Source organism: Marmota monax, unplaced genomic scaffold, assembly GCF_021218885.2.
Source record: "Marmota monax isolate L192 unplaced genomic scaffold, Marmota_monax_Labrador192_F-V1.1 WCK01_AAM20220418_F8-fsc00005, whole genome shotgun sequence".
Classification (NCBI taxonomy): Eukaryota; Metazoa; Chordata; class Mammalia; order Rodentia; family Sciuridae; genus Marmota; species Marmota monax.
The window spans coordinates 13,057,003-13,579,784 of record NW_026692254.1 but is presented as its reverse complement, the minus strand read 5'-3'; the positions used below and the strand labels follow the sequence as shown (position 1 = coordinate 13,579,784).

The 522,782-nt window shown below is 40.0% G+C and overlaps 2 protein-coding genes and 1 non-coding gene across 3 annotated transcripts; all 3 read left to right on the top strand.

Moving 5' to 3' along the window:
• The first annotated feature begins 98,514 nt into the window (after positions 1-98,514).
• Positions 98,515-519,278, top strand: Entrep2 (endosomal transmembrane epsin interactor 2). Its single transcript, XM_046435750.2, has 11 exons — positions 98,515-98,748; positions 299,379-299,435; positions 419,291-419,401; positions 452,593-452,727; positions 489,428-489,535; positions 502,342-502,502; positions 503,059-503,194; positions 510,469-510,544; positions 515,755-515,970; positions 517,545-517,616; positions 518,702-519,278. The coding sequence occupies exons 1-11, from the start codon at positions 98,530-98,532 to the stop codon at positions 519,016-519,018; spliced, it is 1,608 nt and encodes a 535-aa protein (XP_046291706.2). The 5' UTR covers positions 98,515-98,529; the 3' UTR covers positions 519,019-519,278.
• On the top strand, positions 179,971-180,075 carry LOC124089523 (U6 spliceosomal RNA). The gene has a single exon (XR_006850768.1). It is a non-coding gene; the product is annotated as a U6 spliceosomal RNA (small nuclear RNA).
• Positions 405,402-410,437, top strand: Nsmce3 (NSE3 homolog, SMC5-SMC6 complex component). Its single transcript, XM_046435737.2, has one exon. The coding sequence runs from the start codon at positions 405,489-405,491 to the stop codon at positions 406,374-406,376; it is 888 nt and encodes a 295-aa protein (XP_046291693.1). The 5' UTR covers positions 405,402-405,488; the 3' UTR covers positions 406,377-410,437.
• Positions 519,279-522,782: the final 3,504 nt, after the last annotated feature.

Below are 522,782 nucleotides of genomic sequence, written 5' to 3'. Positions count from 1 at the left end.
AAACATGGGAACTGGGGATGTATTTCAATGTGAAGCACTTCCCCAGCATGTGCAAAGCCCTGGGTTCCATCCCCAGTACTTTCAAGGAGGGAGGTGCTCCCATCAACAGATGGAAAGAGGTTTGTTTAATCACCCATCTTTATTGCTGTTTAAGTCATTGTCATAGTGTTTTACTGAACATCTTTATAGATTTAGTCCATGTTTGTGGATTTTGTTTCATTTCTTTCTTTTTTATTAAGGTATATAATTTATATATCATAACTAACCCTTTTTAAATTATATAGTTTTTCAAATTTTAATAAACCATACTGTCATAACCATTACCACAATTATACAACAATTTTCTCATTCTCTGCCTGGCCCCTGGAGTTCCTTCCTCCTTGTAGACTAATCAGCTCCTGGTCATCAGTGAAGTCTTTTCTGTTCCTATAGTTTGCCTTTTTGAAGGTGTCCTATAAATGTAATCATAGAATATGTAGTCTTAAAATCTATGGCTAAACTGCCACAGACTTGCAATGCATTTGAGATACATTTACCATGTTGCAGGTATCAGTCCTTTTTGATTACCAAGTATTCTTGTGATATACAGCCATGCCAGAGTTTCTTGATCCATTCCCTAATTAAGGAACTCTTGGCTTGTTTCCAGGTTTTAGAGTTGATAAATAAAGCAGATTTAAACATTTGCATACAAGCCTTTGTGTGAACATAAGCTTTCATTTCAGTTGGCTAAATATCTAGGAGCAGGATCACTGGCTCATGTGGTAAGTGGTTGTTATTAACCTGTAAGAAACAGCTAAACTGTTTTCCAGAGTTCTTGTACCATTTTGCAGTTCTATCAGCAGGCTGAGGGTCCATCCAGCTCTGTGTCTTACCAGCTGTTAGTTTTGTCAGTAATTTTTATCTTGACCATTCTTTTAGGCTGTCTCACTGTGGTTTTGATTTGTATCTCTCTAATGACTCTTGATGTTAAACATCTTTTATTCACCATCAATATGTCCTCTTTTTGGTTTAGTATCTGGTCAGATTTTATCCATTTTAAAAATTTCATTGATTATTTTCTGATTTTTGAGAGCTCTTCATGTATTCTAGATGCACATTGATTGTGTAATTTGTGATTTGCAAATCTTTTCTTAATATTGTCCAAGAATGGGAGTTGATTTTGATGAAGTCCAGCTTATGACTTTTCTTTCATGGATTGTAACTTTTAGTATAATATCTTAGAAAATTTTGTCTAACCCTCAACATAGAATTTTAAGTTTTCTTTCAGAACTTTTAAAAGATTTTACATTTATGTTTGATTAATTTTATGTGTAGTGTGAGGTTATGTGTCAAGTTTCACTTAGACTATTCAGTGTTATATTTGACCTCCATATATGAAACACAAGACACTGGGCTTCCATATAAATAAATAAGTGGAAGGAACATAAAAGTCTGTTGTTTGTATCTACCTGCCTTCAACACTGTATGGCGTGATTGTCAGGCAAGATTTAAATATCTACTGCTGTTATGATTTAGATGTGAGTTGTCTCCAAAAGCTCTTTTTTTTTTTTTTTTAACATTTTTTTAGATGTAGATGGACACAATACTTTTTTTTAATTTAATTTGTTTATGTGGAGCTAGGGATCGAACCCAGGGCCTCATGCATGCTAGGCAAGCGCTCTACTACTGAGGCACAACCCCATCCCCCAAAAGCTCTTCTTAATGCAAGAATTTTCAAAGGTGAAATGATAAGATTTCAAGAGCTGCAACTGGATCCCTCCATCCTCGTTTGAATGGACTGACTGGGGGGTGGGGTGTGGCTGGCAGAGTTTGGTCACTGGGGTTGTGTCGGGGATAGTTTGTTTCTACCACTGCATCCCCCTTCTCTCTGCTTCATGATCCTGCCTTGAGCTGAGCAACTTTGCTGAGATGCTCTCCCATGATCTTCTGCCTCACCTTAAGCCCACAGCAATAGACAAAGTCGTGTATAAACTGAACCTCTGAAACTGGGAGCCCCAAATAAACTTTTGCCCTTCTCAATTGTTCTCATCGAGTATTTTGGTCATAGTAGTAAAAGGCTAAAACACTGCTTTTTCATGTCAATGGGAATAAGAACATTTCTGCTATCAGGCCATCTTCTGACAGTGCTGAGCATGGCTCAGTGACATAACTCTTGGCCAGGTTCCAGGGTCAGAAGCCTGTTTTTGCTCTTTCCTGTACTACTAATGTGCTAATAGAAAACTTAGCGTCCAGAAGTGCTCCTTGAATAGGTTCTTCCTCCTCTTTGACAACTCTTTGCAAATGTTCACTTAGTACAGTACATGAGGTACTGCGCAGATGGAGTTGTCTCAGGTAAGGTTAGACACAGACTGAGATAGTGGCCTGAAACTGGATGTGGATGCAGTTGGCTAGTAAGGAATGTGGCAGCAGATGTAGGCACGGCCACCAAGCATATTCACATCTGGGAACAATGAATTTTTGGTTTACCTTGACTTACACTTTGAAAACTCCTTTGTGGCTAGGAAACGACTATGTACTGATGTATCAAGTTGAGTCATCTCAGCTGCTGGACAGCTCTATAGATGGACTGTTCTTGGGTTGTTCAATAGAGTTTCCCCAGATTGAGTGCAGGGAAGATAAATTTTAAGGTGCTAACTTTCACAAAACTGTATTGTCATCTCATAATTTGGTTACAATAAAAATCAAACGTTTTTTGTTCAGTTACTTAGTGTGCTTTCCTTTCAAACCACTTGATAGCAAAGGAACTATTAACACAAGGTGTGTCAACATTAGGGGGGTTTTTTGGAATTCACAAAGAAGGTATGTAATAAATAGAAAAATATCTAATTTGAAATTAAAATGTTTAGGACATTTAACTGTTTTGTAGAAAATCAAGGTTTTTATAGATGTTCTTCAAATTGCAGCCTAGAATTTGTTTCTTCCAGGTGATCACATGGGTTAGCAGGAAGTAGACACAAATGAGATACTGCAGAGTGAGGTTTGTAACATTGTGGTTAATCTTCTATACTCTCCCTTTGCTGTACAGGCTATCATGAATGAGTTGTTTCCAGTTAGCCTGGAAACCACATGCCTTTGAGGACTAAAAATTTGATTTTTGTTAAACCAAAATCTTTCCTTGCTAGGTAAGTGCCAAGCAGGGAAGATATATCCATCTTGGTACACTTGGGAACTGCAACTAATGGGATATAGAAGAGTCCCCACAATGAGCTGCCCTCCTCTATGCTTGGGGTAGTGGATACAGAGGTTTTGATTTTGGCATATTTATGGTAGGCCTGGTTGTCACAAATTGTTGGCAGGTGAGGAGGTCTTAAGTGGATTTGAAAATATGTAGGTGTTAATCCTTTTTTAACCCCTTAAAAACAGAAGGAAAACATGAAGATTGACATGTGACCAGAATGCTCCCAGTGTCAGGCTGGGAAACCCAATATTGACATTAAAAGCTCTTTAGTACTTGGTAATTAGTGTGAGAGAGAAAATACCATGGAATGATGGTAGTGGATTCTACTAAATGATGTTCAGAAGATTCAGAAAAAAAATTTGCTTTGAGCAAAGCAAATTTGCTTGATTATCTGTTTTCCCCAAAAGTACTATGTTCAAGCCATAACCCCCAGTGTGGCTATGTTTGAATATGAGGCCATAGGAAGCCCCAACACTGTTTTCTTATATGTGTACATGCACTCTGGGTAGATAGGTAAGTGTACAGGTACAGTTTGTACTATCATAATAAAATACTGTATATATATACATACACACACATACATATATATAAATAATACTAGATGGCTTAACCAAGAGACATTTTCTTGAAGTTCCAGAGGCTAGAAGTCCAAATAGTGTTGCCAGGATAGTTGTTTTCTGCTGAGGGTTCTCTTCCTGATTTGTAGTTGACCACTTTCTCAATGTATCCTTGATCTTTCATTGGTTAATGCAAGTGGAGAGAGCAAGTAAGCAAGGAAGGAAGCTCTCTGGTGTTTCCTAAGGACACTTAAGCTTATTGGAGCTTGGTCCCACAATTAGGACCTCATTTAATTAAACTTGCTTAAAGGCCCCACATGCAAATATAGACACACTGGAGTTAGGGCTTCAGCACATGAATTTGGGGGAACATAGATGTTCAACTCAAAACAATTTTTTTTTTTGGTGGATCATTTGAGTGTAAGTTTGCAGATACAATGCCTATTTCCTAAGAATAAGGAAGTTTTCTTACATAACAACTGTTTACTTAACCTCATAAAATGTTGAGTTGGTTTCATTTTATTTGCTCTGTTTTTCTTTGGAGTTTTGTTCTAAACCTTTTTATTTATTTTGGTTAGCTTTGGGTTCAGTTTGCTCTTTTCCTAGTTTTTAAAGGTGAAAGCTTAGTTTATGATTTGAGATTTTTTTCATGGTAAAAATTCCCTCAAGACACAGCTTTAGCTGCATTCCGTAAATCTTGGTAATCTTATGTTTTGTTTTCATTTAGTTCAAAATATTTTCTAATTTTTCTTGGTTTCTGCATCTATGACTTCTTTTTAAATATTTGGGGCTTTCCCAAATCTCTTCCTGTTTTAATGCCCATCTGATCAGAAAATATATTTTGTGTGATTTGAATCCTCTTAGGTTTTTTGTTTTGTTTTTGTTTTTGTTTTTTTGTTTGTTTTTAGGTCTTGTTAATGACCTAGTATGAGATCTACCTGGAGAATGCTCCATATGTTGTGTTTTGTAGATAGGTTCCCACTAAAATGCCAAGCCTGGCCTCAAGCTTGTGGTCCTTCTTCAGCTGGCTCAGTGGCTGGAATTATAGGCATGTGCCACCACACCCAGTGATGTACTCTGAAACAGAATGGGTATTTTGTGTTGGGTGAAGGTGTTCTATAGATACAGGATAAATCAAGTTGGTTGATGCTGTTTTTCAGGTCTTCATCCTTATTTTCTGTCTAGTTGTCCTCTTAATTATTGAGAGAGTGAGGCATTAAAGACTCCCAACTATTGTTAAATTGCCTGTTTCTCCTATCACTTTTTGTTTGATTTAATTTGGAACTCTGTTTTGGGGAACATTGTTATGAAATGTTCTTCATTATCTTTAGCAGTATTGTGGGGGGCATGTCTTAAGTCTTTTTGACTGGTATTAGTTTATCCATTTCAACTTCCTTATGGTCACTGTTTATGTGGTATATTTTTTCCACTCTTTTGCTTTCAGTTATATCTATGAATCTAAAGTGTTTCTTTCATACAAAGCATATAGTTTGATCTTATTTTATAATTAAAGTTCATTAATGTCTTCTTTTGATTAGAGTGCTTAATCCCATTTACTTTTAATCTTAACTACTGGTAAAGTTTAACATTGTTATAAGTGATTGTCTTTTAAATCGGTTAAGAGAAAACACTAATACAGTCTTATGTTGACCTGTGTAACTACTACAATGTCTTCAGTATTCTTTAGGTGGGATTCAAGTTCTCTTCCAGTGTCATTTCTTTTTAGTCCAAAAGACTTACTTTTGTATATTTTAAAAGGCAGATTTGCTAGGAGTGAATTTTCCCAAGCTTTATCTCAAAATATTTTTACTTGATCTTCATTTTTGAAGAGTAATTTTTGCTGGCTGTGGAATTCTTGATTGGCAAATACTTCTTTTAGCACTTTGAACATGTCAATTTACTGCCGTCCTCACTTCATTGTTGTTGAGAGCTCAGCTGTTGAACAGTACTTCCCTTGTATTTAATAAGCTTTATTTCTTGCCGTGTTGAAATTTTCTCTCTCTCAAATGTTTGTGGTGTCTCTACCTATGATTCTCTTTGTGTTTATCATGTTTGAAGTTTATTGTTCTTCGGTGATGCGTAAGTTTCATACATTTCATCAGTTTGGCCCCACAATTAGGACCTCATTGCCATTATTTGTTCAAAAATTTCTTCCTCTCCTTTACTTCTGAGACTCTCATAACATGTATTGGTATACTTGATATGCCCCAGATTCAGGTCTCTTTTTCTTCATTTTCTAAATTACTTTCAAGTTCGCTGATTCTTACGTAAGATCAGATCTGCTATGAGTCTCTCTAGTAAATTGTTCATGTCAATGAAAGTTATCATACTGTTTTTTAATTCCTTAACCATGTTTTCCTTTAAATTTTCAAACATATTTATAATAGCTGCTTTGAAGTCTTTGTATGCTAAGTTCAGCATCTGGGTCCACATCAAACAGTGTCTATTCACTGCTTCCTGATCCCTAAAATGTGGGTCACAGTATCCTGTTTCTTTTCATGTCTCATAATTTTTTGAAAAAGCTGCACACTGGTGATAATGTTATAATAACTCTGTATTCTGAACCATTCCTTTACTTTTCAATGGGTCCTTGCTACATTTTTGGTTTTGTGACGGAACAAATTCTGTATAATTTGTCTGAATATCAGTGCTCTACCATTGTAGTCTCTGTTCAGTTTTGGGTTCTGGGTTTTTGTTTGTTTGAAGTCTGGATTCCTAATGGTTGCCTCTGGTTCAGTATATCTTATTAGCCAATAATTGATCAGATGTTGGGCTCAAGAAGTTTGATCCACTAAGGCTTCCACTCTTACCAGTGGATTTGTGTGAGATCTAGAGAATGTATTCAGAGTTCAGGGAGTGGACAGGTGTGCCCTATCTCTTACTTTTTGTTGGTTCTTGTCTCTCTACTATACAAACTCGAAGTCTTACCTCTAATCAGGGACACACAGACAGCTGTAGCCCTCTCCCATCTCTCCTGGGCATTGTGTACAGCCCTTCACAGGTATCTGGTCTTCCAGACCACCAGGGACTTGTAAGAACTTGCCAAGACCTCCTTTTCTGATCTCCTGATTAAATTTCTGGCTCATTGGCTGGTCTGATATTTGTCCAACTAGTTTTGCAGTCTCAGGTGAGCCACATTATTGGCTTTCCCAAGATGATTTCTGTTTCTGCTTCAGATCTTGTTAGCCCCTTCTGGAAGTGATGCTGCCATTTTCCATAGCTTGCTCTGCCCTAGTAGATCTTCAGAGCTGAAGGGAGGAACCCCAGGCAAAAATGCCACAGCCTACCATTTTTCATACTCAAAGAAAAAGTTCTTGAATAAATATTTTTCAATGTAACTCATATTTTTGGTTGATATCCAGAGTTTTAGAATGGGTATTTTAGAAAATTTATCGAGTTTTGTTATTATCTTGTAGGGAAAGAATTTACTCAGCTATTCCAAAAGTCCAGCCTCAGAAAATTTAATATACATGTGTTCATCTGATCTGTCCATATTTGTATCAGTCATTTGACCCACTAATCCCTTTGCAGTGCTTTGCTTTCTTCTGATGAGATCCAGTGCAGGGTCACATGTTGCTTGAATTTTCCAGGTCTTTTTTTCCTTTTCTTTCTTTTTTTTTTTTTTTTTTTTTTTTTGTGTGTGTGTGTATGTGTATGTGTGTGGGTTGGCAGGGGGGTGGCGCGGGGAGGTAACCAGGAATTGAATCCAGGTTTGCTTCACCACTGAGCAACCCAGCCTGTTTTCTTTTTTGTTTTGCAACATGATCTCACTAAATTGCTGAGCCTGGCTTTGAACTCACAATCCTCCTGTCTCAGCCTCCCCAGCTGAGCTGCTGGATTAATAGGCATGTGCCACCACACCCAGCTTGCCACGTTTTTAGTCTTTAGTCTCCATTTAGGCCATTTCCTTAAGCAAGGGGGTTTTTGTTGTTTGCATTGAACCAGGGAGTGCTTGACCACTGAGCTACTTCAGCCCTTTGTATTTTTTAGTTTTGACCTTAGGGTCTCACTAAATTGCTGAGACTGGCCTTGAGCTTGCTATCCTCTTGCCTCAGCCTCCCAAATTGTTGGGATTATAGGTGTGTACCACCGCACTTGGCAAGGAGTGGTTTCAACTAGTTAATCCAACAACCCTAAAAATAAGTATTAAGCTTGATTTATTTTGTGGGATGGTCCGGTTTGGAACCATTTCTGAAACAACTGCTGTTCTCTAGGCAGTGTTTTGATAAGACCTTGACCTGCCCTGAGAAGGTTGGGTTCTAGTGGTCTGCAGTTAGCACACAGCAGGAACCCTTAGCAGGGAATATGGAGGGTTGGGAAGTGTTGTGGGTACCATGGGCTCTGCCCTGGGAAACACCTTCCTCTAACTTCCTTTACAAAGACAGGTTCCTACTGGGTTCAGTCTGTGGGATGCCAGTGGAGATCCCAGTTTGGTGTCAAGGTCTACTTAAAGATGAAAAACTACCAGATGGAGTGATAACACACTTGTAACCCTAGCAAGTCAGGAGGAAGAGGCAGGAGAATTGCAAGTTTGAGAGGAGCCTCAATAACCTTGATAAGACCCTCAGCAACATAGCAAGGCCCTGTCTCAGAATTTTTGTAAAGGACTCAAGATGTAGCTCAGTGGTGCCTTGGGGTTCTTTGCCCAGTACCAAAACATAGTAAAGACAAGAAACTGAGGCATGGGGTCTCATTGGTTCACACACAAATCTGGGGCAGAGCTGAACCCTTGACTTCCAGGCCAGTGTGCTCTTAAGATGCCAGTTTGGACAGCTGTTCTAGAAGCATAAAAGGATCATCTCGTGTGCTTTTATAGCAGGGCAGGATTGCTTGGGCGAACCTAAGGCAAGGCAAGACTTAAACCACAAATTTCTAGCCCCAGATTGAGGTAACCTCTCTGGGAACAAGACCCATTAACATTTAGCCAAGTAGAAGTACAGAAAGGGTGTGTGTTGGTGATGTTTCTGATTACAGGTTGGGGCCAGGAGTGCCTCGATTACCTCGGTACTGCCTCCACTGGCCCTTGCTGTGGGTGCTGGTGAACCTGAGTCCTACAGGTAGATCATTCCTCTCTTTTATGGCCCATGCAGGTCTTAAGCACTGGGTGACTTATATTACCCCTCCATGTGCCACACCCAGGCCCTGCCCAGAAAATGCCTCCGGCACTATTCCTCTTGTTACATCTCTGATGACACCCTTATTGGGAGTGAGATGGGAGTGATCAAAAGATGCAGTTCAGCCCTGGTTTTTGCATGCTGGAGTTTCTTGCACACCCCACCCTGAGCAATCCTGTAGAGACAGCACAAAACATACACAACATGTTACTAGAAAATGTCAATTTTGAGAAAAAAACCTTCTCAGCAAAACAAGTTCCACCAGGCACCAGGATCCCAGAGCTTGGGCCTTTGAGAGTAAGTGTGGTTGTCAGTTATATTTTCATGGTGAGTGATCCTTGGCCATATTGGACATTTGCACCTGAGAAAATACCTCTGTCTGTCCAGCTGTTCTCCCTACTAGAAGCCATAAACTGCCTGGCTGCCAGGGGGAAGGCTGCTGGCTACTACAGGGCAGTTTCCACCTCACAGGGAAGCTGGAGCACATGTGTTGCAACTGCCAACAGCTTAGAGCATCAGAGTCCACGGGCTGCTACATCATTTTCCGGCTCCCTTCAGGGCGTGTCACTCGATGACAGCCAGCCTTGGTGAAAGTGGTTTCAAAACCTCAAGGGAAGCTGATTCCTGTGACTGTGGGCACAGAAGGCACAGATCCAAACTGTCACATAGAGCTGACAGTCTGATTTCCCACAGAGAAATGCCTCCGCCCAGGTCTCCCCTTCTTGTCCCCACCCTCACAAAGAACTTAATACCCAAATGTTTTAGCCAAAATGTGGGCTGAGAGCAATTGTCAGATTGGAACTCAGCAAGGGAATGTCCTCTTTGCTTTTGTTACCTTGGTAGGAGTGTTCATTTCCTCCTGTCCCCAGTACATTTGTCACTGTGGATCTAAGATTAGACACCAGGCTTCAGGCACAGGTAGGTCATTTCTGGAATAGTGGGGGTATTATGGCCACCCCTTTAAGGAAAGCTGCCCTTTCCAGACAGCACAAGGAACTTCCCCTCCATGTAGTCAATGAAACTGGCAAGAATTCTGCCCATTCAACTGATAACTCTGGAATGATGACTTATTTTCAGGGATACGCTCTCTCTCACCTTCTTACTTTCTTCATCTTATTTAATGTTCGAAAATTAAAGGGTATGGAATTAAAGAGGTGACAAGGGTGGTCAGGCCAGTGGCCTGGTCAGATCAGCCTGGCTGTAAGGCAGCCACACTGTTGTTCCGCCCAAAGTTAGTCCCCTAGATGAGCTTTTCTGCAAACATTATAATTCTTGTCACCTTATTGCAATTTGAATTTCATGGCAGTTCTACATTTTATGCTAAAATTACTCATTTTCCCCACTGCAGGAGGATGAACACTGTACAGATGGCAGCTGCTCCTGTTCCCCTGAGCTTTGCAATTAGGAAGAAGAGAAAAACTCAAAACTTGTTACCTAGTCACCAATTCCAGAACTGCTCCAGGAGTTTGAAACTATTAGGTCTCAGAAAACGATAGCGCAAAGTGAAGGCCTTAGAACCAGTCTCTCTGTACCTCCTGTCCTCCTGTTTAACCTCTCCTTCTGGGAGGCAAACCATAGAAACTAGAATGCCTCTTTCCCAAGGCAGGTCATGCAAACCAGAACACCTTTCCACAAAGCCAGCCATAAAACCTAAAATTTTAACTCTAACCTTCTGCTCTTATTGCCATAAAGAAATCCCCTGACTTTCCTTGTTTGTAGAGGGGTCCTGCCTCACTCCTGGGAGGAAGAAGTTCTGCACACAGAGGCCAAGAATCTGAACAGACAGGCTTCCCTGGGTTCCTCCTCCTCAGTCTGTTACTATTATACCATTTTGTCCAGTCATATTTCTACAGGGGTGTCTGCTCTGGCAATCTCAGCACAAAAATAAATAGTTCACCCTGGGTCTTTGAGTCTTCAATGCTGAGTCACAAAATGAAATGAATTTAAGTGCTCTTCTGTTAGCCAAGCTTTTTGTTATAGGGGTTTCAACCATGACACTTTATGATGAGCAAGAAGGAGACTACCCTCAGCCCTTTCCCTCTCTGACAAAATGTAGTGGGAATAAAAAGGTGGCACCAATTCTGCTGGGCTGGGGACCAGGGCCCTGTGGGAACCAAGGTTTCCTGCACCAGGCAGGGCTTTGGACACTGGAATCCCGCCCCTGGCTCTTCCTTCTGCTCTACTTTCTAGTGTCCCACCTTGCACTCTGTCCCTTTGCCCTCTTTTCAACTCCTCCTCCTCCCCTTTCTTCTTCACCTTCTGTTCTTCCTTCTGCTTCTTTCCATTTCAGGCCTCCTGAGGAGATAAATGAGCATCTGATACTCAGGGCACATGAACTTGGTTCAATACACCCTGTTGTCCAGGTACATGGGCCTTTCCTGGCCTGGTGGGAAGATGAAGTAAGACTTGGCCCTGGGCCTTGCAGGGCAGAGGTGACCTAGGTGGGCACTGGATCACCACTAAACCCAAAACCTCAGCCCATCCCGATCCCCTCCATTTTGCAAGTAGACATAAAACCTGAAGACTGTTGGATGCTCTGGGCTTAAGAATCAGCTCAGCTTCCTGGTCTCTATCTTGGGGTTTGTGAAGTAGAGATGTAAGAAAGCCTTTTTGATGACACGTTTCTCTGTAAGCTTTTATCTGTCCTGCTCCATGAGGGTCTAATACCCAGGAAGGTCACTAGATCAGGAAAAGGCTCAAATACTAGGACAGTTGGGCTTGTGTTCACTCCCAAAGCCATACTGAATATTTTCATTTTAAGCTTGAAGTGCTTTCCTTATGACAGAGGCTTTTACCCACAGGCCTCAAATGCTGACCTGACAGAAGTCCCAGCCCTGGACCTGGGCTTGCTCCCATCTTCCCATCACCCCACCCCATCCCTGTCTGCCACCTCCTCCCACTTTCAGCCTCAGGTATCTGGTGAGTGCATGAATGTCAGGACACTTCAGGGTGACTCTGGCTGTCCTTCCACAGTTCTATTGCTGTGTAGGGGCCTCAGGTATCCTGTAGCAGGTAGCAGCTTCTCTGCTGACACCGCCTGTCCTCCAGGTTCTTCACTGGGCCTTACCTCTTACCTTTTGACTCTGGTGTATTCACCCCTGGGGACACCCAGAAGCAGACAATAGGAAGAGAGCAAGGCTGGTGGATCACACGAGTCCCTATCAGATACCCTCCAGATGGCAGCACCTTCCTAGGAAGGCCATGTTTTTGTCCCCCAGTCCTCTGAGGAAGCCCCCCCTGCAGGGTCCCCTAAGCCACTCACTTCAGGGACTCACCCATCTGCTATCACCTCTCCTCAGGCCACTATTTCTGCTGCAAGGACCCTGGCTAATACCCATGTTGGCTAGGTGGTCCCTGGGCACAGATGTGCTCTATCAGAAGACCACCACCTTCTCCAGGTTTCCTGCCAGCACCTCACAGGCTTCTGTACAAAACAGAAGCCACTATTTTCACTTGGGATCTCTCTTTCCAGCCAAGACCCCACCATGCCAGTTGCTTAGAGCCTAATGCCTCTGGTCTTTCCAGAAGCTGGCTCCTCTCCCTGGATGCTATTCCCCCTCAGCTGGAGAACAGATTCTGAGCTCAATTCTCACTTTCTCCAACAAGCCCCCTCCCAGACTGCTCCCCACAGCTCACATGCCCTCCATGTTCCTCCATGTTCCTCTCTGTGTTTCAGGCACCTGCATCCTGGCCTGCTCTGCCTGCCCTACATGCCCAAGCAATGCCGAAATGTATGGGTTCATTCTTCTTCCTGGTAAGACTAAAATCATAGATGAAAGCAGTTGGTTTGCGTTTAGAAATGAATACCTTTTTTCATTATCTTAGTACAAAGTCACATAATTCCAAGACTAAAGTGCCAAATAACTGCATTACCTCCACCTCTCAAACTTATTAGGGACCAAGGATGTTGCTCATTGGTAATTTTTACCTGGCATGCACAAGGCCTTGGGTTCTATCCCATGGCTGTGGGGAAAGATCATTAGTTATGAGAGAAAAAGAAGATATAATCATCAATAGGTTTTTTTTATATTTATTTTTCAGTTTTCGGCGGACACAACATCTTTATTTTATTTTATGTGGTGCTAAGGATCGAACCCAGTGCCCCGCGCATGCCAGGCGAGCGCGTTACCACTTGAGCCACATCCCCAGCCCCTCATCAATAGATTTTAAATAAATATTTCTGAAATACCACTCATTTTCCTGTTTTCCCCCAGCAGAGCTATTCATTTTCCCCAGCTGCCTCTGGGTGGAATGCTGAAGAGGTCTAGCCAACTTTGCAAGGAGCTTTGGGAAGCTTTTGGGGTGCTCCCCTGACAGTCAAAGTGAGCTGCAGTTAGATTGAGCTAGCAGAGGGTGTGTCAATAAATCTCTGACTATTCTTTCTTCCTACACAGGCAATAGTCAGTAGGGTTTCCTCCAATCAATTTTACCTGTGTCAAGGGCTGCCCTGGCACCCAGGGAAAAGCCGTAGGTGTGAATTTTTTCTTTGATACCAGGAACTGAACCCAGAGGTACTTAACCACTGAGCCACATCCCTAGTCTTTTTTACTTTTTATTTTGAGACAGGATCTTGCTAAGTTGCTTAGGGCCTAAGTTACTGAGGTTGGCTTTGAACTTTCAACCCTCCTGCCTCAGCCTCCTGAGCTGCTGGGATTACAGGTGTGCTCCACTGCACCCTGCTAGATGTGTGTATGTTGTTTTTTTACTAGGTGTGTGTTAATCACCAGAACTTTCTCTTCCAAATCTCCTAGAGTCCTGAGACTGGCCCAGCCCTCCACTGTAATGTGAGTTTCCATGTGCACATCCTTATTCACATGTAGAAATTTTGTGCATGCTGCTCCTTGTAATCCAACCAAAGCTGCTATTTTTGGCCTTCTGGGGAACTGAGGAAAGCAACCTTACTATTATTAATAATCCTGGAAAATGGGACATCATTCTGAAGAGTAGAACTTCCCAGGGACAAAGCCCTGTGGAGGTTATTGCTGGTGTGAACTGTGTGTTGGTGGGTGGGGGAATAGCAGCATTTATCAATGGATAAATAGCAGAATTTATCAATCCTATGACATGGATTGTCATAGGCCTTCCATACCAAACTCAGCCTTCAAAGAAGGAGCATGTGTTTAATGGTGGATCTTCACTATGCAGTGTCCATGTGTGGTAACTCAGCATTCAAGCAGCCAGAACACTCATTGGTCCAGTCATGCTGGGTAACTGGAATTTTCCACACTTGGTTTGACTTTTGGGGGTGGGGGAGTATATAGAGAGAATAGGCAGTGGGGCTCAGCAGGGTAACTTTTCTCAAAAGTGCAACTCCTGCAGTGGCAGAAACAGCAACACCATGCTGACTGCCACCTGAAACACACCACCTCTGTCACCTCCTTGCTCCTTGGTTTGAGCCCAGGCTAAGATATCCATTGTATGGTTTGGATATGTAGTTTCCCCCAAAAGTTCATGTGTGGGACAATACAGAAATGTTCAGAGGTGATGATTAGATTATGAGAGCTATAATCTAATCAGTGGATTAATTCACTCGATGGATTAATAATTCAAAGGACTACTGTACTGGGGTGACTCTAGGCAGGAAGGGTGTGGCTGGAGGAAGTAGGTCACCGGGGGCATGCCTCTGGAGTTCATATTCTGTCTCTGGTGAGCAGAGCTCTCTCTGCTCCCTGTCATGAACTGAGCTGCTTTCCTCTACTTCATCTTTCCACCATGAACTATGGAGTAGGCCAACTATGAACTGAACCTCTGAAACCTTGAGCCAAAATAGACTTTTCCTCCTCTAAGCAGTTCTTGTTGAGTATTTTAGACACAGTGATGAAAAAAACGACTGAAACATTCACAGAGGCGTCCTGCCAGTCAAGAGGAACCTCTCCAGTGCCCCTCCTATTTTTCTTTCTCCCGCTCCACCCTAGCTTCTCCCTCCTTTCCCTTCTATCCTCTGTCTGCTTCCTCCCCTTTTCCTCTTGTGTCAGTCATCTTTCCTTCTCTGTGACTAATACCTGACTTAAACACCTTCAGAGGAGGAAGGGTTTATTTTGGCTCATGGATTCAGTCGTCAGTCCATGGTCACTTGGCCCTGCTGACTTTGGGTCAGTATATCTTAGCAGGAGTGTATGGTGGAGGGCTTTGTTCACCTCATGGAGGCCAGGAAACAAAAAAGGAAGGGTGAGGGGCTAGGCTCCAGCATCCCCTTCAGGGGCAGCCTCCCATGACCTCACTTCCTTCCTCTAGGCCCCACCTCCTTCCAGCAGCGCCACAGGGCTGTTGACCAAGTGTTTGGTCCTTGGGAGGATATTTAAAATCCGAATTATAACACCTTCTCCCCCTCCCCCTTCTCCTTCTCCTACTTTGTCCCCCTCTCCTGCTTCTATCTCCTTCTCCCCCTTCCTGTTCTTCCTCCCCACCTCCCTCCTATTCTCCTTTCTCTTCCCCTTTTTCTCTCTCCCTCCTTCCCCTCCTCCTCCATGCCTCCATCCCCTTCTTCTAATCCTCCTTTTCCTCCTCTCCTGTTCTCTTTCCTTTCTTTCCACTCTCACCTACTTTTCAAACTTCTGTTCCCCTCAGAGCTTTCCCCCAGGGAGAGCTCAGGACACTTCTCCTCTACTGCCTCCTCAGTGTGCACCACTCCAGGCCTCAGGAGTGTTTCTGCAGCCTGAGCCTCCTTCTCCTGGCCCTTCCCTCCTGCCACCCACAGCGCCTCCTGAATATATCCTGGCTCCTGCGTGAAGCTTCCCTTGACTCAGCCCCCACACCCTATGTAACTCTGGGCCTGATGTTTCTGCGTCAGAGCGTCACAGCTCTAACACTGAGGGTGAATGTGGCACAAACACCAAGAGTTTGACATTCCTATGTACTTGAGGCTCTTCATTGCTTTCAAAAAGAAAGCCACTTTTTTTTTTAACAGTCTCACTGTTTGCTAAATTTAAAAGCCCACAGCCATTGTGGTGTGTACCTATAGTCCTAGCACTCAGGAGGCTGAGGCAGGAGGATCTCTTGATCTCAGGAGCTTGAGACCAACCTGAGCAATACAGTGAGACCCATCTCTAAAAATAAATAAATAAATAAATAAATAGCCACTTCTAGGAAAATGTGTGCATACCACACAGCTGCTTGTGAGGGCACATTATGGGATCAGGACCCTGTGGGATCTGGTCTGTGGGTGTGCTGTGTGGCCTCACTGTGGCCCAGTGGTGGGTCCACAACAGCCAGGAGAAAGAGCTGTGTCACTGAGGCTCAGAGCTGGGCCCACTAGACTTTTACTGGGAAGCCCTGAGGCCCCTCCATGAGCTAAGCTGTCCTTAGAACCAAGGTACCCAACAGAAGGTACTATACCCAGAGCAGAAGGGTATAGAGAAGGTGCTGGGTGGCCGGAGCAGGGCAGCAGGAGAGGGGGAAGGGCCCACCTCTGGGGCACACAAACACCATGGAGTAAAGGAAGCATTGCTCAGAGGCTGGGATCTCTTGACCTTGGGGTGAGAAGTAAGGAACATGCAGGCTTCTGGAGACAGAGTGGTAGGAGGTGGCTCCATAATCAGAAGAGGAACCTCAGGGTGGGGACTCTGGAAAATCCAGTTGGAGATCCAAGGAATGCTATTGGGGAGACAGAGATAAAAGGGGAGAGAGAGAGGAGCTATGGAGGGGGCACAGAGCTTCAAGAGGAGGAGCACACAGGCCCATTATCTGGAAGGGGCAAGGGAAGCCATTTAGCCATCTTCTGTGGCCAGTTGGCCCTGGGAATCCTGGGGTGGAGGGGATGGGGAAAGTCAGTGGAAGCTAAGTGGAGGTAAGGGCTGAGGAAGGGCCAAGAAGGAGCTGAGAGGGCTGAATGAGGTCACCAGGGATTTGAGGAAGCCTGGGATACACCTTAGAAGACACAGGGCTCGGCCACAGAAATGGGGGAGCAGTCATCAGAACTGTGGCAGGGCCACTTCTGTGAGGGACAGGAGAGAGCAGAGGGTGCAGCAGGGAAGGAAAAGAAGCCAGTGAGTGAAAGGAGATCGACCCCTCCAGACCTCTTTTCTCTGACCCCCTCCACCTCAGGTTCCTTTGGGTCTCCTCCTCCCTCTGGGCCTCTCTTTAAGGTTTACATATATTTATATGCTGAGAGAAAACTGTCCTCCTTCCACGCCTGGAAATTCTTAATCCTTCAAGGCAGTTAGTCTCACAGGGACTTAGAAGGAAGAAAAATCTGATTAAAACTGATCAGTCATGCGGAGGCAGAGGGTTTGCTGTGCCTGGCTGGGTGGGCGGGGACGGGGCTTCCTGGTCCCTGGAAGATGCTCCTGACCCATAGTATAGCCCCCAGGGATGGTTTCTTCTCCTCAACCCAGACCTGACACCCAGTCTCCCAGGCAGCCCAAAGCCCTAGAGATATTTCCTCTGTGGGCTGGGGTAGGGGGGTAAGTCCCACTTGGCTTGAAAGATAAGCAGGGTCCATAAGACACCATTTCCTAAGCTACATTTCTACTTGACCCAGTAGGAAAATGAAGGTGGCAGGGAAATGCCACTTCCAAACACACACACACACACACACACACAGTGATGGGACATGGATTATCATAGGTCATCCATACCAAACTCAGCCTTCGAAGAAGGAGCATGTGTTTAATGGTGGATCTTCCCTATGCAGTGTCCATGTGTGGTAACTCAGCATTCAAGCAGCCAGAACACTCATTGGTCCAGTCATGCTGGGTAACTGGAATTTCCCACACTTGGTTTGACTTTTGGGGGCGGGGGAGTATATAGAGAGAATAGGCAGCAGAGAGAAACACAGCAATGTTGTATTTTTTACTTAGAAATCTTTTACCTGGTCAGAGACTCCAGGAAATCAGACCTTAAAAAAATAAATATGTACATACTGTTTTGGGACCTCAGAGAAGAACCTCTATGGTAAAGTCTCCTTCCAGCCTCTGGAAGCCATGGCAGCCAGCTGTGCCCACCGCCAGTCCTGTGCCCCTGTAGGTGGGACTGTCACTGGAGAAGAGCTATATCCCCAGAATAGGGTCTGAGGGAGTTCCTGGAGAGGAGTGAGCCCAACTCAGGACCAGGGGCATCCTTGACATAGTGGCTGACAAGCGTGACCGGATATGTCAGAGGAAACATTCACCCTAGAAAGCAAGGGTTCTTCCAGGGGAGGATGTGAGGCACCCCCTAGAGTGAGATGCACATTTTCAGGGTTCACGACTCTCCTTTTAAGGAAAAATAAGGGTGGATGTGGGAAGATTTGTAAGGTTTTCATCAATCTGGTAATACTCACTCTACTTAGGCTGACATAGTCTTCATTACCTTATCAATAGATGATGATAGAAAATCTCTTAAAATATCACATCTCTTTTTACTGTCTATTTATTGGTGGGCTGACTAACAGTACACATGATGATTTTCATAAGTAGGAGAATTAACAATAACTAAGATTTACAGATTTCCCAGAAATTTGGGAGTGACAGGCCTAGGAGAAAGACTGATTTGGGAAGTGAGAGACCTAGAAAGAACCTCAGAATAAATTATGTTTCCTTGTCTTTCCTTTGTATTTTCTTTCTACCTATTTTTTGTTTGTTTGTTTGTTTGTTTCTTCTGTCCTGCGTCAGGCCTGAAGGAAGAGGGAGCTCCTTAGGGACACTATGGCAGGGCTGCCTCTGAGGGGTTCACAGACTCATGGCCTCTGAAGCTGAGAGACTGGCTGGGATTATATCCAAATAGAGCCTGCAAGGACCCTAGAGAGCTCAGGGGAGTGAGCAGACTCAGATCCAGAGCCAGATTCTATGTTAAAAGGTTTAGCTTCCTAATAGAGACCTGCTGGGATCCAGGTGAAAAATAAAACATTGGAACATCAAAAGAAAATAAAAGCCACCATGTGGAGAAATGAAAAATGGGCTTGAAATGATTTTTAAAAATTATTATTTTTATTGACATATTATTACTATAGTTAGGAGGGATAATTCTGTTGTTTTGTGGCACAACAGGATGAAAATAGATAAAAATAATAAATTTATATCTTAAAATATCTAGAAAAGAGGGTTTTGAATGTCCTCACTATAAAGAAATGATAAAAATTGAACTGCTTTTATTTATAGTACTTCTCACACCAAGAGAGTGTGGGACTTTCCTCACCAACCAGCTCTCCAAAACCAGCAGGGTGTCCTACCAGAGTAAGTATCAGAGGCCATAGGTGTAAGGATGGGTCCCACTGGATGCCTGCATTTCACACACAGTCACCAGCCATGGGTACTCAGGGTACCCACACCTCTGTCTGACTTGGCTACAAAATCACAACTTCCTACAACCCACACTTAACTTAGTTAAAATTTTCTACAATAGCACCCAGAACTTAAGAGAACATTTTCCTTACTACTACAAGTTTATTACAAAAAAATACAAATGAACAGCCAGCATATGAGGTTGTCATGAGTGAGCTACACCATTAACATAGACTGGAAAAGTTTGTGTCTTTCCACAATGTGAGATTCTATTGAATAGCAATAAATGCAGAAGCTATATCACTTCCATCAGCACTGATTCATGGTTCACTTGGTAGCACAGGGCAATTACAATGTTTTAGTGAGCTTTTTTGCTGCTGTCACTAAAAGACTGGACAAGAACAATTTTAAGGAGGAAAAGTTTATTTTGGGGCTCATGGTTTCAGAGGTCTCAGTCCATACACACCTGGCTCCATTCCTCAGGGCTTGAGGTGAGGCAGAACATCATGGTGGAAGAGTATGGTGGAGGGAAACAGCTCAAGACATCATACCAGGAAGCACAGAGAGACTAAGCTCAGTTCACTATACACACACACACACACACACACACACACACCAAGTGATACAGCCCCAGGGACCCACCTGGTCCAGCCATACCCTACCTGCCTACAGTCATTACTCAGTTAATGCCTATAAGGGGATTAATGCACCAATTAAGTTAAGGCTCTCGTAACTCAGTCATTTCTCCTCTAAACCTTCTTGCATTGTCTCACATACAAGCTTTTGAGGGACACTTCACATCTAAACCATAACAAACAGGTTCTTTTTTAAAATTCTGTTTTAATCTTAATTAAGATTCATGAATCAAGTCCCACATCACAGTTTACACAGTGACATGAAGATTACAAAATGGCTAAGAAAGGGTTTACAGTGGCCACAGGGTTTAAAGAGGCAGAAAGCTGACATAGATACAAAAAAGTCATTTCTGGTGTCAATAAGATTAAGAACAAGCCAGATAACTTATTCAGGGTGCAGAACTTATTCTTGGCAGAGCCCCACACAGGAGTGGGCTGACTCAAGAAGGGAGATCCAGCCAAGCCCAGGGGCAGTCAGGAGCTCATTGCCTGTTAACCTCATGATGTGTTCACCCGATGGCCTGATAAGGTGAAGGGTCTAGTTTCTCTGATATTAGTTTGATACACCCATGCATCCATGTGCTTCTGGTTTAATTTGATAAGTTGGTCACTTTTTATTAACACAACTAATTTATTTATCAGTCTGTGACTTACGATTGTGCTGTGCAGTTGGGGGTTATTCTTTTCAATAAATTCTATGTATTCAACATCTGGTAGTTATCTAGTTGCTAAGACAGTTCACCACATCATCCTGCCTTAGCACTTGTACTCAAAATGGAGTAGGTCAGGGCAAATAGCTGCTTTATAAAATAGAGTAACTCAGAGCAGGGCACTGACTTCTCTCCACAGAAGTACACACAGGGCAAGTTGGTATATACCCTTGCTAGTGGCAAGCCATGTGCCTGCTAGCCTGGAAACTCACTGAACCCTGTTGTTTGTGGGTATTTTTTGGAAGTTTCAATATGTAGGCATGATTGGCTAAATCACTGACCATCACTGACTAACTGCAGTCTCACCCCTCTCCCTTTCCTGGAAGTCAGGAGTTGGGCTGAAAGTGCCAGTCCTTGGTCCTGCTTTCTTCCTCTGTTTCCAGCCCTATCCTGAAGCTTTCAGGGCCTAATGGCACATAAAAAAAAAGACTTATCACTTCTCTCTGCCTGAAACCACAGATAATATTGACCCCTATATATGGTTTTTCCCATACATATATTTCTATGATAAAATTTAATTTACAAATTAGGCACAGTAAGAGATTCACAATAATAAAATAGAACAGTTATAGTAATACACTCTAACAAATTATGTGAATGTGCTCACTCTCTTGCAGAGCATTTTATGGCACTATGTTCAGCCTTCTTACCCAAGATTGACCTTGAATAACTGAAACCATGGAATGCAAATCACAGACAATGCTCAATATATTTCCTGTTGTATTCCAGGGCTTTGCAGCTTAGCCTTCCATAGGCCTGAGGCCATGGGGAACTCAGGGTCCTCTGAGCCCAGGATACAAAGACCTCCACCCTTGCAGATCCTTTCCATGGGTCCCTCAGAGGGGTCCTAGTGCTATCATACAGTTTTGTGTTCTGTTTCTTACAGAGAGCTCCCTGGTTGCATAACCTCAGGCTCCACAAATCTGCCTCAGGATATAATAACACAGCTTGACTTTTCTCATCACAGAAGTTATAACAGAGTCTTAAATGAATAAATTCCAGTCCAGCAACTTCGTAAGTGGCACTGTTGTAAGTCAAGAGCATGTTCAATTTCCAAGGCTGTCCTGTGTGCACTAATACATAGTCCTCCAAAGACCAGAATCCTCTTGTGATTCAATCTCTCTCTCCACCTCAGGGACTCTAAAGCTCTGATCCTGCAACAAGCCAAAGCCTAGAAATGCATGCTGAAACCATCTTTCCGAGCTTGCCCAAGCTAGACCCTGTATGTGTCCTGTCACAGAGCCACCTTACTTCTGGGCAGAGTTTGGGGACTCAGATACTTCCTTTGCCACTTATGTCCCCTTATCCCTGCCTGCCAACCATGCTGGTGTCCTCTCCTCTCAGTCCCCAGCCCCCACTATGGTTCCTGCCTTGCAGGTGAATTCAACTGTCTACATTCAACCTAGATTAAAATTGCTTCAAAATAAGATATTCAAAATCTGCATGTCAATCGAGTTTATCACAAATACAAGATGCAATCAACTGCTTTATCTTGACAGCTGAGCTGACATGGCTTTGGAGTGTGTGGCATCTTGAAGTTCTGACTGGGTGTGATGAAAGCAATAGTGGGCCCTGGGACAGACTGGAGTCTCATTTGTAAGCACAGTCACCATGCTTGACAGGTCAGGCAACTCATGAAATGGGTCCCTTGCCACTCCAACAGACATTTCCAGGTACAGCTAGTGCTTTCATAATTTATGGTAATGGGGGACAGGAATGCCATGGATAATGGAAATCAGCACATCATTACAAAATAAGACACACTTGGGGAAATAATTCAGTCTCCTCTCTCTGAGCCCCTCTTAAGGAAGCTGCTGCAAAACCTGCCACAGACCCCTTCTGAATGGAGTGGCGGGTTGTGTCTGTCCCTTCCTAGAGGAGCAGAGGGAGGAACCAGACAAGGGTCACCTCTGGAAAAGCCCTGCATGCAATGAGCAAGTCCTTAAGGACCAGGACTTAAATACCGGTACATTTTTTCCTCCAGAAGTAGTTTCAGTAGAAAGTGTCCCAAGTCTCACTCCAATTCCTCTTAGGTTAGAGGGAACTTGATTAGGCTTCCAGTCCCACCAAAGAGCAGGAACACACCTGTAGGGGTGGAATCCAGGGGGTGCAAGGGTGTATGTGTGTGAGAGAGTGCATTAATGTGCGTGCAAGCAGGTGTTTTGTGAAAGTTTGCGTGTGTATGAGTGTGAGTTGTGTAAATGTGTGGGCATGAATGTGATAGTGTGTCAGTGTGAAACTGTGTATGTGAATCAGTATGTGTGTGTAAGTGTGTGAATGTGTTTATTAATATGCGAAAGTGTGTAAGAGTAATGGAGAGTGTTTTGGAGAGTGTGAAAGTGTATGTCTTTTAGAGCATGTGTGTAAGAATGTGAGAGAAGTGTGTGTGTGTGTTTGTGTGTGTGTGTGAGAGAGAGAGAAGTCGTTTCTTGTAACTGGAGCTCCCAGGGCTAGAGGCAGGTGCTTGAGGGCAGTTTGTGTTGGACAGAATGAAACAGAAGAATACTAGAATACTAGGTGACATTTACTTTTTTTTGGTCTTGAAACACTAAAATTTCTGATTACAAAATATTGCACTTTAGTTAAGTAAAAGTATAAACAAGGAAAATTACACTTTGCAAATCCATTTTCTTACCCCAAGGTGACACAGTTAATATTTTGGTATATTTCCTTTGAGTCTTTTTTTATGTCCATTTTTATGACACAGGAACATAGTGATGATAGTGCTAATGAACCCACATTTCCCCACTTTGCATCTTCAACAGTTTCCCACACTAAATGTGCTTCCAAGCCATCTTTCAGCACAGGATTCCGTTAGAGGGCAGATCGTGACTCAACTAACATGAGGCATCAAGTAATTAATTTTTTTTCGATTCCATAAACAGTGTTTTCTATACATCCTTGAGACAAATTCTTGCAAAGGAGATTATTGGAGCAAAAATACAGTTTTTGGTTCATGGAAATGAATGAAAGGATAAAATGTTAGTAAAATAAATATTTGACCCATTATATAAACTTGGGTATGTTATAGAAACTAAAGTTTGATCTTCTGCTCCCTGAAACATGTCCAGAAAACAGGCTTTTATCTTGAAGCAAGAAAAGAAGACTGGGTGGAAACCTAGAGGCTGCAGCTTAGAATACTGGCCCAGCAATGTATTTGTTTGGGTGTAATTTTATCTGTCTCAGAGTCTTTGTGTGTGTGTGTGTTTGTATGTGTGTGTGTTTTCTTTTAATGTTTTTTTCTCATACATTTTTAAAATTGAGATAGAATTCACACACGTAATAATTCACCTTTTTTCAGGTCTACTATCCAGTGATTTTGAATATATTCACAAAATTGTGTAATGCCCACCATGATCTGATTCCACAGCAGTTTTGTCACCCTCCCAAATAAACCTCACACACATTGGCAATCATTCCTCGCTGCCCCTTCTGCCCGCCCACCAACCACTAACCATCTGGATTTGCCTGTTGTGGACATTTCCTATCAAAATATGAAGTTGTTCATGATCTGCTTCTTTCATGTAGCATGACGTTTTCAGAGTGAATCCTTGTTGTAACATGGATCAGTATTTCCTTCCTATTTGTTGCTAAATAATCTTCTGTCCTATGGGTACATCACAGCATGTTTATTCATAATTTTTGGCCATTCGGGTTGTTTCCCACTTCTTGGCTGTTATAAAACAATACTGCGCTGAGCATTCACCTACAGGTATTTGTACCGTGTATGTTTTCATTTGTTTTGGGTCTACCTAGGAGTGGAGTGGATGGGTCAGGGTAATTATGTTTACTTTTTTGAGCAATTGCTACACCATTTGCAAAACCAGTTACACCTGCCCAAGTGTTTTGGTTCTGTTTTTCCACTTTGCTCTTGTTCTTGTTTCTTCCTGCTGCATTTCCTTGACAGGCAATAGCAGACGGTGCAGTAGAGGCAGAGAGGTCAGGGTGGCGATCTGGCTGAGCTGATCAATTGCTCCTTCTTCTATTATTAGAGCAAAGGGTACTTTCTTTAATAAATGATGCTCTTTTTTTTTTCTGTCTTGTATTGCTGTCATGCTCTCTTGCTTCAGCTGGGCTCCTATTTCTTTGAGTTTCTTTGGTCTTCTAGGTGTGCTGTACACATGAGCAATGGGTAATTTTGTTTTAAGGAGAAGGGGTTGAGATTCTAGGTTAGGCAACCGCCATTATCCTTGGGGAGAATCAAAGGCGTATGTATTTTCAGGGAGTGTTATGGTTTAGATGTGAGGTGTCCCCCAAAAGCTCATGTGTGAGACATTGAAAGAAGATTCAGAAAGAAATGATTGAGTTGTGAAAGTCTTAACCCAATCAGTGAATTAAACGGAATGGTAACTGGAGGCAGGTGGGGAGTCACGGGAGGAGGTGGGAATTGGAGGCATGGCTATGGTGTATATATTTTGTATCCAGCAAGTGGAGTCTGTCTCTCTGCTTCCTGATCATCATTTGAGCTGCTTTCTGCTGCCACACTCTTCTGTCATGATATTCTGCCTCACCTGGAGCCTCAAGTTATGGAACTGGCCTTCTACCTCTGAAACCCTGAACCCTCAACTAAACTTTTCTTCCCTAAAATTGTTCTGGTCAGATCTTTTAGTCACAGCAGCAAAAAAGCTGACTAAAACAGGGAGTGAACAAAACAGGCCGAGATGATGTAGGATATTGTTATGGGTTGAATTATGTTTCCTAAAAAGATACTATAAAGCCTTAGTACCTGTGAATGTAACTTTATTTGTAAATAGGGTGCTCACAGAAGAAACAGTCTTTGGGAGAATGCCAGGTGAGGCTGGGGGTTGGAATGGAAAGCCAAAGAGCAACAGGGACTGATGGAAGCACCAGAGCTAAGAGAACTACATAGAACAGCTTCTCCCCTAGAGCTTTCCAAGACAGCATCGCCCGGCAGGATACCTTGATTTTGGATATCTGGCTCTGTGACAGACTAGGTTTCTGTGGTTTAAAGCTACCCAGTTTGCAGTAATGGCAGTCCTGGGAAACTGAAACAGAAGTCAGGAAAGTCCATTCTAGGAGTTTATATCTCAGGGAAGAACTTTCTTGGCAGAGGATGTTGCAAGTGCAAATGTTATGAGGTGGGAACTTGTCTGGCAGGCTCAGGAGCAGGGAGCAAGGGCTAGAGGGCCATGCTGAGGGCTGAGGCCACCTCGTGTAAGCACAGTGAAGATCTCAGGTTTGATCTCATAATGGATAGGAGAGCATTTTAAGTAGGGAACAGCTTGATCAAAACCATCTAGCTTTCCTGTGAAAAATAGGATTGGGGGTGACAAACGTAGAAATAGGATAACCTACTAAGGTCACTGCAACTAACCAGAAAAGATGGTGGCAGTCTGGGCCCTGGGGATGGGAGTGGGGTTGGGAAGTGGGAGAAGATGAGAAGGAGGTAGGTTTGGAAAGTGGAGCCAACAATATTGCTGATGGGTTGGATGCTGGGTGAGAGGTAAAGGAATCAAGTCTGAGTGTTAGATTTTGACCTGAGCTGCTGGTGAAGAAGGACACCTGGAGAAGAAGGACACCAAGAATTTAGTTCTGGATGTGTTAATGTTTGAAATGCTGATTAGACATTTGAATGTCTAAACAACTTCTGTTTTGTTTTTTTTTTCCTCAAAAGATAGTTTACACAGGGTTCTTGCATTCCTTAAGTGTGTATACCTATGATTTGCATAATGCAGATGGGTCATCTCTTCAACATTTGAACATTCAGATATGCTCTAAATGTGCTCAACCACAGAAATGGGGGGGGGGGGCGCGGAACCATGAGACTAAGATGTGGGTTCCAGCTTCCCCTGGTGTAACCTGTTAGGAATGGTTGCATGCCAGCCAGTGTGTTGTTCAGAAGAAAAAGAGACCACAACCATTTCATGAGCTCAGCTCTCCAAATATGACTTTAATGACAGGTTTTAGAGCACAACTCAGTTTTCTCCCACAAAGAGAGAAAGTTCAAGGGGAGCAAGTGTTCCCTGGAGGCTCTCCATTATCACCTGCAAGAAAGCAAAAGGTAGCAATCCATGTGGTGTGCTTCATACTGTGAATGATCTGTGCCACTCCTTTAAAGAGAACCATTTTGTTTAGGGGAGCACAATGATTACAAAGGAGACAGATAGCAGGAGAGTTGAGCAAGATTTGCATGTTGGCTAGATTGCAAGTACTTGGCAGCTGCTCTCTACATAGTTTTCAGAGGCATTAAAGCTGCTGTGTATGATTTTTAGTGTTGAACTTGTCCTTGCTTATACAGAATGCATACAGAGCTGAGTCCACAAGAGACAGGCATCAGCAGAGAGGAAGGCATAGGAGAGAGAGGGCATGATATAGGGCATGTCCCTGCAGAGGTTGAGAGTCAGTTGCCAGCCAGAAGGGCTGGCTGTGACCTCTTCAGGGACGGGAGGAGGGGGTGGATAGTGGATATAGATGACCAGTGCGTAGAGCAAGTTCCCAGTCCATGATGGCAACTTTCTCCTTGGAGAAGGAAGAGAGACTCAAGGGCTTCAGAAAATAAGAAACTTGAAATAGTCACTTGAAGGTGGCAGAAAGGGCTGACTTGGGACACACCAGGACTGCTGGGCACCCTGTACCCGAGATGAGCTGATGTCTGACATCAAGACTATTAGGAGAACCCTAACAGTGCCCAAGTGTCCCTGTCCACAATCAGAAAAGGTAGAAGTCTGGTGTATTTGGGCCAGCTTTGAAAGAGCCAAGGGAGTTCCAAATGTTGGCTTGGAGACTGGTTGAGGAATTAATCAATGCAGGCTAACTGCCATAATCATCCAAATGCTCGCATTTTAAGGATTCCATGGGACTCTGGGTCAGTGGGCTTGTTTTTTGTCAAAAGTCAGGGCTCTATTCCTGGTCATTCAAGGACCCCGGGTCACTATGGCACTAACACCTTCAATTCAGCTCCCAGCTTCCAGCTTCCAGGGTCTGCCTGCAATGGGCATCAGCCTGAGGCTGGGAAGGGAACACCGAGGGGTGCAAATGAGCGATTCTAAAGGGGTAAGACCAAAAATGAAGTGTGCGTGCTTGTGCTCTCACCTAGCTGCAAGGAACACTGGGATATGCTGACTCCTTTTATGTAGGTATTAAGGGAGGATACAGGTTCAATGATTAGCAGCTGGTCTCTCCTGGGATTAATGATGTGGATCTGTGGAATATAAGTGGCAAGAGGTACAACAGACAGATGAAAAAGCCCTCTGCGTATTGGAAGAAAATGTCTCTTTCCATTATAGAAAATTATGGTAAACTTGAAAATTAGCCTCAAGTGTTGGCCAGGTAAACCATTGGGAGATGGCAGTTGTGGGTTGGTGCAGCAAAGTTTAAAGAGACTGAGAAACTTTGACAGATTAAAAAAATAAGTCAGCTGAACCCACATGTGCATCAACATGGCTGTCCCTATTACTAGGCACCTTACAAAACGAAAAGCTTGCAGCACCGAGAACACTCAGCAATTAAATTTTACTGTGAAAAAGAATTTACATTTAAGAATTCTTCAGATTTCAATATACTTATATGTCAAGAGGAATTTATTGGCAAAATGAGGCTACACCTCTCTCCAATTGTATTACTAAAAATGATTCTTAGAAATGTGTCTCTCTCGTGAGGCTCTCCCTATATCCTTATGAAGCACACGGATCATGGAGCATGGGTTTGATGGTTGTAAAGAGAGAGGCTCAGAGCAGTTACAACACACATAGACCAAGTGCCCAGAGAGCTCTGCTGGGCTGGGCATGGGGTTAAGGACAATTACTCCTGACTTAGGAGGAAGTCCCGGTGCATGGGTGGAGTGGGGCAGCAGACAGCAGCACCTCTGGCAGGCTTCTGAAAGGTAGGGACATTTCCCTTCCCGGGGCCAGGTGAAGAAAAATGGAGGACATGTGAAAAAAGAAAATACAACTGAGCAGAGAGAATGGTCCATGAAATTATCACTATGCTGGTACATATTTTGTCATATTGTTAAAAGTTATTTTTATTTAGGTAAAAATAAGCACAAATCTGATTTTTTTTAAAAGCATGCACAGTAAGATAGCAGAAAAATCAAAACTATTGGCTTACTTCTTTTTTGGACCTAGCTGCAGTTTCTTCTATAGGCTCCATTTTTCTGTAGTAATCCCCAGTGGAATAGCTTTGTGAGCATCCAGCAGGCAGCTACATTTTAAGTAAATTGTGTTTTGACCTCTTATGCAGACATCCAGGTGGAAAGCAATGGTATTTTGCAAGTTAATATGTGTCCCTGAATTACATTTTTATTCAAATGGATAAGAACAGTTATTCCACTGGGAAATACTTCTTATACTAGTTTAACAATGACCCTTAGAGTAGCCATTATATAGCAAAATGGAGAATGTAAGCCATAAATGGTTTTATGATTTTTGTTTATTACAGCCTTAGATACTTGCACATTTTATGTACATGTATAGTTTATTAAATATTCTACTGACTTATATGTTCAGTCTCATATAGTGTTTTATTGTTTATACCAGATGTTAAAGAATAATCTCAGATAAGTTGGTCAGCTAAATTAAAATGCAATGAGGACATTTGAATTTTATGAAACAGAGTTTCATCTTCTCAAAGTATACAGTTCTCTATGTTCTTCCAAATGGACCTTTAATTTCCTTTCTCAAAACACTCAAGGGCATTTGTGGCCTTGTTTGCTAATTTTCATTAAATAAAGAATTCTTTACAAATCAGCAAAAAAAAGGTATAATTACAGTCATACTCATAATTCATGTAAATATCATTAATGCTTTAGAATAATTATAATAATGGATTCTAATTGCAAAGGATAAAAATAAAATACTACATTGAAATTGTTTTAAACAGTTCTATACTGCTATTTATGAAGAAATGCAAGAGTTACTGACTCTGCTCATTACTTCAGAATTATTTGTTTTGATTTTGAAGTAAAACATATCATTCAAAATTCAAGACATATATAATGGAAAGTTTCTTCTATTATTATTTGTGATCCACTAATAGCAGATAGCTAAAGGTAGTGGTATAGTCATGCAATGGAATATAATACAAAAATGAAAATGAACAATGAGTACTCATGTGGTCATGTAGATAAATCCCACAAATATAATTTTGAGGAATTAAACTGATTATAGTGCATGATTCTATTTATATAAACTGCCTCAAAAGGCAAACTAACCTATGGTGTTAGAAGTATGATAGTGGTTACCTTTGGTGGGGAGGGACAGTAGTGCTTTAGGAAAAGCATTACTTCTAGTTTTGCTCTAGTTCTTGACTTGGCCAGTGATTATTTGGGTGTGGTGTTAAAGGAAAGATAAGGATCACTTTAGTGACTGACAATGTGAATACTATATTTCTTTGTTTCATTGAATAGTTCTCTGAAGGGGGAAAAATAATCAGATTTTAAGTGGTAGAAAGGGGAAGTTCATTGTAATTTTGCTGGTTAAGAATTGTAACTAGCACCCTGAGTTGGGCACACTGAGTCTAGATGTACTTATGTGGTTGTAGAAAGTGAATCTCATTGTCCTTCACCTGGGAAAGAATTTTCAGTTAGTGTCAAGATCCAGCAAACTGCTATTGCTCAAACTCTTGGTTGTTTATCATCTTTGCTAGTACATTGCTCAAAGTTCAAATCCCAGGCAAGTGTTGCTGTAATATAAGGTTGTTCGTGGCCCTACCTTGTTCAGGGATGAAAGGTTGGTCTAAATGGATAAGAAAATTATCAAAGTTTCAGATAAAGATGAGATTCAGATCTGTTTTGGGACTGTACCACATAGATTGTTTTTGTTTTATTGATTTATTTCCTATTTAATGAGAGGTGGTTTGTATGTAGTAAAATTCTTATTAGTATATAGTGCTCTGAGACCTGACCATCTCATCAGTTGTGTAACCACTCTACCATCATTCACACAGTCAAGATACACAATGATTGTCACCCCACAAAGTTCCCCCATGCCCTTTTTTAGACAACCATAGCCCCCATTGTAAGCCATTGGCACCCTGGGATTTGCTTTATTTCCCTGTGGTCCAGCCCATTCTGGCCTGCCATGTTGTTTTTTTTTTTTTCATTTAACACAAGGCATTTGAGGTTCATTCATGCTGTCATGGACATCAGCAGTTCATTCCTTCTTATTCCTTAGCCTGTTATATAAACATGTCACAATTTGGTTATGAAATCACCAGTTAGAGGACAATTGGGCATTTCCAGAGTTTCATGATCATGAATAAAGCAGTTTTAAATATTATTTTAAAAAATTATTTATTTATTATTTTTTGTGGTCCTGGGGATTGAACAGAGGGTCACTCTACCTCTGAACTAACTTCTAGTCCTATTTCTTTTTTTTTTTTATTTTGAACTTATGATTCTCCTGCCTCAGCTTTCAAAGCTTCTGGGATTACAGGCATGTGCCATCACACATATACCTACATGTTTAAAGTATGGCAGGTTTAAGCATGTATGCACAGGTTTTTGTATGAAGATAAGTTTCTAATTTACTAGGCTGGGGTAGGTAATACTTGGAGTAAGATTACTGGGTTGTATGGTGTGTATACTCAACTTCTTTAAAAAACAAAACAAAATTGACAAACTCTTCCAAAGTGACTGAACCATTTTGTTTTCCTCCAGTAAGTCTTTTTAAGTCTTAGTTTAAGACATGTAATACTAAGGACTTCCAGTTGTGCCCTACTGGCAAATCAATTTCTTTGGCCTTCTTTTTGCATAAGGGATACATAGATGGATACACTTATTTTAGTTGTGCTATAGTATTTGTTGTTTAGATCCTTCATAGATTTCTTCCAGCTTGTCTCTAGAAAATATTTACAATTGGTGCCTTTACCAGAAATTATGGTTTGGATGTGAGGTGTCCCTCAAAAGCTCACATGTGAGAAAATACAAGAAGATTCAGAGGAGAAATAATTGGGTTGTGAGAGCCTTAACCCAATCAGTGAAACCATCCCTGATGGGATTAACTGAATGGTAACTGGAGGCAGGTGGGGTGTGGCTGGAGGAGCTGGGATTGGGGGTGTGTATCTGGTGAGTGGAGTCTCTCTGCTTTCTGATCATGATGCGAGCTGCTTCCCTCTGCTACACTCTCCCACTATGATGTTCTGCCTCACCTCAAGCCTTGAGGAATGGAGCTGGTCTTCTGTGGATTAAGACCTCTGAAACTTGAGCCCTCAAATAAACTTTTCCTTCTCTGCAATTGTTCTGGTCATATCTTTTGTTCATAGCCATGAAAAAGTTGACTAAAACACCAGAATACCTAATATTCAGGTTGAGGAAGTTTAAGAGATTCTGAAGGTTTTTATTGCTATTGTTGTTTGCTATACTGGGGATAGAACCCAGGGTCTTGTGCATGCTGAGCAAGCACTCTAGAACTGAATTACATCCCCAGCCCTTTTTATTTTATTTTAAGGAAGGGTCTCACAAAGTTGTTGAGGCTGGCTTCAGACTTACTATCCTCCTGCTTCAACCTCCCCGAGTTTCTAGGATTATAGGTGTGATCCTCCATGCCCAGCTAAAGGTAAAACTGCTGAAAACTCAGTTTGCATGGATGGAAGGTAAGAATGATTTTAAAAATTTCTCTTTGATAGTATTTAGCTAGATCTGCCTCAGTCAAGGTCAAGTCAGTGAAAGGTGCTGAGACTCACAGGTTCATGGGTTTTCTAGTTGTTGATTAAGAATGAACTGACCTGATGGCCACTAGGGGTAAAATTCTCAGCAGAAATATCCAAGAGTATTGGAGAACTTAACCAATATAAGTTTATAGTTACATTTTACCTCTACTTTTCCTGGAAACTGGAAAGCAGGGCAATAAGATTTTTGATTAAATGGAAATACCTTGCCAAGTTCCTTTTGGTTGTTTCAGTAAATGAGTCCCTTTAACATTAGGGAGTAGGGGTGGTTTCCTTCAGTGGGAGAAACATCATCTAACATATTTTTTAAGTTGGCTATTGTAGTTGCTTTTCTGCTTGAGAAGACTTCCCCATACAGAGAACAAGCAATCTGTAATACACATTCATAATCTTGTGATATGGGTAAGTGGATAAAGCCCATCTTTTAGTGTTTAAAACCATCCTCTGGGAGCTGGCTCAGACCTGTGTTTCACCTTCACAGATTTTTTAAAATTCTGGATTATGATAGAATAGATGGGGCCTAACAATTCCACAGCTTTAGTGACCAGGGAGAAAATTCTCCCACAAACTCTCCCTCACGGTGGAAGCAGTATTGTATAATTTGGCCAGTGTTGACCCCAGTTTTTGGTATAACCAAAACTTAGCTACATCAGAGATCATTGAAATTGACAGAGCAGCTTGGTTGTAGCCACTGTTTCTATTTTCTGAATCTGTGACTGAATCCTCTGCCTGAAACAAATTGCAAAAATCTATTTATTTTCTTATATTTCCCTTATAATAAATAACTCCTAAGAACAAGGAGAAAACAATGCACCAGGGCAGTTCTTTTACCTTCTCTATTATCACATCTACTGCTTCTTAACTTCTAATAGATGTTTCTACTGGGAGCATCAAATCTAATTTTCCCCCATTTTTTAGGCCTATCTGCTGTGGTCAGCTATTCCCTCTGTGTCAGAGCATTGTCAAATCATGTACAGTGCTGAAGGTATCATGGTTGAGTGTGTGTGTCTGTGTGTACATGCGTGTGCCTTTTACCTCAACTCTTATGAGGGCCGTTAGTTTCCCCTCTTGGGCTGGACTGGCTTTGGGCAAAAGGTTATTTTCTAATATGATTTTATGTAGTTGCTGCATAACCTCAATGATATTGACTTTGATCATTTAAAAGAAATATTTGCTCCACATTCTCCAGGAGAACATCAACTAGACGGTCCTCAGAGTCAGTTTTCTAGTTGCTGCTGTACAGTCCTGGGGCTCTCCTAGATGAGGTCACAGGATTGAGATTATCACATTGACAAATGGTCATTTTAGGAACCAACAATAGCAGTCTTCATAACTCTGTAGTTAATTGGCTTGCTGAGCAATGCTAGAGGTTCCTTGTCAGTCATGAGGATTGAGCAGCCCGTGAAACCTCCAAGGTTTATGGTGTGACACAGGTAATATCTACAGAAGTACTGACCAGATTTCAACCACTGTCATGGCATATAATAAGGAGGAAATCCTAGCCTTTGAATCTAGAGAATCATCTAAATTGAAGGTGCTTTCTGGTGCTCCCCATATTATTAAGCCAAGCTTCTACTTAGGTACACCAGCGCCACCCATCCCCATTTTTGGTTCCATTAAAGGGCATGTGCTGAAAGAGCATAAGGAAAATGATTTCAATTTTGTTGTTCAGGTAGACCTAGGATTGAGGTCGCTGTAATCTAAGATTTCAAAATGACAAAGTCAATTTAAGCCTCAAGTAAGTGTTCTGTAACATGTTTTTGGTAAGTTCATGAAGGAGTCAAATCATGCTGGAAAAACTGGGAATCTTTTGGCATTTAATACCTCACATCTTATAAGTCCATACTCTTTTTTCTTTTTTTGAGACAGGGTCTCTCTGTGATATCCAGACTGATCTTGAACTTCTAGATTCAAATTCCCTCCCAGCCCCAGCCCCATTCAGCCTCCCAAGTAGCTGGGACTACAGATGTATATCACCATGGCCAGACTTTCCCCCGTTTTTGAATAGAATACCTTTTAATTGAAAAGTTACATCCTAAATAATATATCACCTCTTGGCTAAACAGTAATTTTTCCTTTGAGACTATTCAGCCACTTGTTCCTTTAAGAGGTGGGCTGAATCCTCTGGAGAGTTTTCCAGATGTGAATATGAGGTAACATTTTCTATATTGAATAAAATGGCAAACTGTTGGGAATATAGTATCTTTTTGTTCATTTATTTATTAATAGGTCATCTTTATTCTGTTTAAATAAAAAATTACTCAAGTAAGAATGATGTGACTGTTGTAGGCCTCCATTAACCAATAGAACTTTCTGCAATGAAGGAAATATACCCATATTGTCAAGTATGTTTGCAACCACATGTGGTAACGGAACATTTTACCTCTACTTAAAAATTTAAAATTTTTAATAATTGTGCCTACTTATGGGGAATAATGCAGCATTTCCAGACACGCATAAAATATGTACTGATCAAATCAGGGTACAAAACTGCCTGAGTCCTGCATTGTTAGTAATTCCAAATAAAAGAAAAATGTATCAGCCATCTTCACTTACAGAGATGTTAATGAGGGCTGAAAAAGGTCTACTGCAGTGAACTGTGTACCTGTACGTAGAACTGGAGAATTAAAATGAAGTGCTACTGGAAACCTAGGGATAACTTTATGTATAGTTCTTAGGTCTTACACAGACTGATATCCCTGTCTATTGGGCTTGTAAAAAGGCAATAGATGGATGTATTAGAGTTCTCCAGAAAGACAGAACCAATACAATCTATACTTCCCTGTCCCAAGAATTTCATATATATATATGAATTTATTGTGGGTTTGGGATTGGCTCATGAAATTATGGAAGCTGAGATATCCCATATAGGCCATCTGCCATCTGCAAACTGGAGACTCTGGAATGGGTTAGTGTGTCTCAGTCCAAATCTGGAATAAAGGCCTGGAGTCCAAAGTCCAGAGAACCTGGAGTTTTGGTTTGCAAGGGCAGGAGGAGAAAAAGAATACACAGCTCCAGAAGAGACCAATTGGACTCTCCTGCTCTTGGGCTATTTAGGTTTCCAGCTGATTGGATGCTGTCTACCTAAACTGAAGGCACTTCCCCACTTAGTCTACTCACACTCACTGTCCAGTCTTCTCTGGAAAAACCCTAACAGACACAGCCAGAAGTAATGCTTTACCAGTTCTCTAAGTATTCCTTAACCCAGTCAAGTTGATACCTAAAGTCAACCAGTAAAATCAACTGTGTAAGGAGTTTTTGATCTGAAGATATATAACTGGATTTGATGTTTGATTAAATTCTAGGTTTCAGAGGAAATTAGAGTGTCTTAGGCCATGCCTTGGAGGGATCTACCTGAATCTTTACAAGTTTGGTTCCCAATGTGTGTCTATAAGCACCAGTAGGGAATAAGGATCAAGAGTAAGTTTCAAGAGTCATTGTCTAGACAATTTTAGGAAAGTCAAGTATAGATATAATGTGCTATGAAATCGTGTTTCTAATGATTATTTATTTTCTAAGTATAATCTTCATTTAATTTGATGTCTGTATTAACGTTAGAGATCTCTGCCAGGTAGGTTGACAGGTGTCAGACCAATCAGGAGTATCAGGGTTTTCTTTCTGTTGGCCCTACTATGGTAGTCAAAGGTTTTGCTCTGGATAGAGAAGTGGTTTTGAAATACCCACTTTAGTGGCACATTGATTTCTCTGGCTGTTTTATTGCAGAGGGGTTTGTTATAGAAAGGGTGCACTTGTGTCATCTAGAAATTTGCCTTTTTGTCTATTTATGTCTGTAGCTGTGGTAGGCAGACTTCCAAAAATGCTTCCTTATCTCAAGATTCCCATCACTGGTTATCTAAACATTAATGTAGGTACTGCCAAGAAAGGATCTTGCAGTTGTAATTAAAGTCCCAAGTCAGTTGACATTAAAATTCAGAGATTGTCAGTGAGATTATCTGTGTGAGCCTAATATAATCAGACAAGTCCTTAAAAGCAAAGGACCTTTCACTGCTGATGGGAGGAGAAGCAGGCACAAGCAGTTGGCAGAAGGGAAGTCAGAGAGTCCAAGCATGAGAAGGAAAATTAGGTAGGTGGTAAGCCCTTGTTTCTGCCTGACAGCCAAAAAGGACCTCAGTCTACAGTCACAAAGAACCAAGTACTACCAGTATCCTGAGTATTCTCTTAAATGGGTTCTTCCCTTGACCCAATCCCAGCCTGGTCAACAGCTTCATCTTAGCCTTGTGAAACCCTAAGCAGAGTTCCTGGGCTTCTGACCTCCAGGATGGTAACAGAATTAATAGGTGCTGCTTTTATTTTTAACTTTTCTTTCTTTTTTCTTTTTCTTTCTTAGTGCTGATTATTAGAATACTAACTAATACTAACATACTAACTAATATTAACTTAACATCCCCAGCACTAGTGAGTACTATTTTAAGCTGCTAAGTTTGTGTTGTCAAAATGGTCATTATCAAAATGGAGTACTTGTGTCAAGCCCTAACAAAAATAAAAAAAATAATAATAAAGTCAGGAGTTGTGAAAGAGGAGATCTCAAGAATGCATGCCTGATAAAAGAACAATCTCAAAACATCATGTGAGTACCACAGCCTTGCATGGAGGATACCACAACCTTATACAGAAAACTCTTCTGCGATGACACCTGCCCAGCAACTGATTGTCTAACTTTGGATGGATGCCACCCTTGACACTGATCCTTGCTAAGGATAATTGATTCTGAACAATTTATGTGATACCCTTCATGTTGCCTTTAAAATTTTTCCCTTGCCTTAACCTCCTTGAACATACACATAGCTTACGATGTCACACATATTCTCATTTCAACTTGACTCCCAAATAAGCTCTTTTCCTTTGGAGAATCTCTTCTGTTGTAACTTAGGTTGAGAGTGGTAATTTATTAGGCATCAGTAGAAAACTAATATAGTAGATAATTTCTCTTTTTCTGAAAGAGGAAACAAAGGATATAGAGGAGCCCTCTGGTGGTCTTTGGAACTGTGATAGTTGGAGTTCTTTTGCCTACAGCCAGCATTTAGTTTTCAAGACAAGATTGGGGAAACACAAATCTGTTGTTTTGCTCTGCTTCTCTGCTCCCACATTCCACAGTGTGGGGAAATCTCACATATGTCACTCTGAGGTAAACCCCCAAAAGCAGAGTCTTTCCATCTTCTCCTAGTACTCAAACACAATTTTGAGTATGTCCCACAAAATTATCATGACTTTCACTAATATGATAATCATGTCCATGATCTATGATTGTGATAACAATCTGGTTATCAATATAAGAAACTGAAAATGAATGGTTTCACACCACAGACTCCTGGAATGTTCTTTTAAACATTTGTGTTTTATGATTGAAAGAGTAAATTCTGATGCTTGGCTCCCTTCTACTCTTTGCAAGTGAACTTTGCATTTTCTTTTCAAAATACTTTTGTCTTTGATACTGGATATATGTTTCCAGAGTCCTGCAGTTGGCAATATCTCTATCTTCTTTTCCCCATTTTAAACTGAATTCTGGGTTCATGTAGGAACAGAATTCTCACATATCTTATCATTCATGTGGTTAAGGTTTGGTGTGAGCTTTCTTGATTGGAGGGCCATGAATTTTTCTTCTTTTCCATATGCTTCATCTCTAAATGTTCTCTGATAATACCCTGCTATATTTTGCAGTTCCTCTAAATTTGCACTCTCTCAACGATCCCAATTTTTTTCTGACTGATTTAGCAATTTTGGGACTCAATGCTATCATGACCAATTCAGCTAGAGCTCTTTGGTACTTACTTCCCTATCTACATGTGACTCCTTTTCTAAAACAGCTTTATTGAGATATAATTCATATGCCAGACAATCTACGAATTTAAAGTACACAATTAAATGGCTTTTAGTATATATTCACAGAGCTGTGCATCAAGCACCACAATCCACTTTAGAACATTTTTAAGAAACTCTGCATTCCTTATCCATTATCCGCACTCCTTCCCCAGCTCTGGTCAACCACTAATCTACTTTCTGTCTATAAAGATTTGCCAGTTCAGGGCAGGGATTGTGGCTCAGCAGTAAAGTGCTCACCTAGCATGTGTGGGGCGCTGGGTTCAATCCTCAGCATCAGATAAAATAAAGGTATTGTGTCTAACTACAACTAAAAGATATATATATGATTTGCCAATTCTGGACAGTGCATATGAATAAATTCAAATGATATACGTTTTTTTGTGACTAGTTTCTTTCACTTATCATGTTATTTTCTATTTTTAAGGTTCACCCATATTGTGGAATATATCAGTGCTTCATTTATTCTTTTATCTTTTATTGTACTGGGGATTGAACTCAGGGCTGCTTCACCACTGAGCACCCTGGTCCTTTGTATTCTTTATTTTGAAGATAGAATCTCTCTAAGTTGTCCAGGCTGGTCTCAAACTTGGGATCCTCCTACCCTAGCCTGTCAAGTCACTGGGATTGCAGGTGTACATCACTGCATCTGGCTTCATTTTTTTCCTTTTTAATAAATAATATTTCAGTAAAATGCATACTACATAGATATTTAAGTTTCCATTTTTGGCTCCTATGAATAAGAATGCTATGAACATTCATGTAAAAGTTTTTACATAGATCTAAGTTTTCATTTGTCTTGGGTATAGACATAAAAGTAGAATTGCTGGGGCATATGGCAATCATTGGAGGAATTGCTAGATTGTTCTCCAAAGTGACTGGACTACTTTACATTCCCATCAGTAGTGTATGAGAGAGAGAATTTCTTTATATCTCTTGCAGCACCTGTTATTATTTACCTTTTGAATCTAGACATCCTATTGGATGTGAAGTGGTACCCCACTGTGGTTTTGATCTGTATTTCCTTGAGACCTGACGATGTTGAACAACTTTTTTTGTGTTAATTAGCCCATTTGTATGTCTTCCTTGGAGAAGTGTCTTTTCTAATATTTTGCCCATTTTTAAATTGTGTTATCTGTTTTTTATTATTGAGTTGAGGTATGATTTTGACTATTTTCTCCTATGCTGTGTTTATCTTTCCATTTTCTTGGAGATATCCTTTCAGGTACTAGTTTTAGGTTTTGTTTAATCCAAATTTGTGAAGATTTAAGTATGTTATTCTAAGAGTTTTATGGTTTTAGGTCTTATAGTTAGGCCTTTAATTCATTTTTACTTCAGTTTTGTATGTGGTGTGAGGTAGGGGTCCAACTTCATTCATTTGCATGTATGAATGGCCCGTAACCACTTTATTTACTCATGAAGCCAGCTGTATTTTTAGCCAGCATTAGTCTCCATGACCTGACATGCATTTGAATGAGAACATATTGGCACTATATAGAATACACAGAAACTTAGATCCATGAAACTCTACAGAGAATTGGGATCAGATACTCAGTAACTCATTAGCTCCTTATTCTTAGGCCCAGTGACAAACATTTCTTTCAATACATAGTTAACAGGCAGGTTATGAATCAAGGTCAAAAACTCCACCAACAAACCTAAGAATCAACAAAGTCCCATACTGTGTGTTTTTCACTGGAAACTGCTGACTAGGACTCAGATTATTACTCAGCAAGCAAGTATTGAATGACTTTCCACTAAAAACAGCAGAACTCCTGACCCTGGCCTTAATCAAGATGCCCTTAAAGGCACACTCTTCACATTAGGTGGTCCACTGCCTCAGACAAGGAGAATCTCCAAGGCAATCTTTTTGTAATCTTCAGGATGGAAAGGCAGTGAGCCCCACAGTCATTGAGAATTCTATTTACTTGATTTATTTGCTTGCTTAGCAAGACATCAATGAGGGAAGTTACTGAATGACTCCTTGAAGGAGAATCAAAGGGAATTTTATATGCTAAGTCAGTTTACTCTGGTTATATTCAAGAACTGAAGCTTATACCATGGAGAGGGTGGAATGTGTCCATATTTCCATTCAAGGCTTGACATACATGTCCTGCTTTTCTTTGGTTAGGAAGGAGTTCTCAGCTGGGTTGAGGAAGAGTGTGGCATTCTCAGACACTGAGTTCTTAGACATTTGTCCACTTTATCTGGTTGGAATACAGCATTCCCTCTGGACACCTGTAAGGCCGATGATACTGCAGGGACATCATCTCAGCATATAGTATTTGTGAGGCAATGGCTCATTGCACTGAATACTACAACAATTTATTACTTTTCTCTGTGTATGCTTTATTTCAATGCAGTTTTTAAAGTTAAGGGTAAGATAAGGATCAAATAAAATATTTTCTAAAGTCTTAGTCATTTATTGATTTCACAGACACCCTTTCTATTCTTCCTAATAATTGTTAAAAGCAATGCTTTTTAGTAAGAACAATATGATTGAATAAGCCTCATATTTTCTAAAACCTTAGTGTAATGCTCTATGATACAGAAGGTAAATCAATGGTTCTTAACTGGAGTGACTTTGCCAGCCATCACCCTGGAACATTTGGCAATGTCTGGAGGCACTTGGGTTATTACTACTTGAGGGTGGGGTCACAGTGCTATTTGTGTCTTCTGGCAGAGTCCAGGGATGCTGCTAAGCTTCCTATAATGTCCAGTACAGTCTCCCACAATAATAAGTTATCTGGCCAGAAGGGTCAGTAGTGCGGATGTTGAGAAACCCTAAGTTGGAAGTTCTGGTTCTGTTGTAAGCACTCTTGGCTGCCAGGCCCATAACCACTTTCTTTACTCACAAAGCCCACCTTGCACTGTGGAAACTCACAAGGCCAGATTCCCTTTTGAATTCCCCATGCTGTCTGTGCTGAGCCAATTCTGGCCAATGGGCAGCAGCCATTTCTCTTGGAAAGTAAACATGGTTAGACACGAAACACATACAGAAATGCCCAGCAGGTGCCTACGTGTCCTTCCTCATTTTTGTTCTGTGTCCATCTGGTCTTTACTGCTGGCCCTACTGCTCAATAGCGGCCCCAGGCCATCTGCAGATGCTCAGCTGAAAACCTGCAGACATAGCTTGCTGTAGATGTATCTCCTACTTCATGGACCAGCTTTGGCAGTAGGACATGCTTGACTTAAACTGGCTGGTTGGTGACTCCTCTGAGTCCCCAGCTTCCCCTTTCAGACCTTTACGCCTTTGGCTCCCCACAACACCTGGTTAAATCTTGTCCCTTATACCACAGCAGTTCTATTTTTTTGAAGAACCATGAAGCACTGAGTTTTGCAGTGGGCCATATTCTCTGTCCCTTGCTGTTATGAAATTTCTATCTTATTGCCCTTCCAAGAATTAGAGTATGATCTAGCCCAGGAAGGACAGTCACTGATTTTGGCTAAATCCATCATAACCTTGTACAAGGTAACATAAGTTTGGTCTGATTTTACTTTCTACTTTTGGAGAGAAAGTGGGTTACCTGATGTATTTCTGAGAAACAGATCTAGGAAGATTTGCTCCACTGCTCCCCAGCTCACTTTAGCTGTCCCCATGGCAAGCACATTTGGATCCTAAAGTTCACCTTATCTTTACAATGCCCTCACAGGTAAGAAATCACCCAAAGTGGCCACTATAAATGTGGCTACTATTGAAATGTCTTGGGTTTTTAAAATGATTTACTGGCATTGTATCAGAGCATAATAATATTTAATCAGGGTCTGACATTCTCAAGGACAAAACTTTCTTCGACCAGCTCCTAAGCATAAGAAGCCAACAACACCTGAAAGTCCTTTTGTTCAGATTTCTGGCTGGTTCCCTCTTCCCAGGGTGAGCAGTGCCTACATTGTGTAAGGATTAATTCATCTTCCTGGCTTGTGCTTTTGACAGCCCAAACAAAGTTTCCAAGGAAGTAAACTTTATGTTTAAAATATGTCTGCATTAAACTTTATCTGTTAAAAGCAGACACATGTATATGTGATTATAAAATAATAACTTATTATGGAAAGTGTAGAAATATTTAGAGCAAAACACAAGTTAATTGAAATCTCTCCACCTAGAAAGACCTCTGGAGATCCAGTCTCATCTCCAGATGTATATTAATGTTCTAAAAAATCAGGGTCAAATTATGTATCAAAGAATTCCACATCCATGAATTCGACCAAACATGGATCAAAAATATTTTAAAGAAGTTGTCTATATTGAACATGGACAGACATTTTTCTTGTCATTATTTGCTAAACAATAAAGTGTAGCAAATATTTACATGGCATTTACATTGTATTAGGTATTGTAAGTCATCTATAAATGACTTAAAATATAAGAGAGAATATATGTGGGTTCTATGCCAGTACAATTGCCATTGTTTATGGGATTTGAGCATATGTGGTTTGGCCACCACAGGGGAGGAGGCTGTGTTCCTGGAACCCATCTCCCAAGTATACAGAAGGACAACTGAATTCTGAGGATGTAGCCAAATTTAAAAATAATGTAACCCCTAATTCACCCTGAGGGAATAATGTGGTGCCTGAAGATGTGTGAGAATGGTTTTCAAAATAATTTGGAGATGGTGGCTGAGGTCCTTATCAGTATCTTACTTCCCTAAAGTCCTAGATATGATGGACTATTGACACGATAATGCTGTGTAATGGACAATTTTAAATTTTCAGTGGCTTGTAGCAGCAAACATTTATTCTTAATGCATAACCCTGCCGGGCCCCTGGGCTCAACTGGGCTGGGCTCCAGGCTTCAGGGTGGGCTCTGCAGTACTCCATGGGCCTCTCATCTGCCTTTGACCAGCCACACCTGGGACATATCTTTCTCATGGTGAATGACAGAGCCCAGGAGCTGAGCCAACATACAACAAGATGGCTTTTGCATCACTATTCAGAGCTATAGTTTTGGTGAGAATTTCCAGAGCAGGTGTGAGCTTGGAAGGAGCTGCAGTTAAGGGTCTTTCTTAACCCCAGGCCAATATTCTGCTTCCTTCTCTCCTTGAAGAAAAGACCAGCTCCCCCTTTTCCATGTCTGTATCTCTGGCTCCTATATAGTTGGGTCTGGCTCACCATGGGAAGTAGATGTTTGGTGTCAAGTAGATTTATGTTCTGGAGGCATTTTTTCTTCCAGAACAAGCTTACCTCATCAGAATGCAGAAGGGCACCTGGCCCAAGAGGTCCCAGTATCAACAACAGTAGCCAATATTTTAGGCACACCTTCTCCTTGCAGTAACAGTGGCAGCTCCATGCTGGTTTTACAGGGAAGGAACGGTTCCGCAATTAAAGCCCATAAATCACGCTCGGCTCTGGTAGAATTCTCTTTTCTTTTTTTTGTCCTTACTATATTGTGGGCTCACATTCTCCAAAGGGGTTGGCCATGGTTCAGGTGGTCAAGGATCGATGACCATATGTAACAGGGAGCAGCTGCAGTCTGATCCAAACACACAGTGGGAGGCCTGCATGTGCATGCAGTTTGTTTCTTTGGACCCCACTGGGTGTGCATTGGCTCCACCCTCCAAAATTGCCAGGGTCTTTTTATTCTTCAGCAGGAGGATGGGTAGATAAGGCAGAGCTCTGCAGCACTCTGAACTCCTTTGTGTCCTCCTTGTCCCCTGCCCCCATGTAGGGGTGCACATCCTGCCCTATGATGCAGGGTTGAGCACCCTGTGAATGAGACTGGGCACACCAGGCTCCCAGACACTGTGCCTTTCAGTTTTCCATCATTGTAATAAAATAACTAAGGAAACTTAAAATGAGGAAGGATTTACTTTGGCTTAGGTTTCAGAAGTTTCAATCTGTTATTAGCTGGCTCAGTTGCTTTCGACCTGTGGTGAGGCAGCTCACCATGTCAGGAAGAGTGTAGCATAGGAAGCTGCTCACTTTGTGAGGGGCCAGGAAGGAGGAGGGGGGAGGGGGAGAGAGGGAGGGAGGAAGGGACTGGGGTCCCAATATTCCCTTCAAGGGCACACTCTAGTGACCTAACTTCCTCTCACTAGGCCCCACCTCTTAAAGGTTCTACCACTTCCCAGTAGCACCACAGGCTGGAAACTAAGCCTTTAACACACGTGCCTTTGGGGGACATTTCAGATCCAAACTAAAGTGGACCTTTATGGAAGGCCCAAACATGGGTTGGGGACTGTAGGGCAGAGATGGGCAGAGTCAGCTGCGTGTTGTCAGTTGTACTGTAGCAGTGCTGGGAGGGACCTGTGCTCATCTGTCTTGGGAAGAGAGTGCTAGCCTGCCCTCTGAGAAGCAGGGAATAGGTCCTGGCCTACTTCTAGATACAAGAGATAGCTTGTCTAAAAACCTGGCCATTTCTTCTTCACTTGGGCCTCAGTTCTCCCTCCTCCACAGTGGGCTCTTGCATCTGGAACATATGAAGGGGCGTCTGAAGACCCACAGCACCAGAGGTGGCTAGCAAGGTATGACCAGAAGTGGAAGTACCAACCCTGCAAATGGCTGAGCCCAGTAAAGGCCCTGGACTCTGGGCCTGTCATGAAATCTTCATCCCATTTAGCAAAACATATGCAGACATTAAAATAGCTACCTTCTGAAATTTCTGATTGCAAAAGTGTACACAGGCTTATTGAGGCTGACCTTTTCCCCTCCCCATTCATCTATTTTTGTCCCCTGTTTTCCGGGTTTGATTGGATCCTTATAAATACTGAAAACTCCACCCACATGTCACACCAAACACATTAACATGTCCCCAAAGCAAATTCAGTTTTTATATTACTACTTATAAGTTGAAATACAGTTGATTATTTGAATTGAAATATAGCTTGTAGGTAGCTAGGGATATAGTTTAGTGGCAAAATGCATGCTTAGCATGCTTGAATCTCTGGGTTCAATCCTAGCATCAAAAATAAAAAGAAAGAGAGGAAGGGAGGAGGAAGGGAGGGAGGGAGGAGGATATACAGATGTAGCTCAGTGGTAGAGTGCTTTACCTAGCTTGCAAAGGCCAGTTCAGTCCCCAGTACCAGAAAAATAGAACTCTATAGACTAAACATTGATGTTGATCTTCATTCTTTCAAGTTGAAATCAACTCTTTCCCAACCTTCACCCTTCCTGGAACTCAAGCCTCAGGCCCTTAGAAAGCTGGTACATGTGCTTGTTAAGCCTGTTGGACATTCCGGACATTACTGTCATTCTACCCTGAAGATGGGCTGACAGTTGGTGGTTCCAGTCTCTGCACAGAATCCTTGGGTACCCTGAAGACAGTTTTCTGGAAAACTTATTCTTGTGAGAGTTTAGAGTTGAAATATTCCTCCAACAAAAAGCTCATACATCCAACAATCAGAATTCATTTGAATTGAGTAAAATCCTAATGCCAACATTTTCTTCATTCTTGACATTGCACCTGAATCAGGAGCCAGTAGCAAACTAGGACAGACCCCATGAAGTCTTGTCTTCATGTATCTTGTCTCAGGATGGCCAGATGGGCTGGATGGAGAATAGCTGGTCTCCCTACATCACTGTCCACATCCCTGTGCCCTTGGGAGTCTGGGCCTTCAGGCAGAAACCAGATCAGGAATCTAAATCTGAAGGAATAGGTGAGGGGCCACAAGAGAGATCCAAGTGCCTATAGTTGCCAGTGACCTTCACAGCTTGCTCTTGGGAAGTGCCCATCATGGCCCTGGCTGCAAGAGGCTGTGCGTAAGAGCCAGGTGAAGTGGTGCACAGGCTGGGAAGGCTGAGGCAGGAGGATTGCAAGTTCAAAGTCAGCTGCAGAAACTTAGTGAGATCCTGTCTCAAAAAAAAAAAAAAAAAAGCTGTGGACAGAGGGAGCTAATGTAAGCCACACTGGGTCCATGTTACATTTGCATTTTGTTCCCTGCTGCTGAATGGCTGGGCAGAGGACTTTGGGGCCTTTAAAGACAAGGGCAAGGTAAATCACATCTGTGGGAATGTTAACTTTTATACACAGGATACCAAAGACATAATAAAGCTGAATTCTTGACATAACTATCGACAACTGGAAAATGCGCTGTTTTATATTTGAGGTGATTATGGAAAAATGCTGCATGGACTTAAGCTACCAGATTGTGTGTCACATCTGCACTTCCTCTCTGCCCTCTCTTGACTCACCGTGGGGAGGACTTGGCTGTGTTTCTAGGTGTGAGTGAGATGATGGAAGATGGATTTGTGACAGGTGGTCTGGTTAATAGCAAACACTTAGGGGGCTCTGTAGCAGTGTCATTTGTCAGAGTTAAGGGAGAACAAAGCAGACTCTGGTTCTAGGTGATGGTGCCCAGACAGACTTGTGTTTAGAAAAGCCCAAACACCTCCCTTCCCTTCTTCCCTCCATTTTTTCCTTCCTCCTTCCTCCTTCCTTCCTTCCTTTCCTCCTCTCCTCCCTTCCTTCCTCCCTCCCTCCCCCCTCCCTCCCTCTTCCCCCCTCCCTCCCTCTCCCCCCCTCTGTTTTTCTTTCTTTCAAGAATTAACCCAGGGATGCTTTACCACTGGGTCACACAGCCCTTTTTATTTTTTTGTTGTTGAGGCTGGCTTTGAAATTGTGATCCTCCTGCCTTAGCCTCCCCAGCTGCTAGGATTATAGACGTGGGCCACCACAACTGGCCAAACACCTCATTTCAATGCTAGAAAGCAAAGAAAACTCTCCTTCAAAGACTGTAATGAATGCATTAAGTATTTCTCTTGCTGGGAAGTTGCAATGTACTTTCAGCTAAATTAAAAATCTCTCCATTAGCCTGGTTATTGCATGAAGCAAACATGTTATGAAATATGATTTGAAAGTAAAAGAAACATTGATTTTCCCCAAAGTCCTGGTGGTGCTGGTGGTGCTGGTGGTGCTGGTGTGTGTGGAATCTAGAAATTTCTAGCTCCAAAAGTTAAAGTGTATAAACAACTAGAATAAAAAAGCAGTTCTGGAAGAGTTTGTGTAGACTCTTGTCTCTGTTCTACCAGTACAAGAAAAAGCCCTGGAAACAATTCGATATACTACCAAAAGGGGAGCCTGAAAGGTGAAGAGAGGAAATCCCACTGGCTGGACAGCACAGTATTTAAAGTCATGTGGTGAATTCTCTGAGTGTTTTCTTCATCTTGGACATATTCTGGACTGAGTGCCAGAGAAACTGCAACCCAGAACCAACACCAGGTTCAGATGAACAAAACTCTAAGGAAAGCCTCCTTTCTCTAATAGAAGGACAGGGACACAGGACATTCCTTTTTGATCATGCCTGCTTTACCCCCAGCTGAACACCATGACAACTCCGCCCTGCGGCATCAGTGAAGTCTAAAGGGGGCTCTCAGCTCCCATCCCTGTCAGCAGCAGGCAGCACCCATTGGTGCTTTTCTTCTCTGCTGGTGCCAGTGGGGCAGGAGTGGGTGTGGCCTCCTCTCTCACCAAGCAGCACCAGGTGTCCCACAGCTGTGCCCTCTGGCATGGAGGCAGCAGAGATGGACTGGGGAATCTGCATGTCCATCTCTACCCACAAGCAGACAGTGGGAAGAACATCTTATGGGGGAAGAAACAGGAGAGAAAAAAATTTAAACCTGTATAGAAAGTCTATAGCAGACAACGGGGGCAAATCCAAATGTAAAATTAACCAGACTCCACGTGTCAAAATGTTTGAACTGAACCAGGTGCTGTGGTGCATGCTTGTAATCCCAGTGGCTTGGAAAGCTGAGGCAGGAGGATTGCAAGTTTGAGGCCAGCCTCAGCAATTTATGAAGGCCCTAAGCAACTTAGCAAAACCCAGTCTCGAAAACCAGAGGGAAGGGGAAGATGGCGGCGAGGGGAGTGCATTGCCCCCGTGTGCTGCGTCACTGTGTGGGAGAATGACAAGTCAGGACGGCTAAAGGCTATCTTGTTAGGAATTTCCAGCAATAGTGGGGTGCTCCGGAACCTGGAGGAAGGATTTCCATCGCACGAGGATCGGCTACGGGGACTCAAACGCGAGAGGTTTGTCGCACGGAGGGTAACACTGCTTATTCAGCAAATCGCCCCGTGGCTAGAGTCTGCAGCGGGCGCTGGGAAATGAGGAGATAGCGACGCAGGGATACAGCGCTGCAGTTTCTGCCAGCCGTGCAAGCACCGTACTCAGTGCTGAATTCTGGGTTTGAGACGGGGGAAGGAAGCGGTCCATTTCGGTTCTCCACACCGGTCAGACCACAGAGGAGGCCAGCAGCCACCATCTTGGAGAGCTGACGTCACCATTCCTGTTTTTGACTGACTGCAGCTCATTCAGCCATAGAACAGGTAATTTCAGGCTGCCATTCGTCTGCGGCTTGCAGACAGATTGCTCGGGCTCAGTGCCTGAGTGCTTCTTGGAGCCTGCTCTTATCGGAGCACACACCGAGCACGGAGCGGCCGAGTTCCGGCTCCCGGAACTGCCCTGGCCCAGGGCTAAGGAGCCCGCGGAAACTGCTTCTCGGTCCGGGTCCTGCTGAGGGCCGGTCAGGACTCACCCATTGCTTTGGTTACCCGGCAAAGGGAACGAAATGCTGCCATTCGCATAGGATACCAACATGGCAGAGATCTGATGTCATCAGAAAGCAGCGGAGGAGAGAACTTCGTCAATACCAGCGGCGACAGAAACTGTTGGTCTCCTGGTAGGGAGGGTGAGGCACAGACACCCGAGTCTCTCTTGATTTGTCATCGAGCCAGAGGGGAGGAGCCGGGCCGCTGCCCGCGCCCGGAGCAGGCCCAGCAGCTCGCCAGCGTGGTGGTCGCGTGACCCCAATTGGAGAGGGGGCGGAGCGGAGCCGCCACCCGCGCCCGCAAGGTGGGCAGACCCTCAACCCAGTGGTACACGGGCGTTGTAGGAGGGGCAGGGCAGAGCCGCCGCCCGTGCCTGCAAGGTAAGCAGACCTGCGACAGACTGGCGGGTCAGGCCCAGCGGCCTGCCAGCGTGGTACACACGTCACCCCAACTGGAGTAGGAGCGGGGCAGAGAAGAGCCTTCGCCCGCGACCGGATCAGGCCCCGCCGGTGTGGTGGTCACGTGACCCCAATTGGAGTGGGGGCGGAGCGGAACCACCACCCATGCCCGCAGGGTGAGCAGACCTGCGACCAACCTGCAGATCAGGCCCAGCGGTCCGCAGGCGTGGTAGGAGGGGCAGGGCAGAGCCGCCTCCCGCGCCTGCAAGGTAGGCAGACCTGCAACAGACCGGCGGATGAGGCCCAGGAGCCTGCCGGCGTGGTACACATGTCACCCCAATTGGAGTAGGGGCAGAGCAGAGTCACCACCCGTGCCAGGAACAGGCCCAGCGACCTGCCGGCGTGGTAGTCACGACACCCCAATTGGAGTAGGGGCAGAGCAGAGCTGCCACCCGTGCCCAAAAGGTGGGCAGACCTGCGACCGACTGGTGGAACAGACCCAGCGGCCGGCCGGGGTGGTAGGCACGTCACCCCAATTGGAGTAGGAACAGAACAGAGACTTCGCCCGCGCCTGGAACAGGCCCAGCGGTCTGCGGGTGGGTAGACAAGTCACACCAATTGGAGGGGGGGCAGAGCAGAGCCGCCGCCCGCGCCTGCAGGGTAGGCAGACCTGCAACCGACCGGCGGATCAGGCCTGGTGGCCTGCCAGCGTGGTACACTCGTCACCCCAATTGGAGTAGGGGCAGAACAGAGCCGCCGCCCGCACCCGGAACAGGCCCAGTGACCTGCCGGCGTGGTAGTCACGACACTCCAATTGGAGTAAGAAGAGAGCAGAGCCGCCACCCGCACCTGCAAGGTAGGCAGATCGCCGCCCAACCCTGCAAGGGAGACTTTTCAACTATACAAGAGCAATATAAATATATAGGGGAAAAAAACATTTCAAAAACACAACAGTTTCACCAAGCATAAAGAAACGCAAGCAGTATGAAAAGACAAGGAAAGAAAGGACCACAAGCAATGCAGGTCAACTCAACTTTAGAAGAGGTAACAGCTGCAGCAGATGGAATGTCAGATAAAGAATTCAGGATATACATGCTTCAGATGATCTGGAGTATCAAGGAAGACATTAGACAGCAAAATCAGACAATGAAAGATCACTTCAACAATGAATTACACAAACAAATCCAGGAAACAAAGGATCAACTATACAGGGAGATAGAGGTTATAAAAAACAAACAAACAGAAATCCCAGAAATGCAGGAAGCAATAAACCAACTTAAAAACTCAATGGAGAATACTACCAGCAGAGTAGAACACTTAGAAGATAGAACATCAGACAATGAAGACAAAGTATTTCAACTGGAAAAGAACATAGACAGCTCAGCAAGACTGTTAAGAAACCATGAGCAGAACATCCAAGAAATATGGGATAACATTAAGAGACCAAACTTAAGAGTCATTGGGATACAGGAAGGTACAGAACTCCAAACCAAAGGAATGAGCAATCTATTCAATGAAATAATACGAGAAAAATTCCCAGACTTGAAGAATGAGACAGAATCCCAAATCCTAGAAGCCTACAGGACGCCGAATGTGCAAAATCATAAGAGATCCACACCTAGACACATTATAATGAAGATGCCCAACATACAGAATAAGGAGAGAATTTTAAAAGCTACAAGAGAAAGGAAGCAGATTACATTTAGGGGTAAGCCAATCAGGATAACAGCTGATCTTTCAACACAGACTCTGAAAGCTAGAAGATCCTGGAATAACATATTTCAAACACTGAAAGAAAATGGGTTCCAACAAAGAATTGTGTATCCAGAGAAATTAAGCTTCAGGATGGAGAATGAAATTAAAACCTTCCACGATAAACAAAAGTTAAAAGAATTTGCAGCTAGAAAACCATCTCTTCAAAACATCCTCGGCAAAACATTACAGGAAGAGGAAATGGAAAATAACAATGAAAACCAACAGTGGGAGGTAGGACAGTAAAGGGGGTGAAAATAATCAAAGAGGAAAATAAACCATGTTTAGTAACAGAAATAAACAAATATGGCTGGAAGAACAACCCATATCTCAATAATAACCCTAAATGTTAATGGCTTAAACTCACCAATTAAGAGACACAGGCTAGTAGAATGGATCACAAAACAAGACCCAACAATATGCTGCCTACAGGAGATGCATTTGATAGGAAAAGACATACATAGGCTGAAGGTGAAAGGTTGGGAAAAATCATATCACTCATATGGACTTCGGAAACAAGCAGGCGTGTCCATACTCATATCAAATAAAATAGATTTCAAGCCAAAGTTAATCAAAGGGTATAAAGAGGGACACTACATACTGCTTAAGGGAACCATACACCAACAAGACATAACAATCATAAATATATATGCCCCAAACAATGGTGCAGCTATGTTCATCAAACAAACTCTTCTCAAGTTCAAGAGTCTAATAGACCACCATACAATAATCATGGGAGACTTCAACACACCTCTCTCGCCACTGGACAGATCTTCCAAACAAAAGTTGAATAAGGAAACTATAGAACTCAATAACACAATTAATAACCTAGACTTAATTGACATATATAGAATATACCACCCAACATCAAGCAGTTACACTTTTTTCTCAGCAGCACATGGATCCTTCTCAAAAATAGATCATATATTATGTCACAGGGCAACTCTTAGACAATATAAAGGAGTAGAGATAATACCATGCATCTTATCTGATCATAATGGAATGAAACTGAAAATCAACGATAAAAGAAGGAAGGAAAAAGTATACATCACTTGGAGAATGAACAATAGGTTACTGAATGATCAATGGGTTATAGAAGACATCAAGGAGGAAATTAAAAAATTCTTAGAGATAAATGAAAACACAGACACAACATATCAGAATCTATGGGACACATTGAAAGCAGTTCTAAGAGGAAAATTCATTGCTTGGAGTTCATTCCTTAAACAAAGAAAAAACCAACAAATAAATGATCTCATACTTCATCTCAAAATCCTAGAAAAAGAAGAGCAAAACAACAGCAAAAGAAGTAGAAGGCAAGAAATAATGAAAATCAGAGCTGAAATTAATGAAATCGAAACAAAAGAAACAATTGAAAAAATTGACAAAACTAAAAGTTGGTTCTTTGAAAAAATAAACAAAATCGACAGACCCTTAGCCATGCTAGCGAAGAGAAGAAGAGAGAGAACTCAAATTACTAGCATACGGGATGAAAAAGGCAATATCACAACAGACACTTCAGAAATACAGAAGATAATCAAAAATTATTTTGAATCCTTATACTCCAATAAATTAGAAGATAGTGAAGGCATCGATAAATTTCTTAAGTCATATGATCTGCCCAGATTGAGTCAGGAGGATATAGACAACCTAAACAGACCAATATCAATTGAGGAAATAGAAGAAACCATCAAAAGACTACCAACTAAGAAAAGCCCAGGACCGGATGGGTATACAGCAGAGTTTTACAAAACCTTTAAAGAGGAACTAATACCAATACTTTTCAAGCTACTTCAGGAAATAGAAAAAGAGGGAGAACTTCCAAATTCATTCTATGAGGCCAACATCACCCTGATACCTAAACCAGACAAAGACACTTCAAAGAAAGAAAACTACAGACCAATATCTCTAATGAACCTAGATGCAAAAATCCTCAATAAAATTCTGGCGAATCGGATACAAAAACATATCAAAAAAATTGTGCACCATGATCAAGTAGGATTCATCCCTGGGATGCAAGGCTGGTTCAATATACGGAAATCAATAAATGTTATTTACCACATCAATAGACTTAAAAATAAAAACCATATGATCATCTCGATATGCAGAAAAAGCATTCGACAAAGTACAGCATCCCTTTATGTTCAAAACTCTAGAAAAACTAGGGATAACAGGAACATACCTCAATATTGTAAAAGCAATCTATGCTAAGCCTCAGGCTAGCATCATTCTGAATGGAGAAAAATTGAAGGCATTCCCTCTAAAATCTGGAACAAGACAGGGATGCCCTCTCTCTCCACTTCTGTTCAACATAGTTCTCGAAACACTGGCCAGAGAAATTAGACAACGAAAGAAATTAAAGGCATAAAAATAGGAAAAGAAGAACTTAAATTATCACTATTTGCAGGTGACATGATTCTATACCTAGCAGACCCAAAAGGCTCTACAAAGAAACTATTAGAGCTAATAAATGAATTCAGCAAAGTGGCAGGATATAAAATCAACACGCATAAATCAAAGGCATTCCTATATATCAGCAACAAATCCTCTGAAATGGAAATGAGGACAACCACTCCATTCATAATATCTTCAAAAAAAATAAAATACTTGGGAATCAACCTAACAAAAGAGGTGAAAGACTTATACAATGAAAACTACAGAACCCTAAAGAGAGAAATAGAAGAAGATCTTAGAAGATGGAAAAATATACCCTGTTCATGGATAGGCAGAACTAACATCATCAAAATGGCGATATTACCAAAAGTTCTCTATAGGTTTAATGCAATGCCAATCAAAATCCCAATGGCATTTCTTGTAGAAATAGAGAAAGCAATCATGAAATTCATATGGAAAAATAAAAGACCCAGAATAGCAAAAACAATGCTAAGCAGGAAGTGTGAATCAGGCGGTATAGCGATACCAGACTTCAAACTATACTACAGAGCAATAGTAACAAAAACAGCATGGTACTGGTACCAAAATAGGCGGGTGGACCAATGGTACAGAATAGAGGACACAGAATCCAATCCATAAAACTACAACTATCTTATATTTGATAAAGGGGCTAAAAGCATGCAATGGAGGAAGGATAGCATCTTCAACAAATGGTGCTGGGAAAACTGGAAATCCATATGCAACAAAATGAAACTGAATCCCTTTCTCTCGCCATGCACAAAAGTGAATTCAAAATGGATCAAGGAGCTTGATATCAAATCAGAGACACGCCGTCTGACAGAAGAAAAAGTTGGCTACGATCTACATTCGGTGGGGTCGGGCTCCAAATTCCTCAATAGGACACCCATAGCACAAAAGTTAATAACTAGAATCAACAAATGGGACTTACTCAAACTAAAAAGTTTTTTCTCAGCAAAAGAAACAATAAGAGAGGTAAATAGGGAGCCTACACCCTGGGAACAAATCTTTACTCCTCACACTTCAGATAGAGCCCTAACATCCAGAGTATACAAAGAACTCAAAAAATTAGACAATAAGAGAACAAACAACCCAATCAACAAATGGGCCAAGGACCTGAACAGACACTTCTCAGAGGAGGACATACAGTCAATCAACAAGTACATGAAAAAATGCTCACCATCTCTAGCTGTCAGATAAATGCAAATCAAAACCACCCTAAGATACCATCTCACTCCAGTAAGATTGGCAGCCATTAGGAAGTCAAACAACAACAAGTGCTGGCGAGGATGTGGGGAAAAGGGTACACTTGTACATTGCTGGTGGGACTGCAGATTGGTGCAGCCAATTTGGAAAGCAGTATGGAGATTTCTTGGAAAGCTGGGAATGGAGCCACCATTTGACCCAGCTATTCCCCTTCTCGGTCTATTCCCTAAAGACCTAAAAAGAGCATGCTACAGGGACATTGCTACATCGATGTTCATAGCAGCACAATACACAATAGCAAGGCTGTGGAACCAACCTAGATGCCCTTCAATAGACGAATGGATAAAGAAAATGTGGCATTTATACACAACGGAGTATTACTCTGCATTAAGAGATGACAAAATCATAGAATTTGCAGGGAAATGGATGGCATTAGAACAGATTATGCTAAGTGAAGCTAGCCAATCCCTAAAAAACAAATGCCAAATGTCTTCTTTGATATAAGGAGAGTAACTAAGAACAGAGTAGGGTCGAAGAGCAGGAGAAGAAGATTAACATTAAACTGGGATGAGAGGTGGGAGGGAAAGGGAGAGAGAAGGGAAATTGCATGGAAATGGAAGGAGTCCCTCAGGGTTATACAAAAGTACATACAAGAGGAAGTGAGGGGAAAGGGAAAAATAATACAAGGGGAGAAATGAATGACAGTAGAGGGGGTAGAGAGAGAAGAGGGGAGGGGATGGGAGGGGATGGGAGGGGGGATAGTAGAGGATAGGAAAGGCAGCAGAACACAACAGACACTAGTATGGCAATATGTAAATCAATGGATGTGTAACTGATGTGATTCTGCAATCTGTATATGGGGTAAAAATGGGAGTTCATAACCCACTTGAATCAAAGTGTGAAATATGATATATCAAGAAATTTGTAATGTTTTGAACAACCAACAATAAAAAATTAAAAAAAAAAGACCCAGTCTCAAAAAAAAAAAAAAAAAGAGAGAGAGAGAATGAGAATGTAGTTTAGTAGTAACACATATACCCCTCACCCCTGGCCTCAATGCCCTGTACCTAAAATAAATAAAATGTTTGAACTGAGCTACTATGGAATTTGCATACATGTTCATACAAAAAAACTATGAGGGGCCTCTGAGTAGTATGCAATCAAACTAAATTATAATAGCACTGCAAGGGCACAGTTCTGTGAAAACTAGTCATTGGAACCACAGCCTATAAGACTAGGCCAGGACCTGCATTCTAAATCTAAACAGAGGGACTGCCTGCAAAGGGAAGCTTTAAATAGATATGGAGTCACCTAACATAATACCCAAAATATCCAAGGCACAAAGACCACTCATCCTGTTAAGCACCAACAAAACAACAACTTGATAGGGGCGGGGAACCAAAGAGCAGGAAAAGCTTTAAGATGAGTGGATGTGCACTGAGATGACTCAGAAGTTGTGATTAGCTGACAGCTTTCAAAGCTGTCATCTCAAAAAGTTTCCATAAGCAATTGCAAATACTCCTGAAACAATTTTTTAAACAGAAAGTTTTAGAAAATATAAAGCAGAACCAAACAGAAATTATAGAGCTGGCAAAGATAGTAAATGAAATGTTTAGAAAATTAGCTGGATGAGCTCCACAATAGTTTAGAAATGACAGAGTAGAATTAGTGAGAATGGATAAATAAAATTCACTCAACCTAAATAACACAGAGAAAAATAGAGTAGAGGGAAAATGAACAGAGCCTCAGAACCTGTGGGACAATGACAAAAGAACTAGCATTTGTGTCATTGGAGTTCTAGGACAGGAGAAGGAGTGTGAAGCTGAAAATGTATGCGAAGAAATAATGGCTGGAAATCTAGTGAAAGGTATAAACTTGTAGAAGCTGAATGAACCCCAAGTAGAGTAAAACCAAGGAAATCCACACCAAGATGCCCTGTAATCCAGCTCCTGAAAACTGAAGGCAAACAAACAGAAAAAAGCAAAACCCCCAAGGAACAAACTGGAAAGCAAATAGAAGTGATGAATTGTCTTCAATAGAACAATGTTTTGAATGACAGGATTTACCATCTGAAACCAGGGAGACCAGAAGGAAGTGGACAAGAACTAAAACAAACAAACAAACAAAAACAAAACCAAAAATCTATAAATTCTAGCTTCTATGTATCTGGGGAAAGTATCCTTCCTGAAGGATAAAGACATTTACAGACAACGGAAGGGAATATGCTGACATCAGACTTCTCTTAAAGAATGGCTAGGGACGAGTGGGGGGAGGGAAAGAGAGAGAGAAGGGAAATTGCATGGTAAAGGAAGGAGACCCTCATTGTTATACAAAATTACATATAAGAGGAAGTGAGGGGAAAGGGGAAAAAAAAAAAGAGAGAGAAATGAATTACAGTAGATGGGGTAGAGAGAGAAGATGGGAGGGGAGGGGAGGGGGGATAGTAGAGGATAGGAAAGGCAGCAGAACACAACAGACACTAGTATGGCAGTATGTAAAAAAGTGGATGTGTAACCGATGTGATTCTGCAATCTGTATACGGGGTAAAAATGGGAGTTCATAATCTGCTTGAATCAAATGTATGAAATATGATATGTCAAGAGCTTTGTAATGTTTTGAACAATTAATAATAAAAATAAATAAATTAATTAATTAAAAAAAAGAATGTCTAGAGAAACAGAGAAATGATGGCAGAAGGAAATCATAACAGAAAGAAGAAAGGAACTACAGAAAGAAAGAAAGAGGATGGAATGAGTAAGAATAAGGGCAAATATAACTGAATGTCATTCTTTTTTTTAATTGATTTTATTTTTTTAAATACATGTCAGTGGAATGTATTACAATTCTTATTACACATTTTTAGCACAATTTTTCATATTTTTGTATAAAGTATGTTCATTCTCTATATTTTTAATACTCTTATGATTGAAGCAAAAAATTATAATACCATCTGATATGTTACTCAATGTATATAGAAGAAATACTTAATACAGTTATATTTAAAAATTGGGAAAGATAAAGGAATACAAATGGAAGTTTCTATACCTCATTGTAGTGAGTGCTAATAGTGTAGATTGTGATCTGTGATATATATATTTTGTATAACTAGAGAAACCACTAAGAAAAGCAGGCAAGGAGATACATTTAAAAATACTATAAATAAATCAAAATGGATCTAAAATTATTCATAAAATCCACAGGAAAGCCCAAAAGGGAATATGGAGGAATAAGAATCAGAGAAACACAGAAACCAATGATGAAGCCCTAGTATATCAATACTCAAGCATACATGGTCTAAATACACCAAAGAAAAGACATATTGGCAGAGTGGATTTCTTGAAAAAAGCATGGTCCCTCTGTATGATATCTACAAGAGACTCACTATGATGACGTAAATAGGCTGAGCATCAAAAGACAGAAAAGATATGCAAACAGAAGTGGTTATATTTACATTGGATAAAGTAGACTTCCAAGAGAAAAGTTTCAATAAACTAAGGAAATGGTGATCCTAAGTGTGATACACTCCTCGTCCAGCCAAACCCATGGCTGGAGTTGCCCTAAAGCAGCAAGCGGCAGGGGAGTTCACATGGGAGGCCACAGACTGTCCTGAGATAGGTCAGTTGGGATTCCAAAAAGAGAAGCGCTGAGCTGGGATGATGAGTCCAAATGTAGTGATGGGTGAGTGCATGTCCAGAGGTGGATTGCAGCAAGTCCAGCAAGGCAGAGATGCTCCCCCTCAGGGTCTGCAGAGGAGCTCTCACACAGAGCTCGTGGAAATGCAGAAATGCTACAGCTGCTCTAGAAATTAGTTTGGCAGCTTCTTTAAAAATGAAACACACACTAATCATATAATCCTGCAGTGAAATGAAAATTTATTCACACAAAAACTCATATATGAATGTTCATAGCAACTTTATTCATGATAACCAGAAAAATGGGAAATAACCCAAATGTTCTTCAAACGGTGAAAGATTGAATAAATTCTGGTTCACCTGTAAAATGGAATACTAATCACCAATAATGGGAACAAACTGTCGTTCCTTTGATATGTGAAACAGCTTGGTGGGCATTAGGGTTAGGGAAAACAGTCTATATAAAATGGTTCTGTTCTGTATGAGTCCACTTAAAATATCCTCAAAATATTGTAACTATAGAGATGGAGAACAGGTTGGTAATTTCCAGAGGATAGGGAGAGGGGTGGGTGGATGGGTGAGACTACATAGCAGGGATTTGAGAAAGCTTCCCAGTGATGATGGGAGGTGTGTCCCTAAGCCTTCTTTCCCTAGAACATATACCTGACAATAAAGATAAACATATACCTGACTCATAAAGAGAAAGGATTCATTTTGGCTCACAGTTTTGGAGATTTCAGTCCATGATTGGTTGGGACCATTGCTTTGGGCCAGGCAGCATGTCACAAGGGGAGAACATGATAGAGCAAGTCTGCTCACCTCATGTCTGCAAAGTGACAGACGGAGGAGGAGTCTGGGGTCCCACCATTTCCTGGGGGTATGCCCAATGAGCTAAAGACCTCCCACCAGGCCCCACTTCTTGAAGTTTCTACCACCTTCCGCTATGCCACCCTGGGGACACACATCCTCTTTGGAGGACAATTAAGATCCAAACTACAGCAGGAGGGCTCTGTATCCTGATTGTGGCATTCTAGGACTCTATACATGGGGTAATATTGCATAAAATCTCTCTCTCTCTCTCTCTCTCTCTCTCTCTCTCTCTCACACACACACACACACACACACACACACGCACACACAAAATGTATGTTTTAAAAAAGGTAAAAATGGAATAAGGCCTATGGTCTAGCTAACAGTGATATCCCAATATCAATTTCTTGATCTTGATGTTGCACTACAATGATAAAAGATTTCATATCAGAGGAAGTAAGGTGAGGGATCAAGAAAGTGCTGTGTTCTATTTCTAAAGTTCTGTGTGCCTGTAATCATTCAAAATAAACAGTGGGGTGTAAGCCAGCACTGATGCTAATTTTCCTCCTTTGAGATAGACTTTCTAAATTCTGTAGCTAAATCTCATGTAGTTCTCCAAAATAATATGACTTAACTACAGCAAAATCATGTGCTATACTGGTTGGAGACAGCATTTATGTAAAATTTAACATTTTGTGGAGACACAACCATGATCAGGTGGGGATGTGTTGCCTTAAACATAGCTCAAGACAAAGAAAATGTATGATGATACTGCCTACACATTTGCTTAAGGGCCAGAAACCTGAGCTAGTTGAATATTTTTAAAATATTATATTGTATATGTGTGTGTGTGTTCGTGTGTGTGTACTGCACACATGAGTGTTTTATTGTGAAACAGAAGAGATAAATCTTTATGATTTTTCTGTTAGCAAAGTTATTTGCTGATAATAAGAAATGAGAGAATTGTTATGTATTAGCTTTATCCATTTTCCATTGCTATAACAGAATACCTGAGACTGGGTGATTTGTAGGGAACAGAGGTTTATTTTGGCTCACAGTTCTGGAGACTGCAAGTCTAAGAACATGGTGCCAGCATCTGCTTGACTTCTGGCGAGAGCTTTGTGCTGCTTCAACTCGTGGTGGAAAGTAGACAGGCAAGCGGGTGTGCACCAAAGAGGAAATGTAAAAGGGGTGGACCCCTTTTATGACAACTGGCTCTTGAGGTAACTAACCCAGTCCCATGAGAACAGTGTTAATCCCTGTTAATGACCTCATCGGCTCTTGAAAGTCCTACCACCTCTCAGTCCTGATGCATTGAGGACCAATTTTCCAACGTGTGAAATAGGTGTTGAGGATATAGTCAAACCATAGCACACATGTGAATCTTTGAATAACTTTGTGACCAAGACACTGGGAGCCCATCAAAATATGATGTAGGAAGTACCCAGGGGCAAAAAGAACTTATATCCTGGTGAGTTTATAGTTACAATCATCATTAGAACCAGGGAAAAAAGCAAGCAAACAAACAAAACCCAGGAGAGTGAAAGCCTCAGACCACAGGCACAAAGAGAAATAGCATGAGAGATGGGGGTGAATGGAGGGTTTAGGGTAGGGACACCTTCCTCCCTAATCCTCCTTCCAGGCAGGTCCATAGGCCCCAAACCAGTATTGACTTTTCCCCCCAACATCTGAGTCCCTCCTGTCTATACTTTCTTGATTTAAAAACAAAGGCACTTACCAGGCTTGGTGGTACACACCTGTAATACCAGAGATTGGAGGCTGAGGCAGGAGGATTGCAAGCTTGAGGCCAGCCTGGGCAACTTAGGGAGACCCTGTCTTAAAATAAAAAAGTGGGTGCTGAGGTTGTGGCTCAGGGGTAGAGCGCTCACTTCAGAGGTGTGAAGCACTGGGTTCAATCCTCACTACTATATAAAAATAAATAAAGGTATTGTGTCCATCTATAACTAAAATAAATAAATAAATAATAAATAATAATTTTTTTAAAAAAGCAAAAAGGTCTAGGGGTGTGGTTCAGTGGTAAAGTCCCATGGGTTAAATCCCTCACCCAGTACTGGGGAGGTGGGGTTTAGGAGGCTCTAAAAGTCATGTGATGCTTTTGGATACCATGGTGTCCTCAACATCCTCTCTGGAACCAAAATTTTCATGAGTTCTGTATTTGTCATCATTGTTGATACATCAGACACCAGAACCCAAGATGCATGGTGGTAAAGTCTTCAGGCCCTAGATCTGGGCTCCCTGGGTTCAAACTGCATCTCCCCCATTTAACTGGCTGGGCAGCTTTGAGAGCTTCGATGCCTCTCAGCCTCAGATCTCCAGCTGGAAAGTGGAACTAATTGCATTCTTGACCCTTGGCTTTGTAAAGTGAAGCAGATTTGACCACAGCCACTGTCACATCCTAAACTTTGGCCATGTGTAGCTTGGGCATCATGGCCTTGGAATCCTGCATTGAACCTTGCCCTTGAACTCCCTCAGGATGCTGGGGTGGTGGGGTGCCTGGCCTTTTCTGGCTCAGACGCTGACTCTGCAGGGTTGCCCACTTGTCCTGAGCAGCCTTCTCATGGGAGACAGCTCTTGAAACTACTGAAGAACATTGAGGCACCTGTTTTTATTATTTCAGAAAGTCACTCTTCAGTCCTCACCTTCTTCCATAATGCTTTGTTCAGGTGATTTAGCAAAGTATAAAACAACAATATTGATACTGCCATAAAACTGGATTGTTTCATCAGAATCTCAAACATTGTATGAAGCCATTGATGATGATGATCCCTTCCCCCACCTCTCAAGAAGACGAGCTGCCCTCTGATTCCTCAAGCAAAGCCTCAGGGGCAGGGTACAGTGGCCAAGAGACAGTCGACAGGTTCTGTGGACTCCCTCCACCTCTTCCTTTGGATCTCATCAGCCAGTGTGGACAAGAGCCAAATAGACCCATTCCTAAGAGTTGTAAGGCAGAAGGGAAGCAGCATCTGCATCAATGTTATACGTGAATGTCGGTGCAAGCACCAGGAGCTTGGCAGCCCGGACACACTGTCCCTGATCCCCTGACCCACACGGCCATTGTGGGTCAGTCATCAGCAACAAGCTCCTACTGGTGCTGCTCCCACTGCCCTGACTGCTGGGCCTGGTGTACACTTGGCTCCACAATGAAGACGTTGGCTCCTCCTGCAAGTCACCCTCTAGGTGGACACTCAGAGGTGGGAAAAGCCAAGGAGGAGTCCAAGCTCACTCTTGGGAGTTCCAGCTTGTTCTTGTTTTCCCCACTTCATGGCCATCTGTCCTTCCTGACAGTTGGCTCAACACCGGACACACAGGCAACAACTGTATATAAACTCTGTAACTTGTTGCCACAATTTCATGAGGTCAAAGCCCTATAAGAAACACCACTTTCTCCATCATTCATTGTGCTTCTGCTTCTGTGATTGAGACTTCCCTGGCATTAGCTGGGACCAATGATGTCAGTTAGAATTAGAAGGTTTGAGGCTTGAAGGGAGCAGGGAAGGACATGGTTATGGAAGGTCAGGCTAAGTGAAGCCCTGAGAGGTCCCAGGGAATCATAAAAGTCACTTATGCTTGAGATGGGAGGGCCTGCCAGTATGTGGCCAGGTGGAGGAGGTCAAATGACCTCAAGTGAGTAGTGGGTAGGACTGAGGGTTTATGCTAGGGAATCCCTCGTGTCTGTCCTGCAGCTGTGTGGGACAATCAAGAGAAACTTCTGGAGAGCAAAGCTTTTCTTTCCAGAGAGTCAGAACTCCATTTGTCTGCTGTGGCAATGAGACAGGTGACATTTTGTCCTCTGCAGGTACTTCTCAATATCATGTCCTTGTCCCTCAGGAGGCACTATACAAAAGCATGTAGGCACTGGAGCTAGTATGCTTGGGTTTGTGTGTGTGTCAGCTGCACTGTGACCAGCTATCTGAACTTTAGCAAGTTATTAGCCATTTGTGACTCAGTTTCCCCATCTATAAAGTAAGGTTATCTTCATAGGGTCGTGACTGTTCAATGTGCATAAAACACAGCACATGCCTGGCCACACATCGTGGGTACTCAGAAAGGTGATTCTTTTTTTTTTTAATATTTTTTTAGTTGTCAATGGACATGTTTATTTATTTATATGTGGTGCTGAGAAGCACATGCTAGACAAGCGCTCTATCACTGGGTTACAGCCCCAATCCAGTGATTCTGTTTTAAAACTCAATGGACTCCTTCTTGATGCCTCTCCACTGGGACTGAGGTTCATTTCTAGCACTTTCCAAAGGAATCTTCCTGCATCTTCCTTGCTCAGGCTCTGTGTCCTACATGAAACTTTCCTCCCTTGGTTTCTCCAGGGGCTGTGTTACCTAGTTCGGTGTTCTATCACCGAGTGCTTTCTTGAGGGCTGGGCTAAGTCATCTCCTCCGTGTCTCTCCTGACATTGTGCAGGCCTCTGCATAGGACTGGGTCAGTCCATGGGTGTTGCCATGTTACCTGGTGTGGGAACATTGTGTGAACAGATCAGTTTTCTTCTCTGGGGCACATTGCCTATAGTCCACATCTATTAGGGCAGCTCTAGGGAACTGTGTATTCTAGATTGTGTTTCAGATACCAATCATATCAATGTTCATTGGGAGATACTATATGCTTATTTTACCAACCTCATGTCTAATTATTGTAAAAAGAATTTAGCAATAAAATTCTTCTCATTGCTTTCTGTATTTCTTTAGTACAATCATTCCTCAATATCTGTGGGGTATGGGTTCCAGGTCCCCTCCCAATCCCAAAATCCGTGAATGCTCAAGCCCCATATATAAAATGGTGTAGGATTTGCATACAAACTGTGTACATCTTCCCATATACTTTTTTAAATTTTGGTACTAGGGATTGAACCCAGGGGTGCTTAACCAGTAAGCCACATCCTCAGTTCATTTTTTAGTTTTTATTTTGAGACAGGGTCTCACTAAGTCCTTAGGGCCTTCCTAAGTTGCTGAAGCTGTCTTTGAACTTTTGATTCTCCTGCTTCAGCCTCCTGAGCTGCTGGGATTTTAGGCATGTGTTACCTCACCCAGATCCATATACTTTAAATCATCTCTAGATGACTTATATCTAATACAACATAAATGTGAATACTTGTGATACTATATTGCTTAGGGAATAATGACAAGAAAAAAGTCATTGATTTCAGTGCATTATTTTATATTTAAATACAGTAATGAATATGTTATTACATATTTAGTACAGATGCAATTTTTCTCTCTGAATATTTAAATCCAAAGTTCATAAAAACCTATGGATGAGAATCCATGGACACCAAGCAGACTGTATATCATGGGTCAGCAATCTATTGAAAACTGCTGATTCAAAAGAGATTTGTAAGAGAGAGAAATGCAGATTTTAAGGCCCTTCATAGAGTTTCCTGGGTCACCTTGTGGGAAAAAAAATGTATAAAAAACCATACCACTATTAACATGGCTGCAAAGAGATGAGCTATTTTTTATAAGAATCTAGGAAAGAGACAAGTAGTCTGTGGAAAGCAGTATGTTCAACAGGGGGAGGGGAGGGAAGAATAGGAGTTCAGTGGATTAGACAAAGGGGAATGAAGGGAAGCGAGGGGGCATAGGAGTAGCAAAGACAGTAGAATGAATCTGACATGACTTTCCTAAGCACATACATGAATATACCACAGTGGATCTCAACATCGTGTACATCCATATAAGTGGAATACTAATTATAAGATATACTCTGTGTTTGTGTAAATATGTCAAAATAGACTTTACTGTCATGTATAACTAAAAAGAACAAATAAAAATTAAAAAAGAAAAGTAATGTGTTAGTTTTTTTTTTTTCCTTTCCTGTGACCAATAGGCCTGAAAAAACCAATAAGAGGAGGAAAAGCTTATTTGGGCTCATGATTTCAGAGGCCTCAGTTCATAGATGGCTGACTCCTTAGCTCTGGACCCAAGGTGAGGCAGAACATCATGGTGAAGGCATCAAGTGGAGGAAAGCAGCTCGGGACATGGCACCAGGAAGGAAAGAGAGAGAGAGAGAGAGAGAGAGAGAGAGAGAGAGAGAGAGAAGTGGGGGTCTCTGCTCACCAGAAACAAAATATAAACTGAAAGGCACATCCCCAGTGACTTATCACACCCTACCTGCCTATGGTTACCACCCTGTTAATCCATATTAGTGGATTAATCCACTGACTAGGTTAAGGTTCTCATAACCCAATCATTTCACCTCTGGACTTTTTTGCATTGTCTCACAAATGAGCTTTTGGAGGACACCTCCTAGCAAAATCATAACAAAACATAAGAAACAAAATAGAGGTGAGAGTGAAGAAAGTTCAATCCTGGCAGAGAAATAAACAGCTGGTTAGAGAATCTAGATCAGGATACTAAACTGAGAACAAGTATAAAGGGTTCTGGGAATCAAGACGGCAGCTAGCCTGCCCTCACCTTGCAGCTGAGAGGGCTGAGACCCAAACCTGGGCTTGGTTCACCTCCTTCAAACGAGTAGCAGAACTTACACTATCGGCTGTCCTGAGTCTCAAACCTTCAGGATCAAGGGGACCTTGGCTTTCCCTTTCCTGGGTGTCCAGCTTGCAGACTCATATAATAGGACTTTTGGGTCTCCATAACAGCATGAACCAGTTCCCATTACAAAATCTCCTCTTATATATCTTTCTATATCCTACCAGTTCTATTTCTCTGGAGAACTCTCACTAATACAAGCAGTGAGTCATAGAAAGGAAAATATTTATTTGTAAAGGGGAGATGTAGTCCAAAGTATACTGGAAATTTCTTTTCTCATTCTCTTATACTTCATATGGGGTGAGGGAGCAGAAGAAAACCCATAAAGCAAAGAAAATAAGCAACAAAAAATGCAACCAGACAAATTGGTAAGGTGTGTACCTTAAATATATAAAGTAAAAAAAAAATGCAACCAACAGTTTGAGAAGCAAATTTGAAAGCTTCTATAAAAGCTAAAAAGAGACATCCTGTAAGTGTGTCTTCCAGGTCAGGGGTATTGAGAAAATAATCTGGCACCTGAGTATAGAGATGTGGGTCTCCTGACACCCATCAGCCCTGACGGGGTTGATCACGGCCATTTCATCTGGAATCAGAGACCTCATCTTCCCACACTGTAAGCTTCTGCCACCTCCTAGTAAAAAGAAGTCTGCCTTCAGGGTTGGACTCTGTTAGTTTGTCTAAAGTCCTAACTCAACAAGGAGCCTCAATGATAGATGAAGGGAATGCTTTGCTTCACAGTTTATTCTAGACTGAGGGTTAAATATCAAAAATAACTTCTGGCTGCTTTAGAGTTTGCAGAACTGTGATATATTCCTATTGTTCAAGTTGCATTTTCTAACAATATGTGTCTAATCCTCCCACATGGGGACTGTGGGGCCTGGGTGAGCCCACATGATGTCATGCTGATTTTGGTCTGAGGAGGGACCCAGTCCTCTGAGCACCTGCTCTACAGGTTTCTAGGCCATTAACAAAGGTGGCATTGAACCCAGCTTCTGTGTGCCACTCCTGTGGGGGTCGGAAAGAGAGACAATCTTTACACAGTGGAAGGTTGAAACAAGAAACATCAGCTCAGAATCAACCCTGCATTATTTCCTCTCCTGCTGAGTCTCACAGAGCAGCTGAGAACATCTCCCTGGTGGCCAGCTTCAAGAAAAGGCTTGGAATTTCACTAGAGCTGAGAAACCCACAAAACATTCCCATAGTAAAGCTTCATACAGGTAATAAAGAAGGGGAGGATGAGTATTATTTGATGAATGTGCGAGCATGTGAGGTAAATGGCAGAAATTGCCAGAAGTCAAAAGCCACGCAATGAAGTGAGAGACCATGCGGGGAGTCATAGCTTCAAAGGGGGACAGGGTAATCATGTGGGAGTGGAATTTATGGAATACGATCAGGGAAAGTAGAGAGTGTAGGGATGATGGAGAGAGACTTGAAATAGTCTGGGGTTTGAGCACTCATCCGCTGCAGGGGAATAAGAAAATGGCTGAATTTCAGTGTGGAGTAGTCACACAAAGGATGGGAAATAGGATTCAAGATAGATGCTGCTACTTTAAACGTGTCCCTTAAGAGTTCATGTGTTGTCGGGAGGCCGAGGCAGGAGGACTGCCAAGTTCCAGCCTGGGCAACTTAGCAAGAACATGGTTCCAAATAAAATTTTTGAAAATGGCTGGGAATGACATCCTGAACATGGGCAAGGCCCTGGGTTCAATCCCCCTGACTGCAAAAAGGGAAAAAGAGATAAGGTTTGCTTTGGCCCATGGTTTCAAATGTTCCAGTCCATGATGGGTGAGCCCAGTTTGGGACCTGGAATTAGCAGCAAATTTTGGCAGGAGCACGTTGCTGAACAACGCCTTAACCGCACAGCCAGGGAGTGAAAGAGAGGAAGAGGTAGGGGCTGGGAAAACCCTGCCAATCACTGACAGTGTCCATCATTGTCCCCTTCAAGGGTAGACCCCACTCCCTGGGCAATGATTCAAAACCTCCCACTGGGCTCCATCCCTTGAAGGTTTCACCAATTCCTAGTAGCACCATGGGCTAGGGACCCAACCCTTCACCACATGGGCCTCTGGGGGATGTTCCAGAGCCAGACCAATGAGTTACCCTGCACTCGTCACTGCAAAAATCAGAGGACTCACTTTCTGACCTGTCTCTCCCCATGGAGCTAGTAGGGCTGGTCCACACGCTGGGGGCCACGTTCACCCATGGGGATCCTTCCCTGAGCTCCAAGTCCTCCCCACCTCTCCTTCCTAATCACCTTCTTTAGAATGACTGGATTTAATAGGGAATAAAATTTTTCTTTATTTCCCCCTGGGAAATGGCTCTCTTTGCCAAGAGAAATAAAAATACTTCAGTTGAATTTCACATTGAATTTCCCAATAAATATCTAAAATGGTCTTAGCAGGTTACTCCTTCTAATGTTTTCTGTTATTGCTAGGTATTACAATTCCTTGGGTAATATTTATAATGACTTCAGGAATTTATAACATCATTACTTTGAAAGTAAATTGAGAATTACTTAGGGTAATATGTTATGAGTAAGAAAGTATCCACATGGAAATTAACTATCTTATATTTTATTTTATCGCTTTCAAAAACTGTAGTGGTCTATATCTCAAAGAAATTTATTTAGTTATTTATTTTGTGCATCACAAAAAAGCAAGATTTCTTTCTTTCTTTCTTTCTTTCTTTCTTTCTTTCTTTCTTTCTTTCTTTCTTTCTTTCTTTCTTTCTTTCTTTCTTTCTTTCTTTCTTTCTTTCTTTCTTTCTTTCTTTCTTTCTTTCTTTCTTTCTCTCTGGTACTGGGGATTAAACCCAGGGGAGTTTTTCCACGGAGCTCATCTCCCAGCCCTTTTGTATGAGCCTGGGTCTTGCTAAATTGCTGAGGGTCTTGCTAATTTGCTGAGGTTGGCCTTGACCTTGCAATCCTCCTGCCTCAGCCTCCTGTCCCAGCCTCCCAGTCTCTGGGATCCATGGTCCAGAGCATATCACACTTGAGCGAGAGTCAGAATCCCCTAGAGGGTACGAAAACCCCAACTTCTTAGATATCTCAATTTCTGATTCAAGAAGTTCCCATGATGCTGCTTCTTGGGGACCACACTTAGAGAACCTCACTGCACTATATATACTGCAGACATTTGTTTGACAGCTTGATCTCTCTGGAATCCATTCACTTGTCCTTACTGTTATTGCTTACACTTCAGGGCCTAGTCACATCATCTTTCCTGGGAAATCCTTCCATAGCTTCTTCCCCCAACATCCCTTATGACTCTTCTCCCATCCACTTGTCACACTGCAGCCAGAGAGATTTCAACATTGGATCATGGTATTCTCTTCCTTCCAACTTTTCCCTTGTAGTCTCTGGACCATTTGTGATATTCTCTATATCTTTCTGAATTCTCAGAACTCTGCACATTAGTTTTTGGTAGCTAGAAAATGCTTGCCATGATCTCTCTTGCCCCAAGGCCTTTGCACATGATGTTTTCTGTGCCTAGACTCCTCTTCCTTTGTTCCTCACATTGGTATTTTGTCAATTTCATGAGATGTCAAATTGAATCGCATTTACTGTGTGATCAGATTGCTGATCTCTGAATAAGACCAGGTGACAGTCAACATCACATATCAAAGTAGTTTAATATTTTTGGCTTATAAGTAGTCCCAAGGAACACTGTAAGGAAGAAGTACATATTTTTCTTAGAGAAAATACTCCAGAAGAAAGACACTTAATAACAATGGTGATAGAAGTGAAGAGATTAGAAGTCATAGTTAGAATACAGAAGTTTTATGAAAATTAACGATTCATAAAATGAGTGAATGTACCACATCTATATGCTGTATGTAGAAACAAACAGAAAAGCAATGTCATCAGTTTTAAACCTTATTTTGGCAGTCAGGTAAATTCATAATCAATATTACTCAGGGCTGATACAGGAATTTTTATTGATAGACTGTTTTAATAGCTTTATAAAAATATAAAAGACTTTATTTCAACACTTACAGACTTGCTGAGTGTCCAAAAGAGTCCATTGAAATTTCTAGTTGTAATTTTTACATTTTTGGGGGGAACTTCAATGCTTTAGTGCTATTTTTGGCACCAACTTGGAGATCTGTGAAGGCCTTGGCTCTGTGCTTCATGACTGTCAAGGCTCTAGACTGCAGTTTGAGCAGAACTCCTCCTTCTGTACTGGGGGAAATGGAGTGATGGATGGTATGCGTTAAAGGGATAGGGATTAAGAGACACAGGTGAATGAATCAGAGTCAATGGGGAGTGGAAAGGGACCAAGTTGTGGCTTTTGGCATAGTTCAGGCAAGAGAAAAGGACTCCACCAGATGGATGGCAATTTGGATTCTTTCAAAGTTCTAACAGGAGAATAAACTAGGAAACAAAGGGTTTCACTTTTCCATCTGGAGAGTGACTAAGGCAGCATCATTGTTAGAGTTCTGATTATCCCCTTGGGTAACAGGTAGTGATTGTGTTCTCAGTACATTATTTTTAGATGGAGAATCTGGAAGTTACAAACAATCAGTGTCAGATCAAGACCAAGAATTGAGGTCTCCTGACTTCCAATACTATGTGACATCTACATGGTTCTTCCTCTGGTGAAGAAAATAAAATTCAATAAATAAAGAGTATTTTTTACATGTGAGGCACTGGGGCAAGTGTTCGGAGGTTAGGGTGGGAGATAAGTGCAAATACATCTGGAGTCACGTGCCCTCCCCCCTTGAGGCTTGCATTGGACTTGGGAAGACAAAACATAAATCCTGGCAGCCTTCGCCTTTCATAGTTTTGATGTGCATGAAACTCAGTTGCCATGGTTTTAGTTAAGTAAGGCCAGTCTCCCAACAACACAGTTCAAATTTCAGTTACCATGGCATATTAACAGTGAATCACTGCAGAGTCAAAAACTCCACTGGAAGCTCTTCAGGTCATACATCACCCTGTAAACAGCAGGCACACATCACCATCCGTGACCAATCAGGGATCGGCCACCCCACACAGATTTCAGTTTGTGTGCTGCTGGCAAAGTGGGCAATTGGGCTGCTTCCTTGTTTCTCAGTGTCAAACCCAGGTGGCATTTTATAACAATGTATAACCAAAAGGAAGAATTGGCTAACAAAGATGAAAGTACATCATAGAAACAAAATGTAGGAAAGAAGGAGGCGATTCTGAATGGGATGCAAATGCAGCCATGGTAGAGACAGCTGACCACGGCAGGTAGCTTCTTGTCTCTGACTTACGGCAACTGAAGCTCAGACACAGGGGTTTCAGTCAAACAGAAGGGAATTTTATTAGCGTGGCAAAATCAGGAAGCTGCACAGTCTTGTGGCTACAATTTCCTAAGTTCCTGGAGGACAAAGGGTTGTTGTTTTATATGGAGTCTCAGGTTACCCAGTGGAAGGGGACTTCTGCAGAAAGGGGTAAAGGGAAAGGGGCAGTCCATGGGGATGGGGAGGAGCTTATCATACGTTCACATGTTTTCTGGAACATGCATCCCATATTCTGGGTGGGGTTTGATTTTTAACCTTCCTAATCAGGGTGGACTGGACATCTGGCGTCACTGTTCTGAAGGGTGCTGCTTTTTGCTGGTCTGCGCTTGCTCTTTATCCCAGTTTCAGTTGTGGTCATTGTCTTCCATTTTAGGTCCCTGCTGAGCCTATGTTTGTTGGATTAAGCAAACTACCCACCGTAAGAAATTAGTGAAGGGGAAAATGATAAGAGTATGGGAAACTAATGTTCTTGGGGCTCCTCCATCCCTTCACTGATCCTGCCACCTTGGAGGATCTCTATGTACAGCCAGAAGGACTCGTTGATGGCAAACTTACAGACATAAAGGCAGAGAGAGTTGTGATATGAATGGAGATGTCCCCTGGACGTGGTGGCACATATCTATAATCCTAGTACTTGGGAGGCTGAGGCAGGAGGATCATGTGAGTCCAGGAATTCAAGATCAGACTGGGCAACATAGAGAGTACCTGATACAAGGGGTAGGGAGTCCCCCTCCCATCCCCCAAAAAATGACAAACTGAGAGATTCCCTAGTGGCAGTAATTTCAGCAAAAAAGGCTTCCTATTAGAGGAACACTCAGATCTATTTCATGACAATGAAAGCACAGAGAGGAAAATGTTGGAGTGATCCATACTTCGAAAAGAATGTCAGGCACAGTGGTGCACACCTGTAATTCCAGTGGCTTGGGAGGCTGAGGCAGGAGAATTGCAAGTTTGAGGTCAGCCTCAGCAACTTAGTGAGGCCCTAGCAACTTAGTGAGATCCTGTCTCAAAATAAAAAATAAAAAGGGCTGGGGACATGGCTCAGTGGCAAAGTACTGCTGGGTTAAATCCTTAGTTCCAAAAAAAAAGCAAATTTAAGAGTATGCCTGCTCATTAAGACATAGAAAAGTTGCTTGCCACACATCCCCAATTCTACCAATGAGAAGGCAAGTTCTGTTCAAAATCCTCTTGAAAGTTTTTCATCAAAAAACCAGAATGCTTTAATTCTCAATGTCTCTAAGTTTTAAATTATAATGTGCTAAATAAATACTCACTGTTTCTTTCTTTGCCATATATATTTATAACTGCCAGTAAGAGAGATTTTAATGTTCTGATAAGTATTTTAAAATGTCATTGAAAAGTCCTGTTTCTTTCATTGCTTATTAAGATTTCTCTGCATGGTCTTAACTTGCCTGGTTATTTTTGAAGTTCCACACTATCGTGAAAAGTGAAGATTACCTGCACACGAATGATTAAATTATAGATTAAACAATAAAACATTATGATATTACAGGTATCAAAGCAACATAGGATTAATTCTCAGTTTTGACAAATGCTAGTTTCCCTAGGAGATCAAGGGAGGGAGAGATCTTTCCAGGGCGGGAAGAAGATGTTGGTGTGGTGATGGTGCTGATGATGTTGGAAGAGCCAGAATTTCCAACTGGATGGAACCAATGGAAGAAAGGTTACATTGTAGGGGAGTAGAAAAGTGCCCAGAAATTCATATTATGCCCATGTGATATAATTGCTGTGAATGATGTCAGTAAGTAGGTTCCCCCCATCCGTTTTTTTTTTTTTTTTGGTCTCGGAATTGAGGTTTTGCCAATATGCTACAAACACAGCCCTTTTCACTTTTTAATTTTTCTAGACAAGATCTCACTGAGGAGCTTAAGCTTGCCTCCAACTTGAGATCCTCCTGCCTCAGCCTCCTGAGTAGCTGGGATCACAAGCATGAGCTACTGTACCCAGGTAAGGTAGATATCTTGGCTCTGGAGTTTCTTCACCTTCAAATGTTTTTCTTAACAAATCATTTGATGTCAGAATGCATGTTTAAAAAGTGGGGAAACCAAGCATGCTTAGATCCCAGAGAGAGTGGAACAGTGTAGAACAATTCAGTTGGCTCCGCCAGTGCATTGTGCATGGGCAGCTTCATTGATTAGGGAGGCCGCCTTCAGCTTACTCTGGAGTAAAACATTGCTTCTTGGTTGTTAGTTAGTCTTCCCTGAGTTCTATCTATAATAATAATAATCACTTATAATTGTATGGCTTTAAAGGTTTTTTTATGCATGAAAAGAGACAATAAGGAGAGTTGTGGACTGAGGCACCAGGGAGAGCTCATACTTCTCAAGGTCAGGGATGCTACTTGGCTTTTAGAAATGTATCATGAGATCCATTAGTATTTTTAAGAGAAGCCAGAAATCTTGGTTTTATGTGAAGATTCCCTATTTAAAAATGTTGGGGACTGGGGCTGGGGCTCAGTGGGAGAGTGCTCGCCTAGCATGCATGAGGCACTGGGTTCGATCCTCAGCACCACATATTTATAAAATAATAATAAAATAAAGATTAAAAAAAGTGTTGACCCAAGCTTTTACAAAATCTATCACTTGTGGGGCTGACAAGAACCTCCCTTGCCCACCCTGTACCTGTTCTGACTGTTGTAGCAGCTTTGTAGACAGTGGTACTATTTGATACCAAGTATTCATCTAATTCTGACAAAGTTTCCATTATAATGATGACTGTGTTATAATGCAGTCATTAATATTATTGTCATTTTTCAATTGGGGAAACAGTCTTATGGAGCTCATGTGACTTGTCTACAAAAGCATTGGTGTTAGGTAGTAAACCTACTCATCTCATGCCTTTTTTGATGATTTGTCCTCTTCTATATTAGCATCGAAAAGGTTGTTTATCAACTGTAAGAATCAAATGAAAACCCCAACCACCGGCCTTCAAAGGACCTGAGCCAGAGAAGCTCTGGGTGTGTGGAAGTAGGACCTCCTGGTTTGTGTCTCTAGGGCACTGCCATTGTAATCAATTTGAATCCATTCCTGCCCTTCATCTAAATGAATGGATGGTTAATATGGCCTTCAAGTGATTCCTCAGGGTTATTGTATCTTTTACCTAAGCCTTCTGCTCACGTTCAGTGGCAGTATGCTTGACAAGTACTGTGAAGCATGTTGCCCATTAAGTTCAGAGTCATGTGATTTAACAGTTAAGGACATGATCAAAAATCTACTTCAGAAAAACAATGGAAGTGGAGTGGCTCTCGCACCTGTAGTTCCAATGATTCTGGAGGCTGAGGCAGGAGGATTGCAGGTTTGAAGACAGCCTCAGAAACTTAAGTGAGACCCTGCCCCAAAATGAAGAATAAAAAGGGCTGGGGACTTAGCTCAGTGGTAAAGTGCCCATGGATTTAATCCCCAGTACCAAATAAACCAAACAAACAAACAACAACAACAACAACAAAACACATACAAAAAGAAAAAGAAAAAGAAAGATGGTGGGCTTGTTATGAGTATGTTCTTAAAAGAGCCACATTTCCTGCATGGAGGTAGCCCTCTTGGACTGGGTCTAGATTTTAGCAATAGATGGGTGGATGGCTGAAGCCTCAAAATTCTTTATCATACATTTAGTAGTTTTAGCTAAAAAAAACTGTAAAATGTATCTAATCTTAGTAATAAAAATATCTCAGCAATGCAATTACAAAATACCTAACTTTAAACCATGCAATGACTCCAGTGAATGCCCCAAGCACAACTAGATGCAAAATGTTCCCTTAAGTAACTGACTGAATTAGATTTCTGAATCAATATATAATTGTAAGTCAGTTAAATAATGTGGGCATTTGTCCAAAATGATGACTTTAGAATAATTGATCTGTAATCACTTGTCATTAGGGAATTGCAATTAAAGCAATAATGAAATACCACCACACACTTACGAGAATGGCTAAAGCCCGCAAAACTGACCATACCAACCACTGGAGAAGATGCAGAGCAACAGAAATTTTAATTCATTGCTAGTGGAATTGTGGAAATGGCATAGCCACTTTGGAAGACAGTTTGGCAGTTTATTATAAAATTAAACATAATCTTACCACAGGATATAACAATCATATTCTTGGTCGATTTGAAAATTGAACTAATTTGAAAATTATGTACATACAAAAACATGTGTGTGAATACTTATATCAGCTTTACTCATAATAGCTCTGGACTGGAAGCAACTGGTAGACCTCTCTGCAGATCAGTCAGTGAACAAACGTGGCACATTCATACAGTAGCAATTAGAACTGAGTTACTGAGATACAAAAAATTATGGATGAATCTTAAATGCATATTGATAAATGAAAGAAGCTAGTCTGAAAAAGCACATATTATAATATTCCAGCTTTATGACATTCTGGAAAAAGCAAACCTACAGACTTGATAAGAAATTCAGTGGTTGTCAGGGGCTTAGGAGTTCAGGAGAGGATTGACTACATTAAGCACAGGGGATATATTTTTTAGAGTGTATGATACTGTGATATTGAATTCAAGCATTTGCCAAAATCCTCTGGGTACTTTCTATTAACTTCACAGTACAGAGAGAAAATTTTAATTAAACAAATCAAAAAGATAGGCAAGAACTAGAGTTGTTGCTCAGTGGTAGAGATTTGCTTAGTATGTGTGAGACCTGGGTTTGATACTTAGCATTGCAAAAACAAAACAAACAACATGGAGACTGAGGAACACAAAATGAGGTGCTGGATGTGACAAAAGAATCTCAATGTACTACAAGTGTATGGGACAACCTTACTGAAGGGGGAGGGGAGTAAAGTGCTGACATTAGTATCTTCATGAATGAGTAGAGTCAATTAAGTCAATTAATCAAATGATGGAAATTAGGATCTTCACTGTAACTATAGGACATTACAGATTAAAAAGGAGAGGAGGCTAGAAAGATCTATATGGCAATGAATTGGAGGTGGATACCACATTATAGACTCATGCTTAATGCAGACAAGGCTGCATGCAGAGATTCTTATGAATATGCATATATACCCAGGTTAGTATTCATACATGTATCTCCTTGCCCTGTCAGCTGAGAGGACCTACAAGCAATGATTCCCCAGTGGCAATGAATATGTCTACAGTCCAGAGCTTGGTTTCTAATACGCTTCTTCAGTAGAAGGAACCAGGGCTTCTGGGAGAATGCTGAATAGGAACAATCTTGCAGTGCCAGCAAATAAGGAATTGCTCACAAAATATAGCCCTGCAATGATGGAGATATGTTAAAGAGACACAGGAACCAATGAAGGAACTCCCAATTTCCAAAGCTGGAATACATTTAGCAGCAAAATAAAGTTGTCATAACCCCAAACATAGATAACCATGAGTTCACATTTATATGAGCAAATTATTCAATATATAAGTAAATAAATAGTGAAAAAACAACAAGTCTCCTGAACAGAATTTTAATTTACGAAGTTACTCTTCCCTTCAGAAATTGAAACATAAGTCCTCACTCCTTCAGCATGGACTCAGCTGTGTGACTTTCTTTAGAAAAAGTACAGTCTGGAAAGGGGGGAAGAAGCAACTTGGTGACAGAAACTGAACACTAATCCTCTGGATCAAGGTCAACAACAGTGATGAGTCATGTTGACAGTGTGTACTCTTGATGTGATGTGATGAGAACAGCAGTTTACCTCAGTGGTCTTTGTCCACCAAAACCTATTACCTTAGTCTAATGATGAAAAAAAAAAATCCAGAATTTTCCAATTGAGAGACATCTTGAAAAATATCTAACTAATCATCTTCAAAATGTGAAGGTCATCAAAAATGTCTGAGAAATTTTCATAACCATGAGAAACCAAAGGACACATGACAACTAATTGTAATGTGGTATTCTAGATAGGATTCTCAGACTAAAAAAAGAATATTAGGGAGAAAAATAAGACTAAAACAGGGACCCTAGTGTGTGTTGGTATCCTTCCTTTATTTGGGATTAATCTACATATCAATGAGATGTTAAAATAGAGGAAATGGTATAGAGGATAGGGGGGCTCTGTACTATCTTTGTGCTTAGTCTGTAATTCTAAAACATGTTCTAAATTACACATTTTATTTTTACAAAGGTTAATCGAATTATTATTTCTCTGCTTCAGGCCCTTCCAGTTATTTGCTCATTCAAAAAATTCATACTAAGCAAATTCTTGGTTCCAGTCACTGTGCAATTTGCTGAGGATTTAATCATGAGTAAAGGCAGCATTGCTTCTTTTTTTAATAGGAAGATTAGATCTTTTGCAATAAGAAGCACAAGAAGCAGCAGACTTCCTCCTGGAGAAGAGGTTCCAGAGGCCAGTAGATCCTGTAGGTCCTAGAGGTGAACCAGTTGAGAGGCATGTCATGGGAGGAAGCCTGTACTTCAGGATTTGTAAAAGCCAGTGGGGTGATAGTGAAAGGTGATGGAAAGTGAGGCTTCCAGGGTTGTCAGGGTCCACCAAGGAGGCTTATAGGCCTTTTTCATGATTCTGGCTTGTCCTAGTAATAGGAACACAATTGAGCCCTATCTCCCCTTCTCAACTCTTCGAGGACAGAGTCTACTGTCTCTTTTGCTTTGGGCTATATCTTCAGCACTTAGCATAAGGCTGGGAATGGAAACTGAACTTCAACTATTTTTGGAAATTATTATAAATTCTCAAGAAGACACACAAAAAAAAAATGTACAAGAAGTTCCTGTGTTCCCTTCACCCAGTTTTGCCCAGTGTAGTGATCATAGTGCAATCTCAAAAATTAAGAAATTAATATTGATACAATCTGTAGCACTTGTTCAGATTTTGGCAGTTTTATATGCACTTATTTAGGGGGTGTGCATGGGTGTGTTTGTGTTTGTGTATTTTAATCGCATGTGTAGATTCATGTAACCACCACAGTCAAGATACTTTTCCCTCACCCCAATCCATCCCTGCTCATCACACCCTTCTCTAACAACCATTGTTATTGGTTCCTGAGATCCTCTATTCTGTTCTGCATCTCTGTGCCTTTTATTTCTGAGGTACTCAGAGTGTCCTGACCAAATGTGGAAAGTGTTCTCTGCTTTGAGTGAGTACAGTGATTGGAGGAGGCAAGGGTGTATATAGGAGAATATCTGCCCAGGGTAGAAATGATGGTGAAGGATGGACATTGAGTGAGTAACCAGAAGTTGCAGGCAGGGGATGGGTTTTATGGACTTATTATTATGGAGGAAGACCAACTTCTGGTGAAGACAAATTCTTGGGGTGCTTATAGCAGAGGGCATCTGGGGTGCAGAGGAACAAGATAGAGATGAGGATTCCAAAGAGTCAAAAAACTGGTTGAGTGGATATGCTGGTTGAGTTGTCATGAGGATGTTGAAGGTCCTCTGGATGGTGGCAGGGCTTGAATGGAGAAGCCACCAGGAGTGAATGAGAGTGTGCCAGCCACCCAGAGCAGAGAACTGAGGAGTGGATTTGGCCCTGACTCTAGCTTATTCATTGGCACTATTGTGAGCCAGGTGACACAGTGAAAACCTTCCTTATAGCTAAAGGGCAGAAGTCTCCCAAGTTATAACCAATAGACACAAGGAGCAATCTGAAGTCACAGTAAATGAAGGATTTAGACTAAAGAGAGGGCGACCCCTTGCCTCTTTCTCTGAACCTAAAGCTATAGGACTTTAGTCAGAACTTACACTCAGGATTGTATTCATGAGTCTGAACACAGGTAAGAGATGGACTTGAAAGATGAAGTGCAGCTCAAGCAAACACCCAACATGCCTGAGTGCCAGCAAATTCAAGAAGCAGAGAGAACAAGGGTGATGTATTCATTTGCTAGGGTGGCAGTATCAAAGTACAGTTTCATTCATTCAGAAATAAAAAATTCATTAATTTTTAAATTGTGTGCCCTTCTGAGTATTGTGATAAAATTTTATACTGTCTTTTTCTTTCTAGTCTAGGGTGTGAATCATCCTTTTGTCCAGAGTGTCCACACTGTATAACCCACCCTCCAGTTAGTTACTTGTTAGCCAACTTAGTTATCAGATCAATTGCTGTGGTATGGCAGTACTTGTGTTCAAGTAACTTTATGTGGTCCTTAAGCCTCACCATCATGCCTATGTTATTCTCTTACTTTATCTCAACCTGTAGATATTCTATCATCTCAAGTCATCTCGAGAAAGGTTAGTGCAATAAGAGCACATTCACATAATTTTTATTTCAGTATATTATTATGATTGTTCCATTTTATCATTAGTTATTGTTAATCTATTGCTGTTTTATTTATAAATTAATTTATAAATTAATTAGTTATTCATAGATATATATGTAAGGAAAAAACACATATATAGGGTCAGAGCATGATTTGAGTTATTTACTGGGGGTCTTGGAATGTGTCCCCTGCAGTGAAGACTAATATACCACAAACTGGGTAGATTAAAACAACAGAAATTTAGTGTCTCACAGTTGTGTAGTCTAGAAGTCCTAGATCAAGGTGTTGGCAAGGTCATACTAGCTGTGTCACCTGTAGGGGAGAATCTTTCCTTGCTTCTTCTAGCTGCTCTGTATTTTCCAGCCATCCATTGCATCACTTGGCTTGTAGATACATCATTTGGTTTGTAGAAGCCTCTGTGTTTCTTCTCCTCTTCTTATAAGACACAAGTCAGTTTGGATTAGGGCCCACTCTAGTGGCCTCATCTTAACTTGATGACATCTGCAAAGACCATATTTCCAGATAAGTCATTCACAGGTACTAGGGGTTAAGACTTCAACACATTCTTTTGGAGGATTCCATTGAACCCATGACAGGTGAGACAGGCATCACATTACCCTGTAGGTAATATGGTCTCATTGGACATCTGGTAAACCTCCCTTTTGTGTTGTCTTTAAACATACCATTATATCAGTCATGTAAGTGAGGGAGAGACAAACCTGAACTGTGCATTCCAATACTTCCCCTTCCCAGAGCGTGAAGATGGAAAATAAGTTTCTCCTCAATGTTGGTTTTCTAAAATTGAGTGAAATCTTTAAATGAAGATTATAGAACTAGTTAGGCATTGATCTCAAGAAAATTAATTATTTTTGAAGGGATTGATTTGCCATACATCTTTTAACAAAGATTTTCTCAAGGTTTTGGGTATGTTAAAGTCTTTTTGAAACATTTCAGAGAAAAAAAAAGGAATGTTTTTAGCAAGAAAGAAATGAGAAAATGTATTTAATAATGCCTGATGGGAGACTGGCAAAAGACCAACTGTCAGGACCATTTGAAGATTTAATTAACATATAAGATGAATGTTGAAAATATTAATAGATACTGGTTTACATAGCAGTTGGTTAAACTTCTGAGGAGAATCACATTAGAGGTCCCCTGGGGTAATGATTTGCATATTAACAAGAAGTTATGTTAGGGCATTTATAAAGCACATTCTCCTTATCAGTGTGTTTACCAGTATTTGGATTCCTTAAAAACTTTGTGTTCTGTCTTTAAACATACCATTGTATCAGTCATGCAAAATTTCCCTTCCTTCCCACTTTCCCCCTTTCAAAGGCACTTTTCCCTGGAAATTGCAGGGTGATGCACTGCTCTGGATCTTGTATCCACTGTGGAAATATTTACACACACAGCTATGGTGGTTTGATCCTAGTTCTCCTTAAAGAAGACAAGGAGGACACTTGGACCTCCTGTAGACCCTTGGTCTCTCCCTTCTCCACAAATTAATAATTAAACTGGAATTTTTTTTTTCCAATCAGAATGTCTACTTCTTTGTATGGACCCACTTAGAAGGAGCATTAAGGATTATAGGTCACTAGGATACCACTCACTCAGTTCTATGCAGCACATGATTCCATTGCCTGGAAACACTAATTCGTCCAAGAGTAGCCTACTTTTTCTAAATTACAAAGGTAATTTATGAAATTCTACTGAGGAAATAATTTTCCAAATGGTACCCTAGTGGCCTGATCAAGCTATTACAGCCCCCAGTCCTACCTACCTTACTTTGAGGACATGAACTATTGGAAAAAACTAGCTAGCTGCACAATTCTACTGACTGGCTTCATCAAAAACTCTCCAGTCTGTGCTCTGCACCATAAAGTAGTGGGTTGGCAGCCTGAATTCGGGAAACTTGTTAGAAAGGGTCAGAAGTAAGAAGCAGGAGGGCCTTGGCACCCATCTTCTGTTATACTGGAGGCCAGCCCACATGGTACCCTTGTGCCCATCAGAAAATGCAAAAGGGACAAGCCCAGGCCAGAATGCTTGGCTTGGTGAATGGAGACCAGATAGATACCATCCTCTTCACCTTGCCGCCTTGAAGGAGTGTTTTTGTACAGGGCACGACTGCACTTGGGGGCCAGCAGCAGGTTCCATATCCATTAGGCCAAGTGAGACCCCTAAGGTACCAAAGAGAGGGACTTGGAATCTGGAAGAATTACATTTTGGCCTTGGTCCTGCTGATCACTAATGAACGATGATGGATAAATCTCTTCCGGTTGCTTTCCTAGGTCTCTATTCCCATCTGTGTAATGAGAATTAGAACATATACATTTTGTGGTGGTGGCTCTTTTGTTTATTTTTCAGAACCTGGAAAATGAACTCTTACATGCAGCCTGAAGAAATAGATTGGCTGCCTTGGCACTGTTCCAGTAGAGGCAGGGGTGAGCCTCAGTATCTTGTGGGCTTCTCCTTCTTGCTGACCCCAAGGCAATTCCTGAACATGGCCCTGAAACCCCAGACTTCTCAGAAGGGACACAACCTGATGCTCAGGGGCCTAAATGGCTCTTAGACTAGTTCTCCCATTATCAGCTTCCTAGTGTCTCCAGGGTATTGGATTCTATGGGTCACTTTTTGTGTCTGAGGGGACAATGTTATATTTTGCTCCAGAACCATAGGTAATTTAGAGAAATTCATCTAGAGTGAGCTGTGCAAGGTGAAGAAGGCATCTTACAGTCGCAGTGCACTTCAAGGCTGGCAAGCTGTTTTTCCACTCCTTACATCCTTTAAGCCTTTTCAACCATTCTGTGGATCATCCCCACGTCCCAGGTGATGAAATGGATGCAGGAATATTGAGTAGCCTGCCCCTGGTTGTACAGCTGGAAAGAGTTACCCGTGCAGCCAGGTGTTTTGATTCCACGCCTACTGCTTTTTCCTCTTTCTGTATCTCAGCTTCCTGTCTTGACTAATCTGCTGCAGATTAAGTCCAAGAGGAATAAAGAGTTGACGTCCAAATAACTATAAATCTGCAGCAGGGCAGACAGTATATGTTAGCCTCTAAAAGGCTGCAGAAGAGGCGCAGGGAGAGCTGAATGAGGTGTTCACAGCCACGATTTCCTTTCATTACATAAAGGGTTTGCTTGTCAAGCACCATCTGGAAGATGATATGCAGCCACTTTTCCATGATGAATGAAGACACGCAGAGGCGGATTCCAGGAGAACAGCATATACATCTTTGTTCGGTGATGTCAGACACAAAATTGAGTTGCTTAAAAACTTGCTTTCAAATACAGGGACAAAAGTCACGGTACAGGAAGGTCACGTTGAATTTGGAAAAGCCAAGACTGCGAGGTTTTCCTCGGAAGCTGTAAACAAATGTGCTTTGGGGTGGAAATTTTAATAAATCTTCCCCCCGCCTCCCTGCCGCCGCAGTGCTGGGTATGGAACCCAGGGCCTTGCATATGCTAGGCAAGAGATCTTCCACTGAGCTCCAGCCCCAGCCCTCATAAACGTTTTTGTGGTAAGGTAAATGTAAATATAGGAATCTACTCTTATCAAATACAGGACTAGATAAATTATTGCAAGGTGGGTAGCCTTATAACCACCCCACAGGTCAACAAGTTAAATTTTGCAACCAAACTGAACTGACTCCCAAATCCAGAATTCCAGTGACTCCAGAGGCCAAGGCAGAGGATCACAAGTTCAAGGCCAGCCTTAGCAATTTTCAGAGACCTAGTCATAAAATAAAATAAATAAAAAAGGTTGGGAATATAGTTTGGAGCCCTGGGTTCTATATCCCCAGTACTGAAAAACAGAAAGAAAAGAAATGTAACTTTTCCAATTATTCCAGAATTCCCTCCATGCAGCCATCTCAATGACAATCCTCTTTTATCTCCTCTGTAATAATCACTCTCTGACGTACAGTCATCACATCTTTCATCTTCTTAGTTTTGTCACTCAAGTATCTACCTTCAGACACTACAGTTCAGTCCTGCCCTTTAAAAACTGTGCTGTTTTTCAAGTCTCTCACTCCCTTCCATACCTTCCTTTCCCCTGCTCTTGATTTGTTGAAGAGTCCTCGCCAACAGGCAGTCTGGATTTGGCTAAGTGCCTCTTCTATGAAGTTCAACACATTATTCTGCTTCTGGCACATTGGCAACTGGTACCAACACTGAACTGGAGTCTGGCTCAATCCCTTTTGCAGGACATAAATGATATACTCTTTCATCAGGAGGCACATCATGTCTGGTTTTCACTTTTTTTTTTAATGCTAACAAATGTGGATGCCATTAATTTCTTGCAGACTGCAAAATGGTGATATTTTAATTCAATATTTCTTTTTCAGTTACCTGTTGGCAATATTATTATAAGGAGACATATCCCCTCATCTACCATGGGTTGAGCATCTCTAATCTGAAAATCCAAAATCTAAAATGCTCCAGTATCCAACACTTTTTGAGTACCAATATGACACCACAGGTGGAAAATTCCACACCACGAAACTTTGTTTCATACACAAAATTATTAAAACATTGAATAACATTGCCTTTCAGCTATGTGTATAAGGTATCCATGGAACACACACGAATTTTGTGTTCAGACTAGGGTCCATACCCAAGATATCTCATTAGGTATATGAACTGATTCCAAAATCCAAAACATTTCTGGTTCCAAGCCTTTTGGTAAGGGATATTCAACTTTTATCTGGTTTTGCAATGTTATATTTCATGTAGAAAAGACAGGATAAATGCGTACTTTTTCTAATTTGTTAGTTCTTAAAGATAATAAATTGTTTCCCTATCTTTCTCTGAGGGTAACCCACTAGTTTCAAAAACTGTTGTTATGAACTTCTTGATTTAACTATATTTTATAGGTTTGGATGCATTGCAATGAACATCTTTATTGACATTCACATTTTTCCTTCTTTAGCAAGTGGGAACATCTAAAGTCAGCTCCTGATCCTTTTGGCTCTGATCAACTAGTCTTTTATAACTTTTTTTTGTGATCTGGTTTGATCCTAGGCCTTGGATCAGCCACTTTTCTTCATTGAGAAGTAGTATTTCAAGACCATAATCTGGGCTGTCAGGATGTTTATTGCTACTGGGTTGGTTGTTGCTTCTGGGCTTTTATTGCTGGACAGAGCTAAGAAACACACACACACACACACACACACACACACACGAGTTAGCTACACAGATTGACACATTATTTCATGAATTCATACTGCTATTTCCAATTCCACTCTAGGACTACAGGGTTTTTATGTAACCTAGACTATATTATGTTTTAACTCCTTTTCTCTACCCTGAGAATCTGGTTTATGAGATAAAATTAGAATATCCCATAGCTCCTCATTTGCTTAATCCTATATTATGCAAAGTATCTCACAATAATGTTACGAATACTACAACTAAGTAATTACTGAAAGCAGTTAAAAGTTTTTGCATTAGCTCTTCCCCATTCAACCTATTTTAAAAAATAGCCATATTATATCTACTTCATCAGACCAAGCAACCAGTACATAATATACTTTCTTCTTAACATTCATTTGATCTTTTTTAAAATAAGTAACAGCTTTATTGAAACATAATTCATATGCCATAAAATCCACCCCTTTAAAGTATACAAAATTCGTTGGTTTTTCATATATCTGTGTGGTTGTGCAACCATCCTCACTATCTAATTTTAGAACATTTCTATCATCTGAGAAAGGAACCCACTAACAGAGATTCCTGTTCCTCTTCCTCAGCCTCTGACAAACACTAATCTATTTCCATCCCTATGAATTTGCCCTTCTGGACATTTCATACCAATGGAATGATACAGACTGTGGCTTTCTGGTTTATGAGATAAAATTAGAATATCCCTGTTTCATTAGAATTCGAATTTCTGTTTCACATTGCTTAGTGTTTTCAAAGTTTACCTATATCATAGCATGCATCCACATGGTACTTAATTACTTTTTATGGCTGAAAATATTCCATAGTTTAGATATACCACATTTTTCTGTCCATTCATCAAGGGATTTGTAGGTTTTATTATTTTTCAGTCCCTATGAGCAATAGTGGTATATATATATATATATATATATATATATATATATATATATGTATTCTTTTGTGTCCAAATATGTTTTCAGTTTTCTTGGTTATATACCTGTGATGGGTTATGTGGAACCATATGGTTCACATGTTGGAAAACCACCAGACTGTTTTCCAAAGAGGCTGTGCCACTTGATGTCCCACCAGCATGCATGACCCTGCCAACACTTGCTATTGTCCATCGCTGGTCGTGGCCATTGTAGTGGTTGGGAAGCGGGTGTCTCATTATGGTTTTGATTTGCAGTTCCCTAGTGACTATGTTATTGAACATCTCTTCATGTGCTCATTGCCATTTCTCCTTGTTAGAGGGTTTCACACAATTTATTATGATTTTTAAATGATTGGTGATAAGTTTCACTGAACAAATGATTTTGGAAATTTATATACTTCCCTAAAAATTAGGGCTACGTTGAATCCTCTATATAAATATATGTAAGAGTGTATGAGGATATAAAAGTTCATTAAAAAGCATATAAAAAATAGGAATTCCTGCTTAGTTTAATTTCCTGCTGCCTTAAAAAAGTACTTAGCTTCACTTATCGTCTGAAGTCCATATTAGTGGTCTGATGTAATTAAATGTATGTAAGAGAGATACAACACAATTTGTATTTATCTTTAATTTTACATCTCATAGGCAAACCACCAAGTCATTCTTTCTTTCTTTCTTTCTGTCTGTCTATCTATCTATCTATCTTTGCCTTTACAGCTTATGTTAGACAAATTTTCATTGTTGTGACCAAGATACCTGACAACTTAGAGGAGGAAAGATTGATTTTTGCTCATAGTTTCAGAGGATTCAGTCCGTGGTCATCTGGCTCTATTACCTTGGGTCTGGGATAAGATAGAACATCATAGAGAAGGGTGTGACTGGGGACAGAGGAAAGCTGCACAGTCCATGGCAGTTGGAAAGCAGAAAGAGAGAGGGAGAAGGAGAGGGAGAGGGACAGAAGAATATGGGGGTGCAGAGAAAAAGGCCAAAAAGAAGAAAGAAGATGAGCCCTTCCAGAGCACATCCCCAGTGACCTACCTTCTCCAGCTAGTTCCTACCTCCCAGGTGTCCATTCAGCCATCAATCCACTGATGAGGTGGAGCCCTCATGATCCAATCATTGCCTCAAAGCCACACCTCTGACTTTGGATGACATTCCAGATTCAAACCATAACATGGCTTTTGTATTTTTTCCCAGATTTATTGGGGTATAATTGACAAAACTGTATGTATTTAAGACGTACAATGTGTTGAGTTGATATAGGTGTACTTTGTGAAACTATTGCCACAAACAAATGATTGCCATTCCATCACCTCACACAGTTACCATTTGTGTGTGTGTGTGTGTGTGTGTGTGTGTGTGAGAGAGAGAGAGAGAGAGAGAGAGAGAGAGAGAGAGAGAGAAGAACATTTAAGATCTCTTCTCTTAGCAATTTTCAAGTATATAATACAGCATTATTTACAATAGCTGCCATGTTGTATCTTAGGTTCCCAGGATTTATTCATGTTGTAATTGAATTTTTGCCTCCTAGGACCAACATCTCCCCATTTCCTTCACTTCCCTCTAGTCTTTGGCAGCCATTATTTTACTCTGTTTCTATGAGATAAATGTTTTTAGATTCTGCATACAAGAGAGATCTACAGCATGTGTCTTTCTGTGACTGGCTTATTTCACTTAGCACATTGTCCTCCAGTTTCATCATGTTCTTACAATGGCTGGATTTCCTTGTTTTGTAGGTCTGCATATATTCACGTATATTACATTTTCTTTATTCATTCATCTCTTAACAGACAGGTGTCTTGCCAATTGTGAAGAATGCTGTAATGAACTTAGAGTGCAGATGCTATTGAGATACTAACTTTGTTTCTCATTGGTCATTTCTTTCCTTCATCGGAGAAGCATACACTTAGTCTTGTTTCTAAAGGAGCTATATATTTAATGCTTATCCCCTGTACTGATGTCAATGTCTGTCTAGTTATTTTGTTGTTTACAGCTCATTAACTAACAAAATCCTTCAGGAAGGGTGTATGGGAACAAGACTGCCTAGTTCTTGCACATCAGTGATGATTATCTGTGACATTTATAATTGAAGATATGTTTTTCCTGAATATAAAATCCCTGAGTAACATTTTCTTTTCTTTGTTATCTTTTAAATGCTCCTATATTGTTTACCAGGCACAATGAATTATTGTCAAATATTTCGTTTCCCTTGGAAACTGCCTAGTCTTCATGTCTCAATACCCAGAAGATGTTTTTATTTTTTTAGAGCCTGGTAATTTTATTCCATTGTAGCCTGGTCATGGTAATCCTGATTTGATATTATATAGCAAAATATATGCTTTTTTAAATATGCAATTTCAATTTAAAAAATAATTCAGTATTATTTTCTTGAGTTATAGTTTTTCATTTGTTTTGTTCTCTGCTTTGGTTTTTCCATTTCAGGAGCTCCTTTCTGTCCTATGTTGGGTCTTGTTTATTCTCTTCAGATAGGCAGTTCTCCATCTCTCTAATCTTTTCTTTTATTTCTTTATGATTTGAAACTTTCTCTCCTTTTTGCTTTTTTATTACTCTCCGGACTGTGAATTTTTTATTATGTCTTTCACTCTAATAATTCTTTCAGCTTAGTCTTTTTTTTTTCTTTTCTGTTTCACAGTTAAGTCCATCCATAATCTGTTTTTAGTTAACTGCTATATAAATTGTGGGGTGGGGTTTAAATTGAAATTCTTCTTCTTTTTAATTTTCTCTTATACACAGCCAGTTTCTCCAGCAGCATTTGTTGGAAAGGTTATTTCCCTTCCATAGTGAGTTGCTTTTGCACTTTTGTCAAAAGTCAGTTAAGCTAATTTTGGGGGTTTATTTGTGAGTTCTTTACTCAGTTCCATTGAACTAGGGGTCTGTCCTTCTGCCAAACCACAATATCTTGATTATTAATCTTTGTAGTAAGATTTAATATCAGGTAGAGTAATTACTCCTACTCAGTTTTCTTTTTTGATACTGGTTTAGGTATCACAGAGCCTGTACCTTTTTGCCTACATTAAAAACAAATTTTCTATGTCTAAAAATAAACCTCACTGGGATTTTGATGGAAATTGTATTAAACCTGTAGAACTATTTTGGAAGAACTGACATCTTGACTATACTGAATCTTCTAATCCAAGGCAGCATCCTTTTCCATTTCTATTTGTTTAGCTTTGTTTGTTTATTTATTTATTTAGTGAGTGAGTGGGTGGTGCTGGGGATTGAACCCAGTGTCTTGCACTTGCTAGGAAAGCACTCTACCACTGAGTAGAGTCTCCAACCCCAACCTTTAAGGTCTTTTGAACAAATTCATCATTGTAATGGTTAATTTTATGTGTCAACTTTGCTGGGCTAAAGTATCCATATATTTGGACATACATTATTCTGGATGTTTATCAAGGTGTTTTATGAATGACATTAATATTTAACTCTGCATGGATTTTGAGTAAAGCAGATTCCCCTCCATAATGTGAGTGGTTCTCCTTCGAACCAGTTGAATACCTAACTAGAAAAAAGAATGACTTCCTTCAAGCAAGAGGGAATTCTGCCAAAATACTGACTTTGAATTCACACTGCCACTCTTCCCTGGGTCTCCAGCCTGTCAGCCTACCCTGAAGAATTTGTATTTACCAAGTCTCCACAATTATGTGAGCCAATTCCTTAAACTACCTCTTTCTCTATCTCTTAGCTTTTCATCACTATGACAAAATACCTGTGAAAAAATAACTTAAAAGAAAAAATGGTTTATTTTGGCTCACAGTTTCAGAGGCTTCAGTTCATAGGCACTTGGCTCCATTATTCCTGGACCTGTGGTAAGGCGATACATCATGGTGGGGAGTGAGAGGTGGAACAAAGGTGTTTACTTCCTGGCATCCAGGAATGGGGAGAGAGAACAAGAGGAAGGGATGTGGGTGAGTTTGTGGAAAGTATATCCTCCAAAGGCACACCCCTAGTAGCCTTCTTCCCCACCTTATGAAGTTTCCACCAACTCCCAGTAGCCCATTAAACTACCAATCTGTCAATCCCATAAGTAGCCTATTAAACCATCAGTCCACCAATGCACTAATCTCATTGATGATATCGAGCCCTCATGATTCAACCTCTTCCCAAGGCCCCACCACATAAGCTTTGGGGAGGAATTTCAGATCCAAATTATAATATAAGATATTCTCTCTCTCTCTCTCTCTCTCTCTCTCTCTCTCACACACACACACACACACACACACACACACACACATTCTGTTGGTTCTGCTTTTTGGCGAATCCTAACTAATGCAACCATCATTTTCAAAAGAAGCATGATTTATTAAATACATACTTAAGTTATTCCATTTTCCTTGATGTGATCATGAATGGTGTTGTATTATTGTGTTTTAAGTTTCAGTTTACATATGTTCATTAGCAAGTATAGAAGTGCAACTGATTTATTTGAAGGTACTGATGTTATATTCTGTGACCTTACTGAACTCACTTATTCTATAAGGTTCTTTTTTTTTTTGGAGAGTGGAGATTTTCTATGTTGACAGTCATATCGCTTGTGAATAGTAACATTTATCTCTTCTTTTCCAACCTATATGCCTTTCTTTTTCTCACCATGTTGCAGCGCCCAGAACTCCTGAAACCCTGTTGCGTGGAGCAAGGCTGCACACCCTTGCCTCATTTCTACTCTTCGGGGAAACACTTAACCTTTCACTAGGAGGTGTGATGTCAGCCTTTGTTTTTTGGTAGACGTTCTTATTGAGTCTCCCTTTTATTTCCGGTTCTTTCCTGAGTTCTATCTCTTCCCTGCGTATTTTTATAATTTTGATTTTTGTTTTCCTTCTTAGCACTGTTTTTAAATGCCTGTCAACTTGTTTTCAAATAGTAGGTCATGGTTTTGAACTATTTTATGGTTATGACTTTCCACTTCCCTTATCTGTAGGGATGTTGCCCTACTCCTTAATCTCTTTTTTGAATATCCTTTATAAGAATCTAATTCTTAATCCCTGGAAGAAAAGAGTAGAAAAGAGATTTCCACCTTCTTTTCAGGTGAAGGGATCTTTATAGTCAAATCTGGAACCCCACCTAGGAAGTAATTTTGGTTTGGAATCCACACATTAATTACAGAATAATTTCCAAACCTTTATTACTTAGTGAGGTTTTTTTCCTAAGGATATTGAAATAATGATAATTGGATCAATAAAAGACTTAATTCGTTTTAGTCTTTTAGTTCAGTTTTAGTTTAGTAATAAAGCTCTTTATTAGTCTTACCCCGTTTTGTGTTGCTTTAACAGACTACCTAAGACTGGGTAATTTATAAAGGAAAGAAATCTATTTGGCTCATGATGCTGGGGGTGTTGCATCTGGCAAGGGTCTCATGCTGTTTATAACATGCCAGAAAAGCAGAAGGAGAAGGGGAGAATGTGAAAGAGGGAAGATAGAAAGGGTGGCTTAGCTTTATAAAACCCTATTCTCACAGTAAGTGACATAGTCCATGAAACTCACATTAATCCCTATTCATGACTCCATTACCACTTAAAGATTCCACTACCTCTCAACACTCTTACGCTAGGGACCAAATGGTTTTTGAAGGGAACAAACCAGATTCAACATGAGTTGAATTCAACATGAGAAGGGACAGATCATGTTCAAATCATAGCAGCCTTACAAAAATGACTATTGAATGATGGGTAGGAATTAGTCTAGAAGAGACATGACATCTCATGTGCGGTCTTATTAATGTCTACATGCCTGAAATAATGATTTCTGTATAGCATCATTGAATACTGTTACGGTTTGACTATGAGGTGTCTCCAGAAGGCTCAGGAGATAACGTAACAATGTTCAGAAGTGAAATGTTTAGCTGTGACTGATCAGTGAAATCATCCATTTGATAGGCAAACAGTTTGAGTGAACTAACTGGGTGGTAACTGTGGCAGGTGGGGCATGGTGGGAAAGTGGAATTGGGGTTTGCACGGAGGCGGTAAAGCAGTGTGACGCCCTCATTTCTGTACTACCCACTCTGCTGTGGTGCTTTTGTAATGTGAGAAAAGCCCTAAAGGAGGCATACGTGGTGGACAAAGAAGGTCATTCTCAGCGGGAATGGCCCACTAATTTCCAGAAGCTTAAGAAACAAACGCCTGTGTTTTATGGAGCCAGCATTAGGGAAACGTGCTGGAGAGAATGGAGGGAGCAGCTGGGTTTGCTGGATGGCTCAGTTCCTCCCCTAACCACAGAGCTTACTTGCAGAAAAAAGGGCAACATATCTCCTCAGAATTATGCCTCAGCAATTTGCTGCTGCTCCTTTGAAACAATGGGGCCAATCACATACCCGAGGCCAAAGATTAGCCAACCCTAATGCTTATTTCCCAGAGATTTTCCATGTGTCCATGAGAAAAGTGTTGTACTTTTTATTTTTTACTTAAAAAAAAAAGTTGGTGAAGGTGTTCTGGTTGAAGGTGACTCTCCTACTTCAAAACCCAAATGATAAATTTTACTTCATTATTTTCTGTTCAGTTGATGGATGAGAATTATCAAATCTCATGTGGCTTGGCTCATAATTTTGATAGTTTTTCCCTAAAGGCAAAACATTTCTTTCATGTATAATTTTGTTTCAGTCAGTGTGTATGAATATGAATAACTTCTTATTCTAATGAAATCATTAGAAGACGTGGATTTCTAATAACCCGATTTAATAACGCCAGTTGAATCAACTTAACTGGAACTTCCTTCTTAGCCTCATTACCTTCCCTGGATGATCCAGCATCATTTATTTCTCAGGGGATTTCCTCAAAATCACTAGTCAGGAGTAGCTTGGAAGTGCTGAAAACTTGGATTTTAACATAGAGCTTAGGACAACGAATTAAACCAAATAAATAGTCATTGAGTACATTGCCTGCTAAGGACTATGCCAAGTATGACCGCAGATGGATAGCAGACGGGCCCCTGTCTGTAAGGACTGCATCACTAAAGGGATAATGCCACCCAGCATTCATAAAGTGCTTTAGCATTTCCAAATCCTTTTCTATATTCGTGATCTAATTTAAAACTCATCATGGAACCTATGAAGCAATAAGTATTTCAAGACCTGTCAAGAGGGAATCTCTCTTCTCTCTGTACTTAATTGTCCTTTAGCTATTTTTGTGGCTAAAAGACATTTTAAACTCACAGAACAGAGACAAGTCAAAGATTCATACATATGTGTTAGTCTCTATTAATATCCAAGGATTTCCACAGGCTTCTACCCCTCCAGTTACAATAATGTGAGCAAACATGCTCCAGGTTGGGTGATGAAGACCAGGGGACATCGGTGATACAGCTGCTCTAGTTGCTGTTTTTGGTTTTTTGAGTGTATTACCTAGGAGGGGAATTCCTGGGCCATGTAATGATATTATGCTTACTTTTGAGGAAATGTAAGATTTTTCTATCTGCACTATTTCACATTCCCACCAGTAATGTCCAAGTGTTCTAATTTCTCCATATCTAACAATGGTTATTATTATTTAAAAAAAATATAGCCATTCTAGTGTATATGAAGTACTATTGCATTATTTTTTCTTATTATGGTAGAGAAATACATAATATAAAACTTACCACTTTAAGTGAGCAGTTCTGTGGCATCAAATATAATCCACATTGTTGTGCGACCATCATCCGCATCCATATTCACAAGTTTTTCACGTTCCTCAGTTGCAGCTCTGTACCCATTGAACACTAGCTCCCCTTCCTCCACTTCTCCAGCCACTGACAGCCAGCATTCCACTTCCTGTCTCTAAGAGTTCGATTACTCTAGAAATCTCACTTAAGCAGAATCAGACATTTATTCTTTTATGACTGCTATTTCCCTTAGCATAAGGTCCTCAGGGTTTGTCTGTATTCGAGTGTCACATGTTCCTTCCTTTTAAAGCTGAATGCTATTCCCTTGTATGTACAGATCACATTTTGTTTATCTTTTCTTTCATCAATGGACTCTTGGGTTGCTTCTACTTTTTGGCTATTGTGAATAATGTTGCAATGAACACGGGTGTATGAATATTTCTTTCAGTCTCTGTTTTCAAGTGGAATTGCTGGATTATAAGGAATTAACTGGGTTTGGGTATTTTTGAAGAATTCTAATACCGTTTTCCACAGTGGCAGCATCATTTTGTATTCCCACCAGCAAGGCACAAGTATTTTCATTTCTTCATATCCTTGCCAACACTTGCTATTTTCTGAGTTTCACTTTCTTGATTGTGTTCTTTGATGCACAAACGTTTTTAATTTTGATGAAATACAATTTATCCATTTTTTTCTTTTATTGGCTATGCTTTTGTTGTTATATTGCACTAGGCAGCTTTCCATTGCTGTAAGTAAATATCTAAAATAATTAGCTTAAAAAGAGAAAAGATTTATTTTAGAGGTTCAGCCCAAGATTAGGTGGACCCATTGCTTTGGGGGTCTCTAATGGGCATTCTAGATGGCAATGGCAGAGAGTGTGTGGCAAAGCAAACTACTCATCTCATGAACAGAAAGAAAAAGAGAAAGAGGAAGGGGCCAGGGTTCTACAATCTCTTTTGTGGGGCTATTTCAAATGACCTAAAGACCTCCCACTATGCTCTACCTCCTAAACAGCCCACCGCCTCCCAATAGGGCCAGTCTGGGGACCAAGCCTTTAACAAATGGGCCTTTGGGGAACATTCAGCACCACAACTACAACCTCAGTCATTTCCAAGGTCATGAAGTTTTACACCAATTCTTTCTTCTAAGAGTTTTATAGTTTTTGGTCTGGTGTTTAGGATTTTGATCCATTTTGAATTAATTTTTGTATATGATGTGAGGTTGGAGTCCAACTTTTTATTTTGTATGTGCAAATCCAATTGTTTTAGCACTATTGGTTGAAGATGTTATTTTTCACCCCATTGGCTGGACTTGGCATTCCTGTGTTAATTTACTTCTGGATGCTCAATTGTATTCCAGTGGTCTATATGTTTATGCTTTGGGTAGTACCACACAGTTTCTATTTGTATAGCTTTCTTATAAGTTTGGAAATCTGGAAATGTGAGTCTTACAACTTTTTCTCCCCCAAGACTTTTTGGCTATTTGTGGCCCCTGAAATTCCATATGAATTTGAGGATTTAATTTTCCATTTCTGCAAAAGGGAATCTTGGAATTTTGATAGGGATTATGTTGAATCTGTATAGCATTCTGGTATTGACATTTTAATATTTTATTCTTCTCCATGAACATAGTATGCCTTTTCATATATTTAGATCTTAATTTCTTGCAGCAATTTTTTGTAATTTTTGGTATACACCTTCTTGGTTAAATTTATTCCCAGGAATTTTCTTCTTTTAGATTTTATTATAAATAGAATTGCTTTATTAATTTTCTTTTTAAATTATTCATCATTAGTGTATAGAAGCACAATAGATTTTTGTGTGTTGATTTTTACCCTGCAACTACTGAATTTATGATCTCTAACAGTGCTTTTTTTTTCTTTTTTGCAGATTCCTCTTGGATTATCTAAATGTAGGATTATTTCATCTGCAAAAAGAGATAGGTTTGCATTTTCATTTCCAATTTTGATGTTTTTTATTTCCTTTTCTAGTCTAATTGCTCTGGCTGGAACTAGTACAATGTCAAGTAGAAGTGATAAATGCAGACATCTGTCATTTGTGTCACATTCCCAATCTTGGGAAAAAGATTTAAGACTTTTATCATTGACTATGATGTTAGCTGTGGGTTTTTCATAAATGCCCTTTATCATGTTGAGGAACTTAAGGAATGTGAGCTTAAAATGCTATTCATAGAAAATAATCTGAGACCTAGTATGATGTTATTTTTCTCCAGAAAGGATTTTTATTGCTTTTGTCAATTCCTAACAGTTTAAGTAATGCAGGATTACCTTGACCCAAATTTGGGGTTGAGATTTCTGGGAGCTTGTGACAAGAGGTAAAGTTGGTTTATTCCCTTACTCCTGTGGTGCGGCTGTTAGGAGTTTCAACACAAGGCAGGGGACCGGTCCCCACCCTTGGAGACCCCTGGATTAAAACTCATCTTTTTAACTCTGTGCTGTGTACACCTCTTGTGGGTCCCTTCTCCTCTTGATCTTAACCTGATGTTACCTCATTATCTCTATAATTCCTTGACACTTTAAAGAAGACAGACAAAAAAAATACTTCTTCTGGCTTTAAAGTTGCCTTTAGTAGGAGAAGTAACTTGTTTGCCCTTCCTGGGAGTAGAGTTTTCCCCCTATTACTCTTCCAGAGTACAGACTGTGAGATGCAGGTACACCTCCCCTCTTGCTTAGAAAGGATACAAGGGACAAGTTTATTTCTCATCCATCTGTGGGGAAGTACATGCAGAAAAGAGTTAAGAATCTGAATCAAGTGTGTGGTGAGTGAGGCATTTGTAAAGTTACTCATCTTCCCATCCTGCAAACAGTCACGGAATCTGCTTTTCATCAAGAAGTGCAGCCACCTGTCTTGCTTTGATTAAGAACAATGGTTTTAGTCCATCAGTCCCATCAGATTCCGGGAGAAGAAAAAGTTGCAATAAGTTCATCTAAAGGATCTCCAAAAATTTGCTAAACACGAAGGCAACACTTTTAAAGCAGCAAACACTGAGGATCAAAGGAGGTTAAAAAATTATTGGGATCAGAGCCAGGAGGATGTGCTCAGGCTAGAAACCCTCCTTTTTCTCCCCTCCCCTCTTCTACCCTCCCCTCCCCAATCCTCTTCTTTCCTTCCAGGAATTTTCTCCCTCCCTCCCTTACGTTCCTTCTTTCCTTTATGGTTCACTTCCATGAAATCAACTCACTTTCATTTTTTAAATTTTATATGTCTAAATTCCAGCTTCGTCCAGGTAACCTTAGCTGCTGCAGTTAATACAACACAACTTGAAAATTCTGTAACACATGGTGTTAAATAAAATGTATAGCTGGCTATTGATTTGGATTGAGCTCCTACACTAGGCTCCAACAGACCAAACCAAAATGCAGTCACTCAAGCTTCAGTTCCAAGCTGAAATGAAGTTGTTAATCTGACCTGAGAAATCGGGAAAGAGGGAGATAATAGTCAAATTCCCAAACAATCCAGTTTTAGCAAAGCATGATAAGGATGTTCCTTCTGCTTTAACCTTTACAAGGAAAGTAACTTCGAAATTATCAACCTTTTTGTATACTTTATTTTTTGCTTTCTTTGGCTTTTTCTGTCTCTTCATATTGGGCCCGTGTTGCAGAGTGCAATTCTCTGAATTTCTTCTGATTCTGAGGGCTACCTAATTCACCACTCCTTCGCTCTAATAAAGTCTTACATTTATTTTGTCTCAAGTGTTTCTTTTACCAAGGAAGTGAATTTTAGAACAGCAAAGTAAGTACTTTCTGGATCAGTCTTTCCCTCTGCTTCCAAACCAAAATTTTCAGTAAAGGTAGGTCTTTCTAACCCACCTTCACCAAAATCTCCTGCTGCTTGGAGTTTTCTTTCTATACCATTTATAACTTTAAAAAATGAGTCCACATTTATTTTGGAAGTACATTTAATTTACAAATGGGAATTCACTGGAAGGTGACAGCTGACAATATCTCCCAAACATCTCTCAAATCCACCCAATTCTGGATGTGCACACCACCCCCACCTTAATCCAAAACACTGCCACCTCTTGTCAAGCTGACAGCAATAGCCTCTGGGTTCCTTGGACACCCTCAATCCTTTTTCTTTTTCTTTTTTTTTCTTTTCTATATTGTGAATAGAAAGATCTTTTCCAATGCCATCATCTTTTGGGGGGATGTGTGGCGGGGTGGTAGTGGGGAGAGAGGCATGGTGCAGCTTCTCCATACCACTGAACTTGTTTGCATTTGGCCTCAGAGCAATTACCTGTGTGCTGCCTGTCTCCCCAGGAGACTGAAAGTTCCCTGGATATGGGATGCTTCTCTGCTTTTGCTTGTCAGACACATGGGTGTTGACTCTATTTTTGAATAGTATACAAAGTAGATTAACTTTGTAATTTGCTTATGTTATACTAATTATTTCTCTCCTGGTCCCTTAAAGGCAGGGATTTGGTCTACTCTGTTCACTGATGTACCCCCCTAAGTGCCTAAAAGAATGGCTCCTGCTTAGAAAGCCCCTGTATGAACTTTTGTTGGAAAAATGAATGAACTAGAGAGGTGAGGGCAAAGAGTCTAACTTCTTTCCAGTCCAGGATCACGCTTTGGCATTGTTTCAAGCTCTTACGAAGTGGAAGTGTTGCCCTGAGAATTTCTAGATAGAAAATGTCTCCAGGAAATTGGAATTTGTAACTAGAGTTCTCTAAACAATGCCTGCCAGAGGCTTAGTCATTTTATAAAGAATTGGGAGAGAAGGCAGTGTTTGGCCACAGGCCAATATTTTGAGGTCAGCTACTTTATCTGTGGAATTCTTCACCCCCTGTGCATCCCTTGGCCATCCTGTTAAATTGGAAAATAAATCCCATCCCTGGGTAAGGTGTTGGCTGATAAAGGCTTGAGCTATTGCCCCTTCAAGGGGAATTTGCATTTTAATAGAGGCTGGTCAAGCCCCAAAGGAATCAATATCTCTTAACAGTGAAATTTCAAGCACCAGCAATTGAGATATTTTGGTGCCAGACACTTCAGTGTTTCTGATCCAACAGGGGACTTCATAAGTACTGGTAGAAGGCTATGGAAAAAGGTTTCTGGAAATGACCTGCCATTTCCTTTTATTATTTTCAATTTACGTTTTTGTACCTGATCCATTCAGACATCCTAACAGGCACCAGTCTCTTAATATGTCAACCCAGTCCTTTTAAACCCAAGGAATATTATTAAAGTTGTTTCATCAGTAGGGCCACAAAGGAATTAATATAACAGAAATTTCCAAGTTTGCTAGGAATTCCAAGGAAGCCAACACTTAGTTATTTAAAACTATGTTGGCAAGAGAGAGTAGAGATAGTTTAATAAGTTGTTAATGATGTTATTCATTTAAATTCGTTTTGTGAAAAAATTTTTTCAAAGTTAAAATGTTTGACTTGTATTAAAAGACCTGAAAACGAAAGATAGATGCAAAAACCCCAGTATGACCCGGGAATGTTTTAAACGCCCAGTCCTCCGATGCTAAGTTCTCAGCGAATGGCTGGGGAAATTCTGGGACTGCGGAAAAGCGGCATCTTGGTTCTTAGATTTCTGCTTTCCAGAAAGGTTCCTGTCCGCCACACCTGAGGACAGAGCAGGAAATTCACCTCCTCTTGGCTCCCCGCCGGGCGGGGTGGTCTCTCTACTCTCAGCGCTGCCACTGCCCGGCCCATCCTTGGCCGGCCGCGGGCTTTGCCGCTCGGTTGGCGGACCCGACTCCCACTACCCTGCCGCACCACTGGCCAAGGGCTCCGCAGCGGAGATTGTTGCCCTTTCCCTTGTCGCGCTGCGGTTCCCACTCTTTCCCTTCGGATCCGCTGCCAACCACCGGCGAGAGGCGTGAGCGCCGGGGACCAGTCAGGGGACCACACCTGCGCCCTCACCCAGCCTCCCCGTGTGGGTCCCGGCTCGCGCTCCAGCCCGGGCCCAGCGCGCGGCGGCGGGGCTCGCGCCCGGGGACAGCGGCCGCTCGCGCCCGGCACAGAGGCTCGCGCCCGCGCTCGGGCCGGGTAGCGCGCGGGGCGGGCGGGAGAGGGCGCAGCGCGGCGCGGCCGGCTGGCGGGCGGGCAGCTCGGCGGCTCTGCGGAGCAGCGGCAGCGGCATGGGCGCAGGCACCGGCAGCAGCCGCGGGCGCCAGGCTTCCCGCCCGGCCCAGTCTGCTCCCGGCGCGCGGCCGTCGCAGCCTCCGCAGCCAGCTAGGAGGTGGTCCCCTCATCCGGAGCAACTTGCCTCGGACCCTCTGTGAGGAAAGGCGGCGGCGTACACCTGGATCGGGCGGGAGCCTGGCGAGGGGTGCGGGCGCCCAGCGCTATGCCTCCGGCTGGCGGTCCCCGCGCTCCGCGCCCCACCGCGCTGCCCCGCAGCCTGTCCCGCCTGCGCGAGTGCCCGGGCCGCTCCCGCATCGTGCTGGCGCTCGGGGCCACGCAGATGGCGCTCGGATGCCTCATCGTGGCTGTCAGCTTCGCCGCGTTGGCGCTCACTACCTCCGCCCGCGTCCGTCACTCCTGTCCCTTCTGGGCTGGCTTCTCGGTGAGTGTCTGAGGCCCGGCAGGGACAGGGCTCCGGGAGAGAGTGCGTGCCCGGGACCGAGGCGCCCCCGGGACGCCACCGCGGGCTCCAAGTTGGGGTGCGAACGCCCAGGGTCGAGCTGCAGCGCAGGTTGCAGTTCAAAACTCCGGGCAGAATAACTCCGGGGACTGACTCGCGGCTCCCGGAACATCGCATTCGCTTTTCCGTTGCGCTCATCCCCGGAGTTACTTTTCTTAGAGGAAACAGAAGCCAGGCGCCCACCCTTCGCCACGCAAGGGTGGGCAGCAATCCGGCATTTGGCGGCCGGCCCTTGGGTACTCCGCGCGCTGCCGCGTCCGAGCTGGGATCCGAACCCAGTGCGGTGCTGCGTGTCTGCGCGCGCCTCTCCTTCGCAGTGGCCCTAGCTAGGCGGGGAGGAAGCGTGGTGCGTACTGTCAGGTAGCGGGCCAGTCCCGGCCGCGGTGACCAACCTACCTCCTCTGGCCACTCGCCGACCAGTGTCAGGCACTCTGGTTTCCCGCCCCTAACGGCCTGCTGAACAGGGCAGCCGACCTGCAGCCAGCGTCTGGGGGGCGTGTTTTCTGAGCTTCAGACTGTCAGGACGACTGATTTCAGGTTTTTGACTCCCAAAGAAGCCAGTGACTAGTCAACCTCCATAGGAGAAAGACACCAGGAGATCGCTATTAAACAAATGATTGTCACTAAGAGTTAATTCTTGACATTTTTTTTTAGCATTTGGTTGAAAGTTGCTTTTCCCCCTATATTAATACAGAATGGACATATGGGAATGGGAAAAATATATGCAGAGCAGATATTTATAAAGAGAGGCACTTGTTCTGAGAACTCTTGACATCTGTAACTACATTTGGTTTATGGTGCTGAAATACATCGTATAGACTTACACTGTAAACTCGGTATGTTTAAATTCCACCTACAGAAATCCAAACCAAGCCTTTGTAATTAAGGTTTGCTATTCTTGAGTTTTGAAATTTAAAAAAAAAAACGCAAAACGTCCAGCTCGCTTTTATTTATTTAATTTGTAATGGCCTTTGTTCTCTAAGTTCCTTTCATGGCTTTTAAAACGAGATCCGAGCAAAAATGCCTTTGAAACACGGATCGATACAGGTGTGGTTGTTCATCCTAATGGGGGTATTAATTTTCAAAGCTTATTTCAGACCAGGGGGTGAGTCTTGCAGAGCTGAATAGGAATAACAGTATGTGCGGTCACAGCTCCCAGCGTTTAAATCAATGAGAGGGGGTGGGAGGCAGGAACACAGGAACCGTGATTCAAATGCTCCCCTATATATAGTCTTAACACATCTGTTGCGCAGTTTTTAGTATTATTTAATATGCATTGTTTTCATGTCTGTCTAGTGAGTACTGAGGTTTCAGTTTGCTGGAACCAGCCTACAGGTGGCAGACTGGTGAATTAGCTCCACTCCCTGGCTCCTCCCTGACATCCCTGCCCCCCACCAACCCTTCCAGCCTTTCCACTACTCCCAGGGGTATGCAAAGAGAACTGCCCTTTAATAATAAACCCCAAAGAGAAAACATTAATAGGGCACAGTAGAAAGACTATTTCTGCAAAAAATGCACACTCACATTTCAGTTTAAAGAGTTAAGTAGGTAAAACAGTTAATTCAGTTTCAAATGTTATTCTCTACAACTGCTATAAGAGAGTAGTTCTGGCTTCCCAAGATTCAGAGTAATTCCACAAATTTCTATGTGTACACATTTCTCTAGGCTCTGGTGAACAGCAACAAACCAACAATAAACTGTTTACATTTTAGAGATTTTTAAGGTAACTTCTGCCCAGGATCCATTTCCTACCTTCCCATCCTTCCATTGGTTTTCTTCTGGGCTTGTTTTCATTCTTCAAACTTAATGTGCCCCAAGCAGCTTTAAAATTCTTTGAATACAGTACATACTATCTTTCACATATTGTTTCTGCCCTTTGCAGAAAGGGTAATTGATTCCATTTATGTTGTGCAGGTTTGCCTGGTGGTGTGGTTGTGAATGGGTAGCATGGGTAGCATGGGCCCCTTGCCATATTCAGACAGTCCTCCATATTTGCAGCTTCTGCATCCACAAATTCAATCAAGTACAGATTGAAAATACTAAAAAAAAAAAAAAAATCCCTGCATCTGTACTGAATATGTATAGACTTTTTTTCCTTGTCATTATTCCTTAAACAATGTTGTATAGCAGCTATTTAGATAGAATTTACATTGTGGTAGGCATTACAAGACATCTAGAGATGACTTAAAATATATGAGAGGATGTATGGAGATTGTATGCAAATATTACACAGTACTACATAAGGAAATTTGAACATCCCTAGTCTTTTTTTTGGAGGGGGGGGTCTTTGAATCCATCCCCCATGGATTCTGAGGGACAATTATATATGCTTGCCTTCAGACTGCAGATTGGTGACACTGCTTTCCAAGGATGTTCTTCATTTAAGAAAGGTGATTACGATTGCCAGCTTTTATGGAAATCTGTACAGTGGAGTGTAGGTCTGTACTCTGCTTTCTTTGCCTCCTCTGAGGTCTGTACTCCTTAGCAATCTCTGGTTTTCTAGGTCCTCTCTCTGGTTTGTACATGGTGAAGAACCATTGCAAAAATAACTCTTTGTTTAAGAAAAAAAATACCTAAGAAAAACAGTTTACACTTATTAAGCCCTTCACTGTGTTGTTAAGCAGGAAGATGAATTTTACATGGTGTCATAGCCCAGTAGCATTATGGCTTGGTGTACTGTGCCTCCTGGTTTTTAGGGCCCCAGGGCAGTTACCTTCCTTCCAATTTGAATGGGACCTCTGACTTGCCTTAGCCAATAGAATAAAGCACAATAGAGCCTGTCTCCCTTCCAGGAGGCCTCCTGAAGTCTTGAGTATTTCTGCTGAGTATACTGAGATGAAGACTGAAGGTCACTCAGCTAAGGAGTGGCTTTGAACTTACTTGCCCCAATTTTAGACACCACATCTCTAACCATTACACTAACTGCTTAGGCAGAAGGGGATGGCATAAAGCCTAGTAGTAAAGGAGTCAGGCTTGATCAGGGGCTTGCAACCTCTGTTTCTTAGGAAAAGCCCCCAAATCATGCCTGGAAAGATGAAGATTCAAAAGAAGCTTGAGAAAGCACTAGGGAAGGTGAGGAAATTTAGTGGTGGTTTTTTTATTTTTTTAGGTGGGAAGAGATGGTTTTACAGAAAGTTTTATTTCAGCTCACAGTTTGGGAGGTTTCAGTCCATGGTTGGTCAGCTCATTCCTTTTGGGCCTGTGATGAGGCAGCACATCATGGTGAGGAATGTGTAGTGGATCAGAACCATTCACCTCATGGCCAGGAAGCAAACAGATGAAGAGGAAGGGGTTTAGGTCCCAATATTCCTTTCTAAGGCACACCCCCAACGACCTAACTTCCTCCCACTTGGCTCCACCTCTTAAAGTTTTTACCACTTCCTAGTAGAGCCAAACTTAGGACCAAAGCTTTAACACGTGGGCATGTGGAGGACACTTAGGATTCAAACTATTTCAGGGGACCTTGACAGAGTTGGAGACAGGTGAAGTAGAGGAAGGCCATTCCTTTCACTCAAGGACAACCTTCAAATGTTTTCCTGTCCTATACTTTGCTAGCTAACGATATAGGAGCTGGATCAGTTCCCTGGTGAATGAATGCCTCCTGCATTTTGGAGTTAATGATCATCAGTATTAATGGCTTAGAGGACCAACCGAGGTGGGTGAAGTTCTTGAGCAGTTATCCTTTAATAGATCAGCTTCATAATTTTCTTTGAAATTTTATTAATTCCCAAGACATCAGACAAGTACATTATGAATTATTCAAATTGCTAGTACATACATTGATAAAGACATAATCATTGGGTGCTAACCCTGTGTGTGTGAATGTATGCGTTTGAGTTGCCTTTAAAAGCAACTTCACCTGGGTTTTTTTTTTTTTCATACTGAAAAAGCAATATATCATTGTTGTAACAACTTAAAACAAACAAACAAACAAAAAAAACCATGCTTTCTTCTATACCAATTCTCTATGCATGGTTAACCAAGATTACCAGTGTTGTTTAATATGTTGTCCTTCCACACTTTCTTTTACAATCACAAAATGTATTGGAATTTATATATATGGAATATTTCTTTTCTTTTCAAGATATAAAAATGGGATTAAACCACCCACATTACTTGGACTTCTTTTCAAATGTAATTTTTAAATGTAATGAAGATTCCTACCTCCTGTGCTGCAAAGGAAAAGAGCACTCTTGGGTCATGGTCCCATGGGTGGCAACAACTATATTCTTGTGGAAATGAATCCAGCAGTACCTAACAAAATTCCAAATTGGACTATGCTTTGACTAGTGTGTTGGTTAGCTGTCTGTCATGGTGATGAAATACCCATGAAACTCACCTTTTCAGGAGCAAAGGTTTATTTTGTCTCATGGTTTCAGAGGTTCCAGTCCATGGTCACTTGGCCCTGTTGCCTTTGGGTCTGGAGTGAGGCAGCACATCATGGTGCAGAGCCTGTGCACCGAAGGAAGTCGACTTAATTTTTGGTGTCTTTCTGTATAAAAAAATATTTTTTACCTATTTAAATCTAGTTTTTACTTTAATTGTTTCTGGATTGTTTTCTTAGTTGATAGAGTTATCTCTACAAAAGTCACACAAATATTCTAAATTTCCTTTTAATGTTTAATTTAACTTTTTATTCATGTCTTCATTCATCTAGAATTGATTTTGTAGATAGTGTTTAGAAAGGGCTAACATTAATTTTGCTTTGAACTGAAGTTTCTACTTACATATGGCTCTCTTTTTGGACTATATTCAGTTTTATTCTCCTAATTGTCTATCTATCTATCTATCTATCTATCTATGTGTCTATCTATCTATCTATCTACCTATCTATTTATGTTGTGGTGCTGGTGTTGAACCCAGGTTCTTGTGCATGCTAGGCAAAAGCACTCCACCACTGTTTCAGAATCAATACTGCATTGTTTTGATTATGGCAAATTCCTAGTGAGTTTTACTACCTGGTAAGGTAAGTCTGTCCACACTGTTTTTCCTCTTTCAAAAGTGCCATGGTGGTTCTTCCATTTGAACTTTAAAATATCTCTGTCTGGATTCTGGTAAGATTGTTTTATGATTTGCATTTCTCTGTAAAAGTGAAAACTAGGAGATTTAATTAGGTACAATTTTTTTCTCTACAGCAAAAGACACCAAAAATCAATTCTATTATATTTATGGATCAATTTAAAAAGTACTGTTTTATAATATTGAATCTACCAATTCAAGAATGTGATCTGTCTCTTCCTTGATTTGTTCTTATTTTTATATCTTTCAAAAAATGCTTTATGGGGATGTGTTCATGGTGGCAGAGTTGTTTTTCATTCTTCCTTAAATTTCTGAGCATTAAGTCAGTCAGCAAGAAGACAGCCATAGAAAAAGCTCAGAGATGACATGGTTGACAAAAGTGATGGGGTGCGCCTGAGAGTCCCTGCCTCAGGCGAGTGGGGCCACACACCAGCAGTAATAGGGTCACAATGTCACTCATCCCTAAAAGTGGAAGTGAAGTATAGATGGCCACATCCAAGAACAATTGACAAAACTGGAAAGCTCTTAAACAGTTTTGTATGGGCAAGAATAGTGACCGGACAAGAATGTGGGATAATCCACATCATGCCTTGGAGAATCTTAGAAATGCATGGTAAGTCCTTCTTCCTAGAAGGGCAGAGTCTCACCCTGTGCAGAAATTACTGTGAATATATACCAAATTGAGCAGGACAGGAAAACAGATGGTGAGAGGAAATAGGTTCAGGTGCTAGAAGTGAGGATGAAGACCTGCAAAGAAAGAGATTTTAGAAACTGGTTGGGTCAGTCAGTTTTCTTTTACTATAATAAAATACCTGAGATAATTAACTCAGGATGAAAAAAATGTTTATTTTGGTTCACAGTTTCAGAGGTTTTAATCCATGGTCACTTGGCTCTGTTGTTTTGGGCTTGAGGTGGTACACTATATCATGGATGCTAGAGGGTGTGGCAGAGGAAGCTTGTTCACCTCATGGTGGCTGAAAAGCAGAGAACAAAGGAGAAAGAGAGACAGGCTAGAGTTTCAGTGTCCCTTTCAATGGCTTTTAAGGGCACATCCCTAGTAATCTCTTAAAGGTTCTACTACCTTTCAGTTGTGTCACAGACTGGGGATCAAGGCTTTGGCACAGGGGCCTTTGCAGAGGGATGGGGGGCAAATACTTGAATCTTAAGATAGCACTGTTTTAAAACAAAATAAAACAAAGACCCCTCCCTCCAAAACAAAACAAAACAAACAAAAAACAACAACCCACAACAAACAAACCAACCCAAACTATAAACCAGGAAAAGCTGAGATTTCATCATTGGAAAACAAGGACTTCAGTTATCTGGAGCTGCAGTAAAGAGCTAGAGGCCCTGAGGTTTACAAAGTTTCTGGATTTAACCAAGAAACAGGTGAATATATAGGGAGTTTGTATTTTGGGTCTTACAGAGATCAGTAGAGCCCAGTTAGCAAAGCTGCCCTGCCCCCCCCCCATTTTTTAGTCATATCCCCCTAATCAGGAAAATCCACCTCATTTAAACTTGCTTGAACAAACAAGGAACATAATCTAACCCCATGAGAAATTCATTCAAAGAAAAATGATGAGGGCTGGGGATGTGGTTCAAATGATAGCGCACTTGCCTGGCATGTGTGAAGCCCGGGTTCGATCCTCAGCACCACATACAAACAAAGATGTTGTGTCTGCCGAAAACTAAAAAATAAATATTAAAATTAAGAAAAAAAAGAAAAATGATGAAAAAGAAAACAACAATACTTAGAAAATGAGATGAAGCAAGGAAGATTCTAAACAGTATTTCAACATAAGCTTAAAGAAAAAAAGAAAGTTTTACAGGAGTAATACCAATCAGAAAAAGAGATTATGAAAGACATGACTAGTTAAAAAATTATGAAATTAGAGAGATGCCAAAAAAGAATTTGGAAAAAATGAAGACTAAATTAGAAGGAAAATAATGGATATGATAGAAAGCACAGAGTAAAAGTAGATGAAAAAGAAAAATGAAAAAAAAAGTGAGGGAGACATTATGATTTGAATCTGGATGTCCTTTTTAAAGCTCATGTGTTGAAAGTATGGTCTTCAGTGCAGCCTGGGTTCAGAGGTGGGGATTTTAGTCAATGACTGGATCATGAACACTATAATCTCATAAATGGATTAATCCATTTGATGGATTAATACTTTGGATGAGTGGGTAGTCTTGTAGGCAGGTGGGGTTGGCTGGGGGAAGTGGATCACTGGGGCTGAGGCCTTGGGAACTATATATGTCCCTGGTCCCTTCCTGTCTGTCTTTCTGTGCTCCCCACCTCCCATCTCCCAGGTGCCATGAGCTACACCTTTCTGCTTTGATGTTCTGTCTCACCTCAGGCCCAAAGCAATGGAGCCCACTTACCTGGGACTGAAACCTCTGAAACTGTGAGCCCAAAATAAGCTTGTTCACCTCTAAGTTATTCTTTTCAAGTATTTTGGTCACAGTGACAAAAAGCTGACTAACACAAATAGATACAGTGAATTAGAGAAAATAAGTATAGGAGACAGGCACAGGAGATCCAGTATGTCTATAATTAGAGTGTCCAGGGAAGGAAAAGCAAAGCAATAGAACAAAATAAATATTTAGAACTGCAATGCAAGAATTTTTTTCACTAAAATAAAGAAGAATTGAAAGGATAGACTTTGTAACTGGGGGAAAAAATCAATGAGGGATAGACAACCTTGTCCCTAAAATAATGGATTTTTAAAGAGAAGGAAGAAAGTTCTTTGGGCATCCATGTAAAATGTCTTAGTCACAGGCAGTAGGTACAGTGAATTGGAATGTCATTGCCTAATCTAGTGCTTGAAAAAAATGAAAATATACTTCTAAAAAACGTCATTTTGGAAAAAATTGAAATGATTTCCAACAGAAAAGTTGCAAAACAACTGAGGACACTAGTATCTCTCTTCACATATACTCCTTAACTGTAACCATTTTATTGCATCTGACCTGTGGCTTGTCCTTGTGCAAACTCCTTTTGTCAATGAAGAAGAGAATCCAGTGTCATTCATCTTTTTCTTAAACATTTGGGAGCCAAACTTCTGACACGATGTAGCATTCCTCATGAAAATTTCAGTGGCTATTTCCCAGTTGGAGGACACTCTTTATCTAGCCAGCATAAACCTCTCCAGATTAGAAAACCAACTTTGGAAGAACATTCGCATCCAGTCCACAGACCCCATTCCAGTTTCATCTACTGTCCAAATTAAACTGTTTTAAAGATGCTGAAATGAACATGGGAGTGCAGATGTCTCTGATACACAGATTTGATTGCCTTTGGATACCCAGAGATGGAATTGCTGGATCATACGTTTGTTCTGCTTTTCAGTTTTGGAGGAGCCTCCATACTGCTTTCTATAATGGTCGAACTAATTTACATTTGTACCAATAATGTACAAATTGCCTCTTTTCTTTCCCTTTTTACCAGTACTTGTTATCTTTTGTCTTTTTGGTAAAAGCCATCTTCATGAAGTGAAGGGATATCTCATTATAGTTTTAATTCGCATTTCTCTGAGGAATAGTGATGTTGAATATTTTCTGGCCCTTGGTCTTTTTTTTTTTTTTTTTTTTTTTGGGAGGTAATATCTGTTTAGTTTTATAGTTTTTTTTTTTTTTTAACTGATTTTTAAAATTGGGTTGTTTTGTTGTTATTGAGTTGTCTAAGTTCCTTATGTATTTTGAATACCAACCTCTTACCATATGTATGATTCACACATATTTTCTCCCATGCTGTAAGTTGTCTTTTTGCTCTGTTGATCGTTTCCCTCGTTGTGCAGAAAGTTTGGTGTGACCTCATTTGTATGTTTGTGCTGTTGTTACCTGTGCTTTTGTAGTCATATAAAAAAAATAAAAGCGGTTGCCAAAACCTATGTCAAGTTGCTTTCCCCCTGTCTTTTCTTCTAACAGTTTTACAGATTCATGTCTTATGTTGAAGTCTCTGCTCTATTTTGCATTGATTTTTGTTTGGCGATGGGATAGGATTCAGTTCCCTTCTTCTCGTGTGAATATCCAGTTTTCCCACTACCACTTATTAAAGAGATTTTCCTTTCCCTCATTGTACTTTCTTGGCACCTTTGTTGAAAAGCAGCTGACTATACATGATGGTTGCTTCTGGGCTGTCTGTGCTGTTGCAGTGGTTCATATGTTTTTGTGCCAGTACCTGCTGCTTTGATTGTTTTACCTTTGTAGTAGATTTTGGGATCAGGTTGTGGGATGCCTCTAGCTTTGTTCCTGTTCCAGATTCTTTTGGCAATTTGGAGTATTTTGTGATTCCATATAAAATTTTGGGTTAGTTTTTCTATTTCTGTAAGAAATGTCCTTGGAATTTTGATAGGGATTTAGTAAAGCAGATATTTTAACAATATTAATTCTTCCGTCTATGGATATGGGATATCTTTGTGGCCTCTTCAGTTTCCTTCATCATTGTTTTATAGTTCTCAGTGTATGGATCTTTCACCTCCATGGTTCAATTTATTCCTAAGTATTTTTTTGTAGATATTCTAAATGGGATCATTTACATGATTTCTCTTTTGGCTGGTTTGTTGCTAGTGTATACAAACACGACTGATTTTTGTATATTGATATTTTTCCTCCTGGTATTGATCTCTAGTTTTTTAACATTGGGGCCAGAGAAGATACTTGACTGTGATTTAATCTTTTTTAGTTTGTTGACTTTTTTTTGTGGGTAATAAATTTGTATTTTGATTTTAGTTCCCAGCAGGGTTGACCTAAGGGATTTCAAGGAGTGTAATGTCCTGGGGGCTGAGAGGAAGCTGTGTGCCATCCTATGCCCTATTGAGGTCTGATTAACAAACAAAAAATTGTATATATTTAAAGTGGCCAATATGATGGGCTTTTTTTGTTTGTTTCTTTGTTTTAGATACTGAGGATTAAATCCAGGGGCATTTTACCACGGAGATATATCCCCAGTCTTTTTATTTTTTTATTTTTTAGGTGTAGATGGACACAACACAATGACTTTATTTTTATGTGGTGCTGAAGATTGAACCCAGGTCCCACCCGTGCTAGGCGAGCGCTCTACCGCTGAGCTACAACCCCAGCCTCCCCAGTCCTTTTTATTTTACTTTGAGTCAAGCCCTCACTAAGTTGATGAGGCTGGCCTCAAACTTGTGATCCTCCTGCCTCAGCTTCCTGATTTTCTGGAATTATAGGCATGTACCACCGTGCTTGGCTATTTATATGGTGTTTTGATATCTTCTATAATGATTCCCATTGTCAATTAGCATACCCATCACCCAATGTGTTTCCACTTTTGAAAAATAGAAAATCTACTCCCATAGCCAATTTCAAGTATGGATTACATTATTATTGACTATAGTCATCATACTGTAAATTAGATCCCCATAACTTATTCATCTTATAACTGAAAACATGTACACTTTGCTTGACATCTCTCTATTATCGGTTTAATATTTTGAAATTATTGTTTGAATTTATTCATAGACGGCGCTTCTTCTCTTCTTCCACCTGTTGATGAAAATGTCATATTTTACCTACAGTTTACAATATTGTGTGGTAGGTAATTAATTTATGGAGCTCACAGGAATTAGGCATGTTAACACACTGGCATTTTTTGGAGGCAAAGAGAGATGATGAGTCAAGTATTTATATCCTGGTCAATGTAAATAAACTGCTTCTTTTGAATCAGCAGCTTCTAGATCCTGTGGCATAATTGTGTATCACATAGACATACAAGTTAATTTTTCTAAAATAAAACTTAAAAAATTCTTTTGCAGAGAAAATTTGGAACTCTGTGAAACAGTAAATGTTTATTTAAAAATAAACCTTAACATCATCTAACCATAAGAGAAGCACTGACTTCTTATCTATAATGAAAATTTGTAGATATTGTCGAGTCTCCATGGGTTTGTATCTGTGGATTCACTAAGCACAAGTTGAAAATAATCTGGGGGGGCTGGGGAGGTGGCTCAAGCGTAGCGCGCTTGCCTGGCTTGCGTGCGGCCCGGGTTTGATCCTCAGCACCACATACAAACAAAGATGTTGTGTCCGCCGAAAACTAAAAAATAAATAAATAAATATTTTACAAAAAAAAAAAAAGAAAATAATCTGGAAAAAAAGTTGTATTTGTACTGAATATGTAGACTGTTTTCCTTATCATTATTTCCTAAACAATACAGTATGACAACTGTTTACATAGCATTTACAGTGTAGGAGGTATTATAAGGCATGTGGAGATAATTTAAAGTATACAGGAGGATGTGTATATAGGTTCTATGCAAGTACTATGCCATTTTATGTATGGGACTTGAGCATTCATGGACCTTGGTATTCTTGGGAGTGTGAACTCCTGGAACCAATCTCCCACGGATACCGAGGGATGACTGTAATGCCTTGAGAGTGAATTTAGATGGTGATTTTGAAATACATTTTTGGAACCCTCAGTGGAGTTTGAAAGAACTCTGATAATTATACCTGTTTAACAGGTCAGTAAGCAGTTTGGACACTACCAGCATTTACTTATTAGAATCTTCTGACTTAACAGACCATTCTTCTTCTTCTCCTTCTTCTTCTCCTCCTCCTCCTCCTCCTCCTCCTCCTCCTCCTTCTTCTTTTTTGTGGTGCTGGGGATTAGAACCCAGGGCCTTGTGCATGCAATGCAAGCACTCTACCAACTGAACTGTATCTCCAGCCCCATTTTTTTTTAGAGTTGTATCCCCACAAAGTTCTTTTCAATCATTCACAAAGAGACACTATTTTCTTAGAAACTGATTCTTGACTCAGTGTCAGTAAAAGGTGGAGAAACATAGCATCTGCTTTGCACCTGCCACGTCATCAAATGCAGTGTGGGTGCCAACAGGTTCTCTCTCTGGGCCTGCCATTGCCCTTTTGTGCCACGAGAAGGCATGAGGCACAGCAGTGCTGACTCTTTTCAAAATGGGAAAATAACAGCCCCAAAATGCAGGTGGGTTGACAGAGCTGAAAATCTATCATGACAAGTATTAAACAGCTTTTCCTCAATTGCCATTTTATCTGTGATACACACACACACACTCACACACACATTTCATGATATTTTTTTCTTGCTCCATTATCAACAATGACAACAACAAAAATTTAAAAAGAGAGAGAAAAAGAAAAGAAAAACAAAACCCAAACTCAAACCAACCCTCCTGAGCAGGCACCTGCCCAATGACGTCAAGACTTAAACCTGTGGCTGTTCCTAGTAGCCAGATGCAGGGCTCTCTGCAAGTGGGATGGAATCTGAGAGAGTTCAAGGAACAAGAGAGAGAAGAAATGCTTCTGGGTGGAGAAAGAACCTGGTATGACATGCTCCCTGGGAGTGGAAGCACATGTTGGTACAGACGAATATTACCGCTTATCCATGGGGAATATGATCCAAGATCCAGGGGATGCCTGAAACCTTAAATAATGCAGAACCCTGTCTGAGGGTTTTTTTCCTTATACTTATCTCTCACTGTGGTTGTAATTTTTGCAGTTCAAGGAGCAACAGCAAAACTAGCACAATTTTTTCCCTTCATAGTGTCATGGATAGATTTATTCTTACTGTAATCTTAGCAATGTAAGCATCTCATTTTTTTCTTTCTTAAGTTGAGAACTTACACTTGTTCACATAAAGGAAGCACTTTACTGCTTCTATTTGTCATATCTGAATTGCCAGCATAACTACTCTTGTGTATTGGTGCCATTATTAAGTAAATAAGGACTGCTTAATATAAATACTGTAATACCACGACATTTCATCTAATAACAGTGATGACTCCTAAATGGTTAAAGGACAGGTAGCACATACAGTGTGGATACACTGGACGAAAGATGACTGACATTCCAGGCAGGACAGAGCAGGGTGGTGTGAGATTCCATCACACTACGTAGGTCAGTGTGCAATTGAAAGTTATGAATTGTTTATTTCTGGAATTTTCCATTATATATTTCTGATCATGATTGACTGTTGGGAAACTGAAACCTCAGAAAGCAAAACCATGGATAAGAGGAGACTATTGTATATATTTCTAGATGGTGATGATGATGATTATGAGAATGATGATAAATGCAAAATATGTTCTTGGAACTTGAAATTCAGACAGTATGGAAAAAGTAAAAAATGAAGTGTGAAGTCTATTCTTCAGCTCCTGCCCTCTCCATTTCTCAAAGTTAAATATTTTCAGTATTTCTGTTGTTACTTCTTTGGTGGCAATCACACCTTGGTCTTCATATCTAATGTCACTGAAGAGATGTTTGATGCCAATCTGGTTCACCCTTCTTGGTTGGTAACTAATTCACTTTCCTTTTTGGATGTCTTAGGGTCTTTGTTCTTGGTGGTCTGGTATTTCACAGTATTTAGTGAAGGGTTTTAGCCACTCAGTGTGTCTTTTTTTTTAATGCTGAAAATCCTGTTCTTTGATTATTTCCTCACGTGTGTTTTCTCTGTTCTTTTTTTTTTTTATGGAACTCCTATTGGGTGTTTGACCTCCTGTCTTAAACTTCTAGGTATCTTAATTTCTCTCTTTTTTTTTTAAAGAGAGAGAGAGAGAGAGGAGAGAGAAAGAGAGAGAGAAATTTTAATATTTATTTTTTAGTTTTCGGCGGACACAACATCTTTGTTTGTATGTGGTGTTGAGGATCAAACCTGGGCCGCACGCATGCCAGGCGAGTGTGCTATCGCTTGAGCCACATCCCCAGCCTTAATTTCTCTCTTGTACCTTTAGATTCTTTGCCTTTTGCTTTATAACCTGGGAGACCTATTCAAATCCATCTTTTAAAACCCATTTTTAAAAATAATTGTACGAGTGACACAGGTTTGGACAACTAAAGGGACTTCTGAGACTCTACCGGGTATACTTGCTTATGCTTTAACAAAGGAAGATGGTGCTGAGCAGCAGGAGAAAAAAAGCACAGGCGAGGATCAGAGAGGTCCTGGCCACGTGCACCTTCCAGGGTCCTTCTCTGTCACACAAGATGCACTTTGTCATTGGGTTGTGAATCTTCGAGATAGCTGAGAGATCCTTTGCCTTGGGGGCGGCAGGCTCATTGAAGGAGGGGTCTTTACTTTTCTGGTAGCATAGCGAAAACCAGGCTGCATGATCAGTTCAAAACTAACAAAAACCAAGAGGAACCCTTAGGCTGAACATTTTCCATGAACAACATGATGGGTGGTAGAGGTTGCCCTTTGGTCTAGCTTGGACACTGGCCTGGTTCAACATTAATTGCTAGTTGTGCATTTCTTCTGGTTTGGCTGAAGGTGTGAACTCATTTCAAGATTCTCCACAGACTCTGTCAGGCTTGTCACAGATCAGGTGAAATTAACCCTGTTATTTTATATAATAATCAATTTTTTCTGCCTTTCCATATTTTCTGCTAATTTTTCCTAGTACTTGTCTAGTTTTCAGATTGCATTATTTTTTCTTTTTTTTTTAAGTTTTTTTTAAAGCTAGTAATCCATTTTCTATTTTTTTTTTTAGAGAGAGAGAGAGAGAGAGAGAGAGAGAGAGAGAAAGAGAGAACTTTAATACTTATTTTTTAGTTTTCGGCGGACACAACATCTTTGTTTGTATGTGGTGCTGAGGATCAAACCCGGGCCGCACACATGCCAGGCGAGCGCGCTACCGCTTGAGCCACATCCCCAGCCCATAGATTGCATTATTTTTTCATTTCTACCTGAGGGTAATAGTTAGAGATATGTAAATTAAGTTTTCTTCTTTGCTTCAGGGTCAGTTTTTCCATTTATCTTCCAAATCTGCTTTTTTTGTGATAATGATTTTTCTTCATGATACTTCGATGTCTACCGTGTTGATTAAAAGATGAGCTTGGTATATTTTCCTCTACATTCCCATTCTTCCCATTGAAGGAGGGGCTGAATTAGTCCTAGCTGGATATGAGCAGGGCGTATCAGCTGGCAGGCTTTACCTGTGGATTCTTAGGCTGGCCATAGGTGAGCTTTTCACCTGCATATCTTGGGCTGATCTGAAGAGTATCTGCTCTGAGGCATGGTTTAGAGGTGGAAGAGGCCGAAAACTCATTTGGAAAGGGCAGTGTTCTTTTGGTTTCTGCTTGGACACACACCCCAGTGCTATATGTGCTGAGAGTTTGAGATCTGGGATTCTTGTGCATCTCTATAGACAGCCTTTATGACCTGGGATTCTGTTTCTTGCTTTTCTTGGAACCTGTGGCCCATGGGGATCCACAGGTGCCAAACATCTTGCCCTTCTAAGTCCTTCTCTCCCACAGGTGCTGATCTGAGACTTCTCTCTAGTTTCTCTGCCATTAACCAATTTAACTTTAATTCGCAACCTTCAGTGGCCTTCTTTTCCTCCTCTTCCGTGAAATGAACTGCAACAGTATGACACCAGGGGAGCAGCTTATGGTCCAAGACTGGGTAGCAGAGCCTTTTGCCAGCTGGCTGTCCCTTGAGTCCTGCCCCAGTTTTCCAACTTGCATTCCATACCTCACTTTCCATTGCCTGGTGGAAACTTTTTGGACCACACTCTGGTTATTGCAAGAATAATATTTATGAAAATTTAAATTGACCCATATTTTTCCCCTTCCTGTAAAGCATATTACCCTGCAGCTCTTGCAACCATTAAATCAGGGGCATTCATTGCTTTGGGAGAAGAACAGGTATTATCTAGAACACAGAGCTTATTACTCAGCTTTGAGTCCCATTGCTGACTTTCTGGAGTCTCTAGAGACTGTAGCCATGAGAAGCAGGATTTGTTGCAAGGGAAAAAAATCTTATTCCACTAGTTTTCCTTTATATACTGAGAGTAAAGCTAGAAAGCCTGAAAATGGCTTTATTCTAAAGTCCCATGTTGATGGGATAGAGGATATGGTTGATGGGAGGGAGGTTCCCATCCAGTAGGAAGTGGAAGGGGGGGAGGAGAAAGCCTCTGGGGCTGGGAGGAGTTGGGGAGAGAGGTTTGGAAGGGAAGAAGTTTCTTTGGTCACTGAGACACAAGGACACAGCATCCCACTCTGCTCCATGTCTAGAAGCCAGATGGATAACTGAGAACCTGAAACATTGGCTGGTGGTTCCTTGCCCTCCGTGTCTTCCAGCATAATGCAGGAGCCAAAGGAATACTGGAGAGAGAAGTGTCTAGGCAAGAGGTTGGCAATCTCTTTTATACAGGATAGTAAATAGGTTTTGTGGGCCATAGGGTCTTCTGTGGCAAATGTTCAGCTCTGCCTTTGTACAAAAGCTGCTGAGGATGGTTTATAAATGAATGGGTATATCTGTGTTCTGATGAAACTTTGTTTATGCAAGTGTCAGACTGGATTTAAACCAAGGGTCAGAGTTGGCTGACCTCTGGTCTGGATGATTGGGTCTGAGATTTCCCATGGACTGTGTGTGGATTAGACTCCTGGAAGTTTCCGTGTTGCTGTGGGATATGCTAAGTATAGATGAGAGTGAAGAGTGGGGTGCCTGCTGTAAGGACCCCTCTATGATGGGCTGAGAAACTCCTAGCGATTTCCACAGTTAAGTCTGTGGGACAGACTCTCTATTCTGGAGGCTGTAGAAATCGTCATCCTAAATTCAAGATCCACAGGACCTCCCGAAACTGAGGTGGGAGTGGAGGTAGTCAGGTGAAATGGTCTGGGAATTATGGCCACGCATTGCCCCTGAGACATACACCTTTGCAGTGGACACGTAAAGACAGGTGCTGACTCCAAGAGGTGGGGCAAGATGAGCTACAGCTTAGCTGGAGGTCAGCAGGGGCACATGACTGTCCAGACTCCTGTCACCCTGCGCTGGTTCAGCACTTGATTCACAGAGTTCTTCACGTTTGAGACTGTTTCCTACCTCCTCCTGAAATACACCGTTGCCAGCCTCACATCTCCAACTTGGACATGTCATAGGCTCCTCACATTTAAAATGTCACAAACCCAATTCCTCATCTTTTCTATGTCTTCTTTGTTCTTAGGAGTGTTACCACAATTCACCTAGTTCCTCCTACTAGATATCTGAGGGATCTTCTATCTATCTATCTTTCTTTCTTTCTATCTATCTATCTACTTATTTTATTAGTTCTAATCAGTTATATATGATAACAAAATGCTCTTTGATTCATTATGTACCAATGGAGCACAATTTTTCACTTTTCTGGTTGTACACAAAGTAGAGTCACACCATTTATGCAATCATACATGTACCTAGGGTAATGATGTCCATCTCATTCCACCATCTTTCCTGCCCCCATGCCCCCATCCTCTCCTCCCTCCCCTTCACCCAATCCAGAGTTCCTCCATTTATCTCATGCTCCCCACCCCCCATTATGGATCAGCATCTACTTATCAGAGAAAGCATTTGGCATTTGGTTTTTTGGGATCGGCTTACTTCACTTAGCATGATATTCTCCAACTCCATCCATTTACCTGCAAATGCCATTATTTTCTTTTAATGCTGAGTAATATTCCATTTTGCATATATACCATAGTTTCTTTATCCATTTATCTCTAGAAGGGCATCTAGGTTGCTTCCACAGTTTGGCTATTGTGAATTGAGCTGCTATAAACATTGATGTGGTGTGTCCCTGTATTATGCTGTTTTTAAGTCCTTTGGGTATAGACCGAGGAGTGGGATAGTTGGGTCAAATGGTTGTTCCATTCCAAGTTTTTTAAGGAATCTCCATACTGGCTTTCTAGATTGGTTGCATGAATTTGCTATCCTATCAGCAATGTTTGAGTGTGCCTTTTCCCCCACATCTGAGAGAACTTCTTACTTACCATCTTATCATTGCAGAGTCTCACTTATTCTTCCTCTAAAATACTTACTTCAGCCTACTGTATTTACCCAAATTATTTTGGTAGCCTCATACCAAGCTTCTCTACTTCTACTCTTATCATACCAATAGGCCCATTGCACAGTATCTAGATTAATCTTTATAATGTAACTGTAAATGTGAAATGTTGTACTGAGTGCTAATTTGGTAATGATGAAACAGTGTATTATTAAACTTTTCATTACTATAACAAAATACCCAAGGAAGGTTAACTTTAGAAAGAAAAGAGGTTTATTTAGCTCATAGTTTTGGAGATTCGTGGGCACTGGCATTGGCTTGAGGATATCATGGCAGGTAGTGGAGAATGTCATAATGGTGGGAGCCCATACATGAGTGAGAGGAGACTATATCACCATTCAGGAAGCAAGAGAGGTTGGTTGAGGCCAGGCTCAGGCTTTTATAATGATTCTCTGGTGAAAACTAATCAGGGTCCTGTTACAAATACTTCAGTTCCTTCCAGGGGCAGTGCCCCAGGTGGCCTGAGGACCTCCCCCTCAGCTCCATCTTCCATTACCACCTCCTACCACCACACTCAGGACCTGACTTCCAACCCAGAAAACTCTAGGGGACAAACTGCATCTAAAGCATAGCAAGTGGGCATTTGGACTAATTAAACCTCTAAGAACTAGGAAAGCTGGGCAGGTTATGTGCTAGCATGATAGGCTGAATGGTGGCTCCCAGGATGTCCACATCCTCATCCCCAGACCTGGGAGTGTGTGTCTTCCAAGGTGAAATCAAACAAACACAACACAACACAAAACAAACAAAACCCCACTTTGCCCTTGTGGTTAAGAGAAGGACCTTGGGATGGAGAGATCATGCTGGTTGTTTGGGTGGGTCCAGTGTCATCACAAAGCTCCCTATAAGAGGGAGGCAGGAGGTCTGAGTCAGTAGTGGGAGTTGTGACAACACAGCAAGAGATTGAAATGGTGTGAGGGAGAGCCATGCACCAAGGACTGCTGGTGTCTTTAGAAACTGGAAAAGTCAAGGAAGAGATTCTCCCCTGGAGCCTCTGTAGGATATGAGGCCTGCTGACACCTCCAGTTTTGTCCAGTGAGACAGATTTTGGTCTTCGACCTCCAGAACTGTAAGATAGAAAGATACAAACTGAGTGACCTCAAATATGTACATTGCTTGACTTCAGAAAGCCCTGTCTTAATATGCACATAACAATATTTCTAGAATAAATTGAATAATGTATATGAGATATTTTAAAATGTCCCTAAGTTGCTTTGAAGTCACTTGGATTGTTGTAATTTGTTACAGCAGCAACAAGAAACTAGTACAGTAAAAAAAAAAAAAAAAGAAATCATGGGGGATACTGGGAAAAACGGAGAAGAGGATTGTTTACATTCCGGTGGTCCAAGTAAGGAAAGTAAAACATTCAGCTTGGCTTCCATCAGATGGCGTATAGGTCTGTCAGAGATGAACAGGGGTCATTCCCACACTTTCCAGTTCTGGGGCTCACCCACCTCTCAAATGCATGCTAATAGAAGAGGTGCAGCCATGGGCTCCTGATGTAAACTCACCAGAACAATCACAGGAGCTGACATTTACTGGGTGCTCACTTTTTGCTGGACACTAATCTGAGAATAATTTACACACTCACTTTTTAAACTTTGTGGTAATTCCCTGAGTAGGCATTTTGTTCCTTTTTTGTAGATTAGAGATTATCTGGGAAGCTCCCTTCTGGGAAAGTGTTTGAGGATCCGTTGGGGAGGGATATGTGTGGAGGATGGAAATGAGAGATGGGTCAGGGTGATCTTGGATGGTAATGCACAGGGCAAAGAGTGGGAACTGGCCAGGGTCCAGGGATATATATGAACATAGTCCACTCATATGTTTGGAAATTCAGGTGGTTTCCCATGTTCAACCTGGTGGTGCTGGATCCTGGGGTGGGAGGGGAAGACCCCAGGCATGGGAAACAGCAGAATCAGTCTCCCATGAGGTGGCTTCAGGGGTCTGCTGAGAGCAGTGATCACAGAAACAGCAGCCTGAATGTCCCCCTCCCCTGCCTCTCTTGCTTCCTGGAGCAAGAGCCACCCCAAGCCCACCCCATCTTCAGAGACAGGTGGACTTATAAGGAGGCAGGCATCACCAGGCACTGGTGGGGGTAGAAGACATGTTTATGGAATGGCTCAAGCATGACTTGAGCTAATTATTTGACCTCTCTGAGCCTCATTTGTACCATTTGTAGAAAGGAGGATTGAATCTAAGTGCTGCTTCCAAACCAGACTGCTCTGTGGCCTAGTAGAAATATAGAAAGTCATCACTTTACCCATTAAGGTCATCCAAGTGTATAATAGAGTAATGTTCTAAGATAAACACGAGCAGTGGGCACAGGCTTCTAGGAATACTGGCTGGTGATTTTTGAGCATCTTCAGACAAGGGGAAGCTCAGGTTGAGCTTGAGGGAGGAAGCGTGCAGATGCCTACCAGCAGATGGGGTAGTGAGTGGAACAAGGTCATGCCAGGTAGTTTCATGGTGTGGACCCTGTTCACAAGTTACTTATTCCTTTTTGGCTCCAAATGGGTGCTGTGCATTACCTGCTACAGGTGAATGTGAAGTGGGTGGGGGATGGGCAATCCTGACAGCTTTTGGGATGGATCTGTGTCTCCGATGGGGATGCAAGAGGCAGCCTCTTGATTCTGCCTGGAGTCTCTCTTGAATAGGCTCTTTTAATTATGTAGACGGAGTTGGAGAAGAAAATGCTAAGTGAAGTTAGCCAATCCCCAAAAAACAAATGCCGAATGTTTTCTCTGATATAAGGTGACTGACTCATAGTGGGGTAGAGAAGGGGAGCATGGGAGGAATAGATGAGTTCTAGATAGGGAAGAGGGGTGGGAAGGGAAGGGAGGGGGCATGGGGTTAGAAATGATGGTGGCTCAAGCGGTAGCACGCTTGCCTGGAATGCGTGCGGCCCGGGTTCGATCCTCAGCACCACATACAAACAAAGATGTTGTGTCCGCCGAAAACTAAAAAATAAATATTAAAATTCTCTCTCTCTCTCGCTTTAAAAAAAAAAGAAATGATGGTGGAATGTGATGGACATCATTATCCAAAGTACATGTATGAAGACATGAATTGGTGTCAACATACTTTATATACAAACAGAGATATGAAAAATTGTGCTCTATACGTGTAATAAGATTTATAATGCATTCCCCTGTCATGTATTTTAAAAATAAAATCAATTAAAAAATTATGTAGACGCAGGTGGGTGGATGTTGCTGGGGAGGGTAGGGAGAGGGGCCTGTGATCAGGATTATTTGTTTTTCACTGGAGCTCTGCTTCCTGTGACCCTTGACTGCATAGACTGCTGGTCATGGGGTGGAGCGTTTTGCATCTGATGTCTGGGCTTTCAGAGGAAGAAACCCAAACCCTACTTATGCTCCTTGAAATCAAGTCACCTAAGGTAGTATTAATCTAAGTTTGTTGGCCTAAAGAACCCTGGAAGACCCAATAGGAACTCATTAGGAAGGAGGGGAACTGGAGCCAGGGACCCAGTCTCAACACAAGGGCTAAAGGTGGGACTGGTGCTTGTCGTGCTAGCAATGAGGAGCTCTTGCAGATTTATGAAGCTGTATAAAGCAGTGTTTTAGAAAGATTAATCTTTTACGTTTGTGTTCTTTGCAAATAAATTAGCTAGCTCTTATGCATTGGCTGCTTGTGTGGAGGAAGTGGTGAATAACTTTGCATACAAACTTGTAAGTTCCAAGGAAGGGACACACTGTGCCTTATGTACTCCAGGAGTCTAGAGGCAGATTGTCCAGTCCTTTGGCCATTGGATGGGAGGTCCGGGGCCTGGGGTGGCCTCCCTAGTCTATGTGCTACAGTGGTACAGCCTCCTGAGGTAGCAGGTGGCAGTGGGTGGCAAGAATCTGAGTTGGGATGGAACATTCAGGAGGACCCCAGGTGGGGAACTGAAAGCTGGGTGTGGGGTTGGAGAGCCACCTGCATGGGACTGAAGCCAAGGGACAGAGACCCCTTAAACTAAGGACAAGCCTTGAATGGAGAAGAGAATCTGTTAGAGACAGGAAAATTGGAAGAGGTGGGAGAGCCATGTGCAGGAGCCAGGCAGGTGGATGTCCTAAAGATCTTGCCAGAAAGGCTCAGAGCAGAGCATATCTGTTTTTATGACTCTCAGCAAAACTGGTTACTGACTTATTCTTTTGTGGTGTGCGGATTCAACCCAGGTCCTGGCATACACTAGGCAAGTACTCCCAGCTGATAGGGAATCTGGGAAGAACTTTCTTGGGGAGAAGCTGTCATGCACATGCAGAAGATTGGAGGGGACTCTAACTGGGGTGTGGTGAACAGATGGCTCCGTTTGTGCCTGGAACACCCAGATCATACCAAACTGTGGAAAGGGGTGAAGGAAGTGTGCAGCCCTCAGGAGGGGTGATAGAGAGAGCTCAGTGCTTATCTTTTCTTCTGGAGTTCTGAGCTGATGGCTCACTTCCTGGGGTGTGGGATCCTCCTATGTGTGGGGGTACATTCTGAGACTCCCAGTGGATGCCTGAAGCCGAAGATCATATTGAACTCTGTTTATGTTTTTTCCTATGCATATGCACCTGTGATAAATATCAATTTATAAAGCTCAGATCTAGATTAATAATAACTAATGATTAAATGGTATAATTATAATAATATATTGAAATAAAAGTTAAATGAATGTGATCTCACTTTCTTTCACTCTGTCTGTCCAAATATCTTACTGTAGTGTACTCACGGTTCTTTTTCTTGTTGACTGAAAGCTGAAACTGTAGAAAGAGAACCTGCACATAGTGGGGGCTGCTGATTGAGAGTAACCAGATAGCCAGGTGGTGGCACTTCCTCTGGCCCATGTCACTCTGAGTCCTGATGGTTGCTACAGTGGAACTGTGCTGGATTTCTTTACTAATAGCAGAATGAAAGTATTTAAACACAATTTAATATTTTTTTAGAGCTTCCTTCCTAATTTTTTTTAATTGAAAAAAATACCATCATTTATTTCTGGAAAAATGGAGTACCAGAAGAGAAAACAGACGTTGTTCAGTGGCCTGGATCCTTTCTTTGGGGGAGAAGTTGTCATATGCTGCATCCACAGCCTAGGTGACACTTGTGGGTACTTAAAAGACAAAAGTAAAATGTGTGATGGCATCTTGTTAGAAATTCAGGTGATACATAGAGGTATGAAGTGAGTGGTGCCCCTGAAGGAAGGCTGTATAGACTGTTGGTGAGTATATGCCCAGGTCCCTTCTCAAAGTCAGAAGGGGAAATGCTGTGCCCGTAGTGAGGACCTTTCTTAGTGTCGCTTGACAATGCATCTTATAGCTCACTGCCCCTCAGTATGTACAGCCCATCTGGTTTCCTGAAAGTTTTCATGACGCTCCATTGAATGTCCGTAATATGATTTATTAAATATGCTTCTTTTGATCTGACATGTTGGCATTTCTTGTTTTTGTTAAATCATGCTTGGAAATGTATGCTAAGCTTTTCTTAAGAATCTTCCTAGGCAATTTCCTAGCCAAGTGATTTCCTGGCCAATGGGGACTTGCATTTTAGATTGAGATAGAATATTCAGATTGCCTCCAGAACAGGCTTCACTGCTCACAAACCCAGCAGCAGGAAGGGAGGATACCCAAGCCCTTCCTGAGTCTCAGTCCCTTGGTCACTGCCTCAGAGAGTCTCCCAGATTGCTCTTTTTAAGGTGCAATTTCTGCTCCCTTATCATTTTTATTTTCCTTCAGAGCACTTAATGCTACCTGAAATTAAATTTGTTGTTCTCCCCATAAACACGAAGATTTTGTACACCATGGTGTCACTAATGCCTGGCCTGCAGTGGACCTGTAGACCTTCCATACTTATTTGAACTAATGGACAAATTTTGATTCATTATGTTTTCAAATGTGACAGGGTTGGTTCCTCATCAACTCTTTTTTTCCCCTTCCCTCCTTCCTGATGAATTTTCTTGGCATTCCATTACTGATGCCACATCACAAAGGCTCTCCAAACTTAGCAGTCTGAGACATTCTATATGCTTATGATTTTGATGGTGAGGAATTTGGTAGGATTGCTGAGTGATTTTTGCTTGCCAGGTTTCATGTGATCATGTCACACTTCAGCTGGGACTACAGTCATATGAAAGCTCAGTGGGGCTAGGTATCTCTAGTGCCTCACTCATGTAGCTGGCAGTGTGGCTGTCTGCCAACTGGGCACTTAGCCCCATGAGTACTTGTGGCCTCACCAGCCCTGTGTTCTTGGGGTAGTTGGACTTCCTGCAAGATGGCTGCTCTCCTTTGAGGAAGAGACTCAAGAGCACTTATAGAAGTGGATGACTTTTTCCAGCCTAGTTCTAGAAGTCACATAATAATATTTCCTCTGTACTCTGTGCGGAAGCAGTCATAGACCTGCCCACATTTGAAGAGAAGCAATGTGGGCCCTGGGACACATTGCACAAAAGCATTCAGCATAGGCAATGTTGTGACCATCAGTAGAAAATAGAATTAGTCACACCTGGTAATTCTCACATGTTTATATTTTCTGATTACTATTTGTATAATTTTTGCCACTTTCTAAAATCAGTTCTCAAATCCTCCTGGTATGTTAATTGATTTTCAGTGAATTAAACTAGGAAGAATTAATAACTTTGCAGTACTGATCCTTCCTGAATAAGAATATGTTATTACTTTTCATTCTATTTCTTATTTATTCTTCTGTTTTCCACTGCTATTATGAAATACCTAAGGGTGGGAAATGTATAAAGAAAAGATGTTTATTTAGCTAACAGTTTTAGAGGTGGAGAGTTCTCATGAAAGCCTCCCTGGCTACTTCACATCATGGTGGATGGCATCGTGGTGTTGTGAGAGGAAAAGGTCATATGGCAAGTCAGGGAATCCAGAGTGGTGAGCAACCCCTCTTGGTCTTTTATAACAACCCTCTCAGGAGAGCTAACTAGAATTTCATGAGAACCACCTGAATCCCTTTTGAGGGCAGCACTTCCAGTGACCTAGCAATCTTCTACTGAGCTCTACCTTTTAAAAGTCCCAGTGGAGATTAAACTTCCAGAACACAAACCCTCGAGGAACACATCACATTCCAACCATAGCAAACCCCAATGGGGAATTTTCCAGTTCTCTTCATGTAGGTTTTGCCCACCTCTGGTTCAAGGAATGCCTAGCAGTACCATTCTTTTTAGGTGTTACTGGTAGTGGGATCTTTTCAACCAATGTTTTCTAACTGGCTTTTCTTGTTTATAGGAATAAATATATGTTCCAATGTTATAAATAGACAACTTGATAAATACTGTTAATTCTTTCTAAAAGTTTTAAAATTTTGATTCTCCTGTGCTTTCTAGGTATTTAACATAATTTGCCAATAATAATTATAATAATTTGTTTCTTCTGCATTTTTTTGTTATCACAGATATTTTGGGTTCTAATTCCATTCCCTTGTGCCATCTATTTACCTTTTATTGCCTTCCTCTCTCTTTTGGCTATTTGCATATATGCATGTGGCTTTTCCTTTCTGGTTCTTTGGATTATTTAGAGTTTACTTTTAGTCTTACCAGTGGTTATTTCTATAACTCTGTATATTTGTTATGATAAACCTTCTATTCTTTGATTTAGCAGTTCTCAAATTGTCTCTATTGGGTGCTTGGAATGAAAAATGGTCACATTTTCCTTTCTTGTTTCCTGATTTTTGCTTTGTTGGCTACATTTTGACTTTAAAGCCTACCAGGCTTAACACTATTTCTAGGTGTTAGTCAGCTTTCCATTACTGTAACAAAATACCTGAGATACCTTATAAAGATAAAAGATCTATTTTGGCTCATAGTTTCAGAGGTTTCGTCCATGGTCAGTTGAGCCTGTGGTGAGGCAGCCTCTTTGAGGGCATGCCCCCAGTGACCTAAGACCTTCCATTAGGCCCCACCTTTTAAAGGTTCCACACTGCCCAATAGTACCAATATGGGGACCAAGCCTTCAACACATGGGCCTGTGGGGGACATTACAGTTTCAAATGATAACACTAGATTTATCAATTTTAGGCCATCTCTTAATGAGTACTCCTCTCCAAGAAAGATGAGGAAATGAATGCTCTTACCCACTTTTCCATTTCCCTCTCCATAATGTCCATTGAAGAAGATGGTTACTTTGACATTCCCATGTTTCAGCATTTACATCTGTAACCAAAGAAAAGAGGCTCTTGTTTTCCTCCTAACAGGGAGCCACATGATTTTTTCCATCTCTAGGATGACGTCACGGTGTTGGGGATGATTCTATTTGTTCTCTGCCTTCCGCTGTTCCCTTCTGCTCCTCTCTGAGTTGGGGGCTGTTAGTGAGATTGCTCAAGGTTTTGTTTACTTGCTTCTTCCTTGCTTTCTGCTTCCCAGGAGAAAGCTTCCCTTGCTTTCTGCTCCCGGAGACCCTGCTGTGCCAGGCGGGCTTAGTACCAGCTTTGCTTTATTGTTAGATTTTGGGCAAAAGCATATTCTATTCATATTTTGATATTGGATTTCACTCATCATCCTTGGTATTTGATTATTTAGTACATATCACTAAAAGCATGGTAGTCCCTTTGTTGTCCTCTTTTTAACAGAAAAGAGCCATTTATATTTTAAAGCTTGAACAGGTAGATGAGAACTGGTATCTTGTGCATAGTGGAGTTTCAAGGAGAGGCTCCTTTTATTTTGAAATATGGCTCCTTTTATTTTGAAATAGAGCTAGCTCCTTGGCACAAACACTGAGTATGTTTTAGTGAAGTACACAAGTCAGGGCTGTTAGATGCAAAAAATAAAACAAAAAAACCTCCCCCAAATAAGAAAATAAAACAAAACCAGAGTCCATTTTAGCCAATTTCACAGAATCCTGTGTTTTTAGGATCAGTACCCAAAGCTCAGTGCTGGGTGAAGACAGCTCTGTGACTCTTTACTTGACGTAGCTTCATGGGGATCTGTGTTCGTCAGCTTCTGTTATTGTAAGAAATACCTGAGATAAATCAACTTATAAAGAGAAAAGGTTTACTTTGCTCGTGGTATCAGAAGTTTCCACCCATGGTTTCTTGGCCCTGTTGCTGTCAGCTCAAGGAAGCACAGTACATAACGGCAGGAGTGAATGATGGAGGGCACCTTTTCACCTCAGCATTTACATCTGTAACCAAAGAAAAGAGGCTCTTGTTTTCCTCCTAGCAGGGAGCCACATGATTTTTTCCATCTCTAGGATGACTTCACGGTGTTGGGGATGATTCTACTTGTTCTCTGGAAGCAGAGAGAGAGGATAAGGCAGGGGTCCCAATGTCCCCTTCAAGGGGCACACCCACAGTGACTTAACTACTTCTCACTAGGTTCCAACTCCTAAAGGTCCCATAACCTCCTAATAGCTTGCCAGTTTGGGGACCCAGCCTTCAACTCAGAGGCCTACGTGGGACACTGCTGATCCACACTACGGTAAGATGATGCTGAAGCTCTCCCAGCACCGCCTTGGCAGCACTGCCTCCCTCCCCTTTCCTACTACCCCTCTGCTCACCTGAATGGCAGAGCCAAAGCACATGCCTGAGCCCTAGCCACCAGGAAGGCTAGCCACGCTCTCACTTTCACCCTGAAGGGGAACAGGAACTTCTCATAGGGATCTGTCTGCAGAGGTTGGAAGGGTGTTCAAAAACCATGCTGGATGGCCACAAACGTGACAGGATTTTCACTACAGCGCTGTTCTCTGCTGGTGTGTGTGGGATGGGCCGCTTTTGGAGGCATGCTATAGCCAAGGCAGGGAGCCGGCCAGATGGAGAAGCCATTGGGCTGGAGGTGAGGAAACTGTCACTCCCACGATTTCTCATACTTACCAGCTTGGTGACCTTGGGCAGATCACTTGCTTTCTTTGACCTCCATTTCCTAATCTGTAAAGTAAGGGCTCTGGAAAGGTGGTGTTTAAGAACCTTTCTAGCGTGTGTAAGGCACTTAGTGTATGTTTGCTGCATGAATGAATAAACAAATCTGTTACCAATTGGATCTCTGAGAAGGATAAATGGACACAAAGAGACATTGTGTTGTAGCGGGTTTACTTTTGGTCATGAATTTTGTTCTCGTTAGAATATATTTAATGTGTTTAAATTCCTGGATATCCATTATTTTAAAAGGTAATTTATGGCAAGAACAAGGAAGTAAAAATTATCAAGAAAGTTTTAATTCATGAATTATTAATGCTTTTCTTAGCATTTAGAACATGAGAATTTTTATTTGCTTCGGTAACTGTCAGACTTGAGAACATGAAGACAAGATAACATTCAGATAAACTAATGGGGAAGATCCTTCCCTAAGTGAGTTAAATTATTTATAATACTCATTTTTTGCAGTAAATGGAATAAATGAGCATTTATTGAGTGAGTACCTAGAGGAGCTTTCCAGCCTCTGTATCTTTGACAGGACTTGTTCATTGACTATCAGCTCTGTTTTAATTAGGCATATGCCTTCCTTTAATTTTTTTGCAAGTATTAGGAGAAAGTGAGTAATAATTATTTCTAATTTGCTGTATTCCTCAGATGAGGACTATAATAACTGTCCTTTCTTTAAAGGACCTTGTGATTTTTAGATAACAGTTATATATATATATATATCTCAGATCAAGGGTCTACAAGTATCTTCTTAGCAAGAACAGATGTGTGTCTGGTCATGTATGAGTGTCTCAAGGAGCTCAGCCCAGGGACAGTGTGAGGATAAGAAACAGCGACCAGAACTCTGGTCTCTGCCATCGATGTTGTTTGGTACCTCACAGAATCCATTTCTCCTTGTTCATCTTATTTTCTCTTTTGCAGTCTTGGAACTGCCTTTGCCCTTAGTTCCATAGGTGGCTCTTGGTTAACTTAAGCTAGTCACCATATCCCACTCTCTTGTCACAGCAGTTGTTTCAGGAACTCATGATGCAGTCAGTCAAGGTCAGGGGGAATTCTAGGACCAGGATGGGGTTTTTAAGAAATGTTCTTGCTTCCCTGTATATGGGGATTTAAGCTGGGACTGCCATACACACTTGATCATAATAAGGGGAGAGTCTGGGGGATTCTGTGTGGAGCCCAAGGGTAAAAACTGATGCCATAGAAACTCAATAGGAGGTGGAGGAGAATTGAGACTCTGGTGACATTGTGTCAAGACCGCCCTGAGGAAGCATTCATCCCTAATCTTGTGTGAATGTGCAATTATTGCAAGCATCTATATGAATGCAGTGGGTGCTGTAACAAATACCCATTATGCACTTCCTATAATGGAAACCACAACTGTCTTCCTCCCAATGATCTGATGTATAGCAAATGGTATTTGAAATCCTTTCTTATGTAGAAGTAGCTTCATTCTCCTTTTCTTCTTTTAAAACTTTACTAAACATGTCTGGTATGGTTGCTCTGAAATTCTTTTTAGGTATGTGATATATCCTTTCAAATATAGTTGAGTTTAAATTATTTAATTTTTAAAAATTATGGAAAAATACACATAACAAAATTTATATGTAAGCATTTTAAGCATATGGTTCATTATTGTTAGGTATATTCACACTGTTATGCAACCAGTCTCCAGAACTTGTTCATCTTGTAAAACTGAAGCGCTGTCCCGGTTAAATGACTCCTCGTTTTCCTGAAAAATCATTATTCTATTCTCTCTCTATGCATTTGAGTGTTTTATATGCTTCATAGAAATGGAATCATAGTATCTGTCCTTGCTTGTTTCACTTTACATAATGTCCTCAAAATTCACCCTTGTGGTAGCATGCAGTTTCAGTGTTGTTCTTATAGAGTGCTGTTCTTCAGCACCTTTCACTGGTATTCTGTTGGTGATTTTGACATTCTTTGGTTTTCAGGGTCTTTAGATGTTTTATTGCTTTCTTCCACTGCCTTCCACTGTGTAGCATTTTCATTTTAGAGAACATGTGTCCTTTACTTTTGCAGTGTTTTAGGGTAGGGCTTTCCCTTGGGTATTAGAATGTTCAATTTTGGTAATTTAAATGACTTTTTATTGGAATTTGTTAGAATTTTCTTCCTTTTTATAACTGAATAATCAGTTATTATTATTGAATAAGTATGCATAACCATATCTTCTTTATCCATTCATCTGACAGAGGATACCTGCTGGCTATTGTGAATAATGTTGCTACAAACAAAGTTGTTAAGAGGTCTTTGAGACTCTGATTTCCATTCTTTTGGTTATATACCCAGAAGTAAAAGAGTTTCTGGAAGATATATATATATATATATATATATATATATATATATATTTTTTTTTTTTTTTTAAAGAGAGAGTGAGAGGGGGGGGAGAGAGAGAGAGGGGGAGAGAGAGAGAGAGAGAGAGAGAGAGAATTTTTTAATATATATTTTTTAGTTTTCGGCGGACACAACATCTTTGTTTGTATGTGGTGCTGAGGATCGAACCCGGGCCGCACGCATGCCAGGCGAGTGCGCTACCGCTTAAGTCACATCCCCAGCCCTGGAAGTTATATTTTTAACTTTTTGAGAAACAGGCATACATTCCATACTGTCTGTGCTATTTTACATCCCTCGCAGGTGTGTGTGGTTTCTCCACATCCTCTCCAGCCCTTGATATTTTCTGCCTTAAAAAAAAATTAAAAACGGTAGGTATCCTGATGATTATGAGGTAGTATCTCTTTGTGGTTTTTATCTGAATTTTTCTAATGGTTAGCGATGTTGAGCATCTTTTCATATTCCCATTGACCATATGTATAACTTCTTTTGAGAAATATCCATTCAGGTCCTTTGCTTGTTTAAAAAAAATGGGTCAATATGTAGTCTTTTTAATTTCCTTTTTAACTTTGGGAATAGTTAAATGTATTTTTTTTTTTGTGGTTCTTCTGTTTCTTCTCAGAACTTCTGTTTTGGACCCTCTTTACCTATTTTCTTTATCACTTTCTCTTGAATGTTGTTTACCTATTTCTGCATTGCATTTTATTATTAAATATTTCTGCCTTTCCATCTTCCAATGTTATTATCTGCTTATAGATAGGATGTATTTCTGGTTTCATAGCTGTAGTGTCATTCTTTTGTCCCAAAGCGATGATTGCTTTTATCATGTCCTTTTTGAGATATACCTCCTCTTCTTTAGCCTTTGCTTCTAATATCTCTGTCCTTCTCAATTTCACTCCCAGTAATTTTATCTTGCAAATTAAACTCTTCATAACCCCTCAAGTTTCAGTGCTATTCTTTTTTTAATATTTATTTTTTTAGGTGTAGATGGACACAACACAATGCCTTTATTTTTATGTGTTGCTGAGGATCGAACCCGGGCCCTGCCCGTACTAGGCGAGTGCTCTACCACTGAGCCACAATCCCAGGCCCTCAGTGCTATTCTTATACGGGATTCAGCATCTTTCATTGGTTTTCTGTTGGTGATTTTGGCATTCTCTGGTTCTCGGCATCTTTAGATATTTTATTGCTTTCTTCCACTGTGTAGCATTTTTATTTTAGAGAACATTCCTCCTTTACTTTTGCAATATTTTAGGGTAGGGCTTTCTCTTCAGTATTAGAATGTTCAATTTTGGTATTTCAAATGACTGTTTATGGGAATTTTCAATATAAGGTGATCTAACAGTATGTCATATCAGAAGTCTCCTGAATTTTATTATAGAGATAGGTAGCATACTTCTGTGATAAAGGCAGCAGTAGATTCATCAAATTGTTGATTCTGTGTGAAATTTAAATGTCTGCTATTGATGTAGAATTATTACATATATTTACAATGTTTTCCTTGGTGTATCACATGTTTTCTGCTCAGGTAAGCATAGTACATGACACCAGTCATAAGCATGTCAAACAATGCTTGGTGTCTATTTCGGATTAACACAAGTACTGTTTATTACTAGTGCCGGAGTTTCATCCACAGGGTCCACATTTGACTATAAAAAGTGTACAGCAGCTTCCCTCTTACCTGTGTTTTGCTTTCCATGTTATCAGCTGCCCATGGTCAACAACAGCCTGCACATGGTAAAAGGAAAATTCCAGAAATAAACAGTTCATAAGGTTTAATTGCACACAATTTTGAGTAGTGTGATGAAATCTCATGTTTTCCCCTTTGGCCAGTGTATCCACACTGTATATATTACCCACATGTTCATCACTTAGAAGCTGACTTAGTTATCAGATCAACTATCAGTGCTTATGTTTAAGTAGTTCTTATAAAGTAGCCTCATGTTATATTACAATGCCTATATCATTCACCTAATTTAATCTCATTATGTAGGCATTGTATCATGTCTTGAGTTCATTATAAGAAGAAGAATATAAGAATATAGTACAACAAGTCAGTGAAAGAAAAAAAGAGACTACATCTGCCTAGAGAATATTGTTATATTTATTCTATTTTATTATTATTTACTATTGCTATCATTACTATCTTACCATGTTTAATTTATAATTAAACTTTATCATAGGTACATTGTTAAGGAAAAAATATATATTAGAAAGGCAGTTTCAGGAATCCACTGGGAGTCTTGGATAAGGAAAGAATACTATAACTTCATCAGAAGAGTTTGCATTGGGTAATAAAAAGTGAAGGACAAGGTGGACTTCAGAAATTATCTTTCACTGTGCCAAAAATGATGTGGCTCATTATATACTAAATCACTGCATCAGAAGACCTGTATGGTACTTTCCATTATAAAGGCCACCCTGTACTAAGCAGTATTTTTTAGAAAAAAAAATAAATACCATCATAAATATAGCTTCCAGAAAATATCTAACCAGTCATAGTGACATTAAGCCCCATTATTCATACTGTTTTCTTCTTTAATATTACACAACTTAAGTATTAAGCTTTTTACTCTTTCATAAAATACTTTTTTCCCATTATCTATTTTGGACATTGGTAGCTGTGCCTGGCAGCCTCAATACTTTTCATATTCTATGCTCATATTCTTAACCTCTTGTGACCTTTTAGTATAATTTCAAGGCATATTGAAATTACTGGGTGCCTACATTTCCTTTTTGGTTAATTCTCAGAATTTCACTTTTTCCATAATTGCATTATGTATCTGTGGAATTTGAACAGCTGTTCTGGAAAGTCAGCTGGAACTTAGGGAAGAGAAATATTCAGTGATGATCCTCATAGTGCATCAGTTGGTCTCATCAACCTGTCCTGACTTTGAACATTTTATGATTTGCCCAAAAGATTTGGCAGTTGCTGCTTATTTTAATTGTAGAGCTTAGCTACATGAAAGGCAGCCTTCTGCCCATACAGTAATGTTTAGTCTTAGTTGTGTATTGTGGTATAATCTTTTTGAAGACAGTTGATGAGACAGTTATATATCCAAATTTAAATTCAAATTCAACCACATGGTGATGTCCTGTGGTACTGCCGATGTGGATGCGTGTCATGGGAGACCTTTTATGCTAAATTTATGCATGTGCAGGCAGTCACAGCTATTTCTCAGTTTGCTCCTGTGCTTGGCAGATGGCAGATTTCTTTTGACATTGCTTGTATGAGGTACCTCAACATCAGAAGTGTTAACATGTAAAGAAATGTCGGTGTTAGACTTGAGGAAACTCAGCAATGAATTCATTGCTACCACTCCTACTCGAGACAGATGTCACACTGTCCTCTGTAAGAGATCTTTTCTGCTGATATGCCAGGGGTATTAGGAAGTTTTTCCTCCACGTTAGCCAGCTTTGGACCAGTTTCCTCCTGCTGACCAGTGACTGGTTTTGCTTAACATTAGTTGTTCAAACAACTATGAATATTTTTATTTGGAAAAATTAAGAAAAACATTAATGGTGATGGTAAAATACATATGTAAAATTTATCATCTTAACCATTTTTGAGTGTGCAGTAGTAGGTACATTCACATTGCTATACCACCACCATCACTATCTATACCTAGAATTTTTACATTTTGCAAAACTGAAATTCTGTACCTGTTAAATAACAACTCCAGAGACCCCTCCTCCAGCTCCTGGAACCACCATTCTTCGTCCTATCCCTATCCGTTTGACTGCTAATTCAATTATTTTTCTCCAACTACCAATTAATATTGAATGTGGAAATGTCCTATTACTCTATCTGTTTAATGGTTTAGAGAATGTTCTTGGCACTAAAACTTCTAATTTCTTGGGACCGGGGCTGTAGCACAGCAGTAGAGTGCTTGCCTAGCATGGGTAAGGCACTGGGTTTGATCCTTAACACCACATAAAAAATAAATAAATGAGGCTGGGTGCCATGGCGCATGTCTGTAATCCTAGCAACTTGGGAGATTGAGGCAGAGGATCAGGAGTTCAAAGCCAACCACAGCAAAAGCAAGGTGCTAAGCAACTCAGCGAGACCCTGTCTCTAAATAAAATACAAAATAGGGCTGGGGATGTGGCTCAGTGGTTGAGTGCCCCTGAGTTCAATCTCTATTTGAGGGTTTGCAAAAGTTTTTGGAGGTAAATTTTGCTTGTCTCCAAATGTGTCATTCTTTCCCCACTAGGTAACTTTGAAAGGAAAAATGGAAACTTTCCTCCTCAAGTTCCTGAGACAAATAAATATATAAATAAACAAACAAACAAATAAATAAAAATAAATAAATGAAATAAAGTTATTTTAAAAAGCCTTCTAATTTCTTCTTTCTACAGTATTACTATACTTTCTTATGTTTTTTAAAGGCTTGTGTAGCAATTTTTGATATTTAACATACAGAAGACAATTATTCAGAATTAAACATTTTTAGTATTTTTTTTCTTTTTTTTTGAGATACGGTCTCATTATGTTGCCAGGCTATCCTTGAACTTCTAGGCTCAAATGATCCTCCTGCCTCAGCCCCTGCAGTAGCTGGGACTATAGGTGGGAGTGATAGTGCCTGGCTTCAGAATATTTTTAGCGAAGTGCATGTTATAACTATAAATTTATATAAAATAAATAAATAATAAAATACAAATATTTAAAATGCATTTAAATTTGATAGTGTCTTGTAAATAGCTGTAGTTAAAGTTCAACTTCATGTACAGAAAATCTGAATAGCAATAAAAAATAAAGAACAAAGAAAGTAAATAAAAAATTTGAGACTATTTTGGTAATAGAATCAAAGCCAACCTTATTAGTTACCTTCATTGTGAAATATTTAAAGACAGACTGAGGGTTTGTAAAAGTTTTTGGAGGCAAATTTTGCTTTCTCCAAATGTGGCATTCTTTCCCCACTAGGTAATTTTGAAAAGAATAATGGAAACTTTCCTCCTCAAGTTCCTAAGACCAATTTATGTTGTGTCTCAGCAGGTAATGATTTATGCCTGCATGGGATATTCCCCAGGAACAGGTGTCTGCTTCTTCACCCACAGTCACAGGGGGAGTCCTCTGGTATACTTTCAGTATTAATGGGCACAACTATAATTCGCTCAGCCTATGCCGAACTCCTGTTGCAAATCATGTAATATGGGAAGACACTATCATTAAAAGCAAGAAGTTAGTCTGGGTACTTATCCAAAAGAATTGAAAGCAGGAACCGGGGAGATATTTATACACCCATGTTCACAGTAACATTTATCAAAACAGCCTAGAGGTGAAAGCAGCCCAAATGCCCATCAACAAATTAATAGGTAAACAAAACACAGCATTTACAAATACAATAAAATAGTATTGATTTTGAAAAAGGAAGGAGATTCTGACACACACTACAAGATGGATGAATCTTGAGGATGTTGGGTGAAATGAACCACCTAAAAAGGAGAAATGTTGTCTAGTTCCACTTTCAGGAGGGTAGTCAGATTCATAGAAGCAGAAAGCAGATGTTGTCAGGGTCTGGGGGAGGAGGAATGGGGAGCTGTGCTTAATGGAGACAGAGTTTCAGTTTGGGATGAGGAACAGAGCTCTGGAGAGGGATGGTGGTGATGGTTGCACAACACTGTGAATGTTCTCAATGCCACTGAAATGTACATGTAAAAATGTATGGTCAGAGACTTCAAACTATACTACAGAGCAATAGTAACAAAAACAGCATGGTACTGGTACCAAAACAGGCGGGTGGACCAATGGTACAGAATAGAGGACACAGAAACCAATCCATAAAACTACAACTATCTTATATTTGATAACGGGGCTAAAAGCATGCAATGGAGGAAGGATAGCATCTTCAACAAATGGTGCTGGGAAAACTGGAAATCCATATGCAACAAAATGAAACTGAATCCCTTTCTCTTGCCATGCACAAAAGTTAATTCAAAATGGATCAAGGAGCTTGATATCAAATCAGAGACACGCTGTCTGATAGAAGAAAAAGTTGGCTACGATCTACATACTGTGGGGTCGGGCTCCAAATTCCTCAATAGGACACCCATAGCACAAAAGTTAATAACTAGAATCAACAAATGGGACTTACTCAAACCAAAAAGTTTTTTCTCAGAAAAAGAAACAATAAGAGAGGTAAATAGGGAGCCTACATCCTGGGAACAAATCTTTACTCCTCACACTTCAGATAGAGCCCTAATATCCAGAGTATACAAAGAACTCCAAAAATTAGACAATAAGATAACAAACAACCCAATCAACAAATGGGCCAAGGACCTGAACAGACACTTCTCAGAGGAGGACATACAATCAATCAACAAGTACATGAAAAAATGCTCACCATCTCTAGCAGTCAGAGAAATGCAAATCAAAACCACCCTAAGATACCATCTCACTCCAGTAAGATTGGCAGCCATTATGAAGTCAAACAACAACAAGTGCTGGCGAGGATGTGGGGAAAAGGGTACACTTGTACATTGCTGGTGGGACTGCAAATTGGTGCAGCCAATTTGGAAAGCAGTATGGAGATTTCTTGGAAAGCTGGGAATGGAGCCACCATTTGACTCAGCTATTCCCCTTCTTGGTCTATTCCCTAAAGACCTAAAAAGAGCATGCTACAGGGACACTGCTACATCGATGTTCATAGCACAATTCACAATAGCAAGACTGTGGAACCAACCTAGATGCCCTTCAATAGATGAATGGATAAAAAAAATGTGGCATTTATACACAATGGAGTATTACTCTGCATTAAGAGATGACAAAATCATAGAATTTGCAGGGAAATGGATGGCATTAGAGCAGATTATGCTAAGTGAAGCTAGCCAATCCCTAAAAAACAAATGCCAAATGTCTTCTTTGATATAAGGAGAGTAACTAAGAACAGAGTAGGGACGAAGAGCATGAGAAGAAGATTTACATTAAACAGGGAAGAGAGGTGGGAGGGAAAGGGAGAGAGAAGGGAAATTGCATGGAAATGGAAGGAGACCCTCAGGGTTATACAAAAGTACATACAAGAGGTAGTGAGGGGAAAGGGAAAAATAATACAAGGGGGACAAATGAATGACAGTAGAGGGGGTAGAGAGAGGAGAGGGGATGGGAGGGGATGGGAGGGGGGATAGTAGAGGATAGGAAAGGCAGCAGAACACAACAGACACTAGTATGGCAATATGTAAATCAATGGATGTGTAACTGATGTGATTCTGCAATCTGTATATGGGGTAAAAATGGGAGTTCATAACCCACTTGAATCAAAGTGTGAAATATGATATATCAAGAACTATGTAATGTTTTGAACAACCAACAATAAAAATTTAAAAAAAAATGTATGGTCAGTAAATTTTATGTTGGGTATATTTTACTACAATTTTTAAAATTAAAAATAATTAATAGTGACTACTAATTTTTTTTAAAGCAAGAAGTTAGGAACATTATTTGGATGGAACAGAAATATAGCAACACTCACCCATTCAAGCCAAAACAGGAGAACTGGATAATTCAGTCAGGTATAAAAGATAGACTTTTTTTTTTTTTAAATCTTAAGACCTATTTACTTTCATATTTGTACAGTCATTCTGATTATGTCAGCCTCAGAAGCTTAAAACTCCATCCTTCCCCCTATTGTTGGGTAAAATATCTGCTCTATAGCTGACCTGCAGGGCTGGCCCTTTAACTCTCCGGGTGGACACATCCTGTGCAGTTCCTGAGTGTCTCTGTGCTCAGCCTCAGTGGCGTCTTATAGTCTTCCTTTCTCTACCTGTTCCCTTCCATTATAAGCATTTGTGTTTCTTCTCCTCTCTGTCTAGAATATTTTCATCCTTCTTTTCTAAGACTTAGGTGCATATTATCCCTTTACGCTGGACTCCAAGTCCTCATAAGCCCTTTTTTGCTTTGGGTCTCACCCGCTCATCTCTTTGAAAGAAAGTGCCTCTTCTCTCCTTCCCCTTCTCTTGGTCAAGGACCCTCTCCCCACTCCATCCCTGCTCTTCTGCTCTGACCGCTCTTTATTTTATCTTCTATTCAACACTTCTTACTCCCTAAAATTACATTTCTTTCAGCGTTTGTCTTTCTCCTTATACATGAGTTCCTGATCCAGGGGCTTGGATTGGTGTGTATACCTTGTCTCTAGGATTTTTCCTTGGTACATGGTGGGTGCTCAGTGCAGGTTTATGGAGTATAAGTGAATGAAAAGATGAAATGAACCTCAGTTTCCACAGATAGAGTGCTCTCGTCCCGTTGGCTCAGTCTCCGAGGTGGGTCTGGTGGATCTTTCTCAGCTTATTAAGCATTCACTCTATGCTCAAACATTTCAGATATGGGGGGTTCATTTCTCTGGTCAATGTAGACCCTGTAAATACCTGGTGGGTTATGATCATTGGGTCTGGAACTCTATCAGTGACAAAGAATGGCTCTGCTTCTGTCATTTAGAGATGCCAGCTAGATTCTTTTAATGGACTTTGTTATTTTTAAAAGGATTTTCTTCAGAGACATGGACAGTTTCTGGCTCTAGTCTCCTAGTCTCTTAAATATTGTCTAGGATAACTATTCAAGGCTATAAGATTAGTTATTGGCTTTTCATTTATTTTAAGGACAGATGTTTTAATTCTCACCTTTAGAGAAAGCTCTTAAAAATTCCAGTGATAATGTATCCTCCCCAGGTTGGCACTGGCATTTTTAAGATCACACTATGTGTGAGAACTCCCCTGTGCAATTGGCAGTGTTATTGCATCACTTTATAAATGGCAGCTTAAATGCTGAAGAACAGGATGATGGGAGAGTTGTCAGTTACTTTGATGATGCCAGGTCATTATGGATGGCCAGCAACCATTGGGCTTTTCTCTCCTGACACGTTATAATTCTGTCTCTGTTAAGATGGCCGTATTGCCATAGAGAGAGACATAAGTCCATCTGCCTTGATATGGATTCCCTGTGAACATGTCAGGTTTCTTTTTCTCTTTCATGGTCCTTAGAAAAAATTTCATGGAGCGCTGTTCTTAATCTAAACTGGAAGATGGTAGGGAAGGGCCCAGAAAGGTGGGGGTGCTAAGGAGGGGTGAGGTCCGGGGAGCTGATGGGCTGAGGGCTCAGCCACCAGGCATGACTCAGACTTGAAGCCCCTGTGCAGCCTGGGCTGTCTGGAGCAACTGGTCTGCAAGGGCCCGCTTGGCTAGACTTTGTCTGGGGAGCCAGCCACTCAAGGGAAAGTGAAAAAAATATCGGTGACTGTGTTTGGAGCAAGGTGAACTCCCTGGGCAGTCCTGGAGTGACGTGAGGCGGGCTGCCAAGGTCCAGCTCTGCAGTGTGACCTGGTCTACATCTCAGAGCTAGCAGCACTGAGAGGGTTCTGCAGGCTCTGGGCAGGATTTGGGCATTGTTCTTGACTCTGCAGACTTCAGGCTTTCCTGTTGCCCTTCTAGGCATTCTGTAAACTGTCCAACATTCTTCAGGCAAATTCCATTTTCCACTTTGCTCAGCCAACTTGGATTCTGCTGCTTGGAAGTGAAAACCCAGAACCAGATATGATTGGCACTAGGAGTAGAGGCAGGCAGTAGACCCTCTAGAAAATGGGGGTGGGACATCTGGGATTGATCATTTGCCCAGGTTAGGTCAGAAGGCAGTGAAAGTCCAACCAGAGTGTGGTAGCCAGGCCTCCGATTGAGACCTCATGTCCTGACATCTCACCTTGTGCCTCACCACATTTGTTACTGGAGGTGACTGTAGTGGACTGATGGTACGAGAAGTTTAGCTGTCTCCTGTTCATGCCCTCAAAAGAGCTTTGGAAATTTATTCTTATTGTCTTGGCATTTCCTGATGAAAGAGATTAGGAATTTTACAAATGTGGATATCTTATCTGGGTTGTTTATAGACATTTAAGAAGTATGTTTGTTTATCCTCTACTTTTGTCCTGTTGCCAAAGCACCCCTTTTATTCAGGGCAAAATCAAATCCCTTAAATATTTTTCAAAACTGGCAGGGGTATAAGTAAAATAGATGAGAACAAAACAGCAATCATAGTTTTCTGGAGGTTCAGTTTTTCATTTTGGGTTTTGGAATTCATGAACCACATTTGTGAAGTCTAATCCCAGTATCCCATCAGAATCTCTTGGTTATGTGTCTTGCCATCCTCTCAAAGACTCTGATGGGGGGATGGATTCCCTGCAGTTAGGGTTATTAGGGGTGGTTGGGAGCCAGTTTGGTTGGTTCCAACATTCCTGTGAGGCCCTCATGGAGAAGGAGAACAAGACAGCACATCCTCTTTATCATGTGTGGCCCACTAGTGTCTTGGGCTGAAGTATGAAGTTGCTGTTTTTGTGGGTCACACATGGGCCAGTGTGGGCAACAGCCTGTGCTTTAGACTCATGGATCTCCTTCAGCTCCTGAGTCACAGGGAATGCTCCTGCCCTTGTGTACCAGAGCTGAAGAGAAAAATCAGTCCCCATCATTGTCCTGTTCCTTATTGCTTGGGCCCACTGTGGTTTACTGTTAGCTTATTACTGAATCATGATGGTGCTTTCTTTTACCTTTCCCTCACAGCATGGAGTCCTCATCTGCACACACCTCTCCTCTCTCTCTCTCTCTCTCTCTCTCTCTCTCTCTGTTGTAATAAGGAGGAAATATCAGACTCCTGCTTTTAGCAGGTGTTAGACTGGTTCATTTTGGAAGTGGGGGTAGGGTTCCCTGGTGAGGATGGCCATAGACATCTGCAAACAGGATTCTTGCTGCACTCTATGCCTTGGAATGGACCATATGGTCCTCGAATATGCGAGGCTCAATGGTGACCCTATCTGGGTTCATAAACCTCTTGGGGTTCTAGTACTTCATGGTGAAATGCAGTTTCTCACCAGATAGACAAGTAGAGGTTTAGAAACATAGTCATATGCTGCATAGGGCCATTTTAGTCATTGAAGGGATGCATATATGACAGTGGTCCCATAACACTGTCATGGAGCTGAAAAATTCTTATTGCCTCACAACATCGTAGTCATTGTAACATTATAGCACAACACATTACCCACATGCTCATGGTGATGTGGGTGAAAACAAATCTGCCATGCTGACAGTCCTTTAAAAGGATAGCAATACAATTATGTGCAGCATAATGATAATAAACAACTATGCTATTGGTTTGCTTACCATGTTCTAGTTTATTGTTATTTTAGAGTGTACTCTTCTATTTGTTTTAAATCAGAGCACATGTTAATATAGCAGCAGCCTCACATGTCTCATGTTTACTATGTCTCATGGTTGCATCATAAGGCCACATGGACTTATTGCCCTAGACCATGTAAGTTGGTAGGACTTGATGATGTATGTACAATGATGAAAGTGCCTAGTGACTAATTCCCAGAACCTATTCCTGTCATTATGTGAAGCTTGACATATTTCACTTAGTAGAAAACAAAGAGGTGTTTCTGGTCCCTGAGTCCAGCAGCTATGTCCCAGTCGCTTCCCTAGCTCCTGTCATTTCCCCCACCTTGGTTGCAAGTGCAACATCTACAACACAGAAAGCCTCTTTCTGGTCATGACTTACTGCAACCAAATGCATCACTTTTAAGAATCAAGAGAAATATAGGCAGGGAGGTTGAATGTTTTCTGCAGAACTGAAGTTGTAGGTGCTCTGGATTTGGGAGCAGATAGACATGGCATAGCTCAAGAAAATGAAGGCCTCATCATGCCTTCTGGGAGGGCTTTTCTTGGCTGGGCAGCCTAGAGTGAGTTGCTGAGCTTCTGTTTCTGTACCTGTACAGCAGTGATAAGAAGCCCGGCTGGACTTGGTAAAGTGCACTTGTGATCTCTGCTACTCAGGAGACTGAGCAGGAGGTTTTAAAGTTCAAGCCCTGCTTTGGCAACTTAGTGAGACCCTGCCTCAAAATAAAAAAATAAAAAAGAGGGTGGGTATGTGGGTTCAATTTCCAGTTCCCTCACCTTGCCACCTAAAGAAGCCTTTCTTGTGGGAAATGGAAGTCAGGGAGAGCTGGATAAAATAACCTACATGTAATTCCTGGCACAGAGCATGCACGCAGTGTTTGGTAATCTCCCCTTTCTCCCATTAGGGATCATAGCTTCGAAGAGTCTTGCTGCCTTTGGGTGCTAAATGTTTTACCAGTTTCCAGTTGGATAGTTGAGATTCTTGGCTGTCATCTTTGTTTTGTTTTTCGATGCGCTTTATTTATTTTCTGTGAAATTTGTATATTATATATACAAATTTTAATCTGAAAGTTGATTTTAAATTTGGGGGGAGATGTCCGATTTTGTAGCTCTTTAAATCTAGCAGGGATATATTTTATTGGCAGCCTCTTCTTCTGTTAAATCCAGTGATATCCATATTTGCTAACATAGCATATACAGAGAGTTTTAAAAATTGGATGTCAGGCTTAAGCATTGGTTTAGCTAATTTAATTTGGTCAGCCCATTTGTCAAAGCGAGATTTTAATTTGTGGTTAGAACTTGATGCTATTTGGCACATTGGTGACCACCAGTCGGCCTATGATCACATCTTCTCTTCATAGTTGCCAGAACAGCCGGTGTTGAAATTGCTGAAACAAGTGTGTGGGATGCACCACTTTTGTGCCTCTGCCAATAGGAAGGTATGACCATGTTTTCTGCCTACGATTCTGAATAAATGCCTAAATCATTAAGTGGATTTTTTTAGTAGTATATCTCAGCCATGATGACTGTGAATTAGAAAGCAAAGTATCCTTTGTATAATGACATTTTTTATTTGTGCAGAATATATTAAAATTTATTTGAAAGTTTTAATCGGCACAAATTATTTCTTGAGTTTTTGTTTACTGAAGATGCTCCCTGAATAAAATGTTTTCTTGAAGTTGCAGTTTAATGAAATAAATTGAAAACTGCTCTCTATAATATGGGATGAAAATTAAAGATGGGAGTATGCAGATTTTTAGTTCCAGAAAGGAGAAACCCATTTGAGACATATATTGTACAAGATGGTGGCTACAGTTAATAACAGTGTATGGTACTCTTTGAAATTGCTAAGAGTGTATTTCAAGTGTTGTTACCACAAAAAATAAGTATGCAAGGTAGTGGTTAGGTTAATTATCTCAATTTAACCTTTCCTCAGCGTTGACATATTTCAAAGCATGTTATACATGATAAATATATACAATTTTTATCAAATGAAAATAACAGAAAAAATTAAAAACAGTGTATCAGGCAGTCTTTTGTGACCTCTGGCTCCCAGCCCTGTGTTTGGCTCTCCCCAGGTCCACTCTGAGTTCTAGACCTGAGACAGGTGGAAGATAGCCATTACTCCACACTAGCCCATGTTCCATTGTTGAACACTTCTAATGTGGAATTCTGAATGACCTTAAATTGTAAGGGTTTGTTTGAGAGTTTGGAATGTCTTCAAAGAGTCCTGGTGAAAAAGATAATAGGCTTTCAAAATGTGTTTACTGAACAAATAATTGTTAAATAAAATTGCCTGCCCCCTGGCCCTACTGCACCACCCCTGTGTTCTCAAGGAGAAACCTTGTCATGCATAAAGAATTTGGAAATGTAGGAGGAATATAAAGCCATTGTTGGTAAAAGAAAACTATCAGGAAGAGAAGACACAACCAACTCTGGGCAGAGAGTGTGCCCAGGGCAGTCCACTTCTGCACGTGTGGCAGGAAGAGGAATCAGAAAGGATGCACCTCCCTCTTTTTTTGTTTTGTCTTTGTTCTCAGATCTCTTTGGAGTGTCATTTTGGTGCTGGATCTGAATTTGGACTCTGAAATGCTGTAAAAGATCCAGGGCAGGGCTCAGTTTGCCACAGCCCCTTATTACAATGGTGATTTTGCTATATACAGTTGTCTCTCAGGATCTTTGGAAGGATTGATTCCAGGATCCCTGCAGATACTAAAATCTATGGATGCTCAAGTCCCTTACAGAAAAACAGCACTGTGTTTGCATATAACTTAGGTGATTCCTCCTATTCACTTCAAATCTCTAGATGACTTAAAATACTTAAAGTATGCTATATAAAATAGTTGTTTTACTATGTTGTTTAGGGAATAATGACAAGAAAAAAACCTGTACATGTTCAGTACAGATTTCACCTTCATAGAGCTGACTGCATTTTCTATCTGAAGTTGGTTGAATCTATGGATGCAGAACCCATGGATTTGGAGGGCTGACTGGATCCCAAAATCTAAGTCATAGAGAGTCCAATGCACTGTCATTTATGATTTCAAAAGCATTATAAAGCCCAGGTCATTTTCAATAAAACAATGTGTACTTTGATGCTTGGGTATGTCTGCCACTGGGAGACATCAGGAGTGACCAGATATTTGCACCTTTACCTACAGGCACAATGGACCTGATGGCAGCTGTGCTGTCAGGACAGGATTCAGTACTGTAGTAGCCTTATCACTGGTGACAGAGTTTTCCAAAGTGGAGAGCAGCTCTTGATTAAAAAGTCCTAGACACACTGAAGCTCCCTTGGGTGATCTGGTAGTTGCATTCCTGGACACTTCAGTGTGTATTAGAATGAGGGAAAACCTCTCAGATTTCAGTGTGGCAATGAGTTTTAGGTTGCCATTCTTTTAAGCTGGGTTTCACCCACAGTAACTCTTAAAGGTCAGCACTCCTTACATTGAAGGGTGGCTGGCAGACCTGGCCACCTTTTCCCAAATGCCAGGAATGGCCCAGTTATATGAAAACCAAAAGTCCTCCCAGAGAACCATTGTCCCAGGGCCAGGCTTAGGGAAGGGTGGAAGTTGATCAGTCCAGTTCCTTAGGGAGAAAATGCAATTAAAAACAGAATCTGCACCTGTTCTGGACTAAAAATGCATTTTCTGGATATCCAGTCCCTTCTGGGTGTCACCAGCATATCTGAACATGGGAGACATGAGCAGGAAGGACCACTCCCACCAAGACCCTTGTAACGACAGGGACCTGATATATCCGAGGGGCCTCCTATACCATAATGAGTGTTTCAGGTGGGGACCGAGGTCTGCAGAGTCCCTGTTATAAGGAATTTGTGCAAAAGGCAGGAAGAGAATACCCAACTTAGGTTTAGTTCTGTCCTTAGTGACTCTCTGAGTTATCTTGAGCTTCAGTGTTCCTTACATGCAGAGTGGGCATACAACTGCCATGTCTTAGAGTTGTTGCAAAACCTAAATTGAGGTTATATATGAAAGTACTATGTAAACTCTAAGGTAGAATTTTTATTAGCTTATTTGAACATGGTCAAATCAATTAACCTCTGACCAGGGCTGGTAGCCACCCTTCAATGTAAGGGGTGCAGACCTTTAACTTCTCTGTAAGGCAGAGTGGGGTGTTATGTCAGTCGTGTCTTTTTATTGTCTATAGTTCGATGCTTTGGCATCTTGGGACCCTCCTGACCCTGGAGGGACTGCTTTTCCCAGCCTGGCTGATTCCTGCAGACAGCAGTGACTGGCCTGTGAGTGTACCTTTCAGTGCACGTCAGCCAATCCAGAGCCATGTCCCCACCCATTTTCATTTTCAGGCTCTCACATTCTGGGACACTGTCCACCTGCCCTATTTGTTCTATGTCCAGGTACCAGACAACACAAGTCAATCCCTACACTTCAGAACACCTGGCTACTCAAACTAGCCAATCCTAAGTCTGTTTGCCCACCTCACCTAGTCCTTCCCCTAAAAACCACAGTACAGGCTCTTGGACATTTTCCCCTTGCTCCCTGTGCCTCCCGAGCAACCCCTGTGCTTCCCATGTAACTCTGTGTGGTGGGCCACGCCTCCTGATTCTAGGGAACTATGAGTGAAAACTTCTATCTCCTGACAGTCATGTTTGTGTCAGCATATCGTACCACACCTGAGTAAAATGAATCCCGGGTATGGTACCTGTCCATGCCTGTCCATAGGATTTTAGGATCAATAGCAGAGTGTGTTTGAAAGCAAGTGGAGGTCTGATGATGATGGAAATAGCATGATGGTTGGCATGTGGCCTTTCTAAAATGGGCCAAGAGCAGAGCCAGGAGGGCAGGCTGAGAGTGGACCCTGAGTTCAATTTGGAATTGTTTGAGTTGGGGTGTCTGGAGGTCCTGAAATGACACATAGGTCTCTCTGGGGCTGTAGAGGTAACTGAGATTGCCCAAGAGTCGCATGAATCATGAAAACTCAGGGATGAGGACAGAACCCCAGGGAACATGGTATTGTAAGGAAATCAAGAAGAGAAAACGGTAAGAGACAGAGGAGTAGTCCAAGAAGTGGGAGGAGAAGGAGAATGGCAAAGTGTTTCAGAAACCAGAGGAGGGAGTGGCTAGCTTCATATAACCCTACAGAGCCTTGGGCCACAGAAGGCCTAGAGTATGTCCCCTGGGTTTGGCTAGTCTTCAAGGTTCAAGAACAAGTTGGGGAAGTTGCAAGCAGAAGTTGGATGGAGTGAGGGGGAGTTGAGAAGTGTGGAGGAGTGGAGGATTGGGAGACGGAGGTGGGAGTGGAGACAGGGCTGAGGGAGAAGCAGGATGGGTTTCATGGTGATGTGTTTGTGTAGGTTGTGGAGAGAGGATCAGTGGAGAGCCAGGATCCAAAATGCACATGCAGAGCCTTATTCTCCCTGGAAGAGAGATCTTCCTCTCCCCTGGGGCTCTTCCAGTTGGGAATGCCACAGGTGTGAGTAAAGGGGGCTCACCAGGGAAAACTGTCTTTAGGGACATTACACCCTTTACAGCTGCCTCTTACTGTAAGTAGAACCCAATCCGTGATCGTTTTGAGAAATCAATGAGTTAATATTGTTTGGAAGGCATAATGTTTGGCACATAGGAAGGGCTGAAAAAAATGTAATTTTCCAAAAGTAAGTAATAGTTTAAATAAGCATTTATGGGTTTGGCCTGGGGTCTAACCTCTGCTGTTTATGACATGGTTTCTTTGGAAAAATATGTATCCAGTTCCAAATAACTGACTCAGAAGAGAGGTTTTGGAATGTAAGTTGGGGTATTGGCAGTGATAGATCGTGGTAACTTTTCTTTAATTTGAAACATATTAAAAGAAAGAAAATATCACCAATAATCTTACAACTTCTTTTGAATTTCATAAAGAAGGGGAATACCCTTATTCTTTACTTCCTATCCCTATAAACTATGTGAGGCATAGACTTCCGATGTCTATCCTGGGAGGGCTGTGTGCAGGCACCCCCTCCACCTTTATGTGGATGTTGGCTGCTGGCAGCTTCTGCAGGTGGGCTCATGTGCTCACCCTCCTTGACTGCACATGCAAGAGGCTTTTGTTTTCCAGGTGGGAGAATCCCAGGGAAGACTCAAACAGGCCAGTTTCATGTCACTGTCTTCTCCCTGGACCAGTCACAGCAACCAGCATATCAGAAAGAGTGTGATTGGAAATTACAAATAAAATCACATGGAGTGAAAGGGAATTTACAAGAAGAGTGGAGTTTTAGGCAGATAAGACCATACCTACTATATAGTTTTGCCCAGTTATTTTTAATGGCTATGTATTATTCTATTTTATAAACATAATCTATGTAGGCATTCTTCTATGGATGGAGTTTAGATAGCTCCATTATTTTACTATGTGAAATGCAAAAATTATACCATTCAAGTGCAGAGATCTCTAATTAAGTGAATTACAAGAGAGTTTTGGCATATAGGATTTCACAGTGGAGCTAATACTCTTACTCTCAAGGAGACCTTTGGACTTGATTTCCTATAAGAAGATGAATTTGTTGAGGAAGTATCATTTGACTCAGTTGAGGGGCTCTGTTTTTTCATCTTTATTTTTGGGTTCCTTTCCCATTTAAAACTGGCATGTGTTATCTTTCAAGTGGGCACAAGGCCATCATACCAGATGGTCTTGACTATAGGCAGGCTAGGCAGGAATGTGTGACTCTCACTTGGGTGATAGAGGCTAGATTTCTACTGGGAGTTGTCAGCCAGGAGGATGAGCATCACTTCATTATTTGGAAGGACATGTGGCTGCTCTTACAACTCATCCACTTTTTTTTAAAGCTCTTAACTTTGAGACTTGCTTCTTATTTCATAAAAGTTAGAGGATGGACAAATCTTGATGGGATTTTTATGGAACGATTGGTCCTGGTTGGTTGTGATCTTTGCAGTGAACCTCCAAGGAGGGCCTCAGAAAATCCACAATGCAGGATGCTTAGCTCAAGTCCAAGGACTCTGGAGTGAGCTTCATGGGGTGGACAGAGACTTGTGTGTATGGCTGAGGCTTGTCTTAAAGCTGGAGTTTGTCAGTGGGGGTGAAGAGGAGGAAGGGAATAATCTGGAGAGATAGGGGCTGCCCATGAAGGGCAGCATCTTCTAGAAACCTGAAGACAATGTTTGATTTTTGGAAAAGGGACACTTTCCCTGCAACAGAAAGAAGGTGCCACCCGAGTTTTTCTCCTATTTCCTTATATCAGGCAGGTGATTGAAATTTTTGCAAGTGCCTTTTAATTCACTCCACAGAAGTGCTTTTTTCCTCCCATGTGCTGCACTATATCATGTACATGGAATTTTAATTTTATTTTTTGCATCCAAGCTTGAACAATTAATTCTTGAGCTTCAGTGTATAGACTGTACCTTTTCCCCTGCCACAGCATATTAAATCTACCCCTTGGAAATATTTGGACTTAATAAATATAGGGCTGGTTAGCTTATTCTTGAAATAAGTCAGTTAAAATAGTTCATTTTAGAGTTGCAGAGATTGCTTTCATAATTACTAAAGAATGTGCATGTTAGAAAAGGAGAACCTTATTTTTATTTCTTTGCTTTCTGTTTGGGGTTAGATTTTTTAATTTTGTTTTCTAGGTGTATAGTTCTGTGAATTCTGAAGACATGTATAGATTTCTATAACACTGCCAAAATCAGGATAAAGAACAGCTCTGTTAACTCATAAAACTGCCTCCTCTCATGCTACCCCTCTCTAATCCCTGCCAACCACTGATCTGTTCCTCATACTGTACTGTTTTTTTTTCTTTTTTTGAGAATGTCATGGAAGTTGAACCATATAGTCCATACAGTATATATCCTTTAGAGACTGACTTCTTTCTCTCAGCCTAATGCCTTTGAGATTAGTCCACGTTGTTCTATGTGTCAGTAGTTTATCCATTCTAATTGCTTAATAGTGGTCCATTGGATGGCTGTGCCACAGTTTGTTGTATACCCACCTATTGAAAGAAGTTTTGACAGTGGTCTTTTGTGTCTGGATTCTTATACTTAGCAAAATGTTTACAGGGTTCATTCAAGTTGTGGCATCTAACAATGCTTTATTCTGCTTTATGGTCAAATAATAGTCCACTATATAGACAGCTTTGTTTACCCACTTATCTGTTGATGGGCACTGGGTTGTTGCCACTTTTTGGCTATTATGAATAATGCTGCTATGAACATATCTGTACGAGTTTTTGAGCAAACATTTGTATGATGGTTTAGGTATGAAGTATCCCCCAAAAGCTTGTGTGTGAGACAATGCAAGAACATTCAGAGGCAAAGTGACTAGATTTGAGTCATATCTAATCAGTGGTTTAATCTACTGATGGATTAATTGGTGGCAACTATAGGTGGGTAGAGCATGGCTGGAAGAAGTAGCTCACTGGGAGTGTGCCTTTGGGGTCAATATTTTTTTCCTGGTGAGTGGGACAGTCTCTCTGCCTCCTCATGCCCATGTCCTGAGCTTCTTTCCTTTGCTGTGCTCTTCTGCCATGATGTTCTGCCTCACCTTGGGCCCAGAAGTATGGATGGAGTCAGCCAACTATATCCTCTGAAACCATCCATGACCCAAAATAAACTTCCTCCTCTCTAACTGTTCTTGTCATGTCTTTTGGTCACAGCAATGAAAAAGCTGACTAAACACATATGTTTTCAGTTCTTGGGTATACACCTGGAAATAGAATTTCTGGGTCATTTGTAAGTCAGTGTTTAATATTTGAAGACTACCAAACTGTTTTCCAAAGGAGCTGCATCTTTTTATTTTCCCACAAGCAAAGTATGAGAGCTCTGACTTCACTACAGTCTCAATACCACATGTATTTTCCTTTTTCATTTTTATTTTTGTGACGCTGAGCCTCATATGTGGGATTTTTATAGGAATTTAATTTAATTTATAGATCATTTGTTTTCTTTAATTTACTTCAGTGATGTTTCTTGTTTTCAGTGTAATTCTTGTTATACTTATTTCTTCTTATACTTATTTCTACAAATTTTATGTGATTATTTTCTTAATTATGTTTCTGGATTGTTCATTGCACATTCACAGAAATAAAGTTATTTTCTTAAATATTGATTTTGTATCCTAAAACCTTACTGAAGTTATTTATTACTCTGATAGTATTTTTTGTGGATTGTTTAGGTTTTTTAATATAGAAAATCAAGTTATTTGTAAATATAGTCTCAGTACTCAGCGGTGCCGGTTACAACTCTGCCATAGCCTTCACTTGCTACTTGCACAGAGCCTTAACATGGGTCAGAGGTGAGAGCTTAGTGCCTTCTCAGGCCTTTTCTGAGCACAGCCCTTTGTGTGCATACAGCCTTTTAATTTTCTGGAGTACACTGGAGCTTTTTAAAGGCCCTATAGACATCTCACTTCATGCACTTTTCCTTAATTTTTTTTGTTATCCTATTTTTTACCCCTTAACTAACTGCTGCCTCTAGCTGTGATAGCCAACCATTGCCTTCAGCTGTTCTGGACAAATACCCCCGGGGGGGGGGCGGGTGGGGGGAGGCTTGTCAGCCTGGGGTAGCTCTCAGTCAGGTTTCCGACAGCTTTCTGAGTGAGTTCTTCTAGAGAACCAGCACACAGGTTGGGTAGACAGTTCTGAGACTTTGAAGAAGCTCCTGCCAAGCTTTGCCAGGCTGCTGGTCTTCCCCAGGACTCTGGGGTGTAGTTTTCCCAGGCTACAGCAGAGATTGGGAGGGGGGATGGGAACAGGTCCAGGCTAACATGCCAGAGAGCTCACTGTCACAGAGGTTTGTCCACTTTTTATCAGATTGCTTCAAGCCTTTTAAAGAACTTCTAGAGTTCTGCCAATTTCTTATTGCTTTTATGAAATACAGAATTTTCATCAAGTCTCTTCTTCCATTTTTACTGACATTCTTTTTTATTAAAATTTGAACATTCTATATAGGTTCTGAGTACAGATTCCAAATAAGATATATGCTTTGCAAATATTTTCTCCCAGGATGTGGCTTGTTTTTTTCATTCATTCTCATTTTCTCTCTCTTTTTTTTTCCTCTTTTGGAAAGAGTACTGGGGATTTAACTCAGGGGGAATTGACCACTGATTTACATCCCCAGCCCTTTTTAAATTTTCATTTTGAGACAGGGTCTCATTAAGTTGCTTAGGGCCTTGCTAAATTGTTGAGGCTGGTCTTAAATTTGTAATACTCCTACTTCGGTCTCTGGAGCTGCTGGGATCACAGGCTTGTGCTACTGTTTCTGGCTGTCTTTTCATTTCCTTAACAGTGCCTTTTGATGACTAGCCATTTTAAAATTTGATGTTATACTTAAGAAACTTTGCCCCATCCAAAGTCATAAAGATTTGTTCTGGATTCTTCTACAGAGTTTATAGTTTTGAGTTTTACATTTAGGTTTATGAATCCTTTGAAATTAACTCATGTATGGTATGAGTTACGAATTGAAGCTTATTTTACTTTTTTACCATGTGGACGTACAATTTTTCCAACACCATTTGTTCGAAAAACTATCCCTTCTACCCAAAATTGCTTTTGTACCTTTGTCAAAGTTTTTTTTTTTTGTTTGTATATATGTGGATATATTTCATATATGTTATATGAAATCTATACTCAGAATTTATGAAGAATGCTCAAATTTTAGTAAGAGAGACAGTCTATTTCTGCAGTAGAGATTATGTGCCATTGGTCTATTTGTCTATCTTGATGCCAACACAATATTGTCTTCACTAAGTCTTTTCAAAAGTGTGTGTATGTGTCTGGGCCAGAGAACACACATTTTATTGCTTCCAGTGTGACTTGTGTCAGGTCCTGTTGGGGCAGTGTGGTGCCACTCCCTCCCCTGTGTATGCCGTGATATTCCTCTACTGTGGGGAATGAGGAATTGATGGAGAGTGGCTGGTACTCGGGCCCCTTCTCAGAGAGGGGGCAGGGCATGTGAAAGTACAGGACTCAAAGTGCCTTTTTCTGCTGCATCCACAATCCTCTGGGTAGAGGGAGGGGAGTCCTCGCTCTATAAATCTCTTCTGGCTAATACACTGTTTCTAGCTTTCAAGGCATTCAAATCATCCTTTAAACATGTTTTCCACTGCTGTTTGCTCAGAGAACCCATATATACAGAAATTCATGGAGAATTGTCTCTTAATATCCTGAAACTTTTATGTTAAGCCTCAGAATGTGACTTGACAGCCTTTTGAAAGGTTGTGTTAATTCTCCAACTTTGTTTTTCAAAGTTTTGATTTTCTGTGCCCTTTGAACTTCCATGTGAATTTTAGAATTAGTAGATCAATTTTACAATAGAGTCTGCTGGGATTTTGATGGGAATTGCCAGTATTTCTCCCCCCTGACACTGGGGCTGTTTGAGTTTTGAGCTGGGTCATTCTCTCTTGTGGGGGCTATCCTCTGCAATGAAGGACATTTTATAGCAACCCCACCTCTACCCACTGGATAGTATAGTATTCCCTTCCCGAAAGGTGTAACAATCATGTCTCCAGGCATTGCCAAATATCCCTGGGTGGGGGTGGGGAATCACCTCTGGTTGAAAATCATGTCTATTGATCAATGTTAAGTCTTCTGCTCTGGAACACAATATATACCTCTCCACTTAATTAGGTCTTTAAGTTCTTTCAACAGTTTTGTAACTTCAGTTCAGTTTTATTTGTTACTAGTATATACAAATATAGTTGAGCCTTGTGTATAGATCTTGTTTTCTTTAACATTGCTAACTCACTTATTCGTGTAGGTTTTCACAAAAAAACTTTCATTAAAAAAAAAATTTCCAGGGCTGTTTGGGTTTAAATTGTATGTGGATTACTCTTATATTTCTCTAAAATTTTTTATAGGAAACATGGTTGGTGTTTTATACAATGGATGGATACAATTTAGTACAGGGTTGGGTTGCCAGACTTGGAATTCCATTGTGGGTTTTTTTGAGTAATCTAAATTATTCTGGAAGGATGCAGGTTTTCATAGATCATACAGCACAGGTTGAATGGATCTTTAATGGCCAATTTACTGTCTAATCATCCAACTAAATGGTTGTTTGCTTTGGTCAGCTTTAGCTGATGACTTTTAAAGTTTATATCTCTCTGCTGTATTTTTGGAGATTATTTTATTTTTTTAGAAATACTCCAGGTTGGGCTGGCTGAGGATGTGGCAAAAAGCGGTAATGCGCTTGCCTGGCATGCGCGGGGTGCTGGGTTCGATCCTCAGCACCACATAAAAATAAAATAGAGATGTTGTGTCCACCGAAAACTGAAAAATAAATATTAAAAATTCTCTCTCTCTCTCTCTCTTTTTTTTTAAAAAAAGAAATACTCCATGTAAAGCCAGAGTTATTCTTTAATTTGTAGGTCATGGGCTTTGACATTAAAAAGCAGTTAATTTATATTCATGCCATGTAGTTATATTTATTGGTAATCTTAACAAATACTTGATTGGTCTGAAGGGGGACTTGCTGGTTACCATCACAGCGAGTGTGTGTGCTGGGTGGGGAGATGAGAATGGTGTGTACAATATGTGGATTTGTTTTCCTGACTTGGTAACTTGGTCCCTTTACCGCTTAGAGAGTATTTCAAGAATTGATCTATAGTGCTTGCTGGTGGAGAGAGATTTTCTTTCCTAGAATAAGGGTGTGCTTTTGTACCACAGGACTGCACATGTTTTTTGGAAAATAGCAGTTCACCCTGAAACTCCCTTGGTCTGCGTGTTTTCTTTGTCATCTGTGACCTCTCCCCTTTTCCCCTATGTTAGATTTTGTCAGGTGCTGTTCTTTTTTCGTTTTGCCATTCTGGGAGGATTTCTGAAGCTTCCGCTCCCTCACCGGTTTGGTTTTGCAGAGCGTAAATTCTAATCTTGACTTGCTTCGGTGTGGATTTTTCTTCTGTGATCATATTTTTAGTCCCCGTGGCATTTCCCCTTATCTCGTCTAGCTCTGTGCACATTTCTGTCCTCCTGCTCCTTCCAGAGCAGCCTGCTCTGTGCAGGCCCTGCCCTTGGGTCAGGGAGGCTCTGGCTGCTTGTAGCCCACCCAGGAGCTACAAGCCACAAAGTCCTTCTTGGATCCTGCAGATCATTTTTACAGGTATATTCTCTTTCTTGGTATCCACCTGCTCCTCCTTTTCTGTGTATTTCTGTAGGGGGTACATTGATTGACAGTTGGTACAGTCGTCCCCCTTATTCTCTGTTTGCTTCCTATAGTTCCAATTACCTGAGGTCAACCATAGTCCAAAATGGAAAATTCCAGCTTTTGTTACAGTATATAATTAAATTGTTCTACTTTATTATTATTGTTCTTAATCTCTTACTGTGCCTAATTTATCAATCAAACTTTATAATAGGGGTGTATATATGTGTGTGTGTGTGTATGTGTGTGTGTGTGTATATATATACAGACATACATACATATGTAAACATATTGTATATAGGTTGGTGCTGTTTGTGGTTTTGGGTGTGTGCAGTCTTGGAATGTGATCCCCTGTGGATAAAAGAGGATTGCTGTATTTTCTCTATTGTTCTTTTCAAAATATGAAAAGTCACATGAACATCTGACTTGGCATGACTTTGTAGTGAAAAATGATCCATTCCCCTAACAAAATTTTGAGTAATTCAGGAAGGTATAAAGCATAAAGAAAAATGTGAAGTTCCAGCTATGCAGGAGGAGCAAGGTGTGGAGGTCTAATGTAGAGTGTGGTGACCATATTTCCAGTGGCTGGGGTGTGTGGCTCAGGGGTGGAGCCTGGACTTAGCCTGTGCCAGCCTGGGTTCAATCCCTGGCTCAAAAAACAAAATAACAACAACAAAAAAACAGGGCTAGGATTGTAGCTCAGTGGTAGAGCATTTGCCTAGTACATGTGAGGCACTGGGTTCAATCCTTAGCACCACATAAATAAATAAATAAATAAAATATAGTTCTTATGTAAATCTACAACTAAAAATATTTAAAAAAATACTAAACAGCAAAACAAAAGCAAAACCAAAAAAATAAAAAATAAAACAAACAAACAAGCAAAAAAAAAAAAAACCCGAACAAATGAAAAAAGAAATTTTCTTTAAAGTTCTTGCCACACACACACAAATGTGAGGTGTTGGATACGTTAATTAGCTTGATTTTGGTTATTATTTTACAATATGTATCACACTTTACACCTTTAGTGTTCCTATTTGTCAACTAAAGCTGGAGGAAAAAGGCAGAATAAAGAAGAAACACAGTGCCACTTCCCATATAACCACTCAATGACATGGGTGAACAGCATTTGAGGCAGGGATTCCTCGGTTCATGGATGCCAACAGAGGGTATGTATCTACAGAGTTATGCATTATGCATTCCACTTTAAGGACAACTATTCAATTTGCAATGTTCTTTAATTTAACAAGAAAAAGTGTAAAAGTATGCCTCCCAGTCCAGTAAGAAAGGCCATGTAATGTTTAAGCGGTGGAGTCATGTTTTTAAAACTTGAAGTTTGGGTCTGGGGTTGTGGCTTAGTGGTAAGAGCACTTGCCTAACATGTGTAAGGCCCTGAGTTAGATTCTCAGCACCAAATATAAATAAATGAATAAAATAAAGGTCCATACATCTAAAAATTTTTAAAAACCCTTGAAGTTCAGGTTTACAGTGAGATTAACGATGCATACTTAATTCTGCACAGCAGCATAGTGTAGGGGTTAATGCTTGGGACACGGACAGTCTGGGGTCAAACCCCAGCTCTACCTCTTGTCCTTAGATTACTAAACTCACTGTGACTCAGTTTCCATCCATGGTAAGATAGAGAGAATAGATGGTAGTGTCTATCAGAGTTCAGGTGATGATTAGGTGAATTATTATTAATGTATTATTATAGCACTTCAGGCGGTGTGTAGCATGCTATATATTATTAGAGCTCTGTGCGGCCCATTTTCTCTAATTATATTTATAGGGCAAGGTAGTAGCATTAGCATTCTCCTCTCTTCCCCCACTTCCCACAACAGCTCCCATTAGTCCAACATTTAAGTGTATCCATGCACCCCAACAGCTCCTTCCCATAACCCCTTCCTCTATTCTTCCTAAGCTTGCCAAGATCATACCTAACTTCCTTGTTCCGGTCAAGTTATATTTGACCAGATTTTTTACCAGTAGTTTTTGTTTGTTTGTTTTACAAAATGAACTACCCACTTTGCTCGGTTTCTAGGATTGAAGCGATTTGGCTTTCCACTCGAAGGACAGTCTGCTTAGGAATAAACTTCTTCCCCTTCAGACCACAGAATCCACTTTGCCCTGGGAGGCATCCTCCCCATGCTGCCCACTCTGGGATTTGCCCTCCCTCCCCAGAGGCTCTTATGTTGGTTTGTTTTGCTATTAAAATATTTTAGGCCCAAGAAAGAATGGAGAAAATAGGTATGTAATCTGTCCTTGTGTTATAATATGCAGATGTAACAAATAACATTTTCCATAATTACTTCAGAGATTTTTGATGAAAATTAATTGCTTTAGATCATTGAAGCTGTCTTTATGCATGGCCTCAGCCCCACCTCTCCATCCATCCATCCATTCCTAACAGGTCGCTACCATCTAAGAGGCAATTATCTTCTTCCCACACACTTTTTTACAGTTAGTTAGTACTATATATGTGTTTATAGTCAACATGTAGCATTGTTTGTGCATTTTAGACTTCACATAAATCATATTATCTTATCAATAGGGCTTCTGTTACTTTCTTTGTTTAGTCAATGTTATATTTTCAGTATTTCTCCGTGTCAATATTGTGTAGATGTAGTCATTTTTAAATCGCTGTGTGCATAATATTCCATTGCACACATGGAAATCTTACAGTTTTTTATTTTGTGATATTCCAAGCTGAGATTCATTTACCATCTGTAGAGTTCCATCTTTCATGACTGCAGCCATCTTGAGTCGTATCTGCTGCCATTGCCCCTAGGTAACCCTGCTCATTTTCCCCGCATAGTTTCCCAGCATTTTCTTTAAAGAAAAGAAAACCATTAGAGTAGTACATGGAATTTTATGACCAGACCCTGGCTCTGTGAGTGCCAAGAATTCCAGCTTGAATGAAGTCACCTTTGTCCTGACCCATCTCTCTGACCCAAATCATCTGGGATCCACTTGACTTGCTCCTGGATCTGTCTTTGGTCTCATGGCATTGTGTGGCTGTTCTCATACACTGGGACTGGGCTTTTCCAGATTGTTGTCTATCTGACTTTGTATGTCCCAGTGTGACCATTCTCCTGGGATCCTGGATCTCTAACTTGGCTTCACATTGGAACCCCCTGGAGAGTTTTCAAAATACTGATTCCTAGGTCCCATCACTAGCTGTATTCTGATTAAATTGGTCTGTGTGCAGCCTGAGCATCCACATTTTAAAACACTCTTCCAGGGCTAGGGATGTAACTCCATGATAGAGTTCTTGTCTAGCATGCACAAAGCCCTGGGTTCCATCCCCAGCACTGAAAAACAAAACAACAAAACAAAACCTCTCCAGGAAATTAGAACACACAGAAATATTTGAGAAATACTTTCTATGATTCAGAATAGGAACTGCTAATCACCTGTGGCTATCCAACTTTCAATAAATTAAAATTACCTGTATTAAAAATTCAGTTCCTCAGTGGCACAAACCGTACTTCAGGTTTCTAATACCCACAGTGGCTATAATATTGCAGAGCACGGATGGAGAACCTTCCCAACATTGCATAGAGTTCTGCTGAACAGAACTTCTTGAGGGAGTGTACTGGTCAGAGGATGGTCCCTCATCAGCTGGACTGACTGCTTTCCACAGCCACTGTATTAGTTTTCCATTGCAGTTGTTACAAATTGCCACACATCTAGTAGCTTAAAGGACACACATTTATTATCTTAGAGTTCCATAGGTTGGAAGCCCAACACAGGTGTCACTGGATTTCAGTTCAAGCTCTTGTTCCTTCCTGCGGGCTCTTGGGGGGTCCATTTCCTTGCTTATTCAGGTTGTTGAGAGCTCAGTTCCTCGTGCTTTGTGATGGCCCATTTTGTGTGTCTGCTTGTCTGGGCTAAGGGACTTCCAGATAGCTGGTGAAACATTGTTTTAGGGTGTCCCTATGGGGGTGTTTCTGGAAGAGACAGATTAGCATTTGGGTCTGTAAGGAGGAGGAAGATTCACCCTCCTCCATCTGGCCCCATCATCCAACCCATGGAGGCCTGAATAGAACAGGAATGTGGAGGAAAGGTGACTTCTCTCTCTGTTCCTGAGTTGGGACACCCACCTACTCTTGTCCTTGCCCATTGGAGTTCCTTTGGACTGCAGGACTTAAGGTAGTGCCTCTAGCACTACCCAGCGCCAGGTCTCACCCTTCAGATTTAACCTGGGGCTCAAACCAGCTCTTCCCAGTGCTCAGGCCTTCAGACCCACATGGGATCATGTCACTGGGTTTCCTGCTTCTCCAGCTCGCAAATTGCAACTTGTGGGACTTGGCTTCCATAATTATATGAGCAAATTCCCATAATAAACATCCTCCTTCATATTTATATATTATTGGTTCTCTTTCTCTGGAGAACCCTGATTAATGCATGGTTCTTGATATATAGCTTAATATAATACATGTCTCCCAGAAGCCCATGTATTAAAGTCTTGGTCCCAAAACTGGTGCCACCAGTTGTGAAACCTTTAAGTGGGGCCTAATGGGAGGTCATTTACTTTCTGGAGGTATGCCCTTAAAAAGCTGAGGACCCTGGTAACTTCCTCTTTCTCTTTTGCTTCTTGGTCATGAAGTCAGTGGTTTTGTTCTACCGTGCACTCCTGCTATGATGTACTGCCTTATAACAAGTCTGGAATGATGGAGTGGACTGGAACTTCTAAAACTGAACTAAACAAGCCTTTTCTTTTTATAAGTCGATTATTTCTGATTTTTCATTATAGTAACACAAAGCTGATTAACATGTTTATAGGATTAAGGTACCATTTTCCTTGATGGCTGTCAGCTGGGGGTCATTTCCTGCCTCTAATAGCCACTGCACGCCTTGACTCATGGCCCTCTAACTGTCTTCAAAGCCAGCCACAGTGAGTGGAGTCCCTCTGACAACTTAACTGCCTCATCTCTGAAAAGGCTTTTTTTTTTTTCCCTTAAGTGTTCTGGTGATAAAATTGGAGCCACCCACATTGATAATCCAGAAGGATCTCTCTATCCCTAAGCTGAATCTCTTCTGAAAAGTCTCTTTTGCATTGTCAAGGGGAGCAGGGTGCAGACATCTGTGGGAGGCCATTATTGTAGTAGCCATGCCAATTTTTGTGTATAAGCTAGCATCTTGGAGGTACTTCTTCTGCACATGTTCACAGTCACTTTGCATGATTATTCCTTAATATTCTGCTGCTGTGGGTATACATAGATGTCACCTGATTGCTCAGGAAAGTGATGAGTTTTGGTTTTCTAAAGATGATGAAGTTTACCAGAGGCGGCGCTTTCTATGGTTAGGTTTGTATCAGGATTTCCTGGGATCACTGTCCCACATGATCTGTGGCTCTCCACAGGCAGGGTGAGCTTTAGGAGGGTTTAATAATCAGAGAGTAGATGATTTTTCTCTGCTGTTCTTTTAGTTCTGTTCTCTGTGACTCAGCTTTGGCCTCCAGGTGACAAGATAGTTTCAGCAGTTCCAGGATTTTGACCTATATCATGCCGACTCTGTCCTTGATCTGAAGACCAAAGATCTTGGAGACATCTTTGATTTCTCTCTTTCCCTCTCTGTCTACCCTGTCAGCGAACACTATTAGGTGCTAGCCAGAGTTCCATCACAGTGATAAATGCCGAGGTAATCACGTTATGAAGAGAAAATGGCTCACAGATTTGGAGAGTTCAGTCCATGGTCAGTTGGCCCTGTTGCTTTGGGGCCTGTAGTGAGGCAGCGCATCATGGCGGGTAGTGTGTGTGGGAGCGTCACCTCTCACCTGGAGCGAGCGTGGCCTGTGAAAGAGAGAAAGAGGAAAGAGCCTGGGACCCCCTTGAGGGCAAGCCCTCAATAACCCAAGACCTTCCACTTGGCCCTGCCTCTTAAAATTTCCACCACCTTTCAGGAGCCCCAAGCTGGACACCAAGCCTGAATGTATGGGCCTTTGGGGGACATTTCAGATCCTAATGGGCTGTTTCTTAGCCCCTCCCGCTGTTATCCTGCCTGGGGCTATCATCATCTCAAACTGGCCGATTGAGGAGCCTTTTAATGGGACTCCACTTTCACCCTTGCCCCCAGGCATGCCTATCATGCAGTTCTCTCAAGAGCATGAATTGGATCACATCCCTCCCCTGCTCAGTACCTGCCAGGGGCTCCTCGATTCTGTGTCCAGGCCCCCCACAGGGCCTTATTATACCAAGCCCCTCCAAGTCCTTCTGACTGATCTCCTGTAGGTGTCCTTGCTTTCTGCAGCCACACTGGTCCTCCCTGGTCCTATTCTTCCTTGGAGTTTCCCAGGCACACCCCTGCCTCAGGACTGTTCCATCTGATGGGCATGGGTTTCCCCTGAGGCCAGAATGTTTTGGTCACTCCATTGAATTATCTCTTTCCCACCTCTTGCCCCTGCCCATTTCCTTTTAAGATATTGCAGAATCCTCTTGTTTGTTGTGGTCATTCTTTATGGTCTGCCCCCCAACCCTGCTCTATGAAGCAAGCATTTCTGTCACTTTTGCTCACTGCTTTCTGCCCAGGGCCTAGAACAGTGTCTGGCACAGACTAGGTGCCCAGTGAAAGGGATGATGAAGATGGAAGGCTTCTAAGAACAGAGGCTAAACTAAAAAGTCATGAGATTTAAAATGTTTAATGAGAAACATATTTAGTATATGATACTAATAATATTATAAGTAGTAATAACACTATATAATAGTATTTATTAGAATAAAACTATATAATAATTATAATAATAGTATTATTAGCATCATAATACTAAATTATTATTATATTATTATTATATATTGTTGTTCTTCATCTTCTTAGAAATGGCTTGAAAGACAATAACTAAATATAGCAACTCTGGAACTAAGGGATGACAACTTATGCTTTTAACCCCTCCCTATGGTGATTGCTTCAAGGTAGACTTTATTGTTAGAGATGAATTAAAAATCAGAAATATATGTCTAACTTTTGAAATGAGAGCTCTTAGGCGAGAGGTCTTCTGGAATTTGAAATCTTCAGCAGGCTTATTTGTCTTATAGTTTGCCAGGCCCTTCACACCTGGCCACAGACCAGAGAACTAATCCATTCTGAGTGTGTTTCTATGGGCACCCTCAGCAGCCAAGTGAGGGGCTGCATGAGATGCCAGGCAGGCCTCCAGCACTGATCAGGGTGGCACTTGTGTAGTTATTCGCATGCGAGTGTTTTATTTTCAGGGCTCTCACTTGCCACTCGGGACGTGTGCTCTAGCCTCTCTGCTTCCTTGATCTTCCCTTTGTCGTTGATGTCAGAGCCAGGGCAGGTTTGCTTTGAGGATGGTGTGCCCAGTGTGCGTGCACTAGCCCTGCAGGGCATCAGTCCTGTGTGAAATCTACGCACATAGTCAGTCTCTCTTTTAGAATAACCTGAGCATTGACAGCATAGACTAGTTACTTTTTAGTAACTAGATAGATTGGTGTGTTTTAAATGCTACTTTGAATTGCCATTGTGCCTTAGTTTCAGGGTTACTGCATAGTAGCTGTAATACTTTCCTATTTCCTAAAAACTCTTTTCAGCATCCTTGTTAACATTCATTATAAATCACCCCTTCCTCTGATTAATCTTATTGTTCCTGCTGGGATCTCTCACCACATCATGGTTTGGATGTGAGGTGTCCCCCAAAAGCTCACATGCGAGACTGTGCAAGAAGGTTCAGAGGAGAAATGCTTGCGTTGTGAGAGTCTTAACCCAATCAGTGAATTAACCCCCTGATAGGGATTAACTGAGTGGTAACTAAATGTGGGCAGGGTGTGGCTGGAGGAGGTGGAAAGTGGGCGTGGCTTTGGAGTATATCTTTGTATGCAGCATGTGGAGTCTCTCTCTGCTTCCCTCTGCCACACTCTTGAACCCTGAGGAATGGAGGTGGCCTTCTATGGATAAGACCTCTGAAACCGTGAGCCCCTGAATAAACCTTTCCTCCTCTACAGTTGTGCTAGCTGGGTCCTTTAGTCACAGCAGCAAAGAAGCTGACTACAACATACCAGTAGGACACAGTCCTTGATTGAGGACTCAGGCCTGACTCCCAGTCCTCCCCTGTACTATCTGGTTTGGAGTCCTTCCCCTCCATCAGGATCTATTGACCAGATGAGTTGATGATGCTGTGATTATTCAAAGCATTTGGAAGTCCTTTATTAATTGTGAATCCTGAAATTCTTTAGCAGGCATCAAAATTTTTCTTTCCAAAAATCTGTAGAGAACCTTAATTGCAGGTTTTTTGGCCAATTTCATTGTTGTATCAAGAGATCCTTCTTTCCGAGAAGGTAAGGCCCTTACTGGACCCATAGGTGACAGGGTCCTGTCTGTGCTGCCTTATAGCTGCTCAGGGTGAAGCCTGTCTTTGGGGGAAACTGACAAGGCCTTGAAAATGTCAGCCAGCTGCTTGTATCCCTAGTTCACATTTTCCTTCCCCATTCCTACCTTCTAGGGCACTGTGGCCTGAACAGCCTTGTTCTTTTTGAAGAAATCCATCGTTAGCAAATAAGTGAATTTGAGTCTGTTGCAGTCTGTGGAAGCAGTTCTGAAAATTCAAGTGTGGGATGCAGAGCTCCCAGCCAAACTGTGCCCGGAAACAGATTCATATGGAAACTCCCCAACCCAAAAAGTAGGCAGCCACGGAGGCCCAGCAGAGGAAAGAAAAGGGGTAGCCTGTAGGAAGGCCATGAAAGAGGCCCCAGGAGAGTGGTGGAGGGAAGGTGGGCCGGGGGTTAGACACTCAGGGATGTCTCAGACAGGTGTGTCCAGAACATTTCATGGCATCTAAATTCTTCTATGGCCATGTACTTGGGAGTTAGCCTCTACTCTGCCATCACACTCCACGTCAGCCCATTAATGGGGCCAAATCCTGTTGGAAGTTGCCTCTTCTTCCTGCTGCCATCATCAAAGATTGCTGACCTTGCTTCCTCTCTGCAGTCCACCCTTTGGTCAGCAGCCCAGTGCTCCTTTAGAAGGAGCACATCACCATTCTACAAGGCTCCCCATTTCCCTTTTGTGTACTTTGCTCCACTCTGACGTCAGGTCTCCTCTTCCTTTGGCTTGCTCTCTCTCCCCTCTGTAGCCTCCCAGCGCTCCTGTGGTCTTTCCTTGAATCAGCTCAGTGCCTTTACTAGGGATTCCCCCTGTTCCTCCTAAACTCTAAAGGTTCTCATGGCTTGCTTGTTCTCACCACTGTCTTGTCTTTCCTTAGATGCCAACTTTTCAGCATCTACACCTTCCCTGAAGGCAGAATCTCAAAATGGTATTTGCACATTAGCGTTCATAGCAGCATGACCCACAACAGCCAAGCGGTGGGAACCATCCATGGGTCCACGGATGGAGGAATCAACAAAATGTGGCATATACCTGCAATGGAATGTTGTTCACTTACAAAAGGAAGGACATTCTGATGCATGCTACCACGTGGGTAAACCTTGAGGACGTTATGGGACAGAAAGTAGGACAGTGGCTGTGCCAGGGGCTCTGGGAGCCCGTGGAAGAGGAGTTGTTAAGTGGATATCAGGAAATTCTAGACATCTGCTGTACAACAAGGTAGATATAGTTAGCATTTCAGCTCTGTGTATTTCAAAATGGTTAAGATGGAAAATTTTATGCTTTTGTTTTGTTTTTATTTATTTATTTTTATTTTTATTTTTTTATTATTAGTTGTTCAAAACATTACAAAGCTCTTGACATATCATATTTCATACATTTGATTCAAGCAGATTATGAACTCCCATTTTTACCCCGTATACATATTGCAGATTCACATCGGTTCCACATCCACTTTTTTACATACTGCCATACTAGTGTCTGTTGTATTCTGCTGCCCTTAATCACACACAGCACTTGGCACCAGTGATACACTTCATAAAGACGTGCCTCAAATCTGGTCACAGCCAGACCACGGGATGGAGGTGGACTCAGATGCTCCTGGGGAGGGCTTCCTAGTGTGTCCACCAAGCAGAACATTTACATTCGAGTAGGAATGCTGCTTGAGGAATAGGGACAGACAGGCAGGTCTAGATGGAGGCAAATCCTCACCATTGGCTGAGTGAAGATTGTAGAGTCTTGCTAAGGTGAGAATTGCCTGTTCCCTCCACATGCAGTGAGTTGTCCTGTGGTCCCCTATGTGGCATGACAGGTAGGTCATTGACACCATGCGGATCCCTTTCTCTGTGAACAAAGTAGAGGGATGTGGCTTTTACAAATGGAAAAGTTCCTCATTGTGTTTGCTCCTTCCTAATGTAGATAATGATTTTCAAACTAGGTCCTGTGGAACCCTAGGGTTTTTCCAATCCTTTTCAGATATAGCAGTTTAACTCTGAGTGGCTTTATGTTCTGATGCTCAACATGATGACTCACTTGGCAAAGTGTTCTACTATGTATGGATTTAGGGTCCTCAGAACTGGGTGTTCCAGCTGGCTTTGTCACTTGGCCCTTTTACTGCTGGATAGTTCAAAGCAGGTGGCCCTCCTTGTCCCTGAGATTCTTTATTTTTCCATTTTGAAAGGTCAGGAAGAACACATTTAAAATAAGGCAATGAACGGAAAATGGCTTTTCTTTAAGGTTCAGTGCTTAAGGCTAAGACATCACACAAAAGGAAGTGTTTAAACAGGGATTTCAAAAGAAAATCTCACTGCAGATGAAAAGAGGCAGACTTTTTTTTAAAATAACCTGATAGATTCTAGAGAAAAGAAAGAATCCTTGGGTGAATATTCCCTGTAGCATTTATAAAACATTGGCAACTCACCATTTATGCATAAAACCTCAGCAGTACAGAGCTTGGCAGTGGCTTAAGGAACTGAGAGTTCAGCAGGGGATTTGTGCATGACCAGGTTCAGTCATTAGAGTGGGAGGGCAAGTGCATTAGTCACCTTGGGCTGCTGTGATAAAACACCACAGGCTGGGGCGGGGGGGCGCTTAAACAACAGACTTTATTCTTCAAGTTCTGGAGGCTGGGAGGACCCAGACAAAGGTGCTGTCAGATTCCGTTCCTGGTGAGGACTTGCTTCCTGGTTTACAGATGGCCACTTGAGTGCTGTGTCCTCATGTAGTGGAGGGAGAGAGAGTACCATGTTGCTTCCTCTCATCAGAGTTCGAATCCCAACCTGGGGTCCCCCATTCATGGCTTTATTTAAACCTAATTACCGCCCAGAGTTCCCATCTCCCAGTACCACTCCATTGGGGATTAGAGCTTCAACATAAGAATTTTGGGGGCACCATTCAGTCTGTAGCATCAGGGATAATAATTGCAAAAGGAAGAGAGAATATTGAGGTCTTTCCTCTTTTTTTCCCCCTTGGTGTGCTTCTTTGGGCTTGCAAGTGTCTCTGCTGAGGCTGAAATGTCTCCATCTCTCTCTGTTACAGTAGACAGCCTGGACTTATTAGGTAATCCATATTTTATTCCATATTCTATGGGGTCTGAGGCATATGTAGTTCGGGGACCATTTTAATGACAAATAATACAAAAAATACAAATTCAAAGAAGCCAGGGCATCTCCCAGACACCTTTGGATGGAACCTGAGTATGTGGGAGGCCCCAAAGCTTAAGCTTCATCAGTTTCATGGTAAATCTTGTTGACTCATTTCCTTTTTTTTCCCTTAAAAAATAATGATTATTTGTCATTTTTTTCTTACCTTAGCAGTAATATAGTTCACTGTAGGAAATTTAGAAAATACAGATGAGCTAAAACACCTGCCTTGGTTTCATAAATCTGAAATAAGTACCAGAACTGGTTTAGTATGCATAAGGGGTTTTGATCGCAGGATGTGCACATTTTCACATTTCCACACTTCCTGAACCCAGATGCGTCTTTACAGGAGATGGGCTGTTAGCATTGTGAGCAGCAAACTTTTCACCTCTTGTCCTGCCTTGTGGTTATTGGTGTCTTGGATTTGCCAGGATGAGGGGGTTGCTGTGCATGGGCTATCCTCTAAGCACCTTTAGAGGTTGGTGGTGATAGAGGAACAGAAATCAGTGGTGTGGAGGTGACAGAGAGGGTTGTCACCCTACGGTTGACTGTCACATGCCTCCGAGGAGACCCCTGCTCTCCTCCCATCATCCTGACCTGGAGACTAGAGTGCATTACCTCAGGGGCCTGATTGGGGATTTCATGAAACTCCCTGAGGCATTGGCAGTGTGTAGCTACTTGACGATTTTCTCCAACAAGTCAGATTTTTCCTAAAAAAATATTTTTGTTGTAGCTGGACATAATAACTTTATTTTATTTATTTATGTGGTGCTGAGGATCAAACCCAGTGCCTCACATGTGCTAGGCCGGTACCCTACCACTGAGCCACAACCCCAACCCCAACAGGTCAGCTGTTATCATGTAGAAGTGGCCTATGAGGTTCTAGGCAAGGGTTGGTGGTCAGGATGCTTGGGGACATTTTGAAAACTCTCTGACACTTTGGGCATAAAGAGGCTGCTTTGGGATCCCTGCAACAAAATAAGCCCACAATTCCAATCTGTTGGAGTCACACTTAACACATGTTTTCTAAGTATGGTGGCCTCCTGGGTGTCTATGGGGCCCGGTTCTAGACCTATGGATACCAACACCTGCAGATGCTCAAGTCCCTTGTATAAAAGGGCATAGAATTTGTATATAACCTATGCAATCTTCTGAATACTTTAAATATTTGGTTACTTATAATACCTAATACAAAGTGAATGTTATGGAAATAGTTATGCAGCTTTGTTTAGGGAGTAGTGACAAGAAGTCTGTCATGTTCTGTACAGATATAGGTGTGGGCCACTGTGAGTGGCTCCTACTATTATTCTTTTTTCAAAATCTTTTAAAAAAATATTTTATTTTTTAGTTGTAGATGGACACAAGATCTTTATTTTATTTTTTTGTGGTGCTGAGGATTGAACCCAGGGCCTCACACATGCTAGGCAAGCACTCTACCGCTGAGCCACAACCCCAGCCCTATTTCAAAATCTTTGTATAACTTTGGAAGAATCTTGTTGAGATGCATCACCACATTAGAACTGCTTCTGTGAAAGGATGTACATGTTTTCTACACTTTCTAAGGGCCTAATGTGACAGTGTTGCCGCCCTATACTTTTGCCAGCCTCAGGTACCATCGTAGGGGCACCAGGGAGACACCAACACTTCCAATTTGAACAGTGAAAAATGTTAGTAATGCATTATTATTATTTTACTTAGCATTTCATGAATTGCTCATGACTATTTTTTTTTCTCTCTACTGTGCTGGCATTTGCTTTTTAAGATTCTAGCATTTTTTCCTCTTAGGTAAAATGTTCTTAATCTAGCTTCACACATAAAAGGTCAGAGAGTTTCTAAGAATCCTAAGAAGCATACATGCACAATGCATAATTAATAGATGCCTCAACTTGGAAATACCTGCTTTGGTTCTTCTTTGCAGTTTCTTTGAAGATCTAAAACACCACAGATCCAGTTATAGCCAATTTTGTGCTCTTTCTCAGCCTGTCTATTCTCCCTATAAACAAAGAAAATTCTTTTTTGAATGCCATTTCCTTGTCTCTAGAATCAACAAGTAGGACTTTTGTGTTTTTAAAAATTGCACAAGTGATTTTATCTGCATGCCTCTTTAGCACTTGATGTTGTTTTGCAAATCCACCCAGGGCTGATCTGCATAAACTGATTTAACTGTCTTGTAGAATTCCCTTCTGAGAATATAGTTGGCCCTTGTATCCCTCTGGGTTCCACATGCTCTGATTTAAAAACTGTGGATTGAATATATTTTGGGAAAGAATTGCCTCTGTCCTGAATATGTACAGATTTTTTTTCTTGTCATAAATCCTTAAGCAATTTAGTATAAACTATTTACTCAACATTTACATTGTGTTAGGTATAAGTCATCTACAGATGATTTAGAGTATATGTGGGTATGTGTGTAGGTTCAGTGCAAGCACTATGTATTTTATTTTATATTTTTTTGTTCTTTTCCCCCCCAACTTTGGATCTTTTAATTAATTTATTTATTTATATGCGGTGCTAAGGATGGAACCCATGGCCTCACGCATGCCAGGCAAGCACTCTACCACTGAGCCACAACTCCAGCCCTATTTTTTGTTCTTTTGAAAATACTGGGGATTGAATCCAGGGATGCTTCTACTATTGCGATACCTCCCCATTTCTTTTTATTTTTTATTTTGAGACAGGGTCTCACTGAGTTGTTCAGACTGACCTTGAACTTGTGATGTTCCTGCCTCAGCCTCCTTAGTAGCTGGGATTGTAGGTGTAAGCTACCACACTCAGTTTGTGCCATTTTATCTAAGGAACTGGAGCATCTTCAGATTTTGGTATTCACAGGAGACCTGGAACCTATCCCTACTTGGATACTGAGGGACAATTGTATATTCCAATTCTTTGTGCTATTGATGACCATTTAGTCATCAAAGCACTGTTTTTGGTGCTTTGCATGGCTGCAAGGATGATCATCTTGGTAGAACCTATATCTAGAAGTAGCATTTCTGGGTTACAGACACTATTTAGCACTGTACTCCCACTAAAATCACCAAATTGCCCTTCAAATTTGTACCTTGATGTTTAAGCCAAGAAGAGCTTAGTAATGCCAGACTTTTAATTTTAGCTAGAATGATAATTTGTGAAATAACATTTCCTCTGGTGGATCCAGGTTGCCTGGGTCCCAACTCACACAGTTCTTTAATCGAAGCATTACAAAATTGTAAATACAAATTTGGTCATAAAAGTGGGTATTTATTTAGAATGAGAAAATAAATCACAACAAATGATAATAACCCAATCAACAAATGGGCCAAGGACCTGAACAGACCCTTCTCAGAAGAGGATATACAATCAATCAACAAATATATGAAAAAATGTTCATCATCTCTAGCAATTAGAGAAATGCAAATCAAAACTACTCTAAGATATCATCTCACTCCATTCAGAATGGCAGCTATTATGAAGACAAACAACAATAAGTGTTAGCGAGGATGTGGGGGAAAAGGTATACTCAAACATTGCTGGTGGGACTGCAAATTGGTGCAGCCAATATGGAAAGCAGTATGGAGATTCCTTGGAAATCTGGGAATGGAACCACCATTTAACCCAGCTATCTCTCTCCTTAGTTTATACCCAAAGCACTTAAAAACAGCATACTACAGGGACACAGCCACATAAATGTTTATAGCAGCACAATTCACAATAGCTAAACTGTGGAGCCAACCTAGATGCTCTTCAGTGGATGAATGGATAAAAAAAAAAATGTGGCATATATACACAATGGAATTTTACTCAGCAATAAAAGAGAATAAAATCATGGCATTTGCAGGTAAATGGATGCAGTTGGAGAAGATAATGCTAAGTGAAGCTGGCCAACCCCCCAAAAACAAATGCCGAATGTTTTCTCTGATATAAGGAGGCTGACTCATAGTGGGGTAGGGAGCAGGAGCATGGGAGGATTAGATGAATTCTAGATAGGACAGAGGGGTGGGAAGGAAACAGAAGGGAAAGGAAGGGGGCAGGGTATTAGCAAGTATGGTAGAATGTGATGAACATCATTATCCAAAGTACATGTATGAAGACACGAATTGGTGTCAACATACTTTATATACAACCAGAGATATGAAAAATTGTGCTGTATATGTGTAATAAGAATTGTAATGCATTCTGCTGTCATTTATTTTTTAAAAAATCAATAAAAATGCTTTAAAATATAACAAATGTATCACATGATCAGAAAAATAACATTTAAAAATTAATGAATTGTGTGATACACTGCTGTAATGCTTTTCCTCTACCTTATCTTGGTTGATTACTCATTGCGTATTCATATAGCAATGGTTTTGTAATGAATTTTCTTTAGATCTTTAACAGTTTATTTTTGTCTAGCATAGCTCAATAAAATGTTCTAAAATGAGCAGGGCATGATGGTGTGCACCTGTATCCCAGCAACTTGGGAGGCTGAGGCAGGAGAATCACGAGTTCAAAGCCAGCCTCAGCAGGTTAGCTAAGGCACTTAGCCACTCAGCAAGACCCTGTCTCTAAATAAAATATAAAAAGGGGTGGGGATGTGGCTCCATGGTTCAGCGCTCCAGGGTTCAAGTCCCTTTATAAAAAAAAAATCTAAAATGATGATTTTTAATTTTTATTTTCTAGCTGTTATTTGCACAATATAAAGTTTACCATTTTAAGCTGTGTAATTCACTGTTTTTTTTTAGGATAGTCACAGCATTGAATAATTATCACCATGATCTAATTCTAGAACATTCAAAAAGAATGTTTCCATTTCCCCCTAAAGAAATCCCCTACTTGTTAGTAGTCACCTCCAATTTCCCCTCCCTCTTGCCTCTGGCACTCACTAATCTTTCCTTGTCTTTAATTCTGACTGTTCTGGACATTTCATACAACTGAAATTAGGCAGCATGGGGCCTTTGGTTCTGGCTTCTTAGCATAAGATTTTCAAGGTTCATCTATGTTTTGGCATGTGATAGTCCTTCCTTTCTGATGGCAAGTGACATTCCATCCTATGTATATATCACATTTTGTTTATCAGTTGATGGACATTGGTTTGTTTCTACTTTTTGGATGTTATGATTAATGCTGTTATAAAAATTTAGTGTACAAGATGTTGTGTGAATATATCTTTTAAATCCTGTTAGGTGTGTCTAGGAGTAGATTTTCTGGTGATTTAATGTCTAACATTTGAGTGACTGCCAAACACTTTTCCACAGCAATCACAGCATTACACCTTCCTACTGCATTGTAGGAGCGTTCCAATTTCTCCAGATCTTTGACAACACTTATTTTATTTATTTATTTATTTCTTATGATAGTCATCCTAATGGGTGTGATTGATGCCCACTGTGGGGATTTGAACTGTATTTCCCAAATGACTAATGATGTTGGACATAATTTCCTGTGCTTATTGGACATTTTTTATGTCCTCTTTGGAGAAATTTTTATTCAAATCCTAGAACCATTTTTAAATTCAGTTATTTGTCTTCTAGTTACTGAGTTGTTAGAGCTTTGTATATTCTGAATTCCAGACCCTTGTCAGATATATGATTTGTAAATGTATTCTTCCATTCTATGTGTGGTTTGGTTACTTTCTTGATAGTCTCAATTGAAGCACAGATGTTTTTAATTTTTATGAGGTCCATTTTATCTATTTTTCTTTTGGTTGCATGTGTTTTTGGAATCCTATCCAATAAACCATTGCTTATGTAAAAGTCACATGAATATATACTATATTTTCTTCTAGGATTTTAAGAGCTGTATCTCCTAGTAGGTCTTTGATCCATTTTGTACAAATTTTATGTATGGTGTGAGGTAGGGACCTCTTTTCATTGTTTTGCAAGTGGATGTCTAGTTGTCCTAACCCAGTTTTTGAAAAGTTCTTTTTTTCCTCTACTGAATGTCTTGATATTCTGTTGAAAATCATTAATCAATCTATGGGCTTAGTTTTAGACTCTCAGTTCTATTCCATTGATGTCTTTGGTGACATTTCTGACCATGTCACACTTTCGTGATTACTGTAGCATAGTAGGAAGTTTGAAATCAGAAAATGTGAGCCCTACAAATCTGTTATTTTTCGAGACTGCTTTGCTATTCTTGTTCTCAGGCATTTTTGTTTATTCTCTAGGTGTTCCTGTATGTAAAAGCAGTGTTTGTGAAAAGAGATAATATTACTTCTTCCTGCTCAGTATGGATACATTTTATGTCATTTTATTGTCTGGAACTTTCTTGCCATGTTCAGTAGAGAGTGATGTCTTTGTTTTATTCCTCATCTTATGGAGGAAGTTTTCAGTCTTTCTCCATTAAATATGATATTAGTTATCAATTTTTCATAGATATTCTTTACCAAATTGAGGAATTTCCTTTATATTTCTAGTATGTTAATTTTTAAAAAATAAATACCATAAAATGTCATTGGAATTTGTCAAGAGCTTTTTCTGTGTCTTTTGAAATGACTTTGTAGGTGTGTTCTTTCTTCTATTAGTAAGTTCTATCATTAATTGGCTTTCATCTTGTCAGATAAACCTCATATTTCTGGTTTAAATCCCATTTTGTCATGGTGAATAACCCTCATATGTGCTTGGAGTGTATTTGCTAATATTTTTGCTGATGACTTTTTCATCTTAATATAAGGGATGTTGCTCTGTAGTTTTCTTGTGGTATCAGTAGAAGAGTTGGAAGAAGTTTCTCTTGTTTTTCTATAAACATTTTGTAGAATACAACAGTGAAGCAGGTCATAGGCTTTTCTCCTTGGAAATTGTGTTTTTGTTTGTTTAAAATTTTTCTATTGCTGACTCACTCTCTTTGTTACAGGCCTGTTTCTTCTGAGTTGGTTTTGGAAGATTGCGTTTCTAGGAAGTTGTTCATTTCATCCAGGTTATCTAACGTGATGGCCTCCACTGGTTTGTAGTATCCCTTAGAATCTTATGTTCCTTTTGTTAGGTCCCTTGTGATGCCCTCTTTTATTCCTGGCTTTAATAATTTGAGCCTTTCCTATTTTCTTCCTTGGTCAGTCTAATTAAAGTTTGTCAATTTATCTCTTACATCTTTTCAAAGAAGCAATTCTGCTTTGGTTGATTTTCTCTGTGGTATTTCTATATTTCATCTACTTCTGCTCTGGTTTCTTTCTTTCCTTTGGTTTAAGTTTAGTTTTTGTTCTTTTTAGTTTACATGGTAGAAGTGTAGATTATTGATTTGAGGTTTTCTTTCTCAGTGGAGACATTTGGAGGTATAAATGTCCCTCTGAGCAGTGTTTTTACTCAGAAGGATTAAATTCTGGTATGAAGTATTAAGCTTTGGCTTGTTGAGTTTTCCTTTCCCCCCAGTTCCAATGTGTTTTATAATTTCCCTTGTGATTTCTTTAATCTATTACTTATTTAGAAGTGTGTTGTTTATATTCAGTTTTCCTTCTTCTTGATTTCTAAACATGTTCTTTTATAGTCAGAGAACATACTTTGCATTATTTGAATATTTTTAAATTTATAGTCTTATTTTCCTCCCAAGTGTGGATTCTGTCCTGGAGAATGCACCATGTGCTCTTTAGAAGCATGCGGGTTTCTGTTGTTGACTTGGTTGATCTATAGGTGTCTATTATGTTCACCTGGTTTTTGGTGCTCTTCAAGTATTATTTCCTTGTTGATATTCTGGTCTAAATTGTTCAATCTGTTATTGAAATTAAGGTGTTGAATTTCCCAACTATTATTATTAGATTTTTCTGTGCTCTTCTTGAATTTTCTATTTCTTTGCTTCATATAATTTTTAAACTCTGTTGTTAGGGACATGAATATTTGTAGTTATTATGCCTTCTTGGCGGATTGAACTTTTTTTAATATTATATGATTCTTTGTGTCTAATAGCATTTTTTTTCCTTAAAATCCATTTGGTCTGTTACTAGTATACCTATTTCAGCTCTTTTGTTTCCTGTTTTCACAGAATATCTTTTTCTGTCTTTTTATCTAAAGGGTGTTTCTTTTGCTCCCTGCTTTTTGGGATGAGAGTTTAATCCATTTATATAATTACTGATAATGAAGAATTTAATTCTGCCATTTTACTATTTTTTTAATACTTGTTATGTCTTTTTTATCCTCAGTTCTTCTACTACTGCCAATTTTTGGTGTTAAATAAATATTTTCTAGAGTACTTTTTTATTACATTGTTATTACTTTTAAAATATATTTTGAATTATTTACTTAGTGGTTGCTCTGGAAATCACAATTAATACCTTAATTTATTTCAAAATGATTCTGATGGATTTCTTTAGTTATTTCACCATTTATAAAAGCATATTTATCTGTGGTGCATGCCTGTTATGCCAGTGGCTCAGGTGGCTGAGGCAGGAGTATTGGTAGTTCAAAGCCAGCCTCAGCAACTAAGTGAGGCCCTAAGCAACTCAGTGAGACCATGTATCTAAATAAAATACAAAAAGGGCTGGGTATGTTGCTCAGTAGTTAAGAACCCCTGAGTCCAATCCCCGATACCAGGGGGAAAAAAGCATATTTATTTACTTATTGGTGCTGGGAATTGAACTCAGGTGTGCTGAGCTACATCTCCAGGTCATTTTTTTCCTTTTAATTTTGAGGCAAGGTCTTGCTAAGTTGCTGAAGCTGGCTTAGAACTTGCCATTCTCCTGCCTTAGTGTTTTGAGTCACTGGGATTACAGGCATGTGCCACCAGCCTGCCTTTAAAAGGCATATTTAAAGTCTTTGTCTAGTAAATCTTACGTCAAAGTCTCTTTACAGGCAATATCTTTTGATTGAGTTTTACCCTAGTTGAGTCATACCTTTTTTCTTTTTTTGTCCTGGGGATGAACCCAGGGTCGCTTTACTACTGAGCTACATCTCCAGTCATTTTTATTTATTTATTTTTAAAGACAGGGCCTCACTAAGTTGCTGAGATTGGCCTTGAACTTGTGGTCTTCCTGCCTCAGCCTCCTGAGTTTCTGAGATTATAGGTTTGCACCATCATATCTTAGCAAGCCATAATTTCTTGTTTATTTGTGTTCCCCATATTTTTTGAAAAGAAGATATTTTGACTGTTGTCACTTAACTCTAGAAATCAGATTCTTCCCTCCCAAGGATCAGCTATTGCTGTTGCTTGTTTCAGTCATTTTGTGTTCAATAGCATTTCTGAACTAATACTGTATAGTCTAAGTATATTCTTTGTTGTGTACGCCCACTAAAGTTTCTGCCTCCTTGGCTTAGTAGTCTGCTACTAAGACACGATGTTAGATAGAAATTTCTATAAATGCCTGGAACCAAAACAAACAAACAAACAAACAACCCAAATACCTTCCCAGTCTTTTGAGGGGATCTCTGTGGATGTTGGGTCCTGCCTACAATAACCACCCAAGCTGCCAACAATTTCAACGGGGCCTTTGCTTCCTGTTTGTGTACAACATCAAGGTGAGACATAAATATGATGTTAGTGCCTTCTCACATATCTTTCCTGCACAATTAGACAGCTCTCCACGTTTGTTGACCTCCAGATTCCCAGGGATATTTATGAAGTTTTCAGTCTAGGTATTTTCATTCCCTAGTTTTTTCTCTGTAAGTTTTTTTGGTTAGTCTGTTGCTTGCCCTCATTGTTATGTATTACCTCAGGTATAGGGAATAAACATTTACCTGGAAACATTTTTGACAAATGTTACAGCAACAGCTTTAGTACTGAATGAGTTCCTAGTTAGATGAAATGAAATAAGCATTTTTAGCTGGTTTCCTAGGGAGCTAGCAGACAGGGAAAGAAATAATGAAATTTCCTTATGAAAGAGATCTATTGTACTTCGTCTACTATGGGTCAGGTATAGGCTATTATTTATAAGGCTACTGCTCACTTGGGAGTGGGGAATGGGGCTAGAGTAAGAAAACCTCTGTAGGGCTCACTGTTTTTACTGAGCTTCACCCATCTTTCATTCTTTTTTTTTTCTTTTTTAATATTGGGGATTGAACATGGAGGATTTTATATGTGAGTTACATCTTCAGACTTTTTAAAATTTTATTTATCTCTGAGTTTTCCAGGCTGGCCCTGAACTTGCAATCTATCTTCTTGCTTCGGCCTCCTGACTTGCTGGGATTACACAGTGTGGCACTGGGCCTGGCTTTACCTGTATTTCTTGAATGAGCACTTCCCATATTGCTGTACCCTTTGGTAATTTTCATAGTTCCTAGAAAGTTGATTCTAACAGATTTTGTATTTTTCCCATTGCTTTCATTGAAGGATAGAATTTGCTTTAGTATTTTTTATTGATATATATATATATATATATATATATATATATATAATTTCACTTTAATATTGTCATTGATGTTATACCTTAAGTGTTTGTGTTACTTATTTATTTATCTGGACATTTCTTTCAGCATTTTTTAGGATTATTATACTGTTGGAAACTTTCATCAAGTCTCTTTATGTATCAATGGTTACATTTCAGAGCACTTTAAGTTTTATCATAAATATGTCATTGTCCTGCTGGTATTAGGTGCTGTGTCATATATTTTATATTGGTTAAAACCCTGGCATTTAGGGAAAAAAAAACTCTTGTCATTTCACTACACTGGGTGAATAAGGATAATGGGTAGCAGATATAGATATATCCTCACACACTAATCCTCTTGGGGAAGGCAGCAGCAATGTGACAGATTATATCAGTGTGTCCCAAAACCTTATATATCTCTTCTCTATATTCCAAAAAGCCCATGGTCAGCTTTACCATCCCCCAACTAAAAGGCAATTTTTATAGGAGAGATAGAGTGGCAAGACCCAGTAATCATTAGAGATTGTGTAAAAGTAAGTTAACACATAATTTGACAAAGACTGCAAAATCTTATGACCATGTCAACACCATGGGAAGCCATTGCACTGGAAAGGGCCCACGTGAGTGAAGAGATCTTGGAACTTAAACTTAATTAGCATCATATACAATCTACCTGGGGTTATTAACTTGTATTTCCTGATTTTTCCATGTTTTTTTATTGGTGCATTATAATTATATATAATAGTGGGATTTGTTCTTACATATTCATACATGCCTATGATGTAGCAATATAATTTGATCAGTATAATTCCCCAGTATTTTCCCCGTCATATTTCCTGAACTAATGAGGTTGAGCTCATTTTCATGTTATCATTGAGATTTTCTTCTTTAAATTACTTATTCATATCTCTTGTCTCTTCTCCCATTGGTATTTGCCTTTTTTTCTATTGATTTATAGAATTTTATAAATGTAGGTGCTATAAAAATGTCACAAACATATTGTAGATTCTGCACTGTCATTTACCTACATTTATAGCTTATCATAAAGAATCTGAAATTCTATAGTTAAATCTTAAGTATTTATTTAATGATTTTTTTCTTATTTAAGAAATAATTTCATATATCAATAAATGGAAAGTTTAAAAAAATTTACATAATAATCTATAACAGACTATGTATGTGAAGGTTACTTTTGTGTGTAGTAGGTGGTAGAGTTTTGTTTTTTTTTTAATAGATTTCCAGTTGTTTCAGGTTTCTGGGAATTATTTATTTATCTATTTTCTGTGGATCTGTTTCTGGGATTTGAATTTTGTATCTTTGGTTTTTGTGAATCTGATACTGGTATCATAGTGTTATAATTCTTGGTTTTTTAGCAAGTCTAAATTTCACTTAGAGCAATTTCTTTGTAGTTCTTCAATTTAAAAAATTCTATATCATTCAATCTTTTCTCTTACATATGAACTTTTTAATATGTAGGTCAAATTCTGTCAGAATCTCTGTTAGAATTTTGATTGGATTTGCATCTAACTTATAGATAGGTTTCATGGGGATATACATAATTGAAGTATCAAATGTTCCCTCCGCAGATATTTGTTAAAGAATACATTTTCAAAATATCCATTCGGAGGGGTGGGGGAAGAAGGAAAAGTGGTGAAGAAAGCCTTTATGGTATGCTACTGAGAGAGTAACATTCACAGTATGGGTTTATAGCAGGGGGAGAGAAAGGCACAGAAAGTTTACCTAAGTTTGAAAACTTCCCAAATCTGAAGAGAGGTATGGATATCTACAAACATGAAGCTCTATATACAATCAGGTTCAACCCAAAGAAGACTTCACCAAGGCACATTGTAATATGACCATTGAAAATAAAGCTGACCATGGTGGCTTGGGTCTCTAGTCAGCTTCTTGAGAAGCTGAGACAGGAGGATCACTTCAGCCCATAAGTTCAAGATCAGCCTGGGCTATAAGTGAGACCCCATTAAAAACAAAACTTAGCCAACCATCTAATCAACTAATCAATGAAACAAACATGAAAACAACAACAACAAAAAATAAAGACCAAGAATTAATTTGATAGCAGCAAGAGAATAGAAGCTTGTCATATACAAGGGAATTGTCATAAAGCTCTCAGTAGATTTCTCAGAAACCTTGCAGATCAGGAAAAGAGGGATGAGTTATTCAAAGTGATGAAAGAAAAGGAAATGTGCCAACCAAGTATAATTTACCCATCAAAGTTGTTCTTTAGAAATAAAAGAGAATAAAAACTTCCCTAGACACTAGACCAGCCTTACAAGAAATACTGAAAGTAGTTATTCAGGTTAAAACAAAAGGACACTAATTTGTAACATGAAAATAAATGAAAAGTGTAAAATTCTTTGGTAAAGATGTGCATATAGTAAAATTCAAAATACTGTTAGTAAAGGCTGGGGCTGTAGCTCAGTGGTAGAGTGCTTGCCTGGCTAGCACAAGACCCTTGCTTTGATCCCCAGAACTACCAACAAAATAAAACAAGTCTCTAAGAATATAATGGTAGTGTAGAAATCACTTAACTCTAGTATCAGAGTTAAAAAGTAAAGATATTATAGTCACAATAAGTTAATGGATGCATAATATTAAAAGATGTAAATGGTGACATCAGAATCAAGTCAGTAGAAACCAAAGAGAAATAGCTATAGATATATCACAAAAAAATAAATTTTAAGTCAAAAATTGTGGAAGGATACAGAAAGATCATTATCATTTCATTTTTTTAGAATTTTTTTCATATTTTTTATTTGTGCACATAGTTTTACATAATGGTGGGATTTGTTACATATTTGTACGTGCACATAATATAACAATATAATTTGGCCAACATCATTCCCCAGTATTTCCCCTGCCTTCCTCTCTCCTCCTGGTCCCATTCCTCTACTCTACTGAGCTCCCTTTGATTTTCATGAGCCTTGTCTTCCCTGACACCAGAAAGATCATAATATAATGAAAAGGAAGAGTTGAGGATGGAACTCAGTGGTAGAGTGCTTTCCTGCCATGCACAAGGCCCTGGGTTCCTTCCCCAGCATTGCAAAAAAAAAAAAAAAATGCCAAGAGAATATAACAATTTAAAATATACATGCATCAACCTTCATAGCACTTAAATATATGTAGCAATTAGTAATAAATCTAAATGAAGCCGGGCTCAGTGGTGCATGCCTGTAATCCCAGTGGCTCAGGAGCCTGAGACAGGAGAATTGCCAGTTCAAAGCCAGCCTCAGCAATGGCGATGTGCCTAGCAACTCAGTGAGACCCTGTCTCTAAATAAAATACAAAATAGGACTGGGGATGTGGCTCAGTAATTGAGTGCCCCTGAGTTCAATCCCCAGTACCCCAAAACAGAAAACAAAACAAAACAAAAACTTAATAAAAAAATAACAGTAAAAGTCCTCAGTATCTCATATTTGACAATGGATAGATTGTCTGGACATAAATCAACAAAGAAACAATAGACTTCAACTACATTTTAGTTCAAATTAACATAACCAACATACACAAAACATTCCATCAAACAGCATAATACACTTTTATCTCAATCACACAAAACAATAGGAAAAACCCAGCAAAATCAAGATTGGCTTTTTAAAAAGATAAACAAAATTGACAAATAATTTACTAGGGTAAGATAAAAGGAGAGAAGATTTAAGTAAATAAAGTGAGAAATGAGAAGAACACTTTATAGCTGATATCACAGAAATACTATGGACAATAAGAGACTACTGTGAACAATTGTATACTACCACATTAGATAATCCAGAAGAAATAGACTAAATTCCTAGATACACAACAACTACCAAGACTGAATCATGAAAAAGTAAAAAATCTGAGCAGGTCAATAATGAGTAAGGAGATTGAATCAGTAATAAGATCTATCAAAAAAGATAAGCCCAGGACCTGAAGGCTTCATGGGTGAGTACTACCAAACATTTAAAGAAAAATTAATATCAGCTTTTCCAAAAATTGAAAAAGACTATAATGAGGCTAGCAATACCTGGATAGCAAAGCTAGAGAACACTACAAGAAAAGAAAGTCACAGGTCAGCATCTCTCATCTATACAAATTAAAAATACCTTGACAAAATACTGGTAAACTGATTTCAACAGAACATTAAAAGGATCATTCACCATGATTAAGTGTGATTTATCCCTGGTGTTTTGGTTTGGATCTGAAATGTCCCCCCAAAGCTTATGTGTTCAAGGCTTAGTCTCCAAGGCACCAATGTTCAGGGACTTTGGAAGATGATTGGATCAGGAGGATCATTGGATCACGTTATCAATGGAGTAATCTGATGATGGATTCATAGTTTAAAGGGCTATTGGGAAGCGGAAGAATCTTAGGAGGTGAAGACTACCAGGAGGAAATGGGTCCTTGGGCGGGGGGGGGTGTGCTCTTGTGACCCCCCTTAATTCCTGAATGTCATGAGGTGAGTAGCTGGTCTGTCATGCTCTCTCCACCATGATGTTCTGCCTCACAGGCCCAAAAACAATACAGCTAAATGACTCTGGACGAAAACCTCTGAAACTATGACCCAGATAAATCTTCACTCCTTTAAGTTTTCTCATGCATTTTGTTATAGCAATGGAAAGCTGAGTAACATACCTGGGATGCAAGGATGGTTCAACAAACACAAATCAAGAAATGTGTTACATTACCTTACTACAATGAAGGACAAAAGCCATCTGATCATCTCAATATATACAGAAAAAGCATTTGACAAACTTTAGCATCCTTTCATGATTTAAAAAAAAACACTCATTCAATTTAGGTATAGAGGAAATGTACCTCACTACAATAAAGCCATGTATCACTAACCTCTCGTTTCCAGCTAATATCATACTCAACAGTAAAAGATTGAAAGTCCATTCTCACCACTATTTTTCAACATAGTACTGAAAATCCTAGCACAAGCAATTAGGCAAGAGGAAATAAAAGATTGGAAAATAAAAAGATTGGAAACGAAGAAATAGAATTGTCCCTGTTTCAGATGGCATGATCTTATACATAGAAAACCCTAAAGACAGCACTCAAAAACTATTAGCTCTCATAAACAAATTCAGTAAAGTTGCAGGATACGAAATCATATACAAAAATCAGTTGTGGTGCTTGGTCAGCACATACACTAAAATTGGAACAATACAGAGAAGAGATTAGCATGGCTTCTGCACAAGGATGACACGCAAATTTGTGAAGCATTCCATATTTTTAATGTATACACAATGGAACATTACTCAACATTAAAAGAAAATAAAATTATGGCATTTGCAGATAAATGGATGGAGTTGGACAATATCATGCTAAGCGAAATAAGACAGTTCCCCCCAAATCAAAAGCTGAATGCTCTCTCTGTGGATGCTGATCCATTATGGGATGGGGCATGGGAAAAATGAAGGACCTTTGATTGGGAAAAGGGGAGGGAGGTATGGTGGGGATATGGGGGTAGGAAAGATGGTGGAATGAGATGGACATCATTACCCTAGGTACATGACTGCACGTATGTTGTGATTCTACATCATGTACAATCAGAGAAACGAAAAGTTGTGCTGCAGTTGTGTATAATGAATCAAAATTTATTCTGCTGTCATATATATCTAATTAAAATTAATTAATTTATTAATTTAAAAAATTAGGTGTGTTTCTATGTTAGTTGATATTTTTCACAAAAATAGAAAAAAAATGCTTAAATTCATATGGAACTGCAAAAGATTCCAAATACCTTGAGCAAAAAGACTAAAGATGGAACCATCCTATTTCCCTGATTTCTAATTATATTATAAAGGTATAGTAATCAACAGTATGAAACTGGTATAAAAGTGCAGCTAGATCAGTGGAACAAAGTAGAAAGCCCAGAAATAATCCACACATATAGAGTCAACTAATTTCTGCCAACATTGTCAGAAATACATATGGGGAAAGGATAATTTATTCATTAAATTATGTTCTGAAAATTATATATCCACATGCAAAAAATTTATATTTCATCTTTATCTAACATTATACACAAAAATCAACAATTAAAGATTAAAACATAAGACTTGGAGCCACAAAACTAGAAGAAAACATTGGGGAAAACCCCATGACTTTGGCCTCAGCAATGATTTTTTGAATAAGACATCAAAAGCACAGATGCAACAAAAGCAAAAGTAAACAATTGGGACTACAATTAACTAAAAATCTTCTGAGCTAAGGAGACAAGTGAAATGAAAAGGCAAACCAAGGAATGAGAGAAATATTTGCAAGCCATATATATGAACATGAATTAATATTTAAAATACTACAGAATTCATACTACTCAATAGCAAAATAATAATTATAAGAACATGGTAAAAAATAGGTAGAAGACCTAAATAGAGGTTTCTTCAAGGAAGACACACAGATGACCAATAGATAAATGAAATGTGTTCAACATCAATAATCATTAGGAAAATGCAAATCAAGACCACAATGTCATCTCAATTCACACCTGACAAAATGGTTGCTATTAAAATGCCGAAAGATAAGAAATGGGGCTGGGGATGTAGCTCAGTGGTGCAGTACTTGCCTAGCACGCACAAGACCTTGGATTCAATCCCCAGCCATCCCCCCTCCCCACACAAAGATAAGAAAAGGGAACCCTTATACATTATTGCTGGGAATGTAAATTCGAATAACCATTGTGGGGGTTCCTCAGAAAGTTCAAAATAATAGAACCATGCATGATCCAGCACTCCCACCTCTTGGTTTATATCCAAAGGAAAAAAACCCCACTATCTCAAAAAGATATATACCTCCCAGCATTAATAACAATAGCCAAAACGGAAGCAATATAATGTTCATCAGTAGATAAAGAAAATATTTATGTATAATTCACCCTTAGAGGAAAAATTCCTACAGTTTACAAAAATGATTGATGAACCCGAAGATCATTATGGTAAGTGAAAAAAGTCAGGCACAGAAAGACAAATACTCTATGATCATACCTATATGTGAAAACTAAAAATCTGGAGCTAATAGAAACAGAGTAGAATGGTGGTCACGGGGAGAGGAATGTGGGGTGATCCTAGATATTGGTCAGAGGGTACAAACTTTCAAAAATAAGATGAATAAGTACTAAGAATGTAATGTACAGTTTTGTAGCTATAAATAATAATGATAATAATAATAATGTGTTATATACTTGTTCAGAGAGTAAATCTTATTTATCTGCACCACATTAAATAAAAATTAATATGTGAAGTGATGGATATGTTAATTAGCTTGATTGCAGTAATCATTTCACAATGTTTAATATATATATATCAAAACATTACATTATACACCTTAATGTATACAATTTTCATTTATCAATTTTACCTCAATAAAGGTAAGAGAAAAAGAAAACAATTTTAAAGTGTTTTGGAACAGTGTTCTAATTATATCTATGTGTTTTAATTGTAGGTACCTGGTAGTGTTTACTGCTAATTCTAGAAATCGTTTTTCATTATTTTGATATATCAGAAAGATAAACACTTTTGTAAGATTTTTTTCCCACTAATTCATAGTTAGATCCTAGAATCTTGGCAGCCTTCCTTCCCAGTTCCCATAATCCTCGTGGGTTCTCTCTGGGTTCCTAGAGTTCCATAAAACACAATTTGACATCTGATGTAGAAATAGTTGTCTTTTTTTTTTTTTTTTAATAGTTGTCTTTTTTACAGAGGACTTTTTAGTGTCTTGCTCTTTGTTATTTGAAAACCGTAGAATAATAATCGAACCAAAGAACATATGTTGGACCAAGATGTTCCCCACCATACAGATTATACTTAATATTGGTGGATCCCTATCATATTTCTATGGTTTGGATATGGTTTGTCTCCCACAATTTCATGATCTGGAAGCTTGGTCCTTAGTTTGGTGGTGTTAAGGTGGTAGAACTTTTAAGAGATGTGGTCTAGTGGAAGGTGATTTAAGTCATAGGCTCCATCCTCATATATGAATTAATGCTGGTCTGATGGAATGGGTTGGGTCTTACAGGAATGAACTAGTTCTTGCAAGAGTGAACTGTTATGCCTGTTCTGCATTGTGATGATGCTTTTCTGCTTCTCTGCTATTTGCAGAGCAGCCAGGAAACCCTCATTAGGACACTGGTGCCTTGCTACTTGGACCCTCCAGTCACCAAAATCATAAGCAAAATAAATCTCTTTGCTCTATAGTTTATCCAGCCCAGGCATTTTTCTATAGTAGCATAAATATATATACATTATTATTATCATTAGTAAGACACATATACTGACATTTTTCTCATGCTTCTGTTAATCCTTGCAGTGGATTTTCCACCTTTGCATTATTTCACCCATTTTACAGGTGATTGAACTGAAAGCTTGAGAAATTAAGTGAATTGTATGAAGTAAATGTCTAGCCTGCTGGAGATTATTTCTCTGCTTGAGACATTTAGATATCCCTGCCCACCCAGAAATCCATAAGCTGAAAAAAATCTCAAAACAATAGTAAAATTCAAAGTAGTGTATCAGATAGCTCAGGTACATTAGCAGGTGTATCCTTGATAGGGGATTGAAAAACTTTTCTTGAGTTTATGAGAAATCGACAGAGTAGCGCGAGAAAAGGTCTCAATGATTTAAAGTCCCTCCCACCCCAGTTGAAGGAGAGTATGTTGAGTGTGCAGAAGAAGAGAACTCTAACTTACCCTTAATGAATGACCTGAGGTGGCAGAGCATGACCAAATTTGAAAATTGTTTTCCAGTTGTTCACCTAAGTCAGAAAGTTCAAAAAATTTTCCATCCTAGCTATTCACATGAAATGTAAAATATCCATGTTTTCCTCTAACTTCTCATAATAATTTAAGAATATTTAGGAGACTATGAAGGAAAATATGGAGATTTGGTTATTAAGTGCAAGGAGATAGCTAGTGTGGGAAGTTTATTGTCATTTGCTTTGCTCTTCTCTGAAATCAAGGATGGATGGGTTTATAGGGGTCTGGGATACAAAAACTGGGGGACTATAGGGTTCACAAGATTAGAACTTAAAATTCCAGGGAGCAAAATAATTGATTTGTTCTTAAAAGTGCAGATACGTCAGATTCAACAGGCCCAAACGTGTTTACTGAAGAAGCAGAATAGACAGCTCTTGATTATTTTCTAGTGTTCAACTCTTTTGAACAGAATGGAATCACTGAGTTTTAAGTATTGCAGAGATATCTAGAGAAAGCCAAGTTAACTACTTTTTAGGAGAATTAAAATATTTTGATGAGCACATCATGCTTTCACATTTTTGAGATTTGGGAGTAAAGCCTCAGAATATGCCTGAAGCCTGAGCCTTCTACTCCCTAGGAAGGGCCTTGCTGGAAGAACTCTGCCTCCCCACCCTCCAGTTGTGGAACTAAGAGGAACAAAGGAACAAAGGCAAGAACTCACAAACGTGGGCTTGGCTTTGCGGGCAGTGTCAGGGCAGTAGCCAAGCCACCTGGGAGTATAGTAAGGTAGTTCTCTTTCATAGACTGCAAACACTGCTGGACAGCCACCATTGAGCATGGGCTAGCCAGTCCCACATGTTTTATTCTTTATGTAAAATAATGTTCTCATTAGCTGGATCAGTATTGATATCAGCAATTGGCAAAAATCAATTAGAATACTTTTTAAATTGTTCTTGTATCTTAATAAATTATGTACACACCAAAAAAAAAAAAAAGAAATAATCTAACTTAAGGCAGCTCTTGTATATGGAAATCCATCATGTTGCTGACTATTGATAGAATTTACCTCCCACATGTGTCTTTTCTACACACATGGATAAGGTCTCACTGAAACTAGTATTCTTGATAATTCATAGCTCCATGAGCTATGTTCATGTATTGCTTTCTGATATTCCTCAAAACACCCAGTCAATATACTATCATCTTTTTGGTTTCGATGTGAGGTGTCCCCCAAAAGCTCATGTGTGAGACAGTGCAAGAAGGTTCATGGGAGAAATGATTGAGTTATAAGAATCTTAACTCAATTGATGAATTAATCTCCTGATAAGATTAACTGAGTGGTAACTGAAGGTGGGCAGGGTGTGGCTGGAGGAGGTGGGCATTGGGCTCCTATCTTTGGAGTCTATATTTCTTATCTGGTGAATGGAGTCTCTCACTGCTTCTTGATCATCATGAGAGCCACTTCCCTCTGCCACAGTCTCCCACCCCCATGTTCTGCCTCACCTCAAGGCCTGAGTAATGGAGCCTGCTATTTATGGATTGAGACATCTGAAATTGCTAGCCCCCAAATAAATTTTTCCTCCTCCACAATTGTTCTTGTCAGGTCTTTTAGTTATAGCAGCAAAAAGCTGACTTAACCTAGCTCCACTCCAGATTCCTGTGGGGTCAAGCAGAAGAGGAAGGGGCAATCTAAGAGTAATCAGTGCTGCATTTGATACTGCTGGTCCTTCAGGACTTCTGACCATTTGTCAGAAGCCAGATATTCTTTCATTTTTAATTTTTCTTTATGAGGTGAAATTCACAAAACATAAAGTTAGCCATTTTAAAGTGATGGATTCATTAGCATTTGGTACCACCCTGTTGAGCAACTACCACCTCTTTCTAGGTCCAAAATATTCATCATCCCAAAAGAAACCCCGTACTTATTGAACAGCTTCTCCCCATTTCCTTCTTTCCTAGGCCTTCCTTGGAAACCACTAGTCTGCATTCTATCCCTATGTATTTACCTATTCTGGATATTTCATAGGAATTATACAATGTATGGGTCTTAACTTCTCCTTTATTTTTATTTTATGTAGGAAATACGACTCTTGGATGATAGTTTTTTTTCTTCTTCTTCAGCACTTAAAAAATGTCATCTCACTGCTTTCTAGCTAGAAGGTGGCTGATGAAAAGTCATCCGTTAATTTTATTGTATATCTCTAGTTCATGACGAGATGCTTTTCTTGCTGCTTCCAATATCCTCTCCTTATCCTTAGCTTTTGACAGTTTGATTATGTGTCTTCATTTGGATCTCTTTGCTTTTATCTTTCTTGGAGTAGACTAGGGTTCTTTATCAAATTTGGAAAACATGGGCCTTTATTTCTTCAAATGTTCTTTGTGTCTCTTTCTCACCTCTCCTTCTGAGATTCCCATCAGGCATTTGATGTTGGTGTTCTTGATGATGTCTCTTAGGTCTCTTAATCTCTGTCCATTTTTCTTCATTCTTGTTTCTCCTTCTTCAGAAACTAGATAATTTCTGTTGCACTATTTATAGGTTCACTGGTTCTTTCTTCTGCCGACTGAAATGTGTTACTGAAATTCTGAGTTTAAATTTTTTTATTGTACTTTTTTATTGTACATCAAAATTTGCTTCCTTTTTATAATTTGAACCAAATTATTGCTCGTTGCTATTTGTTCACCCATTATTATCCTGATTTTCTTTAGCTCCTTGCCCTTGTCCTTACTTTCCTTTAAGTCTTTTAGCCTATTTAAGAAAGTTAAAGTATTTGTTTAGAAAGTCCAATGTCTGCATTTTTTCAGGGATAATTTGTTTCTTTACATGTTTAACTACTTTTTGTTGAAAACTGGACATTTTGGAAACAAGATTAAGTCTAGAGTTTAGATTCTTTCCTCTCCTCAGCTAGTATTTTCATAGAGATTTCTTTGAACACCAAGAACCAAATTTGAAAGTCAGATATTCTACTAATCTTTGCGGAATGCCTCTGTGTTTACACCTAGCCAGGATGATTAACTCTACCTTAGCCTTCACTTTCTGTTTGTACTAAGCCTCTGCCATCCAGATGTGAAAGATGTCTTCTCAGGTCTCATCTAAGCATGGGTCTTGCTGCAGGCATGCATGTGGTTTTCTAAACTCCCTTGTATATCTAGGTGCTTTTGAAGTCCTGACTTTCCCAAAGCAATCTCTCTCCCCAACCCTTCCTTTCAGGGCTTTGGTGATCTACCACTTTTTCTTTTGTAGTGGGGATCCCAGGTGGCTGTGGAGTCTTGTTTTGCCTTACAATGTGTTCCCCGGGTAACTGCTGCTTTTCCACCCTGAGTGAATTCTGAATTTTGCAAAACAGAGGAGCTCTTTGGGTCAGTCCCTCAGCAGCCTCCAGGCAGGTTTGAAGAGATAAGCACAGTTATTAGTGAATAAGATCTCTTCTGCTCCCTCTGGAACCAGGGACCAAGTCCTGGACTAGGAACACAACTGTAACCTTCAACACAGTTCCTCTGTAGAGCTGGAGAAGAAGGAGGATCAGGGGCACCTAAGAAATGCTGAAGAGGACTGGGTTGCAGCTCAGGGGTAGGGTGTTTGCCTAACATTCTCAAGACTCTGGGTCTATCCCCAGCATTGGGGGAGGAGGGGAAAGAATGGCTACAGAGCCTTCCTTCTGTTTTATGTTGCCTTTTCCTCGATTCAGCATTTGCTTGTGTGGCCCTTTTACTGTTTTCCTGAATTGTTGATTCTGACAGTTTTGATGTTTCTATGGAGAGTAAGGACTTCGGAGATGCCTACTCTGTCTTTTTACTGATGTTTCAGTCCAGAAGCCAAAAATGTTTAAATGTTTGACTTGTAGGTGAGGCTGAGGATTACAGCTTTCAGGTCTTAAACAGCCTGAATGCTCAATAAAACCCAATAAGCAACAGAACGATAAAAATTCTAATTTATACCTTGTTAATGTTTTTCTCTCTGTAATAGCCTGTAGTTTATATTGCATATTTAGATATAATGATACGTTCTTTTAAAAGGCTTTTCCCCCTCTACATTATAGGCAATAGTCACTTTATTATTTCATATTTCATTTAGTAAACAATTTTATTCAGCAAGTGAGCTCTATGAATTAAGGTAGGGCAGGCCCTTGGGAAGCAAGGTGTTTATGAATTAATGTAACAGCATCTTAGGCGCCTGTTACTTTTAGCATGGCAACTTAGACATTTTTTTTTTGTATTCACGATAAGCTTCTTTCTTAGCAAAAGACAAGCAGGTGAAAAGTGTGAGTGTGAAGGAACATATGTTGGACACGGTGTAAATGATTACAGATGGCCTCTCAGTTATAGTATTTTGCTTTAGTGATTTTTGAGTTTAGGATGATGGAAAAGGGATAGTTGTTCAGTGGAAGCTGTACTTTCCATTTTGGTCTTTTGCCGGCAGTGGCAGCAAGTTACAGCTCCCACTCAGCCATGGGGTCATGGGAGGAAGCAACCCAGACTCCACAGTGTGCTATGTTGTTAAGCTCTGCTGTGTGTTAGGTTGGGTGCTTTACATGCAGTTTCTGGTAGTTTAGGTGTATTATGTGCATGTTTCAAATTGGGATGGTTATATCTGGACATAATGCCATCATAAGTTGAGGCACATTTGCATTTTCTGTTGATAGTGTCTGTATTTGTATAATATATGTTTATACTGTGGACAGTTTATGATCTGATGCTTAAAAGGAACAGTTTAACCTTCTTGTGATTCTGCTCCTGTGCCCTGTCCTGGACCTCCTGAACCTGCAGAAGAGTGACTGGTATGACTTATTCTATTAGGATGGTAGAGAGCCTCTGAACAATCTTGGCTGCTCATGGAAAGATTTTGAATGGGACCCCAAATCCACTTTTTTTTTTTGTACCAGGGATTGAACTCAGGGACATTCTACCACTGAGCCACATTCCCAACCCTATTTTGTATTTTATTTAGAGATAGGATCTCACTGAGTTGCTTTGCGCCTCGCTGTTGCTGAAGCTGGCTTTGAACTAGCAAACCTCCTGCCTCAGCCTCCCAAGCCACTGGGAGATTACAGGTGTGTGCCACAGCTCCTGGTACAAATCCACTTTTAATCCATGCTGAGGCATCCAGGCGGGTGTCATGGATAGGGAGGTCATCAGGTATCTTTCTATTTTAATTGAACATTCTTATTACTAGGTGTGAAGTTCAGTTTTTCTAGTTCTTGAAGAAACTTATTTGCTTTCAACTTGTAACAAGTTAAAATGTAAAAAAATCTTTAAACATATTTTTGTTGCTTCTGAGCTTTCACATTCTAGGAAAGCCCTGGCCACTTCCCAGGTTGTCCGTGACCACCTGTGTATGCAGTGTGTTCTGTAGGAGGTCTGAGGCTGTTGAGAGGTACTCAGCAGTGAGATGATCAGAACACAAAAATTTTTATATGGGAATAAAACAGATTTTCAAACATAGATTTTATGTTGATTTTATAAGAGCTAGGATTTAAAAATGTAGAAATATCTGTAGTTTTTGATAAATTGGTAAAATGACTTATTCTGTGGGACTGGGGATCAAACCCAGTGCCTCACACATGCTAAGCAAGATTCCCAGCCCAATAAAACACTATTTTGTATCTATTTTACAGCACCTAAAATTTAGAATACAGAGGGATGTATAACTTTCTGTATATTAATACAATTTATTATTTTTAAAATATAATGATCAGAAATCTCAGCAAGTTATATTGTGGATATCAACAAATGAATTCCCAAGTATATATGAAAAAGCAAAAGACCAGAATAGTTGACATAGTAATGAAGAGGAACAGTCTAGTCAGGGCAGACATTCCCAGGCTTCAAGGCTTACTTAACCTGGAGTTATCAAGACAGTGTGGCATGGGTGACACAGGAGACAGATTGATCAGTGAAATGGGATGGAGTCCAGAGATAGGCCCACTCAGTACCATCAACTGATCTCTAATAATGGAGCAAAGGCAATTCAGTATGTTATCCATTAAATGATGATGAACTGGACATTCACATGCAAGCTTAACAAAAATAAGCTAAAAAAAGGATCATACACCTACATATAAAACCTGACAGAATTCCTAGTAGATAATATAGGAGAAAATTTAGATACCTCCACATGGCTTTTTAGATATTATATCAAAAGGACGATATATGAGAAAAGAATTGATAAGTTGAACTTCTCTAAAATTAAAAACTTGCACTTTGTAAGATGCTACAAGCCACAGCTTAGGAGAGAATAATTATTGAAGTCATATTCAAATGTTGTTATCCAAAATATACAAAGAACTCTTAAACTTCAACAAAAAGAAAACAACAATCCACTAAAAATTGGACAGATAACCTAAACAGACACCTCACCAAAGAAGATATGGTAAAAAAAAAGCATATGAAAGATGTTTCACATCATTTGTCTTTAGGGAACTGCAAATGAAAACAAAAAGTTACCACTATACTGATAGAAAGACTGTCCAAAGCCCAGAACCCTTACAACACCAAATGCTAAGCAAAAGGAGCTGTCAGTCATTAATTGTGTGAATGCCAAATGGTATAGTCATTTTGGAAAATGGCTTGGCAGTGTCTTACAAATATACTCTTAGCATATATGCTAGTCAACTTTCCATTGCTATGACAAAATCCCTGAGATAAAACTATTTTAAGGAGGAAAGTATTACTTTGGCTCACATTTCAGACATATTAGTCCACAGTCACTTGACCCTGTTGCTTTGGACTTAAGGCAGCACAGAACATCATAGCAGGGACCATACTGTGGAAGAAACCTGTTTACTTCATGGCAGCCAGGAAGCACAGAGAAAGAGAAAAGGCTGGGGTCTCAATATCCCCTTTAAGGGATGCCCCTGTGACCTGACTCCCTTTAACTAAAGCTCCATTACCTTCCAGTAGCACCACAGACTGGCATCCAAGCCTTTAGCATCCTGGCCTTTGGGGGACATTTCAGATTCAGACCATAACACCATCTGATCCAGCAATTACAGTACTTGGTATTTACTCAAATGAACTGAAAACTATGTCCATATGAAAATCTGCACATGTGTGTTTATAGCAGTTTGATTCATAATTGCCCAAATTTGGAAGCAGTGAAGATGTCCTTCTGTAGGTGAGTGGGTAAATAAACCATGGTACATCTAGACAATGGGCTGTTATTCCGTGCTGAAAAGAAGCTATTATCTCTAAAAAGACTCAGAATTTAAATGTATATTGCTGAGTGAAAGAAGCCCCTTATAAAGGCTATGTACTTTATTTTCCCCAAGATGTGGCATTCCCTAAACAAAACAAAGTGATTGAAAGAATAAAAGGATCAGTGATAGTCAGGAGTTAAGGCGGGTGGTGGTGGGGGGTGAGCTGGCAAAACACATGATTTTCAGGACGGTGGGACTATTCTCATGATTCTTTGATGGTGGACGCAGGTCATTATACATTTGTTCAGATGCAGGGAAGGTATGGTCCTGAGAGTGGACCCCGGTGTCACTTATGGACTTGGGTGCTAAGGCTCTGTCAGTGCAGGTTCATTGATTATAACAGACCGATTATGTGTGGGGGGAGGAGGGTATGTGGCAACTCTGTACTATTTGCTCTATTTTGCTGTGAACAAAATTGCTTTAGGTAATAAAGTCTATTAATTAAATAATTTTTAAAAAAATATAATGTTCAGCAGTGTGTCAGAGTAGAAGGCAAGATTGGCTTATTCATCAAATCAGAGAACCATAATGGCCCTAACAAGGAAAATGTTGTCTAGGATTAAGTTACATGATTTATAAAGGAAGATTAAGGTACTGCTCTTTTATTTATGGGCCTTATTCTTGCCTTCGGCCCCTAGAGTGTGCTTAACCAGGATATGTGAAGCATATAATTTAATATTTTCCATCTTTGTGCCTTATAAATGTTTCCTTCAGAATTTTCATTAGATTACATAAGTAGGTATTATGGAGTTGCAGAGTTTATTCACACTAAGCTCAGATGTGGAAGGAACATATGGCCTCTTAATTTTTTTTTTTTTTTGTATAACTGGTCTGTCTTTTGCATGAATCTGGCATCCGCTTTGACTCTGTGAGTGTAAAGGAGTTTTACTTCTGTTTAATTCTAGCAGATTTCTTGGGGCCTTCCTACTCAATGTGTGGTCCACAGACTGGGGGACTCTATGGGGATCTCCTGAGGGTCTCCTGCCCCACCCAGACATGCTGAACCCCCAGAGAATGAGTATGTGACAAGTCAGTTTGAATAGCATCCCTGTGCCTTCTGCAGAGTTACTTTGATGGCTCAGACTTCCCTGGGCCTCCCGCCTGCCCTCAGGCTCCTCTCCAGTGTGGCTCTCTGACCTGACTGGAGGTGAGAAGCAGGGATTTGGGACACAGCGTGGTGGGTGCCTTGGACCCTCAATGCAGCCTCCCTTTTCCACCTGTTTTACCTCTGTCCTGTGCCCGAGTCTGAAGCTGAATTCTGGGCTGGGGCAGTGTGTCTCTGGTTCTTGTGCTGGAGCAGCCTGGGGCCTTCCTACCTGATTCAGTTCCCCTTGACTCTCAGCAGGAACACTTAGTGTTTAGGGTGTTCCCTATCAGTGTCTTGGGGCCCCGCTCACCTTCTTGTCATAGGGCCCATTGTCTCCTTTCCAAGCTGCCCAACTTCCACCTTCCTGCTGACTTCCCTCAGGGAGTCAGAGAGGCTTGGGGAATGGAGCATTCAGTGCCTGTTTATGACCCCCACATGCCAAGTTCAGGTTGGTGTGGCTCTCCCCAGTGCCCTTCCTGAACATCCCTCCCCTCTGTCAGGGTATAGGCGACAGGGTCACATGCTGGCTCCCTGAATCCCCACTAACCCTCTGCATTTCCCCTTCCTTCTACTGTCTGAGTCACATCCTCCTCTGATCATACACCTTTAAGCCTGTGGCCTTCCATGTCCTGGCCAAGGTACTGTCCACTCTGGCATCCAGGAATGCTACATGTGGCCATGCAAATTGATCTCCTGCATTCCATGACTGTAACAAATATCCGAGATAATCAGCTTATAAAGAAAGAAGGTTTATTTTGGCTCATGGTTTTGGAGGTTTTGGTTCATGACTGATGAGGTCATCGCTTGGAGCCTGTGGCGGTGCATTGTGGTGGAAGTGCATGGTGGAGCAAAATGTTCACCTCCTGGCTGGGAGAAAAAGAGAGACAAAGGACAGGCAGGGTGCTGATGTTCCCTGCAAGGGCCTCCTCCCACCTGACTGGAGGTCTCTCACCAGGCCCTACTTCACCACCTACCTCCCAATCGCTCCAAGCTGGGTACCAGGCAGTCAGCACAAGGGCCTTTAGGAGACACTTCAGACCCTATAGCAGCTCTTTTAGGACTGGACACATAGTTGGTTCTTGGTGTATGTTTGTGTTTGCTTCTTATTGTAGCTAAAATTCTTGCCTCATTTGTCTGGCTATTTTCTTTGGATGAACCCCTTAAAGTGATCTTTAGTTTCAAAAGGAATATTAAAAGTCTTTGAGCCTAAGATATATTCAAACATATTATTAAAAGAATACTAGTAACTTGAATCGAGAAGAATACAACCACAATATGAAACTTTAAAATAATTACAGAAGGAAATAGAATTAGAATTAACAGGTTTATGTTATATAGGACTTTTATTAAAAAAAAGTCATACCAGTGTAATCCAAACCCATCCAATGAAAATTCTTTAATTAATGAAATTGAGAAATTCAACTGTAAGGTTAGTATGTCTTGATGCAGAGGGTCCAATGATGCCCCCAAACCCAGTTTCTTTCCTTTCTTCCTCTTCTGTTTTCCACTGTCTAGTGGCAGGCTCATCTTCAGTGCCACAAGACAGCTGCTGCAGTACCAGACCTCACATTTTCTCTCTCAGCTTCAGCTCAGTGGGAGGAATAACTGTGTCTTTTGCAGAGTTCCTAGTAAATATCTTATTATCTTTCATTTGTGGCCAGTACAATAGAGCAGCTTTTCCTAGATCTCAGTGGGGGTGCTGTTAAAGATATATGTGTTAGGGGTGTGAAGATGTGGAGAGGTGCCCTTTCCCCCAAGCTGTTCTGTCCTTTGACTATTGAATAATTAAAATGTGGCTGGAGCTAATTGAAATGGGCTCTATCTGCCAAACTTTCATTGGATTTCAAAGACTGGGTATGCCTAAAAATTTGTATAATATCTCATTAAAGATATCTTATGTTGTTACATGTTGAAATATGATTTGTGATACGTTGTGTTGGAGAAAATATGTTATTCAGTCAAGCATGGTAATACATGCCTGTAAATTTGTGACTTGGGAGGATAAGGCAGCAGGATTGCAAGTTCGAGGGTAGTCTCAGCAATTTAGTGAGGCCCTGTCTCAAAATAAAAAGGTCTGGGAGTATAGCTCAGTGGTAGAGCACCCCTGCATTCAATCCTCAGTACCATACACACACACAAAATAATTTTTTTTTAATGTGGCTACTAGGAAATGTTAAAGTACAGCCAAGGATTGAATTGTTTCTGTTGGATAATGCTGTCTAGAGGGAAGCAGAATGTGTTTTCAGAAAGAGAGTAATTTTCCAGTGTGGCCCACCCACCCTTTCTTCCCTGGGTGTCCCTAGGAGTGCCCATGCACACATCACACATACCCACCTCCTTCTCCATGGGGTGCAGCCTTCAGTCTCTCCAACTCAGATTCCCCAGGACCTTCCCCAGCCATGTCTGGGACGGTCAGGGTGCCTCTGCCAAGGTTGCAGCTCTTTCTCAGCCACTTCCTGTGGGCACAGGGCCTGGGGAGTGGTAGGTGTTGGAGCAATCATAGGCCATTGTTGGCCAGGCTTGGTATTTCTCTGGTACTAAAATTCCCTGAAAAATTTCATGGGCTTTTAGTGTATATCCATCCTCCAAGCACTAAGGGCTAATAACCAGAGCCAGAATCTTGATTTCTTTGTCTCCTAGCAACAGATTCACTCCTTAGTCCTTATTTTTTTTTTTGAACTTTTTGTTGAAGTCTAAAAGATATGCAGGGAACTGCACAAATTGTTGAGTGTACAGCTCGATATGTTTTGTATGAGAGGGGGGTGCATGAAACACAGGGCCTTGTGCATGCTAGGCAAGCACTCTACCATTGAGCTGCACCCCCAGCCCTCCATATGCTTTTAACCAAGTGAATCTCTTGTGTAACCAGCACCCAGGTCAAAAAGCAAAATCCCATGAGCCCCTTTCATGGCTTCTAATCATTAGCCCCCTCCAAGGTAAATCCTTATTTTGAATTTTAGCATGGCATATTGATTTTGTCTTTCAATTTTATGTCATTGGCATCATACGGTATATATTATTTAGTGTTTGATTTATTAGACTCGGTGGTGCATATGTGAAGTGACACCTGTACTGTTGAGGGTACTTGTGATTCATTCATGTTCCTTGCTGTGGAGTGCTCCTTTGGGTTAAGAACCCACATTCATTTTTCACGTCTGCTCTTGATGGGCACTTGAGTAGTTTCCAGTTGACACTCTTAGGCTCAGTGCTGCTAGGTACATTTTTAAACAAGGCTTTTGGGAAACACGTGCACCCATGTGGAATGTTATGATATGCACAATATGCACACGAGCCAATGCTAAGACACTAGGTTTTTGCAAAAAGAAAGAGCTATATATTGAAGGCTTCTCCACAAGAATTCAGGAAGTGTGCTCAAATTTGCCTCCCCAGTTGGCTGTTAGGAATTTCAGTCCAGGGTAAGGGGAAATAGGGCAAAGGGTGGCAACTAGGAGTCTTGGTAGAATAGTCTACAACTGGTACACCAGTCTGGTTGTAGACAATTCTTGTCTGTCCTGCAACTGTTGATACTCCCCTGGCTTCAAATGTAGGTCCATGAGGCCCTGTTCTCCTTCTTCAGTTTCCACTTGTTGGAGACTTTTGGTTCCATCCGCATCTCCAGATCATTTTATTTCAGGTCCTAGAGTTCTGTGCCTCATCCTGAAGAACAGTTTGAGCAGCTTTTAGGAGCAGAGAATTGCCATTTTATGGGTGGGTTTCAGGTTTGTACCTGGGAGTGGAATTGCTGGATGTAGGGTGCACATATGTTCCATCATAGTGACTGCATGACAGTGTGCTAGAGCCGTATACCGCTGTCCCCTACTTCCTGCGGTGTGTCGGTGTGTGCAGGTTCTGAGCTCTGCTTGCTCTTCCCTGGCACTGGGACTTCCTCAGCCCTCACCTTGGTAGTTTACCATGGCTTCTGCGTCGGGGAAGTTTGAGACACTCACCTGCCACTTGCTCTGGGGTGGCATTTCTGCTGCCTTTCTGCAGTCAAGGTAAATGTCTCTGTGCAGGCAGGGGCTTTGGGCATCACAATCCTCCTTGTGGTGTAAACTCTGGATTCTTGTTTCCTGCCTGTTTGTATTAAGAAACTGGATTGTCCAGTCTTACAAGATATTTGGGTTCCGAAGCATGTTGGATTGTTTCAGGCTGTGGGGCTGAAGGGGCCTCTCTTAACAAAGCCCTCTTTCTTCTTCTCGTTCTTATGGTTCACATTCATCTGCAGACTCTTTGGGGGTCACCAAATGTAACCCATGTAGTCCCACAAACAGAATTTATTCTGCTGTGTATGTTAATGCTGCAGTCTCCCTGAGCTCCTGGGTGAGTCCCAGGTAAAACAAGGGATGGGGCAATTGCAGGTGTGTGTCAACTTCCCAGCTCAGGCAGGGGTTCTTACTACCCTTCACCCATGCTGACCCTGCCGGGGCTAGGGAAACAGGAACCAGGCCCTGCTCCACCATTTGCTAGATAGAGCACTGCCACTGGATGGATGGCTGTCCCGTCTGTCCTGATATCACTCTGCTTGAAGTGCAAGTCCAGGGTCCTGTTGATCAAGTTTGGGCCACAGGCCAGTGGCTTGGCTGCTGGGGGTGGTAGAAAATGATGCACCAGCCTCAGGAGCTGGGTATGCAGGGCACCCAGACCTCAGTGAGCAAGGGGGATGTAGCAACCAGGAGAAGAGCAAGAGTGTATCACTAATGGCCAAATCTAAGGAAATTAAGAAAGGCATGCGGCATGGCAGAAGATAAAAAGATATAACAGATGTCCCTGTAGCTAATAGTGTAAACTCCCTGATTACATTAGATTTGGACAGAGAATAAAATTTAGCAGTGACCTTTTAAAAAGCAACATGGGTAAAACAAACGGACCAAAAAAGGTTAAAAATAATGAGCAAAGCAACATAAGACAAGTACAAATGAAGAGAAGCAATATTAAATCAAGGCATATGGCACTAGAGAGAACAAGGCTATTTTATGCAACAAAAGGCAAATTCTTCAATGAAGATAAAATCGATTCTTTATAAAAATATACCACTTCAAGACACATAAAATAGAAGTATTAAAAATACAGTGAGAAATCGACCAAGTCGCAGTTGTCTAAAAATTGCTAATTTCTTAGCTAACATAAAGATTTGAAATAAAATGAATAATTATGGGAATAATTTGGAATGATTTAATAACATAAAAGGACTTTGTTTTTTAAAAAAACAACAACTGGGGATTGAATCCAGGGCCTTGCACATGCTAGGCAAGTGCCCTTCCACTGAGTTACACCCCAGCCCTCTTTTCATTTTATTTTGAAGGTCTTGCTATGTTGCCTAGGCTGGCCTCAAATTTAAGATCTTCCTGCCTCAGCCTCCCCAGCATGCAAAGAGGCCCAGCTAATAAAAGAATTGTTTAATAGCAAACTTAATATTCTACCCCACCAACCAAGTGTTCCCATTGGTTTTAAGTATTGAAAGCATTGATGAACCATTTAAAAATTATTATATGCTAGGTCTCAAGGAAATCATCAGCCTATTCCAAAATGTAGAAAATTTATACCCATGAACACCATGCTGTAAAGCACACATTGCTGGTGAAGACAGGGAGAAACAGGAAGCTCTCCACGCACTACCCTTGCCTGAATGTGTTCTCTGGGAGCAGCAGCAATGTTTGAACTATTTATGGTTAGGTCACAACACCCAGCACAGGAACTGGCTTGTCACAGATGATATTTATTCTGAATGAATTTCACCGAATGCTGGCAAATCCTTGAGGGTCATTAGCTGTCAGATTCCAAAGCTTTAAAAGTATGCCTGCTTGCCAGGCACTGTGGTGCAGCCTGTAATCTTAGGAGGCTGAGGCAGGAGGATTGCTAGTTTGACGCCAGTCTGTGCAACTTAGAGAGACTCTGTCTCAAAGTGGAAAACGAAAAGTGACTGGGGATGTAGTCCAGGGGTAGAACACTTGCCTAGCCTGTGAAAGACCTTGGGTTCCATTCCCAGCACTGAAAACAGAAAACAAAAGAAAAAGCCTGTTTGAGCAGTTCCATCTCTTGAAATTTATCTCGTGAGAACAGCCCATCATAAATGCAGAACTGTGCATATAAATGTGGTATAAATGAAAATATAAGTGTGCCTCTCGAGAGCATTGGTTAAGTTGTTATTCTCATGGAGGGTTCTGTAGTATTTTGGTCTGGCATGTACATCTGTGAGCCATGCATTGTGAAGTGGACCCCTTGCCTGGGCCCAGTCCCATAATACCAATAGCATTCTTTGGTCCTAGTAACACCAGCTTACTCCTGAAGGGTTGCCCAGGGAAGATAAAGATGCTGCTGTAGTTTGAATTTAAAGTATTCCCCAAAGGCCCATGTGTTAATGGCTTGGTCCCCATACAGTGGAGCTATTGGGAGGTGTGGAACCTTTAAGAGGTGGGGCCCAAAGGGAAGCAGTTAGATCACTGAGGGGGCTGCTCAAGTGCAACCACCTGAGGATGTGCCCTTGAAGGGGGATACTGGGAGCTCCAGGACCTTCCCCTTTCTCTCTCTGCTTCTTGACATCCATGAAGTGAATAGACCACCTTCACCAAATGCTTCTGCCATGATATACTGCACGGCCACCCACCAAAAGCAATAAGGTTGAATGACCATGAACTGAAACCTCTGAACTGTGGGCCAAAATAAAAGCTTCCTCCTTTTGAGTTATTATCTGAGATATTTTTGTCACAGTGATGGGAAGCTGGTTAACGTAGCTGCTCCCCCTTTACCCACCAAGGGAAATCATGCGTGGTCATGAAATATCTTTTAAGAGCATATTTGTTGACATGAAAAATATTTATGACATACTAAGCAAAAGAACAATTAATAAAAGGATATGTCCCCGGTGGACCCCTTTGGTCAATAGACATTGTGTGGATGCATAGGAAAATATATCTATGAGTCTTTATATCAAGAAATTAGCAATGCAATCTGTGACCGGTGTGATGGTGGGCCATTATTCTTACTGGCACTTTGACATGTTCAACAGTGAACATATACTCTTGTGACATGAAACCAAGAAGCAAAAGCAACCCGTGTCCATCCTGCACCCAGGGAATCTTGGCCCACAGACTTACTCGGCAGCAGGTGGTGAAGGTGTCCTGCAGCTCCAGATGGCAGGAAACAGTGAAGCATCCCACCCATGATCCAACATGAGATCTCTTTTGGTTGGTGCTTGGAGGGAGGCAGAGCACAGGAGCAGGGAGGGTCCCTGCTGGAGCCCAGGTAATTTCATTTAAGCATCTCCCTAGACTGTTCTCAGTGGGGCTGGGCTGCCTGCTGACATTGGGGAAGCTTCCTTCCTTCTACCCTGCTGCCTTCCTTTCAGGAAGGAGGTTGTGAAGCCCCCTAAGGTCAAGGTGAACCTGGAGAAGTACAGGCAACCACTCATGCAAAGAGCAGGCTGCTCTGTGGTTTTTGATAAGAACAGCCAAGGTCTAGAAGCTAGCTATTGAGGACAGAGGTAGTCAGGGGATAGAGATGGGGCAGTGGGGACCCATGTCTGAGGTCGGTCCTGCTTGGTGCCTCTGGATCTTTGGTGTCTGGGCCACAAAGAAGGACATCCCCTTCCTCTTTTAGACATTCAATCACTGATGCATGAGCTTTTAACAAATGAACTTTCCAGTGTCATTTCCTTCTGGAGTTTTAGCATATTATAAGCCTTCTGGTAGAAGGGGCCAGTCAGCATGCTGCTCCCCTGTGAGTTCTAACAGACGTGAGTAGGGACTGACTTCTTTCCTTTTTAGGCAGGGAGCTGGTGATGGGCAGTCAACTTTACAGTGGTGCCTGAAATTGTAAGTGTCTAATAAAATACACAAAATGCTTTTAAAAACTATTACTCCCATTATGTAAAGAAGTTGCATGTGAAAACATCATTATTTTTGAGGATAAAAAGAATTGCAGATGATTGTAGTTATAAAAACCATAGTGCTAATGTTTCAATTTTGAGCAGTTATATTTTGCTGTTTAAATTTATATGTGCATATTATTTCTCTAGATTTCAGGCTATCGGGCTCTTGGCATTGGGTAAGTTGGCATTTGTTTACATTTACAGATCAGTCACATTTTCTCCAAATGTGATTATCTTGTCTCTGAATATTTCTTAATGGTTCATTATGTTATGGATAGATATCAATATGAACAGGATACAGATGTCCACCACTGGGGCAGGGGCACCCCTGAGAAGGGAATTAGGAGACTTGTGGCCGAGATCAGGTCATCTTTTCATGGCATCCTGTTTTCTTAGATTCTGAAAGACATGTCTACAGAGTATGCACTGAGCACTAACCAGTGTCCCTGGACTTGTGTTATTTCCGTGATGATCGCGTGTCCCCTCCGGGGACTCCAAGGATGGCTCTTGGTCAACACTCTTTCTATTTGGATGTCTGGAGATATGACTGTCCTTGACTTTCCCCTCTTTCTGCCTTGGTTCGGGTTTTCCTATATGCCCTTTATGTGTTGCTTCCAAACTGCTGCAGTTGGTATTATCAGAAGAGCAAAGTTCAATGCATTCTATGGTCCTTTTGGAGTGAATGGTTCTTGCAGATCATGCTCTTTGTTTGGGACCATGTGAAGTCACCAAGGGAGCAGGGCAGAGCACAAGGTGTTTTAAAACAATGCTGTAGTGATAGAACACAGCCCTGTGCAGGGACAGCTGTCTTGTGTGGGATTTCCCACTTAAGCCAGTGGTAAAAGCTATGATGCCAGGAGTGCATGTGGATTGAATGCTTGCTGGGAACCTGGCACTGGCTGAGCCTGTGAGTCCCCAGCATGCTCCTTGGAAAAAGCAGTTGTTATTGGTATTGTATAGATGAGAACTGGGGTACAGACAGCTGCATCTCCAGTCCATGCTGGTCACCCCCACCCACGCTATCTCTCTGTTAAGCGTGGGTCTTGGCGTGTTTAGTGTGAACACATGCTCTTAATGGAGGACCAGATCTATTCTGGATTTTACAGTGTAGGGCATGCAGGTTTTTATAGGGTAATAATGTTCATATATCCACATACGAGGAGGTGCCTAGTACTGACATAAAATGAATTGGTATAGATATCTTTCTTGGGATTTCTTTTTTTTAAACTTATATTTTCTCCATTCATCCAGAATACTTGAAGAATATATATATATATATATATTTTTGTACAGGGGTCATAAAACCAAGGTTCACAGGTGGCTTTCTGTCCTCTTTCCAGTGTGTTTTATTTAGCTCGCACAGTGTCTAAGAATGTTTATTTGCTAACCTATAAAACTTGGGAGAGTTCTCAGTAAAATATGAACTTTGAACACTTTTGCAGGAATTGGGAGATCTGGTCACATTTTGTCTGTATTGCTGTGGGGAAGCTGGGATAGGGGGGTGTTCTCCCATTGCCAGGATCCCTCTCAGTTGCCTCCTTTATGAAGGGAACTGGACTGGTTTGGGGACATGCTTTCCCTAGCATCTTCTCTGCTGTGGTACCTGTCATCTGCACCAGGGTCTCACTGGGCTTTCTCTAGCAGGTTGGTGGAGGTGGGGTGGGCCGAGCTGCACAAAATGTCAGTAGCTTTTGAGTGACTCTTAAAGTACTGCCTCTAGTCTGATCTGGTTGGTTTCTTATTTGGTTGGAAGTATTATAATTTTCCAGGAAAAGAGACACATGAGCTTCCAAAGTAGAAAAGGGCACACCTCAGCTGCCCAGGGAACAGTTACCCCACCTCAGTCAAAGCTGCCACTAAAGACGGCAGAGGCGGGTAGGGAGAACCTGAGCACCATGTGGTCATGAGAACACCAGATTCACCCTGGAGTGGAGGTGGGTGGCCCTTCCTGGGCCTCACTGCCCAGGCATGAGTCCCTGAGGAGAGACACCAGCTGTCCAGTAGGTGCTGCTGAGCTGTCCCCCAACCTGCCCTCCCTCCTTTTTTCCTATCCCCACTGACCTTGCAGAGACCACTATGAAGAACTGTCTGGTAACCAGCCAGTGGCTGCCTTGTCACCCTTCAAGAGATATTTATAGTGTGTATTTTTTAAATTTCCTTTCTAGTAATCAAATGTTAAGTTTTGTGATCTTAAATCTGAAATTGCTAAAAAAATAGAGAAAAAGAGTATTATAATTTGTAATGTAATTGCTTATTACACATCTGTAAATGCATTTGTCTACATATGTAAACATAAGAATCCACATAAATATGAGTGTGTGTGTGTGTGTGTGTGTACACGTACAAGAACTGCCTTGTCTAAGTAGTTCGTCTTTTGATGCCATTTTAAGGTGGGTTTGAATTTTCAAAACCCTTTCAGAGCTGTCTTCTGCCTCCTACACCTCTTCCTGAATTATCCCTGCTGACACTGGGTGAATTAGATTAGGGGTCTGGCTTCAGCAGTTAAGCTGTCCCCAGGGATGGAGACAAGGTAAGGCAGTTGATACTATCAGAAGAGCTTTGTTCTAGAAAATGAAAATATTGAGGTCACTTATGATGATCCCCGTTTTTCAGGTCTTGGGGACAGATAGAGAAGGATTAAGATAATTATGTCACTTGGCTCCAGACAGGCCCCCTATTCCATCTGCATGGAGATGCCTCATTTTGGGGTGCTCCTCTACTGGGACTTACCCATGCCCTACTCACCCTGCTCAAGGAATGTCTTTATAAGGTCCAACCCTTCAAGGCACCTTCTGCATGCTGATTCTGCCCCACTCTGGGCCGCCTCTGCTCCCTTTCTGTTCTTGGACTCTTTCTCCCTTGGGTGACCTGACATTTGCATTGCTCCTGTGCATTTGGCCTGTACCTTCTGCTTCATGGTGCTGCTGGAGCTGCGTGGGGTGTGTGGGTGTGTGGGAGAGTGTGCATGCACCTGTACTAGGAATCTTCTTTTTCTGAAGGCGCCATGGGGTAGAAAGATGGTTGGGAAACCCTTAGAGACCAGTGTGACATAAACAGCACTTACAGCCTCTGCACCCTGGTGCATACCCTCCCATGTCTTGCCTGGCTGCATCAGTGCATTGTTGCCTTGAGGACCCTTGCCCCCATGTTGCTATGCAGGTTGTGGTGGCACATGGGCACCTGCACGCACTTGGTTAGACCTCTGTTTCCTGTAGTCCTGAGAAGCTACCAGTCTTTCTTCCCATTTCTTAGATGCCCCTCTTCTCTGTTCTCCCTGCATTATTCTGTGCTTCTGCCCGCCTTTCTATTCTCTGGGAGCTTACTTTGTCAGCCACCTGTGCCCTCCCTCCCTCCGACTCTGCTCTTGCTCTCCTTGCTGTCTCCTCTGCATATTACATTATACCATCTCTTTCTCTACCACTCTCATTTCATGATGGAGGAGGGGTGCATATTTTCCTCTAAGAAGCCCCTTCCTTTTGTGGGAGGCTGGCTCCTCAGCAGCGCTGTCATGATGGCTGCATTTCAGGGTCCCTGCTTTTCTGGTTCAGCACAAACCTTCCAGCCTCCTTAGCTGTCCCTGGGCACAGCTTAGACCCTGAGGTCCCAGTAGCACAACTTCTCCTTCAGGCCACCCCTGCAGCTTCAGGGGCCCCTGGGCTGCCATAGAAATGCTTCTTGGAGCCCTTCATGTTGGTGTGAATGCTCTGTTCACACTCATTAACAGCTGGGGGTATTGTTTTTGTTCTGTTGATGGTGGACACTTTTCTTCCAGTGGAATCTTATGAGGAATCTCAGTATGTGACAATGGAGTTGATCTGGATGAAGGTAGAGCTAGGTGGAGCTAGCTTACCAGCCTCCCTACCAAACAGCCCTCCCCTCCAGGACCACAAGATCACTGCCAAGTCTCTTTGAACTCTGTGAGGCCCTGTTGAGAGCCATCACACTAAACCAAGCTTTGCCCGATGAATTCAGTGGTCTGCAGGGGAACATAGTCATCGTGACCTCTACCTTTGTTTCCTTTCAGCAGGCAGGGTCACTGCAAGTTGAAAAACAATAGCCAGTAGAGATGGCCCTTGATTTGAAATGGTTTGATTTAGGATTTTTTGACTTTATGATGGTGAGAGCCATATGTTTTCAGTAGAAGCCATACTTTGAATTTTGATCTTTTCCTGGCCTAGTGATATGCGTACCAACTTCTCTTGATGCCCAGTAGCTTCTTGTTAACCAGATGATCTTGAGGGTAGGCAACTGACCCTCCACAGTGTACTGTGTTGCTAGCTTATGCTATTTGATAGGTTAGGTGTATTAAATGCATTTTTTATTTGATGTAACTTTCAGTTTGTGATGGGCTTATTGAGACTAAACCTACTGTAGATTGAGGAGCCTCTGCATTTTGAGATCCTATAAGATCATGTATAATAAAATCGCTAATATATAACAAGCTATAATATTTGTCAAATAACTGTATGAACTAAAGTAAATTTTTTTTTGTACTAGGGATTAAACTCAGGGGCGCTTTACTACTGCTACATCCTCAACACTTTTTATTATTTATTTTGTGACACTTTCTTGATAAATTGCTAAGGTTGAGCTCAAACTTGTGATCCACATCTGGCATAAGTTAAAGTAATTTTTAATTGTGATTTGGTATCAAGAGAGGAATTTTACTTAGCTATTAAGTAATAAATTAATCTAGGAAGAAAATAAAGGGAATTATTGCTCACTACGTCAGGGTTAGTGGTATCTTTGAGGGACCATCTCATCTCAGACTTTTAAAAAAAATTTTTGCAGTGCTAGGAATGGAACCCAGGACCTTGCATATGCTCTAGCACTGAGGTACATCCCCAACCTCTCATCTAAGACATCTTAAAGGCAGAGTGCCCTCCTGCGTCAGTCACACTGTTAGAGCTGGGTGCTCCAAGGCCTCTATTCAAGATGATCATCCACATGACCTTGTATACCAATGCTTATCTGTTGATTATAGCTTCCGCAGTTTCTGTAGGATTGAGAAGGATTTTGAGATGTGCCTGGTCTTTTGGCAAAGATGTCATGGCTACTTATCAGTGCCAGCCATGTGGGGGCTGGGTGATTGGCCATGCAGGAGGGAGGATGAGTGAGAGAAGGACAGGGTGAGTTAAAATGAAGTTTGCAATACAGCTGGCAGGCAAATCCCCGGGATATGGTGTGTGAACACTCTTTCGCCTAATGAGTGTTCTGTAGCCCTTGGAATGGGCACATCAGCTCCAGGATTCCCCTGTGAATTTGGTAGACTGGGGCTTCAGCATCCTCCAAATTCCACACCCAGAAGGCCACCAACAAAGTAATGTTGGTGCATTGAGTTACCTCCGCCACCGGTCCAGACCAGGATGGGGGAGGGGGTCTGCCTTCAGTCTGTGGCCACGTACACTTCATGTTTTTCTGGAGCATGTTTGTGAAGGCTTTTATTTAATTCATCTTCAATTCTTTGATCGTGTCTTAGGCTCTTTTTAGTGATTTGAAAAAATCTCTAAATCTATAGTTTTTAAAGCCTTGTTGAACATAATATTGAACCCCTGTTGCTTGCTTGTTGAAAATCAGTGGCTTAAGCTCTTAATGTCTGATTACTTATAGGTACTGATTTGGGGAAAGGAGAGCAAATAACTTCTGTGGTGGTAAAGAGAATTTAACTATCCAGAGAAATATGGAGGTAGCATTTTTTTTCTGTGAAAATTCATGACTGCAGCCAGAGTCTCAAGAGGGGAGTTGCTGGGTTCCTTCCAGAGTTTTGTGTTGAGGGTAGCTTTGGGGATTAAAAGGGAGACTCTTATTTTTAAGTGATTTTTAACTCATTAAAAAGTGTGTGTGTGTGTGTGTGTGTGTGTGTAGTGTTAGGGATCAAATCCAGGGCCTTGTACATTCTAAGAACAGCCTCTACCACTGAGCTACATCCTCAGCCCTCCTTAAACAGTTAAAAAATTTGTTATTAGTACTTAATAATTATACATATTTGTGGGGTACAGTATGATATTTTAGTCAGTGTGTGTACACAGTATGTACTGATCAAATCAGGATAATCATCAGTTTCATCTGCTCATTATTACATGGTATTTGGAGCCTTTGAGATCCTCTTTTCTAGTTATTCATAAAACATGGGCTATTGTGAACTGTTGTCATCCTGCCCTACTCCAGAACTACAGCTTCTATCGAATGGTGGTTTTAAGATTTTTAATTGTGCTAAAATACACATAACTTGAAATTGGCCATCGTCCCCACTGTGAGGTGTACAGGGCAGTGGTGTTAAATACTTTCACGTTGTGCAACCGTCCCCACCAGCTGATTCCAGGACTCTCACCTTCCTGCAGTTAAAGCTCTAACCGTTAAACACCAACTCCCCGTTCTTTTCCTCCCAGCCCCTTGCAATCACTATTCTACTTTCTGTGTATGGATTTGACTATTTTAAGTAACTCACAGAAGTAAAATCATATAGTGTATGTTCTTGGTGATAGGCTTACTTCACCCAGCATATGTCCACTGCAGGATATTGCCTGCAACAGAACTTCTGGAAGAGAGTCTGGGGATGGGGTGGGGGTAGACTGTGGATGCTCTTTCTTACCCATTTGGCATGCCAGCATTGTCCCAAGCCTGCAGCCTCAGGGGAAGAAACGGACCTAGTATGTGACCACTTAGGTTGTTCATTTTTGTACAGGTTTCATGGGTTCTGCTACTTTTAACTAGAAGAACTTTTAAAATTTTATATAAACACTTCTTTTGGTAACCCTATAGGTTCTATAGCCTTAAAACTGGGGTTACCTAAGAAAACCTTTATTTCTTCAACAGCTTCAAAACAGATTTACTAATCATATAATTGGGGAAAAAAGCATGGACTAATGATTAGAACTGTATTTTAAAATCATATTCAGAAATTTGATCAAATTCATCCAATAATAATTGAAAAACCAATTTCAGACACTATTGAGGCTTTGCTATTTAATTTAATCAACTCTGCAAATATTCATTTGAATTATCTGTGTTCCATTTTATTAATCAGTCACTATTAGGTTCGATTGGTGATCCAGTGCTGCAAATTAGATCGCACTCCAAGGAGCAGCCTGTAAAGTGAATATTTGTCAGGCTGAAATTTGTTTTTTTCTTTTTCTCTTTGCAGTGCTGGGCATAGAATCAAGGGCCTCTAGCATATTGGGTAACCACTTTATCACTGAGCTCCACCTCCAATCTTAGACTGAAATTTCTTAAGTATGTTGAATGTATTTAGAAATTTTTATGTCTTTTCAATCAATGAGTATTGGGGAAGAGGTGCTCTGGTGTTTGAAACACTGTCCTAAGTTCCTTGGGGGAATACTTGATGGTCTTTGACCTTGAGCAACTGGTTCTGTCCCACATGCACCATCTGTGCACAGAAAAAGCAGCAATGAGTGGTCTGCAAGGGTTTGGTGCCTAGAGGCAAGTGAATAATTTGGAGGCAGGAACAATCAGAGGAGGCTTCAGGGAGGAGATAGTGGGAGTCAGGCATGGTAGATGGAGGGGGTTGACCCAGGGGAGAGAAGAGAAGGAAAGTGGAGGCTGTTGGGTAAGTTAGGTGGGGACAGCAGACACAGGTAGAGTGTGTCCGAAGGCCAGAGAGTCATGCTGCACAATGGGCAGGTCAGGAGAGGTAGTGGAGCTGGACCATGCCTTCCATGCCTGGCTATAGAGTCTTATTTGGGCTGTAGATGTTCACCTTTAGATCTTAGAATGACGTGTGTTACTCCTCTAAGGGGTGATGTAATGGAAGCAGGAGGTTGTGGTTGTTTCATCCTGTGGTCTCTGTGTATTAAATCCCTCTGACATAGCCTCAGAAGGTTCTATAAGTAGGACAGGCCAGCCACAAAGCACTGCAGACTTCAAATGTGTTGTTAACCTGCGTCTCACACTGTGTCCCCATAGAACATTCACATGGTGTTTTCCTTGCACTTTAGCTGAGCTACCTCCCAGGAAGTGGAATAATACTTTATTCTGGACATTTAGTCTCCCGGGGAACAGGGACGTTCTGCCATTATCCACCCCTGATGAGTGATAGATGAACGAAACTGAAGACCTGGCTATCAACATTCTGACAGCTGCTTGGATCTGAAGCAGTTGGGCACTACCAGGACACATATCAAAAAAAAAAAAAAAAAAAAAAAAAGGCCTCTCTGCTTATCTGTGGTTAATGCCCCAAATCTGAGAAGCATCTTGATTTACCCTTTTTTTTTCACCCCTACCTATCTGCTTTGCCTGCAGGACACACCCTTGGTTGCTGCCCCTCCTTCATCCTTACTGCTGATTCCTCTGTGCTGAGCCTCTCAGTCTCACTTGGGGCTGCAACATCCTCACCTGGGCTCTCACTTGGGGGACACAGCATCACAGCGTCCTCATCTAGACTCTCACCTGGGGGGCCGCTGCATCTTCATCTGGCTCTCACCTGGGGGCCGCCGTATCCTCCTTGATGGCTGCTCTCTTCTCTGTCTTTTCTGCCCCTCTGCTGCCCATCTTCCCCCAGGAGACAGAATGAACTCTACAAAAACATTAATCAGAATGTAGTGTTCTCCTGGGTAAATGCTTTCACTGCTTTCTGTGCCTTCCCTCCCTCCCTCCCTCCCTCCCTCCATCTCTATTTACCTGCCCTTGGAGGCCCTGATAGAGCTCCCTCACTGGCTTTTCCCCAGTCAGCTCCTGCTTTGCTCCATCACCTGGTCATGTTGATTTTCCTGATTCTCAAGATTCTTTCTGACTCAGGGGGTCGTTTCCCTCTAAAGTTCATCATAATCTGGCAGGTCCAGGCCTGGCCCAGGCTACATTACTTATCTCAGATCCTATACAACAAATTAACAAAGGGACTATCTGTTTATGTGAGAACTTAGTGAATTTGAAATTGTTAGATATTCCACTTTTGTCTCTAAAAGAAGAAACCTGTCAGGTATTAATATTGATCTGACATTAGTGTCAGGCAATTAGTTTTTGTTTCTGTTATTTTTTTGTCTTTTTTTGACACATAATAATTGTGCATATTTCTGGGATACAATATGATGTTTTAATTCATGTATATGCATTGTATAATGATTAAATGAGGGCAATTAGCATTTTGCCTTAAATTATCATTTATTTATAAGGACATTCAAAATCCTCTCATCTAGCTATTTTGAGACGTAAGATGCATGGTTGTTAATTATATTCACCCTGCCATGCAATAGAACACCAGAATTTATTTCTCCCAACTGTAGCATTGTATCCATTGAAGGCAATCAGTTTTGATTGTAAATTGATAAATTTTTCCTTCAAAATTTAAATAATCATTTAATTTTTTAAAAATACAACTACAATTGGGAAGAACTCATGACTTATATTAAATATCTTCACTTTTTTTTTTTCAGTTTGATTGTTGATTATGCTCATACTGGACAGTACAGTTCCAAAATCAAAGAACTACAGTGAAACATTTACAGTACCCCTGGTATGGTCCAAAAACTTAACAAATGGATGGCTGGGAATGTGGTTCAGTGGTAAAGCACTTGTCTATCATGTGCTAGGCCCTGGGTTCAATTCCCAGAACCACAAAAATAGAAACGTTAACTAATGTAAGTTGGTGTTTTCATGGCTGCTCTTGCTTTTCTGTACTAGGACACTCGGAGGTGTTTAGAATTCATTAGGCCAGTCCTCAGCAGAGTGCCCTTAGTGGTATTTCTGCTGGTGGGTACTTGATCTCTTGGAGCCAGTGGTGGTGAGCTCAGCGTGTCACAAGGCTGTTAGGCAGCGCTAGCTGGAGCCAGGTCTGTTTTTTCACACTGACTCTGTTTCCCTAGTTCCTCCTGCAGAATTGGAATGTTTCCTTATTCCTCTTATGACACTGAAATCCTACAAGTAGAGGAACCACTTCTGCATCCCCTACCTGCAAAGTTCCTTTTTCCTATTTGTACATTCAAAAACTCATCATCCAGTTTTTCTTTGGTGGTTTCTGGTGTCTTTTCCCTTTGGGTGAGGCAGCCGCGCTGGGCAGGGACAAGTGGGAGGTGTAATTGGACATTAGACAGACCGCTGTCTCTGTGGATGGATAGCTGGTACCTGCATAACCTGCTGCCTTGGATGGCCATGGAGGTCCCCTAAAATCCACGCTTTCTTCCTTTCCACTGAGAGATGCTGATCTTGCCATTTGTGAATTTGGGGACCCAAATGCACAACATTTGTAACATCAATAAATTCATCTGTCCCCTTTCAAAGTTAGTTTTACAGCTTGTTGAGATGATTGATTTGGTGTCATATCTCTGATGAACAGCCCTAATATTGTGATTCCCCCATTATCAGACTAGGCCACAACTCTGTGGCCAGACCAGCAGTTTCTGCTATCTCTTGGGCCTTGGTGGGTGGGGGCAGCCACATTGCCTGCAGGCCCTGCCATGTCTCCACCCTCCTCCCAGGGCCCACAGAGAGAGTGTTAACATCATGCTGAAATAAAGGCCCTCATCTGCTTAGCATTCCTCTAATATGCCAATCTTGTAACCTTATTAAAACAGAAAATGAGATGAGTTTGGCCTGGCACTTGCTTCCTGAAGTACTCACGAGCCTTCTGCTCTGATAATCCCTGCTCGGATCTGGCCCGTGATTGACATCAGGCTTATTGGTGCGCAGCTCCCACGATTTGCTTTTCTTTTCATCTCTACCGCTTTCCATTATGTTTTAAAATTAATACTAAAAAAATCTGTCTAGTGCGCCACAGAGTTCAAATCAAATAGTGTTGAGAGGCTGATAATGAAGCAGCTATCCCTACCCACTCCCTTGAAGGCACAACCAAGTCCCACTGCAGGGACACCCATTTCCCATTTCTGAGCTGTCTTTGCTTTCTTTTATTCTTTCCTATGCAAAAAAAAAAAAAAGGTATTTCTTATTTTTTTTAATTGTGGTAAAATATCCATAACATGAAACTTACCCTTCTAACCAATTTTAAGTGGAGGTCAGTGGCATTAAGGACATACATCTCCAGAGCTCTTCATCTTCCTCAGCTAAATCTCTGTTCCCAGGGAACACTAACTGCCCACTCCCCCCTCCTCAGTCCCTGACAATCGCTCTTCTACTTTCTGTCCCTAAAAATTTGACAGTTCTAGGTATCTCCTATAGGTAGACTCAGGCTGTGTTTGTCCTTCTTTCATGGACTTATTTTGCTTAGCATTCCCATGGTGTGAAGGTAGACCTCAAAGTTCCTGTGTTGGCAACTTTGTTCCCAGTGCAAGTGTTGGGAGGTAGGGCCTAATAGAGATGGTTAGGTCCTGAGGGCTCTTCCCTCATGAATGGATTAATGCCGTTATCACAGGAGTGGGTTAGTCGTCATGAGAGTGGATTATGCATTAAAGTAGTTTGGCCCTTTCCTGTTTGCTCACTCTCCTGCTCTCTTGACTTTCTGCCTTCTGCTAGCAGAAGGTGCTCACCAGATGCTGGTATGGAACCAGGGGTTGAGTAAACTTCTTTTCTTTGCAAATCACCCAGTCTCAAGTATTGTGTTGTAACAATAGAAAACAGACTGAAACAGTCCTCAAGGTTCATCCATGTGTAAACTATATCAGAATTTCTCTCATTTTTAAGACACAATGTTCCATTGTGTTTATATAGATTTTGTTTATCTCTTTATCCATCAGTGAATACTTGGGTGGTTTCCACTTTTCAATTATTATGAACTGTTTTTCGATGCACATGGCTGTACAAATATCTGTTTGGCTTCTGCTTCAATTATTTTTATTATACACCCAGAAGTGGAATTACTATATCATGTGTTACTCCTTTTTTAAAAATAAACTGATCATATCTTGTTTTGAGACTCATATCCCACTTGGTAGTTGGAGGAAAAAAAATCTAAAACTTGCTACACAATGGGATCTTGATATTTTGATTCTACCTATTTATCTATATATCCTTTATCTGTGCATTTAAAAAGTTTTGTTGAGGTATAACAGAGTTCATTGTTCACATGTTATACATATGCATCTTGATGGTGTTTAGTAAATTATGTGGTTTTGTGGGCATACATCCATTTTTAGACTATTTCCATCTTTTAATCTGCTCCATGGCATGGTGAAGGTCATCTCTGTGCTTAGCTCTCTTCTTAGCCCTGAGGCTCTGAGTCTTCAGTATCACATTGGGGTAGGATGTGGACATCTGGATTCATGAGACAGGCAGGGATTCTGTGACCAAAGCCTTTTTCCCACTCCCTGGTCTTTAGTCTGGTAGGCATCTCTGCAGCCTGCTTTTCAGATACCTGGTGGCTGTAACCTACAGACTCTCTAGTTCTGCAGGGGAATAAGCTGAGCTCCTCAGGTCCCCTTCCCTGTACCTGCCAGGCTCAGTCACCGCTACTATGTCCATGTTAAGGCTTCTGTAGAGATGGTGGACTCTTTTACCCATGGCCACAACTTCCCATCTCCTTGCGGAAGAAGAGAGGTGCAGAGGGGTAACCAGAATTTCCTACTCATCATTGTTTTAAAAGACTATGTGTAAGATTTGAAACTACATATTGTAAGGAGTATGTTTCTGTTTTTATTGTAAAAGGGTTTTTATTGGTGAGAACTTCTGTTTTTCTGTGATAAGGTGCAGCCACTTTGCCCAAACCCTGCCTGGGCTAACACTATGCTTAGGACATAGGGCTCATGTCCAGAGAGAGGGTTGCTTTGCTGAAAAGATTATGATAGAACCCTAATGGTCTCAAGAACTTGTTGAGTATATCAGCCACAAAAGCGGCCATCACTTTTCCTCTCAAGGAATCTTAATTACATCATTAAAAACATCAAGTGAAGAAGTCTTGTGGTTCCTCAAATAAATAAATAAATAAATAAATAAACACAATTACCATATGATTAAGCAGTCCTACTCCTCACACGAACTGAAAGCAGGGACTTGAGATACTTGTACACCCAAGTGTCTATGGAAATAAAATGTGACATGGTCACATAATGGAATATTATTCAGCCTTAAAACGAAGGAGATTCTAACACATGCTACAATATGAATGAACCTTGAGGACATCACACTAAGTGAAATAAATTGGACATAAAAGAACAAATACTGTGTGATTCCACTTCTTCGAGGTACCAAGAGTATGGGGAGTCATATTTAATGGGGACAGAATTTCAGATTGAGAAGATGAAAAGCATTCAGAAGCTGAATAGTGGTGATGTTTGCACAACAATGCGAATGGAATTAATGCCACCGATCTGTACACTTAAAAATGGTTAAAATGGTCAATTTTATTTTCTGTGTACTATAATTTTCAAGATTCAATAAAACTACCAAATGAACAGTTACCTTTCTTGGGTAAAATATTGGGATACTTTTGGATCATCAAAAAAAAAATTTTTTTTTTTTTTTTGGAGCGCAGCTCGCACTCTCTGATTTCCTGGCAATGATACAAAGTTTGGCTTGGAAAACAGTCTTAACAATTATATTTGGCTGACAGGATTTAAGTAAACTTGTCTTTTATAAAATGAAGGGAAATAAAGGATCGTCATTGATGTTCTCTGTGACAATACATTTATCTCAAAGATCACACAGAGCAAGGCAATAAATTTACAGAGCAGTGTAGTGTCAGGCATGTCCAACAGCCATGAAAATAGGTAAGAATGGATTTCTTGCAGTCAGTCTAGTATTGATGCCACAGTTATCATCTTGAGAAAATCCCATTTGTAGAAAATAAATGCTCTATCGTGAGGCACCTAAGAAAGTTGTAACTCTACAAGTTTCCTATTAAATGAAAACCAGCAAGAGATCTGAAAATAACATAAAATCTGGGTAACTTTTTTTCTTGTCAATTTAGAGTTCATAGAAAATTGACCTCTAGCTTTTTTTTTTTTTCACCACCAACTACTTGTTAATTGGAAAAGAGGCGATGGTAACTTGCATATTATTTTTCTTCTTTGTGGTGATAAGGCAGTCTTTAGTTTCTCAATTAAAATTTGGAATTCTGAGCTTAGAAGTATCCTGATCATCTCTTTCTAATTGCTAAATTTCTCTGTCGTGTAATGACTTGACCCTGTTTGTGTAAGATAATTTAAAAATGGTACCTGACACGGGCATTGTTTCATATTTTTTAAAATGAAATGCTTGGTCTGAAGTAGTCATCTTTAGGTGTTTGTACTTTGATTTAGAGAACAGATCACTTCATAACTTAGTGAAGTACCGCAATGTTACTGCTGCTTCCAGGGAGCAGTATATGTAGCAGCAAAGAGAACTCACCCTTCAGGTCCAGTGATGAGCTGAATCATGAATCATGTTCATGGAATAGTCACTACACAGGTTGGATTCTCCACACAGGTGGGATGGGAACCCTGGGGCTTCCTGGGCCAAGGTTTATGCTGTGTTAGGGGCTCATTGGAGAAGACCACGACTCTGTGCTAACCCCGGCTTCAGTACTTCCTGACTTTCAACCCTGTGCAAGTCATTTAGTCTGTCTGAATGCCAGTGTGGTCTCTGAGGGGTTAGGGATCATATCTCCAACTGTTGTGATAATCCTTATATAACCTAATGCACAACTTCCAGTTTAATTAAAAGACTCTGCCTCTGAAGACTAAAGAAATGAGGACATCTTACAGTAATGGTGAAATATACTTTGTAAGACTGATGGAACTGGTTTGGCTCACTTCATGCTCTAGAGAAGAGGGCCTACCCTTGGGGCAGATCATGGGACCAATTGTTGCATCATAGAAATGACACACTATTTTATGGAGGTGCCACTTCACCATAGCCCACAAGTCAGATTCCTGTCTCCCTATCCCATCTTCCTATGATTGTTTTGAGACTGCACTCTTAGGAAATGACTGAGATGACCAGGGGTTCAGGGCTGGTACTCTAGCTGGGGAGGCAAGAAGGGGTAGGAGGGACCATTGACAGGGCATAATGAAGATTATAGTTTCTTGAGAGTCCTGTTGATTGAATATATCAGAGAATGTATCAGTGAGCCTAGACTCCCCTCTCAGCCCTGCATGGTAGCTGGATAGAGAGAAGGTCACTTACACTGGGATCAGATGTGATCCTCTAGTCTGCACTTGGGACAATGTGAGAATAAGCATCAGACGCCTGTGGAATCCATGCATGTCATTGGTGAGCAGGTTCTGGTTCTAAATAAGTCCCTTTCATTGAGGAAAAGCAACTAGGAAAGGTACCATGTGGGTCTATGAAAAAAGAAAGGGAATTCTTCCCAAAGAGCCAGAGAACTATTCCTCTCAAAGTGTGATCCAGAAACAAAAAGTTTGTATTAATCAATGTCCTTTCCTCAGTAGAGAATTTTCCTTTTTTGTACTAAAATTTGTTTATCACTGTGATTGTTTGACATTATGGTGTTGGGAGAAGTTAGGCAGACTGGTCTGGAGAAGGTGGGATCGTAATTTTGTTTTATTGCTTGTGTATCACTCCTGGATACCTCCAAAGCTGGGCAGGGATTGGAAACATCCAAAATGAGTGGAGTGTTAGGGCAGCTTGGAGAATAATTGGAGGGATTGGGGAGGGGGCTTGGGTGGCCTCAGGATTGCTTTTCTTCTCTATTACCCCAAGGCTCTGTGATGGTTAATTTTAAATGTCAACTTGGCTAGGCTAAGGGGTACCCAGATAGCTGGCAAAACATAAGTAGGAGTATGTCTGAGTGTGTTTCCAGAAGAGATTAGCATTTTAATCAGTAGACTGAGAAGGTCTGCCCTCATCAATGTGGTGGGCATCATCTAACATGCTGAGGGTCTGGATAGAACAGAAAGGCAGAAGATGGGTCAATTTGCTCTTTCTGAACTGGGTCATATATCTTCTCCTGCTCTTTGGACATCAGTACTCCTGGCTCTTAGGCCTTTGAATTCAGTCTAAGACTTGTGCCATTAGTTCCCTGTGCTCTCAGGCTTTCAAGACCGGACTGAATTACACAGTGGTGTGATTCACCACTTTCCTCAGTTTCTATCTTACAGGTGGCAAATTCTAGGATTTCTTTTTTTATACTAAAATTTGTTTATCACTGTGAGAATTTTCCTTTTTCTCATTTTTCATAATTGTGTGAACCAGTTTCTATAATAAATTAGCTCTTATATTCTCCAACTCCATTCATTTACCTGCAAATGCCACAATTTTATTCTCTTTTATTGCCGAGTAATATTCCACTGTGTATATATACCACACTTTCTTTGTTCATTCATATACTGAAGGGCATCTAGTTTCATTCCACAGTTTAGCTATTGTGAATTGTGCCGCTATAAACGTTAATGTGGCTGTGTCCCTGTAGTATGCTGTTTTTAAGTCCTTTGGGTATAGACGGAGGAATGGGATAGCTGGGTCAAAAGGTGGTTCCATTCCCAGTTTTCCAAGAAATCTCCATACTGCTTTCTATATTGGCTGTACCATTTTTCAGTCCTACCAGCAACATATGAGTGTGCCTTTTCCCCCACATCCTAGCCAATCCCCCAAAATCAAATGCTGAATGTTTTCTCCGATATAAGGAGGCTCATTCATAGTGGGGTTGGGAGGGGGAGCATGGGAGGATTAGACAAACTCTAGATAGGGCAGAGGGGTGGGAGGGGATGGGAGGGGGCATGGGGGTAGAAAAGAGGGTGGAATGAGATGGACATCATTACCCTAAGTACATGTATGAAGACAGGAATGGTGTAAATATACTTTGTATACAACCAGAGATATGAAAAATTGTGCTCTATGTGTAATATGAATTCTAATGCATTCTGCTGTCCTATATAACAAATTAGAATAAAAAAATTTTAAAAAGTTGCTGAATCAAAAATAAATAAATAAAGAATCTCTTATATATAGCTATCTCTTAGTATCCATGAGGATTTGTTTCCATTCATTTTGAAGACAAGACCTAACATTAGGATGCTCTGTCAGCTGTCAGCAAGCCCCTCTTTTTCATCAAGCTCCTTCCTTAGTGTACCTAGAGTTTCGATTCTAACCAAGTCAGTCAATTACTGCATGTGAATTATTTGTTCCTGTTTCCTGACTTTGTACACACCCTCTCTTTGCTGGATCTTATTCCTCAAAATCTGGAAACTCTCCTCCAGGAAGCCTTCCATGGTTGACCTGGAGCATTTCTAAGCTGCCTTTACATTATACATTGTATGGGTTATAGGAATTTATGTTCACGTAGGCTCGTAAATATTTTATAAGAGGTTTTGCATGTGACGCTGTCTCCCCACTGAGGCTGTGGAAAGAGGCACCATCTCATCATATTTGCACTCCACCTGTTTCAGTCAGCTCTTTTGCTGCTGTGACCAATAGACATGGCAAGAGCAAGTTTAGAGGAGGAAGAGTTTATTTGGGGCTCACAGTTTCAGAATTCTCAGTCCATAGATGGCTGACTTTGTGGCTCTGGACTCAAGGTGAGGCAGAACATCATGAGGGGGAGGAGAAAAACAGTTCAGCACATGGTAATCAAGAAGGAGAGAGAGATTCTGCTTAACGAGGACAAAATATAAGCCACAAAGGCACACCTGCAGTGACCTCCTTCCTCCAGCCACTCCCCGCCTGCCTCCAGTCACCCCCCAGTTAAGCTCCCTATCAGTGGATTAATGCACTGATTAGGTTCAGTCTCTCATAACCCTGGACTTTTTTTTCATTGCCTCACACATGAGCTTTTGGGGGATACCTCATGTCTAAATCATGACACCACCTACCCCTTCACAGCATCCAGTGCTACACTCAGGACGAGCCTGTTGAATCTGTCTTCTGACTAACTTAGAGATTTAGGGCAAGATCTGTTTTGATTTCAGATTTAAAAAAAAATGTCTGTGGAGTCCTCCCTTTGGTGACTGTGTGTCTGTGTCCCCCCTCTGTTTGTCCTGGATGCATGTCATATTGTCCCTCTTGTCTTGCATGCTTCCCTGACAGCTGCACTGCCCTTTCACGCAGTCAGTGAGCCTCCTCCTGGCACACCCCGGCAGAGTGAGTGACATTATCCAGGCCAAAATTAAAACAAAGTGATGGAATGATATTGGGTCGGGATTTGTTTCTCTCTCAGTAGAAATGATGATAAAATCCTCTGGATTCTAATAGGCGAGAAAGAGGTGTTGCAGTTTTATGGCTAAGGGAGAATGGCTATTTGGTAAAATATTAAGTTAGATGCTTATCTACTATCATTTACCAAAATAAGTCTCCAGTGGATTAGTTAAGAAGTAAGAACTTAAATATACTATTTAGAAATATGTGTGATCATTAAATGGACCCCAAGGCAATAATAATAGTAATAATGATAGTCACAGCTGTGTCAGTTATCACACTAGCCCAGGACTTGGTGGTTTTGACCTTATTCAACCAGTGATTTGAGGTGGACATTTAGGCTGGATGTGGCTGGCTGGTTCCTTTAGCTGAATTTGTTCATGGTCTGCAGCGAAGGCCTGGCTCACGTGGTTAGTAGGGGGCTGGCTGTAAACGGCAGTGCAGCAGGGATAATGGGCCATGTAGTCTCATCCTCCAGCAGGCTGGGCTTCTTTGCATGGCAGTGACAGGGTTTCAAGATTATAGACTCCTATGTTCAGGTAGCTTTCAGATCTCGGCATCACATTTGCTAGTGTTTTCTTGGTTCAAGCAAGTCACACAGTCAAATCCAGCTTCACCCCGGTTTATACCCAAAGGACTTATCAGCATGCTACAGGGACACAGCCACATCAATGTTTATAGCAGCTCAATTCACAATAGTTAAACTATGGTACCAACCTAGACATCCTTCAACAGTTAAACGGATAAAGAAACATGGTGTATATAATTTCATTCATATATATATATATATATATATATATATATATATATATATATGGAAGGCATTTTCAGGTTAATGGATGGAATTGGAGAATATCATGCTAAGTGAAGTAAGCCAATCCCAAAAAATATGTGGATGCTAATTCACAATAAAGGGAGTGGCTAGGGAAAAATAAAGGTACTTTGGATTAAGCAGAGGGGAGTGAAGGGAGGGCAAGGGGCATAGGGGTAGGAAGATTAGTAGAATGATCGGACATTATTACCCAATGTACATATATGATTACATGACCAGTGTGATTCTACATAATGTAGAAAGAGTGGAGAAATTATATTCCACTTATATACGTTGTGTCAAAATGCATTCTACTGTCATGTATAACTAATTAGAACAAAAAAATATAGCTTCAAAGAGAAGGAAGGAATTTTTTTTTGTTTTGTTTTCATGAGAGAAGTGGCAAAGTATTCGATATTTTTTTGCAATTTTGTGCTTTACAGATGCAGATGTTCCTCCAATTATGGTGGGGATATGTCCTGCTAAACCTCAGAAACTGAAAATATCATAAATCAAAAATGCATTTAATGCCCTGATAAACCTACCACATAGTTGAAAAATCATAAGTCAAGCCATCGTAAGTTGAACCATTGTAAGTCAGACACTGTCTATATTATATATTAGTTATCTCCTGCGGCATAATAAATCACCTTTAACACCTTAAAACAACAAATTTTTACTTCTTCATGGCTTCTGTGGTATAGGAATCTTGGTACAGCTTCCCTGAGTGCCTCTCAGGGTCTCACAAAGTGTTGGCTGGGACTGTGTCTCCAGGTGCCACCGGAAGTACCTGCTTCCAAGCTTACTCCCTGGCTTGGTGAGTCTCTGGTCTTCGCTGGCTGGATCTGCAGGGGTGACGGTGAATACTAGGAGGTAGGGTCATTGGAGGCCCTCTCTGTTACATCCTAATTCTGTATTAAATCCACTCTCATTATCCTCTTATTCAATCAAGGAAATTGAGAGAAAGAGAGGGTCCTTCAGATAGCAAGTAGGGGAGCTGAAGTTGGATCCCTGGCTGAAAGACCGTGACACCCTGCTTACAACGGAGGGCATAATACGGGGAAAGATTGATACAATTGACCACACATCCATTAGTGTCCGGTGTGTGTCAAACACCATCAACAGAATTGGCAAATCAGGGCATACTGTCTAACTGCCAATCTATCCCTATTATACTAAAAGCAGTCATAAATCAATAAGAAAACATTAACATCAGATGGGAAAGGTCCGCACTGCCTCCAGTCAGCAAGTCACTGAAGAAATATGGGAGGCAAATAAACAGAAAAGTACTGAACCTCACAAGTAATCAAAGAAATGCAAATTATAAAAATTCTTTTTGTGTATGTTGGGGAAAAAAGTCCACCAAACTGGTAAACAGTCTTTTAAATATTTGTTCTCAGTCTGGGTGAGCATGTAGAAGGATGCCCCTGTGGAGGAAATGTTGATTGGTATAATGTTCTAGAAAGAAATGTTTGTGCCCTTTGACTCAATCATCTTCTATGAATTTATATTAAAATCAGAGATAGCAATAAAATTTATGTGTCCAGGTATTCACGGCAGCTTTCTTTATCTTAGTTGAAAAATAGATGCTGCCTGAATATCAATAACAATAGCAGGATGAGTATAGTCTGCCATTCTAGATTCTATGGCCATTAAAACCATGTTTTTAAAGATTCAATGGCCTCGGGGAAACCCTCATGTTATTTTACATGAACACAGCACAATTCCTACTAATGATAGAATTCCATTTTTGTACAATGCGTGTGGACCCACAAAAGCCTGAATGGAAATGTGACAGAAATTAAAAATGGTTATTGCCAGGTGGTAATGTATATTAGTTCCTTTATCCTTTTCTGTATTGTCTCCACTTTCTCCCTTGAGCTTTTATGACTGACATAATGGAGTAGAAGGATAGTGAGAAGCATTTAGCCCATGCCCTGGGCATTTGGGCTAGTGGACATGTCCCTGCTCTGTGTTGCTCAGGGGCAAAGCTGTTAGGCCCTTCCTGGGCTTATGAGGTCTGTGGAGTTTGCAGACTCCAAAAAGATTCTGCTTGGCAGTCTGTGTCAGTATTTATTGTATTTAATATAAGGGACTGAAACCCATGGTCCACATTTCAATTAAGGAAATGTGTGTTTAGTTAGTACATCTGGTTGGGAACTACAGCCCTCTGTCTGCCACCTCCAGGACATGGTAGTGGAACTGTCCTGTCGAGGCTGAAGCAACTTAGCTGGGTGTGGTGGCACATGCCTGTAATCTCAGTGGCTCTGGAGGCTGAGGCAGGAGGGTTGTGAGTCCAAAGCCAGCCTCAGCAACTTACAAGGCCCTAAGCAACTCTGCGAGGCTCTGTCTCTAAATAAAATATAAAAAAGAATAAAAAAAGAGACTGAAACATCTTGACCTTTGGGACGTTAGTCCATTTTCTCTCCCCATCCCCAGTGTGTTGGGTGAAGCTTACCCATTGTTATGAAAGATGATAAAACCACCTGGAGGTGGTTTCAGAAGAAACAGGGTAAGGGAGGCATTTTCCACTCATGTTTGTTCATTATTTGTCTCTTCTTTCTCTGGTTTAATTTCCTCTCAGCTTTCCCTCCATCCCTGCTCATTTTCCTGCCTTCCTGCTGCTGGGATGGCCTGGCCAGCTCCAGCTCTCTGTAGTTCCTTCCTGACCCCTCCTCTCCGGATCCCACCTTCCACTGGAATATGACTGCCTTCCTTCCCTGTCCTCTCTGGTGTGTGTGTGTGTGTGTGTGCGCGCGCGAACGTGCGTGCATTCTAGCCCCATAACAGTGGGGCTCATTTTGACATATTCATAAATGCATGGAACATAGTTTCCTTCATTTGACTCTCCAGGACTTCCTCTTTCCCCTCCTCCCTGCTTTTGAGTTTTGCTTTGAATGTCATGTGGAGACATCAGTTAAACGTAGTCCACAAATATGAGAAATGCATCCTATCTTTTAAAGATAAACTAGCTCCCAATAGTACAGTAACAAAAGAAGACATTTGGATGTGGGCAGAGTGCGTTCAGGACCATCGCTGAAGTCTAAGTCTGGAGGGACACACTGACCCCGACCTGAGCAGCAGCAGGATTTCCTTCCTTCTTTCTTAAAAGCATAGACTTCCCAAGAAGCCGCATTAAGGGCCCAGAGGCAGGCAGGATTCTTAGTAGGTGCAATATAATGGTCTCTGATGTGCTGGGTACTAAGAAAAATGAAACAGCTAAAACTTGAAAGTAACCCATTTTCTGGAATAAACTCTTTTGCCCCGTAGTTAGTTGAGACCCATGCCTTACAAGGTGGCAGGAGGGCCCTACCCCACTCCCTCAGTAATTCAGAGGTTCCTGGGGGCAGGGGTGTTAGGGTGTGGGTTATCATTTTTAGTTCCTTCTCTCTCAAAACCTCTGGCCCCTTAGGATTCCGAGTGTCCATTCCCTGGATTGCCTGCTCCAACGGGGGAATATGGGAGAGTACATCAGCACTGGACTGTGAGTACTATTGAAAAAGCAGATGACTGTGAGTAAACTGTAAGCCACTAGTCACTTGTGCCTCAGTGTAAATGAACCACAGTTCATTAAGTATTTCTGGTTCTGGCCCAGGGAATTAATTGAGAGTTATTTATATAGAAAAGTCTATAAGATGAGGCTAGAAAATGAGCATTTTAAAAAAGCAAAGGTTATGGGCATGAAAAACAGATATTTAATATTCTAGAACTTTTTTTTCAAGAAAATGTTTTAAAATCTTTCTATGAAGACTAAGATTTATAATCTCCATCCCCCCACTTTTATTAGCATTGCTCCTGAGCCAGCCTTGCCAGTAAGCAGGACCCTTAGGGAAGCATGGCTCCCTCAGGGCACTGGGGTGAGCTAGATATAGCCACAGTAGGGTGGTGGTCCCTCGAGGGAACCCTGTAGGATTCAGGAAGAAGAGGACTCTGCAGCCTCTAGTCTCGGTCATTCACAGAGCACAGCGAGACCTCCTCTGGTGGGTAGCTGCGTACTGCCACATTGTTCTTTTTTTTTTTTTTTTTTTGGTACCAGGGATTGAACCCAGGGGCACTTAACCACTGAGCCACATCCCCAACCCTTTTAAATTTTTTTTTAGAGACAGAGGCTCACTAACTACTTAGGACCTTGCTAAGTTGCTGTGGCTAGCTTTGAACTTTTGATCCTCCTTCCTCAGCCTCCCTAGCCACTGGGGTTACAGGTGAGCACCACCATGCCTAGCTGCCTCATTGTTCTTGAACTATCCTTCCCCCTCAGCCATGCCCCAAATCATCTGCAGCTGCCCTGGCCCCTGCTTTCTCTCTGCCTCCTGGTTGATGCACACCCAACTTTGAGCCAGTCCCTTTTAGGACCCTGTGATCCCAGAATGAGCTGTCTGTGACAATGGCCTTGTGGTGCCTGCCCTGCGTATGGTCTTTGGGTTGTGTCTGCAGAGGCTCAGCTGACCCCTGTTGGCCAGGCCACAGACTTGTGGGAGAGGCCAGGCATGAACAGGGGACACGGGGAGATGTGGAAAAATCCTGAGTACCTAACAGGTGAGGGCAGAGAGCTTGGGGGATTTGGAGGGGCCTGTCACTTCTGTGTCATCAGTGGAAGGAGAACTTCAGACCTTCAGATACTTCAGCCCTGGACCAGGGAAACCAGGTGCTGAGCCGCCAGGGGTTCAGTAGGAACCATGATGGAAGTGGGCATTGGGGGAAGTGCTGACAGTTTCCCTTATTTATTTGGGATAAATAAATAAGGGAAACTGTCAGCACTTCCCTGTACAAATGAGTTCATGGGGTCTTCTTGATGTCATCATGTGTGCAAGTATACAGATGGCCCCTGATTTAGTGACAGTTGGATTTACAACATTTGACTGTATGATGGTATGAAAGCAACACGCATTTAGTAGAAACTATACTTTGAAGTTTGAATTTTGAACTTGTCCAAGGCTGGTATTCTGTGGTCCAGCTCCTCACTATATTGAAAAGCTTAGGGAAGAGGAGTGGGAGGGAAAGGGAGGGGCAGGGGAGTAGCAAAGATGGTGGAATGTGATGAACATCATTATCCAAAGTACATGTATGAAGACATGAATTGGGAGTCAACATGCTTTATACACAAACAGAGATATGAAAAATTGTGGTATATATGTGTAATAAGAATTGTAATGCAAAAAAACCCCCACAAAGTACATGTATAAAGGCATGAATTGGTGTGAACCTACTTTATATACAAAGATATGAAAAATTGTGCTCTATATGTGTAATAAGAATTGAAATGTATTCCACTGTTGTGTATTTAAAAAAAAAGCTAGGAGGGGTCCATACATTAAGGGTATTAAATGCATTTTTCTGTGCATAACATTTTTAACTTACGAGGGGTTAATCAGGATATAGGTCCATTGTAAGTTGAGGAGAGCCTCTGTGTTTAAAAGATAAAGAATTCTCTTCCTCATTTGTAATCCTCTACAAACTGTTTGGCTAATAAAACACTAAAAAGTGACATGGGATCTTTGAAGATGGTAAAAATAATAAGAGTCTTGAGTCTTCAGCCACCACATTGCTCTGATAATGGGTCTGCAGTGTCACTAACTGCTGGATGTAACATGCTCTTGTTTTCTCCTTTAACATTAAATTTTCATCACCTTCCATCTTGCTGCTTGTGCTCTGTGCTTTAGAGTGGTATTTTGGTCTGCTAACATATTGGTAATTTATTCTGCTAAGGTTTCTGTTCTACAAAAGAAATAGAGTAACCATTCCATTTGGCACATGGGAACACAGGGAACTACAGGTGTTTATGTCTGCAGTTCGCCTGCCAGGCTCCTCCTCATTGTTTCTTTTCCAGTCAGTGGCAAAGTTTTCGTCTTCCTGAGGCATGTCCATCGTCTCTGGCCTCCCTAAGCTGACCCCTCACAGAACCATGGCCAACATGTTGGTTCAAAACACCCCTTCAGGTCATTTGTTCTGGCTCTGGTGCCTCTTTCTCTAATGTCCTCCTTCCCAGATTTCAGAGGTCTGAATGCTGCCATCCCCAATTTGAGCTCAGTTTTCTTTCTTTCTCCTCTTCACTCTGATCCTTCTGTTATGGTTTGGATGTGAGGTGTCCCCCCAAAAACTCACATGTGAGACAATGCAAAAAGGTTCAGAGGAGAGTGATCAGGTTGTAAGAGTCTTAACCTAATTTAATTCCCTGGTAGGGATTAACTGAGAGATAACTGAGGTGGTACGGCGTGGCTGGAGGAGATGGGAATTGGAGTGTGGCTTTGGTGTGTATATTTGTATCTGGAAAGTGGAGTCTCTCTCTGTTTTCCTGATTACCATGATGTGAGCTGCTTACCTCCACCAGCCTCTCCAGCCATGATGTTCAACTTCACCTTGAGACCCAAGGAATGGAGCCAGACTTCTATGAACAAAGACCTCTGAAACTGTGAGCCTCAAATAAACTTTTCTCCTCTATAATTGTTCTGGTCAGATGCTTTAGTCAGAGCAGTGAAAAAGCTGACTAAAATTCCCTCTCTTCTTATTAGGTTGGTATCCTAGATAAAGGGTATATAGTCAGCCTTCTGTCACTATAATGAAATACTTGAAGCAATTAACTGACAAAGAAAGAGGGTTTATTTTGACTCAGTATTTTAGAGGTTGCAGGAGCCACATTCCTTTAGGCTTCTGGTGAGGCAGCACATCATAGCAGGAATGCATGGTGGGGCAAACCACTTAGCTTATCAGCCAGGAAGTAGAAGTGGAAGAGGAAAAGACCAGGGTCCCACATTTCCCTTGGAGAGCATGCCCCTAATGATCTAAGTTATTTCCACATGACTCCTCACCACCACCCAGTAGTATCACTCTGGGTACCAAACCTTAAAGAAATGGACTTTTGAGGACTTTAAAATGCAGCAATGTAAAAGCTAAGTTTGGCAATTATGTTTTTAATGTCTAGTTTTCTTCCTTATACAGCCCATCCTGCAATGATTGCAACGTTCTCATATCTCTTTTGAAAATTTTCATGCATTAGCAGTGTTTGTTTTTATTGAGGAAGATGCTCTCCCCCAGACTGAGGATCTTCAGGAGCATCCTGGGTGGAACATCAGAGAATGGTATTTGTAGAGCTAAATGTTCCTAGATTATCATCTCTGGAAGACCCAGATTGCATTTGTGTCTTTTGTATTTTCAAAGTTATTTTCAGGTTAATTTTTCCCAAACTAATTTCAAAGAAGACACCCAGAAAACAGGATGGAAAAAAGCTAGATTAAATTTGCTTCACCTGGTTGAGCAGTCTAATTTTCATCTCTACTGATATAATGAGATATTTATCATCTGGAAGAATTTTCAAAAGCTTTCATGTGAACTATTTTATTATTCATTTGAAAAAAAATAAACTTTTGCATTATTTGTTCATCCTGATTTCTTCTCCAAACAAACCTGTAGTTTGTTGATGGTTTCTCTGCCTAACAGGAACTATCATACTTAACATTTCATAGGTCAGGTTGGGTGTAGTGATGCACACCTATGATTCTTTTTTTTTTTTTTTTAATTTTTTATTGTGGGTTGTTCAAAACATTACAAATTTCTTGACATATCATATTCCACACTTTGATTCAAGTGGGTTATGAACTCCCACCTTCACCCCATACACAGATTGCAGATTCACATCAGTTACACATCCATTGATTTACAAATTGCCATACTAGTGTCTGTTGTGCTCCGCTGCCTTTCCCATCATCCCCCCTCCCCCCTCCCCACCTCTCCCCTCCCCTCCCCTCCTCTCTCTCTACCCCCTCCACTGTATAACCCTGAGGGTCTCCTTCCATTACCCTGCAATTTCCCTTCTCTCTCCCTTTCCCTCCCACCTCTCATCCCTGTTAAATGTTAATCTTCTTCTCCTGTTCTTCGTCCCTACTCTGTTCTTAGTTACTTTCCTTATATCAAAGAAGACATTTGGCATTTGTTTTTTAGGGATTGGCTAGCTTCACTTAGCATAATCTGCTCTAATGCCATCCATTTCCCTGTAAATTCTATGATTTTGTCATTTTTTAATGCAGAGTAATACTCCATTGTGTATAAATGCCACATTTTTTTTATCCATTCGTCTATTGAAGGGCATCTAGGTTGGTTCCACAGTCTTGCTATTGTGAACTGTGCTGCTATGAACATCGATGTAGCAGTGTCCCTGTAGCATGCTCTTTTTAGGTCTTTAGGGAATAGACCGAGAAGGGGAATAGCTGGGTCAAATGGTGGCTCCATTCCCAGCTTTCCAAGAAATCTCCATACTGCTTTCCAAATTGGCTGCACCAATCTGCAGTCCCACCAGCAATGTACAAGTGTACCCTTTTCCCCACATCCTCGCCAGCACTTGTTGTTGTTTGACTTCCTAATGGCTGCCAATCTTACTGGAGTGAGATGGTATCTTAGGGTGGTTTTGATTTGCATTTCTCTGACAGCTAGAGATGGTGAGCATTTTTTCATGTACTTGTTGATTGACTGTATGTCCTCCTCTGAGAAGTGTCTGTTCAGGTCCTTGGCCCATTTGTTTATTGGGTTGTTTGTTCTCTTATTGTCTAATTTTTTGAGTTCTTTGTATACTCTGGATATTAGGGCTCTATCTGAAGTGTGAGGAGTAAAGATTTGTTCCCAGGATGTAGGCTCCCTATTTACCTCTCTTATTGTTTCTTTTTCTGAGAAAAAACTTTTTAGTTTGAGTAAGTCCCATTTGTTGATTCTAGTTATTAACTTTTGTGCTATGGGTGTCCTATTGAGGAATTTGGAGCCCGACCCCACCGACTGTAGATCGTAGCCAACTTTTTCTTCTATCAGACGGCGCGTCTCTGATTTGATATCAAGCTCCTTGATCCATTTTGAATTAACTTTTGTGCATGGCGAGAGAAAGGGATTCAGTTTCATTTTGTTGCATATGGATTTCCAGTTTTCCCAGCACCATTTGTTGAAGATGCTATCCTTCCTCCATTGCATGCTTTTAGCCCCTTTATCAAATATAAGATAGTTGTAGTTTTGTGGATTGGTTTCTGTGTCCTCTATTCTGTACCATTGGTCCACCCGCCTGTTTTGGTACCAGATTCTAGCTGCTTGGGAGGCTGAGACAGAAGGATTGCAAGTTTGAGGCCTGCCTCAGCAACTTGGGGAGAAACTGCTTTTAAATTAAAAATTTAAAAAGGGCTGGGGATGTAGCTTAGTGGTAGAGCACTTGCTAGCATGTGCAAGGTGCTAGGTTCAATCTGTGGTGCAAGAAAGAAAGAAAAACAGATAAAGACAGAAGGAAAGGAAGAAAGAAAGGGAAACAGAAATATAAACGGGAAGGAAGGAAGGAAGGGAGGGAGGAAGGAAGGGTTAAAGGAGGGAAAAAAAAAGAAAGAAAGGAAAGAAAGAAAGAAAATTTCATAGATCACTGTCAACATTCAGTACGAGGCCACTGTAGGAAATTCACTTAACTGCATTTAGCATACGGTGCAGAGTGGGTTGTGTGTATTGGGCTTACTTTCATACAGCAGGCAGTTAGACCTGCCCTGCTCTGTACCTGTGTGCACACCCTGAAGTTCTGGAAGTAGGTGAATGTCCTGTTGCGAAGACAGCTAGATCAGAACTGAGTGGTTGATAGATATCTGCCAGGAGGACTCATAAAGGTCTTCATTTCAAGTCCACAAATCCCCCCTGTGCATGAAGGGCTGGAGCCCGGGGAGTTTCTCTTCCTGCTGTGCTGTTTTCACAGAGGGCTTGTGTCTAGAAAGAAAAGAGATCCACTGGTAGGCCAGTGTTCTAAAAGAAACATACCTGGAAGCTTGAAAAATCTTGATAGACTTCTTAAATTAAAACAAGCTAAATATAGTGGTCCCTTTGTATCCACAGGGGATTGATTTGAGGACTTGAGGATACCAAAATGCTCAAGTGCCTTATATAAAACGGTGCAGTGTGTGCACAGAAGCTGTGCCCATTCTCCATATACTTTACCTCATCTCTAGATTACTTCTGATACCTAATATGATGTAAATGCTGTGTAAATAGTTGTTATTCTGTATTGTTTAGGGACTAATAATAAGAAAAAAATCTACATGTTTAGTACAGACTCATTTTTTTCTTCAAGTTTTTCTGTTTGGTTGAATCCTTGCACGTGTGGATATGAAGCACCAACTTTAGTTGGAAGTTGCATAAACCCTATTTTTTAAGAGTAAGTAAAAAATATTGAAGACCCCGGGTACTTTTTAAATAGGATGGGAAGCACTGACTCAGATGGACATGCAGTTATTACCAAGGAAGTCTTGGCCTATCAAACTCTGGGAAATGGTGTGCTGTGGAAAACCTCCTTTTTACGAGGTTTTCTGGGAGTTCAAAGCACTTCTCCTTAGTAGCAGAGATGGGAAGAGGTGGTTTAATCTCATCTAACCTTAGAATGACGTCTTTTCTCCATGGAAATCTTTAAGATAACATTCTCGATTCACTGTGCTTTAAAGGTTGGATGTTTTAAAATTAGATCACTGTCCACATTTTTCATATTGAATTTAAAATTTCAATTAAAATTATGTGATTGGTGTCAGATTATGAAAGGAGCTTGCTTGTTGTTGGAATATGTGGTTGGCAGAGTCACGGTTCCCCCCAAAATGTCTATGCCTCAGCCTTTGGGACCTGTTAAGGTACATGGTAGAGGGGAATGAAGGTTATGGGTGGAATTAAGATGGCAAATCAATTGACCTTGAAAAGAGGGAGCTTTTTCTGATCTACCTCAGTAAGAAAAGGGTCCCTGTCAGTGACAGAGGGAGGCAGAAGAGGGAGTTAGAAGAAGGAGATGTGACCGTGGAAGAATGGTCAGCAATATCACAGTGCTGGCTTTGAAGATGAAGGGAGGGGGCTGTGAGCTAAGGAATATGGATAGAGAGTTCTAGAAGCTGAGAAGTGAGACCGTGGACTCATCTCTGGAGTCACCACAGTGAGACTTATGTCAGACTTCTTAACTTTGGAACTGTAAGATAACAATTTATGTTGTTTTAATCTGCATAAATTGGCACAGTTTGTTAGGACAGCCATAGATAACTAATGTAGAGAGGGCTGGGGATGTTGCTCGGAGGTAAGCGTGCTTGCCCAGCATGTGTCAAGTCCTGAATTATTCCATCTCTGGGGGTGGGGTGGGGGAAGGAGAAGGGGGAATAATACTATTGCAAAAGTGAAACTATATGAACTTCTATAAAGAAAAAGCCAATCCTGTCCCACTCCCCATTACTGTGGTGCCACTAGGGACCAAGGCTCGTCCTCTTCTCTGCTCACCACCTTTATCATAGTGGCTTTGCCATCCAGAATTGAGTATCGTGGTCACAAGTTAGTGAAGCTGGTCTGGGAAAGGAACTTTAGTTGATGTCTTAATCTGTTTGGCCTGCTATAATAAAATATTGTAGACTGTGTGGCTTAAAAACAGAAATTTATTTCTCACAGGTTTGCAAGTTGGGAAGTCTAAGATTGGGGGCCTGCAGATTCAGTGTCTAGTGAGGTTTGCTTCCTCACAGATGATACCTTCTTGGTGTGTCCTCACATGGTGGAAGGGGCAAGCTGGCTCTCTTTGGTCTTTTTATAAGGGCACTTTTTGAGATATAGGGGAAAACCCAAGTATTTTTCCTACTCTCTCAATATAGAATGCTTCACCTCTGGTCACCAAAATATGTGTGGGATATTCTTCCACACACTAAATAGTTCTGCAGTGGACACCAACAAGGACGTCCTACAATCCCCCAGACTGTCAATGACAATTCTCACATGTAACTTGTACTTCTGACTTATTAACTTTAAATTGGTGTTCCTGCCATCCTCTTTCAAATTTGATTAATATATCAGGATAGCCCACAGCACTCAGGGAAACATTTTATTTACTTGTATCCATTTGTCATAAAAGATATTACCATGCACATGAACAGCCAGATAGAAGAGATGCCCAGGACAGGTGTGTGGAAAGGGGTGTGGAGCTGCCATGCTCTCTCCCGGAACCTCCACATGTCCAGATACCTGGAAGCTCTATGGACCCTGTCCTCTGGGTTTTCATGGAGGCTTCATCATTTAGGTAAGATTGAGTCAATCACTGGCCATTGGTGATCAACTCAACCTTCAGCTTCTTTCTCCTCCCTTGTGGTCCTGCGGTGTCACCAAAAGTCACATCCCTCTAATCACATGGTGGTTAGTTCCCATGACAACTGTCCCCCACCTTGAGGCTATCCGGGAGCCCTGGCTGCCAGAATTGTTAAAATACTAAAAAGCACCTACTGCTGTGGTGATTCCAGGTATTTTAGGAACTGTGTGTCAGGAGAAATAAGAGCTATTTCTTCTTATAAGTCACGACATCACATCACTGATTGCATTCACAGGGTCACCGCTGGTGTGATCTGATCACCATCCCCCCATGGCCCCACCTCCTACCACCATTACTTCGGGGTGGGATTTCAACACATTAATTTGAAGAGGAGGTGGGCACACAAATGGCAGTCAGACTATTGCCATGCTGGCCAATCTGCTCTCAGAAGAAGGAAGGTGTCATCATTGGTCTGTGGCCCTGTCTTTCCTAGTCTTTGTTTTTCCACAGTCTGATGCACCAACACATAGAACCCTTTGGTACCTGCGTTTCCTCCCTTTTCTGGAGCCAGGGTCCAGTTCCAGTGGTCAATGGATGGTCTGGCACTTGCCCTTATGGGACGGTGTTCCTCCCATCCATCTTCATCAGAGGGCGGCCTGCTCCATCACACATTCATCACCTGCTTATCCAACTGCTCTGGGTGAGAAACACCCAGGGGGGCTGTGACCCCCATGCTGTTTCAGTGGAGTGATTGCTCCCAGGCTGTTCTGTTGCAGGATGTTAATGAATCCTGCCCCTTGATCATCTCTTAACTCACTCCTTCCCACACAGGGGCTTCTTCCCTGGATGTCTGGGGTTTGGAAATACTGAGGTATCTCTGGAGGATAGCACAGGGAGAAGTTTCTGGAGGAGGCAGTGGTCAGACCTTGTCTTCCCCCAACTTCTGATGGGGGAACTTCCAATGATGGCAGCTCTCTGTGGGGGTGGGGTGGTTTCCTTTGGCTTTTAAGCGTGGACAGGGATTCTAGGACGGTGAGCAGTCACTACTGACAGGTGACCATAGGAGGAATAACAAATGTGAAGGCCAAAGCCTGGAACTTTTGCTCCCCTGTAGAGAGGTCTTGCTCTGGCTCACCTGCAAGCATCTGAGAGCCTGATCCTAAGGAGATGAGAACATGAGTTTTCTCTCCTTCTCAGAGACCCTGTCCTTGTCTGAAAAGGCTGAGACTGAGAGGTTTGGTTACCACCCCTGGTTTCTATCTATTGAGGACAGAGGCTGCTTCCTGACTGTGTTATTTGGGGAGCAAGCACCTCTGGAGGCTCTCAGGGAGATGTCACACTATGTAAAGATCAGGTGTGCATCTTTAAAATTGTGGAGAATGAAATACAGAAAGTGAGCCTTACAAGTCCTGCTGAGCAGTGGGAACAGGCTTTTCATCTTCAATGCTTTCCTATTCCTCCTTCAGTCCAGGAAGCCCCAAGAGCCCTGTCACTGGGGGCTGGCTTTCTAGGCTGGGGTTACTGGGACCCTCCTTATTGCACTGTGTCAGCCCACTGGTGACTCTTCAGCTGGGTGGACTCTGGAAGGAACGAGAGGAGGTCACCACATTTCACTGGTTCAGGTGGGCACAGGCCCTGATGGAGGCCCTCAGAGGAGAGGGGTCAGTTGTCGTTGACCTTGAGGATCTGAGTGAGCAGAGACTGCTCAGAGGAGAAATGCTGCAGCCACGTGGGGAGGGTGGCCTGTGAGTGCCGCTGTGTGTCCTTCTGATCATTAGGACAAATTGTAGAGAACTGATTCTCAGTGGAACACTCTTCTCATGTTGGTTCGAAGTTCCCAGACTTGGAAATGAAAAGAAATAAGAAAAAAAAAAAAGATGATTCTACAAGAAGACAATTCACATCAGGCTGAGTTCCCTTTTAGACTCTGTAGAGCTTCTGATCATGTCCAAGAAGCAGGTGGGTGAGTTTCTCAAAGACAGTAGAACATGGCCTTCCCAAGTCAGATAGTGGCTAGTAGGGGTCCAAAGTCTCAGAAAATGATACCCAGAGTATGTTGCTTTGGCATGCTGAGTACTTTGAACTAAAGGGCATGGGAAGGGCCTCAGAAGCAAAGACTCTTTCTGACCCTCTTCTGACTTTGATTTTCCTCCTCCCCTTTCTCCTTCAAAGGAGACCACAGAAATCAGAATTCCCCTTCCTCAACGCAGATCACAGAAACTAGAATCTCTCTCCCCGCAAACTAGCCATAAAACCTTGAAATACTACTTTAATTTTTTTCCCACCCCTCAGTGTAAGATCTGACCATAAAAAAATTCTTTGACCTACATTGTCTGATGGTAGATCACAGGACCCTCCTTCCAGAAGGAGTCCTGACCCCACCCAGGATGAAGGAACTGCCCTTTCCATTCTCCTTGCCCCTGGCTCTGGATACCACCGTTCTACTGTCTGTGAGTTTGACTGCTCTAGGTGCCTTGTGTAACTGGAAGCATGCAGTGTTTGTCTTTTCGTGACTGGCTCATTTCACTTAACATCACAACCTCAAGATTCATCTACTTTATAGCCTGTGTCAGAATTTCTGTTTTAAGGCTGGATAATATTCTGTCATATGTATATGTCACATTTTGTTTATTATGCCTCCTTGGATGTTTGGGTTTTTTCTTCCTGTTAGCTATTGGGAATCCTCCTGTGATGAACATACATGTGCAACTCTTCCAAGTCTCTGCTTTCGATTCTTTTGGGTATCTACCCAGGGGTGGAATTGCTGGGTCATACAGTAGTTCTGTTTCAAATTTTGAGATACCTAAATAGGGTGGATGTGTTTGCTAATGAATGGAGAAACTGATGGAAAGATGAAGAAGTGTGGGTAGGAACAACCCCTAGCATGGGCCCTGGAGGATGGGTGGTGCTGGGATTCTGGAAAATAAGAGGCAGAGCCATCTGTGATGAGGCTCTGATGTAGAGGATGGGAAGTACAGAAGAGACAGAGAGAGACCCTCCTCATTCTGGGTCCTGCCTGTCCTGCATTGACAGGCATGGCAGCAGGAATGGGTGAGTCAGGTATGATTGGGAACAAGGACATGCAGAATGAAAGCTGAGTTAACACTGGAAATTGGATATTTGTGGTGTCTGTCTTTAATTGTCACTGGTTTGCAGTTTTCTCCAGTAAGCTGTGAAACTTGGGAGTGACCTTTTCCCACATGTTAATGTTGGAAATGAGTGATGGTTGTAATTTTATAAGTGCAATGTTAACCCAAGGTTATTGGAGAAAATCTTATGATCAATGCATACCATTCTATTATATGCAGAATAAAAAAAATGTTTTTGCCACACATGAGACTATGAAAAATGACATGTGTCTTAGCTGGCACCAGGCTAAGAAAAGTAAATTAGGTCATTGCTGTAATAACCATTTAACATGGGGCGGGGAAGAGGGTAGTTGTTAAAAAATTGCTTTTTAAGATCTATAGTGTTTCATGATTCCTTTTATAGACATTCAAAAATAGGCAAAACTTTTCTGTGGTGTTAGAAATCCTAACCGTGACTGCCCAAGAGGGTGGGGATGAATTGCAAAGCATAAGGGAGAACTTCCAGGGGGATAGAATCTTCCATATCATAGTTGGAATGTTAGATTCATGAGGGCACATGTCAAAACTCATGAAATTGTATTTTTAGGGTATGTGAACTTCATTGTAATAAATTTTACCACAATGAAAAAGTTGTAGCAGAAAATAATCCCCTAGAGTTATGGTATCATCTCAAGGATGATTTGGGGAGCAACACACCAACAGACTGAAAATAATGGTGTTTAAGGGATGTTATAGCCACAGAAACTAAACTGTCTGCAAAGTAAAACTTCTCTGGGGATCTAATAACATTAAGCTCAGTAATAAGGCATGAAACATGTACTGGAATGGGAAGAGGGCATTTTATGCAATCATGTGTGTGTATATGTATTTCAACCTGTTGGTGTTGCTTTTCCATTGTTGTAACAAATGCCTGAGATAAATCAGCATAGAGAGTCAAATGGTATATTTTGGATCATGGTTTTGGAGGTTTTGCAATGGTAAATTGGCCGCATTACTTTGGGCCTGTGGTGAGGCAGCACACCATGGTGGGAGTGAGTGGTAGGGGACTCTATTCGTCTCATGGCAGCCAGAAAGCAGAGAGAGTAAGAGGGAACTAGGTCCCAATATGCCTTTGAAGAACACACCCCTAAAGACCTAACTTCCTCCCAGTAGGCCCTACCTCCTAAAGGCCCTACCACCTCTTTACAGAACATGGGCTAGTGGCCAGGCCTTCACCATGGGTCTTTGGGGGCCATTCCAGATCCAAACTATAGTACCCTTCTGTGATGATCAGTTTTCACGTGATCTTGTGACTTAATTGTGCCTCTGCCTCCCATCAATTTGTATGTGGAAGTCCCAAGCCTCAGTACCTGAGAATGTGATTATACTTACAGATCGGGTCTTTAAAGAAATAATTAAGTTAAAATAAAATTATATGAGTGGGCCCTAATTCAGTAGAACTGGTGTCCTCGTAAGAAGAGGAGATTAGGACACTGACAAGCAGAGAGGAAAAAATAATGTGAAGACACAGGGAGAAGACAGCTGTCTACAAGCTAAGGAGAGGAGACTTAGGAGAAAGCAGCCCTGCTGACAGGACACCTTGACCTCAGACTTCCAAATGTCTGGTGTTTAATGTCTGCCCACCTGGGGTTCTTTGTTATGGCATCCCTACCAGACTGAAACATATGGCTTTGATATCATTATCTATTTGACCTATATTCCTCCTGTCCTCTGAGGAAGTCAGGGTAAATGGTGTTTATAAATGAACAAATACACACTCAGGGGTCCATGGTGGAAGGCAGCGAGCTTGCTTTTTTTGTTGTTTTGTACGGCCTCAGTGAGCTTATGGCGGGGCGGGGGGGTAACTACTTAATGATAACAGGGCATTTGTACTAGACTAAAATTTTAAAGGATATAAGCACTAAGGTTCAGGATAGTCCTAAGTGCAAACTCAACATTTATTTATTTTTGTTTCTGTTTTCAATTCTTATCAAGAGTTAGCCTTTAGTTTGTGAGTCTTGGGTTTTACAGTCTCCGGGGCAGCCACTGGGAACATTATACCCTCCTGCTGTGCCCTGCATGAGGTTGGCGATCGAGGACAGAGTCACAATGCCCACACCTTAGGTTTGCCATCTGAAAATGATAAATAAATAAACTAATTATGATTTAAAAGCTTTCCATTGCCTGCTAGCTACTGAAGATTATAAAATGGAAAGCCGGAGTTCATTTCCTGGCTTTCAGTGTAAGTTTTCAGATACTTTGTTGTCGCCCACACTAAGGTAGATAGCATACCTGATATTTATACTGATATTTTTATATGTTGCTTCAGAAAATTAAATTGAATTGTAAAGTATACAAAATAGTTCTAATTCAAATCCTTGTATTTATATATACTCCCTTACAATTCCATGCATGGCCAGCCTTATTCAATTAGTTATCATTTCTAATAATAAAAAATACTATAAACCAGTTGTGGTGGTTATACACACCATAATCCCAGGGACTCAGGAGGCTGAGGCAGGAGAATCAGAAGTTCAAGGCCAGCCTCAGCAACTTGGCTAGGCCCCAAGCAACTAGCCAAGACCCTGTCTCAAAATAAAAAATAAAAAGGATTGAGAATGTGGTTCAGTGGTTAAGTGTCCTTGGGTTTAATCCCTGGCATCACACATACACACACAAAAAAAAGGATTTATGAAATCTACTGCCACATCAAAGATGGAGCTTCACAATAGACTACCTTTGACCACATGATTCTTCTTATCCCATTCCCTTGCCTTGTCTCACCTAAGTTAACCATTTTCTGAGTATTACCTAATTCCCTTACTTTTATTTTTTAGTATATTTTCATTGTATTTATATGTCTATAAAGTAAATTTAAATTTTGTTTATTTTTGCCTACATAAAAAACAATCTCTTGTATCTGATCTTTTGGGACTTTTTCCTACCTAGAAAGCACATCATTAAAGTTCCTCCCTGTTGTGTGAATTACTGTACTTTACTCATTTTGTAGCTCTACTATGAGTATATTGCACATTTGAGTCTTCTGATCTCTCATGAATGGACTTTGTGTTGTTTCCAGATTGTTGCTACTGTGAACAGGGCATTACAGAAGATTCTTGTGCTGATCCCCTGGTACATATGTGCATAACTTTCTCTGGGTTATATGCCCAAGAGTCAGATTCTGGGGGAGGACCTGCAGATGTTCAATGCTAGGAGATAATGTGCTCTGCTCTTTTCCAAAGATTTCCTTCTATTTATCCTGCCCTTCCTTTCCCTCTCATCCATGTGTACTTAATCTTATGGATTTATACTCTTGCTGGCTCTGAGTATTTTCAGACCTTAAAGATTTTTCCCAATTCTCAGACCTTTAAGGATGAATAAAACAATTCTTGGTTTATATTTTCTGATGCTTGATGAGGCTCACTATCCATTCTTATGTCTGTTGGCCACATGGGCTACATGACCTGGAATGGTGTCTATTGGCCCCTTGCAGCATCCTCATGATTACTGTTGCTTATAATTTATGTCTGTTATTATGGTTATTATATGACATTAGGTAGTATATTTAAAGCTCTCTTGGGTGGTGTGCTGTGCTAGGATGGGATCTTGAGTTGATTCTCTGTATAATACGAGGGAGGTAGCATGGCCACACTTCTCCTCCTTCCCTTTGCTTCTCTGTTGCTGCCAATAGGGTCTTTAATGGTACTTCAGGCTCTCATGCTTGTGTAGGGGTGTATTCTAAAAATTTTAAACTAACAGATCCTATTTATTGGAAAAATGATGTGAATTTTATTCCCTGTAGAACCAACTATGAGATTGAAGTCAGAGGTGGAAGGTACCTTGGCTGTTTGAAGAATTGTTCAAGTGTCCATGCAGAGGTCTTGTATGTCTTTCACCTGGCTTCTTCTCAGGTTAACATCTCATGTAATCATGGTCCATCTGCCAAAACTAAAAATAACTCTATTATAGACTTTATTCGGATTTCACCAGTTTTTCCTCTACTAGCTTTTGTTGTTGTTCCAGGATCCAACCTGGAGACCAAGTTTAATTTAATCATTATGTCTCTTTAGTCTCCTCTAATCTTTCCTTGATTTCCATGACCTTGACATTTTGAAGAATACTGGTCAGGTATTTTGTAGATCAAACACCCCTCAATTTGGATTGTCTGATGGGTCTTCATTAGACTGAGGTTACAGAGTACCACAGAGTTGGAAAGTCCTCTGCTCACTCATTGTACCATATCATGACATTAATGTGACTTATTACTGTTACTTATTACTGGTGAGGTTAACCTTGATCACCTGATCATGGTGGTGTCTGCCAGGTGTCTGTTCTATAAAGCTACCATCTTTTCCCTTCCCATGCCTTTTCTCATAAGCTAGTGCACACCATGCTGAAGGAGGGGAAAATTAAGCTGTACTTCCTAGAGGAAGGAATATCCAAGAATTAGTGGGCATATGTTAAACCACAGTCATTAATAAATACTCTGGCAGAGACACTTTGAAGCAATGCAGATATCCTACTTCTTAAAATTTCAATCACTAATTTTAGCATTCTTGAGTGGATCTTGGCTCAGCAATTATCACTGTGGTGTTCTGATGGTAATTTTTTAATTTCCTTCCTTCTTTTTACATTTGTTAGTTTGAATTCTTCTTTAAAGAGGCTCTGTCTCTTCTCAACCTGACTTATTTATTCATTCACTTGTGATGCCAGTGTGGCCTCCTATTTTATTTTATTCTTTAGGTTATAAACCAATACTTAGTTATTTATTTCATTGTCAAATTGTTCTACCTTTGGCCATTTGGCTCTTGCTTCCCTTTGAACTGATGTTTTGCTATCTGTCTCCCCCTCTTTTCTATTTTTTTCTCTTCGCAATTCCTCAGTTCCTGCCACCACATGAGGCTCCAGGCTCATCTCATGTTTTCCCTACCCTAACCCCGTCATCATCCACTGATCCATTTCTCCTTCAATTGCAGGATGGTATTGGCAACTACATTCTGGATTCTCATTGAGCCCCTTACTACTCTGGTATCATTGCTTCTAGATTCTCTCAGAAACAGAACACATAACTAGGCATACAGTCAGTTCTCATATCTCTAGTAGTTATCTTCTGTCAGTTTTAAGAATTTTGAAATAGTGAATACTGATCTGCTCCCAGGGGAATTCTCTGGTCCCAACATTTTTGTCAACTGATCAACGCAGAACCTTGTGTTATGTGTGCTTCTGTCAAAGGCCATTATTGAATATATATTGTGGATTCATTAACATTGAACTCAACCAACAGCCCTCTAACTCATGCCTGAACTTACCTATGGCGTTATTTTCTTGGTAAGATGCACCGCAATCTTGTGCTTAGGAACACGACACTTCACTTAAGCGCTGTGCTTCGGAGCCATCTTAAACAGCAGAATCCTCACCACCAACAAAAGCACACAAAAATATGAAGACTGTGGCAGTGAAGAGGCGGTGAAGGGGATGCTTGTTAATAGAGCAGCAAGGAGATGGCAAGTGTCATCTTGTTTGGGCACATCTGGGAGTGTGTGTGGAGTCTCTCAGATTATTTATTGCTATGTGGACATGTCTGCAAGTGGTTGCAAAAGTGCTCAAGTACTGATTTGGGGGGTTACAAATAAATTTGAGCAAGTAGGTGAATTAGTAAATATAGGATCTGCAAATAAAGAGGATTAGTTGTATATATTCTAACCTGGATATATACACATCTGTATTTCTATGCCTATATCTATCTGTCTGCCTTAAGCTAACCATGAGTTCATACTGTTTCCAACCCTAACCCAGCACCATAAAGTTCAGTTTCCCCTCTCACTTATTTGTAATCAGAAACCTGGCTCTACTTTTTTTTAAAAAAAAAACTTTATTATTATTTTTTAAGTGCTATCGTTTAACCCAGGGCCTCACACAAGCTAGGCAAGCATTCTATCGCTGAGGTACATCCCCAGACTTCCCATTAAACACATTTATTCTAGTATTGTCCCCCATTTTTTATTTTAATGACCACAACTGATTGGAGAGGTTGGGCCAGTTGTCCTGTAGAATGTCCTACAATCTGAGGAGGTGTCTGCCTCCTCCTGGTGCCATTCACCTGTTCCTCTGTTTCATGGCGTGTGTTTCATTTTCCCTCACTAGAGAAATTGCATCTAACTAAGATCTTTGTAAGAGTGGTCATTCCTATGGGCCATATCCCCTCATTATCTCTGTAATCTCTACTGCAGTCTCAGATTATTTATTGCTATGTGGACATGTCTGCAAGTGGTTGCAAAAGTGCTCAAGTACTGATTTTTGGGGTTACAAATAAATTTGAGCAAGTAGGTGAATTAGCAAATATAGGATCTGCAAATAAAGAGGATTAGTTGTATATATTCTAATCTGGGTATATACACATCTGTATTTCTATGCCTGTATCTATCTGTCTGTCTTAAGCTAACCATGAGTTCATACTGTTTCCAACCCTAACCCAGCACCATAAAGTTCAGTTTCCCCTCTGACTTATTGGTTGTCTTTTTGGGCTGCCAAGCTCAGCTTGTGATATGCAAGTGTATGCAGCTACCCAGGGACAGAGCCAGGATAGGTCTGTTGTGTTGAGAGCTAGAACTGCCGAGTTAAGACTCCAGGGTGGGACCCTGGCAGCTACATTTTTAACTTGCTGACTAGGCGATACTTTGGCTTATTAAATTTGTGTTGATTTTTTTTTTTTACTTCTACAGCTTGTTTGTATTTAAGTAACTTAACACGTTCCTGATGCCAAGGTCAGGCTCAAGATGAAACCTGACTGTTGTGGTCACTGAGAGCTTTTAGAATTGAGGTTTGGTGATAGGATGGGAGGATAAGTTTTCTGCCATTCTGAAGGACATCACCTTTCTCATTCAAGAGCCCACATCTTGATTGGCACTGTGTTACTTAAAAATATGCTGAGAATTCATGTCCTTGCTGCATTACCAAAGAGATTTGCATTTACTTAAGAAATTCAAGCACATTTTCTCCAACCCACAGGCACTAATGAAGAGCTAATGAACCGCTGAGAAACTGGTTCAAATAAATGATTACAATCGACAAGAGAAGTACAAACATGACCCTGATGAATGATAATCAAGAGCGAGTGGAAAGGGATGATCTTTTTAATTATCCAGACTCTAAGTCTAGTTTCAGAATTGTGAATAGTAATAGGCATTGGAGATAGAATTCTACATGAAATGTCTGGTGACTCTTAAAGCAGGCCACAAATTACAGAAACTGTTTTAGGATCATCTTTGACATTTGTGTATGTATTTTTATATAGAGAGCTGGTTATCAGGTTTTGCTTGGAATCTAAATAAACAGCTTATTTCAGTAATTTAAATGTTTACTTATTAATTTTGTATTTTATAGGTATTTAAAAATATTAGAATTACTTTTTTACTTTTTTTGCACAACTAGGGATCAGACCCAGTGACTAGCACATGCTTGGCAAGCACTCTACTACTGACCTACACCCCCAGCCCTGATTTCTTTTTTAACATAGGCTTTTGGCTTATGTACTTAATAGAGAAAACTTTACACTTCACTGCAGATTTGAGGCATTGGTAAATTCTTATTTCCTGGAAAGCTCCACTAATTTTTTAAAATTAGGGGATTCTCTATTGGCCTCTGTCATGGATGGTGTATGCTGGATAGAGCAGGACAACCAGGAACACCTTCCTGGGCTTCAGTTTTGGATAGCTAATGAAGCAGAACATGAAGTTTAAAAGGAAATTTAAGTTTTCTTTTTTTAAATTTTCTCTTTTTAGATGTACATAACAGTAGAGTGTCTTTTGACATATTTTATATACATGGTATATAATTTATTAATATACTATTCTTGTGGTTGTACATGGAGTTAGACAGGTCATGTATTCATATATGAACATAGGAAAGTTATGCTTGATTCATTCTATTGTCTTTCCTATTCCCATTCCTTTCCCCTTCCCTTCATTCCCCTTTGTCTAATCCAATGAACTATCTCCTCTTGCCCCTTATTATTGTATGTTAGCATCCACATATCAAAGAGAACATTCAGCCTTTGGTTTTTTGGGATTGGCTTATTTAACTTAGCATGATGTCTTCAGTTCTATCCTTTTACTAGCGAATGTCATAATTCCATTTTTCTTTATGGCTGAGTAATATTCCATTGTGTGTGTGTGTGTGTATATATATATATTTATATATCACATATTCTTTTTTCTTTCATCTGTTGAAGGGCACCTATGTTGATTCCATAGCTTGGCTATTGTGACTCAAGCTGCTGTAAAATATTGATGTGGCTACATCACTGTAGCATGCTAATTTTAAGTCTTTTGGATATAAACTGAAGAGTGGGATAACCAGGTCAGATGGTGGTTCCATTCCAAGTTTTCTGAGAAATCTCCATACTGAATTTAGATTTTCTTGACTAAATATATAATACATATTTTAGGCAAGTGTTGTACCACTGATCATCCCTAGCTCCTACATGTTAAATTTGAATTCATAAAATAAATTTCCACTAACAAAATTCCTCTTCTTGTTTGCTTTATATATTTAACTGCACAAGTCTGCCTTTGGAGAATAAAAATTTTTTTAAGTTGAAAAACTATTGACCTAAAGGATAATGAGGCAGTGCTATTTTCTTCAAGAAATCCCATATCCTCTGGAGGCTATGTACAGCCACCTGCTCAGCAATGGAACTGTGGCTCTTTGCACATGGATAAGACCTATAGAATATTGATGCCATATAAAAGAAAAACCTGGAACCTCCAGAGCCAACCAAGAGGAACTGCTCACCCATAAGTGATACTTTGAAGTATTGTGAAAGAGCATCTTCAGGATTCCATTTATATTTTGCCTGTGTATATGTATTTTTAGCAGCATTATCTTGAAAGCTGCTAAGGGCTTTATTTTTATGTCTACCCTTCCTCTGTTCCCCTAATGTTTGATCAAAACCAAAGAACAGTTTCTAAAATTATATTACCAAGATGCTTTGACAGCTTGAATGATTTTTGTCTTCCCAAAATATTAGCAAACATAGAAATTAAACAAACAATATGAACACTTGCCCTAAGCACCATCCGGGATGCACTGTCCTGGTTCTCACTGCTTGTTTCTTGGAGTACCAAGTAGGTGTACCTGAATCAGAGTCTGGTTGCAACTGTGGGTGTTTCCTCATTTGAAATTTGCATGACAGCCTGTCCCTGACATGATGGATCAACTTACAGTATTTCAACTTAAGATGGTGTGAGAGTGACATGCATTGAATGAAACTGTACTTCAACTGTTGAGTTTTGATAATTTTCTGGGCTAGAGATACATAGTCTGATACTCTATGTAAATGCTGGGTGGTGCAGCCAAAGCTTCCACATAGCCAAGTGACCTGAAGGGTAAACAAGGGATACTCTACTGTGTACTACTTTGCCAGTGTTTTTTCAATGTTGTGTTTTGTGTTTTTTTATCCCATCACATCTGTCCATGTCTCTTGTTTCTGGTATATTAAATGCATTTTTGACTTAGATAATCAACCTACAAAGGTTATCAGAACATAACTCCATTGTAAATATAGTGTGTCTTTCTCTGAGATTCTGCAAACTGGGCAGTCCTCTCCTACTCTGTGACGGTCTGGGGAACATAGAGCAGCTATCAAACTCTGAGTTCATGTTTTTCTGGGCTTAAAAGCATAAATGCCAGACAAAGCAGACTTGGTGTCCTGAGAGGAGAAACTGCATGTCTATCAGGCAGGATAGAATAAGTAGGGGACAATTGGAACTTGGCAGGGAAGAGGGGAAAAAATAAGGAAGAATGCAAAACATGCTGTTCAATATCTTTGAAATAGACCACAGGGATCAAGGATCACTGAGTTTCAAGTAGTTTTTCAACCTTGGTCTCAGCTAGGATTCCCTGGGAGCCATGAACTCCTGTTTTGAGAAATATGGGTCTTAGAGTCTGCATAGCTGCTGGTCAGGTCGGCCATGCTTTCTTGTGGATTCTTTTTACCAGAATTTCATTTTGAAATGTTAATTTGCAATAGGAGACTTTTTCCACAGTCTAAGACGTTGTTTCTCAAATGTGAGATTGTGCTGTAGCAACTGCCACCACCTTGCTTTGACCTGATGGCCTCAGCTTGAGAAACACGAAATGAGCTCCAAAGTTTAATTTAAGCATTTTGCTCATGTTTGCTTCAGGTTGAACCCACTAGAGTGAAGTTCTCTTTTTCTTAGCCACTTATTTGGCAATATATGGATGTGCACAGGTGAATACTCTCTAATTTTGTACTACATGATCCTTTCAGGGACTTTGGGTCTTATTTATGATACATAACACAACTGTGGATTAGTGTGGGAACGCTGAACAGGTGAAGGGATATTGATGAAAGATAGAACGTGACCTTAATCACATAAATATCCAGTTATCATAAAGCCAACAGGAGGCTTGTTTGGGGAGGCCAAGGAGACAATTTACAACTTAGACCAGTGCACCTGGGAAACACATCTTTTTAAAAGATTTAATGAATACCAGACCTACCAGAGGTCAGCAATCTCTTCGAAACAGAAACAATGAAATGTGTAGATGTTTGTTCATGGATTGCTGAATTCTCTAACCAGGGAATATTGCATGACTCCTTTGGAAGATTGTAGGGATTCTTGAATTTCTCAAAAATCAAGGCATGTGCTCAAATGGCATGTCAGCTAGAGCTGCAGTCGCCACACATTTAATGGATTTTATTGATCATTATTTTCCAGGTGTTATTAAACAAAACATATTCTCCAAGAGATGCAGAGATTAAACAGATCAACAAATCTGCAATATAATGCCAGGGAGTAATAAGTCTTATGGCAACAAATGAAGCAGGGTGTGGGGCCACTCTGACAGGTATAGGTACCTCTGAATCATCAGGTAAATGAATTGCCTTTTGGCTCTTTTTTGTCTCCTTTTGTCACTACTGGGCATTGGACCCAGGGGCACTTCACTACTGAACTGTATCCTCAGCACCTCCCTCTAATTTTTGAGTCAGGCTCTCATGGTGTTGCTAAGGCTGTCCTCAAACTTGTGATGCTCTTGCCTCAGACTCCAGAGCAGCTGGGGTTACAGGCATGTAGGATTGCTTCTGGCTGTTTTTCGGTTCTTTCTTAACTGCACTTTGGGTCAGGAGAATGTTCAGAAGGTAGGGCCAAAAGGTAGCTGTACCTTCTTCAGGGCAGGGGCCTGATTTTTCTGTTAAATCAGTGTCTCCAAGTTCATGCCTCCAGGAACAAGCAGTAAAAAAAAAAGGGGGGGCTGCAGGAAGGTTCTCCTGCCAGGAATCTCAGCCAGCTGCCAGGTGGGCTATGGGGCCAGCCTTTGAAATCTCTGATATGGGATCCCCTCTAATTCCTCCAGGGTGAAATTTGAGTAAAGGGGACTTTCTGGGAATCATTTCATCTCAGCTCCGAAGAATGTATTTTTAACTAGCTGTGTTATGTGAAAGGGAATAAGATGATATTGATATACCATTAAATGAACCGGTCTTTGTCTTGTGGCTATGTGAGTTAATATAAACTACCTTAATAAGAAAATGTAGATAAATTGCCTTTGGAGTTTTGAATTTCTAAGACTAAAAGAGACTTTCAACCACCAGTTTATGTATTTATTTGTTTTATTATTATTCGTTTATTTATTTATTTATTTATTTTCAGTGTTGGGTCTAGAACCCAGGACCTCAAGCATGCTCCCTTCCCCTGAGCCACACTGCCAGCCCCTTTATTATTAGTTTAACAAGGGAAGGGGTATCTGAGATACTTTCAAGGCAGAGCATAATTCTTCATTGCATTACTAGTGCTCCATAGACTTAGGAGGGGGTCCCATCCCCATAAACTCATCTGAAGCTGAAAATATTACAGGTTGAAAGTGCATTTAATACCCCTAACAAGACAACCTCCTAGGCTAATTTAGTGACTGTAGATTGTCAGTTGTTTCCTCCTATGATCACATGGCTGATGGGGAGCTGTGGTTTGCTGCTGCTGCCCAGCATGGCAAGAGAACATTCTGTAGGATATTGCCAGCTCAGGAAAAACCAGAATTCAAAGTATGGCCTCTACAGAATGCATATTGATTTTGCAATATTAGAAAATCAAAAAAACATTAAGTCCAACCAGCATAAGTCAGGACTGTTTGTGTTAGATTCTAGTAATTCACTGAAAGAGTCCTGGGAGAAGATGTGTTCCTAGAGAAGGGTCTAAGGAATTCCCAGAGAGAAGGGGAAACTTGACTCAGGACCAGCAGGGTTCTTGGCATATATGATGGAAAAAAATTTCTGCACAAGGCAGTCCAAGGCATGGACAGAGGTTTACTTATGATAGTAGACACATAACCTAGGGAAAATAGGGTAAACTTGAAAGATGCCTTTGGGGTAAAGCAAGGAATATGTACTCATGGGAGAATGCAGGCTATTTCCAGAGGGAGAAACAGCAACCACATAGGTGTGTTAATACTTACAGAGGGATGATTGCTAGGATGTGGACTAGAGGTGGAGCCAGAGTGAACCTACATAATTTTGCACCAGTTTTCCCTGCATTGAAGCCTAGCTTTCATGTCACAAGGGCAAGGGTCAAGGGCACCAAGATCATGTCACTCAGGAGTTGCAATTGTCCCTGGAAACTTTTTGCATCTCAATGGTTCATGGATGTTTCCTTTGAGACTCAGTATTTCTCCCTTTATTCTATTCCTATCTTAAAAGGCGCAGCCTAAAGGCCCACTTAGCTGGAATTTACCCTACTGGGCTAGACCTCCAAGAGCTGAGAGAGAGGATACAATGGAGGACACATGGTGGGGATGGGTTCAGTGGGCAGAGTGCCAGGACCTTTAGGGGGGGCTGCCTAGGGGAGCACTTCTGCTTCTGACAGGGCAGGGGGGTGACTGAGACCTGTTTGTGCTGAAAATTCAGGTGTGACTACAACATAATCTTTATGCTCACAGAACTTCACTCAGAGGTGAAAGATAGATGTGTCCACACCAGGCAGAGGCTTGCTGGGGAGGAAAGGTAACTCAACTTGGGTCCTCCTCAGGGGCAGATACCAGAAATGAGGCTGGAGTTGGGAGTCAGGGTGGGCCCCAGTGGCCGACCAATTCCAGGCCTGACTGTGGACTCCTCACAACTCAGTTCTTTAGGCAAAAAAACCTCTCGGAGGAGGTGATGTCTTAGCAGAGACCCAGGTGGTGAAGAGACATTGGTGACGTGGAGACTTGGTGTGAACATTCTAGACAGGACAGATGTCTGTCTATCCTAGACAGGCCCAAGTACAAGACGGAAGCACATGCAAGAGTTCGGGCCAGGCCTGTGTGCTTCTGGCAGACAGAGGGCCTGGGAGGCTGAGCCTGCAGAGAGGTGAGGTCAGTGTGGTCAAGGTCCAGGAAGAGTGAAATTTATTCTAATTGTAAAAATTTAAATTAGGTTATAAATAGGAATGTGCAGGAATTACCTAGAATTGGCAGTCTTTTAAGTTAAAATTAGGGTTTATGCATTGAGAGAACATGTCACTAATTTCATATTTAGCGTGTTCTGCTTTGCCTGCGTATTGAAGGTAAGTGTGTTCTGCAGTGATATGGCATATTATGGCCAGAGAGCCATTTTAGAGCAACAAAGGATGAAATCTCATGCAATTTTTCATGGTTTTTCTGACTATCAAAATAGCCTGTTCACTGTGAAAGAAAATGCAAATGCATCTCAGACTTTCCATTATTTCAGATTTCCTAATCAGCGTGGTCTTGTGTTCATTTCATTAATTTGAAGAATAGAAAATGAGGATTCTTAGACTTGGAGTGAGAGGCAAATGGATTGATCTCTTTGCTTCCACCTCCCACTCCTTACCATTATAAAAATTATAATTTAAATTTTTTTGTGTGTGTGGAAATAGGCTTATAAGATTTATTTCACTTTTTAATTTATTTACCGTGTTTCCTCAGGCTGTATTCTATATGTTCTGTGTCTGCAGATGCCAGGGATTATAAGGTTATAGTCAAACTAATGAGTTTACCATTGTTTGGGCCTAAAAATAATTTTAATAATAATGATTCTATATGCTATATCAATTTCTGGGAGAGGGCTCCACAAACTAACTTTTATTTGTGGGTTGTGTTTTTGTTAAAAGCATGCCTTTAAAAATCTCTCTGGGGAAAGTTATAAAGTTTTATTATTAGGAGAATGATTCAAAGCATAGTCTGGCAGTTGTAAAAGATTCAGAATGACACAGGTGGATCCCACTCTAAGTAGACCTGTTTTATCCAAATTTAGATTCATAAAAAGCATAAGTTAGATGGAATTCTTTATTTTTCACAATAAAGCTCTCCCTGCAGGGGCCTAACAGGAAAGAGAATTATGTGGTAGTTCAAAAACCTGATGCTAGAGCCAGAAGGCCTGGGTCCAAACTCTGACTGCCCTGTAACTGCCAATGTGGTTTTTAATGCAGGCTTCCTGACCTGGACCTCAGGACCTCTGTTTTTTCATCTTTAGAATTCAAGATCATAATAGTACTTTCTTCTTTCACATCCTTGTGAGGATGAAACAAGAGTAATGAATAGATGTAAAGCCTGAAAAACAGTTTCCTCACAGCGTGAGCGTCAACAATCCTTAAGTATAATTCATGCTCTGGAATGGGGTGTATTTAGGAGCAAGCAGCAGCTTGCAAACCAGCTTTGGTTAACTTATGCAAAAAGAAGGTATTGGAAGGACATTGGGGAGGATGGAGCTCAGGGGCAAGAATGGAGCATCTCTAAGGATACTGAGCACAATATACATTGTCTGTTTTGTTTTCACTTTTCTTCTTTTGTCTATATCCAAGATTCAGAGTGGGTTATGGGCTTTTATGAAGGCAGGGGTGATCTGGAGGAAAATTAAAACTACATGGGTTAAGCATGGGTGTGTAGGGTGTTGGTTGATCCCGCTTTTCTTCTTCCTTCCCTCCCTTTCTGTACCTTCTATCCTTTCATTTATTCACCAGTCCATTCATTCTTCCATCCATTCATTTAATTGTTTCTCAGCCTTTTGGCTAAGATCTAGTGTAGTTCCATTCATTCATCTATTCATTCACCCACCCACACACTCACCCATTCATCTGTCCATTCATAAAAGTCATAATGCCTGCTTTGTGCCAGGTCCTTGCTAGTAGCTGGAGATACTACTTTGGATAAGATGAACCAAGCCTCTGCCTAATAAATATACATTCTAGATGAGGGAAGACAGACATTAATAAGTAACCATTTCATATAGAGATGCCTGTTAGAAAGGGAATGCAACTGCAATCCATAGAGTGGAGCCAGGGGCTTTGAACTGAGACTGATAGACTGGGTGTAACTAGGTATGGGAAGATCTGTTCATCAAGAGTAGAAGCAACAGTGTCTCTAACATACCTTCTGAAAAAGAAAAACATTTATCTTTTCTCCTTTTCCTATGCTTTCGAGATCACCTGAAAGTTTTGTTGTAGTTTGCTTTTTTTGTAGTTTTTGCCTCACTATCACTTGGATCTTGGAACATCAGCGATGCATTGTCTGGCTCCCCTTTGCTCTGGGTTCCACATCCATCTCTGTGAGTATCTGTGGGCTCACTCTTGAGCAGATGTGGGACCTGGGTACAGCAGTCAGCAAAAGTTCTTGTTCCCAATTCCACTTCCTGGCATTTCTCAGACTTCTCCCTCAGAGTTGATTTCTTCTTAGACATGATATGTACATGGTGGTTGGGGTCAGTAATGCAGGCTTCTGAGTTTTAGAGAAAGTAAAAGTTAAGTAGGCATTTGGAAGTCTGTCCAGCCCTAGTGTACAGTAAAGGGCAGTTGCCCTTGCCTTAGGCACAGATGACTGATGCAGCCCAGCTTGTTAGGATGACCTGTCATTTTGTCCCCTTTAATTGGTACTCTTTCCCTCACCCTCATCCCCAGTCATGGAGGTATCCTCATCCTGGCTGGGTGGGACATTGCTTAGTCCTGTTGACTAATCTGATGACTTGGTTACTTCTTTGAGAATCATGTGACTGACATACAGTTTCAGATTGTTGCTGTTTGTAGGTTTCAACCACAAACTGATTTGCCCCTCCTACCAAATTCTGTTAGAATTAGGACAGAGGGGATGAAGAACTTAAACCAACAATAAAGATGACATTTTTAATGGGTTAAATAAACATATAGAGTATATGTATAAATAGAAAAATCCCAATTTTGACATAGGATACTCAAATTCAAAAACTACATATTAACAGGACAAGCATAGGCTGCGAAAGACCTGTCATTTGGCTGATAATATGAAGACAGGTCTGGTTATGAAATTTGAGAGCAAGTACAGTGTGATCAGCTGCCTGAAAAATCTCAGATTCTGTTAATCTTAGTGCATCTCTGTGCACTGAAAGTTATTGCTTTTGATTCTGATGACCCATGAGTATATTTTACACTTTTTATTTGGCAAGCATTAAGGATGATTGATAGGTACATTTTTTTTAAAAAAAAAATCATGGTTTCAAAATGTGATGCTGTTTCTTGACATTTTCATTATATTAATTTTTCTATCAGCTGGAGAATGTTAGCACAGGAAGCCCTGCATAATAAAATCTGTCAATTCTAGTGCTATTTATAATATAAATAGTGAATTTGCAAAGTGGGCATGTACTATGAAGACTCTCCATTTAAAATTCTCTTTTTAAAGATTTTTTTTTACCAATTCAGAAATGTTGCTTTTTTTCTTTTGGTAAAATAGCTTAAGAAGAATGGAAAAAGTGAATAATATAAAGTGGAATATAAATTTTCAGTGTACATGAGTCTAGTTGGACAAAAACTTACTATGAAAGAACCAATGAGGAATTTATAAGGCTAACCACAGGGGCTCTTTTGTATTTAATTATGGAAAGCAGACTTCTAGGAATATCATATCCCAGGTTTTTAGTTTATTATTTTATTCCACTGATTCATTAACATGTCTATTTTCTCATTTGATTTGACACTTAAAAATATAATTCTTACAATAGGTATGTCTAGGTGCATAATGAATATTTTTTCTTAATGAATTCTGAGGGATGGTGTTCTATTTATATCATGATCAATTAAGTTTTATCGCTGTGCTAGTTTTGTACTTTTAAAGTGAAAGGTTATGAAAGAGCCCTGGAAGACAGGTTCCAGTGGCTCTGTGGTGACCTTGAGTTTGCTGTTCTCACCATGTGGTTTGAAAGTTCTGTGATGGGTGTGTAACTCAGTAGTAGAGCATGTGCATAGCATGTACCAGACCCTGGCTGGGTTCAATCCCCAACACCAAAAAACAAAACAAAACAAAGCAAAAAGGTACAGTTTCATTGATGTGTAGGTAAAATAATATCCCTCACTTACATGTCTAGGCTCCAGTCCCTGGAACCTATGAATGTGTTACCTTACACAACAAAGGTACATTGCAAGTGTGATTAAATTAAGGGTTTTTGGTAGGGAGATTATCCTGTGTTATCTAGGTGGGCCCAATATCATAAAAAATGTCCTCATAGGGAAAGGAAGAGAGTCAGAGATAGAGAAAGGAGGAAGGAGGCAGAGGCCATCCTTACTTTATAACAACCCTCTCTCGGGTAACTAACTAATCCAGTCCTGTGAGAGCGAGAACTCACTCCTGCAAGAAAGGTGCTAATCCATTCATGAGGGCTCCCTCCTCATGATCCCAGCACCACCCCCACTACAGGTCCCATCTCCAACATCAGCACAATGGTCATCAACATCAGCATGATTTTCAGTGGGGACAAACCACACTCAAACCACAGCCATCATCTTCCAACTTCAAGAAGCCACTGAGTACATGGACACAGTTAAACAGAAATGCGGAATCAGATTTAAAAACAACTCAGACTCATGAACTCATGAAGCCATATTGCAATAGAAAAGACCAATGAAATGTGATGAAGACAGAAACGTCTGAGAAACCAGATTACCAAAACTGGGTAAGTGGGTGGGAAGACCGAAGGGAGGATCACTTTTGGAACTAAGAAGAATGAGACAGAAGGGGAAATTATGAGAGAAAAGCTAAGGGTTATAGAGAGTATGCACAAGACATCAGTTGTAGAGTAAATATTTTAGTTTTGATTTTGGTATTGTAGAAAAATTTCTGAATTTCAATAAATAAAAGAAACCTAGGATAAGCATTAAAGAAGTAGCAGGCTATCTATCTATGAAGAACAACAAATCAGACTTAAACTGCATTTTAATCCTCAACACCAAATGATTGAAGACAATGTAGCAACCTTTACATATTTTTGATGGAATAGGTTGTTAAGCAAGATTTCTCTAGGCTTTCTGTATGCAGGGTTTCTAAATTCATTCATGCAATGGGAAAATGAAAGTAATTTTCAGAAATACAGTGGATTCAGTGTCTCTGCATCACATTTCTGAAAAAATAAATTAGTTGAAGTACATAAAGGAAATGAAAAAAATTATCAATAAAAATTAAATCAGGAAATGGGAATCATTGGTATAAATAATGCATAAGTAAGCAATTAAATCAATAAAATGTAAAGTTAAGCTTGAACTATTGATGCTAATGTGGTTTCTTCCAAAAATCTGGGAGATAGAGTAGAATACAAAATCTAACCATGTTGCAAAGAACACAAAACACACACACACCATTCACATATACTTATTAGATATATGATTTCAAATAGACACTGAAAAATTCAGTTAGAAAATTGATATATAATTTCTAATCACTAGAAAGAGAAGACAACAAGCAAAAAGAAGAGTTAATCAAAATAGCAAAAGACAGAAAAAATAAACTAAAGTAAGAAAATACAATAAGCAATCTAAAAAATAAGATGGCAGGAAAAAAATTCAGATATGTCAGCCATCACAATAAAAGACCATTGTTTAATATTTTATATTAAATGACAGTGACAGTGCTTTTGGATTTGGGGACAAAAGGCAAAAAAATGGATAGATGACATTGACCAAAAGATGTGCTTAAACTGACAGACCAAGGCATTAGCAAAGAAATATCGGGAAGGAGGAATAAAAAGTAGGACTGTTATTATAAGATCAAACAGAATGTGATACAAAAAATAATCCTAAACAGAATAGAGGATTTAAAACTATAATGAAAGTGTCATGGTCATCAAAGATGTTTGGAACTACATTGTCTGATAAGTTTTGATCATAGAAACAGAATATACTGGGTCAGGAGAAGTAGAAAAACATGATTTGGTTGGCAAGACAAGAGTCTTAAAGACGGACATGTGGATGTGATATTCTGATGCCTACCAGTGAAGAGGAACTGGGTAAGAATTTGTGTGGAGGACAACTTGCAGAAAGTCTCGAGTTGTCAGTAAAAAGAAATGTGTTCAGGCTGTGAGCTTGGGTACATCTGGGACACTGGCCACCATTTCTTCTCTGCTTCATGGTCAAGGCCAAAATAAACAGTCATCCCCCTGAATGTGAGGGCTCCACACGCACAGATTCAGTTAACTGCAAATTGAAAATATTCAAAATCCATGAACAAATTTTTCGTCTTGTCATTATTCAATAAACAATCCAGCAAAAGAACTACTTGTACAGCATTCATTCTGTATCAGGTATTATATCTAGAGATGATTTAAAGTATGCAAGATTATATGCATAGATTTTATGCAAATACTTCTCCATTTAATATAAAGGCCTTGAGCATCCATGGATTTGGCAATGGGCAGGGACAGGGAGTCCTAGAGTCAATCTCCTGAGAGTACCAAAGGTTCCCAGAGCACCATCCTCACCTCTTCTCTCTGTTTGATGCCCTTTTGTTGGGTTTTTGATAGCCAAAACAGCCTTTACTCTGTTGTGGTTTCTCTCTCCTGAGAGGCTGAAGATTGCCCAGAAAGAGTAGAAGAAGTCAGCAACAATATCTGCTTCCTTTTTCCAGGATAGAGGAATTCTTCAAATAGTCTCTTTCTATCATTGGAGAGTTAATGCCCACAGGATGTTTTGTATTGGTGCACATTAGTTATACAAGTTGTGAGTTTCCTTTTGGTATATTATAAATGTATGTAACATAATTTGTCAATGTCACTCCTTCATGTAACCACTCACCCTCTCCTCCTCCCTTCCTCTGATCACCTTCCTCTACCCTAATGGTCTTCCTTCTACTTTCAAGACATTCCTTTTTTTTTTTTAACTTTTCTTTTTTCCTCTAGCTTCCAATAAGCAAAAACATACTTGTCTTTCTGAGTCTGGTTTGTTTCACTTAATGTGGTGCTCTTCCATATAGTTTTATGCAAAGGACAAAGGCTGAATATACCACATTTTCTTTATGCATTCATTCATCTGATCACAGATACCAAGGCGACTTACATAGCTTACTATTGTGAATTGTGCTGTGATAAACATGTGTGCTCAGTTGGTAGAGTGCTTATCTCGCATGCACAAGACCATGGGTTCAATCCCTAACACCACAAAAGAAAAAAAAAGATAAACATTTGTGCACATGCATCTCTGACATGATGACTTTAATTCTTTTGGATAAATATGGAGGAGTGGTACAGATAGATAATACGGTGGTTCTATTCTAGTCTTTCAAGGAAACTCCATGCTGATTTCTATAGTGGTTGGACTCATGTACATTCCTACCAAGAGTGTACAAGAGTTTCTTTTCTCCCATATCCTTGCCAGCATTTATTGTTATTTGTCTTGATGACTGCCATTCTGATTGGAGTGAAATGGAATCTCAAAGCAGTTTTATTTCCATTTCTCTGAGGACTTGAAGGTGTTGGAACATTTTTTCATACAGTTGTTGGCTCATTATACTACCTCTTTTGAGAAGTGCCTTTTTAGTTCATTTGCCCATTTGTTGAATGGGTTATTTGGAGAGGTTTTTTTTTTGGTGTTTTTTGAGTTATATATGTATTCTGGATATTAATTCTCTGTTAGAAGAAGAGCTGGCTAGATTTTTTCCCAATTTTGTAGGCACTTTCTTCACACTCTTGTTTTCTTGGCTGTGCAGGAGCTTTTTAAATTTGATGTCATCCCTTATCAATTCTTGCTTTTATTCCCCGAGCTTCAGGAGTACTATTGAGAAAGTCAATGCCTTTTATGTTGGAGTATTGACCCTACATTTTCAAGCAGTTGTGAAGTTTCTGATCTAATTCCTAGGTCTTTGATCCATTTTGAGTTGACTTGTGTGCAGGGTGGGAGATAAGGATATAGTTTCATTCTTCTACTTAACCCCATTTGTTAAAGAGACTACCTTTTCACCAATACATGTTTTCGGCACCTTTGTCAAAGATTAGATGACTGTAGGTGTGTGGTTTTTGTCTTGGCATTTTCTCTTCTATTCCATTGGCTGGTGTGTCTGTTTTTATACAAGTACCATGTTGTTTTTGTTTTGTTTCTTTTCTGTAGCATAATTTGAAATTGGGTATTGTGTTAACTACAGTCTGGCTCTTTTTGCTTAGGATTGTTTTGGCTATTTTGAGTCTTTTGTTTTTTCATATGAATTTTAGGATTATTTTTCTGGTTCTGTGAAGAATATCATTGGTATTCTGATAGAAATTGCATTGACTATAGATCTCTATTGGGGGTATGGCCACTTTAACAATATGAATTCTGCCTATCCATGAACATGGGAGGTATTTTCATCTTCTAATGTCTTCTTCAATTTCTTTTCTCAGCACTTTGTCAGTTTCCTTTTACAGATCTTTCATTTGCTTTACTATTATTTTTAAAGCTATGGTGAATGGAATTATTTCTTTCCCTAGTTATATCCTTTTTCTTTCTTTCTCTTCCCTGGGTAAAATTTCAAGTAGTATATTAAAAAGCAGTGGTAAAATTGGACACTCTTGTCTTGTTCTTGACCTTAGAGGAAAATGCTTTCAGTTTCTCCTCATTCAGTGTGGTGATGGCTTTCAGTTTGTCACATATAGCCTTTTTTATGTTAAGGCATGTGTTACTTACTGTCATTTTGTTTTATTTCTGTTTGATTTAATTTTTATTTGCTTATCTCTTCTTATTGAGATTTATTCTTTCCTTGTGTTCGCTAGTTGATTTTAATCTTTTTAAAAAATATTTATTTTTCAATTATAGTTAGACACAGTATCTTTATTTTATTTATTTATTTTTATGTGGTGCTGAGGATTGAACCCAGAGCCTCACACGTGCTAGGCGAGTGCTCTACCACTGAGCCACAATCCCAGCCCCTTGGATTCTATTCTTGTTTGATTTCAGATTCTATCTGTCCCTTTAGTGTTTGTTTTATGAAATTGGGTGCACTAGGGCATGAATTTCTACAATCATTTTCTAACTTTTCACTTTTAGTTTATAGATGTCTTTACCAACAAGGTATCTTCCTTGTAGACAACATGAAATTGGGTCTTGGTTTTTAATTCAGTTTGTCAGTCTGTGTCTTTTAATTGGCGAATTAGGATCATTTAAATTCAGTGTTATTATAGAGACATGTATTACTTCTTATCCTTTTGTTTTATTTCTGTTTGATTTATTTTTTATTTCCTTATCTCTTCTTATACTGAGATTTATTCTTTCCTGTGTTTATTGGTTGATTTTATTCTTTTCTTCTATGTAGGATTCCATTAAGTATCTTCTGCAGTGCTGGTTTGGTGGTCAGGAATTCCTTTAGTTTGTGTTTACTTGGAAAGTTTTTATTTCTTGTTCAACTCTGAAGGATAGCTTTGCTGGATATAGCAAATCTAATTTGGTAGTTCTTTTCTTTTTTTTTTTCCTTTTTCTTTTTTTCCAGGGTATGAAATACATCATTCCTCCTCTCCTCAGAGCTTCTCCTGGGGAATCTGCTTTTCTGATGATTGTTTTATGTTTACAAGTCACTTTATTTTTCTCTCTTTCAAATTTTAGAATTCTTTATTTTTTCTTTTCAGGTCTTGTCTATGTTGTTGTAAATGCATCCAGTATCTGCATGTCTATCTCATTCCCAAGGTTTGGGAAATTTTCCACTATTATTTCACTGAATAGATTATCTATGCCATTAATCTGTCTTGAGATAGATATCTAATATTGTTCCAGAGTTCTTGTATGTTTTGGTCATAGTTTCTTTTTCTTTTTTTCATTATTGATGGACTATTCAAGTTTATCTATCTTGTCTTTAAGCCCTGAAATTCTGTTTTCTGCTTGATTTAGTCTTTTAGAGTTTCAGCTGAGTTTTTAATTTGACTCATTGTACTTTTCTTTCTTTTTTGGTACTGGAAATTGAACTCAGGTGCTTAACCCCTAGCCACATCCCAGCACTTTCTATTTTTTATTTTGAAAGAGTCTCACTACATTGCTTAGGGCCTGGATGAGTTGCTGAGGCTGGGCTTGAACTTGTGGTCCTCATCCTCTCAGCCATTGAAATTATAGGCATGTGTCACCATGTCTGACTCATTGTATTTTTCATTTTCAAGGTTTCTCTATGGCTCTTTTTCAGAATATCTCTTATTGAATTTCTCACTCATATCCTGTATTGTCTTCCTTAGTTCTTTCAGCTGTTTATTTTACCTTCTTTGAGTCCCTGGTCATTTTGCAGTCAATTTTGAAAATTCTGTCTCTAGCACTTCATCTACTTTGATATCAGTGGATTTATTTATTGGGTATTATGAACTTTTTGAGGTATCTTCTTATCCTTTTTTTCTCACTTTCCTATAATTCTATATTGAGATTTAATGCATCTGTTGGGATGGATTTCTCTTTCACTATTGTCTGAGGTCTTTTTAGTGAGCAGTTATCTCTTTACAATGTACCTTGGTCTGGGGGTATATCTGAGTGTCAGAACAGCCACTCAATAGAATCCAAGTGCTAGATTAAGCCACCAGCACTATTTTGAAAAGAATAACCTGCAGTAACAGTGTATATTAAGAGGATATATGTGTGTGTGTATGTGTATTTACAAGTCACTTCATATAATTTTATGTCACAACATATAATTTAAAACTTAGAAGGAAATGATCTCTACAACTTTACTAACCCAAGAGAAAGAATAATGTAGAATAGGTAGAAAAATTAGGCATTAATAATAGTGTACTTAATACTAAAATATAGAAACAGAAAGATTAAAAGGGGAGGAAAGAGAAGAAGAAATTAGGAGAGAAAGAAAAAGGAGAAGGGAATACAAATGAGAAAGAAAAGAGGTATCAAGAGAAAAATCCAATTAAAATACATAGAATTAAAAATATGAAAAAAATAATAACAAAGGAAAACAAAACAACTTATCAAAAAAAAAGGTGGGGGGGGGGGCGGGGACGAAGGAAACTCCCCTTCATATTTCTCCTTCCTGGGGTGAGTCAGACAGAGACACCTCTTTCTGGGGAGTTAATTTGAAAATCCACCAGCAATGGGGAGATTTGTGGATCACAATTAGAGTTGGTTTTGTTCCTTCTCAGCTTCAACCCATACAGGCCATACTTGTTAGTGGAGTTTGTGGGCTGCACTCTGCTTCTCCTTGCCCTACCAACGAGTGCTGTGGGGAAGTTATCCCTGGCAGAGCTAAATTTGCCCTTATTAACTCTTGTTTTGTTCCCAGGGACTGGGTTATGGCTGTAGTAGGTGCTGTTGACCCAGCTCTCTCCCACTAGGAGCCAGTGTGGACCTATATGACTTGCACTGCATCCTACCATTCCAGAGCCTCAGTCCATGTGCTTCCGTGTGTGAGTGAGTGTGTGTGTGTAGGGGGGAAGGGTAGTATTCTGGTTGCACTGATGAATCCCCTAAACATCTCTGAGTGTGGAATAGGTGGCAGGACCTGTGGCAGGATCTATGCTAGGGCAGGGAGCTGCAGGGAGCAAATTTACCACCAGACCCAGTCTCAGCATTGCTGTACCCAGACCCAGTCTACACCCAAAACAGTTCCTCCTTGACCTTGTCTCAAAGCTTTGACTGCCAAGTTCAAGGACCTGGAGTAGTGCCTAGTGTAGCCCGGAGCTCCCAGTGGGACTGGGCCACACTCTCACTGCTGAGCTGCTCTGATTTTTGGTCTGGGTGTCCACTGACCCAGTGAAAAGAAATGAAAAAGAGAATGTTGGTTCTTAGAAACACGAAAAATAAGAGATATTTTAAGAATTCAGGGATTTCTGATCTCTGGTCAAGAAAGCCTAGATCCACAATACATTTGTAAATGGAATGCTGTGAACCATGCATGAGCCTTGTCTCTGTAGGAAAAAAAAAATCATCTGAACTTTTTGAGTAGAAAAAAAAATCTAGTTATATATATATATATATATATATATATATATATATATAAATATTTCCATTGGTTTCTCTCTGTGTCAGCCATGTGGGTGAGTTTTACTTTCTTCTTCTATAATTTTTCATATTATCTAAATTTAGCCACCTGGGTATATATTATTTATGTAGTCAGAAAAAGCTATTTCCATTTTGGAGGGGGGAGGAACCCTACCTTGTTGCTTTCTGAATTCCCGTTATAATTTTCTCTGCCAACGTTTTCTATAGCTTGTGCAGTATGAGACTGCTTATGCAAGATGTTAAATATGTATTCTGTTTTAAAAAAAGATTCTAAGGTCACATTGGGGAAGGCCTGCTTATTCAAGGTTGAACCATTTTCTTGTCTTGTGCTGTGTATTGGAACCTGTCAGAGCGTTTGTCATTCTGATGGGCACGGTGACTTTTCTGAAAGAATACACTCATTTATTTTCCGATCTCATTGACTATGGATCCTTATGTATGTGTGTATCTTGAGAAATTAATATTCTGTAGAAGCATCTTCAGACACATTTAAATATCCCAAAATTATTCATTGCATTATGTATCTCAAATCCATAGCACTACTACCATAGATCTGATATAATTGGGGTATATACTAGTTCTATTGGCTACCATGTCCAATGATCTTCCCACCATATTTTCTAATTTCTTAGATTATATGCTCCATCTAAGCCCCCATGCTCAGGGCCCATTTTAATACTGCCATATTTTGGCTAAATTTGACACTTTCAAAACCTTTCTAAGTCTTCTGGGTATAGACTGAGGGAGTGGGATATCTGGGTCAAATGGTGGTTCCATCCAAGTTTTCTAAGGAATCTCCATACTGCTTTCCAGATTGGTTGCACCAATTTGCAGTCCCACCAACAATGAATGGGTGTGCCTTTCCCCCCACATCCTTGTCAACATTTATTGTTGTCTGTATTCTTTGATATCTGCCATGCTGACTGGGATGAGATTTGCATTTCTCTAATTACTAGAGATGTTGAACATTTTTTCATATATTTGTTGACCAAATATATATCTTCTTCTGAGAAGTATTTGTTCAGCTCCTTAGCCCTTTTATGGATTGGGTTGTTTGACTTTTTGGTGTTAAGCTTTTGAGTTCTTTATATATCCTAGATATCAGGGCTCTATCTGATGTACATGTGGTAAAAATTTGCTCCCGAAAATGTAGGCTCTCTTTTCACTTCATTGATTGTTTCTTTTGCTGAGAAGCAGCTTTTTAGTTTGAGTCCATCCCATTTATTGATTCTTGATTTTATTTCTTGAGCCTTAGGAGTCTTGTTAAGAAAGTCAGGGCCTACTCTGATGTGCTATAGTAATGCAGCCACATCAATGTTTATAGCAGCTCAACTCACAATAGCTACACTGTGGAAGCAACCTAGATCCCCTTCAATAGATGAATGGATAAAGAAACAGGTATATATACACAATGGAATATTACTCAGCATTAAAACAGAATAAAATTATGGCATTTGCAGGTAAATGGATGGAGTTGGAGAATATTAGGTTAAGTGAAGTAAGCCAATCTCAAAAAACCAAAGGCTGAATGTTCTCTCTGATAAGTGGATGCTGATCCATTGGGGGCTGGGGGATGGGAAAAATTAAGAAAAAAAATTCATGGGGCAAAGGGGAGGTAGGGGTGGGGAGGGGCCATGGGGGTAGGAAAGATGGTGGAATGAGATGGACATCATTATCCTATGTACAGGTATGACTGCACATATGGTGCCATGCTACATTGTGTGCAACCATAGAAATGTAAAGTTGTTCTGCAGTTGTGGACAATGAATCAAAATGCATTCATCTTCTTTCTACTGTAATGTACCCATATACAGATTATAATCTTTTAAAAACAAATTTTTTAATGTTTTTTATTGTGGAGATGGTAGAGGATGGGGGCTTACCTTGCACAGCCGAGAGCAATAACTTCCAACTTTACAGCACACCAGACTTCTTTGGCTTTACAGTCACCAAGGGGTCTTTCTTATTTTTCCCTCATTTAACATAAGCTTGCTGGTTTTTCCTCCTTAAAACTCCCAGAGTTTACCCTGCTGTTTCCTTATTCTCAAATCCAAAGATTTAATGTTTCTTCTCCCTTTATATTCAAAGATGTTAGCTCAGCCTCAGAAGCCCCTTTCAAACTGTCACAGTGTTGTTAAAGTCTCCTGAGAGGCAGATAATAGGTGTATGGGGTCCTTATCTTAGGTGTGAGTTAAGTTATGCTCAGTACCATTCAGCTGTTATGTCCTGAATTTGGAGTTATTTTCCAGGGGCCCATTATGCCATCTTCAGCATCTGACAAGGTGTTGGCTACTCGCCAATACTTAGAGTCCATTATTCATGAAATTATAACTGAAGAAATTAGCTGATCCTAATCTTTTTGGTGTTTGGGGGATAGAAACATCAAATTCAATTTTCCATGTGGTACCATGAGAAATGGAGAGATTTGGGAGTTTGGCATAATTTAGGACAGTAAGCTTTCTTTATGTTTAAAAAAATTTTAAATGTAAAATAATTAGCTGTTTCCCTGTTAGAGATGCTGATATTCTTGTGTGGCTTGAGTATTTCAGGTTTTACACTGCTAAAAAGAAAAACATGCCTTTCTTTTTAAAATTAATTTTTGTGTCATCTCATAAAATAAGGACATAGTTTAAAGGGTCCAATAGCAAATAGGAAGTCCCAATGGGTGTCCTGTTTCAATTTTCCTAGAAGCAACTGCTTTTGCCTCTTAGCTTTTTTTTCCTGGCCTTACCACACATCTCTGAATAGAATATAGATCTCTATTTGATTAATCACTTTTAGAACTAAGTTTAGACTTACTAGAGAGATGAGAACTTGACTTCATTTCTACCTCAGCATTCCTTCTGCTTCCCCTTTCTCACCTTCCAGGGTAGATGTATTACACATTTAGTTAAATCAATATTTCAGTATTTAGGTTTATATTAACATGCCTCTATATTATTCATGGTATTGCTGTGTAGGATAGTATGGTTGTTGCCTAATTTACTTTTTGTTTTCCTGAAGTTGGTACTTGCCTTGGTTTTTCATTGACTTAACTAAAAATCCTCCCTTTTCAGGCTCTCAGTAGAATTTTGTACAAGGGCAAGTTCCAGCAGATAATATCTCTTTGTCCATTTTCTTCTTAGAGACTGCATTCTTTTCTCCTTTTGGGTTGGTGGCTCTGTAGAGCCTGTTGCACGGCTTTTATCTTGGGATATCCTTTGCTGTTATCTCTGGAATTACATTGGCTCATGTTATGGATCCCAGATATTTCTCATTATGGTTTTGCTTCCTTGTTTTGTTAGAGCACATCCTGTATTAGCTTCAGCTAAAAGATGTTACAATGCTAGAGGGCATGGTAGGGTCAACTGCAACATGCCTTATCTTGGCTCCTATTGCTTCAGTGTAGACTGTGCTAGCCGATCTTCATATCACAGACATATTTTATTGTTTTTAGGGAATAACCATCCAGAATTCTCCTAGGGTAAAGTGAGGGGAATCTGCTTTCAAATACTTTTCCCAACTCCCCTTCCTGATTATAGTCCACCTTTCTAATTGTACCACAAATGAGCCAAAGATAATGTTTTAATTAGTTTTCCATGAGTATAATGAAATACTTGAGTATCCATGAAGAAAAGAAGTTTGTTTAACCCACAGTTTTAGAGGCTGAAAGTCCTTACTGCATAACAATAGTATTGGCAAGAGGTGCCTTGGCTGCATCTCCTCATGGTAGATCACACCATGATGTTGGGACCATGTGAGACAGGGAGAGATCACATTGCAAGACTAGAAGTCACAGAGAGCCTTGAGTCCCACAATCCTTCTTTTTTTTTTTTTTTTGTACTGGGGATTGAACTCAGGGGCACTCAACTCTGAGCCACATCTTCAGCCCTATTTTGTATTTTACTTAGAGACAAGGTCTCACTGCATTAGTTGCTCACCATTGCTGAGGCTGGCTTTGAACTCATAATCCTCCTTGCCTCTGCTTCCCGAGCTACTGGGATTACAGATGCCTGGTTCTATAATCCTTTTTGAGGGCAGATTTCCCCCAGTTGACCTAAGGACTTTCCACTAGTTTCTACCTCTTAAAAGTCTCACAGCCTCAAAACCACTGCATTGAAGACTAAACCCCAACATGTGAGCCTTTGGGGGACACACTAAATCATGTCAACACCATAGAAGATGGCCTCTGTATGTTGGCCTCTGGGTGATTTATTTCTTCATGAGACTTATTAGTTAGCTTAAAAGCCCTCTGGTGCCAAATTCAAATTGTTACACATTTAATTTTCTTTATGTTTTTATTAGTGTATTCTAGTGATACATAACATCAGGGTTCATTTTGACACAATCATGCATTCCTGGAATATAATTTGCTTCACTTGAATACATTTAGTTATCTTAAAAATGGCTCTAATCAGCAGATTTTTAGCTATTGAGAACCCGATAATCCATGAACCCTCTCTCAGCATGTGCTAGCTATTGATAAGAGAGTGTATTGTGGTTTAGGATGCCAACCTACTGCTGCCCTTCAGACCTCTCTGTCCAGACTTCTACTGTGCTACTGAGTGATATCACCTGGATATCAAACCTCCTCCTGCCCCCCTCTCCCTGGGAGTTCCCTCTGGATGGTATACCCATGAACTTCAGACTATGGATGTCTCACACTGAGGGACTTCCCCTCCCACACAACATTGTCTGAGCACCACTCTAGAAAGCTTATGTGTATTCCTGACTTTTGGGGGTCATATATCTTTCCTTGACCAGCCTCCAAATCCCCCAAACCTTCTATACCAAGGCAGCCCCAATTGCAGAGGTACTCACTGAGACTTGTGCCTAAATCTAATGAACATTCTGTGATACACACAATATTGTTCTCTTTAAATTTTCTCTTTCTTTTCTTTCATTTGTTCATTCCTTCCTTCTTTCCTTTTACTGGGGATGGAACCCAGAACCTCATGTATTCTAAGTAAGCACTGGACCACTGAGCTACCTCCATAGTCTTTTTATTAGTGCTTTATACATAAGAGTGGGGTTCATTTTGACATGATCATACATGCATGGAATATAATTTGCTCCATTTTTTTCTCCAGTACTTCTTCTTTCTCTCTTTTCCTCCGTCCCCTGTTCCCTTCTTCTTCTCTCCTGGTCTTTTGTTTATTTGTTTTTTTAGGTGCTGTATAGGAAAGATGGAATTCACTTTGGTGTATTCATATATGTACATAGCATAATTTTGGTCAATTGCATCCTGTAGTTCCTCCCTTTTCCTGTCACTCCTCAATCCCTCTCCTCTCCTCTACTAATCTCCCTTCTAATTTCAAGGAATTTTTCCCCTCCTTGCCCCTCTCCCACCTCCACCAATTTTGCTCTAACTTCCACATATGAGAGAAAACATATGACCCTTGACTTTCTGGGTCTGGCTTATATGACTCAGTTCCATTCATTTACCAACAAGTGTCATAAGTTTATTCTTCTTTATGGCTGAGTAAACTCCCTTGTGTATATAAACCACATTTTCTTTATCCGTTGATGGGCACCTGGGCAGGTTGCATAACTGTATAGGTCTTTTTAAACTTCATTTTGAGATAGGGTCTCTCTGAGTTGCCCAGGCTGGCCTCAAGTTGGTGATCCTCTTGCCTCAGCCTACCTAGTGGCTGTGATCACAGGCTGACGCCACCATTCCTGACAGTTTTCTCTTTCTTTGTACTGCTGCGTTAGGATTCATCCTCATCAGTCTGTCACTTCAGTACCACCTGCCTATCTTTTTCATAGCTCCCCATGTTTGTTCACGGTCAATATTCATTCATTGCTTCCATCAATCTTAATTCTTTCCTGCTTATCTGAGTGTTCCTCTGGGTCATTTTTCTTTCCCTTAGTGTAGGTTTGCTGGTGACAAATTTAGCTTTGATTACCTAAAAATGGTCCTTATTTTCCCTTCCTTTTAGAAGGATGTTTTCTTGGTTATAGAATTCTGGGTTGCTGATTATTTTCCTTTCAGGACTTACAAGGTGATTTCCAACATTTCTGTTAGAAATTGATTGCCAGTCTTTTTGTGACTCCTTTGAAGGTAATGTGTGTGTGCCCACTTCCGCTCTTATGCTGCTTTTAAGATTTCCCCTTTTCTCTAGTATTTTTCTTTCTCTTTTATGTAGTTGGCCAGCTGGGCTTTAAAGAGTTTCTTGATATTTGATATTTTATTTGTTTTAGGTAATTCTAAGCCATTACTTCTACTTTATTCCTGTGGTTTGGATATAGTTTGTGTATGTTTCCCAAGGTTTCCTATGTTGAAATATGATCCCCAATGTGAGGCCTTAGGGGATAGAAAGTTAATCTGATTTTGGTGTTTAGAGGATGGACCATTGAAAGGCAATTAGGAGTAGATAATGTCATTAAGGCGCATGATGGGATACTGGTGGCTTTATAAGAAGAGGGACATGTCTCTTGTCATGCGATAGCCTGTGCTACTTTGGAACTCTGTTAGTAAAAAGGCCATCAAGAAGGCTAGTTGTATGGTCTGCCATTGTAAGTCGGTGGTAGAGCACTTGCCTCGTATTTGAAAGGCCCTGGGTTTGATCTTTAGCACCACATAAAAATTAATAAATTAAATAAAGGTATTGTGTCCTTCTACAACTAAAGAATAAATAAAAATATAAAAAAGAAGGCTAGTTGTGGGCTTTTGACTTTGGACCTAGAGAACTGTGAACCAAAGTCAGTTTCTTTTCTTTTTAGTTACCTAGCCTCAGGTATTTTGTAATGATCTTTGATTGCTGAATGTTCTCCAGAGGTCCATATGTTTAAGAATTGTTCTCCAGGGTGGTACAGTGGGAAGTGGTAGAACCCTTAGGAGATGGGGCCTTATAGGAGGTCCTGCCACACCAGGGGACAAAGCAATGGAGCCACTCAGTCATGAATAGAATCTCCAGAACTGTGAGCTATATAAACCTTTTCTCTTTATAAGTTAATTATCTTAGGTGCTCTGTTATAGTAACAAACTATTACAGCAATGAAAAACTAATATATATATATATATATTTTTTTTCTTCCTCTTGGGACTTGAATCATACACATTAGGCCTTTTTATCATGCCCTTTATCTTTTTAATATTCTTTGTAATTTTTTTCCCCTCTGTGCATGCTTAGCTTGGATACTTGCTTTAATTGACTCATCTTCTAGTTTTCTAGTCCTATATTCTGCTTTCTGACTTTCTGTTAAATCCATCTGTTGAGTTATTAACTTGAGATATTGCATTTTTTAGTTTTATATTCTCTTTGATTATTTTTATAGATTATTATTATTTGGTGACGTTCTTCATTTGTTTTGATGTTCTGCTTTGTTTTCCTGGGTGTAGTAATTAGAATTGCTTTGAAGTTGATCAGCTAACTTTAGTTTCTGTATTACTTGGTGGCCATCCTTTTAAATCAGGCAGGTATTGTGCTGATTGAGAAATGATTTGCAGTCCTGGAGTCCTGCTTGCTCTTGTTTGCCCTGGCTTTTCACAGTTTTCAAATGAGAATCTTTTTGTATTCTTCAGGGCACCCCCCGCCCCACCCCCGCCTTGTGTTTCCCAATTATAGTTGTTTTTTCCTTGCTTCCTTTTCAGTGGCTTTTGGTAAGATGTGAATCTCTTACCTTCAGAAATTGAAAACCATCCCAGGGATGATCTTTCCCTAGGAAAAAGCCGACTCTGTGTTTGCATCCTAAGTCTCCACCTACAGCCCTCTTGGGGCCTTCCTCAGGACCTGCTTTCCCCAGTTGTTCTCAGGCTCCTGCTTGTACACAGAATTGGCTACCACCTGGAAGGTAAAGTTAGCTGCAAGGTTCAGCTCTCTTCTTGGAGGGAGGTTTATTCCTCTCTGCTGTTTGTCTGAATTCTGCTGCTCTCAGGTTCATTTCCAATTTTGTCTGTTTTTCCGGTTGTTCTTGCTGGGACACTGCTTTGCTGCTAACTTCTTCATCATACCTGGAAATCAAAGACCCGTGCTACCGTGAACGACCTTTTAGAAGCATGAATCAAACACATTTGCACCTGCTAACAGTCCTAGCATACTTGCTTATGGTCTCCAGGTAGGCGAGATGTGTCATATCAATACAAATTTAAGTAATGGTGCCTGAAATACTGTGGAGGGAAGCTTTAATAGGTGGCATCTGCTGTCAGCCTGTGATGTGGGGATTTATGAGGCTCGTCTCTTCAGTTCATGGTAAGAGAATGCCACCTGTTTGTCATTTCTGTGCTAGTTGAGTGATTCCACTTCACTACTTTATAGATGTTTGGACAAAACCCTTAAAGGAAAGCACATTAAATTAAATGGTGTCTTTGTATGTAGAGAGAACTGGTGATTAGGACATGTTGGGTAACATTTTAGGTTTTTGGTAGTGCTGCTATTAAGGTTTTGATAAAATACTAGTCTGGGCTCTCTGTGCATTTTTAGTTTGTGTAGTACATACCTTAGACTTTGAGTAGACTCCATGATAGTGTGTCTTTAGAGCATGTTTGATATAAATTCTGAATAAATTATTCCAATTATTATTCTAAAATGTTCTAAATTGCTTCTATTCTTATAGTTGTCAGCATTTCAGACATTATTCCATTCTGATTTTTTTTTTTTTGCTCAGCAAAACAATTGCTTTTGTGGAATATAGCTATATTGATGGTGTAATCAAATATTAAAAATAGAATTGTGGAATTTTGCAGAAAATGCAATTAAAGAAGCACTGAATGCCTGTGTCTTTACTCCTGTTCATAGCTATTCTTTTCAAACTAGAGCTATTTCAGGGAATCAAATCTTGATTTCAGAATATTTATATGGAAAATAGTAATGCATTATATTTGCAAGATAATGTTCACCTACTTATATTTTGTAGCCACATGGAAAGTTTCTTATTTTTATTTTTGAACTCAGTTTATTGCATGTAAACCTATAGACATAAAACAGTCTTGCTTTCGTATGGGATTGCTTCTTTGTTTTCCTTTGTCCAAACATCTATAAAGTAGTGAAGTAGAATCACTCAACTAGCACAGAAATGACAAACAGGTGGCATTCTCTTATCATGAACTGAAGAGAGGAGCCTCATAAATCCCCACTCTCATGGAATTGTTTAAGCTTCCCCATGTTGACTTTACCATTTGCTAGATCTGTGTCTTTGAACTTCATACCTTGGAGATATAGTTTCTTTGTATGAAGGGAAGCAATGAGCACTTCCCTTCCCAGCTGATGTTTTATAATATAACCATTGTGAAAGTCTGCAGCCAAGTTGTCCCCTGGGTTCTACTCTGAAACTGACCAAATGTTCTTTATCTGTTGCTCCACATTTCCTTGTACTGTCATCATTTTAGGAAGACTAGAAGTCATGACAGAGTTTGGTGGGAAGAAGGGAAGAGATGGTTCATGACCAGAGTACTATAGGTATGGATTGTGTCTGGTGAATCCAAGTCACTATGTATTTTGGGAAAAATGGGAAGTTCATTGAAATAGACAAAGGGGAATGAAGGGAGAGGAGGAACCAATAGAATCCTGTCAGAGCTATTTTACTATCAGAAAGAAGAGATTAAGTAAAAAATCCTTGTTAGGGAGAGGATAATTATATACAACAATCAGATACATTTTTGTTCTTTATATACTTTTAAAAAAAATTCATGGCAGTGGAATGTATTTTGACATATTTTACATACATGGACTACAACTTCCTATTCTTCTGATTGTGCATTATGTGGAATTACTTTGGTCATATATTATACTTCTTGTTAAAAAACTCTAAGGTTTTAAAGAGAAGTGGATCAAGTTGGAGATATAGATTGATTGATCTGTCATCAAAGGGAGAGATTTCATTGCATATCAATGATCAAAACATCTATGAAAGAAAATTTAAAATGATGTAACAATGTGAAAATACAATTTACTAATTTGATATGAGTGACATGTGCAAAATTCTGCTCCTTAGAGATGTTCTCCATTAGACATGGAATATTGTTTTTAAATTCTGAAAATGTGTAGTCCGTAGAGAAAGTATCAAAAAATTTCAAAGAATGAATGAAAAGAAATCACATTGCCTGAACACAATTTAATTGAGTTATAAATCAGTAACAAAATGATAAATAACCCTAACATATTTGGAAGTTTTAAAATCACATTCTAATGACTCATTAGTCGAATAAGAAATTATAATGGAAATGAATAACTTTAAACAGGCAGAAAGAAGCAAGTCTGAAAATGAATAAAGTAAGGGCTGAAGTAACTTCAGGGGAAGAAAGGAATAAAATTAAAGAATACAAAATAAGAATAAAAATTAATGAAATAGAAAACAAAGTTACAGTAAAGAAGATCAACAAGACAAAAATATAGCTCAAAGGTAGCCTTTGGAAAAATTAACAAAATAGACAAGCCTGGTGAGAATGAGGAAGAATTAAAAAAACATGAAGGTTCAAATACCACTGTTATGAAATTGCAGATCAGAAGAAATTGAAAAGTTGATAAGTGACTACATATTTGTTAACTCACATAGAATAGAAAAATGTAATGGAACTTAAGTCATAGAAAAAAAATAAAGTGAACAGAAGGGGGTCATTCTTAATAGGAAAAGCATTGAAAGTATCCCCTTTAAAATAAGGAACCAGATATCTACAAATCATTTGAAATCAAGAGATTAACAAGTTGTTAGAATATTGATATACCAAAAGTCCATTGTAGTTTTGTAATTCAGATACAGCCTGAAAATATGTTTTTAGAGGACATCAACAGCACAAAAATAAGGAACTTGGATGTACATCTAACAAAAAAGGTGTGAATGATATATGCAATAAAACTTTATTGAAATGCATTATATAAGCCTAGATAAATGTAAAGATGCCACATTCATAGAGGTAGGCAGACTTAATTTTGTGAAAATGACTATTTTTTTTTGTCAAATTAGGTTTTATTTATTTAAAAATCTCAACACGATTTTTTTGAGGAGAGAGTGGAATTTAAGAACCTAATTGTAGAATTATACGAAACAGCTGTAGGCCCAGGAAAATCTGAATTTTGGGGGAATTTATGCTCTTGGGTAGCAAGACTCATTTTAGAGCTATAGAAATTAGGCAAATGCAAAGGTAGACAAACCTATCAGAAAAACACAACACAGAACCCTGAAATAATTACGGAAGCCTGATAAATGGTGGAGATGACACGGTGGACCCTGCAGAGGTGAGGGAGCGAACTATAAAAGGTGCTGAAACTATTGACTCTCCTTGCATAATAATCATTTTTGGTATTCAAAACACTTAAATGTGAAAGGCACAGTATTTAGAACTTACAGATCATATTAAAGTATTTTATTTATAATTAGCAACTTTCAGATGTGTTGATGTGATCATACATAAAAATGTTCTTACTTTTTTGATATGCATATTGAAAAGTTGACAGGAAAAATGTCATGATGGCTGTAATTTATCTAAAAAAAAACAAAAAGAAAGATGAAGAAAATATGGCAAAATTATTAATCAAGGTGATGGACTAAAGGGATGGATTGAATACTTTTGTTTCTCCACTTTTATGAGTATTTGAGGATTTTCAAAATGAAAATGTTTAAAAGCCATCAGAATGGTTGAAAGATGAAGTTAAGGAAATCTCTCAAAACACTGAACACAAAGACCAGGAAGTTGAAAATGGGCAAGAAAAAGAATGAAAAACTCAGCCAAAGAATAGAAATCAGAGTTGCAGAGACCGAAGTCAACAGGAGGGAATCACGACACGATAATGATACAAGAGCTGTTCCCAGAACTGAAAGAAAGATTACAAGGTTCAGATTGAGTGTCCAGCACTGCACTTAATGAATGGAAAAGGTCCTTCCACCACTGTGGACTGTCAGCCTCCATGGGGACCAGGCACCCTCCACATCCTTTCGTCCTTTTGGGATACAGGGTCTCAAAAATCTGACCTTCTCTGAACCTTCTCTCAGTAAGTTATTGGAGAATATAGACCATCAAAAAATCAGGGAGCAAATCAAGAAAAAAGAAATCGAAGTTTCAAGAAAATGGGCTAGAGCACAAGAGAGAGGTGAAGGAGAGTCCAGAGTGAAGGGCAGTCCCTGGAAAAACCAGGTGAGGAAGGAGCAGGTGAGGGGACCTCAGAAGTACACGCCAAGAAACCCCAAGTGGATGGAGCTCTTAATGTGCTGGAACGTGGGGAAAGGAGACTCTCAGGTTTGTCAGAGAACTCAGGATGAGTTGGTGGTAGATATATACAAGACAAGAGAAAGCAATGCAATTAACTCCAATTATGTATTATAATGTGACTTTTAAAAGGCATTGTAATTATAATACTCCTTGTGGTTCAGTTGTGGATAATATTTATAGAGTCATAATGTTGAACTGAATGCTGTCATAAAAGGCGAACTGTTTCTCTCTTGAGACTGGGAAAGTGATGGGGAGAAGGGGCAGAAGTGTGTGAATTGGCTGTGTCCGAATCATTGAGAAAGTGAGAATCCTCCGCTTTCATAATCAGAAGGCAGACCAAGTGTCAAGTTTAGAAAGTTTGAAGTAAGCAGTAGAAAAAGCAGCCAAAACAATTGTTAAGTGGTAGTGTCTTCTAGGGAATGATCCAGCTTTCAAAGTATACATAGGAATTACCTGGATCAGAAAAAAATTAAATCCTTGTTCATATTTCTATAAGCTTGTTAAAATATTTTATTACATGTTTGTATTGTACAATGATCGGAGACCAATAATAGGTAACTCTTGGAATAAATGATGTTATTTTCTTTTAGGGAGACCCATTCTGCCATAAGGTGGTATCAACAAACACTACAGGGTATGATGTCATGACTACAATTAGATGGTAATGAGAAAAGGTTATTAGCAATGTAATGATCTGACTTTTATTTTATTTTATTTTTCTGTTGCAGCATCATCTTTATTTTTAAGAAAAAAAAATAAGAAAACAGCCTAAGGCTATGTCAACCCAGTGTCAAAACAGATTGATAAATTCATTATGAAAACAGTAAAGTTGTATACTTATATTAATTATAGTTGAATTTCAATTTATTTATCTCATTTTTCCAGAGATTTCTAATGAGTCAAAAATACCTAAGTTAATAGTACAAAATTTTATCTTATTAATTTTTATGCACATATCAAATATTGCAGTACTCAAACATATTGTGGTGGGTGGGTTCCATGCTCAACTTTTTTGATTATTTGAAATATTCAGTCATATTATATGACAGCCTATTTTTTGAATTTGTGAGCGAGTTATAGAAATCTATTTAAAGAGAACCCTCTGCATGTGAACAGAAGTTTTCTTAGTTTGTTTTCTCTTACTGTAACAAAATACCCAACATTGAGTATCATAAAGAAAACAGGTTTATTTAGTTCATATTTCAGGAGGTTCGAGGGCATGGAACCAGCACTGGATCAGCTCTAGTGAAGGCCTCATGGTAGATGGCATCACAATAGCAAGAGGGTGTACCATACGGAGAGATCACTTGACAAGGGGCCAGACTTGCGCTTTTTATAACAAGCCTCTGGAGAGAATTGACTCAGCATCCCATCTGAGGGTGGTACTCCAGATGACCTAACCACCTCCCACTAGGCCCCACTTCCTAAAGGTCTCACTATTCTTAACATCACTGCATTAGGGATGAAGCTTCCAAGATGAACTCTTAGAGGACAAGAGTTAGGAAGGTACTCCTGACTTGGAGGCATTTGAAGTCTAGGTGGGTAGGGGCAGAGCAGTGGGGTCATGCTGGCATTTAGACAGGCACACCTCAGTGAATGGGGGGTTTCTGATAAAGGGAGAGGATGCTCTGGGATCTGCTGGCCCTGGGCATGGGATATGCACAGATTGATGGAGCAATCAGCCTGCTGATGAGGCACCCCGCAGGTTCCTCTGAATCAGGTGCAGATGCAAACTGAAGGATGGAGCCATAGGATTAGTGAGCTCTTCCAGGATGGTCCCCACGTGGAAGGAAGAGAAGGCATCCGGAGATTGGCAAGTGGAGGGAGCAGCCTCAAGGGGCAGCTGCAGAGGCAGGGTGAGGGAGGAAATGGGCAGTCAGTGCAGCAGGGTATTCAGGAAGCAGGGGCAGGACTGAAGTCAGCCTGATGCAGACTGAAGGTGGGTTCCCTGATTCAGAGGGCCCAGGCCCCTGCTCACCACATATGGAAGTTCTGCAGGAGGTGAACATGGGTGCCAGTCACAAGGCCAGGGAACAGGAGTGGAGAGTGAAGACAGCTGTTAGGATGCTGGGCCCACCTGGTCAGAAGGGGAGGTACCCTCATGCCACCAGCATGGCATGAACCGTCCAGGTCCCCACCTTCTTAGGGATTCTGGAATTATCTCTGTCTGTGAGTGGATGAAGATGATGAGCGAGGGTTGGGAGCCTGGGTGGGGTTTCCCTGTTCCAGTATGTCACTTCAACCAGGCAGACAGGTTTCGGTGATCCAAAGCACAAGAAGCACTCTTTGTGCCCTTTCTCAGGAAGCAAGTCCCCCTTCCCCTTTCTCCTCTTCCGTTGCATGGCCCTTTGCCTCCTCTCAGAACCTCACCAGGTTGAAGGACAGAAGAACTGCTCCTCCTGAGTCTCTGATGGGAAAGCAGAAGGCAGGTGTGAGGGAGAGGCCAGCCTCAGCTGGAGAGCACAGCTCCCAGGCCACCGGTCATTGTGCAATGTGAGAACTCAGGGGACTCCCTGGGGTCCAGTCAAATGGGTACTGGGCTCCAGGGGAAGAATTTTGATAAGAGTATGTTCTTTGGGATGAATTCTGGGACCACAGTTTCTGGCTCCAGTGGCTCTGTTAAAATCTAAGAAGAGGCATCTTTAGGGAAAAGTCTTGAATTTTGGAGTTTGCATAAATAGTGCATGTTGTATAGCATTAGTACAATGGGTCTTTATTCAAAATCATTTGGAAATGAAAGAACAATTTTTCTGCCGGACAGGTTCAGTTCCTATTGTAATTCCAGTGGATTTAAAAGTTGATGTGAGTCTGTGAATTTGCTTGCATAATTATACTCTGATAGCTTTTCATTACACATAATGTGATTTTAATGGAATTAATGTTCTGTATCAACAAATACATTGTTTTATTGTTATGCAAAGTGGAGACTTCTAAAAGAAACGAATAAAAACAATCTGCAAATGGTTTTTATAATATTCTTTCCAAGCAGGATGTATACCTGCTCACTATTTTCTTTCTGATATTGGGTTGAGAGAGAAAGCAGGACAGAAGCTCTGGAATATATTGGGTACTGGTTAGAATTCATCCTTGAAAGTTGTATATTCTTTTAAAGTCTCATCATTTTCCATTGAAGAAGAGAGGCCCACATAGAATTTCTCCTGGTCACCAGGCCTCCCTGAAAGACCAGGCCTCCCTACTGTCCCTTACCACATACCTTATTTGTTAGCCTGTCATCTGAGACCCCTTCACATACTAGGAGCCTAGTTTCCTTCTCCTTTACTGAGGCCAGTTGCCAAGATGATCCAGAGGCTGTTAGGGTCTGTTCTGAATCCAAAGTCCTTTGAGGTGCAAATCCTGGAATTTAGCAAACCCTGTCCACCTTTCCCATGTGTTGCAGGAAGCATCAGACGGAGTTATGTCCACTGGCATGGGTTATGCCTCCCTCCTTAGAGGACAGAACTTGGATTTGGTTTTAATAATGTATTTTCTCAGAAACTATGCATAAACCATGAGAAATAGAAAAGAAAAAGTAGGAAGCCCAAATCCCACTGTCATGAGACAGCCTTCATGGCTTTGAGATGCAAGTACTGCTTTCTTCCTATATTTGTGTGTTGGTTTCTGTATATACCTAAAAGAAGGGAAATTATCCACCTTCCAATGCCTTTTGTAGCTTTTTTCCTTTTCCATTGTGTGGCTTTTCCCTCTCCTCTTTTTCTTTTATCAAGTCTGTGTGCATGGCATTAAATATTTTTCTGTAATGTAATGCGTTTGGGCAATTGGGAAAGACCCAATAAATAGAAGCAGTTCCCTCTTGCTGAACACTTAGGTCATTTGAACACCTAGGTCATTTTCAGTTTTCATAATTATAAATAACCTTGATACCAGGTATTCTTGGAAGTGGAATTACAGCTTCAAATGGTCTGCATAGGCGAAAACATGCATTATATCTTACATCCATGGATTAAAGATTAATATTATAGACAATTGCATATTTCAAAGCAAGTCTCCCTTCTACTTCTCCCTAATTCAGTTTCTCATTGCTATGTTTCTCAGGCTTACTTGCAGAGAGGACATTTATGTAGTACCAACATCCATCCATTTCTTTTTCTTGACACAAATGGGGATACTTCTGTGGGCACTAGACCATATCTTGCTTGTCATTTATTTATCTTTGAGATCATTCCACATCAGCCTAAACAAATGTACCTCAAACTTCATAAAACATATATTCACATTATATGTAAATATAAATTTATGCAATGAATTATTGCTACCCACTGGCTCAGGTTTTAATAGTATCTGAGTGAAAAGCCTGGTGTACTTCTAATAATGTCTGTGCACTAAATTCCCAGTAGTGAAACCACTGAGTATATTTTTGTTTTGAGAAATATTATAAAATTACTCCAAGAAATTCTATATCAAATTATGCCAATAATATTTAAGAGGATCATTTTTCCCTTCTGCCTTTGTCACTATTGGGTTTCATCAAAACTTCACCAAAACATTGCCAGTCTGATGGACAAAAATCTTATTGTTTGTAAAACAATAAGGTAAAATTTGATTTATCTTATTGTTTTGACTTTTTAAAAAAAATTGAAAAGATTTAAGCATCCTCTTATAGGTTTATTCTCCATTAAAATATGAGCATCCTCTTTGTAGTATTTAGTTATTATTATTGAGTTATTCCTATTTCTTATTATTGTGTATGAACTCTTTGTAAATTAAGAAAATCAGACCTTTTTCTATTATACGCATTATTAATATTTTCCACATTTAAAATTGGTTATGGATTTTGTTCCTTGTAAACCACACAAATATGTTCATTGGCTTTTGCCACAATCATGATACATTAAAAATCACTTCAGACTCAGTGATTGATGGTAGGAAGCCTTTATGTTCTCTTCTGGTTTTCAGGTCACCTTGGATGGTCCCAGTTTGGGTTGCATGCTTCTGGTTGAATTGGGATATATTCCACATGTCCATTCTGGGGCCCATGCTTAAAGGGGTTGATGGCCATTTGTGTGAGAAGAAGATGGAGGATGCATATGGTGTATCAACAGACCTTAGAGGTGATGGCATGTTCCAGTTCTACAGCGTAGCTGTACAAGTCCTATGGTCAAGCCCAGCACTGGGGTGGGGATGGATACTCCACCCACTCAATTGTCATAGATAGAGACTTGTCTGTCTTTCTTTTATTTATTTATTGGTGATGATGATGATGATGATGATTGCATTTTATTGGTTCTTTTTAGTTATACATAACATTAGGGTTCATCTTGACAAAATTATAAAAGCTTGGAATATAATCTGTTCTAATTCAATCCCTAGTACTTTCCCTGTCCTTCCCCTACTCTTTCCCCCTTTTCCCATCCCTCTACTCTACTGATCCTTTTGCTATTTACTTATAGTTTTTCTTTAAAATTGGTGTCTTGTGTATATACCTGATCATTTAATCTCTAGGTGTGAGAGTGGTTTCTATTTTTAAATTCCCTGTGGCATATTCATATATGCATACAGGAAAGTTAGGTCAGATTCATTCCAATGTTCTTTACTTATCCCATCCTTCCTCCTTCCCCTTCTATCACCTTCATCTACTCCACTGATCTTTCATCTATTTTTTTAATATCCCTCCTTCTTTAGGGTTAGCTTCTGCACATCAGAGAAAACATTTGACCTTTGAGTTTTGGGGACTGGCATATTTCACTTAGCATGATAGTCTCCAGTTCCATCCATTTCCCAGAAAATGCTATTATGTCATTCTTCTTTATGGTAATATTTCTTTATGGAGTAATACACCATTATGTATATATACCACATTTGCTTTATCCATTTACTTATTGAAAAGCACCTAGGTTTGTTCCATAGCTTGGCTATTGTGAATTGTGCTGCTGTAAACACTGATGTGGCTGCATCACTAAAGCATGCTAATTTGGGTCATATGGTGGTCCCATTTCTAGATTTTTGAGAAATCCCCGTACTGCTTCCAGAGTGGTTGCATGAATTTGCAGTCCCACCAACAATGTGTGAGTGTTCCTTTACTTTACCCCAACATTCTTGCCAGTATTTATTGTTACTCATCTGGTCCTGGGCTTTTATTTCTTGGAAGACTTTTGATAACTGCTTCAATTTCAATACTTGATATTGATCTGTTTTAAGTTTTCTATATCTTCATAGTTCAATTTGGGTTGGTTATATGTTTCTAAGAATTTGTCAATAAATTCAAGATTTTTTAGCTTATTGGAATGTAAATTTTTGAAATAGCTTCTGATGATTGTCTGGATTTTAGTAGTGTCTGTGGTCATATTTCCTTTTTCCTCTTGAATTTGAATAATTTAAGGGTTTTACCCTCTTTCTTTTGGTTAGTTTGGCTAAGGGTTTATCAATTTTGTTTATCCTTTCAAAAAAACCAACTCTTTTTTTGTTGTTGTTGATCTTTTCTAGATTTTTTTATTCTCAATTTCATTGATTTCAGCTCTGATTTTAATTATTTCCCGTCTTCTACTGATTTTGGTGTTGGTTGGTCCTTTTTTTTCCCCTAGGGCCTTGACGTGTAATGTTAGATTATTTACTTGGTATTTTTCTATTCTTTTAATGTATGAGTTCAATGTTGTGATCTTTCCTTTTAGAACTGCCTTCATTACTGGCCCAGAGATTTTGATATATTGTATCACTAGTCTCATTTACTTCTAAGAATTTTTAAATTTCTTCTCTGAATTTTTTTTGGCTATTCATTCATCATTCAAATGTGTGTCATTTAATCTCTAGGTGTGAGAGTGGTTTCTATTTTTAATATCATTGAATTCTAATTTCATTCCATTATGATCTGGTAGAATACAAGGTATTGTCTCTATTTTTTTGTATTTGCTAAAATTTACTCTGTTATATAGAATATGGTCTATTTTAGAAAATGTTCTATGTGCTGCTGAGAAGAAAGTGAACTTAGTCATTGTTTGATGAAATATTGTCTGTTTTGTCCATATTATTAATTGTATTTTTTAGTTCCATAGAATCTTTACTTAGTTTTTGTTTGAATAATTTATCCAGTGGTAAGAGAGCCATGTTAAAGTCACCCAGTATTATTGCATTGTGGTCTATTTGATTCTAAATATTGAGAAGGGTTTGTTTTATGTATGTAAATGCTCCACTGTTTGGGGCATAAATATTTACAATCATATGTCTTGTTAATGCATTATTCCCTCAAGCAGTATGAAGTGATCTTCTTTGTCTCTTCTGATTAATTTTGGTATGAAGTCCAATTTATTTAAGATGAGAGTATCCACCCCTTCTTGTTTATGAGTCCCATGTGAGTGGTTTATTTTTCCCCATCTTTTCACCTTCCATCTGTGGATGTCTTTGCCTGTGAGGTGAGTCTCTTGGACACAGCATATTTTTGAGTCTTGTTTTTAATCCAATTTTCTAACTTATGTCTTTTGATTGAAGAGTTTAGACTGTTTACATTCAATGTTATTATTGAGTGGTGATTTTTATTTCTTGCCATTTTTGTATATTTCTAATGTTTAAATCAGACTTGATCCTCCTTTAGTTGAATATTCTTCTAGTGTAATTCCTCCCTATGCTATGTTTCATTTTATTTTTCCTTTCTTATTCATGAAACACTTTATTGAGTATGCTTTGTAGTAGAGATTTTCTAGTTATGAATTCTTTTAACTTCTGCTTATCATAAAAGTCCCCCTATACACCTCAAGGTGCTTTACTACTGAGTTACCTCCCCAGTGTTTTATTTTTTTTATTTTGAAACAGGGTCTTGCTAAGTTGCTTGGTGCCACACTAAGTTGCTGAGGCTGGTCTCAAACTTGTGAACTTCCTACCTCAGCCTCCTGAGCCACTTGGATTACGGGCATGCACCAGGGTGCCCTGCTCATGGAAGGTTTTTATTTCATCTTCAATTCTGAAGCTTAGTTTTGCTGGGTATAGTATTCTTGGTTTGGTATCCATTTTCTTTCAGAGCTTGGTATATATTTACCTTTGAATGTGACCGATCACTTTTCTCCTGCAGCTTTTAAAATTTTATCCTTATTTTGTATGTTAGGCATTTTCATTATAATGTGTATTGGAATGGATCTATTGTAATTTTCTATAAATCATTACATGACATACATTCAAGTGAGTTGAAGATACAATTTGACTATTGGGGTAACAATTATCATTAAAGTTAAAGTTATATATATATATATATATAATCAAAGTTGATTTTGCAGTTATTTATAGTAAGCTATGTCAAGGTAAAGAAAATTTTTGTTTAGTCTTGGTTTGGACTAATTAGGGTTTGGACATTTAGTAGCTGTCCATCTGTCTTTGATTGTGGATCTCTGCAAAGCGTCAGGGGCACAAGAGCCAATTGCCTAGTTGCTATGAGCCTTCCACCAGTAACTTCTGGTTTGTCAGCTCAGGCTGACTGCTTAGAAGATGCAGTGTTGTGCCTTGCCTATTTCTCTTGTGTGTATTAGTTCAGGATACAGTCTCTGAAGTGTCCCTGTGATTGCTGTGGCTCATTGTGTACCTGTACCCCTCTATAAGATCCTTTTTATGGTAATGAATGTCCTGGTAGCTGTCTGTGAGTACAAGTACTTTGGTTATGGGTTTTCCATGAGTGTTTTGTGGCTCAGAAGTATTCCCCTGGCTGATGTGACTCTCTGGGGCACTGCAGTGAAGGGACTCAGGTGGTTCACCTGGGTTGTTGTTTCTATTGCCCCAGGTTGTGAATGACAGGTGTTGGTTTTCTCTGTTGATTATGTCTGATGAAAGGTCCTGCCAGTATCCAAACAATACCCTTTCCCTTCCCAGTTGTGATCACAGGTCAGGCTGGGCACCTGTTAATGCTGGGAGCATCCACTTCATGTTGCCTTGACTCTGGTAATTTTCCATCTTAACTCATCTCTCTCTGGCTATCTTTGCAGATGCCTCTTGCTTAAGTTTCCTGGGGTATTCAGGGAAGTTTTTGTAGCAGCCCTCTGGCCATGCCTGTCATTATCTGGAAACTGGATCTCTACGTCATTGGATATTTAGGCAGCTTCCCTGGGGTATAGCGCCCCCACAATCCTTGGGAGAGTCCCTAGACTTCCTACTGTGCCTCTGCACAGTAGTCAGAGCTGTTGGGTGCTGGTGAATCCACTTTCGTCTACTTGGGGCCTAAGTTGCTTCATTATGTCTCTGAGTGAGTGGACACTGTGCAGAGTTTTCCACCCTTCCTGGGTTGCAGAGGTTGAACAGGGTTAGGTACACTTCCCAGCACAGGTCTTTACCACTACACTCTCCTTGTTCATGACGGGGGAGAGGGGGTATTGGTTTCAGCAATTTTCAGCTAGTAGTGGGCCCTGTAGAATTTCTTTCTGGTCAGATTATTAAGATCCCACCACTGCAGGGAACATCGCTCTGGGTATGGGAAAATGTCTTATTGATTTAAGGGGGTAACTAGTCAACTCAGGGTTCTACAAGATGGCTGTGGTCACCTGGCTCATTTTTTTTTTTTTTCACAATTTGGTTTTAAGCTGTTTGCTCTGTTCTAAAGATCCTGCTGTTCCTGTCACACTTTAGATTTTGTCTGTTTTTAGGTGAATGAGCTTAGGAGATTTCCTGCCTTCCCTGCACCCCCCCCCCCACAACCCCAACTTGTTCCTCCTCACTTCTCCTACCCTGGATCAGGTTTGGGTTTAGGGAATCCTGCATTTATTCTCTCCTCTGGTACCTTATCGTATAGTCTCTGCAGCTCTTGGCTTTGTAATATTGAGTCTTAGAGAATTTATTTTGTCACCCACCTTCCAATTCTGCTTTCCTTCACTGCCTCTTTTCTGTGTTGTGAGGAGATCAGAACTCACTGTCTAGCTCCTTTCTGCCGTCTTTTTCAATCCCCCAGAATTTTACTTCTAATACAGGCTGTGAGATTAAGAACAAAGATTCAATCTACCACATGGAAGTGTTTTTTTTTTAAACCATAAACTTTAAAAGAAATTAATTCATTAATCTTTTCATTTATGACTCCTGAAAGCACAATATGCCTCAAAGGCTGAATTCAAGATGGTTTTTAAAAATTTCTCCCATTTTCTTCTGCAAAATTCATGTTTTAATCTATTTTCCTCTTAGTGTCTTCCAGAATTTATTTTGGTTCAAAAACTGGGAAAGAATAAGTTTTGTTTCCTTCCATGTGATGAAAGAGTTCATTTTTTAGTGTGTAGATTTTCTTTTTCCCTTTTTAATGTTTTAATTAGAATGGAATGAAGCTTATACATTATTTAGTCCTCCTGTTTTAAAAATGAATGTTTTTATCCCCATCTAATAATGAAGTCTTTTATGTTCCTCAGTAGATGTTTTAAGACTTTCTTCATGTTTATCTGGCTCAGCCTGTTTTAGGTATGGATATGAGAAGACATTCTGCCTTGTTGTTTGCTGATGTAAATAGAATCTTTAGTTTTATACTGTTTCGTAACCATTATTTGCTTTCCTAAGTGTAGAAAAGCTATTTTTCTCTAATTTAAGAGCTTGTTTCTTCAGACCGTCTATCATGGTAATGTGGGGCATGTCATCTAACCTTTGTGCTTTCATTTTCTTCTCTGTACCCAGGCACAAGAATCACACACAGATTAGAGTGGTCAGTATAAAAAAAGTTAGACACTTAATAGTTGTCTGGAATACAGTCAGTGCTCAACAATATATAACTATTAGTATAATTTTTCAATATACTGATTTTGTAATCCTTTTATTGTTTCCTTTTTTTCCAATCAATTCCCTTGGGTTTCCTAATTAATCATATAATTTTCAAATGGTAATAACTTTGTCCTCTTATTTCCAATGTTTACAACTTTTCTTACTTTTCAAGTTCAATTTTATTAGCTAGTTGTATTGGTTTTCTACTGCTGCATAACAAAATGCCACATGTCTAGTCACTGAGAACAACACAAATCACTTACCTCTAAGTTTTCATGGACCAGGATGATTTCCTTGGGTCTGAAGACTGAAATCTAGGTGAAGCCAGACTCATCCTCATCCAGATGCTTGATTATTGAAAGATCTGCTTCCAAACTCCCAAACTTGGTAGAATTCATCCTGGGGGTTATATGAATCAAGCTCCTGTTTTCTTGCAAACTCTCAGCTCTTAGAGGCATCCACAGCATGGCAGCTTACTTCTTTAAGCCCAGCAGCAGAATTCCTCTGGTACTTTACATCTTTAACATCAGGGACTGCCTACACTCCAAGGACCCACCCAGGAAAATCTCCCTTCTAGTTAACTCAACCCCAAAGTGACTTGGGACCTGAATGAATCATGTACCACATGATGTTGTGGTCAAACACAGATAGCATCTATGATGGTGGCATATCATGAGATTATAATGAAGCTGAAAGATTCCTATGCCTAGTGATATCACAGCCATCCTAATGTCACTGTACAATAAATTTCTCATGTGTTTGTAGTAATACTGGTGTAAACAAGCCAACTGTGCTATCAGTTGTATAACATATAGTATATACAATAATTCACAGGACATACTTGATAATGATGATAAATCACTGATATCAGTTTATGGATTTATTATACTGTGCTTTTTATTATTAGTTTAAAGTATAGTTCTTACAAAAAATCAATTTCCTGTAAGACAGTCTTCCATATGACTGCAGCAGCAGCTTCGAACATCTCAAGCCTCTCCATGGCATCTGGAGGCCACACCTTGTCCACCAGGTGATTCCCACCAGGATGGAATCACCCCATGACAGGTTTCTCAGAACATGTTCCTGCCATTAAGCAGTGTATGCCCGTACATCCCTGGAATCCTTCCACCTAATGAGGAGACACACTGGGTCAGTCTCAGTCCTGCCCACTCAAGGAGAGGGGATTAAATAGGGGGTGGGGTGGAGGAGTTTTCATGCTGTATCATAATTCTGTACACTACAGTAGCACTTTCAGAATAATTGTAAATATAAGTGGAAGTCATGGACATCTATATCTTCTCCTCTTTAAGAGTTCTTTTTTTCCCCTAGAAAATGGAGAATCTATCAAAGATCTTTTAAGCATCTACTGAATGATCCTATCTTTCATTTTTTTGTTGCATTAATATTTAATTTTATTAATATGCTTTCTCTTCCTGAATCATCTTTTCATTCCTGATATGAATCCCCCCATGTTATTCTTTTTTAAATATTTATTTTTAAGTTGTAGTTGGATACAATACAATATTTTATTTATTTATTTTTATGTGGTGGTGAGGATTGAACCCAGGACCTCGCACATGCTAGGCAAGTGCTCTACTGCTGAGCCACAACCCCAGTCCCCATGCCCCCATGTTATTCTTTATTCTTTTTAATATACTGCTGGATTCTGTTTTCAAAGATTTAATTTAAATATTATGTACCTCTGTTTGAAAGTAATTGGTCTAGCTGTGGAGTATTTCTGTCAGTTTGTAATGGTTAGGATGACCTTTGTGAGAAGAACTTGAGATGCTCCCCTGACCTCTGTGCTCAGAAAAAAAATTTAAACACTTTTGTAAATCTTTGTACATTTAAGATTTAAAGAATTTGCTCATTGTTATTTGACCACTTTCCCACGTTCTTGTGTTTATAGGATATTCAGTGTTTTGGTCTTTTTTTAAAAAATCAATCATAGTAATGTATATTTTCCTGGAAAATGGTCTGTATCATCATCCGGGGCTTGGGAGTTATTTGAGTAAGTATTATTCTCACTGTTTTTCATACTTTTTGCCAGTTGGCAGAGTTTCCCTCTTGATGATGTACATTCTCTGTATGCATGAATAGAGCACTGTCATTAAGAAAGCTGTCTTACCGTCTCACCCCTGCCAGTCTGAAAGCCAAAAAGAGATGTAGTCTTTTGCTTTGCATTTTATTAATTCCTTATAAAGTGTGTGTGTGTGTGTGTGTGTGTGTGTGTGTGTGTGTGTGTGTGTGTATGCATGAGGACAGATTGCCTATTTATAATCTTAGTTACCCAGGAGGTTAAATTTTACATTTAATGTTTCAATCCTTTTGTGATGTATTTTGGTTTGTGGGTGTGAATAATTTAGTTTATTTATACACAATTAGCTAGTAATTGTCTCAGAACCATTTATTGAAGAGTTCCTTTTTCCTCTGTTGATTTAATATGCCACTCATTGTATAATGAAATTATAAAAGCTAAGTTAATGTATCTATATGCAAAAGACTTAAGTTGGATCCTTTCCTAATACCATAAACAAATATTAACTAAAATGGATGAGAGATCTAAATTTAAGAGTTAAAACTATTAAACTTTTTTTTTAATTTTCTTTTTCTTTTTTTTTAAATTTTTATTGTTGGTTGTTCAAAACATTACATAGTTCTTGACATATAATATTTCACACATTTGATTCAAATGGGTTATGAACTCCCATTTTTACCCCATATACAGATTCACATCGGTTACACATCCACTGATTTACATATTGCCATACTAGTGTCTGTTGTATTCTGCTGCCTTTCCTATCCTCTACTATCCCCCCTCCCCTCCCCTCCCATCTTCTCTCTCTACCCCATCTACTGTAATTCATTTCTCCCCCTGGTTTTTTTCCCTTTCCCCTCACTTCCTCTTGTATGTAATTTTGTATAACAATGAGGGTCTCTTTCCATTTCCATGCAATTACCCTTCTCTCTCCCTTTCCCTCCCACCTCTTGTCCCTGTTTAATGTTAATCTTCTTCTCATGCTCTTCCTCCCTACTCTGTTCTTAGTTGCTCTCCTTATAACAAAGAAGACATTTGGCATTTGTTTTTTAGGGATTGGCTAGCTTCACTTAGCATAATCTGTTCTAATGCCATCCATTTCCCTGCAAATTCCATGATTTTGTTATTTTTTAATGCAGAGTAATACTCCATTGTATATAAATGCCACATTTTTTTTAATCCATCTATTGAAGGGCATCTAGGTTGGTTCCACAGTCTAGCTATTGTTAATTGTGCTGCTATGAACATCGATGTAGCAGTGTCCCTGTAGCATGCTCTTTTTAGGTCTTTAGGGAATAGACCGAGAAGGGGAATAGCTGGGTCAAATGGTGGTTCCATTCCCAGCTTTCAAAGAAATCTCCATACTGCTTTCCAAATTGGCCGCACCAATTTGCAGTCCCACCAGCGATGTACAAGTGTACCCTTTTCCCCAAATCCTCGCCAGCACTTGTTGTTGTTTGACTTCATAATGGCTGCCAATCTTACTGGTATGAGATGGTATCTTAGGGTGGTTTTGATTTGCATTTCTCTGACTGCTAGAGATGGTGAGCATTTTTTCATGTACTTGTTGATTGATTGTATTTCCTCCTCTGAGAAGTGTCTGTTCAGGTCCTTGGCCCATTTGTTGATTGGGTTATTTGTTTTCTTATTGTTTAATTTTTTGAGTTCTTTCTATACTCTGGATATTAGGGCTCTATCTGAAGTGTGAGGAGTAAAGATTTGTTCCCAGGATGTAGGCTTCCTATTTACCTCTCTTATTGTTTCTCTTGCTGAGAAAAAACTTTAGTTTGAGTAAGTCCCATTTGTTGATTCTAGTTATTAACTCTTGTGCTATGGGTGTCCTATTGAGGAATTTGGAGCCCGACCCCACAATATGTAGATCGGAGCCAACTTTTTCTTCTATCAGATGCAGAGTCTGATTTGATATCAAGCTCTTTGATCCATTTTGAGTTAACTTTTGTGCATGGCGACAGAAAGGGATTCAGTTTCATTTTGTTGCATATGGATTTCCAGTTTTCCCAGCACCATTTGTTGAAGATGCTATCCTTCCTCCATTGCATGCTTTTAGCCCCTTTATCAAATATAAGATAGTTGTAATTTTGTGGATTGTTCTCTGTGTCCTCTATTCTGCACCATTGCTCCACCCTCCTGTTTTGGTACCAGTACCATGCTGTTTTTGTTACTATTGCTCTGTAATATAGTTTGAAGTCTGGTATCGCTATACCGCCTGATTCACACTTCCTGCTTAGCATTGTTTTTGCTATTCTGGGTCTTTTATTTTTCCATATGAATTTCATGATTGCCTTATCTATTTCTACAAGAAATTCCATTGGTATTTTGATTGGCATTGCATTAAACCTATAGAGAACTTTTGGTAGTATCACCCTTTTGATGATGTTAGTTCTGCCTATCCATGAACAGGGTATATTTTTCCATCTTCTAAGATCTTCCTCTATTTCTCTCTTTAGGGTTCTGTAGTTTTCATTGTATAAGTCTTTCACCTCTTTTGTTAGGTTGATTCCCAAGTTTTTTTTTTTTTTTTTGAAGATATTGTGAATGGATTGGTTGTCCTCATTTCCATTTCAGAAGATTTGTCGCTGATATACAGGAATGCCTTTGATTTATGCATGTTGATTTTATATCCTGCCACTTTGCTGAATTCATTTATTAGCTCTAGCAGTTTCTTTGTAGACCCTTTTGGGTCTGCTAGGTATAGAATCATGTCACCTGCAAATAGTGATAATTTAAGTTCTTCTTTTCCTATTTTTATGCCTTTAATTTCTTTCGTCTAATTGCTCTGGCCAGTGTTTTGAGAACTATGTTGAACAAAAGTGGTGAGACAGGGCATCCCTGTCTTGTTCCAGCTTTTAGAGGGAATGCCTTCAATTGTTCTCCGTTCAGAATGATGCTAGCCTGAGGCTTAGCATAGATAGCTTTTACAATATTGAGGTAAGTTCCTGTTATCCCTAGTTTTTCTAGAGTTTTGAACATAAAGGGATACTGTACTTTGTCGAATGCTTTTTCTACATCTATCAAGATGATCATATGGTTCTTATCTTTAAGTCTATTGATGTGGTGAATAACATTTATTGATTTCCGTATATCGAACCAGCCTTGCATCCCAGGGATGAATCCTACTTGATCATGGTGCACAATTTTTTTGATATGTTTTTGTATCCGATTTGCCAGAATTTTATTGAGGATTTTTGCATCTAGGTCATTAGAGATATTGGTCTGTAGTTTTCTTTCTTTGAAGTGTCTTTGTCTGGTTTAGGAATCAGGGGGATGTTGGCCTTGTAGAATGAATTTGGAAGTTCTCCCTCTTTTTCTATTTCCTGAAATAGCTTGTAAAGTATTGGAATTAGTTCTTCTTTAAAGGTTTTGTAAAACTCTGCTATATACCCATCCAGTCCTGGGCTTTTCTTAGTTGGTAGTCTTTTGATGGCTTCTTCAATTTCCTCAAATGATATTGGTCTCTTTAGGTTGTGTATATCCTCCTGACTCCATCTGGGCAGATCATATGACTTAAGAAATTTATCGATGCCTTCACTATCTTCTATTTTATTGGAGTATAAGGATTCAAAATAATTTCTAATTATCTTCTGTATTTCTGAAGTGTCTGTTGTGATATTGCCTTTTTCATCCCGTATGCTAGTAATTTGAGTTCTCTCTCTTCTTCTCTTCGTTAACATGGCTAAGGGTCTGTCGATCTTATTTATTTTTTCAAAGAACCAACTTTTAGCTTTAGTCAATTTTTTCAATTGTTTCTTTTGTTTCAATTTCATTGATTTCAGCTCTGATTTTAATTATTTCTTGCCTTCTACTTCTTTTGCTGTTGTTTTGCTCTTCTTTTTCTAGGATTTTGAGATGAAGTATGAGATCATTTATTTGTTGTTTTTTTATTTTTTTAAGGAATGAACTCCAAGCAATGAATTTTCCTCTTAGAACTGCTTTCATTGTGTCCCATAGATTCCGATATGTTGTGTGTGTGTTTTCATTTATCTCTAAGAATTTTTTAATTTCCTCCTTGATGTCTTCTATAACCCATTGATCATTCAGTAACCTATTGTTCATTTTCCAAGTGGTGCATGATTTTTCCTTCCTTCTTTTATCCTTGATTTCCAGTTTCATTCCATTATGATCAGATAGGATGCCTGGTATTATCTCTACTCCTTTATAATTTCTAAGAGTTGCCCTGTGACATAATATATGATCTATTTTTGAGAAGGATCCATGTGCTGCTGAGAAAAAAGTGTAACTGCTTGATGCTGGGTGGTATATTCTATATATGTCAATTAAGTCTAGGTTATTAATTTTATTATTGAGTTCTATAATTTCTTTATTCAACTTTTGTTTGGAAGATCTGTCCAGTGGTGAGAGAGGTGTTTTGAAGTCTCCCATGATTATTGTATGGTGGTCTATTAGACTCTTGAACTTGAGAAGAGTTTGTTTGATGAACATAGCTGCACCATTGTTTGGGGCATATATATTTATGATTGTTATGTCTTGTTGGTGTATGGTTCCCTTGAGCAGTATGTAGTGTCCCTCTTTATACCCTTTGATTAACTTTGGCTTGAAATCTATTTTATTTGATATGAGTATGGATACTCCTGCTTGTTTCCGAAGTCCATATGAGTGATATGATTTTTCCCAACCTTTCACCTTCAGCCTATGTATGTCTTTTCCTATCAAATGCGTCTCCTGTAGGCAGTATATTGTTGGATCTTTTTTTTGATCCATTCTACTAGCCTGTGTCTCTTGATTGGTGAGTTTAAGCCATTAACATTTAGGGTTATTATTGAGATATGGATTGTTCTTCCAGCCATATTTATTTATTTATGTTACTTAACATGGTTTGTTTTTCCTCTTTGATTATTTTTTCCCTTTACTGTACTACCTCCCACTGTTGGTTTTAATTGTTATTTTCCATTTCCTCTCCCTGTAATGTTTTGCTGAGGATGTTTTGAAGAGATGGTTTTCTAGCTGCAAATTCTTTTAACTTTTGTTTATCGTGGAAGGTTTTAATTTCATCTTCCATCTTGAAGCTTAATTTCGCTGGATACACAATGCTTGGTTGGAACCCATTTTCTTTCAGCGTTTGAAATATGTTGTTTCAGGATCTTCTAGCTTTCAGAGTCTGTGTTGAAAGATCAGCTGTTATCCTGATTGGTTTACCCCTAAATGTAATCTGCTTCTTTTCTCTTGTAGCTTTTAAAATTCTCTCCTTATTCTGTATGTTGGGCATCTTCATTATAATGTGTCTAGGTGTGGATCTCTTATGATTTTGCACATTCGGCATCCTGTAGGCTTCTAGGATTTGGGATTTTGTCTCATTCTTCAAGTCTGGAAAGTTTTCTTGTATTATTTCATTGAACAGATTGCTCATTCCTTAAACTCTTAAGTTTGGTCTCTTTATGTTATCCCATATTTCTTGGATGTTCTGTTCATGGTTTCTTAACAGTCTTGCTGAGCTGTCTATGTTCTTTTCAAGTTGAAATACTTTGTCTTCATTGTCTGATGTTCTATCTTCTAGGTGTTCTACTCTGCTGGTAGTATTCTCATTTGAGTTTTTAATTTGGTTTATTGCTTCCTACATTTCTAGGATTTCTGTTTGTTTTTTATAACCTCTATCTCCGTGTATAGTTGATCTTTTGCTTCTTGGATTTGTTTATGTAATTCATTGTCAAAGTGATCTTTCATTGTCTGATTTTGCTGTCTAATGTCTTCCTTGAGACTCCAGATCATCTGAAGCATGTATATCCTGAATTCTTTATCTGACATTCCATCTGCTGCAGATATTACCTCTTCTAAAGTTGAGCTGACCTGCATTGCTTGTGGTCCTTTCTTTCCTTTCATACTGCTTGCATTTCTTTCTGCTTGGTGAAACTGTTGTGTTATTGAATTTTCCCCCTATATATTTATATTGCTCTTGTATAGTTGCAAATTCTCCCTTTTGTGGAGAAAGACAATGTTAACAGTTTTCAATATCAATAGTACATCATCTAAGCACACGATTTCCTTATTACTACATTTATAGCTAGACTCTATGTCTACAAATGTTGGTTTCGATTATTGTTTACAAATATAGTCATTAGTTTCATGAAAGGCATACCATTTCTGGTAGGAAGAAAACTGAATTTCAGGTGTAGGATGTTATGTTTATGGGGAAAGGAGTGAGGGTATGGGGTTAATCTAACTTAGTAGCTTTGGAGAGCTCTAACCAATAGATGGGTAATTTATGGACGAATGTATAGATTCAAATTCCTATCTGTATTTATAAGATTACCCTACTTATGAATAGTAAAATTTACAGGGTTGAAAGTGGGATACAGGGAGTAAGAGGGAGGAAAACAAATAACAAGGAAAGGAAGAGAAAAAAGAGAGCGGGAAAAAGAAAATACGTGAAAAAGAAAAGAAATAAAAAAGGGGGAAGGGAGGTGGTGCATATGCGATTCCTCTATAGTATATTATTCTGGTGATTCAGTTGTTAAAGAACTTTTTCGTGCACAATATTTGGTTTCACATATGTTGAGGTTGTGAAGCCCCGAGGGGGAAGGGTAGAGGAGACTGGGTGAATGGCTGAAAAGAGAGAGAGAAGAGAGAAAAAGAAAGAAAAAAGAAAAAACATGTCTCTCAGAACTCTGTTTTCATTTCTTCCAGTTGGTGGCGTTGTCTATTCCTAGCTTGAGTCTCTGGGTTCAGGATGGTGGTGGTAGTCAGTGTGAGAGGACTTGAGCTTCCACCTGTGGCCTGTCTACTCTTGAGATGTAAACCAGGTGCCTGATCCGCTGCAGAACCGCACTGGTATCCATGCCAGCCAACCAGTTGGTGGGTTTTAAGGGTTGGTGGGATTTTCCAAGATGAGTTCCATCAGTTTTTCTCATAAGGTGTTTGATGAGGTGGGGGTCTTGGGGAAACCTTATGTTTGTCAAGAGCTCGGTCAGGTGACCACACGGGCGGGCGGCAGGGCCCCTCCTCCAGTTGGAGTGGTCTGTCTACCGCACAGGAGGGAGGCTGGGCTCCTCCAACTGGGGAGGTCTATCTACCTCGCAGGCGAGCCGCTGGGCCTGTTCTTCAGGTCGCAGGTCTGCCTACCTTGCAGGCGTGGGTGGCGGCTGTGCCCCTCCTCCAGTTGGGGTGATCTGGTGGACCGCTGGGCCCCTTCTCCGGGATGCACCGTCTGCCTACCTTGCAGGCGGCGGCTGTGCCCCTCCTCCAATAGGGGTGATCTGTCTACCGCGCCGGCGGGCCGCTGGGCCCTATTAAACTTTTAAAAGAAAACATAGGGGAAGTTTCACACTGGATTTAATGATGATTCCTTGTTTATGACTCCAAAGGTACAGGCAGTGAAAGAAAAAATAGGCAAATTGGACTTCATCAACATTAAAAAACTTTTGGATCAAAGGGACATTAGTAACAGAGTAAAAAAAAAATACCCAGAATGGGAATAAATATTTGAGAAATCATGTATCTCCTGAAGGATTAATATTTAATAGGCATATTCTAATTAGGACCCCAGTCTTGTGGATGTACACTATGGGGAGATTAGCTGTGGTATATTCCTATACCTACATAGGAAAGTTATGCCTGATTCATTCCACAGTCTTTTTCCTATTCCCCCTCCTTTCCTGTCATCCCCTTTGTCTAATCCACTGAACTTCTCATCTTCCCCTTCACTCCCTTATTGTGGGTTAGCTTTCCCATATCAAAGAAAACATTCAGCCTTTGGTTTTTTGGGACTGGCTTATTTCTACAGTCATGTACAACTAAAAAGAACCAATAAAATAAAAAAAATTAAGTGAAAAAATATATCTTTTGAAATGAAGAACACAAAAATAAAAAGGTGATGAAACGGTGTATATAAAAATATTTAATATGCTTTTTGAAATTCTTAAAACTCAACAAAAAGATAAATGAACCAATTAAAAAATGGTCGAAAGAGTTTTTGACACATGGATGAAACCAGGAAGGCAGTATGCTGAGTGAAATAAGCCAAACTCAAAAATATAATACTGAATAATCTCATGTAAATGTGCAGTCTGAAAAGAAGTCAAACTCACAGAAACAATAGAAGGGTTGTTATCAAGGACTGTTCAGTGGTGGAAAAGAGTAGCTGTTGGACATGTTTTGGGGCTCTAAAGTTCAGCATGGTGACTATAGCTAATAATAATGCTTTGTTTACTTGACATTTTCTGAAAGAGTAGATGATTAATCATAGAGAAATATAAATCGAAACCACAATGATATATCACATCCATTAGGACGGCTATTATAAAAAACAAACAAACAAATGAACAAACCCCAGAAAACAAATGTTAGAGAAATTGGAACACTTGTATACCCCTGTTGGGAATGTACAATGGCAGAGCCCCTCTGGAAAACATTAGGATAGTTCCTCAGAAATTAAAAGTAGAATTACCATATGATCCAGCAATCCTCAAGGGACTTGAAGAAATATCTGCATATCCATGTTCATAGCAGCAGTATTCATATAATCCAAAAGGTGGGATCTATTGAAATAATCATTGGCTGGTGATTAGCTAAATAAAATGTGATATGTACATACTATGGAATATTATTCAGCCTTTTTAAAAAGGGAGAAAAATTTGACTTTGCTACAACATGGATGAACATTGAAGACGTTATTCCAACTGAAATAAACATGTCACAAAGGATATATTACTCTTATTCCACTTAAATGAAGTAAGTAGAGTTGTCAGATTCACAGGAACAGGGAGTAGAATGAGGGTTGATGAGGTCTGGAGTGTGGGGAATAAGTATTTAAAATATAATTTATAACTAATATGTACTTTTTTGTTTCTGTGCATTATCTTCTGTTCCTTTTATCTCTCTGTTCTTGAGCCACTTTAAAATATTGTGGTGGTCTAAAATGGTTTTGTTTCTAGCAATTAAAAAATGTCTGAACCATTTTATCATCTTCAAAGAATCCCATTGGAATTTTGAGGTTTATAAACATGGAAAATTGATATTTTTGTTATATTAAGTTCTCTCAATTGGTCACAATAGTATCTATGTCCCTTTACTAACATCTTTTCTAACCCTCAGAGTTTTAAAAATTTTTTTAATTTGTTCTTTTTAGATGTACATGGCAGTAGAATGTATTTAGACATATTATTCATACATGAATAGTTTTCTGGTTATCTTTTTAATAATCTTATACATCTATCTGATGTTAATTCTTGGATAGGATTTAATTTCCTTTTCTTTTTTAACTTTTGTGAGTGGAACTTTTGCTTCCTATGGTTTTTTGCTATGTGAGAAAACTAATAAAATTGAAAAGTCTTGGATGCAAGAAAAATTATTTACCAGGGGAAAAGTGAAGGAAAAGAATTATTTGGTATAACATCTTATTTCTTCAGAGAAGTAATATAATTTGAGAAATGACTGTTGCTTGGGATAAAAGAATAAATAAATAATAAAATATATGGAATATTTTTGAATTTATAGAGAGTATGATTTGATTTTCTTAACTATATCTAAAATGGAGTTTGTTATTTTGATAATTTGTATATTTGTTAATTTTTTTAAAGAGTCTTCTAATCATTCTTCCATTAGTGTACTTATATGGCCATAAGAAACAGCAGGAATCAGGGACTTCCTTAAGATTCTGGCATTTGGTCTGAGTAGGTACTTTGAGGGATGTTTCTTCAATAGAACAGCTCTCTCCCTCAAATGATATACTCCTTGAGGCATGGTGGTCTGCAAAGTCCGTCATTCCCCCTTCCAAACAAAGAAGTGAACTATGAACTGAGGTCAGAGTTGTAGATAATTGGAGTCAGCATGACAGGTACAAGGTCAGACAGCACAGGCTGGAGAAGGGAGTTTCTTTGAGCATGAATGCCCTTGTAATGCTACTACTAAGTCTTCTGCCCTGTGCAGAGCAGAGTTGGCATATGATTCCCACATTGCACCATGACTGAAGTCTTCATGAATCCTATTACTGAAAGAGCTGTGCCTCTCTAGAGGAAACTTCTCCAACTTGGGTTCATAAAACCTAACTGATTAAGATCAAGCAGTGTGTTACCTTATCTCACTTCTAAGCATGCAAGCATCAAAGCAAGCAAGATACAATGAATGGGATCAGTGGTAACAAAGGAAAAGCTTAATTACTACAATTTGGGCCACACTTCTCAGAATCTAGAACATTTGTGAGTGAGATATTTAAAGTAGTTTTTATGGTTTAAATATGAGATGTCCCCCAAGAGCTCATGTATGAGACAATGCAAGAAAGTTCAGAGGTGAAATGGTTAGATGATGAGATTTATAACCCAATCAGTGGATAAATCCACTGATAGGATGAACTGGATGGTAACTGAAGCAGATAGGGTGTGTCTGGAGGAGGTAGGTCACTGGACGTGTGCCTTTGGGGTCTATATGTTGTTTCTGGTAAGCGGAACCCTCTCTGCTTCTTGATTGCCATGTCATGAGATGTTTTCCTCCTCCACGTCCTTCTCTCATGATGTTCTGCATCACCTCGGGTCCAGAGCTATGGAGTAGGCCTTCTATGAACTGAAATCTCTGAAACCATGAGCCCCAAATAAACCTTTCCTCCTTCATGTTGTTCTTGTCAGGTGTTTGGGGCACAGTGATGAAAAAACTGACTAAAACAGTAGTTATCAATAGTTATAAAGCTGAGCTTGCAACAAGAAAATAGTCATACTTGGAGAAGAAATAAAAGTAGAACTTCTAGATACATAAGATATAGTTATTGACATTTTCTGAACAAAAACAAATATACAGTTCAACGACTGGTTAGATGCAGCGCACAGATAATTGGAAATATAGAAGATTCTGAAGAATGTATCCAGAATGAAATATACTGAATAATATGGTATGGAATAAATGAAAGCAAAACTAAGAGATTTAAAGCATGGTATGTAAAGAAGGAAGATATGGTATTGGAGTCCCTGCAGAGAAAGTGGAAGAAAGACAATATTTGAAGAGATTTGACTATAAAATAGCCTATAGAACTAAATAAAAATGAAAATTCACAGACTCAGAAGCAAAATCCTTCCAAAAGAGGGTAAGTAAAAAGAAACACTTATGTACATGCAAAAAGTTCAGTACTCCAAAGGCAAGGAGACAATCTTAAGTCTTTTATATTAAGATCTCTTTAAAGAATAATAATTAAAAGGGCAACAGACTTCTTGACTGCAACAATGGATGCCTGAAGACAGTGGAATAATATTTTTAAACTGTCACCTAAAGATACGGTCAACCTAGAAGTTGTGTTTACAGCAAAATTATTTTTCAATCATGAGAGTAAATTAAAACTTTACAGATTAACAGAAATGAGAGTTTATCTGCAGAAGAGCTGCTCTGGCACAACTTCCAAATCAGGGCTTCATATCTTTTAGAATGATAAGCTAGTGAAGCCTGTAGGCTCTGTGTCAGAATAAGGTTTTTTCTCTGTGTCAGAATAAGGTTTTTTAAAGTATGAAATAAAATTGCATAGGGTTACAAAGGCAACGAATTTGAAACTTTTAAAAATAAAAATATTTTAATCTGTATTATACTAGTATGTATCCCACTTTGTAACTCACACAATAACAAAATCCAGTGATAGTTCTATTAACTACTCTAATTTCAGAATAAACAGTGCTGTGAGAGAAGGTGTCATCTTACAGGGCAGGACAGGCACAAATGAATAACTTCAAATGTATTTATCTGTATCAAAGCAAGAGGCATGCAGTACAGCACACTGTGGTATATATCATCTTTGACTTTCTTTTGATTCATGAGTTATTTAGAATATAATTAAATATTTTCACATTAATGTATTTTTTTTCATGGCGCTATCTTTACTATTCATCTATATGTCTGCTACTTCTTGAGAAGTAGCATTCAGCTATAGACAGATCTTTTCCTATCACAGGGCAAGTAGGTTAAGAAAGGTGGCTTTCTTCCGGGATGTTATGAATTTGAGGTATTGATTCAGCCCTGTAAGAGGACAGTGTGTGGCCAGCATTGGGACCACATGCTGAAACTGAAAGTCTGGGTGGGGTATTATGAGGAGGGTCTTGTTCCAATGGGAAGAGGCAGAGCCATAGGTAGAGTAGGTGTGGTGAAGAATCTGTTCCCTAGAGGAGGTGACAGAAGGCTGAAGGACTGCCCACCTGAATGAGCCTGATTATGTAGCTTCAGTGAAACCCAAAGAAAGGCACAAATAAAGAAAACATGTGAGTAGAGTAAAAAGGTGGTCACTGCTCAATGAGGCTCAAGGAAAAATTTTATGCACACCATAGAGCAGCAATGCAAAATGCGTTGGGAGGTAGGTTTCAGTGGACTTGCTTCAACCTGGACGGCTCAGAATATTATTCACTCCATTGTTTCAACAATGATTCTTTCCTCAGAGAGGTAGTAAACACTGGTTGTTAGTGGTAAATTGGTATCCCAGTAGCTTTAGGCATACCTGCTAGATGTTTTGGGAAAGTAATTTAATTGACATTTCAGCCTGCATTCTAGAAGGACTTGCTTCACTCTCTAAAATTTTGCCTTATCATTTGCCTTTCAACCAGATTTGATGATCTGAAAAAAAATTCTTGATATTAGGCAGTGAAACAACTTTTAGTGTTAGAGAACAAGACAGAAAGAGCTAATTTATTCCAGCTGTCTGTGTGCAGGCAGCAGTACTCATCAAATGGGAACGGTTGTTGGCTCTATGATGCCATTGCTGCCTGGTAGTCTATTATCCCTTTCCATCACCCTCAAAAGCAAGAAGTTCTTGCTCATTTCTAATTTTATCTCTTCCTCTACTAGGCTGGATGGGAAAAGTGGAGAAAAGAGTGACTTGGTGTTCTCTCTGAGAGCAACATCATGCTTGATCACTGTCTTTGGCCTATTTTCCTTTATGATACCCTTCTCCAACTCTCTTCAGTTTCCCCATATTTTTTTGTAAATCATAGACTTTGAATAATGAAACTGGTAAATTAAGTGGGACAAAGGTTTCACCATGGCAGCTAATTAAATTCCTAACCCTTTTCTTCACAGGAGTGTTACAAAATAAACCTTCATATCAGAACGTGCAACCTACTCCTCCCTTGTAATGGGAATTGAGCAAAGATAGCTCAAACTAAGACCTAACAGTTCCAGGGCAGTGGCTCTGAACTTCTTTTCTAGCCTGGCTCTATTGGATATGCTACATTCTCCTGGGTCTCAAGTGGACCAGAGCAGGTGTCCTGAAAGAGGAAGCATTCTGGCACCTGGACTCTAAAAAGCCTCCTACAAGATGTTGATGTGGCCCTCTCTACTTAGATTTGATGCTAGTGTTTTTGTATTGAAGGGGTCTGTTCCTTCTGGTGAAGTATTAAGAGAAAGTGGCTATTGGAGAACAATAATCCAGAGTCTAACTCAGGAAATATCAGTGTATGCTGTGGTTTCCAAACTTAAATATCCCCCATAAATCATGCACTGAGGGATTGTTCCCTGGGTTGGCACTATTGGTAGGAGGTGGAGCCTTTGAGAGATGCAGCCTAGTCTGAGGAAGTTAGATCACTGGGGGCGTGCCCTTGAAGGGGAATGTGAGATCTCAGCCCCTTCTTCCTTGTGTTGCTTCTTGGCCATGAGGTGAGAAGCTTTGCTCCACCACACATATGCACCATGATGTGCTACCCCAGAGCCATGGGGCCAACTAACCATTGACTGGAACCTCCAAAACCAGAAGCCCAAATAAATCTTTCTCCCCCCCCCCACTTCAGTTCAGAGGATCAAATCCAGGACTTTGCACATGCTAGGCAAGTCATCTACCACTGAGCTACATCCCCAGCCCCTAGTAAACCATTCTGAAATGTGTTACCTGAGATGATGGGGCGAGAGTTTTAGGAAGACATCTGTTTGAGAAATAACTGTGTAATGTGATTATAAAGTGACTTGGGGGCTGTGGTGTATCTTCTGAGGGTGATGAAGCTGGCCTCAGAGAGGCTGTCTTGAATGTTCAAGCATTGGATCCAGAAGTCAAGAGAGAGATTCTAGAGGCATTTGGAAGAAGAATTAGTGAAACTCAGCTGCAGAGAAATGTGAGGGGATTTCAGAGAAGGGTTTCCCTAGCATTGTACTATAAGGAAGGGAGGCTACATCCTAGAGAGAGACTTGCAAAATGAAGAACTGATGTAAATAATTGTCAATGTTGACTGTGTTTGGAGGATTTGTGCACATTGAGCAAAGCCTATTGGGTTTAAGGCCTGGTCCTATCCACTGCAAAGACAGGGTAACCTATAGTCTGTGATCAAAGGGACCTGTGGATCTGGGAGTAACATGATCCATCGAGGTCTGATTTATCCTTTTGGAATCCAAGAGAAAATGTAGTTAAGGCCTTTTAACCATGTCCTAGACCATCTGGCCCCTGCCCTAGGTGGCAAGTATGAGCAATTCATCTCCGCAGGAGACCTCATAACTATATAACTTACTTATTGTTTGACCTCCTAATATTGCCTAATTGAGGAGTAAGCCACAGCCTCCTGCCCCTCCCTGGATCTGGTTGGATATGGAGGGAGAGGGAACAGTCTCAGGATATGGATTTGAGTGACCAGGAGGGAGGGGTGCTGTTGTAGAGTGTTGAGACTATAAAAGTACCACTGGGTCTGGGAGGTGGGGACTGCAGGTGCATTTCTGAACATGTTAAGAGTGAGAGAAACAAGGACCAGAAACAGAAACCATGGACAGTGTGGTGCTCACAGTGGTCAGGGCAGAGCTCTGGGCTCTAGGACAGAGCAGCAGATGGCATTCCAGGAGCTAGTGGGGGAGCTAGGTCCCCACTCCCCCACCCCAAGCATTGGGGAGAATAAACAAAAGACTCACAGGAGGAAGATCTTGGGAATCTGGGAGAGGGAAGCTGAGGAGAAGAGCAGCTAAAGGAGTGTAAAGAACAGGTGAGTGGGAACTATAGGAGCCTGGAGGAGAGGGGGCTCCACACTGGAAGACACTGCTAGCTCTGCTACAGCTGAGGTCGAACTGTACTTTGTCTGATGCACTCAGTGACCTCTCAGGTAATCCTGAGAAGAAGTTTCTGCTAAGCTGTGGAGACCAAAACCAGATGTTAATGCATGGAAGTTACTATCTCTCCATGGTCCACTGGGCATTCCTGGGCACAAGGAGACCAGGAATATGGGGATCAGAGCCAATGTCTGCCTCAGGGAGAGCGAGCTTTGGAGATAGTAGAATTGGACGGGGCCAAGGGCTGAACTGTGGTTCCTTTAAAGAATAGAGGACACGGGCATATCCCGGTGATAAGGACAACAGAGAAGACTGCTCACCAGGACCTGGGACAAGGATAGGGGTAGGCCTCGGCCTGGGAAGGGAGTGGCTGCTCAGAGTTAGGGTAGAGCCTAATAGGACACTGCTTATTGCTGAGGTGGGAGGCTGTGCTGTGAATGAAAGGGCCTGGAGTCCGTGGGGCCAGGGCGGCCACAGCATGCAGCAGGATGGCAGGGGAGTGGTAGTGTTTTCACTTCTCTCTGTGATTTAAAGGTCACACAAATAGCTTTAGAGGACCAAGGTGGACTAAGCAGCCTGGTAGAGGGTCATTCAGGAAGCCCATCACTCTTGGGCCACCCAGCGTAGTGCATGCTGCAGCCTACTCTGTGGCACCCTGGTGGCCTGCAGGCCAGATGTGCCTGCAGGCTGTAAACATCTGGAAGGAAAACAGAGCTCATTGCTCAGTGAAAACTCTGCTCCTGTGATGTGCGAGATTCCACACACCCTCTGCTGTTGAGGTTGGTTTGACTGGTTTCTGAATGTCTCACATGGATGCACCATCTCTCCTTCCAGGTGCTGCTGTCGGGACTCATTGGTGTCGTCTCCTGGAAGAGGCCTCTCTCTCTTGTGGTAAGTGGCACCTGGGTCTCCAGGCGACCTGCATAGTAGTGAGCATGGCACAGGCAAAGGCAAAGAGAATTCCAGTTTCTTGGCTTGGAATAAGATGCTGATGTTTATTTAAAAAAAGTAACTGCTGCATGTGAAGGGCTGATCAGTGAGAACCACTGTGCATTTTACACATTGCACTTCTGAGAGTTTTCCTTGAAGATTTTCCTAAGATGCCCACATCATATCCTTTCCCTGTTTGTTTTCTTTCGGTGCCCTTCCTTAAGGACATACCTTGAACAAAGACATTTTGAAAGTGTGGATGTAAGCATTTTCTCTAAACCCAAAGACCTGCTCATGCGTATACATAAGCTTACATAGGATCACACAAACAGCACACACTTTATCAGATTTCAAGAAATGTTAGCTTTTTAGTGTGCTTGGGAGATATGAAATTCTGAGAGTAAAATAATGATACTTGAATAGAAGAATTGCTGGGGCATGATGCTAAGGAGTGGACCACATGGGAGATGGAGAGAGGAGGATTTTTTTCCCCCCTTTGAAAAGTACCCCAAGCAGATTTGTGTCTATTGATCGTATGCCTGTTTTTTTTCAGTGTATGCATTAATATATTGACGTGTCTATGTCAGAACTAGAGGCTGGGATTTTCTGGTTTTGATGGGTAATGAAAAAGACAGCCTGACAGCTTTCTTCTTTTGTATTAATCAATTATTTAGAACCTAGTTTTTAAGAGATTGGATTTGGAGATAATGATGTCCTAAATATTAATGGACATAGGAAAAAAAAAATAAAACAAATTTATTTGTGGAAGACGTCTCCTTTTCCATCTGAGTAACCATGACACCCTGGAAAGGTATCAGGGAATAGATGGATGATGTGGAATTCAGTTGAACTTCCTATTCCACTATAGCTCAGCTCATATGTGAAATTTCCTAGTAAAACTTGCTTTTTAGCCAGGGAAGGAGGTGCACACCTGTAGTTCTAACTATGGGAGAGTCTGAGGCAAGAGGATCCCAAGTTCAAGTCCAGTCTGGATAATTTAGAAAGACCTTGTCTCAAAATAAAATTTAAAATAAGGACTGGGGATATAACTCAGTGGTTGAGTGCTTGTCTAGCATGTAAGGGGCCCTGGGTCCCATTCCCAGTACTAGAAAAAATGTTCTTTATATGGAAGTTTCCAAACAGGCACAAAATAGCCTGGTGTAATGAACCCTGTATATTTTTCATCTAGAGTCAATAAATTTGAATACCTGTCCTGTTTTATTCACCCATGTTCTCTCACTCTCCTGCCCTTACTATTGATTTGTTTCTGGCTGGATTATTTTAAAGAAGTCTCAGCTTGTGGGTCAAGAAGCCCATTCTTGGGCTGGAGTTGTGGGCTCAGTTGTAGAGTGATTTCCTAGCACATGTGAAACACTGGGTTCGGTCCCTAGCACTACAGGAAAATAAATAAATAAAGTTATTTTTTTAAAAAGAAGCTCACTCTTGGTGCAGAATGGTATGGCACTGAATCTACTGAAGACTGTGGTGACATCTTTGCTTGTGCTCTGTGGTGACTTCTGTGCTGCTTTCAGTGACACAGACATAGCCTGCTCTGTTCCTCTCTGCATGCCCCTATGATGCAGAGATTAAGTTGTCCAAAAACAATCACTTAACAAAGATAAACCATATTCCTAAGGGGAGGGGTGTGTGGAGAGAAACACAAGGGTAGAAATCACATTCAACACTCAGCTATCCCCAGCCCTGGCCCTAGGATGCTTACTGGGCTGGGCATTTTATGATACAGATTGCATAGTTTATAACTGATGGGGAATTAGGACTCATATGGACATGGCTCAAGTCAGAGGAGTAGTGTCTTTGGACCTCATTCTAGTAAGGAGGGACATTGTAGCAGCTGGACCTACTAGAGCAGAGGGTTCCAAGTACTTGCTCCTCAGTCCTGGTGATCAGTTCAGGAACAGCTACTCTCTGGAAAGTGCTCATATTCACCTCCCATTGAATTATTTTCTTCCGTATTTCAGGCAGAGGAGAAATGCTTTCATTTAACTTGACTTTTTTGCCCTATTTAGGGAGGTAAGGTAACGCTAGCAGCTGCAACACACATTCAGTGGCTTAACACATCACAAGTTAGCTTCTGCTGCTGTCCAGGGTGGGTACTGTGGTAAGTAGTTGCTTCCTCCATAGACGGCTGCAGAGATCCTGGTTTCTTCTATCTGGGGGGCCCTCTCCTCTAGGCCCATGGAGTCCTCTGCAATGCAGTGAAAGGTCATGAGAAATGAGGATGGAACTCCTACTGCTTAATTTCCTTGGACTCAAAGTGATGCTCACTCGTTGCTCCTATGTCAAACCATCAGGACAACTTGTCATGTTACAAAGCTACAAAGGAGACTGGGAAAGCCATGCCTTTCTGGACAGGCAGGTCCCAGAGGCAGCCTCACACTGTAGAGGAGAGGGTATGAATTTTGGTGGGAAGTTTGCTGTCTCTTCTTCTGTCTCTATTAGTTAGGACGGTGCAATCTTTTGAGTCATTACCAAAAACCCACTTCTGAACTCAACCATTGAAATAGCTTTGGCCTTAACTTTTTTTTCCTAAGAGGAGTAAGAGCATTCACAATAGATAGGAGGTAAATTCACAGTATAGTTATCCCTTGGTATATGAAGGGAATTAGTTCCAGGATCTTCATGGACACACAATCCAAAAAAGCTCATGTCCCTTATATAAAATGGCATACTGTTTGCATAGAAGCTATGTGTATCCTCTTGTATGCTTTAAATAATCAATAAATGACTTACAATTTCTAATATAATGCAAATACTAGATGCTATTAAATTATTTTTTTTGATCCACAATTAGTCAAATCTGTGGATGCAGAACCAATGGATACAGAGGGCTAACTGTACACAGATGTGTTAGTTAGAATTCTCCAGAAAGCATAAGCAATAGGATGTATCTATTTACTGCCTGACTGTCCATCTATTGGGATTTGTCTACCTGTCCATCTATTAAGATATGTTTTAAGAATTAACCTCATGAGACTGTAGAGGTGAGCAAGTTCAAATCTTCAGGGCAGGCTGGAACCCCAGAGAAGCATTGATGTTGCAGCTGAAGGCAGAATTCCCCATCTTTGGAAGAGGTCAGTCTTTTTTCTCTTAAAACTTTCAACTGATTGGATAAAGCCCATGAATGCCAAAGAGGATAATCTGCTTTGTTCGATGTCTGTTGCCTTAAATGTAATCTCATTTTTTTTTAAATACCTTGACAGCAATACCTAAACTGGTGTTTGACCAACTATCTGGGGATTGCAGCCTAGCCAAGTTGACATGAAAGTGAGCATCACAACAGGGTTCTATTACCTGACCAAAAATGCTCTATCCAGAATAGTAACAATGAAAACACTGTAAATAATGATACTAGTCATTCATTGAGAGTGAACTGTGTGCCCTTATTTTCTCAGCAGTCTGGCAAGAATTGGTTTTCCTATTTTGGGAAGAGATGAGGAGACCTCAGGTCTTGAAGCCATGGACCAGGACTTGAGCTCAGAGCTCTCTGACTCTAAAAATCCACCACCTTTTTGTTCCAACCTACCAAAGTCCATATAGATGTCCCTTTTCTTCCCCACAGCTTGTCTCTAATTATATATCAATGATTTGTACTCACATTATCTTGTCCCTTAGTTTTTTTCTGTCTCAATGGGTGGCAGTGCCACCCACCCAACTTAAAAGCTGGACTCATTATCATGCCTTTTTTATTCCTCCCCTTTCATGTTCTTTTACAAGCTCTCCCATTTATTGCTACCTTTATATTTATACAATTGGCCATCTTTTCTTTATTCCTTAAGTAACGTGTTCTAGGGCAGACTCACCTTCTCTTATAGGATGCTGAAGTAGCCTTTTGAAGATCTTTGTGCCAAGAGTTTGGTTCTTCTTAAAGATATATTTTTTGCATACCCATACCCAGAGTGACATCTATCTTAGCCTGTTTTCTGTTTCTGTAATGAAATATCTGAGCCTGGATACCTTATAAAGAAAAGAGACTTATGCTTTGGATATGAGGTGTGCCCCAGAAGCTCTTGAGTTAATGCAGGAGGTGAAATTACTAGGTTATGAGAGCTATAATCTAATCAATCTATCCTAGTTTGAATGGATTTGGATTGACTGTGTAACTGTAGGCAGGTAGGGTGTGCCTGGATGAGGTAGGTCATTGGTGGTATGCCCCAGAAAGGTTCATCTTCCCTACAGTCTCTTCCCCTTTCTATTTCTGCTTCCTGGCTACCATGAATGGGGTAGTGCTCCTCTCTTATGCCATTGCGCCATGATGTTCTGCCTTACTCTGGCCTGCAGGAATGGAGTTGGCTGACCATGGACTGAACCTCTGAAACCATGAGCCAAATAATGTTTTCCTTCTCTAAGTTGTTCTTGTCAGTTATCTTGCTCACAACAGTGAAAAGCTAACATGCTCACATTTTTAGAGACTCCAAGTACAAGACTGGTGGTCTCATCTATTCATCCTTGGTGGGCCTTATGGTAGATGGCATCTTGGCAAGAGTACATGCAGAAGAGATAAGATAGTGAGACAGGAAGTCAGAGACCAGGGCGCGTCCAGTCTTGCTGTTTTTATAGCAACCCATTCTCATAGGAACTAGCTCACTTCATGAAACTACACTAGTCCCTTCGGAGGGCCTGCCCCCAATGACCTAATTATCTTCCTCTAGACCCATCTCTTAAAGGTCCCATTACCTCCCACATCTCCACACTGAGGACCATGTGTCCAACATGTGAACCCTTAGGGAACATACTCAACCCAACCCGTATCCAAACCATAGCACTATCTAAAGGGTCAGTTGTACTGTGGGCTCTTCAGTTATTCCCTAGGGCCTAGGGATTAGAACTGGGGATTTTTGGACAATGTTTGATGACTTGTTGTATGAGAAAAGGAATTAATTAGAAAGTTAAGTGCCTGACCCAGGGTCCTACAGTTAGAATGTTTGAAGCCTCAATTCTAATAATTATTTTATCTCAAGCTCCTGTGATTATTCTGTACCCTAATGATGTCTTCCCATCTTCTTGAAGGTATGAACTGGGGATCCCTCTGTGAGCATTCTAGTTCATTCCCAGGGGACACACTTGACTCCTCCTCCCACCCCCACATTGACTGCTACAGTGAGTTGCCCTCTGATGGGAGAGTGTCCCTCAGGATGATGAGAGGAAGTACCATTGGGCCTCATGGTCCAGGCTCTACACAGCCATGCAAAACACCTGCAGAGGTTGGCTGGGTGAGTGCAGGAATGAGTGGGTCCGCTGACAGCAGAGATTGGTGCTGCCATGGTTCCAATGGCAGCTGCTTTCCTCTGTAGGCTTGTGAGCATGAGCCTCATAAGATGTGTTATGTCCCCTCCTTTGTATCACTCTGGTCTTTGGATAGAGTAGGATGAAGCAAACTGCTCTCCCAGAGTAAGTGATGTTCTGAAGGACAAAGGCCCTGTGAGAAGAGAAGAAGAGAGGAGCAGCACAGTCCGACCAGGGGAGGGGAGGGTGGCTTCCCTTTATAGGCTGGTGAATGTGATTTGAAAGGGATAAGAAGGAAGAAAAATGCTATGGCATTTTTACCACAGTATTCTACAAGAGCCTTTCCAACTGCTGAAAGCTAGAGATAGTTATGTTAATAAAAAATATGTGCCAGGTACTGTGGTACACGCCTGTAAACCCAGCGGCTCTGGAGGCCGAGGCAGGAGGATTGCAAGTTCAAAGCCAGCCTCAGCAAAAGCAAGGTAATAAGCAACTCAGTGAGGCCCTGTCTCTAAATAAAAAAAAAAAAAAAATAGGGCTGAGGATGTGGCTCAGTTGTTGAGTGTCCCTGAGTGCAATCCCTAGTACCTGCCCCCCACCCCTGCCACCACAAAAAAAAAGAATATGTATTTTCATGTTAATGTGATACTCCTTAAATATGTGCTAAGTATCTCCTATGATTGAGGAAATGGTCTTTCCTGCCTTAAACTTTGAGGGTTATACACTGTGCTGGATGCCAAGTTAGAAATCAGGTTGTATAGCTATGTGTACATGATTTCTCGAAAGATTCAATGAAAGAAACATCTTATGGTAGTTGGTGTACTAATAATGGAACGTGTAAAAAATAATCACAGTTAATATGATTTAAAAAACTTTAACAAACTAGTAATGAGCGGGATGCTAGATGATTTGTAATGACTAACACTATTGAGAGAATAACAACAATGGGATAGAAAATATATTTTTTTTAATTTTTAAAAGCATGGGTTCACAGGTATATGAGTACCATATAGATCTAGTGTTGTATTTAGTATTGTTTAAGTTTTATGCTATAGTGTTTGATAAACCTGGAACCTGGCTTTTTGTTTACTTTTATCATAAAATTTTATAAACTCAAATAGGAAAGTGTATCCATTAGAGATGACCTGGAGACAGAAAACAGTGCAATACTTGGCTCCTGCCACCATCAACCTCAGTAGATTTAGGGATCCTAATTTAATGATAGCAAAGACATTCTCACTTTAAATTCTGAAATATAGAGAGGAGTCTCCAAAGAGCTTTTCAAGTTTGCAGGGGCTCCCTTTCACAGATTTATTCTCATAGCTATAATGAAAGGAGTATTCTCTGAATCCTCCTGGGATGGGTGAGGTCTTACATGATGAATGCATTCTAATATTGTAATCTCCCTCAGCCTTTGGAATCCTTCTTATATGGGATACCATGAAAGGATGGCATTTCAACTTCACTTGGTGTAGGGCATCTTTAGGATTATATTTCAGTCAACCAGACAAACTAATTTTGGGCCCATATCAACAAATCTGGTCTGATTCATCCATTTATTCCTCCTATCTTGATCATTAACAGTGAGTCAGCCTGCTCCCACCTCCTGCTATGAGACGTTTCCAGGCTTCAGCACAGGCAGGAGGGACCCCCCACACACACAGGGCCTGGCTACCCACTGAGTTTAGGAAGCCACACAGAATCTAGGAGCCTAAAATGGCTAAAGTTTGCAGGACAAAGTGCAAGAAAGGAACAATTGCTCAGACAGAGGATTCTGGTGATCTGTAAAGGATCCCCTGTGAATATTTAGCTGATACTGATCAGCATTTGCATGTGAGGAAACTGAGGCCAGGAAAGAACAATTGGAGAGTACTAGAGCAAATAATTCTCAGCACAAAACAGTATTTCTCCATTATCCAAATGGAAAAACCTCAAACTACACGAGGGCATTGAATGGAGAATGGTATTTAGAAGAACCTGTCTCTAAGGAATAACTAGCTCTCAACTAAATGTCGCTCTTGTCCTGCCTAACAAATCATAATAGCAAGTCCAAAAGAATCAATTGACTTCCACGTAATTTAATAATGTCCAAACAAAGTCAAAGAATATTCCTAGGAATACAAATGTATACTACACAATGTCTGGCATCCAATCAAAGATTACTAGGCATGCAAAGAAGTAGAAAAATATGACCCAAAATTGGGAGAAAAAGAAATACATTAAAACTAAACAAAGCTAACACATTTAAAAATATTAGACACAGACAATAAAACAATTATTATAATTGTAATTCAGATACTACAAATGTTAAATACACCCATAGAGGTATACAAAACCCACTTGAAGTTTAAATGATGAAAACTACAATATAAGAGAGGAAAAATTCACCGAATGAGGCTAATGGCAGATTAAATGAAGAATGAAGATCAGTGAACTGAAATGACATTGCAATAGAAATTCCTCAAAATGAAGCACACAGAGAAAAAAAACAATGTAAAAAAGAAAAAAAAAGGGAATTGGTGAACTATGGAATAATTTGATGAAGTCTAATATGTGTGGAATCAAGGATGGAGTACAAAGAAAGAAAAAAATATTTGAAGAAATTGTAGACCTTTTTCCTCCAACATTGAATAGACTATAACTTCATAGATCCAAGAAACTAAATGTATACAAAGAGCAAGAAATAGGAAGAAAAACACATCTGTGTATTGTGGGATTTATAACATCTATAAAAGTGAATTGTATGAGGGTCTCGGGTTGTGGCTCAGTGGTGGAGCACTTGCCTAGCATGTGTGAAGCACTGGGTTGGATCCCTGGCACCACATAAAAATAAAAACAAATAAGATGAAGTTATTGTGTCTATCTACAACTAAAAAAATATTTTTAAAAAGTGAATTGTATGAAAAACACAGCCAAAATTATGAAGCTAGAAGTAGTCCTTGTAAGATTATTAACTGTGCATACTTGAAGGTAGTTGAAGATGTGTGCTATAAACCCTAATGCAACCACTAAAACAAAGTAAAACAAAACAGAGGGTTGGTTAAGAAATCAATAAGGAAAATAATATGAAGTCATAAAAAGTATCTAATTAAAAGAAAGCAGAAGCAAAGGAGAAATGGAATAAAGAATAGAGGTGACAAATGAATAGTAAGTTTTCATTATCTATTTGGATTTCTTAAGTGAATTGCATGTTCATGTTCTTCTGAAGACCACTTCATTGATTTGTGGGATTTTGTAATATAGTAATTCTTTTCTAAATGACTAATATTTTATTCTAATTTGTTGTCTTTCAATTTTTAATGAGGTATCTTTTTTTTTCTTAATACAGGAGTGTTAGTTTTTCAACTTGTAATATCTGTTTTATTTTTTCCTCACATGGCCTTAGGGTTTCTTTCTTAATTTAAAATACCTCTTGCCCCATGATTCCAAAGTTACTTTCCTGTGTATTTTAAAATCATTTACAGTTTTTTCTTTTTATGTTCAGGTCTTTTTATGTTTGCTTTCATCCAAAATTTATTTTTACATATAACATTAAGACTCTCAATTTTATTTGTTTCAAAATGATAGGCATTTCTCAGATGCCATTTTTTTAATGTTCAGTATTTCTTATCACATTTGAAATGTTCTCCTCTCTCCAATGCTAGACATGGGTGTGTTTATTGATATCTTATTAAAGAATATGCCTGTCCATCTTGAAGCCAGTATTACTCTGTTTTAATTAGTCCAGCTTTATAATGTCATTATTTTATTTTACTTTTCATGATTTTCTTGGCTACTTTGAGTACTTTTTTCTCTTCAGTAAATTTTAGAATAAATTTATGAAGTTGACTAGTGATTAGGATTTGATTGCAATTGTGATAGCATTGATTTTATAGGTTAATTCCTAAATAAGTAATTCCTAGAATACTGAGAGTTGGAAATACATTCTCTGCTATAATTTCTGGAAAGCTCTGTGTATCAATCTCGTGTCTGGCTATCATGCACCATAGTGGTTGTACTTGTTCTAATTATTTATCTGTTGGATACTTAGAGAAAGATAATTTGCTGGGTTAATTTCTTTCATTATGTCTTTATTCCTTTTTATTCTGTCTTATTCTTAAAACCCTAGTTTATACATTTTCTAACTGCTGAATTGACCCAATAGGACTTAAAATTTTCTATTATGTTCCTTTAGTTTCAGTGATATTTCTTCTGTTTTATTTTCTAGATAACTAATTTGGGCTTTAGCCATATTCATTCTGCTATTTAATCCTTCTGTTGAATTTTTCTTTTTGACAGGCAGCCATGTTATTTTCTCAGAACTCTCTGTTCTTTAATTGCTTTTTTTTTTCATAGTAATGTATTCACATTGTATGAAACACTCATGAGTTCAATCTCCCTCAAGGATATTAATTAGAATTCTGTTTATCAGGTATTCTCACCTAGACCCTCAGGTTATTTGGTCTCTTTGCTCATCTAGGTCCTTATTAAGTTTTTATTCCAGTACTGGGGATTGAACCCAGGGAAGCTCTACCACTGAGCTACATACTCAGCCCTTTTAATATTTTATTTTGAGACAGGGGCTCACCAAGTTGCTAAGTCTGGCCTCCTCCTATGATCCTCCATCCTCGGTTGCCCAAGTAACTGGGATTATAGGTGTGTGCCACCATACCTGTCTAGGTTCTTATTCTTGACATCTTTTTTAAAAAAATTATTTATTCATTATAATTTGTTATGTATGACAGAAGAATGCATTTCAATTCATAGTACACATGTAGAGCACAATTTTTCATGTCTCTGGTTGTATACAAAGTAGAATCGCGCCATTTGGGTCTTCATGCATGTATTTGGGGTAAGGATGTCCACCTCATTCCACCATCTTTTCTATCCCCCTGTCCCCTCCCTCCCCTCCCTCCCCTTTGCCCTATCTAAAGTTCCTCCATTCCTCCCATGTTCCCCTCCATCCCCATTATGGATCAGCATCCTCATATCAGAGAAAACATTTGGCATTTGTTTTTTGGGATTGGTTTACTTCACTTAGCCTAATATTCTCCAACTCCATCCAATGCCATGATTTGATTTTCTTGTAATGCTCTGTAATATTCCATTGTGTATATGCACCATAGTTTCTTTATCCATTTATCTACTGAAGGGCATCTAAGTTGGTTCCACAATTTAGCTATTGAGAATTATGCTCTATAAACATTGATATGGCAGTGTTACTATAGTATGCTGTTTTTAAGTCCTTTGTGTATAAACCAAGAAGTGAGGTAGCTGAGTCAAATGATGGTTCCATTCCAAGTTTTCCAAGGAATCTCAATACTGCTTTTCATATTGGCTGTACCAATTTGCAGTCCCACCATCAATGTAGGAGTGTGCCTTTATCCCCACATCCTTGCCAATACTTATTGTTGTTTGTATTCTTCATAGCTGTCATTCTGACTGGAGTGAGATGAAATCTTAGAGTAGTTGTGATTTGTATTTCTCTAATTGCTAGAGATGAACATTTTTTTATATATTTGTTGATTCATAGTATTTTATATTCTGTGAAGTGTCTGTTCAGTTCCTTAGCCCATTTATTGATTGGGTTATTTGTGTTTTTTTGGTGTTAAGAGTTTTGAGTTCTTTATATATCCTAGAGATCAGTTCTCTATCTGATGTACATGTGGTAAAAATTTGCTCCCATTCTGTAGACTCTCTATTCTCACTGATTATTTTTTTGATGAGAAGAAGCTTTTTAGTTTGAATCTATCCCATTTATTGATTCTTGATTTTATTTCTTGTACAAGGAGTCTTATTAAGGAAGTTGGGGCCTAATTTGACATGATGAAGATTTGGGCCTACTTTTTCTTCTATTAGGTGCAGGGTCTCTGGTTTAATTCCTGGGTCCTTGATCCACTTTGAGTTGAGTTTTATGCATGGTGAGAGATAGGGGCTTAATTTAATTTTGTTGCATATGGATTTCCAGTTTTCCCAGCACCATTTATTGAAGAGAGAACTGTATTTGTGTGGGTTTGTCTCTGTGTCCTCTATTCTGTACCATTGGTCTATAAGCCTATTTTGGTGCCAATACCATGCCATTTTTGTTACTATTCCTCTGAGGTATGGTTTAAGGTCTGGTATAGTGATGCCATCTACCTCACTCTTCTTGCTAAGGATTGCTTTAGCTATTCTGGGTCTCTGTTTTTCCAGATGAATTTCATGTCTGTTTTTTCTATTTCTATGAGGAATGCCATTGGGATTTTGATTGGAATTGCATTAATTCTGATAGTGCTTTTGGTGGTATGTTCATTTTTATAATATTAATTCTGACTATCCCGGAACCAGGGACATCTTTCCATCTTCTGAGGTTTTCTTTAATTTTTTTTCTTCAGCATTCTGTAATTTTAATTGACATCTGTTTTATTCAGTGTCAGCCTATGCTTGGTTGTGACAAGACCTTGCTTACCTATGTTACAGAACAATGCCTGGAATACAGCAAATGATCACTAAGTATTAACAATTGACCATCATCATTTTCATAATTATCAGCAGCAGATAACCAGGACAAACACAGCTTGAGGTCCTACCTCTGAACCTTCACAATGGATATTGAACCTGAAAAAAGAAAGGCAGATTTACCTGGTGGAAAATAAGCTAATCTCAGTAGTTCTCTCCTGAGGCTACTTCATCTCCCAGGAATCCTGAATCCTGGTAGACAACAAGAACCTCCTGCCTTCACAGATCTCAACACTGCCTTCTGTGAGTCAGGCCTAAGGAAGGGATTATGACCATCACCTCCCTCAGGTTTAAAACCAGGAGTGTGTTTCAGAGCCCATGCTGTTTTTGTGTCACTGTTTCTGTATCCTACCAGGAAACCAGAATACCTTTGGCACTTTCCAAAATATTACTTTAAACCCATTGTATAAGAATTTCTGAGGATGGAGCTCAGGTATCAATATTATTTAACACTTTGGATCATTTCAGAAAAGATTCAGAACTTGTTACCTCTGCAGGGGTGCACTTGTTCCTCAGGTTGTTACAAACTTTGACAAATATTTCTTTTTTCTCAGTGTGGGAGTATTGGATAAACTGATTCAGAATACAAATTATATGTTAAGTGCCCATAAATAGAGGTATTTATAATCATTGCTTGGTTCAGTTGTCTTTTAAATCAGATTATAGAAAAAAGAGCTACTTCTTCTGTACTACTATTCTGTACTTTTCCTTTATTATTTTGTTGTAGGACAGATCTTCTAACAAATTCTCTGTTTTATCTGGGAATGCCTTAATTTCTTCTTCATTTTAAAAGGATGATTTTTTAAAAATATAGAATTCTTGATTGACAGTATTTTTTTAAAAAAAGAACCTTGGATATGTTATTGCACTGCCTTCTGTCTTGTATGTTTTCTTATGAAAAACTAGCTGTTAATCTTACTGTGATCCCTCATATGTGATAAGACAGTTCCCTTTTGTTTTCAAGACTCTCTCTTTTGCTTTGACAGTTTAAGATGTCTCTAGTTATGTATCTTTTTAAATTGAATCTATTGAGTTAATTAAGGATCATTGAATTCAGATATTTAGATTCATGTCTTTAATCAAATTTGAGAAGTTTTGGCTGCAACTTCTTCAAATATTCTCTATACACTTTTCTTTTTCTCACTCCTCTCCTTTTAGAACTCCATTATATATTTTGGTACACTTTATGGCATTCCACATATCTTTTAGAAATCTGTTTGTTTTTCTCCATTCTTTATATCTCTAAGGTACAGACTAGATAATTTCAATTGACCTGTCCTCAAGTTTAGTGATGATTCTTTCTTCTGCTTACGCAAATCTTCTGCCTGATCTCTCCAGAGAATTTTTTCATTTTACTTACTATATATTTCCAACTCCATAATTTCTAGTTGGTTCTTTCTTACAATTTCTCTCTCTTTATCGATATTCTCTATTTGGTGAGATAATCATTCTCATATTTTCCTTTTGTTCCTTAGAGAAGATTTTCTTTACTTCTTTGAATATATTTAAAATAGCTGATATAAAGTTGTTGTCTCCTAAGTCCACCATCTGGGCTTCCTCAGACAGCATTTATTTTGATTGCTTTTTATCTCTGCATAGGAGGCCACACTTGCTTGATTTTTTACCTGTCTTATAATTTTTTATTATTATTGAAAATTGGACAGAATATATATATATATATATATATATATATATATATATATATATTCAGAATATACTATAATACATCTAAAAGTGAAACTCCTCCTCCTCCCATAGTTTGTTGCCAATGATGTTTGTCATAATTTTTGTTCCTAGTTTAATGATTTTTGAACAAATTCTGTAAAGTCTGTGTTGTCATGTGTGGCTACTTAATTGTCTACTTGGTTATTTTAGTAGTTAGCCAGTTATTAGACAGAGATTTAAAATTTGGAGCCAATACATCTCCCAGGCTTTGGTGAGGGGCTCTGTGTGTCTGTTGGGATATACTTTCAATATTCTTCCAGGCAGTTGACAACTCTGCTTTTGTCTTCACTTCCTGCTTTCATTGACTCTTAAAGTCAGAGGTTGAGAGTTTAGAGCCTTCTAGGGTCTTTCCTAGGCAAATATCTAACCCTGTGCATGCATGTAACGTTCTATATTCCAAGAAACATTGAGAATTTCATATACCCTTTGGATATCTTATTCTCCAGCATCTTTAAAAAAGTTTTTTTGGCTACTCTGTTCATTGCTACAACCAATATCCACTTCTCAGGCAGCTGCAAATTGAAAATAATTAACTGTAAATGTACTTGACAATTGTTTTCTAGAGAAAGGGTCTTTACACTGGGTGGGCTTCAACTCAGGTCAAATAGAAATAGACTTACATGTGTATTCTCCCAGGGAATCCCTAGAAGGGCCACATCGTGACAATAATTTGGGAACGAGACTCTGAAAGAACTCCATCTTTGTTTTCTTCCTTCAGGTAGCTTCTAGATTGTACCAGGAATGAGAATTTTACTTTTTCAAGGTGACTGTGGAGTTGGGGGATGGAAGATGGGACTAAGGAAAGCCAAAATGCCACAAAGTTCACTGTTGTAATTGAGGCTTAACAGTTATCTTGTTAAAAGACTGAAGTTACTGGGCTGGGCATTTGGCTCAAGCGGTAGCGCGCTCGCCTGGCATGCGTGCGGCCTGGTTTGGATCCTCAGCACCACATACAAACAAAGATGTTGTGTCCGACAAAAACTAAAAAAAAAAAAATATTAAAATTCTCTCTCTCTTTTAAAAAAAAGACTGAAGTTACTGCAAGCCTTTTGTTAATTTCCAGAGTCCATTCTGATAATTTCTCTGTAATTTTCTTCCTTTTATGGAGGAGTGAATTTTCAGAGATCTTTTCCCGGTTATATTTTGCTGACATTACTCCCCAAATCTCTTTTAATAGTTTTTGTTTGGCAGGCTATTTAAAGAATGAAATCTATTGTATATATCTTTGACAATGTATCTAGAAGAACCATTAATCTTACTTCATGGAGCTTGAAATCTCTTTGCTATCCTAAAATAGAAATCACCCATTGGTGAATGGTATCATTTGAGAGATATGGAATTTTTTATCATCTTTGAGTATATTACTGTAGTAGATTTTACTACTAAATAGGTTTCTACTTCTCTGGCAGAATACTACTGGGGTTAAAAAAGGTTCTCATAGTTGATATATGCAATATGGATGAGTCTCTAAAGGTTAAAAAAAGAAGCCAGACACAAAAGAATATGTGATTGCATTTTTTTGTGAAATTCTAGTGATGGAGAACAAATGGTGATTGCCTGGGGCTTGAGTGGTGGGAAGAGATTGACAGCAGAGTGGCACAAGGGAACCTTTGGAGTCGATGGAATGTTCTGTGTTTTGATTGTGTAGTGTTTAGATGACTGGATGTGTTTGTCAGGATTCATTGAACTGTGCAATTAAAATGGTTAGATTTTCTTTCTGTAAATTATACTTCAATAAACCTGATAAAGAATATCCAAGCTTAAATAACACTTTTAAATTTAATGACATAAAACATTATTTATTATCCAAAACAAAGTAGGGTTTAACCCAGTAGGTAATCACAGAAGTTGATCCCATGTCAGTGGCTTGGAAATTTTGGTATGTCTCAGAAGCACTGGCAACACTTGCTGAATTTCCCTATAGATCTTTAGGGAGCTGCTGGATGGTTCTGGGACCCTGACTCTTGAGTCTTTAGATACACTATTGCCAAGTTGTGGAAGATACAAAATTAAGTGTGTTTAGGTTGTGAATATGTTAGAAGTACCTTTATTAGATTCATTTCCCCCCCCCCCCCACACACACAGACTTCTGTAGGAGGAAGATAAATCACAGTAGCCTTCAGAAGTACTAAAATCGATTAAAGATGTTTTATGGTATTTGGAAGCCACAGTACCAGAGTGATGGGGTAAAAAGACCCAGCCTTATCCATCACTAGGTGAATGGATAAACTTGTACATCCAGACAATAGAATGTTATTCAGTTCTAAAAAGAAATGATCAAGCCGTGAAGACAAGAAGGAAACTTACATGCATGATAGTAATTGAAAGAAGCCAATCTGCAAAGGCTATACACTGTATAATTTCAGTATATATGACTTTCAGAAAAAGTCAGAACTGTGGAGATCATAAAAAGGTCAGGGGTTGCAGGGGAGGGAAGATTGTCAGAGCACAGAGAATTGTTAGGAGAGGGAAACTACTCTGGATGATACTATAATGGTGAATATGTACCATCAAACATTTGTCCAGATCCATACAATGTACACCACCAAGAGTGAACCCTAAAGTAAACTGTGACATTGGTCCATAACATGTATCAGTGTAGGTTCATTGATTGTACCAAGTGTTCTACTCTGATAGAGGATGTTGGTTAGGGAAGGATGTGGGTTTGAGGAAAGGGTCAATAGATGAGAAATCTCTGAATCTGCTTAATTTTGCTATGAACCTAAAACTGCCCTAAATAATAAAATCTATCTAAAAATCTTTAAATAAAAGATGTAAAGGTACAACCTCCAAACCAGAATAAATTCTATTTATTTAAAATTACTAATAATAGGTAAAATATATGACCAGTTGCTATCTCCTACACCAGTTATGGTTCACACTTGCACCATTCTCCAAAAACATGTGTCAGATTTCTGCCTTTCAGGTGGGTAAGGAAAAGCCTTTGTAACGAAACAATTTTGTAGCAAGAGATTTGAAGGAAAAGAAGTCACAGTGAAGAAGACTTGTCACTTGGATTTAGCTTTTACAATAATAGTCTTGGGTGTGAAACACTACGTGCTGAGTCCTTGTCAAATATTAGCTCCACTTCATTCCCATGACACCCCAGTGAGGCACCTCTATTATTATCCAGCCCCAGAGAAAAATTGGACAGCCTCGTGGTGGGTAAATGATAGATAGGTTTTCAACCTAGGAAGACCAGCTTTTCATCATTGATCTACCTGAGACCTTTACATTTAACTAAAAACATCTCATTTGTTAGTGTACAAAAGCATAGTCAGCATCCTTTGCAGCTCAGACTAAGACTTACTAATGCATAACATCAGACTAAATGAAATTCGTTTAGGTCCAATAATTCTTTCATAGTTTTTTTTTTAATTAGAAACTACCAAATAGAGAAAATATTTTTTTCCTTCCATATTTCTTTTTTTTTTTTTGAAAAAAGGAGATTTCCATCATTTTGCATTGATTTCAGCAGGTGTTTGAATGGCTCTTCATCTCAGAGTTGCATTTTGTCTCTGATAAGTCTAGATGTGTGGCAAAAAGGATCATCAGAGCTCTCCTACTCTCCTGCACACTGGTCAGAGAATTTCCAATCCTTTGGAGCCTATTTCATTGGGCATGTCCTGGAGTTTATTGATCATTATCCCTTGGTTTAGAGATGTCAGCCCTATATATTTATGTTTCAGTATAAATGACTGATTCTTATCAGGGTCTCAGTTTTATTGGAAGCTCAGAGACAATTGATGAAGAAAAATAGCTTTGACTGCCTTTGCATTTAGCTTGGATTTTGTTATCTTTGTTTTTCTCAACTGCAGTGTTTAATGTAATTTGCAAACACCAGGGGATGGGAAGTGTGTGATAAGTGAACTTCAGCCTACATTATTACTTTTAAATTTTCTCTTTTCATTGCTATGCTGATCATTTTTCTGTGTAAGAAAGCTTAAAATCTTATGCTGCATATATTAACTTTTTCAAAAGGTGTCTGAATTTTCATGCTAACAGAAATGTTTCCTGCTGTGCCCACCAGAAATTCAGTCCCAGTTTTACTACAAAGTCATATGTTTGGCCATATTCTGGGGGGAAAATTTATGAATCACTTTAACCTTTAATATGTATTACAAAAAGCCTGTAGGGCTTTCTTTCCAAGTCATGAATTGAGTACAAATACAACTTTAATATGCTATTTAAAAATATAGGTGAGTTAAAGGTTAATATATTTAATGTAAATGTACTTGGAGCCATTATTTATTCAGACAATTCATTATAAATCTACTTTGGGTGTTTCTTACAGTCAGGATCAGGACCTCTTTTTAAGATGTATTCTGTATGGTCACATTGAAGATGAAGCCTTCATTGGTTATGCAAGGAAGAAAAGGAAGTAGACTACATGCATATTTATTTTTGCAGGTCTGCAAAACAATGCAGAATTTTACTTTGCTAGTAAGGCAGTTTAAGTATCTAAAGCTCTCATCTTGTTTATAAAAATAGACTAATATGCTTGCTTTTAAATTGCTGGCAGTATTAAATGTCAGCAGGGAAAAAGTCTACCCAAAAAACTGAGAAAGAAACAGACCAATTAAAGTATAACACAAGGAGACCACCAAATGAAATTAAAAATGGCCATTGATTACATACTCGTTTTATTGACATATGACAGTGATTTATATTTGCTTGGATCACATTACTTCAAAGGAAAAACTCTTTTATTTTTGATCTCTGAGGCATGTATTTAATTGTAAATGTACTAAAACATACTTTTGGCCAGAGACAAATAGCTTGGGTAGAAAGATGAAAAACATGATAAACAAAGACACCTAATAAGTAATTATGTGCTGAAAATCATAATAAATTAGATGCTTCATCTTGAATTCACATGGAAATAATTGTAAAGAGCTTTTTCCTAATTACTGCTTCTGACTGGCTATTGAGAAGTTTTTCAGAAAGAATAAATTATTCCCATAGCCCAGGTTGGAGAATGTCTCTTTCATCCCACAAAAACAGAGATAGAGAGGGTGGTAAGGTCTGTTAGAATAGGACTGAGGAGATGGGCCATGTTTGGGTGCTCATGAGTCCCAGAGAATAGCTCTGGATAGAGTCCTAGACTCTTTTTATGTATTTGTCTTTAATGGTTTGAGAGGTTTACCAGTCCATGTCCACTGGTTAATATACTGTGAGGTGAGTTGTTTGTAGCTGCACCCCTGATAAATCTCTTGATCATGATAAATCATTGAGTACTCCTTCTCATGGGCACCAGCAAAGTTTAATGTTGTTTCCATTAGAGAAGAGTTTGCCCAGCTTCTGCTGAGAGAAGCCTGGTTATGTGTTTTTTGGTGTGCTTCAGCATATGACCTTTAAGACAGTAACCCCAGGCTGATGGTTTTGCCATAGGCCTGTTATGCCATTTCTTCTGTCTATCCTTTCTGTACAGGTAAAGGACCCTGTCGGCACATAGCAGTGATTCTGCATGCCCAGCAATGTCTAGGTGAGGAGGCTTAGAATCTCTTGTGCCACAGTGATCATCCAGATAATTAAAATCCACTGTGTAAGGCACTGATCCATTAATGAATTGGAAACAAAGAAATGTGAGAGAAGGTCTTGCTTTCTAGAGGTTTAAGTTCTACATAAGGAGATTATTTGAGTTGGGAAAATAACCATGTGTTAGTAAGCTTCCCATTACTATGACAAAACCCCTTAGATGGTTAACTTTTAAGAGGAAAGGCTTGTTTTTGGTTCACAGTTCTGAAGTTTCCATGGTCACTTGGTTCTGTTGCCTTGGAGATGATGGTGAGGCTGTACATCATGGTAGGGAGCACGTGGTGGAGCAAAGCTGTCCATGGAATAACTTCTTGGAAGTGCTTCCTTGACAACACCAGCAAATTACTCTGGCCCATGGGTCCTTAGGACTCTTGATGCTTATGGTCTTCAAAAGAGAAAGCCAGTTTTCAGAGCAAGGAGTCCACTATCTGCTGATCCAAATGGTTTTTGTTTTCAGTACTAGAGAGTAAACCTTTAAAGGGTCCTTTACCACTGAGTTACATCCCCAACCCGTTCCTTGGGGGATAGAGTCTAAGTTGCCAAGCTGTCCTTGAACTTGTGATTCTCCTGCCCAAGCCACATGGGTCATTGGGGTTGCAGGTGTCACTATGTGTCACTATGCCTGGCCCAAGTGGCTTAAACAAGGTGTTCTGTTGAGCCAACCATTGCTGACCAGGGAGGAGCAAAGCAGGGTGACTCTCAGCTGGGTGGGAGCTACAATGACCAGTAACATGCTTGATGTGTGCTTTGCAATGTTAGCAATTTAATTCACTGAATTATTGATGAGTCTTGCAAATTGCAAAGCATTTTTTTTAAAAAAATACATGTTAAAAGTCACAGGAAATCTTCACAGGAAATGAGGGATCTTCTGTTCAGTCTATTCTTGCCAAGTATTGTCTGGTATCTATAGTAGAGATCCTGGCCTCCACTAAAATGCTTCCTTTTTCTAATGGACTTCCTTTACCCTGGGGTCTTGTGGTCTCCTAATAGAAAAAGAGTCATTAAGAAAAAAATCTAATATGCTGAGGTAGCTCTAATATAAGAAAAGTAATAGATGAAGTGTCGCTAGATTCAAAATGCATATTCTTCTAGAAAGAAGGCAATTACTGTTATAAAGATATAGTATTAGAAAAATTATTACAGCTGTAATGTATGTGATATGTCTATCTGTGGCACAGTTAATTTTAAAAGTATTACCAAGAATACAAATCATAAGAATAAAATGCTGAACCATACTAATTGAAAGTGAATTTAATATGCAATTCTGAGGAACGGTCTCTACTTATCCTGATTTAAAAATACTCTACCTTATATGCTATTAGTTATCAGATTTTCTTTCAAATATCCAACTTCTTTTAGTGGAGAATATCACTCATGGACTTTATCTTTGACTTCTGAATAATTTTATGCTATGCAGTAAGTAGTGGTGATGTTGAAATATTCATATTTTATTCTGGTTTTTAAGTGTGCTGAGCCAAATTGCTGTAGGTTTAAGAGTTTTATCAAAATACAAAGGTTCTGAGTAGAGGTGAAAAGGAAACACAAATTAGGTTTGCTATTCAGTTTGTGTGGCTTAACAATTGATAGAAAAATAGGTTGAAATTCATTTAATATATGTGTCAATATTATCTAATGATTAATAGATGTTTCTTAAATCAGATATACTGATGACTTTTGAAAGAAGAAAGCAAATATCATTCTTGAATGTGTGGTCTTTTTCTTTACTGTTTTTTTCTCTGAAATTATCTGGCCCTTCGGCCTTCCATGAAAGTTTTAGGATCATCTTGTGAGATTCCATGCAAAAAAATTTTTACTGAAATTGCATTACAACTGTATATGATTTTAGGGAGTGTGGTAGTCAGCTCTTCATTAATATAACAAATACCTGAGACAATCAACTTGTGAAGAGAAAAGGTTTTGGCTCACAGTTTAAGAGATTCCAGTCTATGACCAGTTGGCCCCATTGCTTTGGATGAGGCAGTGTATCATGGATGGAGCATTTAGCAGAGTAAATCCACAAAAACAGAGAGAGGAAGGAGCCGTGACTCCACTAGTTCCTTTGAGGGTATTCCTGCAGTGGCTTAAAGACCTCCCAGTTGACCTCACCTCTTAATGTTTCTGCCATCTCCCCATAGCACCACAGGCTGCAGAGTAAGCCTGAATACATGGACCTTGGGGGGACAGTTACCCAAACCAGAGCAGAGAGAATTAGCACTTTATATTGAGTGATCCTGACCCTGAAATACTATATCCTTCCATTTATTTGGTGCTTTTACAAAGTACTTCAACTGAGTGTTATAGTTTTCTCTGTAGAGGCTTTGCACATCTTTTGACTTACTTAAGTACTTTATTTTAAACTTCTGTGTCAATGATGTCTTTTTAAACATACATTTCCCCTCTTCCTTCCTTCCACATTTTGATTTTTCTAAAGTATCCTCAGTCCTCTACTTATCAAATTACCAAAACCAAAGATAAGATCTCATCTTCACATAGAACAAGATGCACTTACTTTAAGTATAGAGTTCAATGATTTTAAGCAAAAGCAAGCACCAGAGTGATCACCATCAGTATTGAAAAACTTTTCATCATGGGTAAATTCTACTCCCAAGGATGTTACTTTTAAAACCTCTTAATGAAACATAAGGAAGTTTGCATTTTCTGTGTGTCCGTATCCCACTGCTTACTTCCTTTTATATGTAGACTCAAGTTATAGAGCCTTCTCTTTGTGGGGACCTCTTAGTTAGCCTGCTGGTTTTGCTATCCTGCCAGTTCTTTAGTGTCTGACTTGAGCTTCCTTGCACTGTCTATTTCTGTTGATCTCCTTGAGATGGGTACATGAGAACTATATATTTCCCACTATGTCTGAGTGAAGGCAGCCATCTGTTACTTTCAACATAAGAGCAATTTGGTTAGATTCAGAATTCCTGAGCAATCAGTGTTTCTGGCATTAGTAATTGGAGGAAAGGTCTGAAGCCAATGCATGTTTCATTCCATAATGAGAGCAGAAGGATTTGTTCTGGGTTCTTCTCTGGAAACATGTATTATTGATCATTTAAATCTCTGCTTCTCATCCTCCAAGTGTGAGATTTATTTTTTCCTCTCTTTATTTGCATCTCTCTGGCCCTTTTTTTTGGGTATTCTCATGAGTACTTCTCAAGTTTATTTTCAAACTATATTTTTTAACCAACGGAAGCCTTAAAAAATCAAATTATTACCCTTAACCACCGTTTATAAAAAGCCATAAAGTTTACAAGGGCTGTGTCCTGAGGGATGCCTGGGGCTGTACACTTGTTGGCATCCTTTGGGGCTCAATAGGAAACATGATATATTCAAATATGTGAATTTGGAGAGCAGATAGAAAAATTTAATATTGGGGAAATTTTGAGACAGCACTTATTGCAAATATTTTTAATAATTTTGACTGGTTGGGGCAGAATCTGTCCTGATCTTTTCTATTTCTAGGGCAGATTTTGATTGGGCCTGTTTTTCTGTTTTTGTGAAGTCTTCATATTTTGATGTGCTTCCTTCTGGACACTAGCTTTTCTTATTTCTTCCTTTACAATCATTGCCATCTGCTCATATTTATAGAGGCAATGTCTCTTTATTATTGAAGACTTTTAGAAATATTTTTGGAGTGAGCCCATCCCCCAGTATTTTAGACCATACCCACATTCTCTTGTGATAGAAATGAGTTATTTAAGCCATGTGTGTTTGTGTGTATGCATATGTGTGTCTTTTTATATATTCTTAAAAGGAAGGTGTGTCAGTCAGTGTTCCACAAGGAAACCAACTGGTAGGATATATATATGGTGATATATAAGAGGAAGATTTATTGTGGGAATTGGCTTATCTGTCCTTTCTGAGCTGGAGACTCAGGAAAACTAGTGGTGTCATTCAGTCTGAGTCCCAAGGCCTGAGAACCTGAGGCTGGGGGTAGGGAGTGCTGATATAAATCCTGGAACCTAAACACCCGAGAACCAGAAACTCTGATGTCCAAAGGCAGGAGAAGATGATATCCCAGCTCATAGGCAGAGAATTTGCCCTGCCTCTGCCTTTTTATTCTATTCTAGCCCAAAATGGATTGGACATTTCCCACCCACATTGGTGATGGTACATCTTTTTACTCAGATCACTGATTCAAATGCTAATCTCTTCCAGAAATATCATTGCAGACACCTGGAAATAATGTTCAACCAACTATTTGTGTATCTCTTAGCTCAGCCAAGTTGACTCATAGAATTAACCATCCCAGGAGATGATCTTTCCTTGATTGGAAATAGTATAATGTGCGTTAGTATAGAAGCTTGACATGGCAAGCACTGCCTGTGTGACTTGGCTGCCTATATGAGTCCTTACATACACATACTCATGGCAGACATATGCACACACATATACATGCATACACACATACCTCCACATATACATGCTTACATACCTATCTGCCTACATATATACACTCATAAACCAATAGCCTGGACAGGGAGGACCTTTAGGAGCACTTGTCACTCTCTTGCAGAAATGCAGAATTGGTGAAAATTGCGTGAGTGCTCTTTGTGACCAATTCTCTTTGGTGTGCAGTACTTAGTCCTATCTCTTTCCTAAAGTGCATATACCTTTAAATGCTCCAGTCCATAAGAGACTAAGGAGAGAATATTTTTTAGTGGCCTAGGAGCGAGCATATTGCCATTTTGTACAATTAGGAGAAAAAATTATTTGTATATCTTTAACATTTTTTAAATGCTGCTGCATGATGTTTTCTTAAATGCTGTTGCTATCCCATATCTTTCTTATGAAAAGCATTTTATTTATTTATTTTTACTTTTTTCCCCTAGTGCTGGGAATTGAACCCAGGGCCTTGTGCATACTAGGCAAGGCCTCTACCACTGAGCCACATCCCCAGTCCTGAAAACTATTTTAGTGAGGTGTTTTATTCTAGATATTCATAAGCCATAATGAATATGCTCTAATTTAAGTATCGTCCTCATACAAATTCTAAGTCACTTTATACAGAGCAACATCTATGTGGGGTTTAAACCTAATAGAGATCAGAGCTAGAATTCAAATGTTTAAGTATCTTGTCTAGTGGATCTGAAAAACTGTCAAATGATGACGAGTGAATAATATCATTTGGTAATACAGAAATGAGCCAAATGGTTGATCCCAGGAGGACAAGAAGAAAAAAAAATCCAAGGAACATGCAAAAGGAAGCAAATACGTGAAAAAGAAGATTAAAAATCTGATGAATGAGATAATAAAAGTCATTCCAAAAAAGTACCATTTTGGCTGCCCAATGTGACTGGCAGCAGGCAGGTTAGAATTAGCAACAGCTGGGCTGTGGAGGGTGAATGTGGAAGGGTAGGCTCAAAAGTAGCAAAAGGTTAATGAGTAAGTAAGTCTGTCAGATGTTGAATGACTGGTGACACACAGACAGATGACAGAGGTGAGGCTACCTGAAAAAGTCAGTGAAGATAGTAAAGGGAGGAGAAAGTCTCCCATCCTGAGGCCAATAACTTTAAAACACGGTATCATAGGCAGGAAAAATCATGTAACTAATCACAGTCCTTAATCTGCTTTGGCAATTGCCAAACATGTAACCTAACTTCCACTGAAATTAGAGCTAAGACTCTACATGGTGTGTTCCTGGTTATTTGTGATTTGCATTACATGCTCACCACTTGCTAGCTCTTACTCTCCTCAAAGGAGGCATTTTCTTTATAAAATGGAGATTATAATAGTACTTTCCTTTCCTCCCTATGAGGTCATTTGAGGATTAAATTTCATATGAAATACTCAGAACATTACTTAGCACGTAATAAGTAACTAAAAGCATTACTGTTAGTCGCTGTTGATGTTGTTAATCATATCATTCTTGTTGCTTTTGATTTTCCATTTATTTCCTTCTTGGAGTGTAAACTTGTATCTTATACATCCTCAGTGCATATTTCAGCAAATGACTCACCCTCAAGACTCCCAAATCTGTTGAATGAATGAAAGATTGATGAACTCTCTTATCTCTCTCTTTTAAAAATGTTTTTATTAGTACATTATAGTTATACATCCTAGTGGGGTTCATTTTGACATATTCATAGATGCATGTAACACAGTTTGCTCCATTTAATCCCCACTACTTCCCTTCCCCCCCCCCCGATTTCTCTTCCTGATCCCTTTTCTCCATTGTTTTTCTTCTATTTACTTATTGTTTTTTAAATTGCTACATTATAGTCATGCATAACAGTGGAATTCATTGTGTGTGATTCATTCATACATGCACATAGCATAATTTGGCCAATTTCGTTCTATAGTTCCCTCCTTTACCATACCTCCTCTCCCCTCCTTGATCTCTTTCTTTACTTCACTGTTCTTCCTTCTATAAGATCACCCCACCCACTTTTTAAAATTTCTTATTTTTCTCTATATGCTTCTGCATACAAGAGAAAACATTCCACCTTTGATTCTGAGTCTGGCTTATTTCACTTAACATGATATACTCCAGTTCCTTCCATTCATTTGCTGGTGAACTACCTTACTTCTTACTGAATATTAATAAGTATCATCAACTTTCAGTGAGAGCTCCTAGGGTGTTTGGTTTTCAGTTTTCAGAGTGAGTTTCAAATGTTACCAACATTAGATAGACTTAAATTCCTGTTTACAATTGTTAATTAAGTAAATTCATAAATCCACAAAAAGAATAATTTAAATAAGAATAAAAAAATTAAAATCTAAGAAACAATAGACAATCAGGAAGCCCAAAATTGTTTGAAAAGAGTTGTAAGTACATAAATGTATTATTATCAAGATAAAAATGAAAGAGAAACACAAATAACAGAAAAAAATGGAAAAGGAATATAGCAAGATAAAGATTTTAGACAAGCTAATTAGCAACTTTATATTGATGTTTTTTAAAAATTTAGATGAAATGGTCGGTTTTTTAATTTATTTTATTTTATTTTATTTTTTTTTTTAGAGAATTTTTTAATATTTATTTTCTTTTAGTTATCGGCGGGCACAACATCTTTGTTTGTATGTGGTGCTGAGGATCGAACCTGGGCCGCACGCATGCCAGGCGAGCGCGCTACCACTTGAGCCACATCCCCAGCCCTTATTTTATTTTTTAAATACACGACAGAAAAATGCATTACAATTCTTATTACACATTTAGAGCACAAGTTTTCATATCTTTGTATATAAAGTATGTTCATGCCAATTCATGTCTTTATACATGTACTTTTTGCATTACAATTCTTATTACACATATATACCATAATTTTTCATATCTCTGTATATAAAGTATGTTGATACCCAATTGGTGTCTTTATACATGTACTTTGGATAATGATGTCCATCACATTCCACCATCTTTGAGGGGTAAGAGGAAAAGGGAGAGGTCAGGGGATTAGCAAGGATGGTGGGATGTGAAATGGTTAGTTTTTATAGATAATACAAAGAGCCAAAATTAACATTAGAAGATATTGGCACACAAATAGAGGAATAACTATTCAAATGCTTGAATTGGGGTCCCCAAATCTCTGTTCCTTGGTAGATACTAGGCTTTGATTTACATGTGAATTTTAGCAAACTTTAAAGAAATAAATATTATAAATAGTTATATGATTTAAAAGCTTAGTAGGTAGAGTTTATATTTCATACCATGGGGAGGACTTAAGCAGAGATGGTTCTGGTCAGGCATAAGTTGATTTTCAGTGTCTGCAGAGAACAGTTTTATTAATTTATTATAGGTCAAGTGCTGTCTCCGCCCCTGCACTCCCAGACTTGCCATGAATTTATTGTGTTATTCACTTGAGTTTTTCATTCTTTAGGAAGCTAAAAACTGCCTTCTTCCATTTCTGGCAGCTTAGGGGTGTTTCTAATTTGTGTTATCATTTATATTGTTAGTTTACACTCCATTTTGTTATTACACCATGTAAATAAGTCCCATGCATGAAATACAAAAAGCCAAAATTCATTTATTCACAATTAATGCCAATTTATATGCAATACAGCTTGTACACCTTCCTGATTAAACTATTCTGTTTGTTTCAATAGATAATGTTAGCAATCTGGATTTTACATCCCAACTTTTTTTTTTTATCTTTGCAATTCTGTAGACACAAAGCTGAGTCTTCTAATTTTACTTCATTTTATATGGGATATGTGTTAAGATTTTCCTTTTGGGTATACCATGTGGAAAGGAGTATGGACATTTCCTGGTAAAAGCAGATTTTGTAGGACAGAAGGAGTAGTGTTCCTGCTTGAGGGTCTGATGAACTTTCTAGAAGCCCTGGGAAGGCAGATTCTGCAACAGTGCAAGTAGCTGAGGCCTGACTGTCACCTGTGCACATGAGGTTCAGCTACCCTATCTGCAGCGCTTGGTCACATCACACAGGTTCTTCTCCTCCAACTTGACTTTCTGCTAATTACAACCTCACTTAAGATATTTGAGAAGAAGCCCTTAAATTAGATGCTGTGTGATCTTGTTAGCCAATAGTAAAATTATTTGATCGGAATTCAGAGGTTATGTCACAGTTATATAAAAGAAAAAAAATGATTATTAAGTTTTCACTTATAGCATTAAATTTATATGGGGTGTATTCTTCCCTGATACTGATGTTGAACTATATGATTTTATTCCTATGATTTCACGTAGCTGAAAACATTCTTCTGTGAATTCTTGTGTTCATGTTCCTTGTTTGAATTCTTTTCTAAGGCCTTTGCAGTTTTTCTGCTGAGGTTGAATTTTTGTCAAGGTTGTGTGAAGTCACAAGCCACATTGCAGAAGCCACATAACCCTGTTTTTATTGAGCTGCTTTGTAAACCACAGGGATTCTTTCGAAGTTCATTCCAAAGTCTGTCACTCTAATATTCAAAGTATCTCAAGACTCAATATCCCCTCAGGCTTAAAGCCAAAGCTCCTCTGATCTGAGATCATCTCCTGTACCCAGCTCCTCCTTCTGGCTTCCCTCATTACTGAGCTCCTTGCTGGTCCCAGACTCTGGAACCTTCCTTCCCCCATAGATGCAGTGCTGCTGCCCTGATCATTAAGTTTTTGCTCAAATGTTAAAATTGTATTCAAAGTTGCTTTTCCATCTCCCAGCCTTCCTCCCTGTTATAATTTTCTCTTCTTATCATGTGAACTACTCAGCTTAGCATTAGCATAATGAAATACCCAACACAGGCTACTTATGAAGTAAAGAGAGGTTTATTTTGGCTCACAGTTCTAGAACTAAAGTCCAAGATAGGGTGTCCCCCTTGGTTTGGGCCTCTGGTGAGGGAGGCACTTCATGGTGGGAACTTAACAGTGATAGCTCACATCTCAAGCCAGGAAGCAGTGAGAGAAAAGGCACAGGAAGGGTCCTACCTGGAACCCAATGACCTAAGGATGTACTACCAAGGCCCACCTCTTAAAGGGTCAGGGAAACTTCCAATAGTGCCATCCATGGACCTTTGGGAGCCACTCATTCCAACCATAGCATCAGCTTTAAATATTCTTATGATTTGTTTAGTCTCTTGCGCTCCCGCTCTTTGAGGTTTACCGGTTGGTTTTATTCATAGCTGCATTAAGAGTAGCACCTGACACTTTGATGACAGAGTTGATTGTATTTTGGACTGAATAGATGAACTCAGAATTTGGAAACTTCAAATTGATTTTTACCAAACCTAAGTGCAAGACTGGACATTTTTCTCCTGACAGTGACTCGTTCTCATTGAAGCCCACCAAATACTTGTACATCTTCCCGATTAAACTCTGGTTTCGTCACTTAAACCATATTCCTTCCCTGTTCATCCCAGTAGGTCCTCCTGTATATTTGTGACAGCTGATGCTGCAAGCTTTCTCCAAACATTGATAGTGAACAGGACGTTTGTTTCCTGATAGAATTCTTACATCAAGGCTCTGTGCAGCAAGAAAGAAATTAAGACCTGACTGATCTATGCCACCTGAATGTATGGTGTCTACATCACCTTTACCCTATCAGTGGACAAAGAGCATGTCCTGCTGCCACTGCTGTTGTGAACTGGCATCGACCTAATGAGTCCCTGTAGCACTGCTTGGTGCTAGTTAGCCCTAGTCTTTGTTTTACAACAATATGTGTCCATCTTCTTCTACCGTTTTCTTGTCTCTGAAGTTTAAGGTAAAGAATTATTTCCTCAAAGCAGAATGTTTTATTTTTGTGATCCATTTTAAGATGAAGTCTAAGTTTCACTTTATATTATGTACATAAAATATAATAATGACGTCATGAAGACAAAAGTGGAAAATGAATGATGACTTAAAAATTAAGAAACCACGTACATGCAGTTCCGTATGGTGGTTCAACTTAAAATTGGTTCAGCTTTACTGGGTGTGAGAGTGATATGCATTTAGTAGAAGCCACACTTTGAATATTGAACTTTGATCTTTTCCTGGGCTACTGATAAGCAGTATGATCCTCTCTGGCAATGCTGAGCAGCAGGCAGGAGTGAACCCCAATCCCAGCCAGCTGTGCGATCAAGAGAGGAAAGAACCAATACTCTGGTGCATTGTGTTGCTGAGCTATAAGGTTCCATAGGTGTATTTGATGCATTTCCAACTTATAGTAACTTCAATTTACTTTGAGTTTATTGGAACATCACCCCATCATAAGTGCAGAAGCATCTGTATAAGTCAATAAATTATTCCTTTTCTAGAAGACTGAAAACAAGGAAGATCAGTTTCAAACCCTATGATAACAGGGCATTTCAAGTGCAATGCCAGTGGTTTTGTGTGTCAGGCCATTCTGAAGTGAATCCAAACTTTTCTTTTGTAGTTATAGAATACTGATTGGAAACAAATCAGTAGATCGGTTCTTATCTATGGCTTAAAATTCCCATTCATGTTCAAATAAACTGGAGAGGAGTAGATTTGATCAGAACTTTTACTTAAGGTCACGTGTCCCTTTTGGAGTTTTGACTCAGTTTTAGTTTATCACCAAGAATCTTTAAGATGAGTAATTGCAAAATTGGAGTATTTTATGAAGTTTACATGATCTTAATTAAAAGCAAAAGACTCACTAAATAATATCACCATAAATCTTCTTGGTTTACACAGAAGATCATGAACTATAATTAAAGATGACAGGAAAGTGAAGTGATGAATTTGGAAGTCAGTAGAAAGAACTGTTTGAAGCTACATAAAAATACCCCTTCATGGAATTGTTCCATAAAATAACAAAGAATTTAGTTAAATATTTTACTTAAATGGCCCTAATTTTTGCAGAAAATGGAAACCAGTGGGCATGACTTTCCTTGTAAAACCAGACTTCACCCACTGACAGCTGTCCCAATCTGTTGGTTCTCTGCTGCCATCTTGGGGTGTGTGTGTTGGGGGTGAGGGCCGAGACAGCTAAGATTCACATTTTTGTGCCAGGTTTTCTATCTTGGGGAATAGAAATCAGACTGGAGGACCCTTCTTTTCTTTTATTATTTTTTTTAATTGTGGAAGGACACAATGCCTTACTTTATTTATTTATTTTTATGTGGTGCTGAGTGCCTCACACGTGCCAGGTGAGTGCTTTACCACTGAGCCACAACCCAGTCTGGAGGTACCTACTTAATGGGGCCTAGTTGGTGGCATTTCTTAAACACTCAGAGAATGGCCTTAGAAACTGCTGATTTTTCTGTCTCCCTTTCTTTGCTTTTGGCTACTTCCCTGGGTTTCTGGCTTTTCTTTTCCTTCTTGACTTCTGCTTTCTTGGACTCTCCAAAGTTCCCACAGTGGCATTCATTACACATTCAGCTTCCTCTTTAACACTCTGAAGGGCACCTGCCTGAATTGAACCTTAGCTGTGCTGCTTAGCAACTGGACTTTGAAAAGTTCCATATTTTCTTCGGGCCTCCGTTTTCTCGTTTAAAAATAGAGATAACCATGGTAATTTGTTGGACTGTTGTGAAGATTAAAATAGTTAATAATAAAATGTAATAAATGTCAACATCGTGATTTTATCCCACTGGGGCATGTAATTGAAGGTTAGTGGCATGTCCTTTAGGAGAAATGAAGTGATGACAGAGCGGGGACCTCAAGTCCTTGGTATCATCTTGGGTGTAGATTCCCCATACTTGAGTTGTTTTAAGGTTGCTTCAGAAGCAGAGCCCAAGACAAGGAAGCAGGAGTGAGAAACTGGAAGGGTGGGCAGGGATAGGGGGAAGGTTCCCTAGGGGGCATTAGCAAGATTGGGGGCTTGGGGGCTTGAATGCCCTGGGCTGTTGTCCTAGAGACTATAGAATGTCCAGAACTGTCCCATGAAGGGATCAGGACAGGATTTTCTCTGCTGGTTTCTGTGACCTGCCCTGTCTTGGACTGAGCATTGCATTAGGTCACATTAATGCTCCATGTTCCAGAAGGCCAGGTGGATTTCTAAGGGTAGTAGGGACTATGTTTAGATGGCAGAGAGACATGGGGTAGAGCTGAGGTGGGGTGCTCTCAACCCTCTGCAACCTTGACTGCTCCACCCAAGGGCCTGCCTTCATTCTTTTCCAACTCCAGGCTGCTGCCCAGTCCCTCTCTGCTAGGCTTTTCACATGAGAGTCCATGAACAGAACAGGTTTTAAGAGGTGGGAGGAGGCCGGGGGGGGCTTAATTCAAGGAAACCAGTGGACAGGGTCAAATGCAGCTTCAGTGACAGATTTTAAGTACTCTAGATGTACTCTTAATTCAAGGTCATATGTGTCTCTTAAGTCTTCTCTCATTAAAAACTAGAGTTATGGAGGAGGAACCAGCATTTATTAAGCACTGACTACTTACAGACATTTGTAACTCTAGAAGTCTTTATTGTATCAGGATTTTATCACAGTCCTTTAAGGTGGGATGATATTATTCCCACTTGATGTAGGGAAAACAGGCTTGGGACATCTTGCCTAAAGTTTTGTGAGTGAGACATCTTGTCTAAAGTTTTGTGAGTGACAGAGCTGGGGCTTAAACAGAAGCCTGTATGTGTGTGCGGGTGGAAGTGTGCATATATCTGTGTGTGTCTGTTTGTCTATATGTGTGGTCACACATGTAGTTGATTGTGTCTGTATGCTGGTTGTATTTAAGTTTGTGATTGGTATATATGTCTGCATGTATGTATATGGTGTATTACTATGTGATTTGAGTGTCTGAATGTGTGTGTTGTGTATATATACATGGTTACATGTATCTGCATTATTTGTGTGTGAGATTTTGTGTGTGTGTGTGTTGTGTGAGTCTCTATGTGTAATTGTATGCACATGTATCTGTGTGTCTGCATTGTGGCATGTGTCAATGTGTCTGGTATGTGTTTGGGTGTATGTTTTAAAAATACATAACATTCTGAAAACCTCCAGACATCTGATTTAAAGTTTGATTCCTATCAACTCTCCTACTCCTGACCCTACAGATGGGAAAAACATACCTTGGGTCAGTCTGCAAAAGGGCTGAGCCCTGGGCGGGGCTGAAGTAATCAGGCAGGTTTCTGTGTTACAGTCTTGGGAGGAATTCCTTCTAATTTGGGGAACCTCACACTTTGATCTTAAGTCCTTTACTGGATGAGGCCCACCTACATTATGGAGGGTGATCTGCTTTACTCAATCTATTTCTTCCATCACAGCAACATCTAGACTGGTTTGATCAAACAATGGGGCCCCATAGCCTAGCCAAGTTGACAGAAAACCATCTTTCTTTTATGAATATGTAAGCAAATAAGAACACTATTTTTTCACTTATACGTCACTATATATCTTTGCTTTTCCTGCTGAACAATACATTTGGAGAGCATTTTAAATCTGGACTAAAGAACTTCCTTATTCCTTTCTCCTGGCTCATGTAGTATTCTTGGCAGCTATAAAATATTTGAATAAATGACTACATCAAAGAAAAACCTTTTTCATTTCTAAACAAATAATCACTTTTTAAAAAGCAAACAAATTCAAAGCCAAAATAAACTGGTGAAAATGTTTCCAATTCAGATCACACTTAGTTCCTACTTTCTAGACATTTCTAGTCCAAAACGTAAATGGATGCAGACAGAAAGCTCACACAGAAAGAGATGCAAATGACCTTAACCACATGAAAATGTGTTAACCTCCCGATATCAGAAATTCTTATTGAATAAATACTGAGACACCCGGTTTTATCTATCAGATTGAGCAAAACTCCACACGATGGATAACATAATATTTTCATAAACCTGTGGGAAAACAGACCATCTCATTCTTTGCTAATAGGCACATAAAATGGGACAGACCCCAGGAGGACAATTTTGCAGAATTAAAACAACTATAGGTTAAGTTACACTTTGACTCAGGAATCTCAGTGGTAGGATTTGATCCTGTAGGTAGGGCTGTACAGCTGGGAAGTGAGACCTCACCATTGCAGTTAATGCAAAAGACTGACAGCAACCAAGAATTAATCATAGAGGAAGCAGAGGATAAACTATGGCATGTGCGTGATGGAATACCTGCAGTTGCTTAGAAATTCTGTAGGACTAAAAGCTTGCAATAGGACCTTACAGATAATGTAACTAAGAAGCATGGAATATGTATCAGTCCCTTTCTGTCACTCACATATGTGCATATCAATTCCTGCTAGCTCTTCCTTGGGAAGTAATTTACATAGCAGGCACAATCAGGGCACCTTTTGCCCTGCATGGAGCCTAGACAAGGGCTGGAGTCTACTGTCAGAAAAGGAGTGGCCTTTTCTACTTGCAGCAAAACCCTTGTGTGGCTTGAGGGCCTGACCAGTTTGCTTCTATAAAGATAGGGTCTGTTGATAACTCTTCTAAAAGCTTTCAATAGCTTCTTGTCTCATGCTGGGGAAAAAAAAAAAAAAACATTTTCCTCTAGCCTGCAGTGCTTTGCCTAAACTGTTTACTTCATCCAATGATGCTCTGGGCTCCAACCCCTCCTAAGATTTCTGGAACTTTCCAGAGTTCCCCTCTATGCTTAGAATGTGATTCCCTGGCTCCTTTTATATAGGCTCCAGGCCTAGATGCCACTACTTCCTCCACTGAAGCTCCTTAGGACTCCCCAACATGTCACCTGTCGCACAAGATGTAATCTTTTTCTCCTTGATGCTCTACCTCCTGACTCTGACTTCCAGGGTACCCTGTTTGTGAGGTACCTAGAACATGGAGCCTGCATTGCATATTGTGGAAGTGACCAGCTTTGCAGATTGCAAGGTGATCTTCCAGTTCCAGTCAGAGTCACTTTGCTGAGCCCTGCAGGGTGTTTCTGCTTTCACTGGCACATGTGCCCATCACCCCCATGTCTGGCCTATGCCACACTCTTCAGCCTTGCAGTGCCTCCATGCCCTGGAGCTGAATAGCCTCAAGAATGCCTTATCTTCTGCTCTGCATGCAATTAATGGAGGAGTAACAGATGTAATGTTGAAAGAATGAGTGGACGTGTGAACAAAGCAAATGAATGAACAGAGGAATAAATGCCAAAATGAATGGGCAGACTGCATGTGATAGGAATTAGGAATTGTACATTTTAGCTGCATCTCTACTGTAAACTAGTGTGATGGGCAGAGTTACATCCACTAGCTGGGCTTTTGGGGCACCTTGATCTCTCCTCAGGAGTATTCACCACAATGGCACTTCCCTAACCAGCTCCTCCCACTTCAGTGTGACATGGAGTCTCACTCTGGCTGCTTCATTGATGTGTCCTAGCTCATACCCTAGTGCCTGGCATATATGAGTCATGAATAAATGAAGTATGAAATTGATAATGGAAAACCAGACTAGAAACAAAAATGAGAGGGCATAGAGAGAAACAGGAATAGACATGGGAACCTTGAAATGGTGCTGATGATACTTCTTTTTCCTTCCTTCCTTCCCTCTTTCCTTCCTTCCTTTCTTGTTTTGTGTGTTGCTGGAAATGAAATCTAGGCTTTATGCATTCTAAGCATGTACTTTATCACTGAGCTAAGACCCCAGCCCCAGGGCTGATGATTCTTTGAAGAGGTTTTGGACTTTTCTATCAACCCATCTCTTATGAATGTGATTTTCTTGGGCACATTGCCAGCTCTTCATTGTTGTCTTCCTGCTTTTTATTTTTTAACACATTAGCAATATTCTGGGTAACTAATATTGGATGCTAGGTGATAGTAGTTTCTAAGGCTAATAAATGATTCCAATTAAAATAAAATCATAGCATTAGAGTCATGAGGAGCTGTAAACCTCTGTGTGTCACAGAATTGCCCTCACAAACTCTTCTGTGTTTAACGTGCTGAGAACAGCTCTTGTTCAGTAAGTTTTTGATGTACTGGCCTCACTAAATGAATCTGCAATTCATTTAATCAAAAAATGATAAAGCATTCTTCTAAAGGGTCTCACCTCTCACTTGCCGTCTGCCCTGCCACAAATCCTTCTTTCTCATTGTTACCACCCTTCTCAGTGTTCTCCTATGCCTCTCCATTGTCCATAGAGCAAACACACCTCACTAGCCTGCAGCACCCTCTGTGTGGTGTTTTGTGTCTGGGATCCACATCTTGCCCACACTGGCTTCTTCCTGAAGTGCTTCCTGGAGTCATTCCATTCAGCAAACTTCTATTCATCCTGCAGGGCCCTCTGAAACATTGTCCCTGATCTCTTCCATCCCCTTACCAGGTTGACTTCACAAGGCATTTCTCCATGCCACAACAAAACCTGGTGTATGTATTAGTTTGGATACAGGGTGTTTTTGATCTCCTTTGGGGCAAAGTTGTAAAATCCTGGCAATTTTGCTATCTTCCTCTGGATCCCATGGTTGCATTGGATTGACAGAGGTTTTAAGTGCAATTTTATCTTGCAGCAACCTTGAAGCAGAAACTCTGTTTAACCTCAGTGCTTGATGAGAATCTTAAATATTTTATCCTCATACAAATCCAAATCTGAAGCTACACCCAGCTAGAAAATCAGAATACAATAAAGTATACACAAACACACACTCACACACACAAAGAATTTTTTATGGCAAAAGTGTCCATCTATGCCTCCATGTGAAGCAAGGCCATGGCCAAGGACATTGGGTCATGTCTGATGACTGAGCCACTCACAGAGCAGCACCTTTGCTATGGTGTTCCATTTTCAGGTCCTACATGGGCCACATTTTACATAAGCAGCTTATTAAATGGTAACATTTTCACAAATTAATCAGTGACTTTATAGTGATGAGATTACATGCCTTACAGTGACAGTTCTTTATATTTGAAAATCTTCTTAATTAGACATCTTTCTCTGCAAGTCAAAAGATGTAATTTATCTTGAAGTTATGCATAAATTGGAGCACTGCTGGGTGCCATTGCCGTTGTCATTAAAACATTATTTGGTAAATTAAATCTGTATTTAGTTCAGATCTAATGACTGAAGCATTATTGTGACAGATGGCAGAGGAAGGACTGAGCATGTTACAGTGCATGGCTTCCCTTTCTGTCTTTACTTCAAAGTACATTCCCAGGTCCTAAAGCTGCAGGACTGTCCCCGTGAAGCACAGATCCTTGAATGGGCTTTTGGACATCTCCTCTGTCTATTCACAAGGAAAACTCTGCAAGTTCCACCTCCACGTCTCTAGCCATTAGAACATAAACCTATTTCTTTTCTGCTTTCTCTTTACCTTTTCACCATCATGATGAAAACTTCTCAGAAAGAAGGCCTGGGCTTCACCCTCACCAGCCCTTACCATCAGCATCAGAGCTGAACCAAGAGCCTCATCTCCTGCCAGGCACAAGAACATAGTTGGGCAAAATCATAAATAGCCATCTGATCATCGATGGCCAGGTAGATGGAGAGGCCAGTGTCCTCTTAGGAACTATAAAGAAGCAGCCCTGCATCACCACCACTTCCAGGGTAGCTCCCTGTGCTGTTTGCCCTCACTGGAGACCACCCCTCTCCACACAGTCAGTCCCTGTTTGTCTATTCCAAATCCTGTCCTGCCTATGACCACCCTACTCTTTATTCCTTAGGTCCAGAGAAGCTGTGGCACCTGCTCTCCTATCACTCTAAATAGTCCCCTGCCAGTAGCTTTGGTGCCATCTTGGCCACATCCAGCAGCACTGCCCCTTTGTTATGGGTTCAAAGTACCACTTTACTTCTTTCATAGCTTTTCTGTGCAGGCACTGAGTAACATATACAGGCACATCTATACAATCTATATCAGATTACATCATATATGTATATTATGTGATATAATACACATATATACACATACACAGTTGACCCTCCATATCTGTGTGTTCTGCATCCATGAAAATACAGAGAGTATTCAAAGAAAAAAATTGTATCTTTACTGAGCAAGACTATTTTCCTTATCATTATTCCCTAAACAATGCAGAAAAACAACTATTCACATAATGTTTACATTGTATTAATGTTATAACTAATCAAGAGATGATTTAAAGTATATGGGCGGATGTGTATAGGTCTATGCAAATACCACACCATTTTATATCAGGGATTTGAGCATCTTTGTGTTTTGGTTCCCATGGAGGGGGTATCCTGGAATCAGTCCTTTTTAGAAAACAAGGGACAGCTATGCACACATACAAGCACACACACACACACCTTTAAAAATCCTTACAAAAAGTGATAGGTATGATAAAACTGCATTGGACAGATAAGAAAACTATCTTTCAAAGAGGTTGAATGATTTTGTCAAAGTCAACTGAGCTGTAAAACATCACAGCCTGCCATTCAACAATGGCAGGCTGTGGAGAGAATCCCAGCTCTATTCCTGATCACTTTGGGATCTGTGCCTCAGTTTCTTATTTGTAATATGAGATAATACCTCATGGGGCAGTTGTGAGAACTGATGGACATGATGTATGTAAAGTGCTCAGCCAGTTTTGGCATGTAGTAAGTCCTCAATGATGCTAAACTATTATTGGTGTGTGTTGTTAACTTACTCCCCACTGGGGTTGATCTCTAAAACATTAGCATTCAGCCACAGGGAATGTGGACACACTATCCTCTTCCACCATTTGCTGTAGTGATTTATTCAGTTTTTGCTTCCCCACCTCCCTATCATCACTGCAGAATTAACACAGCCTCCCTGTAACCAGTCCAAGAGTGGGGAAATCTACATAAAAAGGCAGGCATCTCACGCTGACAGCCTCCCTCCCAAGCTAGCTGAGCTGGAGGCTTGTGAGTCTCCAGCCACACAAATCTCTCTCTTCCCACATACAGATCCACAGACAGGATTTCCTGTTTTCTGATTTTATTTTGCATGGAAATGAATTTATACCACTCACGGTATTCTGCAACTTTGTACTTTCACTTAGCATTGGCACATTCATCCAATCAATCAATAGAGCTCTAGTCAATTTGTTTTTAATGGCCATATAATATTCTTCTTTGAAGGCTGTAGGAAATGCATACCTCAAATTAATTTTCCATGCTACACATAATTTTTTTCCTAATGTCAGAGTAACTGAAATAAAACTTCATTTCAAACAATCAAGCCAACCGCTTATACCTAAGATCTCACCTATTTTGCAGGGGATTTGGAGAAGAGATCTGTAGGAAGCCCACATAGATGCTGGGGTTAGAGTAGGGATGAGAAATGTGGAGACATATACACAGCACAGATGAAAGAGCCTGGGCATTGCCAGAGAAATGGGGCTTTAGGTTGCTACCAACCAGCACTTTTTCTCACAAACACTGAAATCTGGTAGACATGGCTTTGACTGTTCTGCCAGGAACCAGCTGTGGGACCTGGGAGAGCTGCCTCCCATTTCTGCTGAGAAGAGGATGACTTGGGCTTGACATGAGACTTCAATGAGACCATATAGGTGGGCACAAACCTGCCTCTCAGTGAAGGTAGATCAGTCACTATTAGTACTGGTTTTTCTTTTTAATTTTAATAAGTATTAAATCAGCAAAGGTTTGGGAAGTTTGTGGAGACATATGGGAAGCAGCTCTCAAGTTGTGTGGGTGCTGTTTTGCCTCAGCTGAGACCAGGATAGGTGACCCTTGCCTAGAGCAGGTAATCTCTGGCCAGGGAAGGTGGATCCCTGGCTGGGGCAGGTGGTTTATGGCTAAGGCAAGTGAGCCCTGGCTGGGACAGGCGACCTCTGGCTGAGACAGGTGACCTCTAGCTGGGTCAGATGACCTCTGGCTGAGGCAGATGACCTCTATCCCTGCTAGTTCATGTTTCCAGGATCTTTAGCCACATGTCCTTTGGTCTTTCTGATTCTTCCATGAAATCAGAGTCCTGAAGCCCATAAATGACTTGAGAAGTTCATTTTCTTTGGCATTTCTGACCCTGCTTTAGATTGGGTCACATGTTGCCTTTTTGGGTTGCAGTAATGCTCTTCTTTCTCTCTGTCTCGATCTCCATTTTGTTTAGGCACCTGTTAGGAAGTAAAGACACGAGATGCATATTTTACATAAGATGTGGTTTGGCAAAGACTGTGAAGTCCTTTGTAGCCGGAAGATGTATTAGTGCCACTTGCTTGTTAAAAAGCATCTCTAATGGAATTCCGTTAACTCTGTTGCTTCTGGATAAACCCACCTCACTCTGTTGGAAAGAAAAAAAAAATATTTCACAGAAATGGAGCTTCAGAAACCACATTCTATTTTGTTATGCTCATGATTTTGTGAGGGAAGAATTTAGACAGGGCACAGAGAAGAAGTCTTACCTGTGCCTGGAACCCCCTGCAGATGGCTGGAGATGGCTAGAACATCTGGACTGGGGCTGTATTTTGGGGGTCTTGGTTCTGCCTCCTGTCTAGCCTCATTGGTTCTGCAAGTCATGTCTGCCGGGGTTAGGATGTATGAGAAGGTTCCCACACTCACAAGCATGTGCAAAGCCTGGCTGGGAAGGAGGGGCCAGCTGGGGCTGGTGCATCTCTCTTCAACTAGCCTCTCTATTTGGCTCCCTGAGCTTCCTCAGAGCATGGTGGTCTCCTGGTGGTCATACTATGACGGGACAGCGGGTACCTCCCAGAATAATCATTTTAAGAGGCGTGGGTGAAAGCTGCATGGATTTTTTACAATTCATCCTCCTGTGTCCCAGAGTGTCACTTCTATCACATCTCTGGATCAAGCAAGCCACAATGGCTGGCTTATGTGCCAAGGGACAGGAATTACACTCCACGACTCAATGGGAGGAGAAACTGTCTCTAACTACAAAAGCTTCCTTTTAAATTTCAACATTAAAGTATTTTAATACACTCAGTTGAAATTCAACATAATGTTCTATGTTAATATTTAATATTTTGTTCAAATGTTTAATATAATAGGAGAGACTGTTTCATCCTAACCCTTGGAATCCTCAAAGTATAAAAATGTACAGTTCAGAATTGGTGGCTATGAGAAAAGAAACTGCTATGAAATCTTTACCACTTTGAAAAGCCCTGCTGCATATTTGGTTAAAGCATTCTGTCTGCAGCGGGCCCTGTACATCCCCATGCTTGTTAGTAAGACTCATTCCGTCTCCAGCTGAAGGCCTAGGGGCCTCCCATGAGCAGTGGGCATCACCTTGATGTATGACACCTACACAGTCTCCCTGGACAGTTTGCACTGGTTTTCTGGGTTTCTGTGTCCCTAGGAAGTTGTTGGAACATCCATGTAAAACTAAAATCGACATTACAAGCTGCATTTGTCTGCTAAGACTCTTGTAACAAGGTACCACAGACTGGGAGACTTAACCCACATTACTGTCTCATGGTTTTGGAAGCTGGAAATTTGAGATGGAGACTTGGTCCCTTCTGAAGGCCCCCAGGAAAACTCTGTCCCCTGCCTCTTTTCTAAATTCTAGTAGTTTAGAGCAATCATCGGCTTTTCTTCATGCCAGGCTACCTTTGTGGTCAATGTCAACCTCCCTGTGTGCATGTCACTGTGTCCCAATCACCCCATTTTTTTTTAAATTTTTTATTGTTGGTTGTTCAAAACATTACAAATTTCTTGACATATCATATTCCACACTTTGATTCAAGTGGGTTATGAACTCCCACCTTCACCCCATACACAGATTGCAGAATCACATCAGTTACACATCCATTGATTTACATATTGCCATACTAGTGTCTGTTGTGCTCCGCTGCCTTTCCCATCCTCCACCATCCCCCCTCCCCACCTCTCACCTCCCCTCCCCTCCTCTCTCTCTACCCCCTCCACTGTATAACCCTGAGGGTCTCCTTCCATTTCCATGCAATTTCCCTTCTCTCTCCCTTTCCCTCCCACCTCTCATCCCTGTTAAATGTTAATCTTCTTCTCCTGCTCTTCGTCCCTACTCTGATCTTAGTTACTCTCCTTATATCAAAGAAGACATTTGGCATTTGTTTTTTAGGGATTGGCTAGCTTCACTTAGCATAATCTGCTCTAATGCCATCCATTTCCCTGCAAATTCTATGATTTTGTCATTTTTTAATGCAGAGTAATACTCCATTGTGTATAAATGCCACATTTTTTTTATCCATTCGTCTATTGAAGGGCATCTAGGTTGGTTCCACAGTCTTGCTATTGTGAACTGTGCTGCTATGAACATCGATGTAGCAGTGTCCCTGTAGCATGCTCTTTTTAGGTCTTTAGGGAATAGACCGAGAAGGGGAATAGCTGGGTCAAATGGTGGCTCCATTCCCAGCTTTCCAAGAAATCTCCATACTGCTTTCCAAATTGGCTGCACCAATTTGCAGTCCCACCAGCAATGTACAAGTGTACCCTTTTCCCCACATCCTCGCCAGCACTTGTTGTTGTTTGACTTCCTAATGGCTGCCAATCTTACTGGAGTGAGATGGTATCTTAGGGTGGTTTTGATTTGCATTTCTCTGACTGCTAGAGATGGTGAGCATTTTTTCATGTACTTGTTGATTGATTGTATGTCCTCCTCTGAGAAGTGTCTGTTCAGGTCCTTGGCCCATTTGTTGCCAATCACCCCATTTTTAAGGACACAGTGAGTTCTGTTGCATTAGGGTGTCCCATTGCAGTATGACCTCATCTTAATTAATAGCATCTTCAATGGCCATATTTCCAAATAAGGATGCAGTTTGAAGTACTAGGGTATTAGGACATCAATGTATGAATTTGGAGGGAGACACAATTGAACCCATAATATAAGATTACCTCTGAAAACCAATAATTTTTACTTTTCCTTGTGGGAAAAAATAAATAAAATTAAAAAATCACTAAAAAGTGATATAAAAATAGGAGGGCCATGCTGGAGGGAATGGGGTCATGTTTCAGCTCACAATCCAGGGGCCCCTGGAGACCTGGTGTCTAGATGGATGGCTACTTGAGTTGTCTGCAGAGGGGGTGGTTTGTCCTGCTATGCCTTCTGTCAGGGCTGGGGCTGGGTGTCCCTGGATGGCTTCCCAGGCTGCCCCAGCACAGTGCCCACTTGGACAGTGGCTCTCTGCTTGATCTTGGGGTTAATGCTATTCTAAGGCTCTACACTTGTGTTTTTTGAACCCACTTTTCTCAGCTCAGATATCGGAGGCAGCATTATACTTATGTTTTCTGCTTATTGTAGCTTTTTTAAAATGTGTGGGTAATTGTTACGTAATTTAAATTATGAGTCATTTGTTCTCTTAAGTATTTATAGTTACTTATTAAAATAATTTTATTTTATAATTATAATTTTATTATTAATTTATAATTTGATTATTTCTTTTACTTAATTGTAGCATTGTAACTGTACCTATTTATAGGGTACAGTGTGACATTTCAATCCATGTATACAGTGAGTAATGACTAGCAGGGGAATTGGTATGTCCACTACCTCAACATTTATCATTTTTTTTGTGCTGGGAACATTCAAAATCATCTCTACTAGCTATTTTGAAATACACAATTAACTGTTGTCATCCATAGTTAGCCTACTATGCTATAGAACAAAAGGAGCTATTGTTTCTACCTCACTGTGCCCTGTATCCATTATCCATCCTCTTTCTATTTACCTTCCACTTTTCCAGCCTCTGGTAATCACTAGTCTACTCTATTTTTATGGCTTTTTTTTTTTAAACTGGGGATTGAACCTAGGTATGGTTTAATACCTAGGATGTGGATGTGGATGCCACTGAGCTACATCCACAGCCATTTTTATTTTTTATTTTATTTTTTATTTTGAGACAGAGAGACCCTGGCTTTCATAAGGTTGCCATTTGGGGCCTAAGTCAAGTGTTGCTTAGGCCTTCACTAAGTTGTGAGGTTGGCCTTGAACTTGCAATTCTTCTGCCTCAGCCTCCCAAGTCACTGGGATTACAGGTGTGCCCCACTGTGCCTGGCTTCTATTTTTATTGCTTTTGATGTTAACTAGTTCTTCTGAAGGCAGGTCCACTACCCTGGACTCTCTCTGGCTCCCCAAGACCACATTCACACAGCTATTTATTAATGTCACTCTTCATGTCCCCAGTGGGCCTTATCAGGTTCTCACTGCTTCATCAGGGTGAGTTTTGCACGGAGCACATTGTTGACCCTTCTCCCCAGTTTCTAGCAGTGAACTGTAGCTGGCCACGTGTGCTCTGTTTTAGAAAGATTTATGCTTAAAATTTTTAGGAAAATGACTTTTACTGCATGTTTAGTTTCCCAAAGACGGCATGTGAGTACAGCTGGAGTTTGGATGTTGGCAGTCTCTCTTCTTAGCATTGTTATTTATTCATCACAGCACCACAAACTGAAAGAGAACTCGGGAGACCACCAATCCATTGTCCTTCCTTCAGAAAAAAAGAATTCTCTTCAAGCTTTTTAGACAAATGAGAATTTATTCCTTTTTCTTCTTATTTAAAAATATTCAATAATCAACTTCCATTAGAAGCTACCCATAAATAAGCAGCATAAATAACTGAGTGTCAGTGGTTTAGAAGTAACCTCAGATTTTGCATTTTAAAACCCAGTATTTACATATACAATTATGGCTACAGAATTACAGGGGAGTCATGATTTCATAACTTTGTGCTCTGAATTTTAATTCATTTTGGAATTTCCTTTTAACTTTCAGTTATTTCTTTGAAGGTAGGATTAAAGATCCAACAGCATTCTGCCTCTTGCTTGAGTTGGTGTTGGTGTAAATTTTATTAAGGTGCATGTTCTTTTAATTGTCAGTAGTTCTAATGGGCAGTGCACTCTCTTACACTGAATGTCTAAATTATTGGCATGTATTATTTATGTTTTGGTGCCACTGAGATGTTTATCTTCACTTAATTCTTACAGAAAAAAAATATAGCTGACAGGGTTGGAGAAGTTCTTAGTGAAAATTCAGTTGTGGTTTTCAGGGTGATTCTGACTCCTTCCCCTTGATTTTCCTTCATTCTGTCATCTCCACTGTACAGGTAAATTAATGCTACAGATGTGATGGTTGGGGAAAATGGATTCTTGGTCTAGGTGCCCTCCTTTCCCCAAAGGAGGCTGAAATACCAGCCTTGGGGGTATCAAAGCTTTGCTGCTTTTATTTCTTGGCTTTCATAAGATTGCCAATTGGGGAAGATGGAACCTGCAAAGGTAAGTAGCTTGTCTTACCCCAGCTGGTCAGCTTGCATTATTTCCATATCAGAGATCAGGCTGTCATTGGTGAGTGTGGGTGCACCAATGTGTATGTCACATGGAGGTATTAAGATAAAACTAGGCAACCATTTATTTGTGTCAGTTGTACATAGGGAGATGAGACTCGTTTGAAACTGCAACAAGAAAGTCAACTTCCAGAGGTGAGAAAGAAATGAGACAAAAGATGCCCCTTTTGAGTATCAGCACTCAGATTCCACAGGACCATCCAGAGGAACCCATGCATGTTTTCTGACTTGAATCCCAGGCTCCTTCTGTTTTGCACTGTGACCTTCCTGACAGTGCAGAATGAGGGATGGTGCCAGCCCATCTGGCAGTCCTCACTGGCTCTTCATGTGTATTCCGTGTGCTTTCCCCTCCTCCTGGCAGGCCTGTGGTCCAGCAGTACAGATGCCAAATAATGATCATCATGGCCCTCCCTGCTACCAATCGAAAAGCTCCCCTTTGTCTGGCACCTCCCCAGATCATGCTCTAACATTCTTCCTCCCTACATCAAACAAGAATCATTAAACTCCCCATTCTCTCAGTCTGAAACTCACACCAAGTGTATATTAATTTGATTCAGGGATTGAATCCAGGGCAGTGGCAGCTCACTGGCATGTCCCAGGTGTTGTGAGGACATAGCTCCTGGGCTCAGCACCAGAGATTTTGGAGCAACTGGCATCTGCTTGTTTATAAAAGCAACTTACAGTGAGGCAGGGTGTGACTGTCTGAGATATTTATGCTTTGTGATTACCACTTGGATGTTTAAAATAAACCTCATCTTTTAGTACAGTTTTAGATATAGAAAAAAATTAAGAAGACAGTATTAAGAATCACCATATTTTCCCATTAGTAACATCTTATATTAGTACAGTGTGCTTATTAAAATTAACGAGCCAACATTGATATATTATTATTAATTAAAGTTGATAGTTTATTCACATTTCCTTAGTTTTACTGAAGATCATTCTATGTTCTAATATCCCATCCAGGACTTCACATGACAATTAGTTACCTTGTATCCTTAGGTAACTCTTGGCTATGACCTTTTCCTAGCTTTTGAGGACCTTGACAGTTTTGAGGGTTACTAGTCAGTAGATTGTAGGATGCCCCTCTGCTCAGATTTGTCTGATGTGTTTCTCCTGATTTGACTGGGTTAGGAGGAAGATCACAGAGGTAAAGCACCATTTCTGTCAATCATATCAAGGTACACAGTGTTAAAAGACAAATCACTTTTGATAATTGACTTTGATTACCTGGCTTAGCAAGCTATTGTCAGATTTCTCCAAGAAAAGTGACCTTTTGCTTTCGCCTTTCCCTATTGTGCTCTTTGGAAGGAAGCCGTGTGTACATCCCACATTTAAGGAGTGGATCATTGTGTTTCTCCTTATGCTTAGGGGAGTTCTCTCTTCTCTTAGATTTATTTATTTATTTATTCAGTCATTTATTTATATAAATATAGACTCAGTAATATTTATTTTATATTTTTGGTCATAATCCAGCACTACTTTATTTATTGTGTTGCTCAAATTGCTCCAGTTAGCTCCCATGTCCCTTTGACACACCCTTATCATTTTGAAGTTATTATATTTTGTCACTTATTTACTTTATGGCACTAAAAGATATTCCTGTCTTATCTTATGGATATAATGTTCCCCCCAATATCTCCTGCATTAATGCAGGAATGTTCAGAGATGAAATGATTGGATTATATCAATGCTGGCACATTATGACTCTCATAATCCAATCAGTCCATTCTAGCTTGAATGGACTTACTGGGTGGTAAGTGTAAACAGGTGGGGTATGACTGTAGGAGGTGGATCACTGGGGGTGTGCCCTGGAAGGGTACAACTTCCCTGGACCCCACCCCTGCCTACCACCACCCCTGCTTCCTGGCCACCACAAGCTGAGCAGCATCATCCTTCCCTTATGATGTGTGGCCTCACCATAGGCCCAGAGCAATGGACTCAGCTAACCATGGACTAAACTTCTGAAGCCAAAAATCAAAATAAATTTTCCTTCTCTTGTCGGTTCATAGCAACAAAAGCCAGCTAACACACTACCCAAATAGTGTGGGCAAATCAGTTATTTCTCCAAGAAGCCTGGGTTCCTTTTATTAGAGAACAGTATTAGAAACCAAAATCTGGGATCCAACATGGCGGCGAGAGGGGAGGCAGCGCTTTCAGTACCTCCTCAACAAAGGGGTCAGAGAGACGCATGGATACACTTAGATATGACCTGCTGAGAAACTCCTAGCAAAATTCCACTAAAGAGAGACCGGCCGGGAATTGGAAGGATTTTTGGAGGTGACAGTCTGCGCTAGACGAGTGAATCTCCGCCACGCAGCGCAGAGGTCCAGACCCGCCAGCCGCTGCCCGCGCGACTCGGCGACTGTCGGCTGCCTGCACGCGGCCCGCGTCAGGGCGGATAGCCTCCGAGGCGCAGCGCAGCGCAGCAGGAGCGGTGCAGGGACTCTAGGAAGAGGTCTATCGCCAAGCCTTCATGAAATAGCAAACCGGGAGCTGAAACCAACCAGAGACAGACCAGTCCCACCCCTCCCTTCGGACACTCTGGCAAGGAGCCTGGGGCCTGCCATAGCAGAGTGGTGACATCACCAGAGTTCCGCCGACAGAATTCCTTCCCTGCGGAATCCACATTAGCAGGTGTGTGACTCCCACCCCCTCCAGATACAAGCAGCCAGGAAACCACCGGGGGCGTGTCTGTAGGGAAGCAGAGGGGACTCCAGATCCCCACCTCCCCTTAACACCAGCGGCGACACCCAAGATCTTAGCCGCCAGTTTCTGGGGGCGTGCCCACCAAAGGGGTCCTGAAAAATTTAACTGTTGGTTCCCAGATCACCCCACCACAGCACTGGGGCTTAATTGAATGACAGAGAGGGTGTTCATCGTTCGGGATATAGGACACGCGGTGGGGCTGCAAGTGTAATCAGATCCTTGGGGAACCGCCTCTGGTGAACAGGACCTGGCTGGCTGGCTGGGAGGAGGAACAGGGGGAGGGGCCGGATAAGTGAAAGGGCTCTGGACTAACAGGATTGAGAGACGCCCAGGAGCCACCTTACAGGGATTTCTGTCAGCACATAGAGGGCAGAAGCTCAGCTCAGAGGGCACAGCTCCGCCTATTGGAAGAGAAGAAAATGGGATTCAGCCATAGAACAGGGGATGCCAGCATGGCAGAGATCTGATGTCATCGGAGAGCGGCCGAGGAGAAAACTTCATCGGTGCCAGCGGCGACGGAAACAGTTGGTCCCCTGGTAGGGAGGGTGAGTCACAGATACCCGAGTCTCTCTCGCTTTGTCATCGAGCCAGAGGCGAGGAGAGGGGCCGCCGCCCACGCCCACAAGGTAGGAAGACCTGCGACCAACCTGCAGATCAGGCCCAGCGGTCTGCAGGTGTGGTAAGAGGGGCAGGGCAGAGCCACCGCCCGCGCTGGCAAGGTAAGCAGACCTGCGACAGACCTGTGGATCAGGCCCAGCGGCCTGCCAGCGTGGTACACACTTCACCCCAACTGGAGTAGGGGCAGAGCAGAGCCTTAGCCCGCGCCCAGATCAGGCCCAGCGGCTCGCCTGTGTGGTGGTCAAGTGACCCCAATTGGAGTGGGGGCGGAGCGGAACTGACACCCTTGCCCACAAGGTGGGCAGACCTGCGACCAACCTGCAGATCAGGCCTAGCGGTCCCCGGGTGTGGTAGGAGGGGCAGGGCAGAGCCTTCGCCCCCACCTGCAAGGTAGGCAGACCTGCGACAGAACAGCGGATCAGGCCCAGGGGTCCGCGGGCGTGGTAGACACCTCACACCAATTGGAGGAGGGGCAGAGCAGAGCCCCTGCCCGCACCTGCAAGGGAGAATTTTCAACTATACAAGAGCAACATAAATATATAGGGGGGGGAAAAATTTCAAAAACACAACAGTTTCACCAAGAAGAAAGAAACGCAAGCAGTATGAAAAGACAAGGAAAGAAAGGACTACAAGCAATGCAGGTCAGCTCAACTTTAGAAGAGGTAACAGCTGCAGCAGATGGAATGTCAGATAAAGAATTCAGGATATATATGCTTCAGATGATCTGGAGTATCAAGGAAGAAATTAGACAGCAAAATCAGACAATGAAAGATCACTTCGACAAGGAATTACACAAACAAATCCAGGAAGCAAAGGATCAACTATACAGGGAGATAGAGGTTATAAAAAACAAACAAACAGAAATCCTAGAAATGCAGGAAGCAATAAACCAACTTAAAAACTCAATTGAGAGTACTACCAGCAGAGTAGAACACTTAGAAGATAGAACATCAGACAATGAAGACAAAGTATTTCAACTTGAAAAGAACATAGACAGCTCAGCAAGACTGTTAAGAAACCATGAGCAGAACATCCAAGAAATATGGGATAACATTAAGAGACCAAACTTAAGAGTCATTGGGATACAGGAAGGTATAGAACTCCATACCAAAGGAATGAGCAATTTATTTAATGAAATAATACGAGAAAACTTCCCAGACTTGAAGAATGAGACAGAATCCCAAATTCTAGAAGCCTACAGGACGCCGAATGTGCAAAATTATAAGAGATCCACACCTAGACACATTATAATGAAGATGCCCAACATACAGAATAAGGAGAGAATTTTAAAAGCTACAAGAGAAAGGAAGCAGATTACATTTAGGGGCAAGCCAATCAGGATAACAGCTGATCTTTCAACACAGACTCTGAAAGCTAGAAGATCCTGGAATAACATATTTCAAACACTGAAAGAAAATGGGTTCCAACCAAGAATTGTGTATCCAGCGAAATTAAGCTTCAGGATGGAAGATGAAATTAAAACCTTCCACGACAAACAAAAGTTAAAAGAATATGCAGCTAGAAAACCATCTCTTCAAAACATCCTCAGCAAAACATTACAGGAAGAGGAAATGGAAAATAACAATGAAAACCAACAGTGGGAGGTAGGACAGTAAAGGGGGGGGGAATAATCAAAGAGGAAAACAAACCATGTTTAGTAACATAAATAAACAAATATGGTTGGAACAACAACCCATATCTCAATAATAACCCTAAATGTTAATGGCTTAAACTCACCAATTAAGAGACACAGGCTAGTAGAATGGATCTCAAAACAAGACCCTACAATATGCTGCCTACAGGAGACGCATTTGATAGGAAAAGACATACATAGGCTGAAGGTGAAAGGTTGGGAAAAATCATATCACTCATATGGACTTCGGAAAAAAGCAGGAGTGTCCATACTCATATCAAATAAAATAGATTTCAAGCCAAAGTTAATCAAAAGGGATAAAGAGGGACACTACATACTGCTTAAGGGAACCATACACCAACAAGACATAACAATCATAAATATATATGCCCCAAACAATGGCGCAGCTATGTTCATCAAACAAACTCTTCTCAAGTTCAAAAGTCTAATAGACCCCCATACAATAATCATGGGAGACTTCAACACACCTCTCTCGCCACTGGACAGATCTTCCAAACAAAAGTTGAATAAGGAAACTATAGAACTCAATAACACAATTAATAACCTAGACTTAATTGACATATATAGAATATACCACCCAACATCAAGCAGTTACACTTTTTTCTCAGCAGCACATGGATCCTTCTCAAAAATATATCATATATTATGTCACAGGGCAACGCTTAGACAATATAAAGGAGTAGAGATAATACCATGCATCCTATCTGACCATAATGGAATGAAACTGAAAATCAACGATAAAAGAAGGAAGGAAAAAGCATACATCACTTGGAGAATGAACAATAGGTTACTGAATGATCAATGGGTTATAGAAGACATCAAGGAGGAAATTAAAAAATTCTTAGAGATTAATGAAAACACAGACACAACATATCGGAATCTGTGGGACACATTGAAAGCAGTTCTAAGAGGAAAATTCATTGCTTGGAGTTCATTCCTTAAAAAAAGAAAAAACCAACAAATAAATGATCTCATGCTTCATCTCAAAATCCTAGAAAAAGAAGAGCAAAACAACAGCAAAAGAAGTAGAAGGCAAGAAATAATGAAAATCAGAGCTGAAATTAATGAAATCGAAACAAAAGAAACAATTGAAAAAATTGACAAAACTAAAAGTTGGTTCTTTGAAAAAATAAACAAAATCGACAGACCCTTAGCGATGCTAGCGAAGAGAAGAAGAGAGAGAACTCAATTTACTAGCATACGGGATGAAAAAGGCAATATCACAACAGACACTTCAGAAATACAGAAGATAATCAAAAATTATTTTGAATCCTTATACTCCAATAAATTAGAAGATAGTGAAGGCATCGATAAATTTCTGAAGTCATATGATCTGCCCAGATTGAGTCAGGAGGATATAGACAACCTAAACAGACCAATATCAATTGAGGAAATAGAAGAAACCATCAAAAGACTACCAACTAAGAAAAGCCCAGGACCGGATGGGTATACGGCAGAATTTTACAAAACCTTTAAAGAGGAACTAATACCAATACTTTTCAAGCTACTTCAGGAAATAGAAAAAGAGGGAGAACTTCCAAATTCATTCTACGAGGCCAACATCACCCTGATACCTAAACCAGACAAAGACACTTCAAAGAAAGAAAACTTCAGACCAATATCTCTAATGAACCTAGATGCAAAAATCCTCAATAAAATTCTGGCGAATCGGATACAAAAACATATCAAAAAAATTGTGCACCATGATCAAGTAGGATTCATCGCTGGGATGCAAGGCTGGTTCAATATACAGAAATCAATAAATGTTATTCACCACATCAATAGACTTAAAAATAAGAACCATATGATCATCTCGATAGATGCGGAAAAAGCATTCGACAAAGTACAGCATCCCTTTATGTTCAAAACTCTAGAAAAACTAGGGATAACAGGAACATACCTCAATATTGTAAAAGCAATCTATGCTAAGCCTCAGGCTAGCATCATTCTGAATGGAGAAAAACTGAAGGCATTCCCTCTAAAATCTGGAACAAGACAGGGATGCCCTCTCTCACCACTTCTGTTCAACATAGTTCTCGAAACACTGGCCACAGCAATTAGACAGACGAAAGAAATTAAAGGCATAAAAATAGGAAAAGAAGAACTTAAATTATCACTATTTGCAGATGATATGATTCTATACCTAGCAGACCCAAAAGGCTCTACAAAGAAACTATTAGAGCTAATAAATGAATTCAGCAAAGTGGCAGGATATAAAATCAACACGCATAAATCAAAGGCATTCCTGTATATCAGCGACAAATCCTCTGAAATGGAAATGAGGACAACCACTCCATTCACAATATCTTCAAAAAAAATAAAATACTTGGGAATCAACCTAACAAAAGAGGTGAAAGACTTATACAATGAAAACTACAGAACCCTAAAGAGAGAAATAGAAGAAGATCTTAGAAGATGGAAAAATATACCCTGTTCATGGATAGGCAGAACTAACATCATCAAAATGGCGATATTACCAAAAGTTCTCTATAGGTTTAATGCAATGCCAATCAAAATCCCAACGGCATTTCTTGTAGAAATAGAGAAAGCAATCATGAAATTCATATGGAAAAATAAAAGACCTAGAATAGCAAAAACAATGCTAAGCAGGAAGTGTGAATCAGGCGGTATAGCGATACCAGACTTCAAACTATACTACAGAGCAATAGTAACAAAAACAGCATGGTACTGGTACCAAAACAGGCGGGTGGACCAATGGTACAGAATAGAGGACACAGAAACCAATCCACAAAACTACAACTATCTTATATTTGATAAAGGGGCTAAAAGCATGCAATGGAGGAAGGATAGCATCTTCAACAAATGGTGCTGGGAAAACTGGAAATCCATATGCAACAAAATGAAACTGAATCCCTTTCTCTCGCCATGCACAAAAGTTAATTCAAAATGGATCAAGGAGCTTGATATCAAATCAGAGACACGGCGTCTGATAGAAGAAAAAGTTGGCTACGATCTACATACTGTTGGGTCGGGCTCCAAATTCCTCAATAGGACACCCATAGCACAAAAGTTAATAACTAGAATCAACAAATGGGACTTACTCAAACTAAAAAGTTTTTTCTCAGCTAAAGAAACAATAAGAGAGGTAAATAGAGAGCCTACATCCTGGGAACAAATCTTTACTCCTCACACTTCAGACAGAGCCCTAATATCCAGAGTATACAAAGAACTCCAAAAATTAGACAATAAGATAACTAACAACCCAATCAACAAATGGGCCAAGGACCTGAACAGACACTTCTCAGAGGAGGACATACAATCAATCAACAAGTACATGAAAAAATGCTCACCATCTCTAGCAGTCAGAGAAATGCAAATCAAAACCACCCTAAGATACCATCTCACTCCAGTAAGATTGGCAGCCATCATGAAGTCAAACAACAACAAGTGCTGGCGAGGATGTGGGGAAAAGGGTACACTTGTACATTGCTGGTGGGACTGCAAATTGGTGCAGCCAATTTGGAAAGCAGTATGGAGATTTCTTGGAAAGCTGGGAATGGAGCCACCATTTGACCCAGCTATTTCCCTTCTTGGTCTATTCCCTAAAGACCTAAAAAGAGCATGCTACAGGGACACTGCTACATCGATGTTCATAGCAGCTCAATTCACAATAGCAAGACTTTGGAACCAACCCAGATGCCCTTCAATAGACGAATGGATTAAAAAAATGTGGCATTTATACACAATGGAGTATTACTCTGCATTAAAAAATGACAAAATCATAGAATTTGCAGGGAAATGGATGGCACTAGAGCAGATTATGCTAAGTGAAGCTAGCCAATCCCTAAAAAGCAAATGCCAAATGTCTCCTTTGATATAAGGAGAGTAACTAAGAACAGAGTAGGGACGAAGAGCATGAGAAGAAGATTAACATTAAACAGAGATGAGAGGTGGGAGGGAAAGGGAGAGAAAAGGGAAATTGCATGGAAATGGAAGGAGACCCTCAGGGTTATACAAAAGAACATACAAGAGGGAATGAGGGGAAAGGGAAAAATAATACAAGGGGGAGAAATGAAGGTCAATAGGGGGGGTAGAGAGAGAAGAAGGGTGGGGAGGGGAGGGGAGGGGGGATAGTAGAGGATAGGAAAGGCAGCAGAACACAACAGACACTAGTATGGCAATATGTAAATCAGTGGATGTGTAATTGATGTGATTCTGCAATCTGTATATGGGCTAAAAATGGGAGTTCATAACTCACTTGAAGCAAAGTGTGAAAGATGATATATCAAGAACTATGTAATGTTTTGAACAACCAACAATAAAAAAAATATAAAATTAAAAAAAAAAAAAAAAAAAAAAAAAAAAACCTATGTAGAAATCACATCCACATAAGGAAATGAAGAGCACTAGTAAAGGTAACTACTTAGATAAATATAAAATATTTATAAATGTAAAAAAAAAAAAAAAAAAAAAAAAAGAAACCAAAATCTGGGTGTTGGATGTGTTCAGTATTGCAGGGGCTCTTTGCTTCTAGGTTCTCTCAGCTGAGAAAACAAGAACATATATGTGTTTAACAACATACAACACACACACACACATATGAATATACCTATGCATATTTCTATCCATAAACATCAATACTTATGAGACTAAATGTGAGTTCATAGTGACATTGCTAATACTAATCCTTTACCATATGGGTCATTCTAACTTCTTCCTCTTGTTTCCACTCCATTAGTGAGAAACTGGCTCTCACTATCTGCTTTCCATTTACTGAATTGTTCAATTCCAGGACATATATGAAATAACATCAGTTGTTAACCAGATCCCCCAGTTTGCACACAACTTTTTCAACTGAACCTAGCTCATGTACAGCTTCTTTCACCTTTATTTTTATATGCTCTACTCATTTCTAGAGTCGCTTAGGTTGATATGCCCCCACATTGCCCCTTCTTGTGAGGTTGTTGCATATAATTCTAGTACAATTTGATTGTTTTGTCACATTCTTTTCTCTATCTTGGGATTCTCTGCCCTCCTAAATACTTCTGAAAAATTGCAAACATTCATGTTTGCTGTTTGTGCTATACAGATCAATGGCTTTGACAAATGCATAGTGTCATGTATTCACAAATATAGCATCATAAGAATGGTTTTACTGCCCTACGAAATCCATCATACTCCACTTATTCAATCCCTCCCCTTTTGATCTTTTTTCTATAGCTGTAGTTTTTCCTTTTTCAGAACATGATATCATTGGAATTGTACAATATGTTGCTCTTTCAGACTGGCTTCTTTCACCTAACTATATGCATTTAAGATTTATTCATATCATTGTGTGGTTTGATTGTTCATTTCTCTTATCACACACAGCATTATACTGTGTAGATATATCTCTCCTATTATCATATCAATTATACATCTTTTATATATCATTTTGGTGGTGGCCTTAGTTTTCAATATTATATGTAATATTGAAATAACAATATATTTGATAAAATGTACTTCAAATAACACTATAGCACATCACATCCAGTAAGGGTACCTTATAAGAGAGTATTTCAACTTCTACTTTCCATTCCTTATGACATTGCAGTTATTCATTACATTTATCTTTATCCTATAATCACCTGGTACATTGTTATTTTTATTACTTCAATCAGATAACTAATCTAATTCCTGTTAGAATAATTAGGAATAAGAAAATATTGTACCATCATTTATCACTTATTCAAGAGTCTTCCCTTCTTTATATAGACTTAAGTTTCTGTTCCATTTCATTTTCCTTTTCCCCAAAGAACTTTTAACATTTTGCAGGGATACCTCTGTGGTTGCTGAATTCCATGCTTGTTTATTAAAGAAGACTTTATTTCTCTTTCACATCCCCTCACCCAGGTTCTGGGATTTGGACCTTGTGCATGTTAGGCAAACATAATGTCACTGAAATATACCCCCAGCCCCTCTCCTTCACTCTTGAACTAAAATTTTGCTGGACATATAATTCTGGGTTAGTGGGGTTTTTGTTAATCCCTTTATAATCTCTTTAAATATCCACTCTACTTTCCTTATAGTTGCTTTTGTTAATTTGTTTTTGTTGTGCATTTTTTGTTTTGGTCTTTTGAGTCAGAGTCTTGCTATGTTGTCTAGGCTGGCCTTGAACTCTGGGCCCAATCCTTTGGTTTCAACTTCCTTAACAGCTGGGACTATGGGAGCACACTCCTACATCCAGCTAGATCATCTACTTCATGCCTGCTTTTTGATAACAGGATGTAATCTTATTTTTGTTCATCCATTGACGAGGGGTATGTGTGTGTGTGTGTGTGTGTTTTCCTGATTTATTTCCAAAAGTTCTCTTTATCTTGGTTTTCTCCTATTTGAATGCCTCAGTGTAGAATGTTTTGGTACTGTCTCTGCTTGGGTTCTCTGAGCTTCTTAAGTTTGTGGTTTGGGGTCTGTTTGGAAAATTATCAGTCAGTATTAAATTATATTTGGGAAGTCACCACTCATTATTCCTTCAGATATTCCTTCCATTCCATTCTATCTCCTTTCCTTTTGACATTTCCATTACATATACATTATAACTTATAATTTATAATTATACCACTATGCTTAGATATTCTGTTTAGGACATTTTAGTTTGGGACATTTCTGCTGACCTATCTTCTCTCACTCATTACTTCTTTCCTTGGCTGTGTCCTGTCTACCGATGAGCTCCTCAAAGACATTTCCTTTGATTCCTTCTCAGACCTTCCTTCTCTCTGTTTACAAACAATCTCCCATCTATTCTTGTATATTATCCACTTTTTTCACAACAGCCCTTAGTGTATTCAAAATATCTGTTTTAAATACCCTAGCTAATGATTCTGCCATCTGTGTTGTATCTGAGTCTCATTCCATTGCTTGCTTTGTCTCTTCAGATTGATTTTCTTGCCTTTTAGTATGCCTTGTATTTTTTCTGCTGAAACCCAAATATACTGCATTGGATAATAGGAACTGATGTACATAGCCCTTAAGTGTGACATTTCATTTTTTGTGGCTGGAGTTTGGGTTCTGTTTAATGTTTGCTTTAGCTGTAGGTATCAGAGGCTTCACATTAATCTATTTCCCTGGTTTTCATCCTCTCTGTTATCTTTGGACTTCCCTAAGAATGCCTTCTTGTGTCTTGCAGCAATTTCAATTGTAATTTATTGTGATTATATTAGAGACCTGTTGGTGTGTGGGAAGTGACTTACTCTCATGATCAAATTTGAGTCTTTTGTTGTATCTGTGTCCCTGAGCCATGACTTTTACAAATGTTTCTTAGACTTTTGTTTTGCTTTAGGTAAGTCAAGATGGCTGGGGTGGCACAGAGTCAGGGAAAATATTTTTCCTCCAGGTGGGAGAATGTTCTGGAAAAGTCTTTTTATCCCAGAGAGGAGACCTGTGTTTTGCAGAAAATCTTGCTCACATTTCATTAAAATTAGTCTTTCCTCCCTGTGCCACAGCCATCAAGTGATCTTCCTGGGCTTTTAACCATGAGAATTTGGTAGTGTTTTTAGACCTAAGATGCACCAAATTTGAGTGTCACCCTAAGACTGTGGCCCTCAGCAATCTCTCATTTTCAGGCTAATTCATACTCAGCCTCCAACAATCTGTCAAAATTAACATTTGAAGGATTTCTACTAGTTTATGGCTTTAGCCACTTTTCCATATCTTGGTTGGGACTCTAGATTCACATGTCTTCAGTTTTTGAGTGGCAGTTTGTCCTGCAACCTTAGTTTTCTGATGAGTGCAAGGTAAATTATTACTCTTCAATTTGTTCAGCTATTCTTTTGTTGTAAGGATGGAAGTGACAACTCTCAAACTCTTTCACATGTTGGAGCTAAAACTGGATGTCACTGTTTTATTTGTAGATATAAATTTGTTACTCCAAATAAATCTCTTAAAGTGGCCTGTATGTCAGAAATCTGGTCATCTCCACTTCTCTAATCCAAAGTAGCAGTATGCTCTGTGTTGAATGGATAGCAACATTCAGTTTCAGTAGTTGAGAAATCAGAGAGCTTTTGAACAATCAAGGATTTCACAGCTCATCTGGCTTGGACTTCCTTGGATTACTGCAGAAGATGTGGGGCTATCTTGAGCTTCTTGTTGAAATAGGCTGGTTAGTTCTTCAGAAGAGGAGTCTGGCTTGGATTTTCTTCCTCTCTCTCCACTGTTCTCTAAATGAAAACTCAAAAGTTTTTAGAACTTGGAAATGTTTTTGCTTGCATTCATTTGAAATGAAGCAATAAGCAACCTGCTGTTAACTATTTTCTCCTGCCTTCAGCAGTTCCCATGGCCACAGGGAGGTATTCTCTGGCACCTTGCCTTGGGGCTCCAGTTCAGTTAGAGTGTGCAGTGCAGATGTCAAAATGAGATGGTCTTGCTTTTCATAGCTCTATTTTGAATAGAGGAGGCATTTTAGATGGCATACAGTTATAGTGTAGATTTTAATTTGACACATGTATGTAAACAAATTGGCTTCTTTTTGGTCTCACTTTTGTAAAGGAAAGGGCTATGTGATGGTAGATGTCCTTGCAGAAAGAGGACATTCAGTTTGCAGAAATTGGTTACCATCTAATTATTTCCAGTTTGCACCCATCTGTTGCACTAAGCCAACCAATAGAAAAATGTAATTATTCCTTCACTTGGAAATTTTTTTATTTGGTTTTAATTTTGCCATTAGCATATACTTAGCTCTCTGGAAACAAAGAAAATTTACACCTTAAATCAGGGAATCTTTGTTGAACTACCAGTTAGTTCACTGTGAGAGCCCAGTCTGGGTAGACATTCAGGAAATGTAGCTTTCATGTTCCAGAAAGGGCAGCTATGAGGTGAGGTCATGCAGTTCCAAAATCACCTGCAATGGCCCCATTCAAAAGCCACAGTGGTGGTACTAATCTTGAGTGGTACTAGTCTATTCATCTGACCACAGCCTTATCCCTCTTTGTGTGGATCGGCGGTGAAAACCCTTCATCCCACCCAGGTCATAGGCATGGCTTCTCTGGCCCCTGCTGCTATGACAGCTTCTATCTCTTTGAGATGGGGTGGTCTCTGAATCAGTAAGATGAGTGTTGCATGAGTCTGTGGCATGGTCATCCTCCATGTTTTCTGGATTAATGCATAAACATTATTGGAATGATAGTGATTTTTCCATGGTATGTCTAATGCACTTGAGCATTTTGACAAGCCAGCAGTTATGATAATTTTAATGGGAGATCCCTATCCCATTTTGCCTAAGTGATGAATTTAAATTTGATTGAGTCTTTGAATGCAAATCCCAAGAGTATAAAGATAGAGTTTTTTAATGCTTTGAGGTCTGTCCCTGACTATTTTGATTCAAATATTTTTTCAATTTACCTTATTCTATTTTTCAGGGTATTTGAAAAGGAACAATGTTTCGCCTATGGTTTTATAATTAACTTGATCTAATTATTTTTTTCAATATTCACATTTTTAATTATTTTTTATTTTGTTTTAATAGTTATACATGACAGTAGAATGCATTTATGCACTTTGATGCATCATGCATAGATGGGATATAATTTAATTATTGTGTTTTTTAAGGGAACAATAGGCAGAATTTGTCAACAAAGTTTTAGCAATACAGGCTTAGCATCTGTGGTCCTACAAATTAAATATTAGTTGTAGAAGCTATGTGTAGTTTTATGAATGTTACTCAAAATAACTCCAGTGCACCTGATATTTGAATTTGGCAATAATTGAAGAATATTTGGGGGCATAAACTTAGCTCTGTTCTAGCATTGTTTTTTTGTGTAATTATCAAACCCCCAAAGTTTACTTCCTAACCCACCTTTAAAACTTCCTTTGAAATCTTACTTTGATTTTATGTCTAATAAATATTTTTACTAGTTTTGAGAATTATATTTGTATCATAATAAAAATAACTGGCCTTTATTTCATTCCACTATATGATTTGCCTTTGTAATATTGTTAATTTGCCTTATAACTTAGAGGTTTATCCATACTCTCTTTACAATGAAGGAACCAATGTTTCCATAACATAGGAAAATTTTACAAATTGGTGATGTGACTAGGTAGCAGATCTAGGGTAACCTAATTTGTTTTTCTCCTCCTCCTTAATCTTCTTTGTCTTTTAAATGTATAATCTCCAATATAGAACAGCATATTGAACCCACATGCAACCATCACTCAGCTATGACTCCCAGTCACCCCTGGCCATCTCAGTCATCATTACCCAACCCTGCCACTTCTCCCTGGACAAGTCAAGCAAGCCTGAGCACCACATTATTTCATTTAAAAATACTAAAAAAAAATCTCTAAAAAAAAGTATGCATCTTTTTAAAAAATGATACAGTCACTATGCCATGATTCCACCTAATAAATACAGTAATTTCTTTCATTATCAAATAAATCTCATGGTCAGTCTCTCTGTCTGTCTTTTTTTTTTTTTTTTTTTTGCATTTGGTTTTTATGTTTCTTATGTCATTCTCTTTCTTCTGTTTTTTTTTTCTTTTTCTTGCTGGACCTTAGTAGGGTGCTGCTAGAAACCATGTGTCCCTTGATGACCCTTAGAAAATATGCCACCAGAGATAAGTAAAGTAAAGCGTTGATTAATAATAGGGACACATTCCAAGAAATGTGTTGTCAGTTCATCGTTCGGTGAACATTATAGTGTACTTACACAAAACTGGATGCTGTAGGTCAGCCACTCAACCTGGCCTCTTGACAAACAACAGCCTCAATAAATAATAGATGTGAAAGGCTGATGTCAGCACCACACAGCACACTGTTCAACAGTCAAAAAGTTTTAGAAATAGAAACAATATACTCTAAACTAATGAGAGAAAATGCAGTATAGTAAACACATAAACTAGTAACATTTGTTCATTATCATTATCAATGTTATGTCCTGTACATGATTGCACATGCTGTACTTTTATACAACTGGCAGTGCAGTAAGTTTGTTTTTACTGGAATCCCTACAAACCTGAGGGTAATGCAGTGCCCTACAATATTTCCTTGGGGACAGTGTTGCTAGATGATAGGAATTTTTGAGCTCTGTTAAAACCTCAGGAACCTCCATCATATTTGTGTCTGCCATTGAATCAGATGTCATTACATGGTGCCTGACTATAGTTAAAAGTTATAGTTAAAAGGAACAATGTTTCTTTAGTTAAATGTCTATACTTTAAAACCACTTTCTCTGGTTAACCCAATAGACTGATTCACTTGTTTCACTTTGATTTTGATTTTAAGGATTTCAATATTTTTGTTTAATTTTGTTTCTTAACCATTTAAGACATTTATCATTACTAAGTCAAATCTGTGTGATAAACTATTTGCAGGGAACTCTAGTTGTCCTCACTGTCCTCTCAGTCTTGTTTATATTCCTTTCCCTGTATCCCACCCTAACCCCATAGTTACTACTCTTAGGGTTTTATTTGGTGCTGAGGATTGATCTCAGGGCCTTGCACATGCTATTCTTTTGTTTCTAAATTATAAGCAAATCCTCCACTGTACATGTGCTACACATGTGCATGCATTCTCTACACATTGTTCCACCCTTGGTTTTTTAATGTAATGTATATCTTTTCACATACTACATAGTATTATGTTTGAGGATGTTAACTCTTTGTCTATAATATGTAAATTACCCCTTTATCACCCTCTATTTATCATTTGTCTTTTTAATTTTCTTCTGGTAGCTTTTTAATATGTAAAATTTTTCATTTTTTGTGGTTAAATTTATTGGTCTTTTCCATTGCCACTTTGGAGTTTAAGTTATAAGAAATATTTCTCAACCTCCAGCTTATATTTTCATCTAATATTTAAAACGGGCTCTTTTTTTCCATTTCCATTTTATTTCTATTTTGAGTTAATCTTGATGTAATTGGTGAGAAACAGATGCATATTTTTCCTTTCCCATACAATATCTGGTAGTGTTAGGAGTGTAGCTCAGTGGTAGAACACTTGCCTAGAATATGAGAGGCCCTGGGTTCAGTCCCCAGCAAAACAAAACCAAAATAGAACAAATCAAACAGAGAAAAACTAAGATATCCAGTTACATCGATATCAATTGTTAAAAGTTCGGTTTCCCCTCAATAATTTTAAATGACCCTTTCATCACATATTAAATTTCTAAGGACAAATGCATCAGCTTCTGAATATTTCAGTACTGTTCCATTGGTTGTCAATTCCTGCAGTAATACTCTCCTGTTTTGCTAGTCGGGTCTTTAGAAGATGTTTGAATATCTTGTAGGGCAGACTTCCACATTATTTTTTAAAGGAGTTTATCAGTTCTTGCTTGGCTATTCATCCAAATGAGCTGTAAAATCAATTTTCCTGGTTTCTAGAGAACACTGATGGTATTTCTTTAATCTGTATGGCATTAAATTTATAGATTAACTTTGGGAGGACTGGCTTTCTCTTCAATATTGGAGCTTCTTATTCAAAAATATGATGCATCTTTCCACTGAATCCAGACTACCCTTTTCTTTCATGAGCATGTCACCATTTTCTTTGTATGGGTTGTAGATATTTCTTGTCAAGTTCATACTTAGTTAATTGTGAATTTTGCTATGGTAGAAGTGGTCTTTCCTTTTATTATATCACAACCTATTTAAAAGTGTGATTTCTCTCTCTCTCTGTCTCTGTCTCTCTCCTCTCTCTCTCTTTCTCTCTCTCTCTCGTATTTGTTTTGCATGGATTTTCCCCACATATATAATCATATGTTCTACAAATAAAAATAATTTAATCTTTTTTTCTCAAATTTTATGCTTCTTTTGACTACTCTTGGCTAACTATAGGTGCTAATGTCTAAAAACTCAAGGTTGAAGATGTGTGGGCATGACAGATGCTCTAGTCTTATTCCAGACAACTTTAACAGGAAAAGTCTAGCTTTGCTTCATTAGTGAAGATGCTGACTTTTGAGATAAGACATATGTTGTGTGTGAATCATGTTTTCTCTGGTGTTGAGATATGACAGTCATATCCCTCAGCTCCTGCTTTCTCATTTTTCACATGAATGAATACTGAATTTTTCACATAACCTCTGCTGCTTGTCTAGAAATAATCACATGATTTTTCTCCATAACTCTGTTAACATGATATTAATGTATTTCCTAGTTTTGAATCACTTGTATTCTGGAATGAACTTGTTTGGATTAACCCTTGTCTTCCTGAATCTATATCCTGCTGTGATATTATTTGCTGCAGGGTAGAGGACTTAGTCTGGCTTTGATCTCTAGAGCCTACAATAATGTCTAATATGTATTATTTGCAAGAATGTTGAGTGTATTATTCCTTTTATACTAAAGATTAGATTTTTTATATTTGTTAGTGCATTATAGTTATACATAATAATGGGGTTCATTTTGACATGTTCATAAATACATATAACATAGTTTACTCCATATACTTTTTTTTTGGTACCAGAGATTGAACTCAGGGACATTCAACCACTGTGCCACATCCCCAGCTGTATTTTGTATTTTATTTAGAGACAGGGTCTCACTGAGTAGTTGCTTAGTGCCTCGCATTTGCTGAGGCTGAATTTGAACTTGCATGCCACCTGAGCCACTGAGATTATAGGCATGCACCATTGTGTCTGGATGCTCCATATGCTTTTGAAAATAAAAAGTGAATTGTGTTTTCAATAAACTATTTAAGCAATGCAGAAAAGTATAACACCAAAAGCAGTAAATTGCCCAGAATTGAACCATGCAGTAATAATCAGTTTAAAATTACGTGACCATAAATTCAAAAATTTATTGATCATACAATGATAAAAGACATAAACTATGAAGGAATACACTGTGGGTATTTTTAAATTTTTTTTACGAAATTAACATTAATGTGATAGCGTTGTGAGTTCTTTTGTTGTTGTTTTTGTGTTTGGAGTTGGGGACTGAACTCAGGCCTTCATGTGTGCTAAGCACATGCTTTACCCCTGAGCCAAATCCCAGCCCCTGTTAATGTTTTAAATAATTGTGTTTACTTGAAATCAACGAAAGAAAGAAAGGAAGGAAGGAAGGAAGAAAGAAAGAGAAATTTAAGTGAGTACCAAATTTTGGATGAGAGGTCTTTCATTATAAAGCACATTCATTTCTAGGGTTCATAAAAAGTTTCTTACCTCCATGCAAATCCTCTTCATGGTAATTTATCACAGATCTCTTCCTTCTTCCACAAAATTACTGTGGCAATCTCATGCTTCCTCCCATGCCATTATTTTGATTTTCACTCAATGTCTGCTCTATTCCCGGCTTTTTCTAAATTATTTATGAGATTCGCAATGGTGGGATTTTAATTCTCACTTTGTAATTGGTTTCCTTAGTTCTGTCTCGAGTCTCCTTTTCATCCAAGTCTCATCTTTTATCACTTGGAATCCTTCTTTTGCTGAATTCTTATTCTCATTAGCTTCTTGGGCTCCACGGAAATCCTTGTGGGGAGCTTCTATCTCTTGGTTGATGTTTTCTTTCCCATTTGCAAGCTCTGTTCTCACACTCCTGGTTCCATTTGTTTGCTTGCCTGATGTAGCTTTAGTGAGTTAGCATACGCACCCTGCCAACACTTTGTCCTGCTCACATGTGATGCAGTCATTCCCTCCTTGTGCTTCTGGGCTTGGCTCTGATGTCTGTGAATTTTCCCTGACAGCTTTTGCACCCTGCTGGGGACCAGTTTGTCTTCCCCTGTCAGAGGCTTGATTTCAGACATGAATGTTGCCTTTATAGATTGTCTGACCCAAAGAGGGTGGGCAGGATCCCATAGGGGTACTGTGCTCCCTTGCTGGGACCCTGGATTCTTGTCCTTCCTTCTGAAACCCTGTGAAATTTCCCTTAGGCTAAGCCAGGAGTTGGCCCTATCCCTGTGGTCCTGGTCCACCCCTCAATCTGCACCATTTCCTCCTTTGTTGAGCTGCTGAGTTCCTGAGCTCTAGTGCCAAGGAGATTTAATTTTTTTTTTTTTAATTTGAGCTACCTGTCCCCACCTTTGTTCCCATCCCTCCAGACCTGGAAGTGCCCATGGAAACTCTCCAGATGCTGACTACACACTGATGCTTACAGATGTGGGGGTGGAGATGACTATAGTGGTTTCGGAATCTCCTTCTCTCCACTGGTTTCTGTCCCCGACTCCCCTTTCTAGTTCATAATATAATGTTATGTCTCTTCCTCTCTGTCTTTGATTGCTGCCCCAAAGCTCTTGAGATGTTTTTCTTATTCATAAGAGGAATCAGGGAAGGGGTGCTATGACCTGTGATGTGGTTTTGATAAATGTTCCCCAAAGGCCCCTATGGTGAAGGCTTGTTCCCTAACCTGTGACATTGTTGGGAATTGGCGGAACCTTTAGGAGGAAGCTAGGTCACTGGGGGCATGCCTTTGAAATGGATATTGGGACCCTGTTCCTTCTTTCTTTCTTTCTTTTGTTTCCTGGACACCATGAGATGAGCAGCTTCTTCTAGGTGCTTCTGCCACAATATACGGAGCTGCCACAGCCCCAAATCAACAGGCCAAATGACCATGGACTGAAACCATGAGTCAAAAATAAACCTTTCTTCTTTTTAAATTAATTACCTGAAGTATTTTGTACTGGTGACAAAAAGTGAACTAACAGTCTGTGTCTCAGGGAAGCAAATCTCAGGAGCATTTAGAGCCAGCTCCTAGGCCCTGTGTTACCTGTTACTATTGGCCACAAGCTCGAGCCAGCCTGGACAGTTTTGAGGATCTCTGTGTGCCAGGCATCACGCAGTGGGTGTGAGGTGTTATTTCTTTAAATCTCACAATCATCCTATGCAATAGGCATTACTCTCGAATACCTTCTATAGATGAGGAAACTGAGGCACAGAGATATTAATCAGCATTCACTCAATTTCAAGCCAGAGTGCCCCAAGCTAGATCCTTGCTTTTCCCCCAGCTTCTGCCTCTGTGGGAGAGAGAGGGCATATTCCACGACAGGGAACCTAATTCCTGTGACTGGTAGTACAATAGGTGAGGGAACCTATTAAAGCTTTAAAACTATTTAAAAGGAATTATCCTGATAGATGTCATTATTTCTACACTCAATTTCATGATTTCTCTCTGATTTTATTTTGTTCTGTTATAATATCCTGAATTGTGGGAGAAGCCGGATCTTCCCTCTACTCTCTTAGTGTTTGCAGCTGGGTCTGAGAATTAAATCGACATAAGACAGATTAATAGGAAAAAAGCACCTAGATGTGTGTAGTTTTACATGACACAGAAGTCCTCGTGGAGAAATGAAAATTCAGAGAAGTGGCAAAAGCCAAATGCTCTTCATACAAAGATGAACGAAGAGAGGCAATTGTAGAAAAATATGTGGGGAAGCTAAACGAAGATAATTATTTTAACAAGGCTGTTTGTACCGGATCCTCTCAGCTATGACTCCCTGTGGAATTAATGTTCTTTTCCCCCTGGTACAGGCAGGGCATCTTTCACAGGAGTTTTTATCTCCTGTTTTCAGGAAAAAAGATTAAGGAAGCCTTGTTTATTAAAACAGAAGCAACTTTTAAGTTAAAATAGTCAATACGCAGCATATTTTGGGGTGGTATGTTCTTCCCAGTCATTCTAGAAAGAGCTCCTCTTATGTGCCAGGTACCACCAAGGAGCTTTGCCCAGTGACCTGCAGCACAGAGAGCTCAGATCCCTGCTGAGGCTCAAACAGGGAAGGGACAGAGGAAATGAGGTGATTCCACAGCCTCACCCATCCAGTGAGGGGAGGCAGCTGCTTCCAGTGCCGGTCCTCTAGGCTCCCAAGAGCAGGCTGGTTTGGAGGACACACTGAGTTTTCTGCTTTGCTTGGTCCCATGATCAGTCGTCACCAGGAGGGAGGTTAATGAAGATGTCAGGTCACTACACTTTCATGGAGAATATCTGAATTCTGGTGAGGATAACTGTTGATGTCGGAGTGGGTGGAAGAAGTAACCTGTTGACAGGCATCTTAGAGGAAGGAATTTACTTAATTTTTCATTGTTTGTCTCCCAGAAAAATCATAGATGTGTATCAAACGTTTTTATTTACTAGTTGACATTCTAACCCATCATATTGTCTTTCTTCTAAAATGAAATAATTTTTTTAAAAAAAATAAATCTTAATTAGGTGTCTTAGCTCAGGCTGCCATAACAAAATAAATACTATAAGCTTGGTTGCTTAAGAAAAAGAAATTTATTTTCTTGAAGTTCTGGAGACTGAACTATTTTCCTGTGTGTGCATACGTGGCTTCTCCTAGGTTCATGGGTGTATAGACAAAGACATAAGACAGACAGGCATCTCTCTCTCAACCTCTCCTTACAAGGACAATAGTTCTATGCAGTTAGGAACTCGCCCTTAAAATTTCATCTCGCCTTTATCACCTCCTAAAGACTGTATCTCCAAATGCAATCACACTGGGTTTCACTCTCTTTAGCATATGAAGTTTGGGGATCACAACCATCCCATAGCATTTATGTTCTTTGCTGTGTTTATATAGCAAACCTCCAAAGACTATTGCAGTTCAATTGTAAGCACTAATGGGAAGGTTCTGTATTTGAATATCTGACCTGTATAGCATCCAGCATTTTGTTTTTCATTTTTCATTGTCAAATGATGATGATGATGATGATGATGATGATAGAAAGTAATGGTAGTGATCAGTGTGTTCAGTTGAGTTAAAACAGCCAAGTTGATTTTGGGTATTTTATATGTTAACAATAATGTATGATCTGCTTTTAAAACTTGGCTGTTCAAATTTTCATTCTATTTAATCAAGTAAACATCAATTGTTTTGCATAAAAGAAAGGATAGGGTGCCCTATATGTTTTTAGTAGAGAGATCCATTTGAAAATAACTTTTTAATTTAGTTACTGAAAGCTAGGGAGAAATACTGCTTTTCACAGTTGGATTTTTAGCAAATGAACTTAAAAATAAAAAGGATATTTGCTGAATTTTTTTCTATAGGTCTTAGGTATAACTTGTTCTTGGGGAAAAATATAAATTTAAAACTCTGGCACCATGTGATTGGAAAGAGAAGTTTATATTCTTAGAAATGAATTCTAAATGTTCATTAAGACTAAGACATTGTCCTGTGATATTTTGACCTTGTTGATATAGAGTTTTCTGGTGAGGAAAACCTGTCTTTTTTTCTCTGTGACTTTGTCTACCTTGGAGCCATCAAGCCTTCCAGCCATAGGGTCACCATTTCCTTTCACATTCCCAAGTACTGCCTCATGCCCCAAAGCTCTGTACGTGAGAAACGCAGCATGCTGGATCCCTCTGCTCCACCTTGAAGGATCCCTGTCCGTGGTCCTGGAGAGTTCTCTGTTGCCTGTGCTGAGCACTGAGCCATACCCTGCTTGCCTGGGGCTGGCACTGCCTTTTATCCCAAAGGATTCACAGGGGTCCAAAACACTGTCTGGCAGTCCTGAGGTGCTTCCTAGATCCCTGTGGCCCCCACATTGCCAAATCCAACTGTCAAATCTTAGGTTCCTTTTGCTATGCCTTGCTGCATCATCTGAAATGTCCTTTCCATGTAGCTTCTAGTATAGCCATGCTGTCCTCCCATCTAACTGGCTGCCCCTTCTCAGCCTGCCCTACTGGCCTTTCCTCTTGAAGGAGGGATGCTCCAGAGCCAAGTCCTGAGTCTTCCTTCCTAGGCACATTTTCTCTAGTGTGATTTCAACCAGAACCATGGCTTTAAATAATATCTCTGTCTAGTCTAGCTTCTTTTTCGGGCTCCTGACTCACGTACCCAACTGCCCAGGCAACATTTCCATATGGATGTCTGGTAGGCATCTCAAATTTAACATATCCAAAATAGAAGAAAATTTTTAATTAAAAAATTTTTAAATTGACATGTAAAATTTGTAATTATTTGTGGGGTATTATACTTTGGTACATTCATGCAAGTATAATGATCAAACCAGAATAATTATCATTTTCCTTGCAAATATGATCATTTATGTGTGTTGGGAATCTTCAAGATCTCCTCTAGTTATTTTGAAATGCATAATAAGTTTCTGTAGATTATAGTTACCCTACTGTGCTATAGAATATCAGAACTAAATCCCCCTATCTAAAAATATTTGAATATCCATTATCCAAACCTCTCTTTCTTCCCATACCCTCAGGTAATCACAATTCTATTCTCTACTTCTATGTGAGCAAGCCTTGTAGAGTCCACACACAAGTGAGATTGTGCAATATTGTCTTTCTGGGCCTGGTTTATTTCATTTAACATGACTGTCCTCCAGTTCCACCCATGATGCTGGAAATGACAGGATTTCATCCTTTTATGGCTGAATAATATTTCATTGTGTTTTCATACTACATTTTTATTTTATCCATTTATCTGTCAACAGACATCTTGGTTGATACTGTATCTTGTCTACTTTGAATATTGCTGCAAGAAACATGGGGTGCAGGTACAAAGCCAAAGGATTCTTTGTTTCACTTCCAAGTCTGCTTCTCTCCACTATTTCATCTCAGTAACTGACACTGCTATTTGCTCAGTTTTCCAGGCCAAAATTTTAACAGTTGTTCTTGATTCCCCACTCCCTTCTTTCAGCAAGGTTCACCAGAAAGACTTCTTAACTCTACCTCTGTGATGTATCCAGAATGCACACACTTCTTTCTCATCACTTCTACCATGACTTCTCTGCTCTAGACCACCATAACCTCTTGATGGACCAGTGCAGCTGAAATGCTTTCCCTGACTCCATGAGTGCCACCCAGGAACCACATGAACTTTGGCAATCCTAAGTCACATCATCACACTCTGCAGCTCAAAGTTCTCTTGTAGCTTCTAATCTCACTCTGAACAATCAATCTAAGTACTCATGCCTTACAAAGCCCTACATGATTTGTCCCTTGACCAATTGCCTGAGCCAGAAACCCTTGTAGATAATATTAATAAAAATATATTTTATAGCTTATAAATCATTTATTCATGCATTCAAGCAAGATTTATTGACTGTTTCCTAATAGCACTGTTCTGAGCATTTAGATACACAGTGAACAAATCAGGGAAGATCTCTGCCCTCATGGAGCTGATATCCTAATGAAGATATATAATTATGAAATGAAAAAGACAATATTGTATTAGGACATTGTCTTAGTCCATTTTCTGTTGCTACAACAAAATACCCCAGACTAGACAATTTAAAAATAATAATATTTAACTCATGGTTCTATAGGCTGGTACCAGTATCTGCTAAGCATCTGGTGAGACCCATCTTGCTATATCATCACATGAATAGGCTATCACATGTAAGATAGAGCAAGCATGCCAGCTCTTCTTATAAGGCTAAGAAGGGTCCCATCCTCATGACCTCACTGAATCATAAATTAGCTCTAAAGCCCCCACCCTCAATTACCACTAATATGAATTTGGAGACTCATATACTCATGTATGAACTTTTGGGGGACACAGTCAAACCACAGCAAGAGTGCTGGATGTTGAGGGAAAATGAAATGGTACAACATGATAGAGATGATTGAGAGAGTAATACAGGAAAAGGTTCCATTTGGGTTTTATTTAATTTTATTTTTCTCTTTTTTGTGGTGCTGGGAATTAAACTGAGGGCCTTGTGCATGCTATTCAAGTGCTCTGCCATTGAAACACACCCCCAGACCTGGTTGCCTTTTTAAGTTGGGAACAACAGAACTCAGCAAGTGGCACTTGAGCCAAGAAAGGGAGTGAGGAGATGAGGGAGTCAGCTATGTGGACACCCAATACAGGGGAATAGTCAGTGCAAAGGTCCTGAAACAGCCAGGAGGCCCTGGAGACTGGAAATGAGTGTGGGGACAATGGAGGAAAGGAGCAAGAGAGAAACTATAGGTCCTTCCTAGTCACTTTAGTAACTGTGCCTTTTATTCTGTGTGAAATAGTGAGCCATTAGAAGGTGACAAACAGAGTGTCACTATCTGACTCAACTTTTTAAAGGACTACTCTGGATGCTGAGTTTAGAATAGACTGTAGATGAGGTCAGGAAGTAGGGGAAACTGATAAAGAGGCTGTAACTATGATGGTTAATGGTATGGTATATATCTACATGACTGGGCCATGAGATATCTGTTCAAAGTCAGCACGGGTCTTAGTTTATGTATGAGTCCCTTTTCCATTGCTATACCAAATACTTTTATTTAGCTCACAGTTTGGAGGCCAAAAGTTCAAGGTCTGGTAGGCCCATTTATTCAGTCTCATGAGGGCATCATGGTAGATGGCCTCACAATAAATAATCATATACAGAAGAGATCACATGGCAAGACAGGAAGCCAAAAAGCAATAAGGGGCCAATCTAGCTTTTTTTACAACAATCTTTTCTCAAGAACTTACCAGGGCTCCAGGAAAACTACATTGATTCCTTCCAAGGACAGCACCTCCAGTGACCAATCACTTCCCACCAGGCCCCACCACTGAATGGTTCCACAACCTCCCATCACCACCACACTGTAGGGATTGAGCTTCCAGCACAGGAAGCCTTGGGAGGTACACTTGAACCATACCCGAACCACAGAAGATGGTATCATACCATCAAAGTATTTATGTACAGATAATCATATCAGTCAAGAAAACAAAGGATAACTTGTTCAGAACACACAATACAAATGTAACAAATCAAACTAACTGCATACAATATGAACTAAATGGGCACAGAAATGTCATTAAAAGTGAACTCTTTTAATGACTTTTAATGACACAGTAATGTCATTAAAAGGAAACCTTGGGGCTAGGTAGGAAAGAACAAGTGCCAAGGACCCCATATTCTAAGTGTTAGATGAGACTCTGCAGTTCCTGTGAAGGAAGACTGTGTGGGTTCTCAGAAATTTAGAGTGGAGTGGATACAAGATGGCTCTAAAGAGAAATAAGTTTGTCCATGTCTGCTTATACTGATAAGCCTGTGTGTTAGTCATATTTTTGTTTCTGTGATAAAATAACTGAGATAATCAACTTAAAAGGAAAGAAAAAATTATTTGGGCTTACCAGTTTTATCAATCTCTGGGAAGCATTCCAGATCCAAAATATGATGGCTTTTGATCAGAGTAACCTGAAGTCCGGCCAGATCAGCAGCCTCTTAGATCGGCCTCAGTTCGTGGACCAGATCAGGATGTTCCACAGACAACTGCACGCTTTTAGAAACAATCTCTAATGTGATGCCAGTCTTCTATTATTGTGGCATTTGGAAATACATGTCATATAATTAATTTGGAGAATAAATGATCTCTAAACAAATAAACATATAAACAAAGAACTTTCCAAGCAGAATGCTCCAAAATCAATGAGCCATGCAGATTGCTTGAGGGTTCCAAAAGTGTTTTTCCTTCTCATGGGAAGAATCCTATTTGCACCAACTCCATTTTTCCATTTTCTGTGAAACAAGTTTAAATGGTTGGCAGAAAAAATGGGATGTAATTATTTTTGGCAAGCAGGACAGGGTTATAAATATGCCCATTTTGAAGCTACTGTGAGAGCTCTTGTCTCATTCATTTGGAAGTCTGATATAAAGTAGTCTAGCTTTTAATGGACTTAAACTTTATCAAGTTCCAGTAGAATTAATTTTCGTTTGCTTCCAGCCCACAGAGGATATTACTTAAGTATGAGAGAGCTGTGTATGTCTTTAAAACACAGGAATCTGCAACTCCCTGACTCACCAACATCACTACTTACAAAAAGGCAGTGAACAGAGACTTCATATATCACTTACTAAGATGAAAAGATGGATGGATGAACAGCTTGGATTCGTGATAAATGTAATTTTTTTTTCCTCTTGGTCTTGGTAACCAAATGTATTTCTTAAAATGGATTTTTGTCAAAATTGTTTTTCCATTTTCTCATGCTCTCTTCTTGGAAAAGAAGCCTCCACCAAACTCTCTCATTTGAAACATTTGCAATGTGAGGGTGAAGGGTGAAAATGTGCCACAAACGGAGCCAGCATCAAAATATGCAAAAGCAGAGGGAAAATGGGCATGGGTCTATCACTTAAATATGCAAAGTTCAAGATTCTGGGTGTCTTGGTCCATTTGGACTGTTACAGCAAAATACCTTAGCTTCAGTGATATGTCAACAGTAGAAATGTATTGTTCACAGTTTTGAAGGCTGGGAAACCCAAGATCAAAGCCTCAGTAGATTCATTGTCTGGTGAGTGCTCTCTGCTTCAGACATGGAGTCAACTTCCTGGGTCCTCATACAGTGCAAGGGGCCAGGGTACTCTAGAGTCTTGCACCATCTAGTCAAGTGTTCTGCCACTGAGCTACACCTCACCTCTTAGAGCCTGTTTTTTAAGGGCTCCGATCCTATTCATGATAGTGGAGCCCTGGTGACTTAATAACTTCTCAAAGACCCACCTCTTATACTCCCACCGCATTGATGATTGGATTCCAACATACCCATCTGGAGGTGAGGCACAAACACTCAAACTGTATCACAGGTTTCCCGATAGATGCTTTTATCGGGACATATTGAATTGACAATCACACCTCTACTGAAGATGGAGACATAGAATCAAACATGAAACTCAATATAAAAATTATTTAAACTTTACCCATCTGCTAAGAGTTTTTCTGTCAACTCTGTTCTACCGTAAATTACAGTAAAATTACAGGAAAGCAGACGGTGTAGGGAGCAGAGTACTCTGATTATCCGAAAGTCTTGCTGCTGAAAACCTTAAGGACATAAGAGAAAGTGCTTCTGTCTTAACAGATAAGAAATACTGAACACTTTCTAATCTTTGATAACTGAAGACTTCTCAGTGCTTCAAGGAAGTTTCTAAAAGCTAACAATGTTTTTCTTGAATTATGTAAAATAAAAGTGCCTTTATTTTCTAGTTTTATAGAAATTGTTTACTATTTTAGTAGTAAGAACTGCAAAGAAAAACTCCTTTAAATAGCCCATAATTTTATCATTAAAAAATCTCTATTGTGGGGCTGGGATTGTAGACCAGTGATAGAGCGCTTGTCTAGCACGGGCGGGATCCGGGTTCAATCCTCAGCACCACATAAAAATAAAGGCATTGTGTTGTGTCCATCTACACCTAAAAAAAAATAAATATTTTTTAAAAAATCTCTATTGATATCTTAACACAAAATATGAGTGGCATAGTTAGAAAATTCAAGCTGTGCAGGAGAATGCCAAATGGAAGAGAAGAGGCTTCTTCCTACCTGTATTCCAAACCTTCTTCCTAAGTCTTCTTTTTATGGGCAATATCTTTGACTCCTTCCAGAAAACACTGATGATTCTGTTCTACATATATTTATGCAGAAAGCATTTTTTAGAGGAAAACAAAAGGGTCCTGCTAAAGATGTTCTGTACCTTGCATCTTTCATATAACAAATGTTGATGATTGTTCATACCAGGCCATGGAGGTTTTTTTTAATGAAATTTTTTACTAGTGCATTATAATTATATATAATACTGGAATTTGTTGTGAATGGCCTTGATACTGAAGAACAGCTTAGCTGAATCTGAAAATCCTTGATTCACATTTTTTTCCCTTTGAGTTCCTTGCAATTACTGCTTGTGTCCGATCTTGATTTGTAGATTGTCCTTTAGAAGTCTCATGCCAACTGAATTATCTTGCCATTGCAAGATTTTTGATCTTTTTGTCTTTCTGGAGACTTGAGGTTTTCTTTATACTTAAAGTCTAATAGTTTTGCCAGAATCTCACTGTAGTTTTGATTTGCATTTCTCTAATTGCTAGAGATGTTGAACATCTTTTTTCATATATTTGTTGATCAATTGTATTTCTTCTGTAAAGTGTTCAGTTCCTTAGCCCATTTATTGATTGGGCTATTTGGTTCTTTGGTGTTAAGTTTTTTGAGCTCTTTACTTTGAGCTCTTGACCATTCTGGGTGAATTTTCCCCAGTACTTGGTGGGACCATTTAGCATGTGGATTTAGATTTTCTGTAGTTTTCTGAACATTTTCTTGAACTGGATTTTAAAACATTCATTTTATTACATTGTTTTCTTTTTCTTTTCTGAAGTCTAATTATGTGTGAGTGGACCTTCTTTGCTTTTCTATAATCTCTCTTTTTACACTTTTTATGTTTTTTTCTTATTTTTATTGATTGTTTTTCAGCTTTTCTTCATTTCCTCTTATTAAATAGCTATTTGAATATAATCTTCAGAGGGAAACTCATAATTTAAATTTTAATTTCTGTGATGGTTTGTTTTTTGTGAATTTAAAAAAATGTTTCTAATTAGTTATACATAACAGTAGAATGAATTTTGACACATCATACATAAGTGGAATAGAACTTCTCATTCTTCTGGTTGTATATGATGCAGAGTTATGCAGGTCATGTAATCATATGTGCACATGGGTAATAATGTTCAATTCATTCTATTATCATTCCTACCCAAATACCCCTTTCCCTTCCTTCACTCACCTCTGTCTAATCCAAAGTAGCTCCAATCTTCACCTCCACCATTGTGAATTAGCATCCACATATCAGAGAAAACATTCAGCCTTTGGTTTTTGGTATTGACTTATTTCATATATTCTCCAGTTCCAACTATCTACCAGCAAATGCCGTAATTTCATTCTTCTTTAAGGCTGAGTAATATTCCATTGTGTATATACACCACATTTTCTTTATCCATTTATCTGTTGAAGGGGGTATCTAGGTTCATTCCATAGGTTAGCTATTGTGAATTGAGCTGCTATAAATATTGATGTGGTACTGTCACTATATTATGCTGATCTTAAATCCTTTGCTATAAACCTAGGAGTGGGATAACTGGGTCAAATGGTGGCTTCATTCCAAGTTTTCTGAGGAATCTTCATACTGCTTTCTAGAGTGGTTGCACCAACTTTCAGGCCCACCAGCAATGTATGAGTGTACCATTTTCCCCACATCCTCACCAACATTTGTCATTGCTTGTATTCTTCCTAATTGCCATTCTGCCTGGAGTGAGATAGAATCTCACTGTAGTTTTGATTTGCATTTCTCTAATTGCTACAGATGTTGAACATTTTTTTCATATATTTATTGATCAATTGTATTTCTTCTTCCGTAAGTATTCAGTTCCTTAGCCCACTTATTGATTGGATTATTTTGTTCTTTGGTGTTAAGTTTTTTGAGCTCTTTATATATCTTGGAGATTAATGCTCTATGTGGGGTGCACGTGGTAAAGCTTTTCTCCCATTCTGTAGGCTCTCTCTCACATTATTGATTGTTTCCTTTGTTATGAAGAAGCTTCTTAGTTTTAATCCATCCCATTTATTGATTCTTGATTTTACTTCTTGTGCTTTAGGAGTCTTATTAAGGAAGTCAATTCCTAAGCTGACATCGTAAAGATTTGGGCCTACTTTTTATTCTATTAGGCACAGGGTCTCTGTTCTAGTGCCTAAGTCTTTGATCCACTTTTAGTTGATTTTTGTGCATGGTGAGAGATAGCAGTTTAATTTCATTTTGTTACAAATGGATTTCCAGTTTTCCTAGCACCACTTGTTGAAGAGGCTCTTTTCTTCAATGAAAGTTTTTGTATCTTTGTCTAGTGTGAGATAACTGCATTTATGTGGGTTTGTCTATGTCTTCTGTTCTGTACCATTAGTCTATGTGTCTTTTTGGTGCCAATACCATGCTGGTTTTGTTACTATTTCTCTGCAGTATAGCTTAAGGTCTGGCATTGTGATGCATTCTGCTTCACTTTTCTTGAAAAGGATTGCTTTTGATATTCTGGATCTCTTATTTTTCCAAATGAATTTCATGATTGCGTTTTCTAGTTCTATGAAGAATGTCATTGCAATTTTAATAGGAATCGCATTAAATCACTATAATGCTTTTGACAATGTTAATTCTGCGTATCCAAGAGCATGGGAGATCTTTCCATCTTCTAAGGTCTTCTTCAATTACTTTCCTTAGTGTTCTGTAGTTTTCATTGTAGAGGACCTTCGTCTCTTTTATTAAACTGATTCTCTAATATTTTATTTTATCTTTGATGTTATTGTGCATGGGGTAGTTTTCCTAATTTCCCTTTAAGTGGATTCATCACTGATGTATAGAAATGTGTTTGATTTATGTGTGTTGATTTTATGTCCTGCTACTTTGCTGAATTCATTTATTAGTTCCAGCAGTTTTCTGAGGGAATTTTTTGGATCTTCTAAATATAGAATCATGTCATTAGCAAATAGTGATAGTTTGAGTTCTTCTTTTCCTATTCATATCTCTTTAATTTCTTTCTTCTGTGTAATTGCTCTAGCTAGAGTTTCAAGGACAATGTTGAAGAGAAGTGGTGATAGAGGGCATCTTGTCTTGTTCCAGTTCTTAAAGGGAATGCTTTCAATTTTTCTCCATTTAAATATTGGCCTTTGGTTTAGCATAGATAGCTTTCACAATGTAGAGGTATGGTCTTACTATCCCTAGTTTTTCTAGTGTTTTGAACATAAACAGGTGCTGTATTTTGTCAAATGTTTTTTCTGCATCTATTGAGATGATCATTTTATTATTGTCTTTAGGTCTATTGATGTGATGAATTATGTTTATTGATCTTCATATGTTGAACCAAACTTGTATCCCTGGGATGAACCCCATTTGATTGTAGTACACTATCTTTTTAATATGTTTTGCATGCAATTTGCCAGAATTTTATTGAGAATTTTTGCATCTGTGTTCATCAGGGATATCGGTCTAAAGTTTTGTTTCCTTGATGTGTCTTTGTCTGGTTTTGGTGTCAGGGTTATATTAGCCTCATAGAATGACGTTGGAAGGGTTCCCTCCTTTTCTATTTCATGTAATAATTTGAGGAGTATTGCTGTTAATTCTTTTTTGAAGGTCTTGCAGAACTCAGCCAAGAATCTATCTTTTAATAAGGAAAATGAGTTTCAAATCCATTCAGAATTATCTAGACTTCTGTGAAATTGTACTGATTTGCAGAATGTTACTTACCCTCAGGCTGGATTGAACACCACTTTAAGGACACATGAGCTCAAAAGACCAGAAATATTCAATATAAATGTAGACAGAATTTTGATGCCACCAACTGAAGCTACACCCTCTAGGGACCTGAACCTCCTTCACCCTTCTGCAACCCCCGTATAACTAAAGCCTTGGGAAATCTGGAGCACACTCTTTTTGTCATTTCCTTGGGCCCTCAATGAGCAGCACTATTTTGGAACATCATGTTGGTATGATAAGAGCTAAACGCTGCTCATTATATCTGCTCCCTGCAGGACCACAGCACACATCAATAGAACCTGCTTCTTTGGGCCCGCCCTGAGGAACCTTATATTTGAGAATCCACTGAGCCACCCTGAAGATAGCTGAACCCCATTGGTGGGATGTCACTGTTCCCCAGAACATCATCTGGAAAGCTTTGATTTTCACCAGTTCTCTGAAACTGAACGGATTGTTGTTTTAAGCCAGCCAGTTAACGGTACTTTGTTACAGCAGTCCTGTGAAATGAATACATATCCCAACCCAATTGTTACTTTCACTGCGATAGCTGAATTTATATATTATTTCATGAGAACTGACATCTTCATAATCTTAAATATTTATATATGTTTTATTCTTTAAAAACCATGTTTTGTGACATTCTATAGAATTTCAGAGTTTTTATTTTCTTATAGGTTCATAATATTTCATGTTCCTCTTAGAAGTAGGTATTTTGCAGTTTTGATTTTTTCCCCTAAGGATCTGTTTTTCAGTACTAACTCATAATATCCACAAGTGTTTCATTCCAAGACCCCCCTGTGCATACCACGATCTTTGATACCCAGGTTCTTTATATGAAATGGTGTAGTATTTTTACATAACCTGTACAATCTCCCCATATACTTTAAAACATCTCCAGATGACTTATAATACCTAATACAATGCAAGCATGATGTAAATTGTGGTTGTCCTGTTGTTTTCTGGAAAATGGCAAAAATGTACATATTCAGTATAGATGGGATTTAAAAAAATATTTTTAATCCAAGTTTGGTTAAATCTGTGGATGCAGCACGTGTCAATAATGGAGAGTTGAATATGCTTTGCTCAGGGGTTTGTTTGCTTTTTCAAATAGGCACCATTCTGCTTTCTTTAGCATTCTCACATTTGCCATTCTGTAGAAATTGCACATTACCTTGGAGTCATCCTTAACTTTTCTCTTTCTTTCAACCTCATATCTAAAGTTTCAGGAAATCCTGCAAATCATCTTCAATCCAACCAGTTCTCATTCCCTCCTCTGCTGCACCACTGGTTCAAGCCACCATAATCTCTTCCATAAATTACTGTTTATATTCATTAGGGTTCTCCAAATAAATAGAATCAATGGGTATGTATATATACATAGATAAAAGCAGTTGTTTTAAGGAATGGGTTTACGGGATTTGTGGAGGCTTGCCACACCCAAACTCTGCAGGGTTGACCAGCAGGCTGTAGACCTTAAGAAGAGTTGCAATTCAATTCCAAAGGCAGTCTGCTGGTGAAAGTCTCCCTTGCACAGGGGACACCTGTCTTCATTCTATTAAGGCCTTCAACTGATTGAATGAAGCCTATCCACATCTGGATAATGTTGAAAAATGTTTGATACAAAGCTTTATGTCTTATTCCATGTCTGCAAATATTGCCTTTGATCAGTACAGGGATGACTGTTGACTTAACAATGGCCAGGAATGACCTAGTAAGCAATGCCAAAGGGGACGAGCATGCAGGGATCTGTCACTATGGCACCCCATCTCCCCTCCTCTTCCCAGTCTTGGGGAACCCAGATACTTATAAGTCTGCCACTTCCCTGGCATCATCCCAGCAACACCCACTCCCTCATCCTCAGAGCTAACTCCAGCTTCATGCTTTGACCCATCTCACATTTCAGATGAGGCAGAAGGAAGGTCTTCAGCAGACAATTCCCTGATGATTCTCCATAGAACCAGAATAAGTGCATTCATGGAGTCCGGTCAGGATTTATGTATTTGTTTCATTGTTCTTGGAATGAAATCCAGTCTGCAGGCCTTCATGAACTGGCCCCTGTCACTGGTCCCTTTGTCCTCCCTCCTGGTGGTCTGACTCCAGTACCCTTCTCTCAGTAGGGGGTGGGGGGCTATGTGCCCCCCTCCAACCTGGCTGACACCACACAGCCTTCCACCTCTAGCAGGAGAGTAGATCAGGCACCTGCAATGGAGAAGGCTCCCCACAGGTTCCCAGACTAAGGATTCCTCTTCCCAAGATGCGAAGTCACCCCTCACAGAGCTCTGCCTTATACCTGGAGAGTGGGAAGTCCCTGCCCCTTTCCTTGTTGTTTTCCAGGTAACTGAACAAACACATTCAGTCTCCTTGTGAAGAAAATGCATCATGTTTTCCATCAACCTGTTGGTTAGAACTCTTTTCAGAAACTCACAGCATTTTAATATAATTGTCTACTGATGGACGGAACTCTTATTTCTATAATTTGGCTCTGACTGTTTGTATGTGGTCGTTTGGTTTCCCCAGTAACAAATAACAGCAGGCGGCTCTGTGTAGGAAACACTTTGGGAAAGCATCCTTAGTTGTTCGCCTAACCTTTAAGGAAAGTAGGCTTGGTTCTCACAGCAGAAAGGATACATCTCTGTCTCATTTCCCTCTGGTGGGGGCCTGGGCTGGCTCCCAACCCCGACCATCCACCACTGATCTGCAGCCTCATTAGCACAAGTGTGGTTCTGTGCTTGGGCCTCCTCCACCCCTACTCACCCCACTCACTCCTCATAGTAAGGAGTGGTCCATGATTGAAGGTAAAGTTGGTTTCTTCTAGGCCCTGGCCCCTGAATGCCCACTTACCACATGCTTCTTTGTATTTCTGGAAGCCTAGCAATTACCCTTCTTCCAGGGTTGGCAGAGTAGCTTTCCTCCTGCTGTTTCTACACTCATAGTTCCTAATTCCTGCTCCCTGGCTCTGGACTCTGGCTGCTATGGCTGGTCTAATGGTGTACTTGAGTTAATTGTACTGCCCAAAAGCTCTATTTGGCTCTGGGCACCAAGCTAGTTGTCAGAAGTGCCTGCTATCTGCCCTGGCTGTAAGATTCCCTGGTGAACCCACTGGGAGTAAGTGCAGGCTACAGGGAACATTGGGATTATTGGCCTAGCACCTCTTCTCTAGGAACCTCCCCCCACCCTCAATGTCCCCATAGTTACTGTGGGAACCCCCAGTGAGGGACAGCATCAATGCACTTATTTGGGTATGGCAATTAAGCCCAAGTTGACAAAAGACTCCTATTCCTCAGACTTGGCTCAGGGTGTCCCATACTGTCTCTCTCCATTGACAGAATTTGAAATTCAAGCTCAGCGTGGCCAGCTATTGTGCTTCCCAATGTGTGAGGGAAGCCATGCTGCCAGGAGATGCAGAGGATGGCCGGCACAGAGATGCTCTCAGCGGCTAAGGCCTGCTTTTAGGACCTGGCTGTGTCACCCAGTTCCACCTGGGACCTTGGATTCTCAGAATCAATAAATTCTCTTTTGTACTTAAGATAATGTGGGTTGGATTTCTATCACATACATCCCAAAGACCTGCCTACCTCGTATTTCTTCACCTTGGTTTTCTATCCTCCTCAATAGTTTTTGTCCCCTTTGAGGATTTTAATCAGGAAAATGCATCAGAGTGAGCAGTGGCTATTGGTGTGTGACTCCTAGAGACCTTGCCTTTCTGTGAGAACACCTTTGACACAGAGAATCAGATTCTATGTGACTGTGCCATTGTGATAGAGGAAGTACCCGGGTGCCATGTGTTTAAGACTTAAGTTGGGGTGAGAAATGCTAAGTTAGTTTTGTTTGTTTGGTTGTGTGTGTGTGTGTATGTGTGTGTGTGTGCACGCACGCACACGTGTACCAGGGATTAAACCCAGGGGTGCTTAACCATTGAGCCAATCATCTCCAGCCTTTTTTATTTTTTGAGACAGGGTCTTGCTAAGTTGCTTATGGCCTCACTAAGTTGCTGAGGTGGCTTTGAACTTATGATCCTCCTGCCTCAGCTTCCCAATCGATTGGGATTATGGGTATGCATCACTACACCAGGCTAAGTTTTGCTTTTTGTCTTATTTGCAGTGGCAAATCTGGTACATCTGGTGTTCTTTAGGATCATGTATGCAAGACTACATAAGAATAGAAACAGAATGACAAATGGAAGACTTGATTGATTGAATTTATCCTCCCCGGGCCCCTCTCCTTTCTCAACCAGAGATATCCAACTACAAAATAGTGAACCTCTGCATTTTCCAAGCCCAAAATATCTGTCTCCATGAATTGATAAATACATTTTATGTTTTGTGATGTATTAAAATGCTTGGATTAAAAGTGCAAAAGGAGGAACTGTGAAATGACTTATGGTGATCCTGAGAGTACTGCCAACATTACACTGGGGTCTTAAAATTACTCCTTATATTACACTGAGATCTCAATTAGGTATTCTCCTGGTTATACAGGTGAAATTTTTATTTAAGGTGAAAAAAAAGGATTTAATTATAGATTTGAAGGTGGTTCTACAAGTAGAAAAATCATAAGATCATGAAGTGGGAGCCTTAGATTGTGTTCCAGTGTTTACACACTTGAAAAGTGGGCAGTTTCCCAAACCTCACAGTGCTTTATCTAATTTTAAAATGGTAATAATGACATTTTCCTTTTGTTCTTTGACCTGACATTTTAAATGTACTTTGAACTTCTTGGAAGAAAAATAAAACCTCTGTGTAAATATGTTTTAATGTTATTAGCTGTGGTTACAATAAATATTCAAAGTAAATATATACTCAACAAATATTTATTGCTTATCACCATTTTCCCTGAAACTCCAATAAAAGTAAATGATGTGAATTGACAATAAAGGAATATCAGGCATTATAAAGACATTAAAGAAACAAAAGAAAAAGATTCAACAAAGAAGAAATGGACAGATGGGACATGACAGCAGCATTCCGGTAGAATGAAAAGTGTGTTGTTGTGTGGTAAGTGGCTTAGGTTTATTTGTGCTTTCTTCACTGTGCAGCTGAGAGTGCAGGGTGGAACCAGGAAGAAATAGGCTGATATCTATCTTAGGGCCCTAAAATGAGTCAGGGATTAGAGTTACCAGATGTCTCTTAAGGAAGGAATGTGGATGGGGTAAAAGAGGATTGATTTACAGTCTGGGGTAGGCAGGTAAACTCCCTCTAGCCTACATAGGGACCATGCAGCTATGAAATCATTCCTCTATAACTCCATTATTAAACAGAGATTGAACCAGAGAGACATTAGAGTGGAAAGTTGCGAGGTATAGCCAAAGCAGATGTGAGATAGGAGAATAAGATAGTTAGCATGAGATAGTCCATGCTGCAGTAACAACCATAAAGGCTTTACAATTCTAGTGGCTCAGTATAGCAGATTTGTTTCTTGCTTACAAAATGCCTGGTGTGGGCTGTATTATTTTCAAGGCAGCTTTCCTCGGATCACAAGGAGAAAGTAGGAGTAGAAGTTAGGGCTGAGCAGGGACTACCTCATACAGAGCCAGATCCTGATGATGTTACCTTTTATGAAGACTGCCGCAGTCTGGCTGGGCACAATTCAGAAGCCACCTGTCAAAAGAAACGAACTTTATTTTTAGAACCACACACCGCACCACACAACTCCTCAGGAAAAATCCTTAGAGACCAACTGCCACCGGGTTTCTCACAAGCCTCTCAACCTCACCCCCTCCTCCTGCTCTTGAGGCCGATTGGCTGGGTCCCATGGGCGGAGCCAAAAAAAGTTCCCCCAATGAGCAGCTCTATAGTCTGAAAGGGCAGGGAAACAGCCCAGTGAGCATCACTGCAGAGGAGCCAATCAGCTAGAAGTTGCTGGGGCCGCTGTGAGCCAATCATCAGCTGGCAGCTGGAAGTTTGCTGGGGCCCCTTCGGCTGTGGCTCTCAACAGAAGACCACAGTGATGATGACCAGAGGAGGGATTTTTAGGAGAGTCCCTTTGGAAGCTATGCTCTAGGAGGTCAGGACAGGATCCACAAAAGCAGTGAAGAAAGAATGAGATTCATTTGTATTGTTGCATTTGGTTGTGTTTCCTTCATTCTCACTGGTATGTAGTCTTCCATTTTGCATGAGGTAATGTCTCCTTCATGTATTTTATGGTTGATGGACATTTGGGTTATTTTTCATTTGGTAATTATTACAAATAATGCCGCTTACTTTGAATGTGTGTGTGTGCGCGCGCGTGCGCACGTGTGTGTGTGTGTGTGTGTGTGTGTGTATACACACACACTATCAATGAAATTCTGGCTGAATGGTTTCAACTTTAGTAGCTCATACTGAAGCACCTTCCAGAGTAATGGTTCCAGTTGACATTATCCCAGCAGAGTGTGTATGTTGCTCTATTTTCCATTGTCACCAATACTAGGTGTTGTCAGTCACTTTCATTTTAGCCAGAGGGTGAGACAGGATTGTCTCATGGTTGTGTGATATAGATCTTCCTGGTTACATCATCATGGTTACCCTATGATTTTGTATCTGTCTTTTGTAAAGCATGTCCCTATTTTCCATTGTGTTGTTTATATTTTTCTTAATTACTTTATATGTTCTGAAAATGAGTCTTTTGCCAATAATTTGTGGTTTGTTGGATGGACACACACACACACACACACACAAGCACATATATACAAAAATATACACTCAATTGCATTTAAGGGCTTTCCTTTTTATCACAAAATGGTCTTTGTGTGTCCTGATTTTAAAAAGTTTTTCCTATCTCTGGCCACCAGAATTTTCTGTGTTATCTTCTAATAGCTTTATTATTTTCCCTTCTTCATTTACCACCATAATTTATTGAGGGTTAATTTTTGTATTAAAAATGTAGATTTATTTTTCTATATTCTATATACCCAGTTGATTCTGGGTTATTTATTGAAAAGATAGTCCTTTTCTCACAGCTGTATGATGCCATCTTTGTGACAGATGAAGTGTCTTATGTCTGTAGTTTGCTTCTGAATTTTTTGTTTGATTTGATTGGGTCTTTTGTCCATAGTTGCATCAAGATCAAATTGTCCTAATAATTGTGTATTTATAAATAAGTCTTGGTGTCTGATAGGGTAAGCACTTTGCTCTTCTCCAAGAATCTTTGGCTGCTGGTGGCTTTGCATTCTCATGCTAGTTTTATAATCACCGTCAAGTTCTACAAAGAAACCCTGCTGGAATTTTTGGTGAGATTATAATAAATGTATAAATGATTATGGGGACAATTGATATCTTGACCAAAGCATATATTCCAGCCTATAAACATTTATTTAGGTCTCTTTACTCTATCTCTCAATAATATTCTATTATTTTCTGAGTAGAAGCATATAAATAAATGTGTGGGTTGTTAGTGTTTTACGTGGTGTTTCAGTTATCTGTTACTACCACCAGCTACCTCTAGAGTTAATTTCTTGATACCACAACACTTTGTTATTCCCTAGGATTCTGTGGGTACTTCTTCTGCTGGTCTTGCCTGGAAACATTCCTTGGATTGCAGGCAGATTGTGGCTGGAACAGCTGAATGATTCACATTGTCCCACTCATTATTTGGAACTTGAATAATTGGTGGTGGTTGGGTCTCCCATCATTCAGTCCAAAGTCTGGGCTGGAGGCTTCTGTCCATGGCAGGGGGAACCTACAAAAGAGAGGATTCCAGAAGACACAGGCAGAGGATGCCAGCTTCTTGAGGCCTAGACTGCAGAACTTACGCAATGTAATTGTTGCCACATTCTTTTGCTCAAAGCAAGTCACATTAGAGGGGGCAGAGAAATAGGGGGCAGAAGAAATAGACACTCATGCAAGGGTACATAGAATAAGAGTATTGTTGTGTCTGTCTTTGGGAAAATGTGCCATATATGGAGTATGTTTTAATTCCGTTTTCTGTTTGTTCTTGGAAAATAGAAAAAAATACTGGTTTATGTATATTAACCATATATCCAGCTACTGTGATACACACACACACACACACACATACACACACACATATTTTCTATTAATTTAGCTTCTGCATTTTCCTGAATTTTCTACCTATATTATCAAGTCATTTAAAATCAAGTTAATTTTGTTTCTTTCTATTCAGCCTTCTCAACTTTATTTTTTCTGATAGTATTGGTGAGACTTCCAGTAAAATGATGAACAGAAGTAGCAACAGTGGATTTCTTTGTCTCATCAATCATCCTAGAGGAAATGTTTTCAGTATTTTACAGTAGAGCCCATCACACCTCACATCACTGCAATGAGCACCAACCTCCCAATGGATGAACCTTGGAGAACAAACTCACACCATACGCAGATCACAAGTTAATAGATATCCAGTGCCATTTTCCATATCTTAAAATTTTTTGTGTCATGTTTTATGCAGGTTGTTTGTAGTGATTGTTTAAGTTCCCTTTTATTTTAAGCTTGGCAAGTGTTTTGTTAGGCTGCTCTAAAATCATGAGTAGATTCTGGATTTTATCATACTACTTTTATTTATTTTGAGAAGACCATAGGAGAGAAATCCTTTATTCTGTTAATATGGTGAACCAGCTTGATTGATGTTTTGAATGTTAAAACAACTTGTTTTCCTTATTATGACTCAAAGTGCTCATTCTAACTCTTTTGATTTTGTTTGTTGATGTTTTGTTCAGTAGTTTTAATTATGTATTCATGATGTAGATTGGCCTTTAATCTTCATTTTTTAAAACATCCTTGTTATATTTTTTATATTAAGGTTATGCTTTCTTCCTAAGACTGGGGAATAATAGCCCCTATTTTTTTCTGTTTTGGAAGCATTTAGGACTTGTATTGTTTCTTCTATAAATGCTCAGTTGAATTCACTCTGAAGTCATCTGGTCTGGAATTTTCCTTGAGGGAATGTTTTTGATTCCGGATTCAGAAACTCCCAGGACTATTCAAATTTTGTGTTTCTTCTTGTATCAGTTTTATTTTTGTTGTGTTCTTGTAGAAATTTACCCGTTTTCATCTATGTTTTTTAATGTACTGGTGAATGTTCCATATAATATTCTCTTGTTATCCTTTTAATATCTGCAGAGGAGTTCATTACTATTAGGTTTTACCTTTGAGAAAGCACAGAGGTGGTTTCTCACTGAGAGAGCCTGACATCCAGAGCTGGGGCACTGCTGGGACAATTCTGACAAGGACAGTAAGTGAACAGGAGGAAGTAAATCCTTCTCTCCTCATTTTTCAGCTTATTTCCCTTGGCCTTTTTTGGAAGAGCCCAATATGAAACCATCAGCATCTGTTTTCTGTTACTGTAATGAAATACAGGGTGTGGATATTTTATAAGGAAAAGAGGTTTATTTAGCTCGTAGTTCTGGAGGTTCACAGGTATGGCACCGGCACCCTCAACAGTCTGGCTCTGCTGAGGAGTTCATGGCAGAGAGCATCACAATGGCAGGAGTGGGTATGAGAAGGAGTAGTCACATGGCAAGACAGAGAACCAGAGGTGGGGAGGGGCAAATCTTGCTCTTTTTATCACAACTATCTCATAAGAACTAACCAGGGTCCCTTGAGAATGCCCTAATACCTTTTGAGGAGAGTGCCCTCCATGCCCTGAACACCTCCTACTGGGCATACTTCCTATAGATCCTACTGCGCTTCACTTCCAACCCATGAGCCCTTGGAGGACAAACTCAAACCATATGTAGACCATAGCACCATGTAAATAAGAACAGCAGTTTACTGATATCCAATGCCAGTATCAGACAGTGGATTCGGAGTGGAACAATCATAGTTTAATAATCAGCACATTTCCTCACCCAAATATGCCCAGTACACTCTTCACCTTGTCCCGCATGGGGGAGAGCCTTGTAGTCATTCTTTAAACTCCATCTCCCCCACATAACTCTGCTTCTCCTTATTCTTAGAGTATGTCAAAATTATTTGGGACCAAGATCTTACAAAGAATTTCCTTTTTTTTCATTTCAAGAATCCTTATGGATAATTGTATTATAATTTATATTTACACTATCATTGTCCATTAAGATTTTAAAAGTAAGTCCAATCATGCAATACATTTTGGTGAATAATAGGATCACATATGCAACAGGATTGGGACTGAAAGGGGCTGAAAAATTCCTAACATCTGGTATTTTTACTTTACCTTTCCTATGATATGTAGGAATAGACAGACAAATCCCATTGTGTGATATCACTATGAGATTCAGGACAGTAACATGTTGTATGTATTTGTAGCCTAGGAGCAATGGGCTGTACCATATAGCCCAGGTTTTCAGTAGGCTATACCATTTAAATTTGTATAAAAATCATGTACGAGGACAGAATCTTGTTCACATGGGGACAGAATCGCCTCACAACACATTTCTTGGAGCGTAAGCACATTGGTAAGTGACACATTACTACACTACAAGACTCTCATTATTGATCACTGTACTCTTATCTCTACCTCCCTTGGGTCCCTGTTTTGATTTGGTTCTTGGGCAAGAATATACAGTAGTATTTTTAGAGAGCACACATAGAGAATATGTGCTTTCTCACTCTTCATAATAATCTATTTTTCTATACTGACATAATAATAGCTGTCCTGGGTACAGAATTCTTGATCAGTTCTTTCTTCTCCCTAGCCAATAAGTGTTATTCCCTGGCCTATTCCTTTCTATGATTGCAGGTGAGAAATGTGATATTAAAATAATTATTTCCAGAAATGACTTGTTCTTTCTGCCTAGAAGTTTATGTGATTTTTCTATTTTTGAAATTCAGAAATTTTGCCTAGATGTGTCTGATTTCTGCCTTTTCAGAATTCTTTCAAATCTTCAGGCTCCACTGGGTTTTTCCTTTGACATATTCCTTTGTTTAGTCTCTGTCACAGTTTTGTGTTCTCCCCCTTCTATTATTTACATGCGATACCTCCAGCTTCTACCTCCCTGTCTTCATTTTTCACTTGTATTTTTAGTTCATTAACTTTTTGTCTTGTATTGTGTGACTCATCTTTCATTTGATTCCCCTAAAAAATAATTTGTTTTTCAGTGTGGATCATTCTCTTTTATTGTACCTCTGCTAAAATTCAAAATTTAAAAATCAAGCCTTATTCTGTCCTAGAAGCATTTTATCATGCTCTAATAATATCTCCTTATGTGTTCTCATTATGTTTTTATTATATAGTCTATTTCTGTTTCTGCCATTAGTTCTGCTCCACAGTATCCATCTGTTCTAGAATTTGTCTGACTCCTTCCTTCAAATGACTGTACTTCTTAGATGGCATGTGTGTGTTTGCTTAGTCCAATCATTCTGTTGGGTGTAGAGTTTCCCATTGGGAAACTCGTTTGGGCCCAGCTAGGGGTCTTGATAGCTGTAATCCCTCTCAGGCCATGGTGGATTGAAAGGAAAAGTTGGGGACAAATAGGTGGGATTGCTTTACCACTGCTGGGCTGGGGCAATTGGACTGACAAACTACATCATCTAGTTTTAGATATGGGAGAGGGGTGGGACAGTGTCTGTTTTCAGAAACAAGTACAGCTGAATTGTCTTCGGTCTTGTCTTACAGTTTCTCTTTCAAGGAGGATAGCTATGCCCTTCTAGCCCTCCCAGAACTGACACTTCAGTTGGGCCAGACAAGAGCCCTCTCTGCTGCTGGGGAGCTACCCATGTCAGGGGGTTAACCCCACTCTGGCCTGGGCAGCTGTTCTTCACTCTGGGCTCTGCCAGACAGACAGTCTCTCTCCAGATGGCCTGACCTTTGGCCCTCAGATTCTTTCTGGACTCTGTTTCCTGATTTCAGCTCCCTGGCATGGGCTACGGGGGTCAACAGTTGGCTACCCTTGGACATACCCCTACTCTAGCAGCTTCAATGAACACAGGAGGCCACTGGTTTTCTTGGGGCTTTCCAAGCACAGCTGTGTCCTAGCCATCATCATATTGGGATCAGGAAACAAGGCCTGATTTGAGGTGCTACATGAATCTAGGCAACAAGGACATATGTATTACTGAAAGCTTTCAGAGCCTCAGGTTTTTAACTTCCTGTCATGTCCTCCCAAGCAAACAGGGGACCAAGGCTGTAGCATAGAGTGAGATCTTAGGAGACAAGGATCAATTACAGGCAAAGTGACAAGGCAAGACCTCAATGCCAGCCCATCTGGAGGGTGGAGAAGCAGTGACTTGTTGGAGTGAAGGAACCAGGTGAAGAGTAGTTGGGGGCTTGGGCTGACCCCTGTGTTCAGCATGCAGTGGGAAAAGAACTCCTTGGTAGGTGAACCACGGCTGAGGACCAACATCATTCAAGCTAGGATGACACCCATGAAATATAAGGGCACATCTTCACGACTTCCAAACAAACCTGTCTTTCTAACCTACAGACTTGAGCTATCTGGGCAAGCCATAGACTACCCTGCTTTTCCAGACCCCAGGTAACATCTAGATGTACTTTTGTCATGGAGTTGGAAGCCAACTACCAACCTGAAGCCTTGCACCACTTCCTGAACAGCAGCATTTCACACTCACATTCAAATTGGCACACAGCCCAGTGACTGGGCTTCATGGCTTCAGCAGGTAAGGTGTGTGAACAACCAGGTGATAGGTCCCTCCCATTGGGACTGTCCAGTCTACAGGTGCCAACTGGTAAGTTTTGGGGGTTGCTCTTGGTTGCAAATGAAATAAAATCCACCTCACAAAAGTTTAAAGAACAAAGGAGGTTATCATATCAAATGGTAAGTGCAAAGGGTAGCTGCTGCAGTTGGTTCAGGAGCCTGGCAAAGTCTAGCTTTCCACTCTGCCAGCTTCAATGTGTTCATGTGTTGGCTTAGCTCTTTGCATTCATGAGCTGATTGCCTCTGCTTGAGGCAGTACAGCAGGTACAAAATGTTCAGTAGAAGTTCTTTCTTTCTTTTTTCCCAATGAACCTCTTTTTAAGAGCAAGTAAACACTTTTCAGATGCCTTCAAATATATCCCTCACAACTCATTGACTAGAGTGGGATCACATGTTCACTCCTAAATCAGTCACTCTGTTATTTAACTTCCATTTAATGGGCTATATAATTTATTTATAAACTTAGAAAATGTTCTTTAGTGAGACTTGCCAAGGAAAAATATGGATGAATATTAGTATTAAATGGCAATGAGTTGGGCTGAATTTCTGTAAAGTTGCATCTAATAATCACACTAGGCACAAAGAATTAAGTGTAACAGATGTATCCACATTAATTAAGCACTATATGAAATTTCCCAGTACATACCTCTTAAATGTCCAGAATAAGAACCACATTCAATTAGGTAATTTGCTTAGAGGTAAATGTGATAGAAAGAAAGAAAATACCTGCACTAACAGTATGAACCCCTTAGATAATTATAAACAACTGAGTTGCTTAAGAAAATTTCATTGGCACATTTTTAATGATTGGTTGGATCCAAGGAAGCAGTTAATTAGTTAATGTTTGCTTTTCTTACATCATCTTTCTCAAGCTTGTCAGATTAATAAAATCTTTAAAATAAAAATTTAAAAAGCCATGCTTCTTAAAAAAATAAATAAATAAAGATGCCCTGATGCATCCAGCCAGATTAAGAAATGGTGTTGCCAGCCCAAGAGAGAGGAAACCTCCAGGAGAGCAGGCTCCCTCCCTTTGCATGCATTTCGGGTTGCCCTTCCCACACTGGCTGCTGAAGCACAGCTGCAGCCAAGCCAGTATAGACACAGCCAAGCAGCAGGTTCCTTCTGCTTTCTTCCTTCCCAGACAAATGTGACTCACCTGTGCAGGGCTTTTTCCTGTCTTAGCCAAGGTGCTGTTAGGTGTTTGTCAGTTACCATATTTGGATCTAACTGGTTGCTGTTTTTTCCTGATATCACAGGGTCCATTCTGTCTTACCTATTTTCTGCCTCTTCCTTCTCCAGTTCCTTCTTTGTACTTCCTTTCGTCCAATTGAGATTAAAGTTGTTTACTCCTTGAAATGCCATTCTTTTCTTATTTTCTCTGTTCAAGGCTTTTGACAGCTCCACACAGCAGTCAAAATATCTCATGCAACCACAGGAAAGGAGTTGTAGAGAAAACTGAAGTTTCCATTAATATTGGAATTCTGGGCATTTATTACAAAGCAGCAGTTATGTTGCTAGACTTTCTAAACAAGGGGTTGGTCAAATTCTGTACTTAATGAGAAGGCCATGCATGATTCATTCATTTTATAGGGAATTAGAGATGGATCTTTTAATCCTTTAATAGAAGTAAACATGGCAGATTCAATTTTTTTTAAACAGAGGTATTGTAAGATCATATACACACATGTCTCAGGGTTTTCACTGTGAACTGCAGATTTATCAAAATAAAAAATGTGAAAATACGGTTCTGAACAAGCTTTACTCATTTAAACAGTTTTTATTCAAGAAAAGCAATGATCACATTGCTGCAACACATTTACTTTTTGTCCAGATGAGCAAGAGACAGTTCAGGCAAGAGATATAGGACAGAGTGCCTAACTTTCTTGTCCCTTCAGGTGAAAAGATATTTACATCAATTCTAATGTTCATGTAAAGTTTTCAAAAATAGCTTTGTGGAGCAGTATTATATTTGTCAACTTTAATTTTTAAAAAATGACTATTGTTGCTAGTATTACAATTTTGCAAGAAGATTATCTTTTTCTACCAAATGAGCAACTTCAGAAGGTATATTGGGAAATCCAGTCAGTCAGCTGAGTAGACTGAACCCTGTGGTCAGTGGAGTGACATATCTCTCCTCAATCATTCTGAGTTTTTATTAAGTTTCATCATCATGATGTATTTCTTAAAAAACCTCACTGTTCTCAGCTGTCATATTTAGCAAACTGTGATTTAATAAGAGGAAGACCTAAAAGAGGTGGTGTGTGGTCAGCTTTCCATCACTGACAAAATACCTGTGATAACAACTTAAAGGAGGAAGGGTTTACTTTGGGTTCAAAGGTCTCGGTCCATCATTGCTTGGCCACATTCCCTTTGGGTCCATGGCAAGGCAGCACATCAAGGTGGGGGTACTTGCTAGAGGAGACTGCTCACCTCATGGTGATCAGGAAACCAAGAGAGAGACATGAAGGGGTAAGGTTCTCACTGTCCCTTTCAAGGGCACACTCTCAGTGATCTAACGTCCCTCCTGCTAGGTGCCACCTCTAAAGGTTTCCACCACCTCCCAAGAGCACCGCAGACTGAGATGAAGCCTTTATCACATGGGTCTTTAGGGGACATTCGAGATCTAAACTACAGCCTACGGTTTTAAGTGAGACCAAGTGAAAGTTTAGATCCAAAGCGCAAACAGGTGTGGACATAATATTGCATTTGACATCTTTTTTTATTGGTTCTTTTTAGTTATACATAACAGTAGAATCCATTTTGATATAATTATACAAGCATGGAATATATATTTTTCTAGTTAGGATTCCATTCTTGTGGGTGCACATGATGGTGAGATTCACTATGATGTTTTCATATGTGCACACAGAAAAATTATGTCAGATTCATTCCACTGTCTTTCCTTTTCCTATCTCCCCTTCCTTCCCTCTTTCCCCATTGTCTAAACTACTGAACTTCTATTCTCCCTGCCCCCATTATTGAGTTTTAGCTTCCACATATCAGAGAAAACATTTGCCTTTGGATTTTGGGGACTGGCTTATTTCACTTAGCATGATAGTCTCTACATCCATCCATTTACTGGCAAATGTCATGAATCTATTCTTCTTTATGGCTCAGTAATACTTCATCTGTATATATACCACACTTTCTTTATCCATTCATCCATTGAAAGGCACCTAAATTGGTTCCATAGCTTAGCTATTGTGAATAGAGCTACTATAAATATTGATGTGGCTGTATCACTGTAGTATGCTAGTTTTAAATCCTGTGGACATATTCAGAAGAGTGAGATAACTGAGTCAAATGGTGGCTCTGTTCCTAGATGATGATGATGATGATGATGATGATGATTTTATGTGGTGCTAAGGATTGAACCCAGGGCCTCATGCATGCGAGGCAAGTGCTCCACCACTGAACTACAACCCCACCACTGAGCTACAACCCCACATTCCTAGATTTTTAGGAATCTCCATACTGCTTTTCAGATGGTTGCACCAATTTGCAGTCCCCACCAGCAATGTATGTGTGTGCCTTTTTCTCTACATCCTTGCCAACATTTGTTGTTACTTGTATTCTTGATAATTGCCATTCTGACTGGGTGTTTGAAATTTTAATTCATTGTGTGTTTTTAGCTGTTTAGTTTCATTTGGTTTTTAACTAGAGTAGATCTTGCCTTCAGTACTGTTTGGGGAATTTGAAAACTTGCCCCCAAAACAAGGGTGAAGAATTGAGTTTAAAACAACACAGATTATAAATGTATCTATACTTATTTTCACAGATGTTAATTTGTTTTGAATTTTTTGGGGGGTAGGCGGTACTGGAGGTTGAACTCAGGGGCACTCAACCACTGAGCCACATCCCCAGCCCTATTTTGTATTTTATTTAGAGACAGGGTCTCACTAATCACTGAGTTGCTTAGCACCTCGCCACTGCTGAGGCTGGCTTTGAACTTTCGCGACCCTCCAGTCTCAGCCTCCCTAGCTGCTGGGATTACAGATGTGCACCAGGGTGCCCAGTTTACTTTGAATTTTTGTGATTATCTTGGATTGCTTTAGGGCTGGGGTTGTTTATACAGCCTCTAAAGCCTCCCTTTGTGCATGACTCTCACAGGAAGCCAGGAGGCACTAGGAACAACCAGAGCCCCATTTCCTCCATGTTATTTCATCATCAATACTGAAGTTTGATGACCCCAGTGTAGTCTTGAATGGAGGCCCTGTTTGTTCTAGAGGTCACAAAGTTATACAGAGTTATGTGACCAGATTAGGAAATTCATCATATTACCACCAGATGTTCTAAGAAACTCGGGATGTTCCAGCTTGCTGCCATCTAGGAAATAATGGACCAGGCAGTTCTTTGAGAAATGTTAACTGTGAGGATGGACTTTCTGTTTCCTTCTAACATGCATGGATAATTTTTTTTAATTTTGAATTCTTTCATAGAATAATTGTATTTTCCATTTGAAAGAGGTTGCCTCCCAAAACCCTGCATTTCTGCAGGACTCGGGGCTAGAGTCCAGGCCAATTGGAAGCTGTCTTCCAGGAAGGACCCAGAGGAGGTTGGTGGCAGAGTAGGGTTGAAACTGCTTTCCTTGAGTCTGCCCCTTAACTGCCTTAAGTACAGATAAGCTTGCTTCCTGATGCTGACAGAAATCATTATTTTCACAGAGGACTTGACTCTGTTGCAGTTTGGTTTAACTTTATAATAATTCTTTTTCTGTGGTTGTTGATCCAGAAAGTCTGTATCCATTTGATGGTTCTCACTGCTGGTTTATGAGTCTGTCTTTCCTGTTTCATATCATTATACTTATTAGAGATTTTCAGCTTGACCTTCTGCAAGTTTTTTTAAACAGTTTTATTTAACTATTTAACATATCATAAAGTACACCTGTTTAAAGTATAAAAGTTAATGTTCTTTTAGCATATTTACTATTATGGAACCATCATCATCTAATTTTTATGATATCTTCATCACCCCAAAGAGAAATCTCATACCCATTAGTTGACTCTCCCCATTTCTCACCTCCCTAACAGCCCTGCATCATTAATCTTTCTGCCTTTATGTATTTGACTCTTCTGGACATTTCATTTAATAAGTGTTATATAATACATTGTCTTTTTAAAGCAGCTTCTTTCATTTAGCACAATATTTTTAAGATCCATCCAATTGTAGTATGTATCAATACTTCAGCTTTAATTTTCTTTTTTCTTTTTGGTTCTAGGGATTGGACTCAGGGACACCCCACCACTGAACCAATCCCCAGTCCTTTTATTTTTTGAGATGGAGTCCTTGCTAAGTTGCACAGGCTGGCCTCCAACTTGAGATCCTCCTGCCTCAGCCTCCCAAGTTGCTGGAATTACAGGCGTGCACCACTGTGCTTCATAGTACTTCATATTTTATAGCTAGAAAATTCTTATATTTTTGGAGACATATCTCTTTAAACTATTTTCCCACTTTTAAAATTTGAGATTTGTTTTATTCACTTGTAGGGGTTATTTATATATTCTGTGTATAAATCCCTTATCACATAGATACATGACTTGAAAATGTTTTCTCTCAGAATGTGTCCTTTCATTTTCCTGAAAGTGTCCTCTGACACACAATACTTTTCAGTTTTAATGAAATACAACTTATAGGTCTTTTGGTCTTGAATCTGAGACCCTTGCTCAACCCAAGGTCATGAGAATTTACTCCTACATTGTGTTGTAAGAGATATAGTGGTAGCTCTCACATTTAGGCTTAAGATTCATATTGCATTGATTTTGTGTATGGTGGCAATTTGGGGTCCAAATTCATTTTTGACGCCAGTTCCATTTGTTGTTTTCCTATTGAGTTGTCTTAACCCCTGCTGAAAATTGGTTTGTTGTAGATGTAGAAGATTGATTATAGTTATTTCTGGAGTACCAGTTCTATTCCATGTCTCTGTATGTGTATTAGTTTGCTATGGCTACCATAGGAGACTACCACAGATTGGGTGGCTTACCCAACATAAATCTTTCTCATGGTTCTGGAGGCCATAAGTCCAAGAATAAGGTTTGGTCTCTATTAATGCTTCTCTCCTTAGTTTGCAAAATGGTGAGCTTCTCACCATGTCCTCATGTGACTTTTTCTCTGTGCAAGCACATTACCAATGCCTCTTCCTCTCTTAAGGACGCTAGTCCTATTGGATTAGAGGCCCACCCCAAAGGTCTCATTTTAACTAAATGTATTAAAAGATATTACCTCCAAATATAGTTACAACCTGAGGTGCTAGGAATTGGAACTTAAACCTGTGCCCTTTGTAGAAGACACAGTTCATGTTATAATAATATGTGCCAGTGCTTTTCTGCCTTGATTACCTTAGTGGCATAGTAAGTTTTGAAATAAGGAATGTGAATCCTCAAATTTTGTTCTTTCTCAGGATTATTTTGAATTATTCTGAAGATTATTCTGAATCCCTCCATTTCCATATGAATCTTAGAATCAGCTTGTCAATTTCTAAAAAAAAAATCAACTTTTTGTTGATAAGGTTTTGATAGGGATTGTCTTGAATCTATAGATTAACTTGGTTAGTTAGTATTGGTATCTTAATAATATTGTCTTGTGACTCATGAACACAGGATATTTTCCATTTATTTACATCTTTTTAAACTTCTTTCATTGTTTTGCACTTTTTATGGTATAAGTTTTTCACTTATTTTAAAAACTTTATTCCTAAGTGTTTTATCATTTCAATGCTATCATTTGTGGAGCTATTTTCTTAATTTCATTTTCAGACTAATCATTGCAAGTGCAGAGAAAAAAAATTTTTGTACATGTATCTTGTATTCTACAATCTTGTTGAACTTATCATTCTAATATTGTTTAGGGGATTCCTTAGGATTTTCCATATGCAAGATAATGTCATCTATGACCAGATAGTTTTACTTCTTCCTTCCTAATCTGGATGCCTTTAATTTCATTTTCTTGCCTAATTTCCCTGGTTGGAACCTCCAGTACAATGCTGAATAAAAGAGGTGAGGTAGGCATCCTTTTCTTGCTTCTTAGCATAAGAGCATTCAGAGTTTCCCCCTTAAGTATGATGTTACCTATAGATTTTTATAGATGGCCTTTATTACATTGTGTAAGTTTCCATCTAGTTTTCTGTGTTTTTAGTATGAAAGCCTGTTTGGATTTTGTCAAATGCTTTTATTGCATCCATTGAAACCATCATGAGGTTTTTCTCCTTTATTCCTCTTAATATAGCATATCATATTAATTGATATTTTTGATACTAAGCCAACTTTATATGTCAGGAGTAAATATCATGTGGTCATGGTGTATAATTTTTCAATGTATTACAAGAATTTGCTAGCATTTTAATAGGGATTTTTTTGTCTCTATATTTTTGAGGATCTGTGTTTTTCTTTGCTTGTGATATCTTTGACTCCAGTACTAAGATAATGCTGGACTCATAGAAGAAGTTAGGAATTGGTCCCTCCTTCAATATCTGGAAAATGTGGAACAGGGTTAAACTTAATTCTTTAAATGTTTGGTGAAGCCATCTGGACCGGAATTCTTCTTTGTGGGAAGTTGTGAAGTTACTAATTCAATCTGTTTTAAAGTTACTAGTTCAATCTGTTTCATTGTTGTAGGTCTATTCACATTGTGTTTTAAAATAAATTGCATTCATCTGCGTCTTTCTAGTAACTTTCCCATACTTCTAATTTATCTTGTTTTTGACTTAATTGTTCACTTCTCATAACATTCCCTTATAATATTTCTCTAGAAGTAATGTCCCTCTTTCTGGCTTTATTATTTGTTTTTTCTCTCTTTCTTGATCAGTGGAACCAAAAGTTTGCCAGTGTCATTGCTTCTCCTTCAAGTTCTTGGACCATCTTTTATATTTTAATTTTTCTTATTTGCCTGTGCAAGGTTTTGTACTCCTTCTTTGCTTTACAGGACATGTTTTTGAGAGTCACTGGAAAAGTATTAAATTGCAAGTGCTGAGAAGCTCAGCAGTTTCTGGCAAAGAAAATTTTTTTATGGGCTACAGTGAATCAAAGGGCACATTATTTACATGTCTTCAAAGTATCATGAAATGATCTCTTAGAGTCCGGGACTCATAAGTGGAAAACTGCTACCTCTCCTAACCTCAAAGCCCAGCAGCTTTTGATTTTCTAGTTAGTTTACTCCTCAGCAATTGGTCAACACTCTGGGACTTAAAGGAAAAGCCTCAGAAAAGAGATAGATGTGGACTCTCAGGAGAGACACAGACTTCTACCAGCTCAGACTTCAAAAGGTACCAGGCAATCCTAGCTCTTCCTAAGCCTTGGGACAGGGCTTGCCTTCTCATTAAGCACCCAAGCTCTCACTTTTTACATCTCAGGGTAAAGCCCTGTGCTAGTCTCCTCCTCTGCAGATCTTGGAGAGCCCACAATCTCTGATTACACTCCAGCCCTGAAAGCATGCTTGCTCTCCTTGTTTGTCCAAAGGAGGGAGCCAGGAAGGGGACAGGATCCAAGACAGGGACCTGTGTAAATTCATCATATCCCAGGATATCCCAGGATTCCTGAAATCACATATAGTTCTTTGTTTATGATTATTATATACCTCAGGACTACCAGCTGTGCATACATTGGATCTTTTTGTCTGCCTTAAATGTTTTTATTATTTTTAGATTCACATATTTGTTCATATTTATGAGGTACAATGTGGTATTTTGATTCATCCCTTGAATGTTTTTCTCTTAATTATTTTCATTTACTTTTCCTTTCCATTTCAGTGTGTTCAGTTTTCTCAATACCTATTTGCATTGTCCCCTTCTGGATATTAGCTTTGTCGATTCTCTTTGATGACCTTGCCTTGTGGGTACAGTTCTATTTTAGGCTAAAGTGTAGCCTAAAATAATGAGGTTATTATACTGTCATCTTGCATAACCAGTAGAAAAATTCTTTGGGTTGAATTTGAACAACACAGATACCCTGGAGTAGCAGATGCCTTAAAATACAGTCATAAAATGTGTAACAATGTTTCATTCAATGATGGACTACATACATGACAATGGCCCCTAAGATCATATTGCCTAATGACATCAGAGCCATCTTAATTTGTGTAAATACACTCTGTGATGTTTGCCCAATGGTGAAATTACCTAACAATGCATTTCTTAGAACATATACCCATCATTAATCCATCTATGAATATATATTCCATGTGGTCTGAAACTACTTCCCCCAGAGGGATATCACCACCTTACCTCATATCTACATTCTGTATTGAAAACCACAGTCCCTCATGGTTTTTCTCTTTCTCTGTACTGCCTGCAGCTGAAATTAAAGGCATATTCCTCAACCACAGAATACTGTGGAAAAAACAACAATATCAAATTGTATTCAATTCACCTTTTGTGACATTCAAAAATCCTTATTGGTGGTATTAAACTTTTCAAGTTCCATTCCTGTGAAACAATGTGTCATTTCCTGGTATTCAGTTTCTTGTGCATAGTGGGTTTAGCTATTGACTTAGCCAGAATTTGTTCAGTTGGAAGTAACAGGAACCAACTCAAAGGAGATTATGTAAAAGTTGATGCTCCAGTAACTCAGAATCTCCAAGAGTCTAACCTTGAACTCAGGATCTAGGGATTCAGGTGGCAGCATTAGAACTGTTTTAGTCATCTTTTTTTTTTTTTTTTTTGCTGCTATACTAAAAGACCTGACAAGAACAATTTTAGAGGAAGAAAAGTCTGGGGGCTCACGGTTTCAGAGTGTTGCTGAAAGCTTGGTCCTTGTTCCCAATGTCAATCCAAGAATGAGAACATGGTTTTGAAAAAAAAGGAAAAAGAAGTTTTATTGCTTTACCAGCAAAGGAGAAACACTGGACCCTGTCCCAAAGGCTGTGATTCTGCTCATCTGTAGGAAGGAACGGGGCTTTTGAAGAGGTGACTCAAAGGCTACACTCCATGTGTTCTCTGTTGGAGATGTAATTCACTTGTTAATTTGGGAGAGTCCTTTTTGAGATCCTCTGGTGCAATCCCCAAAATCTGGATTATTTGATTCCTATGCGGCCTGAGTGCTCAAGGACAAATAACTCTGCCTAGGATGGAGATTAGGGAGGAGCAGGGAAACAGGAAGAGAAAGAAACAAGTCCATTTGAAAAATAAGTTGCAGTGGCAGAGCAGCAAGGGTTTTATTCAAAGCATAAAGTGAACCACTGTTACAAGAGGTCTCAGTCCAAAAGGGCCAACTTGATTGCCCTGTGCCCAAGGTGTGACAGTGTTACAGAGTGCACAAGAATTACAGATCATCATGCTTATACAGCCAAATTGAAAGGGAAAAAGGTCCTTTAATGAGCAAGCCACGCAAGTGACTAGGAGCAGGCTAGTCCCTCAAAGAACTCCCAGCACCTGAATTTTGGAAGTACAGAGTTTATAAAGGCAAAAACCACAGGAAAAACTGAGCCAGATGTAAGTCAGAAAGACCTTGTTGAGATAGATATTTTGATTACATGAGAGAATTGTTTTGATTATACATTTCAGAGTCATTTCTATTATAAATCAGGACCATAGTCAGGGCTGAGGGGAAGGTCCTATGGTATTGTCAACTTAGATACAGCTGTCAGGAGGCTGAAAGAAAACATTTTAAACAAGCATAAAATGGAGTCAGGTCAGAACAAATGGCGTTTACTTTGGTTCTTTTACATTTCAGCAGAACCTCATGTCTGTGTGGTGGAGGAAAGCAGCTGGGGACATAGTACCAGGAAGCAGAGAAGAGAGAGCTCTGTTCAACAAGGACAAAATACAAACCCCAAAGGCATGTCCACAGTGACCCAACCTCCTCCAGCCACACCCTACATACCCACAGTTACCACCTAATTAATCTATATCAGTGTATTAATGCACTGATTATGTAAAAGTGCTCGTAACCCAATCATTTCACCTTTAGACTTTCTTGCATTGTCTCACACATGAGCTTTTCAGAAACACCTCATATCTAAACCAGAACAAACTATTTCTCCATCTCTTAGAGCTCTTGTGAAGCAGCTTCACCATGAGATGGATTATCCCAAAGCAACAGTACAAATGGCTAGGCTTTTGTTACCCTGCAACTTGTTAGCTCAGTAGAAAGAGAATCTATATGAGCCCCCAGGAGGGATGCAGATTGGCCTTCCCAGTCAGTTACCAAAGTCTTCTACAGTTGTAAAGAGGCAGTTCCTAAAGGGAACAGATGCAAAACAGGGAGTGGCAGGGACCAAGAAAACAAAAGCAAATCTTATTGGCTACTATAGAGACCTTGTATAGGCTTTAATGATTTTCATAAAGACCTGGGTAACTGGATGATTTGCATTTCTTAAAAAGTGTCTAAAGGTCTGGGCCAAATGGCTGCAGCGCTTGGAAAGCACTCCCTCTTCTAGCAATCCAGGAGAGCCATGCTACTGTTTGATTACAAAGTGTTTGTTTAGGAGGGACAAAATGTTATTATGAAGACTACCATGTGATCTAAGCGGGAATATCTTTGTTAAGAATAGGTGGACCCTTTTGTTGCAGTGAGTGATCAGAGTGTGTGGACCCAAGGAATTTTATTTCACCGTTAAAAATCTGGATTGTTTTCCCTGCTATCTACCCAAATAGTGTTTGCCACTGAAGTCTTTGCACACATGCTGTGCATTGTCCCGTTTTCATCCACTGGAAAAGGTGGGGAAGCTGCTCACAAAAGCTGGCTGCATGCTTTGATCACTGCCTTTCTTCTCCCAAAAGTCCTCACCTGCTTTCAGCACTGTGTTGCTATCAGAAAATTTAAAATGTTGCTGTGGATCTACAAGAAATACTAATGAATGAAGAGGAGAATCTAGTAGATAATAAAGATGATTAGAGCTTCTAGGCAGGCATTTGCTACCAAGGAGATGAAATAAAGCATTTAATTACTTAGAGACATTTAAAGAGCAATTGGTCTTAGGCATTTCCTTGCTCAATGCATTCGAAATCTTAGCTAGCTTAGATTTTACCTCAAAGAATTTTGATTTTTTTTCTTTTAGGTCTGTCAATAACAGCAAGGAGGTCATTAGCATAAAGTATTTGAAAATTTCTTTTCTTTTTAAATCATTTGTCTTTGTTACTTCACTCCTTATACATAAAGTCACAAATGCTATATTCCAAATCACGTAGAATTTATCGAAAATTTGAATTGCATAACTTCTGTGGCATTATGTCACCATGAAGTTAAACTTCAGTGAGGATATAATATTTTCCCCAAGCAAAGAAATAAAAATTGAATCTTATTTTAAAAAGTAAATGACTCTAATATTTCCTTGACATATAGCTCCAGAACTTTCCCTAATTTTGATATGTGCATGTGTTTCACTGCAGTGAACATCTTTTTACTAAGGGGTAGCAGAATATGCCTCCCAAAATATGCCACTTTGGCATAAAGATTACTTTGAGCTAAAGGCACTTGAAAAACAGCAGATGCACGAAGGGCATTCTAGTCTCCTCTTTTCTTCCTGGGAATAGGAGATTAAAAACTCCCATGTGCAAAATGCCTTTCCGGTACCAGCAGAAAAGAAACATTATTCCATGGGGAGCCTTAGCCAAGAGAATTCTGTACAAACAAACCTTGTTAAAATAATTATCTTCCCTTAGACTCCCCATATAATTTACTCATTTTCCACAACTACTTCTCTTTGTTCAAATATAAAAGGATTTAGGTTTTTCTACTTCTCTATATCATCATTTCCTTATAAGAGCTCCAATGACATGTAGTACTTAAATATGTACATTTTTGCCGGGTACGGTGGCACACGCCTGTAATCCCAGTGGCTCAGGAGGCTGAGACTGGAGTTCAAAGCCAGCTTCAGCATGCAGTGAGACCCTGTATCTAAATAAAATACAAAAACAGGGCTGGGGATGTGGCTCAGTGGCTGTGTGCTCCCTGGTACCAACAAAACAAAACAAAGTACTCTTTTTCTCCTGTTAATCTGTCTCATACCAATTTAATTCTCAGGTCTAGCTGGCACTCTTAAGAGGGTAAAGTTTTGCTTCCCCTATACCGCATACAACTTTGTGTAGCACTCGTAATATTTTCCTTAACATAAAGTCCCTAGAAAGAAAAAAAAAATATATTATCAACTATTCTGCCAGGTGTTAAGTACTTGACAAACCTATCTCAATCCTCTGAAGCCAGGATTAGTGGTCTCATTTTATTGATCTGGAAACCAAAACTTGGGGTATTGGTAACTTTCCCAGTGTCAGAACAGGTCTCTAATCTAGAGCCATTTGATTCCAAAGCTTTTACTTCTTCAAGAACACCGTTGTCTATGTTCTCTTTGCCTGTTTCTCCACTTGTGAGAAGAGAAATTCAATAAACACACATGCCTCCATGAGTTGTTTGGGGGAGTAAATGAAGCAGTACCTGAAGACCACTTGAAAGAAGATCTGAACCATAGTTACCTTTGTAAAACCATTAGCCATTGTAATTTATACATACTATTAACTATTAATGTTATTACCACCCCAATTTCTACCCAAACATGCATGACTTTCAGTGTTAAATCTGAAGTAGAATGTGGGTTTGGGTGACTTCCCCATGCATTATCTAAATTTCAATCTAATGCTATCCACCTTTGTAGAATCATTAGCTGTTATTATTTGTATTTATTGCCACAATTTCTACCCAAAATATTCAGGTCTCCCAGAGTGAGGTGGAATGTGGTTTTAGATGTCTTCCCATGTATTATATAAACCTCATTTTATCATTTATGCCTGTGTTTTTCTCACCCTCACTCTTCTGGACAGTAGACAGGTGTTTTCAGACTGAAAACTGTTATCTTTTCTCACCTATTTTGAGTAATGACAGTCTATCTGAGCAAGGGTGCCACTGACAGGCCCTTTTGACTTACAGTCAAAGGGTAGCCTAACCAATTGAACTACTTAATAGTTTAAGTGAATACCTTAACAAGAAAGCATTGAAATACCAGACTAATTATTGACAACAGCTCTTATCTTATTTTTAATTTCTCCCCTGTCCCTTGGTTGCTGAAATTATTTGACTCAAGTTACAAATGGACTGGTCTGGAAGTAGCTTTTGCAGAATTAGATTGCAGGAGGCTTAGTTGAACTTAAGTACAAATTGTAATTTTAAAGGAAACTGAAGCAGACAAATTCTTACTGTAAAATAAAATGAATGCTACTATGATATATTTTTATTAGTAGGCCTCTGACTTAGTTTGTTTCATGTTGTTATAAAAGAATACCACACAGTGAGAAATTTAGAAACAATGAAATCTTATTTGGCTCATGGTTTCAGAGGCTGGGAGGTCCAAGGTTCTAGGGCAACATCTAGTGAGGACCTCTTGCTGTGTCATAACATGGTGGAATGTATCACATGACTGAAAGAGTACACTTGCAAGACAACTGAACTTGCTTTAATAACAGACTTGCTCTGGAAATAACTAACCCATTCCAGAGATGACACTAATGCATTCATGAGGACAGAGTCTTCATGATCTAATCACATATCAGGCCCAATTATCCAACACTGTTACACTGGGGGTTAAGTTTCCAACACTTGAACTTTGGAGACACATTCAAATGACAGCAGCCCCTGTCATTAAGATTGACATTTGAGAACATAATGTTGTATCTTGTGTGGAAGAGAAAGTTATTACTCATAGTTTACTAGATTTTAGCATGTTTGCATCACAACATGGAATATGATTTCACATTTACTACTGCAGTTCCAGTACCATTATCAGACTGCATTTTCATATTGAATTACAAAAATTTTATGCTACTTACATTTAATGAAATTTTAATAAGGTTGTTGTGTTTTGATGTTATTATTCAAATAATGTGTTTTGAATTGCCTTCCTTTGAATATATTTGCATTAAAGAGGAAATCAATTTGATTTAGTTCTTTGAACAGTTTACCCAGGTTCTGGGTAGCTTTAAAAAGACAAAGAGGGAAATTCAGTTCCTTCTTTGCAAGTCAGTAAATAGAGAAGCACATTTACTAAGATCAGTAGAAGTAATGGCAGCAGATTGCTGATGGTTCGAGTTAATGAAATGACTCTTCCACTATTAGAGTTGCACAATTAAAAATATACAAAGTGCACACACCATGGATTGTAAGGGATTATACCTCTGTTCTTCTCTTTTCTTTTTGAGCCCTAAGGCTAATATATATAAGAATTAACAAATTTAGGGGGTTCAGCTGTAGAGTGCTCGCCTAGAGCGTGTGAGGCCCTGGGTTCGATCCTCAGCACCACATATAAAGAAAGAAAGAAAGGTATTGTGTCAATTATAACTAAAAAATTAAAAAAGAAATCTAGGAACTTCACATTATTGAAATTCTTGACCATGAATGCCCCAAATTAAATGGTAATCTCTTGAGAGAGCACATTTCTCTTCTTGTAACATTCCACTCAGCCATTTCTGTTAAAATTGTGGTTGTGGGTCTGCACTTTTTTTTTTTTTAATACTCATTTAACCAAGTTAATTATTGGCAAAAGTGGATCCTGCTTTTGTGGATGGGTTTCTCCTGGCAGTCTAGCTAATGAAGTGTAACAGCGAAAATATAAATAAAGAAACCGGGAAGAAATATTGCTTTTGAGGAAAGCCTGACTTACAGACCTGAAAGGAAGGTAGACAGTAATTCTATTATCAGGAAGGTGTGAATTTGAGCGAGGAAAGGTAGAAAAACTACGAGTCCTTTGGGTCTTTTATGTGCGCATTTAATGTAGGAATAAATACTTTACTTCCAGGCTCACTTTCCTCTTCACCTTATTTTTCCCCAAAATTTATTCTTTGAGTTTCCTCCGTTTACAAACATACCCGAGTTTAGAACTCAGTATGGCCTATAAAACATACCAAAGTATGTGTGGCCTAAAAGTTGGTCGCACCCTTGCCTGCAAGTTTGGGTTCTTGCTTTCTATTTGTATGACTTGAAAAACACAGCACACAATAATGACCGAAGTGGTGGCTTGGACCTAGGGACTGCAGAAGCCTCCCCTCTCCGCATGCGCAGTAGCCATGCAGCCACCCTCTAAGCCCCAGCAGACAGCCCCATCCCTGGCATGGCGCTCTGGCTCCGCCGATGCTGCGCGCGCCTTCTGGGGCCCCGCCCAGGCCGCGCAGGCGCGCCTGGTTCGGACCCACAATTCCTGCCTCTTCCGCCGGTTACGGCGAGCGTTCCTCTGTCCGCTGGAGTCTGAGCTGGCGTCCGGCTCCGGTTGCTTGGTGACATGTTGCAAAAGCCAAGGAGTCGGGGTCGCTTTAGTTCCCCGGCGGAGAAAGACAGGGATTCGGGCCGCGGCGGAGACGTCCGGGCCCAGAGAGGCGGCGTCCCGGAGGAGACCCCGAGCACTTCCCGCGGCCCGGCGGGCTCTCAAGAGACCCAAGGCACTTCCTCGCAGGGCGCTCGCCGGTCCCAGGCCGCCCCCACTGTGGGGCCTCGGACCCAGAAGCAGCTGGAGCTGAAGGTGGCGGAGCTGGTGCAGTTCTTGCTGATTAAGGACCAGAAGAAGATTCCTATCAAGCGGACCGACATACTGAAGCATGTCATCGGGGACTACAAGGACATCTTCCCGGACCTCCTCAAACTGGCTGCGGAGCGCCTCCAGTACGTCTTCGGGTACAAGCTAGTGGAACTTGAGCCCAAGAGTAACACCTACATCCTGATCAACACCCTGGAACCAGTGGAGGAGGATGCCGAGGTGAGAGGCGATCAGGGCACTCCCACTACGGGCCTACTGATGATTGTTTTAGGGCTCATCTTTATGAAGGGCAACACAATCAAGGAGACCGAGGTCTGGGACTTTCTGCGTCGGTTGGGGGTGTACCCCACTAAGAAGCATTTAATCTTTGGGGATCCAAAGAAACTCATTACCGAGGACTTTGTGCGACAACGTTACTTGGAGTACCGGCGCATACCCCACACGGATCCCGTGGACTACGAATTCCAGTGGGGCCCGCGAACCAACCTGGAAACCAGCAAGATGAAAGTTCTTAAGTTTGTGGCCAAAGTTCATAATCAAGACCCCAAGGACTGGCCAGCGCAGTACTGTGAGGCTTTGGCAGATGAGGAGAATAGAGCTAGACCTGAGCCTAGTGGTCCAACGCCATCCTCTTGAAATCAGGGATGGATTCAGAGAGACTCCCAGGACAAGGGTCTGTGACCCAAAGGCACAATACTGAAAGAATAAGGGAAGGGGGTTTGGAAGGAGGATGTTTCTGCAACGCTTGAATGTATGTAGCTTTAGGATGTGTTGCAAAGGTTTGTTCCTTTAGTGTTAGTACAGTTCCCAATTTTCATTTAAAACACAGAATCATTTTTGTTTTAATGTCATTTTTTTGGTGTGAAAAGTTTGCTAACTTTGTAAAACTTTTGGGAAACTGTACTGTGTTCTAAAACAGATATTTAAGAAGAACACAAGTAAATTGTTTTGATCCCCCCCCCCCCAAGGAGTTATTGTCTGGTTTCTGAACTACCCTAGTTTGTAAGGAAAAATAAAAGCCTTTATAAAATTACAAAGATGTAATTGCCTATATCCTTATTACTTTAACCCAAGTGTTTTATATTTATGTTTTTCATATATATATATATATATATATATATATATATATATATATATATATGCATTATGCATGGTTCCAAGCAATGTACATAATGTATTTTCTGTGAATAACAATTTTTTTATATTCTTAATTATTACTTAACTCTGTTGCTGACCTTGATTTCATTGTTTTCTCTTTTTTTTTTGCTACCATCATTGTTTTAATAAATATTGTGATTTTGAGCAGTTAACCATTATGTATTTTTAAAAGCCCATGTCTTGAGGAGATTTTTATGACTCAAAACCAGCATCTTTAAAAGATTTTGCTACATATTATTGAAGTAAATAGTGTTCTGTAGAAGTTGTTGTGTTTGTGTGTGTGTGTGTGTTGGATTGTGATGTAAAATAATTTCTCATTGAGTCTCCCAAAAGTTCATAAAACAGTGGCTTGGTGATTAACCATGCCTGCTTTGGGAATTGGACTGCCTGGGTCCACCACTGTGAATTTAGGTAGGTTCTTTAGCTTGTAGACAGACCTATTTTAACCTATAAAGTGGGCTTCTGATTTACATGTTCTGTATGCCAATGTGATTAGTAGGTAAGGAAGTTTACATGAAATTTCAGGCAAAGTTTCTAGTGTGGAGGATTATAGTTGTTACTTCTTAATTAAAAAAAACATTTTTATTTTTCTGGGTCTGGAGCTGCTATTACTGGCTTAAAATTATGGTTGTATTCTTCTACTTGGATTCCAATGAATGGTTTTATGGGAAAAATGTAACCTGAAATATGGTGAATTCAGCCCATGTAGAACTTTCAGAAAGAGCAAGAAATTTAGATGAAAATCTCTGCTGGGCTTTGAGAAATCGTTGCATTATAGTACAATGAATTGATGGATCTTGAGGTCTCCTGACAAACTGAATGATGGCTCCTACTAACTTGTTAGCATGGTGGTTCGGGGGGCAGAATTTAAGCTCTCAATCTCAATTTCTTTATCTATAAAATGGGAAAAATAATTATACTGTAGTTATATCAGTTAAATGAGCCAAAAGAGAGTTAATAGTCTCATTGTATTTCTCCATAACAGCTAGCCAAATGGTGTTTATATACAAAGATTCAATACATATTTTATTCAGTGAGCGAATAAGTATAATTGTTTTGAGGGAAGTTTCTGCAGATTAACCATTAAATGAAGTAAATGCTTTCACTTAGGAAAACAAACAAAAATAGGTAAACTTTTTTTACCTAAACATTGTTACCTATGTCTGTGCTGACAAATGTCATCTACAAGAATCTATGGTGGATATGAAATTGTTTGAAGAAATATGAGAGATTACTGGGGTTTATTTCATTCTGTAGAAATTAGATTTACATTTATTTCATTCATAAACTACAGTTGGTCCTTGAAGTCATTTCTTCCTGGTATGCATTTTATTTCAGTATGTAAATGACCTGCCTACTGTTCTCCTTACCTCACCAGCTATGACCTCCTTGTGTGCTCTGGTACTAAGTTTTTGTGTGGCAAAAATTACCTTCACCAGCACCCACTAACAGTTTTATCTGAGACAGTGAATGCTGGGTAATGATAACTATATCACAGTTTCCTCATCTAGATGTTAATAGTTTTATACTTAACCTGTTATTTTGTTTCAGATTACAAAATACAAACATTAGAGACAGGATCAGGCACTTATTTCTTTTTTATCTCACCCTTTCCACAGATAACAAGTCTGGATATCATGCCATTGTATGGTTTTATAATTTTACTATATATGTAAAAAAAAATAGTTTTGTGGGCTTTTACAGTTTATATAAGAAACATTGTTACCTTTCACAACTTGCTCTTTCCATGCACCATTATGTTTTATCAGTTTAGACATGTAGCTACATGTTAACATGATTCATTTTAGCTGTTCTTTTATGGGGGAAAATAATAGTTTATCTTTTCCTTAATGTTAATAAGACTGTTAGATTCTTTCCTGTTTTTTAATATTTGCAGACACTGTGCAGTGCTTCCTTAGGCCAGAAATAAGTAAAGCAATCAAGGTCATTGCCAGATGTCTTTTAAGCTCCAGCATTTTATGTAGCATTTTCCTTCTTTTGTTGCCAATAACCACCATCCTGAAACCTTTATGATACTTGGCCAGTTCAGCCATCCTGGTGGGTATGTAATGATACTTGATTGTGGCATTAATTTGAACCTCTTGCTTAATTAGTGATGTGAGACATCTTTTGCTCTCATTGACCGTCAGGTTTCATTATCTGTTCACTATTTTTCTATTTTTAATTATTTATTCTTCACACGTTCTGCATATTAATTCATGTATCCTATTGCAAATGCCATCTACATTTCTGTTTTTTTTTTCTTTTGTCATACAGATGGTTTGACTTCAAATTATTTTAAGGGCAGTATTTTTAATAGAGTGCTTTGAAAACTTCTCCCTAATCCTAGTAATTATAAAGATTTTTCAAAATATTTTTCTAATCCTAATTATTTTTTTCCAAGTGTGCAAAGTTTTGATTTCCACCTGTTTTTAATCTGTTCTTATGTGAGGTATAGACGTAAATATTCTTCCTGTATGGATAGACTAGCACCAGGTTTTCAGCATTTACCCTTTCCATACTCACTTGTAACACTGTCTCATTTATATAGAAATGCTCCAAATATAAATAAATTTATGGTCATGGCTGAATAAGTTTGGTATCTTCTTGTTCATACCTTGTTATTATAATTTTATAGCATTTATAATATAATGTTAATTTCTAATTTTAATACTGATTTTTTTTAACGTTGCTTTTATGTTGGTTGGAATCACTGTATATTGTCAAAGCGGTGACAGCAGACCTCACATGCATTGCTTTTTCTTATTTCTGATTTTGAAAGGACTAATTTTTAAATTTTTTTCCAATGTGATACTTGGTATTAGGTTTTTTCCTATAATTACCTTTAACTGGGTTACTTAATTTCCTTTCTATTTCTAGCTTAGAGATATCTATAAAAATTATGAATGACTTAAAACTTGTCATATACTCATTCATTAATATGATTAATATTTTTTTTATTTACTCAAATAGATTTTTCTAATTTCTAACTATTGTATTCCTGTCACAAATACTTATTGTTTATGATGAATTGTTTTAAATACATTTTTTTTTTCTGGCTAAAATTTGATAGTTTTTGTATCTTTTGACATAAAGGGGATTTGACTGAAATGCTTCTACATTTTTATTATTGGGTTTTGAGTTTAAGCCAAGTTCTTTAGAAATAATCTCAAACTTAACGAAAAATTGCAGACACAAATTTGAGTTCATCTAATTGTTTGTTTCTGTCTTCAAACAGTTACTTTAGTGTTTGGCGTTCATAATCTTGGCAATTGAAGTATATGGGCCTGTTTTGTTGTTTTGTAGAAATCCCTCAGCTGGAATTTGCTGTGTCTTTATGATCAAATATGAATTATATATTTTGGCAAAAATATCACAGAAGCAATGGTATGTTACCCTTTCTATTGGAAGATACAAAATTTCAAGTTGTCCTTGTTATTTTGTAATTGTTCACTTTGGTTAAGGGGATTTTTCTGCCATGCTTCTCTACTGTGAAATTTTAATCTCCCCTTTTATAATAAAAAAGTAACCTGCATGGAGATACTTTGAAATTCTGTAATTATTGGAGTCTTCATCAAAATTTTAATTTGTTTACCTATTTTGTCCATATGGACCCATATGTTATTTTCTTTTGTTTTCATTATACACACACACACACACACACACACACACACACACACACACACTCAAATGGCCCTGATTTGGCTAGGGAGAACTCCTTAAGCTGACTTTTATATCTTAAACATACCCCTTTAGACTTGGAGGACTTTCTTACATTCTCGCAGAAAAAATCCATGCAGCCGATGTTAAACATTCCCTGTCCCAGATTAGGAGTTATCCATTTACTTCTCTTAGAAATTTTATTCCTTTTGATGGAGAATGGAATTTAGAAACAAGGTTGCTAGGTTTGTTCATACCTATTGGAAGTATTTTGCCCAGCCCTCTAGGTCACAGAGTAAGGGGAGACCCTTCCATCTATCATCTGTGAAAACAGAAAACTGATGTTCTATCCAACACTACAGTGTTCATTCTAGATCTCTCCTTTTCCATGTTTGTAGATGTCTTCAAAAGTAAGAAACTCAGTTCCTATTTTCTTTAGCATATTTACCTGTTTTATCAACTCCCTATAAATAACTAATCTGCTATCCTAGCTGTCACATCCTCCCACATATGGATGTCCTCTTCTGGGACTATTATGTTCCCCAGGACTTCCTGTTTGCAGGACCTTTCTTATAAGGCTGGGACTCCCCTCAGGACATGCATTTTCTCCACTGTAAATAGAAACGCTTTGGTATCATAACTGCATTGGGAAATTCCTTTAGCCATATTTTGTGAGGATTAAATATTTTAGAAGTTTTGGAAGAAAGCTACCTGTTTGAACAGGCTGTGGTCCTGGTGCTTTTTTATATGTAGATTTTTTTAAATACTGGTTAGATATCATTAATAATATCTTTAACTTTTCTACTCTTCTAATTAGTTTTAGTCACTTGTATTTTTAGAAAGTGTTTGCATTATTTTCTGATTTATTAGCCTAAAGTATTTCTTAGTATTTTCCTTTGATGTAGAAATAATTCTATCACATATTTACTCATAAACATTCTCAGTATTATTTTTTGCATTATCAGAATTATTTTGCCTTCTATTTTTTAATAGATCCAATCTTGTACAAGTTTGATTTATTTTATGAGTAATCAAGAAAACTTTTTTGTTATTGATTTGTATTGATTTCCTTTTTATTTTTATTTTCTTTTTACTTTTTTCTGCTTGACAGAAAATTGGTTCTTTTTCTTGACTAGAGATATAATGCATTGATTTTCAATTTCTAATTCATTTTAGGCAATTTATTTCCTTCTATTTGCAATTTTACTCATATTACACAAGATCTAATATGGAGTTTTGTTGTTATATTAATTCTAAATATTTTCTGTTATCTGGTTTGATTTATATTAGATACATAATTGGACAGGTGATTTACTTTTTTTTCAACTACTTGAATATTGAAGAACTCTTTGTTGTTTTGGCATTTGAATTTATTAAATTGCTTTGAGTGAGATAAAATGGTCCAAGTAAATCAATTTTTAAAAAATTTGATATGATCTTTGATCTAATATTTTAGTCAATTTTTATATGTTCCAAGTGTTCTTTTAAAAAGTGGATATGTGGGGTTGGGGATGTGGCTCAAGCGGTAGCGTGCTCGCCTGGCATGCGTGCGGCCCGGGTTCGATCCTCAGCACCACATACCAACAAAGTTGTTGTGTCTGCCGATAACTAAAAAAATAAATAAATATTAAAAAAAAAAAATAAAAAGTGGATATGTATTTTCAGTATTTCCATTTATGTCCAGTACCTAAGTCTTGTTGTGTTGTTTAAATATTAGGTGTTCTTTACATTTTTCCTGCCTAATAAATCAATTTTTGAAGAATAGTAAAAATCTCTCATGATTTTGTAAAATTCTTATGTTAGTTTTTCCTTTATATATTTTCAAGTTTTATTTATAGAGAAAAAACAGATCTAACACTGTCAGATGTTTCTGGAGACTTGCTTCTTTTAGACTGTATTTTTACCTAGTAATGCTTTTTGTCTTAAATTAGTATATCAACATATCTTCTCCAGCCTTCTTCTATTGTTTTTTGGGGGCTGGAGCTCAGTGCACTTGCTTACCATTGTAGTTCGATTCTCAGCACCACATATAAATAAAAAAAAATAAAGATCAACAACTAAAAAATTTTAAAAAAATTAAAAAGATGTATCCTAATATGTCTTTACAGCTCATTTAAATTTTTAATAAGTAATATATTAGATTTTAATCAGTAACATATTATTGCAACAGAGAAAAAAAATCCAGCATGAACTGAACTTAACTCTGGTTCATAGAGTTGATTGGCATTTTGAAGGAAGAATCAGGGAGTGGGGAAGAGAGTGAACAGGTGAAGGTGGGCTGCAGAGTAGTCAAGAAGTGAGGAATTAGAAAAAGCAGGGGGCCTGGTGCGTCTGAAACCCATGTGTGGTTGTTAACTGGTGCTTATAGTTAGGCTGCTGCCCTTGTAGAGAGGCTGGAAGATGGTGGATCTTTAGGTGTTGGCTGGAACAAACTATAACGTGGCAAGCTTGAGTTTATTCAGAAAGGCACTTTAAGAGGGGGGGGTCCCATCCTACAGATGTGGCCTTGATCCTCTAGAAACATTTTTTTATATAGTCAATTGATTAAAAAAAAAATCTTTTTACATACAACACCAGGATGTACCCTGACATAATCACAGAAGCATAGAGCACAACCTGCTCTAATTTAGGGCCGGGCACTCCCCCTCTCTCCCCACACCACCTGCTCCCCTCCCACATTTTTATAGGCCAAGGTTGAGGCCTAATTGAGAAGAGGGCTCAGGGGAGGCTGACAGAAATTGATCAAAGAGGGACTCTTTGGTACATTGTTATGCATAATTGTTTCCCATAGCTTTCTTAGGCTATGTTAATTTCTCTTCATGTTTTTCTGTTCCTCAGACCAGCTAATATTCAATTGCCCATATTTGTCGCTTTCCCAGCAACTTAAACACTCAGACCTTTTGCCCACCCAGGGACACCAATTGCAGGGTTATTTGCGATTAAAACACTCAGGGGTCACTTCATGGGAATAATTGGGCTGCGCAAAGTAACCACACAAGAGACACAAATACCTTTTTCTTTGGGGTTACTGTGACAGCTCCTCTGACCTTAAGGGTCCGAAGAAATTGAGAGAGAGAGAGCCCGCACGTGCTGACCCTTTTTATTGAGGAGAAGCTATTCAAATGAGGCAAGGGGTCAGGTTTCAAGGGGCTGAGTCTAGCTTCATGATGTCTGCTATCAGCAGGTTGACTGACATCTAAGTAGGTCACACCTAAGGCACAGTAAGAGAAGGGGACACACAAAAGGTATTTCCATGTAACATTTTATCCCAAACCGGGCAAGGGGTAATATTACAAAGGAACAGGTGAGCATAGCTCCACCCATGGGGCTGTAGGAAGGCACACCCATGCACGAAGACACAGTCACTCAAACCCTAGAAGACCTGGGCTATCTAGCAGCGTGGCCATATTCTCCCATATTCACTGATTCTTGTGACTCTTCACATCAGCAGATAAACTCTTCTCATGAGTGTATCATTTCAGTTGTACTTTTTACCTATAGAATTTCTATCAATTTTCTTTCTATGCTCTATTGATATAACCTACTTGTTTATGTATCTTTCTCCTGATTTCCTTTGTTTTTTGCCCATGATTTCTTCAGCATTTTGAGTGTGTTTCAGATGGCCAAAATTCCCCATAATGGGGTAGGGAAGGGGGGAGCATGGGAGGAATAGAAGAACTCTAGATAGGGCAGAGGAGTGGGAGGGAAAGGGAGGGACAAGGGGTTAGTAAGGATGGTGGAATGTGATAGGCATCATTATCCAAATTACATGTATGAAGATACAAATTGGTGTCAACATACTTTATATACAGAGATATGGAAAATTGTGCTCTATGTGTGTAATAAGAATTATAACGCATTCCACTGTCATGTATTTTAAAAATAAAATCAAATATTTTAAAAAATAAAATTTTTAAAAAGTTTTAATGGTCTAATATCTGAGCTTCCTTAGGGATGCTGATTATCGATTTCTTCTTTTTCCCCATGATAGATCATAGTCATATACTTCCCTGCTTGTTTCTGTTTTTTTTTAATTTATTTTTTTGTGTGGGGTTTTTGTTTGTTTGTTTTGTTTTGTTTTTGTATACTTCATAATTTTTGTGTTGGGGATTTGGGCATTTTGAATATTGTAATGTTAGAACCTGGACATCAGATTATCCTCACACTCTTTAGTGGACTCCTGGATACTGCTTTATAAGAGCTGTAACCATCCATTTGATCAATGGTTTTCCAAACTATTTTTGAAAAGACATCATTCTTTGCTGTGTATGTTCTGTTCACTAAAGTCAGTCCTATTATCTCTCTGGTCATCCAGTGACCTCACAGAGATTTCTGTGAATGCTCAGCTCTTTCATCACCCACCTCTCCCCTACATGCTATCAGTGTCCCAAGAAGATTCCTGAGTTATGAAGCTGCTGATTCAAACAGTTCTTTCCTCAAAAGTTGCTTCATCAGTAGGACCAATTACTGGAACAATGGAATATTAACGAGTCTTAAAAGGAAGGTAATTCTGACACTTGATACCACATGGGTGATACTATGCTGAGTGAAATTAGTCAGTCACAGAAGGACAGATATTTCATGAAATGATTCCCCTTACAGACCATACACTGAGTCAGACAACATCATAGAGATCTAGAGCTAGAGATAGTCACCATTCCTAGAAGACAGGTGGCTTCCAGGAACAGGGAGGAGAGAGAAACAGCCAGCTACTGTTTATTGGTACATAGTTTCAGTTTGGGAAGATGGAAAAGCCCTGGAGTAGTGGTGGTGATGGTTCCGCAACAGTACGTATGTGCTTAATGCCACTGAGCCCTAAGCTTAAAAATTCTAAGAATGGTAAACTTCACGTTGTGTATACTTTACCTCAGTTTTTAAAATTATAAAAATGGTGATTTTATGTGTGTTTACCACAATTTTTAAAAACCCAGTAAACATGAAAAACATCCCATCCTATCATCTCTTACTCCCTGGACTTCTCAGCAGTGTCTGTTGTTGAGTACTAAGTCTCAAGATAATCTCTTCTTAGATTTAGTGTAGCTTTGCTGTCTAGTATTTTCAGCAAAATTTCTTTTTTGCAGTGCTGGCGATTTAACTCGGGTGTTTGTACATGCTAGGCAAGTGCTCTCCCACTGAGCTACATTCCTAGCAGCAATTTCTTTTTGAGCTCCTTTTTGAAACTGAACAGGCTGGCTTATTTACACCTCATTAGAATTATACTGTAGTGCTCTTGTAACTTAAAATTAATTTTGACACTTTTCTGTGTAGCTAAACTTTCCCACAGGATGCAGTGATAGGTCACAGTTATTAAAACTATCTCTGAAATAATTACTAATATCATGAACTTGAACTATTTCCTAAATGAACAAAATACATTGTTTCATTTTCTATCCTACAAGTACCTTTTTAGGTAAAATGAATTTTGCTTCATTTGGGGGAGATGTACTTATGGTAGATAATGGTAATACTAATGTCTTTCTATATTTGATATGACTAAAACATTCCTTTTTAGCCATTATCAGATAAATTAAGACCTTACCACTTTCACATATTGCTAATGGGAATGAAAAATGGTTCCAATCCTGTGATGGGGAATTTGGTAGCATCTAGCAAGACATGGATTTATTTTTCTGTCCTGTAAACCTGCTTCTAAGACTATATCCCAAATCCAGCCTGGCAAATAAATAAAAAGATGTATGAACAAGGCTATTTATTGCAATACTAAATACATTGCAAATAACAAAATACTTAGGAGCCCAAATGTCTATCAATAAGGATCTGATTATTCTAGACAGTGATAAAAGAGAAGACGGGGCATTTCTATATACTTTTTTGGAAGTGTCTATATTAAGTGCAAAATAGGTGGAGAAAATGTGTGTATTATGCCATTCTTGCCTTCAATGAAAAATCAAATGATAAAAGGATAGACTATAAAATTTAAACATAAATGATTACCTTTTAATAAATATGAGGAAGGAGAGGAAGAGAGAAGACAGATTAATGACTGGATTTATTTGAAACTTCTTTTATTCTTTTATTGATTTAACTTTGGATTCCTTTTATATAATTATGAAATCAGTTTTAGGAACAATGACTAGTAAAAGATTAAATAAAACAAAGGAATTCAGGTTCCTAATGTATAGCATAACCACACAATAAGAAAGGAAACATTTGAGTTTATAACATCATAATTTGACTCTTCTTTGTGAACTGTACTCTAAAGATAAAAAGAAATATCAATATCAAACTGTTTTCAGTAGTCATCCTTTTGGTGGTTCTATTGGCACTGTTATTTTGAAACTGTTGTTGGGTATTATAGAATTGAATGCAATACATAATCATGTTGAGAACAAAGCTTTTCAACATAGTTGAAAGGTAGAAAATTGATGTAGTTAAATAAAAACCCTGTAGGTTAGAATTTGAATCAGAAACATCATTATGAACTCATGTTTGACAACTGAAAAGATTGAAAACAATGACCATCCAAATAGCAAAGGGAGTTTCTATAACAAAAATTGTAATTATCTAAATACCACTGTCATTAAAAGGAATCTGCACTTACTATAGAAATGACTCTATATGTGAGCAAGGAAATATATAAGATGATCCTGGAGCCTCAAAGAGCCTGGAAGTAAGAAAGCTATCAATCTATTAGAGGACTCTCTGGCTATTGGTATCATTGATTGCAACAGAGAGCATTTATGTCTCTGTTTCATATGACCAGAGACACAGATACCAAACAAAATATCTCATTAGTTACCTTTGAAGCCAACTATGTTTTTATAATAAACATATGTTAAAGATTATATTTAATTCCTTGTTTAATGAGGAAACCAAAAGGACAATACAAGCTGTTCAAAGGAGAATTCAAAGCCAGGTACAGTAGCACATGCATGTAATCCCAGCTACTTGGGAGGTTGAAACTGGAAGATGGCAAGTTTGTGATCAGCCTGGGCAATATGGTGAAACCCTGTTTCAAAATAAAAAAAATCAAATGAGATAGGGTTGTATCTCAGTGGTAGACCACCTCTGGATTCAGTTCTCAGTACTGAAAACTACAACAACAAAGAATTCAAATATTGTGTGTATACATAGGCAATCAAAAGTGCAGAAATGTATAAATATATAAAATTAGTTATTATCTATAGGGTGATAATCGGTTATGTTACACCAGATAGAATTCATTTATTCATATTGTCAAAAATTGTTTGCACACCTATAAATTTTCTACAACTTTCAGAATTTAAAAATATAATACAGAAAATGAAAGGCACAAATAGTTCAGAAGTGTACCCTAGCAAGATATTTTTATTTTTATTGTTGCCCATTTCAAAGTCTTTAACAACTTTTTTCTGACAGTTTCCTTCCTTTTTATCATTTTATTCTTAAAAATTATTCTTGATCACAAAAAGGTGTTTTATTAGATGTGGAATAATTATTTCCATAAGTGCAGCAGAGTGTTACTTAACCATATAACCATGTAATTTGAGCATTATAGCAACTAATTATTTCAAAATTTGGAAAATGAAAAGAAAAAATATATCTCATTCTTTTCCTGTATGAACTCTATACCTTAAAAAAACAAAACTATTGATGAAGGAAAGTCTCTGTCTATAGATGTATTCCTACTAAGAATCAGACTAGCATTATTTTGGAAACTATAATAAACTAATTTAAGAACCTTTTCCATCATCAGAAATGACTGTTGGGACATTTGCCTTGCATGCTCAGAAACCTTGAGTTTGATCCCCAGCACTGCCTCTCCCCAAAAGCTGCTAACATCACACAAAGACAATATCTACCTTTTATTAGTATGTATTAGTATGTATTTGGTCTAGATGTAATCACCAAACCACCAAATTATAAGACACGCAGATGCTAGACAAACAATAAGTGATAGAAGGCTACATTAGAAAGTTTAAGCTGCAGAAAATTCTATGGGACAAATGGTTTCTTTGATAACTTTCAAGGAAACAAAAACAATAAAGGGAGAAACTCATAGATTAAAAGCTGCCTAAGATTTAGAACAAACCACTTGTACTCTGTTCACTATATCCTATGTAAGCTGTTTCAAAATGAAAAATATGGGAATTACTTGGGGAAATGCAAACTCTTGAACATTTGATATTAGTGAATAAGTATTATGGACAAAACAGTATTTTGATTATATTTTCAAAAAGTATCATTACTTTAGAAGCATACATTACCATTTGTAAGGATGAGATTCTATTTGCTGCAAAATATTCTGGAGGGGAGGGACAAAGAAACAATTGGCCATGAGTGATTAATTTTTGAAGGTAGGTGATGAAGACCTGGAGCTTCATTATACTATTCTCTCTGGTTTTGTACATGTGTGGAATTTCCCGTAATAAAATGGAAAAAAAAATAAACTTACAGTTCTTCTAATGAATATATTTTTTCACATGATTTTCTCCATAATTTATGACTACTGAGACTATAGAATGTAAAGAATTTTCAAGTCTAGCTTCTGAAATATTTTAGCATAATAGGTTTCAAGTAAAAATCAGAGCAGCTTGCTATGGCTTTTCACAAAGTTTACCTTTTCTATTTAAGTTAATGTGCATTGAAATGTTGGACATAATAATACTTTCCTTTAAAACACATGTTATTAACATAATTATGTGATCAATCAAAAGCCTTCTTAAAACCAAGTCTTTTTTCTCTAATCCTCTCCAAATGAATAATCAATTTTTTGTTTGGTTTATTTCCAGATAACCTTTTTCATGCTGCTTTCTGCAGTGTGTGTAATGCTGAATTTGGCTGGTTCAATCCTTTCCTGTCAGAATGCTCAGCTAGTCAACTCCCTAGAAGGCTGCCAGTTGGTGAGTAATGAATGGAAACCTTTATTCACAGAGGTCATAGCCTTTGATTTTTGATTTTGCATGAGAGCTATTTAAAAATAATTTTATTGTACTTTTGAGTTCTTATAAACTTTCAATTCATTCATCAGTTTTCTGTTTGTTTAAGGAATTTCAGTGAAGTTTATTCATTTCTATAAATTCCTCCAATTAAAACTTATTCAACCTTTAAATCAGTTACTAATAAATGTATTTTATTTTATTAATTTTGCAGTACTGGGTCTTCAACCCAGGTTTCACACATACCAAGCAAGCAATCTACCATTGAACTATATCCCTAGACCTAATAGTATATTTTTAAGGACCTCAGTGTAGTGCTATTTTGCAATAAATGTCTTCAGTGACTATTATATTTTAATATTGGTTGCATTAATTTTTATTTGCACTGAATTTTTAAAAATCATTCTTACAAGTAAATTTTAAGTGCTTGACAATGAGTGCATCAAAACAATATAGTTCTCAGTTTTTCAATTAAAAAGAGAATTTTTTTTAGGAAATTGTAGACAGTATGCTATGTACTTTGTAAAGGGTTTGTTTATTGGATAAAACTGGCCCTTTAATTTTGAGGCACACTTAGAGCACTTGCCCTGAGTTTGATCCCCAGTACCTCCAAACAAAAGAGAATAAAACCACAATAACTCATAATTGCAATGTATTCATCTGGCTGGGACAGCATCTGAAGTGTGTATGGTGCACTCAAATATGGATCTTCTTGGACTCCTGATTGGACTGTGATTCCTGAGTACAGGAGCATTGGCATTTGTTTCTTTATCTTAGAGACAACACCAGGTTCCCTTTCAGAGCCATGTTGGTCTACAGCTGCACATGTACCTGCTCTGCCCTATTGGCTGTGGTTCTGAGAAGTCGGTAGTGAATTGCCAGAAGTTTTTCTGAAGCAAGGCCATGCCTCCTTGTCCATTCTCAATGCTGAAGCACCTACTGAGTTACAAAAAGTAATTGTTGGAGCTTAATATTGTTATTTTCTGTTTGATGTGGCCTAGAGAACACTGATCAGATTTCACCCAATACCATGTGCACAGAAGTTTCCTCTGTGTGCTGCAGTCTTCCCTGTTGATTACTAAAGGCTGGCTCAACATGAATCTCCATCTCTGTCAGAAGGATGACATGCCATTCTGTATCCATAACTTGGTCATCCTCTTTATTCTAAATAGTAGGTGTCACAAATATGGTAAAATATGGTGGCCTATATATAATGTCTTTAGTGACTATATATAAACAAATAGAAAGGGATTGGCTATTTGTTCTGGGACTCTTATTTTCCAGTGCAAAGCCCTGTATGAAAGAAGCAAAGTGAAAGGAATGAGGCGAGGCCCATATATCATGCCTAGTCCTTAAGAGTTTCCCCCTCATTGATCTTAATTTCACTACCTTGTTGCTGCAGGAAAGGATAAAGAAGGAAGATCTTGTTTCCTCTGTTCCTTCTGTCTTCAGTACCCCCACAAATCAGTGAAAAGAACATCATAACACCCACAGATGTGCACACCTTTGCACTCTCCAGCATCTCTTTGGTTAGATGGTAATTGGAATCTTAAGTATTTATCCTACTTCGAGCTTGATCCTAGGTGTCTCTCTGCCATGGCTCAAACAAGGCCAGTAATTTCAGAGCTTCAGACCAGTATCCTCACTTGCTTAGGGGCAATGCAGGCAGTAGAAAGAGTTCTGGATTTGGAGTTAACAATCTACAATGGAAGCCATGGCTTCATGACCTACTATTAGGTGACTTCACATAAGCCGCCTTCTCTCTTAACTTTCTTTTCATGTCCTGTTACACATGTTTACCTGTCTGAGGTTTTTTAATAGGCTATTAAATTAGATAAAACCTATAAAACATGATAGATTAAAAGTATGCATTTTCCTGTTACAAAAATTACATGAAAATTCAGAAAACAAAACACACTCATAATTCTTTCACCTAGTTTAATCCATCTTTTCTTTATCATAGTTTTAATCCTTTAGCTTATATTGGACAATTACATTTCCTGTATATTATTGTTTGCATTTTAACTTTATTTTTTGACACAAAAAAGATTTTGATTTTTTTATATTCAAACTTAGCAATGTTCTCCTTTCTGCCATTACCTTAGAGTCATTTTGAAGAAAACCTTTTCCTTCCCAAGATCGTTTCACCCCAGTCATCACTGGTTAAGGGGTACTCTTATTTTTCGATAGTAACTCTCCAGTATTCAGAAATATATTTGACAAATTGAACTTTTTTCTCCCCGCATGGTTAGGCAGTTTTCCTAAAATCATTTTCTGAGTAACCTAGTACATCCTTTGTGATATGAAATACCACCTGAATCATGAAGAGTCCTATGTATCAAGCAACAATAACAGAACCAAAGTTCTTTTTTCTGAGTTTTTATTGATTTTACTTTTTCTAAATATATGACAGCAGTGGAAAGCATTACAATTCTTATGACACATATAGGGCAAAATTTTTTATATCTCTGTAAATAAAGAATGTTCATGCCAATTTATGCCTTTATACATGTATTTTGTGGTTTTTTTGCATTATGATTCTTAATACACATATATACCACAATTTTTCATATCTCTGTTTGTATACATAAGGTTAGGTTTGTTTATATATGTATATATGGGGCCTATAAAATAACTGAGGGATCTAGAGACCAATCTTAGAAACTGGTTGCTAAGGAAGCTTCTGTTGGTTCAGGATTCTTAATCAGAGAGAGATCTTTAGCAGGAACCCTGAAACCCACAAGATACAGTTCTGCAGAAGAGAGCAATTCCAATGATTCTTAACCTCTTGATCCATTTGCTTTTGAGTCAAAGTCCATGGAAGACACAGTTGAGGAGGGAGCAATCTTTTCTAATAGCTGGTAGGGCACGCTGGACCCTACCCATCCATCCCAGATTTTAATCTACTTCCTAAAAATTTGTTTAGTCATCTAAATGAGCTTAGGTTTTTTTTTTTCTTTTAGTAAAGACTCAGAAGGAATGAATTTGAGATTTGACTTGGAATCATGTTATATTTATACCTTACCTTGAAGGAAAATTAACATCTAAACACTGTCATGTTTTCCCATACAAGAACATAGCATATGCTTTGGTTTATCTAAATATTTTTTAAGTTCTTCACTCTAGTTTTTGTTTTTCTTTAAAATACCTACTACATTTCCATATGGTTGTATAGTATTTGTATCTTTTCACTCTGTGTGATTTAAAATTAGCTAGTTTCTCTCCATCAAAAGTAAATACAGGGCTGGGGTTGTAGCTCAGTGGTGGAGCGCTTGCCTTGCACATGCGAGGCACTGGGTTCCATCCTCAGCACCACATAAAAATAAATAAATAAAATAAAGCTATTGTGTCAATCTACAACTAAAGCAAAAAATATTTTTTTTTAAAAAGTAAATACAGGAAAAATAAAATACTTTTTAAAAAATAACGCCCAGGATTGAATCCAGGGCCTTAATGCATGCGAGACAATGTTTCAACCACCAAGCTATATCCCCAGCTCTAATTTTTAATATATTTTTTTAAAATTTTGAGACAGGCTCTCACCAAGTTTCCCAGGCTGGCCTTGAACTTATAATCATCCTCCTTCAGCCTCCTGAGCGTCTGCAATTACAGGTGTGTACCACAGCACCTGGCAAAAGTAAATTTTTTTTTTCTAGACTTTTAGGACCTCTCTCTTCCAGAAGTAGCCACTGCTAACTTGTTTAAAGAAACTCCCCAGTCATTTTCTATGCATATTTTTGTGTATATATCACATGGGGGTCCACTCTGCACATCATTAGTCATGTTGCTTTTGGCAGTCAACCATGTAGCTTGGTGACATTTACACATCAACACTTGGAGATCTTCTTGAGTATTACAGAACAGCAGAGAATTCCACTGAATGGATGCATGATAATTTATTTAACCACCCTCTTAAGGTTGGAGATGTTTCTAGTCTTTTGCTGAAATGAACATGGTTGAGAATATTACCCTTTGCATACATTCATTACTCAACCAGTATTGAATGGTACTGGCACTGCTGGGGAGCTGGCCCAGGTGCTGAGTGTGTATTATTGAAGAAGATAGGAATGTGCAAACCAACCTAGAGAAGAAATTAGCAAGAGGGTCCTTGAAGTCAATGCATGTGCATCCACTTTAAATTTATAAGATTATTCCTAAACTGTCCTCCCAATTTGAGGCACCATCTTACACCCTTGCCAACAAAATGGGGTTGTGCCTGATTACCCAGATCTGTGCACACTTTTATATTACCAGAATTTTTTTGTCTTTGCCAATCTAACAAAAATTTAAGATTTTATTATATAATATTCATTTCTTTAATGAAAGTGAAGTTGATCATCTTTATGTTGCATATATTTCATTACCTATTAATTGCCAGTATCTGTATATTGTCTATTTTTTCTCTTGGGTTGATTTTTATAATTGATATATAAATACACTTCCTATATTAAGAAAACTGGCCATGGTTTCACGTGTTGCAGATACATATTTTTTCAAAATTTATTGTTAGCATTTTGAGGTTTTTAATGGTTTTCTTTCTGTGGGAAAGTTTTTTTATTTATTCTTAACATTTTACACTTATGGTTTCTGGGTCATGTGGTTTTCCTAGAAAAGCCTTTCCCACTCTAAGATTATAATTTTCTCACTTTCTCCCCAGTATTTTAGGATTATGGTTTTTTAAAAAAACCTTACAAATTTCATGCATCTGGGATTTATGTTGTTATAAATATCAGAACATGTTTCTAATGTTAAAAATATACAGGTAGACCTATATTTTTAAGTTTAGTATTAAGTATTTGAAGTATTTTGTTCTGGTGGGTACATTTTTTAAATTGGTATTTTATATTATAGGAGGCTACTTGTGGTATATGAGATAGGATTTTTTTTATTACTTCTACATCATGGTACTTGGAGTTGAATGTACAATTGAACCTTTGATTCCATAATAAATAATTAAAATACTATCTCCCACCTTCCAGGGTTTGGGGATCTTGTTTTGTTCTGTCTAGTGGCATTGATTAAATCTGTTAAAATAGTGTTAGATAATGGCACTTCCTCATTCGCTTCTTTCTCCTGAAGTTCATGGGAACCTCTTAATGACCCACTGCCAAGTATGATGCTGAGAGATGGTCTGTTAGTCTATCTAACCATGAGCTACAGAGGACAGAGGACAGGAGAAACAGCGGGGGCAGCATCTCCACGTCACCTGGAGACCAGTGTCTGCATCTGCCCTGCACCCACAGGGAGTGTGCGCTGTTCTCCCAGATGACAGTCGCCCAGAAACCACAGCCTCAATTTCCCACAGCTGTTTTCATAACACTTTGGGGGTCACAGAGGCCCAGGTTATGTGTGGCAATGCACAGTTATGGTCCAGGTGCACTCTACACAATAGCCAAGTGAACTGGACATTCCGGAGATCTCAGTTCTAGTGTCCAAGGAAAGAAGCAGTGACATGAGAACATAAGACTTTCAGGTCATTTTTCCAGGCAACCTTATACAACCCAGGCCTGATGTACCCTTTACTCTTTTTGAGGGTTTATGGAGTGAAAGATTGACTAGCAATGGTATTTTATTTCATCCATGATTTATTCCTGACTTTCTCAAGATTGCTCTTGATTTAATAAGAGGTATGCTATCAGCTTCTAAGAGATGCCCTTTTTAATATAAGGCATTTCCTTTCACCTGACTTTCTAAGATTTTATTTTTTAATCAAGATGCTTGTAAATTTTATCATCATCTTTCCAACATCTGTGAAATGATCCTATGACTTTCCTGCTTTGATTCATTAATGCAGTGATTTACATTAATAGATTTCTTAACACCGCATCACCTTTGTACCACAGAAACAGGCCTCCTTGGTCCTGATGCTCTTAAGGTACACATATTATGCTGCATTTATTTTGCTGATATTTTATTTAAGAGTTTTGCATCCAAATTCTTAGATGAGATTGACTCACTGTTTGTCTTTAGATGCTATCCTTGTCTAGTTTTCATATCTGAATCATGCTTAGTTTTCAAAATGAAATAGGTTATATTCAGCTAGTCCTATGCTCTGACACAGTTTAAATAACCTAGGAATTATTGAGGGTTTTTTAATTTGGGGGAGTTGATTTGGCTGCTTTCAAAATTTTTTCAGTGATCATTGTGCTATCTGAAGTTTTCCTTATATTTTAAAGTGATTTTTGTCTTCCTAACACATGTCTTCCTAACACTATTTCACATGGGTTTTTCTGATTTTTTTATTTTAATGCTATAAAATGGACATAAAACTTAATATCATTTTATAATTTAAAAATAAACCTTTTAGCAAATGTTTGGAGTTAAAAGTAGACTATTGATTGCCTAGAGCTTGAGAAGAAATGGGGAGTTTAGGAGAAGGGTACAGGGTTTCTTTTGGGGGTAATGAAGATGTCTTAACATTGATTGTGGTTGTATGACTCTGAATATTCTGAACACCTATGAACTATACACTTTAAATCAGTGAATTGTATCTTAATAAAACTAAAACCTTTTTCTTAAATAATTACTTGTACATCAAAATTTTGTTTTCTCTCTGTTGAGCTGAAGTATCTCTTAAAGTTGTTTTTCCCCCAAGAAATAACCATTAGTTTTATTTAACAAGGTTTCTTGATTATGTTTTTATCTTATTAGTCTTTTCTATTTGGCAGGGGGGTGGGTACCTGGGATTGAACTCAGGGGCACTCGACCACTGAGCCACATCTCCAGCCCTATTTTGTATTTTATTTAGAGACAGAGTCTCACTGAGTTGCTTAGTGCCTCACTTTTGCTGAGGCTGGCTTTGAACCTGCAATCCTCCTGCCTCTGCCTCCCAAGCCACTGGGATTACAGTCGTGTGCCACCATGCCTGGCCCTTTCTATTTTTTTAAGACATGTTTTGTTCATTTTCTACCTTTCTCAGTTGAGTGACAGTAGCAATATTGTTTTTATAGCTTTTATTATTTTTATAGTTTGCAGTTTTTCCTGTGGGTGCTACTAATACACAGTGCTCTGATTGAGTTAATTCTAAATAGTTTGTAAATTTAACTTTTACTTTTCTCTTTAATGTAAGCATTGCTTAAATTAATGTTCTCAGCTTCTTGGGTGGCTAGGCTTTTTGTTCTTTTGCTCTTCTTTGTCCCATGAAAATATATGGCCTCTAATTTCTATTTTTTATAACCTGGTAAAATTTTCTGTACTTTGTACAGAACTAGTTTTGGAGTATGTTTTGCAGGTTTCTGTTAAGAACGAAAACAAAACATATATTTTCCATTTGTTGGGTTCAGAATTCATTCAGTTGTGTGTCTGTCCCTGGAGAGAACTTACTATAAGTTCACTCCTCGCTGATCTGACCCCACCTGTATCATAAGCTGAGCTAGGGTAGGGTACCTTACCTTAGGCTGCTCCCAGGTGCTTCCCCACAGATGCTCTTCCTCCTGCCAGGTACACCGAGGCTCCTCAAATCCTCTAGATTTCAGATTCAGTGCTTTGGTGCTTTATAAATGGCAGAGCCTTTCTTCATTGCCCTTTCTTGAGAAGCTGCCCACCTGTGCTGTTCTCTCATTTTTTGGCCTCATTTCCTTCAAGTGCTGTCATTTCCCATGACTCCCTCTCTGCCAGAGCTGCACAAAGCAGAAGGCCACAGCTGTGTGGTGCCTTGTCATGCATCCAGGCCTGCCTGGAACCAGTGCTGGCAGGGAGCACATGCAAGGGACTCACTCAGGGAGTGCATCCCAACTGTTCCTTTCCTAAGAACCCCTATAGGAAGTTAAAAAAAAATCATTTTGGGATTTTAAATAAACATACTGATTTAGTTAAATTAATTATATGAAAATGCATTGGCTTTTTTTTTTTCAAATACCCTTTAAATGCCTCACTGTGTTCTCTTTAATTTAGGGCTTCATGGACATCAAAACATGACAGCATGAAATTTGTTTAAATCCTTATTTTTAATGACCTAATTCTTTCAATTCATTCTGCAGAAGTTTTGGATTTACTGTCATACTTTTCTTACTGAGTCTTTAAATGAAAGTATAATAGAATGCTTTTCAAATGTAATTTGACATAATCTAGAGCATTATATATGTTGGTAAGTATTCTGTCTTGAATGAAATGACACTAGCTTCTCTTTCTTTTTAAAATATGGAACAAAATATAAATTGATTCTCTTTAGAAAATATGCAAGTAACACTAAGTTTGAAAATGACTGGAAATCTCTGTCTTCACCTCCCATTCTCTGTCACATGGGCAATTACTTCATAATATATGAAGGTCTTTTTTGTATACATATGTACTGATGCACATGTACATATACATACCCAAGCATATAATTTTATTTTTATACATGTAAATTTATACTCTTTACATTTGTATGGGACATTTTCCCCTCTCTATGGTATGTTTTAGATATACCATGTAAGTATAAGTAGGGTGTCTTTTGTTCTTTCAAATATAGCAGGGTATCCTTACCAGAGTGTACTATATTTACCTGTGCTGAGAAGTGTTGAGTCATTTCCATTGAATTTCTATCATAAGCCTGGGCTCAGTGAACACACATTCTTCTCATTATATCTGGTAAATTTGGATATATAGTCAGACACTGTTTTTTTTAATAATTAAAACCTCCAACACTGTAGTATAGACTAACCTAAAATATTTGTCCTACTTGGTATTGTCACCAGAATTAGAATTAGAAATGGAGGTGAAAATTATACAAAAGACATATATTTGACTCATTTTATTATATGTTCAGACATAAGCTTAAAATGTGCTTTTGATTATTTTTATTCAAAAAGAAAACTATCTGTTGCATGGGAGTGATGATGGTGATGGTTGCTCCCTGTATTGAGCACCTGCTGTGTACGGGGCTGCTTTTAACAGTTTACATGAGTTCATTTATTTACTCCTGGAAAATTTGAATAGGAAACAGTTATTATTTTGTCCCTGTTTATAGGTAGGTAAACTGAGACCTGGGTGTTAAGTAATTGTACTAAAGTCATGCAGCTAGCATATGCTGGTATCATAATCCAACTTGTGCTCTTAACCACTAGCGTATCATTGCACTTCTGTTTTTTAGAGCACTTGAACTTTAGAATTATGCTAACAATTAAGAGAGGTGAGAATATGAATCCCTGAATCATGGAGGTAAAGAATATTTCTTTTTATTTTTGGACAAAATAAGTATTTGGATACATGGGAGAAACTCTCTTATTTAGAAAAGAGTGATAAGGAATCTCAGCCAACACTTCAGTGTTGCAGCTTGCAATTTGTAAAGAGCATGGGCACTTTTTTCCCAGCCTCATCAAGCAGGCAAGTGGGGGAAAAGATGTTTCCCTGTGAACAAATAATTGCATGAGTTATATTGTGTTTACCCATTGCTACATCAGTGATTTTCTGATCCCATGTTGTTTTTAATCAGATTCGTCACATTGTAGGGACAGTGTGGTCTCTCCTTGTTAGCAGTAAAGCATGAGTGCCCTGATCTGCCAGTGCCTAAGATCCACACACTAATTGGATGTCTCTAGTCCTGTCCAAGTTTTCTGGTGTATACCTGTGTCCCCTAGAGCAAAAGAGGGGTTGTCCAGAGCGATCTGACACCTATATAGGCTTTGGAAGAAAAGCTACTTGCTGCCTTCTTTCTGTCTGTTTTTCTGATCCATGACTTGATCTCAGCCTCTCCCTGGGGTGTGCCTCCCATGTGAGATGTATAATTTCTGCTAGGTGAAGTTGCCCCCTTCCCTAACAAGTAATTAGCAAAGGACTTTTCCTACAACCCCAGGAACCAGTGATAAAAGACAATCAAGTATCTGGTGGCAAAGGAAGAAGTCGGGAAGTGCTTTGTTTTTATAATTTTCACCTTAACCTTATTTCCAAGTCCATCCAAGATGGACAATGGGTTATGGTTTTGTGGAGAGACTGTTTTCTCCCTTGTTGGGGTATGAAATTTCTTGAAGCAGGAATGTGTTAGAGCAGGTTGGTATTGTTTGTAAGAGTGGTTTATTAAATGATCAGTTTTGAAAAACAGCTTTAGGAGATGTCACAAATCACACAACTCACAACCTGCCCATTTAATTCCATGGTTTCTAGGATATTCACAGATATTTGCAAACATCATCATAGTCAATTTCACCTTAGAAAGAAACCCTGTACCTCTTAGCTATAACTTTCCTTCCCTCATCCCAGTCCTAATGTACTTTCTGTCTTTATAAATTTCCCTATTCTCAACTTTCAATGACTGAAGTCACTTAATAGGTAGTCTTTTATGACTGGTTTCTTTCCCGGAACATGTTTTCAAGGTTCATGTCTACTGTAGCATGTATCAGCACTTCTTCATTCTTTGTATGCCTGGATAATACTCCATGGTATGAATAATACCCCATTTCGCTTATTCATTCATCTATCCATGTACATTCATTTCCCTAATAACTAATGATTCTCAGCCTCTTTTCATGTCCCATTTGTATATCTTCTTGGGAGGAATGTCTGTTAGGTCCTTTGCCTATGTTAAAATTGAATTGCCTTTTTATTATTGGGTTTTAAGAGTTCCTTCTATATACTTGAAACAAACTCCTTATTGGATACATGATTTGCAAATATTTTACTCTGTTTTATAGGTTTTCTTTTCATATTCCTGATGATTTTGTTTTACTTACTTACACATGACAGTACAGTGATCTTGACATATCATACATTGAATCAGATGGGATATAATTTCTCATTTTTCTGAGTATTCAGGTTGCAGAATCATATTGGTCATGCAGTCACATATATACACACAGTAATAATAATGTCTGTTTCCTTCTACTATCCTTCCTATCTCCCCAACCCATCCCCTCCCCTCCCATCACTTCTCTCTACTTAATCTAGGGTAACACTATTCTTTTTTTTTTCTTTCTCTCATCTTCATACATGTATTTTGTATAACAATGAGGTTCTCCTTCCACCATCCATGCAATTCCCTTTCTCTCTCCCTTTCCTTCCCACCCCTCTTCCCTAAGTAGAGGTAATCTTCTTCCCATGCTCTTCCTCTCTTCCCTATTTTGAGTCACCCCCCCTTATATCAGAGAAGACATTCAGGATTTGTTTTTTTGGGATTGACTAACTTCACTTAGCAAAATCTGCTCTAATGCCATCCATTTCCCTGCAAATGCCATGATCTTATTATTTTTTAATGCTGAGTAATATTCCATTGTGTATATATGCCACATTTTTTTTATCCATTCATACATTGAAGGGCATCTAGGTTGGCCCCACAGTCTAGCTATTGTGAATTGTTACTACCATTTTTTTTTGATAAGACTGTCCTTTTTTCTTTGAGTGGTCCTGAATCTCCTTTTGAAAATCAGTTGACCATAGATATTTATTTCCAGACTCTGAATTTGACTCCATTGTTCTGTAGGACTCTCCTTGTGTTGCTCCCATGCTGTCCTGTTTCCTATTGCTTTGTAGTAAATTTTGAAATCAGAAAGTGTGAGTCCTCCTATTTTGTTTTTTTCAAGATGATTTTATTTTTTGCTATTGGTACTTTAACCCAGGGATGCTTAACCACTGAGCCACATCCCCAGCCCTTTTTATATTTTATTCTGAGACAGGGTTTCACTAAGTTGCCTAGGGTCTTGCTAGATGCTGAGGCCGGCTTTTAACTTGCAATCCTCCTGCCTCAGCCCCCTGAGCCTCTAGTATTATAGGCATGTACCACTGTACCTGGCTCAGGATTGTTTTGATGTCTGAATTTTAGCATCAGCTTATCAATTTCTTTGAAGATTGTCTCAACTGTGGGAAAATCACCGAGATCTTTATTGGAACTGTTGGTATTCTCCAGCTCTTGATTCTTTGTGGCTAATTTGAGGAAGCTGTGATATAATTACTTCAAAATAGTGGTTCAGGCTATGTGCCTTTGCTGATTTGTGGCAAAGCATTTTTCCAGTTATAATTAAGTAGGGCATCCAGGTTTTGTAGAACCTGTGCTTCAAAGGGTTATGCAGTCATCCGTGTTTCAGTTCCCTCCCCGACCTCAGCAGCTTCTCAAGCTGTTGCCAAGCAGTTTTTCAGGGATAGGAAAAGAAATGAAATGTTTCAATTAAAAGGTTGACAAAACCTGGTGGTGAGGATGGAATTAAAAAATAACATTTAGATTTAGAGCAAAACAATACATGAGAGAGTTGAAGAGAATAAATAACAAATCAAACCTTTCAATTTATTTCTGCTTCTCTTCTCATTTTACATGGAAGGTAATGAATGATTAAATTGAGATTGCAGTAGAGTGAACACAGAATTATAGAGCAAGAATGAAACTTAGAAGCTCTCTATGATTAATTCTCTCATTGTAGAAATGTTTTTAATCAGATCATTTATATATATCACATATCTCTGACTTTTATTCCCTAGTGCCAGTCTGAAAAATCTCTCTAAGAAACCTGTGAAAATGAATACAAACACTTGTTTTATATTTAATGTACTCTACAATGATTATCTACGGAAATGGCACTTACAAATTCTTTGTTTCTACAACAGAAAGGGAAAAGGTTAGAACTGTAAATGTAAATTTTTAAAAACTTAATTAAAATTTTTACTGAGGCAATTGTAGATTCACATGAAATTATATGAAATAATAGAGGGACATTCACAGTATATTTTATCCTATTTTCCTCAATGGTGACAGCTTGCAAAACTACAGTATACTAGTACAAAGTCACAACCAGGGTATTGACATTGATGCAAGCCACCTTAGAGTTCCCTAGTTTTGCTTGCACTCATTTGTCTGTCTGTGTATGTGACTCTTTGTATAAATTTTATGCAGTTTTGTCATCCGTGCAGGTTTGTATAGCCACCACCAGAGTCAGGCAGGATACTGGTCAACACAAGGATCCCTAGGGTTGACCTTTTTATAACCACATCTGCATCCTTTCCACCCTGTTCTTAATTCCTGGCAACTACTAATATGTCCACCATTCTAAAACTTCTGCATTTCCAAAACATTATAGAAATAACTATTAGGAATTGTCTTTTTCAAATTTGGAGGTAGCTTTCCAATTGTAATAACCATTTGGAATCATTTTCTTTTCATTTAGCCTAATTCCTTAGAGACTCATCCAAATTGCTTCATGTATCCCTATTCCACCTCTTTTTATCACAGAGTAATATTCCATGGTGTATATGTATGGCCTTTTAACCTTTCCCTGTTGAAGGACATCCGAGCCAACTCTGGCTATTTGCTGTGGTGAATAAAATGGTGTGAACATAGTTTTCATAGTACCCAGTGCAATTAATAGTATCATATGATAATAATATGTGGTTTTGTAAGAAGCTACAAACTGTGCATCTTCACCATCATCGATGATGTCAGTATTTTTATTGGTATGTAGTGATATGGTGTTTTGGTATTATTTTTCATTTCTCTCCTATATAGTGTTGAATACCTTTTCAGGGGCTGCATTGCCATCTGTATATACTCTTTGGTGAAATGATTGTTAACATGTTTTGACAATTGGCAAATTGACTTCTTTGTTTATAATAGATGAATTTTGAGATTTTTTCTTATATTTTAGATAATGGTTCTTTGATAGATATGTGGCTCACAAATATTTTCTTCCTTTTTATAGCTTTTCCTTTAGCATTTTTAGATAGACTTTTCAGAGGACAAAGATGTTTAATTTTGATAAGGTTTCTCAATTTAGATGGTGATTTTAGTGGCAACTCTAAGAACTCTCCTTAGCACTAGATCTTAATAATCTTCAGGATTTTTTCTCCCAAAATTCAGTAGTTTAACATTTTCCATTTAAATCTCATTTGAATAAATTTGTGCATAAGGTATGAGGTTGAAGTTGGGGTTCATTGTTTTCCCTATCATTGTCTGATTGCTATAAATTATTAAGAAGTCTATCCTTCCTCTATTTAATTGCTTTTGTGCCCTTATAAAAATCAATTCTGAGTATTTGCAAGGACTTATTTCTGTGTCCTCTATTTTGCCCCATTGATCTATATTTTTTTCCTTCTGACAGTGCCACACTGTTTGGGTTGTTGTCACTGTATAATAAGCTTTAATAGTGGACAGTGTTTCCTCCCACTTGATTCTGTTTTCTCAAGACTGTTTTAGTTGTTCTACAAGTTGTACTTTTCCATGTGAATTATTTGTGTATGCTGTCTTCCCATACAAAGAAAATCTCTTGTTGAGGTTTTTATAGGAATTATATTAAACTTACAGATCAAATTATAATAAATTGACATCTTTCTATCTTGAGTCTTCCAATGCATGAACAGAGTGTGTCTCTCCATTTATGCACCATTTGAAAGTTTATCTCACCAGCATCTTGTAGTATTTGGCATATAGGTCTTATCCATGCTTTTGTTTAATGTATACTTAAGTGTCATCCTCTTTAGGTAACTTTATTTAATTTCAATTTCTGATTGTTTATTTTTACTATGTGTATAAGCAGTTGATTTTTGTTGTTGGTTTTTATCTTGAGAACTTTCTGATTTCACATTAGTTCTGGGAGTTTTTTGATAGATTCCTTGGGATCTTCTGCATATTCTGTCATAGCATCTTCAAAAAGAAGAGATAATTTGTTTCTCAGCTTCTAATCTGTTTGCTTTTTATATCTCTTTCCTGCCTATTACACTGCCAACAATGTTCAGTATTATGTTGAATAAGTGTCATGAGAGAGACATGCTTACTATATTGCTAATCTTAAAGGGAAAACATCCAACCTTCAACCATCATGTGATGTTAGGTATAGGGTTTGTTTGTGTGCATATGTATAAAATGTATATATCATACATTATTATACCTGTACACATAAAATGTATAATAGGTATACATATGAACAGAAACACACACGTGTGTGTTATATGATATAGTGTTTGTTATATAAGTATAGTATATATTTCAAATGTGGTCATCCTCTTATTTTCCTGACTTGCATGAGTTTAAAAATGAATTTTTGTTGGATTTTTTTCAAAAGATTTTTCCTTGTCAATTAATATAATCACATAGTTTTCCTTCTTTAGCTTGATGTTAATGGTGGGTTACACTGATTCTCAAATGCAACCAGTTTTACATACTTAGAATAAATATAACTCAGTCATGTTATATAATCATCTTTATACATTGTTGGGTTTAGTTTGCAAATAATTTTGTTGTGGAATTTTCTCTTGTTTTCTTCCTGGTTCATTTCATTTTATTGTTTATTTTTTTGTTTTGTTCTCTACTCTTTTTGTCTGGTTTTGGTATTAAGCTAATAGTAGCTTCATAAAATGTGTTGAGAAATTTCCTTCCTCTTTTCAGGAAGAACTGAGGTTAATTTAGGCCTTTGGTATAACCCTCCAATGAAATCATCTGGGTTTTTATTTGTTTGTTTGTTTTTGAGAGCCTTAAAATTGTGGATCCAACATCTTTAATAGTTACAAGGATTTTCAAATCATCTATTCTATATTATGTGAGTTTGTTTTTCAGCTGAATCCATTTCACTTAAGTTGTGAAATATGTTTGTGTTGAATTTTCATATTATTCCCTCATTATCCATTTGATGTCTGCTGGGCTTTTAGCTATATCCCTATTTCATTCCAGAGCTTCACAATTTGTATCTTCTTTTTATCTTGCTAGAGACTTCTCAGATTTGTGGATCTTGTTAAAGTACCACTTCCTTTTTAAAATTTTTTGTCTCAATTGTTTTGTTTTATATTTCACTGATTTCTGCCTTTATCTTTGATTTTATTCTTCTGCCCACTTTGGGTTGGTTTTTTACTCTTTCCTTTATCTAGTTTTTTGAGGAAAAAAAATAGGTTATTGATTTCAGGCCTCTCCTAGTTTCTTTCTTTTTTTTTCAATTTTTTTTGTAGTTGTACACAATAACTTTATTATTTATTTATTTTTATGTGGTGCTGGGGATAGAACCCAGGGCCTTGTGAGTGCTCTACCGCTGAGCCACATCCCCAGCTCCTCTCCTAGTTTCTTATATAAGTATCTAGTGCTATAAATTTCCTTCCTATTATTGCTTTAGTGGTATCCCACATGTTTTGATATGTTTTGTTTTCATTCATTTCTCTTAATTAAAAAAATTTTCCCTTCAGACTTTAACTTTGATCCATAGATTACTTACAAATGTTCTTTACTTTCTGCATATTTAATTTTTTTCTTCATAACAGCAAAGAAAAACTAAGGTATGGCCAGAACTTCTATTAGGAGAAACAAGATGAAAAGACAATATATGACGGCTACACAAATGTAATACAGCCAGAAAAGGGAAAGGAAGAAGTAGTAAATGAAATATCATCACTTGTAAATGAGACCAATCTTTATTGTAGTGATTTTGGAAACTTAGAAGACTTTCTTTTTTTAATGTTCTGTAATGGGTATGCAGATATATAGACTACAGAATTGTCTCTTCCATGATGATTTGAAGAGATTCACCAATTACATTTTCTGAATCAGCTAATGTTTATAAATGTAATTTTTGGCAATATTTGCATTTTTCAGAGTTGTGATCTGTTTGGACTTTCAGTCTTTTTAAAGTCATAAGCATAAAATAGTTTACAGTATTTTTTTTTAAGAACTGGTATCTTTACTGTGTTTCCCAGGCTGGTCTCAAACTCCTGGGCTCAAGCAATTCTCCTGCCTCAGCCTGCTAAGTTGCTGGGACTATAGGTGTGTGCCATTGCACCTTGTTTCTGGTATTTTATAAATATTTTATGATATCTATATATATTTTCAATATATTATGTTCCTCCATTTTCAATGTTGAATCTATTATCTCATTGATAATTTGCACCTTGTTTTTTTTTTTCTTTTCATTTTTACTTGATGGGACTCATGAGTTGACAATTAAATCATATTATTCTGCCTATGAAGGTGAGAGCCCTTTTTTTGATTCTGAAAAAATAGACACAACATAAAGCTTACCATTTTAACCATTTTTAAGTGTAAAATTTAGTGGCATTAAGTACATTCACACAGTGTGCAGCCATAACTACTACCCATTTCTGAAACTTTTTCATCACCCCAAGTAGAAACTCTATATTTATTTAACAATAGCTCCTCATTATTCCCTTCTCTCAGCCCCTGATAACCAATATTCTACTTTCTGTCTCTATGAATTTGCCCATTGTAGGTAACTCATGTAAATGGAATTATACAGCGTGTGTCCTTGTGTGTCTGACTGCTTTCATTTAGCATAATATTTTCAGGTTTTTTTTGTTCACTGGGAAATTTGAGCTACTTATATTTATTTGGTCCCAATCCTATTGACTTATATAAGATGTGGGTGATTAAAGTTTTCATATTAGGACTTAAAAGGGCAAAAATGCGTTCTTCATTATCTATATCTCTCCTCCTCTCGGCATGTGTCCACTGACAAAGGAAAAATAAATTTCACTCTTATCACTGCCCAGTGATTGGTCTCTGCTAGTTTAAGGGAACCTCTCCAAGATGAGCTCTGTGTCTCCAGGAGGTGTCCAGCTCTTCCATCCATCCTTTCTTCTCTATCTTCTCTTCGTCTCTGGTGGTTCCTGGATATGGAGAGTAGTTGAGTGTCACAGATATGGATGTGGGGTGGCCTTCATTCTTTGGCCTATCCTCTGAGCTCTTTCTGGCTTATAATGATGATGTCTCTGATCTCACCCAGCTGATTGGCCTATGCGGGCATCAGCTCCTGATGTCCCTTATGGACCATGAATATAGATGTCAGTTCAGCATCTCAGAACAGGTACGAGGCTCAACCACATTTACAATCCTCCAGGTCCTCACAAGTATATCTCAGATCTCTAGTCCAATAACCCCTCTGCCTTTTTCTTATCCTGATGTCAGAACTTCAAGTGCTGGATCCCTGAGAAGGGCTCCAGGATGAATTCTGACCTTCCACTCCCATCTTCCCCTTCCTCCTTGTTCAACACATTACTCTCTTTTGGGGAAATCAGTTCTTTGGCCACATCCTCTGTCACTCCCCTTCTAGATAGACAACACTCCAAGTTGCTGTCCCCAAACTTCCTTCTCTCTGTACCCTGCATGGGGTACAGGAACTTGGAAAATATTTGCTGAATAGTGGTCTGAGTGGGATCTTTACAGCAAACACTGCATCCTGTGTAACAGCCCCGCTTCAAGCAGCTGAGGTAATCTCATTAGTCTCATGATTCTGTTTGGAGTAACTTCTTTAAAAGGTGCTTATTGTTCTCCTGAGCCAGTTACTTTATCTGATGTCACTGGATTGGTAAGGACCACAGGTAGAGACACATAATGGCATGTCTTGAGGAGGTCCTTAATTTTGCGACTATCTCATTCTCTCCAAAGCCTATTACAATTTCTTCTTGAGGCTTAGAGCTGCATTTATCACCAGCACTCTCCTCTCAGAATTGAAAGCATCCAGTAACCAAGCCAACCCCAATTATGTAGCCACAGCCCTTCAAAGAGCCCCACAGTAACCAGGGCAACCCTGATTAAGCTTCATGAGGATGAATAATAAATTACAAGAGGACACAGCCACCGGCTGGGACAGCTGGACACGTCTGGCTATGAAGATGAAGAAAAACTTGGCTGCAGTGCCCAGCCCCCTCTCTCAGTCTCCTTGGCCCTTGCCTCCATCTTGGTTGCCATTGAAAGGTGCATTTCTGTGGTGCTAATTGTGGATCAAGAGTAGTCTTGATTTATCTTGGCCTCATTAAAAATGCAGTATTTGACTTCTGTTTGGGCTTTGTTATAATGACTCAGAATTTTTCCCTTTTAAGGAAAAATCATCCCGTTTTAATGTATCTTCGTGCGAATTTGGCTTATCACGGACAAACAGATTTCATGGCAAAAGCAGCCATTTAAAGAAGTTGCTTCCAAACTCGAAAGTTTCCTTGCAGAGAACACCCCAGCAAAATAAAAAACAATATGGTTGCATGTAAATATTTATCTGCTCACTGTGTGCATTTGTTCATTCTCTTATTTATTGGATCCAAACATTCTGCCTGAAGGGAACCCCATGTCTGGCATGTTCTTGATGCCAGGGACACCTCAGTGACAAGAAAGAGTAGTAATGATTCAGTGCCCTCTTTGTGGGTGGCTCACGTTCTAAGAGGAGACAATTTTAAGCAATGGGAAGTGCTACCAGGAAAGGAGCAAGGAAATGTGGTTGAGGTGGCTAGTGTTTCTCTGAGCACATGGCACATTATCTAAGGCTCAAAAGGTACAAGGTGACAACTAGGCACAAGGCCCTGAGGCTAACTTGATGAGTTTGGAGCACAGAAAGCAGGGGCAGGGTCTGAGATGCCCAGAATTGATAGCCTTGTCCTTGCTGTTTGTCCCCTGGTTTCCAGGAGCTTCCTCTCCAGAAGCTCAGACCTGGATATTTCCACTGCTTGCTTTTGCACTTGTCTGGGTATGAGATTCAATGTGCTGCCCTCTAGTGATATCATTTTTTTTTCCTGTGATTTATGACTGGGGCCCTTGAAGAGTCTTTTCACTTTGCAGAGCACCAGCCATCTGTTAGAGGATGTGTTTTTTTTCCACCCTGTATGTAGAACTGGGCACTCTGTGAAGTGGAAATTATTTGCTGCCCACCTCTGGCAGTTGTTCACAGAAATGTAACAATAACTTGAAGATAACTGTCATCTCAGACTAGGGTAAATTCTCCAGCATTTCTTGGGGAACCCCTAATGTCAGCATATGTAGGTAATTTTCTCTTGGTCTGCACTTCTCCAGGCTTTCAATTATACAGTTGGAGCTAACTGTATTAGGGATGGAGCAGGGAGGGGGCAGGAGGTAGTAAAGCTTCCAACTTTGCTTAATCCTGATTGGACTTTTCCATCCTCCTCAGTCCTCTGTTAGCTGAACTCTCTCTAGGGAGTATCTGCCATTCTTCTTCAGGGCCTCTGGGATGTGAGGGATAAGGCTTTTCCTCTACAGGGGCTGCAGGCTCAGGGAAATGTTCTCATTTCCTTCACTCCTCACCCTGGCCAAGAGGCTCTGCTACAGCCAGACCTCCTGAATGGGCACTGGATTTAGTAGGACTTTAATGTCTGCTGGAAGTGTGTTCTCTAGAGGGAAATGTGATGATCAGAATAATTGTGTGAATTTACAGAACATTTTTAGGCAGTATTAGTGGCTGAGATAACATCCATTACCCATAGCTGACTCAGTCCCCACACTGTGTCTGCTCCTTAGGAATCCCTGCTAGCTTGTCAGTGAAGGATCATAAAAGGAATAAACTCACAGGATGGAACTGACATCTACTGTGGAGGATGGAAAGCACAGAGAAGAGGGCACCTCACTTAACAGAGAGGAGGAAATGGAGTTGCACAGGCTGACAGGGCCAAGCCAGATACAGACCAGATCCAGGAAGACTTGTCCTGAGGGAGCAGCTCCCACCAAGGGCCTAGTGCCTGGAATACAGCACTTTTAAGAGAAGCTGGATATTGAGATTTTTATGTGAAGGTCCCCAATTTTACCATCAAATATAATATGATCTTCCCACCATCCAATAATAAAAAAAGTTAAATTAAAAAATCACTGTCTATTGGATCAATGGTGACCAGCTGGCAACACCACCCTCATTCTTCATTTGAAAATGACCAACAGATAGGGTTGCCTTCTTTTTTCATGGGTTTTGCATCTGAATATTCAACCTATATCTATGGTTCAAAAATGTTCGAAAAAAAATTTTAAAGAAAGCTCAAAAAAAAAATAAAACACCTTGAATTTTCTGCATGCTGAATACTAAGTTGAATTCACAAAAATGAAATATGTGGGCATCCTGAGTAATCTAGAGAGGTGTGGTTCGTACGCAAATACTATGCCATTTATATGACTACTTGAGCATATTGGGATTGGAATTTGGTAACTACTGGGCTCTCAGAACCAACCTCCCATGGATACCAATGGTTAACTATTAATCTGTAGGTGTCCACTGTTGTGTTTTTAGTTTTACTTAGAAACACACAACACTGCTGTGAGCAATGCATTTCCACAGAGAACTCTGAAAATCCTGAGGCTTTTATCACATGTTAAAGACCATAAAAAAAATTTGAACTTGTAAAAATGTTCTGATTTATTGGTTTATGCTCTAGGAAGGAAGAAATTCTAGTTGGCAGGCATTTGTGTCTGAAGATAGAGTAATTAGAGTGGGGCCGAGCATAAGGGAGTTGGCTCCTCTGCAGGCACCCCCACCAAAGCTGGGCACCAGGAGGGTGAAGCACCTCCCCACTGGCCACTCCCCAACCCCTCATTCTGAACCCCTCACAGCACATTCTCCTGATTTACAGAAGATAGCAATCAAAGTTATTTTTGAAAGGAGAAGGAGGACATGTCAACTCAATATACTCGAGTTCCCTTTTTGGAGGGCAACAGCATGGACTAGAATGTTACAAATCAGAGAAGCCATGCAGGAGAGAATGTTTATTCTTTTAATAACATAATTTTCTAAGTTAATTTGACCACAGAACCTAATTTAGTTTCTTGCCAATTTTTTTCTTATTTCAAATGCCCGTGCTGCAAGCATTCTTGTTTAGGTCTCTGGGGAAGAAAAACACTAAATGTTCCTTATTTTCCTGTTACTGCTTCAGTTCTTTGTCCATTTCTGCCAGTGAACTAGAGCTGTACTTTGATTACAGTGATAATTAATGAAATTTCAGAGTCCAGCCTACAAGTGCACGTCTACATAATTAACAAAAGGCGTCTCGGGAGAGGTAGATGCAAGGCACTTCCCTGAAGTTACATGGGAGACAGAATCTCTGCGCCAAACTCCTTCCACACCTCTCCTGAGAAACCAACATCTTAAGAGAAGCAGCCTTCTTTTCTGTTCGATGGGGGATGCTTGTGCGAACATCCATAACTTACCAACTGATGTTGTCCTTGGACTTTTCATGTACATAAAAAGGTCTTGTAAAAATCCGCAGGACTGTGGAAATGGGTTCCACTTCCTCTGAAGGTAAGCCTTCAGGGAGAGCTTGTGAGGGTGGCTTAGTGTTCTCATTTGACAATTGCCTCCCTGGCAGGAGTTCCAGTTAGCATCTGCACATTCCCATTAGTCTTCTCTTTTTTTTCCCCTCTCCCTCTCTCATCAGGATGGCACATATGTGATTTAAAAAAAAAAATTTTTAAGCCCATACTTAAAATAGACTATTTCACAAACAATCTAAGCATCTGTAGCAGAGGCAACAGGGGAAGTAACAGAATATGATGAATCAGAGACCAAAATAAAGGTGAAATAGCTGATGATAGACATGAAAAACATGTAGGCTTTTTTCCCCCTAAAAATCTAGGGAAGGTTATGAGACTTGATTATATGATTTATACAATAAAAATCCTGTCTTTTGGAATTAGATAATCTTTCCTTAAATATTTTACACACACACACACACACACACACACCCCAAATAAAAAACCTTGGTTTAAATCTGAAACGTCCCCAATCTGTGTCATTATTGGAAAGCAGTGGACCCTTTAAGAGGTGGAGCCTAGTGGTAGGAAGTTAGGTCATTGGGGACAGGCCCGTGGAAGGGCTATTAGAACCCTAGCCCTTTCCTTTATCCCTCTTTGCTTCCTGTCTGCCATGAGGTGAGCAGACCTCCTCTGCCGTATACGTGTACTCCCACCATGATGTGCTGTGCCACCATGGGCCCAAAGCAAGGGGGCCAACCAATTATGGACTGAAACCACTGATACCATGAACCAAAATAGACCTCTCTTCTTAAGTTAATTATCTCATGTATTTTGTCCCAACAATGGAAAGTTGATCAATACACCTAGATTCTCATCAGATTGGGGATTTTAAAGGAATAAATACTTTTCATGTCTGTTTCCTTCCATCACCATAGTGCAAATACTAAAAGGTGATTTTAAAACAAAGAATGCTACAGCTCTTTGCCTTCACCAGCCACATAAATGCATTTCCTATACCACGTGCCTGTGTTCTAATGCACTTTAATTATGTGAAAAGTGAAATTCAGAAATGCTGATCAGTCATAATGGGCAGGCTTTAGGCCATAAAATACATTGAAAGTAATGCAGGGATAAAATAGTCTGTCAGTTTAAAGGTGGAAATTTAGATTCTAATGAGCTGGGATGGAATCAAAAGAACAATCCTGCCAGTAGTCTTTATAATTTAGATGTCTCTGAATTCACATATGCAGGGTAAAAGCTGGTCAAGCCCAGTCTTGGGATGATTCAAGTCCTGGAACAGGAAAGGGGACACTGGAGTGAGGCACACTACACCCCAGCAGATTTGGTGGGACTGACCTTCCCACAGATTCAATAAGTGCTAGAGGAATACAATGTATCATCATCATCTATAGTCACCTTGCTATTAGTAGATCTCTTGAAATTCATTTCCCCTTATCTAACTGTAATTATGCATTCTATTACTGATATCTCCCCAACCACCCAGCCTCTGGTAACCACCGATCTACACTCTACTTTTATGAGATCATCTTTTTCGGATTCCACATATGAGTAAGATCACGCAGTACATGGTATTGTATCCTTGAAAAATGTAAAGAGAATGGATGTTAAGTGCTCTTACCACAAAACTGATAACTGTGAGAGGTAATGCATTTGTTAATTAGCTATATTGAACCATTTCACGATGTATGTATACTTCAAAACATCCTGTTGTGCAGTACAAAAACAATACTATCTGTCAATAGGAAAAAAAAAAAAAGAGTGCTTGAAGTCAGGGCTGACTGCCAGGCTACTGGCATAAAGTGTAGCGTCCCTGACCTAACATCCCTCATGTCCACTTACCAAAGGTTTATTTTCCCATTTCCTAGAATGGACTTGTATTAAGGAATGCCAGGGTGAAATGGGTCATAGTTTTGAAGTTCCTGGGCCAAAGGCCTGGCCCTTTGTGGAGGGGGAGTGTGGAGTGGCTTCAGGGGCTAAGCCATCTGGCCCCAGTGAACTTTAGGCTGTAGGTTTCCAGGTGCTCAAGATCTAGGCCCAGGTCAGGGAAAGGACTCGGGATGGCAGCCAGTGCCCTGCAAGGAGGGCCAGAGTGGGGACTAATGAGTGACTCTTCTGTCATGCAGAGGTTCCCTAAATGGACTGCCTGTCCTCTGCCCACCCTGCCTGGTGTTTCCTGTGCATGACATACAGTGAGTGAGTTTGAGAGATGGTCAGTCATATTCTGAAGCCTGGAATGACATGGCATGACCACTACTCTCCACTAGCTGTACTGTGGAGTTGACAATGTGCAGATTTTTATAAATTTTATCATAGAACAAATAAGGGCTCTCCCATTTATAGTAGTACTAAAAGCAAAATGGAAAAAGTCTCCTAAGGGAAGGATTAAAGAAATATATTGACTTTTACTCTTTCTATTATTATGCATTAATTTGAATAGCTTCATATTTTATTTTTTAAATATTTTTTAGTTGTAGATAGACACAATACCTTTATTTTATTTATTTATTTTTATGTGGTGCTGAGGATCAAACCCAGGGCCTCGCACATGCTAGGTAAGCGCTCTACAGCTGAGCCCCAGCCCCAGCCCCAAATAACTTCATATTTTATAGAAGATCCTCTTGTATCACACATCACCTAATCTTGAGTATGAGGAATAATACTTGTACAGTTTATTGATTTCACTCTATGACATATATCAATATATTTGAAGCATAAGTGTGTTAGTCGGCTTTCCAACACTGTAACAAAGTACCTGAGACAATCAACTTATAGAAAGACAAAGTTTATTTTAGCACAAAATTTTGGAGGTTTCAGTCCACAATTTTCCTTGTTCCTTTTGGCCAGTGGGGAGCAGCACACCATGGTAGAAGCACATGACAGTACAAAACCACTTACCTCATGGCTGGGGAAGAAAGGGGCCTGAGATCCCATTATCTCTTCAAATACATGATCCCAATGATGTGAAGATGTCCCATTAGATTCCACATCTTAAAGTTTTTACCACCTAATCCAGTAGCACCAAGCTGAGGAGAAAGCCTTTAACACATGGGTTTTTAGGAGACAACCAAGTCCAAACTTGTAGCAAAAAGTTATCTGTTGAAATATGCTTCGGAAAGAGACAAATTGAAGTGCCAAATGATTAGAGAAGGATTTATCAAGCCTGTTTGAAAGGTAGCCAAAATTTGTTGTAATCAGGTATAGTAGGACACAGACATAAAGACAACTGTCTTGAAAGAATAGTTTATTATTTATGGTTTCCACACCATGAAAAGCTACACGAAGAGGTACCAGGTAGTCAGGAGGCAGAGGGGTGTAGGGCCAGAGCCTTTATTGTGACTTCTATGTGAAGAAACAGATAAGCAAGTTGGAACAGCTTAAGATTGGCAAATTTAAATAATTTTGGTGGGTTTTGGTTATATGGAAGGTCCCTAGTTGTCCAAGACGTAGTCCTGAGTTGATTTAGGACAGGGGAAATATTGGCTGGATGTGCGATAGTTAGATAAAGGGGATTGTTGGGGGTATAGACTATGGGTTGATTGGTTAGCCTACAAAAGGGGGCTTGCAAGCAAGTTGTTTATTATCTGTGGGAATTAGCTACCCCTGGGAGGGGTAGCCTCTCCAAGGTTAGTAAGACTCCTCCAGGATGTCAAGGCAACATAAAATACAGAAAATAACTTAATACTAAACCTTCTGGAAGCATTGACAGTCCGGTCAAATTACCAAAATGACACGTTTACACCCAGCTTTTTAGTGCCATAACTCTCTGTCCATCCTCCACTTCCGTCAGTTGTGAACAGTCACAGTGTGCCAAGCCCTTGTCCTCAGGGAGTTTGCACTCTGATGAGGATGCACCTGCTACAAGCACATGGAGAAGGAAACTCATGTTTCAGAGACACTAGTTCTCACTTGAGAATGAAAAGGAAGATGTCTGTGCTGAGTCTTGGAGGGAAAGAGGTCCTTTCCCAGTATTCTTTGCCTCAGTTAATGGCAACAGTGTGAGACAGGCATATTCCAGGGGGAAGAACCAGCCTGTGAGCAATCAAACTCAAAATGCAAGTTTCTCACCATCCCTTGAAGGTTTCCTTATGGCCACGTGTTATGGTTTAGATGTAAGGTGTCCCCAAAAAGCTCATGTATGAGACAATGCAAGAAGGTTTAGAGGAGAAATGATTGGGTTATGAGAGCCTTAACCCAATCAGTGAATTAATCCCCTAATGGGTATTAACTGAGGGGTAACTGAAGGCAGGTAGGATGTGGCTGGGGGAGGTAGGTCATTGGGGATGTGCCTTTGGGGTATATACATTTTATACCTGGTGAATGAAGTCTCTTTCTCTGTTTCCTGGAAACATGTCCCCAGCTACTTTCCTCTGCCACACTCTTTTGCCATGTTGTTCTGTCTCATTTGGGGCCCCAAAGAATGGAGTCGGCTATCTATGGACTAAGACCTCTGAAACCGTGAGCCTCAAAATAAACTTTTTTTCCTGTAACTGTTCTCTTCAGGTCTTCTGATCACAGCAGCAGCTGGGAGAATCTGAAACAGGCCCCAAGATCTACTCAGTTTTAAGCAATTGATTGTCACCCAGGATATTTATATGTTTTTGATAAATTATCCATGTTAGCTCAGACATATCCCCAACATTATTGGGTTAGATAGGAATCAAGAGATTAATGAGAATGTTTGCATAAGTGGTAGAATCCCAGCAGTGTTAAAAATAGGGTCTACTTTCTTCACCAAATGATGTAATCAACAAAGTGAAAAGGCAATATATACAAATTATGTATCTGTTAAAAGGTTAATATCCATCACTTATAAAGAACTCTTCTAATTCAACAATAAAAAGACAACCTAATTTAAAAAAATGAGTGAAGGATATGAATAGCACTTTTTCCCAAGAAGATAGACAAATAGCCAAGAAGCATACAGTGGCATGCAACCTCACTAATCTTTAGGAAAATGCAAATCAATGCAACAATAAATTACTACCACATGCCTATTAGAATGGCTATTGTAAATTTTTTTAAAACACAGAAGTTAACAAGCGAGGCAAAAATGTAGAAATAGGGATCCTTGTGTACTACTGGTGGGAATGTAATATGGTACATACTCTGTGGAAAACAATGTGACATTCACTCACAAAATTAATAGAATTACCATATGATCCAGTAGTTACATTTATTGGTATATACTCAAAGGAATTGAAAGTAAGAACTGAAACCAATATTTGTACACTCGTGTTCACAGGAGCATTGTTTACAACAGTTAAAAAGAGACAACCCAAGTGTCCATCAGCAGATGAATGGATAAACAAAATTCTCATATAAATGGAGAGTTATTCAACTTTTAAAAGAAGGGAAATTCTGACACATTCTTCAACATGGACAGTCATTGAGGACATTACATTTAGTAAAATAAGACAGCCATGAAAAGAAATACTATATGATTTCCTTTATATGGGGTACCTAGATTGGTCAAATTCAAACAGAAAGTAGAAAAGAGAAAGGAAGGGGAAACTCATACTCAATGGGCGAGTGTTTCAATTTTGCAAGATGAAAAAATTCTGAAGATGGATAGTGGTGATGGTTGCACAATAACGAATGTATTTAACAATATTGAGTGGTACACTTAAAATGGTGAAGGTGGTAAACATTGTGCAATGCGTATTTGCCACAGTTAAAAATCAGGTTCTATAAACCCATTCTTTCATTAACATAATGATAACAATGATCACATCGGCAAATAATGACACTGGCACTTTGTGTTTTTACCTCCATGACCTCATCTGGTCCTCAGCAGGGTCCCAGGATCCTGCAGCTTGGAAAGGTGAAGTGGTCTGTCCTGGACCACTTTGTGGTACTGCTAAGCTCCTCTGCTTCTGATAGGGTTTCACCCCAACAGACCCATCATAAGTTGAAAACATCCTTGTCAAAAAAATGCATTTAATATACCTACCCTACAGAATACCACAGCTTAGCCTAGCCTTCCTTAAACAAGCTGAGGACATGTCCAACCTACAGTTGGACAAAATCATCAAACACAAAGCCTATTTTATAATAAAGTGTCAATTATCTCGTCATTTACTGACTTCTGAAAGTGAAAACCAGAATGGTGATGTGGCTGTACTTTCGCACCATTGTCCAGTTGAAAACTCACAAGTTGAATCATTGTAAGTCGGGGACCCTGGTGTGCCCACTGCGCATGCCCCAGCCCACAGTCACTGTGGCCTCTCTCCCCGCTCTGTCCTGCTTTCCCTCCCTTGACCTTGATAACACCTTCATCTCCAGGCTTAGCCGTTCCCTGCTGCTGTCCTTTTAGGAGTATCTGAAGGTCACCTCTCTATCTCATTTGTGCTTCTATGAGAGAATTGCAGGGTCATTGCATCCCTGTCTTTTTGTTGTACAAGCCCTTTCTACTATGAGACAGGCTGATGTGCCATAAATAAGGGGGGCGGGATAGCTTTTAAATACTCCAAAGAGATTCATGAAAAATTACTGTGGCTTCATTTGCAAAGCTCTGCTGTGTTTTTTCCAATGACTCCAACACCAAGGGGCATTCTTGAAATAAATCTGTCAGCTGCCTGCATGCCCAGATGTCGAGGTCAAGGAACTAATCAGGAGGTTTCCAGAATTTTTCTTAGAATTAATCACAAACTCATTGAAATAACTGATGGAAAAGATTTATTTGGATATCTATTCCTTTGGGCTACTGAAGGGTTATTTTATGTAATAAAGCATGCCTGCCAGCCAAACCTATTTCCCTTCCTTTTCCCTGGACGATCCTTCACTGAGGAAACTGTCTTGTTATTTACATTAGCTACTTCAGTCTCAATGCCAAGCCTAGAAGTGTGATTATATAATAATTCCTTGCATGTTTATGAAGTGTGGGAGAATGAACTACACTTGTCCTTCACTATCCATTGGGGATTAATTCCAGGATACCCCGACAAGCACACATATACGAAAATCCTTACATGCCTAAGTCCCTTACATAAAATGGTGTGGAATTTGTATATAAACTATGCACATCTTTGTGTGCTTTAAGTCATCTCTAGATTGTTTCCAATATTTAACACAATGTAAATGTGTTGTAAATAGTTTTTATACGTATTGTTTAGTGAATAATGAGGAGAAAAAAAGTCTTATTTAGTACAGATGTAATTTTTTTCTTCTCACATTTTCAACCAGTGGTTGGTTGAATCTGCAGATGCAGAGTCCACAGATATAGTGGGCTGACTGCATATCAAGAAAGTTGGGCTTTTATACAGTTGAGAGCAGCAAAGAGACAGCCAAAGCCAAAGATGAGATTCACAAGCCTAGACACCAGGTTCTGAGCCAACCTTGCCTCCCTGCCCATGGTTTATGACGTGATGAAAACTTGACAGAGTAGAACTTGACTACTCTGTACTAATATAGTTCATAGAAAGAAGAAAAGAAGAAGCAATTATTTGGTACATTTCTTATGGTTTCTTTTGGTTATCTCCAAATCAGAAAAACCTTTTCAGGAGTCGGGGAGTGATCTGTCCATCACACACATTCCTGGGGTACAGTGTTTGCTTGGCCAGGGGGTAGGCCTATGATCCCAGCTGTTCCATCTAGCCATTCCAGGATTTGGAATCTTTAGTAGAGTAACTGATAGAAGGGGAAATGAGGGTCTTCACCCCAGCTGTGCATCTAAAGCAGATAGCAAGCATTTCAGGCCACCTAGATTCCTTAGCTACTACCTTAAAGGATTCCTTCCATGGTGTGTATTCTATTTGTGTTTTTGCCTGTAGCAATTTTTGTTAATTGATATTTTCATTGAAAATCATCTTTTTTTAAAAAAATTGATTTTAAAGTTTACTAGTACTGAGTTGTTAGTATATTCTCTTCTCATTTTTAATTCTCTCTACATGTGTATGTGTGTCCCTTTTCTTATTCCTAATGAATGTTAAATTTTTGTGCATCTCCTAAAATTATATCTGGGGTTTCAAGATCTTTAACCCAGGAACTTAGCAGCCTGGGGGCAAATGTGTCCCTGGTTGCTCCAGCCCCAGGCCTGGCTAGCGAGGTGTACCCCTGGTTTTGTCCTGGTCTGTTTTTGTTTTGAGGCCTCATAGCTTCATAGATTTGGGGTTTGTTTTTCAAGGGACTCCACATTCCATGTCAATGCAACCATTCTTTTTACATTGTCCTGGATATTTATTGTTTTGACTTAGATCCTTAGTAAAAGATATTTTACTTTTTATATGAGACAGCTAAGGATGAATAGTTCATTATGCTAGCACCTTTATTAAGCAAACAATCATTTTCCTACTGAATTGAAAGGCCATTTTTTCATATATTATATTCCTGTAGATAATTCTATTTCTGAAATTATCTCACTGATCTCTGTTTTGAAGCCATTGCCTTAGTGTTTTGAATATAGCATCTTGATAATACCTTTAATATCCATCCCTCCTATTGTTACCCCTTTTCAGGATTTTCTGGGTAATTCTTGTGCAGATGTTATTATGTCTACAGGACTTTAGAATATTTTTCCCTGTTCTAGTCACTGATTCTTATTTGGAATGCCTGTACATGAATCCTTGGGAAGGATCACATTTTTAGAATCCTGCAACTTTCCATTTAGGAGCAGCCTATGTGCCCGCCCTGGTCCAGGCTGGCTGTTTCAGTCAGGGTTCTCAGTTGTGAAGGAGCCAACTGCAGCTGTTTTTCACCTAGAAGGAATTATCATAGAACTTCCAGTAGCTCACAGAGCCTCCAGGACAACCAGAAACCAAGGTTGGATATAGCCAGGAAAGGAAGGAAAATCCAAATTGTACCAAAGAACTGCATTAAGGGTGACCCCACTATTTTGGTAAAACCTGGTGCCAGCATATGAGAACCAGCTGCCAAAGGAGAAGGTACCAGAAGATTGAAGGAAGAGGCTAACAGATCCAGGATTTCACAAGCACAGTTTATTGGAGACTTTCAGACAGAAGTGTGTCTTGGTCAGCAGTGAGATTAGTGGATCCCTGTATTCCAAGGCAAGAAGAAGGGGTTTATAAGCTAAGCCAGATAAAGGTGAGACACAGCCAACTGGAGCACACATGGCCTCTCTCAAAGTGTCTATCATCAGTTAAGAAACAATACCAGCATCAGTGGTTGGTATAACACACACAGTATCAGTGATTGGTATAACACACTGTCTAAATGACTTTTTCCTATAATGACTTTGTCCTGTGGGTTTCGGGATATATGTCAAGGTCACCTATCAAGCAAAATAGTGGTTACAACCAAGATGGCTATAGTCATGTCAAATTGTGTATCTACACCCATCATCACCACCCGACCAAGACCCCGCCAGCAGAGTGTTGATGACCTTGTTGACCCTGAGCTCTGAACCCTGCCTCCTGAACCTCAGTCCCTTTCCCCCTGAAAATAGAAGGTGTCTGCTGCCCCTTATGCCAGAATGGAGTCTGCTCAGTGCATGGTTCTTGTGACCAAAGCTCTGTCTTAAGTTTGATGAAGTCCTGTTCCATGGATGGAGCCAGGTTACCTACTAGCTTCCTCATTGCTTCATAAGGCAGGCTGGAAGGGCATTTCTGGAGAAGGCAGAAAACAGAAGGTGGGGGATTCCCTAAACCCAGGAGGAGGCTCATTATTAGTGGTTGGCCATATTGAGTGACCTACATTCATTTTATCTGAGTTCTTGCTCTTTAATAACATTTAAACACAATTTCACATAGATCACTTAATTTTCATGTTTATTTATTAATACTTTATTTTTCTGTGAATGTAATATTTTTGTGATATTTGTTCTAATTTTTACTAGTATTGCATTTATTATAATTGGTGTAACTAATACTCTCATTAATTCCATCAGTTTTTCAGTATAGACTCTTAGGTTGTTTTAGACATACAATCATGCCATTTGAATACAAGCAGGTTTATAATTTATACAGCTTATAATGTTTCCTTATCTTATTGAATTAGCTAAAGCTCCCAAAAGAAAGCAAAATTGTGGTGATAATTATGGATATCTGAGAGGGAAAGTCACTTTTAAAAAGAAATGGCAAATACAGATAAGGACCAGAATGATAAAGCCCACAGGAACACAATGAAGAGGCTTATTTGTAGGTGTTGTTGCAGCCAGCCCAGTTGAGAATTCAGAATGCAAAAGGAAAATCTAGGAACCTTATCTAAAAAGCAAAGGATGCAGTGAGTAGGCCTTGCAGAGGGAAGTGGCCCCTTAGATGAGAGCCTCCACATTTCTTGGCTCTAAGAATGCTGCATTACCCCACATCCAGTGTTTGTAAGTAGCAGACACATGGATGCATGAGGATTTCACAGCATCATATTTTGTAATACTTCATGCAATGAAAAAACATTTGTTACACTTATAATTGATCAATATTTATCTGAATAGCATTCACATTTTGAGTTGGCTGGTAAAAGACAGTATTTATTGAAAAGTAGGGCACCGCCTAGTCTAAGGGAAATCATTTGTTTCCTATTATGGGCTATTTTGAATAAAATTGCATAGATTTTATTGATTTTCTTTTTAGTCATTTTACCTCTAGGTTTTTATATTTTTAAAATCCCCTGTCTTCCCAGGCATGGGGTGACTCTGTTCTTTCCCCTGTCACTGAGACTCTCCTGTATCACTTGGTATAACACTGTTTATTGAAATGCTTGGAATGTTGTTCTTTCCATCCATGGTTTTTAATTTTCCAAGCTGTTTTTATTTACTCGACATTTATTGAACACCTACAATTTATTCAACACTGCAAATACGGTGATGATAAGATATGTAACTATAGCTGGATAAAATAAGTGTCGAGTAGAGGTAGGACTGGAAACCCAGAAAAGACCTTAAAGACAGAGCTAGAGTTGGGCATTGATGGACGAGTAGGAGTTTGATACTACAAAATTAGACAGGAAATTTCTGACCATGAGAAAAGCATGAGTCAAGGTGCAGAGCTATAACATATCTCCCTGCACAAATCAGTTTGAGTGATTTTCAGCGTTTTTCTATAATTCACCTGCCATTTTCTGGAATGCACAGCTAAGCTTTCTTCAAATATACTTTTTCTTTTTTTACTCGTTGCTATTAAAATAGGAATTTCAAGGAATTCCTGATAGTATTCTTCCTGGCCTTGGTCAATAGAGATTGTGTTTGATTTGTTACTTAAGGGTAACTGAAGTGGGATGCTTTGCACTGAGCCATCTTCACTCATCCTTAATCATGTCTCTCGGGCCTGCCCTCGAGGTCCCAATGCCATGTTAACGGAGAGGTAACAGTGGGGTCTGTCTGTGTTCCTCCGTCTAGATCAAGTTTGACAGTGTGGAGGTGTGTGTCTGCTGTGAGCTGCAACACCAGTCATCTGGCTGCAGCAACCTCGGGGAGACGCTGAAGCTGAACCCACTGCAGGAGAACTGCAACGCTGTGAGGCTGACCTTGAAGGTGACCGCTGGGCGCTGTTTGTGCATGCATTTCTTCACCCCGTGCTTTACAGACATTATGGGAAGATTTATTAGCACACAGTTTCCTTTCAGCCCATAATTCATCCAGGTAGATTCAATGCCAGAGGCAATGTCTTTCAGGGGAACATTTTAAAGGATTATAGATGTTCATTTGGAAGATGTTGCTTTCTGGATAGTGTTTTCCATGTTTACCTTTCCATTTTCCTGCCTCTGACATATGCAAAGTGGGATGTGGATGTTTAAGAGAGTTTTTCTTTTTCTTTTTTTTATCCTTTTTACAAACGATGATGTGATTTATTCTATTGCTTTTCTGACATTTTTGCTATAACTTCATCAGAAAACACATGGGTGTTTATTTTGCTATTTAAAGGGCATTTGGAGAAAAATTGTATAATCTCTCATGGGAATCTGTTTTCTTTTATTTATTTATTTATTTATTTATTTATTTATTTATTTATTTTAGTTATGGGTGGACACAACATCTTTGTTTGTATGTGGTGCTGAGGATCAAACCCGGGCAGCACGCATGCCAGGCGAGCGCGCTACCGCTTGAGCCACATCCCCAGCCCCGCAATCTGTTTTCTTGTAAAATATCTGATCTTAAGAAAAATGACATAGAAAATTTGTTCATATTATTCTGTTTATTTATTTATTTTTTGATGCAAGCATTTTTTTTTAATTTCTGAAAACCAAAATTGGCTGTTTAAAAACACATATGAACAATAAGCCCAATCTTTACATTGAATGCAATTGTGCAAAAACTTTTTTTTTTTTTAAACAAAAGACATGGCATGTTCAAAGGAACTCTTGGTTGGTGGTAGGATTATATTTATAGTAAACAGAGAACTCTAGAATGTGTACAGGAAACACAGTATGTAGGGAAATGGAGGCTTCAAGAAAAGCCACATCAAATCTGGAAAGAAGGAAGGGACATGCGGCCCTCTGGAATTTGACACCTGTGATTAGTTTTCCATGGGTGGTCAGTAGATGGCAAATAAGCAAAGATGTGCAAAGGATGCACCTGATCAATGTGGTAAGAGTCGGACTGGTTCTGCAAACCTGCCTTGTTTGGGATGGAAGTGCCCAAGCTCTGGGTCCCAGCATCCCACAAGATAAAATATAAAATTGCATAGATTTTATTGATTATTATCACAAGATTGATAATTCAGCAGGGTTAGGGGCAGCCAGAAGCAAAACAGTGCAGGATGCCCTCTCTTATGGTTCTCGGCTTTTTCTTACTGTCCCAGATTACATACAACCACAGTTGATGCCTCACTACATCTGGGACCTGCTCAGCCCTTCAGAGCCCTTCTTAAAGGGACAAAAGCAATCATTACTCAGATCTCCTTCTGGCAACTCCCAAGTTACCTAGGCAACTGGGTAACTTTTCTTTTCATATTTAAAAATATATATAACAAAATAATAGGTAATTATAATGCAACTACCCACTTCCTGGAAGAGCTAGTAAATCCCCAAGGGAATCTTTCTACTCTCTAGGCCACTTGTGTGTGTTAATCAACTTGATGTCACTATAACAGAATCCCTGAGATAATCAACTTATAAGAGAAAAGTTTTATTTTGGCTTAGTTTTGGAGGTTCCAGTCCATGATTGAGTAGCACCTTTTGCCCTGGGCCTGTGGCAGGGCAGCACATCATGGTGGGAACTCATGGCAGAGCAAAACCACTCACTTTATAGGAAACCAGGGAGCAAAAGAAAAAGTGGAAAGGACTGGGCTCTCCTAAAGGCTCCATTGCTTCCAAATAGCATCCCTTTGGGACTGAGCCTTTAATATGCTGACTGTTGGAGGGAAACTTACCAAACTGTAGCCATGTAGGATGCAGTTAAACCTGTAAATCACCTCCCACTCTTCAGCTATGGGTATGTTTGGCCAATTCCATAAAAGCCGTGGAGTTCTCCTTGGCACCTTGCTTACTCTGTGGGACCCAGGACACATCTTCATCAACCTCCAGCCCCTGATAAGGTGACTGTAGCTTGAAAAGTAATGACAGTGTTGGAAAAATAATACCATCTGTAAGAATGCAGACTCCAGGCCTGTGGTGAGCTGGTAACTTGCAAACTTACCCTTATTCACTACTTTAGTACCTGGATGAGAAAAGCATTTGGTATAGTGCAGCCAAAATGGAATAAAGTGAAGAATACTCAAGAAGATCATGTCAAGATGGCAAGCCTAGTTGGCTAGTCTAGCCTATTCAGTGGCTCTTCCTGGTGGATATTCAAATTGCCCAGGAAAAATGGTAAGGGTTGAAGGCAAAAGAAAGAGTATTCCAATATTTTATTGAATACTGGAACTGGTGACATGAGACTCAAAGGAGGCAGGATTTATGACTGAGGTGGGAGGCCGATTTTGCCTAGAAATTGCAGCTTAGGAATTAGAAGAAGGGGCAGCCTGCTCAAGCCCCCTAACTGAAGGCTTATACAGGGGAATGGGGTCTGAGTTTCATGTGAAATCAAGAGGCCTGTTGGAAATGAATGCCTGTCTATAGTTTGTTTCTGTCCTCTAACTTTATTATTATCTAAAAATGCTTTGACTATCCTAAGTCCTTGCATTTCCATATAAATTTTAGAATCAGCTTGTCAATTTCTACAGAAATCCTGCTGAGATTTTTTATTTCAAATCCATACATCACTTTGAAGAGAATTGACATATTCATGGATGTAGCTCTCCATTTATTTAGTCTTCTTTTATAATTTTTCACATCCGTGTTGTAAAGTTTTCAGTATATAGATTTTAGTCTATTTTATAATATTTATGCTTAAAGTATTTCACATTTATTGATGCAATTTTAATGGTATTTTTAAATCATCTTTTATTAACTGCTAGCATATAAAAATTTGATATTTCTTTCTGGCTTGTATCCTGCAATCTTGCTAAACTCACTTATTAGTTCTAGTAGCTTTTTTTGGTATGTTCTTTTGAATTTTCTATGCAGAGAATCATGTGATATGCACAGAGGCAATATTACATCTTCTTTTCTGTATTAAGTTTCTCCAAAGAGACAGAACCAATAGAATATAGGTAGTTATATGTATTTCAGAGGGATTTATTAGGGGAATTGACTTACATGATTAAGGAGACTCAAAAATCCCACAAGAGGCCATCTGTAAGCTGAGATGCTGGGATGCTGGTAGTGTGGTTCAATGCAAGTCCAAAGCTGAAGGCCTCAGAACCCACATAATTTTCCCCCCAGTATAGAATTCTTGAGGAATATTTCCACCCCACCAAGTTTTGTAGATGAAATGCTATTCTCTTTTGCAGTGGGTATTTATTTAGGGAAAAATTTTTAGGTTGGCCTAATTCTTTTTTCCTTTTATGTATGTTGTAGTCATTAATGCCATTTGAAACTATTTTTTGAAGCTCTTTAGCTTATCCCTACATGGTACGATTGTTCTATCTAGTCCTCTTCTGGTTGCTGAAGGCCATGAGAATAATACTTAATATATATCATTTCCAAGCTAGAGATTTTAATTGTGGCATGAGATTCTCCAGAGCTCTCTTTCCTCCAGCTACTATCCTATCAGGGATACCATAAGGAGCAAAGCCTCCTGCAACTTACTCACACTGGTTGTGTAGCATGAATGAGAAATAAACCTTTATTGTTTTAACCCATTGAATTTAGAGGAATATTTGTTACTGCAACATAACCTAGCCCATCCTGTCTGATGCAGGGCAACATTTTTCTTTTGGTTCAGATTTCAAAAGTATTTTTTGATTATCAAGTTTATTAGATTCACTATGATATGTCTTTTTTGATATGTCTTGATACTTATCAATCTCTATCAATTTTCCCATGATACCCAGTGTCCTCTTACAACCTATGAATTTGCATCTTACTTTATTTGAGAAAAAATTTCTATAACTTTATATTTGAATCTTTTTGACCTGTTTCAAGACAACAGTGCATTTCTTGGACCACTTTTATCTGTCTTTCATAACGATCATTTTTTTCTCTAGTTTTTTTTTTAAAGTCTTCCTTTTCCACCTCATTTGGCTATATTTCTAAAACCTCTCTCCCTAGCTATATTTTCTGCAGTGATCGTTGCCTTTTTGCTCTGCTGTCACTGTGATATTGAGTTTTGGCAGCTCCCTTCTCAACTTTCTGTATCTTCTTCATTTGTTCAGTGAAGAATCTCTGCTTTGAGCCCTTAGATTACAGCAGCTTTCTTCTCTGGCCGCAGTTTGCACCCATGGATGTCTCTAACTAGTTAATTACACTGGAGCTTTCTATGTGTCTTATGTCTTTCTTAGATCTCTTCTGTGAGGTATATGGACACATCAAAGCACTAAAGCACAGTCATGATCCTTAATTGCTAACTGAAGCTTTATGCTCCATTTAAATAGGCTTTAGATCAAATAGGATTTCGTTCTCCCGTCTCATAATCATAGAAGCCCTGAGAGTCAGATAGATCTAAATGCCATCTTAACTAGTTTCCTTGTAATTGGTGTTGCGGTCACCCTTTTTTTTTTTTTTTTTTTTTTTTTGGATACCAGAGATTGAACTCAGTGACACTCGACCAATGAGCCACATCCTCAGCCCTGTTTTGCATTTTATTTAGAGACAGGGTCTCACTGAGTTGCTTAGTGCCTTGTGATGGTGGTCACTTTGAATTTAACATTATTCTTGAAAAGTGATTCGAACCATGTTGTGATTGATGACATTCCCTGCAGTAAAGGGGTCTTCTGCATGGACCCAGTGTTGCTTCACTGGCATTAAAACTCTTAGGTACCAGAACAAGCATAGGTAGTAGGAAATGGAGTCACTCTGGGATGGGGCTGCTCTAATTCTATATACAGAGTTCCATGGGAACCCCTGCTTACATAACATTTGCAAAATATTCTTGACACTTAGCAAAAGAAAAGGCTACAGGAAATGTTCTCTTCATTACTTTCCCTTGCTCTCTCCTTTTTGGTCAGCAATTAGAGCGGGTTAATTGATCTTTTCCATAGTCTCATTTGAGCTCTATTTATCTGGTTAGTAACACTCTATGTCTAAATTTCCATATTAAATTATAGATTATCCATCCTTGGTATCTGAAGGACTCATTTTATGCTAGGAAAATCCCTTATAATTGGCTTGGGAGTCAAAGCACTTTGATTTCAGTAGTGTTTGAATTAACTGGTGCTGACTTAATGAGATTTGTCTAACTACCCACTGTTAGGCCGAACCCCCTTCCTACTTCCCTCCCTACCTTCTGAAACCTGAAATGTTGTACAGCTACAATCCATAAAGGCTGGGGTGGAGGGGAAGCAGAAATCAAAGTGATGAAGAATATATTTGGAATTCAGAATATGATGCAGATGTTGTTTCATTCATCCTTCAGATTGTTTTTTAATTTGTTTTGGTAGCTTGGAGGCCCTAACATTCCTATGTCTCTTTTCTATGCTTTCTACTCAACACTCCTCCTGGACTCTGAATCTTTAGCAGAGAACTGCTGGGGACACACAAACCCCTCTGGAGGGTAGTGATGGTCTCTTACCATGATAACAATATCTCAGGCATGATAAGGTTTTCTGCTCCACCTTCACCCTCACTCAGAAAAGGGCATGAGGGCACATGGAACTCCACCATGCCAGCCATGTAAGGATTCTCACATTTGTAGAGCTGAGGGGATGGGACATTTGTTCTGTTTTCCAGGTACCCCTTGTATGGGTGAGAAGGCTGCAGCTGTAGGGAGGTCAGGCAGCTCCTCTTGGGACCTAGGGCAAGTCTGGGTGTCTCCTTTGGGGAGCCCTCCGAGACCCATGGCTCTGCTCCCTTAGGAAAGGTCCTGGCTGTGGGCATCTTATCATGAATAATCAGAAAATAGCTTCTAAAACTTAGGATTCCAGCATCTGCTTTCCCAAAGCCCTTGACAATGGTGGGGAACTGCTACTGAAGGAGAAAGTACCTAGAGCCCCTTTCCAGAAGGAGTCTAGGCTTTTGTAAGATAAGGTGACAAAAAAAATTATAAGATTTTTTAAAAAAATTGGTATTTTAATGGTCATTTTGCCAAGTCAAACGTAACACAATGCAGACAAATTTTCTGATCTGTATGAACAGATTTTTTAAAAGTCACAAAAATCAGAATTAGCTGGTGGAACATGCTTCTCATATGCCAATATTGTGTCTGTCCCAACTTTAATTCTTTGCTATATTCAAGAATGTTATTATGGTTTTATTATAGTGATACAAGTCTAATTCACAACAGAGGGAAATATCTGTTTCTTCTTCTTTCATGTACCTGATTTAATTTATTGAGCCACACTAAACCAAATTACCCAAAGAAACCTTATCCATGAAATAGGAGATAAAAGTTTCCCAAGAAATCAATCAGTTATTAAGTTTATGTACTTTCTTATCTTAAAAATGTTTTATCTTAGTCCCTAATTAAGTTAAAAAAGAGCCAAAACAATTCCCTAAAAAAAACCTACTAGAGACCTGAAAAATAAACTCATCATTTAATCTTGAGTAAGTTCTTAACCATGCTAACGAAATAAAAATGATTTTGCTAATAAATGAATGGTCCACATTTTGTGATAAAACTTGCAGCATTTATTGGTAGTATGAACCTGCAAATGCACACACACACCACACAAAGCACACATGTGCACATGTATACTCGTACACGTACATGTCACACAATGCAGAGACACCCATGCACATACATGCACACACATACATGTATATGTGCACACACATAACACTCCTCCTAGAAATGAACTTTCCATATTCAGAAATGGGCAGCTACATAAGACAGATTTGCTACATCTTTACACAGCTTAAAAAGTTCACCCCTTGGGGGTGAATGGGTCCTTCTGGCCAGATGGGATGTGGTCAGAGATGAGAAGGTATTAAATTCCTGCTACCTCACTTACACCAGCTACCACAGGCCCCATGTAAGGGAGCATCCAGAAATATTTGGCTCTCCTGACCATTGAGCATTACCCAGCCTGGAATGCAGTCTCCTTGGTATAAGAGGGGGGTGCTACCATGTCTCTGAATGGCATCTCTGTCCCTGGTTTCTTCCTCCCACCCTCTGATTCTACTGGCATCCACTTTCCCCTGTGTGGTGGAGATACTGAGTTTGGTGTGACATCCACACCCACAAACCCATGTGGCATCTGTATAGTCACCCAACTTCTAAAACAGTCATAAGAGAAGACAGTTCACCAAGGAGATCTGTGACCTGTCTGTGCCTGCTGAGTGAAAACTAGGTTCAAGATCTTCAAATGCTGAGATAAAATATTTTTAGTGACATACTTACAGCAATCATATCCTCTTCAACTCAAAGAAAGGTTAGTGAGTAGAGCCTTAAAGGCTGACCAGGTATAGACAGCCTGACTGGACTGTCTTGTGATGTTTCCAGCCCCCGTAGGGCTTGTGGGTGAGCTTCAGGTGCAAGCACACCTCCTCACACAGTTGGTGAAGCACTGGACCAGTGCAGGAGGGGCCTGCTTACTGGTCAGGATCAGCGTGTTTTCTGTGGTTATGCAACCTCACCGGCACCACTTTTTTTCCCATGGGGAGGGAAGGATATCTCTAAGTCTCCTTCTCTTTCCATGGAAAATACAACACTCCAGAGAGATGGTCCACAAAGGGTCCTGGCATCTTATGCTCTTAACCCTGACTCTGAAACCTGGCTCCTCCATCCCAACACAATGGCCTCCCCCAAGGTCACCACCTGATCAGATCATTTCCCTGAACTATGCTACCTCCAGGATCTCCCCAGAATACTCTGACAGTCAAGCCTTGGCCTCCTCTCCTTCTTGCATTTCTAGGTTCTAGTATTTTAAGGATAAGAAAAACTAAAGCATTTTCCTACTGTAACAGATCACTCAACATAAGACTTCTGACACCAGATGTGTGGTGGTTGTTTCCCCACACACCAGGAAATTCTCCAGGGAAGATCAGTTGGGTATCCTCTAATTCAATGTGATACTGAAATTTACTACCTGGTGATGGTGTCAGATCCACAGGTTTAAGACTCAATCTCCAACTGCCCCATTTCAGATGTCAGTTGTACTCCAAGTTCCCCTAACTCCTATATTTATCTTCATTCACAAGAGAGTGATCACAAATTATAATTATGTATTTGCATGACTTTTTTTTGGGGGGGAGGTACCAGGAGTTGATCTCAGGGGCACTCAACCACTGAGCCACATTCCCAGCCTGTTTTGTATCTTATTTAGAGACAGGGTCTTGATGAATTGCTTACTGCCTCGCTTTTGCCGAGGCTGGCTTTGAACTCCCTATCCTCCCCGTCCCTCAGCTTCCGGAGCCACTGGGATTACAGGTGTGCACATCTGCTCCCAGCTGCATGACTTTTTATTGACATCTGTGCCTTCATAAACTATAAGATCAGTGAAGGCAGAAAGGAATCTTTTTTTTTTTTTTTTTTTTTTTTTTTTTTGGCTAACATAGCTTACAGCATGGGGGATGGCAGCAGTGACTCTGTTTTAGAAATCAGTAAGAATTTTTTTTTTTGAGCAAGAGTTTTTAATTCATTCAGTAAAAATTTTTGAGCACCTCTTCTGTGCCTGGGTTGGGTGATAGGAAATGAAAATATTGAATTATAAATATTTTCATTGCTGCCCTCTCTTCTTAGTGTGAGTTGTTATTTTGTTGAGTGGGGAGAAGGGTAAAATTTGAGGTTTGCATAGATAGTGTGTGTGTTAGCTATAAGAAATATAGGAAGTGGGAAGATGTGGAGAAATATTTGGGTTTCTATTGCTGAATGATGTAAGACACATGCAGCTCTAAAAACAGTGATAATGCTAATAGGGATATTTGTCCACAAACACACATACCCCACCTATAATCCTACAGAAGACCTATTAAATTGGTACTCAGGATTACATTGGACATTAGTGAAGGGTATAGCAACCAGTCCTTTCTAGAATATTCTAGAAATTTCTGATAGACATATTGTTTATAAGAACCAAAGAAAGAAAAAAGAACTCAAGTTACAACTCAGCTCTTGGAACCTTTCTGGGAAGTCACTGGAAGATGTACTGTGTGTCAAGAGTGTGCCCTAATTTTGAAGAGCAGGGACTGAGAGGTGTTTTGCCAGATACAAAACAGTTATATGGTGCCAAGGGGTAATTTATTGAAAAGATGGATGCTAAAGACCCTCATAATCTCCATAAGCAGCATTTATTTGAAATGACAGAAAATATTTTTAAGATCTAATGTGATATGTTCTGCAAACACAGTTTCAGTATACAGTATCCCCTTTAGACCCCCACTCCAATCCCTGCACACCTTCTTCCTAGATTTCTGCCCTGAAGTCTTCCCAAGTAGAAATTCTGGAGCTACTTATAGCAGGATTCAGGGCAGCTTCCTGGGACTCTCTAGGACTCAGACAGCTGGGCCACACAGGTGGAATACCCTCTGTGCCCCACCATACAGACCCACAGTCTTTGGCACATTTAGATAACCAACTACAAAGAGCCTCTTCCTTCAGGCTGCAGGATCTCTGCAATGTTAGCACAGTCTCGGTTTCAGGGACATGGGAGAGAGCTTCATCTATCCAGGTTTAGCAACACAGTGGTGGGCCCAGGACTGTCCCAGCATAAATATTAACAGACTCTCATTTCACTCTCACACAGGTCCCAATTGATCTAGTGTCCAAAAAGGAAGTTAAGGGTCTCCCAGAGGGGTTCCATTGCCTTGCATGGGAAGCAAATACAAGGCTAGAGAAAAATGCTCATGATTGACACAAACTGGAGAAGATAGCATAGAGCCCACACCTGGAGATTAGAGGTTATTTTTAAAGCACGTAGTTATTTTCAGGGTTCTAAATTGGTATCAGAATGAGAGAAAGGAAAAGGAGAGGCAAATATGCAGTATGAGAAAATGTTCAAGAATGTATAAAATTGGAATAAAATAAAATCAGAAAGAATATGTATAAAATTGGTGGAAGGGAAAAATGAAAACAGAAAATAACTACTGTGTCAAAATGCATCTGTGTGTGCTCAAAATATGTGCAATTTATTGTATACCAATTATACCTCAATAAAGCTGTTAAAAGTTTTTGTGACAGATGAGTGGGTGAAGAAGGAAAGTATAAAATCAAAGACAGGAAAGACAGAGATGGAATAATGCATGGGTTCAGAGATTAGTTTAGGGTATTTGATGTGATTCAGAAATCAATAGGCAACTGGTTACAGGAACTTGAAGAAGGAATAATATAATAATGGAAGAGCTGAACAAAATTATTTTGAGTGGCTTGATACACCAAGGCCACAGGGGAGATGGCCCAAATGAGAGGCGCCTCATGCAGAGCATTTGGCACAGGGACAGAATATAATGTGGAAGAAACTTCTTAGGGGAGGCAAAATATCTCACTGTGATTTTGCGTAGCCCTTTGCTTGGCTTCTCTGTGAGCTGCCATCCTCTGTGAACAGCCTTTTAAAATGCATCATGCTGTTTTCTCAAGCCTCAGAGAGATCAGTGAGGTGGACTGGGTTACTTGAAGTCCAGGGATAAGAAAATGGAGGCCTCAGAATGTGCCGGGACTGAACTGCAGTCTCAAAACTGGTAGTTGATCTGGACTTCTGTCTTTAATGCCAGGTTTGGTGCCTCCTCCACCACCAAAGTGAATCACTTGGTAGGAGACAGAACCTGAAGAACAGTAGCCAACCAGTGGACAGTTAAGGAGTCCTTTCTCACCAGCTCCTTGTCCCATGCACCTCTTGACACATCTGAGAGTGACCACTGCCCTCTTATGAAGTTATTAGCAAGTTCAACATACAAAAAAGTATGAGAATAGGGGCTGGGGTTGTGGCTCAGTGGCAGAGCACTTGCCTAGCATATGTGGGGCCCTGGGTTTGATTCTCAGTTACCGCCTATAAACAAATAAAATAAAGGTCCATTGACAATTAAAAAATATTTTTTAAAAGTATGAGAATAAGATAATATTCCTCTCAAATTTATCCAGTCCTACTATCTGTGTTAGTTTTCTGTTGCTGTACCAAAACTCCTGAGAATGGGTAATTTATAAAGAATAGAAGTGTATTTACCTTTTCCCTGCACAACAGCACATTTCACTAAAGTTTTACATGAAAATTGATACAAAAGATCCCATAAGAAAATGTCTATTTTCACCCGCATCACTTTTCTGATATTTACCCATATAGATGTGAGTCACTTTGATTCTGTCTTGGTAACTTCTGTGTAGTAATTTTACAGTATAGGAATATTACTTATCTATCTCATGCTGGTGGATGGGAGTTGTTTCCAATTTTTCACTAGTGTTAACAGCACTGGACTGAATAGTTAATGCACTCAGTGGCATGTGCACATGTACTGCATTTCATCTGGTGTGTGTACTTATGGGGTTGTAAGATGAGCATCTGCAAGACTTTTCCTATCACCCAGCACTGCACCTGTGCTGACTTACCTTCTCACCAGCCACTGGAAGGAGGTGCATGTGCTTCTTGATGTCAGATTTTTCACATGACCAATGGCTGCTTGTGCTTCTCATCTGTGAATTGCCTCTTTTCCTGTAGGGTTATTTGTCCTTCCTTCCTTCCTTCCTTCCTTCCTTCCTTCCTTCCTTCCTTCCTTCCTTCCTTTCTTTCTTTCTCTCTCTCTTTTTCTTTCCTCCTCCTCCTCCTCCTCCTCCTCCTCCTCCTCCTCCTTCTTCTTCTTCTTCTTCTTCTTCTTCTCTCTCTCTCTCTCTCTCTCTCTCTCTCTCTCCACTGGGGATTGAACTCAGGGCCTTTGTACATACTAGGCAGGTGCTGTATCACTGAGCTGCATCCCAGCCCTTTTAAATTAATTAATTCAATTGTATTTTGTGACAGGGTCTCACTTAGTTGCTGAGGCTGACCTCAAACTTGTGTTCTCCTGCCTCAGCCTCCTGAGTGGCTGGAATTATAGATGTGTGTCACCACACCCTTTTTTTTAATCTATTAATCTACATGATTGTCTTTTGTCATAAAAATTCTCTCACAGTCTATTATTCATCACTCAATGTTATTTTGGATGTCATTTGTCACTGATAAATTTTCAGTTTTAATAAAGGCAAATTCATTTCCTTTATGATGTTTTAATATTTTTTCATCCTAAGGTCATAAAAATATCCTCTGGATTTTTTTCTATAAGTTTTAAAACATTGCTTTTTCATGTTTGGCTCAATAGTGTCCCTGGGGTTGAATTTTGTGTGTGGTAGACATGAGGATCTAATTTTAGTTCATAGTTTGCATATAAATAATCATTAATTATTGCAGCACCAATCTCCATTTCTATATTTGAAGATGTCGATTTTTGAATCTCTCTTTTTATTCACTGGTCTATGGCTTGGCTTTCCATCTTTACCATGTCCTATTAAGGGCGGTTTCTTGCTGTGATCAGTGTTGCATGCCTGTAATCCCAGTGACAATGGAGGCTGAAGCAGGAGGATTGCAATTCAAGGCCAACCTCATCAACTTAGCAAGGCCTTAAGCAACTTAGTGAGACCCTGTCTCAAAATAAAAAGTAAATAAATAAAAATGGATGGGGATGTGGTTCAGAGGTTAAATGCCCTGGGTTCAATCCCTGGTACCAAAAAATAAATAGTTAAGCAAACAAATAATATGGTTTCTTTATTAGTGCTGTATTTGATAAGATAAGCCTTCACTTTGTTCTTCAGACTTGTTTTGACTATTCTTTGTCCTTTTTGCCCTATCTTCTCTTTTCCTCTCCTCTTCTATTTCTCTCTCTCTCTCTCACACACACACACACACACCGTTTATAACTGCATTGTATTTTTTGCAATGATAAAATTTAGGTAGGGCTGGGGATGTGGCTCAAGCGGTAGCATGCTCGCCTGGCATGCATGCGGCCCGGGTTCGATCCTCAGCACCACATACAAACAAAGATGTTGTGTCCGCCGAAAACTAAAAAATAAATATTAAAATTCTCTCTTCTCTCGCTCTCTCTCTTTGAAAAAAAAAATTAGGAGAGTGATCATTTTCCATGTATCTTTCCATTTATTTAGTCTTCTGTTATGTTTTCCAATAAAAACATTATGATTTTTGGTATACAGTTCTGACTGTCTTTTGTTAAGTCATTCTTAGATACCATACAGTTCGTGGCTATTGGAAATGTGCGGTTTTTAAAAATTACACTTCCATATTAATTTTTTTTGTGATAGAAACTCATTTACTTTTGTTCATTGGCCTGGTATCCAGTTACTTCTAACTCTATTTGCTCCCACAGTTTGCCTGAAAAGTGTTGAGATTTTGTATTTAAAGGATTACCCGGGAAATAATGAGAGTCTTGCTTCTCCCTTTCCAATCTTTACCTTGATGATTAATCCCTCACCGTTTTTTTCCCTGCCTTCCTGCACTGGGTAGGACAATGCCGGGCGCAAGTTGAGCCAGCAGCATCCTTGTCTAGTTCCTGATTTTGCAGGACATGGTTTAATAATTAAGGATAATGTTTGTTGAAAATTTCTGGTCCTATGTATTATTTGCCAGGTGAAGGGAATCCCAGTCTTTTAAGATTTTATATCCAGTCTTCTAAGGGTTTACCAGGAAAGAGTTTTCAATTTCAGCCAGTGCTGCATCTGTTGAGGCAAGCCTTTCTGGGATAAGAAAAAATCTGCTTTGCTGATATTTTATGAAGGATTTTTATCACTATTTGTAAGTTGTATTAATCAAAATTTTGCTTTTTCCTATGGGGCTTGTCTAGTTTGCCATCTTTTTTAGTTTACACTAGACTTAAAGGATGAGTGAGGAAGCCCTGCCCTCTTTCTCCCTCCATAAGCAAAATTTGCATAACATTCTATTCTTTTATTGAATTGAATGTTTGGTAAAACTTGTGAACCTTATGGATATGGTAATTTCTTGTAGTCAGTGGATAGTTAAGTGTGGATTTGATGGATTATAGGGTTTCCTTTTTCTTCTTGAGACCATTTTGCTACCTTTTATTTTTCTAGAAAGATTGTTCATTCTGTTTAGGTTTTCAAATCCATTTGTATGAAAAATCCATATGGGACACCTATAGTTATGTCTCTTTAATTTCTAATGATTTTAATTTATTCCTTTTCTTTCTTTTGGTAATCATCCTTGCCAGAACTTGTGTATTTCATCAGGGTGTTTTTGTCCTGAAGAACAAACTTTAGGTTCTGTCTGTTGTTACTTTGTTTGCCATTTCATTCATTTCTGCTTTCATTTCCATTTATTCCTTCCTTCCAAATTCCTTTTTCTTTTTTCACTTTTTGGGATATGTGCTCTGCTACTAAATTCAGTCATTCTTCTTTTCTCATGTATATATGTAGGACTTTACATTTCTCTTCAACTGCATATTCCAACTTTTGATGTCTAATAATTTTTATATTCAGTTCCAAGGATACTCTGATTTCCATTGTGATTTATTTTCCAATCCTTGAGTTATTTAGCATCTTTTTTAATTTTCAAGAATATAGAAGGTTTTCTTGGCTATCTTTTTGTTATTTGTAGCCAATTTAATTGCTCTCTACTCAGGTAACCTATTTATAAGATACCTGAGGTCAGGTCTTTGGTTTTGGTTGAGATTGACTTTTTAGTCTGTGGTGAGTTTTTGGAAGTCCCACATCTTGGTGGTATCCATCTAAGATAACAACCAGAGAGTCTCCAAAATATAATAATACTTATTTGGGAATAGCAGAACACTGCAGTGGGAATGTATCTACCACAGTAAATTACATATATTTAAGAAGACTGTGGCAAGAGGAACTTTTTAATGATCAAATGAGGAGGATTACATAGACATTTTGAAACAATAATCCCTGGTTACAGAGATCAATAGCAAGGTGGCATCAGTTTAAGATTAAAATGGTACTTCTTGGTCAGATGTCCTTGTAGAAGCATTGTTTGTGGAAGGTTGTGACTCTGGCAGTCGTTTGCGAAGGATTCTTGTCATAAAGCATGCATGCACTGGATGCCCCCTGTCCCCTTCACAGCCTCCAAGCCTTATTTATTATTCCTTTGTTGTCCGGGTTTGACAAGAACGACTCCATTTTGCTTCTGGCAACTTCCACATTGGCATAGGTATACCCATATGTGCTGTGTGTTCCTCAGCTCTGTCATGTGGTTTGACTCTTCTTGGTCCTCAGTAACTCATTGTTTGTTTGGTGCATTGAGACTAGTGAGTGAACCCTTTCACCACGAGGTTGGATTTCTACATTTATCCACCTGCTATTGACTGAATTCCTTTTCTCTGATCACTCTCTTCTTGATCATTTCTATATAGGCAGCTTCTCCCTCTTGATTCTGGATCTTAATTCAAACTCTCTGCTCTCCTTACTGAGCACACCTTCCCTGGGCAAATTCTCTCCACTTCCACTGTATCAGTCCTTATTTATGACTCCAGGCCAGATTCACTCTCTTGCCTGCTGGACACTACCATGCAGGGGGCCCTCAGTCATGTAGGATTTAAATGAAAACCCAAGCTCATCCTCACTGCCTGCCTCCTCTATATCCTGGCTATCCTCCACTTGCATCAGTCTTCCAACTGAGAATGACTTGGATTCTTCCCATGAATGAGGTCCCCTCCCCTCCCAAACAGTTGAGCTGTTACAAGCTTCCATTTGTGTGGACTGCCAGGTTCAGAAGAATAGAACCTGCTGCGATCACTCCCTGCTGTCTTCTCTAACAGCTCTTACCTGGGCCCATCCCCCAGAAACTGTCCCCCAACCTGGTGGATGACATCATCAGCACCCCTCATCTTTCAGGGCAGAGAGCTGGGGGTTCCCCAACTCATCCTTCTGTGCATGTCAGTCACCTTTATCTCTTGACCACCTCCTAAGAGACTGGGTCTCCAGCTGGGAACACTGAAGGGCGCCTCCAGTTCCAGCTACTCAGAAGGCTCAGGCAAGAGGATTACTTTATCCTGGGAGTTTGAGGCGGCCTTGGGAAACATAGCAAGTTCCCTGTTTTAAGGAAGAAGAAAGAAGAACAGAAGAAAGAGCCAGGGCTCTGTGGAAACTAAGGAGTTGGTGTCAGAGGGAAGAAGGAATGATGACCAGATTTGTAATAAAGAGTCATCCTACAGCAGTGGGGACAGGACTGAGAGAGAGGCCCAGACAGGAGGCACAGAAACAAGAAGGGCAGAGTCTGCATAGGCCACAGCAGAGGAGGAAGGGAGGGTTTTGATTTGGCAAATGTAGTAGTTCATCTCCCCAGCCATGGCTTCGTTTTTCAAGGTTGGAACATCGTAGTACTGTGTTCATTACCTTGTATTTTACTTACCAGTGTCCCCCAAAAGCAAGAGTACTGATGCTGGCAACTTAGATATGTCAAAAAGAAGCAGAATCATAGTATTTATAGGGCTTGGTACTACCCTGCCTGTGCCATCCTTTCCAGACAAGGGAAGGGGTCCAGATGCCAGACCCTCCCTGTTCCTGTGTCCTTTCAGTTCTCCATTTTATGCTTTGTCTGGTGAGATGGGGAGGAATGCCCCCCACAGCCTGGAGAGGCCTCCCTATGCTTCTCCACCTTCTCTCACATGGCCTCTTCCCTCTTCTAAGAATGAGCCTCCCCTCCCGAATAACTATTGTCTCCAGGATAGCCTGCCCCTGGTGGTCCCCAAACTGAATGTGTGTGAGGCCCATCTAGAGGTGCACACTGAAAATCCCAAACTGCATTAAAGCAGGATGGTTGGTGAAGGGGTGCAAGTGCAGGTGATACTGCCGGTTATCGGTGATGAGTCCTGCTTCCCCACATGTTGAAGTTTGAACATTAGAGAAGCATGCCGAGGCAAGCATATGAAGCAGGGTTTATTTCAAAAGGGGTAACATAGACTTCTCCTGCGAGGGAGAAGGGGGTCATAGCTGATATCATGGTGTCCCAAGAAGCGAGGTGTTCTGCCCTTTTAATATGTCCTAAGCTTTCTTTCTTCTCCTGCTTTTCCTCCCTTATCTTTCTCCTTCCTGTGGACTAGACCCAGGAATGCTTGGTGGGATGGCCAAAAGGTGGGAGACAGGTGGGCTGAAGGGGGGAGGGCAGGATGGAGTAGCTAAAGACACATTAACGACCTTGGAGGGGAAATTCCTGGGACAGGTTACCTTGGCAACAGGTTGAAGCAAGGGCAGGGGTTTTTTGTTTTTGTTTTTGTTTTGAGAGAGAGAGGAGAGAATTTTTTTAAATATTTATTTAGTTTTCGGTGGACACAACATCTTTGTTTGTATGTGGTGCTGAGGATCGAACCAGGGCCGCACGCATGCCAGGCGAGCGCACTACCCCTTGAGCCACATCCCCAGCCCCCAGGGGCAGGTTCTTGATAAGATCCCTCAGGGGATAGTCTCCAACTCACAGACTCCCTCAAAATTGGCCTTCTAGAACCGACCTAACTTGATTTACCTATCTACACTGACTGCCTGTCTAATTCTGGCTTCACAGAGTTCCTTCCCCCAGAGTCAAGCCAAACCAACAGCTCCTCTCCGTTTTCTTCCTGTTTACTACAGCCCTTGAGGGCATTTAGTGAGAACTTCATAGTCTGGAAGCATGAGGAAAAGAGACATGCCTGTATCTTTAAGGACGTGTTATAATACCAGTTAAATTCAGATTGGAATGTTACTTCTGGTTGTAGACATTATCTAAGTACTCAGGAGGCAAAAGGCTAATAAGATAATTTAAATTACTTCTGTGTGTTCGTCAGTATTTCCCACAAGCATCTCTTCATTCTTTTTAACTTCATCCTTGATCTGCCTGGGCTTTAATCAAAATATTTTCACTTACACTTAACCTTATGGAGAGTAAGACAAGCAATCATGAAGCAGAACATTCAAGAGACAAAAATAGCAAAATAATGAAAGATAGACAAACATCAGAATAAATCTCTTGTTCAGTTGACAAAAGGAGTAAAATACATCAGTTCAGACAGCATAAAGGCATTCTTGACATTTTTGGATACATATTGTCTTTGTCTGTTTTCTATTGCTGTAACAGAATACCTGAGACTGGGTAATGTATAAAGAATAGAAGTTTATTGGCTCATTGTTCTGAAGGCTGAGAAGTCCAAGAGCATGATGCCAATATCTTCTTGGCATCTGGTAAGACCTCATTGGGTCATGACATTGAAGAGGTTATCAACAGAGGGACAGAGACAAACTGGCTTTTAAAACAGACCCACTCTGGAGATAACACATTCGTCCATTAATCCACTAATACATTAATCCAGTCAAGGAGGCTAATCACCACTTAAAGCTCCCACCTGGTCTCACCCTCAGTATTTCTCAATGGGGATTAAACTTCCACCTGAATTTTGGTGGGGTCATTCAAACCAGAGCAGATGTCGGATAATTTTTTAAGTATTCATGGATGACACTTTAAAGAAGTCTGCTGAATTTATCCTCAGCTGCCTATGTTTTTAATTAGATTGAGAGTACCTCAGATAAATACCTGTATGGAATAATTATAGCCAATGTTTAATGAACCTTTCTGTGTGCCAGGCATTGCTACAAGTAGACTTGTGAATTAATTTTACCCTCACACCTTACCCTGTGAGGCACAGGTCCCTTTATTCCCATTTTATGGATGAGGGCACTGAGGCAAGTCAAATTAAATAGCTTCCCAAGGTCATGCTGATTGTAAAGGTGGAGCTAGGATTCCAGACCAGTCAGTAGATAAGGAGACAATGCTACTGCCCGGAATCAGGGCTCAGCTGCAGGATAGTAAGAATGGTCAGAACAAGCCAACACCCAGTAAGAACCTGATTGCCTTCTGAATTACCAGAAATTAAGACATATTTATACTCATTGTATGCTGTATCTTTAAAAAAATGTGAATATTGACAAACTATAAATTCCATATGTGATAATTCTCTGAACAGAATATTTTGTGTGCATGTTTCCTACACCAAGTAGATCAGGTAAAAGGTGTTGTTGTGAATTCTGCCTGTGAAATAAATACCTGGTGCAAGGAAGTTCTGGCTTTTGAAAACAAAGGCAAAGCTTTATGGCTCATGGTATGAGGTGTTTCTAGTTTTGACAGACTCCTGGGAAAAGGCAATTTGTTCCTTCCTTGTCTGCTGAGTAAAATGTCAGCAAAGTCACCTTGCAGTTCCATTCTATTGCCATGCAAGGGATGAGCTGTCATTCTCATACATGGGAGAAAAAAAAATGATACAGCATCCTCCACGAAACAAACACAGACACTCAGTGATGCTTTGACTTGGGATCTGTCCTACCAGGGAAGACATGTCCCCCAAATCAGCAGCAATGCCTGTAAGCAAGTCAGATCAGTAGATATCTTTTATTTAGGAATTTGAAGTCTCAGAAGTCCTCATTTACAAATTTTCTTTAAGGGCTAATATTGTATTATTTTTCCTTTTAAAATAATGTTTACAAAAAGGTCTGGTATTTTCTAAATCCTAAATGTTCCCCTGTCATTAGTAAAAGATGCAGATTTTTTTTTCTTTTTGGCTATCAAGAGATTAATTTGAGCTGTAGAGCTTTTCACTTATGAATAGTTATAATCAACTGCTTGTGTAATTGCTAATAAAAAGACTCTAAGATATCTTAAAGCAATTAAAATTTAGTTACCATTCCAAAGTAACTTAAATATAGGCAATTATTTCAGCTGTTAAATACCTGAAAATGCTTCATGATGTTTACAGATTAATAACTTAATGATTTTGATCATGTTGGCCCTCTGGTTTCCAGGGATGAATTTATACATGAGTTTGAGTTGAGTGAAATCTATCCAAATGTGAGGACCAGTCTTAAGACAAGAGTAAAATGAATGGCTCCAACCTCTCAGGAGATGGTCATTTCCTCCCCTCTGACCCAGAGCCTCCCCAAAATGAGCAGCTTGATACTAGAAGCAGCTCTGCACACCCCTGATGGAATTCCCCCAGGGAGCTGTTCCCCTGCTTCAGTTGAAGTGAGTCTCAGCTAGTAGTGACCTCATAGATGGAGAAATCCAAGTTCAGAGCAATGAGGAATGCTCAAAGCCACACAATCAGGAATAAAAGAGCAGGGTTGAGGCTTCCTATCTAGGGATCTTTTGTGGAGTGTGAGCAGGAAGAGACTAAAAGAACATCAGGGGGCCATCTTTAGTGCCATCTTCTATCCTATCACATAGAAGCAGGGGAAGTAGACAGCATTTGCTCCCAATGATGAGCTCCCAAATCACCCAGGTTTGGTTAGCACCCCGCATACAGCACCCTCCTGGACACTCCTGCCTCAGTTGACTGGCCCAGGAAGTGAACTCCTGCCCAAGCCAGCTCCTTCCCTGGGCAGCAGAGAGAGCAAGGCAAGCGTCCAGTGCTAACGCTGCACGTTTATCTGAAAGCTGGTCTGCAGAGACAGCAGGAGTGAAGCAGAAATGGGCTGCAGATGGCAAAGATTTTATCAGCTGCTGCTGGCAATGCTTTACAGATGATAACTTGTGAGGGACTGGAGCCAACTTCTGCTAAAGCAGGTAAGGTAGCTGTTCTGGAAGTCTGCTTTGCTGATTGGCAGGACTGCACCTGGGCATTGAATCCCAGTCAGAGGGCAGAGGCTTTGCTGGGTGGTGAATGAGCTGGAGCCCAGGGCCAATTGACAGCATGGCAGTCTGCATGAAAGAAAATTAAGTCATTGTGGCCAAGACCTTCTAAAATGAGGTTGGAAGACTGCGAGAGGATTGTATTCATACCTGCTAAGGGTTAAGCCACAGAAGGCTTCAACAGACCTGGATAAACAACTGAAGTCAGTGTCCTGCCAGCCTTCAACATCTCTCAGCTGGGAGCGCCCTAATTAACTAACCAATCACACAGGGGTTGCAATTTAGGATTTCTGTCTGGCCAACAAACTACCTCTGAAAACAACTCCTGGGCAAATCCCTTAGATGAAACCTCTCCTGCATTTGTCTTATGGGACATTTATGAGCACCCCTGACTCAATATACCTGAATTGCAATTCTTTGATCTCCAAATAAATGCTATTTCCTTTTAACTCCATGCCAGTCTTTTTTTTTTTTCCTTAGTTAATACTGGGTGTGATGGATAACTAAGGATGACACAAGGATTTTGGATTCAACCATATTGATGACACTGCCTAAGCAAGAAGAATGGACCTTATAGAAGAGCAAGGGACCCAGTGTTCCTAGTATTCTCTCTGCTCTCCCTCCTCTCCCTCCCCGCACCACCCTGGCCTCCCTCACCCTGAGTACCTCGGCAGTGGGGCTCCTACTTGTTTTTTCTCTCCATCCATCTCCACTGCTGGTCTAGTCCAGATGAAATGGCATTGCCTCCCCAGGAGTGTGACTCCTCTACTATTACTGGGTAAGAGGTAGCTCTGCCATCTGGCTCCTTGGTTTCCTCATCTGCTCGACCTCCCTGTGTTGAAATGGAATTCCTCCAGAGGACTGTGCAGTTATTCTCTGCCCTCTAGGCCCAGCCAAGTGCAGCCTTCACCACTCAGCCCTCCTGGCTCCACACCTTCCCTGTAGCTCTCCTCATTGGGTCTTACTCCCCTCTTCTGTCCCTGTGCCTGAGGGATCAACAACAGCTGGTACAGCCATCTCAAGCGAGAATGCATTGGACACTGGTGGCTACCTTCTCTGTCCAGCCATCTGGGGCTCCCACTCTCTGAATTTCAAGGAGATAGAGGCCAAGTGGATACTGGAATTAAAATGGCATTACCCAGATAAATTGCTCAATGAATCAAATTGCCCTTAACAGTCAAAGCTAAATCAATAAATAGTAGTAGGTCAGTAATTGGCTGGTTTTTATCAAGTTACTAAAGTCCAGACTGGTCCCTGACATGAAGACTGTGTGAATATAGATGGCTAACCAGTTGGTTCCTTTATTGCTGAGGTTTTCTTTCAAGCAGGCTTGAGTCTAACTGGCCTTCAATTCCTAAGCAAAAGAGGTACATTAATCATTGTTTCATGAGTGAAAACACTCCACTCCTCTTTGTATCTTTGGGGGATTATTTGGCGGTGGGAGATGAAGCACAGTAATTGAAGTCAATCAAGGTTAAAAGAAATGTGCTCAGCAGCACTGCACAAGGGGCCATTTGCTCACCTTGGTCAATATTGTTTTTCAGACTTTAAGTTTCAGGGCTATAAAGGACAGCAGTACCTTCACAAACAAAGGAAGATTCCGAATGGCCCTTCCATAAGTGACTACATAGTGCTACAGTTGCAAAGCCTTTGATCTTTCTCTTTTCTTATTTTTAAAAATTTTCCTCGTAACTCATGCCATGTGAAAACTCCCAGAAAACACTTCATGGAGCATTGTTATTTTAACTGGTGACTAATTAAGTTGGAGTACTTCAGGCATTTTATAAGTACCTAATCACCTTTGCATGAAAAGGGATTGCTAATGAAAATAATTTCCTTGTGTCAAAATTAAAAACTGGAGGGAGAAACAATACCTTTCTTCAAATACCTTCTTGGGATTTTCTGGTGGAGGGAGGAGGGAGACAGAAGCCTGCAGTGTAGATGGAAGGTGCCCACAGCTGGTGACTGTCCCGCATGTGGTATTCTGGAGTGCCCATGTGCGAACCGTCAGTAGCAGTGTCAGGATATGAATGAACCTGCACTAATGAGGGTGAATCTGCACCCCAAGAAATACAGAATGTTGAAATGCTTGGAACATCAGGCCCTGCCACGAGAGGACCAGTGGCTTTTTGAATGATTTTAGTGATAGGAGATGGAGAAGCCCACTGTTGTAGTCAGTTTGGGCTGCTATCACAAAATATTTCAGACTGGGTGGGTTGATCAACATTTATTTCTCATTTTTCTGGGGCTGGAAGTCTGAGAGAATGCCTGCATGGTTGGATTCTAGTCAGGGCCCTCTTCCTGGTTTGCAGGAGTCCCCCTTCTCATTTTGTCCTCATGTGGCAGGGAGAGAGAGGGCAGAAGCAAGACCTCCCCTCTTTTGATAGAGGCACATTTTTCCACATGAGAGTCCCACCCTCATGACCTAACCGCTTCCCAAAGGCCTCATCTCCATATCCCATCACCTAGGGCAGGGGCAGGGGTGGCTAGGGCTTCAAAATATGAATTTGGGGGAAATATAAATTCAGACCCTAGCACCCACCAATACTACACCGCATTCAAATAAGTCAAATTTCTTTTGTTTGTATATTTCAAATAACTATATTATTGATATGTAAGTCACAATTTATTAGTGATGCCCTTTTATATTTACTGTTTTGTATTGAAGTAAATATTTTGAAGATATAAATATGAACATGGCAAATTATATTATTTTCTGCTATCACACATATTTCTAAATTTAAGAATAAAGAGAAATTAATGATACAAGACAGTTTCTCTGCAGAAGCCACCATGACACCCCCCCACACACCCTAACCCTATTGTGACCTGATCCTTGCTACTCCCCCTCAGGTCTTTCTGCACACATCTCGGCTCACAGGCCACAGGTGATAGGTCACAGATGACCATTCAAAGTTCAGAGCTCAGTCTCTACTTACAAGTCACTGCTCACAGGTCATATCACCACTCAAAGTTCTCAGATACTAGTTCCCAGTCACAGGTCCCAATCATTGATCACAGTTCACAGGTCACAGGTTACCTCTCATTGGGTGACCTCGGGCTGGCTATAGTGCCTCCCTTGTGTGCAGGTTGGGATCTGCCCTGCCTTGGCTAGATCAGGTTTATTCCTCTGCTCTTGTGATGGGCTCCATGTATTTGGTGTGGTTTCCCCAGTGTATCAGCTTCTCAGTGTCCCTCACCTTGTCAGAGGGTCATCCAAGCCCCCTCCCATCCTGACAGTAGCCCTGCTCCTAAACCCTACCCCATACTCTGTGGCTTTCAGAAGTCATCAGGTACCAAGTCCCATCCACCCACTGTCGTGGAAATGCACTGGAAGGTTGTCATCATGCTCCCAGGACTCCCCGCCTTCAGACCTGGATGTTTTAAGTGCCTCACCTTCCCTTTTTGAAATCTCTATGCCAGAGCAGGACACCCATCTCATGGGTGCACAGCACCTTATCTTACACACACACACACACACCCCCCCCCCACACACACACACATACACACACACACGATCGAGGGACACTCAGGAACATGGTGATCCGCCTTGCTCCAGTGACAGCCCAGCCAGGTGATCCCTCTGGTCCTCTGCCTACAAACCTCCCACTGACACCCAACTGCTGCCTGGTTCTCAGGGGCACTCTGGGTCTCTTTTGGGCACAGATCTGCTATCCCCAGCACATTACCAGAAGCCCTGGCCTGGCACTTCTCTTCAGGGCCTGCTCAGGATGGGCATGCGATGAATGGCAAGTGAGCCCAGGGTGCTGGCAATGTGTTCCTGCCCAGGAAACTGCCTGCCACCAGGGGTCACCTTTGCCACTGGTATTGACATTATGTCGGGGCAGGCCAGACTTCCCCCACTGTGACACACATTTTGACAGACTGGTTTGATCAACTCTGGCCAGGTATGAAGGGCCCTGTCTGTGGAAGGCAGTCTTGCTCTTGGCCGGCTTCCTCATCCCAGCTTCATCCCCAGCAGAAGTTGCCTGTGCCAACTCCATCTGCCTCCTAGGTTTCCATTTTCCCCAAAAAACATTTGTTTTCAAGTTTGTGTTGGTGACTAAAACACCTAAAACTGATCATCACCATAAAACTTCTCCTGCCTGACAGATTGGCTTTAAACTTTTGTCATCTGGAGTTTTTACTTTTTTTTTCAGTCGTCTAGTTTCATGTTACCTTGGTATTTATTCAGGAAAACTTATAGTATTATGATTGATTGAATGTAGACTTCTGAATCTAGAGAGTTATGACAGGTTCCCATAATTATTCCAAGTAGAACTTTGTATAGTAAATTTTAAGGCTTTCCTTCAATGCTTGTCATTTAAAAAAGAACGTGGGGGTTGGGGGTGCAGCTAGTGGTAAAGCACTTGCCTAGCAGGTGTGAGGCCTGGGGTTTGATCCCCAGCATTTAAAAAAATAATAAACAAAAAACACCTTACTGAATATTTTTAACTCTTTTTAGTTGTAAGTGAAGACAGTGCCTTTATTTTATTTTTATGTGGTGCTGAGGATTGAACTCAGTGCCTCACAAGTCCGAGGCATCTGCTCTACCACTAAGCTACAACTGCAGCCCCTGAATATTTTTTATTATAAAAACTACACCTAGTCTTTATATAAAAAGATAAAAACAGTTGATTAGTAGATGAAAGCATGGCACACGAGATAAATGGATAGAGTGAAAATTCTTCAATGGATACAAGTCTCTCCTAGACATTTTTCCACACAATAAGTATCTGTTATGGTTTCAGTGTGAGAGGCCTCCAAATCTCATGTGTAAGTCAATGCAAGGAAGTTTAGAGAGGAAATGATTGAGTTCTGAGAGCCTTATCCTAATCAGTGCATTAATCCACTTGAATGAATTAACTGGGTGGTAACTTTAGGTAGATAGAGTGGGGCTAGAAGTGGGTGGTGGCTGGGAGGCATGACTTTGGGATTTATATTTTGTCCCTGGAGAGGCAAGCTTAGTCTCTCTCTGCTCCTTATTATCATGTCCTGAGCTGCTTTCCTCTGCCATGCCTTTCCACCATGATGTTCTGCCTCATCTTGGGCCCAGGCAATGGAGCTGGCTGCCTATGGACTGAGACCCAGAAACTGTGAGTGCCAAATACACTCAGTCACACACACACACATACATAAGCTTTTCCTCAGCTAAAATTGCTCTTGTCAGGTCTGTTGTTTGCAGCAATGAAAAAACTGACTAAACTTACATATGTAAAAGTTTTAACACAAATCCAGAGCTACACGAATACCATACAGTAGTCCCCACTTACTCATGGGGGATATGTTCCATGACCCCCCATAGATGCCTAAAACCACAGAGAGTACCAAAGCCTACATATATGTTTTTTTCCCTGTATATGCCTATCTATGATAAAGTTTATTTTATAAATTAGGCACAGCAAAAGATTATCAATAACTAATAATAAAGTAGAACAATTATAACTATAGTTTAATAAAGTTGTTTTGTAATTTTTGAATAGTTTTTTTTCTGGAATTTTCTATTTAATATTTTTGGTACACAGGTAATTCAAACCACAGAAAGAGAAACTGCATAAGGGAGAAGGACTATGTTAGTAACTTTACTGTTTTCAATCATACATAGAGATAGAAAGACAGCTGATCTAGTAGACAGCTGATCTGTTGCTTCCTCCATACCCCATTACTGTCCCCTGGGCCTTGCTTTGCTCCTCAGGGCTGATCCCTACATACAGCAGCACCCGGACCCCCTTCCCTCTGGCACCTGGCTGGGTGTGTCCCACGTGGTACTAGCAGGAGACAAGATAAGAAGAGTGGGAAGCCCCTTCTCTCAGGCTAAGAGTTTTGCCCACTGCCACAACCCTGCTGAGGGGCCCCTCTCCCGGCTGTACTATATCTGGCTCCTCTCGTTATCTTATCTTCAGCTCTGGTCTAACAGTCCCCACTCTGCCTAGTTCTAGTCTTGCCATTCCCAGTTTCCTTAACCCTGCTGCACTGATGGATTCATTATGCTCCTCTCAGTCAACTGTTGGAGCATGCCAGCTGTTTTCTGCCAGGGCAGACTGACAGAGATGGATCAATGTACGGGGGGACCTCTTTCTTTGTAATGCTGAAGAAAACTCCCCTTGTTGGATTGCTAATAACATTTTTTATTTACCAGGCAATATTTAAGATGCACACTATGGTGTGGAAAATAATAATAATAAACTCCAATGTGTCAATCATATGTGTTAGGGAAAAAAAAATTCATCAGTTTAGTAACATACCTGTTTCCAGTATCCTCCCCTACTGCTGTTCACAGTTTTTCCTGCATATATAAATATTGTAATTATAAATAAGAATATATTTATGTATGTAGAAAAATGTATGTATGTACACACACATACACACATGCATATAAATATATGCATCCCTATAAGACTGTGAAATCTCTTTTTGGTCTTCATCCCTTTTCTCTGGCATACAACTAATAAAATTCTTGAAATTACTGAAGTGATAAGGGTTTTTGTATATGTTAATGAGTTGACTGGTGACTGCAGTCCCTTGGATGGAGGCTCTTCACAAGAAGGACCAAGATGGGATTATGGGGTTGATACTTGCTTTCCCATCCCCAACCTTCTAGAAGAATAGAGAGGCTGAAGGTTGAATTGACCATCAGTAGCCAATGACTTAATCGATTATGCTTCCACCAAGAAAGCCTCTAAAAACCCAGACCAGGGTCTGGAAAGCATGCAGTTGGCCCACCACATGGAGGTCTCTGAAGGGCTCATACCCAGAATGGACACAGAGGATTCATGCCTTGCCCTGGGTGTATGTTTATCTATCTTCTTTGTAAGATCTTTGATAATAAACCAGGAAATCTAAGTATTTCCCTGTGGCCTGTGAGCTGCTGGAGCAAATTAAACCCAACGAGAAGGTTTTGGAGAACTGTTCCTTGTTGCCAATGGGTCAGAAGCTCAGATAAAGCAACCTGGAAGTTGAGATTGGCATCTGAGTGGAAGGGGGAGTCTTGGGAACTGAGCTCGCAACCCGTAGGCTCTGACACTATTCAAGTCAGAAAAGAATTGGGCTGGAGAACATGGTTGTCCACTGCAAAACTGCTTACTTGCTGGTAAAAAGAAATCCCCACACATTGGAGTCACAGAATTCCGTGTTGATTGTGGCAGTGTGAGAGCAGAGGAAGAACGGTCAGCTTGTTTTCCTACACAGCCCCTAACAATATTTCTTTAGTTTGGGCATGTTTTGGGATTTCATGTGAATGGCATTTCTCACCTTTGTGTTTGTCCCTAGCTCACTCCTTTCCAATGCTATTTTGTTTGGGAGAATCATTCATGAGGGTGTGGAGGGCTCTAGTTTATTTTACACTGCTATCTACAACCTTCCACTATATGAATATCCCAGCTCTTATTTACCCTTTCTCCTCTGAATGGAGATTTGGACTCTCACAAATGTTCTTATTGCAAACAATGTTGCTCTAAATGTCCACATCCAGGTCTCCAGGGCACCTGTGTGAGCACATCTGTAGGGTGCATCCCTCTTAGAGAAATTAATGGGATTTACACATCTTCCACTTTACTGGGTTTGGCCAAATTGTTGTCTAAAGTGCTTGTGCAAATCTATACAGTCAATAGCACTTTATCAGGATCCCCATTTCTCCATCCCTTTGACAGACCTTCTATTTTTGCCACCTAAGAAGAGGAACACAGTATTTCATTAAGGGTGTTGTATGTATTTCCCTGACCATAGAGAAGTGAGACAACTTTCCTATGTTAAGGATGGATCAGCCTCATTCATGAATGACTTGTTCTTAACTTTTGCTCCTTTCATATTGGGTTGGCATATCCTTTTTCACTTTTAAATGTTTGTATTCCTTCTGAATACTCATCTTTTTGACATAATGTACATATTCACAGCTTGTAGCCTAGCTGCCCCACCCCCACTTTGCACATGTCTGCAAATGGCTGCAAGAGCACTGCAGATATTGATTTTGAAGTCACAAATAAATTTTAGCAAACATTCAAATTTGTAAGTACAAAATTTATAAATAATGAGGATCCATTCTACTACCATCCTCCAAAGTTACAAAGATGATCTCTTACATGTTTCATCTAAAAGTTTTAGAGTTGTATATTACAGATTTAGGATTTTTAAATTCCCATTTGTGAGTGATGTGCAATTATTGATGAGTCTGTACAAATAAACAATTACACTAGCATCATTTATTATGAATCTTTCCTTTTCCTACTAATTTGTCCTATGTCAAGTTTCCATGGGTTGTTTTTGTTTTTGTTTCTTTGCACATTCTTCTTCTTCCATCTTAGTCTATTTTTCTACTTTTTATTAATCCCACTGCCTTTACTTACATTGCTTTTATAACAGGTCTTGATACCTGACAGGGCAGATCCCTTTACATGGTTATTTCAAATTATCTTGTCTATGCATTTATTTCATTATCTTGGATCAATAATGGACATAGCAATAGAGTGCATGTAAGTTGAAGACCATGGTAATAAAATGAACCCCTGGACTCACTAGATACCACTTATACCCCTGTGACTACCCGTGTGGGTTCCCAGCAGAAGGAACTAGCATCTTGAATTGTTTTTCTATTTTTAAAACGTTTAATTACTTAAGTGCATTTGCCTAAATACAATGGTGTTTTGCTTTTCCTGAGTTTTATAAAAATGGCAATTAATTCTGGATAGGCTTTTACAACTTACTTTCCTTAAATTCACCTGTGTTGTGTGATGATAATTTATCCATTTTCACTGCTCTGGAATAGTCTGTCTGTGCATACACCTTTGTGTATTCAACCCTCCCTGGTGGAAGGCTACTTGGGCACGATTCAGTTTGCTATTGGCAACAATGCTGGTTGGAATGAGCACCTATATGTCCATCTCAAGGCACACATAGCAAGCCCTTCCTGAGAAAATTGCTGCAAATGTTCAACTTTAGAAAATTATATCAAATTATCTTCTACAGTAGTTGTATTAATCTTTACACCCTTTAGAAATGTCTTCGAGTTTTCATCGATTCACATCTTCAACACTTGCTGTTAGTATTTATAGATTTTTGCCAGTTGAGCAGGAATACAAAAGGTATCTTGTGGTCTCACTGTACATTTATCAGCTGTTACTGAAATTGGTCCTTTTAAAAGATATTTATTTGCTATGCATGTTTCTCCTTCTAAGAATTGTTGCTCATATCTATTTCCTTTTTTTCTGTTGGTTATTTGCCATTTAAAAATTGATTTGTATGTGATTTATCTTTTAAGAAATCCTTTCTATTTTAAGGACATAAAGATACTCTCATATATTTATTTTCCTTAATCTTTCCTTTCACATTTGTATTCTTTTTTTAATTTGTTCTCTTTATGTATAAATGACAGTAGAGTGTATTTTCACATTTATATTCTTAATCCATCTGACATTGATTTTTGTGTATGTTATGCAAATAACTATTTATGTTAGCATTGTTCATTGAATAGTCCATTCTTTCCACAAAACTCAGCTTTGTCTGTCACACATCAAGTTCCAATATTTATTTGCATCCTTTTGTGTTAAATGACGTTTTTTTCTCTCTTTGCCAGTATAATCATCTCTCGGTGACTACGGGATACACCCGAAGATGCTCAATTCCTTTAAATAAATGGTGTAATATTTGCATATAAGTTACACATGTACTTTAAATCATCTCTGGATGACTTATACTACCCAATACAATGTGAATGCTATGTAAATACCTGTTCTGCTGTATTGTTTAGTGAACAATGATGGGGAGATGTCTGTACATGTTTACTGCAGATGCAATTTTTCCCCAAGTATTTTCTACTCACAGTTGGTTTCTATCCACACTGCCTTGATTATTATAATTTTATGATGAGTCCTGCTAGCTGCTAAGAATTTAAATCTGTAAATTTACCTTCAAGTAAAATTACTGCTGCCTCCCACAAGTTCTAATATGTAATGCTTACACTTCGCCAGTATTCAGTCCTGCCTCTGCCCAGGAGCCCAGCACCCAGCAGTAGAGCATTGCCTCTATCACCAGAGCCTCCAGTGCCAGCACCAGGCTCTGTCTCACTCACTGGTGAGCCTACTGGACCAGCTGCTAGGTCTTTGGAATTTCACCTCTGCCTTAAACTTTCAAAATAAAGAGAGTGTGTTGAAATGTTCAATGTCATTTTTAGAAATGCCTGTTTATTCTGGATTACTTCTATACAGTGCTCATCTTTGTAGTTCTATTTTTAAAATTTTCTTAACATTCCATACATGCTATTCAGTCCTCCATATTCAACAATTCCAATTTCTATAGTCCTTGATGCCTCTTGCTGATACGTAGCTCATGCCCTCATATATGGGGTAATTAAAAAAAATTTTACAGACCAAAATTTTCTTCACATTGTATCTACTTTTACAAAATGGTTTTGGTAGACTTTTAGGTAATGGAGTGGTTATATAATGCTCTTTTATATAATATAACATCCCTTCTTGTGACAAGAGCACCTAAAAACTACTCTGTTAGAGAAAAACCCAACATTATCTTCTATCGTCTTCATGCTGTGTGTTAGAATTCTAGATTTGTACATACCTATGTGTTACATATTTCTATAACTTTGTATCCTTTGACCTACATCTCCCAATTTTCTCTCACCCAACACTGTCCTTGCAAACTATCGTTTTATTCTCTGTTTCTAGATAGTCACCTTTTTTTTTTTTAGATTTATGGGAAGATTTCTGATTGAGAACTCATATTTTCTAGATGTTAATATATAAGAATTCTGTGGGTCTAAACTGACAATTTTATCCCCAAATTGGGGATTCCCATACTCTGTGGGCAGCCAGAAAATACTAATATTGGGGACCACTTTAGTTACTTCCAAGGGGATGGATGAACTTAGTTCTGGAGTCTGTCCAGCCGGCTAGCTCAGGGAACCAAATCCCAATGCTTTAATTGATATTTACACTCAGGTCAACCCTGTTCCTACACTGGCTTGCTGCCGCAGTCTGGCTGGGCACAATCAGGAGCCACTTGTCAAAAGAAACTAACTTTATTTTTAGAACCACACACGCCAAACAAAACAGCCTCTCAGGAAAAACCCTCAGAGCCTCAACTGCCACCACCAGCTTTCCACAAGCCTCTGTCTCCCACACAAGCTTCTCTCCACCTCCCACAATCCTCCTGCTCTTGCGGCCGATTGGCTGGGTCACGTGGGCGGAGCCAAAAAAGTCCCCCAATGAGCAGCTCCGTGGTCTGAAAGGGCAGGGAAACAGCCCAATGAGCATCACCGCAGAGGAGCCAATCAGCTAGATGTTGCTGGGGCCGAGGAGCCAATCAGCTAGATGTTGCTGGGGCCGCTGTGAGCCAATCATCAGCCGGCAGCTGGAAGTTTGCTGGCAGCTGGAAGTTTGCTGGGGCCCCTTCGGCTGTGGCTCTCAACAGCTTGCTGCTCAGTCTCCAGCTTCTTTGGCTCACAAGTTGGTCTTTTAATTTAGAAGAAGAGTAAAGATGAATATTTTAGAGATGTTCCCTACTGTCTGCAAGGTTATCAATACATTAAAAACATTCATATATCAGAATCTGACTCTCTTGCAATAGAAGGGACCCATCTTATAAAGTTTGCTATCCTACCTGTATTAGTCCATTTTCTGTTGCAATAACAAAATACCCAGGACTGATACTTTATAAAGAAGAGAGGTTTATTTAACTCACAGTTTTGGATACTAAAAGTACAAGATCATGCAGCCGTGCCTGGGGAGGGCTCCACAATGGATAGAATTGTAATGACAGGAGAACATGCAACAGGGAGAGATAGCATGGTGAGACAGGAAGTCAGAGTGCAGGGAGGGACCAGTCTTCTTCTTTCTGTAATGACCCACTCTTTCAGAAACTAACTCCATTCTAAGACCAGCATTAATCCCTTCTGAAGATGATGTCCCAATAAGCCACACCTCTTAAAAGTTCTACCACCTGTTATATTGCCTCATTGTGGACCAACCTTCTGACAAATGTACCTTTGGGGGGTCAAACCACATTCAAACAATAGCACTACTTGGAAGTGGAGGTCTGCCTTGGACAATTCTTAACCTTATGCTTTGCTATCTGGAATTAGTCCTGTCACGCCCCCCCACACACATACACACACACACACACACATACACACAAACAAGGCTTTGTTGTGGTCTTTCTTGGAATTCCATTAGGTTCATAAATTAATTTTAAAAGAATTGATTTTTTTAATCTTGAATTTTTGCTATTTGTTCACAATAAACTATTATTCACAATAAAAAATTTTCTATATTTTTTCTTGAATATCTAATATTTCCATTGCTGATATAAGTCATATATTTTTTAAAAATTATACATCCTGGCTTTTGCTAGTCTATGGGATGGAATTAATTTTGCATGTTTATAACATACACAACAGTACAGCTCAACCATCTTACTTAATTCCAAATATTTTACAATGTCATTGGATTTTCTATGTAAATAATCGTACCAACTTGGACAGTTTTTCTTCCTTTCTACTTTGGGTACGATTTACTTCTTCTGATTATCTTGTGCAGTGGTTGGGCCTGCTGTACAGTGTTAAATAGAAGTGATGGTGGCAGCCATCCCCAGGTCCTTCTTCATGCTTGCTATAGGGTTTCTTCAGTTAAGGGAACTCTCGTCTGTATTAGAGGCTTTTTACACTAGTGTTGAAATATCAACTCCTATATTATGTCTAATGGGTGATCAGATGGTTTTTCTCTTTTAATGTGCTGAATTCCGTTATCAGTTTAGCTTATGTTAAAACATCTCTGTGCCAGGCATGGTGGCAAATGCCTGTAATCCCAGGGGCTCGAGAGGCTGAGGCAGGAGGATCATGAGTTCAAAGTCAGCTTCAGCAACTTAGTGAGGCCCTAAGCAACTCAGCAAGACCCTGTCTGTAAGTAAAATATAAAATAGGGCTGTGGATGTGGCTCCGTGGTTAAGCACCCCTGGGTTCAATCCCTGGTACAAAAAAAAAAAAAATCTTTGTAATACTGGAAAAAACTCAAATGGGTCACATTATATTTGTAATATGCTACTAGATTTTAGTGTGTCAGTATTTTGTTTAGGGTTTTTGCATCTACATTCACAAGGAATAATTTTCCTCTCTTGTTCTTTTCACATCTAGATATATCTTTTTTTTTAAGAGCTGATTATCTCAAAACAAGCTACATAATTTACCACTCTTATCCTGTAGTATGAGGATCTCTGTCTGAATTCTTCTGTTCCTTAATGGATGCCATATATTCTATTTTAGATTTACAGTACATTTTAATGTGTGTGAAACCTTTCTTTTCCAAAAATTTCTTAACAATGCTTGTTTATTTTTTTCTTTCACAATCTTGTAAATTTAGGGTAAAGTCAAAAATTTTTAAATTGTGTTTTAAAGCTAGAGGTGAATTAGGATCTCAATGGTTTTAGAAATTTTGAATTTATAAAGGATTTTGTATACACTCTCTCTCTCTCTCACACACACACACACACACACTTTTGGCCTGATTACCCTTCCTTGAATATCAGAAAAGGGGCAAATGGTTTTCTTCATCTTAAAGGTTGATAGAGCTATAAGGAAAATAGTCTATGAATTACAGTGATTTATACAGATTATAGTTTAGATAATTTACAGCCATCAAGTAAAGACTAAAATCTGTGGCTTCAGAGGACAAAGGACAGATTTTCAGTTAACAGATAACTGCACCACTGTGGAGAGTATGCAAGTTTCCTCATGGGTCCTGGTCAAAGTTAAAAGTGTCGTTGAACAAAGCACATATTTGGTGTGGGGAGCAGTCCTGTCCTCTTGCACTATTTCCTTTATTGATGGCACTGGACTGGTCAAATCGAGACCAAAATTCACTTACATTTTTAGGAATCTTAAACAGGTTAAGTGTTTAGCTTTCACATGGATCATTTACCTTCTTTATATAACAACCTTATTTTAGCTTTGTTTATAGGATCAGTATTTAAAACAGCCACAAAGATCTCTGTAGCCAATAACTACTTTCTATAGGAACAAATTAAATGGCTGAGGGTCTGTTGCAAGGTGTATCCCATCACTTGAGAAGTTTTATGGTAAATGAAATTCACAAGTTTTACACACACACACACACACACACACCTGCATGCACACACTGATCATGCTACCAAGAGGTTTTTGTTTTTATTTTATTTGTTTTTACTGAGTCTTGTTATTGTGTTAATTTATTTAAAGGTGAAGACAAATTTTTCTGAGTGTGTGGAAGTTTGTAAAGTGAGTATGTTGTTTCCTTCTAGTCCAAACTTAAAATTCAGAAGAGAATAATGAAATATTCTATAAACTTTCAAACAAATATTTAACAATCACCTGTTTGGGATGATCTATTCTACTACACAGAATAGTAGAAAATATGGACTCTGCTCTATTCCTACTGCAGGGTCTGAGACTTACCTTTTTTTAAGCTAACAAACTAGCCTGTTCCTTTTTACTGTTAATTCTCTGGCAGAAGACATGAGACTCCTGGTTCAGAAACAAAGGACTTCATTACTCACAGCAAAAGCAGTAACCAGAGCACTATGTTGGCTTGTGTCAGTTCCCCACGTCCCTCCTGTCTCAGGCTGGTGATATAAAGGATGCATCATGGATACCTGCCCAGTGAGTTACATTGTAGGGGAAGAACAATGAGCTTGGGGTATCTACTGCCTAAAATCTATGCTTTGCCTAGGAGAGTGGTTCCCTTCTTCCTCAAGGTTGTTTCTTGTAAACACAACCTGGGGAAACAAACTGGGTAGAGCATAGTCAAGGTTTTCCATTCTTGACAGGAATTTGAAGCCTGAATGAATAAACACAGGGGGCATCAAATGCATCAGGAACAGGTACAAGGTCAAGGTCATAGACATGACCTCTAATCCACATCTTCAGCTCTAACCACCATTGTCAACTTCTATTTACTAAGATATCTATCTGAGGGACAGGCTGCATGACAACTCAGCCTCTTCATGTCTCAAACCACATTGGTTACTCTGGTTTTAGGAATGCTTCCCATCTATGATCCCCTGGCCTAGGTGCTGGCATCTCATGTTCCCACCTACCAGAATCATCTCCTATTATCTCTTCTTCCTCATCCCAGTCCCCCTCCACCACTGCCAATGACCAATAAATGTCTATGCCCTGCTGGTTTGGACTTTCAAGTCCCTCTCAGACTATCTTCATGTTTCTTCCCTGCACCCTAGTTTGTCTCTCCAGTGGTGTCTCAATGGTCATTTCCAAGTTTTCAGGAGAGTTTCATTCAACAGATGTTAACTGAGCACTGATTATGCTCAGATTCTGTGCTAGACCCTGCAAGGATAGTCTTTATTATCAATCATTTGTCAAAAGAGGGTGCATCATTTCTTTCCCAACATCACACTCCATGAATTGTACCCTCCAAGATGGAGAACAGGAGGAAGATGTGTGCCCTCATCTTACTCATTCTTAATACTCAAAAGTCCTAGCTAGTGCTATAAGGCAAGAAAAAACAAATAAGAAGAAAGTATTTAATATCATTCCTAGGAAATTATGCTGAGTGAAACAAAGACAATTCCAAAAGTTTACAGCCATATGATTTCATTTATGAAAATTCTTAAAATTACAAAATTATAAAAACATAAAACAGACTAGTGGCTGACAGATGTTAGAAACAAGGGATTGAGCAGGCAGCAGGGGGAGGGGTGAGTATTTCTACTCTGACTTAGTCATTGTTAGATTCCTGGCTGTGATATTGTGCTACAGTTTTCAAGGTGCTACCATAGGATACACAGGACCTCTCTGTATAGTATTTTTTACAATTGCATGTGAATCTACAATAATCTCAAGATTATTTTAAAACTTGACATTTTATTAAGCACTCATTGAAACTTGGAGTTGCATGTTGTGATTGATAAAAAAAAAAATCACCCACTTCCTTACTTATTGACCATTCCAAGAACTTCTTAGATATTTTACGATCTAATAATTATCAAAATTGTGAAAGAAATTACTTAGTATTAAGAATAATTTGATCAGCACTGTAAAAGAATAAACAAAAGTATTATATTTAAGGCCAATTTTGACTATGAAAACACACACACACACACACACACACACACCATGAAGCAAATGGCGCTCAATTTCTACCCTTGTTCTGGACCCAGACAGAAGGGCTAAGGATTCTACTGCCTGGGTGGCCAAGATGAGTTGACCTTCTCCTGCATCTTTTTTCACAGGATCTCCTCTTCAGTGTGTGCGCCCTCAATGTCGTCTCCACCATCGTGTGTGCTTTGGCCACGGCTATGTGCTGCATGCAGATGGTCTCCTCTGACGTCCTGCAGATGGTGAGTGGCCCTCTTTCTGCCCAAACCCACCCAAAGTGGTGGGCCTGAACTCTTTTCCCACAGCCAGTTTGAGACCAATACAGAAGCAGATGCTTCTGACTGGAAGGGGAGCCTCCTGACCCTAGGAGATTGCCTCATATGAAGCTCCCTAGAAGACAGATCATCCCTATGTTTGGTGCCACCAATGTCTTTATTTAGATGTTGTTGGAGTTAAATATTGGTAGAGTCCTACCATTGCCCTGTCCTAGATGGCCCTTGACATGTGCTCCTGGATAATTTTAGTGAAAGCCTGGCAGCTCTAGACATCCTCAGGGTCCAAACCTCCAGAGCAAAGCACCTTCCTCACACTTCACAATTCTCTTTTAAAAAAGGAAGTTCAGAGTTGTCAAGAGATTAGTTCTCAATTGAAAAACTGCTATTCTTTGCTTTTTAAAATTGCTAATTAACCCTGAGCTCATAATCCAGTGGCAGGTCAATGGCCCATCATTTGGCACCTGGGCCAGAGTCTCATAGAAGAATAACTGCTGTTCCCAAGGAACCGATGAGGCCAGAAGCAGGGGTCATACACTTAATTAATACACATTTATAAACACATATTTCATAAATAATGAAGGTTCCTGGTTGTTTCAATGTGGATAAAACAAAGCTCATTGTCCAGTGTGTTACAACTAAATTCAGTACAAGTAAGAGAAATTGATAAGAAGACCTTTTTCTTTGATGCTAAGGGTAGGAATCCCACTGCCTATCTCACTCTTTCCCTCCTTGTCTCTTTCTCTTAGTTTATTTTCTGTTACTATAACAGAAGACCCAAGATTCCGTAACTTTTTTCCTAGTACCAAGGATTGAACTCAGGAGTACTTTACCATTGAGCTACACCTCCAGCCCTTTTTATTTATTGATTTTTTTTTTAATTTTTGAGACAATGTCTCAGGAAGTTGCACAGGCTGACCTCAAGCTTGCATTATTCCTGCCTTGGCCTCCCAAGTCACTGCGATTAATGGGCATGTGCCACCACACCCAGCAAGAATGGGTAATTTATAAAGAAAAGAGGTTTCTTTAGCTTATAATTCTGGAGACTGGAGAGCCCAAGATGAAGCAACTCTCTCTGGTTGGCTTCCCATGAGGGCTTCCAGGCAAAAGGCAGAAGGGAAGTGGGCACAGAATGAAGACAAAACACAAGAAGAAACCTTGCTTTACAGCAACCCACTCTGGTGGCATCTGATCCCATGAGAGTGAGAACTCACTCCTTCCCCCCCTCCCGGTAGCATTAATTCATTAATGAGAGTTCCCCCCCACCAGGCCCCACCTCCCACCCAACATTGCCACGTTGGGAAATTCAACCTCAACTTGAATTTTGGTGGAGACCCATATTCAAGCCACAGCACCGTCTTCCTGTCCCCCAACTTGCCCCTGGAGAATAACCCTGCCTTCCAGCCAATGTTTCGTGCATCTCATCAAAGAACAGGCAAGATGTTCCTGGAGTAGGCTCATGCTGTTGTTTTGCTCATCCACCCTGGGGCATGATCAGTCAATCAAGATATTGGGCAGAGAGCATCATTTCCAAGACATTAAAAATCTGCTGGTCCTGATCATATGCCATGTGCAGCCTCCCCTCCCCATATATATCCACACAGCTGTCATAGCAGGCTGACCTTTCGGAGAGGTTGCAGTGTTCTGAAAGGTGTCTAATTAAGCAGTTATTCAGCAGAATGAACTTTTGGCCTTGTTCATGGAGGCCTTGTGTTGGCAATTTTCTCCAGTGTGTTGTGTAAAGGAAAGGTTAAGTACCAGGGGGTGTACTCACCTCAGCAGATTTTACTATCGATCTGGAAATATCACACCAATTTGACCAAACTAACAAAACTAAAAGCTATAAATGCTGGGAGTTTGCATTCCCCTAGTTTTAAGCAATAAAATGAAAATAATGCTTTAAATTAGTTTTAAATACACTTTAAATCAACTAAATAAAAGAGATGCATCTTCTAGCTATGAAAACATGTACGTTTATATAACAGCAATGTGCAGGGTCATTATATAGTTGCAATGTGTGGAAAAGGAGGAGGCCTTGAGTCACGAGTTTAAAGTCAGGCACATCCAGGTCCAAGCACACCTCTTCTCTGAAAAATATGACTCTGGCCATATCACTGTACTTACCTGTGACTTAGTTTTCTCACCTGTGAAATGAACCTAATGGAATACCTGGTGATCACTCAACAATTATAATCTATACTGATTTTTTTAAGTGCTAGACCCATGGTCTCACTCTTACCAGGCAAGTGCTGTACCAATGAGCTACACTCCCAATCCTGTTGATTTTTAAACTTGGAAGGAACATTAATTTGTCATTGGGACATCACAACAATGACTGCAAATATTTGTGGATATACTTGTGGATATAAAGTATATACTTTGATATACTTTATACTTTGTTATACTTTATCAACTATAAAACACTATGTAAACAAATTATTGTAGCATGACAACTGTTTGAGTAGGTTTTTGGTTGTTATAATAAAATACCTGAGGGTGGTACTTCATAAAGAAAAGAGGTTTCTGCACCTTGCAGTTTTGGTGGCTGAAAGTCCAAACAGCATGGTGCCTGCTCTTATGAGGCTGCATTGCATCATGGCAGATGGCATCATGATGGATAGCATCATAGTGGCAGTAGCATATGGGAGAGACTGTGATCACATGATGAGACAGGAAGCCAGAGAGGGACTCAGAAACCAAGCTTGTTCTTTTATATCAACTTGCTCAAGAACTAGCTGTCTTCAAGAGACTGGCTTTAATCCCTTCCAGAGACCTTGTCCCCTGAAGCTAAGCACTTTTCCCTGGACCCCACTGCTTTAAAGGTTCCACACCACATTCCAACACTGCTACACTGAGAACCAAGTTCAAAATATGAATACTTGAAACCACTGCAAAAATGTAGCAAGCTCCCATCAGAAACTGGCTGTTTCGTCATTAATTATGCTGTGAATTAGTTTGCTTCAAACCCCGGCTTGGAAGTAGAAATAATTAAGCTTCCTACTGGTGAGGTCCTCCTCCTGTGTGACCATGTGCTGTGGGACTACTAAGGCTCTGCTCTGTCAAGACCTGGCTATGCTGCTGAGCTCCAGAGTTGCAGCAGAGGCTGAGACGTGGCGGAGCATGATGTGCACCTGTGGACCAGCACCTGTTGGTGTTTTTTTCCTTTGCTTTAAATGAGATTATTTCTGCTCTTCTGTCTTCACAGAGCCACTGAGAAGATGAGTCTGTGGGAAATGGGGGAAATTGATGCTTTTTGAAAAAGCCTGGGGGGCCTCATGGAGGTTGCTTTTGGCATGTGGGTAGGAGGCTGGACCAGGCCGACTCCCCAGTCTGAACCCTCAGAGAAGTAGGGAAGCCTGGAGGAGTCTTGTTATGCCCAGAAGGATGGAACCAGGAACTGAGTTGTGCAGGAGGATGCTTCAGAATCTTTCTTACTTAATTTCAATTGATCAGTTAGTCATTTAATTAAAAATGTAACATATGATCACTGAAACAAGTCCAATAATATAACAAAATATAAAGAAAAGTTAATAATCTCCAGCCCCGTGGAAGGAATCAATGCCAAAACTTCGCAGTGATTCCTTCTGTTTATTCCTTTATTTCTCAAGAGCTTATATAAATGAATAAAAATAATCTTATTTCTCACTTTTTGTCCCTCCCTTCCTCCTTTCTGCCCCTTCCATTGTATCGGTACATTATATTTTGTTTATCCATTCATCAGTTGGTGCTCGAGTGTTGTTTCCACTTCTTGGCTTTTATGCATAATGCTTATGAAGATCCTTGCATACACTTTTATGTGGACATAATGTTTTTTTCCTCTCTTGGGTGTATGTCTAGGAGTAGAATTGCTAGGTCATAATGAAGACTCTGTTTTGAAGAACTACCAAGCTATTTTCTAAAACAACTGCACCATTTTCTACCTAATTGCCAATACTTACCTATCTTTTAGTTATAACCATTCTAGTAGTTGTGAAGTGGTATATCATTATGGTTTTGATTTTCATTTTTCTCAGGATCAATGATGTTGAACATATTTTCATGTGCTTAATGGCTTTTTGTATATCCTTCTTGAGAAATATTTTTTCAGATCCTTTACCCATTTTAAAAATTGGGCCTGGTACAGTCGTGCATCCCTGTAATCTCAGCGGCTTGGGAGGCTAAGGTAGGAGGATCACAAGTTCAAAGCCAGCCTTAGCAAAAGTGAGGTGCTAGGCAACTCAGAGAGACCCTATCTCTAAATAAAATACAAAATATGCCTAGGGTATGGCTCAGTGGCCAAGTACCCCTGAGTTCAATCCATAGTATCCCCCCACCAGAAAAAAAAATGGAATTTTTGTCTTTTTTATTACTGACCTGTAAGAATTCTTTATATATTCTTAATATGAGACTCTCATCAGATACATAATTTGCAACCATTTTTCTCCTATCCTTTTGGGTTTTTGCTTGATGTTAATTTGGATAAAGTACAGTCTGCCTATTTTTTCTTTAGTTGCTTGTGCTATTGTTGTCCTATCAAAGAAACCATTGCCTAATGCAACATGGGGAGGATTTATGTCTATGTTTCCTTCTAAGAGTTGCCTAGTTTTAATTCTTACATTTAGGTCTTGAGACCATTTTGATTTGATTGTTGTATATATTGTAAGGTAGAGATCCAGCTTTGTTCTGTTTCCTGCGATGCTTGTTGAAATTACTAATGTTTCCCTATTGAATTATCTTGGTAACATTGGTGAAAATCCGTTGACCAGACCATAGAGGTATATGTTTTTACATTTGGACTCAGTTCTATTTCATTGATTAATTTGGTCGTGGTTATTGTAGAAAGTTTTCTCTTTCTTTCTTTCTTTTCTTTTCTTTTTTCCTTTTTTTAATCTTTTTCAGTATTAAGGATGGACCCCCAGGGACAAGCATATGCCAGGCAAGTGCTCTACCATGGAGCTATATCTCCCACCCTTTTTATTTTATTTGGAGACATTGTCTCACTAAGTGGCTCAGGCTAGCCTCAATCTTACAAGTTTCTTGAGTAACTGGAATTGCAGGTGTGTGCCACCATGCCCAGCTTATAGGAAGTTATAAAGTTGAGATGTGTGTTATCTCCTAACTTTGTTCTTATTTTTCAATATGGTTATGGAGATTCTGTGCCCTTTAGGTTTTATATGGATTTTAAGATCAGTTTGTCAATTTCTGAAAAAAAAAGGAAAAAATAAAAGGAAAGAAAAGAAAACCTATTTGGGACTTTGATTAATATTGTATTATATCTGTGGATCAATTTAAGCAGTATTGTCATCTGATTGATATTGTATTCTAATCAATAAACATGGGATGTAATTTCGTTTATTTAAATCTTTTTTAGTTTCTTAAGTTATATTTTGTAGTTTCCAGTGTAAAAAAATTACACTTCTTTTATTAAATTTATGTCTGAGTATCTTTATCATTTGATGCTATCATAAATGGAGTTGTTTTCTTTTTATATAACTTGTTGCTAGTGTATAGAAATTAAAATAATTCTTTCCATTTTGTCCTTAAAACCATTCTGAACTTGTTCATTACCTTTAACTTTTGGGGAGATTTTTTTTCTATATGCAAGATTATGGCATCTACAAGTAAAAGTAGATTTACTTCTTCCATTTCACTCTGAATGCCTTTTATTCAATTTTCTTGCCTAAATGTCATAGCTGGAGCCTCCTTCATTAGCTGGGGAGTGGACATCCTTGTCTATAACTATCTTAGGGGTGGAAGCTTCCAGTATTTCAGAGATGCCCTTTATCAGGAGGGTTTGGGAGGTTCTCTTCTATTCCTAATTTGTCAAATGTTATCCTTTATTATAAAAGATTTTGGATTTTGTCAAATGCTTTTCTGCATCTATTGAGATGATCACTTTTGTTTTCTCCTTTATTCTATTGATAAGGTTTATTACATAGATTGATTTTCTGATGTTAAACCTATTTTGTATTCATGAGAAAAATCCCACTTGGTCATAATATGAAATTATTTGTGTGTGTTCCTAGGCTTTGATATCAGAGTAAGATTGACCTCATATAATGGGTTTGGGAGTGTCCCCTCCTCTTACATTTTTTGCATGGGTGGGGCAGGACATTTCTGAAGAAATGTTATTAATTCTTCCCCAAGTGTTTAGTAGAGTTCACCAGGGAAACCTTGTGAGTAGTTTTTATTATTATTATGAACTCAGTCTCTTTACTTGTTCACATTTTCTGCTTCTTTTTGAGGATGTTTTAGAGTTTGCATCTTTATAGAAATTTCTCCATATATGATTGGTATTATATGGACAAATAAAATTTGTGATGTTAAATATGTTAAAATAAAATTTGTACATGTGTGCATTGGCTGTAAGTTAAAATAAATTGTACTATGTTTGTAGTGTGTGTATATTGGGGGGGGGGGTCCTGCAATACCTTTTTTGGTAGCTATTATTCATTTACCAATGAACTATTCATACCCAAAAGGAAGGTGTTTGTTTGGCATCCTTGAGGGTTTTTTTTTTTTTTAAATGCTTTCACAAGCCTGACTTTTTTCTTACCCTCTCCTTCCTTTGGAATGTATTCACTTCCTTCCTTTCTTACACTGTGGCCAACTTCTGGGTTTTCCTGAGGTAATTGAAAATGTTTAGTTCCATTCTTCAGGCTTTCTCCCATGGTATGGCCTTTCTGTTTCAATTATCTTTAATCTTGAAATCGCAGCACCCCATCACATTTCCATTTATTTCCCCTCTTTAGCTCTATCTAGCATGCACAGCTTACCATTATTTCTGTGTTCTTTATCTTCCTCTATTTTGACACCTTCATTCTGACCCAATTTTCATTTGGGGAGCTCAGTGTAACTCTGTTTTCCTAACCCATCATTCTGATGTTGTTTTTACCTGAGACCTTCACAGTGAAAAGCACTAATCGATGAGGCGAGCATTCTCCTCATGGGGGAGGACATTGTGAGCTGGTGTGCAGAAGGCCTCTTGCCATCCTTTCCTGATAAGCTAACGCTAATTTCTTTTCTCAGAAAGAACCTGTGGGATCCTCCTAACCCATGGCCCCAGCCCCAACTGCCCTTCTTGGTTGAACAGCGTGGGGGGCAGGCTGGGCTGAGGGAAAGAAAGCCAGTCTCCTGCTGAGCTGTGGGGCCTGCTCTGGATCTCTGGCTACCACAGAAGGAGCATTTCTTCCTGTTTGAGCCCAAGGGGCAATTATGCAGGCCTGGCATCCCTGCAACACCTGTGGCCCTGGACTCTTACTGCCACATCCCAGCCTTCTCACTGCTCCTGAATGTTGGCAGTGGAGACCCTGGATGTGAATTCTACTGTGGTCCATATGCTAACAGCATATGCAACAAAACACAATTCTAGCTATAACAGTTTCTCAGGAGAGTCCCAGGTTTGTGTCAATGACTTGATATATTCACTCATTTTTTATTCACTTATTTGCCCTCTCATTCATTGGTTCATTCTTCCGTTTGATTAGTCAGCAGACATATCGTATTTTGCTACGAGTTTAGTGCTGTTAAGAATGTAGAACTCTGAGAAATAGTCATCCAAAGAACCCATAACTCCTTTCTTATTTGTATAGATCAGCATTTTGGGATAATTAATAGTTGTTGAAACTAACATGATAAATGTATATGTACATGAAATGTAGTGGGACATCTACTGTCAAAATCGATGAAGCTCAGGTACTGTAATGTGTGGAAGTAGTGGCAATAGATCATCTGATTATACAATTCAGTTTATTGATGCAATTTAGTAGAAAAGGCTTTTTACCTCCTAAGTGTCTATACTATCATTTCTTTAGTTTTATTTTAAAATATAATCTCATTTTTTCCCATCACATTACTTTCCTCCCCACTTCCTTCATCGCCAGCCACTTTAGCCTCAGGATGATCATCCGCTATTACATGCATCTCCATCAGTCACTGGCTTGTTCACTTCATCTTCTATTATTGTTACATATTCTCTCACCTCTAAGTTTGTGCCTTATAAAGTAGAACTCCTTTAGAAACTGCACATAGGGAATGTGACTTCCACAGTTGTGGTAATGTGGTAATGTGGGCACAGAGCTGGTATGGATGCAGGCCACTTGGGGACATAACCCCACTGATACTCACCAGAATATTCTTTGTTCACCCCCTTGCAGAATGCATCTGTTTGGATCTAAAGTGGCCATCCTTTTAGCCTGGGCTCAGTAGCAGATGCTACTGTTCTGTCAGACCAGCACCAAGGGGCAGCTGATTAACCTAAGCAAATAGTTAAAGCAGACATTCAGCAAATGATGCACATGACTTACCTTGAATTTAAATATGCTTCAAGCATGTCTGCCAGTCTTGCGATTTGTAGAATTGATCTTTCCTTTGGTCTTAGGTCCATTTAGTGTGTCAAGTTATCTTTCTCGCATAAGCTTCATGAAAATTGCATAATTTGTGATTTCCAGGTTCAGTTCTTTTAAAGTGGGATAAGCCATGGGAAGCAATGTGAATGCAGAACACCCTTAGATTTTTTTGTGATTTTTATGATTCTCCTCACTCTCTTAGAACTGCCTCTCCAAGACCTAATTTGGCAGCAGTTTCTGCTTAGCTACTTTGATTTTTCAAGTCTTTCCAAAGCATTCAGGTTGGTTTTCTTAGAACAAGCAGCTCTTTCTGCCTGCATCCAAATGTCATTATGCAGTTACTGTATTATCTGAAACTGGCCTTTCCCTGTGAAGGAAAACATGTCTAGGGCCCTGACTGGCATGGAACTCACCTGGGGGATTAGGAGCCATAGGGTAAGCAGGTGCCATCCCAGAGTCTAAGCACAGAGGAAGAGCACCAGCTTATCTGGTGAGCTGATAATAAGGAATCAATTAAGAAAATTCTTACTATAGTAGTAATTCTGCTATTTCTACTAAGTCTAAGGAAGGGTAGAGGAAGAGAGCTTTACTCTTGTATCTCTTAGTCTTTCTGGAAAATCTCAAAGGTTTTATATTCCCTCCAGAGAGTGCAGTGAGAAGGCTGGGGGAGGTTGCTCTGCTTCCTGGTGAAGCAGAGAGGGTAGCTGCAGGTCAGAAGCCAGGCTAGGGAGTAAAGGCAGGTGCACAGACCTGTCCTGGGGCCTGGAGAAGAGGGTGCTCAGAATGCCAAGGTGTTCCTGGAAATCCCAGACCCATGTCTTCAGGCCCTACTGGTCTACTGTGTCTTCCATGATACCCCCATGGAAGGAGATGGAGGCATGGGGGCAGAAGAGCTAGTACTTATGATAAGAACCTTTGTTTAAGCCACATGACACTACCATATGGGTCTGTGACTGAGAAATTATGTTTCTTGGTATGGCCCTTTCAGGTCCCAGTGGGGCCAGGCCAAAAAAATTCACATGGTCAATAATATGCTGTCTGTTGTGTGGGTCCTCAGTAGACTGTCAGGATCTGAAGACCAGTCCTCTGCTATCCAGTCTTTTTGTGCTTTCCCTCAAATCCCAGCTGCTGGGCTGTGTAGATGGAATCAAATAGAGGGGCTCTGTGCTGCGGATCTTAGCAAGCTGCCCAAGCCAGGTAGCCCAGTTCTGGTCACCCCTCACTTCCAGGAGTGTCTAGAAGGACAGCTGGGATCCCTTTCCCCAGAGAAGACAGGATGACAGACTCTCAGATGCATGCTCCTTTTATGTGGGAGCTTATCAGGAGGATCTTTATGTGGGAGCTTATCAGGAGGATCTTTGTTACCACATGGGCCAGATGACCCAGGGCAAGCAGAACCACTTGGAAGAGATGACTTGGTGCCCTTTCTGCCCACCACCTCCAGATGCAGTCATACTTTACACCTGGCAATAAAAGTACCCATGTGAGGTCTCAGAGCATAGTACACTGGAAGTTGTGGGGGATGTGGGCTGACCGATGGGCTTTCCAGGGTCACAGTCATTTCTGCCTGATCCTGAAAGATGGCAGGCAGGTTGCCAGGTGAGAGGGAGCTGGGGATCCAGGAACTGGGAACAAAATGTGTTTGGTGTTTAGGGTAGAGATGAAGCAGTTTTGTTCAGAATGAGGAGTTTTTTTGGCATTGGTTGGTTAGGAAGCTGGAAACTTGATGGGATTCAGTGAGCAGAGGTCTCATTCACAAAAGAGTTTTCAATGGCATTGACCTCATTGGTTTAAAAATAGCTCTGCTAACAGGATGGAAACTGAATTCCAGAGGCAGAAAAGCAAAGCAGAGAGAGAAGTCAGCTGCTTCTGTATAGCATAATGAGCAGGGGTTTTGCAGAGGCACCACAGTGAGGAGGTGTCTGTCTGTCCATACAGCAGATGTCCCAAGCTAAAATCCACTGGTGGATAAAACAGGAAAAGAAAATGCCCTTGGTTAATACAAGGAGAAAGTTACCTAGGAAAGCTTTCACACCCCAGAGGGAGGAGGACCGAATGGAAGGAGGGAGGGGAAGGACCACAGTGGCTTCTTTCCTGCTGCTCCCTCTTGGCTCCCTCCAGCGCCCCCTACTGGCAGAACATAATGCGGAGCCAGCTGGCAAGGGAGCCTGGGAAATGTAGTCTGGCAGCCGCGTCATCTCAAAACAGAGGACAGAGCTGGTGACCTTGGGCAGCAAGGCATATCCTAACCTCATTAAACAGATGCTGATGCTGGGGGAGAGAGGGAAGAGGGCAAGTGTGACTTGCAGCCTTCTTGCTGGGAAGGCTGAAGAGCCAAGGTAAAAGTGTCCTTTGAAACAAGCCCAGTCTGAGCTGCTTCCATGAAGATGGGGCCAGCAGCACACCCCTTGAAAGGGGGTCTGGAGCTTGAATCTGATGCAGAGTCTGTTTTTGTTTGTTTGTTTCATTTGGTGGTACTGGGGATTGAACCCAGGCCCTGGCATATGCTAGGCAAGAGCTCTACCACTGAGCTACACCCCCAGCCCAGAGTCTGTCCTTTAATATTCATAAGGCCTCTGGTGTCTAGCAGCATCCAGTCATTTAAACTTCCTAATGGAATAGTCTGGAGCTCCCACCTTTCCTAAAAATGCTTGTTCACATGCCTGGTGGACTTATGGCTTTAATAGACAAGTGTTTGGACTTTTGCATTTCATTAGTTTTTCTTGAGTATGTTATTGATTTTCCTAATTCCTGACAGAGACTAATTCAAAGTATTTCCTTGTTAGACCTCATGGACATTTGCCCTCATCCAAGTCACTTAGCCTTTGTGCTCTAAGCATAAGGATTAACAGCTTTCCATGGCAGAGAATGACAGATGCACGTTCAGCTGCTCAGAGCTAGTGATTTACCTCTATTTCAGACAATTTAACAAACATAGCTGTGGGTCAGATCAAGCTGGAAAGGCAAGGAATGTGCTCTGTGGTTAGAAAGACCCACAGGAACCATTTTTAATCTCATGTGTTATGTGTTTTGTCATAGCCACCCATTCTTTCTCCAGCCATCTAGAGCATGCTAATTTTGCAGCATTTGACCATATTCAGGATTATGACCTTACTATACTGTGCTAAAATGTTCTAATGTCCTGACCTCTATCACCCTACCTCTGGTGTCAGAAGGCACTTCCTACCTGACAGCTTCAATCAAGCTGTTCCCCAGCTCCAACACCCTCTGGCTCCCTTGTGTTCCCAGAATTAAGAATTGACTTCTAGAGCCTTATCTACTTGTTATTCTAAAACATCCTTCACTGGCTTGTGACTGTTCTTGCTCCTGAGTATCTTCTAACCCCAACCCTTGAAATCCTACCTGTCTTTCAAGCCTATTCAGATGTCATCTCCTTCATGAACACTGTATAGATCCCAGGTTCCTAGACTGCTTGGTGACTTCATTGTTTTCTAAAGGAGTTGCTGTGCTTGACCATCTACAGGTGACTCTGGGTTCTTACCTCTACACCCCGTCCCTCCCCTTACTTTACATGCCATGCAGTGGGTCTTCCCAGAGCACAGAGTCTTGACAGGCCAGGGTCTTTCGCACCTGTACTCTCCACTGAAATCAATGGAGCAATATCTCAGGCATCTCCATGCCACAGGTGGCCTCTGGTGACCTAGGGTGGAAAGAGAAGCAATTATTTGTTCTACTTCAGAAATGGAAACCAGACATGCAGCATTCATTGTGAGTTTTGCTCCATTTGTTTACGCAGCATCTCTCTGTTCAGGGTTGCCTTAACAATGTTCTGGAGCTCATAAAGGGGTCTCTTCACAGGGTATGCAGAGTCCTTGGAATTGCAAAATATAATAGATGTTCTGTGTCTAATGGGGACTGTAATGAAATATTTGAGAAATGTTGGGTTAAAGGATTAAACGGTGAAGTGAATTTTTCAACACAAGCCTGATCAGGACCTTTAACATACTGATGCATGTTGCAGGGTTCTGAGAAGAACATACGTACAGAGCTCTTTCCACATGTATTTCACTGTAGGAATTTGGTGGAGGTGCTTCTTGAGGATTTAGCATTGTCTCATGAACATGCTTTGGGAAGCATGATTACATTGTGGATAACCAGCATCTATTTCATTACAGACTTTGAACAGTAAAATCACAGAAGCCAGCATTGGTGGTAAGGATGATATTAATGACTTCCCAGATGGTATTTTTTTCTCCAGAAAAAGTGTAGCGGAGCACTCCACATAACAACATGGGAAACCGGCGTAATGAGGCTTCCAAGGGGAGATATGAGAGCGAAGCAATCCTTTTAAAGTGTGTGTTTAGCAGCTATGGCTTGACAAATTAAATTACAGACATTCCACACTGATCATTAAAGCTTATGTATAATTAGCTTAATTAGACACGAGCCGCACAAGATGTCCCAAATAACTCTGATTCTGTTTTCCAGTTCTTTCCACAAAGGTCGCATTCTGCCAATCCTGCCTGTGTGACTCCCCATGGCACAGTTCTCCATCAGACGCTGGATTTCGATGAGTTCATCCCCCCGCTTCCACCTCCACCTTACTACCCTCCCGAGTACACCTGCACACCCTCAGTTGAGGCCCAGAGGTGGGTCTACCTGCTGATGCCCCAGATGAGTGCCAAACCACTGGGATAGGAAACCATCCTGGGGAGGAGAAAGTTGAAATGCCTGCTTGCCTTCAGGGGAGACACTGAGCAGAACAAAGACCATGCCTTGGAAAGTGTGTTTGAAGAGAAAACAGACAGTGAAGGGGAGAAGGAGAAGTGTCTATTGGTATCTTTGCAATGTCACCAAAAAGAAAGCACAGGCAGAGAGAAGTAGCTCTATAAGGTTCTTGTGATGTGCAAAACGTTTAGTTATTCTTAGAACATATAAAATTTAATTAAAGATTTCATCAGTGGTCTGATTATTTTAATAGACAGGGCCATAGAGTTCCTTGAAAAGGTGGATGTTTTTCCAAAAGAGAAACAAAAGGTAAAATGGCCCAGTGATTCAGGCTTTTATTTTTTAAGCATGACAAGTGTTGGTTGAGGAGAAACCTTGACAATCGGTGTTCTGATTGCTTTGAGAAAATCATCCGCAGTTGGGGCTGTTTCCTTAGAGAATGACAATGTAATGTGACAGACAGTTCTGCCTTTTCAGGGGCCTCCACCTGGACTTTGCTTCCTCTCCATTCAGCACTTTGTATGATGTTGCCATCAACAGCCCTGGCATGCTGTACCCTGCTGAGCTCCCTCCGCCGTACGAGGCCGTGGTGGGCCAGACTCCTGCCAGCCAGGTGAGGCCAGCGATGCAGGTGGGGCCAGTTCCTATGGAAGTGCTCAGGGAAACCTCCTTGGCCTGTCCTCAGAAAGCACTGGGCCTGGGGCCCAGTGGGATGTGTGATTAACACCCATGACTATCCTGTCCTACTGTGTGCATCTGTATTAATTTAAGCCTTTTTTTTTTTAAGCCTGAGGTCTTCTTAGCCCTGGGCTATAAATGAGGTGATAAATTCAGAGAGCAGGACCTGCCTGATGTCATCCGAAGCTCTCATCCCTGCCCTTTAGTCATCCTGAAGGTCCCCATCTACATAGTGCCAGACCTTATCTCATCCACTGACCAAGGAGGTGTCAATCCTGAGGAACCTCTGTGGGTGGGAGAGTGCCCAGTTCAGCCTCAGTCCCACAAGCCTCAAAGACCGTCACATCCATTAGAACAGGTCATCTTTGCTAGGCCAGTGGTGGTAGGACAAGAAGAGAAGACAAGATTGTGCCTACTCTGTGCCTAGTGGGAACGAGAGTGTTTTCACTCTTGGCAATTGTAGGGGGCAATATTTGCTATACAGACTCTCCTTCAGAGTGGCTTTTGACAAGCCAACTCAGCATCGGACTTGGCCTCAGGAGTCCCTGCCCACCCTGGCATAAGAGATGCTGCCTGAAATGCCCCAAACGGCTCAGCAATCTGCACACGTCACCTCTAGACTGGGCCAAGGACTTCAACCTTTTGTGTGTGCAGAGTAGAACCTACTGTGTGAGCTCTGCCTGTGGGAATGGGATTCTTTACTGAGAAGGCAAATCATGGCCTTGAAATTCCTGAATTTGCAGTTATAGAGAGATTCTCTTGAACTTTTTCCTTTAAAGCTGAATGGGTTTCTGCCTTCCTGATGTGATTCATCTTCCCACTTATGATAAAATCATAAACTCTGCCAGGTGCCATGGCACACGCCTGTAATCCCAGCAGCTCAGAAGGATAAAGCAGGGGGACCAAGTTCAAAGCCAGCCTCTGAAAAAGCGAGGCACTAAGCAATTCAGTGAGACCCTGTCTGTAAAATAAAGTGTAAAATAGGGCTGGGGATGTGGCTCAGTGGTTGAATGTCCCTGAGTTCAACCCCCCCCCAAAAAAGTAATAGTATTAATAATAATAATAATAATAATTAACATCAATATCAGTGAAGACTGATGGCTGTGATAAAAGTCTTTAGCACTCAGTGCACTGCAGGACACTTGTCACAGGCACCTGGCCTGTACCTGGGCGGGGTCCAGGGAGGATCTGAGAGTTCAGAACACATGGGTATGAGGCAGGGAAGGGTGGGGAGAGAGCTGGGAATGCCGCTAGGAGAGGGAACAACATTTGCAAAGACTTGGAGGAAGGAAGAGAGGGAATGATCTACCCAGGAAATAGAAAGCTACGCAGGACTAGTCTCAGATGAGTGGACATGGATGTCCAGGTGTGATTCACTGGATTTTAAGGTCATCAGAACATTTGAGTGGGTGCCCACTAGGCAGCTGGATCTGTAATTTAGAGCCTTAGAGAGAGTAGAGTTAGCCACAGAGATGGTCACTGAGGCCTGGAAATGAGGGGGATGTCCAAGGAGAGGGAATGACACCATTTCATGTTGTAGCAGAAGGGCCTCCACCCATAGGACAGGCTGCAGAACAAGCAGAGCACTGAGTGGGGATCCCACAAAGCCTGGATTTGAAGAAAACAGCAGTTCAGAAAGAAAGGGATGGGCCTGGACTGCCCAGAGGCTTTGAAATACTGAATCCTTGGATCCACCTGGCTTACCAGCAAGGGCCAGCTGGTGATCTTGGCAGGAGCAGTATTGATACGATGGTGGAGCAGGAGCCAGTTTGCAGTGGGTAGAGGAGTGGCTGGGACATGAGGAGGGGTAGGAAGCTATGGGTCTTAGTTCTTTGATTCCAGTGGGCATTCTAGTCCTCCAAGGACTTATCAATCAAATCCTGATGGCTGGGCCTGTCCCCAGGGTTTCTTTCTTTCTTTTTGGTACTGGGGATTGAACCCAGGGGCACATGACCACTGAGCCACATCCCCAGCCCTATTTTGTATTTAGAGAAGGGTCTGAATTGCTTAGTGCCTTGAATTTGCTGAGGCTGGCTTTGAACTCGGGATCCTCTGCCACAACCTCCTTAGCCTCTGAGATTACAGGCCTGCACCACCACAAGGCTGCCCCCAAGATTTCTAAGTGACTAGCTAGTTGGAGGAGAAGGGTGTGCTAAGAATTTGCATTCCAAACAAGGTCTTAACTCCTGCAGTTGCAGGGACCCACCTGGAGAATTAGAATACATCACTATTGCAAGACATTTGCTAAAGAGAAGATGGATGGTACTTAGAGGGGAGTGTGGGTATAAGGACTTGAGGATGTCACCAAACAGATGTGAAAGGATCAGAGGAGGGGGCAGTGGGTCTAGGGCAGGTCCCTCCATGGAGGGTATTCCTCAAGAAGGCAAGAGGGGGAAGCTGATGAGGCATGCAGCAGATGGGCAGCTGTGCCTTATAACCATCAGGGGCACCAGTCAGGGTGGCAGGCGCACCTGGAAACCCTGAAAGTGCACGGGGGTATGTGATTCTCTCCAGCTGCCTCAGAGAGGGATGGGCAACTCTGCCATCCTCTGCTCCGTACCACGAGCCTGCTTGCTACCATCACAGAATTGCAGCTCCATGTTGGGGAGTCTTGGCCGGCTTCCTCATCCTCCCTTTTGTCAGCTGTGACTCCTATTTCCAGAAGAGATGACTGGGTGGAATGATTCACAATCCCAAGTGCACTCGCTGTGGAAAGTGGCAGGACTGGGCATGCTGCTCTGCTCAGAGTCCTTTGCTTTTCAACAATAAGAACCCTGTCCAGGAGCCCCCTCCTCCAGCCCCCACCCCAGCTTTTCAAGGCCTCTGAATGCTAGAAAGAACTTTGATTTGAGTGTAACATTCTTTGACGAACAGACTATACTGGAGGATGACAATACCGGTTCTAAGACCTATATGACACCATTCTCTAAAACTAGTGGAAATGCTCTATGTTGAAATTTCTCTCATAGAACTTTGGTGAGAAGCATTTTAAGGTCAAAGCCTTGTCTCACGTCAGCTTGCGTTAGCTCAAAAAACTCTAGCTCGTAAGTGCTTACGCAAACATTATCTGCAGAAACAGCCCAGGCGAGTGTCTGTCTGTGTGGCCTCTCTCACAGCCCGCCCCATGTGGGAGCAGGACAGCATCTGGTGATCAAGGGGCCACTGCGGCCCACAGGCCAATTCCATTTGACCCCGTGCTCTAGGAGCACTTTTCAATTCCACAAACATCTCCGGGAGTCCAGAAGTCAATGAAACCCATGACCGTCCACAGAGGGATGGCGATCCCACCAGCTGCCCCCTCCCTTAGGGTGGCCGATGATTCCCCCTGATTAGACAGGGAAGAGCTGCCCCTCCTTCACCGCACAAGCATCTCCCTGGGCAAGGAGGAGGTTAATTGTGTCCCCTTGTTAGGACAAATGGCACATAGATTGCCTATCAGGACTCGTTTGGATAAAAAGAGGAAGACAGAGTGACAGGAGAGTGAAGCAGCATCGTGTGGCTCTGTGTGGTAAGGAAGGTACTCCTGGGTTGTTTTTTTTTTTTTTTTTTTTCCCTTAGATGAGCTCTTTCTCTGTTGCCCAGGCTGACCTGGAACTCCCAGGCTGAAGCCATCCTCCCACCTCAGTCTCCCGCGTAGCTGGGATTGTAGACGTGCATCACCACACACGTGTGAGAAGACATTCCTAATTGAGGGAGGAAAGCCACCCTTGATGAAGGATGTTCATTTAGACCTGTTCCCCTCTGTGGATCAGTCACACGTTGCCTTTGGCTTCTTCGGTAGTGATGTCGTTCTTTTCAGTGGCTTCTGGCTGTACTCTTGAGCAAGTTCATAAGGAGTGCATTTCTTTCTACAGCAGTAAAGTTACCGAGGATTTATCGGTTTGATGTTCCTGTTTAAAAGATGATATTACGTTCCAGGGACCATTTCTATCCACGAGTACTCCATGGGATATAGAACCAGGGATTGGACAGAACCCTCTCCCTTCTGGAACTAGGAGTCTGCTGTGGTGAGGGGACAGGGACAAATCAACTTCTTTGTGTCTTCAGAGGGAGAGTTGAGCCTGGCTTCTGGGTAGGGGTGGGGTGTGGGTGTGAAGGAAGGAAAGGGCATTAAGGCAGAGGGCACAGCAAGTCAAAGGCACAGAGATGAGATGACTAGGAGCTGGTGTGGGAGCTTCAGGTACAGGAAGGAGGTCACCAAAATGGCCTGAGTTCAGGTGTTGTCACCCTGCTATCAAACTATGGAAGTGTCTCTGAAAATTGACCCAACAGTGCTTTGAGGCTATATTTGGTGGCAGCATGGTAGGCAGAAGCAAAATCTAAGCATGAGGCTACAAGACCAACAACTCCAAGCCCTGAAAGTCATTAGTTATATGTTCAAAGGAAATGACCTCTACATTTTAAAGTCAGTGTCTCCAAAGACTGCCTTGAGAATGTAATTCACATTTTCCATGATTGCTGATAATTGCCCCCAAATAACAGCTCTTCAAAATTGTGGTACTAGATAGCTGACCTCATCCAGGAGTGAGGAACTCATTACAGAAATAGGGCAGGATTTCCTTGCAGTGTTAGTCACACAGCTGTCTAATAGGAAGATGAAGGGGAACTTAACTGATTTGCCTGAATGCCAATTGATCTTTCAATTACAATGACTGGTCAAAATAACATACCTGAGATTTTCTAAGCCCAGGTTAAGTTATGCATGCCCAGGAGTGTCCCAGTTTAAGTTACATATGCAGCCTCTCTTTCATGGGCCCTCCTACTCACCTCCTTCTAGGACTTCTGTTTATGAGCCTTTATCACATACCTCAAATTTTAACTTAAGTTCCATGCCACAAATTTATTTCCTGTCCACCTTCTTCTACTTTTATAGTTCATCAACAATGCTGCGTGAAGTGAACAGCTATTTTCCCCACAGCTTCAGTGTGGCAAGGTGGTTTTTGACATCAGGGAAGACCAAATTCAAATTAAACCCTTGGCACTCTGCCTTCGAAAGGTGATAGATGTGCTCCCAGGAGCTGTCTCCTCTCAAAACTAAATTTTCTAGCTCTTGAATGCAGGGAGCCAGAGGGAAGTGAGTACTGCTTCTGCAAAATATGAAACGAATCCAATTTCCTCCTGACCTTGTCCCACTGTGTATTTTATTTCTCTTGTTTTATTTATATTTCTTTATTACCAGAAGCTCTTTTTTTCCCCTTCCAGGCAGCAGGTTTCTAAGTTACCTTTCACCTCCACACACACACAAATCAAATAGAAGATTAGATATGGTAAGAGAGTTATGGAATGAAACAGACCTTGAGGGCATTGTTCATGTGTGTGTGTGTGTGTGTGTGTGAGAGAGAGAGAGAGAGAGAGAGAGAGAGAGAGAGAGAGAGAGAGAGAGAGTATGTTAGTGGAAGATTCTAGCAGAGATTCCCAAAATTGGTTATTGGCACATAGCAACACAATGAAAGAAAAAGGTGGATGCGAATGGTGGTGTGAATTATTCCTCACCTGATTCCCTCCCCACAAGTAGGAGAGAGCTGAGAGGTCTCCTGTGATGGGGTCCCAGGAAGCCTGTAGGTAGCTCTCTCAGGCAGCTCTTTCTCTGGTCTTCCCTGTCTCCCCAGCCCTCCTCCCAGCCCCCACAGCAGGAAGCAGCTCACACCCTTTGTGTTGGTGTAGAGGCTGCAGCTGGAGCCACCTGCCTTAGCACTAGCCTGGTTTAAAAAGGAGAGATGAAGAATATCAGCTCTCTGATTGAAATGGCGGGGGAATGAGGGAGGCAGAAATGTAATTACCTGAGCTGGAATCGGACCAAGCCACAGGGGCCCGCCTCACCTTCCCCAGCCTCCTCCAGAGCTCATTATTTGCAAGTGTGTCCCCAAAGCAATTCTGAAATAACACAAGGAATCAGAAATTGTTTTCTGAGCTAGCATGGGGGTGCACGGAGGTGCCCGTGTGCCGTGTGAGTCGTGTTCAGCACATTGAAGCACAAGGTCAGTGAGGGGCTGGGATGTCCTGGAACAGGGATGGACAGCTGTGCCCACCCACGTGGGAACCATGCTGCACAGAGGACAGAGAGAAGACTCGAGGGGCCTGTCCTTTCCTCCTTCTATTCCCTGAGGCCTCTCTGGGTAGAAAAGGAGTCACTCCAAGAAGAAAGCTGCCAAAGCTTGGTGGCTATTGAATTTGAGTCCAGCTGCATAGATACTTGCCCCCAGGACAGGATGGCATTGAGGTGTGCCATCACTGTTGTGCTGCAGGATCCACATTCAGACTGGCACACCACCCTGTGTGGACCTGGACCCTGACCCTGGCAGGGAGGGCAGCCAAGGGTCTACCTCTCCCTCCCCTTGCAAAGGGGAGAGAGCAAAGGCCAGCTTGCTAGAATCTGATGTGACCATTCATCTAAGGCCCAGTCTGTGCCCAAAGCATGCCAGCATGAAACATGATGAATCTGGTGACCATTTGTCCTGTGGCCTTATCCTTCCTTGAGTGGAAGCCAGGACGAGAGAAAGTGAGTGACAGAATTGCAATGGAAGCAAAGTCATGGCCTGTCCATGTCCCACAATGACTCTGAAGGATCCTGAGTATCCTTTGTTGGTCCCAAACAGTGCCCTTCAGTGGTAGGTGGGCAGGCTTAGGGTATGCCAGGTTGCAATAAGGTGCTCTTATTACAAAAGGTCAGAGAAATGGGATTGACCTTAGCAAGGACAACTTTAACACCCCCATCTCATAAATTTAGGGGAGAATACTGGACATGTATGTACATGTCTCTTAATACTTCTAGCTAGGAGATGAGTTTTAAAGCCAATCTGTATAATCATTCCTCAGTATCCACAGGGGATTGGTTCCAGGGGATATGCCTCTCAGATACCAAAATCCACAGATGCTCCAGCAAGTCCTTTAGATAAAATGGTGTAGTAATTGCTTATAACCCATAACCACCCCCATAGTTTCAATCATCTCTATACTGCTTACGATGTCTAACATAATGCCTGCTTGTTTTACTCACATGGATCCAGCATAGTACTTGGTAGGTAGAAATTCAAGTTTTACTTGTTGGAACTTTCTGGAATCCCTCCTCCTCTATATTTTTAGTTCATGATTGGTTGAATCCATGGAATGGGTGGATACAGAGGGTTGACTGTGTTTCTGGAGGCTTCTGTGATGTGTTCCCAAGCCCCACTGATGACCCACCTTGATGCTTTATGTTTCTTGCTGAAGGTTACAAGCATTGATCACCAGGTGGCTGAGTCTAGCTCCGGGGACCCAAACACCACTGCTGGCTTCAGCACACCAGGTAATGTTAATTCTTAGTATCTGAAGCACTGTTTCTATTTTTCAAGGATGTGTCTTTTTCTCCTGTTTTCTTCTCTCCTCTTCTTCTTACTCCTGCTCTCCATTTTTTACTCATTATAGGGGTGGAATTTGCTATATCCTTTTCCCTTAAGTACTATATAAATTCTCCACATTTTTCCTCTAACCTTTACCCAGTAAGTCAGTATTCCTGGAAGACCTCATGCTTTCTCTGGGAAGCACTCAGAAAGCACATAGGTCCAGCAGGTTTAGCTGCAGAAAAGATAATTCCCACCAGGTAATTAACTATTGCATTGGAGTGAGGTTGGGTTGCGATTCTTTTTGTGACCTGTACATATCCAGTTGCTCCAGGCCATTTCTCATTTTTGCACTTTAATGGCAACATAATTAAGTTGGACGTCATTGTGTGGGTCTGTTTCTGGGTTCTCTATCCTGTGTCTTTGATCTGTGTGTATGCCCCTCTGTCTACACTACACTGTCTTCATGACCATAGCTCTGGAAGAGTAGTGCCCCACTTGATCCTTCAAGTCAAGATTGTTTTAGCTCTTCTAGGATCTGTACTTTCCATTTGAGATTTTAGAATCAGCTTCTCTGTATCTTCAAAAATCCTTGTTAGGATTTCAATAAGAACTGCATCAATCCTCTAGAGCCATTTGGACATCTTTCCTACACTGAGCCTTCAAATGTACAAAGTATATCTCTAATTCTCATTTTGTAATTTTCACCATATAAATCCTATCTGTGCTTTGTTAAGTTTACAGTGGGGCATTGGTTCCAGGTCCCTTCTTGGGTACCAAAATCCAAGGATGCTCAAGTTCCTTATTTAATTGGCAAAGTATTTACACATAACATGTACATATTCTCCCATATACTTTAGATCATTTCTAGATTATTTATCCAACCCAAATAAATTCTAATAAATAGCTGTTATATTGTATTGTTTAGGAATAAGAGAAAAAGTCTATATGTGTACAGTACAATTGAAAAAAAATTCCATCTACAGCTGGTTAAATTCATAGTTGGTAGACCTCATAGATATAGAGGGTCAACTTAATGTATAGTTAAGTATTTCATATTTTCAGAGTAACTGTAAATGGTATTGTAATTGTAAGTAGTTTTTAATATTTTTTCTGCTTGTTCATTGTTCATCTGTGAGATTTTGTGATATAAATGTGATTCATTCTTGTATGATGACTTTGAATCTTGCCATCTTGCTAAACTTATTAGTTCTATTTTTTTTTCATAAATTCAAAGGTTTTTTTTTTTCATCTATTAAAACAACAAAATAGTGATGAGGAATGAATGCTGGCAAGGCCACAGGAAGCCACTACCCATAGTCACTACCGATTGGCATCCAATACCTCGGCCACCCATTTTTAGGGCTCTTTATCTAAAATACTTTACCAAAAATGTGTTTGTTGTTAGATGTAGTGATCTCAATTCTGTAGCTGGCCGAGGGGAGTAATGCAAGCAAAGAAAAGTACAAATGAAGATGGTTGTTTACATTTTTCATAACAGTGGAAACCCTGGGGAACAATGAAGTACATTAATAAGAGTGAAAAAACCCCGTTGCATATGGTAAATACATTGTTATACATTAATTAAGAAAATGCTTGTGGTCTTTTGTTTAAAAATTTAGAGGTCCATTAGATTATGATGTCCTCAAAGCAGGCCCACAACACAACTCCGGTGAGAATGGGCAAAAATGAGCATCGCAGTCTGGGGCAGGAGCCTCTCCTGGAGTGTTACCACAGGTTTTTAAGTTTCTGGTAATTCTGTGTATGCAGAGGTAGGTCATATTTGTCCTAAGAAACTCAGTGGATTAGCACTGATGCTAAGAGAATTGAGATCAAGAGGAATCAGCTGGCATGAATGAAATGGAGTTTGGGTTGGATTAATAAATACAGTTTCTGGGATTGAAATTTTCTAATGACATATAAAGTGTTTTTTTTTTTTCCTTCTACATGATCTATTCATCTTTGAACACTTGCTCAATTATGTCCTGGGATAAATTCCTGAAAATGAAATTGCTGAGTCCAAGGGAGTATATATTTTAGATTTTAATATATTGGCTAAATTGCATTCTGGAAAGGTCGTATTACTAGTTTATATATCTACCAACAGCATATGAGGCCTCAGGACATGGTCACTCCTGATGACCATTGTACCCTTCCAGGTGAAAGATCCATACACAATTTCTATGTTTATAACCTTTTATGTTTATTGCCCAGTCATAGGTCTGATTTTGATTGATATGTTCTCTTTCAGTGTTTTTATTTTTGAGATTTTGTTTTTGTAGATTTATAAGAGAAAACATTTGTTAAATACACACATGAGAAAATGTGAAGGCTCACACCTTTCCTATTTGTGACAGGCGTACCCCCTGCTTTACTTTCCCCCCTGTTAGTGACATCCTATTCCATAAGCAAGTTTACAGTTTTATTTTTGTTTTCAAATTTTTCCTTCAGGATTTCTATCATGTTACAAAATCTCCACTCCAAGGCTGTAGATTTGTTTTCATCTACTATTTTTATAGTATCTTTAAGATAAAAGGATTAATCTTCCTGGAGATTTTTTTATACAGTGTGTGAGGTACTGTTCACATTTTTCTATTTTCCCAAATGGACTACAAATTGTCCCCAAGCATTTATCAAGAGGGCAGTAGTGGTTAAGCAAGAGTACTCTAGAATCTTCCATCCGGCTCCACATCTTGTGGCTATGTGACCTCTTGACTTCTATCTCAAAGCCCATGTCTTTCTATGGAATGGGGGTAACCTGGCATTAACTCATAAGTGGATAGTGGGGACTAAGCAGGAAATTAGCCCCCAAAAAGGGCTGTGGCCCCAAAAGCCCCAGCAAGGGAAAAGGTCATAGACAATGGGGGAACATGGAGCATAGAGAAACAAAGGCCTCCCACAGAAAAGGGTGGAAGGAACAGACACCCAAAAGCCTCCCACGAGGAGTCTAGGCTGTTGTGACACAAACCATGTGTCTCTAAGCAGGCTGCACATCTTGTAGTATGTACACCGACGCCGAGAGGGAACCTTGAAGGCAGCTGGTAATTCAAAAAGAATGTGGATCTGGGCATGGTGGTGCACACCTGTAATCTCAGCAGCTTGGGAGGCTGAGGCAGGAGGATCACAAGTTCAAAGTTAGTCTCAGCAACTAAGTGAGTGAGCCCCTCAGCAATTTATCAAGACCATCTCAAAATAAAAAAAATAAATAAATAAATTTAAAGGGCTGGGGATATGGTTCATTCTTTTTTTAAAATATATTTTCTTTCATTTATTTTGTTTTATATATCTGTAAAAACTCAACAAAATGTATGGATGGAATACACTGGGTATTTTAATTGATCTAATATTTCAAGAAATGCTTTGGTATGGACATTTGATCCCTCCTAGATGAACTAAAATCATGATAACAAAATAAAAAACATACACCAAGATTTTTTTTTTAGGATAATGTGAGTTGCTTATGTCCTAGAAAACAAAATAAATCAACTTTCATGTAAACATTCATTAATATCAACACCATTTTCAGCCACCACTATGTAAGAATGCCTTAAATTTCATTGCAGTAAGAATGGGAGACTAAAGAAAAAGGTGTATCTAATTATTAGAAACAACATGTTATCATGTAACTGCTCACATGTCTCCAGAAGCTTGAAATCATTTGCCATGCTTTATTAATACAAGCCTCTTTTTTTTTATTATTATTATTAATTTATTTGCTGGAGATTGAATCTTTTTTTTTTTTATTGGTTGTTCAAAACATTACACAGCTCATGACATATCATCTTCCATACATTTGATTCAAGTGGGTTATGAACTCCCATTTTTTACCCCAAATACAAGTTGCAGAATCACATCGGTTACACATCCACATTTTTACATAATACCATATTAGTGACTGTTGTATTCTGCTACCTTTCCTATCCCCTACTATCCCCCCTCCCCTTCCCTCTCTACCCCATCTGCTGTTGTTTAATTCTCTCCCTTGTTTTTTTTTTCCCCTTTCCCCTCACAAACTCTTATATGTAATTTTGTGTAACAATGAGGGTCTCCTTCCATTTCAATACAAGCCTCTTAATATCATGTACTTATTGCATTTCATGTATGTAAAGGACTTACATGTGTTATCCTTTTAGGATGCTTATTTAAGAGAGAGATACATTATAATGTTCACTTTGCAAGTGAAGACACTGAGGCTCAGAGGAGTTTTGCAATATATGGCTCGGTTCTTAAATGCCCCTGGGCTCAAGTCCCAGTATCCTACCCCCCAAAAAGGTAGATCTACTCTGGCTTTCATGTTTGTGCAGGTCCCTAGGGGGTCTTGTGAACACAGAATCTCATCTGTCCCCTGGATGCCAGCCTTGGAGTGATAAGGGGGCAGGAGCTAAGACCTGACTGGCATTGCTTGTCCAGAATAGCAGTTCTCAGTTTAAAGGGCATCCACTTTCCATGGAGGGCCTTTTCTCACCTGGATGGCCAGGCTCACTCCCACAGTCTCTGATTCTGTTTGGCTACGAGTTTGAATTTCTTTCTTTCTTATTTTTGTTTGTTAGTTTTTTGGATTTTGTGTGTGTGTTTTGTGTTGTGCTGTGGATGGAACCCAAGGCCTCACACATGCTAGGCAAGTGCCCTACCACTGAGCTGCACCCCCAGCTCCAAGTTTGCAGGTTTGACTTGTCCCCAGGTAAGGTCAAAGCTGTTGGCCCAGGGATTTCTTTGAGAACCAAGGTAGATATTGTATGGGTTGGGTTTATCCTGCCCGATTGACCCAGGGGCTGAATTCCAGGTCCCAGGTTGTACCTCCTATCTGGAATGGGGAGACTTTCAGGCCCCTAGGGCCTGGCTGGCATACAAGGTCTCCCTCAGAATTCTCACTCTTCAATGGCCCCTGCTCATTAAGCATCCTTGTGACCAAGTATTTGATCTCTGATTTCTAGTCTCTTGTGGGGTGTGGAGGACCTGAGTACCTTGTATCCCCTTCCTAGAATCCTCCTTGAAAGGTCATCTGGTACCCCAAACCTTTCAACATCAGACAGCAATGTTGGACAACCTGGTCCAGTGTTCCCATGCTTCTAAGATTTCAGAGTTTATTTAGGTTTGGGGTTTAAAGGGCAGATGCTGTCGCTGTCAGGGTGGCCCTGTGGTCACTTGCATTTATGCTGTGCTCATTCTCTTGTAGTGCCAGCCAGCAGCGCAAGCCTCCCAACGTCAGAGGGAGCAACCTCACTGGGTCCGAGCCACCCATCCCCCGACGACACGGCAGGCACCTCACCGCCCCTGCCACCTACCCCAGGCCCCCTGGAGGCTACAGGTGTGAGCATGCAGGCACAGCCAAGTCCTGGGCGTGTGGCCCGCTCTGCCAGTGACCCTACCTCCTGTGCATCCAGTGAGGCAGGTATGGCTGGCTGAGCCCGTCTGTGCCCCCAGGGTGTGTCCTGGACACTGAAGGTCTCATAACCTCTGAAAGTGAAGACCCAGCTCTGGGTTGGGGAACACAGTCTGGATGTCTGAGACTATAGCTGAGTGCGGGTAGTGGTAGCCTGGGGGCCTCTTCTGTGTGAGCAGAGGAGGAGGGATGCGAGAGCTTGGAATGATGGGAGTCCCCCAGCAGTCATCAACTCTGGGGTTAGCCAGGAGTGTTGCACACCTGCTCCAGTGTCCAGGAAGGGCCAAGGTTCAGGCTAGGACAGGTGTCCTCAGGTGAAGTCTGTGGGTAAGTGGCATGTCCTCTGCCTGGAGTCTGGGGCAGACCCAAATTTGTTCTCAGCAGCACTTTATGACCCCCTTGGTAGTCTTCCATGTGCAGTCTGGAGTGTGAGTGGAGTCCCTGTATGACTGTGTGAGGGGACACCAGCCTGGGCTGTATAAGACACAGTCCCAATGTCCACAGCCCTGGGATTTACATTTCACACAAGCTCCCTCAAAAGTTTTATGGCCCCTGATGTGGGAGAACCCATGCCCATCCTCGTTGCCATGGGAAGGGCTGCATAGTGTCAGTAAAGATTGGTGTGCCTTTTGACTGTGGTTACATCACAATCAGAAGATTTTCACAAAACGGCTGTGAAAGAAGAAGTCCCAGTGTGACTGCACCTGTCTTGTCTCAGTGGTCTTGTCTAGTGGACACCCGAATAGCCTAGAGTTCAGCCAGCCAAAGAAGAAAGAAATCCTGAAAAGGAACCAGGAAGCCACACCAGTCAACTGCCTGGAAGCATCCTCCTGGTTGAAATGTCTTATTTTGCACCTGTAGACTTTTCTAGTGGGTTCTCTCCATCTCTCTTTATCCTTCCCTCCCACATGCAGTTGCTGGCTTACATAAGAACATTCCATCTGAATTTCCTGAAAAAGTCCAGCTCTGCTAGTTCATTCAGAGCTTCTCAGCTTCCCTCTGCCCTGTGAGGGCCAACCCCTGAGCCTCCATGCCCACAGTCACTCACTGAGGATTGGGGGACAATCCTATGCACTTGGAGGGACTCAGGGATGTGTTCAGGATGTGGCCCTCTGCTGGCTTCCTTTGGCCTGTTCCCCCTCAGTGAAATTAATGGTCTGCAAATCATGACATCCAAGGGGTGGCAATGAGGGAAAATCCAATCACCATTTCTTTTCTGCATCCCGCACACCAGCCCATTGCTTCTGGCTCCTCTCGGCCACATGAGACTGTTTCTATTCCATAGGACAAAGGCATGTGTCTGACAGGTCCTTGGGGAACCTCAGAATCAGAGGCAATTCTGATGAAGAGTTCAGGGCTTGTATGAGGAGAGGTGTAGGTCCCAGGTAGGAGGACCTAGACACCACCTGAGCCACAGTGGGCCTGGTGAGATGCAGGGCTGCTCCCCTTTCATCCATGGACTGGTTTGTTCCTGCTTGTCTGGCATCTAAAATATATGTGTTAGCCACAGGCAGGCTGAGATAGTTTTATCAATAATTCCTTTTTCCCCTTTCATGTGTTAACTGAATTCTCTTCTGGTTAAGATGCCTCTTCACACTCTGCCTCGTGCAGCCAGGACCTTGAAACAAGACTGTCTCGGGCTACTCTGGGGACAGGTGAGGTAATTCTTTTCTAAAATGCTTGACATCTACCTGCTGTGAAGTAGGGGTATGAGTTAGCTGCATTAGGTCCTTAGCTGCATTGCCTCTAAATTCAGCTTCCTTCAATGTCACCTGGGAATGTGTTTCCCTCTCTCTCTCCCTCCCTCCCTCCCTCTTCCTCTCTTTCTCTTTCTTTGAGTGCAGCTGTATCAGGGGCTACAACTAGTTTAATATGCATATGGCTGCTTATTTTACTTTATTAATGGCATTTTGGGGAGTTGATTTGGAGGTTTTTTTATACTTTCTCATGTTTAATTCCTGGGCTTGCTCATTGCCATCAAAAAGACCCCAGAACAGTTCATTCAGAATATGTCTACTTGGAATGACGTAGAGAGCCTTGGGCAAGTTGGGCCTTGATGTGGTCCTCCATGAGTGGATCTCAGCTGACTGCCCGGGCCTGGCTTTGTCCAAGGTGCCATCTGACCATGCTTATTCTATGTATGATGCATTGTAGCTGACAGTCAGCCCTGTGGGGAGCTGAAGCCATTTTTCCAGCCCCTGACCTGGTGGGCAGAAGGGGAAGGACCCTGAGAAGTGGCTCCATGACTGACATAGTGGAGGGGGTCTCATTGCCCCTTTACCACTCCCCAGCTCTGATTTTAAGTCAGACCCTGTGTCTAGGTGCCACAGTTCTGGCCCAGCAAGTGATCAGACCCAGAGGGAAAGGTCATGGAGCTGGGGAAGGCTGAGAAGGGCACTGGCTTAGGAACTCTGGCTGTGAGGCAGATACAACCGCTCCCTGCCCAGCACCTGTTCTTCTCCCTGGCCTACCTCGCCTTTTGGCCCCCATTCCTAGTCCTTCAGCTCTGGGAGGCTGCAGCCCTCAAGGTTAATACCAGCTTAACCTTGGGCTGAGAAGGGAGGGAGGGACACAGGAAATAGGGCCATGCCCAGATGCCAGATCAGAAATAAGAAACCCAGCAGAAAGCATGTCCACAGCATGATTCTATTGCTTTGTGAAGAACTCAACAGATGCCTTTTGTTTTTGTTTTTTTTTTTCCTGGTTGTTTTCAAATTGCATCTTTTCCCTTGATTTTTAGTTTCCACATCTCGCTCAGTCATGGCTACCTATCAGCACCAGCTCTCACCCTCCAGGGACCCTGGGACCTGGAAAACTGACCAACAGACAAAGCCAGAGGCCTTACAGATGGTCTCGAAAGTGCGGCCACACTCTTTAGTGGACAGCAAGGCCTATGCAGACACCAGGGTTTTGGTGGCTAAGTTTTTGGAACACTCGAACTGTGCCCTCCCTCCAGAGGTGCGGCATGTGGTGGGCACCATCCACTCTGCAGTCACTTCTGAGGAGAACCCGGTGGAGGAGGCCGTCTTTGGTGCTGGAGTCCTGGACCATCTATGAAGCAACCAGAAGTCTGTACGGGACACTGAAGGAACTGGTGTCAAGCACAGCCTTTTCTTGCCAGAAGATACCATGCTTGACTGGGAGGAGCCTTTGGCCCAGCTTGGCAGAGGACAAATGGAGACCACCCAGAAGTGTCAGGGTGCTCTAGTGGGCAACTGTTATTCCTTCTCTTGAGGTGGCCCTGATCAGTGGTCTTCTCGGGAACTGCATTTGTTACCCATTCCATACTTCGGAATGATGATTCTCTTGTGTCCTTAGTGAATTTGTTTTCATCAGGCATGTAGCACTTTGAACTGACCAGAGTTACGTGAATGCCAATACATGACAGGTGACACTCATGTTACTGAGAGACGCTACATCTCCTCCAAATCAGGGCCATGAAAGCAGGATTCTCCTCCATCCCCAATGTAGTTTAGTATTAAGTGGATAGAGGATGTCATTCCGTAATGGGACTATTTTCCCCTGTGGTTCGTATCTCTCTTTAATGAAACCTTTATCCTATTATGGCCCGTTATTTCCTTTAAAAGGAAATAAGTAACTTCAGCACAGATGGTACCCAAAGCTCCAACTCTTTGCCCACAGGGCTACAGAGCTATTGTGCAAACAAATCCACAGTGATGGGATTCACCATGGCCCTGCCACCCCTGGGAAGCAGGAAGGTATTGCAAGGGCTTTAAGGCACCTGCCATCTCCTTGTCTCCTGGACCTCTCAGCTGGGCCTCTGTCTGTGGGCTGCCATCCCCACTTTCTCCCTAAGCTCCCCTTTCTCCATGGTCCCCTGTCCTTAAACCAGAGTCAACAAATAACAATAAGCACCTTCCCCTTGTATCTAAGCTCACCTCACTGACCTGGGTCGGACACACGGCCCCTTTCTCCAGGGTGTGTATACCTCCTGCTAAGGCATGACCCAGCACTATCCCTCCCCCAGTCAGGTGGCAGCAGGCACATCTGCATTGCATATTTCTATGAGAGCTCTCTCTGTGTTGGTCATGCAGAAGCAGCAAGCCCAGCTTGGGTCCAACTCGATTGCCTTTGGCCAACTTGGGCACCTTTGACTTTCTTGCCCCACCCTTGCCCCTCGTTTTCTGGCAACATCAGCTGCAGTCAGTTCTCAGCAATGGCCCTAGAGCAGCGCTATCCACAAGAACTTTCTTTGTGCAGGAAACACCTGTACCTGGACCATACAAAACAGTAGTCACTAGTACATAGGGCTGTTGAGTCCCCCATCTGTGGCCAGTGGTTCCTGCTTTGGGCAAAAAGCTTACCTTTGTGCCTGGCACAGCAAGTGCAGGAGATGGGCCGGAGGGTACCCACCACTGCTCAGTGCCTGGCTAGGGGTTCGTGATGCTCTTCTCTGTTCTGCATGGCCTGTGACTGTTCTTGAGCTCCCCCACCTCAATATCCCGCATCCCATCCCTCAGCCTCTAATTCCAGTTCATCCAATGTGCTGGGGGCACTTCTCTGTGTTTGGAAGTGAGGCAGGGGGTAGAAGGAGGGTTCCAACTCAAGTATGGTATAGGAACCTCCCAGCCAGGGTCAGCTGCTAATGGTTTGATTGCTTTGCCAATGTCCTTGGTTGCTGCCTCCCTGAAGTTACTGAGCTCAAAATATATAAATCAGGCCTTTTGACAGCAATCTTCCTTTTCCACAAGAGACATACTAGAGATGAGTTTATGAGCACTTTACTCAGACTATGAAATGGGAACTCTTCTCTAATTTTTCTCAAGTGAGGGCTTTTGAAGCAAGTCCCTTTGCAGGTAAAGTTAATTGATGGTTTTTCAGAATGGCTTCTCCTGAGCCATGGGCAAAGCAAAGTATTTACATCCTGATGTCCTAGTCCGGGAATAGCAGTATTTTCACCGTCTCTGAGGTGAGCCAGAGCACAGCCAGCTGCGGCGGCGGGGGGGGGGGTGCCTGCTGGCAGGGCAGGCAGTGGAAAGTGGGTGGTGTACACAGCAGTGTCCCTGAGCCCTGCCACTGGCTGGGATAAACCATGCAGACCTCAGACCTGCTTACAGTCTGACTGATGCCAAGACTGCTTCCCATGACACTGACTCAAGCTCTGGGGTATTTTTATTGTGCGGTCAGGGGACAAGTCATCCTGGAGTTCTGTGTCCTTCACTTTGCCTCTCTGCAACAGGGCCTTATCATCTGTCATTTGGGTCTCCTGCCTCAGGCTGTACCTCCCCTCAAGCATAGACTGATGTGCTGTCCTAAAACCTTCAGTCCCAGGCATTGTCCAGAAAGTGCCATCCACACACATACCCACTCACACTTAAGTTCTGTGTTTGCTGTCGTAACAACTCTATCTTGTGGATAAAGAAACTGTATCCAACTGGATGCCACTTGGCTAGAACCTTCTGCCTCATGGAAACAAGCCTGGCCCATCCTCTCAAGGCCAGGTTGACCCACATGAACACTGGGAAGGCCAGAGCTCCAGGCTTCCAGGAAAGATCCCCAGAAGGCACAGCGGCTGGTAAGGCCCACTTGGGAGTGTGCTGGCAACTTCTGCTCTGGTCCCGTTGACCCAGTTCAGCGACATCCTGGTGGTAGCAGTTCCAGCAGCAGGCCTCCAAGGCTCCAAGCAGTATGTGGGCTCTCAGCCAATGGGAGAGCTGGCTTCCTGCCCCTTGCTGTGCATCCTTTCCATCTGGAAGCTTATTCTCCTGTTTCCTGTTTTGGTATCTGGAACAGGCCTGCATGGCTGTTTTAAGAAGTTACTTTTCCCACTTCGGTATGGCTGGGACCTAGGCAGGAACCCAAAGGAGGCTGGTGGCTACTAGGACACCACCTTTAACCCTGGCCTGGGGGGGTGTAAGGATGCTGAGGTGGGCAAACTTTGGACCCCAACTCTATGGCTAACAAGGTTCGGGGCATCTTTCACAAGCACTCAAGGTCTCCTTGAGCTGGAGATAAACACACAAATTAAAACTTGTGATGAACCATGATGTAACAGAAAGCTTATTTCAGATGGATGTTCCTTTTCTTTCCCCTCTGCTGTATCAACTCACAGAAGCTGCTAAGGCAGAATTTAAAGAAAATTGTTTTCAAGCCACCAGAGACCTGTTTGTACAACTCAAACGGTTGTATTTATTTAATGTACCTCAAGGTGTTTTAATAATGATCAGTGTTTTAATAAAAAGTATTTCTGGCCTCTGTTGTGTCTGAGGTCTAATTGGGACAGAGACAGGCTGAGGGCTGTGTGCACCGTTGGCCAAGAGCAGGGTCCTGAGGGCTTAGGCTGGGCTCCCTGCCAGCTGCTGGGGAGTGGGAGGCACCCAGAGCTGCCCAGCTGTGCTTCCTAGGAGCCCCCTGGAGAGACTGAGCTGCAGGAGCTCAGGAGGAAAAGGCAGCCCCCTCCACCCGATGCACGCACGTCCCATCCACACTGACCCACAGCTGCCGCTCCGTGGAGGCAACACCTGAGGGCTTCTGGGAGAAAACAGGCCACGGCTCAAAGTTTTTCTTCCTCTTTTTTTTTTTGACTGTGTATCATTTTGGCGGGAGTCACGCCCCCATGTCATCTGCTAGCCATAGCCTTCCTCCCTGGAGCCCATCACACGCCTTGTCCTGGGCACTGCAGGGATATTCCCTTGGGCTGCCTGAGCTGCGATCCCTCCCCTGCTTCTCCTCAGGTTATGACGGTTCTTTGCATTCCCCAAGATGGTGCTATCCCTGCTAGCATTTTTTTCTTTCTTGGCACAGAACTTTCAACTCTTCGCCTCCCCTTTCTATTAGAGTTTCCTACTGAAAATTTTTCT

Excerpts from the sequence above, each read along its gene's own strand:
- Entrep2 (XM_046435750.2), top strand. The coding sequence starts at position 98,530 with ATGCCTCCGGCTGGCGGTCCCCGCGCTCCGCGCCCCACCGCGCTGCCC. Across the intron at positions 503,195-510,468 it reads GCCAGACTCCTGCCAGCCAG|GTTACAAGCATTGATCACCA; the intron begins GTGAGGCCAGCG and ends TTCTTGCTGAAG. Across the intron at positions 510,545-515,754 it reads TGCTGGCTTCAGCACACCAG|TGCCAGCCAGCAGCGCAAGC; the intron begins GTAATGTTAATT and ends ATTCTCTTGTAG.
- Nsmce3 (XM_046435737.2), top strand. The coding sequence starts at position 405,489 with ATGTTGCAAAAGCCAAGGAGTCGGGGTCGCTTTAGTTCCCCGGCGGAG.